Consider the following 576,716-nt stretch of genomic DNA (forward strand, 5'->3'; position numbering starts at 1 on the left):
CTCTGCAAAGCTCTGCATAATATGTATGTGCTGGGAATAAATCTACACCAGGATGTGTAAATTCACAGATGTTAGATAGCAACATATTGCCTAGGTTGTATTCAGAGTCTCTTTAGCAGCCTGAGGCTTTCCAGCTGGTGTAGGGCTAGTTACTCTTTAATAGAGGGTATGTGACGGCTCCTGTGACCTTGTTATTTGCAGATTCTTTCCTATGGAAACGATCTCTTCACTATAAGGCAGCAGAAGCTGTTAGACACATGGTATTGCAGAGTGACCCTAAGCAAAGTCTGGTGATGGGTATCCATTTATTGTATTGAAGGAGAACTGTGGGCCTGATTCAGAGGTGGATGAAGACGCAGCCATGGCTGCGTGTTTTGGCGGTTTCCCGCCTGCAACTTTATGCAAATACCGCTACAAAGCCTTGGTGCATAAACATGCATATGAAGGTGCAAGGGCTGAAGCGCCCACTTTCAGCGTCTGTAAACGATGTAATACCACTTGGTTTGTCTTTAGACGCCACCATCGTTTCCACCATCAAAATTGCAGAAGCCCTATGGCAGGTGCAGATTTCGCTGTGAACAATTAAGCATCTGAGTATGCAAACACTTCAGCGACACGCCCGCGACACTCCCATAGCATCATCACTGTGCGTCTGTTTTGTCACAGCACTTTTCATCCAAGACCGTTTTCTATATATATATATATATATATATATATATATATATATATATATATATATATATATATATATATATATATATATATATATATATATATATATATATTACTGATTCACGAGAGGGGGCGCCTTAATGAGTAAGAATATATGTTCAATGAATATTGGGAGAGTTAAGCATATTGCTCTGATCCCTCTTCAGTTATATACTGCTTGGTCCTCAGCGCGATCACCCCCTAGTATAATCCTATTTCTGATGGACTTGGCTCATGAGAAAAGTTGGGATATGATTTTAATAACTACCATTAGTTTTTTTGTTTATTTCTTATGATTTTCTTTTATGTTGTCTCCCCCCAGGCCATCAGCATTTCCACTTCTCTCTCTTTCTGGTCTTCCTGGATTTCCACAAAGTTCCTCTCAGTCTCTGCAAGGATACCAGCAGAGCGCTGCAGCCGCCGCCGCCGCAGCTGCCGCGGCGCAAACTGCGTTATTACAGGTAAAATACGGCATGTCACATAGCTCCCATATACACAATACGCTTTACTACTCCCATGTCGTGTTAAAGTGTGTATAGGATACAGGACTGCGCACTTTGGCCTAGCCGCTAATAGGTCCGGCATACTGATAATACTTAAGCTAATGATACGTCATACTAGCGTCGCTAAATAACACTTATCTCCATCACACCTTGTACTGCTACTACAATAAAATGTGTTGATTCATTTAAGTACATAAGCCATTACTTCTACTTAATGAGAGTCTCTAATTGAATTATCTCTTGCACCAGGCACATTCGGCCTCTGCCCTGGAAGGATTTTCTACACAAGCAGACGCCTTTGCCGGTTTTCCGACAGGGCCCGGAACACCATTTCCGCTTCAGCCTGGATTGCCCCAGCGGGGCTGGCAATAATCTGAAACTATTCAACTCGAGAGACGTTCTTCCATTTAGTAACACTGATGAGACACGGACTGTGCTAGGGGGTCTTTTTATGTTTCCTTCTTAATGAGACTTACTGCTGAAAGTTTTAGCTCGTAACGCAAAAGATATTTATCATGAAACACGGTGATGAAGAGAAAAACCCATTTGACAATATTAGCCTTTACAGATCAGGTATAATTTATTTTTTCTAGATTGCTTTTTTAATGACTATTCTGTTTTTACTATTTTAGTCCATAAAAAGTAGCATACCTCGCACAATTTGGAGTGTATAAAAATATCACATTTAACTACTTACAAAGGTTTTAACATGATAGAGGTTACTTTTATGTTAGCTGTATAGAAATGGCACAGATATAGTTTTTGCTCTAATTATTATACCTAAATAGGAAAAATCTGTGTAACCTGCTCTCCTTCCCATTTGTCAGACTGTTAATGGTTGTCATGGCTTACCAGTTTGCTTGTCTCTGCAAATTATTATCTACTTTTTAGGGTTCTTTAAGAGTGTTGGTTCTTGATATGATTTGTCTGTCCTTATGTACTCAAGTAATGGACCCCACCCATTTGGCTGACTTTCTGCTGTTTGAATTGACCTGTACTAGAAACACCTAGTTAGGAAACTTGTTAGTCTTAGAAAAACATTATAAAATTGTTTAGATGTTAATAAGCCAAGCATTTTTTGGAATAGAGGTGTAATATACTGACTAGCAACACATGATTCAGCAATTAAAGGTGCGCACACACTTGCCGATATTTTAAGCGACTTAACGATATCGTTCACTATATCGGCCAATGCGTATGCTAAAACAATAGACGTACGACCACGATGTGCGCTCCCGCAGGTCGTTAGTCATTGTCGTTCATCGCCCGAACATGCAGGCCAATGTGATGATATTGTCAGGTTGTTGCATGTTCGGGGATGAGGGAGGATCCCCAGCACTGAACGATATCGCTCATGTCATTGTCGTTCAGTGTGTGCGCTCAATACCATGTTAACGACATTGAGCACACCACTGGCGGGGACACACTAGACGAGATCGCTCATGGAGCGAATCATCTAGTGTGTACGCACCTTAACACAACCTAATTGAATCAAGTAACGCAAACTTAAAATACACAATAGATGATAAAATATAACAATTGTCTCCATTGGCATGGTATTTTCCAACCTTTTGAAGGTTTTTTTTTTTTTCATAGTTACTGTAGGGGAAATGTATCAAGTCTTGGAGAGAGATAAAGTGGAGAAGTTGACCAAAGCAACAAATCCGTATATAGCTGTCATTTCATAGATTGTGCTTGATAAATGACAGTCAGACGCTGGTTGGTTGCTTTGGGCAACTTATACACTTTATTACTCTCCAAGACTTGGTACAAATATGCTCAACATATTTTATAGCCTCGGAACCTGTATTGCCCCCATATTTAGACCTTTTTTTTTTTTTTACATTTAAATAGACATTTGATGAAATTATGTGTAGAAAAGTTTCTTGCGGGAAAGATGTATATTTTAATTAACTGCAATGTGGACTTCCAACTATCAGTAATAGTTTACCATTTCTTATGCATGTTTGTTACCTCTTTAGGAACATAATCCAGTTAGTATTAATAATTGCCATTATTGCTATTATATGTCAGAGTAAACAGCAAGACATTTGACAGTCTAATTACTAATCTAGGAAAATCTATGACAATGGCCTTGCTAATGTATGATCAGTGTATAGTGCTAATTTCACGGAAACCCTGCCGTAACCATCATTTTAACCAATATACCCAACTACGAGGGTAAATACATTGTTTACTTAAAAAGGAGCGGTTTATATCACAAGGAGCCCGTGCATAACTAGTGCACAACTACAGCTGACATATTGGTAAAAGGGTAAGCAGACACAATTGTGTATTATGAAACATTTGTTTTTTCTTTTATGTGAGAATTATGTTGTTTATTTTAGTATATATTGTGTAAATTTGCAATTTTTCCGTTGAAACAGTTATACACAGTATTAATACCTGTACATTGTGGCTTAGGATAAAGACTTTCAGTTTGAATTTTGTTTTCTAGAACAGCTTAATATATGCAAGTAGTTACAAAGTAGACATAAATGAAAAATTCCAACCATGATATTAATTATTACATGAGTGAGATTCCAGAGGGGCAGATTCAGTTAGCTGCGAGCTAGGTCGCGCAACTTTTTGTCATGGGTGAAACTGGCAGCTGCAACTTTTTGCTATTCGGTTAAAAGTTTGCGATAATGCAGATTTCAATAGGAGAAATTGTGACTTTCCATTCGCATCTCCAGACTATGAAAAAGACCTTATATAAACGCCAGGACAATATTCCTTGTAAAAATGACAGGACAATTTTCCACAATGTGTACAGAAAATGCAGGGCTTCACAGTATGGAATTCACGGCTAATTGAATATGCTGCTTAGTAACCTGAAAGTTTGGTGAGGACCTACAGATGTAGCAACCATCAAACTCTTTTAATGCTGGTTGAGTCCTCCTGCTGCAGTGATGTGTACTTCATCCCCTTTTGCCAGAGGCTACCAGTAATGTTCTGAAAAGTGCTGGGTCTCTTCACAAACACCCCAAGCTGCGGGGCCAGCAGTAGTTAACAAGGTTGGGAACCTGGAGTAGAAACTTTACCACTCCAATAGCCTGAGTTATATGGTTAGGAATCTGCAAGACGTACACTACCATACAATGGGGCAGATGTATGAAGCTCTGGAAAGTGATAAAGTGCAGAGTGATAAACGACCAACCAATCTGCTCCCACCTGTCATTTTTCAAACACAGCCTGTAACATGACAGTTGTGAGCTGATTGGTTGGCTGTTTATCACTCTGCACTTTATCACTTTCCAGAGCTTCATACATCTGCCCCAATAAATGTAATGGAATAATAGACTCACCAAAACTCTTGGTGACCTCTTTATAAAATATAAAATTAAAATTTATTATCTTCAAAACACAGTCTTTGGTGAAAATTGCAGGAGAAGTATATATATACAAGACAAACTTTACCATTATCAAGTTTTCATTGACTTTTGTGTTCAATGAACAATCAGATTAGCACAGTAATGAGTGGGGACAGATGCTAAACGTCATTGTCAAACAGCAGTGTTACAATTATCACCCATCAGTTTGTATGTGTAATAAAAATGCATGATTTGTCATCCAAAATATGACTTAATGTGAAACATATGAATCCTGTAACGTAATATTTAAAAAAGTTTTATTGACACTAACTATTTTTACTGGATATAAGCTCTAAACAAACTGTTTTACTATGGTACATAAAAAGCTGCAGGTTTGTAAGTAATGTGCTATCATCTTTTACAAGTATTACAGTATATATGAATTTTTTTAAATCATGAAATTAATGAACTGTTTTTAAATCCTTTGTATAGAATATTGTTGTCATTCTACTAACAATGCATCTGGATTAATAAACTTAAAACATTTGTAAAAATGTTGCTTGTGTCCTACGTGTGATGCTCTTACTGGTTACAGGGCCGGCCTGAGCCTAGTTTTTTGGTAAACGAATATAGATTTTGGCTCCCCTTAGTGAAATACTGTAAACGCTATTATACACATATAGGGGGAAATTCAATTAGCCCTGAGAAATTATCGCCCAGGGTTAGTCAATTAGACTACTTTTTTCACCCGATAGCTGTGTTTACGCCTGTTGAATGAACGTGTTAATGGGCGTTAACACTGGTTATCCGGCGTTAACACACAGAATCCGTGTAAAGTACACCGATTTGTACATTAACTAGCTGTTATCATCCGATAACAGCTAGGAGACCTGAAAATAAATCCCAGATAAGAAGGACTAATTGAATAGGAGTCAGCGTTCAATTAGCACCCGTTAACCATACAGAGCTAAGTGAATTCACCCCATAAAGTGAAAGCACTATGGTGCCGCAATACATAATATGCCACACACCAGTGCCCCCAAGAGATAGTTTTGCCACAGTACACCATATGCCATACATCAGTGCCCCAATACATAATTATGCGGCACATCGGTGCCCACGATACATAATTATGCCACACAGTCCCTGCAATACATAATTATGCCACACAGTGCCCACAATACATAATTATGCCACACAGTGCGCACAATACATTATTGCGCACAAGTGCCCACAATACACAATATGCCACACATCAGTGCCCCAATACATAATGCCACATATCCGTGTCTTCAATCCAGTAATTATAACATAACACATGTAAATACATCTGTTAACCTCATGCCAGGTTGACTGAGAGGCAGACAGAGGCCATGTATCCATGCTGGCTGTGGAGCTGAGATCCCAAAATGGCCATGGAGGCAGAAACTGAGCTCTTTATAGGAAGCTTGGCATCCAAGGCTAACCCCCAGTTTCTCAGTAGTGATGGCGTCATGGCACAACCTTCCTCCAATCCAAACAAGTCTCGTCCGGAGCTCAGCGTGGTGCTCCAAAAGGGGCAGGGAGCAGCGGCATGCTAAAATAACCTGCCATGAACCTACATGTCACACATTCTGTATGTCAATCTATTAAACACTCTTACGTACTCAGAACACCCAATATGCCCATTCACCACCACCCACATTTATCCCAGTAATTTAATTTACCCATCCTGTCAGTACTCATTAACCTATTTAGCAACGATTACCTTCCCTCCACCTATCACCCATTCCTTGAATCAATTATCCCCTCTCCCAATACCCCCCTGATAATCCATTAACCTATTCCTCTCCATTCCATAATCATATCACCCTCCCAGCACCAATTAACACTTTCATCCATCCTATCAGCTCCCATAAAGATCTCCCCACTCAGCACCTGATAATTTCCACCCACCCTGCACTGATTACTCCATTACTCATTTCACCTCCCAGCACCCATTAATACATTCACTCACTCTGTCAGCGCTAATTACCCCCCACATACATGCACACACACACACATCAAGTACTCTCACCAAGAAGAAGTCATTTGGCAGCAGCTCCTCTGTGCTCTTTGAAGGGTTGCAGATAGATCCCTTTCAGTAGATGTACCCTGATGACATCAGTTACCATCCATGTGGACACCAGTTGGAAATAGTAACCTGTGGTGAGGGGAGCGAGCCACCATTACTGAAGCGTAGCAAGCGCAGCGAGTCCGCAAAGATACAAGATTCTAAAATAACAGCACTTCAAGGGCATGGAAACGCACTTCCGCCCTCACTCCACGTCACGTCCAGTACATGAAAGCCAGGAGGTTTCTTCTGATAACCCTCTAAATCTTCCCCAGCCCCCCCGCCCGATACCACACTGTGCTCTCTGCAGTCAGTGACATGGAACATGCAGGCAGTGTGGTGGCCACCCCTTTCCTCAAAGTCCCTCTCCTCCTACCCTCAGAGTCCTCCTAGCCTTTTACAGAGAGCAGACTAGGGATAGCCATTGGTGGGGTGTCCATTGATGGCACACAAACAATCTATGGTAAACGTTCAGAAAAAAAGAACATTGGCTCACACTCGTTCATCGTTGGCTAAGAACCATTGGCTCTTAGCCATTGATGGTAAAAAATAGTCAACATTGGTCATAAACCATAAATGATTTAGACTCATCTATGGGCAATGGCCATCCCTAGAGCAGACGCCCTGCTCAGTGTGGCGCCTAACTCAATCGCGTACCCGGCGTAATGGTAGGGCTGAAACTGCAGTCTATGTAATAGTTAAATACAATGAAAACTGGTAAAGATGAACTAGCAACACTGTGGGCTCCCCTCTTCACTTGCTGAGGGCACTGTGGGCCTGAGTCAGAGCTGTATGCTATGCCTATGTTCACCTACATGCGCGAAACACAGTGGAAAGTCTCACTGCGCACGCATGAACTAAAGCTTGAGACGGCATTTGCATGGTCTCCATGATCGCGAGGCACTGAGCAGAGCCCTGCGATCTAATGGGCGTTCCTGGGTGGAGTCGGGAAGGTGGCTGAAAGTGTTCCCAAAAAGAGGCCGGTCCGTGGGCGTGTTATGGGAGTTTCAGGGGTGTGTCTGCGCTCACAGCTGCGTTCTCAATCGCAGAATCACAGTCTCAGAGGCCAGTTTCTGAGATATAGTTGACCTGGAATCTGTGCAGCCCAGGACTTACTCAAGGAGTTGGTGTGCGTCTGATGTTGCGGCGATGGTGGCGTGTTCTCATTCCCTGGAGGAATTGTGCATAATGCAGGTAGGGGAAGTGGGTGTAGCAACATTTGCTCAGTCCGTCGCACACTATTACACTGTATCCATCAAATCAGTCAGAGAATGATTCTTGTATACACGACACCCTATGGAGTCTTACGATGCTGAATTGGTAATGCTTGAATACAATGCAACTTTCATGTATCACTCCATAACTGTTCTAAGTGATTCAAAATCGCAAAAAAGAAGGGACTATGGCCCTCATTCAGACCCACTCGCGAGCGGCTGTCCGCTCGCAAGTGGGTCGATGGTCCCCACTGCGCATGCGCACGACGGAGGGAGCTCCGTCGTGCGCGTGCGCGAGACCCGACGAGCGAAGGACTTTCCTTCGCTCGGAGTGTCTCATCAAAGGGGGCGTGCTGTCGATGGTGACTGACAGCACGCCCCCTTTGGTGGGCGTGCCGGGGGTGTGCCTGCCAGACGTAGGCGTTCCCAAGGGAACGCCTACCGTCTGAAGCCGGCCCCACTGACATCACTAGTGATGTCAGTGGGAGTGATTTTGGCTCTGATAGAGCCAAAATCACTCCTGGCCTTGCGGTTGAAAAACCCAACCGCAGGATTTTGCTCGCAGTCAAGACCATCGCGACCATCATCCTGCACGCTCGTATATGCTGTGGGTGGTGACCCACAGCTATACGAGCGTCCAGGAGGATGCTCCATATTAATCGAAGTGGGCCCTGATTCAGAGCGAGCGCTCTGGTCAGAGCGTCCGGCTCTGAATCAGGGCCAATATTCCTCAGATCAATTGTTCAATGTAGCTCCTAAAAGGGCATATTAAATAGTTATAATTGACCAAGCAATGAATATAAAAGTCTTGATAATCTCCAATAATGTAGTTAACCAAGGAATGAAAATTAAAGTCTCGATAATCTCCAAAAAAATTATTTTAATAAAAATGCAAAAAAACAATAAAACACAAGAAACAATGTTCCAGACCAATCTTCTTTAAACAGGGTAAATATGCTTCACACTTGTGCCATTCGATGATGTTAACTCCATGCACAAAAAAATTGGAAAAATCTTACCGGACCTGCAGGGACCCAGCACTCAGCAGCGTAATGAGCTCCGTCTGTAATGGTGAGAGTGTGTCCACAGAAGAAATCCTATATAACCTGATAGCACCAGGTAGGTAAATCTTCTGGGCAATAGATGATACTAAGGGCTCGGCTCTCACCCGGGACCTATCTGCCTCTCCCCACACTCTCCGACGTGCTCCTGAATCTTAGCTCGCGGCTCTCACCCGCGGCTCTTGTGCTGTGTATGACAATCTGACTATATGGGTCTTAGCTGCTCCGGTATCCGGCAGACAGCTGCCACCTGTCTGCTGCGTTCTCCTTATCTCGCGCAACCCCGATGGAAAATGGTGCCAGAATATCCGTTTCCAAGTCAGCTGCCTAGCTGACTTGGAAACGGAGACACCCTAGCACTATGCACTATGCAAATCATATGAGCCCTTTGTGAGGTGCTCCTGTGCATTAGGGTCAGAGAAATTATATTAATTATATGTATGCACAATAACTTGTATACAGTCTTGATGGTTATGGAGAGTAATGAATTGACATGGGGGTGATAAAATGGCTGAAATAAAATGAAATGGGTGGTGCGGGCTGATGAAATGGCTGAGGGCATTACAAAAATTATATTATTAAATTGGTGGTGAGGGGTTTGCTATGATAAATCCTGACACAGTTAGTTGTCGAGGTTCCCAAACGCGGTCCTTAACTCTCCCCAACAGTTCAGCTTTTAGAGATATCCATGGTTAAACACAGGTGGCTTAATTAGTACTTCAGCAGGGGCGTATTTATAATGGGTGCCAGGTGTGCATCCATATTATACTTGCCTCTTCGGAGTACCACATCGGCGCCGACGTCTGCGCTGTAAAAAGGGCTGAAAAATGTCTGTCGCGGCCATTTTCCTGCAATTTGCGCATGCGCGGTACAGGGAAAATGGCCACCGCGTCCATTTTCCTGGTGACCTCCGCATGTGCTGTAGACTCTGGCCACACTCTATGACCATGGGAGGGAAGATGTCTTTACTACCGATTACATTGCAGTACATACTACAGTAAAATCTGGATAGTTCATGGACGCAAGGCAAGTGTACTATCATCACATACAGGGGTTAATTGAGCCCTATTCGAACAGTTAAACTCTGTTCACCCAGGGCAGAGGCACAGGAATAGTCCCTGCGTACAATGAGTGTGAATGTATTAGTATAAGAATTGTGTTTTGTTTCTTCCATGACACACAGGGTCAAATGCAGGTTTGGTCTCAATTACAGCATCATCTATGCTCAAAATAGCTGCATGTAAAAATAACATATTGTTTGTTTATGTCCAATTGATCTTATAATACAATAAAATAGAGATTTTAAAAAATAATGTATTTACGTCCATATATGGGTGTATTCATTGCAAGATCCATGCAGAGTGGCACCAGAAGCATACACGCCTGGTTTATGTCAGACATATGTCACTTCCGCCTGATTTTTTATAATTTGTTATACATACAAAATACGCTTTCACTATCAGGCATCAATAAAACTTCAATAGAACCTCTATAATACATTGAAAACACCTCTCTGTCTTATGGGAAAGAAAAACATTTCTAAGATACCCATACAAAATCATACCAGATGCTCAAGCAATGAGTAAAGCACCTATCAGCATTGGTGGTGTATTTGCAAACAGCCATTCATTGCGAAGCTCCTTCATTACAAAGATAGGGACACTATTCTCCGTCTTGCCCGCACTAATGGCCCCTTGCAATGGAATGGGTCTCGAATATCCGTGTTTCCTGACTTTGCTATAGAAATACAGAAGGAAAGATCTCAGTTCCAACCTATTAAGCGTCGCCTTAGAGATCTCAACATTTAATATGCCATGATCTATCCTTCCAAATTGAGGGTGGTTGCCGATGGCGAAACAAAATTTTCACATCCCCACGTGACGCAGCTCTGTGGCTATACCGGCACAGGCCGGCGAGACTCCCGCTAGCCCAAAACTGAGTATCATAAAAATTATATAAGTAAGCAGTGAAATATAATTATGAGTCGTTACAACTATTATGGCTCGTATGTATATTACTGTTTGAAATGTGATTAATGTTGTCTGTCAGGCTAACCTTATGCATGTTGAATTAATGTTTGTTACAGACAAGTTAAAGTCACTGACATTAATCTTTAGAGAGAGTTAATTATTTTTTTTTTCTATAAAGTCCCGGGGCAAATACCCACAGGCCTGAGGACCTTGCCTGCGGTATGCCTTAGGGCCATTATATATTTTGCCTTATCTATATTTTGTAGGTAGAGGGGTAGGGGTATAACTTACCCTAGTTTGGTTTAATACAAGCTGTAGGGGGAGGGGATTGTTCCGGTATGAGGTATGCCATGGTTGGGGTTCGTATACAGGGTGGGTGGTGGGTATGGGGTAGCAATTGCTGTGGGATTAGTGTAAAGTGTTGGGAGGTTTTTGTGCTGTTTTGGTACTGTAGTTTTCAGAGTGGTCTCTCCAATATATAAATACTACAATACTGTAAGATGGCGTCACTAAGTGCTAACTTTTTGGTTTGGAATGTTAGAGAGTTAAATGACAAAATCAAGCGCTCATTGGTCATTAGACAGATTAAACAATATACAGCGGATCTTATTTGCCTACTGGAGACGCATTTAATTGGAGGACGACTGATGTCACTAAAGAAACCTTGGGTTGGTTGGGCATATCACTCAATGCACACAACAATGTCTAGGGGGGTCTCGATACTAGTACGTAAGACAGTTCCATTTGTACTAGATTAGATACAAACTGATGTGGGGGGTAGATATGTTTTTCTAAAATGTAGAATACACTCCCTATCATTATTGCTCCTTGCGGTATATATCCCTCCTCCATATTCGCACGAAGTTCTTAAAAAGGCGGCTGAGTTTGTGGCTATGTTCCCAGGAATACCAATAATATGTGCCGGGGACTTCAATAACGTAATAAATTTGTCATTAGATAGACATGTTGGCACGGGTCAGGCTGGTAGAGACCGGTGGACTGGGTTTGCGAACATGGTGAGTGAGATGGGCTTATTAGATGCATGGAGGCTTAGACACCCACATGACAAGCAATACTCATACTTCTCCTCTACTCACAGATCATTTTCTAGAATTGACCTGGCCCTAGTAACACCAAACATTATGCCGCGTATACAGAGGATTCACTACCAAACTAAGGGCATCACTGACCATTGATTCAGAAGGCCATAGAAGACAATCTTTCTGGAAATTAAATCCGTTTTGGCTAACACGAATGGGTGCTGGTCTCGAACTGGAAGCTGCATGGTCAGAATTTTTTTGATTTAAATAAATAGTGAACCGTTTTTTCATCCTAATTTGTGGGATACTTTTAAGGCATTCTTTAGAGGTACGTTGATACAGAGAGTAGCCAGCCTTAAATTGTTCTATAAAAAACAGGAACTTGAATTGGAGACAATGTGTAGAGCGATGGAGCTGACATACCTTTCTGATCACTCTGAATCTAACAGACAGGACTGGGTGGATGCGCAAAAGGCATGGACAAACTGCCTGGAGGATAAGGCAAACTTTAAAATGCTATTTTCCTCTCACCTCCAATATGCCTCAGGGGATAGACCTGGATCATATTTGGCCAAGTTAGCTAGAGGTGAGAGACCATCCATAAATGTAGCCCAAATTATTGACCACGATGGTGTGATATACAATAAGGTACCAGATATTGCAGAAGAATTTGCTAAATACTACCGGCAATTGTATAGTTCCCATTTGTGTGATGGAGTACAGGATATTCGTAACTATTTGGCGGATATATCTCTTCCAAGACTTAGTCAAGAGGACCGTGATTTATTAGATTCCCCCATAACCATAGAGGAGATTGAGGTGACCATTAACTCCTTCCCCACTGGAAAAGCCCCAGGGGTGGATGGGATCCCTCTCGAGTTGTATAAGAAACATAAAGCCTTCTATTTGCCCTGCTTGCTTAATCTTTTTAACCAAATATATGAATATGACAGGCTTCCGGATTCTATGTCAGAAGCTCTAATAATTGTTCTACCCAAGCCCGGTAAGGATGCCTCACGTACAGATTCATACAGGCCCATATCGTTATTACCCACTGATGTAAAGATAATAGCTAAAATTCTAACTACCAGGTTATACTACAACTGGTTCACCCAGATCAAACGGGCTTTGTGCCTGGTAAATCAACTGCCATTAATCTCAGACGCCTGTTTACCCATTTGCAAATGCCCCGAGATGATGACTCAACATCTGTCATTATATCTCTTGACGCCGCTAAGGCATTTGACTCAGTGGAGTGGGAATACTTGTGGGAAACACTGGAGGGTTTTGGAATTGGTCCGGGATATATAAAATGGGTTAAATTACTGTACTCAGCTCCAGTAGCAAGAGATGCGGTAAATGGATTTGTCTCCTCCCAGTTTTCACTGTACCGGGGTACTAGGCAAGGCTGTCCCCTGTCACCTATTTTGTTCGCCCTTGCCATTGAACTATTGGCGTGCAAAATCAGAGCCTGCCGTCATATAATGGGACTTACTATGGAAACTAAAACGGATAAGATTCCGTTATACGCAGACGATATTTTATTGTTTATTTCAAAATATACAGTTTCCATGCCATATATTTTAAGTACTATAGATACATTCGGTAGATACTCTGGTTTACGAATAAACTGAGACAAATCCTACGTACTTCTATTTGTAGATCCCGGCCCCACAGATCCACTTTTACGTTACTCGCTACATTGGGTAAATTCTTTTAAATACCTTGGGATTTGGATTTCCAAAGATCCCTCTCAGTATCTGCCCCTTAATATCAACCCACAGCTGGAGTTTATTAAAACTGGAATCTCTGTTTGGGGCAAATTACCACTCACTATGACAGGCCGGGTTAACATAGTTAAAATGGTCTAGCAACCCAAACTACTGTATGTTCTACACCATTCCCCAATACATATTCCACAGCGAATATTTAAACAGATTGATGGCCTGCTTTCCTCTTTAATTTGGTCTAGTGGGAGAGTTTGAATCAAAACTGACACATTGACTAGACGTAGAGATTCGGGAGGACTAGCATTGCCCTCATTCAAATTATACTACTATACCATGCAACTGGCACACCTATGGGAGTGGTTCCAAGTATTACAGTCGGATTCAATGCTTAACTATATTATGGCTGGGAGCGGCACGGGTTTGTCCCCAGTTCAGCTACTCCTTATACCCCTTTCAGACCATCTTGAGATTCCTGGGAATTTCGCCTGCCTCAGCCAAATTCCCGGGAAGCCAAGTCTGTCTGAAAGGTACCTACAATCGACCAGGGTTTTTCCCGGGACTTAAGTCCCGGGAAATTACCCTGCCTCTGTCTGAATGGTGCTACCCGGGAATTTAGTACTCCCGGGCAGCACCAAGCAGCTTTGACATGTAGCTGACAGCGCAGAGCGTCCTATAGGACGCTCAGCGCTGCTGCTTTGAGCCGACAGTGCAGAGCGTCCTATAGGACGCTCAGTGCTGCTGCTCTGAGTTGGCAGCGCAGATCGTCCTATAGGACGCTCAGCGCTGCTGCTTTGAGCTGACAGCGCAGAGCGTCCTATAGGACACTCAGCGCTGCTGCTCTGAGTTGGCAGCGCAGAGCATCCTATAGGACGCTCAGCGCTGCCGCTCACCACCCTTCCACACTCCCGCTGGACCACCACTACTGCCCCTATTGCGAGGGGCAATGCAAGGGGCAGGATGCTAGAAGAGGCGGCTCCGGGTCACTGGGGCGGGGGTTTCACGGGGTCACCAAGCTCGGCTCTAGCGCAGCGCCATCAACCTGGCTCCAAGAGTGGGCCTCCCCTGTCACTGCAGCCCGGGGACCCATTACAGAATGACAGTACTGGCTCCAGCCTGGCTAGTCCCCCGCTCTCCCCTAGCACATCTCGGGGGACATGTCCGGATTAGGCTGTGGCGCTGACGTGTCAGAGAAGGAAGTGAGAGGTGGGGAATACATCCAGTGTGTATAAAACAGAAATACCCGGCTTGTGTCTGAAAGGGGTCTACCCGGGAATTTCCCGGGTAGACTATGTAGTGTGAAAGGGGGGTCTCCACCAAATACCCGGGATTTTACACAGGGGAAATTCCTGAGTCTGAGCAGGAAATTTCCCGGGTCGTATGTCTGAAGCGGGTGTTAGTGATAGTTTGATAATTGTTAGAATCCCCCTATTTAAACAAGCTGTAATGATTTGGAGAATGGCCTCGCGAATTCTAAAAGTGGAGGGATTAGATCCAGATACCCCGTTGGCTCACACAAGGGCGCTTTCTGAGCTTTCTGAGATACAAGTTGTGGAGGTATGGGGAAAATGGGGAGTTACATCTATAGGGCAATTATATCAAGAAGGATATCTGAAATCTTTTCAACAAATTCAGGACGAGTTTAAAGTCCCTGGGGAATACTTTTACAGATTCCTTCAACTCAGGCATGCACTTAATGCTCAATTTGGAAAGGCTCCTCTGCTTCTTCGAGACTCACTGCTTAAAATAACAATGAAGTCAAAAGGTTCTCGCCGCCTGATTTCTATTTTATATAATAAATTATTAGATGGGCACCATGACTCAGACCTAGCACACATTAGACAAAAATGGGTAAACGATATTGGTGCACTCTCAGACGAGGCGTGGCAAGAAGCCCTGGTCAGGCCACGTACTGCCACAGTATCTGCTCGATTTCAAGAGATACAGTTGTTCATACTTCATAGAGTATATATGACACCTACTAGGTTACACGCAATTGGGGGTAGGGCAAACACACAATGTCCTAAATGTAACTCATCAGAGGGAAATTTTTGGCACCTCATATGGCAATGTCCGAAGGTAAACACTTTTTGGCAGGAAGTATGTCGCATTATATCTGATACGGGTATACCAAGAGACGTCCTCACTCCGGTATCATGTGCCCTAGCTAACATTGAAGATGATTCTATTGGTAAATACCCTAAAATACCCTAAAATATTTGTAAACAATATGTGCATGCTTGCTAAAGTGTGCATAGCGAGGGAATGGATGGCATCTTGCGGCCCGAGTATTAACGTGTGGCTATCACTGGTTAACAAAGTCGTTTCCCACGAAAAATATGTATACATAGCCAGGAAATCGGAAAAAAATACTTTCAAATTTGGTCTATCTGGCTTGAATCTTCATATGCTCGCCATGCCAATTAAAAGTCTGTTGGTGATTGCTTATTGAGTCCTGGTACGTGTCAAATGTTTGAAATAATAAGTTGTTCTATATTTATTTGAGACTTGGTATTTGTAATTAACTGTAAAAGACCATGGGCCTGATTCAGACCCACTCGCGAGCGGCTGTCCGCTCGCAAGTGGGTCGATGTTCTGCACTGAGCATGCGCACGACAGAGGGAGCTCCGTCGTGCGCATGCGCCAGACGCGACGAGCGAAGGATTTTCCTTCGCTCGTAGTGTCTCTTCAAAGGGGGCGTGCTGTCGATGTTGACTGACAGCACGCCCCCTTTGGTGGGCGTGTCGGGGGCGTGCCTCCCTGACGGGGGCGTTCCCACGGGAACGCCTCCCGTCAGAAGCCGGCCCACTGACATCACTAGTGATGTCAGTGGGAGTGATTTTGGCTCTGATAGAGCCAAAATCACTCCGGGGCTTGCGGTTGAAAACCTCAACCGCAGGCTCCGGCTCGCAGTTTCGATGGTCGCGATGGTCTCGACCATCGCGGCCATCAAACTGCACGCTCGTATAGGCTGTGGGTGGTGACCCACAGCTATACGAGCGTCCAGGAGGACGCTCCATTTTTATGGAGGGCGGCCCTCATTCAGAGCGTGCGCTCTGCCCAGAGCGTACGGCTCTGAATGAGGGCCCATGTTTGTTCCCTTCAGAAATTGTGTTCTTTTAATATATATTTTGAGTTGATGATCTAAATATAATGTAATAAGAGATTATATATATATATATGTCCTCTTTGAAACGGCATGCATAAATTTATTGTGAACCAACAAATGATATTATATTGTTCTATAACAATTCAGCACTGTTATTTTAATTTTATGTTTGTAAATGTTTATTAAAAAATCAATAAAAATTTATTGAATTTAAAAAAAAGCAGTTCTCTAGTACCCTGAAACCCCCCTGACAGATTGGAAAGCAGACACCATCTTCTTAAGCCCCCCCCCCCTCACAGCAAAATGCCGAGGTTTGCGGGTCAATCGGGAGAAGGCGTAGCCAATATTAAGTGATTCCATTAGAATCATTTCATTTGGGCTCTGTCCCCTCCCGATTGACCCGCAAATCGCAGCATTTTGTTTCTAGGGGGAGGGGCCTAGTGACATGGTGCCAGCCTGCCAGGTCCCATCATTATCAGGTCTACAACCCACAGCTCCTGCAAGGTAAGTGTGTGTAACATATGTGTGACATACAGTAGGTGTGTGTGTGTAAGGTATGTGTGACATACAGCAGCAGCTCCTGCCCTCTTACCTGAGGGGGGCTGCTGCTGCTTCTGGTCCCGGCACCTGCACAATGAATGTCAAGCACCGGGACCTGTGCATGAGCGGCGGTAGTATAGAAGATGCGCCCCAAAGAAAACAAATAACGAATTGTTCACTTCAATTAAATATATTTAAAATGTCCAATATATAATAAGCTCGTAATCCAATTTGCAGTATTATAAATTCTTGGAAGAGATGGATCCTACGGCCGACTTGTCCACTTTATGGATACTAAAAACTTTAGTGTGGCTTTTCTCCCATACGATTGGATTTTCTTAATATGAAGAGAAACTCCTTATCTTCATTTTTTTTTTTAAATTGAGTTTATTTATAGAAAGGTTATAATTTTTTACACATCACACACATATAGAAGAAAAAAAAAAGAAACAAAGCACATATATCAAAATGGAATCACATCATATAAAAAACAGTAGAATAACATTAGACAGTGATATTGTAAGAACATAAGACCCAACATTGCACAATCCCTCAGCTAGTACTGGAACCAACAGGCATCTGAACACAAATAATAATAGCCTATAAGGATAGAATACAACCATAGGAAATACAAGCAAGTAAAGGAAGAATGTATATGGGAAAATGTACAAACCCCTTATGGACCCCAGTTGTGAAAACCAGAGAATTACAAGCAATAAGGCGAGGGCCCAAAGGCGCCATTCCAACCCACGCCACTCAAACTGGGTCTAAAATAAATACAAATAAGCTAAAAGTATAAAGAAGGATCGCACCAAAATAACACCAAAAACAAGGAGAAACTTAGAGAAAGGACTAACCATCCCACCCCTGGCGGAAAATCAATATTGAAGCACACATCCAACGTCAGGGTACACTGCAAAGAGAAACCTAAATTATAATCTAAAACAGTACAAGTGCTATGTAAAAAACAGAATAAACCAATATAGACGCAACAAACCCCAACTAAAGGAAGCCCCACCCCCCACCCTGTATACCTATACCCAACTGCAGCATACCTTAGAAATCCCAAACTACCAACCACACTCCGCTACCTAGGCAAACCCTCCCCCACCCCCTCCTCACCCCCCTTCCTTTAAAAAAAAAAAAAAAAAGAGAAGACAAAAAATACATACACACAGGAGCAAACGACCCGCAGAACTACAGGTCTAGTAATAAGGAGAGTAGTGCAGACAGGAGCGTACACCTGAAGCGCAATAAGATAATAAGATAATAAGATAAGGGACCCTCCAACCAAACAGGAGCCAGATAAAAAAAAATACCGGATATATAACAAAAAACAGCATGATGGAGCACCGAACTGCAAAACACAGACAAGATGATGAGAGTTGTCATAAGAGCACAAACACAAATGGTACAAACAACCTGTAGAACTATAGGTCAAATATTAGTGAGGATAGTGCATACTGGAGTAACATATTATAGGATAATGGACCCTTCAGCCAAACAGTATCCCAAGAAAAACAATACTTAATAAAGTGGAGCCCACAACCTTTGAAAATAATGAGAAGCTGGTGGGAACCGTTATACATACAGTATGGCAAAATGGCAAGGAGATCTGGAGGAGCCTAACCCCTCTATATAAAGGCAATTACAATAACATTAATCGTATTGGCCTGTCCAGAAATGAATAGAATATAGAACTGTGCAGAGCTCTAGATAAATTTTAACTGTACTCAGGAGATTTAATTTAAACAATCTAAAATGCACATTCCATAAACATAATGTAGAAAAAGCAATATATAACAGTAAACTCAGTAGTTAGCAGAAGAACAGCAAGCAAGACCAGATTCAGGCAGGAGGGCGAGTCCACCTGAAAGCCAAATAGTCCAGCCAGTTCTCACGGTCATCGACAACTCTTCGTTTGGATGGGGGCAATGTTGCAAAGGGTGAATTGAGGTCTCAAAGGAGTTGTTGAACAAGGAGGAATTGAGCACTAGTTGTCTGGACCTTCATAACGAAATCTGAAAACATGCAAACATGAATAGGACAGTCATGAAAGCCTCTAATGCGGACAAGTCTAAGAACGTCACGGTATTGACAGTGGAGCAGTCCAGCAAGGAGTGTGCATGCAGGGAAGGATACCAGGACATAGGTTCCTAGTGGGTCCCTGGTAAACACGTGCAGTAGCAAAGTGGGATAACCAATGTATAAGAGACTCCACAGGGTTGATACTGTCACCCTTGTCAGACAATTGTACGAGATTTACATTATTACTGCATATAATGTTCCCCTCCACATCTAACAACTTTTGCTGCATATTGGACACCTGGGACTCCAAAGTCTCAACTTGCAGGATAAGTGGAGAAAAAGAGTACCCTTGGGTGGTAAGGTGAGCTATAGCTCCTTCAGAACATTCACAGACTACTTGCAAATCTTGACACAGAAGGGACAAATCCGACTGCAACTCCCTTATTTTTCGCTGTAGCCCGTCTCTCGCTGTCATAAACTGCATCAAGTACCTGTTGCAGGGTGACTGCAGGTGAAGGCAGTGGACTCCCATCATGTAGTGTTTGTGAAGGAGACTGAGGAGGACCCAGAGAGTCACCATTCACAGGTGCCAGGCGAGCAAAAGTAGAGGCACAACACTCTAGTCCAGCAGTGGCTGCAGCGTGGGATACTGTTCCCATAATGCAGGCCATGAACATCAGAAAGCACGAGTGCACAGCCTCTTACAGATTCTAAATGCAAGTGAGGAAGGCAGTAGAGAAATAGCACTCAGCAGTGCAGAGGTTAATATAAGCAGGAGCTGTGCTGTGGCTGAGACTGCCAGAGAACCTTATCTGTCAGTAGAATGCTAATAAGCTAGTAACAAATCATTCCAGCAGTCCCAGAGAGAGATCCCCGAGAAATCAGAGGACTAGAAGGAGGTAAGTGTGGTGCTGCAGGCGAATACCCCACCACTGATGGCCTCGGCAGTGTAGACTGCCAGCACTGGGACTGCTTGGTGTCACACGTGGTATGCAGAATGCACAGGACGCTCAAAGATTTTGGCTGTATAAGAGACTCTCTGACTTCTAAAACCAGATCTAATGATACCTCCACAGTCACTGCACCTTCCCACCCCGGCTGACTGCAGCGTTCACCGCGGGGCAGCACTCAGGATAAGGAGACAGGATAGATTTGACGGAGAGCATGCCACCATGCGTGTTACTCCATGTCCGCCTTAGCCACGCCCCCAAAACTCCTTATCTTCTTAAGGAGATAAATATCTAAAAATAAACCCTTGCACCAAGAATACACCCAAAGAAGGCCCAAAGGCCACCATTAATATAAAAAATATTTATTACAGATAAAATCTTTTTCAATCAACAGTATACAGCCAGATAAAATTTGTATTTGTATTGCTATAAAATAATATCACACCTCAATATGTATAACGCCCCTATATGGGGTAGATAGCACACACCCAACGCGTTTTGTCCTCCACCGGGACTTCATCAGGGGTATAACTTAAAATAAAGTATAAAAAAAATACAGGTGTAAAACAGATGCAAGGAAATAGATTATGACCCATGCCATTAAATATAACAAAGCATAATCTTTCACATATCAAAAAGACACAGATTCACTTTAACAAGTCCATAAATACATACTACATTTTTGAAAGTGGGCAATCACTTTTATATATATATATATATATATATATATATATATATATATTGTGGTGAGTGGGGTTGTCTCACCTGAATTGCCCACATTCCAGTGGAATCACCTCCCTCCAAGGGAGGCTGGAGTGAAACCTGTGCGTTCTGCATTGGCAGTGGAGTTGTGGAATTTTTACATTTACACAGACCCAGCTGGAATATTCACTGGAGCACAGGAAGGGTTTGAAACTCTCACACACCTGATGCTCGTTGCCCTGATGCTGAGTAGCAGCCAGGAAGTAGGGACACAGTGTTGTAGGGCCAGGGTCCAAGGGCTATGCTGAGGGAGCATGCCCAAATTGTGGCTGCAATTGTTTGTTTATTTTCTGTTATGTACCTGTATGTGTGCAGGCCTAAACTCACGTATGCTAAGGTGTAGTGTTTGCTGCTATTAAAAGCCACTGCTTTACCAAAAATACCTGCCTGTCTGGAATCCTCATATCAATACCCCATGTTACATGTGGTGCCCCATATGGGAACCTCTGAACTGCTTTGATGCAGCACATACGCCAGCCGCTTCTAGCGTGGCAAAGAAACTGACAAGGCATAATGTTTGGTATACGTGAGTATGACTGGTGAACCAGAAAAACTGCAGTTGTATTAAGGAACCTGCTTTACACTGTAAATTGCTGTGCAAAACTTTGGTTTATGTGTACTGAGAAACAATAGTTACTTTGCTTTGTTTCTATTAAGGTGCTTGAGATATATAAGAAATTCTGATTAGTATCTTCACCAGCTAGTATGCTGTCTAATTGGGATGTAGTCAGGAAGCTGACGGTTGAAATTCCAACCGTCGGCTTCCCGACAGTGAAATCCCGGCATGGGATTAATGATAGGCATCTAAATACCGAAACCTATACACCTATTATAAGCCCCATGCCGTAATCCAGATGCCCAGCATACCGAACATAGGTAAGCCGGGCAGCAGGAGCTCATAGCCACGGGGGAGGGGGGGGGTTAGGTTTAGGGGCTCCCGGGGGGACTTAGGGTGAGGCACCTCCCAGGAGAGTTAGGGTCAGCTACCACCAAGGGGGAAGTTAGGGTTAGACACCCTCCCAGGAGGATTACGGTGCGGGGAGGGGGGGTTAGGGTTAGGTACCCCTAAGGAAGGGTTAGTGGGGGTGAGGGCAGGGTTAGGGTAGTTACTCACCTCAGTCGGGATCTTCATCTGGCGTTCTTCCGGAATCGGGATTTCATCCGCTGGGCTGAGGTCCGGCGGTCATACATAACGATTCTGTCTGATTAAGTTCACCTGTTGACTGAACAAGAACAAGACACACATATTACTATTACTGCAGTGCTGGAAGAAAAAAAAAAGCCTTTTTTTTTTCATGTGTTCTGTTTAACCCCTGCTTTGCTGGGGAAAAAAGCAGTGTTTTCTAATGTGAATTACAATTGCTTTGATGAAGAAAGAGATATTTATATATGTAAACTGGCTTGTTATCTAAAAGCACCTACACTTGTACATACATACTCCTCCCACTATAAAAAATGGAGGAAGTTTTTCACACTATAGTATATATAGTAAATTTGTTGGCCTCTCACCAAAAGACAGAGAAACAAATGTTACAGTTAGTGACCCAGTCAATAGGCACAGCAGGGCAAAAATATGCAGCACTGGGTCATACACGCTGATCTTCAAAATCTAGAGGAATGAAGTACAGAGTGGAGCAGTATGAGACCGCAGGAAATATGACAAAATGCCAGAAAAGAAACCAGGGGATGAGCATCCCATTAAGATGGCTCCCCATTGGCCTGTGACCCAGGTTGTCACCCCTCCTCAAGGAAACACCACTGGAGAATACAGGGTCATTTGCTATGAATGTGGAGAGCTGGGTCATATAAGATGGGTCTGTCCCAGAAAAACAGAACTTATGGAGTGTGGGGTTGCTAATATATGTGCTATGTACCCTGCTTTTTGCATGATGGTACCCCTGGATTCCAGACCCCCATTAATGTGGTAAACTGTTACTGAATGGCCGAGAACTCCCAGCTATTATAGACTCGGAGTGAGCTAACCCTGTTCTTAGAGGCGGTCAAGCCCAGGGCATTAGGAAAGGTGCCAGGGTTAGTTGAAGTACTTATCAGGTGGTCGCCACGGTTGATCCTAAGCTCCCCTATTCTATCATATTGGGACGCAATTTCCAAGGATTTGTTGAGCTCTTAAAAGAACAACAGAGACAACGCCATTGTAAAGTCTCCAATGCGCTACCTCAGAAAAGGGAGAATAGTGGAAAACGACGGCCAGTCCTCTTTGGAGAAGGAACGTCTGACTCACCAATATTAAGTGAGAATAGCTCCAGTCTGGATTGGGATATGCTGCCGTTTGGCATAGACCTGTGAAGTTTTGCCCGAGATCAAGAAAATGATGCTGCCCTTGGGAATGTCATGGCTAGTGTCATAGAAGTTAATGGCATCGTAAAAACTGCCTACCCACCGGAGGGCAGAGGTGGGTTGGGCCGGGGGGCAAGGTGACATCTGCCCCCCGGGCCGGTATATTTTTAAGCATTTGGGGCCGGCCGGCCGGCCAGCCAGAGGGAAGACCGTGTGTCGCACTCTCTACCGACTTTACACACATGCAGGTTGGGCAGCTTTGCAAGCCCTATGACACAACAGGCAGCTTGTAAGATCCCTCCTTGCCCGGACCCAGACCCACCCCTTCTGCCAGACGTCTCTATTCTTTTCCCCACCCACTCTCTCCTCCTTCCTGATCTTCACAGTTGACAGGACAAGTGAAGCTAAAGCCGCGTTTGCCCGTCCTCCCTCAATACTGACACCCGGAGCTGTGGGTGAGTGTGGCCTCGTCTCCTGCACACCGGAGGAGTTTGTTTAATGTATTATAGTGGCTGTGCCAGTGAGCCGACCGGTTGTATCCCCTCCTGGGTGGTGAAGTTCTGTGTGTGCTCCTGTGGACACGTGTTTTGTAGTTTGTATTATAGTGTAGTGTAACGTGTTGTGCAGTGTAGTGTACTTGCACTGGCTTCGAAATATAATTACCAGGGACATCACCTGCATAGCCACATCCTCACCTATTCACTACATATGTATTTATATAATGTCATTTTTTTTTTATTCTATTTCTTCCTCTGTAATAAAAAATAATTTATTACGTCCACAAAATGAGGGAAAACCAAGTTGGAAAAGGGAATTCCACAATTTCAGATTAGAAACACTGTTTGGGACGACATGCAGGAACCCGGCTGCGCCACCCTCTGTGGTCCCCAACACAATGTGTGTCAAACTCTGCTATAAAACACTCCTTCAAGGGGGCAAGGCATGCCCCCAAATTAATGAAAATGGGGGCGTGCCATGAAAACATGCTCCTTCGTCACAAAACCACACTCATTTTTTGGATGCACTCCGAAGGCGCTCACATAATGTCTAGGTTTAAAATAAAAAAGGGGGGAAGGGGCACCGATAATCTTCAGACACAGGGTACCAAAATGTCAAGTTACGGCTCAGATTGGGCTGGGAGATTACTCGTCATTATGTCTCATCTCCAAAGAAGAGCGCAGCAAGGAGTAGCAGGACTTAGCAGCATAGCAAAGCTGCAGTGTAAGTGCACAGAATCAGAGCCACAAACCGAAGGGACTGCATCACCAGGATTAGAGTGAATACTTGTATTTGGCCGCCCCCATAGATATGAGGTGTCACTGTAAATGGATCTTTTATAAGACAAAAAGCAGGGGTTGCGTATGGAAGACCGGTAGTCAGCATGCCCTCACTTCCCCGTAGCTTCATCTACATGAGATTGCCTATTACAGCCCAGTTACACCTTTGCAACCATAAGTGGAGATGTGCTTGAAAGGCGTGCAGCTCTGTATCACTTGTATTTACAAATGCCCGTTTCATGCCCATTTTTCCATTTGCCCCCCCCCAGGCTAAAAGTTGCCAGCCAGCCCCTGCCGGAAGGCACCCCATATATTGTCCTTTTAATGCCGATCTACTATATAGAGTCAAAGTGGAGGAAGGGAAGAAGATTGAGCAGTTGTTGGTGCCCAGGGTACATATACCACTAGTGTTGCGAGCCGCTCATACCCATCTTTGTAAGGTCATCTCGGAGAAGAGAAAACACTGGGACGTATTCTGCTCCAATTCTTTTGGCCAGGAATCACGGCTGAAGTAAAAAGATACTGCCAATGGTGTCCCGTGTGCCAGAAGACCAGCTCCTGCCCTCTTATCTGACGGGGGCTGCTGCTGCTGGCTGGGTCCCGGTCCCTGCTTAATGAATGTGGCAGGTGTCAGGGCTGGTGGTAGCACCGCGTATGCATAACACGAGCTTCTCGGGGCTGCATTGGTTGCAGCCTCGAGAAGCCCTGTACGGCTGGTCGAAAGGTGGAAGCCGCTCTCTGCTGATCTCAGCCCGGACTGGCAGTCCCAGGAGGAGGAGGCACCTCTCCCTGGCTGCCTGTCTTCAGCGAGACTGGCAGGTGGCGCTTCTAATGGGAAGCCACCTCCAGTCACAGAGAAGCCAGTGCAGTCACGGAATGCTGATTTTATTGGGGGGGCTGCAGCCTCGCAGCCCCTAGGTAAGCTCCGCTACTGGTAATAATGATGGCACAGGTCTCAAAATAGATTTTATGATGTATCTCCTACATACACCATCCCCTTTAATGTGAGAATTCCCTTAACCGTTCATTCACTAGACGATTCCGCCCTTTAATTTATGTATTTACAGAAACAACATTATGTAATGACACTGCCGCACAATAAACCAATGTAACCATTTTGCAATCTACTCCTTTTCTTTACAACCGACAAATATAGGATAGCATTTCTGTATAATATATTTCTCAGGCACAAAGGAAACACTTGGTTTCAGGTGAACCTGGACACTTTTAGGAGAACTCCCAGAAGCAGGGGCAGAAGTATGGGAGACAATGGAGGCGGCTGCTGCCGGGCTCCAGCTCTGAAGGGGCACCTCCTGCATTGTCCACAACATATTCACCCCACTTAGGGCTGTAATTATATAGTCGGAGTGTACCATCATGGCCGCCTAATACATGGCACCCCTTCCCGGCACCCGAGAAGCCACCATACACTAGTGGAGAGCTCCATGTCAGACCATCAGCTGCTGCCTTCTTCTATATATAGCTTGTCTGCATGCGAATTGCTACATAACAGCTGTGACGGGGGGGACGACACTAAATTATAACTTGCCTCCGGGCATCTTGGATGAATTTAACTGTCAGAGAGGCACCAGGGAACAGGCCCGGTAATAGGAAGGGTACAGGGGGCACACAGATAAATCCATCTTTAACTGCAGCCATCGCCGAATGTACAGTAATAGCTCAGTGGTTTTCAATCTCAACCTTCAAGTTTTCCCCTCAGGTCATGTTTTCAGGATTACTCTGTGTAGAAGCAAGAGGGATAACTGCTGACCCAGCAAACTAGAATAACTCCCCTGTGCATGATTAAAGACGTCCACAAAACATGACCTGTCAGTGGTACTTGAGAAATGGAGTTGAGAACCCCCGTAATCGGTTATGAGTTTTGTGAAAGTGTAATTTTTTTTTGCAATTTCTACTTCAGGGTCCATAGGGTATCCACAGGATACCTTGGGGTATAGGTGATGACGTCAGGCATCGGGCACCATAGAGTTAAGTTTTCAGTCCTCCCAGGATGCACTAGGGTCCCCCTCCTATACCCCGCCCCCGAGCCAAGGCATCCCAGTTTAGTTTGGTGCCCGGCCGAAGTCGGATGCACCTGTTGGAGTGGGGGCTAAGAAGAGCCCCTGAAGTTTTCTTAAAGCAGCTGTGGCTGCACATCTGGAAGTACAGCATGGACAGTCAGTCCTGACGTCCATGCTGTCTTCCCTACACCCCCGCCGGTACCAGAACGCCGGTACTGATCCGGGGATGCTGGTAGACATCTGGGGTCACAGCTAGCGGTGACCCCAGATGTTTAGGACCATGGCCGGAATCAAGGGGGACAAAGGTAAGCAGCGGGGTCCCGCGGTGGGTCCCCGCTGAAACACATGGTCCAGAGTCCCCAGGCAGGGGGCTCCCTGGGGACTGGCTGCAGCATGGAGCCAGGTTCTAACCTGCGCTTCCACTACCCCCCTGGGACAGCAGGACCGCGGCAGAGCGGTAGCGCTGCGGCATCCCAGGGGTTAAATGCATGCCAGGGGAGCGCGCCTTCCCTGTCTCACAGCCGGCGCCTCCCCCGCTGCACACAGCCCTCTCTGCACACGCTGACTGGTCCTGTGTCAGCGCTCCTCCCCCAGGCCGGCCTCCTCTCTGCTCCTCGGTGGCCATCTGTGGAAGAAGCATGGCGAGCGCTGCTGGACGCTGAAGAACGGTGGAATCGTGGTCTGGGTCCCCCTGCATACCTCTCCTCCTTTGGATAAGGTCTGTGTATGCAGCGCTGTGTCCTACCAGGTTCTGAGTTTGTGTAGTTGAGGATCAGCGCTGATAGTGCAGGAATTGATTTCTTTGCATTGTATGTGACCTATGCTAGCGTCTGCTGCCTGTACTTTCATTTTCTATCTGTCAGCATTTAACTGTCCCTGTTCTTTCTGCTAAAGCCCTTGCGGTGTGGTGCTTGCAGGGTGGTCTCACACTATACTAACGAGTATCAGTGAGAGGGGTCACATACTTACCATTATGTCTGAAAGTGATTTTCCTCTCCAGCTTTTATGTACTACATGCAAGGTACCTATAGCGGAGTGCGGAAGGACTATGTCGACGGTGTTATTCGTTGACGCAACCGATTACGGTCACGGCTCCGGTACAGGAGCCGCCCTGGGCTTGTTTTGCCAAAGCGCTTACAACCTTCGTGGGCCAGTTAGCTCCGCAGCCTGCCCTCACTCAGATGGGTTTGTCCCAGCAGTCAGTGGTGTCGTCACCCATGCAGGGTTTCCCAAGACAATTGATGGTACCCCACAGTCTCCCTATTTCCCCTCCTCAGGTCTCTCATGAGCCTGCGTGGGTTAATTCGTTAACAAGCTCTGTACAGCAGTTGTCAGAAGTGTTACAAGGGGAGTCTGTGATGCGGCCTTACAAGCGGCCGGTGGTGTCTCTGTCTGCTCCTTATGAGGATGACGACGGGACGTCCGATGATGGGGAGATTCTGGATCTTTCTGACCAGGAAACTTCCCGCCCTAAGGAGTCGGACGCTAAGTCTAAGGTGTATATACCTTGCCTTATTCGTACAGTCCGTACTGCTTTAGTTATTGAGGATGAGGAGCCTCCGGTATCAAAGTCCAAATACGCCTTTTTCAAAGATGTTAAAGGAGATACCACAGTGTTTCCTCTTTCGGGGCAATTAGTTGACCACCTAGAGGAAGCGTGGAAACAGCCAGGCAAACAATATCAGCCTCAAAGGCGTTTAGCAGTGGCGTATCCGTTTGCGGACAATTATTTTGCAAAGTGGGAATCCCCTCCTCAGGTGGATTCTCATGTGACACGCCTTGTCCGTAGTGCCACATTACCCATGCCATCCATGTCCTCCCTTAAGGATGCTACGGACCGCAAAGTGGAGATCTGTCTGAAGTCTGTCTATTCCCTTGCGGGGGGGGGGGGCAGCGCGGCTGGCTATGGCCATTTGCTGGGTTGCCCGAGCTATGGAGCGCTGGGCTGATACGTTGGAGGCGTCCTTCGATTCCGACTGTTCGGCTGAGCAGACGGAGTTGATCGGCAATCTCCTGGATTCGGCCACTTATATCAACGAAGCGGCCTTGGATGTTAGTACCCTGGCGTCTCGAATTTCTTCGGCAGCTGTGGCTGCTCATCGCACCTTGTGGTTGCGATCCTGGAAGGCGGACGCTGATTCCAAAAAGGGTTTGGAGGTGTTGCCTTTTAACGGAGAAGTTCTCTTCAGTCCGGACCTGGACAAAATTGTAGCCACGCTGGCGGCAGCTAAATCGGCATGTCTCCCGTCGGTTGCTGTTCCTTCTCGTTCAGATACTCCGTCCTTTCGGTCTTATAGGGCCCAGGGTAGGCCTAAGACACAGTCCTTTCCCGGACAGGCTGGCCCCAAGAAATCGACCAAGCCCCGGAAGCAGGCTGGAGTACCAGACGTCCGGCCCCTAAGCCAGATGACAAGCCTGCGGCCTGACGGTCCGGGCCTCCCTTTGGGGGATCCCAAAGTGGGAGGCCGCCTGCTGCAGTTCGCCCGGTGTTGGACGGTCACCATGACAGACACTTGGGTTCTCGAGGTGGTTTCACACGGGTATGCCCTCTCCTTCCGGCACAGACCTCCGGCTCGATTCTTCACCACGGGTCTACCATCAGACCGGAACAAAGCCACGGAGCTGCGGAAAGTTTTGCACACTATGCTCCAGGCTGGAGTTATAGTGCCTGTTCCATTCTCCCAGAAGGGCCAGGGTTTCTATTCCAATCTCTTTTTGGTGCAGAAATCCAATGGGTCGTTTCGTCCGATTCTCAAGGTCCATCATTCTGGCGCTGGAACCTGGGGACTACATGGTGTCATTGGACATACAGGATGCTTACCTGCATGTCCCTATTCTTTTGCGCCATCAGCGGTTCCTCAGGTTTGCAATCCGCAGCGACCACTTTCAGTTCCGGGCGTTACCTTTTGGCCTGGCGACAGCACCACGTGTTTTCACCAAGGTGATGGCGGTCATGGCGGCTTCCCTGCGGCTGCAGGGGGTCCGCATGTTGCCTTACTTGGACGACCTTCTATTAGTGGCAGGATCTCCGGAGCTCCTTCTGCGCCACTTGGACCTGACCATTGCGCTACTGCAACGGCACGGCTGGTTAATAAACTGGCAGAAGTCCACCCTGGTCCCGTCTCAGCGGATTCTGCACCTCGGAGCCTTATTGGGCTTGGGACAGCAAAGGATCTTTGTGACGGGGGAAAAGATCTCTGCCTTACAGTCGAGGGTGTGCAATTGTCTGCAGAGCCGCCGGGTGTCTCTACACTCGGCGATGAGGTTACTGGGCTCCATGGTGTCGGTATTCGACATGGTGGAATATTCACAGTTTCACTCCAGACCTCTGCAGCACCTGATCCTGTCCAAGTGGAATGGACTGCCTCAGTCTCTAAAATCCCAGACGATAGTGCTCACTCCGGAGGTTCGCCTGTCCCTTGCCTGGTGGTTGCAGACGACCCAGCTCAACAAGGGTCGTCCGTTCTGGGTGGCGAACTGGGTCCTGTTGATGACGGACGCCAGTCTTCGGGGCTGGGGAGCAGTTTCAGGTCCACACTTGTTCCAGGGCAGGTGGACTCCGGCGGAAGCAGAGCTTCCAATAAACATCTTGGAACTCCGAGCGGTGTTAAACGCTCTCCAAGGTCACCCAGTGCAGGTCCAATCGGACAACGCTACCACCGTGGCCTACATAAACCGGCAAGGAGGAACCCGAAGTCGGTCGGCTCTCGTAGAGGTGTCTCGGATCCTGGTATGGGTGGAGCGCCATATCAGCTGTCTTCATCCCGGGAGTGCTAAACTGGGAGGCGGACTTTCTCAGTCGCCAGGACGTTCATCCGGGAGAATGGTCCCTGCACCCGGACGTTTTTCAACTGCTGGTGGACAGGTGGGGTCTTCCAGAGATCGACCTCATGGCGTCCCGGCACAACAACAAGTTGCTGGTGTACGGGTCTCGCACAAGAGACGAAGAGGCGTCTCTGGTGGATGCTCTGTCCGTCCCGGTGGACGTTCCGGTTTGCTTATCTCTTTCCGCCGGTTTCCCTTCTTCCACGGGTAATCCGGAAATTCAAACAGGAAGGAGGGACGCTCCTGTTGATAGCTCCCGCATGGCCCAGACGGCACTGGTTCTCAGACCTTCAGGGTCTGTCCGTGAACAGTCCTCTGCGGTTGCCGCTACATCCGGACCTTCTGTCACAGGGTCCTTGTCTTCACCCGGACCTGACTCGGCTGTCTTTGACGGCGTGGCTGTTGAGACGGCCATGTTAAGGTCCAGGGGGTTTTCCAGCTCTGTAGTGCGTACCATGCTCAGAGCTCGGAAACCGTCTTCCGCGAGAATATACCATCGCGTGTGGCATACGTTCTTCCAGTGGTGGTGTCGGCCGAGAGGTTATGCACCGCGGGAGTTTCGTCTGTCTCGGGTTCTCGCCTTCCTGCAAGCGGGACTAGACCATGGGCTTCGCCTTGCTTCTTTGAAGGTGCAGGTTTCGGCCCTGTCTGTCTGGTTCCATCGTAGGATTGCTACAATCCCGGATGTGCGCACCTTTATGCAAGGTGTTCTACGCATTCAGCCACCCTTTGTTCCACCTGTGGCGCCTTGGGATTTGGCTGTGGTCCTGAGGGCTCTCCAGGGACCGCCGTTTGAACCACTGGGCTCAGTGGATCTTAAATGGCTAACAGCTAAGACTGTTTTCCTTCTGGCCGTAGCTTCGGCCAGACGGGTTTCTGATTTAGGGGCTCTTTCTTGTAGACCCCCTTTCTTGATTTTTCATGGGAACAGGGCAGTGCTACGCACTCGTCCTGAATTTCTTCCCAAAGTTGTTTCCCAGTTTCATGTTAACGAGGAAATAGTTGTTCCGGCCTTTAACTCACCTGGCCTTTCAGTGGGTGAGGCCACTTTGGATGTTGTGCGGGCCTTAAGGACTTATGTTGACCGCACATCTTCGTTTAGGAAGTCGGACGCCTTGTTTGTCCTCTATGGCTTCCGTAAAAAGGGTTGGCCTGCTTCAAAGCAAACTTTGGCAGCCTGGATCCGTATGGCTATTTCTGAAGCTTATCTTCATGAAGGTCTGCCGGTTCCTCCTTCTGTGAAGGCTCATTCCACTAGATCTGTGGGTCCTTCGTGGGCAGCTCGACGTGGTGCCTCTGCAGTCCAGATCTGCAAGGCTGCTACGTGGTCCTCTGTCCATACCTTCGTGAGGTGTTACAGGTTTGACACCTTCGCCTCTCAGGATGCTTCCTTCGGGCGGCGGATACTCCTTTCAAGCACAGGAGCGTCCCCACCCTTAAAGGATACTGCTTTGGGACATCCCCAAGGTATCCTGTGGATACCCTATGGACCCTGAAGTAGAAAATATGAGATATGGTAAGAACTTACCTTTGTTATCTCTATTTCTACGAAGTCCATAGGGTTCCACAGGACTCCCGCCCTGTCGTACCTGTGCTGCAGATGGGCTTTACTCTGGTCACCGGTTTTTCCATCTCCCTCTGGTGAGAATGTGATTCTTGTGTGTGTCCAGATCTTTTCTCTCTCTCTTCCTTCTCCTCCTCCGGCCTATGGCTTGGTAACTAAGTGAGATGCCTTGGCTCGGGGGCGGGGTATAGGAGGGGGACCCTAGTGCACCCTGGGAGGACTGAAAACTTAACTCTATGGTGCCCAATGCCTGACGTCATCACCTATACCCCAAGGTATCCTGTGGAACCCTATGGACTTCGTAGAAATAGAGATAACAAAGGTAAGTTCTTACCATATCTCATATTTTTCCTCCAAGATTTAAATCCCAATTTATTAATGCAAAACCAACCTGGTACATCCCACAGCAAAATCACTGCAAATCAGCACTTTTACAAGATTGTAAGTACTCTATTACATTCCCCCCAATGCTTAGTTCAGCATTAAAATGCATCTCAAATTTATTGTAATTAATATATAAAATCCCACCCTGGTGAGCTAACACTTAGGATATAGCAAATTACCATAGATCTATTACGTATATGGCAACCCACAGGCTCTACAGCAGCTAAGAAAGGGGGGAGGACCAGGTGCACACTATAAACCACAGGTTCTCAAACTCGGTCCTTGGGACCCCAAACAGTGCATGTTTTCCATGTCTCCTCACAGAATCAAAAGTGATATAATTATCTCCACCTGTAGATTTTTTAAAATGTGTCAGTGAGTAATGACTACACCTGTGCACCTGCTGGGTGACCTGGAAAGCGTGACCTGTGTGGGGTCCTGAGGACCGAGTTTGAGAACCTCTGCTATAAACTACAATTAACATGGTTTTAAAAGTAAGGTTTTGCCCACCTACCACGTCACGGTGAACCTTATACAGGTGGCTCCCTAACATTCCTAATACTGACACATTAATTCATTTATCTAGGACTTACCTTTCATAGGGCCATTAGATCTCACCTTCAAATGTACCTTAAATACACACACATTTGAAGGTGATACCCCTACTCTTGGGCTAGCATGTGGGTCCTTGCATTGCAGTACACACATCTAATGGGCCCTATGAAAGGTAAGTCCTAGATAAATGAATTAGTGTGTCAGTATTAGGAATGTTAGGGACCCACCTGTATAAGGTTCACTGTGACGTGGTAGGTGGGCAAACATCGTTGGCCAAACATGTACTAAGAAACCTTACTTTTAAAACCATGTTAATTGTTTCAGTTTATTATAGATTGTTTGATCACTAGAATTCTTAAGGTGCGTACACACACAACGATGTAAGTAGGATTTTTGTTCAGTTTTTCCCTTGAAAAAGTGAACGAAAATAGTTTTACAAAGTAGTTGGTTTTACTTTACATAATAAACGATTTTCTGTGTGTTGAAGCAAAAATGTTGCAACTTCTAATGAAAATCGTTCAGTTGGCCAACCTGACTGAACTACAAACTACAATCGACAAATGTGAACGCGCATGAACGATAATTGTTTATCGTTTTACACTGAACGATTTTTTGAACGATTGAAAGGTAACGACGTCATTATAGTTAAATCGTTCAAAAATTTGTTGTGTGTGTATGCACCTTAAAGCTGCATACACACACAACAATTTAGTAAATGAACGATTTTAGTAAACGATTTACGTTCAATTTTTTCAAGGGAAAAATGAATGAAAATCGTTTACTAAAATCGTTCATTTACTAAATGTAATGAACGATTTTTTTGAACTACAAACGATTTTTGCATATTCCCTTACTGAAAACCGTTGAGTTGGTCAGTCTGACTGAACTACAAACGTGAACGCGCATGAACGATAATCGTTCTTTTTAACTCAGAAAGTGAATGATTTTTTCAACGATAAACGATATTGTTATCGATAATCGTTCAAAAAATCGTTGTGTGTGTATGCACCTTCAGTGCTTAAAGTGTGCACCTACTCCTCCCCCCTTTCTTTTCTTCTGTAGAACTACAGGTCTAATGCTGCATACACACGTAAAGATTTTCTGTCCAACCATCCAACTAGTTGATTGCTTGGAATGAAAATCTGGTAACGTATGGGAGTAACTGATGATCAGCAATTTGCTCCTAAATGCCAGAAAACAGATGAAAATGGTCGTCGGACAGGTTTGTTAAATGTTTGATCTAAACAATTTGTTTAAACAACAGTTTTTGTCCATTTTCCGGCGTTTGGGAGCAAATTGCTGATTGTCATTTGCTTTCATACCTTACCAGATTTTCATTCCAACCAATCAACTAGTTGGATGGTTGGACAGAAAATCTTTACGTGTGTACCCGGCTTTAGCATGGTAGCACCTATTATCATGTTTAATATTATTAGGACGTGCAGACCAGCCCCTCCTTTAACCCACAGGCTCTGTCATTTAATTTAGAATAATTTCTCACTGAACAAAAATTTTAAGTTTACTGGTGGCCATGCTTGTCTTTGTGGTTTGTTACTATAGTACAGAGGTTCTCAAACTCGGTCCTCAGGATCCCCACCAGTTCACGTTTTCCAGGTCACCTAGTTGGTGCACAGGTGTATTCATTACTCACTGACAGATCCACAGGTGGAGCTAATAATTTCACTTGTGATGCTGTGAGGAGACCTAGAAAACATGCACTGTTTGGGGTCCTGAGGACCGAGTTTAAGAACCCGTGGTCTAGTGCACAGGTTCTCAAACTCAGTCCTCAGGACCCCAAACAGTGCATGTTTTCCAGGTCTCCTCACAGAATCACAAGATAAATAATTACCTTTACCTGTGGATCTTTTAAAATGTGTAAAGCTGGCCACACATCTAAAGATTATCTGTCCAACCAGCCAACTAGTTGATTGGTTGGAATGAAAATCTGGTAAGGAATACAATCAGCAATTTGCTCCCAAACGCTGCAAAAATGGACCAAAACTGTTGTTTGAACAAATAGTTTAGATCAAACATTTAACAAACTTGTCTAAACGACCATTTTCATCTGTTTTCCGGCATTTAGGAGCAAATTGCTGATCATCATTTACTCCCATACGTTACCAGGTTTTCATTCCAACCAATCAACAAGTTGGCTGGTTGGATGTAAGTTGGTCTAGTGTGTGGCCAGCTTTAGTGAGTAATAACTACACCTGTGCACCTGCTAGGTAACCTGGAAAACGTGAACTGTGTGTGGTCATGAGGACCGAGTTTGAGAACCACTGATATAGTACATAGATTCCCAACCTCGGTCCTCAAGGCACACTAACAGTCCTGGTTTTAGTAATATCCATGATTGTGCACAGATGGTTAAATCATAATAACTGAGGTACTAATTAAGTCACTTGTGCTCAAGTATGGCTATTCCTAAAACCTGGACTGTTAGTGTGCCTTGAAGACTGTGGTTTGGAACCCCTGCTATAGTAGGCATATATGAAAGCTCTCCATAGACATTAACAGCAGCAATTCCCATTTTTAAGCATATGAAATGCAAGCTGACCATTTTTTTTCTGTAGAATAGTGCAATAGTATTTCTAACACAGAGGTAGTTGTAATGCTGTTTAGTGTCTATTCGTGAAATGTGGACTAACAGGAGAATTTGCATTTATCAAACCTGTACTTCAAGTCTCTGGATGCATATGTACTTTGTAGACATTCTTTCTTTTAAGAAAAACAAAAATATATAATGGAAAATAATTGTGTAGCTAGAAATGTCATGTTATTAATCATTGACTTATATATCAATACAGGTTGAGTCTCCGATATCCAAAATGCTTGGGACCAGGGGTATTTTGGATAACGGAATATTCTGTATTTTGGAATATTTGCATATCATAATGAAATATCTTGGGAGTGGGACCCAAATATACACACAGAATGCATTTATGTGTTATATACACCTTATACACATAGCCTGTAGGTAATTTTATACAATATTTTCAATAATTTTGTAGCTCAAACAAAGTTTGTGTACATACATATTTTTCAGTTATGTTTCATATACACAGTATACACAAAGATTGAAGGTAAATTTATACAATATTTGTAATAACTTGTGCCTTAGACAAAGTTTGTGTACATTGAACCATCAAAAATCAAAGGGTTCATTATCTCAGTCATAAAAAATTCCGTATTTCGCAATATTCCGTAATTCGGAATATTTGGATATGGGAGACTCAACCTGTATTCTGTAGCACTTGTATGTAATGTCACTTCTTGAGTGCTGCTAAGCCTTGAGGTTAGTACATAACACTATGGAGACTATCGTCTCTATAGAAATGAATTCCCTGCTCTCAGTGGTGCTTTAAAACAAATCAGAGAACATCCGCACTGTAACACAATATACTGTACAGCGGGCGTGACTAAGCCATGGAAAAAGAGTTCAGACAAGGAAATACAAACATACATGTGAAGCTTTCAAACTTCAAGCAAGAGGTGCTGCAGGTGAGGAATTGGATTGAAAGTCTTTTGAATATATGTTGTTCCTTGTAAATTTGTTTTTGCTACAAAATGTATATTATTAATGTACTGAGATCTAATGAGCGTAAAACATTTTTTCTATATAATTCAATGAAAATATGGATATATGATGTATTTGCTTTAATATCTATAAGAGTGTGACTGTGTCTACTTGAGGCAGGGGTGTATTAAGAGAGGAGAGGGGCCGCATTCACTCACGTCCGGGGCTCCCTCCTTACTCCCTGGCTGCCGTCAGCGAACTGTCAGCAGCAGTAGACTCTACTGCGCATGCGCAAAACGCCGGGAAAATGGCTGCGGCGGCCATTTTCCAGGCGTTTTCTGTAGCGCTACTCCGTGCGACATCGGAGAAATAAGTATGAAAAAGAAAATTATGGATGCAATGTGTGTGCGGTGCAGGGCCCCCCCTGGACCCAGGGGCCCGTCTGCATTGCACCCATTATAAATGTGACCCTGGCCTGAGGTGAGGGGGAATTGGCACCATTCCCCTGTTTACACAGAATCACTGTAATTTGAAATATATGTTTTCTGGCACTTTGCTACTGGGGAAGTGCATCAAAGCTTATCATGTTAAATGCAGGGTAGGCAGCAGTGGTGTATTCATCATGGGTGCAGGGTCTATAACATTGCCTACTCTCCTGGAACCTGTGGGAGGCTTCCGATTATTCAGGTAACCCCCCGCATCCCTGGAAGAGTAGGCATTTCCCACGCATCCTGCCCACTTCCTAGTGAAGTGGGCAGAATGGGGAGAATATTCCCGATGATCGCAGGTCCATGAGTAGGGGGCAGAGCTTAATGGCGCAGTTCTATATTTGCGGAATTTGGCCCAACCCCCTATTTAATGATATGAAAAGTCCACCCCCCTATTACCGCCCACCTGCTTCTCCTCCCTGGCCTTCTCCAGGGGAGAAAAAACAAGTAGGTAAGTATGGTGTACAGTATCCATGTGTCCTCGGGAGCCCCTCACCCAGGACCGGACCACTGTGCTTCCTGTGCTTTGCACCGGTTTCCAATGCTTCTCATGTGGTGCTATCTTTTTAGTGATATATGCAGAAAACTGGCACCGTGCGGGAGCACTGTGCCAGAGTCTTTGTTCTCTTCTGCGCATCCACCATTTTAAAATCAATTCTATCAATTTATAACCAAAAAAAATGGCGCCACGGGAGAAGCATGGGGAGCCGAGGCACATATCATCAGGTATGGGGGAGGGGAGCAGGGGCCCGCTTCATGGTTGTGGGGCCCGCTGCACATGCTCCCCAACCAGTTCTTAAAATGCCCCTGTCATGCTTACTGAACATGACCAGAACGTCTAAACTTTATCAATTATTTGGCTATGTGGCAGAGAGAATAAATATAGATAATGAGAATTGAATTTCTTATGTAAAATACATAATCATAATTAGGAGCCGCTGGCAACTAGGACACTACAATCTGTCCTTAGGAGAGACCCTTGTAAAAAAAATAAAAGGAAGGAATAGTTTATTTTCTAAAACATATACCACTTTCTGGTAGATATGAAACAAATGTGTTATTTATTATTATTATTATTATTATTTTATTACTATTATTATTATTATTATTTACGCCAATATGATGCAATATTGCTAAACTTTAAAATAAAATAATTTTCTTAAATGTATCATTTCTCCTTTTCATAAAAACACTGAATAGGTCAATAAGCAAAAGAACATCAAAATAACACTGCATACAGTTTCTTATGTTAGGAGTGGGTGGATCATACAGAAAATCATTAACTAATAAAACTAATTTTGAAAAAGAAAATGTTTTTGATACAAGGCTGCCAGGTTGCAAAATTTATGTGTACACCCCTGAAAATCACCCTGGGGCAATGTACAGTTGTGATTGTATATGGCAAATAGCATTTCAACGGGTAATCACACTGTCTTATATATACCACTTACAGCTGGTATACAATACATAACTAACCAGCCCCGTACCTGCCACATAACACCCATTCTCTACTCCCTCCACTGGCTGCCTGTAAGATGGCAAATCTATTTCAAGATTGATACTGACTGTCAGAACCCAACATAACCAGGGTCCAAGGTACCTGAAGCAGCTTCTGAATCCTTACTGCCCCACTCGCTTACTGCCACACTGTGATCAAGGGCACCGAGAGGGGGCGGAGCGGGTGCTATTTACCCATGCCCGGGCTTGTTGAGGGGCTCAGCGGGGGCCTGGGTCTGAGGCCGCTCCCCCCCCATCTTACTGCTGTGTGATGGCTGCAGTGGGACCTGGGAAACTGCTGCCGCTGAGGAGCAGCAGAAGTCTCTGCCTGTGGGGGTGAGCAATCACACTGATCGTGCCCCTCCTGGATTTGAACCCAAATAGGGGTTTTTTTTTTATAAAGGTGCGTGGCCACACCTCCCATGATTATGCCACGCCCCCAATAGTAATCGTGCCTGGGCCTGCTCTCCACAGCCCTGACTGCGATCTACAGATGATGAACTAATAGCAGTACCCAGAATCTACCTTAATTCATTTGGGGGTTGAGCTTTTACTTTTGCGGCTCTGACTCTCTGGAACTCGCTTCCTCGCACAGTTCGAGAGGCTTCTATTAAACCTTCAAAAGCTGACTCAAGACTCATCTGTTTACTCAAACACTTCATTAAAGCCCGTTCAATTTCTAAAACAGATACAAAAACAAAAAAAACAGTTTGGCTCTCTTGTCTCTAGTCAGTTAATAAGTTATGTATATTTTGTATCATGTGTTTTTTTTTTTCTTTTCTTTTAATATCTGCAAATGTAAAGCGCTATGGGCTCAGTCCAATTAGCCACGAATTCCCTTGTGGCGCGAGTAACTGCAGCTGCCCCTTGTAGTACTGCCGGTCCCATGGATTGTTGTTTGCACACAGGTATACAGGTGTCGCATATCAAATGAATCAGCACAGTCTACTGGTGCGTACTAATAGCATCACATGTGAATAATGCTTTGTACACACTAGACGATTTTATGAACAATTTGGACGATTCTGATGCATCGGAACAACAAATCTTTCATATTCGGTGTGTATCCGCTATGTCGCTGACGATGCGCACTGCCACTGAATGCAGCATGGCCCCCGCCGTCATTCTGTCACTACCGGCATCAGCAAGTGTGTATGCACTTGCCGATGCCGGCACCCCCACCAGGTCCCATCGGTAGTGACATCGTGCTGGGTACACATCGTTTAGCAAAAAAGACACCAATTGATTTTGCAATCCACTGATTTATAAAAGGCAAAAACTGTGGGATTATGCTGAAAATATAGACTTTAGAGAACAATTGGGGGGGCGTGGCCTGGCAGCCAAAGAGTGTGGATGCACCTTTATAGAGCTCTGGCATTACTGTCTGTTGTCTAGCCGGCCGGGTCAGCCGCTAGAAATACACACTCCTCACTGAAGCTCTTGTGCACCTCCGGTGACCAAGCGGAGCTGCCGCAGGTGCTCATCAGCGACCGTATCGACCCCCATACAGTGGGGCCTAGCTGACTCTGAACATCCCCGGACTTGCCTGAGGCGCTGATGCGAGTCACGTGACGCGGACCCGCCGGACGGAGCTCCATTAGCCTAATCTGTGCAAAGTCTGAGGCAGGCGAGTACCCCTATCAAACTCCCCAGAAACCTCTGGTATTCTCCCCCCTGGAGAGCTACATTGTGAAGACTTTATCTACCTTCCTCCCTGTTTAAGAGAAGACAGGTGGCCATCTTTATTTTTCTCTGTAATCTCCTCCATAGAAACAGAGCTGTAGGAGGTGTGAGATCCCCCTGGTGGCCTAAACGTATACAACATGGTATACTGATGGAGAGCTCTATGTCTGAAAAATAAATTCTATGTCCTCTGTCACCCTGATATCTCAATGGCCTAACACTTTTGTGAGATAAGTGGAACATATGTTCTTGTGACACCCTTTTTATTCATCTTATTATATTATCAAGAGAGATTACGCTGGATTTTACTATGGGCCCGAAAAAAGTTAAAGTATCTAAATCTGTCTCAAAAATAGCTTTTTTCAAACCCTCACCTCAATCTGTTTAAACTTTAAAGCTATCGGGATGGAGACGTTAGCTCCCCAGAAGACTAAATTGGTTACTCCATCTAATGCAAGTTCCTCCCCTTCTCATACCGATTCTGCACCGAGTTCCCCTAAAGATTGTGACTCTCTCATGGTTGGCACCATGAAACTACTCCTCTCACAATTTAAAGTAGAGGTTGCGGCGGAATTCCGTGCCATTCTACAAGCTTTACTACAGTCAATTGATACCTCGGTGATCGAACAAATAACCTTGAAAATAAAATGGAGGAGGTGGTTGGGTCACACAATGACCTCATAGTTCAGCATGAGTCTCTCCAAACTAAAATTACTGCTCTTCGTGAGAAAGTCGGAGATTTGGAGGACAGATCAAGACGCAACGATATTAAACTCTGTGGAGTTCCTGAAACTGTTTCCCATAGTAGTCTCCACGAATTTACTTTAAATTTATTTCGGAAGCTCCTGCCTGATGCACGATCAGATGACCTTCTTATTGATCGCATTCATAGACCCCCGAAAGTCAGAAGTGCTCCAGAGGGGGCATCCAGGGATGTATTAATGCGGATGCATTTCTTTCATGTGAAGGAGGCACTATTGAAAGCTGCTAGACCTTCAGAGGAATCAGCAGAGGCTTTGAACGGCCTTCAACTATTTGGTGATCTCTCTCAAGCAACATTAGCCAAGAGACGCTCCTTCCATCCAATCACTAGTGCCCTCAGGAAAGCTAACATACTTTATAGATGGGATTTCCCTACCAAACTCCTAGTGTCACGTGATGGTTCTACAGTCATAATTACCAACCTGGATGAAGGGTGGAAAATCCTATCTAGGTGGAACATTGTTGGAAATTCTTTTGATTCTTCATCCAATCACAACCTGCAAAAAGAATGCTCTATGGTGTGATTTCATGCATAAATACACGTTATAATTTATCTTCTGCTGTGTGCTACTATATATTTTCTGAGAAAGTTCTGGGAGTTCTCAGTCTATTCAGAGTAGGGATGTGCAGGCTCGGATAGGTTCGAGTTTGCACGTTGAGTTCGGATTTTTCCCTCCAAAAAAACGGAACTCAGAAAGAGGCAAAACGTCATCTTACATGGACGAACATCATCATTCCTGGACAAAAGTCCAGGAATGATGATGTTCGTCCTTGTAAGATGATGTTTTGCCTCTTTCTGAGTTCCGTTTTTTTGGAGGGAAAAATCCGAACTCAACGTGCAAACTCGAACCTATCCGAGCCTGCACATCCCTAATTCAGAGTAGCAACAATACATATTCACTGCAGTATTTTATTCAATTACTAGCATATGTTTCATATACGATTAGGCCAGTTACTTATTTAAATCTATGTATGTATCTTTAGATACGTCTTTTCATTTGTTACCGAGTTTTGTATGACCATGTTCCCCTAGGGAGTTATATTCGGGCATTGATTGTTTAGGGGTGGTGTTTCCCGCCCCTTCCACGTAAATCCGGGGCGGGGGGGCTGAAATCACATAATTTCATTGCCTGGGTGATCTTGTTTGTAAGTAGAAATATGGTTATACACTTGGTCTATTTATAGTGTTAATTAATTGCTTAGTTTATGGGTGACGGGAATAGGCTACTACCCCAATCACAAATTCCTATGAGTCGTAGTTTTTACACGACTCTTGTTGGCTCCAAGTGGAGTCGTTTATGTTCTCTTATACACCTTCTATTGTCTGCTGTTTTTTTCTCTTTTTTTTTTATCTATGTCACCCTTTTATGTGTTTGTCTTTTCCCCAGCCAGATTTGCAATCCCCGGATTGTTATTATGATGTTGGTCACTGCACAGTGTTTTACACCCTGTTTATATAGATATGGCTAATTTACTATCGATCAATGCGAAAGGATTGAACTCTCCCCAAAAAAGAAATCTAGCTTTGAGGTATTTTCATAAACTAAAAACCCACATTTTTGCAATTCCAGAGACCCATTTTTAGCAGTCTGCCCCTCCAAGATTTAACAACACTAGATTCCGTAATTGCTACACATCTAATGGGCCTCAAAAGAAAGCAGGAGTAGCCCTCCTTATTTCCCAACATTGCCGATTTACACTGACCTCAAAATATGCAGACCCTTAGGGAAGGTATCTAATTCTAGTGGGACTGCTAGATAATGTTGAAGTTACTATTGTTTCATGTTATGTTCCCAATACAGGGCAACTGGCCTTCTGTAGAAAATTTTGTTTGACTTTACAAAAATACTTTAAAGGAGCATTATTACTCCTCGGAGACTTTAATATGGTCCTGGATCCAACCATGGATAGATCCCATTTAACAACTTCCCGTTCAAATAGACCACAGGAGTCTTCTAAGGGTTTTCAGCAGCTTCTAGTAGAACACGAGTTGTTTGATGCCTGGAGAGCGAAACACCATACAGTAAGAGATAATTCCTTTTATTCGAATGTCCATAGGATGTATTCCTAGATAGACTTGGCCCTATGTGATAGATGGACCTTGACATCTATTAGCACAATTAATATCCTTCCCATGACATGGTCAGACCACTCACCCCTTTTTGTGAAATGCGGCATAGGGAATAGGAAAGTAGTCCCAGGCCCGTGGAGACTAGATAATCACCTGTTGACTCAGTGGGAGGCTCGTAAATCAGTTCAGGAGGCCCTTTCCCTTTTTCTTAGTACCAATAAGCCGGAAGAGACTTCTATTTTTAACTTTTGGTGCTCATTGAAGGCAGTTATCAGAGGTTCAGCAATTATTTTTTTTTTTTAAGTTGAGTCATTTTTATTGGAATTTTACATAATACCAACACCTGATAATAACAGTAACAATAACGTAATACAATGCAGATAAATCGTCATAGCAAATATGTAGACACATAATAATGTGGTACACATTTAGACAATACATATATACCCCTAGATTAACATTATACTACTAAATAGCTACCCATCTGTATAGATATCACACACAGCATAAAACATTATTTTGCTACAGCTCACTCCTAAGCAAAGAAATATGCTAGCAATATAACTCAATTAGGACCTCTATTCTACAATAATATAATACATAGCACACAATACTCAAATCCACCTTATATTATTAATAACCATACAATATATATAACAAAAAAAAAATTTAAAATGAAAGAGAGAAGAGAAGCTTCTCCCGTGCCTGCACCTATACCATACAGCAATAAACAACAGTTTAGTATTATATATCAGGGAGGGCGCATCTGGACCCACTCCATCTACTCCAAATATGGTCAAATTTGTACTCTGCCTTTCGAGTTAAATAGAGTTATTTCTCCTGCCGAACAGTAGTACGGACCAATGCAAGCCATCCACAGAAATCTGAACCCTGAGAGGCCAACCAGCTACGAGCAATACTGACCTTAGCCAGAGTACACAAATTAATGATAAACTGCCTATCATACTTGTCTAGAATGGTATCCTCCAAAACACCTAAACAGCATACTAATGGGGTAAGAATGGGGGCATGAATCCCCATGGTGGAAAAAACATGTGTAACCTTACCCCAAAATGTTTGAACTGGGGCATTCCCAGAGTAAGTGCCAAATAGTACCAACAGCCGTCTAACATTTTGGGCAAACATTAGAGGCAAGGCCACCAAATTTCACCAACCTAATGGGGGTTAAATAAACTCTATGTAAAATATATAGCTGAATCTCACAGAGGCAGTGGAGAGAGGTTCAGCAATTCAAGTCGCGGCTCGGCTTAAGAGAGAATATAAACAGCAGTATGAGAAAGTGGAAGCTGAAGTAGCACAATTAGAGGAAGCTCATAAAGCAGACCCCTCTAATAAAATGCTATATAAACAACTCCTCAATGCTTGAGAAAGGGTGAATGTCTTCTCACTTAGAGAAGTACAGCGTAATATTGCCAGGTTAAATTAAAAATTCGATGTATTTGGTAACCGAGCAAGTCGACTGTTGGCTTGTAAATTACGTGGACGAAGGGCTAGGGGTCAGATGCAGGGAATCTACAATCATCATGGGGCTAAAGTATCGGACCCTGTCGAGATAGCTAATGCTTTTGCTACCTATTATGCGCAACTTTATAACCTCAAAGATGACCCCAATAATGCCCAACCAATGGCAGTCCTTATTGAGCAATTCTTGAGGGGGCTTTCTCTCCCAAAATTGTCTTCTGAGGCCTGTCTGTTCCTTAGCACCCCTTGAACCATGGAGGAAATAGATGTAGCCATTAGTAAATATTAATCAAAAAGACAGGATTCAAACACTAAGTATTTACATTTTTTAATAAAAAATAAACCCCAACGCATCCCTCGTTTACCCATTTATTACTTACAAACTGAAGAGGTCACGTCCTCTTTGGTCCATGTAGCATCCTAAATCTTGGCAAAGCAAAATAACGTGGCTACTGCTCCCCTGGGAGCCTTGTCACAAATGAGAGGTCTCTCGTGTACACTCCCCATAGGAGTGATTGGGCCGCACTGATTTGTCAGTTCACTGCAGTTTCCATGTTCTGACCAATCAGATAGTGGAGAGGGGAAGCACTTAAAACATCGGTTAAAGTTTAACAACTTTGTTGTATAACGTTGTACATTAAATAATGCCATACAGATATCTCAATGGACATTATTCACTGTTTTATATTATAGCTATTCTAAGTAAATGATAGTCCCTGCCTATAGCTCTGTCCTGATTGATCATGAGCACCCCTGCCAAGGCTCGATTATGCCCCACAGTGCCCAAATACATGTCAGGTACCACTTGAAACCTTGTAGATGTTCTCCATTCTGCATGCACACACAGTCATTTGGGGGCCAATTTGTGCTGTATACATTCACTATGCATGCAAAACATAGGGCCACAGCAGCCCCAATCCGGGAACCTGTTCCTGACTTTTGCAGAGTCAGACCAACCCTGTGTGGGGGTCCCTCTATGTGTGGGGGGCCCGGGACAAACACCCCTGTCGCCATATACCCCCCTTAATCTGACCTTGACCCTGCTCCCTCCTGCCGTATTTATGCTCCCAGTTTACTTATCCAAAAACCCTGCTTTCTATATCAGCAAAAAGCTGAATAGTGTGTAGACACAGCCGAGTGATTGCATTAATTAGTTAAAGCAACATGCAGGAGATGGCACCAGCGGCGCAGGGAGGGGTTGGAGCGGGTACTAATTACCCGGGCCTGGGCTTGCTGGAGGGCCCAGGTGGGGACTGCTTCCACCTCCCTCCTACCTATCAGCAGCCCAGCACACGCTGCTGTGTGCTGGGCTACAGTGACAGACTCCTCTGTCTGTGGGGTGGAGCGATCACACTGATTGTGAGCCCCCCTGGGCTTGTGCCAGGCTGAGGGGCTAACAGCGCCCCCTCCCCAGCACATACCACCGCAAAAAGGTGTTTTTTTGGAGGGTCACACCTCCAGCAAATAGGCCACGCCTCCTTCAACCAGGCCCAGGCCAGCTTTATATGGGCCTGGATGGCACTGCCAAAATGATAAGTGAAAGGAGTCAGATTTGCATCAGGTGGGCAGCACGGCTGGTGTAGTGGTTAGCATTTCTGCCTCACAGCCCTGAGGTCATGAGATAAATATGTCTCAGGTGCTCTGTGTGGAGTTTGTATGTTATTCCTGTGTTAGGATAGGTTTCGTCCCACACACCAAAAACATAGTTGTAGGTTAATTGGATTCTGGCAAAATATTAAACCTAGTCTGTATGTGTGTCCATGTGGTAGAAAAGATAGAGCGTAAGCTCACTGGGGCAGGGGCTGATGTGAATTACTGAAATATGCTCTGCAAAGTGCTACGTAAAATAGCTGTTAGTAAATAAATGTGGGTTCCAGCTGCCAGCAGGTCCTATAGCTGTGAAGCGGAGGTATTTCATAATATCATTTTGTTGTACATCATCTTTTTGCAAGCAAAGAATGGGAAACAAAAGTCATTACAAAAGATACTTCATTCCTATATAGAGCCGCAATACTTTCATTTTACCAAAAAGAACATATCCCCCTGACAGACATAAACCGATACAGCTATGTGTACATTACATTTTCTCCCGTAAGATTACAATTCCATGCTGGGGAGAAGGACTCATACATCCTTACCTTGCATTTTACACCAATCTTCACTCTTCTGAAAGGTAATTTCTCTATTGTATAAATAGCCAGGGAAAGTGCTGTGAAGGCTAAATCAAATGACAATTTATTTTTAGAGCCCTGACACTATGCTCCTACGTCGTGCTTAGTTGACTTGAGATATCAAAATCAGTCTGATGGTTTTAAAGGGCACTTCTCTGGGCAGGGAAGGCTCATATGAAGGAATTTAAAGGTAATTATAACTATTGCATAATTACTGACTGTCACTATCTTTATACTGTAGCATAGTCCAGGGTTTCCCAAACTCGGTCCTCAAGGCACACTAATGGTCCAGGTATTAATAAGAATATTCATGCTGAAGCAGCTATTGCTAAGAAATGGGCATCCTGGCTGTTCTCTCTCATCACCTCTGCCATTTCCTCCATAATACAGAGTTTTCTACACCCAGTGCCAGTTGCACCTGGCCAGCAGGTCAGATGGGCGGGTCACTTAATGCTGCCTTTGATAGATCCCTGGAAGAGCTGAACGACTGAGCTAGGAAAGTTGTTCGTACAGCGACTGGGGAGGGTTCTGGACTATAGACAGACAGTAATTAGTTAGACAATGTCTAGATAGACGCCAGATGTTAGACAGTTAATAGTTAGACAAGGATAAAAGTTCGACACAGACAAAAGTCAGACACACTAATGTTAGACATGTAAAAAGTTCGACAGGTACAAAAGATCGACAGGGTCAAAAGTTCGACACAAAAATGGTCGACACATTTTTTTTTTTTTAGGGTTGGGGTTAGGCACTTACCTGCATGGTTAGGGTTAGGCACTTACCCAGACGGTTAGGGTTAGGCACCAGGTGGGACGGTTAGGGTTAGGCACCAAGGGGAGGGTTAGGGTGAATATATGGGCTAAAAAACAAAAAATAATAATTGTCGACCATTTTTGTGTCGAACTTTTGACCCTGTCGACCTTTTGTACCTGTCAAACTTTTTACGTCTAACTTTAATGTGTCTAACTTTTTTCCCTGTCTAACATCTGGTGTCTATCTAGACATTGTCTAAATAATTACTGTCTATCTCTTATACCACACCCGACTGGGGAACATGCACAGCGGGTATGCGTGTACGCCTTCCTTTAACTCTCATTAACCATCTGTGTGCCATCAGGGAAGTTTCGTGTGTATGCAGGCCTGTATAAGGCCCGGGAAGTGAGTACCCGTTATCCCCCCCTTGGACCCCTATGTGAATGGTGTCCATTGCAGTTGCGCTAGACGGATAACATATATAATAATTTAAAAGACTGTAGTATGGGTAGTTCTGCTTAGACACTAAGGGCCTGATTCAGAGCCGCTCGTAAGCGGCCGCTCGTTCGTTCCGAGCGATGTTTGCACAACTGCGCATGCGTAGGGATCGTAATACGCATGCGCGAACCAGTCAGTGTGGACGAAAATCGTTTGTTCGCTAAATAGCTAATGCCTGCTATTTTGAGTGACAGGAGGAGGCGTATGTGGGTGGTAACAGGGGAAGGTGCTTGAAAACGGGGAGTGGAGATCCGAACGCAGGTGTGCTTAAAGGTCAAAACGGGCGTTTTATGGGTGTGCATAATTAATACAGCAGCGTCATTGACCACGTCACTGGGTTATTTTATAGACAGAACTGCTCGCAAGATTGCGGTAGGAAAAACCAACCACAAGAATAGCGAGCAGTTCATACGCTGGTCGATGTATTCGATTAATCTAATAAATAGCGGACATGACGTAGGATGCGAGCGGCCAGGGGGCGTAGTTTTCCAAAAAACGACCAAGTTTTGTTTGCTCGTTCAGACCTAGAGGCGTGAACAGACCGCAAAGAGCGAACGGTTCATTTGAATAGCCACCCCTTTTTTCTGAACGAGCGACCACAAATAGCGACCGGCTCTGAATGAGGTCCTAAGGCCCGTATTCAATTACATGCGAAAAGTCAGAAAAGTTTTGCCTGTCCAACTTCCTGCCTCATTCACCTGTTTCAGAGGCAAAATCTTTCCGTGCGCGTCCCCGCTTTTCACCTAATTCAAATCCAAAACAGGCGAATACGGAAAGCGGCGAATGCGGAACAGACGGAAAGTACTGAATAGATTGGGGGAATCAGTCTGTACCCCAAAATAAGATGCACTAACACTAGAAATCAGTACAGATATGTACTATTAGCCCTAATAAAGGTACTTTGTGTCATTAATTTGTGTTAAAAGCTTTATAGATGCTTATTTCTAAAAGTGCTGAAAAATGGTAGAAAACAGTATTTTTTTGTGAAAATAAATAGTCCTGTCAAATTTGGGATACTTGAAAATGTGTGCTAGCATATTTTTGTGTCTCTAAAGTGAACTTTATAAAAACATGAAAAACCACCCTCATACATGCACATGCAATCCCAAAATCACTTGGCCCTTCCTTACAGCACCCCACAAAGTCTATTTCACTAGTTTTTATAGTTGTCCCCCCACTTTTTACTTTTTTGCACCAAAAATTACATGTCTTTTTTTGGGGTATTCTGAGGTAATTTTTTTTTGTCCTTTGGAGGGCTGTCCCAAGGGTTCTGAGTCATTTCCCCACATTTGCACCCCAAAATAAAGATTTTGCACTTTTTTTCACCTGCTATTCTTTGGAGATACTTTTCCGCCTATTACAATCATTGAGTTTCCGCTTAGGCACTTTTCACCTCTGATTGAATCTGGCCCTAACACACGCAGGGCCGTATGGAGAGCAGTGACCGGTAACATCGTACAGTGCTATACCAGCCGTACTCGCCTTATGCTGAAACCAGCTCCCTGCCCCAGCTCAGAACTCCCGCACTGTGTGGGGAGAGACATTGTCTTCTCCCACAGTGCCAAGGCATCTGTTCTGCCGCTCGGAGCTTCTGTAGGACACTCCGAGCGGTTCGATTCCCGGCAGCGCCTGGCCGACAGATGAGCAGAGCCCGGCAGCGGAAGCCCGACAGCGCTGGAAATCCCAATCATCGCTAAGGTAAGTATAAACTAACCTAACCTAACCCCCTAACCCTCCTTAGGGGTTCCTAACCCTAACCTCCCCCCCAAGTGCCTAACCCTAACCCCCCCTTCCCCGCTGCCTAAACCTAAGTCCCCCGGGGGGGTGCCTAACCCTAAGTCCCCCCCGGGGGTGCCTAACCCTAACCCTCCCTCCCCCTAGCCTAGCCCTAACCCTCCATGGGGGGGTGCCTAACCCTAAGTCCCCCCCGGGTGCCCTAAACCTAACCCTGCCCCCTCCGTGGCTGTCCGCTCGCGGTGCCCGGCATCCCTTCTATCGGGATGCCGGGCGCCGGTCTCCTGGCGTCGGGGAAATGGCAGGTGTCTACATCTAGATGCCCGGCATTTCACCCTCGCTGGAATATGACAGTCGGGAAGCCGGCTGTCGGTATTAAGGCAGCCGGTTTCCCGATTGTATACCCTCCGAGCAGCAGGCTAATGCTCTAGAGAAGGTGTTGCCGATCACTCAACTGACCCTGTCGGCACCGCCGCCCACCCGCCAGCACCCCGCACCCCCACATGTGATACACAGACCTGCGGTGCGGCTCCAGGAGAAAACGCCGGCAGCAACTCTCAGCCTCTCACAATGCTGGTGCTCTCATGTGAACTGCCTGGGAGGGCTGCATACTGCCGCTGCAGCTCCCCCTACAGCCAGCACAGTATAACAGCAGGCACAGTTGCTTGAGCTTTCGGGAGGAGAGTGAGGAGACTCTCTTTACAAAAAAAAATAAGTTCAGCTGCGCAGTGATGGAGCAGCTGGCAGGGGGGGTTTCTAGGTACTCAGCACTACCCCCTGCGTGCACGAGTGCCTTGGGGTGATCAGTTGTGAGCAGTGCTCAGGGGCCGGGTGCAGTGGCATCCTATTACGGTGCTGACCACTCATGGGGTGCTGGACATTACTGTTTATTATATATATACATAGATCAGTAGGCACATAACCATAGCCACAATTATACAACAGGGTTGTCGACCTTCTGGCTACCCGTTCCGGAAGGAAGTAGCCAGGTCGGCATAACAGGGGGATGTGGCCGGCATAGGGAGTGTGACCGGACAGTTTATCGGGCATTTGTGGGCGGTACGGGGGCGTGGCAAAGCGACAACATACTTTTGGCCCCGCCCCCAACCACACAATGCCGATATTACTGGCATTGAGAAGCAGGGGGCGGGGCCAAAATTACGCGATTCAGCTTGAATCACATCACCGGCCCCTTGCTGTGGGGGTGTGTGGGGGGGCTTGCCTGCCTATCCAGGGGGCCGGGAGTGGCACACAATTTTCGGCCGAATCGGGAGGGTAGGCAACATACAATTATTTTTATACATTTCTAATAATTTTGTCAGTGTCTTTAAGGATTGATATATAATAAAAGTTTATTTTATTTATGAAAAAAAAATTTCGCTGTATTTGCACAATTGATTTTTCTCTTTGCTATTGGTATTTTTTTTATTTTGTAATGATCAGAGTTGTGCTGTTCATTTTACTTTATACTTGGTGGAAATATTATGTCAGCACAAACCTGTGTCATGCTCTAGCAATGAAAGCACAAACCCAATGCCAGAGGTCTGTGCTCCCATTATCCTGCATAGGAGTTTCTTATTTGCACTTTATCCTTACATAGTGAGGCATAGGCATTCCTAACATACTTATTATGTATACTTTAGCCTAGTGAGAGGAGAACCAATATATCACAAAGAAAGCTGCCACATACTGCTGGCTGTTAACATACATTTTTATTTATTCTTAATCTAAGCTGGTTTATGTAAGCAAGAGGGTCGCAGCTACCAGGCAGTGGAGGGGGGAGCAGGACACATCTGGTCCCCCTTAAACTTGCGGTCACACCTACAGCATATTTTAAAAAATGCAGTGATTTCCCTATGAACTTATTTGGACGCACTGGGCTTCTGTACTTCTAGTAGCTGGAGTCAGCTGTATGGCCCCTAGCAACTAGTCACCTGACCGGCAGCCCGGCAACAACAGGCTGCACAAGGACAGTGCAGTAACAGGTATTGGTTCAACTGTTATGATGGGGGAGATTTAAAAAGATCATTGGGGGAGATGTATCAAACTTTTGAGAGAGATTAATCTCACAATTTGACCATAGCAACCAATCAGCTGCTAACTGCCATTTATCTAGCCCAGGCTATGAAGTGACAGTTAGAAGCTGATTGGTTGCTATTGCTGGGCATACATTGTCAGATAAAATGTCTGACTAATGGTGCATACACACGGTCAGATTTTTCTTCAGATCTGAACGATAACGATTTTAAAAATCATTCAATCATACCCCTCAACATTTGCTGGGAGGGAGTCAGGACCTGCGCGCGCCTTTGGCTTGGGCCCGAAAAGGGGGCGTTACCTAATCAGAAAGGGGGCATGGTCAGATGACACGCCCCCGTTTACATCACTAATGTGGCGTGCCCAGCATCTCCGAGATGCTGGGCAGCCCCCGGTCTATCCCCCGTACTCTCAATAGATACTGTGTGCATGCGCACAGCGTCTATTCTACCTCTGCATACACACTGCTCTGCATAGCAGAGCAGCGTGTATGCTTCCCCCAACTCCCCTCCCCCCCACTGTGGGACACTGCAGCCCGCAGGCGGGACAGTCCCAGAAAAACGGGACTGTCCCGCTAAATGCGGGACAGTTGGGAGGTATGTTCAATCGTTCATATCTGAAGGAAAATCTGACATATCTGACATGTTTGAACGATGCGCGTTACTGATGGTCAGATACCGATATCTGACATCTGATGTGTTTGCAGTCAGTTTTGGACGATTTCAGTCATTTTAATGCAGTCAAAAATCGTTCATCAAATCATTCAGATCATTAAATCGTTCAAATCGTTCAATCGTTCATCTGACACATCTGACAAATCTGACCGTGTGTATGCTCCATAACAGACATTTTATCTGACAAGCTGAAATATAGTGGCCATACACTGGGGGCGATATGTATGGGGAAGAAGTGGTGCGCTGATACCACTTCTCCCACATGTGTTATTGAGGGGTCCAGTGCTAAATTACAGGGGTCATTATCGGTGCTGTAATCTACAAGATAGCAGTGCCAATGTGCAGGGCAATATATGAACTGTCAGTGGCACTGACCATTCCTGCAGCTGTAGATATCGATACCCTATCACCACAGCGGGGACAGCACTGTCCCTGCGGCGCAGGCTGCCGGCTCCGGGGGGCTGCACGCGAGATCTGGCATTGCTTGCTAGATCCCGAGCATACCCATTGGAGCCGGCTGGGAAGGAGACACTAGGCTGATGCGCTCAGAGGGGTAGCTAGATGCCATGGTGCCTGGAGCAAGGGTATGTTTCGGCGCCCCCCCCATCTCCTGTACTGAATTGGGTGCATTTCACATTTAAAAATAAAAAATATTTTAAAATTCTAAATTGGTCACAGAGAGCCTGAGTCAGGAAGAATCTCAATTGCAAAGCTGCAGGCAGGCTATTATATATGATATATGCAGGCAGGCAGCTTTACAATTGCTATCCTTGCAATAATGCAAATGCAGCAGGAGTTATATGACATACCCTGCTGCATTTGCGATCCCAGCACTGCGACCTCTGTCGCAGTTTGGGATCACCATCGCGACCATCGGTAGTCAATGGTTGCAATGGTAACGTCGCTGGGTGGCCAGCCGAGTAAGCCTCAGCTTACTCTGCCTGGTCAGCATGCGAGCCCCGAAGACTGAGTACATCCATGCAGTCCCTGGGCTGGCCACTCCCGTAAAACTGGGCGGACACACTGTGTTTCCGGGAACGGCAGCCGACCCCGCCCCTGCACCACCCCTTAAATGCCTCTGCCTGTCAATCAGGCAAAGGCATTCAAAGGTCTGTGTGCTGCCTTTACTCCTACTTTACACACACACACGAGAAGAAGTAGCGTTCACTTTAGTTCACGTTTATAGTTCACAATTTTTTTTATATAGTACATGCATTTTTTATTAAAGTAAATGCATTTTTATGAATGTCAGTGGCAGTGCCTACACACCCCACCCCCCCTCCCCTCACTGATTGTAGCAGGTCCCCAACTCTTATATTTATTATTGCACCCATCAGTCAGTGATCTGTTATATATATATATATATAATATATATATATATATATATATATATATATATATAAATAATATATCAGTGGCCCACTGATCTATAATCAACAAGACACCTCGCTCCACCCTCCGGTCTGACTCTCCACCCGCCTGATGTCATACGCACAACTCTGGTGAGGGGCGCACAGTGAGGAAGCCTACACGCAGCTCAGGCTGTCATTGACAGCTGTGAGCTGCGGGCGGCCATTGTAGGTGCCGCGCGGCGCCAGAGTCCGGCTGTGGCGCACCCTCTATACTTTTCAGCGCCTGGAGCTTGCGCTCCACCGGAGCCACCCTCCCTACGTCCCTGGATGCTCTGTGTGCTCAGGCAGGGATGCCGGAGGGGGGGTTTTCACTCCCCCACTCCGGCAGATGAGATATTCATACATCTCATCGGTAGTGCTTCCTGCCTCACCTCGGTAAAGACGGGAAACAGGGAGAGTTATACCGGCACTATACATGGCGCTATAATACATCCTCCCCGCTGTGAGATATTTTACAGTGTATGGCCACACAATATCTGCTTTCCTCTCCTGGGGAGGAGACATTTTCCTGGTTCTCCCCTGTGAAGGAACAGGGGAAATGCCGACCAGTTGGCCGCGGCAGTGAATACATTGCCAGATGCGGCTGACCAATTATCGAATCAGTCCGATATGTTGCTTACCTCCCAACTTTTGTGCACCATGAATACGGACACATTGCGGGAAGGGGCGGAGCCTCGCGGCAACTCCTGTTTATGTCACTATAAGGGGTGTGCCAAGCACTCTGGGCAGCCCCCAGGCTCTCCCTACACTGGTGAATAGATGCAGTGCGCATGCACACAGCAGAGCAGCGGTATGTGCTCTCCCCAACTTCCTCCCCACCGCGGGACACTGCGGCCCACGGGTTGGACAGCGAGACAGTCCCAGAAAAATGCAGGACAGTTGGGAGGTATGATGTTGGAAGATTTTCCATGCCCAACGATCTGCGGATCAGGCTGATAATTGCATAACGTATACCCAAAATGACGTAATTCTCATGGAATCGCGTCAGTAAGCTCCACCCCCTACCCGTAGACTGCCGTTCCCCAAGTAAATTTTCCTATCCTGCCAACTTCACTATGAAGTGGGCAGGAGAAGTGCCTACTTTTCCATAGTGCGGGGGGGGGTTACCCGAAAAATTGGGAGCTTCCTGCAGATCTCGGGAGAGTAGGCAAGTATGGTTCAAATTCTCCACTTTATCTCTTTGAAAGGTTTGATCCTTCTCCACCCATTGTGAGGAATATGCCACAACAGCTACTGTATGAAAAAATAGATATGAAGAAGAAAACACTAAAAGCGCTACTGGCCCCCAATTTTAAAGAGACTTAAAATGTAATTAATTATAAAGCAAAAAAAAAAAATTGTAGTATATTTGAAAACATTTTAATTACTATGAAAAGCTGAATAAGCTGCTGACTTAAAAAAATTGATTTATTAACCACTTAACTTATCATTTTTTACCTGCAAAACTGGACAAAGATTGTAGTTTTTTTGTAATGTAACTCAGTTTAAAAAGCAGTTTTAAAAATATACTTAAATATTTTATTGAAAAAAGATATGCGTAGGGGGTGTCTCACACCACCCCGTGTCCATAGGCCCCCATTATAAAATGACATATGACCCCTGTCTTTTGCACCTTCCCCTCCTCTTCCTGTGAGCAGTTTATTTTTTTTTTGTTATTATTTTACTCCGCCCAATGTCATTCATTTTTTTTACCCCGCCCTCTCTCCATCTTCCCCAAAAACATTATACCAGGGGAGACTGACTACAGGTCTCCCCTGCTGAGACAGGCAACTTGGAGACACCCGCGGCAAACGCTGCCCTCAGCAGCCGCCGACTACACAGTGGGGGCAAAGCAATTTTCTCGGCGGCTGTTGCTCCTTGTAGCCGCTGGGTACAAGCATCAGGCAGCGTTAGCTTCCCAGTGGCTGCTGCTCGCCGCAGTCGGCGGACACAGTGGGGTCAGTGATGGCTTCCCGGCAGCTGCTGCTCACTGCAGCCTCCGGGTATTCATAATAGAGACAGGCTTCCCGGCGGCTGCTCCTCTCTGCAGCCGCCGGTAACATGAGTAAGGAATCGGGCCTCCTGGCGGCCAGAGAGGAGCCGTCGCCGGGAGGGAGGATGCCGCCAGGCTGCCCGACCACTGCTGGCCACAGTGATCGGGACACAGGGGGAGGAGCCATGGGTGCAGAGATTGGCAGCTGCGGGAAGATTGTCTTCTCACAGCTGCCCAGTGGGCGTTTCTGACTGGTCGCATCAGATGTGACCATGTCAGGGAAAGCGCAGCCTGGTGTGGTCACATCTGATGCGAACATGCCAGGCAAGTGGTTAAATCATATACTATATAAAAAGATTAAATCATCACATCACAATGTGGGTTATGCAGGACCATGAACACAGTTGAACATAAGGTGTAAAAAGCACAAACAAAAAACAAGTCATGAATGTGGTTCAATTTGAGACCTTGTATCATGTATATGCTATGAAAATGGTTAATCTAATATGCAGTAAAATTGATTTCCTAGGAAATCTCATGTTTTGGCGAATATAGAATAATATATAAAAAAATACTGAGCGGGGATAGGATTTGCATGGACTGAGATTTCTCGCAAGCTCTGTCCCTGTGTGCAATATTTGATTCATCCTTGCGATGTACTCAAATATGGCGATATTATCACACCCAAATTCGCATGCCATATTTTGAGTACATCGCAACCATTTTTGTCTTTTTTCCAGTGTTTGTGAGCAAATGGTCGATTGTCATTTGCTCTCATACATTACCAGGTTTTCATTCCAACCAGCCAGATATCTGACAGATAATTGTATAGGGTATGCCCAGCATAAGAAACAAGTTAATTCCATTTGAGGTAAAAACTGCTGCTCCAGCAATGTGTCAACATAAGTGTCTTGTCTATGTAACCAATCGCCTACATTGGGCAGCTTGTGAGTAAAGCCGAACATCTGGGAAACTGACACCTCCTCCTCCTCCTCCTCCTCCTAACCTCGTCCTCTGCAGAACCACCAGACTAATTTTAGTTTTTTTGTCATTCCAAATACAGGAACGAAAGGATCTGAAATTAGTAGCCTCATCCAATTTAGAAAGTATGTTCGTGGATGTTATTAGAGAGTTAAGCTGCATATACACAACGATTTTGTTACCAACGATTTTATGAACGATGTTCTGTCAGATTATCTGTCAGATTTTTTAAAGTGTAATGAACGATTTTTTTGAACTACAAACGATTTTTGCATATTCCCTTAATGAAAATCATTGAGTTGACAAGTCTGACTGAACTACAAACGTGAACGCGCATGAACGATTATCGTTCATCATTTGACTCAGAAAAGTGAACGATTTTTTCAAATGATTATCGTTAAACGATATTTGAGTGAGGTCATGTGACTTTACAAAAATGTATCTACAATACAAGACAAATTTGATGTCATAGACCCTATACCAGATATGATGGGATATTCAGGGGGTGAAGTGGGGGACTTGTGTATATTGGATAAATGATAATAAATTGGAACCACCACAAAAGTGACAAATAAAAATTGCCATACTTCTTTGAATATTGCGCCATCGGCTAATGACATATCAAGGAGATTCTTATTTTCTTTGGAAGCCAAACGTAGAGTTAGAAGAAAATCTTTCACAAGAGAGAGTGTGCTTCCCTAAAATAGTCACACAGACCCTGAACAAAACCCCCTCCTGCATGTATCCACTGGATTTATAATAATATTTGGATTTGATGTCAGATTCACTAATGCTCATCTCTCATCAAATATTATGTTATCCTCCAATGGGTTCTTATCTGCTTGATCGCACATTTTTCTAAAGTCATCCATTGTGGTTCTATAGAACCCTTCAATACATAGGCTACTATATTGTCACAGATAGTATTCTGATTTGGTTCTGCAGAGACATATGTTAATCCTTTGTAAAGTAAATTTAATTCAATGGTACTGAATTTCCAAATGACAAATTGAATATTCCTTTCTTAGTTACATCCTGCGGAAACTGTTTTGGACGCCCTTCTTCTTCCTTCTTGTGATCCACTATACTGTATTTCTTTCTCCTTCTCTTCTTGGTGGACTAACCCTTCCTCTGTTTGGTCAGTATCATTCTTGAAAATGTTTTCTGTGGTAAATATAATATGTTTAGGAGACAAAAATAACTCTCAATAACAATATAGTCTTACTCGGTTATATGCAATAATGTCCTATAATGGTGAGATGCTCTATCTTTATAAACTATTAGGACATATTGGGCCAGATGTATGAAGCTCTGGGAAGTGATAAAGTGCAGAGTGATAAGCGACCAGCCAATCGGCTCCCAACTGTCATTTTTTAAACACAGCCTGTAACATGACAGTTGGGAGCGGATTGGTTGGTCGTTTATCACTCTGCACTTTATCACTTTCCAGAGCTTCATACATCTGCCCCATTGACTGCTAAGTGAACAAGTCACTTTTGAACTGCTATACTAAAACTGTGATCATGTTTTCATGTACATCTGTACAGTATATACATTGACTATTTTTAATGCTGGCACCTAGGCAAAGATTATACAGAGCAGCAACTTTTCAAAATAATTATATGTGCTACTATATGGGGCATATTCAGTTGGGTGTGCAATATATGCTAATGATTGCAATTCCAATGCCGTCGCAGCACAACATAAGGACGCCCACTTCCCCTTACTCACATCCGTAATACATTGCAATTCTGCGACACCATCGGTATCATTGAGTACCATCGGAGCCTCACGCACAATTGCACAAGGTCAGACCTTACTCAGAAATTGCTAACCTCGCACGCACTGGAAGCTGCGATCACTGTGGATAATTTATACACGCCCCTTTAACAGCATTGAAAGGCACTGACACACCTACGCTTTGCTGACCAAACCCCCGTCAACACCCCCAAAGGCTCACTTCTTTTCATTCACTCTGTGATGGACTACGATGCATACGCGTGCACAGAATGCAACAGTCGGCTCTCTGCGTGCGTAATCGCAGTTGCGTTCCGTAAAGAATCAGGCCCAATGGCATGTAATTATTGGATTAATTAAGATAATCAGAAACTTACAATTGCAGAATTACTGCAGTCATGGTCTTAGGGGTTCTGAGGAAAGTCCCATAAAATCCATGGGGATTTTTCTGACTTTTTCTGACTGAGGAAAGTCCCATAAAATCCATGGGGATTTTTCTGACTTTTGCACTTACTGGGGGCTGCAATAAAAAACTGTTAATTCCTATTGGAATTAACACGGTTGAATTTCTCCCCGGCAGTCGAATAGGAAAAACCTTGCTGCTGTGGAATGTGAAATCAGTACGACCTGTGTATAGTGATCAGTGTGCACCAGGTGTGTGATATCAGTGCATATCAGGTGTGTGATATACAGATCTGTTCTCATACACTTGTCATCTACACCCCATATAGCGCGATACAGCAGGAGGTGACTAAGACGCTCCGAGAGGAATAGTTTACCGTAGTATGGAGGGGGGCGGGGATAGGCTGCTGTCAGTATATGTCGATATGTCATACCCATTCCATTTGACACAGCTTGAGCAACAGTGTATGAGGACACATCTATAGGCGTTACCTGTATATAGTGTGGATAAATATTATATTTGTGACGGGATTGCCCTGACTGCTTCATGGGATCACAGATACAGCAAGGAGGTGTTTGTTTCCTAAAGACACCGTCTTCTGCATTTGTATTTTAGATGGATGAAATAGCACAGCTGCTTGTGTGTGCCTCTGCAATTCCATCCATCTGAATCAGGCTCTAAGGCTGGATACACACTGGAGCTACGGGCATACGTTCTGACATCGGAACGAATGCCCGTGAACAGTGATTGTGCATCCACACTGGACGACTTTATTGTATGACGGAACGATCACTGTTACGTCATTCATTACCAATGCACTGGGCACTAACAATATCAGTAGGTTTGGTGTGCAGCACATCAAACCTGGCGCGGGAGCGAGCAATCGCCGGTACACACTGAGCTATATAGGAGATACGTCATTATGAAACGACATATCAGCTGGACATCCCTCCAGTGTGTACCCGGCTTTAGTGTCATCTGTAATACAGACAAATCTGTTTACATATTCAGGGGTTGAAAAGTTTTACCAGTCACTGTATATGTTGTGGAAGAATAAACTCTATAAACCACTTGATAAAACCTGTAACGGCAAATCTCTGCATTGTACTGTTTTAATTTTTATGACAAGTACTTGTAAAATGTTTGTAGCAATAACAGAGAACATCAAATATAACAATATCATCTACAACAGGAAAACATGGAGACAGAGTTTCAACCTTCACACAAGAGAGAATCAAAAACTGAGTTGGTTGGTAAGTACTCTGAGCAACTGATGTGATCAAAACTGGTAGATATTTGAAAAAAAACAAAAACATTTTAATTGTAGTTTGGGCAGGTTTCAGAATGTTTCTTTTCCGTTTTGTAGCAGTTTTAGTAAACAGCTCTTGACAGTCAGGGTTTACCTTAGGGTAGCTCTGGGCCTCAAATTGGATGCTCCCGTGGTCTCCCCTGGTTGTTACTCTAATTCATATTAGAATCACATTAACAATGAAACAGTTCTATGTGACTTTCAATTAATGGAGCGTACACACGGTCAGATTTGTCAGACTTGTCAGATTTGTCAGATGAACGACTGAACGATTTGAACGATTTTACCAAAGTTTTGAACGATTTGAACGATTGAACGATTTTTGACTGCATTAAAATGAATGGAATCGTCCAAGTCTGACTGCAAACCCATCAGATGTCAGATATCGTTATCTGACAAACGGGAACGCGCATCGTTGATCGTCCATCGTTCAGGCATGTCAGATATGAACGATTTTCCTTCAGATATGAACGACTGAACGATTTTTAAATCGTTATCGTTCATATCTGAAGGAAAAATCTGATCGTGTGTATGCACCATAACTCAAATACTTTCCACGTTTTCTCTCCTGCTGTTAGCGGGAGCTGTCAGAAGCAGATCTTGCTGTGAAAGTGCAGCACAGGAACACCTGGTCCACATTAGTTTTCATTAATAAGAATAATCATAAAAGTCAGTATGAAAATAATAAAATAATACACTAATATATTGTTATTGATTCCTCCCTTGTTTCCCTACAGTTGCTTTTCTTGGCCAATAACCAGTACTTAAGCTCTGGAAAGTGAATTGAAACCAGGGCCGGACTGGCCATCGGGCACTTCTGGCAAATTCCAGAAGGGCCGACGGCCAGATGGGCCGGTTTGGCAGAGCGCAGGCTTACCCGGCAGCACAACCTCCCGGGCGGTCATGACGCGGCCGACAGCCAAGCCCCGCAGACAGCTCCTGTGAACTGGTAACTCCTCGGTTACTGCTATGTGCGACAGTGCGGCCACGTCGTTAGGTAGTGTCGTCATTACGTGGCCGCGTAATGACGTCATGACCACTGGCAAAAGTAGGGGTGGTCCATGTGTGCACTACTGGACCCGCCATTATACAGATCGCCGAATATAAAAAACTTTGAAATCACCTTCGCCTCTGTCGCGGGCCATCTGGTCAGGACCGGGAGGACTGAAACTAGTAGCGGCGCCTTTCCTACGCAGCATGTCCCCTGCCGGCTGTCTTTTTTATCCCCCAATTACGCGTGCAACGTGACATCACGCTGTGCGCTAGATATCTCAGTATGTGTAGCATGCCCACGCCCCACGAAGGAAGAAGAGCTGAGTGAGGAGCACCATGAGGACTCCGAATTGCCGTTTCACAGGTAACCCCAGTTATGTGTGTAGAGACCTCAGACCCAGTGTGACAACTGCTTGTCCCTTGAGATCTGGAGATGGGCTACAGCACAAAGCTATTATCTGGTAAGTGACAGTAAATATTGGCTGCTACAGAAAGGGGATTAAGTATATTTGATATATATATATATATTATACCAATAGCCTGGTACTCCCTAATCTTAGTAATTTGCAGTGGTGCCTGCTGGAACAGTTGAATGTTGATCATGCACCCTCAGTGTCCCTGCCCTCAGTCTCCCTGTAATTCCCCCTCAGTGTCCCTGTAACTCACCCTCAGGGTCCCTGCCTTCAGCATCCCTGTAATAATGCCCCCTCAGTGTCCCTGTAACTCACCCTCAGTGTCCCTGCCCTCAGTCTCCCTGTAATTCCCCCTCAGTGTCCCTGTAACTCACCCTCAGTGTCCCTGTAACTCACCCTCAGTGTCCCTGCCCTCAGTCTCCCTGTAATTCCCCCTCAGTGTCCCTGTAACTCACCCTCAGGGTCCCTGCCTTCAGCATCCCTGTAATAATGCCCCCTCAGTGTCCCTGTAACTCACCCTCAGTGTCCCTGCCCTGAGCCTCCCTGTAATTCCTACTCAGTGTCCTTGTAACTCACCCTCAGTGTCCCTGCCCTCAGCCTCCATGTAATTCCCCCTCAGTTTCCCTGTAACTCACCCTCAGTGTCCCTGCCCTGAGCCTCCCTGTAAATCCTCCTCAGTGTCCCTGTAACTCACCCTCAATGTCCCTGCCCTCAGCCTCCATGTAATTCCCCCTCAGTGTCCCTGTAACTCACCCTCAGTGTCCCTGCCCTGAGCCTCCCTGTAATTCCTCCTCAGTGTCCCTGTGTCCCTGTAACTCACCCTCAGTGTCCCTGCCCTGAGCCTCCCTGTAATTCCTCCTCAGTGTCCCTGTAACTCACCCTCAGTGTCCCTGCCCTCAGCCTCCATGTAATTCCCCCTCAGTGTCCCTGTAACTCACCCTCAGGGTCCCTGCCCTAAGCCTCCCTGTAACCCCCCCTCAGTGTCCCTGTAACTCCCCCTCAGTGTCCTCTCTCTTTGTCATATTAAATTGTTATATTACCACTGAGCTGCATTTTCAAATAAGTGCAGTGATAATTTTTATCTGTGTGGTGTAATGTGAATAAGGGAAACTACTGTGTTACGTAATGTAAGAAAGGGACACTGCCGTAACGTGAAAAAGGGACACTACTGTGTGACGTAACGTTAATAAGGGACACTTCCGTGTGGTGTAGTGTGACTAAGGGACCCTACTGTGTGACATAACATGAAAAAGGGACACTGCTGTGCTGTGTAATGTGATGAAGGGGCACTACTGTGCTTTGTAATGTGATGAAGGGGCATTACTGTTCGGTGTATTTTCTTTAGATTGTAAGCTCTCACGAGCAGGGTCCTCTTCCCTCATGTGCTTCTCCTAATACTTTCTTCTACTCCTTAATCCTTATAATGGCATCTAACACTTGATTGCTGACTCCCTGCTGCTTATTTTGAGAGTTATGATCGCTAATGCAGCATATTTTTGTCCTGTATTGTATTGTACTGTAAGTCACTGGTTTCTTGTTCACTTATTTGTTTATGTACTTTGTAAGGCGTTGCGGAACACTTGTGGCGCCATATAAAGAGAGGATAATAGTTTCACTAAGAGGCGCTACTGTGTTTCATAATTTGCATTGGGGGTACTATTATGTGGTTACGCCCCTTCCCAGCGAGACCACACCTGTATATTTTTGCGTGTGCCTTGGGCACGCGTTCTCCCTGCTTCACCTGTGGATGGCGGCACAAACAATCTTTTGTCAACGTGTAGTTACAGCGCTGCTTTGGTGTGCACAGATGTTTCCTCTGTGTTCAGCGCCTCTGCCCTAAATAATTCCTACAGTGACCACTATCTAATCCTGTACAACTGCTAAACTAGGGATTGGTCATTTGGGAAAATGACTTCCCCTTTCTTTGTGTGTGACCTACACCAGTGAAGTGCCAGCTATACCTAAGGCTGTGTACACACCTATAGGTATTTGTCCAATCTGTCTGCTGGGAAGGAAAATATGGTCCATTTTCTAGCATCTGGGAGCAAATGTCTATTGCTACTTGCTCCCATACATTACCAGATTTTTCGTCCCACCACACGAATTGGACAGATATATCTATAGGTGTGTACACTGCTTAACAGAACAAACACAATACCAAATGTTTGACTATGGCACATGATTGAATCCCCTGCAGGATGAGCTGTGTCAGGGGCAGAACTATGGGAGACAATGGAGGCGCCTGCCGCCGGGCTTCAACTCTGAAGGGGCACCTCTTCAATTGTCCACAACATATTCATCCCACTTAGGGCTGTAATTCTATACCCGGAGTCTACCGTCACGGCCGCCCAATATATGGCACCCCTTCCCGGCACCTGATAAGCTACCATACACTAGTGTAGAGCTCCATGTCAGACCATCAGCTGATACCTTTTTCTATCTATAGCCCGTCTGCATGCAAATTGCTACATTACAGTGTCAGCGGCTGTGACGAGGGGCACCAAATTATAACTTGCCTCCGGGCGTCTGGGATAAACTTACGCCACTGAGCTGTGTTGTATGTATTTTAATATAGAGAATGATGTGTACTTGTACGGTATGTTGTTCTAATATTAATTATATTTGTAAGAGCATAGACTAAGAAGTGGGAGGGGTCAGGAATAGTTAGGGGAGGAGTCTATGCCAGGAGCCAGATGCTGACGCGAGTTTGGCCTGTGTGTTCTTTAAATGCCTGGGCCTATTTTTAGTCCCAGTCCGGCTTTGATTGAAACCATCACACTACCTAAGTGCACCAGGCCCCATATATTGTAGCCTGTGAGTTACAGGAGCCAGCGGGATTACGGTGACTTAGCCCATAGTTTTGAAGTGGCAAAGATTTAAAAGAAAAAACATTGATGATTATTGCTACTTTAAATCTACGGGCTAAATCGGCAGAATTGTCCCGGCTCCTGTAACTCGCAGGCTATGACATATGGGCCCAGGTCAATAAAACAAATAGGTATGTTATTGGGAAAAAGTTCACAGAAAACAACTATGTAATGCATTGATATAAGATTAACAAAATGTCCTTGAGCAAAACATGGAATTGGTTCATAGTGTTTGTCAACTTGTCTTCAGGATTTCCCTAAAATGTTGTAACTTGAATAATAAAATGTATATATAGATACATACACTGCTGTAAAAATGTCTGCTATTGTTTGAATATATAAAAAAAAAAAAACTAATGTGGAGGTTGCTTTTTCTATTAGACGAGTGCTCTCCAGTGCCGTCTCCTGTTCTGTAATGAAGCCAGTTAGCCACCCTAGTGCATGCAGGGGGGGTTTCTGAGTACCCAGAAACCCCACCTGACAAACTGGAGAACAGACATCATCGTCCCCCGTGGCAAAATGCTGCGATTTGCGGGTCAATCGGGAGGAGGCGGAGCCAATATGACGTGATTCCATTAGAATCGCATTGTTTGGCTCCACCCCTCCTGATTGACCTGCGAATCGTGGCATTTTGTTGCTAGGGGGAGGGGCCTAATGACATGGTGCCAGCCTGCCAGATCCCATCCTCATCACAGGTCAACAACCCGCAGCTGCTGCAACGTAAGTGTGTGTGCAATGTATGTGTGACATATAGTAGGTGTGAGTGTAAGGTATGTGTGACACATGTATATGTGTGCGTGTGTGTGTGTGTGTGTGTATATATATATATATATATATATACATATAATACATATGTGTCTGTGTGTGTGTATGTGTATATATATATATATGTTTTATATCTATGTGTATGTATTATATACACTGCGTGTGTGTGTGTATATATATATATATATAAATACAGTAAATTCAGTGCGCAAATCAATCAATCAATCAATGCATAAACACATATAATACTGTGAAAAGTTTTTTAGAATCCAATAAATAAATGGATTTTTGGAACAAAGTAAATCTGTGTCACAGACGCCAGATATAGCACAGGCCACAGGTACCACACAGGCCGGCGTCTTCCCCACGTTAAAACCCGGATCCAAGCGGGTATTGGTTTATCTGGAATTGAGAGCAAGAAAGAAGGGGCACCACATAGTGCATGAAACTGTAAAACAGATTTTATTGCAGACAGCGGACATAAAACTCGTTCAATGAATATGCGTACCACAATCAGCGGTCAGATACCATCGCAATAAAAATGAAGAAGCCTGAATATCACCCAAACGTCTTCAGGGACTCCGTCGGCTATTCGACCTGTAATGGAAAGCAACGCCAAACCACGCCCCAACGCGTTTCGTCATCGACTTCGTCAGGACTCCTGACGAAGTGACGACTCCTGACGAAGTCCATGACGAAACGCGTTGGGGCGTGGTTTGGCGTTGCTTTCCATTACAGGTCGAATAGCCGACGGAGTCCCTCAAGACGTTCGGGTGATATTCAGGCTTCTTCATTTTTATTACTTGCGATGGTATCTGACCGCTGATTGTGGTACGCATATTCATTGAACGAGTTTTATGTCCGCTGTCTGCAATAGAATCTGTTTTACAGTTTCATGCACTATGTGGCGCCCCTTCTTTCTTGCTCTCAATTCCATATATATATATATATATATATATATATATATATATATATATATATATATATATATATATACAGTCAGGTGCATAAATATTGGGACATTGACAGAATTTTCATATTTTGGCCTCTATTCACCACCACAATGGTTTTGAAATGAAACAAACAAGATGTGCTTTAACTGCAGACTTTCAGATTTAATTTGAGGGTAATTACATCCAAATCAGGTGAACGGTGTAGGAATTACAACAGTTTCTATATGTGCCTCCCACTTTTTAAGGGGCCAAAAGTAGTGGGACAAACTAAACAATCCTAAATCTAACTTTCACTTTTTAATACTTTGTTGCAAATCCTTTGCAGGCAATTACAGCCTGAAGTCTGGAACACATAGACATCACCAGACGCTGGGTTTCATCCCTGGTGATGCTCTGCCAGGCCTCTACTGCAAATGTCTTCAGTTCCTGCTTGTTCATTTTCCCTTCAGTTTTGTCTTCATCAAGTGAAATGCATGCTCAATCGGATTCAGGTCAGGGGATTGACTTGGCCATTGCATGACATTCCACTTTTTAGCCTTAAAAAACTCTTTGGTTGCTTTTGCAGTATGCTTCGGGTCATTGTCCATCTGCACTGTGAAGCGAGGTCCAATGAGTTCTGAAGCATTTGACTGAATATGAGCATATAATATTGCCCGAAACACTTCAGAATTCATTCTGCTGATTTTGTCAGCAGTCACATCATCAATAAATTCAAAGGAACCAGTTCCATTGGCAGCCATACATGCCCACGCCATGACACTACCACCACCATGCTTCACTGATGAGGTGGTATGTTTTGGATCATGAGCAGTTCCTTTCCTTCTCCATACTCTTCTCTTCCCATCACTGGTACAAGTTGATCTTTGTCTCATCTGTCCATAGGATGTTGTTGCAGAACTGTAATGGCTTTTTTAGATGTTGTTTGGCAAACCCTAATCTGGTCTTCCTGTTTTTGAGGCTCACCAATGGTTTACATCTTGTAGTGAACCCTCTATATTCACTCTTGTGAAGTCTTCTCTTGATATTGACTTTGACACATATACACCTACCTCCTGGAGAGTGTTCTTGATTTGGCCAACTGTTGTGAAGGGGTTTTTCTTCACCAGGGAAATAATTCTTCTGTCATCAGTCAGTAGGTCACAAGGCTTTAGGCTTGTACAAGGCTGCTAGGTTTTATTTCAAAGTGGGTTTTTTTCTAAGTGGGACTACATGTACAGCATAACTTAAAGAGTTAGTCAGGAGTTAAGCAGGAGGAAGACAGGAGGATGACATTTTAAAAGAACTCTCTAAAACTTGGGGAAAAAACAAAGGATCTTCTGAGCTTCTGGAAACCCTGCTACTCAGCCACCAGCTTCCATTATAACTTGGACACTCTTTTTGCCAACACCCTGCTTCAGCATTGCAAGCAACTACCTGCTTACTGAACATTTAATACTTGTATGTTTGTGCTTCTTCTCTACAATGTTTAAATCATTCCAATACCACTGTCAATTTATCTTTATACCACTGTAGTATCTGCCATTGTTTCACACCTATACCTTTTATTTATTTGTTTAATATATTCATACTTTATACTAATTCTCAAGTCTTGCAACTTGAACACCTCTAGACTCCTTTTTTGGTTATAATATACTATTGTAGTTGTGCCTTTACATCTTCCAGCACCGTTCTTCCTTTTATCTGATTTTGACCTTTGACCTGTACTGCTCCCTCATCTCACTCTCATTACTACTACTGACTTCCCCCCCCCAACTGCCTCATCTACACAATGTCTCTTTTCTTCTACTCCTCCCTCACTCAGCTGCTACATTATTTTCTCCTCTACCACCAGTTTTCACCTCATTTCTCCATCCATAGTGCCCTCTACATTCTCCCCCTCCTTCCCCTTCCCTGTCTCTCTTCATCACATGTAAGTCTCTCCACTGCATCTCCCACAACTCCAGTATTATTAACTTCTCTTCCACCATGGTCCTGCTGCACCACCACTAAACTCTGCACCCTCTCTTTTCTCCAAGTTACCTATCCTTCCCCCCCCCCACACCACACTAAACCTCCACCTTACCCACCACCTGCTGTCACCCTTCCTCATTCAGAAGCCATCCACATAACCCCACACTCCTTATCCTCCTTCTCTAGATCAATATCACCTCCACACTACATCAACCCTAATAATCTCATTCTATTCTTGCCTCTTAACTTTGTCCCTTTCTCCTGTTCCCTCTGGAAAGCCAGTTTTGTCTATAATAAACTGGTCTGCGTTCATGAGCACTTCATCTGCAATGCCTTGATTCTCCTTGCCATCACCAAACCCTGGCTATACCCCTCTGACACCACTGCTCCTGCAAAATTCCTCCATCACGTGGCTTCCTGGCTCTTAATCTTCAAATGGGCCCTCAAGACCCATTTCTTCCTCAATGCTCTCCAGCGCTCATCCTAACCCACTACTCTATGCTCCTTCCCAGGGCCGGATTGAGGGCCACATGGGCCTGGAGCTGAAAATGACCAAGGGCCTTTTATGAGAAGCAGAGGAGGTGTGACCAGTGCTGTGTGCATGTGGCCAGTGCCATGTGGGCATGTATACCCCTATACTCTCAGCCCAAATGTCTCCTTAATATGTAAAAGAAAAAAAATACTTCATTTTGTGCGGTAAATAGAAATACAATTTTACTACTTGATTTATGGCTGACCATGTGGACAGCAGATGGCCAGCAACATCATGTTGTCATGAAAATGGGCCTATTTTTATGTGGAGGCCTGGAGCTGTAGCTCCATCCGCCCCATTGTTAATCTGGCCCTGCTCCTTCCTCACTATCTAGCCCATCTGTGTCACCCCTGTTTGTCTGACCCTCCCCTCAGAATGTAAGCTCTCACGAGCAGGGCCCTCTTTCCTCACGTGCTTCTTCTTGCCTTACTTTTACTTTCATTTACAATGGCACCTAAAACTGATTACTGACACCCTGCTGCTTATTTAGGTGTTATGCAGCATTGTTTATAAATCATGTACTTGTCCTGCATTGTCTGTACTGTTAATAATTGTTGTCTTGTGTGCTCATTTGTTTCTGTACTTTGTAAGGCGCTGCGGAACCCTTGTGGCGCCATATAAATAAAGGATAATAATAATCCACCACAGTTGTTTTCCGTGGTCTTCCTGGTCTTTTGGTGTTGCTGAGCTCTCCGGTGCGATCTTTCTTTTTAAGAATGTTCCAGTTGATTTGGCCACACCTAATGTTTTTGCTATCTCTCCAGACTTTTTACCTGCTTAATTGATAATGAAATAATGAGGGAATAGCCCACACCTGTCCATGAAATTGCTTTTGAGCGTATAGTCCCATTACTTTTGGCCCCTTAAAAAGTGGGAGGCAAATATAGAAACCGTTGTAATTCCTACACCGTTCACCTGATTTGGATGTAATTACCCTCAAATTAAATCTGAAAGTCTGCAGTTAAAGCACATCTTGTTTGTTACATTTCAAAGCCATTGTGGTGGTGAATAGAGGCCAAAGTATGAAAATTCTGTCAATGTCCCAATATTTATGCACCTGACTGTATATATGTGTGTGTGTGTGTGTGTGTGTAGACCCCCTTGTAAAAATCCTGCATTTGCCCCTGGGCCACCTGTACCAAGTTGGCCAAGAGCAGTTACTGCACATGCGTGACCCCGCAACCCTGCGTCATCTTGCCAAGTGTGTGATGTACTGCATGGATGTGCAGCATATGTCTTGGGGTGTGAGTACCTGTTATACCACCACTTCCTCTTGTGACATAAACTCTGTTTTACTCTGTGTTATCGCCGACAACCACTGTTATATCTGTTACCTCTGTTATCCTTAATAAACCTGCAAGCCTGGTTATGGATAAATGGTCTTGCCTAAACTCCATGTCACAATTCTGCTGGTGCCTGTTGTTCTATAGGAAATATCAACAGGTTATGGGCCCTGGCACCACAGGCTCCAAAGTAGACTGCATGTGAAGCATACAGTGAGTCCTGCATTTCGATCAGCATACAGCATGACAGCAGAAATAGCAGCCAGTATGAGCTTTATGAAACTGAGAGGTTCAGAGAATCGTCACATGGAAATTTGCTATGGAGATGCAGCTAAAACATGAGAAGCTCTGGAAGACTGCAACTAATCCAAGTGCCAATCCTAATCCTATTGAAGTAGATAGAGCCACAGGCACCAAAGGTTTAAGTGTGAGGCAACATGTTTACTTTATGGTGTCAGCATGTGGATAGCCCTGCAGACAGCATATGGAAACACAGGTCTCATGAGGATAAATTTGAGGCATATGCTGTACAATACCAAATTGAGTGAATGCCAAGACACGAATTACTATATTGATAAGATGATGTCTATATCTCAGCAGCTAACATCTGTAGGAATACAAGTCGATGACGAGAAAGTCGCAATGACGATGCTATAGAACTTTACATCTGAATTTGATTTTCCTAGTAGCTCTAGAGTCCAAGCTATCAACAGAGATCGTGTGAACTAAACTGTTGCAGTTCCAGGAGTGCATACCAATTGAAGCAAGTGCTGAGAATACTGCTTTACACACAAGGAATACCAAGCTCAAATGACCCAAGTTCAGGTGTTTTTTATGTCACAAAGTTGGACACAAGGCCTCAGAATGCAAACTGAAAGATGTGAACAAAGGAAGTGTGACAAAAAAACAAGTCAGGCCTAAGCATCACGGACAGAATAAGAGACTGTTGGTACATAGTCAGGAGCAACAAGACACTTCAGTGAGTGGTTTACATCACTAACCATGTGTGTTCCTGTAAAGATTACAGAATTTGGGGAAAAGGTCCTTACAGCCAAGAAAGTTGGGACAATCATGATTCACCTAAGTATAAGAGGTGCCAGATATGGGGACAAACCTCAAGTATCCTAGAGAAAAAAGGATTCAAGTTCAAGTTTGCAGAAGGCAAATGTGTTGTGCAAATAGAAGAGGGACTGTGATAGCAACAGCAACTCAATGCCAATGTCCTAGACACAGAAGAGTGTTATGCGTTGATGGCCCCTGATTCAAATCAATCTATGGAACTTTGGCACAGATGGCTAGGTCATTTGGGGTATGATAATATCCATAAGCTCCTTAATGGAATGGTGACAGTAAAAAGTGTAAAAGTAACACAGTCAGACCAACATACAAGAGTTGTATAATGGGTAAGCAAGCCAGTTGCATTTTCCAAAATCAGCAAGCAGAGCTGAAGCACATCTAGCATTAGTACATACAGCTGTATTTGGACTGATGGAGGTGAAATTGATAAGTGGATACAGCAGCCTTCTGACATTCATTGATGACTTTACAAGAATGACACACATTTACTTCATCAAAGCAAAGAGCAAAAGTAATAGAAAAAATTGCAGATTACAAGAGATCAGTAGAAGAATTGCTAGAAGAGATTTGCGTGGAACCTCCTGGACACTACTATGAAGACATGTTCCAAAATGGAGAAATGTGTTTACTGAAAAAAGTTTTGTATGGCTTGAAGCAAAGTGATTGTTGTACATTAAACTAGAAGCTGTACTACTTGAAATGAACTTTGTATTTTTAAAGACTGATCATTGTCTCTACCATGAGAATATAGAGCAGTAACTGTTCATCATTGTAGTATCTGTGGATAATCTGTAACTAGTAGGTCAAGGGAAGCACATAACAAGTGTCAAACAGCTGTTAGAACAGAAATTTAAGCATAAAGACCTAGAACCTGGACATCACTTGTTAGGCCTAAGAATTTCACAATGCCTAGAGACAGAAACAATCACTATTGATCCACAACTATACTTAGTAGCAATACTTGAGAATTATAAGCTGTCAGATGGGAAACCACTGTCTTCTCCTATTGACTAAAGCACTAAACTCACCAAAGCCATGTAACCCACAAGTGAAGCATAGAGTAGATCCTCTACCTATCAAAGTACTATTGGAAGTTTAATGTATGCCAGTATAGCAACTCTTCCAGACATCACACATGCTCAGAGCCGGATGAGCCAATCTACTATCAACCTAGCGATGCAACATTGAACAGCAGTTAAAATAATCTTTGGTTTCTTGAAAGGTTCTTCTTCCTTAAAGCTAGAATTTTCCAAATCAGGAAATTCCACATGGAAATCTTTCTGTGATGCCAACTGAGGATCAGGGGATCAGATGAGGATGACCATCTTTCCTACATGGGATATCTATTTGTGTTAGCAGACGCAGCCATCAGCTTGACGTAGAAAGCAACCCACTGTAACACTATCCACCACTGAGGTGGAATATATGGCACTTACAGAAGCAGCTTAGGAAGCACTATTCCTAAATCAGACTTTGCATGAAGTAACTCTTTTAGATCAAGATGAAACTATCAATGTGAAAAGTGACAAAAGAAGTGCAGTTGATCTGTCCTGCAGCGCCAAGCATTACGGATGGTCCAAGCTCATTTCTACTAGACACCACTTCATCCGTGAGCTAGTGAAGAATGAAGCTATTAATGTTACATTTGTAGCAAGTCAATTTAATCCTGTATATATGTTCACAAAGGGACTCATGTAAAATTTACTAAGTATATTCATAGGGAAATGTGGACTGAACAGTACAGTACTTGACATGTTTTCATTGTTTATTTCTGATACATAGCCCCCATTTTTGGTTACAAGAAATTTACCCAAAAGTCTACGTGTCGAGGTACAATATATTTTGTGTAACTGGAGACAGCCTGTAGAGAGGGGGGTTGTTAAAGAGGATCGCGCCCCAGCGCCATCTCCTATTCTGTATTCAGTAACATAACTATATAACTAAAATGCCTTATAAAAATATTTTTACTTATAGCATTTTATACATGTTAGCTATGCTCCATGTTTAAAAATCTTGAAGAAATGTTCTCATAACTACTAATAACATACACTGCCATCAAGTGTTAGCATTGGATAATATTGCTCACATCATAATATACTATATCAGGGATAGGCAATCTGTGGCACTCCAGCTGCTGTAGAACTACACATCCCAGCTTGCCCTGCCACACTTTTAGCATGCCCTAACATTAATATTGTGGCAGGGCATGCTGGCATGTGTAGTTCCACGGCAGCTGGAGAACCACAGGTTGCATAGCCCCGTACTATGGGGTCTCTCAGTGTTGTACGCTAATAGAATCGGTGCTGTGTCTATGGACGCAGCAGCGATGCTTAAATATGCTAATGCTGCAGGAGACATCTTGTGTAAATAGACATGTCTTGCATGTTTCTATGATCCGCAGCTGCGTCTCAGGAAACAGCCATTGGATCATCTATGAAAACATTGTCCATCTGAGTAACACACAGATCACGCATGATGGCCGGCCCTTTCACTCTGCCGGGGACAGTGAAGCTGTGTTTGAAAATGAGGCCGACTCATCCCTGTTTTCAAGAACGCTCTCCGGCCCCACCCCTTCCCCAAAATGGGCGCAGCATGTCAGTCATGCCGTGACTTAGGGGGGGTCTCCAGCCGCCGTAGCAGTCAGTGATCGGCACATGCACAGAACAGTTCCTGCGCATACGTCAATCACTAAATATCGGACTTGTATGCCAAGCATAGGGTTTGCATACAAGTATGAAGCAGGCCCAATAGATTGTAACTTTTTATAAATAAGCTTGTACTAATATATGTATTTTATAAACAAATTCATTATATTGAGAAATGTAAAAACACAAAAATGAAGTGTGATATATTATGTTTATATTATATATATTATGTGTAAAACCTGAAAAGTGATGAATACTATTTGAACCCGTTGAGGACTTTACCCTATGCATGGTGGATATCCATAATACCTGGAGTAGCGAGTTGGGAAGCACTGCATGAAAGGTTCAGTTGCCAGCTTATATGTTGAAGGTATGCCACAAAATGTAGTAATAGAGGGCCTGATTCAGAGATGAGCGCTATGCCGATTTTCATCAGTGATAATTATCGGTGGTCTGCACATGCGTCACAGCAGCATTGTACACCCGCGGCGAATAAATTGTGATCACACCCGCTGTATGGATTCATTTGCAATTGATTGACAGGAAGAGACCATTTTGTGGGTGGTTACAGGGAGTTCCGGGAGTGTACTAGCCAGCGTTTGCGATTGCGCACACAGAGAATAAAGCTCTAGTGTATCAGTTACCGCGGCCATTCTGAGTTACCATAGACTCACTCGAGGAGTCGATGTTTTCAGGATCTGCGTCCAATGCTGCGCTTGTGTACGCAGTTGCGGGCAGCCGTGATGGCTCCGGTGGGCGTCTCTACAAATTCTGCTGGCTGATGCATTAGCATATTTTAGCAATTGCTAAGTGGCAAAATGTGCAAATGCATTTATATTAGCGTACAACTCTGAGTCAGGCCCAGGGAGACTTCAACTAGAATATATAATCAGCCTCGCATGTACAGAATGATGAATACAATGAATTATTACAATGTTGGTTATACTGTATTTCATAATGCTATCCTTCTAATGCTGTAAATTTGTGTATTATATTTTATATGCAGTGGTGTAACAAGGGGAATGCATGTGGGGCACCTTGACCTGGGCGCCATCAGCAGAGGCACTGCCGGCCTGGACAATGTCCAGAAGTCCTGCAGTTCAGTGAGATGTGTCCCCGGCAGGACACATCTCACCGGACTGTTACCAGCGTTGGATGAAATTTGGCACCAGCTGCGAGCTGGGTGCAGCTCCTGGGCCAGTGACCATTTAAATTTGGCGCCGGACGCGAGCCGATTGAGGGTTGCGGACCGGCAGCCAAAAGAAAGCGGCCGCCGGCCAGCCGCTTCATGGTTGGCTCCACCCGCGGCGTGTCACATCAGACACCATTGGGCAGAAAAGTCAGCTCAGCAGAAGCGGGCGGATGATGGAGACATTGCGGGAAGATCTACAGCGGCCGCGGAATAAGCCAGAAGATGTCGGGCTCAAGCCAGCGGCAGAAGAATGTGGCTGAGGACCGGACAGGTAGGCTACCGTTAATCCCTCCCTAGACCACCAGGTTGTCAGACACAAGGCCTGTGGCACGTATATGGGGGGGGCGCCATTTATTCCCTTGCCCTGGCCGCCAAACCCCCTAGTTACGCCCCTGTTTATATATATTTATTTATTTTTATTAAAATAAGTGGTATTTCATCTAAGTGTATGGGTAGTTAGCATAGGATATAGACATTGATGTGATGCAAGATATTAATAAACCATCACCTTTTGGCACACATTTTAGCACTATTCATTTGCTTTTATTTATTGAGGGTTTGGCATTGTACTCTTTTTGAATGGCAGCATGTTTTGCACCAATGTTACATACTTATGATATGGTTAGTTGTTGTGTATTGCACTTATGCTATGTGACTGTATTATATTGCAATGGTTTTATGTCTGGTTCTGTGGACACTTTGTGGCACCATATAAATAAAAGATAATGATAATGTACTATGACCACCAGTCCTCCCAACAAGCTATTGGCAAGATCCACAATACCCAGGAGACAGACAACTTTACATTCATGTCCATAGTTGTCTCTGAGAAATACAATCATACAATTGGAGAAATAGCAGTATATTTCTGTTTATATTATATTTTGGCTACATTTTAGTCTCTTGAGTTGTACCTAGGACCCACCTATCTGTATATTAAGAAAATATATTCTGCAATGGGGCGGCTCGCACCTCCCAAACATTTGAAAGGAGCGGCAGCCGTGGATGGTCAGGGGCTGTGCCTTATAGCTAAAGGCTGCACAGCCCCTGCGCTGGACGGAGGAGGAGGTGTAATGTGCGGTCTTTAAGTTAAAACATTGCACATTACACCTCCTCCTTCTCCGTGCAGTGCAGGAGCCGTGCAGCCTATTGCTATAAAGCACAGCCCCTGAAGTCCGCGGCCACCACTGCAGTCCCTGCGCGCCCAGACGCTATCCACCATAAGATTGTTCCGACGCCTCTGATCAGGAATAATACAATACTTTCCTTTGTGATGCTTTCAGATGCAGGAAGAGGAAATATTGGCATCTGTGGCTGGATCCTACTGATCCTGTCTGCTCTGTTTGCTGCTATCACCTTCCCGCTTTCCATCTGGCTCTGTGTTAAGGTAATTGCGCAGCAGACCTAATATAAGACCACAGGGTATATTTACTAAGCGTCAGTTTCGGTGTAATTTTGAATCAGACAGGCATCGGCGGCGGCTTGCAGCCTAAAAAACAGTATTTACTATGCATCAGTTTTGACTGTAATTTTTCATCCTCCGTTGATACTAGTCAGATTTCAACCCCCTATTCCAACAACAATCTACCGTCAATCTGTGTAGGATATAATGTAGTGCACATACTGTATGATATGTGCAGGCTTTGTTTTTGTAATAAGCATTAAAAGTATAAATATTTTTAGAAAACTGTGTGGGGTCCTCCCAACTTGTTAACCAGCCCTAGGCCTTTGAGCCTATGCTGATATTAAAAATAGAGGGGAAGAACAGCATGTGGTCCCCCCTATATGTTCTTCCCGGGAGAAGCCCGGGGACAGTCAGCAGTCGTGCAGTGATGGGGGCAGGGCCGGACAATCCGCGTCATTTAGCCCCGACGCCTCTGGGGGAAATCCTGCGAATCACACATATTGTAATAGGGGCAAATGATGCCCGCCCCCTACCGACAGACTGCAGATTAAGGGTACGTTTCTCCCCATTCTACCCGCTTCACTAGGAAGTGGGCGGGATACTGGGGAAGTGCCTACTCTTCTGGGGGTGCGGTGGGGGCTATCTGAAAAATCAGAAGCCTCCCTCGACTTCCGGGAATGTAGGCAAGTATGGGCTTAACCAGCTGGGGCAGCTGATGCTATAGCAAGGGGACACGCAGCATGGGGTTCCCCTCCCATAACGGCAACCAGCCTTCGACTGGTCAGCCCTGGGCTGGAATTCCTGGGGAACTGTGGACACCCCAAAAAATGGTGTTCCCCCTCCCCAAGAACACAGCCCAGGGCAAAACAAAAAACGCGCTAATGCTCACAGCCACTACATGTATTTCCGGCTGATAGCCTCTGGATTTGGCTTTAGTAAATCAGCGGATTGCAAACCCACCAGAATTCCCCCAATAAACCCAAATCCGACGCTTAGTAAATTACCCCCAGGTCTCCTGACATATAAACTAATACACTTTATTGTTTGCAAATATTCTAGATAATTCAAGAATATGAACGCGCTGTTGTGTTTCGGTTGGGCCGTATCATCTCAGGAAAAGCTAAAGGGCCCGGTAAGTTCTGTTTTCATTTTAAAAATATAGAAAGGAAAAAAAAGTGGAGATTTATAATATATTCCAAATAAATTGGGTTAAGTTGCATTTTTTAATATTATGGGGCATATTTATCAAAATATATTTGACGGATACCCGCAAATATTAAGGATCCCTTAAATGTATGTATGGGAGACCACAGCAGAAACAGTACCTGCCGCAATCTCCAGTTTGCATTTGCAAAAGCAACCCCCATAGGTTTCTATGGGGGCTTTTAAAATGCCAAATTTATCAAGCTCCGACATGCATTAGCAGTTGTAGCGGAGTACATACGTTAGACCGGCAGTCGGTATGCCGGCGGTCAAAAGGCCGACAGCGGCATACCGATGCTCAGAATCCAGACAGGGGCTACGTAAGTATAGTAACCCTCCCCCCTTCACCCCCTAACACTCCCTTCCTGCATCCTAACCCAACAGTGTAACCCTCCCTGTTAGTGCTTAAACCTAACCCTCCCCCCCTTGGTGCCTAAACTTAGCCCTGCCCGCAGCCTAACCCTAACCCCCCCCGCTCCCCCCCGGAGGTGCCTAAACCTAACCCTCCTCCCCCAGCAGCGTAAACCTAACACGCCCCGCTATACTTACGTTCAGGATGCCGGCTGTCGGGATTCCGGCTTCGGCATCTCAAGTGATGTAGGGAATCCAGCGCAGGTATACTACTCGCGGGTTCCGTCGCTGGGATTTCGACTGTTGGCATCCCGACCGCTGGCATCTTAACTACATCCCATTGTAGAATATGGGCTACTGACAGCAACATTTACTGGGAGAGGTTTCTGCAGGATCCCACCCCAGCACTGTATGCGCTGTACGGTGACTGGATCCCAATCCTGGAAGTAAAGTGATCACATCATGTTATATGTATGCTATCTGAGCTCCTGTCCCTGTGTATTTTTCTAAACTCGGGCGATACTTAATAATCATAATGCAGCAGTAAGAAGTGATAATTAGGCTCCATGGGCTCCATGCTGTTGCTTATTATTTATTGCTCTGATTCCTACTTCAGAACAAAATTAATCCGAGGACAGGACCCATGTCGGTAAATTAAGCTTTAAAATCACATATTGCTTAAAAAAATTTAATTTGTAAGTTACCTGGGTACAAATAATGAACTTTTTCTTAGAAAAATCTTATTGCCAGGTTACTGAATATGAATATGTGTTATAGGTATAGAATAAAAATATTATTTGTTTCATTGTCATATCCTGCACCAACAATGGGCCTGATTCAGAGATGGGCGCTATAGCACAGCTGCTGCATCTTTGTACGCAGCGGCTGTGCTGAAATATGCAAAACCTGCAGGAGGCGTCTTGTGTAAAAATACGCCCACTGCCGGCTTCTCTGAACCAAAGCTGCATTGGAAGACACAGCATCGGGTCAACTGTGTGACCTTTGGACATCTGAGACACCCTCAGGTTACTCAGGTTATCTATGAAATTACGCTGCTGGGACCGGTGAAGCTGTGTCAAAGGATGCAGCCACTGGCCTCAGCATGCCCAGAAAACGGGCAAAAATGCCCCTGTTTTCTGGGATGCTGGATGTCGCCGCCCTTCCCCACCCCCAAACAGGTTAGCGGTGCGCCACACCCTGCCCTATTTCTAAAGGGCAAAAAGCACCCTGCCCTCTGGCGCGGCGCACCACTGAAACAGCCTGCGGGAAAACTGCGGTGTAGCGGTCACCACCGGCATCAACTCACACACTCCCGTTTGGGGGCAGCCCCTTTTCTTTAGCCACACGCAGATGTGCCCTTTCTCTAAGTCCAGCGCCCTGCCCGGCGCTGGACCTAGAGTGAACACTAGGTACTGCGACCATCGTGGCAGACACAGATCTGCACATGCGCAGATCAAAAAACATCAGAGATTTGTGTGAACCATCGGTTCTGCGCACATCTCTGAAAAAGCCCCATGTCTAGAAAGCTTTGATATTTTATATTAGTGTGCTGGGTGGCGGGATCAGCCCGTGCACATCTGTCTTTATAGAAGACAATCTCCAGAGTCTATAACCAGTACAATATGTTCTGCCCTGAAGATCTTGTCTTTATACACAGGGTTGATGTTCATACTTCCCTGCACAGATACCTTTATTAAGGTGGATCTCAGAACGATATCCTTTGCGATCCCACCACAAGAGGTGAGTTCAGGGCTGGGGACTGTCGTTTGTCTCTTCTGGTAGAACCACAATCAATTTTCTGCATTTCTGTCTCCTCCTTCACCTCCACAATACCTCTCTCCTTCTATTTCATGTAACCCTCATTCTTTTCCTCCTGAGTTTCCATGTATCCTTGTGGTACATTCTGTACTGTCAGTATTCAGATCACTATCTGTTTCCTCTAGGAATTTTGGTTTCCAATTATAAAGCTCCCATAAAGTCAATCCTTTCTGCTCATTATATATTAATAATAATAATAATAATAATTAATAATAACAGTTTCTTATATAGCGCAGCATATTCTGTTGCACTTTACAAATGGAAATAACATTAATAGAACCAAACCGGTAGTAACAGACAGACATAATCACCGTCTTCTGCTCTGGCAGTGTTCTCAACCCGAGTCTGCTGTCTCAGACAGAATATTCTGTGTAGCATGACAATAAAGGGCATTTTTATATTTATTTAATAACAGTTATTTATATAACACTTAAGGTGCGTACACACAACGATTTTTTGAATGATTTAACTATAACGACATCGTTATCGTTAAATCTTTTTAAAATCGTTCATCTTTTTAAGCTTCCTCGTCCATTCTGACTGTCCAACAAACGATTTTCGTTTAGAAAATCGTTCATGTTGTGCAGAATGAACGATAAATGATGAACGATTTCCATTCACTGTATGCATGATTAAAAAATCGTTCATCGTTTTTGAAAATCGTTCAATATTTTAGTAACCAACGATTTTTAATGAACGATTTTCGTTCACTTTTTCAAGGGAAAATCTGAACGAAAATCGTTCACTAAAATCATCGGTTACTAACATCGTTGTGTGTGTATGCAGCTTTACATATTAGAACAGCGATTCACAGTGAATGTTTAATCATTCACATCATTTCCCCAGTGGAGCTTACAATCTATATTCCCTACCGCTAACACATACTAGAAGACCAATTAACCTATCTGCTTTAATTTGGAGGACCATGTAGCACCTGGAAGATGATATTTATCAAGGCACAATATTACACCGATTATTGCGGAACATGTCTCATATTAATGTAATTGAGGCCAAAAAATTCTAATGCAATGTCCTAATTTTTACATAATGCATACCCATGAATTATATTTTCTGACAACTTAGCCATTCATTTGGAACTTGTAATATAATTGTCAAGCAATTTCTATCCAACAATCTGTACTTTATTTTTTTTGTTTATTTTCTTGCTTCTTTATGGACAGCAGATCAATATTTTCTCTGTTTATTGGCCAGTACTGAGTTGCTTGTGTTTTATTGTATTGTAGATCCTTACTAAAGATTCTGTAACGACAACAGTAGATGGGGTTGTGTACTACAAGATTGATAGTGCAATTAAATCTGTGGCAAATGTGAATAATGTTCATTTAGCCACTGCCCAGCTAGCCCAAACAACTCTGAGGAACATCTTAGGAACTCAAACTCTCTCCAGCATCTTGTCAAACCGTGAGGAGATTGCCCACAATATCCAGGTAAGATTATTCTACTTGTATTGAAAACAATAGTAGTTAGGGCTGGGGACTAAAGCGGCCAGTAGAGCTTCAGTGAGGCCAACACACCTCATAATCCATCTTTTGCCAACCTGAGATTTTTTCATTACTTACAGTATAATGAAATATAAGCAAAGATCTGTCACTGAAAAAGAGGAACGATTACATTTTCTGGGGAAAAAATATTTCCAAAAAATATTCCAAACTTTGAGGGTAACGTTAAATTTTCAAGTTTTCTCTTTCTCGTCTGTACCCCGTGTAGTGATTATGAGTTTCTCGCAGAGCTGGTGCAGGCACAGTGAAGCCCCTTTGGGCTTTCAGTTCCAGAACTAAAACCGGAAAGGGGTTTTCACAGCACATTGGCCGGCCCCTTTCACAGAAGACAGCTACAGTAGCTCAGATTGTTCTACATCTTCAAGGGGCTCCCAGACCATAACTTACTTTTTCTGGGAATGTAGGGCCTGATTCAGCAAGGATCGCTATTCTGCAAATACAAACGCAACACAGTTGCTAATATCAGCGGTAATATGTAAATGTTTGCATTGCGATCGAAGCCTAACATAAGGACGACTACTGTCCCTTACTCACATCCGTATACTTTGGCAACATAGCAAAATAATCGATAACATCGAGTAACTTCGGTCTCATACTCAGAGTTAAGGCAGGTCAGACCTCAGTTATTGCTAACTTCAGCGCACGCTATGAGGCCTCAGGCTGCGTATGGTACCGCAGTTGATCATTTACGCACGCCCATGCAAACCTCAGGCTTGGTCTGAAGCCCAGGGCTCTTCCCCGCACCCCTGGGCTGTGGGTACGGGGGTAATAGTGTTAAATTGAAGGAAAACTATTGTATTTTACAATGGAACTACAGGTGCCAGCATTCCTGCCCTTTGGCACTTGTGGAACTACAAGTGCCAGCAAGTGGCCGGCACCTGTAACTCCACTGTGAAATAAATAGTTAAATAAAGACATAACACTCACACCTTAGAAGAAGTTTATTACATACATCAATCACACATACTTACCTGTACCAGCCGGTCTGTCCTCTTCTCCAAGTAGAAATCCGAGTGCATGGACCTGCAAAAAAATCCTATACTCACCTCCATCCTTGCGCTGGTCTCCGTAGCATCCAGGGGTGTCTTTGCAAAAAAATAGAGTACCCGATCCATATACTTACCATTAGCGGTGTATGTGTGTGACCACATACACCGCTAACCGGCTCCCGACTGTTCAGTGAGAACTGTCAGGAGCCGCCAGCCAATCAGCGGCCGCTAACTTTAGTGCGGCCGCTGTTTGGCTCCGGTTCCTGACTGTTCCCACGTGGGCTGTTCAGTGTGTCAGGAGCCGGAAGCCAATCAGCGGTCAGTCTACAGTTAGCGGCTGCTGATTGGCTTTAGCGGTTAGCGGTGTATGTGGTCACACACATACACCGCTAATTTTAAGTATATGAATCGGGTACTCAGTTTGTTTTTTTTGCAAAGGCCCCCCTGGATTTTACGGAGACTAGCGCGAGGATGGAGGTGAGTATAGGAACTTTTTTGCAAATTATTCCACACGGATTTCTACATGGGAACATCTGGTAGCAGGTAAGTATGTGTGAGTGAGGTATGTATGTATTAAACTTTTTACTGTATGTGTGTACTGTCTTTATTTAACTATTTTACAGTGGAGGTACGGGTGCTGGCCGTCTGCTGGCACTTGTAGTTCCACAAGTGCCAAAGGGCAGGCATGCTGGCACCTGTAGTTCCACTGTAAAATACAATAGTTTTCTTTCAATTTAACACTTTATTACCTCCGTACCCACAGCCCAGGGATGCGGGGAAGAGCTCCGGACTTCAGACCAGGCCTGGGGTTTCGGGAGAGGGGGTCTCGGTAATAGGGTCTCTGGGCTGTGGCATTACACCCCAGTCGTTTAGGGTCCGGTCCTGATTTTAATTATAGGGGGACCTCTACGCATTTTTTCCCCCCTTTAATTAAAACCAGTACTGGCCCTGCAGCCTGGTGCTGGTACCTAAATTACGATGGAACCCTACTCATTTTGTTCCCCGTAATTTTAGGTACCAGGACTGGCTGACACGTCCAGGGCTGGTTAGGATTTTGGGGGGGACCTCACGTCTTTTTTTTTTTTAACAATTAACCCATATTTTACAGGTACAAAACACAAGCAGCTTACACATATCTCACTGATATGTGCAGGCTGCTTGCTCGGGAGAGTTTTGCAGAGAGAAGACACTGCAATCACGGGTGAGTAATCTCCTTCCAAACTAGCTACTCGGGGGACAAGTCTCGATCTGCTTCACCATCGGCCATCTCACTCTCAGCTACTCTCACTTCTTAGTAAATTTGTGAGTTTCAGGAGCCTCAAATCACCTGAGTTTCGGCGATTGTTAATCGAGTTGAAAAAGAAAAACCTCGACCAGACTCGATTCTTAGTAAATTTACCCCTGAGTGTGGTATATTATGTCGACATGTTCAGAATGTCAACATGTAACAATGTAAATGTCGACAGTCAGAATGTCGACAATGGGATTTTACATGTAAGCCTAACCCTAATTAAATCCAAACCCTAACATCATATGTTGGCATTTTTACTGTCAACATTCACAATGTCGACATTATGTGAGTGTTGACCTTTTGAATTCATGCCATGTAGACTATGGCCCTCATTCAGACCCGGACGCAAGTGACCGTTCGTACGTTCGGCGTACGTAAAAAAATATTTAAATTCAAGCACTCGCTCGTATTTTCGCACGCAGACAAACATCCTCCCCAAACTCAAGCGACCCCTCCTCTAACTAACGAGCGTGGCAAATAGCGAGCGTACATCCCCGAAGTGGCTTGAAGGGAACGCACGCACTAGTACTACCCGGAAGTTGGACTGTCAGATTTCGATTAACTGCTCGTTTATTCTGCCTACCTCCCTCAATCGTATCATGCCAATCAATATATCAATTCGCTAAATTGTTGTTTTTTTTTTAACACAATGCAATAAACTTTATTCATGTCCGTGTTTGTGTTTACCCGCAGAATACGTACGGCTTAAACATTCGCTTTTAATTGTCAAAATACATGTTAGCCCAAATTAAATAATTGTTCTATTTGTTTTTCTACCCGCATGTTTCCCGGAGTTCATTTCTTTATTTAAATTTGCTTACGCATGTCACTGCATCAAGCCTATCATAAGTCTCAAGAGATTTCTGGCCCTGTCGAACACATGACTCATACACTAACCAATAGAATTGGTCCTGTTAATTTCCCAAATACATTAGCCAATCAAAAAATTTTGGGGCACTTTATTAAAAATGATTTTTAATAAAAACACCATTGCCATCATGAGAGCCTTCGCATTCACCAGGCGCGAGCTGCTGGTGCTAACGGAGGTCATGGATAGGCGCATCACCAACCGCGAAAAGCGTTCCGCATATGCGGAGGTACGGGCCCGCCTGCGCTCCTTCGGCTCACGCCGCCAGATCGGGCAGCTGGAGCGCAGGTGGTCGGACCTGCAACGGCGGACGCCCCGCTTGCTGGCATGCTTTCGCATGCAGATCGCCGAAAAGTAAGTTTTATGGATTGTGGTTTTCATGTTTGTCTTTGTGGCCCTAACTGCGTGTGCATGTTTTCCCTGTATTTCATATTTATTCATTGTACTCATATCTGCATGGCCATGTTTTCCCTGTATTTCATATTTATTCATTGTACTCATATCTGCATGGCCATGTTTTCCCTGTATTTCATATTTATTCATTGTACTCATGTCTGCATGGCCATGTTTTCCCTGTATTTCATATTTATTCATTGTACTCATATCTGCATGGCCATGTTTTCCCTGTATTTCATATTTATTCATTGTACTCATATCTGCATGGCCATGTTAACCCTGTATTTCATATTTATTCATTGTACTCATATCTGCATGGCCATGTTTTCCCTGTATTTCATATTTATTCATTGTACTCATATCTGCATGGCCATGTTTTCCCTGTATTTCATATTTATTCATTGTACTCATATCTGCATGGCCATGTTTTCCCTGTATTTCATATTTATTCATTGTACTCATATCTGCATGGCCATGTTTTCCCTGTATTTCATATTTATTCATTGTACTCATATCTGCATGGCCATGTTTTCCCTGTATTTCATATTTATTCATTGTACTCATATCTGCATGGCCATGTTTTCCCTGTATTTCATATTTATTCATTGTACTCATATCTGCATGGCCATGTTTTCCCTGTATTTCATATTTATTCATTGTACTCATATCTGCATGGTTCTTTTTTTTGGGGGGGGGGGATTTGAAAATGGTGTTTTTCGCGGATTTGTGTTGAAACTAACCACAATTTGTTTCACATCTTTTAGGGGCCCAGCGAAGACTACGCCGTCATCGTCCGGCCAGACGGCGCTCACGGCCACTCTCCCCAACCCCCAGCCAACACTCCACTCCCACTAATTCCCCTATTCCCCACTCCTCCCCAGCCTTCCAAGACCCTCAGGCAGAAATTTCGGGGCTCCTTCCCCTCCGTCCCAATTCCCCCTCTCCTCCAACCACCCCTCTTAGAATTACCCCCTCCCCGGAGTCGGTAATTACCCCGCCCCGATCTTTGGGGAATGGAGGCACCTCCGAGGAGGACGATGGAGGGCCTTCCGGAGCTGGCGTTGTATCTTCCGGTATGTTTTTCTTTGCTTTTTTTATCGACACAAACTGTTTGTATGTAATCATGTGTGGTTCCTTTTTTGGGGGTTTTTGGCTACACTTTTGGGGATTTTGGCGATTGCCTTTACCTGTTACTGCTGATTTCAACATACACATATCACACCTGTCGGAATTTGTACATTGGCCTTGTATTTTTGGCCTACACCATTTTAGTTTGATGTGTTTTAATGGTGTAATTATGTTTTTTTTGTTTTTTGGGGGGGTTTTGGTTTTGGCTTGTTTTTTAATGTGGTTTCAGTATTGTTGTATTAATCCCCACACTTTTCTCACCCACAGAGGAACAGAGGCGTCGGGCAGAATTATCCGCCTGTGTGGCCCGGATGCACCACAATATAATCGGTGTGCTGGTGGTCCTTGACCATATGTTGGTCCTCCTTAGGGATTAGTTTTTTTGTTTTTTTGTCCATTTTATAAATAAAGTGTTATTTTCTAAGTAACGTTCTGGCTCATTCGTTTTTTTCTAAATCACAGATTGTTTACCCTGACATAAGTAGACTGTTCCTGCAAGGATTTTCATTTTTTGACACTAAGATTGTGTGTTGTATTTTTATGTAAAACAGCCACAAGAAACACCTAACAGTAACAATCTCATTTCCCTTTTTTGGTGTAGTCACAATTAGATATTACTACATTTTACAGGTTCCTAGTTGGGGTGCAAGCTGCTTAGGCCAATCTTACGAAGCCAAATGATTGTACAGGCTTCCTTTGGGTGTTGGTTTGGACCCTGAAAACATATTACATTTTAGCTCAACTGGCGTCAGTACTGGATTACCCCTTAGTCAAATGTAACGTGTGTGAACCTGGTTACACTTGCTTGTAACGTTCCAAAAAAGGTACAACATTTAACTCTCAAAACATTTATTCACAACATAACTGAAAAATCAAAGTGGTCACTCACAAACAAAACACACAGTGATAATCACAAATACAACACATACCAACAAAACCAAATAAAAAAACAACAAATCAAGAACTGGTTGACGAAGGACCATGCCAACATGATTCCACAAATATGGCGTTGCAATATGGGTTCCATAATATATCCCCAAAATTTCCACATACAGGTTTTTTAAGGGTAGCAGGAAGTAGTCATCGTTGGAGTGCCAAAGATTATGTGAAAAAACAGAAGATGGAGAAAATAAAAATAAATAATTAGATGTTCTCAAACAAACCCTACCACATTAGGTATAAACACTGTTGTTTTGTCAATAATTACCTAAAAAATCTGGCCACCACATCATCGCGTATGGCCCCCCCACATACTGACCTCCGACCAACCTCGGGGGGGCCATCCTCAGGTAAGGCATCCTCTGGCTGCATTGGGACACCACTCCTTATGGTGATGTTGTGAAATATCCCACACAGGACCACAATTTTCGAAACCATATCCGGCAAATACATGAGCTCGCCACCAGAGCGGTGGAGGCATCTGAATCGGCCTTTTAAAAGGCCGATACAGCGCTCCACCACTTGCCTGGTGGCTGTAAGTGTGGAATTATACTCACTTTGTGGCCCTGGTGTGGGAGCCAAATAAGGAGTGAGCAGCCAGGGCGTGCAAGGGTAGCCACTGTCTCCTGTGAAAAAGAATAGTCAACATCAGGCTCACTCTATATGAAGCTTAACATTGTTATGTACTAAAGGTCTCCACTTACCCAGAAGCCACGCATCACCAGCTTGTAGGTTGGTTAATTTGTGCCATATCCCTGATTGCCGGATGACGAAGGAGTCGTGTGCACTTCCTGGTAATTTTGCATTCAGGGACAGGATCTGGAGGGAGGCATCACATACCACCATTACATTGAGGGAGTGATAGTGTTTCCGGTTTCTAAATATTGCCTCCAGCCGTGCTGGAGGCTGAAGTGGTATGTGAGTACCATCCACAACCCCTATGATGTGTGGGAAGCCAGCTATTTGGTAAAAATTGGCCTTGGCCACACTAAGGGCACCCATATCCAAAGGCATTTGAATAAAATGATGGAGGTGCTTGAAAAGTGCCTCCATCACTGCCCTCAGGATCCGGGAAAAGGAGGATTGTGATATGCCCGCCACTATTCCCACCGTTGTTTGGAACGATCCTGAGGAACAGAAATTTAACACCGCCATAAATTGCGTAAGTGGTGGTATTGCTGTAGGACTGTCAATTTGCCGCTCAAGATCACTCTCTATTAATGAGAGCGTGTCTATGATGATTTTTGGAGGAAGACGGTAGCGTCTTAAAACCTCATCATCGGGCATTCCAAAAAGGGTGACACGTGTTCGAAATATCTGGGGCCTTGCACGCCTACGATGCCTACGCCTGGGACGAGATTGAGGTTGGTCGGCTTCCGGGAGAAGGGCCAGAACAATCCGACCCAGATCAACCTGAAATGGCAAGATTTGAATGTCAGGCTTTTTACCCCCCCCAAAAATTTAAATTTTTACTTAGCTTGAAGATACCATCCATTGATGCTTACATGCTGGGGTATTGTCATGATATGTTGAAACTGGAAATAATCACAACATAAATATACATCATTTTATGCTGCCCATTTCTGTTTCAAAAATTTAAGCAAGACAAAACATAAAAGGGGACACACACACATTTGGGCAAAGAGCAAAACGACGTTGCGCACACTACGTCAAATTGAGGCCAAATGTAAGCAACAAATGCTACCGAGAAAACACAAACAATTTTAAGGGATGAATAAGCATTTCACAAAGCGCTAATTAGTTCGCAAATACAAGTCACAATAGTAAGTAGTAAAAATGCGCTAATTAGTTTGCAAATACAAGTCACAATAGTAAGTAGTAAAAATGCGCTAATTAGTTCGCAAATACAAGTCACAATAGTAAGTAGTAAAAATGCGCTAATTAGTTTGCAAATACAAGTCACAATAGTAAGTAGTAAAAATGCGCTAATTAGTTCACAAATACAAGTTACAAAAACGCAGCGTAAATAAAAAAAAACAAACAGACAGATTTCGGATTTGGAAAATCAAAGGTTACATGTGTAAGGCCAACCAAAGTTGCGTAAAGACAAACAAGAACATTTCCAAAACAGTTTAACAAATGAACTTACCAAGAGATAATATATAAGAATCCAGATCAAAAGGTCTTTGGGGCAGAGCCAAAATAAAACCTAAGAGAGATGAAATGACGGGAAAAAAATATTAGAAAATTCTTAACCAGAATGAGAGACAAATTGACCCAAAGTTAGACTTCCCCAAACTTACAAAAACTGGAAACGACCAAAAAAATTCAAAACGAAAAAAAACGAACTGAAATCAAAAAACGAATATATCAAAACAAACTACTTCCAAAAACGCAAACTCCTACACCAGCCAACAATCAACTCCAACCAACGTAACCTCCAACATTCAAAAAATGCCACCTCGAATCGAGACGCCCCAAGCCATAAATAGTGTTTCGTTTCCCGCACAAATTAAGGAGGGATCATAGGAACGCACAATCAATGATGCGGCCGCAAAATAAGGACGCATGTATAAATACGTCACGAGACAAAAACAAAATTCTGACAGGGCTAGGCATGCAAGGGGGACAGGTGGAGGTCCCACCCCTGTGTCATTGGAGTTGACTGATTTAGAAGAGCTGGCACAGGGGTGTGTGCAGGCTGTGGAGGTGTTTGGCGTGTCCAACATGGATACGGACATGCCAGACTTTGCGGCTCCTCATGTTGTCCCAGATAAATATTGTGATGTCACCAACTCTGAAATGTTATTGTGCCAATATGTAGATTCTAATGTGACTCTTTTATCATTTTTCCAACAGAGACACAGGCGGATGAGTCTGCTCCAGAGGGGAGCCTTGGCCGCAGAATTTCGGCAGGCTCTGCAGGGGATGAACCAGTACATCCGGCTGAGGACCCTGCAGAAGCCAGTCCAGGGCAATCCCCCTCGCAGGCAGTGTCCCTCCTCACAGAACTCAATTTTAAATCGGATTTCCATATGGAGATTCTGCAGAGGATGGACGCCAGTCTGGTACAGGTGGCTGAGGCCCTGGAGCAAAATGCTGCGGCCAACGTGACCATTGGTCAGGCCCTGGCGGAAAATACCAGGGCCAACATCCGCATCGCCAATGCCCTGGAGCAGCTCGTTCGCCAGCACATGGTGGAGCCGACCTCCCTTCCTGCCGGAACATCAGGATCCTCCACCTCTGGCACAACATCAGCCAATCCTCTAAATGTGCCTAGCCCTGTGCCTAGTCCAGAGGCCACAACATCTGCCTCTGGACAGGCCAGCCCGATGACATCCCGGACCCGGTCTGGCGCCCTCCCTCCCCCAGCCAAACGGCCGAAAAACGGTGACAGCATTGGCTACTTTTCCCACACTCCTTCTGTGCTTGCCTCATATTCCTTTCTGGCCAAAACTTCCCTCTCCTTTCTTGTGAATTGTTTTTAATTTTTGCATTTACGTTTACCAAAAATGTATTGTTTGCACAATTAATAAATATTGTGGAATGAACACTGCCAAAAATGTTTTGGTTAAATATGTGCATTTTTTGGGGGGGGGGATACCAATAAATTTACAACAAATGTACGACTTTGTATTCTGACATTATTGTAAAAATGGGTTACATTTAATCCGGGCCCACAAGCCAACAACGTTCAACCTAAAAAATTACACATTGGAAAAAAAGGGCTCGTTAAGGAACGTTTAAAACATTACCTAAGGAGGAAAAATCACCTTGCAAACACAAAATGAGGCACCAAACCTAAACATGATGACATTATTGTTACAATAGTCCAAAAACAACACATTGCGGCCAAAATACACCCCCACAAATGTACGCTAATTGATTGTGTAATCCAGACATTAGCAGCTATGATTTCCACCTGCGTTCGGTTTTGTGCTATCCAAAAAAACTGCTTTCCAAACACATACCAAGCCGGGTTTCAATCAAACACTAATTGATTTTCTGACAAGCCGTGATTAATCGATGCTACATCGTGGAGTACCGGGACGGAGGAGAAGGCCATCGCCACTGTGGTCGAGTTATCCAGCCCCTAAGCTGTGCGAGCATTTTGAAGGGAAAGAGGATCATCCAGTGACGTATGAGTTGGTACGAACACATTTGACGTTCGCATTTGTTAATGTATGTACGCCCAAAAAACGCCTCGCCACGCCTGCGTTTTTCCATCTCCTCCCCCGTCAACACCCAAAAACGCCCTGTTCTGTCAATCACATTTGACATGTCACTTCCTGTACGCTATTTGACGAACGAGACAAAATAAGCTCGCAATCTGCCGTACGCACATGCGCAGTGTAACACCGACGCATGCGCGGGTAGTTAACATCGGAACGCAACGAGCGTACTGCTGGTAACGAGCGGCTCTGAATCAGGGCCTATGTTAGGTCATGTTGGAGCATTGGAAATATTAGAAATTAATATACCTACTGTATATCTCTCTTGAGAGAATAGATGATTTGTACCTATTAATATACAGTATGTATTGTACTTATTGCATTGATCTATTATTGTGATTGCTGAACACAGGTTGGGTGAACTAATAATAAGTGCTGCATTTATGTGTTATAGTCAATACTGGATAACGCTACTCACCAATGGGGAGTGAAGGTGGAACGCGTGGAGATGAGAGACGTGCGGCTTCCTGTCCAGATGCAGAGAGCTATGGCCGCTGAGGCAGAAGCTGTACGAGAGGCCAGAGCTAAGGTGATTATATAACCAGGTTCTTCCTATTGTATGCAAGCTGTAAATTATATATCAAAAGAACCCATGTTTCTTCCACATCCCGTACATTGGCAGCCATAGGTATCTAAACATTTCAAACTGCTCAGTGAACAGAGTAATGGTTTGATGCCCCCGGTTCTACTGATCTGGTCAGATTCAGATTCTGAGAACATTTTTTTTTTTCTATTACAAGTAGACTTTTGTACAGATGTACAAGTCTAGAGTGATTAAAGGGTCTATTTACTAAGCCTTGGATTGGAGATAAAGTAAACGGAGATAAAGTCCCAGCCAATCAGCTCCTAACTGTGATTTTTCAAACACAGCCTGTGACATGGCAGTTAGGAGCTGATTGGCAGGGAGTTTATCTCAGTTCACTTTATCTCCATCCAAGGCTTAGTAAATAGACCCCTAATGCTGTTATGAGATAGTAATAATGCATGTGCGTTTACTATTATAGATCGTATCGGCAGAAGGTGAGATGAATGCTTCTCGGGCTCTGAAAGAAGCGTCAATGGTTCTATGTGAATCACCCGCTGCTCTACAGCTGCGCTACCTGCAAACACTGAATACAATTGCAGCAGAGAACAATTCCACAATTATCTTCCCGCTCCCCATTGACCTCCTGCAAGGCGTCATTAAAAAGTGATCATATAGGTTCTAGAACCCTTTGAGGATTGAATTTTATTACATACATTGTATATAGAAAACTTATTCCATATATAACTTCCGGTAATTTATAACTTAATGATAAGATACAGAACTGTTGATATAAAACATAGGTATTTATGTCCATAAATTCAAATACTAATGTATACACTGTAGCATTTATGAACCATAAGAAATGCAGTGATGTAACAGATTTATTTTAGTACAACTGTGCCTATGTCTGCTAATGCACACACATTGGAACATGCCTCCGTTCCACTTTTGTACTTGTCAACAATCATCCCTCATCTCTCTAACTTGCAGAACCGCGAGAACCGAACAAGTCGAGAGAACGTACATTTGCTGGCATTCCAGTGTTGCTCATTCATATGCAGACAGTGCTGTATTTTCTAACGCAGGTGTTTATTGGAGATGATAAAGCACTCTTTGTCCTGCGCCATCTTTCATTTGCAGGGAAGAAGCTGCTATTGGAATCCTGGCATAGTTAGCTTCCCAACTTGGATGTGTCCCTGGAATGGCCCCGTTCAGTTTTGCTAGCATGGGGGAGTGGGTGTTTGTTTTAAAATAGTACTAGGTGTAGAGGGATTATTAATTTATAGGCGTAATTGCCATAGATTAGTTAAATTCAATTGTTAATTGGTATCTAGGGGTTACTGCGTATTCATACTTTTACACCTTTTTAGTAAATTATCCAACAAAAACCTAATTTAACACTGCTTTAGAATAATTAATTGCCCCTGGTGTATAGACTTTTCAATATTATAGTGTTATATAGGAGTACTGTCTTTAGTGCTATGCTTTTACTGTTTCTATAAAATAAATATTGTTTTCATTGTTCTGAAAATTCTGATATTATAAAAAATAAAATAAAATTGACAGTTAATAAAAATGAAGTGATCACGTTGATATGTAATGACAGTTGGTGTGAATTCTGACCCCTCCCACTAGTGTCAATGATGTCACTTCTGGAGCGTTTCATCATAAAACACATTTACAGTCTCCAGACACTTCTGATAATTCCCATACTTTCTCATCACATACCACCTCATGATGACAACACAAACACTCCTGAAAATCAACCGACTGTATAGCAACATCACAAACGTTATCCACAATCAAAGATAAGCAACAGAATAGAATAAAGGAAAAAGGCACACAGGGATACATAAGCCACTTACAGAGAAGACAAAATCCCAATAAGTACAATAGTGCAGATGAAAAGAAAAAAAAAACTAATGCTAAAAATAATCTATATAATAAATTCAAGTGCTGATTTAAATTATGTCATCAGGTTTGTGTGCGTGCGTGTGTGCACATTGGACCTAACGCACAGGCACACACCTACCGTCAAGTCTGATTAAGAAAAAACATACTCTGAGGACGCCACAACCCTTCCCACAACAAATAAAAAATAATTACACTAGCCCTCCATAAAGTTTAAAAACACAATCCAGACATGTAAGTTAGGTTCCCCGTGCACATGACAACGCAATCAGTGTCTGGTTAGCTCAACAAGAAATGGTGTAGGAGGTACTGAGCAGAGAGCAAGACAAAATTGCAGCAAAGAGAGAGAGGGTGTCAGAGGGAGAAAGAGAAGTAGGTAGATGGGAAAGAGAGAGATGGAGTAAGAGGGCAAGACAGAGTGGATTGAGGGGAACATAGAGGGCACGTTCCCCGGGGCTCCCTCTCTTAGGGGGCCCACCAGGCTTTGAATACAGCTGCAGATGCATAGCAGGACTTTACTGCAAGCTGGAACAAGAAATGGGAGGTGGAGTTCAAGCAGCAGGCAGGGCTACATGACACTGTACAGTCAGAGGCAGCAGCATGGGATATAGGAGAGAAGCAGCTGCAGACTGGGCCTGATTCTGAGTATGTAGGAAATAGACACCTCCTACATGCAAATACGATCCGAGTACTGTGTCCGAAAATCCAGCATCGGATCAATGGTCGCATCCTTCTGTCAATCTGAGTAAGCTGTAACTTACTCAGACTGGCAGTTGGAACTGGTCAGCCGGGTCCAGGAAGTCTGCATCCGACAATGCAGACCCTGGGCTTGGCATGCATACAAGATGGGGGCGATCACACAGGACCTGTTCTGCACATGCACAGACCGGGTCTTGCGCATACACAGATTACCAAACATTGGTTTTGTATGTAATCCATCGGGTTTGTGTACAAATCAGAAACAGGTCTAGTGTACCCAGAGTGGTGAGGACTATCCAGTAGGTAGCCTAAAAGGTAAAAAGAAAGAGGGAGGAGGAGAAAAAGAGGGGAGTGCTAAAAAGAGAGAGGAGGAAAGAGTGAGAAAAAAACAGCATCAGGGACAACATCTAGTAGATGGATAGATATATAAATATATATTGTTGTATATTACTGTGTATCTTCACAGAGAGAGAGGATCAGATGGCACTCCATGAATGAGCAAAAATCAGAGAACATTATTCCACATAAGAGATCCAACAAATCTTGGAACATTGCTGTTGTGTGGAATAAATTATACACAATATCGGTCAAATGTTTGCATACACCTCACTGAAAGTGTGTTTCTCATGATCTTAAAGACAGAGCCGTAACTAGACTTTTTGGTGCCCTGTGCCAGAAAGAGCATTGGCGCCCCCCTCATTTTTCAAAGGGACATAATGCACCCAAAAAATAGCCATGGCTTCATGGGGAGGGGCCAGGGAAGAGATAGGAGAGGCCAGGAGATGCTGGGGATGAAATAAGAGGAAGCTACAAGCAAGAATGCTAATAAACAGAAAGTTGACAGGCCCAAACAGCGCCCCCTGACCTGTGGTGCTCTGTGCGATGGCACCGGCCGCACTACCCTAGCTACGGCCCTGCTTAGAGACATTAATATCTAAAGTCATTAGGATGTCTATGTGGACTGTATTTGATATTGTTCAGGAGGGGTCTGGGCCAATCAAAATAAAACTTACCTACAGTATGCAACCATCACCTATATGCGCATAAAGGTTTCTTTATGTGGTACAGGTTGTCTGAAGTCTTCAGCTTATATTATACTTCTGTTATAGTAAGAAATAAAGGATACAATACAGCGCTGGTACATAAAAATATATAAATAGAATAAAACTATCAGCAGTACTATAAAAAGACAATAAATAAATAAACCAATGAAAATAATACAATAAGGCAATGATATACAAATAAAGTAAAATTAAAATAAAATCTGAAAAAATGTAAGGAGAAATTAAATTGATACTGTGGGGATATTGGATAAATAAAACACATATAATAAATAATACAATATCATATATCAACCAATAATCTTATAGAGTTGGAAAACATGCTAAAACTTGAATTCATGTAGGTTTATCTTGCCTAAAGCAGTACGGTACGAGTTTCTTTTAGTAAGTCAATAGAGGTTAAGAGGCAAGAGACAATGTATCCACCATTTGCTACACAAATAAAATGTATCCGTGTTCTGTCCGGAACTATGGACAGTGGGGGAATTTTAGTAGTCAACGTACACAGACTGCTAGTATAGGTAACAGTGGTGTGCCGCCCCGCCGGACTTTATAGATGACTCAATCGGCTGGATTACCTTACTCGGTAAGATGATCAACGTGGAGGTACGGGCTGGCAGGCCGCCAGGTATCACCGCTGCAGCGTGACTCCCCGCTCGGCTTCACAATCGGCTTGGTGGCTCAGATGGCTCTCTAGTGGGGGTGGTCAGTGCACTGACACAGATCGCCAAGGTGAGGTACGGCTAGTATCCCCCCTGCCGGACTCCACAAGTGGGTAATAAATGTTATAAACCTTGAGTATCTCCAGTGGTAATAGGGAGAGTCTTCCCGATGTAAGTAGGTAGCGTGGCCGCAACTTGTAATTACATTACACTGGAGAATGAACGGCTTAGTCCAGAATAAATAGTAACAGTGTAGCAGTGGGATGTAACTTCAGTACATTAGCGGAAGCATAGGGCAGCAACGCATTTCATCCCTGTCCTGGGACTTTTTCAAGCTTGTCCCAGGACAGAGAATGCAATGAAAACATTCCCCAGACCATAACGCCACCACCAGCTTGTGTTCTTCCAGCAATGGTTGTAGGGTGTTTGTTCTCCGATGTTTCTCGTCTGACACTCCAACATCCATCTGTTTGATGAAGCAGAAAACATAACTTAACGGAGAAGGCAACCCTGCGCCAATCAGCGGAGGTCCAATTCCGATACAGTCATGAAAATGTAAACCTTTTCTGCCGATACACCATCATTAGCATAGGTACAGTGACCATCCGTTTGCCCCATACACAGCAGGGTTTGCTGATGTGCCATTTTAGACACATCTGGTGGCCCCCAGGTTCATTTTGATGGTGAGCTGCTCCACTGTAGCGTGTCTGAGGACCGTAGTTGGGAACCGCTGCTCTATACTATGTACTTTCTGCATGTTGCTCATTGTTATTCATTATCTGCCTGCACATATCTAAAGAATCGTCAAACAAATCGCAGCTGAAAAGGTTCTATTAAGATGCTGAATAAAATCAGATCTCCAGGTCTATAGGATCTACATAATAAGCAATACAAGGAATATAAGGGTATTCTCACCGCTATGCTTGTAGATTTGTTCAATGGACTTTTGGAAGGCAACGATAGTCTAGTACACATGACAGCACGAAGACACATCAAAGACAGGGAGCTGACAAGTTGCACAAATACAGATATGAAATTACTTGCCAAAACCCAGGCCATGAGCATGAACATGTACAGTATCTCTCAGGGCTCGTCCACTTAAAGTAAACTTCATTTCAAATAGACATGCCGGTAACAATATTACACACTTTCCATCTAAATCAGGAGTCCTCAGTCAGTTATAGCTCTAGTAGGTACTGAAAAAGCCCCAACTCTACACAAATGTAACTTTGGTTTTCACTTCTGCAAGTTGGTTACAGCTATGTATATACTCCTCTAGCAGTGGTTTACCTCCTGTTTATGATCTTTGTTCATTGATACTTATTTTACAGTATCTGGCATTACCTAGGTCTATACTACATACTTGGTCCATGCAGTGGTGGATCTAGACTTTACTTTGGGGGGGGGGGGGGGGGGGCGGAATTTAAGAATCAATACTGACTCCTCCTCTCTCTATTCATTACTCCTCCCACTTATAGTTCTGCCCCTCATATTTTCAACAAATTTAGAAAAACATAAAACAAACAGTAAATTCATTAACAAGAAATATATTATTTCTTATTAATAATGTTACTGTCAGGGTTCAGCCTAGGATCGGCCATCTCTTACCTCTGCGCCGGCTTCCCCTGACTTCCCGTGCGGTCAGACGTCTGGTGCGGTGGCGGACGATGTGCTGAGCTATCTGCCTTAGGTGCTTGCGGACTTCCATGGTCGGCTGTGTGTGTCGGGGATCAGAGTTCCCGTCATGGGCGCCACCATGACAGTTCCTCTCATGTGACAGTATCTCCAACCTATGATAGCATGGTCTTGGTCAGCTGACACTGTGCTCCTATCATTTGCTACCCCTGGGTATATATCCAGCTCCAGAACTGCAGGAAGATGCCTGATCAACGTTTGTCACTCCTAGTGTACTAGTATAGTTCTTGTTCCAGGTTCCCTTGGTTCTCACATCTTGTTTCCAGTGTTCCCTTGAGCAACAGTGCGACCAACATCTCTGCCAGTAAAAGTGTGTCAGCACACCACTGCCGGTGTATTTCTCAAGTGCCATCCCGTGAGGCAAAAGTGTGTCAGCACGCCACTCTCTGTGTATTTCTCAAGTGCCATCCCATGGTGCAAAGTGTGTCAGCACGCTAATACTAGTGTACTCCTCAAGTACCATCTTCTGGTGAAACCCCTTGTGTAACTGTGCCTTTGTTAGGCATTTTCCCTGGGCCATTGATATCTGGAGTCTCTATCCCACGGATCTTGGATACCGGGTCAAAGGACCGCAACCTGCCTGCAGGGTGCAGCTAAACCCATATCCCGCTTGGAGGGGGTCACTGGTGAACACCTGCCTGCAGGTTAGATTCCGCACCATTGACCAGGTCTCGCCAACGTCCAAGATCTGTGGATGAAGAGTTCTTATATCAGGGCCCCTCACCCTGACTTCTTCTATAACCCAAGACCCCAACGTCAAATCTGACAGTTATGCATCAGAGACAGCCCCCAGTAATAACATGCTCCAGCTTCCCCCATAATATGCACCAGACACTCTCCTCACAAAATGATATATTAAAATACCCCCAAACCCCCCTTGTAATAATATGCTCCACACATGCCCACCGCCCTAGTGATAATATGCTCCAGCACCCCCCCATTAATATGCTTCAGCAGCCTATCCATCCCGACATGACATAATAATAAAATAATATGCTCCATCAGACCCCCCATCCCTTGTAATAATATGCTCCTCACACACCAGTGACCATTCATTTTAGCTAATATATTTTGCATTACTTTCTTTGATGATTGGGGTAATTGAAAGCTCTATTAATGTTAGTAGACTATCAATGTTACTTGTTGCTTGGAAGCACTAGGAGAGTGCATTTCATTACCACAACCATTATTCATTGAATGTCCATAACAATGGTCGGTTGGTCGTTCGTTCATCCTCCCTCATGCTTGTCATGGGACCATAGCAAGGGTTAAGCCCTGACTAGAGATGCGGCTGATAGATCATCTACACCAGTGTTGGCTAACCTTGACACTCCAGCTGTTATGGAACTACATAACCCAGCATGCACTGCTACAGTTTTGTTATTAGGGCATGCTAAAACTGTGGCAGGGCATGCTGGGATATATAGTTCCACAACAGCTGGAGTGTCAAGGTTAGCCAACACTGATCTACACTGACATTCTCGCTGCTGACAGCCCCTCTGCCCTGGCACTGGCGTGTAGGCCCACAAACACTCCTGATCTTCTCATTTACTATTGCTTAAAACCAATGTCATGCTGGCAACAACAACAAGCTCTTAGCATTACTTGTGCTTGATAAATAAATGATATTGTGAAAACTTTTGCATGTCTTATATCGCAAATAATTAATGCACCCACTTTTGTGTTCTGCGGATATTTTATGTAACTTGGAAAACTATTTCTATTTCACAAAAATATATGTTGACATTTGACTTTTTGTCTCTGGAAAAAAATATCTCGACTAAGAAGCAAAGTAACATTTTAAGATCCAGTTGTTTGTTTTTTTTTTTTTTGTTTTTTTTTGGGGGGGGGGGGGTGGAATTGTATCCCATTATCTTTATCTTTATAGTTACTCAGCAAATCTGGAATTCAACAGTCTGTAGCCATGTCTGCAAAGTTATCAACTGCATAATGCAGAAGTCATACAGGCTGCTGACCAGTGTTGAATAACAACAAAAACATAGCAGATACTGTATCTGTATGACCCATTTTTGCAATAACCTACACTACATTACTGACCTCTCTATACCCTACACTACATTACTGACCTCTCTATAACCTACACTACATTACTGATCCCTCTATACCCTACATTACATTACTGACCTCTCTATACCCTACACTACATTACTGACTTCTCTATACCCTACACTACATTACTGACCCCTCTATACCCTACACTACATTACTGACCTCTCTATACCATACATTACATTACTGACCTCTCTATACCCTACACTACATTACTGACCTCTCTAACCCTACGCTACATTACTGACCCCTCTATACCCTACACTACATCACTGACCCCTCTATACCATACATTACATTACTGACCTCTCTATACCCTACATTATATTACTGACCTCTCTATACCCTACACTACATCACTGACCCCTCTATACCCTACACTACATCACTGACCCCTCTATACCATACATTACATTACTGACCTCTCTATACCCTACATTACATTACTGACCTCTCTATACCCTACACTACATCACTGACCCCTCTATACCCCACACTACATTACTGACCTCTCTATACCCTACACTACATTACTGACCCCTCTATACCCTACACTACATCACTGACCCCTCTATACCATACATTACATTACTGACCCCTCTGTACCCTACACTACATTACTGATCCCTCTATACCATACATTATATCACTGACCTCTCTAAACCCTACACTACATTACTGACCCCTCTATACCCTACACTACATTACTGACCTCTCTATAACCTACACTACATCACTGACCCCTCTATACCCTACACTACATTACTGACCTCTCTATACCCTACACTACATTACTGACCTCTCTATAACCTACACTACATTACTGATCCCTCTATACCCTACATTACATTACTGACCTCTCTATACCCTACACTACATTACTGACCTCTCTATACCCTACACTACATTACTGACCCCTCTATACCCTACACTACATTACTGACCTCTCTATACCATACATTACATTACTGACCTCTCTATACCCTACACTACATTACTGACCTCTCTAACCCTACGCTACATTACTGACCCCTCTATACCCTACACTACATCACTGACCCCTCTATACCATACATTACATTACTGACCTCTCTATACCCTACATTATAATACTGACCTCTCTATACCCTACACTACATCACTGACCCCTCTATACCCTACACTACATCACTGACCCCTCTATACCATACATTACATTACTGACCTCTCTATACCCTACATTACATTACTGACCTCTCTATACCCTACACTACATCACTGACCCCTCTATACCATACATTACATTACTGACCTCTCTATACCCTACATTACATTACTGACCCCTCTATACCCTACACTACATCACTGACCCCTCTATACCATACATTACATTACTGACCCCTCTGTACCCTACACTACATTACTGACCCCTCTATACCCTACACTACATTACTGACCTCTCTATAACCTACACTACATCACTGACCCCTCTATACCCTACACTACATTACTGACCTCTCTATACCCTACACTACATTACTGACCTCTCTATAACCTACACTACATTACTGATCCCTCTATACCCTACATTACATTACTGACCTCTCTATACCCTACACTACATTACTGACCTCTCTATACCCTACACTACATTACTGACCCCTCTATACCCTACACTACATTACTGACCTCTCTATACCATACATTACATTACTGACCTCTCTATACCCTACACTACATTACTGACCTCTCTAACCCTACGCTACATTACTGACCCCTCTATACCCTACACTACATCACTGACCCCTCTATACCATACATTACATTACTGACCTCTCTATACCCTACATTATATTACTGACCTCTCTATACCCTACACTACATCACTGACCCCTCTATACCCTACACTACATCACTGACCCCTCTATACCATACATTACATTACTGACCTCTCTATACCCTACATTACATTACTGACCTCTCTATACCCTACACTACATCACTGACCCCTCTATACCCCACACTACATTACTGACCTCTCTATACCCTACACTACATTACTGACCCCTCTATACCCTACACTACATCACTGACCCCTCTATACCATACATTACATTACTGACCCCTCTGTACCCTACACTACATTACTGATCCCTCTATACCATACATTATATCACTGACCTCTCTAAACCCTACATTACTGACCTCTCTATACCCTACACTACATTACTGACCTCTCTAATCCTACACTACATTACTGACCCCTCTATACCCTACACTACATTACTGACCTCTCTATACCCTACACTACATTACTGACCTCTCTATACCCTACATTACATTACTGACCCCTCTATACCCTACACTACATTAATGACCTCTCTATACCCTACACTACATTACTGACCCCTCCATACCCTACACTATATCACTGACCCCTCTGTACCCTACAGTACATCACTGACCCCTCTATACCCTACACTACATTACTGACCCCTCTATACCCTGCACTAAATCACTGACCCCTCTATACCCTACACTACATTACTGACCTCTCTATACCCTACCCTACCCTACATTACTGACCCCACTATACCCTACCCTACTGACCCCTCCATACCCTACACTACATTACTGACCTCTCTATACCCTACACTATATTACCGACCCCTCTATACCCTACACTACATTACTGACCTCTCTATACCCTACACTACATTACTGATCCCTCTATACCCTACACTACATTACTGACCTCTCTATACCCTACACTACATTACTGATCCCTCTATACCCTACACTACATTACTGACCTCTGTATACCCTACACTACATTACTGACCCCTCTATACCATACACTACATCACTGACCCCTCTATACCCTACACTACTGACCCCTCTATAACCTACACTACTGACCTCTCTATAGCCTATACTACATTACTGATCCCTCTATACCCTACACTATATCACTGACCTCTCTATACCCTACACTACATTACCGACCTCTCTATACCCTACACTACATTACCGACCCCTCTATACCCTACACTACATTACTGACCTCTCTATACCCTACACTACATTACTGATCCCTCTATACCCTTCACTACATTACTGACCTCTCTATACCCTACACTACATTACTGATCCCTCTATACCCTACACTACACTACTGACCTCTGTATACCCTACACTACATTACTGACCCCTCTATACCGTACACTACATCACTGACCTCTCTATACCCTACACTACATTACTGACCCCTCTATACCCTACACTACTGACCTCTCTATACCCTACACTACATTACTGACCTCTCTATAGCCTACACTACATTACTGATCCCTCTATACCCTACACTATATCACTGACCTCTCTATACCCTATACTACATTACTGATTCCTCTATACCCTACACTACATCACTGGCCCCTCTATACCCTACATTACATTACTGACTCCTCTATACCCTAAACTACATTACTGACCTGTCTATACCCTACAATACATTACTGACCCTCTATACCCTACACGACATCACTGACCCTCAATACCGTACACTAAATTACTGATCCCTCTATACCATACACTACATTACTGACCATTTTATACCCTACACTACATCACTGAGCCCTCTATACCCTACACTACATCACTGACCCCTCTATACCCTGCACTAAATCACTGACCACTCTATACCCTACACTACATTACTGACCCCTCCGTACCCTACACTATATCACTGACCCCTCTGTACCCTACACTACATCACTGACCCCTCTATACCCTACACTACATTACTGACCTCTCTATACCCTACACTACATTACTGACCCCTCCATACCCTACACTATATCACTGACCCCTCTGTACCCTACAGTACATCACTGACCCCTCTATACCTTACACTACATTACTGGCCCCTCTATACCCTACACTATATCACTGACCCCTCTGTACCCTACAGTACATCACTGACCCCTCTATACCTTACACTACATTACTGACCTCTCTATACCCTACCCTACCCTACATTACTGACCCCTCTATACCCTACCCTACTGACCCCTCCATACCCTACACTACATTACTGACCTCTCTATACCATACACTACATTAGCGACCCCTCTATACCCTACACTACATTACTGACCTCTCTATACCCTACACTACATTACTGATCCCTCTATACCCTACACTTCATTACTGACCTCTCTATACCCTACACTACATTACTGACCTCTCTGTACCCTACACTACATTACTAACCTCTGTATAGCCTACACTACATTACTGATCCCTCTATACCCTACACTATATCACTGACCTCTCTATACCCTACACTACATTACTGACCTCTCTATACCCTACACTACATTACCGACCCCTCTATACCCTACACTACATTGCTGACCTCTCTATACCCTACACTACATTACTGATCCCTCTATACCCTACACTACATTACTGACCTCTCTATACCCTACACTACATCACTGACCCCTCTATACCCTACACTACATTACGGACCTCTCTATAACCTACACTACATTACTGACCCCTCTATACCCTACACTACATCACTGACCCCTCTATACCATACATTACATTACTGACCCCTTTATACCCTACACTACATTACTGATCCCTCTATACCATACATTATATCACTGACCTCTCTAAACCCTACACTACATTACTGACCCCTCTATACCCTACACTACATTACTGACCTCTCTATACCCTACACTACATTACTGACCTCTCTATACCCTATACTACATTACTGACCCCTCTATACCCTACACTACATTACTGACCTCTCTATACCCTACACTACATTACTGACCTCTCTGTACCCTACACTACATTACTTACCCCTCTATACCATACATTACATTACTGACCCCTCTATACCCTACACTACATTACTGATCCCTCCTTACCATACATTATATCACTGACCTCTCTATACCCTACACTACATTACTGATCCCTCTATACCATACATTAGATCACTGACCTCTCTATACCCTACACTACATTACTGACCCCTCTATACCCTACACTACATTACTGACCTCTCTATACCCTACACTGAATTACTGACCTCTCTATACCCTACACTACATTACTGACCTCTCTATACCCTACACTACATTACTGATCCCTCTATACCCTACACTACATTACAGACCTCTGTATACCCTACACTACATTACTGACCCCTCTATACCATACACTATTTTACTGACCTCTCTAATCCTACATTACATTACTGACCTCTCTATACCATACACTACATTACTGACCTTTCTATACCCTACACTGTATCACTGACCACTCTGTACCCTACACTACATTACTGACCCCTCTGTAACCTACACTACATTACTGACCCCTCTATACCCTACACTACATTACTGACCTCTCTATACCATACATTACATTACTGACCTCTCTATACCCTACACTACATTACTGACCTCTCTAACCCTACACTACATTACTGACCCCTCTATACACTACACTACATTACTGACCTCTCTATACCCTAAACGACATCACTGACCCCTCTATACCCTACAATACATCACTGACCCCTCTATACCATACATTACATTACAGACCTCTCTATACCCTACATTACATTACTGACCTCTCTATACCCTACACTACATCACTGACCCCTCTACACCCTACACTACATCACTGACCCCTCTATACCATACATTACATTACTGACCTCTCTATACCCTACATTACATTACTGACCTCTCTATACCCTACACTACATCACTGACCCCTCTATACCCTACACTACATCACTGACCCCTCTATACCCTACACTACATTACTGACCTCTCTATACCCTACACTACATTACTGACCCCTCTATACCCCACACTACATCACTGACCCCTCTATACCCGACACTACATTACTGACCTCTCTATACCCTACACTACAATACTGACCCCTCTATAGCCTACACTATATCACTGACCTCTCTGTACCCTACACTACATTACTGACCCCTCTGGACCCTACACTACTTTACTGACCCCTCTATATACTACACTACATTACTGACCCCTCTATAGCCTACACTACATTACTGACCTCTCTATACCGTACACTACATTACTGACTCCTCTATATCCTACTCTACATTACTGCCCACTCTATACCCTACACTACATTACTGAACCCTCTATACCCTACACTACATTACTGACCTCTCTATACCCTACATTATATCACTGACTCCTCTATACCCTACACTACATTACTGACCTCTCTATATCCTTCTTTACATTACTGCCCCCTCTATACCCTACACTACATTACTGACCCCTCTATACCCTACACTACATTATTGATCCCTCTATACCCTACACTACATTACTGATCTCTCTAATCCTACATTACATTACTGACCTCTCTATACCATACACTACATTACTGACCCCTCTATACCCTACACTACATTATAGATCCCTCTATACCCTACACTATTTTACTGACCTCTCTAATCCTACATTACATTACTGACCTCTCTATACCATACACTACATTACTGACCTCTCTATAGCCTACACTACATTACTGACCTCTCTATACCGTATACTACATTACTGACTCCTCTATATCCTACTCTACATTACTGCCCACTCTATACCCTACACTACATTACTGACCCCTCTATACCCGACACTACATTACTGACCCCTCTATATACTACACTACATTACTGACCCCTCTATAGCCTACACTACATTACTGACCTCTCTATACCGTATACTACATTACTGACTCCTCTATATCCTACTCTACATTACTGCCCACTCTATACCCTACACTACATTACTGACCCCTCTATACCCGACACTACATTACTGACCTCTCTATACCCTACACTGCATTACTGACCTCTCTATACCCTACACTACATCACTGATCCCTCTATACCCCACACTACATTACTTATCCCTCTATACCCTACACTACATCACTGATCCCTCTATACCCTACACTACATTACTGATCCCTCTATACCCTACACTACATTACTGACCCCACTATACCCTACACTACATTACTGATCCCTCTATACCCTACACTACATTACTGATCCCTCTATACCCTACACTATTTTACTGACCTCTCTAATCCTACATTACATTACTGACCTCTCTATACCATACACTGTATCACTGACCCCTCTGTACCCTAAACTACATTACTGACCCCTCTGTAACCTACACTACATTACTGACCCCTCTATACCCTACTCTATCTCACTGACCCCTCTGTACCCTACACTACAATACTGACCCCTCTATACCCTACACTATATCACTGACACCTCTGTACCCTACACTACTTTACTGACCCCTCTATATACTACACTACATTACTGACCCCTCTATAGCCTACACTACATTACTGACCTCTCTATACCGTACACTACATTACTGACTCCTCTATATCCTACTCTACATTACTGACCTCTCTATACCCTACATTATATCACTGACTCCTCTAAACCCTACACTACATTACTGACCTCTCTATATCCTACTTTACATTACTGCCCCCTCTATACCCTACACTACATTACTGACCCCTCTATACCGTACACTACATTACTGCCCTCTCTATACTCTACACTAATTACTGACCCCCCTATACCCTACACTACATTAATGACCTCTCTATACACTACACTACATTAGTGACACCTCTATACCATACATTATATCACTGATCCCTCTATACCCTACACTACATTACTGACCCCTCTATACCCTACACTACATTACTGACCCCTCTATACACTACACTACATTACTGACCTCTCTAATCCTACACTACATTACTGACCCCTCTATACCCTACACTACATTACTGACCTCTCTAGACCCTACATTACTGACCTCTCTATACCCTACACTACATTACTGACCTCTCTAATCCTACACTACATTACTGACCCCTCTATACCCTACACTACATTACTGACCTCTCTATACCCTACATTACATTACTGACCCCTCTATACCCTACACTACATTACTGACTCCTCTATACCCTACACTACATTACTGACCCCCTATACCCTACACAATATCACTGACCCCTCTGCACCTTACACTATATCACTGACCCCTCTGTACCCTACACTACATCACTGACCCCTCTATACCCTGCACTAAATCACTGACCCCTCTATACCCTACACTACATTACTGACCCCTCCATACCCTACACTATATCACTGACCCCTCTGTACCCTACACTACATCACTGACCCCTCTATACCCTACAGTACATTACTGACCCCTCTATACCGTACACTACATTAATGACCTCTCTATACCCTACACTACATTACTGACCCCTCCATACCCTACACTATATCACTGACCCCTCCGTACCCTACAGTACATCACTGACCCCTCTATACCGTACACTATATTACTGACCCCTCTATACCCTGCACTAAATCACTGACCCCTCTATACCCTACACTACATTACTGACCTCTCTGTACCCTACCCTACCCTACATTACTGACCCCTCTATACCCTACCCTACTGACCCCTCCATACCCTACACTACATTACTGACCTCTCTATACCCTACACTATATTACCGACCCCTCTATACCCTACACTACATTACTGACCTCTCTATACCCTACACTACATTACTGATCCCTCTATACCCTACACTACATTACTGACCTCTCTATACCCTACACTACATTACTGATCCCTCTATACCCTACACTACATTACTGACCTCTCTATACCCTACACTAGATTACCGACCTCTCTATACCCTACACTACATTACTGACCTCTATATACCCTACACTACATTACTGACCCCTCTATACCATACACTACATCACTGACCCCTCTATACCCTACACTACATTACTGACCCCTCTATACCCTACACTACTGACCTCTCTATACCCTACACTACATTACTGACCTCTCTATAGCCTACACTACATTACTGATCCCTCTATACCCTACACTATATCACTGACCTCTCTATACCCTTCACTACATTAATGACCTTTCTATACCCTACACTACATTACCGACCCCTCTATACCCTACACTACATTACTGACCTCTCTATACCCTACACTACATTACTGATCCCTCTATACCCTTCACTACATCACTGACCTCTCTATACCCTACACTACATTACTGATCACTCTATACCCTACACTACACTACTGACCTCTGTATACCCTACACTACATTACTGACCCCTCTATACCGTACACTACATCACTGACCCCTCTATACCCTACACTACATTACTGACCCCTCTATACCCTACACTACTGACCTCTCTATACCCTACACTACATTACTGACCTCTCTATAGCCTACACTACATTACTGATCCCTCTATACCCTAAACTATATCACTGACCTCTCTATACCCTATACTACATTACTGATTCCTCTATACCCTACACTACATCACTGGCCCCTCTATACCCTACATTACATTACTGACTCCTCTATACCCTACACTACATTACTGACCCTCTATACCCTACACGACATCACTGACCCTCTATACCGTACACTACATTACTGATCCCTCTATACCATACACTATATTACTGACCATTTTATACCCTACACTACATCACTGAGCCCTCTATACCCTACACTACATCACTGACCCCTCTATACCCTGCACTAAATCACTGACCCCTCTATACCCTACACTACAATACTAACCCCTCCGTACCCTACACTATATCACTGACCCCTCTGTACCCTACACTACATCACTGACCCCTCTATACCCTACACTACATTACTGCCCTCTCTACACCCTACACTACATTACTGACCCCTCCATACCCTACACTATATCACTGACCCCTGTGTACCCTACAGTACATCACTGACCCCTCTATACTTTACACTACATTACTGGCCCCTCTATACCCTGCACTAAATCACTGACCCCTCTATACCCTACACTACATTACTGACCTCTCTATACCCTACCCTACCCTACATTACTGACCCCTCTATACCCTACCCTACTGACCCCTCCATACCCTACACTACATTACTGACCTCTCTATACCATACACTACATTACCGACCCCTCTATACCCTACACTACATTACCGACCTCTCTATACCATACACTACATTACCAACCCCTCTATACCCTACACTACATCACTCATCCCTCTATACCCCACACTACATTACTGATCCCTCTATACCCTACACTACATCACTGATCCCTCTATACCCTACACTATTTTACTGACCTCTCTAATCCTACATTACATTACTGACCTCTCTATACCATACACTGTATCACTGACCCCTCTGTACCCTACACTACATTACTGACCCCTCTGTAACCTACACTACATTACTGACCCCTCTATACCCTACTCTATCTCACTGACCCCTCTGTACCCTACACTATAATACTGACCCCTCTATACCCTACACTATATCACTGACCCCTCTGTACCCTACACTACTTTACTGACCCTTCTATATACTACACTACATTACTGACCCCTCTATAGCCTACACTACATTACTGACCTCTCTATACCGTACACAACATTACTGACTCCTCTATATCCTACTCTACATTACTGACCTCTCTATACCCTACATTATATCACTGACTCCTCTAAACCCTACACTACATTACTGACCTCTCTATATCCTACTTTACATTACTGCCCCCTCTATACCCTACACTACATTACTGACCCCTCTATACCGTACACTACATTACTGCCCTCTCTATACTCTACACTAATTACTGACCCCCCTATACCCTACACTACATTAATGACCTCTCTATACACTACACTACATTAGTGACACCTCTATACCATACATTATATCACTGATCCCTCTATACCCTACACTACATTACTGACCCCTCTATACCCTACACTACATTAATGACCCCTCTATACACTACACTACATTACTGACCTCTCTAATCCTACACTACATTACTGACCCCTCTATACCCTACACTACATTACTGACCTCTCTAGACCCTACATTACTGACCTCTCTATACCCTACACTACATTACTGACCTCTCTAATCCTACACTACATTACTGACCCCTCTATACCCTACACTACATTACTGACCTCTCTATACCCTACATTACATTACTGACCCCTCTATACCCTACACTACATTACTGACTCCTCTATACCCTACACTACATTACTGACCCCCCTATACCCTACACAATATCACTGACCCCTCTGCACCTTACACTATATCACTGACCCCTGTGTACCCTACACTACATCACTGACCCCTCTATACCCTGCACTAAATCACTGACCCCTCTATACCCTACACTACATTACTGACCCCTCCATACCCTACACTATATCACTGACCCCTCTGTACCCTACACTACATCACTGACCCCTCTATACCCTACAGTACATTACTGACCCCTCTATACCGTACACTACATTAATGACCTCTCTATACCCTACACTACATTACTGACCCCTCCATACCCTACACTATATCACTGACCCCTCCGTACCCTACAGTACATCACTGACCCCTCTATACCCTACACTACATTACTGACCCCTCTATACCCTGCACTAAATCACTGACCCCTCTATACCCTACACTACATTACTGACCTCTCTGTACCCTACCCTACCCTACATTACTGACCCCTCTATACCCTACCCTACTGACCCCTCCATACCCTACACTACATTACTGACCTCTCTATACCCTAAACTATATTACCGACCCCTCTATACCCTACACTACATTACTGACCTCTCTATACCCTACACTACATTACTGATCCCTCTATACCCTACACTACATTACTGACCTCTCTATACCCTACACTACATTACTGATCCCTCTATACCCTACACTACATTACTGACCTCTGTATACCCTACACTACATTACTGACCCCTCTATACCATACACTACATCACTGACCCCTCTATACCCTACACTACATTACTGACCCCTCTATACCCTACACTACTGCCCTCTCTATACCCTACTCTACATTACTGACCTCTCTATAGCCTACACTACATTACTGATCCCTCTATACCCTTCACTATATCACTGACCTCTCTATACCCTACTCTACATTACCGACCTCTCTATAACCTACACTACATTACCGACCCCTCTATACCGTACACTACATTACTGACCTTTCTATACCCTACACTACATTACTGATCCCTCTATACCCTTCACTACATTACTGACCTCTCTATACCCTACACTACATTACTGATCCCTCTATACCCTACACTACATTACTGACCTCTATATACCCTACACTACATTACTGACCCCTCTATACCATACACTACATCACTGACCCCTCTATACCCTACACTACATTACTGACCCCTCTATACCCTACACTACTGACCTCTCTATACCCTACACTACATTACTGACCTCTCTATAGCCTACACTACATTACTGATCCCTCTATACCCTACACTATATCACTGACCTCTCTAAACCCTTCATTACATTACTGACCTTTCTATACCCTACACTACATTACCGACCCCTCTATACCCTACACTACATTACTGACCTCTCTATACCCTACACTACATTACTGATCCCTCTATACCCTTCACTACATTACTGACCTCTCTATACCCTACACTACATTACTGACCTCTGTATACCCTACACTACATTACTGACCCCTCTATACCGTACACTACATCACTGACCCCTCTATACCCTACACTACATTACTGACCCCTCTATACCCTACACTACATTACTGACCTCTCTATAGCCTACACTACATTACTGATCCCTCTATACCCTAAACTATATCACTGACCTCTCTATACCCTATACTACATTACTGATTCCTCTATACCCTACACTACATCACTGGCCCCTCTATACCCTACATTACATTACTGACTCCTCTATACCCTACACTACATTACTGACCTGTCTATACCCTACACTACATTACTGACCCTCTATACCCTACAAGACATCATTGACCCTCTATACCGTACACTACATTACTGACCCCTCTATACCGTACACTATATTACTGACCCCTCTAAACACTGCACTAAATCACTGACCCCTCTATACCCTACACTACATTACTGACCTCTCTGTACCCTACCCTACCCTACATTACTGACCCCTCTATACCCTACCCTACTGACCCCTCCATACCCTACACTACATTACTGACCTCTCTATACCCTACACTATATTACCGACCCCTCTATACCCTACACTACATTACTGACCTCTCTATACCCTACACTACATTACTGATCCCTCTATACCCTACACTACATTACTGACCTCTCTATACCCTACACTACATTACTGATCCCTCTATACCCTACACTACATTACTGACCTCTCTATACCCTACACTACATTACCGACCTCTCTATACCCTACACTACATTACTGACCTCTATATACCCTACACTACATTACTGACCCCTCTATACCATACACTACATCACTGACCCCTCTATACCCTACACTACATTACTGACCCCTCTATACCCTACACTACTGACCTCTCTATACCCTACACTACATTACTGACCTCTCTATAGCCTACACTACATTACTGATCCCTCTATACCCTACACTATATCACTGACCTCTCTATACCCTTCACTACATTAATGACCTTTCTATACCCTACACTACATTACCGACCCCTCTATACCCTACACTACATTACTGACCTCTCTATACCCTACACTACATTACTGATCCCTCTATACCCTTCACTACATCACTGACCTCTCTATACCCTACACTACATTACTGATCACTCTATACCCTACACTACACTACTGACCTCTGTATACCCTACACTACATTACTGACCCCTCTATACCGTACACTACATCTCTGACCCCTCTATACCCTACACTACATCACTGACCCCTCTATACCCTACACTACATTACTGACCTCTCTATACCCTACACTACATTACTGACCCCTCTATACCCCACACTACATCACTGACCCCTCTATACCCGACACTACATTACTGACCTCTCTATACCCTACACTACAATACTGACCCCTCTATAGCCTACACTATATCACTGACCTCTCTGTACCCTACACTACATTACTGACCCCTCTGGACCCTACACTACTTTACTGACCCCTCTATATACTACACTACATTACTGACCCCTCTATAGCCTACACTACATTACTGACCTCTCTATACCGTACACTACATTACTGACTCCTCTATATCCTACTCTACATTACTGCCCACTCTATACCCTACACTACATTACTGAACCCTCTATACCCTACACTACATTACTGACCTCTCTATACCCTACATTATATCACTGACTCCTCTATACCCTACACTACATTACTGACCTCTCTATATCCTTCTTTACATTACTGCCCCCTCTATACCCTACACTACATTACTGACCCCTCTATACCCTACACTACATTATTGATCCCTCTATACCCTACACTACATTACTGATCTCTCTAATCCTACATTACATTACTGACCTCTCTATACCATACACTACATTACTGACCCCTCTATACCCTACACTACATTATAGATCCCTCTATACCCTACACTATTTTACTGACCTCTCTAATCCTACATTACATTACTGACCTCTCTATACCATACACTACATTACTGACCTCTCTATAGCCTACACTACATTACTGACCTCTCTATACCGTATACTACATTACTGACTCCTCTATATCCTACTCTACATTACTGCCCACTCTATACCCTACACTACATTACTGACCCCTCTATACCCGACACTACATTACTGACCCCTCTATATACTACACTACATTACTGACCCCTCTATAGCCTACACTACATTACTGACCTCTCTATACCGTATACTACATTACTGACTCCTCTATATCCTACTCTACATTACTGCCCACTCTATACCCTACACTACATTACTGACCCCTCTATACCCGACACTACATTACTGACCTCTCTATACCCTACACTGCATTACTGACCTCTCTATACCCTACACTACATCACTGATCCCTCTATACCCCACACTACATTACTTATCCCTCTATACCCTACACTACATCACTGATCCCTCTATACCCTACACTACATTACTGATCCCTCTATACCCTACACTACATTACTGACCCCACTATACCCTACACTACATTACTGATCCCTCTATACCCTACACTACATTACTGATCCCTCTATACCCTACACTATTTTACTGACCTCTCTAATCCTACATTACATTACTGACCTCTCTATACCATACACTGTATCACTGACCCCTCTGTACCCTAAACTACATTACTGACCCCTCTGTAACCTACACTACATTACTGACCCCTCTATACCCTACTCTATCTCACTGACCCCTCTGTACCCTACACTACAATACTGACCCCTCTATACCCTACACTATATCACTGACCCCTCTGTACCCTACACTACTTTACTGACCCCTCTATATACTACACTACATTACTGACCCCTCTATAGCCTACACTACATTACTGACCTCTCTATACCGTACACTACATTACTGACTCCTCTATATCCTACTCTACATTACTGACCTCTCTATACCCTACATTATATCACTGACTCCTCTAAACCCTACACTACATTACTGACCTCTCTATATCCTACTTTACATTACTGCCCCCTCTATACCCTACACTACATTACTGACCCCTCTATACCGTACACTACATTACTGCCCTCTCTATACTCTACACTAATTACTGACCCCCCTATACCCTACACTACATTAATAAACCTCTCTATACACTACACTACATTAGTGACACCTCTATACCATACATTATATCACTGATCCCTCTATACCCTACACTACATTACTGACCCCTCTATACCCTACACTACATTACTGACCCCTCTATACACTACACTACATTACTGACCTCTCTAATCCTACACTACATTACTGACCCCTCTATACCCTACACTACATTACTGACCTCTCTAGACCCTACATTACTGACCTCTCTATACCCTACACTACATTACTGACCTCTCTAATCCTACACTACATTACTGACCCCTCTATACCCTACACTACATTACTGACCTCTCTATACCCTACATTACATTACTGACCCCTCTATACCCTACACTACATTACTGACTCCTCTATACCCTACACTACATTACTGACCCCCTATACCCTACACAATATCACTGACCCCTCTGCACCTTACACTATATCACTGACCCCTCTGTACCCTACACTACATCACTGACCCCTCTATACCCTGCACTAAATCACTGACCCCTCTATACCCTACACTACATTACTGACCCCTCCATACCCTACACTATATCACTGACCCCTCTGTACCCTACACTACATCACTGACCCCTCTATACCCTACAGTACATTACTGACCCCTCTATACCGTACACTACATTAATGACCTCTCTATACCCTACACTACATTACTGACCCCTCCATACCCTACACTATATCACTGACCCCTCCGTACCCTACAGTACATCACTGACCCCTCTATACCGTACACTATATTACTGACCCCTCTATACCCTGCACTAAATCACTGACCCCTCTATACCCTACACTACATTACTGACCTCTCTGTACCCTACCCTACCCTACATTACTGACCCCTCTATACCCTACCCTACTGACCCCTCCATACCCTACACTACATTACTGACCTCTCTATACCCTACACTATATTACCGACCCCTCTATACCCTACACTACATTACTGACCTCTCTATACCCTACACTACATTACTGATCCCTCTATACCCTACACTACATTACTGACCTCTCTATACCCTACACTACATTACTGATCCCTCTATACCCTACACTACATTACTGACCTCTCTATACCCTACACTAGATTACCGACCTCTCTATACCCTACACTACATTACTGACCTCTATATACCCTACACTACATTACTGACCCCTCTATACCATACACTACATCACTGACCCCTCTATACCCTACACTACATTACTGACCCCTCTATACCCTACACTACTGACCTCTCTATACCCTACACTACATTACTGACCTCTCTATAGCCTACACTACATTACTGATCCCTCTATACCCTACACTATATCACTGACCTCTCTATACCCTTCACTACATTAATGACCTTTCTATACCCTACACTACATTACCGACCCCTCTATACCCTACACTACATTACTGACCTCTCTATACCCTACACTACATTACTGATCCCTCTATACCCTTCACTACATCACTGACCTCTCTATACCCTACACTACATTACTGATCACTCTATACCCTACACTACACTACTGACCTCTGTATACCCTACACTACATTACTGACCCCTCTATACCGTACACTACATCACTGACCCCTCTATACCCTACACTACATTACTGACCCCTCTATACCCTACACTACTGACCTCTCTATACCCTACACTACATTACTGACCTCTCTATAGCCTACACTACATTACTGATCCCTCTATACCCTAAACTATATCACTGACCTCTCTATACCCTATACTACATTACTGATTCCTCTATACCCTACACTACATCACTGGCCCCTCTATACCCTACATTACATTACTGACTCCTCTATACCCTACACTACATTACTGACCTGTCTATACCCTACACTACATTACTGACCCTCTATACCCTACACGACATCACTGACCCTCTATACCGTACACTACATTACTGATCCCTCTATACCATACACTACATTACTGACCATTTTATACCCTACACTACATCACTGAGCCCTCTATACCCTACACTACATCACTGACCCCTCTATACCCTGCACTAAATCACTGACCCCTCTATACCCTACACTACATTACTGACCCCTCCGTACCCTACACTATATCACTGACCCCTCTGTACCCTACACTACATCACTGACCCCTCTATACCCTACACTACATTACTGACCTCTCTACACCCTACACTACATTACTGACCCCTCCATACCCTACACTATATCACTGACCCCTCTGTACCCTACAGTACATCACTGACCCCTCTATACTTTACACTACATTACTGGCCCCTCTATACCCTGCACTAAATCACTGACCCCTCTATACCCTACACTACATTACTGACCTCTCTATACCCTACCCTACCCTACATTACTGACCCCTCTATACCCTACCCTACTGACCCCTCCATACCCTACACTACATTACTGACCTCTCTATACCATACACTACATTACCGACCCCTCTATACCCTACACTACATTACCGACCTCTCTATACCATACACTACATTACCGACCCCTCTATACCCTACACTACATCACTCATCCCTCTATACCCCACACTACATTACTGATCCCTCTATACCCTACACTACATCACTGATCCCTCTATACCCTACACTATTTTACTGACCTCTCTAATCCTACATTACATTACTGACCTCTCTATACCATACACTGTATCACTGACCCCTCTGTACCCTACACTACATTACTGACCCCTCTGTAACCTACACTACATTACTGACCCCTCTATACCCTACTCTATCTCACTGACCCCTCTGTACCCTACACTACAATACTGACCCCTCTATACCCTACACTATATCACTGACCCCTGTGTACCCTACACTACTTTACTGACCCTTCTATATACTACACTACATTACTGACCCCTCTATAGCCTACACTACATTACTGACCTCTCTATACCGTACACAACATTACTGACTCCTCTATATCCTACTCTACATTACTGACCTCTCTATACCCTACATTATATCACTGACTCCTCTAAACCCTACACTACATTACTGACCTCTCTATATCCTACTTTACATTACTGCCCCCTCTATACCCTACACTACATTACTGACCCCTCTATACCGTACACTACATTACTGCCCTCTCTATACTCTACACTAATTACTGACCCCCCTATACCCTACACTACATTAATGACCTCTCTATACACTACACTACATTAGTGACACCTCTATACCATACATTATATCACTGATCCCTCTATACCCTACACTACATTACTGAACCCTCTATACCCTACACTACATTAATGACCCCTCTATACACTACACTACATTACTGACCTCTCTAATCCTACACTACATTACTGACCCCTCTATACCCTACACTACATTACTGACCTCTCTAGACCCTACATTACTGACCTCTCTATACCCTACACTACATTACTGACCTCTCTAATCCTACACTACATTACTGACCCCTCTATACCCTACACTACATTACTGACCTCTCTATACCCTACATTACATTACTGACCCCTCTATACCCTACACTACATTACTGACTCCTCTATACCCTACACTACATTACTGACCCCCCTATACCCTACACAATATCACTGACCCCTCTGCACCTTACACTATATCACTGACCCCTGTGTACCCTACACTACATCACTGACCCCTCTATACCCTGCACTAAATCACTGACCCCTCTATACCCTACACTACATTACTGACCCCTCCATACCCTACACTATATCACTGACCCCTCTGTACCCTACACTACATCACTGACCCCTCTATACCCTACAGTACATTACTGACCCCTCTATACCGTACACTACATTAATGACCTCTCTATACCCTACACTACATTACTGACCCCTCCATACCCTACACTATATCACTGACCCCTCCGTACCCTACAGTACATCACTGACCCCTCTATACCCTACACTACATTACTGACCCCTCTATACCCTGCACTAAATCACTGACCCCTCTATACCCTACACTACATTACTGACCTCTCTGTACCCTACCCTACCCTACATTACTGACCCCTCTATACCCTACCCTACTGACCCCTCCATACCCTACACTACATTACTGACCTCTCTATACCCTAAACTATATTACCGACCCCTCTATACCCTACACTACATTACTGACCTCTCTATACCCTACACTACATTACTGATCCCTCTATACCCTACACTACATTACTGACCTCTCTATACCCTACACTACATTACTGATCCCTCTATACCCTACACTACATTACTGACCTCTGTATACCCTACACTACATTACTGACCCCTCTATACCATACACTACATCACTGACCCCTCTATACCCTACACTACATTACTGACCCCTCTATACCCTACACTACTGCCCTCTCTATACCCTACTCTACATTACTGACCTCTCTATAGCCTACACTACATTACTGATCCCTCTATACCCTACACTATATCACTGACCTCTCTATACCCTACTCTACATTACCGACCTCTCTATACCCTACACTACATTACCGACCCCTCTATACCGTACACTACATTACTGACCTCTCTATACCCTACACTACATTACTAATCCCTCTATACCCTTCACTACATTACTGACCTCTCTATACCCTACACTACATTACTGATCCCTCTATACCCTACACTACATTACTGACCTCTATATACCCTACACTACATTACTGACCCCTCTATACCATACACTACATCACTGACCCCTCTATACCCTACACTACATTACTGACCCCTCTATACCCTACACTACTGACCTCTCTATACCCTACACTACATTACTGACCTCTCTATAGCCTACACTACATTACTGATCCCTCTATACCCTACACTATATCACTGACCTCTCTAAACCCTTCATTACATTACTGACCTTTCTATACCCTACACTACATTACCGACCCCTCTATACCCTACACTACATTACTGACCTCTCTATACCCTACACTACATTACTGATCGCTCTATACCCTTCACTACATTACTGACCTCTCTATACCCTACACTACATTACTGATCACTCTATACCCTACACTACACTACTGACCTCTGTATACCCTACACTACATTACTGACCCCTCTATACCGTACACTACATCACTGACCCCTCTATACCCTACACTACATTACTGACCCCTCTATACCCTACACTACATTACTGACCTCTCTATAGCCTACACTACATTACTGATCCCTCTATACCCTAAACTATATCACTGACCTCTCTATACCCTATACTACATTACTGATTCCTCTATACCCTACACTACATCACTGGCCCCTCTATACCCTACATTACATTACTGACTCCTCTATACCCTACACTACATTACTGACCTGTCTATACCCTACACTACATTACTGACCCTCTATACCCTACACGACATCACTGACCCTCTATACCGTACACTACATTACTGACCCCTCTATACCGTACACTATATTACTGACCCCTCTATACCCTGCACTAAATCACTGACCCCTCTATACCCTACACTACATTACTGACCTCTCTGTACCCTACCCTACCCTACATTACTGACCTCTCTATACCCTACCCTACTGACCCCTCCATACCCTACACTACATTACTGACCTCTCTATACCCTACACTATATTACCGACCCCTCTATACCCTACACTACATTACTGACCTCTCTATACCCTACACTACATTACTGATCCCTCTATACCCTACACTACATTACTGACCTCTCTATACCCTACACTACATTACTGATCCCTCTATACCCTACACTACATTACTGACCTCTCTATACCCTACACTACATTACCGACCTCTCTATACCCTACACTACATTACTGACCTCTATATACCCTACACTACATTACTGACCCCTCTATACCATACACTACATCACTGACCCCTCTATACCCTACACTACATTACTGACCCCTCTATACCCTACACTACTGACCTCTCTATACCCTACACTACATTACTGACCTCTCTATAGCCTACACTACATTACTGATCCCTCTATACCCTACACTATATCACTGACCTCTCTATACCCTTCACTACATTAATGACCTTTCTATACCCTACACTACATTACCGACCCCTCTATACCCTACACTACATTACTGACCTCTCTATACCCTACACTACATTACTGATCCCTCTATACCCTTCACTACATCACTGACCTCTCTATACCCTACACTACATTACTGATCACTCTATACCCTACACTACACTACTGACCTCTGTATACCCTACACTACATTACTGACCCCTCTATACCGTACACTACATCACTGACCCCTCTATACCCTACACTACATTACTGACCCCTCTATACCCTACACTACTGACCTCTCTATACCCTACACTACATTACTGACCTCTCTATAGCCTACACTACATTACTGATCCCTCTATACCCTAAACTATATCACTGACCTCTCTATACCCTATACTACATTACTGATTCCTCTATACCCTACACTACATCACTGGCCCCTCTATACCCTACATTACATTACTGACTCCTCTATACCCTACACTACATTACTGACCTGTCTATACCCTACACTACATTACTGACCCTCTATACCCTACACGACATCACTGACCCTCTATACCGTACACTACATTACTGATCCCTCTATACCATACACTACATTACTGACCATTTTATACCCTACACTACATCACTGAGCCCTCTATACCCTACACTACATCACTGACCCCTCTATACCCTGCACTAAATCACTGACCCCTCTATACCCTACACTACATTACTGACCCCTCCGTACCCTACACTATATCACTGACCCCTCTGTACCCTACACTACATCACTGACCCCTCTATACCCTACACTACATTACTGACCTCTCTATACCCTACACTACATTACTGACCCCTCCATACCCTACACTATATCACTGACCCCTCTGTACCCTACAGTACATCACTGACCCCTCTATACTTTACACTACATTACTGGCCCCTCTATACCCTGCACTAAATCACTGACCCCTCTATACCCTACACTACATTACTGACCTCTCTATACCCTACCCTACCCTACATTACTGACCCCTCTATACCCTACCCTACTGACCCCTCCATACCCTACACTACATTACTGACCTCTCTATACCATACACTACATTACCGACCCCTCTATACCCTACACTACATTACCGACCTCTCTATACCATACACTACATTACCGACCCCTCTATACCCTACACTACATCACTCATCCCTCTATACCCCACACTACATTACTGATCCCTCTATACCCTACACTACATCACTGATCCCTCTATACCCTACACTATTTTACTGACCTCTCTAATCCTACATTACATTACTGACCTCTCTATACCATACACTGTATCACTGACCCCTCTGTACCCTACACTACATTACTGACCCCTCTGTAACCTACACTACATTACTGACCCCTCTATACCCTACTCTATCTCACTGACCCCTCTGTACCCTACACTACAATACTGACCCCTCTATACCCTACACTATATCACTGACCCCTCTGTACCCTACACTACTTTACTGACCCTTCTATATACTACACTACATTACTGACCCCTCTATAGCCTACACTACATTACTGACCTCTCTATACCGTACACAACATTACTGACTCCTCTATATCCTACTCTACATTACTGACCTCTCTATACCCTACATTATATCACTGACTCCTCTAAACCCTACACTACATTACTGACCTCTCTATATCCTACTTTACATTACTGCCCCCTCTATACCCTACACTACATTACTGACCCCTCTATACCGTACACTACATTACTGCCCTCTCTATACTCTACACTAATTACTGACCCCCCTATACCCTACACTACATTAATGACCTCTCTATACACTACACTACATTAGTGACACCTCTATACCATACATTATATCACTGATCCCTCTATACCCTACACTACATTACTGACCCCTCTATACCCTACACTACATTAATGACCCCTCTATACACTACACTACATTACTGACCTCTCTAATCCTACACTACAATACTGACCCCTCTATACCCTACACTACATTACTGACCTCTCTAGACCCTACATTACTGACCTCTCTATACACTACACTACATTACTGACCTCTCTAATCCTACACTACATTACTGACCCCTCTATACCCTACACTACATTACTGACCTCTCTATACCCTACATTACATTACTGACCCCTCTATACCCTACACTACATTACTGACTCCTCTATACCCTACACTACATTACTGACCCCCCTATACCCTACACAATATCACTGACCCCTCTGCACCTTACACTATATCACTGACCCCTCTGTACCCTACACTACATCACTGACCCCTCTATACCCTGCACTAAATCACTGACCCCTCTATACCCTACACTACATTACTGACCCCTCCATACCCTACACTATATCACTGACCCCTCTGTACCCTACACTACATCACTGACCCCTCTATACCCTACAGTACATTACTGACCCCTCTATACCGTACACTACATTAATGACCTCTCTATACCCTACACTACATTACTGACCCCTCCATACCCTACACTATATCACTGACCCCTCCGTACCCTACAGTACATCACTGACCCCTCTATACCCTACACTACATTACTGACCCCTCTATACCCTGCACTAAATCACTGACCCCTCTATACCCTACACTACATTACTGACCTCTCTGTGCCCTACCCTACCCTACATTACTGACCCCTCTATACCCTACCCTACTGACCCCTCCATACCCTACACTACATTACTGACCTCTCTATACCCTAAACTATATTACCGACCCCTCTATACCCTACACTACATTACTGACCTCTCTATACCCTACACTACATTACTGATCCCTCTATACCCTACACTACATTACTGACCTCTCTATACCCTACACTACATTACTGATCCCTCTATTCCCTACACTACATTACTGAGCTCTGTATACCCTACACTACATTACTGACCCCTCTATACCCTACACTACATTACTGACCCCTCTATACCCTACACTACTGCCCTCTCTATACCCTACTCTACATTACTGACCTCTCTATAGCCTACACTACATTACTGATCCCTCTATACCCTACACTATATCACTGACCTCTCTATACCCTACTCTACATTACCGACCTCTCTATACCCTACACTACATTACCGACCCCTCTATACCGTACACTACATTACTGACCTCTCTATACCCTACACTACATTACTGATCCCTCTATACCCTTCACTACATTACTGACCTCTCTATACCCTACACTACATTACTGATCCCTCTATACCCTACACTACATTACTGACCTCTATATACCCTACACTACATTACTGACCCCTCTATACCATACACTACATCACTGACCCCTCTATACCCTACACTACATTACTGACCCCTCTATACCCTACACTACTGACCTCTCTATACCCTACACTACATTACTGACCTCTCTATAGCCTACACTACATTACTGATCCCTCTATACCCTACACTATATCACTGACCTCTCTAAACCCTTCATTACATTACTGACCTTTCTATACCCTACACTACATTACCGACCCCTCTATACCCTACACTACATTACTGACCTCTCTATACCCTACACTACATTACTGATCCCTCTATACCCTTCACTACATTACTGACCTCTCTATACCCTACACTACATTACTGATCACTCTATACCCTACACTACACTACTGACCTCTGTATACCCCACACTACATTACTGACCCCTCTATACCGTACACTACATCACTGACCCCTCTATACCCTACACTACATTACTGACCTCTCTATAGCCTACACTACATTACTGATCCCTCTATACCCTAAACTATATCACTGACCTCTCTACACCCTATACTACATTACTGATTCCTCTATACCCTACACTACATCACTGGCCCCTCTATACCCTACATTACATTACTGACTCCTCTATACCCTACACTACATTACTGACCTGTCTATACCCTACACTACATTACTGACCCTCTATACCCTACACGACATCACTGACCCTCTATACCGTACACTACATTACTGATCCCTCTATACCATACACTACATTACTGACCATTTTATACCCTACACTACATCACTGAGCCCTCTATACCCTACACTACATCACTGACCCCTCTATACCCTGCACTAAATCACTGACCCCTCTATACCCTACACTACATTACTGACCCCTCCGTACCCTACACTATATCACTGACCCCTCTGTACCCTACACTACATCACTGACCCCTCTATACCCTACACTACATTACTGACCTCTCTATACCCTACACTACATTACTGACCCCTCCATACCCTACACTATATCACTGACCCCTCTGTACCCTACAGTACATCACTGACCCCTCTATACTTTACACTACATTACTGGCCCCTCTATACCCTGCACTAAATCACTGACCCCTCTATACCCTACACTACATTACTGACCTCTCTATACCCTACCCTACCCTACATTACTGACCCCTCTATACCCTACCCTACTGACCCCTCCATACCCTACACTACATTACTGACCTCTCTATACCATACACTACATTACCGACCCCTCTATACCCTACACTACATTACTGACCTCTCTATACCCTACACTACATTACTGATCCCTCTATACCCTACACTTCATTACTGACCTCTCTATACCCTACACTACATTACTGATCCCTCTATACCCTACACTACATTACTGACCTCTGTATACCCTACACTACATTACTGACCCCTCTATACCATACACTACATCACTGACCCCTCTATACCCTACACTACATTACTGACCCCTCTATACCCTACACTACTGACCTCTCTATACCCTACACTACATTACTAACCTCTCTATAGCATACACTACATTACTAATCCCTCTATACCCTACACTATATCACTGACCTCTCTATACCCTACACTACATTACTGACCTCTGTATACCCTACACTACATTACCGACCCCTCTATACCCTACACTACATTACTGACCTCTCTATACCCTACACTACATTACTGATCCCTCTATACCCTACACTACATTACTGATCTCTCTATACCCTACACTACATCACTGACCCCTCTATACCCTACACTACATTACTGACCTCTCTATACCCTACACTACATTACTGACCCCTCTATACCCTACACTACATTACTGACCCCTCTATACCCTACACTACATTACTGACCTCTCTCTACCCTACACTACATTACTGACCTCTCTATACCCTATACTACATTACTGACCCCTCTATACCCTACACTACATTACTGACCTCTCTATACCCTACACTACATTGATGACCTCTCTGTACCCTACACTACATTACTTACCCCTCTATACCATACATTACATTACTGACCCCTCTATACCCTACACTACATTACTGATCCCTCTTTACCATACATTATATCACTGACCTCTCTATACCCTACACTACATTACTGATCCCTCTATACCATACATTAGATCACTGACCTCTCTATACCCTACACTACATTACTGACCCCTCTATACCCTACACTACATTACTGACCTCTCTATACCCTACACTGCATTACTGACCTCTCTATACCCTACACTACATCACTGATCCCTCTATACCCTACACTACATTACTGATCCCTCTTTAGCCTACACTACATTACTGATCCCTCTATACCCTACACTATTTTACTGACCTCTCTAATCCTACATTACATTACTGACCTCTCTATACCATACACTACATTACTGACCTCTCTATACCCTACACTGTATCACTGACCACTCTGTACCCTACACTACATTACTGACCCCTCTGTAACCTACACTACATTACTGACCCCTCTATACCCTACACTACATTACTGACCTCTCTATACCATACATTACATTACTGACCTCTCTATACCCTACACTACATTACTGACCTCTCTAACCCTACACTACATTACTGACCCCTCTATACACTACACTACATTACTGACCTCTCTATACCCTACACGACATCACTGACCCCTCTATACCCTACAATACATCACTGACCCCTCTATACCATACATTACATTACTGACCTCTCTATACTCTACATTACATTACTGACCTCTCTATACCCTACACTACATCACTGACCTCTCTACACCCTACACTACATCACTGACCCCTCTATACCATACATTACATTACTGACCTCTCTATACCCTACATTACATTACTGACCTCTCTATACCCTACACTACATTACTGATCCCTCTATACCCTACACTACATTGCTGACCTCTATATACCCTACACTACATTACTGACCCCTCTATACCATACACTACATCACTGACCCCTCTATACCCTACACTACATTACTGACCTCTCTATACCCTACACTACTGACCTCTCTATACCCTACACTAAATTACTGACCTCTCTATAGCCTACACTACATTTCTGATCCCTCTATACCCTACACTATATCACTGACCTCTCTATACCCTTCACTACATTACTGACCTCTCTATACCCTACACTACATTACTGATCCCTCTATACCCTTCACTACATTACTGACCTCTCTATACCCTACACTACATTACTGATCACTCTATACCCTACACTACACTACTGACCTCTGTATACCCTACACTACATTACTGACCCCTCTATACCGTACACTACATCACTGACCCCTCTATACCCTACACTACATTACTGACCCCTCTATACCCTACACTACTGACCTCTCTATACCCTACACTACATTACTGACCTCTCTATAGCCTACACTACATTACTGATCCCTCTATACCCTAAACTATATCACTGACCTCTCTATACCCTATACTACATTACTGATTCCTCTATACCCTACACTACATCACTGGCCCCTCTATACCCTACATTACATTACTGACTCCTCTATACCCTACACTACATTACTGACCTGTCTATACCCTACACTACATTACTGACCCTCTATACCCTACACGACATCACTGACCCTCTATACCGTACACTACATTACTGATCCCTCTATACCATACACTACATTACTGACCATTTTATACTCTACACTACATCACTGAGCCCTCTATACCCTACACTACATCACTGACCCCTCTATACCCTGCATTAAATCACTGACCCCTCTATACCCTACACTACATTACTGACCCCTCCGTACCCTACACTATATCACTGACCCCTCTGTACCCTACACTACATCACTGACCCCTCTATACCCTACACTACATTACTGACCTCTCTATACCCTACACTACATTACTGACCCCTCCATACCCTACACTATATCACTGACCCCTCTGTACCCTACAGTACATCACTGACCCCTCTATACTTTACACTACATTACTGGCCCCTCTATACCCTGCACTAAATCACTGACCCCTCTATACCCTACACTACATTACTGACCTCTCTATACCCTACCCTACCCTACATTACTGACCCCTCTATACCCTACCCTACTGACCCCTCCATACCCTACACTACATTACTGACCTCTCTATACCATACACTACGTTTCCGACCCCTCTATACCCTACACTACATTACTGACCTCTCTATACCCTACACTACATTACCGACCCCTCTATACCCTACACTACATCACTCATCCCTCTATACCCCACACTACATTACTGATCCCTCTATACCCTACACTACATCACTGACCCCTTTATACCCTACACTACATTACTGATCCCTCTATACCCTACATTTCATTACTGACCTCTCTATACCCTACACTACATTACTGATCCCTCTATACCCTACACTACATTACTGACCTCTGTATACCCTACACTACATTACTGACCCCTCTATACCATACACTACATCACTGACCCCTCTATAGCCTACACTACATTACTGACCCCTCTATACCCTACACTACTGACCTCTCTATACCCTACACTACATTACTAACCTCTCTATAGCCTACACTACATTACTGATCCCTCTATACCCTACACTATATCACTGACCTCTCTATACCCTACACTACATTACTGACCTCTGTATACCCTACACTACATTACCGACCCCTCTATACCCTACACTACATTACTGACCTCTCTATACCCTACACTACATTACTGATCCCTCTATACCCTACACTACATTACTGACCTCTCTATACCCTACACTACATCACTGACCCCTCTATACCCCACACTACATTACTGACCTCTCTATACCCTACACTACATCACTGACCCCTCTATACCCTACACTACATCACTGACCCCTCTATACCATACATTACTTTACTGACCCCTTTATACCCTACACTACATTACTGATCCCTCTATACCATACATTATATCACTGAACTCTCTAAACCCTACACTACATTACTGACCCCTCTATACCCTACACTACATTACTGACCTCTCTATACCCTACACTACATTACTGACCTCTCTATACCCTATACTACATTACTGACCCCTCTATACCCTACACTACATTACTGACCTCTCTATACCCTACACTACATTACTGACCTCTCTGTACCCTACACTACATTACTTACCCCTCTATACCATACATTATACCATACATTACATTACTGACCCCTCTATACCCTACACTACATTACTGATCCCTCTTTACCATACATTATATCACTGACCTCTCTATACCCTACACTACATTACTGATCCCTCTATACCATACATTAGATCACTGACCTCTCTATACCCTACACTACATTACTGACCCCTCTATACCCTACACTACATTACTGACCTCTCTATACCCTACACTGCATTACTGACCTCTCTATACCCTACACTACATCACTGATCCCTCTATACCCTACACTACATTACTGATCCCTCTTTAGCCTACACTACATTACTGATCCCTCTATACCCTACACTATTTTACTGACCTCTCTAATCCTACATTACATTACTGACCTCTCTATACCATACACTACATTACTGACCTCTCTATACCCTACACTGTATCACTGACCACTCTGTACCCTACACTACATTACTGACCCCTCTGTAACCTACACTACATTACTGACCCCTCTATACCCTACACTACATTACTGACCTCTCTATACCATACATTACATTACTGACCTCTCTATACCCTACACTACATTACTGACCTCTCTAACCCTACACTACATTACTGACCCCTCTATACACTACACTACATTACTGACCTCTCTATACCCTACACGACATCACTGACCCCTCTATACCCTACAATACATCACTGACCCCTCTATACCATACATTACATTACTGACCTCTCTATACCCTACATTACATTACTGACCTCTCTATACCCTACACTACATCACTGACCCCTCTACACCCTACACTACATCACTGACCCCTCTATACCACACATTACATTACTGACCTCTCTATACCCTACATTACATTACTGACCTCTCTATACCCTACACTATATCACTGACCCCTCTATACCCTACACTACATCACTGACCCCTCTATACCCTACACTACATTACTGACCTCTCTATACCCTACACTACATTAATGACCCCTCTATACCCCACACTACATCACTGACCCCTCTATACCCGACACTACATTACTGACCTCTCTATACCCTACACTACAATACTGACCCCTCTATACCCTACACTATATCACTGACCTCTCTGTACCCTACACTACATTACTGACCCCTCTGGACCCTACACTACTTTACTGACCCCTCTATATACTACACTACATTACTGACCCCTCTATAGCCTACACTACATTACTGACCTCTCTATACCGTACACTACATTACTGACTCCTCTATATCCTACTCTACATTACTGCCCCCTCTATACCCTACACTACATTACTGAACCCTCTATACCCTACACTACATTATTGATCCCTCTATACCCAACACTACATTACTGATCTCTCTAATCCTACATTACATTACTGACCTCTCTATACCATACACTACATTACTGACCCCTCTATACCCTACACTACATTATTGATCCCTCTATACCCTACACTATTTTACTGACCTCTCTAATCCTACATTACATTACTGACCTCTCTATACCATACACTACATTACTGACCTCTCTATACCCTACACTGTATCACTGACCCATCTGTACCCTACACTACATTACTGACCCCTCTGTAACCTACACTACATTACTGACCCCTCTATACCCTACTCTATCTCACTGAACCCTCTGTACCCTACACTACAATACTGACCCCTCTATACCCTACACTATATCACTGACCTCTCTGTACCCTACACTACATTACTGACCCCTCTGGACCCTACACTACTTTACTGACCCCTCTATATACTACACTACATTACTGACCCATCTATAGCCTACACTACATTACTGACCTCTCTATACCGTACACTACATTACTGACTCCTCTATATCCTACTCTACATTACTGCCCACTCTATACCCTACACTACATTACTGACCCCTCTATACCCGACACTACATTACTGATCCCTCTATACCATACATTATATCACTGACTTCTCTATACCCTACACTACATTACTGACCCCTCTATACCCTACACTACATTACTGACCTCTCTATACCCTACACTGCATTACTGACCTATCTATACCCTACACTACATCACTGATCCCTCTATTCCCCACACTACATTACTGATCCCTCTATACCCTACACTACATCACTGATCCCTCTATACCCTACACTACATTACTGATCCCTCTATACCCTACACTACATTACTGACCCCTCTATACCCTACACTACATTACTGATCCCTCTATACCTTTGCACTACATTACTGATCCCTCTATACCCTACACTATTTTACTGACCTCTCTAATCCTACATTACATTACTGACCTCTCTATACCATACACTGTATCACTGACCCCTCTGTACCCTACACTACATTACTGACCCCTCTGTAACCTACACTACATTACTGACCCCTCTATACCCTACTCTATCTCACTGACCCCTCTGTACCCTACATTATATCACTGACCTCTCTGTACCCTACACTACATTACTGACCCCTCTGTACCCTACACTACTTTACAGACCCCTCTATATACTACACTACATTACAGACCCATCTATAGCCTACACTACATTACTGACCTCTCTATACCGTACACTACATTACTGACTCCTCTATATCCTACTCTACATTACTGCCCACTCTATACCCTACACTACATTACTGACCCCTCTATACCCGACACTACATTACTGATCCCTCTATACCATACATTATATCACTGACTTCTCTATACCCTACACTACATTACTGACCCCTCTATACCCTACACTACATTACTGACCTCTCTATACCCTACACTGCATTACTGACCTATCTATACCCTACACTACATCACTGATCCCTCTATTCCCCACACTACATTACTGATCCCTCTATACCCTACACTACATCACTGATCCCTCTATACCCTACACTACATTACTGATCCCTCTATTCCCTACACTACATTACTGACCCCTCTATACCCTACACTACATTACTGATCCCTCTATACCCTACACTACATTACTGATCCCTCTATACCCTACACTATTTTACTGACCTCTCTAATCCTAGATTACATTACTGACCTCTCTATACCATACACTGTATCACTGACCCCTCTGTACCCTACACTACATTACTGACCCCTCTGTAACCTACACTACATTACTGACCCCTCTATACCCTACTCTATCTCACTGACCCCTCTGTACCCTACATTATATCACTGACCTCTCTGTACCCTACACTACATTACTGACCCCTCTGTACCCTACACTACTTTACAGACCCCTCTATATACTACACTACATTACTGACCCCTCTATAGCCTACACTACATTACTGACCTCTCTATACCGTACACTACATTACTGACTCCTCTATATCCTACTCTACATTACTGACCTCTCTATACCCTACATTATATCACTGACTCCTCTATACCCTACACTACATTACTGACCTCTCTATATCCTACTTTACATTACTGCCCCCTCTATACCCTACACTACATTACTGACCCCTCTATACCGTACACTACATTACTGCCCTCTCTATACTCTACACTAATTACTGACCCCCCTATAGCCTACACTACATTAATGACCTCTCTATACACTACACTACATTAGTGACACCTCTATACCATACATTATATCACTGATCCCTCTATACCCTACACTACATTACTGACCCCTCTATACCCTACTCTACATTACTGACCCCTCTATACACTACACTACATTACTGACCTCTCTAATCCTACACTACATTACTGACCCCTCTATACCCTACACTACATTACTGACCTCTCTAGACCCTGCATTACTGACCTCTCTATACCCTACACTACATTACTGACCTCTCTAATCCTACACTACATTACTGACCCCTCTATACCCTACACTACATTACTGACCTCTCTATACCCTACATTACATTACTGACCCCTCTATACCCTACACTACATTACTGACTCCTCTATACTCTACACTACATTACTGACCCCCCTATACCCTACACAATATCACTGACCCCTCTGCACCTTACACTATATCACTGACCCCTCTGTACCCTACACTACATCACTGACCCCTCTATACCCTGCACTAAATCACTGACCCCTCTATACCCTATACTACATTACTGATTCCTCTATACCCTACACTACATCACTGGCCCCTCTATACCCTACATTACATTACTGACTCCTCTATACCCTACACTACATTACTGACCTTTCTATACCCTACACTACATTACTGACCCTCTATACCCTACACGACATCACTGACCCTCTATACCGTACACTACATTACTGATCCCTCTATACCATACACTACATTACTGACCCCTCCGTACCCTACACTATATCACTGACCCCTCTGTACCCTACACTACATCACTGACCTCTCTATACCCTACACTACATTACTGACCTCTCTATACCCTACACTACATTACTGACCCCTCCATACCCTACACTATATCACTGACCCCTCTGTACCCTACAGTACATCACTGACCCCTCTATACCTTACACTACATTACTGGCCCCTCTATACCCTGCACTAAATCACTGACCCCTCTATACCCTACACTACATTACTGACCTCTCTATACCCTACCCTACCCTACATTACTGACCCCTCTATACCCTACCCTACTGACCCCTCCATACCCTACACTACATTACTGACCTCTCTATACCATACACTACATTACCGACCCCTCTATACCCTACACTACATTACTGACCTCTCTATACCCTACACTACATTACTGATCCCTCTATACCCTACACTTCATTACTGACCTCTCTATACCCTACACTACATTACTGATCCCTCTATACCCTACACTACATTACTGACCTCTGTATACCCTACACTACATTACTGACCCCTCTATACCATACACTACATCACTGACCCCTCTATACCCTACACTACATTACAGACCCCTCTATACCCTACACTACTGACCTCTCTATACCCTACACTACATTACTAACCTCTCTATAGCCTACACTACATTACTGATCCCTCTATACCCTACACTATATCACTGACCTCTCTATACCCTACACTACATTACAGACCTCTCTATACCCTACACTACATTACCAACCCCTCTGTACCCTACACTACATTACTGACCTCTCTATACCCTACACTACATTACTGATCCCTCTATACCCTACACTACATTACTGACCTCTCTATACCCTACACTACATTACTGATCCCTCTATACCCTACACTACATTACTGATCCCTCTATACCCTATACTACATTACTGACCTCTGTATACCCTACACTACATTACTGACCCCTCTATACCCTACACTACATCACTGACACCTCTATACCCTACACTACATTACTGACCCCTCTATACCCTACACTACTGACCTCTCTATACCCTACACTACATTACTGACCTCTCTATAGCCTACACTACATTACTGATCCCTCTATACCCTACACTATATCACTGACCTCTCTATACCCTATACTACATTACTGATTCCTCTATACCCTACACTACATCACTGGCCCCTCTATACCCTACATTACATTACTGACTCCTCTATACCCTACACTACATTACTGACCTGTCTATACCCTACACTACATTACTGACCCTCTATACCCTACACGACATCACTGACCCTCTATACCGTACACTACATTACTGACCATTTTATACCCTACACTACATCACTGAGCCCTCTATACCCTACACTACATTACTGATCCCTCTATAGCCTAGACTACATTACTGACCCCTCTATACTCTACACTACCTTACTGACCCCCCCATACCCTACAATATATCACTGACCCCTCTATACCCTACACTACATTTCTGACCCCTCTATACCCTACACTACATTACTGACCCCTCTATACCCTACACTACATTACTGATCCCTCTATACCCTACACTACATTACTGACCTCTCTATACACTACACTACATCACTGATCCCTCTATACCCTACACGACATTACTGACCCCGCCATACCCTACATGACATTACTGATCCCTCTATACCCTACATTACATTACTGACCCCTCTATACCCTACACTACATTACTGACCTCTCTATACCATACACTACATTACTGATCCCTCTATGCCCTACATTACATTACTGACCCCTCTATACCCTACACTACATTACTGATCCCTCTATACCCTACATTATATTACTGACCCCTCTATACCCTACACTACATCACTGACCTCTCTATACCCTACATGACATTACTGACCTCTCTATAACCTACACTACATTACTGACCTCTCTATACACTACATTACTGACCTCTCTATAACCTACACTACATTACTGACCCCTCTATACCGTACATTACATTACTGACCCCTCTATACCCTACACTACATTACTGATCCCTCCATACCCTACACTATATCACTGACCTCTCTATACCCTACACTACATTACTGACCCCTCTATACTCTACACTACATTACTGACCCCCCTATACCCTACAATATATCACTGACCCCTCTATACCCTACACTACATTACTGACCCCTATATACCTTACATTATATCACTGACTCCTCTATACCCTACACTACATTACTGATCCCTCTATACCCTACATTACATTACTGACCCCTCTATACCCTACACTACATCACTGACCTCTCTATACCCTACATGACATTACTGACCTCTCTATAACCTACACTACATTACTGACCTCTCTATACACTACATTACTGACCTCTCTATAACCTACACTACATTACTGACCCCTCTATACCGTACATTACATTACTGACCCCTCTATACCCTACACTACATTACTGATCCCTCCATACCCTACACTATATCACTGACCTCTCTATACCCTACACTACATTACTGACCCCTCTATACTCTACACTACATTACTGACCCCCCTATACCCTACAATATATCACTGACCCCTCTATACCCTACACTACATTACTGACCCCTATATACCTTACATTATATCACTGACTCCTCTATACCCTACACTACATTACTGACCCCTATATACCCTACATTATATCACTGACCCCTCTATACCCTACATTACATTACTGACTCCTCTATACCCTACACTACATTAATGAAACCTCTATACCCTACACTACATTACTGACCATTTTATACCCTACACTATATCACTGACCTCTCTATACCCTACATGACATTACTGACCTCTCTATAACCTACACTACATTACTGACCTCTCTATACCATACACTACATTACTGATCCCTCTATGCCCTACATTACATTACTGACCCCTCTATACCCTACACTACATTACTGATCCCTGTATATCCTACATTACATTACTGACCCCTCTATACCCTACACTACATTACTGACCTCTCTATACCCTACATGACATTACTGACCTCTCTATAACCTACACTACATTACTGACCTCTCTATAGCCTACACTACATTACTGATCCCTCTATACCCTACACTATATCACTGACCTCTCTATACTCTTCACTACATTACTGACCTTTCTATACCCTACACTACATTACCGACCCCTCTATACCCTACACTACATTACTGACCTCTCTATACCCTACACTACATTACTGATCCCTCTATACCCTTCACTACATCACTGACCTCTCTATACCCTACACTACATTACTGATCACTCTATACACTACACTACACTACTGACCTCTGTATACCCTACACTACATTACTGACCCCTCTATACCGTACACTACATCACTGACCCCTCTATACCCTACACTACATTACTGACCATTTTATACCCTACACTATATCACTGAGCCCTCTATACCCTACACTACATTACTGACCTCTCTATACCCTACATTACATAACTGACTTCTCTATACCATACACTACATTACTGATCCCTCTATACCATACATTATATCACTGACACCTCTATATCCTACATTACACCACTGACCCCTCTATACCCTAAACTACATTACTGACCCCTCTTTAAGCTACACTACACTGTAAAACATCACTAAACTAGCGTTCACATTACATCAGAGAGAGAAACACTGTAAAAAAGACACTGATGCAGCAGGGGTGAGGCAGCACCACAGAACAGAGGGGAAGGCAGTATGCAGCAGGGGACTGAAAAGACAGGCACGGTAGATGGTGAAGGGGGGAGACCATGGACCAGGGGGCGGGATGGAGCAGAGGATAGGCAGCAGCTGTATGGACCAGGAGTGGAGGTGGAATGATGCAGACACTGAGGGGCTGGGCTGCCTGCAGCTGCGGCCTGCTACAGTGCTCCTTGCAACAGTCCTGTAAGCTTGTACCTTGAGCCGCTCCTTTCAATGCTCTTGGAGGATTGGGATTCAGGACAGGTCGCCTAAGGCTGGATAATTCAGGACTTAAAACTGGCTGAATATTTCCAGAAGAAGATAAAGCAGGTGGCTGCGGAGTGGACTTCTGTTGCAGTGGCGGATACAGCAGACTGTTTGGGCTGAGAGAGAAGCTGTGTAGGCAGAGGCGTCACTAGGGTTGGTGTCACCCGGTGTGGTAGCTCATGGTGTCACCCCCCCCCATCCTTAGTACTGTTTTTGTACTATCACTAAATGCAATGGCAATAGTAATAAAATAAACAGCTAACAAAACTAACGTTATATCTTTAAAATACAATATCACAGGTAAAACATTATAACATTTACATAAGTGTTATGCAAACTAAACTCAATGCCTAAATTATTTGACTCAACAGTTTCATGACTTACTGGACACAAACTTAGACTGTAAAACGGTTTTGCATTGCAATGAGGTTTTTCATGTGTTAGCCAAGATTCGGAAGGGCAACATAGGGATGAAGACATTAAGAGAAACTCTCATGAACAGCACGCCAAACCATATTAAATTTATTATATTCAGCAAAGTATATCACACAAAGTATTCATTTGCACACGTCGATAATTTAATTTGAAGTAATACCATAAAAAACATAAACAGTAACAAATACAAAAGCATTTTAGCACTTAATGAACATCTCCACAAAAAGAATCAAAACTTTCCTTTTCTGGCCTTCACAGCTGCAAACTTTTGAATCACTTCATCAAAGTCAATGCCTTTTGCCATCTCACTTTCAACTGATAGAATTGCAAGGTCTGAAAGCCTTGACTGTCCCATTGTAGATCGCAAATAGTTCTTTATAAGTTTCAGCTTTGAAAAGCTCCTCTCACATGAAGCCACAGACACACAGATCGTCAAAAATAATTTTAGACTTTGTGAAAGGTATGGTAGAGATTCTACAAAGTCCCATTCTGCTATGAATTTCAAAATATCTAATACTACCCAATCTTTGGCTTTTTCCAGATCAATCTTTGCTGCTTTCAGGTGCCTTCTTAGCCTTGGTATTTCTATTAAAAGAGCACTTTCAGATAATTCATCATAGAAAGTGGTCAATTTTGGAATGGACACCTTTAACTGTTCATCAGTGGCAGATATAAGACTCTTCGCTTGAACAGCTTCAAACATGGCTGCTATTTTCTGGATGGCTCTTGATCTGATCTGAAGCTCAGAATGAAAGCGATCAATGCACTCAAGCATCGCCCTCCTATTTTCTTCTTGAAGAGAGAGTCCAGCATCACATGCTTGTTCCCCTGCCAACCTCTTCTTGACCCTGGCTCTTCTCTGTACTGCAATTCCATATTCTTCTGACTTTGAAAGTGCCTGTTCAATTGCATGCTCCACTAGTTGACTGCGTTCATCATGTAAAAAAAGTTTAAGCGCCTCTAACTTTGTCACCACCTGGTCAAGTTAAGCCCTTTGTCTGCAGGTACTGCTGTGTTAGATTAACTTCCTGAAGTACATTACACCAGAAGTATAGGTAGCACAGAAATGTGAAATCACAGACAGCAGGCAAAAGACTTTGTGCTGCTCCCCTTGTGTCCAAATTTTCATGTAGATCACAAAGAGCTTCGATCGCCTCCACAAACTTATCAAACTTCTCCTTAACTCTCCGTAACTTCTCCAAACTTCTCCGTAACAGCAGCATGATGAGCACTCCAGCGTGTTGTTGACAGCCTTTTCACTTAGACTCCAGTATGTTCCATTAACACATCCCATCGATGGGTGGAAGCAGCAAAGAAAGAAAACATTCTTTCAAGAGTCCCAAAAAATGTCACACATGATGCATTTTCAGCAAAAGAGTGCTGACCACACAAATTAAGTGAATGGTCCACACATCCACTAAAAATAGCCTTCCTGTTCTTTATTTTAAGAATGGCTTGCACACCTCCATGGATTCCAGCCATAGTGGCAGCATTATCATAGCCTTGAGAGCGGCACATCATTATGTCCAGTCCATCATTTTCCAGTGTTTTAAGAATGTCAGAACTGAGGTCAGCAGCGGTTTTCCCCTTTAAAGGAAAAAAATCCAAGAAATACCTCTTTTACTTCAACTTTCATATTTTTGATTTTTACATATCTGATCACTTCGGACATCTGGTCAGTATGTGATATGTCAGGTGTGCTGTCAAACATGATCCCAAAACAGTTTGCAGACTTTATGTCAATGACAAGCTTCTCCTTCACATGGTTTGCCAAGGCACTTATAAACTCATTCTGAGTGTTTGGTGCTAGATAAGAGACTGACACTTTAAGTTTACATGTGCTCTGTTTTAATCTCATAAGGTGCTCTTTCAGCACTGGATCATATTTTGACAGCATCTCAACCATCTCAAGAAAGTTCCCTTTATTTAATGAAGTTTCATCTTCCTTGTGGCCACGGAATGCTAGATTCTGCTTGGCAAGAAACAATGTTATATCAAGCAATCTGTACAAGATGTCCCTCCACTTTTTCTTCTCCATTTCCATTAAAGAAATACTTTTGGCATCAATGGTTTTGTGCAGCCTAAGTCCTGCTGCTAATGTTTTCCACTTTTCAAGGCAACATAGGTGCTCTTCGGATGTCTCATGGTTATATACTTTAGGGTTCAGTTTCCACCACATCTGAAACCCAGTCACAAATTTGGATGTCATACTTGTAGTACTAACTGCAAACAGTCGGCAGCAAAAACAGTATAATTTGTTGCTGACAACTGAGTAAATCATCCAAGACCGTAGAATTTTCTCGCCATTTGGCTTCATCTTGTAAAACCACTCTTTTGAAAGCTGACGTACACCACCCTTTGCTTTTCCATCTGAATCTTGCCTTGACACTGCACTGAAAGGACCATCTTTGTTCTGGAAATAAGTACTTCCCTTTTTGATGATTTCAACCCGAAAGTGATCTGGAACTGGTATTTCCCAGAAAGAAACATCATGGAAAATTTGCAAATCTTTCTCCATAACATCACTCATCTCCGTTGCAGTATCAAGGCTAGAGTCACTTTCAGCACTTTCTTCTGCTTGACATTCTTCCATTTCCACTCCTTGTTTTTCTGCTGTAAATTCTGCAATTTCCACTTCTTGCTCTTCTGTAGAATGCATGCAATCATCAGAAGAATTAGTATTATCAATTGGAGACTGACACGGAGGAGCTGTGTCTTTTGATGAACCCTGGCCATCATCCTGTCTTTTGACAAATTGAAGCATGGATCCAGCTTGCGTTTTCAGTGCTTTTTTTCTTGTTTCTTTTGCCTTCCTTTGCTGGCATCCACTTGGCCTCTTTGCTTTATGTACACCATGCAGCATGATTGAATATCACTGCACAATGTAAAAATGCATAATAGAATATTTTTGCAAAATTAAATAAAAATATGTAAATCTATTGTAAATAGTACAGGCAAAGGAAGGAAAACCTTGGACCATGTGATTCTGCTGTTACCCTGCCAGGTTAATTACAAGTGCAGAACACTGCATGGGGAAGTTAATTTAAATATACCCTGTTAGTCAATGAGAAAAGGTGTGTATTTTACCCCTAATAATTCAATATTGAAATCAATGCAGGGTTCAAAAACATGCAAAATTTAGAAAAGGCAAACAAAAAATTTTGAAAAACAAAAATAAAGTAATGTTAATATATGTATACAGATGTGTCCTCATACGCCAGGTCGCTTAAGAATCTTCTAGCATCGGGCATCTTCTTTGCTTGTTTCTAGCTAAAAATGCATCCTAGTTGCAACGTAATGTGACTAGGATGTAAAAGGAGGATTAATTTAATGCATGACACTCAGGGTAACTAGGGTAGTGTGACCAGTGCCATGGCACAGGGCACCGCAGGGCAGGGGGCGCTGTTTGGGCCTGTCAATTTTCCTGTTTATTATCATTCTCACTTGTAGCTTCCTCTTCTTTTATCCCCAGCATCTCCTGGCCTCTCATGTCTGTTCCCTGGCCCCAGCATCTCCTGGCCTCCCCTATCTCTTCCCTGGCCTTTCCCCATGAGGCCATGGCCTTTTTTCAGGTGCACTATTTTATGTACCCATTTAAAAAATGGGGGGGGCACCAATGCTCTCTTATGACACTTGTATATCTGTGTGCAACTAAATCTCTGAACCTGTATATAAAGTGCAGTAGTAGCAGCTGCAGCTTTCTTGCAATACAAGCTCTGATCTGTATACTGACACAATATACAAGTGTCATATATCAAATGAATCAACACAGTCTCCTTGTGCGTACTATAGTAGTCACATTGCATTGTGACTGAGACTCATTTTTAGCAAACAAAGATGCCCAACGTTAGCAGAGCTGCACTGGACCTGGCGGCTCACTCATGTCCAGCATCTCGCGCTGTATAGCATATCGAGGATAGATGTAGGAGTACACATCTATAATGATGTTAACATAAAGGGCATACACAGACCAATACCAATACCAATTAATAATTTAAAATGAGCCATTTAAATATACTCCTTAGGGTAGAGACAGTGGGGGCGATTCAATTGTTTGCACCCGTGGCTGAAGGCTCAGGGCAGGCGAGCAGAAATGTTCAATAAGTCGGCACTTTGGGCACCTAAATGGGAGTTTGGGCGCCCAAAGCAGGACTTAGCCGCTTTACGGGTTTAGCCCTGTCGATTTGGGCGCGACATGCATGGGCGCCCAAAAACAATTGAATATCGCACCCCAATCTCCCGTCACTTTAGGCGGGAGATAGGGTGCGATAAAACAATTGAATCGTCCCCAATGACCAACCCTCCATTGACTTTTTCTACTACCTCATTCCCTCCTCATGTTAAACTCATAACAGTAAGATCATATTATAAATCAAAGTTTGATTACATGTAAAGAAATATGATCTATTATGTAGTAATACAAAATGGACCCTCTCTCCCTCCCTTATCTGCAGCCAGGTGTTTATTCAGGGCAAAAGTTTCCTTGAACCCCCCCCCCCCACACCACCAACCTGACCCAAAAAAATTTAGACTAGTACAATGCTTTTAACATATAAATGTGTATTATGTATTTTAAGTCACAACAATAAGCATACTATACAATATCAGTGCAAACATACTCAGACTTACAGTGCAGATTTCTTGAAGGTGAAAGCAGAAACTAGGCAGCACTCAATTCCAATAGCGTCAGGAGTAGGGTTAGGCTGTCTCCTCCAGACTGCTATGAAAACTCTCACTTTATTCTCTGAAAATATGTTTATAATAAATGAGCAACTCTAATATATGGATAATTTATAAAGCACTATTATATATGTTAAATCAATGGGCAGCAAGAGTTTCCATTTGCAGATGGACAAGCACTCGCATTACCTCTATGGAATGCCCTTTATTCAATGCCGTATTAGTGCCCCTTATGCAATCTCCTTTAGTTGTGCCCATTATGCAGTTCCCCCTGTAGTAGTGCCCCTTTAGGCAATGCCCCCTGTAGATGTGGCCAATATGCAATGCCCCCTGTATTAGAGCCCAGTATGCAATGCCTACTTTATTAGAGCCCCATATGCTGTACCCCCAGTAGTGCCCCTTACACAGTTCCCCCAGTAGCGCCCCTTATACTTTACCACCAGTATCGCTCCTTATGCAGTGCCTCAGTAGCGCCCCTTATTCAGTGTGCCCAGTATGCAGTGCCCCAGTAATGCCCCTTATGTTGTGCCCCCAGTAGTGCCTCTTATACAGTATCGCCAGTAGTGCCCCTTATGCAGTACCCCCAGAAGTATGCTTTATACAGTGCCTCTCCGTAGCACCCCTTATGCAGTGGCCCAGCAATGCCCCTTATGTTGTGCCCCCAGTAGTGCCTCTTATACAGTATCGCCAGTAGTGCCCCTTATGCAGTACCCCCAGAAGTATGCTTTATACAGTGCCTCCAGTAGCACCCCTTACGCAGTGGCCCAGCAATGCCCCTTGAGCTGTGACCCCCATAGTGCCCTTATACAGTGCCCCCAGGATTGCATCTCTTATGCAGTGCCCCAGCAATGCCCCTTAAGCTGTGCCCCCAGTAGTGCCCTTATACAGTGTCCCATAGCCCCCTGTAGTGCCCTTATACAGTGCCCCATGGCCCTGTAGTGCCCTTATACAGTGCCCCATGGCCCTGTAGTGCCCTTATACAGTGCCCCATTGCCCCCATAGTGCCCTTATACAGTGTCCCATAGCCTCATTAGCGCCCTTATACAGTGTCCCATAGCCTCAGTAGTGCCCTTATACAGTGTCCCATAGCCTCCAGTAGTGCCCTTATACAGTGTCCCATAGCCTCAGTAGTGCCCTTATACAGTGTCCCATAGCCTCATTAGTGCCCTGATACAGTGTCCCATAGCCTCATTAGTGCCCTTATACAGTGTCCCATAGCCTCCAGTAGTGCCCTTATACAGTGTCCCATAGCCTCCAGTAGTGCCCTTATACAGTGTCCCATAGCCTCATTAGTGCCCTCATACAGTGTCCCATAGCCTCTAGTAGTGCCCTCATACAGTGTCCCATAGCCTCATTAGTGCCCTCATACAGTGTCCCATAGCCTCATTAGTGCCCTTATACAGTGTCCCATAGCCTCCAGTAGTGCCCTTATACAGTGTCCCATAGCCTCCAGTAGTGCCCTTATACAGTGTCCCATAGCCTCAGTAGTGCCCTTATACAGTGTCCCATAGCCTCATTAGTGCCCTCATACAGTGTCCCATAGCCTCATTAGTGCCCTCATACAGTGTCCCATAGCCTCATTAGTGCCCTCATACAGTGTCCCATAGCCTCATTAGTGCCCTTATACAGTATCCCATAGCCTCCAGTAGTGCCCTTATATTGTGTCCCATAGCCTCAGTAGTGCCCTTATACAGTGTCCCATAGCCTCATTAGTGCCCTCATACAGTGTCCCATAGCCTCATTAGTGCCCTTATACAGTGTCCCATAGCCTCCAGTAGTGCCCTTATATTGTGTCCCATAGCCTCAGTAGTGCCCTTATACAGTGTCCCATAGCCTCATTAGTGCCCTCATACAGTGTCCCATAGCCTCATTAGTGCCCTTATACAGTGTCCCATAGCCTCCAGTAGTGCCTTTATACAGTGTCCCATAGCCTCATTAGTGCCCTCATACAGTGTCCCATAGCCTCATTAGTGCCCTTATACAGTGTCCCATAGCCTCCAGTAGTGCCCTTATATTGTGTCCCATAGCCTCAGTAGTGCCCTTATGCAGTGTCCCATAGCCTCATTAGTGCCCTCATACAGTGTCCCATAGCCTCATTAGTGCCCTTATACAGTGTCCCATAGCCAGGCCTCCAGTAATGCCCATATATTGTGTCCCATGGCCCCCAGTAGTGCCCTTATATTGTGTCCCATGGCCCCCTTATATTGTGTCCCATGGCCCCCAGTAGTGCCCTTATAAGGTGTCCCAGCATGGAACTCTAATGGTGGCCCGGCCCCCAGTAATCCCCCTTATACTGTGCCCCCCCCTGTGTACTTACCTCTGGGTGTGTCCAGTTGGGGTGCGCAGCGCACTGTGCACTTGACTCCTGGCTGGCTTCCAAGTTCTTCTTTCTTGACACGCAGCGCGCTCAGGTCCGTGGTCCCTCCTCCTTCTCCAGCAGGCTGAGCGGCTCCCAGAAGGACAAGCGGAGCCAGCGTGCGCGATGACGTCATCGCGGCCGGCGTCCAGAAGCACACACAGGCACAGAGAGATCCTCTGTGCCTGTGTGTGGCTCTGGACGCTGGCCGCGGTGAATGTGCAGTGCGGCTCACCCCGGCGGCGGCGGGCAGACCAGGACGGACATCATGCGGCGGATCCCAGTGTGTGTCTCCAGCAGCATGGTCGGCGGTGGTGCCTGGGGTGTGCGGCCCGCGGGTGTGATGTGCTGCTCTTCTTGGTGTCACCCCCTTGAAGGGTGACACCAGGTGCGGGCCGCACCCCCCTAGTGACGCTGCTGTGTGTAGGTGATAGCAGCAATGTTCTGCAGTTAGGTTACTTGAAGTGAGATGGAATGCACTGGAAGCGTGCAATCACAGCAGGGGCATATCTACAATGGGTGCAGGGTGTGCGGGGCAGGGGGGCCCTGCACCGCACAACCTGAACCCATAGTTTTACTTACCATTCCGGAGTCCCGCGTCGGCCCGGGGTCTGGCGCTGTAAAAACAATTGGAAAATGGCCGCCGCGGTCGTCTTTACTGTGTCTACGGAATCAGTATGATTTACCGCCGGCAGCCCGCCAGGGGTAAAAATCCTGCTCAACAAAAAGTTTTCACTAACCCTATTCTATGGGATTTCGACGCCTGTCATTGGTGCCTTGCTGGAATTAGACAGTCGGGAAGCCGACAGTCGGGATTACGTCCGTCGGCTTCCCGACTGCTTCCCGTGTCTACAAGTCCTTTCCATTAGAATACCTCAAGGTGTGGAATTGTGAGGCAAATATATCCGAGGTGTTCCCCCCTTGTCAAAATCCCTGCGCCGGTATCCTGACTACAGGAATCCCAACTGTAAGTAGCGGGGTTGGGGGGAGGGTTAGTGTTAGGGACTAAGGGGGGAGGGTTAGGTTTAGGGTGCAAGGAGGGGGAGGTTAGGGTTAGGCACCGAGGAGGGAGGGTTAGGGAGAGGGGGAGGGTAAGAATACTGACTGACAAGTGTTAGTATTCTAACCCTGTCGGGATGCCGGGATCGGCATTTTGACCACCGGGATCCAGAGTGCCGGCATCCTGAACCCATTCCCACCTGGGGGCAGCCTATCAGCTTGTAATGGAAATGGAGGTGGGATGAGAGACCATTCCCCCTTGCCGCAAGGCTGTGTCACTTTCTCGGGGCATGTTGGGAGATATGTTATATGCAACTTAATATTTCACTTGAACTCACGTTCTGTAGATTGATACAAATTGCTGTATTTTTATGTTTTGATCACGTTTCCGATTTCTCTGTGATGTCACTATTTGTTAGCATTTAAAAGTTTGTAGTCTATTAAAATTAAGAGCATGTTTTCTGTCTAGTAGTGCCATGATCTTAATTGATAGACTTACAGCATTCAATACCAACTGTATTCTTGTACCTAATGCTGGCCATACACTAGTACGACCAGCACAAGATGAGATTCATCTTACGATTTCCCTTGAACTCCCTGGCAGCTCCCTGGCAATCCCGGCCGCGCGATTTGGTGCTTTGGACACACGATGTACATACGATCTCACGATACGATCGATCGTATGCCTGCTGACAAACTGATCATCAATTTTCAAAATGTCACTGAAATGACACCAGTCGGACGCACGATGCATCGCATGCACAAATACACGGCACAATCTGCATACAATTACGATATATAATATGGGCTGCACATCTGATCATACGATACGTTTTAAGAGCGGCGACAGCACGCATCGGATCCTACCTACATACATGATTCTTTCTACACAATTCATCGTACGACGTGTCTAAAATCGGGCAATCGGCCCAAAATAGCACTAGTGTATGGCCAGCATTACCCCTAAATAACATGTTAGAATCACTAGCTCCAACCCCTCCGGATTGAACTGTGAATCGTGGCATTTTGTTGCTAGGGGGAGGGGCCTAATGACATGGTGCCAGCCTGCCAGGTCCCGTATTCATCACAGGTCTACAACCCGAAGCTGCTGAAAGGTAAGTGTGCGTGTCATATATGTGTGACATATATATATATGCACAGTATATATGTGTGTGTGTGTGTAAACCCACCTGTAAAAATACTGCATTTTCCCCTGAGAATGCTAGTCTCCTGTACCCACTAGCAGACATGAAAACGACTGCACGATTACGACATTGTAATCGTGCAGTCACTTGTCAGTCTGTGATGAGCCTGCACTGAACGAGCAGTCGTTCAGTACAGGCTCATCCATCATCTGCAAACATGCTCAACCTGACGTTATCGTCAGGTTGTCCAGCATGTTTGCACGATGACAGATGTCTAAACGACCAGCGGGCACGCGCATCGCGGGTCGTTTTAGACATTTTTGCAAACGATTTATGACCAATTATGATATCGTTATCGTTCACATCGTTCATTTAAATCGTCTAGTGGATAGGGGCCTTCAGTGACTGGAACTATATATTTCAAACTAACATTTCATGTGAGGCAATCTGCCCTTATCTACAGTAGTTTCATATTTCAAAACACAGGTAAACAAGAGAGTTGTTTTACTATAAAGAAAACAAACTGTACTATTGATGCGTCATTTGTTGAAGCCACAAGTGTCCTCAGTAACGATAACAGGAAAAGGAGAAACTAGTGCAGAATATTATTTTTACACCGGTCAGGAATCCTGTGGAATTATTTGTACACCTGTCAGGAATCCCGTTTTCTTGCCATTTCTTTCATGGCAAGGAAACATGTTTGTTTATATTTAGATTAACTCATTAAACTCCATCCAAAACTAAATTTTAAGTTATGGATCATATCCAGTTTATTTTGGATTTCAATCAACTTTTATTAACCTTTAGTAACGTTGTGTAAAATGCTCCATATTTTGCTTTAGGTTTCTTTATAGCTGTTCAGTGAATCAGCAATCAATGTCCATACTGTATTTCTAAAGTTATTCTTGTCTACTTAATGCACAAGTGTACAGCATATGGCTTTACACGTCAATGTTGGCTGTAATGTAGAAAAATCTGGGTACTCATTACAAGACATTGCTTTGGCCTTAAAGCTTATTTGGATGTAAGGGGCCAAATGTAATAGGGTAAGAGTCAGAGAATGTGAGAGTATAGCAGTAACCTCTCACACTTTTTAAAGTCGGCCAATATAATAGTGCGAGATCAGGCAAACTCGCAGGTTTTTCTGACTCAAAAACTCTCACGATTTAAACCCTCATCCAGATATTTTCCCATTTTGAAGATTAAACTCGACCAATGTGAGAGATTACTGCTAACATTTTCTAATCTCTCACCCTATTACAGTTGGCTCTTGATCTGAGATAGCACAGACTATTTATTGGTATAACTACTGTATTTAGGGTTTGCTATAAAACGTTTTGAAGGTGTAAAATCAACACTGTGGGTTATTTAAGTATAATTTATATCATCTCTATTTGTGGGCAATAAATAGTAATAATAATAATAATGATTAAGCTGAAATATTTGTACTAATAGTATTTCGGGAACCACCTTGAGATCTGACACCTTAAATAATTCCTCAAATAAAAAATTGAGTAAAAGTACAAAAACTGCTATCATTAAACATATAATAATAATGTAAGTGAAACCCTATTTACCATGAAATGAAACTCCAGACACTTTAATTCTATCAACCGACCAAAACCACCGGGAGCTAGGAAAACGGATTCCTGCCCATGTTCCATACGTAATGTGATATACCGTAATTCATATCATTAACAGTTCGATGTCTAGCAGTTCCATTTTGTAATTCAAATACTGTAAGTATTATTTCACTGTTTATAAATCCACAAGAAATATTACAAACCAATGGAAAAAGACAATGTTTATTGCAGACCACATGGTGGCTATGGGTCCAAGTTACAATTTGTTTTATTAACACCTTAGTTTGAAAACTCAGTAGAGACATTGGAAAGCTGCCTTCTGTTACTATGACAAATGTCACTGCTGTAGAAGAAGATATTGTGCTTGAATACTATTATTTCTTAACGTATGTTACACTTGCATAGAGAACAGGACAGGTTTGTGTAGATACCAAACTAAACTTCAGGTATTGCACATTACTGTACTGATATTGCCTAAAATCCGCCTAGTAACATAAAGAGTAATGTTATGTAATGTAAAATGTTCTAAACATACTGTAGAATACTTAGCTTTATATAAAGGAGTTGCAAGTAACATGTACTGTATAGATAGAGTGGACTTTAGTGCACTTGATGTGACGTACCAATGTTTATACAGTAAAGATGTAAACAAACATTTCAGCAAATGACAGGACTAATGATTATTCCATTCTTCAGAAACTGATAGTGGACCATAGCCAGATATAACGTCAAACACATTAATAGTACAGTAAATTTGAGACGTGCATGTTACAAGACGAAATTCCAGACTGTATTAGTTAATATTCTTGGTTTTAGTGACTTTAAGGCACAGTTAAATGAAGAAATGAAAAAGCACATGTAAAAGACTGTGGAGGGCGGGATGCGGGAGGACTACCCACTGGTACCAGAAGTCCGGGAGACTCCCCTAACATTCGCTAGTCCCGAGGATGTTCTGGTATAGAAGTAGGTAAGTACGGTGAAGGGGAGTGTCAATCAGGCACTTTTCACACTAATGCTTTTCTAGCCCTCCTGCCTAAATGTTGTATTCACCATAGCTGGAAAAGAAGAAGGTCTGTTAAATATCATTGCTTATAGTGAGTGCTTAGAATACTCTGTGTAATAGTGTCTACTCAAATGTAATATATATTACAATGCAATTCAAATGTGATTAGATACTGGGCATTAAATATGGACTGAAAAGCACCTGTGTGACACCACCATAGCAGTGTGATTCCCTGTATATTTGTTACTATTTAAATTATCTAAAGCAGATGATATATATTTACAACAACTTACATAAAATGACATCTTTTTAACAGATGTATTTCCTATGCTAATTCATACAGTGACAACGACTAAAAAAATATTAATATATAACTTGCTGCAGTGTTTGAATCTGACTGTATTGGGCCGATTAAATGAGAACATACTAATTATATGCATCCCCACTGTTGCGATTTAGGTGGGACAGTTCTCATTTGACAGTACCACCATCCCATGGATCAGGACTGTTGTTATAAATCTAGGACAGACAGGAGAAGTGCCCTGCTCATGAGTTCCCCTTGAAAGCTGCACATATAAGCGGTAGGTGACCATGGCTTTGAAAAGGTGATTTTAGGGTTGTGAAAGGGGGCTTATGGTGACACGTTTACAGAGAAGCTTCATGGCCAGAGGTGGCAAAACTACACGCATTTATATGATGGTGTGCCCATTAGGTACATTTAAAAGTTGGGAGGTATGTTATTGAAAGAAGTATTTGCAATGAACATATATGTGCAGTCGACTGTAACCGAGTGATCTGCAGATATATCTGTAGATGATGGTCGTTCATATACACTAAACGATCATCATCTTCCAGGCAGCTGCGGCCTCGCTGGCCGGGGAGGCGAGTCCGCCCCCCTCCCTGCGGCTGCCGCTGCATGTGTACGGGTGAACGGCTGATCGCTCGTACACACTGCCCGATGGACAGGTATATCTACTATTGACTGTGCAGCACAGTCAATGGTACATATCGTTCTCAGACATATCGCTGGTACACTGGTACACACTGGCCGACGGGCACCAGATATATTGGCCGATCAATTGATCAGCCAATATATCGGTCAGTGTGTACCCGCATTAGAGTAACCTGGCCTCCCGCGGGCTCCAGGCAGGAGCCTAGTTTGTCCGATGGATTATACAGTCATGATGATGTCACAAGTTCCATGTCAACAGACAACCTGCATTCTCATGAATTGCCAGCCTGCAATATGTGCTCCTCTGCTGTGTGTAGGTGACAGGGACACTGTTCTGAGCTTATTGTTTTGTAAGGATATTACCATCATTTACAGTATTGTTCCATATTAAGCCATAGATGCAACTTGAGAGCAAGAGTAAAATGAGAGCAAGAACTACATCATATATTTACACTGACCTGGAAGTTTGGTTAATATATAAAAATGTTTTAAATGAACAGAAAAATATGAAATATATTTGAACTTAAACGTTAACATTCACAATGAAAAAATACAACTTCCATGCAATTTCAAAGGTGGATAGCTAAATTAGTATAAGCCTTTAAAATTGATGTTAATAGATAATGAAGAAGTAAACTTGCATATATCAGGATTACAGGGCACCTAATAACCAGCGCCACGATACACAATTGTCAGATCTATGTGTAATATTCTAATAGGATCTTTGTATACTGTGCACATAGTTACAAACATAATACATTATTCATTACCGACATATCCTTTAAGAGGCTCATTGACTTCCAAAATAATAAATTACTTGTTCCCAACATTTTATTTTATTCAGTACGTAAATTGATACAAAAAGTCTACTGACTACAGCATGCTTCCTTTTTCTGTCCCACTGACTACAGCATGCTTCCTTGTTCTGTCCCACCGACTACAGCATGCTTCCTTTTTCTGTCCCACCGACTACAGCATGCTTCCTTGTCCTGTCCCACCGACTACAGCATGCTTCCTTGTCCTGTCCCACCGACTACAGCATGCTTCCTTGTCCTGTCCCACTGACTACAGCATGCTTCCTTGTCCTGTCCCACTGACTACAGCATGCTTCCTTGTCCTGTCCCACTGACTACAGCATGCTTCCTTGTCCTGTCCCACTGACTACAGCATGCTTCCTTGTCCTGTCCCACTGACTACAGCATGCTTCCTTGTCCTGTCCCACCGACTACAGCATGCTTCCTTGTTCTGTCCCACCGACTACAGCATGCTTCCTTGTCCTGTCCCACTGACTACAGCATGCTTCCTTGTTCTGTCCCACCGACTACAGAATGCTTCCTTGTCCTGTCCCACTGACTACAGCATGCTTCCTTGTCCTTTCCCACTGACTACAGCATGTTTACTTGTTCTGTCCCACTGACTACAGCATGTTTACTTGTTCTGTTCCACTGACTACAGCATGCTTCCTTGTCCTTTCCCACTGACTACAGCACACTCCCTTGTCCTGTCCCACTGACTACAGCACACTTCTTTGTCCTGTCTCACTGACTACAGCATGCTTCCTTGTCCTGTCCCACTGACTACAGCATGCTTCCTTGTCCTGTCCCACTGACTACAGCATGCTTCCTTGTTCTGTCCCACTGACTACAGCATGCTTCCTTGTCCTGTCCCACTGACTACAGCACACTTCCTTGTCCTGTCCCACTGACTACAGCATGTTTCCTTGTTCTGTCCCACTGACTACAGCATGTTTACTTGTTCTGTTCCACTGACTACAGCATGCTTCCTTGTCCTTTCCCACTGACTACAGCACACTCCCTTGTCCTGTCCCACTGACTACAGCACACTTCTTTGTCCTGTCTCACTGACTACAGCATGCTTCCTTGTTCTGTCCCACTGACTACAGCATGCTTCCTTGTCCTGTCCCACTGACTACAGCATGCTTCCTTGTTCTGTCCCACTGACTACAGCATGCTTCCTTGTCCTATCCCACTGATGCTTCCTTGTTCTGTCCCACTGATTACAGCATGCTTCTTTGTCCTGTCCCACTGACCACAGCAGGCTTCTTTGTCCTGTCCCATTGACTACAGCAGGGCAGCAACTAGGGTGGGGGGCTAGGGGGGCACGTGCACCGGGTGATGATTGGTTAGGGCACCGAGAGCATGCCGTTCTGCCACAGTGCGGTCAACATATCATGAACAATGCCATACTGACCAACCAAGCTCAGTCTTCCCTTCCCGGCAGATAACCCTGCCCTGTCACCATCCAGCCAATAGCAGTGCCCATCCCAAAGACTGAGAGCCGCGCTCTCCAATCACAGGTAGGAATCCAGGTAGCCAAGTACTGACTAGGGCCAGATGCTGGCAGCCAATCAGGGGGACAGCTGGTGAGTGTCGGACAATCAGAGTAGCAGTTACATAAAGATTTTGGTAGAGGAGGGTGGTTGAGGGATCAAGAAGTATTTGTAGAAGGAAACTGCAGAGATGAATTCCCTGGAGCAGGCAGAAGGTGTGTTGTGGCTGCTGTCTGAGTGTGTTATGGCTGGGATAGTTGTGCCAGTTCTGGGGCTAAGTGTGTTTATCTGGGGCATGATTGGGATAGTTGTGCCAATGCTGGGGCTTGATGTGCCATGGCTGAGGCTGATTGTGCCATGATTCGGATAGTTGTGCCAGTGCTGGGGCTAAGTGTGTCTATCCAGGGCTGAGTGTGCAGTGATCAGGATAGTTGGGCCAGTACTGGGACTGGATGTACCATGGCTGCGTGGTGTAATTAGCCGGTCTCTAGTAGTATAGTCTGCCACTGTGTCTATAGTAACGTGGAGACGGATTTATTCCAGTGGCTATAATCGTCTGCAATACAGAAAGCCTCATACACATACACACACAGCACATGCAATAGCACTGGGCCGGATTAAGGGGGCAAATACCCCTGGCACCCCTCTCTCAGTGGGCCCCGAAGCTGGAGCTCCCCCAACCAACTCTCTGCGCTGGGGGGGGGGGGGGTTGCGCCAAATTACTAAATGACTACCTTGTCTCAGGTGACAAAAAAACTAGTTTCGGCCCTGACTACAGCATGCTTCCTTGTCCTGTCCCACTGACTACAGATTGCTTCCTTGTCCTTTCCCACTGACTACACCATGCATCCTTGTCCTGTCCCATTTACTATAGCATGCTTCCGTGACCTGTCCCATTTACTATAGCATGCTTGTTTGTCCTGTCCCATTGACTACAGCATGCTTCCTTGTCCTGCCCCACTGACTACAGCATGCTTCCTTGTCCTGCCCCACTGACTACAGCATGCTTCCTTGTCCTGCCCCACTGACTACATCATGCTTCCTTGTCAAGTTTCCGACTGATTACAGCATGCTTCCTTGTCCCACTGACTACAGCATGCTTCCTTGTCCTGTCCCACTGACTACAGCATGCTTCCTTGTCCTGTCCCACTGACTACATCATGCTTCCTTGTCCTGTCCCACTGACTACAGCATGCTTCCTTGTCCTGTCCCACTGACTACAGCATGCGTCCTTGTCCTGTCCCACTGACTACAGCATGCTTCCTTGTCCTGTCCCACTGACTACAGCATGCTTCCTTGTCCTGTCCCACTGACTACAGCATGCTTCCTTGTCCTGTCCCACTGACTACAGCATGCTTCCTTGTCCTGTCCCACTGACTACAGCATGCTTCCTTGTCCTGCCCCACTGACTACAGCATGCTTCCTTGTCCTGCCCCACTGACTACATCATGCTTCCTTGTCAAGTTTCCTACTGATAACAGCATGCTTCCTTGTCCCACTGACTACAGCATGCTTCCTTGTCCTGTCCCACTGACTACAGCATGCTTCCTTGTACTGTCCCACTGACTACATCATGCTTCCTTGTCCTGTCCCACTGACTACAGCATGCTTCCTTGTCCTGTCCCACTGACTACAGCATGCTTCCTTGTCCTGTCCCACTGACTACATCATGCTTCCTTGTCCTGTCCCACTGACTACAGCATGCTTCCTTGTCAAGTTTCCCAATGATTACAGCATGCTCCCTTGTCGCACTGACTACAGTATGCTTCCTTGTCCTGTCCCATTGACTACAGCATGCTTTCTTGTCCCACTGACTACAGCATGTTTCCTTGTCCCACTGACTATAGCATGCTTCCTTGTCCTGTCCCATTGACTACAGCATGTTTCCTTGTCCCACTGACTATACCATGCTTCCTTGTCCTGTCCCATTGACTACAGCATGCTTCCTTGTCCCACTTACTACAGTATGCTTCCTTGTCCTGTCCCATTGACTACAGCATGCTTCCTTGTCCCACTGACTATAGCATGTTTCCTTGTCCCACTGACTATACCATGCTTCCTTGTCCTGTCCCACTGACTACAGCATGCTTCCTTGTCAAGTTTCCCAATGATTACAGCATGCTTCCTTGTCCTGTCCCACTGACTACAGCATGTTTCCTTGTCCCACTGACTATACCATGCTTCCTTGTCCTGTCCCATTGACTACAGCATGCTTCCTTGTCCCACTTACTACAGTATGCTTCCTTGTACTGTCCCACTGACTACAGCATGCTTTCTACAACATGGAGAACACATATCTGAAATACGGGGAGACGTATCAAATCTTCTATAGAGGACAGGTGGATAGGTTCTCCATAGCAACCAATTAGATTATACATTTAATTTCATAGAATGTACTAGATAAGTGATATTAAGATTCTACTTGCTTACTGTAGGCAACTTCATCACTTTAGAAGGTTTGATACACCTCCCCCATGGTCTGGCATTAGATGGTGATAGGTTGCATTATTACATATTTGTAGCAGTAATGCATATTTATCAAATAGCAGCAACAACACTTTAGAATTAAAATTATTAAATTATGTAACAAACTTTCATATCTCACTTGAATGATTAATTTGATGAATTGCAAATGAAAACCTTCGGTAACTTATATAGTAACCTTATATAAAAGACTAGGGAATAACTTTTGCAGTATGCTAAAAGCTATTGCTCTCTCTTATCAGCATTCTATACAGTGGATGGTTATAAGAGGCTGTCTTCAGTGTTCTTCAGTAAGATTCTAGGCAGGGAGGGGGGAATTCAATTGTTTTGGGTCAGTATTCAATTGTCTTGCTGATGGATTTGATTGCAGCGGATGGCCATGACATGTGTATCCAGCAATTCAGTTCTCATAACCTCCTTCAATGTTTACATATGTAATTGTAAATGTCATCAGTATAACACACATATATATATATACCAATTTGTATTTACTGTTCAGCAAATTAAGTAGTTTAATTGAATTAGTGACATTGTGGGGTCTATGTCAGAGACTACTGTGACGATTTAATTAAGCGCTCGAATCTGTTTTGGCGGCTGCAGCTCATTAACCTCAGAAGGCAGTTCTGCTTGCAGCCTAGAGCAGGTGCGAATGGAGTCTGCCTACAGTAAGGCAGAACAATGAGCAATGCGAGCTGCTGTTGTCAGCTAGCATTGAATTGAACCTGGCCCTATGAAATGCAAGCCCTCCTACTTTGTGACAGATACAGAAACCAAACACATCTACATCACTATGGGGTCTATTTACTAGGCAGAGTTAGGAGACAGAGTGAAAAATGATAAGAAAGTGATAAGGTGCCAGCCAATCAGCTCCCAACTGTCATCTCATAGGCTGTGTTTGAAAAATGACAGTTGGGAGCTGATTGGTTGGCACCTTATCACTTTCTTATCACTTTTCACTCTGTCTCCTAACACTGCTTAGTAAATAGACCCCTAATTATAATAGAACACATACAGTAATTCTTAATAGTTTTAAATTTAAAAGATAAATGTCAAGATTTTCACATAACTATTTCTGTCCAATCGATATTGTGTATAACGTAAATACTTTAATATAACATCCTTTTAACTTGTGAATTGACCTGTTACCTTTAGGCATATATAAATATTGCAGTGCATCCATTCACTAACCACAGTTATGCCAATTAATTTGTGAGAGGAACCAGTACTCATGAGAGTACAGCCATTCACTTCACAAGGACCAAGTTACATCATTGAGGCCTCAAAGAGCATCAATGATGTTACTGCTGCCCAGTGAATTGATAGGCTGTGCTCTCATGTGTATTGGCTCCACCCACAAAACAGCAACCTCTTCTCTGTGTAGGAAATGGAATCACTTTGTTCCAATATCAACCAATCAGATGTCTACTTTTATTGTTCTAACTTGCACTAGTATCTCAAATGTTCCTATAGCCTACAATACCTTAGTGCTGCTTCTATCATCATGTTTAAGAAGTGGTTTGTTTTTATGCACTATAACTATTGTACAAACCAGTTATTACAATATAGGACCATGTAAGTTTAAGTATACAGTACACATGTGATTTATCCAATGCAGGTGACAACTTATTGTTTCTTGGATGTTTTTTTAGGCAATTGCATATATAAACCAGTGGAGCCAAATATAAGGACAGGAGCCTTACGTACTAAAAAGACTGAAATGCTACTGACAAGTGTCATCTGTTTGATCAGAATTTCATATTGTTCCCATTTGACTCCACTGATTTTACCACTAGCTCCAATCTTTTCACCTTTGTTTTAATTAAATGTTTCTATTAAGGTCATTCAATAGGGACAAGGTCAAATCTTATTTTCCAAGAGGATCCTGGGAAGTAATTTCAGCCATGAGAAATACACACACTACGCAGCCTGGCGGTCACATATGGACCTCAAAGTGATCACGTGTAGCTCTCCTGACCAAAGTCCCCCTCTTCAGTCCTCTCTCTGGTACGGATGTCACCTCAGTTTAATAAGCTGTGTGCAGCAGATCAGTGACTGAATTACTATGTCTTCTCAATGACTAGAGGAGCAACCGTTAAGTTGACATATGTCACTGAGTGCTGGTGATCTGATCTCATAATAAGCAATATGATGCTTTTCCGAAAAGGTGATATCCATGGAAAATATCCTGCAGCTCACCCCTGCTCTAGGCTATGGGACAACTGCAAGAATGTTATTCATTTCATAATAGCCAGTGAACAAATGGAACTCCACATGTCTATCATGACGGCTTTCTAAAATACTGAGTGCAATAAAGTCATCTTGTCTTCAACTAAACTACACTGTGCAGCACTTTATATTTCTTACTCTAGCTACAACTTCAGTTTTGGAGGTTTGTACTGTAGTAAAATGACCACAAACATAATAAAATAATGTGCTGGTTGATCCATATTTTTTCCTAGACTAGCACCATATTATGGACAAAGGTATCTTTGGCTTACAGAGGAACAACATCAAAAAGATCAATGTTTGTTAACACCTTACGGCTGTAACTGGACCATGTCATTTGTTTACGTATTCCAAAATACAACAAAAAAAAATCATTATTTCATGACATTCTTCATAATGATGATAACAAGACTCTTGACAAATATAATAGCAAACTGAAATGTATAGCATGATCAATAAACCTCCAAAATTAATTGGATAAGATTTGAATTAGCCGTCTCTAAGAATGAAGAGACAAGCTATCAGCACCGTTGCATATTTAAATTTGCTTAAATAATATAAAAGAAATACAAGAGGATGACCCTCGTTTAGAGTTTTAGTTCAGCGCCTCTTCATGTTTAGTGCATGAATTCAGGTTGTCAGGAGTTCCTTAATACAAACGCAATGATTTGATGTTCCGGTCCCAATTTGTGCCTCTCATGGTCCATCCAACACTTTAAATATACATGAGGTATTTAAGAGTAGACTGACCATTGAGGGGCACAGTGTATGTAGATATATTCTGAAAAGAGGCATTAACTAAAAATGTAAAGTGTATAACTTTTGAGGCACTTCTACGCGGTTAGATTGTGGATCCATAACGTCAAACCTCTGAGCTGTCAGTACTATAACCGCGAGGAGGCATCATGGGCTCGCTGCTTCCTGACTCTCTCCCTTCTTCCTTCTTTTTAGATTTCTTCTTGCGCCTCAGCAGGAATATAATAATAGCTATCAAGCAGACCACTAATAATAATACTGCGGCAATGATTACCACGATGATGACAACGTTGTACTCTGTTTCCTTGTTATTTAACTCTCTTGGGATAATCCCATCAATAGTAATATCTTTTTCGGGAATTATCTTCTTGTTGTTGCGTTCCAAAATAATGTGTTGGATATTGGTCCCCCTGTTGTTCTCAATGCCAATTTCTTGAGTAATTGTTGGGGCTTCATTGACATCTCTCTTCTTACGGCTGTACAGGGAACCTCCTAAAGGCCCAGTGTTGGATACAGAATGGTACTCTACGCTTCTCTTTCCGATACCTCTGTTGGCATTTTCTTTGGACCTCACAGTGTAGATTGTGTGTATATACCATTCTCGTCCCGTAGAAACCTATAAAACATGCACAACATAGTGTTTTTAGAATACAGCTCCCATCTGTACTGGTTTGCCCGAGGTAGTCCAAGATTTAAAGTGGGAAATACTTTTACCTATCAAATTTGCTATCTGACAATCTAGACTCCTGGTGCAACTGAATTAGCAGGGTAAGGAGAAACAGATTCCTAAAGGGAAACTCCACTTCCAGATAATATTGTCTTCTAGACTAATTTGTTTAGTTTCATTACCGCTAAATAAGTCAATAGACTATGTTTATTGTATCCAACAGCCTTATCTGTTCCTGTATTCAATATGAAACATAACAAGGAAGCAATTGAACTCAGGCCAATCAAAGGAAGTTGCGGTTACTCTTCTTATGTTGAAACTATTTATTTCCTAATGTTGGAAGTGCAAAAAGCTCAAGGAGGCATAAATACTTTTGTACCTACAATGTCGAGTCATCAGAGACATAAACCATTAAACATTTGCAGTACATGGAGATATATACCAGAAGCTTAGATACAAATTTGTTTCTTAAAAATCGGTTAGATATTGTTCTATTATCACTCAAGCTCCTTCAGAGGATTATCTGCTATATCTCCGCATCACCTCTTTTCTTTCTACCAACTCACTTTTTAACCCTCCTTTATCTGGCTTCCCTCCACTCCACTCCAGTGAGACTGCCCTTCACTGCCCTGACCATTGACTTGTCACTTTTCTCTTTCCTCGTCCACCTTGAACAGGAAGCAGTCACCATATTGACATTCAAAATGTCGACACCAGAATGTCTACATGTTTTATTTCAACATTGTTGAAATTTCGACATGGAACAATCTCGACATTTGAAATTTCGACATTTTCTGAGTTTCTGCAGAATGCTGACATTAGGGTTAGGCTGCGGGGGGAGGTTTAGGATTAGGCTGCGGGAAGAAGGTTAGAGTATGGATTGGGGTTAGAGGGTGATGTAATAATTTCTGGAGTGTTAGAGGGTGGTGTAAGTGCTCGTCGCACTGCCGGGACCCACTGTTTTGTTGACATTCTGAGCATGTTGACATTTCATTGGTGTCGACATGCTACATGAGGACAAAACATACAGAACCACCTTGAACTGTCTACCACCTTCAATACTGTTAACTGCCCTCTCCTTCTCAAAACCCTCCACACCATCACCCTCTGCCCTATCATGATACAACTACTACCTCCACCCTCATTTTTCCTACCTGTAGATGTCCCCCAGGGTTCTGTTCTCAGCTCCTTCTCCTTTCCAACTACACCATTTCCCTTGAAATCTCATTAACTCATTTGGCCTTCAATACCATCTATACACTGATTACACTCAAATTGCCCTCTCGTCTCCTGACCTTTCTCCCTTCATCCTCTCTCGCATCTCCAACTGCCATCTCCTCCTCCTCCCAACACTTCCTGAAATTTAACAGGGCCAAGACAAAACTCATTACCTTCTCCCCTGTCCCACCAGTCCATCCTCCACTCCACTCTCTTCTTTATTCACCACATTGAGGCCATTTCTCAATCTTGCTGTTTATACATCCGGGACATTGCCAGAAGCCGGCATTTCCTTTACCCAGCTGCCACAAAAACTCATCCATGTTCTCAACGTCTTCCACTTAGACTAATTAATCCTCTCCTGTTTGGCTTCCCTCTCTCTTGCCTCTTCCTACTTCATACTATGCTTAATTCTGCTGCTAATGACATTTTCCTCTCCATCCACAAAGTGCATGTCTCCCCCGTCTGCAATCAGCTTTACTAGCTCTTTATCCCCCTCAGAATCCAGCTTAAACTCGTCACTCTCACTTACAAAACCTTAACCCCTGCTCCCCATCCTACATCCCGAACCTGATCGCTGCCCACACTCCCTCTTGGTCTATTCACTCTTCCTCTGATCAATGCTCCACTGTGATCTCTTCTTCTTACGCTCACCTCAAAGTGCCCACGTCCTATGGAACTACTCACTTTCCCTCTCAGTCACACTTTCTACCAGTCTCCCTATCTTTAAACATCCTCTTACCATGTAAGCTCTTACATTCTTCCCTAGCACACTCCATGTCACCAGTGATCCTTACCTTGTCTCCTTCCACCTTCAGCAACTCTGACTCGATTTGCTCTCTATTTTTTGGGTACAGGGATATTGAGTCGATTACCACCAGCAACTCGCTCCTGCTAGCTTCAGTGAGTTACTCTAACCTTGCCCCTGTTATCTGTGCTACCTATTCTGTGATATTCTATTCATTTTGGTATGTATACTATGTACATATGCTCTGATGCTGTGAAATGTTTTGTACGTTTACACTGTACAGTGCTGCATATGTTTTGTGGTGTCATATAAATAGAAGTTAAAAATCATTATAGTTTAATGATCACAATAAAATAAATTCAATGTGCAAAACACATGAATATCCCTAATAATAATAATAATAATAATAATATATACTTAGAAATATCTGCATGGAAAATAATTAACATAAGGCTAACTGCTGCTTCCTTTGATTTGTGCAAGTGCAGTCGCTTCATTGACATACAGTATTTCATATTAGTTGTTGGCAGTGGATAACCAGAGCACTGCGTTGCACCATACACTTGGAATCAGTAACCTAATGGAGCCAAGGATTAGCTCCTAATTACACAGACACAGAATGAGATCTATAAATTACAGTGAGCTGGTGCTTCCCTACATTAAAAAGGACAATGGGTAATTCTCTTCATTAAAAGTATTCAAGGGCAACAAAAATAAATAAATCATTATGACAGCTAAAGACAGGCTTGGACTGGCCTGCCGGGAAGCCGGGATATTCCCTGGTGGGCCCCAGTGATTCTAAGCCCCTCCCCCTACCACAGGAGGGCAGGGACTATGATGCTGCCAGTGTCAGCAAGGTTATCCCTTTTACACAACAAGGATACAAGGCGGGCGCTCCCCAACAACGGGTAATATGCTTTTTTTCTAAGCACTTGGACTCACATCCATTCTGCAGCACTCTGATGGAAGGGAAGGAGCCTTCAGTGTAGGGGGACGGGCTGCTGTGCACTTCTGCCTCTGTGACTCCCTGGTGGCTGCAGTCCTTGCTAAGAGAGGTGGGGGCGGGCTCTGACTGTCAGTGACCAACACAGGAGATTTCTAATTGTGAGAGCTGCAGCCTCTGCACTGCAGGGAGACAGCAGCAGCCTAGAAGAGCCCGCTATCAGCCGGGGGAAAGGAGACCTGTTTGCCGCCCTCTGTATCTGCGGCTGAAACCCCCCACCCCCTGCAGCTCAGTGTCTGTAACGTGAGTAACATCGCAGGGACAGTGAGGGGCACTACTGGGATGCGCTGTACTAGTAGTTACCCTGGCTGACTCTCGCATTCTCACCTCTCTCTGTCCCTCTCACTTGTCCTCACCTCTCTCTCTCGTCCCCACTCTCTATCTCTTGTACTCTCCTCTATCTCTCCTCTTTTGTCATCACACCTCTCTCTCTCTCCTGTTCTCACCTGTCTCTGTCTCTTGTCCTCACCACTGACTCTCTCTTTCTTGTCACCATGTATCTTTCTCTTTCATCCTCATCTCTCTCTCCATTCCTTTCTTTCTCTCATCCTCCTCACTCTCTCGCATCCTCATCTCGCTCTCGTCCTCATCTCACTCTTTCTTGCTCTCTTGCTCTTGTCCTCCTCTGTCTTTCTGTCACGCTCGTCTTCATCTCACTTTCTTACGCTCTCGTCATCTTTCTTTCTCTCGCCCTCATCTCTCTTGTCCCCACCTCTTTCTCTTGTCCTCACCTGTCTCTCTTGTCTTCACCTCTCTCTCTTGTCCTCACCCCTCTCTCTATCTCTTTTTTGTCCTCTCTCTCGTCCTCAACCCGCTCTCTTTTGTCCTCAACTTTGTCTCTTATCCTCACCTCTCTCTCTCTCGTCCTCACCTCTCTTTTTGTCCTGACCTCTCTCTCTTTCATCCTCATGATTCTATATCTCCCTCCCTTTCTCTCTCTCATCCTTCTCTCTCTCATCCTCCACATCTCGCTCTTTCTTGCTCTCGTCCTCATCTTTCTCTTTATTCCTCTCGTCCTCATCTCGCCCTCATCCTCATCTCTTTCTCTCGCATTCATCTCTTTCTCTCGTTCTTGTCCTCATCTCTTTCTTTCGCTCTCATCCTCATCTCTTTCTCGCCCTCAACTCTCTTTCTCTCGCTCTTGTCCTCATCTCTCTCACTCTCATCCTCATCTGTCTCGCTCTCATCTTCATCCCTCTTTCTCCCACTCTTGCCTTCATCTCTCTGTCTTTGGCTCTTGTCCACATCTCTTTTTCTCTTGCTCTCGTCCTCATCTCTCTCTCTCTTGCTCTCATCCTCATCTCTCTTTCTCTTGCCCTCATCCTCATCTCTCTTTCTCTTGCCCTCATCCTCATCTCTCTTTCTCTCGCTTTTATCCTCATCTCTCTTTCTCTCGCTCTTATCCTCATCTCTCTTTTTTTGACTCTCGTCCACATCTCTCTTTCTCTCACTGTGGTCATCTCTCTTCCTCATCTCTCTCTCGCTCTCTCCTCCTCATCTCGCTCTCTCTCTTTTCCCCATCTCGCTCTCTCGTTTCCATCTCTTTTTCCCTCCAGTCTATTTGTATTATTGATTTTTTTTTAGATACTGTGCTCTTTTTAATGTTATTTTATGCATTTAGGTTTGTTATATTTGTGATGGAATATTTTAACCTCTTATGTGCAATGGTAGTGGTGGCCCATTTATTTCAGAGTGGATGGTAGGGGGCCAGACAGCTGCTCTCGTTGGTTAAAATTATACCCAGGCCCCTTTTATTGTGGAAAGAAGAATCACTCGAATAAGGTGACCGGGGAGGTTATTCTTCTTTCCTTCTGGTGGCTAGCCTCACTTCTTCAACTTTGTGCCACCACCCTTCAGTGGGCCCCTACCACTGCATCACCCCGTGGGCCCTTTATGCCCCAGTCCAACACTGGCTAAAGATGACTGAAGGTCCAATCTCCCTTTATCTTAAACTGCCACTCAGAAGGATGTATGACATAGATTACATAGCCTGAATTATCTTCGGATGACATGAATATCTCAGGTTTACTTATGAAAATGATCAAAGCATTATTTTAGAAAAAGGAAATTAGTATGAAGCATTATGCACGTGAGCTATCATCACACATATAGGTGATATACTATATAGATGCTATACACTAATGGATGACATTTAGGAAGATGTCCATAGGGAAGCACAAGACCAAACATGCTGTCTATATTGTGAAAAACATAAAATGCACTACTATTCCTAGCACTGCACAAGGACTTCCAATGGCTCTTTTATGAATGTAGTGTGACCTCTAAACTATCCCCGGGCAGGACATGTATGTCGTTTGCTATGAGATTTGCAGAATATGCATATACATTGACTATTAATACTTTGATCAAAGGAAAAGGTGGAATCCTTTGTGCAAATGCTGCTACCTGAACTAAGGGCCTGATTCAGACCCGAACGCAAGGCTGCGATGTTTGCAGTATGCACATGTATATGTATCGCAGTGCGCATGCGCGAACCAGCCGCTGCGATCGGGAATCGACCTCAGCAAGCACGCAGACGCTTCATAAAGTGATTGACAGGAAGTGACCGTTTGAGGGTTATCACAGGGGTGGTCAGAGAAACGCAGGCGTACCTGGGCGTCTAGACATCGTTTCAGGGGCGTGCATAATTAGACCCCAGTGACGGCATACGCATCCTAAACGTCTAGTTACACACACAAATATAGCAATGTCTGCGGTAGGGACAGGTCAACCACAACTTGAGCGTGTGAGTCCGATGGTTCCCGATGTTTTTGCGCTCTATTGTGTGAAGGGAAGTAGGCGGCATTATGTAGTGTAGGGTGTCTACTTATTGCTGCGGTTACTAGCATATTTTCGCCTCGACAGAGAGACTGGCTCTGAATCAGGCCCTAAGTATTGTTTTAAACAAGAGATTGCTGTCAGTGATCACACACCTGGAACAAAGGAGTGGAGTCAACTTTAAATCCGTCTGATCCAGGCTGCCTGACGAGAGGTAACGCATCGGGATCATCTGCCGCCAGCCTGGCATTAAATAAGATGCTGCCAAATTTACCAGCTTGGGTTTCTGGCTGTGCTTTATCCTGAAAGCAAATAAGATGAATACAAATGAACAAAATCGTATTACAACACTAATGTCATTTCACGCAAGTGAGCAGCCAACAGGTAAAATATAACAAAGTTATAAAACATGTTAGCAAATATCATCTGGAATAAAATGCCTTTGTACTATACCATGCTGAATGTAAGGCATACTCGCCTATTCTCCAGGAATATATAGCAACTCACAAAATTTGGGACATTCTCCCATACTCCCGGGAGAGTAGACTCTGTATTAGCGATCAACATTTTGGCAAGTTAGTTATACTGTTTATAAGAGCTTGTGTTGAATTTGTAAAATGAATAAAGTGGACGCGAAGCATTACAAAAGTACAAAATATCAGATTGTTGTTTCTCAAACTCAAATATAGGTGTCTATGTACTAAGCCTTGAAGAGAGATAAAGTGGATGGATATAAAAGTAGCAACCAATCAGCTCCTAGCTGTCACTGTTTATGAAAAATTACAGGAGCTGATTGGTTGGTCCTTTATCTCTCTCCAAGGCTTAGTACATAGAGCCCTCAATGTCATATTGACTGGCAAAGGCAAAAATAGCTGCAATAAAAGCATTAAGATCAGACCTCAGTTAATCAAGAGCATTTCAGTTATATTACATGAACGCATACATTGGCATCACCTAATCTTCTTTCTCACAATCATATATTGAGCTCTGCCAATATTTATTTTTATTTTACAAATACTTTAATACATCGCTTCCCAAACCTTTTGGTGCTGTGACACATCTGCTGACACAGATAACACCTTCTTCATTTTTTATTGACACACCAATATTAAAATATTGTAATAAATATAAGTAGTATAATTAATACATTTGGGATTATATGAATGCCAAAATAAAGAAGTGCCATTTTCCTTAATTGACAATTAGCATATAATTCACGTATACATTTTCAGCTTCCTTTAACAGTTTACGTATCCCCTAAATTTCCATAATTTTTTGTTTATACATTTTGTGAAATATCCAACCAGATATCAATGACGCAAAAATATGTCTGGACATAGGCGTTTACTGCTTTATCATATATTTATTTACATTTTTATTTACTGTGTAAATACTGTAATAGCACTGTGTAGCAACCTATTATCTATTGCATAAGGCACGTGAAACCAAGACAATCATATAAAAGACATTAAACCTACCAAAATTTTGAACTGGTACAGAAGAGATGTTGAATCAGCCAAGCAGCCATATTCATAGCCTGATGGATTATATTTTGGGACATACCCATCTGCTCCAGTGCAGAGGAAAACTTTCTCAATGCTACAATAAAAAGAATTACCCAGATTCTGTACAGGATCCACCATGACACGTCCATAGATGATGTCTCCTGTTGTAAAATACAGCTGGTTAAGAACAAAAACTGAACACTGACTGTCACAGTCAGCAATGTATATTGCACTGCCAAAACTTTATTCTAAACTTGTGTCACTCACTTTAGTAAGTTAGCCCAGTGATAGAACTCTCAGAGGTTCCAGAGTACTGCACACGGGTTGAGATGGATACATAGCTCTCAGCATAATGTTAAACTAGTTGCAGTGGTGTTTCCAAGTAATCTGCCAGCAAATGGAGATATGCCCCCTGGTGCTTATAGTGAAGCTACTCTTAAACAGTGCTAGGTGATTGTTCTGTGATCTTCCTCCTAGCACACCTTGCAATTATCTGAACTTTACTTTGGCTTTTTGACCTCCATGTGTTCTCTGACAATTGCCTGCTCCCTATTAGTTATTACCATGTACTGACCAGGTATGCTCTCTGACCTTGCTTTGCTTCTCTCATTGGCTACGTGCTTAACCACAAATGTGCATCAAATACTGGACTGGTGTTTGGATTACATTTCAAATGACACCTGTTTGCTATCATTACTTTCCCAGGCATCTGACCATTGTCTGTATATTTGGACTTCACCTTCTTAAATCCTTGTTTACTGTCTTTGCTAAGCTCTGTACTGATTATTAGATCATAAATACTAGTCTGTGGTGGCAAGAAACTACAAGACAGGTAAGCAACACTATAATATAGATATATACAATGCTGTGGTTGCTCATCATATATTGCAATCAGAGTTTACATAGTAAAGAGGTAACAACAAATCATTATTGTCTGTGACACTGACACTTAGAACTGATATCAGACAGTCATATTATAAACAAAATATTTATATACATAAAAATTGAACTGCCATGATAAGACCTGATATTTTACATTATTATATAAAAATGTGTTATCTATTTATTTTGGCTTTAGCTACAGTATATTCTCTGTCCTATCCTTCAGTTAGGTAGGAAATTATTTTTAAGCGATATTTTGAAAAAGACACTGGGCCTGATTCAGACCCGCTCGCGAGAGGACAGCACTCACAAGCGGGTCAATGTTCCCCCACTGCGCATGTGCCGCCTCCGGCGTGCGCGATCCCCAGCGAGCGACGGCAGCTTTGTCGCTCCGGGGCTCACTACAAGACGGGGCGGCTGTCGATGTTGATTGACAGCTCGCCCCATTTTGTAGGCGGGGAGGGGGGGGTGGATGCACAACCGCAGGCGTTCCCTTAGGAACGCATGCCGTTTGTGGGCGGCCCTACTAACATCACTCGTGATGTCAGTAGTGGACTATTAGAGCAGGAAGTCCACTCTGGCTTGCGGGAGCCGAGACCCTCCCGCAAGGTCTCGACCCAAGCCCGATGGTCGCGATAATCGCGACCATCGCCAGGCCACTCGCACTAGCTGTGGGTGGTCACCCACAGCTTTGCGAGCGGCCTGGAGGCCGAAACAAACTAAATAAAAATTCCCTGATTCAGAGCGAGCGCCTCTGAATCAGGTCCATAACTTCTTAACATGTTTAATAAGCAAATTTAAAATGGTAATCATTTTAGTTCTTTGCTATTAAAATCATTGCTGTTTTAAATCTAGGGCTTTAACACACTGAGCAACCCGCTGCTTAGTAAATAAACCCCATAGTCTTTTCCAAAGTCCTTCAATTCGAATACATTTCTGATCTGACATTTTTATTTATATTATTGGGGATATTAAAGGAGGCATTACTTTTTGTTATAAAGCAATCTGTTTAAGGGGTCTATTTACTAAGCAGTGTTAGGAGACAGAGTGAAAAGTGATAAGAAAGTGATAAGGTGCCAGCCAATCAGCTCCCAACTGTCATCTCACAGGCTGTGTTTGAAAAATGACAGTTGGGAGCTGATTGGCTGGCACCTTATCACTTTCTTATCACTTTTCACTCTGTCGCCTAACACTGCTTAGTAAATAGACCCCTAAGTTTGGTGGTCCTTACAGAACTCATAACAGACGTCTACAAAAGTACCATTCATGAATTTTTAAGAGTAAATCTATATATATATATATATATATATATATATATATATATATATAAAACTAGATGATGTACCCGGTTTCATCCGGGTAGACCTTAGATATTTACTGTTTCCATTTCCATCTCACCACTCCAGTAACACATTAATCCTTCACCTCTTTGATAGTGCATCACTGCTATAGCAAGACATTACCCTCCCTCACCTGTGTACTAACAAATTTCACTCCCTCACCTCTGTAGTAACACATTACCCTCACTTACACCTGTAGTAACTTTTTCCCCTCGATCACCTCTGGAGTAACACATTCCCCTTCCTCACCTCTGTAGTAACACATTACCCCCACTCACCCCTGTAGTAACACATTCCTCTTCCTCACCTCTCTAGTAACACATTACTACAGAGCCAATCATAGCTAGGGGATGTAGTTCATAACCTGGCGGTCAGGATGCCGGGGCTTAAAATGCCAGTGCCAGAATCCCAACACCATACAGAATCCTGGTGCCAGCCGGCATCCTCACGTCAAGCATTGGAGTTAGGGGGAGGTATAGGCACTAGGTCGAGGGTTAGGGTACGGGGGGGAGGGTTAGGCTGCGGGGGGGGGGGGGAGAGGTTTACGGTTAGGCTGTGAGGAAGGTTAGGTTTAGGCTTCGGGGAGGGAGGGTTAGGTTTAGGGGTAGGGTTAGTATACTTACCTGCAGGTGTCGGCCATGTAACCCAGTCGGGATGCCGGCGTCAGGATTCTGACTGCCGGGATCCTAAGCGCCAGCATCCCATACCCAACCCAGAGCTAGCAATGTGCCGTTGCTTAGCAGCAGCCTAGAGAGGGATGGAAGTCAGGGACTGAGCTGTGTCATGTCAGAGGCAGAGTGTGAGAGACAGCCTCCAATAAACCTATGAAGATGCCCTGATGCAGACACAGTAGCCAGGAAGGGGTCATGGGAGGCATAGCTATCAGGAATTAAAAAAATGGTAAAAACACTACCATTGGAACAAAAACATCAATGGTTAGTAACCATTGCATTTTGATGTCCATCCCTGCACTGAACCTGCAGGTGGACTCCAGTCACCACTCCTCCACTGTGAAGTGCTCCCTCTCCAGCGTGATGTTCATGCTCAGCTACACACCCTCAGTGAACGGGAGGCACCTTCAATGGAAGTCAGAGCTGCTCCCGGAGAGGGGCACCATGGCAAGGAAGCCCAGGAAATACAAGGTACATTATGCAAAAAAGACATTGCTCATCTCCATGTTAGGCAGCCGGGGTAGGCTGTGTAAATATGCACAGGGGCCTCTAGGGCCGAGGACATGCTGCAGATATTGCTTACAGTGGCTTCAAAACAAATCTCTCATCCATGATCAGCCTGCCCTTCCCGGCACATCCCAGTGGCTGCTCCCCAGCCAGCTGCAGGACAGCAGCAGGAGGGCTTGTGGTGACACTGGCGAGATGCAGAGGGCAGGAGTGAGAAGCAGGGGGTCGTGGTAATATGCAGTAGCAAGAGTGAGAAGCAGGGCCCTGTGGTGGAATATAGGATGCTGTGGTGAAATGCAGGGGGTAGGAGTGAGAAGCAGGGGCCTGTGGTGAAATATAGGATGCTGTTGTGAAATGCAGGGCGCAGGAGTGAGAAGCAGGGGCCTGTGGTGGAATATAGAATGCTGTGGTGAAATGCAGGGGGCAGGATTGAGAAGCAGGTGCCTGTTGTGGAATACAGGATGCTGTGGTGAAATGCAGGGGGAAGGAGTGAGAAGCAGGAGGCTGTGGTGGATTATAGGATGCTGTGGTGAAATGCAGGGGGAAGGAGTGAGAAGCAGGGGCCTGTGGTGGAATATAGGATGCTGTGGTGAAATGCAGGGGGCAGGAGTGAGAAGCAGGGGCCTGTGGTGAAATATAGGATGGTGTGGTGAAATGCAGGAGCCTGTGGTGGAATAGAGAATTGTGGTGAGAAGCAGGGGCCTGTGGTGGAATACAGGATGCTGTGGTGAAATGCAGGGGGCAGGAGTGAGAAGCAAGGGCCTGTGGTGAAATATAGGATGGTGTGGTGAAATGCAGGGGACAGGAGTGAAAAGTAGGGGCCTGTGGTGAAATATAGGATGCTGTGGTGAAATGCAGGGGCAGGGGTGAGAAGCAGGAGCCTGTGGTGAAATATAGGATGCTGTGGTGAAATGCAGGGGACAGGAGTGAGAAGCAGGGGCCTGTGGTGAAATGCAGGGGGCAGGAGTGAGAAGCAGGGGCCTGTGGTGGAATACAGGATGCTGTGGTGAAATGCAGGGGACAGGAGTGAGAAGCAGGGGCCTGTGGTGAAATATAGGATGGTGTGGTGAAGTGCAGGGGACAGGAGTGAAAGGCAGGGGCCTGTGGTGAACTATAGGATGCTGTGGTGAAATGCAGGGGCCAGGAGTGAGAAGTAGGGGCCTGTGGTGGAATATAGGATGCTGTGGTGAAATGCAGGGGGCAGGAGTGAAAAGCAGGAGCCTGTGGTGAAATGCAGGGGGCAGGAGTGAGAAGCAGGGGCCTGTGGTGGAATACAGGATGCTGTGGTGAAATGCAGGGGACAGGAGTGAGAAGCAGGGGCCTGTGGTGAAATATAGGATGGTGTGGTGAAGTGCAGGGGACAGGAGTGAAAAGCAGGGGCCTGTGGTGAAATATAGGATGCTGTGGTGAAATGCAGGGGAAGGGAGTGAGAAGCAGGAGCCTGTGGTGAAATATAGGATGCTGTGGTGAAATGCAGGGGGGAGGAGTGAGAAGCAGGGGCCTGTGGTGGAATATAGGATTCTGTGGTGAAATGCAGGGGGCAGGAGTGAAAAGCAGGGGCCTGTGGTGAAATATAGGATGCTGTGGTGAAATGCAGGGGACAGGAGTGAGAAGCAGGAGCCTGTAGTGAAATATAGGATGCTGTGGTGAAATGCAGGGGGCAGGAGTGAGAAGCAGGGGCCTGTGGTGGAATATAGGATGCTGTGGTGAAATGCAGGGGGAAGGAGTGAGAAGCAGGGGCCTGTGGTTGATTATAGGATGCTGTGGTGAAATGCAGGTGGCAGGTGTGAAAAGCAGGGGCCTGTGGTGGAATATAGGATGCTGTGGTGAAATGCAGGTGGCAGGTGTGAAAAGCAGGGGCCCTTTGGTTGATTATAGGATGCTGTGGTGAAATGCAGGGGACAGGAGTGAGAAGCAGGAGACTGTTGTGAGATGCAGGGAGCTGTGGTGAAAACATTCTAAATAGACCAGGTATTTGAGCTCACCATGGAGTAAGTTAGATCACAAAGGAGCATGTTGTTTCTTCTAAAAAAAAATCTTTTATCTAAGATCTGACATCCAGAAAGTTCCCAAGAACAAATAGAAAGAAAAGGGATAATTGGGGCGGCAGGTATAAATAGAAACTAAATGTGTCTGGCTTTTTATGCTCAGTGTGGCAAAGCTGGCCCAGAATCTCCATCATCTCCCATGTAATATTGTGGGATAAAAATAAATAATGCACTTGACAAGTGTGCAATTACGATACCTTCAACGAAAGCTATGTCACTCTCTTGTCCAAATCCCATTGATCCATCAGACAACCACAGAGATTTTTTAGATAAAAGTAACATCTGGGTGTTCAGACTAAACTCTGTAGCTACTGGGTCGCTGACCTGTTAAGGAAAATAAGGTAAAATGAGTAATCTGAACAGAACAGTCGTCACAGTTAAGGTGCGTACATGCGTGACGATATCTTTGAACGATAACTGTATCGTTCATATCATTCCGTGTGTATGCAATGAACGACAACGATGCGTGCTCCCACTGGACGATAACGATATCTTTGGTCGTCTGTACATGTAGGCCAATTTGGACGATATCGTTAATAAATGCCTATTCAGAGATGTGGTAGGATGACTTCACTGAAAGATATCTATCAGTGTGTACATCCAATAACGTTTGTCCTGCACTATAGACAGTTCAAGGGAAATCTTTCACCAATCATACGCACATCGTCCCATGTGAATGCCTCTTTACATATATAGTATGATCAATATTTATGGTATAAAGTTACCTGAGCAAAAGTAAACTTCTAATCTGAATATTGACAATTGGATTTTGATACAGTCGCTATTTGATTCACGGGGAGATGTATCAAAACTCAGAGAGAAATAAAGTGGAGAGAAATTTAGTACCAACCAATCAGCTCCTGTCATTTTACAGGCTGCGTTTTAAATGTGACAGTTAGAAGTTGATTGATTGGTACTTTAACTCTCTCCACTTTATCTCTCCCCAAGTTTTGATATATCTCCCTCACAGTCATGTAGGGTACACACATTATTTAATATGACATTTTATTATTGTTACATAATATGATTTTTTTTTAATAGTATATGTGTTCTATATCTATTTTCTTCATTCTATTTGACCACGGATTCAATGGGGTAAATTTATTAAAACTTCTAAAACAGACAAGTGGGACTCAATCCAATTTTCTGTGATGATCTCATGGGTGCACATTATTGCGACAACAGCCGCACTTCACGGCAGCCTGAATTCTCATAACAGTGCTCGCAGCCCCAATTCGGGCTCAGAGCGGGGCGAGAGGGGTGCGAGATGTGGCACCACTGCTTTTACGCCGTGGCAACGGCACATCGCACCATTCGCAAACAATTAGATTGACCCCTTGGTCTGTTTTAGAAGCTCTGGTTGTTAGCAGTAACCAATCAGATCCTGTCCATTATTTTCTAGGATACAATAGAGAATTGATAGTTAGAATCTGTTTGGTTGCTATGGGTAACACCACCACTTCTCTTTTTTAGAAGCTTTAGTAAATCTTCCCCCAGGTTTTGTTGCGCCACTCTTGGATCCATGGCCAATCCAATATGTCAGCATTCTGCTTTGTGGCTTTGTTAAAACCAAATCATTGCATGCAATACTTTAAAGCTAGCCATTGGTTTCCTAGCAACGCGTTTCACAGAATCAAACGTCTGCTTCCTCAGGCTGATGGAAAAATAAATGCCCAAGGCTCGTTATACATCCCATTCAAGGTGAGTACACTACATAGTTCTGTAGGACCTTACATTGGGTATACTGATTTGCACTATGGAGGCATGTTATATGTGTTTCCCCCAATACTATACATCAATCCAGAGTTATTCAGCAACAACATTAATGAAATACGACAACGGTGTATTTTGAGTCCAACATCTATTTATCACTGAAATAGGACAGAGTGCACACTTATAACCTATGAGAACATTGTTCCTGTGTGTATGTTTTCCATCTTTTCCATATATTCCCAACTAAACACGAGAACACTATCAAGAAACTTTGTAATTTAGAATAGATCTAAGAAAGCTCCAGAACTAACTTCCATCTCTAAATACTTATCCTGAGGGGCCTTGTTGAAGAGCTACTGTTCCTGGCTGCACGTCTGGATCTACTAAGATCTCACAGGGACCTTGGCGTCAGTCACATGTTCTTCCATGTATTGGTTATTATTAGTTAGCAACGAGATTCCACACACTTGCTACAATGTTGTAACAATATGGTCTACAGTAAGCTGAATGATTTATTACGTGTGTTGTCAACTTTAATATTGACAAACACACATTATATTTTTAAGGGAAAAGAAGCAATTGCGAGATGAAGTGAAGGGGAATAATTTGTTATGACAGTACGGTCCAAGTAGTTTTGGGATAAATCAAATTTGTCATCAATATTTACAATAAATGTCATTTGTTAATTTACAAACCTCTCATACAGTATACATTGTACAATAGAGTTTATTATTTTCTGTTACTGAAATACAGTAGGATTACATTTATACTTTGTTTCAAGTTTACCTGTTGGAATCTGATGTCAACATCAAAGGTAATTGGCTCCCGTGGGTTACAGACAGTTGGGAAACTGTATTCCTGGTAGGGTGCAGTAGTGCAGGGTATAAGTTTAACCGTGTAAGTTCCAGAGTAGTCCCGGACCTGTTAAATATATCATCAACAAGCTGAATAAATGAAATTGTTTGGACATCTGATTATGTATGATACTGTCTCAGTCTAATAAGTAATACATGCCTATGTCAATATGAAAATGCTAAATGCAAACCTCTAGTTTAATTTTTCACATACTGATAATACTGGAATGTATCCTATACTAATAATGGTGCTGTTATTGCCTTAAGTTCAGCTCTCATGACACTCCAACAAGACAGGGCGGTTCCATGTGCTCGCATTGTTGCCACACAGTTGTCGCCATGAAACGCCTAATTTTATGAATAGACAGATCTCCAAGTTCCAAGTTCCTTCGCCTTCAGAATAGGATGGACATCTGTGCATGCGCTGTATACAAACCCTCGCAGTTTGTATCCATACACAGAGACCCGTCTGACTCAGTATCAGGTCCTTAATATACTGCTCCTGAATCAGAGTTAGGAGCAAATAAAAAAGAAGCAAAAAAAAGGGCGATTTCCATCTTGGTAAAACCATGTTGCACTGCGGTTGAGGCGGGTGAGGCACATTTAAAATGTGCAGAGAAATTTAGAGATGGGAAGAAGTGCGTCCTAGCTTCATTCTACATTCTAGTGTAAACACAAAGCTGCCCAGTATTTTCCTTGCATGCAAAAATAAATAGAAAAACATATTTACATCCCTTGAATTTCAACATGGTATGTTCCATGAGCAAATTTTGTATTTGTTTTGTTCCTAACTTGGAATCAGACCTACAGTCTCTTTCCAATCCAGCTTTTATTTCATAAGTTAAATCCAAGTAAAGCTAGCACAAAGAAAACATTGTTCTGTGTGGAATTAGGTGTGTTTAAATAAAATCTTAATATATGACAATAAAAAATTACAGGTCTAGGCGCTCAGTCATGTTCCAACCACAAACATAAAATGCAATAAATGAAGTAGAGAAATACTTAGTCCAAATAATAAATGATGTCACCAAAAAGATGCTTGTAGTTTTCTGCGCCTTCTCTCCCACGGCAACCAAAACAAGGCAGCCAGGGAGCTCCCAGCAAGCAGATCATGCACAGTCTGGATGTTCACCGCCCTGGAGTGATGCAAGATGGTAAAGCACCAACATCCTTCTCTCAAGGACAGAACTGACATCATATCTTGCTGATTCTAATCATCTCAGTTATATAATGCTTTACTATGTTGTTTTTGTTGCTCTTGAAGTGTAAATGTGTTGAAAATTTGCAATTTTAGGAATTTCGTTTGAATTAATAATAAGTGGTCTGTGTATTTAGTACACACCTACAAAATGGATAAATTCAGTTCAAAAGTGTTTCTTGCCTTTGGACAAAAGTTGCTTATTCAAACGTTATTTGTTCCCCCAACCCGATACCGGACATTTTAGAAAACCTAAACCATCCTATGTATCAAATCCATGTTTTTAGATAACTTTGTAGGTGCAAATTCACACATTGTAAATGACAACAGTTTCTTCATTTTAACCAGTTAAAACTCAAAATATGATTATCAACCAAACAAACAGGACTACAATATCTCAAAAATGTATAATACTGTAACAGAACAAACATGATGGTTACACATGCAGGCTAATAATAAATAGTTTTCACTTACAGCAAATTCGGAGACAAAGCTCCACTGCTGAATGGGCTGATTATAACTTGGTTCACTCCGCACAAGGCTGAGGGTAAATGTCAGCTCGGGTAGGTCAGCTGACATGATCATTGAACTCAGTGAAGTTCCTAGATGAAACAATTTTTAGTATCAAATTTTGGAATCAAAGAGCATAAATTCATAACCACAACTATACACAGATACGGTACAGTAGGTGAAGCATTTATTATTTTACAAGATGATTCTCTCCTGTCCTATCCAAGTCCAAGTGCTAGTTCAACAGAAGGGAGCAGGAAGCATCAGAGTAGGCGTTATCCACTCAACCTCTCCCTTGGGTGGGAGCTTCTTAGAGGTATTTATCTGCAGCATCTCTCTTTGACATTGGGAGGACGGGGTGTGACCATAATGATCTGTCTATCTGATGTTGGGAGGAGGGGGCGTGCCCTGGGGATCGGTATGAGATGCCAGTGCTCAGGATCCCGGCGGTCAAAATCCTGACGCCGGCATCCCGACAGGGTTAGGATACCAACACCTGTTGGCAGGGCCGGCTCTACCATTAGGCAGCTGCCTAGGGGCGCCAGGAACTGTGGGGCGCCACAGAATCTGCCCATCACAATATTAAGGATGTATATGAGAGGACATTCTTGTTGTACTAAATGCAGGGTGTGGCTATGTAACTAAGATGATGCCTTCCCACTTTCACCTGATGGGCTGAAAAGTGGTTATTGGCGGCGGCGGCTCATTAGGCTGCAGTTTTGCCTAGGGTGCCGAGAAACCTTGCACCGGTTCTGCCTTTTGGTAGGTATCCTAACCCTCCCTCTCTCCATACCCTAACCCTCCTTGGTGTCTGAACCTAACCTCCCCCATATTGCCTAAACCTAACACTCCCCGCCCCGCACCATAAACCTAACTCTCCTCGACTAATGTCTAACCCTGACTATTAATGTTCTTACCAGGATGTGACATGACAAAAAGACCATAGAATCGAGCCTCTGTTTTAAAGTTGACAACCAAACGACCCTCTTCATTAATGCGCATGCTGGTTGGATAGAGAGAACCTGAAAAAAATAACATGTGATAAAATTCCGTACATGTACATTTATTAATATATTATTTCATAATCAGCACTATGACCAAAAGCTACAATCAGCTCATCATAGTATAATGTTATTTTGGTTTGTACCCACTGGTTGTCAGCAGATGTCACTGTTGCTACTGCAACCCATAAAGTAATGTACAGAATGTACACATCAAACATTTACATCAAACAAAACTGGCAGAAATAAGCTACAGTATTTCAGCTGTGCATTAATCACATATAGAATAACTATTTAGGTTAGGGCAAGTTGGGCTAAAATGAACCAAAAAGCTATTCAATATAAATAGAAGCGATGGCTCCATATTTTCCCTTATGTCATGTATTAAGCTTGAAAAGGCTATACTGTATGCAAGTTAGGTACAGTATATGATTCTACCTATGGTCCTGCATGGATAGTTGGATTACATGAACATACTGTATACAAGGAATGATTTCACATGTATCTGCACACAATTCCCAAAATAAAACATAATCCCCAATTTTTTGGTTTTGTGAGGCAATTTTTAGAGCAATAAATTAAATGAATGACATAACTAGTCCCATCTAAAACCATACAAATAAATAATAACAAATAACAGACAGAGTAGGCTATATAAAACATATACTGTATATTATATAATGATGCATATCAAAATGTGTTTTTGTATTTTCACATATCAGGATAAAATGAACAATTATCAAGTCCTCACCAAGTCCTTGAATTTTATGGTGACAAATAACACAATCAGAGGCCATGTGGGAATCAGTGAGCAGCATATATATCATATGAACAACCTTTAGAAGCAATAACCTGTGGTAATCTTTTTCTGTATGAGTTTATCAGTTTTTTACATGGTATTTAAGTAACCTTGACCCAGTCATCCTTACAACATTGCTTCAGTTATTTTATTTCTGAGGTATATGTTTATGCATATTTTGGACATGTAATGCGGGCTAATTCCCTAGAAACAGCGCTAATGCTTGGATTCGTCAGCGGGTCCAGAAGAAGAGGACCCCAAAGAACTTGTTGGCTGGACACAATAAAGGCTGACACGAACATGTCCATATATGACCTGAAGGAAGTGGTTAGAGAAAGAGAAGCGTGGCGTTCACTGATCCATAAAGTGTCCGAAAGTCGATGTCGACTAAACGGATAATCATCATCATGTTTATGCATGGGCTTCTTTAGGACCGGCCACACCATCTCAAAGGGATCTTTGGACTTTAAGTTAACATTTAAAAGCCTTGACTTTTTTTTTATATATTTCAGCCACTTGATGTATATTTTCTGGTGTGCAATGATAACAGTGTAAAATCTGTTACACATTATTTTTCACATGAGATTAGTTGTTAAAAACTGTAGGACTTGGCCAGGACTTGATGATTGCTAATTACATCCTGATTATGGGAACTGACCAGAATGGGAAACCCGTGACGTGGTTGGTCAGCTTGACAAATTATTGCAATACTTTGGAACTAACATTCCCTGAAATGAAAAGTACAGTTTGGAATATAATGGTGAGTGCTGAGTTTGTATGATTTTTTTATTTAAATGGTGTGGTCACATTCCACTGGCACCGCAGATGTTTGAGTGCCGTGGATCAAAGCCAATTGTTTATGGAAAACTTTTGTGGTCACACTAGCTCTTGCAACCCAAGTTCCCATATGTAAGTTAACTTATGTCAGCTTATCCACCAGGTGTCATTAGTTAGTATGCTGGGCTGTGGTTCTGTCTCTTTAAGCCAGTGAGCCAACACCTAAACCCATTGGAGAAGCATAATGTGCATTTAAAATCTATGTGATACCTTGAGCCAAATGCTCATATTTTTGAGAGTCAGTGTAGGGACTGACCAGAACGGGAAGACCGTGTCGTGGTTGGTCAGCTTGACAAATTATTGCAATACTTTGGAACTAAAATTCCCTGGAATTAAAGCTGGGTACACACTAAATGAAGTGTATACCCAGCGATGTCGCCGACGATCCCAGCTCTGACGGGCCGACATATTGGGCGGTCCATTCACACTGGCCGATCTGGTGCCCGACTGCCCGATAGAGGTGATAGAGAGAGGGGGACTTAGGGGACATACTGACGAGTAAAAGAGAGAGTAGACAGAAGGAATGAGAGGAGGTAAAGGGGAGGCAGAGAAGAGATTAGAGCCAAGGAAAGAGGGAAGAGTGATAAAAAGAAAAACTATATATGGATTTTGGTTTTTATAGTTACAATAAAATTTGTTGAACTATTTTTCATTTATAAAACTACAATTATAAAAATGATATTAAATAATTATATGTTATAATTTGAAGTCACTAAAATGTTTACCTTGTAATTCTGCTTCAGGTGGGCTGCCAATACCGTCCCTCCACAAGATGGCAGTATCGTACACAAATGTCAGACGAAGCTCAGAATGCAAATCAAAGTGCTGCCACCCACCAACTCCCACAGGTGAGTGAAACACATAGGACACATACAGTGGCACCCGCAGGGTTACATAGGACTGTACAAGATTCAAGACCTTTAAACAGAAAAACAAAATCCACTTTACATTCATGACATAATATTCTTGACATTATAAGTCCATATATGTCTTGGAAAGGAAAGCATTCTGCAATGAAAGAATGACGCCTTTGGTTTAGGGAAAACAAATGTAAAGTTGCTGTCATTTTTCCTTATTTTGAGGTAAATGAAAATAAATAACAATAAAAATATATGCGTAAAAACTGAAATGTATAGTTTGATATAAAAAATACATGTAATATAACCTATACAATTTTACCTAATCAGTTGTTACTTTTCAACAGCCTAGTGTGAAGTGTGTACTCAGGGCCTGATTCAGAGCCGGACGATCTGAAAGAGCGCTCGCTCTGAATCAGGGCCTTTTTTTTTTTTGGTGCGGCCTCCGGGCCGCTCGCATAGCTGTGGGTGACCACCCACAGCTATTGCGAGCGGCCAGGTGATGGTCGCAATGGTCTCGACCATCGCGACCATCGGGGCTCGCGACGAGACCCTTGCGGTAGGGTCTCATTCCCGCAAGCCCCAGTGAGCTTCTGGCTCTTAATAGAGCCGGAAGCTCACCACTGACATCACTCGTGATGTCAGTGGGGCCGCCCCCAAACGGCAGGCGTTCCGTCAGGAACGCCTCCGTTTGGCCAGCCAGCCCCCTGCCCGCCTCCAAACCGGTGCGAGCTGTCGATCAAAATCGACAGCCGCCCCCTTTTGGTGCGATACTCGAGTGACGGCGCGCCCGTCGCTAGCCGGGTCTTGTGCATGCGCATGTTGGAGCCGACTCCGGCGTGCGCATGCGCAGTGGCCAAATATCGACCCACTTGCGATCGCATAGCGCTTGCGAGCGGGTCTGAATCAGGCCCTCAGTCATTGGTAGATGCTGCTCTTGTAGGTCACAGGGATGGTAATTTGTAATCGCAACAATATTCTTTGCTTAACTGCGCCTACAGGTGGGAGTACACACTAGACCTAGATTTATGGGGTCTATGTACTAAGCCTTGGAGAGAGATAAAGAGGATGGAGATAAAGTACCAACCAATCAGTTCCTAACAGTTATTTTTCAAACTATGGGGTCTATTTACTAAGCCTTGGATTGAGATAAAGTGGACGAAGATAAAGTACTATCCAATCAGCTCCTAAATGTCACTTTACAGGCTGCGTTTGAAAAATGCCAGTTAGGAGCTGATTGGTTGGTACTTTAGCTCTATTTATATTATCTCTCTCCAAGGCTTAGTACATAGACCCCATAAGTTGAAAAATAACTGTTAGGAACTGATTGGTTAGTACTGCATTTCCATCCACTTTATCTCTCTCCAGGTTTTACACAGGTTTACGTTGTTGCACAGCCAGTTGAGGGTTACGACCACCCTGGGCTAATACACTCGTAACGCCCTCCCCTTCACCAAAGTATGTATGTATTCGTTCTGCGGCTCCTATCAGTAACCATCAGGATGCACGCGTAGCATGACTTGGACTGCGCAGACTGAAACCATTGGTCACTTGCGTGTAATGGGGCCCATCCATCAGCGATGGATTGCTGTGATCCCGCGATGCTGCAACCCGGCATCGCAGAAATCCAACATGTTGGATTTTGACGATCGCGATCAAAAAATTATCGCGATAGTCAAATCGCTGACATTTAACATGACAAATGTGTACGATCCGACAACGGATCACAGAACATCGATTGTGAACAATCGGAAATTTCTGATTGCATCCCTGCATCGCGATGATCCGTCGTAGATGTATGGGCACCTTAACATGCGCCTCTGATTCAGGCCTTATATTGCTTGCAGCTGGTCTATTCTTGTGTGCAGGCTCTTCTCTGTTCTGGATTTCCACTGATGTCACACTTGTCCCTCCAGAACAATACACATATCTCTGACGTTGTATTGTGAAAGGATCATCACAAGCCCTCTAATGCCGCATACACACTAGACTATAAGTTGTACGATATGAACGATAACGATATTGTTATTACTCATCGCGTTCAATATATCGTCCAGTGTGTATGCAAGACATCGTTAACAATGCGCATTCCCATGGATCGTTAACGACGTCTTTCATCACCCGTTTTTGCAGGGCAGCCTGACGAGATCAAGTACGGGGATGGAGGAGGATTCCGTTATTGAACTATGGCCCTCATTCAGAGCCGCTCGTTAGCGGCAGTACGCTCGTTCCGAGCGATGTTTGCACATCTGCGCATGCGTACGGTTTTTAGTACGCATGCGCGAACCAGTCAGTGCGGCCGAAAATCGTTGGTACGCAATATAGCGAGGGCCTGCTATTTTGAGTGACAGAATGAGGCGTATGTGGGTGGTAACAGGGGAAGGTGCTTGAAAATGGGGAGTGGAGATCCGAACGCAGGCGTGCTTAAAGGTCAAAACGGGCGTTTTATGGGTGTGTATATTTAAAACAGCAGCGTCATTGTCCACGTCACTGGGTTATTTTATAGCCAGAACTGCTCGCAAATTTGTGGTAGCAAACACCAACCACAAGAATAGCGAGCAGTTCATACGCTGGTCGATGTACTCGATTAATCTAATAAATAGCGGACATGACGTATGGTGCGAGCGGCCAGGGGGCGTTTTTGACAAATAAACGAGCGTATGTTTTGCTCGTTCGTTCAGACTTAGAGGTGTGAACAGACTGCAATGTGCATACGGATCATTTGAATAGCCACCCCTTGTTTTTAAACGAACGACCGCAAATAGCGAACGGCTCTGAATGAGGGCCTATATCGTTTACGATGACCAATTGATCCCTTTGGTGACCTTTGAGTAACAGTGCCATGATAAATAGACTTTCATGAAAGAATTAGAGATGTAATTGTAACCCATTTACACAAACATCATAAAACTATAAAAACAGCTATTATAGCAGACACATTCCACAAGGAAAATGAAATAATAAACACATGCCACAAAGTGAATATCAGCTAAATAGAACAGCTAATGACAGCATGGCTTAAAAAGATTATTGAAGTCAAACTTGTAGCCCAGTGACTATAGTGTAACACACTATAAAAAAAAAACAATACACAAATGAAACATATTTTTAAAATACATACAAATCAATGGGCAGTACAGAAAATAATGTAGTGTATATTTTATATACTATTGCTAAGACAAGAACTGATGAAAGTCCTACTACTAACGTTCTGGCTTATCAGGAGAAATATTGTACAGTTGTTCCCAGTGCCCGGAGACCTCTTGTGACCAATGAGAGCTCAGCTGTCAGTGTTGACAGTAACATGCAGACTCTGTGGAGACTCAGTAATTCAGTTTAGCTCTGCTGCTAATCAGGCTGAGCACAGGTGCAGTGTAACCTCATGCTAACTGCAGCCTTACATTAGGCAGTGTTAATCTGTGGACACGCACAGGGGCTTCTTTTACAGTAGGGAGGTTTTACACAGCTTTACATTGTGTACAGCCGATTGGGGGTTCCAACCACCCTAGGCTAGTACACTTGTAGCATCCACTCCATCACCAATGTATGTATTTGTTCTGCAGCTTCTGTCCGTAACCATCGGGACGCCTACGTAGTATGATTCGGACTGCGCAAACTGAAAACATCGGTCGCTTGCGTGTAACATCGACACTGTTACAGTCTCAGCGGCTGTGTATATTCTGTGTGTGACTGCGGTTATATCTGCATGTGAAGTGCTACGTTACAGTGTCAGCGGCTGTGTGTATTCTGTGTGTGACTGCAGTTATATCTGCATGCGAAATGCTACGTTACAGTGTCAGCGGCTGTGTGTATTCTGTGTGTGACTGCAGTTATATCTGCATGTGACGTGCTACGTTACAGTGTCAGCGGCTGTGTGTGTTCTGTATGTGACTGCGGTTATATCTGCATGCGAAATGCTACGTTACAGTGTCAGCGGCTGTGTATTCTGTGTGTGACTGTGATTATATCTGCATGCGAAGTGCTACGTTACAGTGTCAGCAGATGAGTATATTCTGTGTGTGACTGCGGTTATATCTGCATGCATCACTGGGGGACTGCTGGGACTGTAGTCCCAGGTCGGGACACTCGGGGGGCCCGCCCACTCCTACCCCGCCACCACACAATAGCAGTGAGTGACAGGCCTAGCCCAGAGACGCCCTCCCGCTCTGCCTCCTAACAATGCCACCACCGGACACTCGAGGGGCCTGTCCGCTCCTAGTACCACCCGCTACTGCTATAAGTGGCGTAACAAGGGCAGGGCAAGCAGGAAATGTTCCACGAATGCTGGTGTGGAGGGGGCGCCAGGGTGGGGCTTGCATTCAGCGCTGAACCAGACTACTGCTGATGAGAGCTGCACACCAATCCTGTCAATCGCCTACCGGAGCCGGGTGCTCCTTCCTAAAAACGCCCGGCACCGATGATCTCTCTGCAGCAGCACCTAGCTCCCGGCAGCATCACGCTCATGATGTAATGGTGGATCGTCAATTCCTCAGAGGAGCCGCCAGGGAGAAAACAGAAGGAACAGGCAAAAGAAGATTGCCTTTCTTGGTAGGTAAGTAGGTTATAGACCTGGGGGAGCATAGTATGTACCGCGGGTGGGGAAGGAGAGCCGTATAAGGAACATACAGGTAGAGGGGGAGCAGAGTACATATTGTGGTAATTACATGCGGGGTGAGGACGGAGCACATTATGAAATAAACAACACACAGGGGTGGGTGAGGAGCTATAGTATGTAAAGAAAATAATCATGGGGGGAGGGGCGAAATAAAAAAGGGGGACACTATAATACAAATACAGACCGGGGGGCACTAGAAGAAAAATACAGACTGTGGGCATTCTAAGAAAATACAGAGAGGGGGGCACTAGAAGAAAAATACAGACAGGGGGGCAAAATACAGATAGTGGACACTAGAAGAAAAATACAGACATGGGGCATTACAATAAAATTACAGACGGGGCACTAGAATAAAACTACAGATGAGGACACTAGAGGAAAAGTAGAGACGGGCACTAGAAGACACATACAGACTGGGGGGCACTGGAATAAAAATACAGACAGGGGGGCATTAGAATAAAAATAAGGATGAGGCAATAGAAGAAATGTACAGACAGTGGGACACTAGAAGAAAAATACAGACAGGGAGACACTAGAAGCAAAATACAGATTTGGCACTAAAATAAAAATGCAGACATGGGGGCACTATAAGGATAATACAGAATTGTGGTGGTGCCTATTTTGTTAGTCCCGGGCCTCATATTTTCTGATGGCAGCCCTGTCAGCGGCTGTGTATATTCTGTCTGCAACTGTGGTTATATCTGCATGGGAAATGCTACGTTATAGTATCACAGCCGCTGACACTGTAACGTAGCGTTATGCATGCAGGTACACCTGCAGTCGCTCACAGAACATAGGCATGCCGCATATCATTCTAATCAGTATAAGCCGCATGTGCATCCTATTCACATCACTTTGTGAGTAAGATGCATTTTAGGGGTAAAAGTTGCACAAAAAGACGCTCAGGGCTACCAAGTCTTGCCGCAGCATAGCACGACTAGAAGAGTTGTTTAACGCAAGGATGCTAGATGTATGTGGACACATCTGTAATGACCATGTCAACATGATGAATGTCGACATATCATACCCAACCTGTACATATTTTAAGCGCGTTTTGCCAATACTTACATATGCGCGCAAGAAACAATTTTACCTACTCTCCCGGAATTTCCATCAGACTCACTGGTTTTGGGGGGAGTTCTCCCGACGAGTCGAAAACCCTCCCACTTCACCACTTAAGTTTATAGGGAGTGATGATGCGATTTGCTATAAATAGCATCAACATGGCCCCGCCCCTCTGATGTAATAGCACAAATTGCATGTTACATTGTGGGTACAGTCCCAGATCTCCTGGAGCAAAGAAAGTACTGTAGATAAGTATATATTTTTTTACATGACATTTCTACATTTGAAATATAACATAGGGCCTGATTCTCTACGGATCGCAAATGCTATTGCAATAACGATAACACACGCAGTTTCACTGCGATAATATGCAAATCCATTGCGATTGGCAAGCCGTCGCAGCACAACATAAGGACGCCCACTTTACCTTACACACATCTGTAATGTTTAGCAAGACTGCGAATCCATCGGTAACATCGAGCACCATCGCAGCCTCACTCACACTTGCACAAGCTCTGGCTAACTTCATCGCACACTATGAGTGCTCCGGCTGCGTAGTGCATCACAGTGGATAATTTATGCACGCCCATGCAACGGCATTTGAACACACTGGCACCCCTGCGTTTCTACGGCCACCCCCCGTCACCACCCACAAACAGCACTTCCTGTCCATCACTCCCGAGCGCAGCGGCCTGTTCACGCACTTGCCCTGAGATGCACTTGTATTTGCAAAACGCAACAATCGGCTGATTGCGTGCGTAATCGCAGTTGCAATCGATAATGAATCAGGCCCACAGTAGAGATGTATCCTTACTAAGCATTGCTGAAATCACGGTCTCGCGGCTCAGTATTGGATACAGTGGTGCGCCATGTTATAGGCTGTTTGTAGTGTGCGAGGTCTCTTAAAACATGCAAATTTGTCTATATGAAATATGCAAGAAAATAGAACTTTTAACAAAATTCACACAAATATTTCTAAAAAATTTGCATAATATTAATATTAGGGGAAAAGTAGCAAAGAGCCTGAAGACTAAGCAACATTCCTGTCTATACAGAAGACTGACAATGCGGCTAAACGTAGAAAATCATAATGCACGTTGTTGTCTGTCATGTATGTCATAGATCACTGTATTATATGTATGACATGATTTTTCCACATTTAGCCACATTGTCAGTCTTTTGTATACACAGCAATGTTGATTAGTCGTCACGCTCTTTGCTACTTTTTCAATAAAATTATGATACTTTTCCCTAAATAATATACTCATTTTTCTTGCTGATGCTACTTTTATACAAATATTTGCACAAAAGTTATGCAATTGAAAGTGTTATGCTAACAAAACCTTAGTGCGACATCTGGTGCCACTCTAGTGAATATGTGCCACGCTGAGAGCAAAGCTGAGTAAACGACACATCTGTATAGTGCAATAATCCTAATAGTGTTGTCTACCTTCCAAAAATGATTGCATTTAACAAACTTTATTTTTCTGGTTTTCTTTTGCGCTTATAAGACATCATATTATCAGAGGTGCCCATTTTCTTTGCCTTTGGACATGACATACAACTGCTGTGCCGTCACTCAGTAAGTAGTCTGTTGCTGGTGGCAAAATCGTAATATCTCATATAAATATCTTGGTTAGCAATCAGTTTAGACTTTGTAAAACGAAAGAAAATGTAGCTAATGTGGAAGGCAAACACTGGGCAGCAGATGCAATATCCATGTACATCTATAACTTAACCACAAGTTGAATAACACATCTAAGGCAACCTTGAGATAAAAATCTGTCTCGGAAAACAGTATCAATCTTTTTAAGTTGTTAATGGAAAATAAAGTGTGTAAATAATAACCAACCACTTTGCAAAGGTTTTAAAAGGCTTAAAAAGTGGGTCATATCCTGCAGATGTAACGCCTCCCTCCAGTAACAGGTTTAACAAGCCATGATATTTATTGTGGAGACAATCTGAGACAAAGTGCAGTATGGATCTCATATGTTACTATATATTTTTAGTAGTGGAACATTTGTTTAAACTGTGTTTCTCATAAAAGCAGAAGACTATGGTCCCCTTATGGTTGCTGCTAGATCCTAGTTGGAGAAAGGACCTTTCTGAGATTTAACCATGGCCTTAAGGCAACAGCTTTCAAACCTAATAAATAGAGGTAATGTAACATATTTACTGAAACTGTGAAATGGGTTAATATCAACTGACTGTCGAGATTAAACATGTTTTAAGAGATTTGTTATAATACGGTTTACATTGGTGACACTTTGTATTGCCAGAACTTGGGTGGTCCTGCAGGCCCCAACTCTTGCCTCCTGGGGAGTTCCATTATGTACCTTGAGTTGTACATGTACACCGAAAGAAAATACCCTTTAAACTTTTATAGGACACCTTGCTGTCTTTCCTTACACTATTATATGGTCACACATCGGGTACGTCCAGCTGCGCTATTTCAGGGTCGTGCATGCTTCATCTGGCCACCAATGGTATTCCCTGAAGCACTGCTTCTCCAGTATACACAAATAGTCTGGCTGCATGGGTGTGGCCATATTGGATTCTCTCAGTACAACCGGATTCCAGAAGCTGCGCTCAAATGATTTGGTTATTCAATTAACACTGGGAACACCCTATTTAAACAAGCTTTGGAGACCAGCTCATTGCCAGAAAAAAAAAACCCTCCTCATGAGGATAGTTACATGGCTTCAGTTGCTTCCAGCTCTGTTCCTGTGTTTCTCAGCAAGTACTCTGCATGCAATCTCCAAAGTGCCTGTTGCCCAGCAAGTGCTCTGCATTCTCCAAAGTGTCTGTTTCTCAGCAAGTGCTCCGCTTATATTCAGTGCCTCAAGTAACCAGTCCATCTAGTACTTGACTGGTTTCTATTCTCTGAGTGCCTGTAGCTGGGGCCAGCCTTAGTTCCATTTCAATTTTTGTGTATCAGTGTGTGGGTTTCAGGTCTGTGTGCCTGTATGCTGCTCACAGTCCTGAGTTCCTCATTCCTGCTCTCAGTTCTGAGTTCTTGACTCCAGTTTAAGCTTATTTTGGTTCAGAGTTTCTGTTGGCTGTACAATATCTATCTGAGCTCCCAGTAGTGGGTTCCAGCTTCCAGTTCCTGGACTCAGGTTCGTGAGTTGAGCTCTCCATGACTGTTCCTGGTCTTTAGATTTCTTACCTCCTCCAGTGCTGCTCTGTTTCTAATACTTCATAGATGAGTATGGGCTCTATTTACTACAATCCGCATATTGAGTGCAAATTGTAGTGTGATATTACCGACTGAATTCGTATTGCAAATTCAGCCAATATCACAGGGATTTAGTAAAAATCCCTTGCAGGGACAGAGCTTGCGCTAAAGCTCTGTCCCTGTGAATCCCCTATACTGTGACAAGTGCCCGCGCATGCTCTGACAGGCCGCCGCTGCGCCCCGCCCCTTCCGTTAATCCCGCCCCCCACGATCAAGACCCCCCTCCGTTAATTACACTTACCTCCGGTGATTGGGACTCTGGTGATGTCCTCCGTGACTCCAGTCAGCTGATCTCCCATCCTGCACTGGGACCCAGTCAGCTGACCGGAGGGAGGACATCACCGAAGCCCCGATCTCCGGTCCCTGGACTTTGGTTACGTTTTTTTTTTTTAAGCAGTGTATCAGCGTGTGGTCTGTTTAGACCACACAGCTGATCACTGGGGCCGGCTCCGGGCTCTGCTCTGCCTGTTAAAGCAGAGCAGGAGTCCGGTAACCGGGGGAGACCCTGGATAACGCCACCTCCAGGTGGTGTTATAATCACAGGGCTTTCATCGGTATTTTTTCACAATTTATTTTTAGTAACTTGCACACAGATCGCATTTCCCATTAAAATTATGGGAAATGCGATCTGATTACTAAAAATAAGTGATAATTAGGGCTTGGAGTAAAATTTTACGAATTCTACTCCAATTGCCCTTTAGTAACTTTAGGTGATACTAAGATAATGTGAAAAGGGTGTGAAAACACCCTTTCACATTATTTTAGTAAAAATAATGTTAATAAATAGAGCCCTTAATGTCTTATTAGAGCTCCAAGTTTCAGTTTAATTCCTGCTTCAGCTAGCCCCAAGGGTTCCGATACGGATAAAAAAAATCCAGACATTTGTGACATATACTATTGGCTATGTTGTCTTCTACTTTATGTTTTCATTGACCTGTTGCCTAGTGGCTGTTCCTGTTGAGACTATTTTCTCATGTGCTTTTATTAGCCAGTATTTGTGTTTTTTTTTTTTTTTTTGTATTGTCAAATGTCTTTTTTTTTCTTTTGTTTTGAAAATCTTTCAATAAAATTACAGTACTTGATTTAAAAACAAAACATGTTTTAGGAGAATTGAGGAAAAATGAACGATTGTACAAAAGTGTAGGGAAGTGAACGGGATGTGGGAAGGTGTACTTGCTCATGATGACTGCCCAAAATGCCCAGGGGAAAAGGCAAGTATGATATGTGGTACATTTCCTATGGTTAATTAAGACCTGTGGAAGCAGCCATTTTATGTGCGGAACCAATTTTAAAGATAATGCAGCCAATCAACTCACTGGTGACAGCGCTGAGCTACATTATTAGCATCAGTTTGGTTCACCATAGAAAATGGATGACTTGTCAATATGTGGAAATTACCCAGGATGTCCAGCCAGTTTGTTTTTAAAATTTTTTTAATTTTTAAATTAAAAAATTAAAATGAAAGAACTCATTGTATTTCTGACAGCCTTTAATTTATCACCCAGACAGATAGAACTTATCAGTGCACTATTTACACAACACAAAGGTGTCTCCCTTCAAAGGCAGCGCAGGAGATTAAATGTGGTCTCCAGGGTCAGAGTTGAAAGGTTTAGTCACAGACATCTAACCTATGAAATCTAAGCAAACATAGATATATGCCCTTAAGGAAATTTTCTAAAAAACATTTATCTTTGGGCATAGTGGGGGAGACAGTAGTTTGTCTAAATGTACTACTTATTTTTACCTATACATAGTATAGGAATCCTGTCTACACAGAGGTGTCGACATACATCTTATTTCCTTGCACATTAAACAGCCCTTACAGTCGCGCCATGCTGTGACTTAGTAGCGCCGAGCATCTTTTTGTGCGACTTTTTACCTTCACGTGTCTTACTCACAAACTGATGCGAATAGAACGCATAAGCAGCTTCTGCTGATTAAAATCATATGCAGCAAGACTATATTCTGTGTGCTACGGCAGGTGTATCTGCTTTGTGAATAAGGCGCATTTGAAGATAAAAAGTCGCACAAAAGACGCTCGGCGCTACCGAGTTGCACAGTGCTTATGCGTTATGTTTAATGCAACTTGTAGCGCAAGGAGGTAAGATGTAAGTGTACATATCTGCATAAATTATCTAAGAGACTAATGTTTCACAGCATTCAACACTGACCATAAATAAATAATTCATAAATGAATATACCCCTTAGGGATTTGTACACATAAATATGCAGTAATGAATACCGACACATACCTACAATTTATTAATTTGGATATTGTATAGAACAAAGAACAGCTCCCATCAGCTTCTCTATGTACAATTTTGCAATCATAAAAGCAGATGCACTTTGCGAATTCATGCTTATCCTACTTAATAGTGATAGCTTTAAAGTCACACTACTGTAAAAGCACTGCAAATGTGTGTATCTAGTAAATAAAATGGCATTATAATTGTCGCGCAGCTGGTTCCATGTACGCTATGAAGAGGCATCAACGGGTCTGGTGACACCCAGTTTGCACTCCGCACCACCCTGGCGCGGTGTGGCCAAAAAATGGGGCGTGACCTAACAAAACAGGGTGTGGCCTCGCGGGAAATACCTCCGGAGGTGTGCCCAGCATCCCTGGAGATGCTGGGCTGCCCCCGGAGACCAGTTTTCTGCACTGTGGCAGGAGTCACGTGCTGCAGGAGAAAGTCACACTGCAGCACCCACCTCCTGTCACAGGAGGAGCCAGCATTTTGGTATCACCACCCCCGAGGGTGACACAGCCCGCATCCCCATTATTAGCAACGCCACTGACACTATGGAAAAAAACAAGCGCAGGCATAATTGTTTGCTGTTTTGTTTCAAAATGGTGCCTAGCACTGTCATGGCTGCTGTCAATTAAGGCTCCCGAAAATCGGTGGCACTCCCGGCCACCCGGAAAAGTGGGCAAATCTCCCACATCCTCCACCCACCCGCACTCCCCCATGCGGCCGCTCACCAATTGAGCACAACTGGGTGGTCCAGGGGGTTAATTGCGTCATCGTCCCCCTCTGTACAATGCATGCTTTCTCGGCACTGTATAGCAGGGGACGGGTCACGATGAAGCGATCGTGCCGCCACTTCCCCTGTACAGCCCACTTTTCTGGCCGCCTCGCCCCCTCTGTGATGACCCGGTAGTAAGCAGCACACTGCCATATTATTTTTTATAAAACATCCCAAGTTACTGATGTAAATTAATCTACAATACATACAATAACCTGCTTTAAATTGTCCTTTATCATCTTTATCTACAGTATCTGCATACTGCAATACAGTATGTAATCATATCAGATTTTGCTATCAGGCCTACTTGATACAGATTCAAAATTCGAACAAATTCCACCAGATCAAAGGCCACAACATGTTTGCGCACAACTGTCACTAGTACCTGATATAAAAACAGTGTGGCTTATGTTCGGCCTTCGCTGCTTGTGTTCAAGATTTGCTGTTTGTGTTTGGATTTTGTGATAAAATTTGTATTTGTAACTTTTTTTTTATTTAAATGTTATTGTGCTCAAAAACACTGAAACCTAAATAATATGGCTCAAACGTGTACAAACCTCAAACATGGCAGAAAAGGCTCAAATGTTTAGTCTAATCCAGGGGTCCTCAAGAGCTATCAACAGTGCATGTTTTCCAGGTCTTCAGACAGAATCACCAGTGAAATAATTAGCTCCACCTGTGGATTTTTTCAAATGTGTTAGTGACTAATGAATACACCTGTGCACCAGCTAGGTGGTCTGGAAAAAGTGAACGGTTAGTAGCTCTCGAGGACCACAGTTCACTACCCCTGGTCTAATCAGTTTGCAGATCGAAACACAGGCGGTTTAAGCATATGTACAGCACAGTTCCTCCCACTTTCACAGATACTGGTCTGCCAGGCCACAGTCAGATAATCAAGTGATAGTAAAATTACTGTAAAGAGTTGTAGATGATGGTCGTTCAAATACACTGAACGACCATCATCTTCCAGGCAGCCGCAGGTCCCGCTGGCCCTCCCCGCGGCTGCCGTTGCATGTGTATGGGAGATTGGCTCACCACACTTGTGTCCAGACTGAAGAATCTGTGCCTGTTGGTGCTGGTTGGACTGACTGTAGGGGGAGCTGCAGCGGAAGCGTGCAGCCCCTCCCAGGCAGTCTTCCCATTCTGTATCCTGAGAGCTTCCGCTTGACAGAGTGATTCTTCCTTCCCAGGTGCTCTCTCCGCTCCATAGCAGGTGTATATTCCTTTTTTTTTACAGGATTGTATTTATTAGGCTGGCTGCATTTGTGTGAAAGAGGTGTGTGTGTCTGTGTACAGCAGGTTTTGTCAATGTGTGTATCTGTGTCAGTGTGTGTATCTGTGTCAGTGTGTGTTTGTCTGTATGTATCTGTGTCACGGAGTGGAGGCGATCGTGTGCTGAGAGACGTTGCGATGGGGAGGTGATGGCGTGCTGAAAGATGATGCAGGGGGGGAGGGGATGGTGTAGCTGAGAGATGACGCGGGGGAGATGATAGTGTGCTGAGAGACGATGCAGGGGGGAGGTGATGGTGTGCTAAGAGACGATGTGGGGAAGAGATGATGGTGTGTTGAGAGATGACGCAGGGGGGAGGTGATGGTGTGGCTAAGAGACAACGCGGGGGGAGGGGATGGTCTGGCTGAGAGATGAAGTAGGGGGGAGGTGTTGAAATTACGCAGGGGGGAGGTGATGATGTGGCTGAGAGACAACGTGGGGGGGAGATGATAGTGTGCTGAGAGACAACACAGGGGGGGAGGTGATGGTGTGGCTGAGAGAAGACACGGGGGGGAGGCAATGGTGTGGTGAGAGACAATGCGATGGGGAGTTGATGGTGTGACTGAGAGACGATGCAGGGGGGAGTCGATGGTGTACTGAGAGACGATGCGGTGGGGAGGTGATGTGTGCTGAGAGACGTTGCAGGGGGGAGGGGATGGTGTGGTTGAGAGACGACGCAGGGCGGCAGGTGATGGTATGCGGAGAGACAATGCAGGGGGGAGGCGATGGTGTGCTTAGAGATGACGTGGTGGGGAGGTGATGGTGTGCTGAGAAATAATGCAGGTGGGGAGGTGATGGTATGGCTGAGAGACGACGCAGGGCGGGGAGGTGATGGTGTGCTGAGAGACGATGCGGGGGGTGGAGGCGATGGTGTGCTGAGAAACAACGCGGTGGGTGGGGTATCAGCGCATGTTATGGCCGCTGACACCACTTCTCTCCCAAGATGTGCCACCCAATGCATGGCACTGACCATTCCGACAGCTGCAGCTGTCATTCCCCTATCACCATAGTGGGGAAAGCACTGTCCCTGCTGCGGTGGCTGCGGGGCTGCATGCAAGATCTTGCGATGCTTGGCCGGGAAGGGAGCTTTGTATTCTGGCGGAAATCGCCGGAGGGGGGAGTTTTCACTCATCGCTACTGCTTCCTGTTTTGCCTCGGTAAAGAGGCGTGAGGCTATAATGCATCTGCCTACCTTCCAACATGACCCCTTCCATCAGGTACAAATTGCACTGCTCCTGGACTTCCCACCTAATTTGTGATTGCAGTAATCTGTGTTGAACTAGTTGATTGATGAGACAGGTGTTTTAACACAGGTGGCTGCAATCACAAATTAAGAAGGAAGTCCAGGAGCAGAGCATTTTGTACCTGGTGGAAGGGGTCATGTTGGAGGGTCTGCATCTCCTCGAGTTTGGGAAACACTGCTGTAGAGAAAATAAATTTTCTATAAGTCATCTGCTTTCATGCATGTGTCTGCTCCATGTAAGTTTCAAATAGCGCTGGTCATATCCCATGTTACAAAACTATTTTAATCCTTAGCTCAGAGGTTCCCAAACTCCGCCACCACAGTCCAGTCCAGTTTTTACGGATATCCATGCTTGAGTCCAGATGGTTAAATCAAATTGAGGTACTAATTAAGTCACCTGTGCTCAAGCATGAAAACATGAATTGTAATGGTCGAGTTTGGGAACCTATGCTTTAGTTTCATCCAACAGCCTACTCTTTTTAATTTAATCTATAATGCTTGTTTTGACTAATTATTCTCCAGTTTGAAGAATGACCAATGGCCACAATGTTTCAATAAAAAAAAACACAAGACAAAATGAAATATTTGGTCATACTAATAGATCCCCACTAACATCAATACAAGAGGATTACAGTATTGTGTTATGTGATTCATCTAGAAATATTCATTGTGATTACTATGATCAAAGTCCTGTATTACTGACTGCTTCACTCTCTGCCCTCTCAATGTGGGTGCACTGACTGTTTAATGTGTTCTAAATGATTCCGTCAGTGTCGCTATTATACATTCAAACAATAAATGCTCAGTATTGAATTTAAAAAAAAAACCTTCAAAATTTCCTTTCATATGTGCCCCAGCCAAATAGAGCCCTAGACACTTGTCTGGAATTGTGAAGGCTGAAAGACTCCGCATGAGATACAGTACATTGCATGCATACCGGGGCATCTTGATATTATCAAGAACAATGAGGTGACCCCAAAGACCCAAAAGATATTTTATATCAGTCTGGCTAATTGATTTGCCACATATAACTTATCTATGGTCGGCTGAGTAAAAACAATATGCAGCCTATTATGTGTGCCATTAATTCTGTTAAAGTAGGCCTTTACATAAACCACATAGGTCTTATTGTAACATGACATACACATTTGTCTCCGTATTGTAAATCAGCAGAACTGTATATAAGGGTACCTGGCTGTACTGTGCATGCGCCTCTCTTTGATAACCCCGTATGGAGGTCAATGTGCTCAGGAGACAATTGGCAATTAGCTTTGATGCAGTCCAAGTTTGACAATACAAGCAAGGTTAATGTATAATGTTTTCCTGCTGGTTACTGCACCTCTGCAGTTTGTTGGTAGGAACATTCCCTATAACTAGTTTTTAATGCTATTTAATGTTAATTAAAAATAAATAAATAGACATAAGCTTGTAGGAAATACTCATCCTATCTACTGTAGGTAAGTATTACACTTATTCAACCACTACCAAAATGGATTATGTGACGTAAGTGTGAGGGGGCTATTTATTAACTAGACATATAGTACCCGATTCAGTGGTGGGCGCTAAAACAGCTGCAGCTGCGTCTTTTTCCGCTAATACAGTAGCCGGTAAGATTGCTTTAGAAACGCCCACCAGTTGTGGCGCTAATCAGCTGCTTTGCGTATTAAGAGGCACCATCGAACATTGCACCAGGCCAATGAAATTGCCTCTCTCTGTGTCCAAATTGGTTCTGCGGCTTTCAGCGGTAGCCATTAAGACTCTTGTCTCTAATAAAATTTCCCTAAAATGACCCCAAGGTTAAATTAAAAAATTTAAAAATGTATCCCAGCTTAGTACTGCTCGTGTACAGAGTACTGCACAGTAAATGTATTTTGATCTTATTCTGACCTATCTATAAACAGTCCTTTCTATAAACTGCTATGTGACATTTGGAAAAGTCAACTTTAAGATCTAAATGATCCGATACCGAATTGGCAGATTTCCTTGACTAGAATCATACCTTTAAATGGGCCTTTAATGTATTTCATGTGAACTTTGCTATGCAGCTAATGATACTTTAAGATGCGATCCCCAGGAAGCATCAGGGGGTCTTTGATGTTTGTGAGAGATTAAATAAGCAACTGCTACCACAGAGGTCTTGTAATAATGATATAAATAGAAGGGATTAAAGGGGTATTCTCCATTAAAAATCAATATGACTAAGGGGCCTATTCATTATCACTAATGGGCCTGTTACACATGCAGAAACACTAGTTTAAGTTTTCGGAGTTTGCTTGCGCGAGTCAACGCCATCTTCAGATGGTGCTGGTTCCGGAGCCCTGCTCCTTCCTACGGGAAGCATGTAAGGCGTTGCGAGGAGGGATCCGTCCCCGCTGCAGTGAGTAACCTGCGGCCGGTCATGCCTGCGCACAGGGCAGACCCGACACTGGTAAGTATCACTGCTACTGTAGTGGTTATTGATTGCAGGGATTTCAGAGTAGATGTCCATGCACCAGAGCAATTCTGAATTGCTCCAGTAATTAAGTATCCTAATGCCCCTAAATCCTTTTTCTTTCAATAATAGTACTCTTAGAACGCCACCATTTGTTGTATTTACATATCTCCCAATTATCCCAAATTTTGGCAGGAAAGTTCTGAATCTCGGACTTCAAAATGGACAGAGATTATGTGAAAATGTGGCGTTTTGCCTAAAAGTGGTGTGAAACAGATACAGGACAGTAATAAAAAATCTAAGCAGCACTGATCAAAATCTATTACCTAACCAGTCTATGAAACAAGTGCCGCTGCACACCCGGGAGAGAAACTGCCTCAATCTCTCATCATAAGGAAAGCATACAATACATATACAAAAAGTAGGTAAATAGACCGGAATATAATAATAAAAACCTCTTATGGTTTATTGAAAGAATATAAATCATAAAAAATTAACATCAGAGAATAATTAATAACACTTCATAAAAACATTATATGTATAATGATAGAGTAATTATTACATATAAAAAGCTAAACCAGTAGTGCCATATGTATTATTTATACATTTGGATACATACAGCACAGTTGGGCATATTCATCAAACGATAAATGACTCGGTAACCATGCGGAAACGCATATTAAGGTTACCGCGCCATTCATCATCAGGGGTCCGATAGGAAACTCCAAAAAAACTGAAAGACGGCGCTTGTTCTCAGATCCCCGCTCCTATGGGAAGGAGTTCCGGGGATGCGAAGAGGGATCCGAGCGGATCCCTCCGCCGCCTCCTCACTACCTCCCCGGCGGCTGTGCACATGCGTGATCCGAGGTCACGCATGCGCAGCTGGGATGACGGGGAGTATGTAAGTAAGGCAGCAACATGTGTAGCTGCGATACTAACCGAGGGGACAGTTGCTTTTCGGAGCAGTTATCCCCTCACCGGAGCAATGATGAATTGCTTTGGTGTCACGTTTCCCCCGCTGCGAGTTGGATACTTAAGTATCCCTCACAGCGAGATCAATCCTTCATCATCGGAGGGCATGCGGCCTTCGATGATGAATAGGCCCCTGTACCACTGGTTTCCCATCTAACTGTTCCAACATTGACTGTGGATACTTTATTTCCAGTGATATTGAGAACCTGGACATAAAGCAAAATATTGCATCTCATTTGTGGTGCTCTCCTCCAGCTGGTGAGCATAGATATTGAGTGGATTAGTTCTTTATATGTAATAATCATTCTATCATTATACGTGTAATGTTTTTGTGAATTTTTTATGATTTATATTCTTTCAATAACCCATAAGAGGTTTTTATTATTATATACCAGTCTATTCACTCTGTGCAGCGCCACCTTCTTTTTGTATATGTATGAAACAGAGCAGGGTTTGGTCACCAACTAATTTCACATGTACTGTATGAATGTTGGGACCTAACCCTAGATGCATATTCATCATTCCAAACAATGTTATTTCAATTAAGACAATTATGCTGGGTGAATACTAGACCATACAATATGTTGTCCGTTCCTGTGGATCGGAGCGACATATCGGGTGCATCGTCTAGCACCCAGGATATGTCCGCTCCAGCAGGTCACTAGCGACATCGCCCTTCGGCCCTACTGCAGGGCTGACAGGGAATGTCTCTAACGATGCCATGCTGCAGCATGACACGTACTTACCCCCTGTCGGACCTGGCATCAGTAAGTGTGTATGCACTTGCCGCATGCTGGGTCCTGTCACCCGCGATGTCATGATGTCACCAGCTTTACACTACACATAAATTATGAAAACTTCAGTATAATGAGAGGTCAGGTGAGTACAGACCTAGCTTTATAACCTTCACTGTTGTATAAAATGTAATTATATTTAAGGGAAAAAATTTAGTTATGCATCTACAGCATCACATCCTGACAATAGCCCTATAATAGATGTTAGCAGAGAGCATTTATTAGTTTTATGATGTGCACCGGACCATTTTTGCCGGATTTGGATTTGGTTCTAATTCATTGTCCGGCTTTGGATTTGGATTTGCCAAACTGCGGTGACTGGCTTTGGATTTGGATTTTTTTTAAAAATGTACAAAAAAGCTAAAATCACATAAATTGTGTTTTTTTTTGTTCCTAGAGTATTATTAACCTTAATAACATTAATTTCCAGTCATTTACAGTCATTTTAGACCACCTCAAAGCTCGCAATATTGTTTTCACCATTATTGGCCAAAGGCTGCCGTGAGCTAGCTGGATACTAAGCGACAGAGCAGTTTTTTAAAGCACATCTATGAAACATTGCCACACAGCAGTGGCAGAGATGAAAGGTAGCGTAAGATGCGGTGCTTGTATACACAGTGGGCTTATGCCCAAGAAATCACGGTGCTTGTATACCCAGTGGGATATGGCCCACGGAGTCATGGTGCTTGTATACCCAGTGGGATATGGCCCAAGGAGTCATGGTGCTTGTATACACAGTGGGGTATGGTCCAAGGGGTCATGGTGCTTGTATACACAGTGGGGTATGGCTCAAGGGGTCATGGTGCTTGTATACACATGGGGTACAGCACCAAAAAAATATATATTTTTTTTAATTACTTTTTAAACTTTTAACTTTCTTGAAGGTTTTTTATTTTTTCATTTTTTTACTTTTTAGTTAAACATTTTTTTGTACACACAGCCACTTGTAAGTCTGGAGTCTTTAGACACAACCACTTTAATTAGCAGAGCATAGCGCAGCGTACATCAGCGTGTGGTCAGAGCCCCTTACATAGCCACTTATTCAGCAGAGTATAGCGCAGCATATATGGTGTGGCCAATGGTCTTGTGCGGCTGATGTACACACATTGGGGGGTGTCCACCGCTGCTCAATAGGATGCCCATTGGCCACGGCATTAACATAAAGACGCTACTTCCACTGAGTCCACTAAATCACACTCACAATGTATGGAATATCTAACCTGATCTGGAACACTATGGTTATATTCTGGAAACTCACCTATGGTTCTGCCCACAGATTCCTCTGCTTTAGAGCAATGCCCATGATATTACATGCAGTGTGATTGATTTCTTCATACTTTTTTGCATTGACCAATTTGCTATAACATGCTGAGGCCAGAGGCTGCTTCAGTTAACACTACCTTCAGTTTTAGTTAGTAAAGAAAGTTCACGTTATATTAATTGACTTATATTGACTGACCAACATGGAAACTCAGCCATCTGAAAGGACAAAGTTTAACAATTCAGTCTCCATCTCAAAGGTTTGATACTATAACTGTTGTGACAATTATGATACCACAGAGGCTTCAATCATCATCATTTTCTTGCAATATATAATTTACTCAAAACAAGAACTTCGAATTATAACTGGAGAATAATTACCTGTCCATCAGTGCCAATTGTGCCCCCACACTGAGTCAGGAGTTCAGACATGTCATAGTAGCTGGTGAAGTCCCACAAACAGGCCTCCAGGTTAAGATTTCGGTAGAAACGCAATGTATTGGAACCACGGAGCTGTGTGCTATACTGATAAGGAGAGGTCTCCCCTATTACATTGGGATTCTTGGTGGTATTTGTTAAAAATCCATAACGAGTTTTCACTTCACTGTAATCCAGAAGATTGGAACATTTGTGGTTTCCCACCCGTGTACCGTCAGGACTGAGAGTGAGCTCAAAGTTGGACATTTCTCTTGTTGATACAACTGGCAGCATGCCTAAATTGGAAAGCAAGACTAAAATAAGTAACTAATACATGAGCTCAACTAAAATAAATAGGAAAAAACGTAAACTGAAAATAGAAAAATGTGACTCAAAACATATGAGATCTTCTGGACCCTGTTACAAGGGGGTGTAGTCAAGTGTGTACATAATTACCAGGACTGTCTTGGAACATTGCTTATAGGGGAGTGGCCACACCTTCTTGGGGGAATTGCGGCATATCCCACACTGCCCCCCCTCCCATACACCTCCCCTCTTAACTGTCCTGTACCGAGATAGCTCTTTTATCCTACAGCAACAAGGAACCTATCTTCTGCAGGTCACACAATTGATCAAATTAAAAGACACCGGGTTAATACCGTAAGTCATTCCCTCTTCTGGTTTATAAACCAGAAGGGAGTATCAAAGCGGTGTCTTGATATTGGAATCTTGCCGCATAACAATAATAGCTGTACATAAAGTAATCAGTAAGCCTAATGTACAATCACAAAGATACTGTTTTGTGATGTCACATGTCTAATGTTACACAAATGCACCATATTCAACAGTTGAAGGTGTCATACATGTAGCAGAAATGTCTGTTATACACTCACAGAGAGAATCTGCTTCTTAACAGGAACTTACCGTCAATATGAGGCAGAGTAACTGTGACTTTAATTAGGTTTGGATGGTCTGGGTCATCTGGTCCTGTGTATCGCATTTTAGCAGAGAACGGTTCCGCTCCCACTACACCTGGCACTCTAGGTTGGCAAAGGCCTATAAAGAATGAACATTGCTTAGAGATACACACTCACTTAATCATCAGTAACTGAACCAAAACCAAGGTCCTGGGCTTATTTAATATGCAAGCTGTGTAACAGATATAGATAATGTACAATAAAGAATAATCTCCAAGGAATTTATTTTATTACAATAACACATCTAATTTCATGAAAAGATAATATATCCTATTTAAATACATTAGAGCCATAAACGATAATAATAAGAATATACAGAAAAATATTAGGAGACTGGGGGAGGGATGTATCATACATCCCTTTACTTATCTCATGCATAGCAGTGTTTATTAATGCCACATGCATAAATAAATGCGATTTAAAAGCAATGGACAGATCTTCCGATAAGAGCTGTCCTTTGTATTGTGAGAACTTTTGGGTTTATGACCGGAAGCCCTACTGCGCATTCATGGGCGTCATATTCCTTATAGGGGAACTCTAGGTTGCTCTACGCATCGCCATCTATAGATCTATGGGGTCTATTTATCAAGCAGTGAAAGGGGGGAGAAGTGAACCAGTGGAGAAGTTGCCCATAGCAACCAATCAGCTTTCAAGTAGCATTTATCAAGTACAGTCTATAAAATAATACTTAGGAGCTGATTGGTTGCTATGGGCAACTTCTCCACTGGTTCACTTTTCCACACTTTTCACTGCTTGATAAATAGATCTATGTATCTGCATTTTGTCGAGGTTTGACCACATTTTTAGTGTCGATACATCCCACCCTGGAAGTTACATTATACTTAAGTTATTAACTGATACATTTACAACCTGATTAGCAATTAAGTTATGTATTGGGATACATTGTGGCATATTTATTAACATTATTTTTACTAAAATAATGTGAAAATGGGTGTTTTCACACCCTTTTCACATTATTTTAGCATCACATAAATTTATTAAAGGGCAATTGGAGTAGTTTGCGTGAAAAACTACCCCAATCCCTTCAATTTACATATATTTAGCAAACAGATCACATTTCCCATGCTTGTAATGGGAAAATTGATCTGCTCACATTTACTAATAAAATCATACTTGCCTACATCCTGGCTGCTTCCTCCGGGAGGAAGCAGCCAGGTCGGTTTAGCAGGGGGGCGGGGCCTTATAGAGGGGGCGTGCCGGACACATTACTAGTGTTTAGGGGCGGGGTTGGGGGCGGAGCCACACGATCGCGTCATTTAGCGCAGGGGGGGTTTAGCGCTACATTGAGGGGTGACTGAAGAAGTCGGGAGAACTGCCTACTTTTCCGGGGGGCCGGGAGCGGCACCCGATTTTCGGGAGGCTCCCGGGAAAATCCGGAGAGTAGGCATGTATGAATAAAATATTGTGAAAAAATACCGGGGGAAGCCCTATGACAAATAACGACACCCTCAGATGGCACCCTCAGATTCCTGCTCTGCTCTGACAGACAGGTAGAGCATGGAAGAGATGGGAGCTGGCCCCTGTGATCAGATGTGTGTTCTAAATAGACCACAAGCTGATCACTTTAAAAAACTAATAGTTGAAAAAAATAATCTTACCTGCATCCAGGGACCGGTGTTTGGGGAGATTGTGGGGGGGTTGCCGGCGGGAGGAAGGGCGGCATTCGCGGGGGGATGGGCTGACCCTGCATATGATTTTTGATGCATCCTTGTGATGTATTTATCACCGCAAATCCACATCTCAGATGCGGATTGTGATAAATATGCCCCATTGAAATTTTAAAATAAAACTATACTGTAAGGTCAGCTGTTAACTACACACATTGCAAACAGACCTTGTGTGGGCCCAGTAAATAATGCAGGTTATGAATTCATTTTTTTTGTGCAAAGTAAACTCACTTATGGGGAGATGCATCAAACCATCTAAAGAGCACAAGTGGAGAGGTTTCCCTACTGCAGCCAATCAGCTTCTAGCTAGCATTTATTAAGTGCATTCTATAAAGTGATAGCTAGAAGCTGATTGGTTGCGATGGGCAACTTCTCCCTCTTAAAAGTTTGATACATCTCTCCCTTTGTGTAGGTGGTGTGTACATTTTAATTCAGGGACGGATTTGGACCACATGGGCCTGGTCCTGAAAATGTATAAGGGCCTTTAGTGAGAAGGGGATGAGCGGTGACCAGTGCTGTGTAGGTGTGGCTAGTGCCATATGGGTGTGACCAGTGCTATGTGGGTGTGGCGTGTGCCATGTAGGTGTGACCTGTGCCATGTGGGAATGTACACCCCCATACACCATTAGTTCAAATGTCTACCTAAATATGTGAAAGTAGAAAAATGACATAATTTTGAGAGGATAAATATAAATACAATTTTAATACTTAGGATTTATGGCTGAATGTGTGGCCTGCTGTCATGATGAAGGGCCTATTTTTATGTCGAGGCCAGGAGCTGTAGTCCCATCCACCCCATATTTCATATGGCCATGCTTTAGCTACATGTTTCATAAATTATTTGTACTTTATCTCAGTCACAAAAATTGCCTTGGTAATACTTTGCTGAGGATATTATGTAATACATTATTTATGCTTTGAAATACCACTGTGGCTATATCACTGGAAATCTAAATCAGTTAATTAAGGCTCTACAGCAGATCTGGCCATCCTGTGGATTTCCAGCTGTTGTGAAACTACAAGTCCCAGCATGCTTTACCAGCTGATCGGTGAGAGGGTATCCTGGGACTTGTAGTTTGACAACAGCTGGAGAGCTGCAGGTTGGCCAGGCCTGCTCCACAGTCTAAAGAGTTGGAGGAACACCACAATAAAAAATATACAGTAGCAACATATATTTATGCAAAGGAAATACTCTGCAAAGTGAACCATTCTTGGATATTAACAGATGCTAGTATTTTACTGAGATAATGACTGTACCACAAATAAATGGGGTGCCGAACTATGGATAGACAGTAAAAACGTAGACGATGTCTAGATAGACACCAGATGTTAGACAGTAAATAGGTCGACTGGGACAAAATGTCTACAGGGACAAAAGGTCGACACACTAAAGGTCAACATGTAAGAAGGGCGACAGGTACAAATGGTCAACAGGGTCAAAAGGTCGACATGAAAATGGTTGACACAAAAATGGTCTACACATGTTTTTTTTTGTTTGTTAGGATTAGGCACCAGGAGGGAGGGTTAGGCACTTACCGGAGGGTTAGGGTTAGGCACTTACCGGAGGGTTAGGGTTAGGCACTTACCAGAGGGTTAGGGTTAGGCACTAGAAAAGACGGTTAGTGTCAGGCACCTACCCCGCTGGTTAGGGTTAGGTACCAGGAGGGAGGGTTAGGGTTATGCACCAAGGGGAGCATTAGGGTGAAGATTAGGGCTAAAAAACAAAAAAATCATGTGTCGGTCATTTTTGTGTCGACCATTTTCACGCGACCTTTTGACCATGTAGACCATTTGTACCTGTCGACCGTTGTCCTTATCGACCTTTTGTCCCCGTCGACCTATTGACTTTCTAACATCTGGTGTCTATCTAGACATTGTCTAGCTTTTTACTAACCATCTGTTAATCCACACCCAAACAAATGTATTTATCCACACTGCCCCCCCTCCCATATGCCTCCCCTCTTGAGTGCCCTGTGTCGAGATAGCTCTTTTATCCTAAAGCAACAAGGAACCCATCTTCTGCAGGTCACACCATGAATTTATCAAACTATAAGACACCAGGTCTGTGCTTCTCTATCTCACACCACTATGGAATAAGGCGCTTTCTTCCCCATAAATACTCACCTTCTTCTCTGCTTATTGTTACAATTGGACTCGAAAGTTCCAGACCTTCATGCCCATCAGAATTCACAGCACGTGCTGCACACTGCACCCGGGAGCCAGCATGGAAGTATATGGAATCCAGAGTAATCATTTTGGAAGATGTAAAGAACGTGTCAAAATCAACCTCCCTCATAGGACTGGTAACTCCATCCAGGCCCTTTGGGGCACTGACCAGCCAGCGGTAGTGGGTCAGCGTGTCATTAATGTTTTCACTTGTGCATATAGAGCCAGTTTTGTCATAATCAGAATATTTAGGGTTGCAAGCCTGTAAGAAAGGGTGACATGTTCAGAGATACAGGAACAAGAGACTATACAGGGACTATTGGGACGATTTAGCAATTAATTAACTAACATTGCATTAAGGTACAAAACTTGTGCCAAACCACAGAAACTAATCAGGCACTTGCTTTCACTATCGAGCTCACACGGGACAGATTCAAGCTAATTACTGACTGGATGCTGTGGTTTAGTGCAAATCTAAAGGGGGGCATCCACTACACGATTTTAGCAGGCGACTGAACGATAACGACGTCATTATCGTTCAATCGTTTAAAAATCGTTTATAAATCGTGCAGTGTTTGGTCGTTAACGATCAACAATGCGCGCTCCCGCTGGTTGTTTGATCGTCTCGTCAGTCGACTGAACATGCAGGTCAATTTCACTTGATCTATTAAAGATAGTTTGCAAATCGTTCAGACTGAAAGCTAAAATTTCAAGGGAAAAAATCAAGTGAAAATCGTTTAGAGATTGGACAGGGAGTAGATCGTCCAGTGGATGTGCCCCATAACACTTTTTCTAATGATTTCGAATGACCCCTAATTCAAATAATTATTAAAATTAACCAATCACCACCATACCTTTAACATTAACTATATATTCCCTTCTTCAGGGTTACAGAGCAGTGGACATTTTTCTTTTAAGCTACCAGAATTCTGCTGAATCTGTCTACTGTTGCTGTCTTTCATGAAGTGCCACTGGCATTAAGAAGGTTATGCCAAGAAAATCAGAGAGGAAGTAAATAACAGCTGGAACAAATATGTAGCTTAATAGTTATGACAGCAGGTCAAGCTAACATTTTTTTTTGTACATACTTTATGTATCTCAACCACAAATTTGTTTCAGTCATAATATATGGTATGTTTCTTTGCTATGAAGCATATTAAATGATAATTGTCCAGGTGAGGCTGAACCATAGACCTAATCCTGAGATTTCCGGATTGGCCAGTAACCCTTGTGATGTTATAGACTAGAGACACCTTAGACTTGTGTTTGTTTTTCTATGTTATCTTTAAATAAAGAGCAGGGAACAGAGACCCTAGTCTGGGAAGCCAAGACTTATGAGGGCAAGCCCTGGCATGAAGATGGTTGTCCCAAGCAGTATGTGTTCCCTTATGGCTGACCTCTACCCCAGGACCAGCCACATTATGTCCATCCCGACCCATTCCTCCTATTTTCTTCCTCTCCATCCACCTCATAATAATTTATGATATGGTAATGGGACTCTTAAATGTTGGAGGCAATTCAATGAAACTGGGGACAGGTGGGTGGTATTAATGTTATGTGTGTGGTATCAATGTTATGTGGCAGTCAATGTGTGGTGTATTATTGTTATGTGGTGACTCTTTACTAAATGTTGGGGCTATAAATGTAATGTGGAGTTGATGGCGTTTAGTGATATACAGTTAGAGTAATGTGGGTCTCTATATTAAACATGGGGAATAATAATTTAATATTCCTTTTTATATATTATTTGCTATAATTAAATATTGGGGTAAGTAGCCCTTTGTATTAAATGGGAACGCCATTGATTTAAAGTAAAAGCTGATTAGGGGATGCAATAACCTCTAAAAAAAAAAGGTTTATTAAATATATATATCATAGTAAAAGAACCTGGCAAGCCAGGTCACCATGGTTTGCCCCCCTCCTGACTCCGACATCTCCCCTCACTCCTGCATACATTTTCCAAACAGGGCCTCAAAATTTCAGGAGAGAGACAAGCAATAGTTAAGCTTATAACACCAGCAGCAACAGGGAGCTGCAAGAGCTGGTAGGAGAAAGCATCACTATCCTAATTCTAATGAGTTAGGCCTAAATTTGGGGGACTGTTCCTTTAGGTCAGGACTTTGGCCCTCATTCAGACCTGGTCGTTAGATGCAAGCGGTCGCTCTGAATGAGGGCGGCCACTTGCATCTTGAAGTGCGGCCTCCTGGTCGCTAGCTAAGCTGTGAGTTACCACTCACAGCTTAGCGACCGACCAGGGTGATGGTCGCGATGGTCAAGACCCAACCTTAGCATCTCGGCAAGCGCAAGCCCCAGGGAGCTCCCTGCTCTAATCGAGCAGGAAGCTCCCCACTGACATTATTGCTGATGTCATTGGGGCCACCCCCAAACGGCAAGCGTTCCGTCAGGAACGCCTCCGTTTGGCCGGCCACCCCCCCTGCCCGCCACCCAAACCGGGCGAGCTGTCATTCAACATCGACAGCTCGCCCCCTTTGGTGCAAGACCCGTAGCGACGGAGCACCTGTCGCTAGCCAGGTCTCGCGCATGCGCATGTCGGAGACGGCTCCACCGTGCGCAAGCCCAGTGGGTCAACATGGACCCGGTTGCGAGCGCTCAGCGCTTGCGACCAGGGGCATAGAGAGCCACGCGGGGCCCCGGTAAAGAGGGGGCGTAGCCTAATTTCAGGAGGTGTGGCCACGCCCCCTTGGAAAAAAAACAGATTTTTGCAGCGCCGCGAAGCATCGCTGCGCGCCGGGGAGGGGGCGCTGTGAGCCCCTCAGCCCGGCGCAGAGCCAGTGGGGGGCGCGATCAGTGTGATCGCTCCCCCCTTCAAGCATAGGAGATTGCTGTGGCTGCTACTTAGCAGCCGTAAGCAATCTCCCGCTGCAGTCCAGCACACGCTGTGTGCTGGGCTGCTACAGAGGGAGGGAGGGAGTAAGTGAGGGGGGGCGGCGCCAGACACGGGCCCCCGCCGGGCCCCTGCCAGGCCCCTCTGGAAGCCCGGGCCCGGGTAAACTGTACCCGCTCCCCCCCCCTCTCGGCGCCCCTGCTTGCGACCGGGTCTGAATAAGACCCTTTGTCCCAACTGAAGGGACTGCTGGAAGGTATGTTCCATTACTTGCTATTCTGCTCATGAATAGAGAGCTGAATGCACACAATAGTAGTGTGGGCAGACATTACTAAAGATGTTTGCTGTACCACTCCATTTTAAACCCGGACCCTCCTCCTTTGTAAGGTGACAAATTCACCTAGGAAGCGGACCTTGGGGCACATCTAGGCGCGGACACTGGGAAGCTATACGCCTAAACATTTCCAAATGCTCCCTAAGTGTCTCCATTATGGAAAACTCCTACAAAGTTTATACTCTGTGGTACTTAGTCGCCTACACCTTGTGTTAGCGGCATTGTGGCCAGGTAAGATTTTTTTTTTTTCATATCTGGTGGACATGTCCACATGTCACTCTATTCTGGAGAATGGTCCAATCACTCTTAATGTCTGCAATCCCTGCCCTCGTCTGACTCCTGCCTCACTGCTCCTATGTGCCCCAGTCTGCCAGCTACCCAAACACTCTAGCAAGCTGACTCTCATCCACATCCCACCAAGAACTATTAAATTGGATCTGGTTTGGATCTAAACGGAGATATATTACCAGCCTCCCGAATAACACAGTGGATAAGTTCCTGGCCTTGCTTGAACTAGACGTCTTTCTATTTTACTTTCTGTCATTTTTTCCTCCTGTTCCCCATCAAACTCACTTATTATTATTTTCCTTTATTTATATGGTGCCACAAGTGTTCAGCAGCGACTTACAAAGTACATAAATAAGTGAACCAGTGACCTACAGTACAATACAATGCATTGTAAGGTTTATATACATTGCTGCATAGCGATCATAACACTCAAATAAGTAACAGTGGAGAGAGAGGAGGAGATGAAAGTATAAGTAAAGAGAAGCACAAGAGGGTAGATGGCCTTTCTCGTGAGAGCTTACAGTCTAATGGGGAGAGGAAGACAAACAGGCGTGACACAGATGAGGTAGACAAGGAGGAAGGAACATGTAGCAGCGGGTTAGAATGAGAGCTGATAGACTTTGATGAAGTAGTGGGTCTTGAGAGCCTGTTTGAAGATTTGTAGAGAGGTGGAGAGTCTGATGGGGAGAGGGAGAGAGTTCCAGATGCAGGGATCAGCACAGGCAAAATCTTGGAGGCAGCAGTGGGTGGAAGTTATCAGTTGGCAAGAAAGGCCGTTTGCATTTGTTGAGTGAAGAAGGTGGACGGGAGTGTGAAGTGAGAGGAATGGGTGAGGGCTTTGTAAGTGAGTGTAAGAAACTTGAATTGGGTTTTGAAGGAGAAAGGGAGCCAGTAGAGAGCTTGTAGAAAAGGCAAGGCAGATGTAGAACGTTTGGAGAGGAAGATGAGACGAGCAGTAGTATTGAAGACAGATTGGAGTGGAGAGAAGTGGAAGTCAGGGATGCCAGATAGGAGCCCAATCTGGAGATGACAAGTGAGTGAATGAGGGTTCTAGTAGCATCCTGGGTGAGAAATGGTCTGATCTTGGAAATATTTTTGAGATGGAAATGGCAGTACTGCAAGAGGTGCTCAATGTGTGGTTTGAAGGAGAGGGAGGAGTCCAGGATAACTCCAAGACATCACACTTTGGGGCTAGAGAAGATAGTTGTGTCATCAATTAATAAAGAAATAGTGGGAAGTGAGGTTATTCGGGAGGGCGGGAAGATGATCATCTCAGTCTTAGACATATTAAGTTTAAGAAAGCGCTGGGACATACAGGAAGAGATAGCAGAGAGACAGTTGGAGATACGAGTTAGGAGAGAGGGGGAGAGGTCATGGGACGAAAGGTAGATCTGAGTGTCATCGGCATAGAGATGATATTGGAGATCAAAACAGCTGATGAGTTCACCAAGAGAGGACATATAGAGGGAGAATAGGATGGTTCAAGAACAGAACCTTGGGGAACACCTAATTTAAGTGGAAGTGGTGGGGGGGGAGGAGTCATGAGAGGAAACAGAAAAGGAATGTCCAGAGAGGTAGGAGGACAGCCAGGAATGGGTAGTGTCATGTAGATACTTTTCTACCCTTACCCCCCTCTGGCTCCTGCATTGCTCTCATCACAGCTGTCTCCACCCTTGACACCTCTAGACTCGGTATAAGTATACAATTTGGATCTTTATGTGCCCTCCCACTCTTTTTTTTTTCTTTTTTTACTGCTAGCTACAGCCATACCAGATTCCTCACTTTCCTATCCCGCCTCCACACCTATACTCCTTTCCCTCTGCTACTCCCCCCCCCCCCCCCTAAAAAAAACATAAAAAACAACTGTGTCCTTCCTTTGGGTGTCCTTTACTCTCTGGCTCTTCCCCTAAACTCTCTTGGTTCCCACTAAGTAATTATCATACCTTTAACAACTATGATATAATTTTTATATGTCTCTATTGTTATGATCATTATACTATGTGCACTGTTCCGCCTTTGATTTCATGTGTTTATAATTCTCTATACTATAACTCTTTTCCTTCAATTAAAAAAAATATTTGATTGAAAAAAATGTTTTGCTATATACTCCAATCCGATTTGAATCCTGTCTTGATAATAATACTGTATATGCTGAGTATAAATTTTTTTAGCAAAGTCTGGTACATATTTTTTTTAATAAGTATTTTGCTATAGTTAATCTATAACTTGATTAATATTTTACAATAGTCTTTCTTTAAAATGGTTAAGTAATATAGCAGAAGGGCTTTCCCATGCATCCACTATTTCACTACTGAAGTAGAAGACAACAGTAGCAGACAATTTGCTCTAGCTCTTTGTGAACATCATGCACAGAACTCACTGTAATGCAGGCAACAGGGTAGCCGGCAATGGGCTTGGGGTTTTCTTTAGCTCTTGAGGTGTCATCATATATGAATAGAGAGACGACTTGTGGTACTGAGGGGAACGTAACATCCGCCATGCTGTTCATTTCCTCGATGTAGACAATGGCTTTGGTCATCTAAAAATGAAAAATCTGACATTGTTAAGACGATTCATCCATAGAAACAGCAGCAATACACAACTGTCCAAGTATTATATCTACCCTACATAGATGGGGAGCATTGGCCTTAGAAATTTGGTTATGATGGAGGGAAACATGTGAATGAAAAGTGACTATCCTAACCAATAGGAATCCAGGACATCACTGAGGCATATTAGGTTTAACCAATGACCATGAGAATGCAGCCTGAGAATCACTAGAACCAGTTATATCGCTGAGGCTATACATCACCAAGCACAATGCTGTCACTAATTCCTAGACAATTATAGGAAGCAGTTTCATTTATTATTATTTTTTCAGCCCACAAAATGGCAGCTCTGTGCGTAGATGACAACTGCATTTTAAAAATGACATAGGCAAATTGTTTTTAGCAAATAACCCTTATAGCTTGAGCAGAGACAAATGCATAAACAATATATCTGAAAGATACTAAATAAGCAAAATCACATAGTTTTTTTTTCTTTAAATAGCTAGTTAAGTACCTTTTAAGCAAGCTTTTACCTGTCCTACATATCATTATCTCCTTTAAAACATTTCTGGAGGGAAGACAAATATGTCTGCCTATCATACTTATAGGCTCACAGACTCTTACTGTGTCATGTGATAGCAGATGAGGAGAAGGAGGGGGAGAATTTTATAGTTCAGACCAGTGCTCGAAGTGGGAATTTAGAGGTGGGGTGGAGTATGGAGATTGAATCACCCCCCCCCCTTCGGCCCCTGCTTCCATATCAGCCCATTGTACTACTCACCCCCACACTTCTCCCTGACTGCTCCCCTCTCTCACACCCTGCCCTTCTCACTGATTCCCTCTCACTTTCACTCCCCTACAATACTAACTGCCTGCTTCCATCTGTCTGCCCCTCTCTCTATTCCCTCTCTCATACCCTCCCCTCCCTCTAATTGCCTCTTAACTACGCTGCTGCAATGGTGCCGCCGGGAGCTTCGGGTCTTCTTGGTTGCTGCAGTAGTGCACTGTAGTTTAATCCGGCACCGTTGCGAGCCAATGAGAAGCTGCCACTTGGTGGGGCCGGGAAGTGGCGGTATGTCATACCGCCGTATACCGCCCCACTTCGACCACTGGTTCATACTGAGCCAAAGGTGTGTTCCAATAGTTTTCTGGGGGTAATTCAGCAATTTCATCCTTGCCATTATGCAAATGCAGCAGGGGGTGTATGACACCCCCTGCTGCATTTGCGATCACAGCACTGCGACGGAGGTCGCAGGTTGAGATCACCATTGTGACAATCGGTGGTCGATGGTCGCGATGGTGGACGCCGCCAGTCAGCTGAGTAAGCCTCAGCTTACTCAGGATGGCCAGCTTGTGAGCCCAGGACACTGCGTCGGTCTAGGCAGTCCCTGGGCTTGCCACTCCAGGAAAACAGGGCAGACGCCCCCGTTTCCAGGAACGCCGGCCGACACCACCCTCGCACCGCCCCTTAAATGCCTATGCCTGTCAATCAGGCAGAGGCATAGAAGGTTCTGTGTGCGACTATGCAGGACCCATTCTGCACACTCGCAGAATGGATCCTGCGCAGATTCACGATAATCGCGTGCACTGCTAAATCAGGCTCTCTGTTCACTACATAATGTTCCATATGTCTGGGTTGCTATCGTAGTTGCATTACACTGTACAAACTTTGCAGCACTATAAGGAGCCTATTTATTAACTTTATTTTTACAAACGTTAAATGAAGAACCCTTTTCACATTATTTTCGTATAACATTAATTTACTGCAGGGCAATTGGAGTAGAATTCATAACATTCTATTCCAAATCCTAATTATCACATATTTTTAGTAAGCAGATCGCTTCTTTTTCCATAATTGTAATGGGAAATGTGATCTGGCTAGAGTTACTAAAAATAAAATGTGAAAAAATACCGTGGGAAGACCTGTGATGAGGGGGGATCGCTGGGGGGGGGGGCACGCAGAGGGATCGCTGGGGGGGGAGGGGGAAGGAGGTCACCAGGGGAATGGTTGCGGTAGAAGGCAGGGGTGCATGCGCAGACTCCCTGTACTTTTTCCGAAAAACACAGGAAGAAGTGTGTGGACGGGATTCGCAGGGACAGAACTTTATCGCAAGCTTATAAGGGATTTTTGATAAATTCCTGTGATATTTCCTAAATTCGCAAGCAAATTTAGTCGGAAATATCACACTATAACCGCATTTTAAAATGCGGATTGTAGTAAATAGGGCCCTAAATCATTATTAACAGCCTGAAGAGTCAAACCAAATAAATGGTAATTATCAGGCTGTTTCTTATAGCCTGCAACAGTGACTTATATTTACTAAAAATATTAAAAAATTTTCATGGGATTTCTGAGTTAAATAAAAGTTACTTAAGTAATAATCACAGAAGAACATAGCATTACTGGCCAATAAAACAATAGCAAGAAGAGTTCAAGGGGTTTATTGGCCACTGATACCATGTTCTGGTGGGATTATTACTATAGTAGGCTAAATATGTTTTTTCATTATTATTATTAACAGACTACATTTGATAATATTGACTCTTTTATTGCATTACCATACCTGGATTTATTTTAATAAGAAATTAAGTATATTTAATGCCAGCAGGTTATTTACTCAATGCCTATTTCTGCCTATGGCTGATAAGAAAATGATGACAGCCCTATTGTGCATGATGCCAAAAAAAATGTACGTCAACCATTACTGTTTAACAGCCAGTTCAAAAACATTTTAAATGGTTACAACTTAAAAGATTTACCCAAGGCAGAATTCTAGTTTTCTTTGTATCATATCATGCAATATCTTCAATATACGACATTTTATCCTAACCTTCTTCCACCCAGCTTTTTTTTTTACATATTGGGAGTTTGTGTCTCCTGAGGCTGTATCTTTACTGTACGGCATTTGGAAGGTCACAGTAGGCAGCACAAAATCTCTCAATCTATCAATCACACCAGTTTACCAGACACTGTCCAAAGCTACAGTATGTTTAATATGAAGCAATAAAAGTTGAAATAAATAAATAAGCAAAGGCAGAAGCTAGTAATAAAAAAAAAACAACTATTGCCAGGGTATAATAAGTAGACTAAAGTGCATGAGCATTTGCTTTCTCAATTACCTGAATTTCTGCTACCATGTTTTCATCAGGTTTCAGATGCACAGTAAAAGCTTCTCTCATTTCTCTAGCTCCGTCATAAAGTACTTCAATCTCCACGATATGCTGGATTTCACCTTCCTTAAATTCAATTTCTTAAACACAAGTTCAAAGAACAAAAAAAAAATTTAATTTCATATTTTTATAATATAAATGACTAAAACAATGCAATTAACTTGTAAACATTGTACATAGTACTGCATATATATATATATATATATATATATATAAAATATGAGATATGGTAAGAACTTACCCTTGTTATCTCTATTTCTACGAAGTCCATAGGGTTCCACAGGATACCTTGGGGTATAGGTGTGACGTCAGTCATCGGGCACCAAAGAGTTAAGCTTTCAGCCTCCCAGGATGCACTAGGTCCCCCTCCTATACCCCGCCCCCGAGCCAAGGCATCTCAGTTAGTTACCAAGCCATAGGCCGGAGGAGGAGAAGGAAGAGAGAGAACAAAGATCTGGACACATACAAGAATCACATTCTCACCAGAGGGAGACGGAAAACCGGTGACCAGAGCAAAGCCCATCTGCAGCACAGGTGCGACAGGGCGGGAGTCCTGTGGAACCCTATGGACTTCGTAGAAATAGAGATAACATGGGTAAGTTCTTACCATATCTCATATTTTCTACTTCAGGGTCCATAGGGTATCCACAGGATACCTTGGGGATGTCCCAAAGCAGTATCCTTTAAGGGTGGGGACGCTCCTGTGCAGAAAGGAGAATCCGCCGCCCGAAGGAAGCATCCTGAGAGGCGAAGGTGTCAAACCTGTAATACCTCACGAAAGTATGGACAGAGGACCACGTAGCAGCCTTGCAGATCTGGACTGCAGAGGCACCACGTCGAGCTGCCCACGAAGGACCCACAGACCTAGTGGAACGAGCCTTCACAGAAGGAGGAACCGGCAGGCCTTCATGAAGATAAGCTTCAGAAATAGCCATACGGATCCAGGCTGCCAAAGTTTGCTTTGAAGCAGGCCAACCCTTTTTACGGAAGCCATAGAGGACAAACAAAGCGTCCGACTTCCTAAACGAAGAAGTGCGGTCAACATAAGTCCTTAAGGCCCGCACAACATCCAAAGAGGCCTCACCCACGGAAAGACCCGGTGAGTTAAAGGCCGGAACAACGATTTCCTCGTTAACATGAAACTGGGAAACAACTTTGGGAAGAAACTCAGGCCGAGTGCGGAGCACTGCCCTGTTCCCATGAAAAACCAAGAAAGGGGGTCTACAAGAAAGAGCCCCTAACTCAGAAACACGTCTGGCCGAAGCAATAGCCAGAAGGAAAACAGTCTTAGCTGTTAGCCATTTAAGATCCACTGAGCCCAGTGGTTCAAACGGCGGTCCTTGGAGAGCCCTCAGGACCACAGCCAAATCCCAAGGCGCCACAGGTGGAACAAAGGGCGGCTGAATGCGGACAACACCTTGCATAAAGGTGCGCACATCCGGGATTGTAGCAATCCTACGGTGAAACCAAACAGACAGGGCCGAAACCTGTACCTTCAAAGAAGCAAGGCGAAGCCCATGATCTAGTCCCGCTTGTAGGAAGGCGAGAATCCGAGACAGACGAAACTCCCGCGGTGCATAACCTCTCGGTCGACACCACTGGAAGAACGTATGCCACACGCGATGGTATATCCTCGCGGAAGACGGTTTCCGAGCTCGCAACATGGTACGCACCACAGAGCTGGAAAACCCCCGGGACCTCAGCATGGCCGTCTCAACAGCCACGTCGTCAAAGACAGCCGAGTCAGGTCCGGGTGAAGACAAGGACCCTGAGACAGAAGGTCCGGTCGTAGCAGCAACCGCAGAGGACTGTCCACGGACAGACCCTGAAGGTCTGAGAACCAGTGCCGTCTGGGCCACGCTGGAGCTATCAACAGGAGCGTCCCTCCTTCCTGTTTGAATTTCCGGATTACCCGTGGAAGAAGGGAGACCGGAGGGAACAGGTATGGGAACCGGAACGTCCACCGGACGGACAGAGCATCCACCAGAGACGCCCCTTCGTCTCTTGTGCGAGACCCGTACACCGGCAACTTGTTGTTGTGCCGAGACGCCATGAGGTCGATCTCTGGAAGACCCCACCTGTCCACCAGCAGTTGAAAAACGTCCGGGTGCAGGGACCATTCCCCCGGATGAACGTCCTGGCGACTTAGAAAGTCCGCCTCCCAATTTAGCACTCCCGGGATGAAGACCGCTGATATGGCCGGAAGATTGCACTCCGCCCAAACCAGGATCCGAGAGACCTCTACGAGAGCCGCCCGACTGCGGGTTCCTCCTTGCCTGTTTATGTAGGCCACGGTGGTAGCGTTGTCCAACTGGACCTGTACCGGGTGACCCTGGAGAAACCGATGTGCCTGCTGGAGAGCATTGAAGACCGCACGGATTTCCAAGATATTTATGGGAAGCTCCGCTTCTGTCGGCGTCCACCTGCCCTGGAACAAGTGTGGACCCAAAACCGCTCCCCAGCCCCGAAGACTGGCGTCCGTTGTCAACAGGACCCAATTTGGAACCCAGAACGGACGTCCCTTGTTGAGGTGGGTCGTCTGTAACCACCAAGCAAGGGACAGGCGAACCTCCGGGGTGAGCACAATCGTCTGGGACTTCAGAGACTGAGGCAGCCCGTTCCACTTGGACAGGATCAGGTGCTGCAGAGGTCTGGAGTGAAACTGGGCGTATTCCACCATGTCGAACACCGACACCATGGAGCCCAGTAACCTCATCGCCAAGTGTAGGGACACCCGGCGGCTGTGCAGACAACTGCGCACCCTTGACTGTAAAGCAGAGATCTTGTCCTCCGTCACGAAGATCCTTTGCTGTCCCGAGTCCAATAAGGCTCCAAGATGCAGAATCCTCCGAGACGGGATTAGAGTGGACTTCTGCCAGTTGATTAGCCAGCCGTGCCGTTGCAGCAGTGCAATGGTCAGGTCCAAGTGGCGTAACAGGAGCTCTGGAGATCCTGCCACCAATAACAGGTCGTCCAAGTGCGGCAACATGCGGACTCCCTGCAGCCGCAGAGAAGCCGCCATGACCGCCATCACCTTGGTGAAAACCCGTGGTGCTGTCGCCAGGCCAAAAGGTAACGCCCGAAACTGGAAGTGGTCGCTGCAGATTGCAAACCTGAGGAACTGTTGATGGCGCAAAAGAATAGGGACATGCAGGTAAGCGTCCTGTATGTCCAATGACACCATGTAGTAACCAGGTTCCAGCGCCAGAATGATGGACCATAGGGTCTCCATCCGAAACTTTGGTACCCGCAAAGACCTGTTGAAAGCTTTGAGGTTGAGAATCGGACGATACGACCCATTGGGTTTCTGTACCAAAAAAAGATTTGAATAGAAACCCTGGCCCCTCTGGGAGAATGGAACAGGCACTATAACTCCAGCCTGGAGCATAGTGTGCAATACCTTCCGCAGCTCTGTAGCCTTGTTCCGGTCTGATGGTAGACCCGTGGTGAAGAATCGAGCCGGGGGGTCTGTGCCGGAAGGAGAGGGCGTACCCGTGGGAGACCACCTCCAGAACCCAAGTGTCTGTCGTAGTGGTCGACCAACACTGGGCGAACTGCAGCAGGCGGCCTCCCACCCTGGGCTCCCCCAAAGGGAGGCCCGGACCGTCAGGCCGCAGGCTTGTCATCTGGCTTGGGGGCCGGACGTCTGGTACTCCATGCCTGCTTCCGGGGCTTGACCGATTTCTTAGGGCCAGCCTGTCGAGGAAACGACTGTGGTTTGGGCCTGCCCTGGGCCCTAGATGACCGAAAGGACGATGGTCCAGAACCAGAAGGAGCAGCGGCCGACGGGAGACAAGCCGATTTGGCTGCCGCCAGCGTGGCCACAATCTTATCCAGATCCGGACCAAAGAGAACTTCTCCGGTAAACGGCAACGCCTCCAGACCCTTTTTGGAATCTGCGTCCGCCTTCCAGGATCGCAGCCACAAGGTGCGACGAGCAGCTACCGCTGCTGAAGAAATCCTAGACACCAGAGTACTAATGTCTAGGGCCGCCTCGTTGATGTAGGTGGCCGAATCACGGAGATTGCCAATCAACTCCGCCTGTTCGGCCGGACAGTCGGAATCAAAAGAAGCCTCTAATGAATCCGCCCAGCGCTCCATCGCTCTGGCAACCCAGCAAATGGCCATAGCCGGCCGTGCTGCCCCCCCCGCAAGGGAATAAGCGGACTTCAGGCAGATCTCTACCTTGCGGTCCGTCCGCTCTGCTGCGGTCCGCTGTCCCAGGGGGTAGTGGAAGCGCAGGTTGGTCGCCTGGCTCCACGCTGCAGCCAGTCCCCAGGGAGCCCCCTGCCTGGGGACTTAGGACCATGTGATCAGCGGGGACCCCCCGCGGGACCCCGCTGCTTACCTCTGTCCCCCTTGAATCCGGCCATGGTCCGGAACATCTGGGGTCACCGATAGCTGTGACCCCAGATGTCCACCAGCATCCCCGGATCAGTACCAGCGTTCTGGTACCGGCGGGGTGTAGGGAAGACAGCATGGACGTCAGGACTGACTGTCCATGCTGTTCATCCAGATGTGCAGCCACAGCTGCATGAAGAAAAAGCTTCAGGGGCTCTTCTAAGCCCCCCTCTAGCAGGTGCCTCCGACTCCGGCCGGGCACCAAACGAAACTGAGATACCTTGGCTCGGGGGCGAGGTATAGGAGGGGGACCTAGTGCATCCTGGGAGGCTGAAAGCTTAACTCTTTGGTGCCCGATGACTGACGTCACACCTATACCCCAAGGTATCCTGTGGATACCCTATGGACCCTGAAGTAGAAATATTATATTCAGGGTGTGCAGTCTAGGGCCCAATGTTTTCTTAGATTTTTTTTTATATTTTGTTGGACGCAGTGTTGTTTCTTTTTGTCTAAATTTTCCATTTGGTTCTCTGCCTATATGGTCCAAAATAGTTGATGACCTACCAATTTATTCATTTACCACTTTTAATACATTCTGTTCCAGCATTTTAGATGTTTGTTGGTTTGTAGTATAAAATATGTTGCTGGCTACCTGAGTAAATGATATTATTTGGTTATTCTGCATTCATTAAATAAACTACAAATGTTCAGTATGTCTATTAAAATAGCATAGGATTATTTGTTATCCTTAACATTATAAAGCTCATACCAATAAATACATAATTGCTAAAAGCCTATTTAGTTTACGCTTTATGTTTGGTAAATTACACTTCTTGCTATTTAGTGTGGGAGTTGATTAATAACAGGCAATGATCCTAAACTTGTATCAATATAATTATGTGTAAATATTGGGATATCCTACAAAGAAATCCCTTCCTTTCAAAACTGATTTCACAAGGTTGACAAGGTCAACAGTCCGTGTTTGGACAAGTTCCTCCACAAGTGGATATTTAATTTCTGAGTTAACTCAGACCTTTGTCTATGACTTGAAGAAGAAAGCTTAAAATGGTTTTGAGACTTTTTCCTGTAAATGTTGTTAAATTAAAATGTACTTTTAAAGTATACATATTCTGTAATATATATTTTAATATTTAAGAATCATTTAACAATTTCTAGCATTATTGAGATTTTCTATTATTTTATTATTATTATTAATAATAATAATAATAATAATAATAATAAAAAAAGATGCTATTGAAAGATAACACCTATAATATACTGTTTGTACAGTATGCAATTATTGGTAATACTAAAAATATAAATGAGTATAAATTACTAATATTTGCAGAAAAATCTTATATTTCTCATTCCTGCAGTTTATTATTATTATATATATTTTTTTTAAATTCCACCTCTGAAATTGATTCACGTCACCAAACATGCCAGCTCTGTTCTTAATTCTCTCACCCTGCATTCCTAGAGTTTCTGGGCATTGTTGCCCTTCCTCGCACATTCTTTTGTTGCATCATGAGATCAATAAGCTCGTCATAGACAAATACCAACATGTTGCTATGTGGGTGAGGTATTGATCAGAAGTTTATAAATGGAGTGGAGCATACCTTCGGACACTGGGTTATAATCTTCTCCAGAAGTAGCAGAGCCATCCTTTGTGTGCACACGCACAATGGAAACCTTTGAAGTGTCTCCCAGACGAACAACTGGAATTTTTACAATGGCGATTTGTCCGGTTTCTTTTGGCTCGCTCACACTAAACTTGGTGTCTCCAAACTTTATTATGGCCTCTGAAACATAAAAAGTTTATGAGTTCATTTTATTAGGGATTAGCTATGAGGATTGCATTCACAGTTCTTTTTATAAATGTCTTACTGTCGGCATCATCTTTAATTTTTATTAAAGTCTCATTGAGTTCTCCAATCGAGGCTCCAAAGGGAGATTCACTTCTTGGAGTGCCAAGGACTAGTCGCAGCTCCTCTTCTTCCTCGTGGATGGAATCGTCCATGAGTACCACAGTACAAGGACGCTCTGTCTCTCCTTTAAAAACAATAAGCAACTCATTTTATTCACAGTATTGGAAACCTGCAAAGGTGCAAACTTTACAAGCTTGTAAGGTGCTAAAGAAAACATATATAAATTAAATACTGATAGTATAGGTATAGGGCTAGGAGAGGCACAACTTTCCCCTTCCTGCTGCATAATCTGTAAATTGTAGGGGGCAGCAGCTTCTGTCTGAAATGGAAGAGTGATGCTTGGAGAGAACATTATAGGCCATAGCCACACTCCCAGCATATCACAGACATGAAAGAGCAGCAGAATGAATGGGTGACTTCACAGAACTCATTCCGTGTTTTAGGCAGCTCCTAACCTGTGGCTCCCTGATATTATAAACCATACCTGTCACCTATATACAATTCCATATTGGTGCCAGATTCTGAGTCACAAACAATCTGCACAAAATGGCGGTAATGCCGATGTTCACGTAGTTCAGCAATTTTTGGCAACTGTGCATGCGCAAATATTCCAGAAACAACCCAAGGTACATGCGTTACACAGAGTGTCCGCGCAAAGGTACTGCTGCGATCAATTCGGGTGGCAGAGGCGTATCTACCCATTGGCCAGGATGGCACTCTCCAGGGGCACTGACCAAAGGGGGGGCGCCGTCCGGCAGTGCCACCAGCAGCCAACGGGTGGACTACCCCCACTAGTCCCCCGGCCCCATAAGTGTAGGGCAGACCGCAGTGAGAGCGGTCTGCCCTACACAGTTTACAAACACACAGCCGCCGTTGGCGGCTATGTGTTTGTTAGAGCAGCCAGCCAATGAGAGTCAAACAGACTCTCAATGGCTGCTGCATTGTCCACGGAGGGAGCCGACTGGAGCTCACTCATGAGCTCCGCTTCCAGCTCCCCCCACAGAGGGTGATGGGAGAGACGCCATGACGTCTCTCCTATAATGCAAGAGAAGAGACGGGACTTGGAGCGGACAGCGGCGGTCGCCTCAGGAGCGGGGATCAGGTTAGTTGTATTTTTTTTCTTCTGTGTGTGTGTGTGTGTGTAAGCCTGGCACAGCGGGAGCGGGACACTGTATAGGGGGTGCCTGCTACTGGGGACACTGTATAGGGGGGGTGCTACTGGGGGCACTGTATAGGGGGGGGGCCGTACTGGGGGCACTGTATAGGGGGGGGCCGCAACTGAGGGCACTTTGGGGGTGTGGCCGCTACTGAGGGCACTGTATAGGGGGGACTACTACTGAGGGCTACTACTGGGGGCACTGTATAGGGGGGACTACTACTGGGGGCACTGTATAGGGGGGACTACTACTGGGGGCAATGCAGCATAGGGGGGACTACTACTGGAGGCACTCTATAGGAGTATTACTACTGGGGGCACTGTATAAGGGGGACTACTACTGGGGCAATGCAGCCTAGGGGAGACTGCTACTGGGGGCACTGTATAGGGGGGACTACTACTGGGGGCAATGCAGCATAGAGGGGATTACTACTGGGGGCACTGTATAGGAAGGACTACTATGGGGGGCAATGCAGCATGGGGGGATTACTACGGGGGGGCACTGCAAAGGGGGGGCACCAGTCCATTACATTGGGGCACTTGGATCCCTAGACACACCCCTGTCGGACGGTATCAGAAATGTGGCAGAATAGTGATGGGTGTTCCTGCGCAGTGACCGGTAGGTGGCTACTAGTACACGCCAAAATGGAGCATTCAGTGGGTGTATTATGGGAGTGTATTATGGGCGTGTCAATGCAAGCAGCTGCATTTCCAGATGCACAGATAGGCGGCCATGGTCAGACAAAGACACTGCAGCTGCCATAGGGCTGGTGCAAGTTTCCATGGTGGGGCCGATGTTGGAGCACCAATCGGTAATATAGCATGCATGTGGGCGTGTCAGACCTTGCATATTCGGCCAAAGGGATGTACACAGGGGAAAGATTTTACAGTGACATTTGCATTAATTCGCAGATGGACGACCGCCAATATACTCTGCTGCATGCGCTTTTCAGACCCATTGTGTGCTGGGAATGAGGAGGTTAAAATAGGAGGGAGTGAGGTTAAAATTGAGGTATGAGGTTGGGTTGTTTAAAATGGAGACTTGAGGGGGATGGTGGTTAAAAACAAGGGGCTGAGTTGGTAGGGGAAGATTAAAAAAGAGAAACTAATTTGGGAGAGGGTTAAAAACAAGGGGCTTAGGTGGGAGAGGTTGACAACAGAGGTATTAGCTGTTTTGAAGGTTACTATAGCATGAAGTATGGGAGGGGGAGAAGGGTTTAAAGAGGGAGCATAGATGGGAAGAGTTAGTATGAAGAACTGGGGTGGGGTAGATTTTTCACATCTACTTGGGCTACACTAATGTTAACAAAAATGTGCACTTTAATCACCATAGTTTTGCCCCATAAAGAACTCACTCACAACTGTGCCAGTCACTGAGTCTCAGTTAATACAAGGTAGAACGTGCTCGAGCATGCATAAAAAAGTCACATCATTTTTCTTTATCTATATTCCCTATTATTGATAAGATTATGCTTTAAATATTATTATTCACTTTCTGCTGGAGAAAAATCTATATATTAATGCTGCTTCTACCATATCTACTTGTGAGTTGTAGATTTCTTCTGATACACTTCAAGTAGTTTGAAAAGTTATCATTCTCTTTGGGAGATTCTATTACGTAATTTACACTGCTCGTGAAGATGAGCGAGGTTACCCAGCCTGGATAACCCATGTTATAGTATTGTGAGATATTTCAATGAAACTATGTGGCTAATTAAATCTTCCCCTGTGTGTATCACTACAATAGAGCATGGTGGCAACCAGGACTTCTGTTACATTGTTACAACAATGTTGCTGCACTCTGTACAATTATTTACCCTTAGGGATAAATTTACAAAAGGTCGATTCTAATCAATCTAAACTGATCAAGATCAATGTTGTGTTTCAGGGGCTAAATCCCACATTTAATAACACTTAGAAATCGATCTTAAAAAATCCTGTTAGTAAATATGTAATTTAGCCCCTGAAATAAAACATTGATGTTGATCGATTTAGATCAATTGATTAAAATCAACCTTTAGTAAATTTACACCTTAGTGCTGCAAAGAAAATGATAAACTTAACTGTTCAACCATAATACAGCAGGAAAAACAACTAATAATAATAATAATAATAATAATAATAATAATAATAATAGTAGTAATAACATTTGTATTCTAATTTGAGGAGTATGAGCACAAAAATGACTGGACATAAAGTTTATTCAGTATTATATGGATGCAAAATAATGGTCACCAAGCAAGAGGCTTTGTGTGGCTTAAAAAATAAAATGTTCCGTACTAGCCACAACCGGAATGAATAATTAGGAATAGTTTATTTGACAACTCGATTATAGAAAACACTAAAGACTTTTGACAGCCCATATAGATATGGAAGATACCTTTAAGGAATGTGATGATGGAAGTATCCGTGTTTGGCCTTTCCTCAAAATCCATCATGACTTGCGCTGACCCTTGCCGGGTATAACAACGTACTGTAGACTTATAACTGACATCCCCACTCCTGTACACCATGGCTGAGATCTTCCCGTCCTTTTCAAAGCCCATATACATAGGTTCTCTGAACTGCACCTTTGGCACTATAAGCAATAAAGAATTTCTCAATTAGATAAATATGACTTACACATGGGATTGTGTCTATATGACATCACCAAGTGCACAGGGTCATTCCTACTAGGTCCTACTCGTAACCTAGATGGTTAATATTTTAATTTGTGCCTGCACCAAATGATGTAGTCATCAAAAATACAGAACATTCATGATTTGTTTTATGTAAACTGCATTCAATGTTTATGCAACAGTGGAGACAGAATATTGCAAGCACAATTACCTTACCCATCCAAGCTTACCATTTCATTATTAGTGCTTGGAACACAGCAAGACTCCATCCAAATATGAGTTTATGGACCGCGGCAAGCCTCTGTGCCGTTATTATATGGTCATCATACTTGGCCACCCCTTCTCAGATATGCCACTGAATTGAATGAACTATTAGAAAACACTTTTCTGTCCATCTCCATCAATCCTTAAAATGACACTTTACAATTAAGTTCCTAACAAATTGCTTTCAAAATTAAAAAATGTTCTGTTAAACTATAATGCTTATTTGTGAAAGTGCTACTTATGTGTATTCTGACTCTGTATTGCAGATACCACTGGCACCCTGTTTTTGTGTGAATGCCCAGAACTGTAACCAGTGTGTGTACGGGAAACTGGCAGTACTTGCAGGGATGAGAATGCTGCATTATCTGATGATAAGTAGATCGACGTGTCGTTGCAGAGTGTCGACCAGGTGTATGAAAAACCCCTGTGCCTTCTGTACTCCTTTACATTTATTTTAAATTATTTGTCTCAATAAACAAAATCTAATTTTTACAGACTGGGTATGGGATGAGTGAGGTTAAAAATTGAGGTATGAGGTGGGGGTGTTAAAAATGGAGAACTGAGGGGAAAGGTGGTATAAACACAAGGGGCTGAGTTTTTATGGGTTGGGTACAGGATACTGACACCTGTCTGTAAATATCCTAACCCTGCCCCTAACCCTCCCTCCCCCCCTAGTGCCTAACCCTAACCGCACTACTTACAGTCGGGATGCCAGCGCTGGGATTCTGACTGGTGTCGGGATTCCGGCGCCGGCATTGTGAGCTTCTGTATCCTATCCTGGCGGTTGGGATTTCAACTACCTCCCCAATTAAGGGGGCGTAGCATGTTTAGAAGTGGATTGAAGATTACCTATAAAAAATTTAGTGGGGAGATGCTTCAAATCTTCTAAAAAGGACAAGGGAAGAAGTTGCCCATAACAACCGACCAATCAAATACTGCCTATCGTTTTAAAGAAGAATGCATTTGATAAATGCTAAAAAAGATGATTGGTTACTATGGGCAACTTCTCCACTTCTCTGTTCTTTAGAAAGCTTAATACAGCTCCTCCTTGGTTTTATGGTGCATACACACGATCACATTTTTCTTCAGATCTGAACGATAACGATTTAAAAAATCGTTCAATCGTTCATATCTGAAGGAAAATCTGACATATCTGACATGCCTGAACAATGGACGATGAACGATGCGCGTTCCCGATGGTCAGATAACGATTTCTGACATCTGATGTATTTGCAGTCAGACTTGGACGATTCCATTCATGTTAATGCAGTCAAAAATCGTTCAATCGTTCAAATCGTGCAAATCTTTGGTCAAATCGTTCAATCGTTCATCTGACAGATTTGAGAAATCTGACAAATCTGACCGTGTGTATGCACCATAACAGTTGTAGCTGGCTGGACTGATGCTTTATCTTTAAATATCTCTCATCTCCATAGGCAGACGTCAGCCGGAAAAGTTGGTGATTTATTTTCTGAGGGCGGCTCCTAAAACTTGAGTGTGGCATCATGATAAATAGGTGCAATTATATACACTGTAAAGGTGAAATTATATTTTTTACCCTGAAACGTGTATAATATCTGTTTCATGTTGAACACAGGGCCTGATTCAGAGGCGCTCGCTCTTTGCTCTGAATCAGGGCGGATTTAAAAAAAAAAAAAAAAAATCCGCCTCCAGGCCGCTCGCATAGCTGTCGGTGACCACCCACAGCTTTTGCGAGCGTCCTGGTGATGGTCGCGATTGGGCTTGCGACGAGACCCTTCTGGTAGGGTCTCGGTTCCCGCAAGTCCGAGTGAACTTCCTGCTCTAATAGAGCAGGAAGTGCACTGCTGACATCATGAATGATGTCAGCACATCAGAAAGCCTCCGTTTGTCCAGCCACCCCCCCCCTCCCCGCCTATAAAACGGGGCGAGCTGTCGATCAACATCGACAGCCGCCCGGTTTTGCAGCAAGCCCCGGAGCGAGTCAAGTTCTCACTCGCTCCAGGGCTCGCGCACGCGTGAGCACTGGCCGACCATCGACCACCTTGCGAGCGTTATGCGCTTGCGAGCGGTCTGAATCAGGCCCTCAGTCAATAAGATTAACAATACTTCACTCAGCATTAAAATGCTGCTTATGGATACAACAAAATAACAGCTTGCAAGTTGTCTAACAAGGAAATGCTATACTATAAATAGAGATGTCACTTACAGTCGGAGACTGTGTCATTGATAAATATTGTAGCTTTGCTGGGCTCTCCGAGGACGGCGTTCATTGGCATACGCAACACCAGTTCAAACTTCTCTATTCCCTCCAGCACCGGCTGTCCTAAGTCGTCCAGGATGATCACGCGGAACGTCTGCATGTTGACGCCAGGTGCAAAATCTAGATTCCGGCTGATACCTACATAGTCAATGCCAGCTAGGAAAACAAACAGACTTTTATTAGTTTGCTTCCAACAAGAGTACAGGGTAATATTTCAATACATTTTAATTAAAACATTAATAATACATTTATGCATCTATTACCAATCATGTCAATTCAATATATATTTATAAATGGGTTTATCCTTTAAGTAACCATGAAAACAGGTGTAAATGTTAATTTCCTGTTATAGATTTGATCATTGTAAGATAACTCTGACAGTGCTTCATTAAAACATAACATACAGAAAATGGAGATACTTGAAGTCCTACGGCAAAATAATACTTTATTTTCAAATTATCTTTCTGCCAACATTATAGTCTTGCCGCCTAAAATGGACTATGCCAGTGTGTATTCATTAATGCTTTTGTAGGTATCAGGTGGCTCAACCTGCAGGGTAATTGTTGTAGAATTGCTATACATTAACACAGAGCCATACCTAGAGTTTTTGGTGCCCTGTGCCAGAGAGCATTGGCACCCCCCTCCCCCATTTTTTAAATAGGGACATAAGATAGTGCCCCTGATAAAGGGCCATGGCCTCATGGGGAAGAGTCAGGGAAGAGATAGGGGTACTCTTGGAGCAGCCAGGAGATGCTGGGGATTAAAGAAGAGGAAGCTACAAGTGAGAATGATAATACACAGGAAAATTGACAGGCCCAAATAGCGCCCCCTGCCCTGCGGTGCCCTGTGCCATGGCACTGGTCGCACTAACCTAGTTACGGCCCTGCAGTAACAGTCTGTAGTTTGAACTTACATTTGATATACTGTACCACTACAGTTTTTGTTGTTTGTTTATTTGTTTAAGGAGGAAATCACCCGTTTAATGTAGAAATCATGGCTTGCCCATCAAACTTCATTTGAGAACATGGCTGATTCTTCGTCAGAATACAAAACATTAAGGCCATAATGCAGAATATACTGTATGGGTGGGTATACTGAAAATAGTGTTGTATCTCTCAAAACCAAAGGTCACAGCATTAGATCTTGCTGTTTTGCTAGTTGTAGATGATGGTTGTTGAAATATCATGAGACTCGATTGGGTCCGTACAGAGGGCCTGATTCAGATGGTGCCCTAGTGCGCATGCGCACGACGGAGGCTGCTCCATCGTGCGCATGCGCGAGACCCGGCTAGCGACGGGGAAGCCGTCGCTCCGGGTCTTGCACCAAAGGGGGCGTCCTGTCGATGTTGATTGACAGCACGCCCCCTTTGGTGGGTGTGCCGGAGGCGTGGCTGCCAGACGGAGGCGTTCCCATGGGAACGCCTACCGTCTGGGTCCTGCCCCACTGACATCACTAGTGATGTCAGTGGGAGTGATTTTGGCTCTGATAGAGCCAAAATCACTCCAGGGCTTGTGGTCACCGAGACCCTACCGCAGGGTCTCGTCGCAAGACCATCGCGACCATCTTTATGGCCGCTCGCATATCCTGTGGGTGGTCACCCACAGCTATGCGAGCGGCCAGGAGGCCGCTCCAAGTTTAGGTAGGAGGGCCCTGATTCAGAGCGAGCACTCTGGTCAGAGCGTCCGGCTCTGAATCAGGCCCAGAGTTGCAGTTGCGATTTCAGATGCAAGCAGAGAGAAGTGTCTGGAGAATGTAGTGGGCGTTCCTGGTTTGACAGATCGGTGTCTTAGCGCATCCTATGGGTGTGTTATGGTCGCTCCTGGGCAGTGACAGATAGGTGTCTTAGTGCACACGCGGAGATGATGCATCCTATGGGTGTGTTATGGACGTGCCGTGGGTGTGTCAGTGAAAGTGGTGACAATTACTGACGTACTGTGAGAGGCCATACATGGATGGAGAACCTGCACCTGCCATAGGGCTCTGGTACCACTGATGGTGCATCTAAAGACGCCCATATTGGAATTTCGGCTCCTACAGATGCAACAAGTGGGCGTCTCAGTTCTTGCACAGTCAGATGCATGCACATAGGGGAAGGATGATGTAGCCGGATTTGCATAAAGTCGCAAATGGGCACTTCCGCGTCCACCTCTGAATCAGAAGGAGTGTTCTCTCTACCATGGGTGCCAGTCTGTGAATGTCAGTCAAGTTTCAAGAGTTTGTCACTATCTAGATATTAATATGCCCAGTGCTTTAGAATTAAATACATAATATACGACAATAAATTGTAAAATAATTGCTACTCTCAGTAGTAAGCAACTCAGGAAACTCCCTGGCTTTATTTGCCATATATAGTAGGGATGGGCATGGGATGCTGACGCCGGCATCCTGACAGGGTTAGAATACCGGCACTTTGTCGGTCAGTATCCTAACCCTCCCCCTCTTCCTACCCCTAACCCTTCCTCCCTGATGCCTGACCCTAATCCCCCCTAGTGCCTAAACCTAACCTTACCCTTCCCGAACCCTAACCCTCCCCCCTTAGTGCCTAACCCTTACCCTCTCTCTAACCCCAGTACTTAACTTTGGGATTTCGGCGGTCAGGATGCCGGCGTCGCGATTCTGACAGGTGTCGGGATTTCAGCGCCGGCATTATGACCACCGGAATCCCCTTCGTCGGTATTTTAACCGCATCCCATACTGTATATACTATATTTAGTAATAATACAAAGTGACTTTTCAGTAAAAGGCTCCTACTTGCTTATTCTGAAAGTAATATGTTGCCTAACTTAATAACGGGAAAGATATTTTTAAAAGTTGCTGAATAGTAAATTCATACGGAATTCATTTTGTATGATCATTTATCACTGAGAGCCCTGATACTGCAGAGTCCAGGTTTTGTGTATATTGTAGATGATTTCAATTAAAAACGGGCTAAACTGAAGATAGATGTAATCTGATTTATTGGTTGAGGGTTGCTGGCAGCAATATACACGTTCTGCTGATGTTGAAGACTGACACTACACAGTCACACCTCCAAAATTAGATGGATCCATTCAGTTCCCTTTCCCCTCTTCAGAAGCTTCATGCGAGATAGATTTTTAATCAAGTTTGGAACGCACATGTTACATGGCTGCCTAGGAACTGTATTGGTGTATGTCATTTGTACTATGCACATGTACATCAATTAATCAATCAATCAATTTATTATCACATCTACATTACAAATGTATCCGCAAAATTGTGATGCAAGAAACTCACAGTTAGATAAAATTACATAAAAAGTACATTAAAAATTAAGAATTTAAGCTAACAATGGTGGCAGGTAGTCTGCCAGTTTGACACCCAATACACCTAAAACGCTTACCAGAGGGCAATAAAGAGAACAGAGTACAACACGGGTGGCTAAAATCAGCAACAATCTTGTTTGCTTTGAAACACACCTTTTAGCATAAATTTCTTCTAATCTAGGCAAGGATTGGGTAATGGTTCTTTCAGCTGCTTTGACCATCCTAGATAAAGAAACACGGTCCGTACATTTGGAGTTGCCATACCAAACAATAATGGAGTACGTTAGAAGACTCAATTTACATGTAAAGGCCTTGATAAACCACTTGCTCTAAGTTTCCTTAGGAAGAAAAGGCATTGCTGCACCTTCACAACTACCGATGAGATACGTGACGACCACAATGATGGTGTCATCAGCAAATTTTACGATAAAATTAGATTCTGAACTAGACACGCAATCCGATGTGTTCTAGGAGTAAAGAAAAGGGCTCAGTACACTACTTGGGTACTCCTATGTTCACAATAGTTGGAGACGAGAGCAATTCCCCTAACCTAACCGACTGCCAATGGTCGGTCAAAAAATCCAACAACAAATTACAGGCAAACATGTCAAAACCAATTGCCTGAAGCTTCGTAATAAGTATGGATGGTACAACAGTATTAAAGGAAGAGCTGTAGTCCACAAACAGTCTTGCATACGAATCCCTTTTCTCTAGGTGACATAACACCTTATGGAGAGCCATAAGAGCGGCATCCTCAGTAGATCTGTTTGGTTTATATGCAAATTAATAGCAATCAAAAATCCTCTGGAATGCCACCCTTAAGGCATTCCAAGACCAATCACTCAAAGCACTTCATAATCAATGATGTGAGGGCAATAGGACAATAGTAATTTAGACCAGAAACAGACATGGTTTTGCGGACAGGGATGATCATAGTAGTTTTAAAACATCTAGGGACAACACCTTGACTAAGCGAAAAATTAAAAATTATAGTGAAAATACCTGCTAATTGGTCCGCACACTCACATAATACCTTCCCTGGGATACAGTCAGGATAGGTTTTCCTAGTATTTGTATCCCGCAGACAAGACCTAACGTCAAACTCAGTTAAGTTCCAAGAACTAACTAAAGGGGGGTCACTAATTTTAACTGCAGGAATATAATGAGCCTCCTCAAACCTTGCATAAAATTTATTAAACTCATCTACCGAGGGGCCCCTGCCTTTAAGATACTTGAATCAGAAACCTTGTAATCGGATAAATGCTTAATCCCCTGCCACATAGACCTAGAGTCACCAGATTCCCTAAAATTACACTCGATCCTGTTAGAATAAGCCTCCATGGCCAGACGATGCCTTTCTTCATATTTGACCGAGCTGCTCTATAAGCTGCGCAATCCTTCGATCTAAAAGCACTTTATCTCTGGCTCTCAACAGAGAACATACCTCACTATACGGGTGTGATAGGAATTACCGCCAGCCGCATGGCCGACGGTTCAATTCCCGACAGCGGCAGCCCGCCAGGGGTGAAGTTCCCGATCGTCCAAAAAGGTAAGTATGCTAACCTAATTTCCCCCCCTACCCTCCCTTAGGGGTGCCTAACCCTAACCTCCCCCCCAAGTGCCTAACCCTAACGCCCCCTTCCCCGCACCCTAAACCTAAGTCTCCCGGGGGTGCCGAACCCCAACCTCCCCCCGGGGTGCCTAACCCTAACCCCCCCTTCCCCTAGCCTAACCCTAACCCTCCCAGGGGGGTGCCTAACCCTAAGTCCCCCCCGGGAACCCTAAACCTAACCCCCCCCCCCGCGGTTGTCCGCGCCAGGCTTACCTTCGTTCGGTATGCCCGGCGTCGGCCTTCCGGCGTATGGATAATGACAGGCGTCGAGTTTTCAACGCCTGTCATTAGTACCACGCCGGAATTAGAGAGTCTGGAAGCCGGCGTTCGGCATTTAGACCGTCGGCTTTCAGACTACATCCCCACCATACAACAATTTCATACAACAATTCAAATACAATAGGACCAATGCAGCTAACAAATCCACATTAACATTAGAACCCACCGTGGCCTCCTCCAAAAACAAATTCCGATCAGTACATTCCAGGCAACCCTGAAGTTTCAATAAGGCCCCCTTTGGCCAGACAGTAATATTCCTAATAACTGGCCCACACCGACTGATCAAAGAATGATAAGTTGGCACCAAAAAAAGGCATAGGTGAACAGACTGCCCAATATGGGAGCACAGTAGGGTTTTATAAGCATTTCATATGTGTTATTTTTAAGAGACCATAATCTAATGCATCTCTATGTGCCCAAGTGAGGTTATCCACAGCACAATGTAGAATTAAGCAACTCTACAATAAATATGACGGAACAAGCAGGGAAAAGGCCACATATTACTTCTCTTAGACAGGATGTCAGTCTAATATTTCAGTTAAATGAATAACACAGACGGTGTAATGGTTAGCATTACTGCCTCACAGCACTGAGGTCGTGGCTTTGATTCCCACCACGGCCCTAACTGTGTAGAGTTTGTATATTCTCCCTGTGCTTGTGTGGGTTTCCTCCAGGTACTCCGGTTTCCTCCCACACTCCAAAAATATACTGGTAGGTTAATTGTCTCCCAACAAAAATTAACCCTAGTGTGTATGTGGTCGGGAATATAGAGTGTGAGCTTCACTGGGGCATGGTCAAATATTCTCTGTACAGCGCTGCGGAATATGTGTATATAAATAACTGGTAATAAATAGATAATAAATGGGGAAACACAACAAAGGAAATAATGGGTGGATATTTATCAAAGCTTGGAGAGCGATAAAGTGGACAGAGATTAAGGCCCAGATTTGATATTTTTGTTATTACTTGTTACAAATCTTAAATGGTGCCTCCAACCAATCAGCTCTTGTGGTGTGTTTTATAAAAATGACAGTTAGGAGCTGGTTGGTTGGAGCACCATTTAAGATTAGTAACAAGTGATAACAAGAATATCACACGTTGATAAATCTGGGCCAGCTCCTAATTGTCATAGTTCAAACACAGCCTGTAAAATGGCACTTAGAAGCTGATTGGTTTGTACTTTATCTCTCTCCAAGCCATAGTAAATTTCCCACTAAGAAAGAAAGATTTACCCCCACTTTGACTCACCAACTGCCGACACTGGTTCCGTCTTCTGTGACCGCACTGTGACAGTGGCAGTCTTTGATAGATCAGTACCAGTCCTCCACACACGTACTTCAATGTATCCTGCACTTTCATCCACATACAGTTCCACATCTCCAAAGTAAAAAGCAGGTTCTGAGAAATTAAAATATGATAAATATATCAAAATGTATAACATTGGAAAGATTTCAATCAACCTAGGAACATTAACACTGGAAAATAAGAACATTTAATAAAAGTTATATTGCTGTATATGGAGTTTAAGATATTAAACAGTCCATCATTAATTTATATTAAATAAACTGGTATACAGATGAAATAAAAACACCACAAGCATAAAAGCTATTGATATGTTTTATAACCTTCCAAAGCAATTAAATATAAATACAAATGTGAAAAACGATCATGCTAACGATACTTATTAAAAAAAAAACCTACTATATATATATACACATTTGGTAAACCTGTATGAAAAAAATTGAAATCTCCATATATGGATCCAAAACTCACATTGATGTATTATAGAGAATATATGGATCCAAATCACAACTGATGTATTATACAGAAAATATATAATTTTCTTAATTTTTATTTTACTGCAGAAAATTATTAATTACCAGGGGATTTCCAAAGCATTCTGTTACAAAAAATAAAAAAAAAATCTTCCCAGTGGTCAGTAATGTTTAGCTTTATCACGACTAAAACACTAAAGTAGTAACGGGGCGATTCAATTGTTTTTCGGGTGGCGATAATTAAAGGGTGCCTGGCAGAGCAATTCACAAAACACCTAAACAATCTAAACTAATGGACTATCTAAACAGAAAGGACTATGGCACCTGGACTACCTAGAACTACAGTATGACCGTTTCTAGTCACAGTTTGACATCTGGTTACCTATTCACATCAGAGGCATTGCTAGGCCCAAGCATTAGGGCGCAGAGACCTACTATGTCAAACGCCGATTTTTGGAAGAGTTTATCAATTATTTAAAAAACTGTTATTTCCTCTTTTAATAGTGTAATTTCCTAATTTTGTAAAGTGTGGAATGGGATGTGTCGCTGGTCGCTTTGCAACCTACTGTAGCAACACTCCACAGTTTAACAGTCTAATTGGGCATACACACTAGACCATAAAAGTGAACGATATGAACGATATTGATATTGTTCAACAATATATCGTTCATATCGTTCAATTTGTATGCCCCAAACGACCAACGATGCGTGCCTCGGGGGTCGTTAACCATGTTTGCTGTCATGCAAACATACAGGCCAATCTGACGACATCATCAGAAAGTGCCTGTTCAGGGATGTGGCAGGATGATGTCACTAAAAGATATCGTTAACGATATTGTTCAGTGTGTACACCCGATATCTTTCACCAATATCGCTCATACAGCACATCGTCTTGTGTGAATGCCCCTTAATAAGCAGGGTACTTCATGATGGCTGGCCATACTGGTCTCTAGGCATAACGATAATGATACCTGGTAACCTAGCAACACTCCTCAATTACCCAGCCTAAAGCTAGCTACACACTGTCAGATTTTTTAATCGGGACGAGGAACGGGACGATTTTTTGGAAAATTGAAAGCCCCAATATCTGTGCTACACATTATGCAATTTTTCCATAGAAGTTAGCGATTTTTCACCACACCACACTGATTTTGCATATGCCCACCCACAAATATGATGACATAGTGACAGGAGTACATAGGGAATATGGGCAGATTATCGAGAATGCACACACACTGCTCAATATCGGGAATTTGAGGCAGGCTTGCCTACCCTCCCGAATATCGGGTGCCATTCCCGGCCCCCCGGAAAGGCAGCAGGGGGGGGAATGATGCAATTCGCACTGAATTGCGTCATAGTGGCCCCATCCCCTGCTTCACAATGCCTTTCATTTCGGCATTGTGAAGAGGGGGCGGGGCCACAATGGCACAATTATGTGGTCATGCCCCTGGCCCCGCCACCAATACGGAGTCATTGCCCGGCAAAAGCCCCGCTGTATGCAGGCATTCAGCTCCCTCCCGGAAGGAGGGAGTTGAATGTCGGCAAGTATGATTTGAGGCCGAGATTTTCGTTCTTGACCGACAGATCAAATAATGGAAGGAATGCATCTGTGGATGTTTACTAACTGTGTTATCGGTGAAACGCTGAAACGATCGTTCATACACACTATACACTACATCAGGCCGATCACTCGATTATTCGCAAATCTGCCCAATAATTGTATAGTGTGTAGCTAGCTTAAGAAGCAGGCTACTCCAATACTGCTGGCAATATTGGTCTCTAGGTTAATGTTACCCAGTAATGTATAATGATGCCAAGACTAGAATTTCCCATACGCAGGCTTTTCCAATAATCAAAACATAAATAAAACATAAATAAAAGAAATAACTTAAGGAGCAAATTTCTCCCCTAGGCTGCAAGCTGCTAACCACTGGTCTAGCTTGATAGGGCCCCATCTGTAATATAAAGTAGCATGTATATATGCGTTTGGCACAAGACCATATAAATGCCAAGAAGATTTAAATGTAACAAGAGACCATTAAACCTTTCTTGCACTTTTAGTGTATCTCCTTCATTCCTGCTTTATCAACAATCCACTGATTCTATTGGTGTATGCCAACTTTAGAGAGTATATATACATAAATATGGGAAGAGTAACTCAATACACTAAGATAAACTGATGAGTCAGGTAATTCGTGGAAATTCCTGAAATGATTCTCTCAATGTCTAATTTTTGTGTTAGTAACAGATTTTTACCATCCCAGTTGCCTGGTCAGAAAACCAACGTAAACAGTGACCTTATCATGTAGATTGTTTTGCTTGAAAAGCCAGTAATAAAGGTACAAAATTAAAAATGAGTGGCAGGTTAAATAGGTATGATTGCTTTTAACTTTTGTCAGTATAATTATGTTAATCCCTGTTCAATAGATTCCTTTATTTTACTTTGATATTTTATTAAATTGTACTGACCACTTGCTAATTGTATTGCTTATAATATTTGCTTTGTTTCAAAAAGAATTCCATAAATATACACATATCTACTGTATATGTGTGTGTAAGTGAATGGCCACACACACACAATGTATACAATAAAGTATTTGCTCATTTTTTTAAAGGTTAACTACTTGAGTTCTCTAAACCTCTCTCTCCTTTTATTACTATAATGTTTTTTTTATCTTGCAAAAGGGGTCCACAGTGTTGTACAAAGTGCACACAGAAGTACAGTACAAACATAACAGGACACAAACAATATATACAAGGCAGTCTATATAATCACATAACTAAAAAACAAGTGTTGTCATAACCTGTAACACAGTGTATGGGCACAACAGAGAGGTTTAAAGCCACTGATTGCAAAAAGAAGACCAAGGGAGAGGAGATAAGGCATAGGTAAGGAAAGGAAAAGTACACAAAACAAGAGGGTCCCCCGTATGAGAATTTAAAATCTATAAGTGAGGGGCAGTCAGACATCGGTGACACAGTCAGTGTGCCGGGACAAAGGGGTGAGTTAGGAGGAGAGCTGGTTGACTCTGATAAAGAGATGGGTTTTAGAAGCCTGGAGCTTTGGAGAGAGGTGGGAGTCTGATAGGGAGAGGGAGGGAGTTCCTGTGGTGGGGAGCAGTATGAGAGAAGACCTGGAGGCTAAAGTGGGACGGGATAATCGATTGGGAAGATATGTGGTGGCCATTGGCAGACTGATGTGGGCTGGTAGGAGTATGGAGGGTTATGAGGTTAGACTTGTAGGGAACAGTGGATCTTGATTTTATTTTTTGAAACAGTGTTTACTGCACTCAACAAAACAGTAAACTCATTGCGCTATGGAGAAGAGGGTTAATGTAAGTAGCGCTTTTAAACTATGAGAGGGCAGATACAGTTAAAACAATGTTTACAAATGGTTATTAATTCAAAATTATTAGACTTACACTACTGTTCAAAAGTTTGGGGTCACCCAGACAATTTTGTGTTTTATCAAATGAGTTGCAAAATGAATAGAACATATAGTCAAGACATTGGCAAGGTTAGAAATAATGATTTTTATTTGTCCTTCATGCTTTCGTCAAAGAATGCTCCTTTTGCAGCAATTACAGCATTGCAGACCTTTGGCATTCTAGCTGTTTATTTGTTGAGGAAATCTGAAGAAATTTCACCCCACAGTTCCTCCCACAAGTTGGATTGGCTTGATGGGCACTTCTTGCGTACCATACGGTCAAGCTGCTCCCACAACAGCTTAAGGGGGTTGTGATCTGGTAACTGCACTGGACAATCCATTACAGACAGAATACCAGCTGCCTGCTTCTTCCCTAAATAGTTCTTGCATAATTTGGAGGTGTGCTGTGGGTCATTATCCTGTTGGAGGAAATTTGCTCCAATCAAGCGCTGTCCACAGGGTATGGCATGGCATTGCAAAATGTGATAGCCTTCCTTATTCAAAATCCCTTTTATCTTGTACAAATCTCCCATTTTACCAGCATCAAAGTGGCCCCAGACCATCACATTACATCCACCATGCTTGACAGATGGCGTCAGGCACTCTTCAGCATCTTTTCACTTGTTCTCACAAATGTTTTTCTGTGCGATTGAAACACCTGAAGCTTCGATTTGTCTGTCCATAACACTTTTTTTCAATCTTCCTCTGTCCAATGTCTGTGTTCTTTTGCCCATATTAATCATTTCCTTTAATTGGCCAGTCTCAGATATGGCTTTTTCTTTGCCACTCTGCCTAGAAGGCCAGCATCCCAGAGTCGCCTCTTCACTGTAGACATTGACACTGGCATTTTGCTGGTACAATTTAATGAAGCTGCCAGTTGAGGACTTGTGAGGCGTCTATTTCTCAAACTAGAGACTCTAATGTACTTGTCTTCTTGCACAGTTGTGCACCGGGGCCTCCCACTTCTCTTTCTACTCTGGTTAGAGGCTGTTTGCGCTGTTCTCTGAAGGGAGTAGTACACACCGTTGTAGGAAATGTTCAGTTTCTTGGCAATTTCTCGCATGGAATAGCCTTAATTTCTAAGAGCAAGAATAGACTGTCACGTTTCACATGAAAGTTCTCTTTTTCTGGCCATTTGGAGAGTATAATCGAACCCACAAATGTGATGCTCCAGATGCTCAACTAGCTCAAAGGAAGGCCAGTTTTATAGCTTTTCTAACGAGCTAACCCGTTTTCAGCTGTGCTAACATAATTGCACAAGGGTTTTCAAGGGTTTTCTAATAATCCATTAGTCTTGTAACACGCTTAGCAAACACAATGTGCCATTAGAACACTGGAGTGATGGTTGCTGGAAATGGGCTTCTATACAACTCTGTAGATATTCCTTTAAAAACCAGACGTTTGCAGCTAGTATAGTCATTTACCACATTAACAATGTATAGAGTGTATTTCTGATTAATTTAATGTTATCTTCATTGAAAAAAACAGTGATTTTCTTTCAAAAAGAAGGACATTTCTAACTGATCCCAAACTTTTGAACGGTAGTGTATGTACTGGCCTTTGTCTCTTTTCTCGGATACATTTTTGACTGGCTCCATAATAAAGGATTTTTTACAAACCACATGTTGTAGGAGGTGCACTGTTCTCCTTACGCCTAGCTGCTGCACTACACTCCCCTCTAGCACTGATCCCACTAACTCATTGATGCATTATATTGCTTCGACACCCATGCAGGGCATGGACTCCTGTCAACAAGCTGTGGACATACAAAGGCAATGTGTCAATAAAAGACATGTTTGACCCAGGAGGCCATCTCCTTAGCAGTATGAGAGTGCTATGACCTTCACCACTCAAATTCCTTTATGTCCCTCCAGGTTAGGGATTTTATAAGCTCCCACAAAACTGCTTCTGTTTCTATCCAGGGCTCAGATAAATCGTTTGACTTCACCCATTGTCATAAATTAAGAATACACTAGTTCTATGTGGATCTTATCTATACAGCTAAGATTGCTATAAGATGCTGAGATGGGCGGCTGTCCCAAATGCCACCTTCTACCCTCTTCCACAATTTGTGAAGTTGTAGGAAGTTTGCTCAGCTCTGGAATAGATTTCTATCTCACCTCAATATTTGTTTCGGCCTCAGCCTTACGAAGGATGTAAAGGCTTTCCTCTTCCAGTATTTCACTCAATGATCTCTATTTTTCACCCCTATATCCTTACTGATAAATTATGTCATGGTGGCCAAAAGAGCCATACTTAGACACAGGATTTCGAGGGCTCCCCTTCTCTGTAAAAGGAGCTTATGGATATTTTATACTTTGAGAGGAAGACAGCTATTTTTAACCTTAAAGTAGGCAGGTTTATAGACTTTCTTCCAAAACAGGTCAAAGCCAATATTAGGAATTTATTTAAAACCACTGAGTGACTATTGAGGTAAATTTAATGGTATTGACCAATCACTAGAATCATGGTCAGTGATCATGATTCTCGTGGGTTTCCCCATTTTGTTACCCTTCAGAAAATACTCTTAGGGGTAGATTTACTAAAGTGAGAGTTTTTAGAAGCGGAGATGTTGCCCATAGCAACCAATCAGATTCTACCTATTATCTTCTAGAAGGTGCTAGTTAAATGTTAAGTAGAATATGATTGGTTGCTATGGGCAACATCTCTACTTCTAAAAAATTCTCACTTTAGTAAATATACCCCTATTTCTTCTATATTTATTCACTTTGCAATGCTTACTCATTTTGGGGTTCACTCCACACTCCCCTCGTCTCTTTCCCCCTCTATCCTAACCATTGTCACGAACCCTGTGACTTGAAGATGGACCGATCTCTCATTCATCATATGGATCATTATTTAACAGAACACGGTTTGTGTGATATGATCTTGAGTTGATTATCGCTGCTTCTCCTTTGTGAATTGCATAGTTTGTTTTAGATTGTTCTTTTGCTTTTGTTTTCATGTTGTTAATACCTTTCTTTTATTGTATGTAAAATATAAAATGGAAACATTCTGTACAATGTGTTTTTTGTTTACTACTACTTTGTCTTGTACTGCCATGTTGTACAATAAAAAAATCATAAAAAAGTAAACTAGACTTCTTTTTTTAATTAATCAACATCTATTAATGCATTTTAGCAGCAGTTCAGAGCTACTAAAGAAACTAAAGCAATTTTTTTACATACTTATTTTATTACCTTCTATACAAAGTCAATGCTGACAAAAAAATTGTCAGTAAATGGACTACATATTCTAATTTTTAGTCCATTCTGCTTCATAAATAATTGCAATCTGAAAATGCATCCGTGCATATAATTGATGTGAAGAAAATGGAATGCACTTAAAATTGATAACTTACAGCCCACAGCCTCTTACTAATAGTATTTGTGTAAATATTAATCGGCTAATTGGCTAGTCTCAGCTGGCTGGACAGACCCACACGTACACAAACTTTGGAGAAAGCCTCACAGGTTTACAAGAGTCAAAAATGTACGAGAATCAGATACATGCAAACGCAAAGTGAGTGTGAATTATTCATGAGCTGAAGACAAAATCTAATTTGCATTAGGCAGCGGCTGTACAATGTTACATATAGTGAAACTAGTTACTGAAACAAACTGAAAAACTCTGCTAGTCGCTATACTCAACTGGTAATGTTACCTGTTACTTCACCTTTACCCTCTCTCTCTTTATTCCCATAGGTCATTTATCATGCTGCCATGTTGCCTTACTTCCCCCACAACAGATTTCAATGCAGCTCACTCCTTACTTCTGTTCTACATTTTGTGGCGTAACAGCTGTCTACTGTAAACGCAATCTAATACTATTTATATTTTACATATATTCCCCTTTTTGGCCATATCTATGGGTAACATCATCATCTTACATGTTAACTCCTCCTTTTTAAAGTCCTCAATGGTGTCTGGCAGTAGTCTTACTCTATAACACAGGAATGTGGTTACTATTAATCATTTGCTGTTTTTATTATCTCGGTAGAACTATGGCATAATGTGCTAAGGGTTGTTAGAACTCCCGATCGTTAATATTAATTTTGTCTACATTACGTTTTGTTTGTGATTTTGGTTTAGGTGTTATCAGATAAAAGCATGATTATACTTTATCGCACCATATTACCTAGTTATTTGTTTTAGGTTATTTATGTTTATATATTTGTGACACTTTTTTTATATCATTTGTAGTTGATTGTGTGGTTGGTCCTTACATATTCAATATTTTATCAAACTACTTTTATACAGATGGGATGTTCTTTCAGATAAAGATATGGGTACTGATTAAGGGTTAGCAGTAAATAAAAAAGGAGCAATTTGCACCTTGTCAAAACCATGTTGTGCTGCAGGTGGGGCAGATTTTAAAGATGCAGAAAGACTGGAATATATTGGAATATATTGGAATAAGAGGAATATAAGAGCTTAATTTTACATTTCAGTGTAAAAACAAAAGCCCCATACACACTGGACAATTTATTTGAACTATATGAATGACAACAATATCTTTCAACGATATATTGTTCAAATCGTCCAGTGTGTATGCACTTACCGATGAACGATGCACGCTCCCACGGGTCGTTAACGATATCCCCAGTCGTCTGTACATGCAGTCCAATCTGGGGATATCATTAATGATGCCATGCTGCCAAATGCAGCATGCCCCCCCGCCGTCATTCGCCGTTACCTGCATCAGGTCCCGCCGCATCAGACATCGCTGGGTACACACATCATTCACTGTGTACCCAGCTAAAGATGCTACTCATTCATTGCGTGCAAATGCAGACAGTATTTACCCTGCATACAAAAAAGTAAATGCCTTTGTCCCATTGCTTTGTAACATTGTTTGTTTCAGGAGCAAATTGCTAATTTTTTTGTATTTGCTCCTAACTCTGAATCAGGCCCATGCAGTGCAAATGCTATTAGGGAGTGAGTATTGGTTCCAAAAGAAGAGGGGCTGAAGGGTGCTAACCTGGTTTAAAGAGATAGGAATACCCAGCCAAAGTCTAACTTGACAAAGGGTCACCCCAATTTTATTGGTGAGCTAATTGTAAGACACTCACATCCAATTCTGGGACAATGTCTTCACTATTCAACCAGATACATTTTACAGGACTGCAATTAAATGTTGTGATGTAACAAGGGTTCCGATCTCTTTAAAACAACATTAATGGGCCACAGGCAAATATTACGTTAGTAAGCCTTCAGCTAATTTTAGGCCTAAAGAACCATTAAAACTAACTCACAGAAGTTACTTTATATAGAATATATATAATCTAACTTCTATTTTACTGCAAACGGTCCTTTATCCATTTAACTGACTTTTTCCAAAGTCCCCTCAATTTAATTTAATATGGTCTAAAATATATATTTATAAACATTTAAATGAGGGATGTGCAGGCTCGGCTTATGGTGCATACACACTAGACGATATGCTCCCTGAGCGATATCGTCTACTGTGTCCCCGGCAGGGTGTGCTCAATGTCGTTCATGACATTGAGCACACCCGCTGAACGATATCATTAACGATATCGTTCAGCGCCGGGCTCTCTTCCCCCATTCCTGAACATGCAGCAACCTGACGACATCGTCAGATTGTGCTGCATGTTCAGGCGATGGACAATGTCGGAAACGACCAGCGGGAGTGCGCATCGCTGGTCGTTTCCGACATAAAAGTGCACGATTTGTGCACGATTACTGAGCAATTGCACGATTACGATGTCGTAATCGTGCAGTCGCTCAGTAATATCGCTCAGTGTGTACCCACCATTAGTTCAGTTTTGCACGCCAGGTTCGGATTTTTTTCCCTCCATAAAACGGGACTCAGAAAAAGGCAAAACGTCATCTTTAATGGACAAACATCATCATTCCTGGACTTTTGTTTGTCCATGAAAGATGACGTTTTGCTTCTTTCTGAGTCCCGTTTTTTGGAGGGAAAAAATCCGAACCTGGCGTGCAAAACCGTGGCCATGGATTACTCCTCCCACCATTGTCATTAGCCCCTCCCTTCCAATGCAGAGAGCAGCGGAGTCCCCTTGCCGATCCCTGCATTCTGTGTACATAGGCCACTACATCACTGCTAGGGGGCAGGAGATCCGTTCTGAAGGGATCTCCTCTGAAAAAGTCGGGGGACAGAACAGCAAGCTGCAAAAACCCAGGTGGCTGCGGTCAGATCACATGCGAACACACAAGGGTAAGTGGGTAAAACTTTGCTAAATCCAGCTAAGTGCTGATCCTACATTAAAGCTACTGCATGTAATACAGGTTGAGTCTCCCATATCCAAATATTCTGAAATATGGAATATTCCGAAATATGGATTTTTTTTGGCTTGACTGAGATAATGAAACCTTTGATTTTTGATGGATCAATGTACACAAACTGTCTTAGGCACAAATTATTACAAATATTGTATAAAATTACCTTCAGGCTCTGTGTATAAGGTGTATATGAAACACAACTGAATTTTATGTATGTACACAAACTTTGTTTGAGCCAGAAAATGATAGAAAATATTGTATAAAATGACCTGCAAGCTGTGTGTTTAAGGTGTATATAACACATAAATGCATTCTATATGTTTACTGGGGTCCTATTCCCAAGATATCTCATTATGATATGCAAATATTCCAAAATACGGAATATTCCGTTATCCAAAATACCCCTGGTCCCAAGCATTTTGGATATCGGAGACTCAACTTGTAATTAGGATTTAGACTAGTAGGTTAAAGATAATGATGACATTTTAACTTATTATTTATTTAACTTAGTTTTCTGTTATTTATGGTAACCTTGCTGAAGAAACTAACTTAAGGAGACAATGTATTTCCTGTTCTTATGCATGGTTTCATAAAAACTACCATGGTACACAACTAAACCACTATGAGAGCCCATGGTAAGTGACAGTATTTACCTTTAAGGAGGGGGCCACAGCAATTGTAAATATAGACTAAAACTTACAGACCCTATCAACATTTTGCAATCTAATTTAATATTTCACATACTTTATTATTTAAATATAAATTGAATATCATGTTACCCTAATATTTTGGCATCCTGGGTGTGACAGCACTGAGAATGTCCCCTGAAATGATTTCCACATTAAATTGTAACTAGATACACTACATTTGAAGTGCATAAGATAATGTATGCTTTCATGCCACAAGAGTTTAACCAGCTGTTCCACTCCCATGTGGCCTTACATTTATATATAGCATGATGATTACAGTAGCGGTGCCAGGCTAGACTCAGCCAGACCAAAACCCGGGTGAGAGTATATATGTTAGAAATAACAAACTAGACATTTTGTAATTACTATATGAATATGATAAATTAGAGAGCTTGGCGTAACTTAAGCTGAGTACAGACTCGTCCATATATTGTTTGTTCGATCAACGAACAATATATTGTGACTGCATCGGGGGGTGTGTACAACCTATATGTCTGCGAATGACAAAGTTCACGGACATATCAGGTCGGCCCTGCAGCACAGCCGATGCCGATATATCTGAAAGATATATTGTGCATCTGCCTGTGTGTACAGGTGCCCCGCTGATTGCTCGTACACTTACTGTAGGGATCACTCACACTGACATCACAAATTGGCAGGTAAGTTTAAATGCCCACCCAGTGGTGATGTCAGGCCAGACATGTCGAGCGGCCGATTGGAAAGTGTGTTAAGCTTACCAATCAGCCTCTCGGATGGCCGATCCGTCTTTGCAGTGTGTAACCAGCATTACCTATCCACCTAAAGCTGGATACACAACATAGGATGGTGCAACCCGGCAACGGTGCGATACGATGTACGATACTTTGCGCGTGCCTTCCACACTGCACAATGCGTTGTGTACGACGGCACAATATGTCATTACATGCTGCATGTAACAGCAACGCGTCATTTATTGCATAGTCCAATCTGCCACGCAGAACTGCAGATGGGACAATGCAATGGACAACCGATTGGATGCACACACTATACGACGTGTAGGGTATATAGTGCCGATCTGCATTGTTCTCCCAGCTATTTGAGGCGGTACAGCTTTAAAACCACTGAGGATTTATGTATTTATAGAACGCCAGCAGATTTCTTTGCGCTTTACAATTGGGAACAAAACAGTAATAAAAAGAGACTGGGTAATAATAACAGGCAGAGAGGTAAGAGGGCCATGCTCAGCAGCTTACAATCTAGGCATTTGATAAATCAGGTTTAGTGCTACGTATCGCAAATTGGTCTAGCCAGATTGCAGAGCTTCTTGGTGAGCTGTCACACAAAAATGTGTCGAAAGGGGAACACATACTGTATATAAAATTATGTGAGGACTCTGTAAAGGGGAGTTAATTGGGTAGAATAATGCACAGAGTTATGTGGATGGTTCTGGAATTGGTAAGCTTGTTTGAAGAGCTGAGTTTTTGGGGAATCAGGTGGCAAAAAATGTCAAAGTGTATGACACAACAGTCATTTTTTAAAACATCATAAATATAGCTAAAATACATAATTATACTTTCTAACTGTGTTGTACTGGTAACCTAAAGGTTAAGTAAAGTTGTGCCAACCTAAAGATAACCTGAATACTAAAGGGCAGTATAGACCTATAGACGTTGCAGTGGTGACTTCAGAAGTCACATTGACGAGCTAAAGTACAGGACAGGATTATCATTTAGGCCTCTCCTGCTTAATTTTATTATTTACATTAGGGTTTATCTTCATCAAATTGTAATGGTGCATACACACGGTCAGATCTGTCAGATGAACGATTTGAAAGATTTTACCAACGATTTGAACGATTTCAGACAGTATTAAAATGAATGGAATCGTCCAAATCTGACTGCAAATGTCAAATATCATTATCTGACAATCGGGAACGCGCATCGTTGCAGGCTCACATGTCAGATTTTCTTTCAGATATGAACGATTGAACAATTTTTTAAATCGTTATCGTTCAGATCTGACAGAAAATCTAACTTTGTATCAGTAGCGTAACTACTGCCCCCGCAGTGGCTTGGAGGAGCTGGGTAGCTTGGGGGCGACGGGGGCAGTAGTTACACCACTCAGTGGTGGAACTCCCGTAACTATGGAGGGTGCAGGGGATGCGGTCGCACCCCCTGCACCCTCCATCTGCCGGGCTCCCGCTGAGTGTGTTACCAGCGGGCGCCCGGCTCCTATTCAAACCCCCGTCGACAGCCGGAGGATGGAGCTCATGACGTCACTCCCATAGTGCCGAGGAGCGGACGCCGGGGACGGAGCTCAGGAGTGAGCTCCGTCTTCCGGGTCCCGCAGAGCACTATGGGAGTGACATCGTGACGTCACTCCCATAGTGCCGAGGAACGGACGCCGGAGTATGGACGGCAGAAGCACTGGAGCGGGCATAGAGGTAAGTGGGTTTTTTTTTTGTGTGTTTGTGTGTGCGCGGGGGGGGAGCAACTACAGGGGTCTAACTACTGGGGGCAACTACAGGGGACTCACTACTGGGGGCAACCACAGGGGGCTCACTACTGGGGGCAACCACAGGGGGCAACTACAGGGGGCAACTACTGGGTGCAACTACAGGGGGCTCACTACAGGGGGCTCACTACTGAGGGCAACTACAGGGGGCAACTACTGGGCAGAACTACAGGGGGCACTACTAAAATGGGCACAACTACAGAGGGCACTACTAAAATGGGCACAACTATAGGGGGCACTACTTGAAGGTGCACAAATACAAGGGGCACTGCATATGGGCACAACTACAGGGGGCACTACTTTAATGGGCACAATTACAGGGGCCCTGCATAATGGGCACTACTACCGGGGCATTGCATAAGGGGCACTATTACAGGGAGCATTGCATAAGGGGCACTAGTATAGGGGGCATTGCATATGGGGCACAACTACAGGGGGCACTACTTTAATGGGCACAACTACAGGGGGCCCTGCATAATGGGCACTACTACAGGGGACATTGCATAAGGGGCACTATTACAGGGGGCATTGCATAAGGGGCACTAGTATAGGGGGTATTGCATTTTGGTGCACAGCTACAGGGGGTACTGTATAAGGGGCACTAACTTGATACACACAGTTTACCGGTTATAATCTTTGTTCCCAATAATCTGGTTCTACACGGACATAAAAACTGTGCAACCTGTCTTGAGCTGAGGTGACAGACTGGCAGGAGCAGAGAGGAGGGTTGGTGAAGTAGATCTGTCAGGGTGGGATGTAATGGGCATTACTGTTTGGCATAATGTATTTTTGGCATTACTGTGTGGACAATGTGCTATTAGGGGCATTACTGTGTGGCATAATGTGTAAGGGGCATTACTGTGTGGCATAATGTGTTGTATGTGGCATTACTGTGTGGCATAATGTGTTGTATGTGGCATTACAGTGTGGCATAATGTGAAATTGGGGCATTACAGCATGGCATACATTTGTTATAAGGGCTTTACTGTATGTCATTATGTGTTATACGTGGCATTATTGTGTGGCATGTGTAAGGGGCATTGCTGTGTGGCATAATGTGTTAATGTGTTGTAAGGGGCATTCCGGTGTGGCATAATGTGTTGTAAGGGGCATTCCTTAGTGTGTCATAATGTGTAAGGCACGTTGCTGTATCATGTAACCACACACCTTAAACGTCGTCTTTGGGTGTGTTTGATCTTTGGGCGGGGGCGCCTGAAACTTTTTTGGCACGGGGGAGCAAAATTTATAGTTACGCCACTGGTGTGTATGCACCATAAGTTCTTATGCTGTATTTTCAGCATTTGTTGTTGCATATTTAGGTCTTTGGTCTAAGTATTGCAGGTACATTGTACAAGCGTATTTAACTTACATGTTAGCCCAGATCCTAGCTAATTTCCTAAAAGCAGCTTTAGCAGATCTCCAGAGGGAAATTTAGGAGCCATGATTAGTATAGAGTGGCATGGGTCACAAAGAGAGCAGCGTACAATGAATTTGGTTTCGCATGCGGCACATCTTTAATCAAGTAAGCTGTCTAAAAGAATAAAGTTCAAATATTAATGACCTTCCTTTGTAAATAAAGTAAATATAAAAAGTATGTAAAGTAGATTTGCCAGAAAAGAGGAAAAGGAAAGACAGGCTTAAAGAAGAACCAATTAGTAAATTGAGAATGCCAGGGCTTTATGGTAAAACCTAAATCTGGTCTTTGTTCTCTCATATCCTGTCCTTATTATTTTTGCAGTTGCATCTCCTGTACCGTACAGCATATATAATCATAAAACAAACCTTTACTTTTTGAAAAGGTCATGGTTTGTTATGGGGATAATGCATCGGAAACTTGGATTTTCTAGGTGCTTTAAAGATAATTAGTAGTAAACCTGAGTTGCTCTAGATTTTCATATATCAGTGTTTTCCCACATAATGTGAGGCATTGATGTCTGCTTAATGCTGAGTGGCACTTGCATACTCAATCCCATCCGTATGACTTATAGAAGGATGTCCCCTCCTAATGGTCTTTGCCAACAAACCGTGACCTCCCATTTCAAAAATGATATTTTAACTTTAAACCATTCCTTTAGGCATATTGTTGGCATACAGATAAAACGAATAAGATAACAGCTTCCCATCATAGCTATATAACAGCACAGTCATTAATAAAAATGTGTTTCCCCCACTGATCATAGTAATCTATATATCTGTGCCCAATGGCCATTCAAGCTCACAAGTGACCGTATAGTTGATGCACCTCAATAGTTTCCCAAGTTTGGGGTCTATGAGGCAGATCATCTGAGATGTACTAAGCTCTGGAAAGTGATAAATTGAAGAGTGATAAACTACCAACCAATCAGCTCCTAACTCATTTTTCAAACATAGGCCCCATTTACCAACAAAGCATAACCCCTTTAGCACTCGCTAAAGGGGTTATGCCACCCTTTCTGGATTTAACAAACAGCGGTAATCTAAGATTACCGCTGTTTGTCAAGCATCGCTCTCGCCATCTTTTAGATGGCGAGAGCGATGCGCTCCCCACTGACGGCAATGCAGACCTGGCGGCGACATTCCAGCTTCAGCAAAGCCTTCGAGGCACAGCCAGGTCCCCCCGTCATGCATATGCGCAGAAGGAATGACGCGCATGCGCTTACACTGGCACCCGGTGCTGGCAGCATTAGGCTGCTAGCAGGTGAGCTGAGTACTCCGTCGACTAGGAGGACTTCGCTGGACCTCGCCGGAGGGGTAAGTATTGATACATACTAGTGGCATGTTCATTTGTATCACAGTGATACTAAACGGAAATTGCTAATGGTATTTCCGTTCATATATAAATGCGGCCCACAGCCTGTAACATGGCAGTTAGGAGCTGAGTGGCTGGTAGTTTATCACTCTCCAATTTATCACTTTCCAGAGCTTAGTACATCTCCACCTATGTACTAAGCCTTAAGTGGGTGGAGATAAAGTACCAACCAATCAGCTCCCAACTCACTTACAGACTGTGTTTTAAAAATGACAGTTAGGAGCTAATTGGTTGGTACTTTATATACATCGACTTTATCTCTCTCCAAGGCTACGTTTCTTAAGTACATTCAACAGACCATATTAGGATTTCTTTAGTCATGGACAGATCAATTCATTTATTTGGCTGGATAAATACTGTAAGTATACAAGCTGTTCTCAGAGACAGAATTCCACTAGATACTGCATACATATTTTTAGTTACATTTCTTATGGCTTGTTCCTTTTTGTGTATTTTGTATAAAGGGATTTCTAAAATATAGTAAAATATATTAAAGCCAGTTGTTGTGCAATATAATACAACAGAATGTCATCCTAAGCATGGCCAATAGTGCCAAATGCCCTTTTATCACTCAAGATGTAACAAAAACCTTCTACAATCCATCCTGAATGCAGCAACAAGGCTAATTTCCTCTTGCGCAGTTCCTCATCCATAGCACCACTCTGCAGATCCCTTCACTGAGTCACGATTATTTTCAAAGTTCTATTCAAGTTTATCCCAAACCATACACAGGATTCACCAGCCTCTTCCCTTAATACATCTCTGACCTCGGCACAATATGCATCCAAGGCTCAAGCTCTCCAATCTAGGCCTATCCTCACTGTGATAACTAACTTTCACTCCCACCTCCTAGACTGCTCCCCACTTATGAAACTCCCAACCTACATGACCAGGCTATCCTCCACTTTCAGTCTCTCAAGTGCTCTCTCACAAACAACCCATCTTTTCACTATAGCTGATCCTACTCCCACCTGAGAATACTCCAGCTACATGCTCTACCTGCCTCCTTCATCCTTGCTCAAATTAGCTTCTGTCGTCTCTGCTTTATTAGCTCTCTAGTCTGTAAACTCTCACAGACAGGGCCCTCTCTACCCTCCGTATCTCCATGGTTTGCACTTGTTATGTTTTTATGTTTAATTCCTATTTGTAATGCGGACTATCTGCCACTGAGGAGTTTGTGGTGTCTTACACGCAAATGATGATGATGATGATATGTATGAGTGGTACAGTTTGCACAGTGCAATCTTTTCTGTCACAGCAAATAACACACATGCACTTCAATCATGATGGATCATAAGTCCTGCAAGATATTACTTACTGTCACTTCTACCTGGTGGCTATTATTTGTGTAATAAGCCAATGGAAACACTCAATTACAATCTCAGGCCCTAAAAGATGACTCTAAGCATCCTTTCCAGGAATCTGAGATTCATAGAGATATGCAGTATCATGCAGGTATTGTATTAATGCTAATCTGCATTTGGCATACTGAATTACTAAAGGTAGCAAAGCAAGAGATGGAAGGGGAATAAAAACTATGGCAATTAAACACATCCTTGTTTAATTATATGTACGTTAATGTGCAGAATATATTTTGTGGTGGGACAGACGACGTTGCCGCAGTTGAATGGCTCTATCTTGTATATGATGAATTTAAACATGATATCAGCAGCTTAGAACCAATTGCACTGAAAAAATGTTTTCATAAATAAAAAGAACTAGGTAAGATCCTAATTATGTCTTTGCTATCTCTGCTGCCATTATCTGGCCATGATATGCTGCTCAATGTCACCGATAGTTTTAATTTACAGTATAACAAATGGGGATTAAATACTACCCAATATTAACACAGTAGTAAAATCTAAATCCACATCCTGCTCATCAGAGCATATGACGTGTGTATTAGTTATGTAGTAATGACAACTAATTACTGATAATATCTGCTAATATCTAAAATAATGCTTCCTGTAATGGACAATGTTTTATCACAGGGTTTGCCAACAAACTGTGGGCCTGATTCAGAGCCGGACGCTCTGACAAGAACGCTTGCTCTGAATCAGGGCCGTCCCACCTATTATTTGAGCGGCCTCCTGGCCGCTCGCATAGCTGTGGGTGACCACCCACAGCTTATGCGAGCGGCCAAAAAGATGGTCGCGATGGTCAAGACCATCGCGACCATCGGGCTTGTGACGAGACCCTGCGGTAGGGTCTCGCTGCCGCAAGCCCAGGAGTGCTTTTGGCTCTATCAGAGCCAAAAGCACTCCCACTGACATCACTAGTGATGTCAGTGGGGCCGGCCCCAGACGGTAGGCGTTCCCAATCACCATCGACAGCACGCCCCCTTTGGTGCGAGACCCATAGCGACGGCTTGGCCGTCGCTATCCGGGTCTCACGCATGCGCACGACGGAGCTCCCTCCGTCGTGCGCATGCGCACTAGGGCAACATCGACCCGCTTGCGAGAGCTCAGCGCTCGTGAGTGGGTGTGAATCAGGCCCTGTGGCTCTTATTTACAATAGCAATCTCAGTACTGCAGTCACTAAGTGTGCACAGGATACAGCTATCTTACAATAAACTCAGCAGGAGATAATATTTCTGCAATTACATTTCAGCATTTGTTCTGTCATATTTAATTGCTTTGTTCATACTGTATATTGTAAAAATAAAGTAAAACCTATGACTTAGTAATAATACCTATTAGCAAGACAAATATATATATATATATACATATTTATAGATACACACCCATCAGAGACAACATTAAAACCACCTATTTAATATTGTGCAGGTTCCCCTCATCTCACCAAAACAGCTGTGACGCGTCGAGGCATGGACCCCACAAGACCTCTGAAGGTGTCCTGTGGTATCTGGTACCAAGCAGGGCGTAGCTCTGGGCGCCGAACAGGTTAGAGGGCGCTGGCTGCAGCTGGAGTCACTCTGTCTGACCGACACCGGTGGCTTCTGTGATTGCCGGGATGCTGGCTCCAGGGTCCAGGCGCAGTGCGCACTGCTTCTGGCAGCGTGGTGCGTATGACGTCACACCATACTTGCCTACTCTCCCTGATTGTCAGGGAGACTCACTGAAATAGTAGCAATCTCCCTGACTCCCTTAAGAGTCTAGCAATCTCCCTTATTGCACTAACTGCTCTGGGACTCGTTTACACTTGGATGTAAATCAATTTTATGACAGATGTAGCACTCCACGTCCACTTTACCGCCACGCTCATAGGTGTTGCTTTCACAATCTCCCTGAAATGCTTTTTCAAAAGTAGGCAAGTATGCATCACACGCACAAGTAGAGGAGCCCAGACCCAGCAACATAACGTGCAGCGCTGTTTCCTTACATCAGATTCCCAGCAGCGTCCTTAAGGATGTTCCGGGCTTCCAGCTGAATAGCTGCACCATTTTTACAGTGCATCCCCTTACCGCGACCGAGTGCGACACTGCCTGGGTTAAGGTTAGCAAATTGTGTTTCTCCAAACAGTTATTTATTGAGAGGAATCTGCAGGTCTGATTCTAATATAATTTATGTGTTCTATAAATGTTTTCTATTATATGTCACTATTTTCACTATGTGATATGGGCCATATCACATGGTGTAAATAATGATATATAATAGACACATTAATAGGACACATAAAATATAATGCTATAATCAGATAGTCGCCACCTGCAGATTCATCTCAAATAATAACAATTCACAACAATTATCTCTTAAGTAAAAACTAAGTAAAAATCCTGGGTTCTGTCATCGCCGACATCTTTACAATGTGGCTGCGCACTTCTTTCACTCTATGGGATCTACTGTATGTATTAATCTCGGCACTGCTGTAATTATTAACAGACCGTATCCCGATGGGTATTTTAACTTTGAATGAAGATATCTCCGCTATGTACTAAGGTGAACTTGCAGGGACAGCAGTAGCGCTAACTGTTGTGCCTGCGAGTTACATCTACATCAACGTGGGGAAGTCTTTCTTATTTGTGAAAGGCTCCACCGTGAAATCTGACAGTGTACAAATGTGCGTTGTCAGATTCCGGAGCCGGCTGGCCATGACCACTTTAGCAGAATTCAGTAAGGGGCGGAAGGCTGCATGCTTCGGGCACCATGGCTCCACGCTACACCTCTGGTACCAAGACATTAGCACCAGATCCTCTAAGTCCTGTAGGTTGCGAGGTGGGGTCTCCATGGCTAGGACTTTTTTTCCAGCACATCCCACACATGAATTTGGGGAATTTGGATGCCATGTAAACACCTTGAACTCTTTGACTTGCAGTGTAGCAGGGAGCATTATCCTCCTGAAAGAAGCTACCGCCAACGGAATACTGTTTCCATGAAGGCTGCAACAATGTTTAGCAAGTGGTATGTGTCAAAGTAACATCACATGAATGACAGGAATCAAGGTTTCCCAGCTGAACATTGCCCAGAGCTTCACACTGCCTCTTCCCATAGTGCATCCTGGTGCCATCTCTTTTCCAGGTAAACGACGAATATGTACCCAGCCGTTAACATGATGTAAAAGAAAACATGTTTCATCAGACCAGGCCACCTTCTTCCATTGCTTCATGATGCTCATGCGCCCATTGTAGGTGCTTTCGGTGGTAGACAGGAGTCAACATTGGCACTCTGACTGGTCTGCGGCTACACAGCCCCATATGTAGCAAGCTGAGATGCACTGTTTGTTCTGACACATTGCTATCACAGCCAGCCCAGTCATCTGGCCATCACAATTTGGCCCTTGTCAAAGTTATGGCTGATCAGAGTGTGTATGTATATATATATATTAGTCAGCAAGGTGGCATTTAGGCATTTCAACAGGATGATCGCAGATACTGTAAACCAGTGTCCAATGTTTCGATTAATTCAAATCGTCAACATATATATATCGTCAATATACTGTACATACACAAACACGCACATATATATAATATATTTTAGGGGTGTGCACCGGCCACTTTTCGTGTTTTGTGTTTTGGTTTTGGATCTGAATCTTTCTTCGTGTTTTGGATCTGGAATGGTTTTGCAAAAACCACCCTTCTGTGTTTTGGGTTCTGGGTTTTATGTTTTGGATCTGTATTTTTTTGAAAAAAAAGCATAAAAACAGCTATAAATCACAGAATTTGTGGGTTTTTCTGCTCCTATGCTATTATTAACCTCAATAACCTTAATTTCCACTCATTTCCAGTCTATTCTGAACACCTCACACCTCACAATAGTGTTTTTATGTCCAAAAGGTTGCACCGAGGTAGCTGGATGACTATGCTAAGTGACACGAGTGGGCAGCACAAACACGTGGCCCATCTAGGAGTGACACTGCAGTGGCAGACAGGATGGCAGTTTGAAAAACTAGGCCCCAAACAGTACATAATGCAAAGAAAAAAAAGAGGTGCAAGATGGAATTGTCCTTGGGCCCTCCCACCCACCCTTATGTTGTATAAACAGGACATGCACACTTTAGCAAACCAATCATTTCAGCGCCAGGGTCTGCCACACGACTGTGGCTGAAATTATTGGTTCGTTTGGGCCCCCACAAAACAAGCTGGCAATTAATCTGTCCTGCACAAACTGGCTCTACGGAGGCAAGATGTCGTCCTCATCCTCCTCATCCACCGATTCCTCACCCTCTTCAGGGTTGTGTACATCCTCATCCTCACAGAGTATTAATTCGTCCCCGCTGGAATCCACCACCACAGGTCCCTCTGTACGTTCTGGAGGCTGGTCTCCCTGGAAGAGTTGATAATTCATTTTTATGAACATCATCTTCTCCACATTTTGTGGATGCAACCTCCTACGCCTTTCGCTGACAAGGTTCCCGGCTGCACTAAACATTCTTTCGGAGTACACACTGGAGGGGTGGGAAACTCAGGTAAAATAGAGACAGTTTGTACAGGGGTCTCCAAATTGCCTCTTTTTCCTGCCAGTACAGATACGGACTGTCTGACATGCCTACTTGGATGCTGTCACCGATGTAATCCTTTAACAGACAGACGCACGCTTGTCGCTGCTGCTTTGAGGATGCAGGTGCGGCTACAGCCCACACAATTCACAAAGACAGAAAAAAAAGAAGAATTTTTTATTTTTTGTGGATCGCACTTTGAGGGTTACACCACCCTTTAACAGACAGATGCACGCTTGTCGCTGCTGCTTTGAGGATGCAGGTGCGGCTACAGCCCACACAATTCACAAAGACAGAAAAAAAAAGAAGAATTTTTTATTTTATGTGGAGTGCACTTTGGGGGTTACACCACCCTTTAACAGACAGACAAACGCTTGGCGCTGCTGCTTTGAGAATGCAGGTGCATGCCCCCCCAATTCACAAAGACAGAAAAAATTATAATTTTTTTATTTTATTTGGAGTGCACTTTGGGGGTTACAGCACCCTTTAACGGACAAGCCAGCCGGCCCTTTACTTATGACACAGGCGCACGCTTTGCGCTGCTCCTTTGTTGATGCACGTGCAGCTGCAGTGCACACAATTCACCGGCCCTTGACTTATGACACAGGGGCACGCTTGGCGTTGCTGCTGTGTTGATGCACGTGCGGCTACTGCGCATACATTTCGCACACAAACACAGAAAAAAAAGAATTGTTTATTTTTTGTGGAGTGCACTTTGGGGGCTACACCACCCTTTAACAGACTTATGAGACACAGGCGCACGCTTGGCGCTGCTCCTTTGTTGATGCACGTGCAGCCACAGTGCACACAATTCACAAACACAGAAAATATTTTTTTATTTTGTTTGGAGAGCACTTTGGGGGTTACAGCACCCTTTAACGGACAAGCCAGCCGGCCCTTTACTTATGACACAGGCGCACGCTTGGCGCTACTTTGTTGATGCACGTGCAGCCACAGTGCAGACAATTCACAAACACAGAAAATAAATTTTTATTTTGTTTGGAGTGCACTTTGGGGGTTACAGCACCCTTTAACGGAAAAGCCAGCCGGCCCTTTATGTATGACACAGGCGCATGCTTGGCGCTACATTGTTGACAACCGCGCGGCCACAGTGCACACAATTCACAAACACAGAAAATATTTTTTTATTTGGTTTGGAGTGCACTTTGGGGGTTACAGCACCCTTTAACGGTCAAGCCAGCCGGCCCTTCACTTATGACACAGGCGCACGCTTGGCGCTACTTTGTTGATGCACGTGCGGCTACTGCGCACATAATTCACAAACACAGAAAAAATATTTATTTTTTTTGCTCTTGGGGGAGCACCCCTGATGGACAGAGCACCCCCTGGACAACACAACAGCACCCCTTTAGGACTGGGACACTGCACAGAACTTTGGAGTGGACACAGCCCCTATGGACAACTGACTGCACAACACAGCCCAGCCAGCCCCTATGGACTTTGGAGGAGTGGACACAGCCCCTATGGACAACAGCAGCACAGCACAACACAGCCAGCCCCTATGGACTTTGGAGGAGCGGACACAGGGCCTGATTCAGAGCCGGATGCTCTGACAAGAGCGCTCGCTCTGAATCAGGGCCCTCCTACCTAAAATTGGAGCGGCCTCCTGGCCGCTCGCATAGCTGTGGGTGACCACCCACAGCTTATGCGAGCGGCCAAAAAGATGGTCGCGATGGTCAAGACCATTGCGACCATCAGGCTTGCGACGAGACCCTGCAGTAGGGTCTCGCTGCCGCAAGCCCAGGAGTGCTTTTGGCTCTATCAGAGCCAAAAGCACTCCCACTGACATCACTAGTGATGTCAGTGGGGCCGGACCCAGATGGTAGGCATTCCCATGGGAACGCCTCCGTCTGGGCAGCAACGCCCCTAGCACGCCCACTAAAGGGGGCGTGCTGTCACTCACCATCGACAGCACGCCCCCTTTGGTGCGAGACCCATAGCGACGGCTGGCCGTCGCTATGCGGGTCTTGCGCATGCGCACGACGGAGCTCCCTCCGTCGTGCGCATGCGCACTAGGGCACCATCGACCCACTTGCGAGCGCTCAGCCTGAATCAGGCCCACAGCCCCTATGGACAACAGCAGCACAGCACAACACAGCCAGCCCCTATGGACTTTGGAGGAGTGGACACAGCCCCTATGGACAACAGCAGCACAGCACAACACAGCACAACACTACACTGCACTACACTACACAGCCCAGCCAGCCCTAACTCCCACCCTCCCTCTTCACTGTCCACAGCCGAGTGAGAAAATGGCGCTGACGTGGGTACCTTATATAGAATCCAAAACCCGCGAGACCCGGAAGGCGGGATGATGACGTTTTGCCTCGATTTCAGATCCGAGTCAGGCGGGAAAAGTCGAATCGGATCGGCCTCTGATCGGGGAGGTTCGGATTTCAGAAATCCGAACCCGCTCACCCCAAATATATATACAGACTGCATGTGTTATATATACATGGTGCTGAAGCTACGACTTCGATGTCCTGTGCTTCACTGGTCACAGCTAAGGTCACCTTAGATAGTTTTCAGACTGGGTCCTGTTAACCCAATTAAGGAACTGGAGATATTACCAAACCAAGCATGCATAACATTGCTACTCCTGTCAAGATATCTTGGCACATTAAACTTCCACATTCCTGAGAAATTAAAGCAATACAAAGCCACAGTATATTTGCCATGATGAGTAGCCAGAAACAAGCCGTGGATTGCTGGTATGTACTATGTACAGTGTTTAACATATAGTACTGTAAACTGTTAAATCATTTTGCCTTATACTGTACTCAAAGAACCATTAATAACATGCACAAGTTTGTAAAGTCCTGATGGCTTGATAGCACTTGAGACATTTGATACCTCACTTGCTATTAAGTAGTGACTATTTTTCCCGTGTAAAGTTGCCCATACACTGCAATTTGGGCACCAAAAGACCAAGTATCTACATATCATAGCGAATGATCCATCAAATGTCGAATAGGGCACGAGGTACTTTGATTACATCCAACCACACAAATGAAGCTCTCCAGTGGATTGTCCAGAATATGGTCAGTGTGTGGCCAGCTGTACTCCTAATTCAGACAAATCAGGGCCAAATAAATCTGACTGCAGTGTTTCTTTGCTGAGATTGCTAACAGACATACTGCAGCGTGTATAAAATATATCTTCCGTAATCACAATTAGCAGTCTACAATTGGACAAATATAAACACATTCAGGTCCCCAGTGCGAAAGCATTCAGCAAGATGGCTTTAACACTTGTAAGATTGGGCCTGGATGCTTAATATCCTGGCCAAGTGGCCGGAAAACTGCTGGATCACAATGTGACGTATTAATGTGGTTTGGGTGGCAGAGCATGCTGATACTTGTAGTTCCACAACAGCTTTAGAGTCACAAAGGACAACTCTGCTGCAGAGAACGGTAAGTGTAATTATCTGAAAAGGTCACAAATTCCTTGCAGCACAAATAAACCGAATGGCGACACATTTGCAAACACATTAAAATGAAAGCTTCTCTATTGTAAAATGCTTCTCGCTGGCCAGAAGCTGTGACCGTACTGTGCTGTATTAAAGGTCATTATGGGAGTCAGGCTATAGTTAGTGAGTGGAAGCCTTTTGTAATATTGCCAGCATGGTTTTGTTTGATGTGGTTTATATTAGCTGCTGAGATCCAGGGCAGTAATCTTAGCACCTTTCATCTTCTGTTCATTGTTGGCATACCTTGTACAATCAGAAAGGAACAGAATCTCGCTGTACGTATTGCCAGGTAGAGGCAATTAAATGTCTGCTTGGTCCATTGGCGCAACAGAAAGAACCAGACACTGAGAATATTCTACCTGATAGCACCTTCTGTAGTCTGTATATCATAAGTAATCTAATCTTCATCATTCTCTCCCCATCATTCCTACACTGTAAGGATTACTCCCCCTATAGCACTCCTCACCTCTGTCAGCATTCTGCCAGTGCCTGTATTCCGCAATCCTTCCACATCCCCCCACCCCAGGGGAGTAACTATAATGGGCACAAGCTTAAAGGGCCCATGTTGCACATCCTGTAAGGAGTCTGATTGGGCATAGGCCAGTGCCATTTTCTAACGATTTCTTTACAAATAGATCACCGGAAGTATTGAGCCAGTGTCCAATACAGCACTTGTACACAAGGTAGGTAATACTGTGGCGCTGTGCCAGTCATTGCTATCTTCTGCGTGGGTTGGGTACGGGAAGCTGGTGTTCGGAATCCCGGCAGTCAGAATCCCGACGCCAGCATCCCGACAGGGTTATCATACCCTCCCCCGCTCCTTACCCTAACCCTCCCTGGTGCCTAACCATACCCTCCACCCCTAGTGCCTAAACCAAATCTCCCCCTTCCCGCACCCCAAACCAAACCATCCTCCCTTAGTGCCTAACCCTACCCCTAGTGCCTAACCCTAACCCCTATCCCTCCCAACCCCACTACTTACCTTCGGGATTCCGGCGGTCGGGATATTGTCCGCATCCCCTTCTGCGTATATATTCCAGCGCAGAAGACTGCCAAAAACTGACACAGGGGCACACTCATTTGTTAAAACGCCCCTGCTCAGAATTCCTTCCACTTTGGCATCCCTCCCCACATCAGTGCCCCCCCCCTATAATCATGTAGATATCCATAATAATATATCACCCCTGTAACAGTCTCCCCCCCCTCCCTGTAGAACTACTCCGCCAGAGTGCAGAAGAGTGTGACATCCTTTTCAGATAGGAGCGATCAGCCATATTCACTGCAAATCTGAACTCTGCAGTCAGAGGTGGCACACTGGGGGCGGGGACGCACGATCGCGTCATCGTGACACTCGCCCCCTCTTCACAATGCTGTTATTTTCAGCATTGTGAAGCAGGGGGCGGGGCCACGATGACGCGATTCTGCGTGCATCGCGTCACCGGGCCCCCCGCTGCGGGGGTTTCCGTTTTTTCCAGGGGCAGGTCGGGAGGGTCGCAAGCTTCCGGGAGGCTTGCCTGCCTTTCCGGGGGGCCGGGAGCGGCACCCGAAAATCGTGAGGCTCCCGGCCAAATCGGGAGGGTAGGCAAGCCTGATGTTATGCCTTGTTGGGCTGCCATATTGTTCCTACACATTTTATGCCTTTCACTCAAACATAAATAGAAAATGCATTAATATTTTCAAGTGCACATTTTATTGTAAAAATCGATGTGCAGAATTCAGCTTTTTGCTGCTTGGTTAGGTGGAATAATGCCGAAGCACCAAGTATTTCTTTGTGGTGATTAGACAGAAAGGCACACATTTGCTTTACCTTCACTTTCTTGCAATCACGATAAAAAAAGCACGTTTTTGGCCATTTTGGCAGATTGGTATTGCAGTGTGAGGAGAAATAAGCAAACTAATGCTATTCTCTAGAAACCTTTTGAAAAAAAAATGACAAAATAAATCCCGAGGCATAATTGTGTGGAAACTGCTTAAATAATTACGGAACCAAACCAGGAACATTTTCTGGTGCATCTGTGAACATACAAGACTGAAATGCGCTATGAAAGTAAGTAGTTGCACTAGAGCAGTGGTTCTTAAACTCGGTCCTCAGGACCCCACACAGGTCACATTTTCCAGGTCACCCAGCAGGGGCACAGGTGTAGTCATTACTCACAGATACATTTTAAAAGATCCACAGGTGGAGCTAATTATTTCACTTGTAATTCTGTGAGGAGACCTGGAAACCATGCATTGTTAGGGGTCCTGAGAACCTGTGCACTAGTGCTCTAGAGCACATAAAGGACCTCATTCAGAGCCGCTCGCTATTTGCGGTCGTTCGTTTAAAAAAAAGGGGTGGCTATTCAAATGAACCGTTCGCACTTTGCGGTCTGTTCACGCCTCTAAGTCTGAACGAGCGAGCAAAACTTGCGGTCGAAATTTTTAAAAATACGCCCCCTGGCCGCTCGCATCATACGTCATGTCCGCTATTTATTAGATTAATCGAGTACATCGAACAGCGTATGAACTGCTCGCTATTCTTGTGGTTGGTTTTTTCAACCGCTATTTTGCGAGTAGTTCTGCAAACATCACTCAGTGCGAACGAGCGGCCGCTTACGAGCGGCTCTGAATCAGGCCCAAAGTACCAATGCATGCCTTTGTAAATTGCCTTTTATATCTATGATTGTTATGAAACATGAATCTAAAATAATGTATCCAGAATCAGAGGCGTCAATGGGTCTAGTGACACCCGGTGCGCACTCTGGGCCTGATTCAGACCCTCTCGCGAGCCGCCGCTCGCTCGTTCCTGGCCGATGTTATGCAATTGCGCATGCATCGTAGTGCGCGTGCGCGAACTAGTCCAAGCGATCGGGAAGCAATTGCTCGCCCAGCAGAAGCAGCCCATCTGAAAAGGCCTCACGGGGGATCCCAATGACTTCACTCAGGGGGCAGCCCAGCATCACCGGAGATGCTGGGCTGCCCCCGGAGACTGGGCTGTCAGCACTGTCGGCTCCTCTTCTATGACAGGAGCCAGTGCTGTAGGAGAATGTCATACTGGAGCACTCGATCCGGTCACTGCAGGAGGAGCCGGCATTCTGGTGTAACTCCTCCGAGGGGGACAACCGGGTGCGGCCTGCACCACCCCACTGTGTAGGATAATATCATGTACTAACAAACCAATAACATCTAATGTGAGAAGCTGAAGGTTCAACTGGTATGTTATGACTATTTATGATTATTGGGGCAGAGAGGGGGGAGGGGCATGGACTCATTCCCTCTTAGAGCAGCATGCATTGAGGTTGCTGTTGCAGGTGTGGCCATGCCCCCATATGCTTCGCCACTTTCTCCCCAACAACTGGGGTTTGAATTAGCTCTATTATATATGTGAATGTATGGCTTTTTTGTAAATCTTTGTAAACGTGAGCTAAATTTTGGGATAAGGTTTAGGGGCCTATTCATTAAGCACTGCTTAGTACCCTACTTGCTGCGAGTAGCAGCGGTGGATACTAAATCACTGGAGCAATTCAATATTGCTCTGGAACGAAGACAGCTGACCTGAAGATCAGCTGTCTCTGCAATCCCTATCACCGCTACATTGGTAGCAGTGACTGGGGTCTGCTTGAACTGGGGTCTAACATGGCAGTGCTAGCTTCACGTATGCGCGCAAAGCTCCCGAAGGCCAGCAGAGGGAGCCAAACAGGGGTGGAGGAATACGAAAGGATTTGTTTTTTCGCAATCCAGACCTCCTTCCTATAAGAAGGAGCGGCTGTCCGGAAACCAGCGCCATCTGAAGATGCCGAAGGTTTCCGCTGTTGTATAGTCTGAGCTTGATGAATTTCGTTCTACATACTGTATGGGGATGCCGGGCCAGACCAGGACTGAATGGTAAGCTGGAGATATCTCCTATATTACCTATGTAATAAATGGCCCGATACTTAATTTCTACAAAAGAAGGTGAAAATGTTGATTTAGGGATAATAAATAGTCCCCTTAGTAGCAATTTCATGTATACTTATTTCTTATCAGAACACAGCAGAAAAGTTTCAAATAGGCTAGAAAATAAAGTAGTCTGCACTTACAGAAGGGCCGCAAATAGCACTGATATATATTTGTAATTCACCCCCACTGTACTTGATTCTGTTAACTTACTAGTAACAGGAGAGTGATGTGGAGAACATCTATTTATTGTTACTCCTGCTGACAGGATGAAGTTTCATCACTTCTATTAGAGTAGAAGGCTTATTCAGACCCTGTAGCTTATCGCTGTACTCCAAACAGCAGCACTAGAGTGAATTCCAGGCTGAGAGCTGTCACCAAACACATATATTACACTATGCTACACATATGCAATCAGGGATTCCTATTGCTAAAAATGGGATCTCACAACAATTATGTTATGAACAATTAGTTATTATTAATAATATTTGACACCTATTTTAGTACCCCAATCTTTAAAGCAACTAATAAGCATCATATTGTATAAGGAGATGGTCAATCCTATTTTTGTTTAAGATCAAATGCTCCAGATATTAAGATTTTGTACAAACAGTTTTATTTTTTTTGTAGTTAGTAAAACATGAAAAATAATCTGATCATGAATTGGGGGATAAAAATGTGTTTTTAATTATTACTGTTCAGAAGTGCACAAGCGCAGTGCATTTGGTATTATATTATTACATCATATAGCTTCTCGTGGATCTGTTGTGGTGTCTGTGAGGGAGAAGAGTCTGCACCAGCTAATGAGGTGATGGAAGGGTTATGGGCCTTCCTTGCTAACACTACAGTCCAAAAACTTTCATTTTGTGATATGGATTATGTAAATGAGCTGGTATTGGTGGAGAAAGCTCACGTAGGACTTGGCTCTGAGGGGTATATTTACTAAAGTTCAATTTTAATCGATTTTGTTTCTGGGGCTAAATCACACCATTTGCTAACACCAAATCATAAATTGTCTGTTATTAAATGTGTGATTTAGCCCCAGAAACACAACATTGATGTTGCTCAATTTTTATCGATTTTAAATTGATTAATAGCGACCTTTAGCTAATATACCTGAGACGGGAAGATATCTCGGCACGGATGCTAATGGCACATTTTTGCATGCGGCACACGTGCAGAAGCGAATTTATACACATTTACACATTTTTGTGTGTGTCCATCTGTCAGTACTAGCAGTCATGGACACAGTGCCTACACATCTGTGCCTCTCATTGCACACTACGCGCTGTACAGTGCGTACACATCTGTGCCTCTCATTGCACACTGCGCGCTGTACAGTGCCTACACATCTGTGCCTCTCATTGCACACTACGCGCTGTACAGTGCCTACACATCTGTGTCTCTCATTGCACACTACGCGCTGTACAGTGCCTACACATCTGGGCCTCTCATTGCACACTATGCGCTGTACAGTGCCTACACATCTGTGCCTCTCATTGCACAGTATGCGCTGTACAGTGCCTACACATCTGGGGCTCTCATTGCACACTACGCGCTGTACAGTGCCTACACATTTGTGCCTCTCATTGCACACTACACGCTGTATGGTGCCTACACATCTGTGCCTCTCATTGCACACTATGCACTGTACAGTGCCTACATATCTGGGGCTCTCATTGCACACTACGCGCTGTACAGTGCCTACACATCTGTGCCTCTCATTGCACACTACGCGCTGTACGGTGCCTACACATCTGTGCCTCTCATTGCACACTGTGCGCTGTACAGTGCCTACACATCTGTGCCTCTCAGTGCACACTATGCGCTGTACAGTGCCTACACATCTGGTCCTCTCATTGAACACTACGTGGCTACACATCTGTGCCTCTCATTGCACACTACGCGCTGTACAGTGGCTACACATCTGTGCCTCTCATTGCACACTACGCGCTGTACAGTGCCTACACATCCGTGTACCTTGCTGCATGCTACGCGCTGTACAGTGCCAACATATCTGTGTACATGTTGCACGCATGTAACAGAGTGAGCTCTGATGCCGCCTCACTCTCATGTTTCATTGAAGACATAACTGTGGCTAACTCATACTTGCCTACTCTCGGACCACAGACCCTGTGCACCGCACATCCTGCACCCATTATAGATACGCCCCTGCTATAAATCCAGAAGTATGTCTGCCTCAACATCTTCCATAATCTGAGATGTGAAATAGATTTACCAATTTAACATCTAGGAATCAACCCTAGAATCCAAACTAAAAGTGACTTAGCAATGGCCATAATAACTGAAAAATAAAAAGCTGTTATTTAGACACGGCTGATCTTTCCGAGCTCTGGAGTTGTTATCAGTGTGGAGGCAATAAGTGGTTGTAAATGTACAAAAAAAAAAAAAATTAGCTTTGTAAATGACACTTCTTAAAGGTTCTTTCATCTGAAAACCAGTTGTGTACAAGACGCTGCTGTAATTGTAGGAAGCAATTTCATAGTATAGACCTTTGTATCAACTCTAGGAATGCTTATGATAGACACACGTTAGGGTTATTTATTTTTATATATATATATATATATATATATATATATACACACACACATATATATATATATATATATATATATAAAATCTACTATATACTGTATAAGAAAATATAAGAGAACAACTGCACTTCCTAGAGCAATTCTACATTTCCACCATCAATGTGGTAGTAATAATATAAAGTGGCACCAAACTGGATATCCACAAGGAATATTTATTCCTTTTATTAAAGTGCTCAAAGGAAAAAAGTAGAAAAAGAATACAAACATCATAGTGTAATCCTGGTTTTCATAAATTCCAGGTATCAATATATCCAATAAAATATGTTTACAATGTTAAAATTAGAAGATCGCTAAAGGCCCCCATATACAGTGCGATATAGCAGCCGATCTGACGGATTGGAACAATATCACTGCTAGATTGTTCCGTATGTGGGTATGATATTGGCCAGTGCACACTCCCGTGGGATCGTACATCACTCCTCCAGATCTTCCTGCATGTTCATTGATCTGGGGGAGCGATGTACAATCCCATGAAGCGCTATGCGGGTGGGGGAGGGGGTGCTGGCATATCGGGCGGTCGCTCCGTGTGTGGGGACCCCCCGATGTCGGCCATCGGATCGACCTAGCATCGCAAGGTTCATATCGCATTGTGTATGGGGGCCCTTTAGACTATGTGACATTTTATTTTTTTGTATGTCCTTGTGTTTGAAGTATTATTTTCTAATTGTCTATGCCCCAAGAGTATAGCAAATGCTAATTATTCCCCACAACCTCTGCTTTTGTGACCTGGTCAGAGATATTTTGAAATGTTGTTATTTTAAAGGACATTTCAGATACTTCAGAGCGGTTTCAGCTCAGTTGCAACACGGGGGCTGCAGAGCAGTCCAACTCTGCCAGGGGGAGCCCAATAACACTGACTGTACCTGCACATGCTGCTTCATATTGCCGGGAGTCTGCGGGAACAGTAAGCTCACCAGGGATCAGCTGGGTGTATATCACAGCCGCCGCCAGGACAGAGCATTCAGTTGCATCCCTACCAGGTTTCCATGTTTTCTTTGCCTTTGGGACAGCAGGGACACCAAGGTGCACTACAACAGATGACACTGACCAAATCGGACAGAGGGCCTGATTAAGTAAGGATCGCTATTCTGCTAATACGCATGCTACACAGTTGCTAATTTCAGCGGTGATATGCAAATTTTTGAAATCGCATTGCGATCACAGCCTAACATAAGGACGCCCACTTCCCCTTACTCACATCCGTATACTTGGGCAACATAGTGAAATAATCGGTAACATCAAGTAACATCAAACCCATACGCACAGTTAAGGCAGGTCAGACCTCACTCAGGAATTGCTAACTTTAGCGTACGCTATGGGGCCTCAGGCTGCGTATGGCCACGAAGTGGATCATCTATGCACACCCCTGCAACTGTGTTGCAACGCACTGGAACGCCCGCGTTTTCCCGTCACCACCCACAAACGGCACTTCCTGTCAATCACTCTGCTCTGTGTCTGTGTACCCTCTGCAATCGCAGTTCGATCGCAAACGCTAGTTCGTGCAAGTGCACTGCAATGCATACACAGTGCGAATTCATCGTCCGATTGTGTGCGCATTAGCAACTGCGTTCCTTGCTGAATCAGGCCCAGAGTTCTGTGTGGAGACAAATAACGTCAAGTGGGTGGACTCCAGGGAGGTGCTGATGCCTCCACTGCACATCAAGTTGGGCCTTATGAAACAATTTGTTAGAGCTCTAGATAAGGATTTGGTAGCCTTTAAGTACCTTCAAGCAGAGCTGGCCCTAACCAATTTTGTACCCTAGGCAAGATTTTGGCTGGTGCCCTCAGCAGATGCTAGGCTCTACCCTCACAGCACCCCTCTCCCATCACAGCACACTGTTGTAACTAAAGAAAAAAGGGACAGGTTTTAGGGGAAAGTTCCTTATACCCACACCTCAGAAGGCATTCTATAGGGCACATTCTCCCCTCACAGCACTCATCTTCCCTCACTCCATAGCACCCCTCACAGCACAGAACCTGTCACAGTACCCCTCACAGCACAGAACCTGTCACAGTACCCCTCACAGCACAGCATCCCTCACCCAGCACAGCACCCCTCACAGCACAGAACCTGTCACAGTACCCCTCACAGCACAGCACCCCTCACCCAGCTCAGCACCCCTCACAGCACAGGACCCATCCCCCCTCACCCAATACAGCACAGCACCCCTCATAGCACAGAACCTGTCACAGTACCCCTCACAGCACAGCACCCCTCACAGCACAGAACCAGTCACAGTACCCCTCACAGCACAGCACCCCTCACCCAGCACAGCACCCCTCACAGCACAGGACCAATCCCCCCTCACCCAATACAGCACAGCACCCCTCGCCCAACACCCCTCACACAGCACAGATCACACCCATCACCCCTCTCTCAGCACAGCAACCCTTTCCCAGCACAGCACCCCTCACAGCACAGCACACATCACCTCTCACCCAGCACCTCTCTACCAGCACAGCACAGATTACAGCACAGCACCCAACATGCCTCACCCAGTACAGCAGCCCTCACCCAGCACAGCACAGATCACAGCACAGCGCCCATCACCCCTCACCTCTCTCCAAGTACAGCACAGATTACAATGCAGCACTTAACATGCCTCACCCAGTACAGCACCCCTCACCCAGCACAGCACAGATCACGGCACAGCGCCCATCACCCCTCACCCAGCACAGCACCCCTCACAGCACAGATTACAGCACAGCACCCATCACCCCTCTCGCAGCACCTCAACCCTCACAGCACAGATTACAGCACACATCACCCCTCACCCAGCACAGATCACAGCACAGTCAGCACCCATCACTCACAGTATAGGCTGACACCCACCCGCTTCATATAAGTTTGCAGGGAACCCATGTAGGCTGTTGCAGCACATCTCAATGGAATAGTAGCCGATGGTTGCAGCTTGTTGTTACTCCCTACCCCCTTCTATCCTGGTGACCATCATCATCACTAATCCACACACTGGGTCCCTTCTTACCAACGTGGATGATGGAGTCCACCCATGCCCATAGCAACGTCATATCCCCATGGGCCCCCACTTCCAATGTCTCCCCCTCCCCCCCTATAGCAGTGTCATTAGCACCCTGAGCCCCCACTCCCCATGTATCTCGGCCTCCTCCCCCTTCCCGAATAGTGTCATCAGCCCCCTGAGCCCCCACTTAGGGGCATAATTATAATGGGTGCAGGGTGTGTGGTGCACACGAACCCCTGGGTCCTGGGTGAGCCCACTCTGCACACCCTGCTACCATATTTTCTAATACTTACCTCTTCGAGGTCCCGCATTGGGTATCTTAGCCCGGCACAAAATGCTAGAAAATTGGCGCCGCGGCCATTTTACCGGCGACCTGCGCATGCGCAGTAGGCTCTGGGCACAGGCTTAAGAACTGAACTAGACCCAAAAAATTACAGCACTGATTTTAAAACTACATATAAGAAGTGTCTTTTCCTATAGGTGATAAATGGGGATTTGATATTAATTCACAATATTTCTATATGCACATATTGCCATGCTTACCTACTCACCTGGACGTTCAGGGAGGTCTGCCGGATTTCCGGAAGAGTAGACCAGTCTCCCAGAGAAGTGGTTGGATTGGAGGCTCAGTGATGTTATTTGCAGTATTGTACGATGGGATAGGGGCGTGATGATGTGGTTACCTACGTCACCCCCCACACATGCCGGGCCTCCCTCTCCGGCTTCTCACAGACGGTTCGAATAAAAAGTTGTCATGTGTACATATTGATCACATGCAGATGATGCATCTCTCACAGTACACGGCGTACACAGGCATACAGTAATTTGTTGCATATACAGTCTACTGAGAGCAAGCTAATTTATATGCTATTAGAATTGGTTATTATTTATTATTGTCTTTTTTTTAAAAGTTATAGGTAAAACAGTAATAACCAATGGGAAAACTAAGGTTACTTTAATTTACATTGCTGCTAAGAAAGCAGTTTATATAGTAATCTAAGGCCTTTATATTAAATATAATAATAATTTTATTTATATAGCGCTTTTCTCCCGTAGGACTCAAAGTCCCTTTACAGACATCAGAAAACATGGTACATGGAGAATAGAAAACCACACAGAGATTAGAGATGAGCGGTTCGGATTCTGCTCCGAACAGGTGGAATCCAAGTCAACTAGCGTCTAACTCGGATTCCACCTCGAGGCCGAACGTCACCCGGCCGGCGGCGGATTCTCGCTCAGGACTCAGCGCCATTTTGCGGACAGTGAGGACGGACGTAGTTAGAGTTAGACTAGAGAGAGTAGTAGGCAGTTACTAGACTAGTTCCTCCAACTTTTGTTCTTGCCGTTGGACTTTAAAGGGCATTAGCCCTCTGACTATGATACACAATCACATAAAAAAAAAAAAAATAACCTCCGTGACTTTACTGGGCATAAGCCCACTGTGGGTGCTTGGTGACTGGGCATAAGCCCACTGTGTGTATACAAGCTCCGTGACCTTACTGGGCATAGCCCACTGTGTGTATACAAGCTCCGTGACAGGGCATAAGCCCACTGTGTGTATACTGTATACCAGCTCCGTGACCTTACTGGACATAACCCACTGTGTGTATACAAGCTCCGTGACAGGGCATAAGCCCACTGTGTGTACACAAGCTCCGTGACCTTGCTGGGCATAGCCCACTGTGTGTATACAACCTGATTGACAGGGCATAAGCCCACTGTGTGTATACAATCTCCGTAACCTTACTGGGCATAGCCCACTGTGTGTATACAAGCTCCGTGACTGGGCATAAGTCCACTGTGTGTATACAAGCTCCGTAACCTTACTGGGCATAGCCCACTGTGTGTATACAAGCCTTGTGACAGGGCATAAGCCCACTGTGTGTATACAAACTCCGTGAAAGTAGCCCTCTGTGTATAAAAGCAGTGTGACTCTGCATGTCCTTTTTAATACCCCACATAAGGGTGGGTGGGAGGGCCCAAGGACAATTCCATCTTGCACTACCTTTCATTTCTGCCACTGCTGTGTGGCAGTGTTTCATAGATGTGCTTTAAACTGTGGTGTCTGTGCTACTGCGCCGCTGCTCTGACGCTTGGTAACCAGTCAGCTCACTGCACCCTTTGGCCAATAATGGTGAAAACTATAATTTAAGCTGTGAGGTGGTCTAAATTGACTGTAAATTACTGGAAATTTATGTTATTGAGGTTAATAACACTTTTTTTGTACATTTTTGTAAAAAATCCAAATCCAAATCCAGTTACCGCAGTTTGGCAAATCCAAATCCATATCCAAAGACGGACGACGAATTAGAACCAAATCCAAATCCGGCAAAAATGGTCCAGCGCACATACATAACAGAGATAATTAAAAACAACCGAAACCTAGAGAGCACAATAAGCATATTGCAGGGTTGGAGCAGACATTTTGGGAATTAACTTCCACGGGTTGTATATTCCACTCACAAAAGGTATCAGATGAGGCAGCCATCTAGGTAGGGATTACCCTGGGTGGAATAGGTTACGCATGCTTGCCGACATTCTGGCTGCCCCCTCCATAGGAGGGGGGGTGGCCGGACATATTATCCAACATTTGTGGGGCGTGGCCACTCGGTCACTTCATTTTGGCCCCGCCCCCACTACACAATGCCAAGATTACTGGTATTGTGAAGCAGGGGGCGGGGTAATGAAGCGATTCAGTGTGAACCGCATCATCGGCCACCCCCACTGCGGGGGTTTCTATTGTAACCGCAGGGGGTCTAGATGAGTCGGTGGCCGACGGGAGGCTTGCCTGCCTTTCCGGGGGGCTGGGAGCGGCACCCAATTTTCGGGAGGCTCCCAGCTGAATCAGGAGGGTAGGCAAGTATGAGGTTACGCCTAGTTACACCTTTTATCTATGTAAACAAATAGATATTGTAATTTTCTGTATTCCAAAATAATACAGTCAATTGGGGATTTTGGGGGTCTCTTTAAGTAGCAACAGTCATTTATTAGACTCTAGGCATTTTGACACCCTTAATGCCATTAGCAGAGTTACAGTGAAGGGAAGAGATCCAGGGAAGCTTCTCTGTTTATGGAATGGTATGCCCGGCCCGCAGGAATCCATGCACACACGTTTGGTATGATTAGTGTACCGATGGTTGCTACAGGAACTTTACATTGCATGCAACAAAGCCCAAAGGATATTGCTTTCTACTTCGTTCTAAGAATACATTGAAACTTTAGAATACTATTTGCTCTTTTCAACCTTTCAGTTCCAAGTATGCTGGACCTGCAGCTGTATAAATTACAAACTAAATAATGAGATAATATTTTTTTTTTTTTAAAGCTGCCTTGTTGAGTGATTTTGCTGATGTATCTTTTTCTTAACTGTAGTATATATAGAATCTATTCCAGTAACTCCATGTTTTATAACTGCTCAACTAACCATAAATTAAATCGCATGGATTACTAAATATCTAGCAACCTACAACACAGCTAATGATGCCAAACACCAGCTTTCAGTGAAATGCAGTGTTTAGATTGGAAGAATATGGTTAGTGAAAGAAGCTAAAGCCAGGCACACACCAGACAGGTAAGAGGAACAATCCACATTTTTATTTTTTTTGGACAGCTGAAACGGCATTTGATTCCCTGTATACACACTACACCAAAGGTTCTCAAACACGGTCCTCAAGGCACCTCAACAGTTCAGGTTTTAGAGATATCCATGGTTGAGCACAGGTGACTTAATTAGTATTTCAGTCAATTTGATGTAACCACCTGTGCTCAATAATGGATATCTGTAAAACCTGAACTGTTGTGGAGCCTTGAGGAGCGCATTGTGAAACCACTGTGCTACACATTTACCCTCCTTATTTGAACGATAAACTTGCCTGAGATGCCGTTTTTAAATAACCTTTGTTGGACTGATCATGTACACATACTTGATAACTGTTCTAATTTTACCGGGACAATCCCGCCGTCTTCAGTGTTCTGCAGGACAGGGGAACCAGCTTGGTAGGCCACCCTCTCATCTACATCAGAGGTATATGTAAAGCAATGCACATTGCACGCAAAATCCATACACTATGGAGATCAGCTTGGGAAGCGTTGAGCATGCTCCTAGCATAACAAAAACCAGGGTCGTGCCACACAGCTATGCTCCAGACCACGCGGTCATGTCCTTTTTCTCATGCATAGCTGTTCCAGTCATCTTGCAAGCCAAATACAGGAACCACGGAAAAGCACATTGTGCCACCCCCGTCTACCCTGTACCGTAGGTGACCACCCACAAATAATGTAACATTCCCAGGTGTGTATATCTTTTCCCCATTCTGCATGTGTTCGCAATTTTGTGATAATGCCCTTACTTAACTTGGAATTGGCAGAATTAGGCAAATCGGCGTGGACGTATATTCCTGCGCCCACTGTTCTGGGCATGATCAATAAAAATTAACGCAAGATGTACAATGTAAACGTGTGTGGCAATCATTCTACATCAGACCATAAGGGGTATATTTACTAAAGTGAGAGTTTTAGAAGTGGAGATGTTGCCTATAGCAACCAATCAGATTCTACTTAACATTTAACTAGCACCTTCTAGAAGAGAATAGCTAGAATCTGATTGGCTGCTATGGGCAACATCTCCACTTCTAAAAACTCTCACTTTAGTAAAATACATTCCATACACTACATCTATGGTGATGGTATGAAAAAACGAGAGTATCAACTCGTTGTTGGGGCTCAGGACTTTCTCATGTCTGCCCTGAGAGTAGCAAGGTTCTGGGACGTATATTTTACACTGTACATTAGCTTCAAGGTCACTGCACCTGTGAAACATTATGTGGACTACGTAGTCAGTTATATTATTCACTGCTATTGAAGCGGCAGAACATGTCTATTGTGTTGGAGGGAAATTGGCAATGTCTCACACACACTGAGACAGAGGATGAGCAGAGCCGGAGAAATGCAGGGGTAGCGCACATTATCAGAATGTAAACTGTGAAGGCTTAACCCAGCTTATTCATTCTAAAATAACACAGTCTTGTAGCCAACCGAATGCCATTTGTTTTACTTTACTCTACAACTCATGTAACAAACGTTAATTCAAATTTGTCCGAAAACCGTCCTTGGGTTTCCCAGCTTTGCAGCGTTTGCCAACAGTTCTGTGTACAGTTCATTTTTTCTTGGCAGAGTTCCTCATATTGAAAAAGGCTGTGACAGCCTGATTAAAAATGTTAATGGGACTTGTTTCGCTTTCTTGCATCCGCTCCCTCAACTACTTCCTTTTTCCTAATCTCATAAGGCACTACTCATACAGGTTTTATATTTACAAGGAAACATCGTATCCACATGATCAACCGGAGCAAACAAGACAATACACTACTCTGCTGATTCCAATATTGAGGAGGAATGTAACATTTTATTAGTATTTGGCTCTTTGCATCAGTATAGATCATGGTAGCCTGAAGAGGGCACCACTGGAGCAGTGTAGAGAAGTAACAACTTCTCAGAATGGATGTAAGTCAGGGGATCAGTATGCGGCCAGTGGTTTAAATCCCGACAGCGGAAGCCCGGCAGTGAAGATCCCGACAGGTAAGTATTTTTCCTATTTCCTAACCTTACCTCCCCCCTAACTCTAACCCTCTCTTAGGGGTGCCTAACCCTAACCTCCCCCCAAAGTGCCTAACCCTAACCCCCCTCTAAGTGCCTAAACCTAACCTCCCCTTCCCCGCAGCCTAACCCTGCCTCCCAGGGGGGTACCTATCCCTAACCTCCCCATGGGGGTGCCTAACCCTAACCCCCCCTTCACCTATCCTAACCCCTCAGGGGGGTGCCTAACCCTAAGTCCCCCCCGGGAACCCCTAACCTAACCCCCCCCCCCACGGCTGTCCACGCCCGGCTTACCTTCGATCGGTAAGCCGGGTTTTCGAGCTCCCGCCGTAGGTCTAATGACAGGCGTCAGGATTTCGACACCAGTCATTTGATAGTTACCGTGATTAGACAGTCGGGATGCTGACGGTCGGCATTTAGACAGCATCCCGTAAGTCATCAGGACACAGCTGTAGCACAGTATTTCACCATGGTGACTGCTCTTCCCATTTGGAGTTTAAGTCATTACATGACAATGCTACATGTGAACAGGTGGCTAGCGACTTCCTAGCTGCTGGGATAAGCAAGCTGCTGCACTGCACAAAGCATGCAGAACAGGGCATAGGTGAGGACAAACGATTGTGTGGCCAATAGAAGCTAAGCCGGAAAGAAATTAGAGCTCTTGGGGTAGAACCATCCCCTAAACCGCTTAATTCAAAAACATTTTAAGATACGTTTACAATTAGTCCTCCCTGACAAAAATGACACAATTCTGTTAGATACTAGTGAAATAATAGACCTCTTAAACAGGATCAAATCTAAAATGGGTGAAGGATGTGCAGTGCCCACAGGTTCCCGGGGCCAGTTGGGCTCACACTGCACCCACTACCTTGCGGTAGCCGGTGCCAATTTCCTGGTGATTTTGCGCATGTGTAGTAGACTCCAGCACACTGCCAGCGCAATGGGGGATGGACACTGCGCACAGGCCCCCTCCTCTGATAAAATATCCTTGGATGACCCCAAATTATGCTCAACATTTTTAAGGCATTAGTTGTCTGATTCTTATTCCTATCCTATCTCTGCGCTCTACCCTTTCTTCTGGTCCCTGTCAATTAGTAAGTGATGGATAGTTACGTGTTCTCCAGGTCACCACTCAGCTCCACGCTTAGCAGAACTTTGCTCACAGCTGTTATAAGCACTATTAAGAGTTGTTTGTCTATAATAATGGCCATTCACTGAAAACAGGGAGGTAAACACTGGTATATGCATTGCAAAGAACTACATATAATTGTGCTGTTTTAGTGACCACTCCGGGTTCTGCTCTAATGAACTGTACAAGTTATTTTGTCATTGAGTAATGAATCCTTCCTGGAAACTATCTCCTCCTCCATAGCACTCACCATGCTCTTGGGTTCAGTAATGTGCTGACTATATAGGACTGATTTAGTGGGAGTCGGACTGGAATAAGGTAATGAAAAAATAATTGAGGTATTCCTGAAAGCGAGTTAGCGCACATGTCATCTGTATGTGTAAAACTCATACATGGTCAGACGTCTGATTGATCTTAGAAGCAGGGATATGGATAAATGTTATGACTACATTAAACATATGTATAACAGACATAAATATCCGGAGTTTACATAATCTCTACTTTCCATATATAGGAAGAAAACATAAATGTAACAGACAGCAACGATGAAAAAGACAAATGCATTATCCTGTGTGGTTTCATGCTGTGGGTTCCATCATTTTGAACGACACTAATGTGACATGAAGTTTGCTTAGTCTAAACTTTTTTTTGTATCACGTACCCTCATACATTATAAATGTTTGCCAAGTGTGTGAGAAAATATTACCCTTTGGCATGTGAGTAAAGCCATCATGGCCCCGTTGCTTAACACAATTCCATAAAAGACCTCACCATGCCCATTAGAGATATAGGTGGCATCTAGGAGGGAGGCTTCCTCTCACAGCAGTCTGAGGAAACTCCCTAAAATTCTGGAGTCTCCAGGAAATTCTTGGAGAGTAGGCAAGTATGTTACTAATCTTAAGCAGTGCTATTTATCATATATATATATATATATATATATATATATATATACACACATACACACTCACACATGTATATATACACACACACATTTTCTATAGCTCCACCCCCAGTTCCTGAACCTATGTTTCCACAAAAATAGCCCTGATCTTATCTGCCAACTCATGGTGCTATATTTTGAAGCAATGCTCAGCCTATCACTTCATTAGGAACTAATGATATCACTAGTGGTACCTTCTTATGCACTTTTAACAAGAATCTTCATAACAGTCATTAAAACAAAGCACAGTTGTGCAGTGATTAGCATTGCTGTCTCACAGCACTGAGGTCTCTGGTTTGATAACCACCACTGCCCTATCTGTGTGGAGCTGGTACGTTCTCCCTGTGTTTGCCTGGGTTACCCCTAGGTGCTCTGGTTTCCTACCATAATCCAAATACATATACTGATACGTTAATTGGTTTCTGATCAAAAATAACCCTTATGAGTATGCGTGTCCAGGTGATACCGAGTATAGATTGTAATCTCCACTGGACTGGGACTGATGTGAAGGACTAAAAAGTAACTTTAAAGTGCTGCGTAATATCTGTGCAGTATATAAAAAAACTGTTAAAAATCATAAGATAAACGAATGCAACAAAGGTATAGAATAATATTTAGAAGGCTCTTACCATCATCTTTGTCAGGCAGAATCACAATCTGAGTAGAGGGGAATTCGGAGCCAAGCCGTCCTCCCATAGGCATGCTTAACGTGACATTGAAAGTCTCGGCTTCCTCATACAAGGAATCGTCTATTATAACCACACGGCACATTTTCTCTATCTCGCCCTTATCAAACCTGAGAACGCTGTTGTGCTCCTCGGGCCTGGATATGTAATCGGAGTAAGATAAGACGGATGTTGGGACGGTTCCAGTAGCTGTACCTGTAAAACAGATAATTGGAATGCATTTTACACCACCAATTTGTCATGTTCTGATGTGTCTGGGAGGCAAACACTGAACAACACAACACAAATTTACAGAATTTCTTATTTTGTAGTTTAACAGGTTGATATAAAAATAGTATTATGACAGTCTGGTATAAGTACGGTATATTATACTATATATAAATGAGTGACTGCAATATCTGGTACTCATATGTAACTAATTGAGCAGGCTGTTACTCACTATGGGATGATTCTGTGTTGGACGCAAGTCCATGTGTTGGACGCAAGTCCGCGGATATCTGCAAGAAGCAATCGCAGACTACGTATGCTCGCACCACGGATGGAGACTGGAAGTGCACACGCAGCGATCCATCTGTTGATCTCTCTTTCTGGAATTGGGTGTTTCTGGGCGGCAACACATGGAACAGATCAGTCTCATGGGAGTGTCGTGGGTGTGTAGGCTGACTGTGCGCTTGTTGAAGCGTGCACATGGAGATGGAACGCCTGTTTCTGATCTATCTTTTGCACCCTGCATGGAGTGTGTTTAAATCCAAAAACCAATCATGATGGCTGCGGACGAAAAAACAGCTGGTGGGCCGGCCATTCCCATGAAAACGGATAATCGCCATAGCCGGGCGGATACACGTATTAGAATAAGGTAGCAAGCAGCCTGCCGCGTCTGTATGGAAAAACATCCGCTGATGTGTTATACTCAGAGGCAGGCCCTATTTATACCTAGGGGTATATTTACTAAAGTGCGGGTTTATAGAAGTGAAGGTGTTGCCCATAGCAACCGATCAGATTCTAGCTATTATCTTCTAGAAGATGTTAGATAAAATATGAGATATGGTAAGAACTTACCTTTGTTATCTCTATTTCAACAAAGTCCATAGGGTTCCACAGGATACCTTGGGGGTATAGGTGTGACGTCAGTCATCGGGCACCATAGAGTTAAGCTTTCAGCCTCCCAGGATGCACTAGGGTCCCCCTCCTATACCCCGCCCCCGAGCCAAGGCACCTCAGTTAGTTACCAAGCCATAGGCCGGAGGAGGAGAAGGAAGAGAGAGAAAAAAGATCTGGATACACACAAGAATCACATTCTCACCAGAGGGAGACGGAAAAACCGGTGACCAGAGCAAAGCCCACCTGCAGCACAGGTGCGACAGGGCGGGAGTCCTGTGGAACCCTATGGACTTCGTAGAAATAGAGATAACAAAGGTAAGTTCTTACCATATCTCATATTTTCTACTTCAGGGTCCAGTGGGTATCCACAGGATTCCTTGGGGATGTCCCAAAGCAGTATCCTTTAAGGGTGGGGATGCTCCTGTGCTGAAAGGAGAATCCGCCGCCCGAAGGAAGCATCCTGAGAGGCGAAGGTGTCAAACCTGTAATACCTCACGAAGGTATGGACAGAGGACCACGTAGCAGCCTTGCAGATCTGGACTGCAGAGGCACCACGTCGAGCTGCCCACGAAGGACCCACAGACCTAGTGGAATGAGCCTTCAGAGAAGAAGGAACTGGCAGACCTTCATGAAGATAAGCTTCAGAAATAGCCATACGGATCCAGGCTGCCAAAGTTTGCTTTGAAGCAGGCCAACCCTTTTTACAGAAGTCATAGAGGACAAACAAGGCGTCCGACTTCCTAAACGAAGAAGTGTGGTCAACATAAGTCCTTAAGGCCCGCACAACATCCAAAGTGGCCTCACTCACTGAAAGGCCAGGTGAGTTAAAGGCCGGAACAACTATTTCCTCGTTAACATGAAACTGGGAAACAACTTTGGGAAGAAATTCAGGCCGAGTGCGGCCGAGTGCGGAGAAAGGGGGTCTACAAGAAAGAGCCCCTAAATCAGAAACATGTCTGGCCGAAGCAATGGCCAGAAGGAAAACAGTCTTAGCTGTTAGCCATTTAAGATCCACTGAGCCCAGTGGTTCAAACGGCGGTCCCTGGAGAGCCCTCAGGACCACAGCCAAATGCCAAGGCGCCACAGGTGGAACAAAGGGCGGCTGAATGCGGAGAACACCTTGCATAAAGGTGCGCACATCCGGGATTGTAGCAATCCTACGGTGAAACCAGACAGACAGGTCCGAAACCTGTACCTTCAAAGAAGCAAGGCGAAGCCCATGATCTAGTCCCGCTTGTAGGAAGGCGAGTATCCGAGACAGACGAAACTCCCGCGGTGCATAACCTCTCGGTCGACACCACTGGAAGAACGTATGCCACACGCGATGGTATATCCTCGCGGAAGACAGTTTCCGAGCTCGTAACATGGTACGCACTACAGAGCTGGAAAACCCCCTGGACCTCAACATGGCCGTCTCAACAGCCACGCCGTCAAAGACAGCCGAGTCCGGTCCGGGTGAAGACAAGGACCCTGAGACAGAAGGTCTGGTCGTAGCGGCAACCGCAGAGGACTGTCCACGGACAGACCCTGAAGGTCTGAGAACCAATGCCGTCTGGGCCACGTGGGAGCTATCAACAGGAGCGTCCCGTTGAAGGGAAACCGGAGGAAACAGGTATGCGAACCGGAACGTCCACCGGACGGACAGAGCATCCACCAGAGACGCCTCTTCGTCTCTTGTGCGAGACCCGTACACCGGCAACTTGTTGTTGTGCCGGGACGCCATGAGGTCGATCTCTGGAAGACCCCACTTGTCCACCAGCAGTTGAAAAACGTCCGGGTGCAGGGACCATTGCCCCGGATGAACGTCCTGGCGACTGAGAAAGTCCGCCTCCCAATTTAGCACTCCCGGGATGAAGACAGCTGATATGGCCGGAAGATTGCACTCCGCCCATACAAGGATCCGAGACACCTCTACGAGAGCCGTCCGACTTCGGGTTCCTCCTTGCCGGTTAATGTAGGCCACGGTGGTAGCGTTGTCCGACTGGACTTGCACTGGGCGACCCTGGAGAACCCGATGTGCCTGCTGGAGAGCACTGAAGACCGCACGGAGTTCCAAGATATTTATTGGAAGCTCCGCTTCGGTCGGAGTCCACCTGCCCTGGAACAAGTGTGGACCTGAAACTGCTCCCCAGTCCCGAAGGCTGGCGTCCGTTGTCAACAGGACCCAATTTGGTACCCAGAATGGACGTCCCTTGCTGAGATGGGTCGTCTGCAACCACCAGGCAAGGGACAGGCGAACCTCCGGGGTGAGCACTATCGCCTGGGACTTTAGAGACTGAGGCAGCCTGTTCCACTTGGACAGGATCAGGTGCTGCAGAGGTCTGGAGTGAAACTGGGCATATTCCACCATGTCGAACACCGACACCATGGAGCCCAGTAACCTCATCGCCGAGTGTAGAGACACCCGGTGGCTGTGCAGACAACTGCTCACCCTCGACTGTAAAGCAGAGATCTTTTCCCCCGTCACAAAGATCCTTTGCTGTCCCGAGTCCAATAAGGCTCCGAGGTGCAGAATCCACCGAGACGGGATTAGAGTGGACTTCTGCCTGTTTATTAACCAGCCGTGCCGTTGCAGTAGCGCAATGGTCAGGTCCAAGTGGCGCAGAAGGAGCTCCGGAGATCCTATCACTAATAAAAGGTCGTCCAAGTATGGCAACATGCGGACTCCCTGCAGCTGCAGAGAAGCCGCCATGACCGCCATCACCTTGGTGAACACACGCGGTGCTGTCGCCAGGCCAAAAGGCAACGCCCGAAACTGAAAGTGGTCGCTGCGGATTGCAAACCTGAGGAACTGTTGATGGCGCAAAAGAATAGGGACATGCAGGTAAGCGTCCTGTATGTCCAATGACACCATGTAGTCCCCAGGTTCCAGCGCCAGAATGATGGACCGTAGGGTCTCCATCCGAAACTTCGGCACCCGCAAAGACTTGTTGAGTGCTTTGAGGTTGAGAATCGGACGATACGACCCATTGGGTTTCTGCACCAAAAAGAGACTGGAATAGAAACCTTGGCTCCTCTGGGAGAATGGAACAGGCACTATAACTCCAGCCTGGAGCATAGTGTGCAAGACCTTCCGCAGCTCCATCGCCTTGTTCCGGTCTGATGGTAGACCCGTGGTGAAAAATCGAGCCGGGGGTCTGTGCCGGAAAGAGAGGGCGTACCTGTGGGAGACCACCTCGAGAACCCAAGTGTCTGTCGTGGTGACCGACCAACACCGGGCGAACTGCAGCAGGCGGCCTCCCGCTTTGGGATCCCCCAAAGGGAGGCCCGGACCGTCAGGCCGCAGGCTTGTCATCTGGCTTAGGGGCCGGATGTCTGGTACTCCATGCCTGCTTCCGGGGCTTGGCCGATTTCTTGGGACCAGCCTGTCGGGGAAAAGACTGTGGTTTGGGCCTGCCCTGGGCCCTATAAGACCGAAAGGACGATGGTCCTGAACCAGAAGGAACAGCGGCCAACGGGAGACATGCCGATTTGGCTGCCGCCAGCGTGGCCACAATCTTGTCCAGATCTGGACCGAAGAGAACTTCTCCGTTAAAGGGCAACACCTCCAAACCCTTTTTGGAATCAGCGTCCGCCTTCCAGGATCGCAACCACAAGGTGCGACGAGCAGCCACTGCTGCTGAAGAAATTCGAGACACCAGGTACTAATGTCTAAGGCCGCCTCGTTGATATAAGTGGCCGAATCACGGAGATTACCAATCAACTCCGCCTGTTCAGCCGGACAGTCGGAATCGAAGGACGCCTCCAACGAATCCGCCCAGCGCTCCATAGCTCTGGCAACCCAGCAAATGGCCATAGCCGGCCGCGCTGCCCCCCCCGCAAGGGAATAAGCGGACTTCAGGCAGATCTCCACCTTGCGGTCCGTAGCATCCTTAAGGGAGGACATGGATGGCATTGGTAATGTGGCACTACGGACAAGACGTGTCACATGAGAATCCACCTGTGGAGGGGATTCCCACTTAGCAAAATAATTATCCACGAACGGATAAGCCACCGCTAGGCGCCTCTGCGGCTGTTATCGCTTGCCAGGCTGTTTCCACGCCTCCTCTAAATGGTCCACCAACTGACCCGAAAGAGGAAAGACTGTGGCGTCACCCTTCACATCCTTAAAAAAGGCATACTTGGATTTAGCCGCTGGGGGAACTTCGTCCTCAATCACCAAGGCTGTGCGGACTGCCCGAATAAGTCCAGGAATATACACCTTGGACCTAGAGTCTGCGTCCTTAGTATGGAGAGGTTCCTGATTGTAAGGATCCAGAATCTCCCCATCATCAGACGTCCCTTCGACATCCTCATAAGGAGCCGACAGAGACGCCACCGGCCGTTTATGTGGCCGCATCACAGCCTCCCCCTGCAACACATCCGACAAGTGCTGTACAGAACTTGTCAGGGAGTTAACCCACGCCGGCTCCTGAGAAACTGGGAGAGGGGAAATAGGGAGACTGCGGGGTACCACCAATTGTCTTGGGAAACCCTGCATGGGTGACGACACCACTGATTGCTGGGACAAACCCATCTGCGTAAACGCGGGCTGCGGAGCTAACTTGCCCACTAAGGTTGTAAGCGCCTGAGCGAAACAAGCCCAGGGCGGCTCCTGTACCGGTGCTGTAACCGTAATAGGCCGCGCCATTGACAAACACTGTCGGCAGAGGCCCTCCGCGCTACCCTCCCCCTCCGCTAAAGGTACTTTACACGTAGTACACTGTAGCCGGAGAGGAAAGTCACTTTCAGACATGATGGTACAAAGTATGTGACCCCTCTCACCAATTGTTTTTAAAAAGGCGAGAGACCACCCTGCAGCACCGCACCACAAGGGCTTTAGCAGAAAGAACAGGGACAGTAATAAGGCTGACAGTCAGAAATGGAAAGTACAGGCAGCAGCGCTAGCACAGTCACATACAATGCAAAGAAACTCAATTCCTGCACTAACCAGCGCTGATAAATCAACTACACAGACACAGAGTCTGGTAGGACACAGCGCTGCATACACAGACCTGACCACAGTGGAGTAGAGGTATGCGGGGGGACCCAGACCACGATGCCTCCGTCCAGACTTCCAGCAGCGTTCACCATGCGTTCTGGAAGATGGCCGCCGAGGAGCAGAGAGGAGGCTGGCCTGGGGGAGGAGCGCTGCCACAGGGCCAGTCGGCGTGTTGCAGAGAGGGCTGTGTGCAGCGGGGGAGGTGCCGGCTGTGAGACAGGGAAGGCGCGCTCCCCTGGCATGCATTTAACCCCCGGGACGCCGCAGCGCTACCGCTCTGCTGCGGTCCACTGTCCCAGGGGGGTAGTGGAAGCGCAGGTTATATACCTGGCTCCACGCTGCAGCCAGTCCCCAGGGAGCCCCCTGCCTGGGGACTCTGGACCATGTAACAGCGGGGACCCACCGCGGGACCCCGCTGCTTACCTTGCTGTCCCCCTTGATTCCGGCCATGGTCCGGAACATCTGGGGTCACCGCTAGCTGTGACCCCAGATGCTCACCAGCATCCCCGGATCGGTCCCGGCGTTCTGGTAACGGCGGGGGTGTAGGGAGGACAGCATGGACGTCAGGACTGACTGTCCATGCTGTACATCCAGATGTGCAGCCACAGCTGCATGCAGAAAACTTCAGTGGCTCTTCTTAGCCCCCACTCCAACAGGTGCACCCGACTCCGGCCGGGCACCAAACTAAACTGGGGTGCCTTGGCTCGGGGGCGGGGTATAGGAGGGGGACCCTAGTGCATCCTGGGAGGCTGAAAGCTTAACTCTATGGTGCCCGATGACTGACGTCACACCTATACCCCCAAGGTATCCTGTGGATACCCTATGGACCCTGAAGTAGAAATAAGTAGAATCTGATTGGTCGCTATGGGCAACACCTTCACTCTGCATATATACCCCATAGAATTTCCACTACTCTAGGTTTATCTTTGGTGATTTCTGTGTTAAATAAGTAAATATACCATAGAAAAAGAAACCATCAATGACTAGAACCACAATCCCAGTTTATCAAAGACATGGAGGAACAGCAGGCGGCAGCTCCACTGGTAAGAAGGTGTCAGTTTATTCTCCTCTATATCAGAATCTGGTGCTCAGCATGAAGAGGCAGTTTGGACAATACAAGTGATTCAGTGCTTTAGGAGTCCTGTTACCATTGGCGCCTTAGGCATCAGCTAGGATTGCATAATGGTGCTGTCGGCCTCTCTCACTTACGTGCCTCAGTCATTCTCCATGCTGCAGCTGTTTCTGCTCACCCTACAGTGGCGTATCTATAATGGGTGCAAGGTGTGTGTTACACACTGGCCCATGGGCGACTGGGGCACCATGCATAACCTGCCCCACTCAATCAGGTGGACAGCTGGTGCTTCTTCAAGGCCCCTGTTCACCATCTCACAGTTTGAACTTGGATTTGACGTCCTGACATTCATACCATTTGCAGGACACATTTAGCGATTGCTAAGTTTGCCACTTAGAAATAACTATATGTATTTTGGGCACAACCCAGCCCCCAGTGTAAAAATATTGCATCCTCATTCTTCATTTGGCAGATTTCCAAGCATGTTGGTATTGTAAGTACAGAATCAGAGATGGGGACGTGACACAGATACCAACGTACACTTTATACCCTGGGGATCCCATTCCTAGCCATTTATTTACTGCTATCCCATTCATGCTAAGTATAAACTTTGCACTACTTGTTGTAAAACGTCTATCTGTCCAGAATGCTTGTGGTCAACATGTAGAATTAGATCTTTTATAACCCATGGTAAACATTCATTATATTATTCCCTTTGGATGATACTGTATATGGGATAATGCACATCTAACTGTTAATTATAAATTATATGGATATTGTAATTCACCAAGGATTTCTGTGGCACTATGGAAGAGAAGGCTGCTGGCATGAGAGCTTCTATAGAGGGTGAAGAAATGTCAGATGCCTTCTAATACCCATATAATAATTTACAGCAGAGAGTTCCTTATAATACACAAGTTTCCAAAAGAACTCACCAATTATAAGGGGTCTATTCATTAAGAGAAAAATACCCCTGTGATAATTAAGGATTGAACTTGACTGGACTCTGCGCAGCCTGTCTCGCGCATGTGCAGCTTGAAAACAGGCTGTGAAGAGACAGAGTAGCAGCAGGAGAGAAGAATGAGGAGTCCAGACCCCACTTCCCCCAAGCCCGCTCACTCGCCCGCTCGCTCCCCCCACCTCCCCGCACACTCTCGGCCAACCCCGCTGCCTGTACCCTGACTGAGTCTGTGACCCCTGCTGAGACTGTGCAGCCCCACAGCGTCAGTCCCCCGCTGCTGTGCCCTCTCCCTTGGGCCCTGCTCACATGAGGAGAGTTCGGGGAGCCAGGATGGAGCTTCATTAAGGTAATGTATCGGATGCTGTACGCCATCTCAGGATGGCGTTCAGTATCACTGTCAAGTTCTGAAAAAAATGCTTCTTTGGAACTTGATGAATTACATAATTCTACATCCCCATTATGGGGACTATGGGAATTATCGGGGGACAATTGTAGCCAGGAGATATCAGTGATATCTCCTGCGTTACATGAATGATGAATAACCCTGACACTTAATTTCTACAAAGTAAATCTTAATTTTCACCTACTTTTGTAGAAATTAAGAGATGATGAATAGACCCCTAAATGAGGATAGAACACCCTGATTATACTGATATTATTTATAGAAGTCTAGTCTACACATAGTATATAAATCACTGATGTATTATAGTACTAGAATGAGAGTAATGATGTCATAATTTATAATCAAACAGCTAAGGAGCACATCTGCCCAGAATATAGTAACTAGTACAATTAATGCCTGTACTAGAGGAATAACCACCGATACAAAAGATGTATCAAATAAACATTGAGTCAGTTATGTGTAAAATATAAACACACAGCAACCTCCTAATGTCTTTTATATAGTCACAAGGGCACTGATACATATATCAGTAACACCGTCCATCTAAAGTGGCACCACCCTAGGCAATGTGAGTAAATACTGTACAGTATACATTTAGTGACCATGCAGGTCATATACTCATGCCATATATACATAGCTACAGACAGTCCTGATTTTCATGTGAAACATCCAAATTGTGATACCTGAAAGGGGCAATGCCTGTTGGAGAATGAGTCGGTGAATTTGGAAATTAAGAAATATTACTAGATTCTAGGAGGTCAATTCAAGTAGCTGCGATGTGCCACACATACTTTGCAGGACCCTTACAATGCAGATTTTGCCTCACAGCCACAGAAGTGCACAGGAAAATCAGCTCTAGGGGTAATCATATGTGTACAGCTGTGGATCTTGGCAATATACTGAGACACTTTACCCCTAATTGAATTGACCACCATTATATGATAAATACAGCTATGTATAGTGGTCATAAGCAGCGTAACCATCATTTTAAAATACCAAGACGCCCATGTGATCTGAAATTGTTTGAAAAAATCCACCCATGCTGCCTTACAATGTAGGTAACACAGTTAGAGAAGCATATTGCCATTGTCCAAGAAACATAGGCCACATGTACTAAGCTCTGAAAAGTGATAAAGTGGAGAGTGATAAACCACCAGCCAATCAGCTCCCAAATGTAATTTTTCAAACACAGCCTGTAACATGACAGTTGGGAGCTGAGTGGCCGGTGTTTTATCACTCTCCACTTCATCACTTTTCAGAGCTTAGCACATCTCCCCCTTATGGTGCATACACACGGTCAGATTTTTCCTTCAGATATGAACGATAACGATTTAAAAATCGTTCAGTCGTTCATATCTGAAGGAAAATCGTTCATATCTGACATGCCTGAACGATGGACGATCAACGATGCGCGTTCCCGTTTGTCAGATAACGATATCTGACATCTGATGGGTTTGCAGTCAGACTTGGACGATTCCATTCATTTTAATGCAGTCAAAAATTGTTCAATCGTTCAAATCGTTCAAAACTTTGGTAAAATCGTTCAAATCGTTCAGTCGTACATCTGACAAATCTGACAAGTCTGACAAATCTGACCGTGTGTACGCCCCATTAGGGTCATTTGGAGATGGATTATGGTAAAATATTTATTTAGAAATAAACATTTTGGCTGGGGAAGAGGAGACCTGTCCTGGGTATAGGAAATATGAGAGATAGAAGCTGTCTGTGACATATATATATATATATATATATATATATATATATATTTATGGACCTCATTTACGAACGAGTTTTATCACCAAAACGAGTGATATATGTCACTTTGTATGATAAATGATGCTGCAGCCAATCAGCTCCCAACTGTCAACTTACAGTTGGGAGCTGATTGGCTGGAGCACAATTTATCATACACAATGAAATTTATCACTCATTTTGGTGATAAAACTCGTTAGTAAATGGGGGCCTATGTATAGTGATGTTTTTACCTTGATGTGTGAAACAAATAACCATCAGTTCCTGATTCACATCTCCACTTCTCTTTACTGGTATAAACAGCTCACCAATGTCTTCTTCGATTTTATAGGTCGACTGAGGTATAAACACTGTTGACTCTAGAAATAAAAAATAAAAAATACATTAAACATTTATAATACAAGTCTGTACATTTTATGCATCCCAGCATAAAATCAGAGCTAAGATCAGAGGCAGACACTTTGTGCACTAACCCTAATCTCAGCCAATAAATGCATTAGAAGCTAGTGACATCAGCGAGGCACAAGCCACTTGTGGGTTCATAGATTGCAACCTTTTGAGCAGTGTTTCTCACACCAGGACTTCTTTGAACCCTAACAGTGCATGTTTTCCAGATCATATAGCTGGAACACAGGGGGTCTTGTTACAACCTCAAATATATACAATATATTTAAACTGTGACTGAAGTGGCAGAATTTAGAATAAAACTTGTTATCCATCTCCCTACAAGGTTACTGTAGTCTATTATAAATCATATTAAACTCAGATAGGCTTACTGCAATGTCCTTCACATTCGGTTAGGAAACCTGGTATGCTGAAGGACCCTCTCTCATGCTGAAAGCCAGATCTCAAATTCTGGAGAGGAAGACGGTGTGACACAGACCCATTCTCTATTTTCATTGATGGTGCTATCACAGTTAACCCAGTCCCATTAGTACAGACATTAAATTTAAGAGACGGGGTTATTGTGGTGATATTTGGTGATCCCACTGTGACTCGGTTGTATTACACTACTGGTTTTTAGTCCATCTGTATGTTCAGAGTTGATTAAACTCCCCAAATAATTACATATATAATTGGGAATATTATTAGCGTTTTTTTTCTTTGTATTGTCTATGAAGTGTGACACTTATTTTTTTACCAATACAAATTAATTCATGGCCCAGCCAGAGACAGGGGGGCGAACGGGTGAGGATACAATATTTGTGCGCGCTTGAGAACTAACCTTCCACATAGAATTACATAAAGGTTTTACTATCTCTATACACAACATAATTAGACACTTGCACACTATATAAACTTTTCATGACATCTGTAATCAAAAGCTTTAGAAACAGAAACCTATCCTCTGTAATCACCTGGTTCATGGTGACTGGTTACCTGCATACGTGTTTTTGGAAACATTTTACTCCCACTAAAGACAGCAGCTTGTAATTAAAGGTTGAAGAATATTTATTGACGTCTTTGTATTCAAAGAGGATTTTAAAATACCTATTGAGACCAAAATGTAACTAAATGAAATGTAATTTCCTGGGAAAATATCATATATGATTTATTTAATACGTTGTGAGAAATTAGAAATGATTGTAATTTTAAGGGATTTCTCTATATACAGCCCCTATCAGTGTCTTGTCAATATCAAGAACAGATTTGTCTATCTGAATGTGTTCATAATAGAGGTTCATTTAAATCCAACATCAGTATGAGAGAAGCCTGTTATCACCACTCAGGGGTTAATGGTGCCTGTAATAAATGATTATCTTCCTATACACGAGGTGTAAGTGGTAATATGTATGTCCAGCAGGGGGAGAAGTATATATCAAATGCATGTAGGTTCTGAAAACCTATCACCCTATATAATCCTATTGCCTAATTTAATTTACTTCAGAATTCTCTGGAATAAGAGGTCCAATATATGCATGAAGGGCATTTTTGTGGGCATGCTGCAGCAGTCTTACAGACCCAAATGGGCACTGCTTCCAACTTTGCTTCAGCACATCTACTACAGTCCATGATCTGCAGTTTGTCAGCTCCTAGGGGAACATGCACTTTGTACTATAACTATACAGTTTTCAGTCTCATGCTCCCAGCATGCATCCATTCCTTTGTCAGTATCATTGCATATTGCTCTCATACATAATCACTCAATCCCACATAACACTCTTTCCCACTTATGCTGGGTACACACTGGCCGTTCAATATATTGGCTGTTCAAATGAATGGCCAATACATTGTGGGCACGTCAGAGGGTGTGTACCAGCTATATGTCTGTGAATATCCCGCAGCCGGGATATTTACCGCATCTCCATGCAGGATGGGCACAGGATGCCGACGCTCGGGATCCTGCATCCCATTGCTTGTGCTGTGTGTAAACTGTGTATGCCCTGGACTGACCTCAAAAGATATTATATAATAGATCCTTAATTTAGTGGGAAAAAGGCCTCTCAATCCTCTACACTATATATATATAGAGAGAGAGAGAGAGAGAGAGAGAGAGAGAGAGAAGAGAAAGAGAGAGAGAGAGAGAGAGAGAGAAGGGGGGGGAGGGGGAGAGTGGGGGAGGGAGAGAGGGGGGGGAGAGAGAGTGAGGGGGAGGGGGTAAGAGAGAGAGAGAGAAGGGGGGAGGGAGAGAGAGAGGGGGGAGGGAGAGAGAGGGGGGAAGGGGGGAGGGAGAGAGAGAGAGAGACAGGGGGGAGAGAGGGGGGGGAGAGAGAGGGAGAGAAGGGAAGAATCTCCCTTATTTAGTGATGTATGGCACCACCACAAATATGAGGAAAGATAGGTGGCACTCTCCAATGTAAAGGTGAAAAAAAAAATGTTTAAATGTAAATTAACATTGGTACAGATAAGTTGACATTTCAAATCCTACCGGCTTTTTCATCAGGACTGTACATACTTAAACAAACATCTGCGGGATGTGCCCTGGTGGCAGCACAGTGCTGCGACATCAATCTGGCATTGGAGCTCCCTGGTGTAATCCGTGATGAACAGGCAGACTGTGGACACTGGCCGCCGAGCCATGCTCCAGCCCTGATTCCCCCCTTCATGGTGTGATCCACAGCTGGGGGGCGGAGCTTCGGACAGCAACTGAAAACGGCCACTCGCAGCCTGCTGGGGTGGATGGGGGGGCGTGGCCTAATGCCCCTTCCCAGGGTGATACGCCGCGGGGGGAGGGGCAGTGCATCGGACAACCACTCGCAGCCTGCTGGGGGGGGTGCTCGCGTCCCGCGGTCGGGGCATCGGAAGGCCACTCGCAGCCTGGTAAAAAAAATCCTGACTACAACAGTCGCTGTTGACTGATGCATGATGCTATTGGCCTATTTTGACAGGGGGCCTGGAGCTGTAGCTCCACCCGCCCCATTGCTAATCCGGCCCTGATCACAGGACAGAGTGAGTATTTGTCTCTGGGTCCAGGGCCGGTGCAAGGTTTCTCGGCACCTTAGGCAAAACTGCAACCTACTGAGCCGCCCCCACCACCGCCACCAATATCCACTTCCCAACCCATCAGGTGAAAGTGAGAAGGCATCATCTTAGTTACATAGCCACACCCTGCCTTTAGTTAAACAAGAATGTCCTCTCATATACATCCTTAATAGTGTGATGGGCAGATTCTGTGGCGCCCCACAGGTCCTGGCGCCCCTAGGCAGCCGCCTAATGGTAAAGACGGCCCTGTCTGGTTCTCATCTTTATAATGACCTATTGCTTATTGCCCACTATACAGTAAGTATACATTTGATCATTTGAGTTGATGTTTTTCATATCAAAGGGTTTTTACATTTAACTTGGATCTTAATTAAAATGTTTAGGGGTTTGATTTATAATTATTTTGCTCTTAATTTCATCATCTGAAAACACTGGCTTTCTCCCTAGGAAAGCTCATGCCACAGGGACCAAAACCCGTACTCCAACATCATAGGGGTGACGGACATATACACGCCACATCTTCTCATTCTCATGTTAGAGATCTTTATACAATCTAGAACTGCATATGAAGCATATAAAGAACGTGTTTGTTATATTTTGTCGACAGCTGCAGCTATCGATCTATCATCAGCATAAATAGATGAACTATTTACAGTATAAACAGCCTCAAAACATTATTTTATTTATATAGAGTAAGCATTATAACATCCAGTTTCAGTATGTAATGTCTACCTTCAGAAACTCGACACTCATGTCAACAGTCAGGATGTCGACATTTAACATGCTGACATTCATAATTTTAACAATGAAATAATGTTGACATGTTCAATATGCTGAAATTATGAATGTTGACACTTATATATTAGCTTAACCCTTAAGCAGCTCAACACTAATTTCATGTGCTGACATTCTGACTGTCGACATTCATAATATCAACATTTTGAATGTTAACCTTTTTAATAAAGTCTATTGGGTTGGTGGTCACAATAGATGTCAGGCGGAATGCGACAGTGACACACTAGACGATATCTATGAACGATATGGACGATAACGATATCGCTCAACGATATTTCATTCATATCGTCCAGTGTGTATACAGTGAACGATCAACAACGTGCGCTCCCGTGGGTTATAAATGATGGCCCCCATCGGCTAAAAATGCAGCTCAATCTGGGGATATCATTAACGCTGTCATGCTGCCAGGGGTGTTTCTAGAGAGGAGGGGGCCCGTGTGCAGTCTCCAACAGGGGCCCCCTCCTCTCCGCTCGGCAGCGCACTGAGCTGTGGGCGGCCAGCACCGGAGTTATAGACTCTTGGCACTAAAGTGTGCACAGAGTCTATAATGTATGCACAGGTCACCGGGAAAATGGCCGCGGCGGCCATTTTCCCTGTAGGGCGCATGCGCAAACGACGGGATAATGGCTGCTGTGGCCATTTTCCAGTCGTTTTACAGCGCCGGACCCCTGCGTCGACGTGGGACTTCGGAGAAGTAATATTATGGGTGCAGGGTGTGCAGTGCGGGGAACACGGGCCCCTGGACCCATTATAGATATGCCCCTGCATGCTGCCGAATGCAGCATGGCCCTGATCCCCCACCCATCGTTCGTCTTGGCCGACATCAACAAGTGTGTGTACACTTACCGATGTCGACGCCCCCGCTGGGCCCGCCACATCCAATATCGCCTCCGGCGTGCGCATGCGCGAGACCCGCCCAGTGACGGGCGCTCCGTCGCTACGGGTCTTGCACCAAAACGGGGCGGCTGTCGATTGTGATTGACAGCTTGCCCCGTTTTGGAGGCGGGCAGGGGGGGGGGGGCTACACAAACGGAGGCATTCCCGAAGAATGCTGATGTCAGTGGTGAGGGTCTCGTCGCAAGCCCCGAAGGTCGGGACCATCGCGACCATCACCTGGCCGCTCGCAAAAGCTGTGCGAGCGGCCAGGAGGCCGGCTCCATTAAAAAAAAAAAACTCCCTGATTCAGAGCGAGCGCTCTGAAAGAGCGTCCGGCTCTGAATCAGGGCCTGTGCTGTGACACTCTATACAGTAAAGATGGCGCCAGCTGCACAGTGATGACGTCATCAGGTCGGAGGTCGCGCCTCCCCCTGACTCTGGGTTCTAGTACCCAGCATGTATAATAGAGAGAGGAGACAATGTCGGTGCACACTGCTCTCTAATAGGCATGTTATACAGTATATCAACATTTTGAGAATGTTGACATTTTCAATGTCGTCACTATGATCATGTTGACATTTTGACTGATGACATCCTGACTACATGCCTAATATACTACTCTGTGTCTACATGAATGCAGCTGCCTAATGAGACTATAATAAGGATATTTTAAGTAACAGCATTACATGATTCGCCTCAGTGTTCTCCATCCAACTGACCATTTTTAACTGATCAGCTACTGAAGAACGGTGCAGATGGGCTTAGAGCTTCCTATGGTTATATGTGGGAAAATCTTTACTGAATGTAATGAGAATCACCCCTGGATATCATCAGTCTAGAACCTCATAGAACTCCAGCAGAGGCCATAAATTATAGTCACTTATTGAAATGAAAAATGATAGATCTGGGGGCATCTCCTACAAGTACAAACTGCACCACTACGGGACTGAGGCACTTAACTTTCACCTCTTGAATTTGGTCCAGGAATAAAAAACAGATGTTGAGTGGGCCCTCTGCCAGCGCATGCCTTCTTTATCACTTATCTCTACTATTTTACATTTAGCAATCATTTTATCACCTCTTCACTCCTAAATGAATCATCTTACACAAACCAGTTCTCCCCTATCATTTTAAACATGTCACTTTATTATTTCACTATTTTTTTCAGGAGAAGTAAAATTTGTTCTAGTTCCCACTGGTATAATATCAGCGTAAACCCAAAAATGAGAATAAGCTAAAAGATCAATACTAGAACAGTCATTACACAGTGAGCTGGCTAGGAAAATGGTCACGTGAGAGCACACATAATAAAGAGCCAATGCTCATGGGAGATTAAAGAAGAAAATTATGCTGGAAGACCCGCAATCCCGCAGGAACCGTGGAGGTCCAGGATTTGATCAATTGAGGGTGCAACAGCAAAGCGTTTAAAATGCCATAAGCTGAAGTCTCGAAGGGTTAACTTCTTAGAGCTCTCATTAAAAAAATAAATAAACATAAAACAGAATATAGAATTGCATGAGATATGTGGCCAGACAACCATCCAATCAGCCCTCTCAGCCCAAAACGTATTTCAAACTTTTACTGGTTCCTTTCATAGGAGAATCGGTCAGTCAGGCTGCAGGAATAGGTCACATACAGTGGGGGGTAGGAAGGGGGGTGATCTTGGTCACCTGACCCATGTAGTTCTATTAAATTGGGTAAAGTGGGTGTTACGTATTTCATAGGGGTTTCCTAGTTTGATATCAATCAAAGCATATTACATTATTGGGCTAAATAATATACTTGAAAGTCGTTATACTTAATTGTCTGAAGTGTATGCTCCTTTTACAAGTGCTGGGTGGGCCAAAGAGGAACACTGATGCAAAATCAGTGATTCGTACAACGCATTAAGAGATAAAGGGGAAAAGTGTCCCATAGCAACCAAACAGCTTGTAGCTATCACTTATCCAGCACAGTTATAAAATGACAGAAGCTGATTGGTTGCAATGGACACCTTCTTCACTTTCTCTAAGAGAGGTTTGATACATCTCCAAAGTATGCTTCATAACGAGTTCCTCAGTGCTTACTGGCTCTGAGTTACCATGGCAACCCACAGTTTGGCGGCACTGGGCTCTACGATGACAAAAGCAATACAAGCCATAAAAGGCAAAAAACGTATACTACAGGGATGTAGTTTATTTCCCGGCTGTTGGGATGCCGGGGATTCTGACCGCCGGGATCCTGAGTGCCGGCATCCCGTGCCCAACCCATACTACACAATAGCGATTTTTAGTACATGTTCCACTTCAAATTATTAGTATGCCATATGAATAATAGTATGAATATATGTTATGTGTACCATCGCCAGGGTCAATGATCTCCACCGTTGCTACTTCGGGAAATTCTAGTGCTGCCATAACAGGCTCTGACAGGACAATCTGGAAGGTTTCGGACTGTTCATACTCTCCATCAGACAGGATCCGTACTCTCCAGCTAGCTGTAGTCTGGCCAGGATTAAATTGTACTTGTTTCTGAGCCTTCCCTCTGAAGTCTTTGTCCTTTTCTGCTGTTCCGTCCACTGTGCCGATACCTTTGGGAAAAGCGGACATTGAGAAATGTTAAGAATGTGTAATCTCGATGTGAGCGTAGCATAATGCACAATCACTGATATTCATCCATCATTGTATTTCAGCGGGAATCAGAATGAGGTGTTGACAACGTATATACATTCATTTTATTTTAAAAGGTCATTTGAAAGTTATTAAAGAAGACGTATATATTTGATGCTATTTCACATCAACATAACACACAACAAAACTGTATCAGGTTACGAAATCTGTGATTTTATTGAACTATAACTTACAGTTAAGTGACAGCAGTGGGCAATAAGTTACCTGCCCTTGACCTAGTTCACATTTGTACCTACATTACCTGTGCTTTCTTTTTACCATGATGTTATATGTCTATTATCTATGGATGAGATGATTTTAGACTTGAGAATTTGTTACTTAATCTTAATCTTTGCTACATCTTACATAATGTAGCAGTATGTTGGGTAACACTAATGCTGGGCATACACTGCCAGATAAAATGTCTGTCAGACCGACAGACATTTTATCTGGCAGCGTGCCAGTCGCAGAGGTCGCCGGCATACACTGTGAAAGAAATCTCACAGTGTATAGCCCGACATCCGCGCTCCGCCCCCGGGGGCGGAGACATTTCCCTGTTCCTTCCGTAGGAAGGAACACAGGAAATGTCCATCTGTCGGCTGCGCTGGGCATACACTGCCCGATGCGGCCGACAGTTTCCCGGGTAAATATCGCATCGGACGGGCATGCTGGACAATCCAGCATGCCCGACCGAGCAATATTTAACCCTTGGTCGCCCGCATACACGCTGCAATTATCGCGGCGATCCGCCGATATCGGGCGGATCGTCCCGATAATTGCAGAGTGTATGGCCAGCATAACTAGTTGCTCTGTTTTGGGAGTCACACAGGTAAAAACATTTAATGTTGTACAGGATATATAGTGTGTGAGGACCACATCACAGACAATTAGCTAAAATACAAGGAAAAAATATTCACAACTGTAAAAGCGCTAAAATGTATGTTGGGGATATATAAATAAATATCAATAATAACAGAAACTATAATCTGAATAATACAAATTAATTTACACAAATTCTCAATTATCATTCTGCGCCAGTTTCTATCTGTCTTCATGGCACTTTTTGTTAAGTCATTTTCTAATTGTACATTTTGGGGGTCACATAATAGTTTCCGAGATTACAGAACTGGCGTTGATTTCGGCACTACATTTAAAGGCACAATTCAGTTACAAGGATGGTTTTGCTTTATAACTGATTGCTGCATTAAATTTAGCGGCAAATTCGCTAAAATCATGGCAGTTCTGTAATCTCAGAACCGATTACATAACCCCCTTCTACTGTACTTCAACCAATTTGGAAGATACAGGTAGGGATTTATTATTCAGAAAGTTTGGAACATAGCTTTTCATGGAAAATATTTTTTTTCTATAATCTAAAGCACTTTAATAAAACATGTTAAATTACATTTAAAAGTGGATTCCCCCCCCTTCAGTATTCCTCATATACATAGATTTTTGCTAACTTGTTTCTATCTTATGCTTTTTTTTAACAGTGTCGCAAAGCTACTACAGGTTGAGTCTCCCATATCCAAAATGCTTGGGACCAAGGGTATTTTGGATATCGGAATATTCCGTATTTTGGAATATTTGCATACCATATTGAAATGTCTTAGGAATAGGGCCCAAATCTAAACACAAAATGTATTTATGTATTATATACACCTTATACACACAGCCTGAAGGTAATTTTATACAATATTTTCAATAATTTTGTGGCTCAAACAATGTTTGTATACATACAGGAAATTCATTTATGTTTCATATGCACCTTATACAAAGAGCCTATAGGTCATTTTATACTTTATTTTTAATAATTTTGTGCCTTAAACAAAGTTTGTGTACGTTGAACCATCAAAAAGTAAAAGGTTTCACTATCTCAGTCCTGCTAAAAATATTCCGTATTTCGGAATATTTGGATATGGGAGACTGAACTTGTATTACTACATGTATTATATATTCTTTTTTCAAAATAATTTTTATTGTTAGAACAACAAAATATTGTGATACAAATATATTCACAATCATCTTCAACATAGTAAAATAGAATAATCACTTTGCAATAATAATCATTCAACAAAATAATTATAATATTTGCAGTGTGTAAATCCAGATATAAATTGTAGTTGCGCATATAAGAAACATTTACATCCATTATTACATATATTATTACAGTCAATAAATCAGCTACCATTAATGGTAGAGATCAAAATCACAGATCAAATCAAGTCAAAAAGGGGGGCCATTATCAAGTACTTCCAAATTAAACCATGATGTTAGTTGGAAACATTTCCATAAAGAATCATTAAGTGATGGGGGTAGAGTATGAATATAGGGCAACCATGTGCCTGTATTATATATTCTATTAACTAAAATATAGTTTTTAAGATATTTTAAGAGAGATTAAAAAATAAAAAAAGACCTGTTTGTTATAAGTAGTTCTTCTTATCATGATTTGGCAAACAAAATGCAATGGATACAATTTGATAAAGAAATTGCCAGCTACCCTTGTGACACACAGTTCTTTTTATATAACATTGTGACTCTACTGTCATCTTCAAATGAGCCATGGAATGTCTGGCAAATGTTGAACCAACCGAGTATAGCTACAAAAAGAGAGAGATAGAGCAAGCACAGGGATGTATCCTCGCTCTATAATAAAATGCATTGTCCCAATATCTTAAGCATTTGGCTTTTCTGAGCGCTGCACACTATCTCTGGTTATATAATACTGCAAGTACTGCTTTGTAATCTCGTTTATGCTTTTAAGGTAAATTAAATACATTTTAGAGAGAAAAAATAATTTACGATTGAGCGATTTTATAAAAACTTTCCTACTTTTTTTTTTTTTTGACCAGCATAAAACTGTTTCTACAAATAGAACATTGTTACTCTATAAGAATGTTTAGAAAATGTCCATCAATGAACTTTTTTTTTTTTTTAGGGCATGCTGAAATATTATAATTTTTTTTTTCTAGTTCCCCAAGGGATCACAGAAGAGTTTTTGTAATTTGTGCGGCAACCTGTTAACAGTATGTGTTCAAAAACACACAGCAGTAGCCAAAAATAAATGTCAGTGGGTAGAATACGATAGTGTGTTCATTTTCACCATTTGGCTCATTGGACACTGATTAGTTTTCAACACCTCCTGTATAAACGTTGACTGCCAAACAGACTGAAAAGAAGTACAGTAGTCAGTTCAATGGGGTCTGCGGAATTTGTTACAACTTGATGAAATCAGCTCACAGCAGTACGGCTGGCGGACGCTAATCTCATGTTAAGCTTTGTTGTATTTTCTTCCGCTTGTTTTATACCTTCATACTTGTTTTACTATTTACATAGGTGTTGTTACATATATTTTAATGTATAATATTTCTCATCATAAGAGTATATAAAATAAGTATAAATACCTAAATGTCATGTTTCATAAATTTTTCTGGAAATACTTTTTCTTTATTTATTTTCTTCATCACCCTCTTTACTGTTTAACTTGGTTGTCACGTATATGAAATATGGGGTGGAAACAGTATTGTCAGCAATATTGTAGTAGTTTAAAATTGAAATATGGTTGCTGCTACCATAAAAAGTTAATGAAATGACCAGACAAGCATATAATTCCTATGCAATTACATTAGTCTCACCTAGACTAATAAAAATGTAATCGTCCAGGGATGTAGTCGGCATCTCGAGAGTCAGAATCCAGAATCCTGGCGGGTCAAATGCTGACAACTTAAAACAGTATTAGGGTTAGGCTTCGGCTGCGGTAGGGGAGGGTTAGGGTTACTCTGCTGGAATGGGAGAGTTCAGTGCCAAAAGGGAGGGTTAGGCTGCAGGGTTAAGGTTAGCCTTAGAATACTTACTGAAAATCTACTGCATTTGCACCGTCGAGATTCCGATGCCGGCATTCTGATCGACGGGATTCTGACCGTTGGGATGCCATACCCAACCCGTTGTCTAAAACAGTTGCAATGGAAATGCATTCAACAACCCAGAATCTAATGAAGACTACATTGGGAACTAACCGATGAAAAGTGGTTTAGGACCCCATCCCCCTACCCACACACACCTAAAATAGGGGTCAGTTTAATCTGGAGGAGACGAGGGACTGGATTAGTGTCTTCCTCATCCGCCAGAACTGGATGTTGGTGAAACCTGATCAAAGGCGTCTAACCTACTGGGAGGTGTTCACCAGTGACCCCTCCAAGCGGAATTTGGGCTTAAACTGCACCCAGTAGGCAGGTAGTGGCCCTTTGGTCAGGTATCCGGCACAAGTGGGGAAACACTACCACAGGGCAAGCACAAGAGAAATATATTGGAGGATTGTACTCAAGTGATGTAAAGAGAACACACTTAGTGGTTTCAGTCGCAATGCTGGCACAGCAGATGGTATAATGAGCGGGTAGTTGGATAATGTACTAAGTATACACACTGTGGCTACAGACGCAGCACAGGAGAATGGCATCACATGATGGTACTTGAATGATGAACTCAGTACACACAGAGTGACCTCAGACGCAGCACAGGAGAATGGCATCACGAGATGGTACTTGAAGGATGAACTCATAACACACGCTAAGGATTCAACCGCGGAGCTAACACAGAAGATGACTGTTAATAGAATGTATTCAGAAGACATTCTGAGTACATACACCGTGCACAAATTTAGGAACAAGTCACTAGAAGGAACGGAGCTTGGAACCTTGCAACAGCAAGTTAAAACTTGAAGTACATGCAACTTCCTGTTATCCAGAGCACGGTTATATACCCTAAGGTAGCAATCCACTGGAGGACACTGTCAGCTTAGCGCAACCAATGCTACCACTGGGTAAATGGGTTGAGCTCAACTATTTCTTGGGTTATCCCCACCCATTTACCTGGGAGTGGAGGAGATACCTTCTTTAAAATAACCGATTTATAACAAAGAAAGAGAATTTTGTCTGGATCTTACTTTATGCTTTTTATTGTTTTTATATTTTGATCATTGCCTTTTATCAATAAATTCTTGGATTTTTTCATCTGTCGTTGGTATACACCCTTGGATTATTTCTATAAGGAGTGGATTCATTTGTTTGAATTCTGGAGTAAGAAGTCCCCCCTAAAGCAAAGAAACCTTGATGGGAACGTATGTACCTGGTCTCAGGTGAGTGTCTTTCCAAAGGGGTTTCAAATGGGAAACGTGTGAAAACTAATATCTATACCGGTGGTTGATGCAGGAAAGATACCTTTATGTGAACTTATTTTTCTATTGGGAGGTGAGTCACAGACAGAAGACTCCAGAGTATTTGAGGTGTTCCTGTACCTTAGGCATAATCTGCTATGTATTCTTTCTTCCATTCTTGAAGTGACATTCTCCACCCCAACAGGACCAATTATCAGTAGACCGCGCTTTTGGATCACTCTCTTTGTTGTTTTCTGCATTTGCTTTGGAGGTGTGGTACCCCTAAGAGTGGACTAAGCTGCAGTTTGTGGGGCGCTGGTTGCCCTTACCATCTTTTGTAGAGATAAAGTATCAGCCAATCAGCTCCTAAATGTCATTTTTCAAATACAGCCTGTAAAGTGACATGAGCTGAATGGTTGGTACTTTATCTCTCTCCACGGTTTAGTACATCTACCCCAGACCATACTTGCCTGCTCTCCTGAAATGGCCGGGAGGCTCCCGAAAATCGTGTGGCTCCACCGCCGACCCGGAAAAGTACTCCCGCATTGCCCAGCCCCCCCACCCGCGGCCCCTCTCCATCCAAAAGTATCCCCTACGTCCGCCCATTTACAGAGCAAAGTAGGCGGTCCAATGACAGTGAATTGCGTCATCGTAGCCCCGCCCCCCACTATATAATGCCTGTTTTCTCTGCACTGTATAGTGAGGGGCGGGGCCTCAAAGACGCAATCGTGTCACCAAACCCTCCGCACCGCCCACTTTCGTGGCCACCACTCTCCCTCTCTGCCGACCTGGCTGCCCCCTCTCGGAGTAGGGGGCAGCTAAGTCGGTAAGTATGCCCCAGACAGAGAAGAAGTAATGATTAAGAGAAACATTGTGATCGTCTCCTTCCCTGTAACTCCAGGGACATTATTATATACAAATGAGAGTAAAACTGTTAGAACAAGATGAGCCTTTTTCCTATGTGTTGTTACTCTATAAATTTCAGGCTCCATTCCAGCTAATAAATGACACACACTGTACAAAAAAATAATTGAGTACATTTCTCCAACAGTTTCCTCCTCATATAACGGCTACTTTATGCACCATCTGTAAGAGATAGGGGTATAAAGAACTTACCGACAAATGAAGTTTCGCCCAAGTATCCTCTACGTCTGAGGAGAACCTCTAAATGTTTGGCATCTTCATTCACCACATAATATTCCTTCTCTATAGAGATCCAAGCCCAGTTCAAGCGAAAATGCTGGTTCTTCAACTTATTTCCTCCTGCAAAGCCAAATAAAAGAAGAGTAAATTCATTGACAAATCTGTGAGTGATTTGCCAAACAAGTAGTAAAATTGTCACAACTGGATAGAAACTAAGATTAAATCCAATCAAAGCTAATTTACGTTTGCAATGAAAAATTGTTGGTGAATGGTTGGCAGCACTAAGGGGATATGTATCAAGCCTTGGAGAGAGATAAAGCGGAGTGAGATAAAGTATAGCATAGTGCCCCTGTCATAACGTGCGCTGATAACACTCCTCCCACATATCACCTGTTCATACATCTCCCACACAGCCTGGAAAATGACAGTTAGGAGCTGATTGATTGGTACTTTCTCTCTCTTAAAGGTTTGATGCATCTCCCCAAAATGGCCAATCATTCAGTATACATGTCCATTAAGCGGTTCATGTACAACAAACAATTAACCAATTAACCAGGAGCTATGAGATGTAAATTAAGACATTACACTGGGTGCTCACCACCAGGCCTGATCATACAGCCAAAATGCCAATTTGGTATCACACATGTCGGGGCAGCACAGACGGTGTAATGGTTAGCATTACTGCCTCACAGCACTGAGGTCATGGGTTCGATTCCCACTACGGCCCTAACTGTGTGGAGTTTGTATATTCTCCCTATGCTTGCGTGGGTTTCCTCCGGGTGCTCCGGTTTCCTCCCACACTCCAAAAAATATACTGGTAGGTTACTTGGCTCCCCTCAAAATTGACCATAGTGTGTATGTTTGCGAGCATGTGGTAGGGAATATAGATTGTAAACTCAACTGGGGCAGGGACAGATGTGAATGGTAAGATATTCTCTGTAAAGCACTGAGGAATATGTATATGTGTGCGCTATATAAATAACTGGTAATAATATTAATAATAATAATGGGCAAATCTAATAGAGATAAATGGGTCAAGAGGATGGACCCACTCATGCAGGAACACCATTAGGTAACCAGTTGAATTATTTATTTCATAGATAAATGTATTTAGTATTTAACAGAAAGAATAAAAAGCTGTTAAAAGGGAAAACAATATCCTATTCCTAAATAGAGACTATTATTTTTTTATTTTATTTTATATAAAATATGAGTAACACGTGCAATTCTCTGTACCACTACCTACTTTATTCACCAAGAGAATTTGCTTGTGCATGAAATACATATAATCAGTATAAAGTAATATTTTAGTACATTTTAGCACAAAGTACCGCAGAACAGCATTTGGCCAGAAGATACAGAGAACGCTCATTAATTCAGCATGGCCTACTTCTCTTACTGATGCCCATTACATAGCTCTGTCCCCTGTGATCTCTGTAACGTAAAAGCTGCTTTGTTAAATAAATGATGAAAAATAATCTTATCCGAACACTTAGACAATGTAACACATGAAATACCTTTTGGTTTCATTGATCCCAATCAAGTGTCTCAGAAAAAGAGGCGCATGACTGGTTGCTTTCTCTTCTCCTAGAAAGAGGATTTGTATCTGCACTTCTAATTACCAGGAGGAGGAATCGTACTTTCTAAGCAGGATATACATACTGTAGGGCGCTCAGGTGTCCCAGTTTTATCTGGAAGGTTACCTCTCTTTCCACCCAAAATGTTTAAATCACAGTGGTTATTTTCCCAGAATTCAGCCTCCCGATGCACCCGGTATAACAGGATATTTGATAATAAACCCCATATCCAAATGAAGGCATGAGGAGGGTTTATTCCCCTGAGAAAAGTTCAGGTATCAGGAATTTACCAATTTTTTCTAAAACTATGGGGGCCCTAGATATGCATCATCTGGGGCACTGGGTATACTGTATTTGTGTCACTAAACACCGAAATGTACATCTTCAGATATGAACCGTAAAGGTAAAATATTGTTTAGGGTTGAACAGCTGCCAATGAATATTTAGGACAGTGTCTTATTGGGACCTAAAAAAAACGAAGGCAACAGTCATTTAAGCTTCTGTGACATTGCTGGCCATTCAACCTGATGGTAGGTTTACTGCACACCCACATCATAGCAGACAGAATGGTTAAGCTGGAATCAGCCTGATGGTGCGGTTCCCTCTCTATGCATAACGTCAAGTTCAGCTCTCCAATGGCTTGACTTAGGTTGTAGCAGAATTCCCAAGGAACTGCCCTTACCAGCATAGGCAAACGAAGGGAGGGTTTCCAGTTGCCTGGAAACCCCCTTTCCCAGCCTGACTAATGCTTTGAATCATGACCACAATAGCAGTTGTATATAATACAATCGTACCAGAGCTGCAGCGACAACATGAGGAATAAGGGACGTAACAGAGCTGTGCCCTATTGGCACATCTCATTGCTTGCTGTGATCATTGGCCCTGTATATGTCTGAAGTATTACATATGTTGCATTTTCTATGATGCTTGTTAAGTGCTAATCATGGACCGGCCCCACTCTAAAATTAAGCATTTGAAAACCCCCCTCTAGAAATTCTACATTTGTTCCTGATCAGAGGATTTAAAATCTAAAACCATGACTCCCAACATTTATAGCAGCCAGAGCAGGACAACAGCATATGAGAAAGACCACATTATACAGATATATCCAGTGCTTGACCACCCTGTTCCCTGCACTTTGAATACCATGCACTGGCACCCATTTATTGCTGCAGTATTCAAAGCACTAATAAAAGGAACTTACCTCCGCAAATGCCTGGCCAATTGGGACAATGCAGTCCCAACTGGGAATGCGGAACAGAGCTACTGAGATTGGGACAGCTGGAGATATGCTTAAAGGAAATGAATGTACAAAAAGGGGGAACGGGGAGACATACCAAAAAGGGGGAACGGGGAGACATACCAAAAAGGGGGAACGGAGAGACGCCAGGTTTATATATTTTCGATATAACAATCTGGGCAGGGAAAAACCAGTAACAACACAGGATTTACAATCTAATAGCTGGATATAATTACAATTTAGCTTGTCTGAAAAAAGTTGTAATCACTATTTCTATAAGCACTATACACACAGGATTAGAACTGTTGTCATGCAATGTATAGACTACACTATAACAAAAACCCAAGTAACACTAGAACACAAGCCACGCAGAAAGATATCGGCAGACATGCTCAGGCGTTAAAACAATGAGCAGTCTAGTGATTTGACACTAGGATACACGCCCTGCGTGTGTAAATTTTTTTTTTTACTGTAAAAGCACCTGGCTGAGAAGGATATAAATACACACCCTGCAGCTAGAAGCACTTTGCTGAAACACTGGATGTGCATTCTTAAAATAAACCTTATAGCCTGCAGGTATCTAGTCACATACTAGTATAATTCCTCTGGTGGCGCCAGACTACTTCCTGCGCACTGTCAAATTACCGTAGATGTGAAAACAAGGGCAGACTGCTTGTGTGACAAAGATAAAGTTTGGAATATATAAATATTGAATGGTTGATAACAAGTTGTGGCTAATAGGATTAAGGATCAGACTGACAGGCACATACCAGGGACTGTGTACAGGTTACTAGCTAAACAATTCATCTCGTACAACAGCCTGATTTCTATGAGAAAGAAGACATCTTGGGGGCACATGAAATAGTATCCTCAGTGACAACACTCAGGATACCTGCACACGGGTTGTGTCTGTGCGACTTAGGGGTTGTTTTTGTTCTTTTTTAGCATGGTTGCCTGTTTTACACACACACACACACGCTATGTAGACGAAAGTGATTGGACACCCCCGCGCAGGTGAAATGTATACCATGCATACTATGGCAGTTTCAACAAGAACACTTTGTAGGGTGGCCCATACACTTGCAGTTCTATGGAAACAACAAATGTTTTTATCAGGGCAACAATGCCACCTGTCGTGTTTCCAGGGTTACGCTGGACTAGTATATATAAAAATCGGTAACTCGGATGGACTGGCCAGCTCAGAGACCAGATCTTAACCCCATCGAGAACCTCTGGGACGAATTTGAGCGATGGGTGCATTCTAGGAAGACTTGACCTTCAGTTACATAGTTGGTCACTGTACTTAAGGCGGAATGGCAAAACATACCGCCTGCTGTTATCCAGGAACTTGTGGACAGTTTGCCAAGAAGGGTGTCTGCAGTAATCACTCTTCCAGGCACTCTTTCAGCATCTTTTCACTTGTTCTGCAACTCACAAATGTTCTTCTGTGTGATCCAAACACCTCAAACTTTGATTTGTCTGTCCAGAACACTTTTTTCCAATCTTCCTCTGTCCAATGTCTGTGTTCTTTTGCCCATATTAATATTTTCCTTTTATTGGCCAGTCTCAGATATGGCTTTTTCTTTGCCACTCTGCCTAGAAGGCCAGCATCCCGGAGTCGCCTCTTCACTGTAGATGTTGACACTGGTGTTTTGCGGGTACCATTTAATGAAGCTGCCAGTTGAGGACTTGTGAGGCGTCTATTTCTCAAACTAGAGATTCTAACGTACTTGTCTTCTTGCACAGTTGTGCACCGGGGCCTCCCACTTCTCTTTCTACTCTGGTTAGAGGCTGTTTGTGCTGTTCTCTGAAGGGAGTAGTACACACCGTTCAGGAAATGTTCTGTTTCTTGGCAATTTCGCAAATGGAATAGCCTTCATTTCTAAGAACAAGAATAGACTGTCGAGTTTCACATGAAAGTTCTCTTTTTCTGACCATTTGGAGAGCATAATCGAACCCACAAATGTGATGCTCCAGATACTCAACTAGCTCAAAGGAAGGCCAGTTTTATAGCTTCTCTAACGAGCAAACCCTTTTTCAGCTGTGCTAACATAATTGCACAAGGGTTTTCAAGGATTTTCTAATCATCCATTAGTCTTCTAACACGCTTAGCAAACACAATGTACCATTAGAACACTGGAGTGATGGTTGGAAATGGGCCTCTATACACCTATGTAGATACTCCTTTAAAAAATAGACGTTTGCAGCTAGTACAGTCATTTACCACATTAACAATAAATAGCACAAATTGAGAGCATTTAAGTACCCCAAATACCTTCAGCAGGGCTAATCAGGGGTATCCATAGTGATCCCCCATGTCAGTGCATCTTTTGGGGGGTGTCAGAATGATTTCCCCATTTCAGACAGGACTTTTAGCCGATTTGAGTTTCGCTGGGACACGTTCTCGCATCATTTGGAATTGAATAGGGCGAAAAGCGGTGACGAGCGTGATACTTTTCCGGATGCAAAATAAGCGATGACGGCAAAAACTCTGGCAAGGCGAAAAGTCTGGGACTTTTCGCCGGCAATTGAATACGACCCTTAGTGGATATGCGTTTCCATTTTTTTACTGTGCCCAGTAATAATAATAATGGTTTCACTTAACCTATATTTCCAGTGTGTTAAAATATCAGTTTGTGAAAGTGAAATAGAATTGTGTGGATTTAATTCCTAGAAAGTGAAAAGAGCTTTGACTAGTACCAAATAAGGAGAAGTTACAAATATTAGGGGACAATTATGAATGTAACAAAATGATGCTGAATATGGCCACTGACAGAAATTGCCCAACAACCTGGTAAAATGAATCTGAGGAATTTTAGATATTAATATTTTGTTAATGTTCTTTCACTTCTTGGTGTTCTGGCAAAAGAACACATAAATACCGCGGCTGTGGAGAAATGCCACATGCGTTCTTTTCTATTTATTTTTCATTTATTTCAGATTAATTGTGCAGAGTAATCTTGGCTACTTAACTTTTAATAATGCTTGACTAGGCACACTTCTCAGGAGTTTACCGTTGAGCCCGTTACTGTTATATCAAGCCGACTAAAAACTTCCTGTACACTGCATGGAGAGTGGAATATGTATGTGGTGGCTATGTAATGATAAGTGGAAATGGAGCGTGGGTCATTTTACTAAAGCTTCCACAGTACGTCCCTTTTTATGACAAATGTAACTATTTAACTGGGGTTTACGCAAGTTGGCCACACATGGCCAGATCCCTTTGTATGACCTAAACACTTAATAGCTGCCCCTGTGGCCAATATGGCAAAGCACATGAAAATCTCATACCCATGGAATTGGTATATTGGGCCTGATTCAGAGATAGCCACTAGTGGAGTTCCTTCCTATGGTGACACCCGGTGCAGGGAGGAATGTAGTGCGCGTGGCAAAGCCGTGCACCGGCAAAAAGGAGGCGCAGCCTCGCAGACAGGAGGCATGACCTTGCGGCCCGAATCCCCATTTTAGTTTCTCCGGGGGTCCTGGAGATATGGACTGCCCCTGGGGACCAGTCTATGTGGAGTGCCGGCTCCCTCACTGTGTCAGGAGCTGAGTGCTGCACGTAATGCTACAGTGCAGCACCCTGATCCTGTCACAGTGGAGGAGTCGGCATTTTGTGTCACCCCCCCGGCGGGTGACACACGGGTGCGGCCTGCGATAACTTGTGATGCCACTGATGGATGCTATCGAGATCAAGTGATTGTTTGCCATTGCACGTACAAGCGATCGGACTGCGATTGCGGACGCACATAGGAATCCATCGCAAAGTGAGTGACGGGTTGTCAGCATTTGGGGGTGGTAACGGGGAGTGGTCAGAAAAACGCAGGCGTGCCTGTCCGTTTGAACGCCGTTACATGGGCGTGAATAAATTAGCCACTGCGAGTGCATACGCAGCTCTGCCTGTCAGGATTGCTCCCAAGGCTGTGGCTGGTCAGACCTTCCTCAAGGGCAAGATGGCCACTGATGTGCGGCGATGTTACTGATATTTACTAAGGTATGCGTAGACGCACGCAGGTAAGAAGGCAGCAGTGGGAGCCTCTATGCTCGGGTGATCTTTGCAGACATTACCATTTTTTTCGCAGCTGCGTTTCGTGCGAAATCACAGCTGCGATTGCATTAGCATCCGTCTCTGAATCAGGCCATTGTCAGGAGACATATTCAATTAAGCATAGAAGGCACCATGACCCATTCCAGTGGCTTATGTGCATTAATGTCAGCCTGTGGAGGTGCAAGCAGTATCTGCTTACTGCAATAGGCAGGAAAATGTGATTATCTGTAATGTTAAGGAAAGAAACCAGAATACAGCCCCAAGCTGGGATTGTGTTTACACCAGCAATTAAATATGTGTTACAAATCGCGGCTATGACTTGTCTCCTTCGAGCAGTTTACCCAGTCAGGATGGGGTTACTAAAGTTTCTCCTGTTGCTAGGCGATCGGCACGGCTCAGGAAGTGACGTGTCATCCACAGTGCAGCGTGATTGGTGGTTCCTCCTATTTGTACACACTGGACTTTTGCAGCCTCGCCGACTATAGCGTATCTGTGAGTTCTATCGGCTTGGCTGCATGGTCAGCGTTCTGTTCCTCCTCGTGGTGCAGATCTTGGCCGTCCCGACGTGGCTTCCATGTTGTTCCTGGCTATCCAGCTTCTTCTACGGCTTCCAAGCCGCACCTACACCACCATGCTGCCATCGGCTCTCCAAGATGCAGTATTAACTATCTACCACCGGCTATTGCAGCACCATCGGCACACAAGTCGCACCATCGGCACATTTGCAGCATCATCGGCTCCCAAAGCCACAGCATTACAATTGACTGTCTACCATCGGCTATTGCCACACCATCGACACACAAGCTGCACCATCGGCACATTTGCCGCACCATCGTCTCCCAAAGCCACAGCATTACTGTTGACTGTCTACCACCAGCTATTGCCGCACCATCGGCACACAAGCCGCATCATCGGCACATTTGCCGCACCATCGGCTCCCAAAGCCGCAACATTACTATTAACTGTCTATCACGGTCTATTGCTGCACCATCGGCACCTTTTCCGCATCATCAGCACCTGTACCGCACCATTGGCACAGTAGCTGCACCTTCACACCATTGGCTCCCAAGCCGCATCTCTCCAGCTGTATCATCTGCTCTTCCTGTACAAGACTCTTTACTTCCATCTCAGGATACCAGTCGACAGTCCAGGCGGCCGCCTAAGTACCAGTGAGCTATTTATCTCTAAGGGAACAACGGGCGGTTATTATTGGCGGAAGACCTCGTAACCTAAGTTCTAGATGGCTTTCTAGGAGTGGTCACTGGAAATCGTAACAATATGAAAATGATTTATTTGAATAATGTTCAAAGCACAGACTGTTCTAGTGATCACAGAGAGCAGTCTAGTGACAGACATGCAATACCAAGTGCATTTTGGTTATCTTAGTATAAAGCAGAGGGAAGGGATATAACTTTGCCTGAAATGGGTGTGGCTTGGATGTGGGCAGGGACTAGCCACATCTCCCAACGTTACTGTTAAAAGATCAGGACAGCGTGTGTGTCCACATCATGCCGGGGGTGGGCCATTTGCTAGACTGCTCCCCCCCCCACCCTTAGTCCCCTTAAATAACACTTTCACTGCCACATTCAAGAGTGGCAAATTTATTTATTTTACCAATACTCTGTATATCCATCTGCCTGGCCAACCAAAACAATGCAGTCCCAATCAAGAGGGAGAGGGCCTACATATCTAAACCATAATTGCCTACTCTCCCAATTCGGCCGTGAGCCTCCCGAAAATCGGATGGCGCTCCCGCCCCCCCCCCCCCCCCGGAAAAGCAGGCAAGCCCCACCGGAGCCCCCCGCAATTACAACACAAACCCCCACAGTGCGGGGGAGGGGCGATGAGACGATTCGTGCTGAATTGCATAATCATGACCCTGCCCCTGCTTCACAATACCGGCAATCTCGGCATTGTGTAGCGGGGCATGGTCCAACATAACGCCACGCCATGCTCCGCCCCCAATACCTAGTAATACCCAGGCTGTGCCCCCCTATGCAGCGTCTTCGTCCTCTGCTATACCGACCTGGCTGCTCCCTTCCTTGTCGGCAAGCATGATCTGAACTGTCCCATCACAATAAGTACAGGGTTGAGACGTGATTTGAGATAAGCCAGCCTGACTTTTCAGCAGAGATGTGCAGTACAGTTTTCCTGAAAAATGAACACACCCAAACTAAAGAGTTCCGAGTCGAATCGAGGTCCCGGCTCAGATCACTTTTGGGGTAGTTCCGAATAGTTCTGCTGTAGTTTCAGAACTCGGATTTAAAAAACTAATCTCAGTTTTGTATTGCATGTAAATAGGTCCAAATCACATGATTTTAGCTGTTTTCATCAATTTTAATGTAATCCAAAACAAAAAACGAATCCGAACCAAAACATTTGAGGGTGGTTTTGCCAAATCCAAAACATGGCAGTCCGCGCACAGCACTACTTCTCAGTATATACAGTATGCACAACAGAAATGCAAATTACTCATAAATAAATATTCAGGGTTACAAATTTCATGGAGACCATCAGGTAAAGACTATGACACGTGACAGTGCTACTTGAGATTAAAAGCATGTTCTGAGGTAACATGCAGTACTTTGATTGTTAAAAGGTCTGACTTGGTTTAACAGCTTTCTTTGCTGACAGTGATTGCAGCCTGACAGTGATTGCCAGGTACATACTGTTATTCCAGATAAAACACTTTATATGGTGTCATGGAAAGGTGAGAGTAAAGATAGAAAATGATTTAGCTGTAACTCTCCTCTCAATAACATTAAATGATTTGGCCTCTTTAGCTGCCCATTGCGCATTTAATAAAATGCTGAACTAATATATCCCAGTTCATCCACTTTAGATATAAATATAATAATTTAATTTCAAGTGGTCAGAAAGGGACATTTGTAAAATTTGTGTGCACTGACTCACTCAATTGGTACAAGCGAGCCTCAGCACTGGATACAACAATAAACTAATATTTATTAATACAATTTAGGCAGGGCCAATAACTTGGCCAAGTGACCATGTTACATTTGAAAGCAGTTGGCAGATGATTTGGATCTTTTTATGTGGCACGCCAGCGCTATTGGTACAATTGGCTGATATTGAGAATTATATATTTGGGGGTGTGGTACAGTAAATATGGGCATGATGTAGGCTTGACTTGGCAGGCACAGGTTTGCTGCCCTGGAATGTTAAGTATATTGTTATTTGCATTTTACCTAGTTAACATATTTGGAGCCAGTTAAGTAATTTTATAGATAAAAATCAACACATCAAAGTCAAAAGAGGAACATTTTGAAAGCAAGGAGAAAGGGGCAGTGAGAGTGGTGTTTAAGATATTTGTGAGATATGCAATCTCAAAGCACTTTATATGTGTTTCCAGGTTCTTCATCGGCTGATGTAGATTTCCTGGCCTCTTTCTCTCATCTGCAAAGGCCGGCTTGCATGACACCATGGGTCATTTGGCTGGCCGATGGTCCCGCAGATTATCTGATGATGCGATGTACAGCACAGCTCGGATAAGGAATGTAGCAGGGGGCGTGATCACCGGCCAAAAACATTCACCCGGCTTCGCCTACGCACTAGTGTTGGGGCGCTGCACATGCGCATATCACTGGCTTCCAAAGGGCTGCAGCCCCAAGGAGCCGGTTACGGCTGGTTGAAATGCAGAGAAGCGGCTTCCTACTGGAAGCCGCTTTCTGTGAACAGCAGCCCGAACTGGCAGTCCCAGGGGGAGGAGACACGTCCCCTGAGACTGCCTGTTGTGTATGTGACTGGCAGGTAGCGCTTCCAATGGGAAGTTACTGCCAGTCACAGTGTAGCCAGTGCAGTCACGGACTCCACTGTCTACACTGAGGTAGTGGATTTTACTGTGGGAGGCTGCAGCCCATAGGCAAAATTATCCACTGTGCATTACCATATCTGCACGGACGGAATTGCAAAGCTGCTTGTGTCCAGCTTTGCAATTCCATTCAGTACTGAATCTAGCCCTGTGTGCGCCGACCTCCAATTCTGCTTACGAAAAAAATACAAAATAATTGAACTAACCCTCCTTAAATACACAATACAGGTTAGGTCTGCCGTGCACTGGCGCGGGGGTAACGCATTGACGTGCACAGGGCATATCACTGCCAGTGCAAGAATAGAACTCGTAAATAGGGCGCTGTGGTGAGAAGTCTTCCCAGCAGCTGCAAAAAGGGGAGGTAGTCAGCCTCCTATATGACAATATAGAAAAGAAAATATGCAGCGCTGATAATAGATACAGTTTAATATAAATATAAAAACAATACAATCATGAAAATAAAAACATATCAAAATATAATTTGTGTGTGGTAATATTGTGGATCCACTGCAATAGTAGATGGAGGTCCAAATAACAACCTCATAAAACATGCATATTATCCTATAGGCACTCTTGCTGCAGCAATATACTGGATGGGCACTGATGTAATGTCTCGCAAGGTAACTTGGGATATAGTTGTAAATCCAACAATGGGAAAGATTTTACCAGCTTATGTCCAGATGAAACGAGGGTCCCAAAATTAGCGATGGTATCACACCGGCGAACATCCAACGCACGGAAAGACCTCTAAAAGATTGATGCTGGAACCAGGGATGGCGTCCCAAGTTGAGAAAACTCCAATACAGTTCCTGAATAGTGTCCAAATGATGAGTGCCTGGTTTTCTTGTTTCTTACTGTAAAAAGTAAGTAGCTGCAGCAGGGAGCCAGGACATTGTAGTGAGGGCAGGGAGGCGCTGCCTCCCTGCCCTCACTACAATGTCCTGGCTCCCTGCTGCAGCTACTAGAGGTCTTTCAGCGCTGTATATTTTCTTTTCTATAATATCACTGCCAGTGTCTGGTAGGCACAACAACTAGAAAAACAGAAGATGGGCCCATGGATGAGGAGGTATTAAAGTAAAAAAAAAAAAAAGAGGGATGGGGCGGGTCAAGAAACAGAGGGGTAGGAGAGAAAAAGAAGGGGCAGGAGAGCAAGGGGGGGAAAAAGCAACACAGAGAAAGCGTGAAGAGAGAGAGTAATGGGAGATAAATAAAATGCACAGAGAAAAAGGAGGAAGAGTGTCAGAGGGAGAAAGAGGAATAGACAGATGAAGGGGGGAGATAGATGGAGTAAAGGGGGAGAAAGAGTGGTAGGGATGAGCTGGAGAGAGAGGAGGAGAAGAGGGACCTATTTTAAAAAATGCTTTATTTTAATAGTAAAGCATTAATTTTTAAGATTTCTGTTATTGCCATTTTTGTACCACTGCAAACCATGTTATATAGGATTCCCCCCATGCTTCACCTAGCGGGTTGGATTTAGTTGGCAGGAAGATTACTTGTTCTGTGTCATAGAAACAGCCACTGTGCCGTGTGTCTGCATTTCTTCCTGATCCTCCTGCACTCTACAGACATACAGGTGTTCAGGACAGCTGTGGTTTCTTGTTCTTTTCAATTTATGTTGTCTAAGCATATATTAAAGAACAAACATGATATTGTTCCTTGTGGCTTGCACAGGTCTTCATTATCCTCGGGCTGCGTGCTTTAAACTGTCAAGAAGATATACGTAGCACTTTCATACATGTAATTTGGACTCTGTTACTTAGAAAAGATTCTTTCCCTTCCTCTAAAGGAGACCACTACTTACTGTCTCAGACGAGCATCATTTCCCATAAACTTAGTCATGTATTTGTACTGTACATATTCTAGGTAGCAATAAAAATACATATTGCCCATTTCTTTGTAGTTAATAGCAATCAGTAAAAGTGTAATAATAAAGTGCAGCTGTCAATAATCTTTGTCCGTATACATTTCTGGTAATTGTTTAAAACTGCTAAAGCATTACGTAAAATAATGTTATACAGTATATGCAGACTCTACCTTGTCCAGCTTATTTACATATTCTGGGTCTAATTGGTCAGTGTAGCCGTCTGTCAGCTCTGGGAAATCTCCATGGCTCGCCACAAAACATGGCTGCTCCTTATTTACTTATTTCACTGCTTCTAATTAACAGGACTACGATAAGAAAATCAGTTCTTACAGCTTGTGCTGCACGTTTCACAATGACCCTTTATTGATGAAGGATCCATATTGATCTAAATGTGTCATTTTAGCCCCGCCCCCTCCCTACCCACCCATGATACCTGTTAGTTATCTCCCCACTTTACTAGGAAGTGGGAGATCCACCCACTCTTCCGGGGGTATGGGGGACGACACGAAAAACTGGAGTCACCCACACCTGCCAGAAGAGTAGGTAGTATGTTTTGACACAATTAACCCATCTAGAACAAAACACAGGACCACGTACTACAGACGATTAATCGAGTGCCTATGATCCTATAGTCAGTTTAGATTACATACAAGCAATAAAATGACCCAGTCTACCTGCACAAAGTGCCCTATTTATCACAATCCGCATCTCAGATGCAGATGTGATGAATTTGATATGATTTGCAATGAGATATTTGGCCAAGGAGTATATATGCCCGTTTGACTCTTTTTATTTTTAATATGCCGGCTGGTGGGATTCTGGCATCGATACTCCGAGTGCCGGCATCCCGACCGCTGGGATGGTGACTACATTGCTACCTACAGTATACTGTGCCTATGCCATTGTTAGTATAGTACTATCTAATATAATACCATCTAATATAATACCTACAGTACGCAATACCTACCTATGCCACTGTAGTACCATCTAATATAATACCTACAGTATGCTATACCTACCTATACCACTGTAGTACCATCTAATACCTACAGTATGCTATACCTACCTATGCCACTGTAGTACCATCTAATATAATACCTACAGTACGCTATACCTACCTATGCCACTGTAGTACCATTTAATATAATACCTACAGTATGCTATACCTACCTATGCCACTGTAGTACCATCTAATATAATACCTACAGTACGCTATACCTACCTATGCCACTGTAGTACCATTTAATATAATACCTACAGTATGCTATACCTACCTATGCCACTGTAGTACCATCTAATATAATACCTACAGTATGCTATACCTACCACTGATAGTATAGTACAATCTAATAAAATACCGACGACGAATAAACATTTACAAAACCAACATCCCATCTAACCATAATATATACTGTATGTTGTGTATCCTGAGGACGGGGATTCATTCCTCGAAACGTTGATTAAAAAACACATTTGATTTCACCGTTTCTGAAGACTCAGAGTGTCGCCTGTTTTATAGTGGATATATATATATATATATATATATATAAAATCATTGTTTTTAGTCCAGCAGATGAATGATAGACATCCCCTGGTAATGGTTGTTGTTTTATTTGGGGAGGGGGGGGGGGGGAGGTAAAGTCTACTATAGGGCAGCTTTTTTTTTAATTACCGGCAGTTAAAATCTCTAACAGTCACAAATAAGGGAATTCTTTGTCCAACTCTCTAATCTACAAAGCAGTGATTCTTAGCTGCTTCTATTAATTTAATAAAAGTTGATTCACCATCAAGGTTTAAAAATCTATGAGCTTTTCCAATTTATCTCAGCGTGCCCATTAATATGAATAGTGTTCCCACCTCATTGAAATGAATAGCTCAGTATATTGAGTTGTAGAAAAGTCTGACATTTGGGCACCCTGCGGTTGTCCAGTGAATACAAAATGATCCGGCATTTTTAGTCCCCAGAAATCCCAGGTAGCATTATTTTTTTTTTCTTTTATGACCTGAAAAGAGATTTGGATGTGATAAATTGCGTGGTTAGGTCCTTCATCAACACTGTGTAATTATGCTGAATATTGAATACTTCCAATGCAACTATATTAATGAAATAGTAGGAAGATTTCAATATTGAGAATAATCAACTAGTTGTTCTACACTTTTAAGATCTGGGATTTTGCGAGGTCTGGTGATTCCCCAATCCCTTCCCCCCATTTTTTTTTTTGAAAACTGGTGATTAATAGACCAATATGATTTGAATAGATTTTGTGGATTAGGAAATTTGTATCACTATTTCAGCATATAAACCTTTATAAGATGACCCCTTCTGTCTGTGGGAGGTAGGTTATGTACACACTGATGTTTGCAATGCAATTTTATCATATGCAATAGTATAGTACACAGAACAATATATAAATACATAAAAAAAATGCCCTGCAGTGTAACACAATTTAAATGCATGTACAACACACAAACATGTTCTGTCTCATTTGGTACAATGATTCTCCTATTCACATCTGCTTGTGTGCTTACTGTACCTTGCGTGAGATACAATCTACATCTTTAACTCACAATTGCCACATTATGTATATAGCCTTATGAACTCATCATGATGGAATACTTTGAAGGGCTGCCATTTTTATCTAAATCCATGTTTACTTTGTTGCAAAATAAATGTGAAACCTCTAATTAAAACTTGTTAGCTTCAAAGTTATAACTATGTTAGGTCCCACCTCTGTATAATCATGCTTTGATCAACCTAATTAGAAAAAGTACAAACTGAATTAAAAGGTTATTATACCGTAACTAATTAATGGTTTGGGCAATGATGAACTTTGGAGCTATTATATCAAAATGGCATTTAACAATTAAACTCTAGATATTTTTGTTCTTTACTAAATTAAAATGTTATTAATTAGTAATTACTAAAATATACTATGTATCAATACACTGCATTAAACAGCATCAATACCAAATTAAAAAAAAACATTTGCATTCATGCTTTTTAAAACGTTAAGCAATATCTAATTTTTTTAAAATTCAAATAAGTTCATATTATTTGTGACTGATTTTCTTGTGTCTGCTACATCACAATGACAATATTGTTTATAATTTTGTGTAGAGACAATTCGGAAACAAATCATTCTTTTACTATTAGTTACAACAAATTAAAATAAATTGGGGACCTGATAGCTCATGGGCATCATGCATGTGTGCATGGAGTGAATATATAAAAAAAAGTTTCTTAAAAGTTTTGTTATTGAAACTAAGCGGGTGAAAAGATTATACAGTCAACAGTTGTTTTCAGAACCAAGAAAATATTTGGCATTCCCACGATCTTGGCTTATATTTCTATAATGGGTGAAGGTGGAAGTAAATTATATAACACATTCATGGTTTTTCACTAAAAATTAGTGTTTCATTTATTTTGAACTCCAAAAAAAAAAAATATATATATTTTTTTAAAATGTTCAGTAAAATGTATTAACATATATTAGCTTGCACAGGAAATCTTGTTAATATAGCTGAAATACTGCTTACTGGCCGGAGGTAAGACTAAATAAGATACAAGGGATACAATACTGTTTTCAGAGGAGCAGACCATTATGCAGAGGTGCGAAGTTCCGCTACTGCTTTGCTATTTTGCACTGGGGGCCTCATTCTGAGTCGCACACAATTCTGTATGCAGCCGCATCTCGCGAATTTTAGCAAACCATGTATGTGTCATCTCCTACACGTGTAACTTAGATCATCTATGAGCCTTTATAAGTCGGAAACATCTCAGTCTAGTTTCATTGATGCCCAATTGAGCGCTATTGGGTAGCGACTGGAAGGTAATAGGGATTCGCACATAGTAGAAGTGTCCCGCAGGTGTGCAGACCTAGTTGCCATCTGTTCTGAGTTGAGAATATGCAGCAGAGTTTATGACATTTTTGGTTGGTTCTTCTGCACCAAACATGGGGTAGGAGTAAGTGGAGTCACTAGTGTTGATGACTGGCGGGAGGCTGCGGTCGGACAGATGCACCCAACTCAAAATACAGGCAGATGATCGCATAGTACTTACAAATCGATGGAAGCAGCCAGAATTCCAACCACATTACTCAAACCCAGACCCAGTATTTGCAAATTCTAATTTAGCAGAATTTATAATCTAAAAAAGGAGCTGGGTCCTGTGAATTTACTCTGCCGTGTGTTGAGGATGAGATAGACTTGTCTCTGTTATGCCCTTTTACTATAGTTTTTACAAAACTTGTTTAGAAATAGCCCACAAAGATGACCACCAATTTTGGTGGAAACACAATTGCACATTGTACCTTCCAGCTGTGATACGGGATTGGGTATTTTGTATTTCTTGAATGTCAGGGGTTATATTTATTTAGCAGCCTTAAGCCCCTTGTGCTAAAAGGACTGGCTTATTACTAAGCATCCCAGACCCCCATGGCAAAGAAAGGATTAGGAAGTGTTTCAGACCAGAGAAAACATTTTTTGGTTATTTCCAAGATCAATTTACTAAAATGTTATTTCATGAAATCACTAGTTCTATACTTAACTCTGAAAAATAAGTTGGTTCAGTGATTTTGTGATGCCTGGTGATTCTTTTCCCCCAATGGTGATTGATACAATGATTTACAAAAATCGATTGCCTAAGCAACCGGGCAATCATCTTACAAATCACTAAAAAAGTTTAATCACTATTTTTGCAAATTAACCTTTAGTGGATGGCCCATTCTTTTTCTTTTTGCTAACTATTTTTATTGAATACTAACATAAAATACAGTTGTCATATCATACCATGAGAAGAAAAAATAATCAGAGTATGACACATACAACAAATCAGCAAGGCAAGTAAGACATAAGTGGAACCATAAACAGGTTTTGCCATTTGGTTAGTATTATTTTATCATAAATCAAAAACTTTCAAGAAACAGGAGAAGTGAATGAGGAAAAAATAAAAGGAAAGGAAGAGGCCTCATATATGGGCAACACTATCATATAGTAGTTGTGTGAGAAAAATAAGACTATACTAGAACTACCTGCCACAACAATGTAAGGAAGTAACAAACCTGACAACTATTAATTGTATCTCTACCGGCCTTCAACCCAAACCCATACATAGTGCTCATAAGGGGGTATTTATCAAAGACTGGAGAGACATAAAATTGTGAGAGATAAAGCACTAACCAATCAGCTTCTAACTTAGGGTGCATACACATGTTCAGATTTGTCAGATGTGTCAGATGAACGATCTGAACGATTTGATGAAGGATTTCACCAACGATTTGAACTACAAACGATTTATGACTGCATTAAAATGAATGGAATCGTCCAAATCTGGCTGCAAACACATCAGATGTCAGATATCGCTATCTGACAAGCGGGAACGTACATCGTTCATCTGACAAACATGTCAGATATGTCAGATTTTCCTTCAGATATGAACGATTGAACGATTTTTAAAATCGTTATCGTTCAGATCTGAAGAAAAATCTGACCGTGTGTATGCACCAATACATTTTACAAGATGTGTTTGAAAAATGACAGTTAGGAGCTGATTGGTTAATACTTTTTCTCTCACAATTTTATCTCTCATCAAGCTTTGATAAATACCCCCACAGTGGCAAATGCAGGATTTCTAGAGGGGGGTTTCCAAATGGTTGATTTTAGAGCGAGTGTGGCCAGTCCACGAAGAGGGTAGAATTAGTACTTAACCAGCTTTAATATGCGTCATACAATGTGTATTGTGTGTCATGATTCCAGCATTTACAGGATCACAGTAAGTCATTTGATGCGGCAGTAAGCCATCCTGCCTGAGCTGAATGTTTTTATTTGAGATGTGAGCACCATTCCAGAACATTGGAGCAAGTCCGGGAGCCTGGAGGAGCAGCAGAAGAACCTAGCACTGCCCTGGACATATATGTAGATATTGGGCTCTATAGCAGTGCATCCCTAACAGTGCATGTTTTCCAGATCTCCTAGTTGGTGCACAGGTTATTTATTGCTGGCTGATACATGTTAAAAGATCCACAAGTGGTGCTAATTATTTCATTTGTGATACTGAGAAGTACATGTTGAACTAGTAAAATTCTATTCTATTACTATTTCTACTGTGGTCATGGTATGTGCTGGGGAGGGGGATTTCCAGGCAGACGGAAACCCCCCTGCGTTTGCCTATGCCCCATAATGTTCAGATTCTTTATAGGTCAGCCATGGGTATCATATCATAGAAAATCCCTGTCGAGCAGGGCCGCCATCACGGGGCGACTGCCGGGACTGTAGTACCGGGCCCGGACACTGGCAGGACAGGGGGGCCCGCCCGCTATTACTGCCAATGCACAGCCCGCAGCTCCCTTGAGTGAAAAAGGTGGACTCACCTGCTGCTAACATCCGCCGCTGACCTGGACCGCACTACCCGTTCTCCATAAAGTGCCCTCTCTGGCGACTCTAAACTACATGGCATGCCGCGCTGAGGTCTGCCAGTCACTGTATTCAATCAAGTTTATCCTGGAGTCGGCGCCCGTGACGTCATGACGTCACGTCGCGCCTGTATCTGGATGGGAGATGCCGATGGAGCAGCGGAGCAGCACCAGCCGGGGGAGAAGAAGCCAGAAGAAAGGACTCGGAGTAAGGTAAGTAAATCATAAGATTTAATACGCCAATAAACCAGGGAAAAAGGAAAACGGTAGGGGAGGAAGGGGCTGGTGAGCCCCGCACGTGACGGGGGGGTTGGGAGGCAAGGGGGCCTTCCTATTTTGTCAGTCACGGGCCCCATAATGACTGATGGCAGCCCTGCTGGCGAGTGTTCGACAAAGACAATATAAGATCGTCCATAGACATGTACTGGAATAACTGCTTTTGAGGCCCTAAGAGGTCTATTTACTAAGCCTTGAATGGAGATAAAGTGGACGGAGATAAAGTACCAGCCAACCAGCTCCTGTCATTTTTCAAACACAGGTTGTCTGATGGTAGTTAGGAGCTGATTGACTGGTACTTTGTCTCCTTTCACTTTATCTCCATCCAAGGCTTAGTAAATAGCCGCTTAGTACTGTATGTGTCTAAGTAGTGTCTTTTTGTATTGTGCCTGAGGTCTCAGTAAAAAATGTAACTATCAGAAATTAGGACACGTCGGCAGGTCTTCCTGAAGAATGAGACTGGCTGTTTATACCACCTTATTCCAAATGGCCCGAAGGAGAGAACAGTCCCACCATATATGCAAAGGTGTTCCTACTGCTATATTACATCTCCAATAAATGTTCGGGACACCAGGATACATTTTAGCTAGTAAGCTGGGGCAACGATACAAGCCGGAAGAATTTTATTTTGCTTTTCCATTACCAACATGTTTGAGGAACTAGAGAATGTATTTTTGAAGATCTCTTGTCAGTCATCTTCTCCCACTAAACCCTATAAATCCAACTCCCAGTCACGTGCACATTTGGGACTAGAGGAGAAGATGTGATCTACCAAAATTTTATAAATAGAGGACAAGGGGTGCAAGGGGTATGATTGGGAGGAACACGTTTTCAAACTGAGTAGTCCCACGACATTAACCTGTATGGGGGCCCAAACTCAAAAGAATATGTGTAATCTGAAGACATTTCCATATATCTTTATTGGGTAGATCCTAATTAGTTTGAGTAGTAGGGAAAGTCAGTACACCCGATGCCTCTAGTAATTTGCTTATTATAGGTTATCCCCTGTGCTCACCAAACCTGGAGAGCATTATTCGGAACTCCGTGGGGAAAGCTAGGATTCTGGTTGAGAACGTAGACGACGCCAGCAAGAGATAGTAGGACCTAACAAGGGGATGGATAATGATGGGAAAGCTGAGAGGCCCTTTATTTTGCATTTGCAAGTAATAACACTGCTTTGCATTATACCATTTGTTTCCATGTTTTTATTAGTACATTCAGTTTATGTTTTTATTGAAAACATGGGTGACATAAGATATTTAATCAAGCCAAATGTGCCTGTAAATGTAAACACATATGAATATGCTACTTAAACACAATTCATTATATTTACAATAGCTTTCTAGTGAATACAGTAAAATAAGTTTTCAGCAACATTGACACATATCAGACGCAACGAAATAAAAAGGGAAACATTAAAAAAATGCTGCAAAGCGCAGTTTTTGCATTGGAACATAAAGAAGCGATGTGTCTAAAATGTGAGTAAAATAGCTGCTTACCAGTAAACCCCTGTCCTGCAGTGATGAGACACAATAAGGGTAAAATAGATTGTCTGCAGGTGGGAATTTTGACTCTGCACTAGCCTGTATCACGCTCTGAATGCCTAGAGGGTAAAGTAGTGACTCATGTAAATCCTATTTCCCAGACGTCGCTTCTCCTAATAGGAGCTTCCTAAGTGCACATTGTCAAATTGTTACAAGGAAATAGCTAAAACTCTCCCTAACCCTATTTCTTTGTGAATCATTATTACTGCTCCAGTGATCAAGTCCTGTAAAAAATAAGGGATTACTAATCTTATTAAATTGCTACATTTATAATTACTGCCCCTACTCCGTGCTCTAGAGACAACAACATATATATATAAGTACAATATAGCCTGACGAAAGTGCTATTATAAAGGGCACCGAAACCTTGCTGATATAACATGCCGTGTTAAAGTGTATTTGTTTTTAAGTCGCCAGGAGTGCTGCATCTCCTCTACGTATGTATCTAACTCTCTTTGTGCGGACACCCGGCGCTATATTGGATTATATAGGGAGAGCTGGACATCCTGTGGCCTATAAGTACAATACAGAAAAATTCTTTGGAGAAGTCACAAAATCTTAATGAAATTAATTGTCAATGCTCTGGTTGAAACATCTTTAAGTCTAATCCAATGAGGCTTCATTTGACCTCAGTGTTCTAAATTCAGTAGTGAAGAGGAGCTTTCATCAGCCAACTGTGTCACATAAGTAAATCTGAAGATTAAAACTTCAGTGCTGGATGGATAACTTATGTAACTCTCCACAACTGACCCCACCTATCCAGAACTGTAGATAGTTCACATATTTATATCACATGTTCTGAAGAATTTCTTGGCCAGTGAGAAAAAAAACCTTTTTATTATAGATAAAATAAGAAAATACTATGTTACCTTCCTCTGGATTAATGTTTGATATGCTGTCAAGGAATAAAAATAAAACAACTCATAGGTAGCTGATATAGTATGGTGGATCAGGAAAAAGGGAAAACTGCCATTGTCTAAATCAGAGGTTCCCAAACTCAGTCCCCAAGACACCCTAACAGTCCAGGGTTTAAGGATATCCATGCTTGAGCACAGATGGGTAAATCAAATTGACTGGGATACAAATTAATCCCCCTGTGCTCAAGCATGGATAACCTTACAACCTAGGCTGTTAGGGTACCTTGGGTGGACTGGGTATGAAATACCGCCGGCTGCATGGCCGGCGGTTCGATTCCCGTCAGCGGCAGCCCGACAAGAGCAGAGTTAGAAGCAGCGGAAGCCCGACAGCGCTGGAAATCCCGATCGTGGATAGGTAAGTATCTACTAACCTAACCTAACACCCCTAACCCTCCTTAGGGGTGCCTAACCCTAACTTCCCCAAGTGCCTAACCCTAATCCCCCCTCTAAGTGCCTAACCCTAACCACCCCCTTCCCCGCTGCCTAAACCTAAGTCCCCCAGGGGGGTGCCTAACCCAAAGTCCCCCCCGTAGGTGCCTAACCCTAACCTTCCCTCCCCCTAGCCTAACCCTAATCCTCCCGGGGGGGTGCCTAACCCTAAGTCCCCCCCGGGAGCCCTAAACCTAACTCTCCCCCCCCGAGGCTGTCTACTCGCGGCGCCCGGCATCACTACGATCTGGATGCCGGGCGCCGGTCTCCCGGCATCGGGGAAATGCTTCCAGATTGCTTCCCCCTTGGGTACCATAAATGAGGAGTTCACTAACAACAGATGTGGGAGGATTCCGAATAGTGTGCTACAAGTATAAGGTCTTCTTAGTATTTTAATTTTGCAAAATAAAAGCACATACAAAAATGGTGCATGGTCATATAACGGTTTTGGGTAGTCACAAAATGAGGGGTCTCCCTTAAAAAATCCTTTGTATTGCCCCCACTCCTTATGACAAGACCTAACTCCCATCTTCCTGATAGTTGGTACAAACATCTCGGCTGGTGGGCTGGCAGGACAGTCCCCTCAAATTAAGTCTGCCCTACCTAATTTGAGCCATTTGGGAGGTATGCCTAGGCCAGGTCTTGGATTGGAGCAAATAGATATACTACAACCCTATACCTGATTGCTGAGCGTTGTTTTGTGAGTGCTTTGGCCACCTGCCCAGAACCAAAGTTTAAAGATCCATGTAATCTGGTGACAGAATTGAGGCTGAATTGCAATAGAAAATCTGAATCCACTATTTGCAAACTCACCAGTGAGCTAACACATGGGTGTCACAGGCCAACTATATTTTGCATTTAAGTTAATCACATCAGCCAGATTGATCATGGAGGACCACACACAATATAATGCCCATCCAATTTGGTCAAATGAAGAATATAAGCCGAATTATTATAAAAATGTTATTGCCTCTGCTACTTAAATCATAAGTAATATTGATAATTTAATATTTATTCCATATTATATTATACTCTTAACTGAATTTTTTTTATTATTAAATTCAATAATTGTGCTTCCATAAATATATTGATTCATTATTTTGTCATTTTAATTAGGTAGAAATTAGTGAGAATTTATTATATATCTATATAATTGATAAAGTGTGTGTGTGTCTGTCCTCTATGCACGGGCAGAGTTTTGTACCTAGCTCCACCACAGCATGGTGGTGTAGATTGACCAGGATTAAGTTTTTAGCTATTTTTGAAGTCGGTCAGGGCCATGGAGGTCTACATTGTGCCCCCTGAGTAGGCCGTGGAGTCTCTGACTTAAAATTATGGTTTAAGCAAGTTTGCTCAGGATGTCTTCCAGTGCCAAAAACTGCACTGATCTGAAGGCACAGGCTGGTATGTACCAGAAGGGGCAGGCCGAGCTCCAATCAGTGATCAAATTACAAGATATAACATGATTTTCTGTTTTATTTTTGTATAGGATTTTTCTGGTCATACTGTATCATTCAGACATTTCTGGAAGTTTTTCCTCTACACTTAGTCACAACAATTCCCCCAACCCCATGCATTTTTTCTGTTTACTATACAATTTGTTTTAAAAAAAATCCAATGAAAGCTCAGAATTTTTTTTTTTTGAAGTTTGATGCATATTTTTGCGTTTTGAATAATTACTCTTTTTATATATAATTTTTTTATGCATTCTTTTTGCATGCAAGACTCGGGTAATCATGTTCCCACCCCCAGCTGTGCAATGCTGCCCTTTGTGACAGGGGGTGTAGGACCACAATTACCTGATTCACAGCAAAACGCATCATCAAGTCCCCAAATCGACCACTTCGATGTAAGCATTTTCTATGCACAGGAATGAAGTCTGCAGAATAGATCCTTCTGGTCTATTTTGCACATTTAACACCCCATAAGGTGGAGTTAACAAAATTGATAGTAAAGTGTTAAAAAACTTTTCTGAGGTAGTTACATGGAGGCATTATACCTTTATTCAGCTGAATGGCACAGCATGAATAAGCTGGCTTAAGCAAGGCCATTATAGTTCGATTGTCTATATAAAAGGTTAGTCGTCACTTTCAAGGGAATAAAAAAGCTAAATCCTGGTTGTTGTGTTACAGTATTTAGGGGCCTCTTTAAACATCAGGTAATAGGCTCAAACTGTGTGAGAAACATGAAATTTATTCTACAAGTTTACTATGATATCTGGAGATATAGGCCCTCATTCAGAGCCACTCACTAGCGGCAGTACGCTCGTTCCGAGCGATGTTCGCACTTCTGCGCATGCGTACGGATCGTTATACGCATGCGCGAACCAGTCAGTGCGGCCGAAATTCATGTGCTCGCAATATAGCGAATGCCTGCTATTTTGAGTGACAGAATGAGGCGTATGTGGGTGGTAACAGGGGAAGGTGCTTGAAAATGGGGAGTGGAGATCCGAACGCAGGCGTGCTTAAAGGTCAAGCCACCCCTTGTTTTTGAACGAACGACCGCAAATAGCGAACGGCTCTGAATCAGGCCCATAGGGGGTGGCTATTCAAATGATCCGTTCGCAAATTGCAGTCTGTTCACACCTCTAAGTCTGAACGAGCGTGCAAAACATACGCTCGTTTATTTGTTAAAAACGCCCCCTGGCCGCTCGCACCATACGTCATGTCCGCTATTTATTAGATTAATCGAGTACATCGACCAGCGTATAAACTGCTCGCTATTCTTGTGGTTGGTTTTTGCTACCACAATCTTGCGAGCAGTTCTGGCTATAAAATAACCCAGTGACGTGGTCAATGACGCTGCTGTATTAATTATGCACACCCATAAAACGCCCGTTTTGACCTTTAAGCACGCCTGCGTTCGGATCTCCACTCCCCATTTTCAAGCACCTTCCCCTGTTACCACCCACATACGCCTCATTCTGTCACTCAAAATAGCAGGCATTCGCTATATTGCGAGCACATGAATTTCGGCCGCACTGACTGGTTCGCGCATGCGTATAACGATCCGTACGCATGCGCAGAAGTGCGAACATCGCTCAGAACGAGCGTACTGCCGCTAGCGAGTGGCTCTGAATGAGGGCCATAGTCAATACTTTTAAATAATTCTATTGTGCAACCTAATAACACCTGACATGCAACAATTCTGTCACATAGCAAAATCTCTAAAACCTGGGACATACTAAGTATTAAGAAGAATAAATATGGAGAACTATTCACATATAATCATTGACTAAGCTGCTGTGTGTATTTGTAATAGAACTTATGAAATGTTAAACGGTTGTCCCAAATTCATGTGAACTAAGGGGGTCATTCAGATCCGCTCACGAGCAGCAGTACGCTCGCAAGCGGGTCGATGTTCCCCACTGCGCATGCGCACGACGGAGGGAGCTCCGTCGTGCGCATGCGCGAGACCCGGGGAGCGATGGGCTTTCCATCGCTCCGGGTCTCGCACCAAAGGGGGCGTGCTGTCGATGTTGATTGACAGCACGCCCCCTTTGGTGGGCGTGCATGCCAGACGGAGGCGTTCCCATGGGAACGCCTACCGTCTGAAGCCGGTCCCACTGACATCACTAGTGATGTCAGTGGGAGTGATTTTGGCTCTGATAGAGCCAAAATCACTCCAGGGCTTGTGGCAGGGAGACCTTTTTGGCCGCTCGCATATGCTGTGGGTGGTCACCCACAGGTATACGAGCGGCCAGGAGGCCACTCCATTTTCATGGAGGAGGGCCCTGATTCAGAGCGAGCGCTCTGGTCAGAGCGTCCGGCTCTGAATCAGGCCCTAAATCATCATAGTGATGATTTTTTCTGGTTTAGTAACCCCTTTTACAACAGAGCAAAAACCTGGGTTATTGCTGGGTCTACCCGGGTTGCAGCTCAGTGTAAAAGGGTCCCTGAAAAATAACACGAGTCAAGTGATCCTGCAATCCAACCCAGGTAGCTACCAGGGTTGGACCCAGGATGGACCTGGGTAATGGTGCAATGTAAACAGCGCAACCCGGGTTATCCGACCTGGGTCATGCCTAAAATTAGTTGATTTGTGGTTGTAGAGCAGTCACCTCCCACTTTTTATGACCTCACAAGTTTAGCAGGGCAGACCCAGATTCAGTGTGAACAGGGCTGACCTGGGAGTAACCCAGATCGAAGGTGTAGTGTAAATGGGGTTTGATCTGGGCAGGGGCATCTTTAGAGAGGAGGTGGTCCGTGTGCATCCCCCGTCACAGGCCCCCTCCTCTCACTCTGGCAGCCAACTGACGCGTATGGCCAACCACCGCAGAATCAATAGACTCTGGGAACTAGAGTGTGCCCGGGGTCTATTGCGCATATCACCGGGGAAATGGTGCGGCACCATTTTCCTGGTGATTTCCTCACAGCGTATTCACAAAACGCCGGAAAAATGGCTGCGGTGGCAGTTTTCTGGCGTTTGTGCAGCACTGGGAGACGCAACGTGGGACCTCGGAGAGGTAAGTTTTACATAATATGGGTGCAGGGTGTGCGTTGTGGGCAGTACCGGTTTTAGGTGCGGGCTAACAGGGCCGTCGCCCGGAGCGCCGGCCCTAGAAGGCGCTGCAGAGTCCCCTCCCCATCAGTGAGCTGTAGAGGAACCGGCCGTTGCCGCTTTCCACCCGCCGGCGACCAGTGGCAGTGAACGCTAAATACGCGGCGCGCTACAGGCAGCATGGCAGGACTCAAATTTTAAAAATTACCGGGTCCTGCAGCAGGACGCACTGTCAGCGTCTCCCTAACGAATCATCCCAGCGGCAGTGACATTGCAGCCAATCGCCACCTTCCCTCCTCTCCTCCTGGGTGTCACATGACACTGACAGGAAGGGCCCCTTGCTCTCCGCTCTATCTGCTCGGCGCTCACATCAGCCGCACTGACACTCCGGAGTCCGGCTGAGACATCCTTCACTCCACCCTGCCCGGCTGTCATGTGGCTAGAGAGGCCCTGCTTCTCTGCCCTCTACTGTAGAGGCACTTCCATCGGTCGCACTCTGGATGCCGCCTGAGACTTCTGTCTCCTCTGGTCTCACATGGGGGTAGGGGCCCTGGCTGGTGCTCCCATCTGCCGCACTCCGGACTGGGCACGGGACAAGCAGAGATGTGCTTCACCACCAGGTAACTGTACCTCCGCGGGGGGAAGGGGGGGGGATCAGTCCCCATTACATGTGTGTGGAATAATGTATTACAAAGGGCATTACATGTGTGTGGAATAATGTATTGGAAAGGGCATTACATGTGTGTGGAATAATGTATTAGAAAGGGCATTACATGTGTGTGGAATAATGTATTGGAAAGGGCATTACATGTGTGTGGCTTAATGTGTTAGAAACGGCATTACATGTGTGTGGCACAATGTATTCTAAAGGGTGAAATAGGGGTGTTGCACAAGGACAAGTCCCCTTCCCAATCAGCCATGCCCCCTTTCCAGAAGCCAACTGTAAACTATAAAGACTTTTTTTTTGGGAGGGGGGGGGGGGGGGCGCAACTGGGAACTGCCGCCCTGAGCTCCACAATGTCTAGAACCGGTCCTGGTTGTGGGCCTGTGTGCACACCACACCCTGCACCCATTATATATACGCCCCTGGACCTGGGTCTGACCTGGGTTGGAACCATGTCCAAAAACCAAGGTCAGGATTTTGGTGGAAAAGAGGTATAAGTCTCTACTTTATCATGCACTGTTTTTCTAAGCAACTATAATTAATCACCCAGGGGTGAGGTATCAAACATTCTAATGGTGTTTCCTATGGCAACCAATCAGATTCTATATATCATTTATCAATTACATTCAATAAAAATGATAGCTAGGATGTTATTGCTTGGTATGGGCATTACTTCCACTTGTCCTCTTTAAAAGGTTTGGTACATACTGTATATCTAAAACATTTGATATATATTATTATAAAAAAAGAACATTACCGTACTGATAATAATTAGCATATTGTACAGAAAGTGCTGACTTTTGTGTAACTCAGCTTCAAAAGTGGAACAGCCTAGGGGCCTGATTCAGAGCCGGACGCTCTGACCAGAGCGCTCGCTCTGAATCAGGGCCCTCCTACCTAAAAATGGAGCGGCCTCTTGGACGCTCACATAGCTGTGGGTGACCACCCACAGCTTATGCGAGCGTCCATGATGATGGTCGCCATGGCCAAGACCATGGCGACCATCGGGCTTGCGACGAGACCCTGCGGTAGGGTCTCGTGGCCGCAAGCCTGGAGTGATTTTGGCTCTATCAGAGCCAAAATCACTCCCACTGACATCACTAGTGATGTCAGTGGGGCCGGACCCAGACGGTAGGCGTTCCCATGGGAACGCCTCCGTCTGGCAACCACGCCCCCGGCACGCCCACCACAGGGGGCGTGCTGTCAGTCACCATCAACAGCACGCCCCCTTTGGTGCGAGACCCAGAGCGACGCTTGGCTGTCGCTATGTGGGTCTCGCGCATGCGCACGACGGAGCTCCCTCCGTCGTGTGCATGCGCATTAGGGCACCATCGACCTGCTTGCGAGCGTCCTACGCTCGCGAGCGGGTCTGAATTAGGCTCTAAATTCTGACCTTCAGATTGTCTGACAAGGCACTGAATATAACCCACATAAACTTCAGAGTATAAAAATTTTTTTTAAAAAGTGCACCATCGATGAACATCTCTACTTCAGGTGGGTCAATCAAGAAGAGGGTTGGCGACTAAGCTGCATGTCGTGGATCGAAGTTATGTGAACAACAGGTGGGCCAATCAGATAAGGGGGTGGCAGCGGGTAATCAGGAGGCGGAGCTATGGTCTGCTCCGGAATCTGGCCGATTTATTCAACACAGCCTGAGGAAGCGGTCAGGTGAAGTGAAGTGCATTGCAATTTTACATGAGAATATCATTTTCCTTTTAGGTTTTATTTTTGAAGCCTGATTTTTAACTTGTGATATTATGTTTTTAAATTATTTGTATTTTGATTTATTCCTTTAACCATTGTTTTCTACAATAGTAAAAACTATTTTGTTATTTTTACATTTCGTTTATCCATGACAATACTGAGCTGCAATATGAAGCCATTAATCTAACTAATACATCAATTGATTATTGTTTATCAATTTTTTGTTGTGTCCTCATATATCTAGCATCAGTACGCCATGCAGCGAAACTTGCCTGGCGTTAGTGAGTCACTATGTCCCGTGCAACTCTGCTAGTGTGGGGCGTCTTTTGCCGAAAATGCATCTTGGTCTCAATGTGATGCAACTAGGATGCACCAGCAGACTGTGCTGATTAATTTGATATGCAACACATCTGTGTGCACCTGAGTCTGTACAACAGAACTTGGAATGAAAAAAGCTACGGCCGCTACATTGCAGCACTTCGCATAAAAATTCAGAGGCTCAGTCGCACACAGATATGTTGAATATCAAATTAATCAGTGCAGTCTCCTGGTGCATCCTAGTCACATTGCATTGTGACTTAGATGTATTTTTGGCAAAAAAAGACGCAAAGAAGATGCCCGATGCTAGCAGGATCTCATGGGACATGGCACGCCGAGAGGGTTTTTTTTGCTCAACTGCAACAAAGATGTGTAATGGCATCTCTGTACCTTTAACACTTTTATATTGCAGGGCTCCCATTTATGGAGAGTAAGGGACTAGTTTTGCATAGCAAATGTGTCACAATGGAGTTCTGATCTATTACGTACTCTTCTCAGCATTGTAGTGAAGTGCCTATATAAGCACTACACTACCTACATCGGGCACTACATATATAGGCACAACACTACCTACATAAGCACTACATATATAGGCACTACACTACCTACATAGGCACTACACTACCTACATAGGCACTACATATATAGGCACTACACTACCTACATAGGCACTACATATATAGGCACTACACTACCTACATAGGCACTACATATATAGGCACTACACTACCTACATAGGCACTAGACTACCTACATAGGCACTACATATATAGGCACTACACTACCTACATAGACACTACATATATAGGCACTACACTACCTACATAGGCACTACATATATAGGCACTACACTACCTACATAGGCACTACATATATAGGCACTACACTACCTACATAGACACTACATATATAGGCACTACACTACCTACATAAGCACTACATATACAGGCACTACACTACCTACATAGGCACTACATATATAGGCACTACACTGCCTACATAGGCACTACATATATAGGCACTACACTACCTACATAGGCACTACATTGATAGGCACTACACTACCTAATTAGGCACTACACTACCTACATAAGCACTACATATATAGGCACTACACTACCTACATAGGCACTATATAGGCACTACACTACCTACATAGGCACTACATATATAGGCACTACACTACCTACATAGGCACTACATATATAGGCACTACACTACCTACATAGGCACTACATATATAGGCACTACACTACCTAATTAGGCACTACACTACCTACATAAGCACTACATATATAGGCACTACACTACCTACATAGGCACTATATAGGCACTACACTACCTACATAGGCACTACATATATAGGCACTACACTACCTAGATAGGCACTAAATATATAGGCACTACACTACCTACACCGGGCACTACATATAGAGGCACTACACTACCTACATAGGCACTACATATATAGGCACTACACTACCTATATAGGCACTTCATATATAGGCACTACACTACCTATATAGGCACTAAATATATAGGCACTAAACTATCTACATAGGCACTACATATATAGGCACTACATACCATCATGTTTCCCCGATAATAAGACATTGTCTTATTTATTTTTTTGTTAAAAAAAAACACCATAGGGCTTATTTTCGGGGTAGGTCTTATTTTAATTAACATTGACAGCAGTGCCCCTTATGCAGGCCCCCTTGTAGAAGTGCCCCTTATGCAGCCCCCCCCCCTGTAGAGGGTCCCTTATGCAGCCTCCCTTGTACGGTAGCAGTGTCCCTTATGCAGCCTCCCTTATTGCAGTGCAAGACCCCCTGTAATTGATCCCCCACCCACCAGTACAGTACGGTACTTACCTGACTCGCCGCCGTCCGGGATGTCCCTCTCAGCTGCGCGCTGACTGGATCTAACATGATCCAGCAGGGGCGGCCACACAGGATCCTCAGCGCACGGGTGACGTCATGACATCAACCGCGCGCTGCATGACTGGGAACGCTGGCCTCTGAAGTATTCCCAGCTCAAAATGGGATTTTGGTAGGTCTTATTTTCGGGGTAGGGCTTAATTTGGACCGGGTTACAAAAGTAAGTGTAGGGCTTATTTTCGGGGCAGGTCTTATTATCGGGGAAACACGGTATATAGGCACTACACTACCTACAATGGCACTACATATATAGGCACTACACTACCTACATAGGCACTACATATATATGCACTACACTACCTACAATGGCACTACATATATAGGCACTACACTACCTACATAGGCACTACATATATAGGCACTACACTACCTACATAGGCACTACATATATAGGCACTACACTACCTACATAGGCACTACAATACCTACATAGGCACTACACTACCTACATAGGCACTACATATATAGGCACTACACTACCTACATAGGCACTACATATATAGGCACTACACTACCTACATAGGCACTACATATATAGGCACTACACTACCTACATAGGCACTACATATATATGCACTACACTACCTACAATGGCACTACATATATAGGCACTACACTACCTACATAGGCACTACATATATAGGCACTACACTACCTACATAGGCACTACATATATAGGCACTACACTACCTACATAAGCACTACATATATAGGCACTACACTACCTACATAGGCACTACATATATAGGCACTACACTACCTACATAGGCACTACATATATAGGCACTAGACTGGCCTGCAACCCTGTGCCAGCTGAAGGAGCCAGATGGGGTCCTGGGTCAGTAGCACATTGGGCAGGAAGAGAGAGGACTGCTCAGTGGCAGCAGTCGCTCTCCCCAGCACTGCTGAGAGCCCAGGGAGGCTGCTGTCTCTCCTCTCTCCCCCAACAAGTGTCACAGGGGGGAGCGATCACACTGTTCTTCCCCTTCCCACCCCTCCTTAATCTACACCCTGGCCAAGGGGGACAAATTCACCCACCCCTTCCCAGTCTTTCGCAGTGCAGTTCTTTTTTAAAAATTATTTGGATGGGGCGTGGCCACACCTCCCAGATTTGTCCATGCCCCCAGTACCCGTACCCATCACTGCTCTCGATGGCCCTGCATGCAGTACCCCCAAGTACACACTATGCCACACAGTGCCCCAGTACACACTATGCCACTCATTGCCCCAGTACACACTATCCCACAGTTCTCCCAGTACACATGCCACACACTGTCCCCTCAGTACACACTATGCCACACAGTGCCCCTTCCAGTACACACTATGCCACACAGTGCCCCTTCCAGTACCTAATATGCCACAGTGCCCCTTCCAGTACACAATATGCAACACAGAGTCCCCAGTACACAATATAACCCCCTTTCACTTCTTCCGTACTTACTCTCTTCTCTGCTTTTAGTTTTTCTTCTATTGTAGTTCTCTCCGGTGGGCTGCTCTTCTTAGGCTGAGCAGCTCCTCTTATTCACTTGCAGACAGTTGAATGCACAGGGAGTGGTAGGAGGCATCATGACACCTCCTGTATTGCAGCCGAGTGGTCCGGACCCCCCCTGAGCAGTGTACATCATCCAGGTAGTGCCAGTACCCGGCTCTTATTCCACATGGGCACAATTACCATTAGAGTAGTGGCCATACCTCCCCCCAGGTCACTGCGGCCTGGGCGAGACCTCATTACTACTCTGAATTCAATATATTCAAGCAGACAGTACAAGGGGTTGGAAGTCAAACAGTGAGATTTCTATACATCTAAGTGAGTGACATATAGCAATAGGAGTCCATGATCCTGTACCCTGGGAGAGGCAGAGAGAAATAATCAGAGCAGATGACTATAAGTGGGGAAGCACAGTCTTTTAATACAATATTTCTGTCTATATGGGGAAATACATCACTGATATACTGTAGGTTGTTGTTTTTTTTATTTGAATTTGGAAAGCTTGTAATATCTTATTTATCTATAATGATTATCTGCCACAGAGCAGAAGTAAATGTATAGCTTATAGGGCTAAAAGTAAAAAGATTTATGTTTAATCTCGGCTACTGTATGCTGGGTGCATCCAACATAAAACAGCTACTTCTGTTTAGTTGTGAGGCTCATTATTCACTACACTATAACACAGGCTTGCCTACCCTCCCGATTTGGTCGGGAGCCTCCCGAATATCAGGCGTCGATCCCGACCCCCCAGAAAGGCAGGAAAGCCTCCGGGCTGCCCTCGGATCCCCACCTTAATTACAGAAACCCCCGCAGCGGAGGGGGCCAGTGACGCGATTTGCGCAGAATCACGTTATCGTGGCCCCACCCCCTGCTTCACAATGCCAATATTTTCGGCATTGTGAAGAGGTGCCGGAGCTAAGATGACACAATCGCACGGCTCCGCCCCCAATGCCACATCATAACCCGGCCACGCCCCCCGCTGTGCTCAGACATTCAGCTCCCTCCCGGAAGGAGGGAGATGAATGTAGGCAAGTATGCTATAACAAAGAAGTCTGGATTATTTAAAAAAAAAAAAAAAACAAGACACAGGAACGCTGGCTGGCACCGCCCCCAAATGGCCGCAGTGTGTCAATCAGGCTGCGGCTTAGTGGGTACTGCAAGCCATCTCGAAGGATCCATTCTGCACATGCAAAGAATGGGCCCTGCGCATATGTAGCCCTCTCCACCATCGTGCTTGTAGGAAAACCATCAGATTTGCATACAAGTCTGAATTAGGCCCCTAGACTATAAACAAATCTTTCACAGATCCTAGTTACTGGCTGATAGCACAAGCGTATGGCACAAATCTAGGCCTATTGACGCACCACACACTTTTACTATTTTGCAATAGGCTTTTCAAATCTTCGAATATGTAACTAGTTCAAACATTATCTCCCATCTTGCATTCTTTAGTAAGAAGCTGCTTCAGTACAGGACTAGTGATAATAAAACTAGTCACATTCCACAAATCACTAACAAATCTATTACAGCTTTGACGTCATTCTGAGTGGACAGTGCAAAACATACCTGAGCATGAATGTTTTACATGTTCCTTTCTGAAACAGTCCAACAGCAGACCATACAATATATACTGTGGATACTGGATAGGAACATGTATAAAAGAGCCATACTTGCCTACTCTCCCAGAATGGCCGGGATACTGGGGAAGTCTCCTGCACCTAGCCGCCACGAACCTGCACCCCCAGATGCCAAATCGCAGATGCCAACTCACACTGTCCAGGCGCCCACTTAATAAGCAAAAGTGGGCAATGCTGGGGGTAGCGCAATTTGCTCTGAATTGCGTCATTGTAGCCCCACCCCATAATGCTTGTGATTTCGGCACTGTATAGCAGGGGGCGGGTCCACGATGACTCACCACCACGATCCCCGCCCCCCCCCCAGTTTTCTGCCATGACCCCTGCTGTGCCGACTTGGCTGCCCCCTCCCAGAGGAGGCAGCTGGAATGTTGGCAAGTATGATTAAATCAGAGCAACTGCATCAGCAGCCTGGCACTGTTAACGTTTGTAGATAGAGGCTTGCAGTTCAATAAGAGCACTGATGTGCTGTAACCTTAGCACCATGAGATATCCTCTTTTACCTCTTTAATGAAGTAAGACTAATGAACGTTAATGGGGGAGATGCCTCAACCCCTCTACAGGGGACAAGTGGAGAGGTTTCCCATAGCAACCAGTTTCTAGCTATCATTTATCTAGTATCCTCTATAATATGATAGGTAGAATCTGATTGGTTGCTATGGGCAACTTCACTTGTCCTCTTCAGAAGGCTCGATACAGTACATCTCCCCCAAAAGCTGATTGGTTGCTATGGAAACAACAAGTTTATTAAAATATAGCACCCACAAAAAGGGGGCAGGGTACCGGCGTTGGGAAGTATAGCACTGCACAAGCTGCAAGGTGTGTCTTCTAAGAATCCAAAGCATGCTCTGGACAGCTCTGCAACAGTGATGCTGGCTAGAGGGTGCAGTTCCAGGCAGCCTGTAAGCCAAATGCAGGGGCTGTGAGGCGGCAACAGTGCCGCAACCAAGGCCCTGAACAATGGTACCGCTCGCAACAGCCCTACTGTAGCTACGGCCCTGGGTATATATCATAGGGGTCAATTTACTAAGCAGTGTTAGGAGACAGAATGAAAAGTGATGTCTGTGATAAGGTGCCAGCTAATCAGCTCTCAACTGCCATCTCACAGGCTGTGTATGAAAAATGACAGTTGGGAGCTGATTGGCTGGCACCTTATCACAGACATCACTTTTCACTGTCTCCTAACACTGCTTAGTAAATAGACCCCACAATCTTAGAGAATACTAAACTTGTAAAGTATGAATGTGAGTTTTAAAGGACATACTCAGACGAAAGCCACACTATATACTACTGCAGTATATATTGTGTTAGATCCACTTTATAAGCACTGTCAGCCTAACATTACTAATTGCACTAAAAGGAGCAAGTTCAATAGTGCTAGAAAATTAGATTAACATTTAATACCTCTGTCATTTCACCTCATTAGCACAATTACTTCTTCACAGCTGACGGAATTTCATCCATCTACAAAAGTTAGTAGCTGTAACTTATATCTTCTGCCAGAGCAGTAACAGGACATGGTTGTACCCTGTGCTGGTCCCGCCCACTGAGCATGGGACATCATGACGTCATTACGTCGCACAAAAGGGGGCGTGACCGGCTGCTCCAGTTAGTGCAGCGCTAAACGTGCGTCCTCAGGACGCCTGATCGGCTGCATATACTGTGCAGGGTGCCTCTCTGGAACGTCTACAGGATGCTCTGTGGGTGCTGCAGCAGCAATCCTGGCTGCAGGGTGCCGTTACAGGAACATAGGCTGGGGGCGGCACCGAGCCTCTGCGCTTTGTGCGACAGCACCGATCGCCCACAGCTAATTACAGCCCTATCTTCTGCTTAATACATCACTGATTGACATATTTGCACTTTAGAAAAACTTGTGGTCAGCATAACAGGACAAGTGCTGCATAAAAAATATTTCTGTAAATCAAAAATCATGTTCATTTTAAACATATAAACCAGTGCTCTCCAAGTATGTAAATTAACGTGGCTGCATCTATAGCTACTGTACTGTAGGTACTGCCTGAATACGGATAAAACTAGGATTCACTACAGCAATATCAGTTGAGGTTGTCAGGGAAGGTGGCCACTTCCAAAAGCCTTGGAGGGCTTGGGGCCACATCTGGCCCGTAGGCTTCCAGTTGGACAGCCAGAAAACAGACAATTGGCCTTAATGAATTCATCTTAAGGGAGGTTTTGCCCAAAGGGAGTATGAATGGATGACCACATAAGATCTATTGATCTCTATGGAAAAAAACCCTGGCTGAAAATACAGGTATTTTTAATTTAATAACTGAAAGAAGATGGCTGGGAGAAAGTAGAGAGAAATGTCATCCTAAAAGTACTATAGAACAAAAGCCTGTGCATTACTCCACAGTCATCAATGACCCCTATGTGAGCCTCAATGCAATGATAACTTTTTAAATTGATATTCTTTAAGGGGTCTATTTACTAAGCAGTTTTAGGAGACAGAGTGAAAAGTGATAAGAAAGTGATAAGGTGCCAGCCAATCAGCTCCCAACTGTCATTTTTTAAACCCAGCCTGTGAGATGACAGTTGGGAGCTGATTGGCTGGCACCTTATCACTTTCTTATCACTTTTCACTCTGTTGCCTAACACTGCTTAGTAAATAGACCCCTGATTCATTAGGCCCAGCCCATGTTGTTGCAAAATGGTTTTGAATCACGTGTCCATAGGGAGGGGCTAAAATGAGGCAAGTCCTGGTAGGGCTAAATGGCCCTATGGATCCGTGAGGAAGTAGGCAGGATACAGGAGATCCACCCACTCTTCCGGAGGACTATCTGAAAATGGGCTTACTAAGCAAAGTTCATATTGATTTTTTACAGCATAGATAGGGCTTTTGGGGCTGATGTTGAGTTGAACTGATCACAGTGAACGAACGCAAACAGCGAGTTTTTTCATTCAGCGCACTTTGCGTGTGTCCGCATAAAATCAATGGGCGGCACGGGTTTCCGCTTGCACGTGCACAAACCCGCTGCTTCCGCCACTGGTTACGCCCATTCAACCGAAAATGGAGATGTGCCTTGAAGCCTACAACTGTGTATCATCCGCAGTTGCTAATTGTTGCATATTCTCTTACGCTTCCGCAGTGCATGAAATGGAACTTTGCGCATCTCTAAATCAGTCCCTATATGTATTGATATGCAAAGATAAAATGCGCATTACCTAGAACCCACACAGCGATGGAGAAAAAATGCTCAAACCAACATATTCACCATGAACAAAATAATAAAAACACAAAACAAAGATGACAATACGAGACTCTAAATAATCCGTTCATTTCTAAAATGCATGGGGGTCAGAAAAGTTTAATCTCACATAGTTTAGGTCTTAACATACTTTGTCATGTCAATCATTTTAACTAGATGACATCTGTGAGGAGTTAATGCATAAAAGTGTTTGAGAAAGTAATGTAAACATCCGAGAGAATAATTCTTCATAGAAATGTAAATTGCATGCGCATTCTTTCTGAACTTATGTACGGTAGTCTTATTTTCTCAGGAAAAAGTGTCACTAATTTCTAGGTAACATTTTGTTGTATTGTTTCCAAACATTTAAAGGGCACCTGTAGTACTGTACTTAATTAATATAACCGTTACAATTTCAGCAGGACAGTATCAATCCTGTGGGACTGTTCCACCGGGATATAGTTACTATCGTGGAGTTCGGGAACTGGCGCTCAGAATACCAGCGCCAGAAGCAGTGGCGTTTCTAGAGAGGAGGGGGCCCATGTGCAGTCTCCCCTCCTCTCCGTTCGGTGGCAGGCAGCGCACTGAGAGGTGTGCGGCCAGTGCCACACTTATAGACTCTGGGCAGTAGAGTGTGCCCAGAGTCTAAAGCGTATGCGCAGGTCACCGCGACGGCCATTTTCCCTGTACTGCGCATGTGCAAATGCCGGGAAAATGGCCGCGGCGCCCATTTTACAGCCGTTTTTAAAGCGCAGACACCTGCACCAACGTGGAACTGCAGAGAGGGCTCAATATGGGCGCAATGTGTGTGCGGAGCAGGTCCCCCCCTGGACCCAGGGGCCTGTGTGCCCCACACACCCTGCACCCATTATAAATACGCCCCATGCCGGAATTACGACAGCAGAATACTGGCACCGGAATCACGACAGGAGAAGATAGGGGGAGGGTTAAGTTTAGGGTTAGGCACTGGGGGTGGGTGGTGGTTAGGGTTAGGCTGCAGGAAATATTGGTTAGGGTAAGGGGACTTAATTGCAGGCGTCAGGATTATGACTGTCGGGATGCCACTGGTGGTATTCTGATCACCAGCATCCCAACCGCGGGGATCCCGTACCCAACCCGTTTCACCGTCCCGAGTTGGGAGGTATGTAACTACAAAGCATCGGCATTAAAAATATCATATATGTGAAAGGAAAAAATGGTGTCTGTTGTTAGATTGCTGTGACAATGCCCCGTCCTGATTTTGCAGGTTCCAAATGTTGGGAGGTATGGTAGAGTCTTTAGAACATCTGATATAGAATTTGTGCTAATATACTGTATATATTATACACTGTGAATTTCAAAATTGTGGCAAGTAATGTCAACTACTGTACATCAGTTCTGATAGCCGGAAATCAGGACTGTAGACAATATGTTCAAAATATAAAGGAAGTGTTGTATTTGCATTTTCTATCCTCTCCTGACATACAGAGCCGGATTAAGGGGGGGGCATAGGAGGCTAGTACCCCCGGGCCCCCCTTTCTTAAGGGGCCCCCTTCCCAGCCATACTCAGAGACACCTTGACTGAGTACTTGCACTGCTGTCCGATCTGGACACACTCCTTCTCACACTGGTTGGGGACTGTCACTGCGCTGCCTGCGGTGCTTGATCGACACTGCTGTGCATGCGTGGCAGCCGGCAGCTCCTCAGAGCAGAGCTCTCTGACTTGAATTTATCATGTAACCAAGGCCGGATGCTTCTTTTCAGCCTTCCGCTCAGCTCCCAATCACAGCGAGCTCCTGAGCACCGCTGATGGTTAGGTTGGATAGATTCTACTATCAACCCACTGCGGATGCCAGTTCCTCTGTGTCTACCCTACAGAGACTGTGACTCGCACGCAGGAGCCCCTGCAAGTCAGCAGCTAGTGTCGGTGGGAGACAGTACACTACACATTGCCATTGCCATTTGACTTCAGGAGGTGAGTAGTGTGGGCACCATGCTCCACTGTCTGTCTGGGAGGCGGATTTCCCTCCAGGGTAATGGCTGTAGCATTATGCACTACCTACAATATGTTCCATAAGTCTTCTCCTGTCTCTAAATGAATTATGTGCTACTGAACCTCCAATATCATAGAAACCGACCTGATTGGCTACAAGGTAAAAGATAATGTATTCAGCTGCAATCAGTGCACATGACTTTTCATGTACAGTGTGTATGTATGTATGTATATATATATATATATATATATATATATAAACCCTCCCCTTCCTGTGTTTGCCACAGGTCCACGGACGATTCTACTCCTTTCCAGCCTCAGCTCCCAGCAGCAACACAACAAAATGGCACGCTGCTGGTGATGGAGCCTGGAGGAGGTTTCCAAGTCTACCCCCAGTGCAGGTAGCACCTGCGCTGCTGCCTCATGAAAATGTTTGGGGGAGGAGGCACACAGCAGGCAAAGCCAGGGGGCAGTGCTGAGAAGAGGGGGAGGACCCCTCTGTATTAAATGCCCTGGGCCCCCCAAGGGCTTAATCCGGCCCTGCTGACATACACTGCATGAAATGCAAGCTGTAAGCAGCGGGAGGCAATCGGGAAGCCGACTGCCTAAATACCGGCAGCCGGCTTCCCGTCTGTCTTATCCCGGCAAGGGTGAAATGCCGGGTGTCTAGATGTAGACGCCCGCATTTCCCCGACGCCGGGAGACCGGCGCCCGGCATCACGATCGTAGTGATGCCGGGCGCCACGAGCGGACAGCCGCGGGGGGGGGAGGGTTAGGTTTAGGGCTCCCGGGGGGGACTTAGGGATAGGCACCCCACCGGGAGGGTTAGGGTTAGGCTAGGGGGAGGGAGGGTTAGGGTTAGGCACCCCCCCGGGGGACTTTGGTTTAGGCAGCGGCGAAGGGGGTGGTTAGGGTTAGGCACTTAGAGGGGGGATTAGGGTTAGGCACTTAGAGGGGGGATTAGGGTTAGGCACTTGGGGGGGAAGTTAGGGTTAGGCACCCCTAAGGAGGGTTAGGGGGGTTAGGTTAGTGGATACTTACCTATCCACGATCGGGATTCCCAGCGCTGTCGGGCTTCCGCTGCGTCGCACTCTGCTTCTGTCGGGCTGCCGCTGACGGGAATCGAACTGCCGGCCATGCGGCCAACGGTATTTCACACCAATTCCGTAAGCAGCATACCTCCCAACTGCCTTAATTTCGAGGTGACAGTCCCCGCAATCCTGGGGATCAGGAGTTTTTGCCCTATTCAGGAACAGCTTTGCTGTATGTCCTACTTACCAATACCTCTTCAATGCTTTGCGTACCAATGGAGTGTATTCTGGTGCATATGTAGGGGTCTATGTGTGGTCTTTCAGAAGTACAAGACTTGCCCCCAGGCAATGTGACACACCCAAAATGACTTGGTAATACAACATAATTGAGATGTATCTAAGCTTGGAGAGAGATAAAGTACCAACCAATCTGATCCTAACTGCCACTTTCCAGGCTGTTTGAAAAAATGACAGGAGCTGATTGGTTGGTTCTTTATCTCTCTCCAAGCGTTGATACATCTCCCCCATAGCCGTACCATGCCCCATTCTTGTTTGTGTGTATTTTGTCTTGGTTTACCTACTGAAAAGCTTGGGAGGTATAATAAAGAGAGACATACTGGGGAAATAACAAAGTAAAAGTCTGACGACAGGAGAAATTAAGATAAAATAAATACTATTTATAAACAAGTTTAAGATTATTTTTAGAAAATACTTTTTTGGGATGGCCAAAGCATTAAGTTCTATCTATGACTTCAGTATTTAGTAAAAGCAATGGTAACCCGTAGCTCCCAAGGTGACATCATACTTGCCAACTCTCCCTCATTGTCAGGTAGACTCCCTGAAATAGTAGCAATCAGAGCCGTAACTAGACATTTTGGTGCCCTGTGCCAGAAAGAGCATTGGCGCCCCCCCTCATTTTTCAAAGGGACATAATGCACCCAAATAAGGGCCATGGCTTAATGGGGAAGGGCCAGGGAAGAGATAGTAGAGGCCAGGAGATGCTGGTGATGAGGAAGCTACAAGCAAGAATGATAATAAACAGAAATTTGACAGGCCCAAACAGCGCCCCCTGACCTGTGGTGCCCTGTGCGATGGCACCGGCCGCACTACCCTTGCTACGGCCCTGGTAGCAATCTCCCTGACTCCCTGAAGAGTCCAGCAATCTCCCTGATTGCACCTTACCCCCATTATGTAGCTGTTATGTACTTGAGAAAAAAAGCAAATCAGAGATATATACATTCAAATGTTATAATCAGTTCCACTTCCCTGCATTGGTTATAAGGCACAATGATCCATATGTGATGTAGTCAATATGCCAGCAGACGGGATGCTGGCCGTGGATACACCGCCACCGGAATCCTGCTGCCCGGCAAAATGCAGACGCCGCTATCTCATATAGGATCAGGATACCGGCGTCGGCATCACGACCACCGGAATCCCAAACGAGGATCCAGATAAGTTTGCGCGGGTAGCACAGGGCAGGGGGGTTAGGTTTAGGGACCCCCGGGGGGAAATTAGGGTTAGGCACCCCCCGGGGAGGGTTAGAGTTAGGCTGTGGGGATGGGGGATTAGGCACCACTTGGGGGAGGTTAGGGTTAGACACCCCCTTGGGAGGGTTAGGTTTTGGGTGTGGGAAAGGGGGTTAGGTTTAGGCACCCGCAGGGGCAGGTTAGGGTTAGGCACCCCCCTGGGAGGTTAGGGTTAGGCATCCCCCTGGGAGTAGGGTTAGGCATCCGCCTGGGAGGTTAGGATTAGGCATCCCCCTGGGAGGTTAAGGTTAGGCACCCCCGGGGGCAGGTTAGGGTTAGGCACCCCCGGGGGCAGGTTAGGGTTAGGAGCCCCCTGGGAGGTTAGGCACCACTAAGGGAGGGTTAGGGCGGGAAAGAAGGAAATAGTATACTTACCACTGCTGTCGGGATTCTGCATGTTAGAGGTTGCAGCGTTAGGATTTCATACCCAACCCGATCCCTATGTCTCCATGCATTTTCACATAAGGTTTCTCATGGCCACTTATATGGAACCACTAATAAAACACAACACGTGAGCAAGCCCTGAAAAGTATCAGTGTATTTTTACCAACAAATAGATCTGCTTTGGGGCTCATTTACATTTAGATGTAAGCCAGTTATATGGCACGCCTCTCAGATGTAGCAGTACACGTCCACTTTGCCGCTATTCTCATAGGTGTTGCTTTCACAATCTACCTGAAATACTTTAGTAGGCAAGTATGGGTGACGTGGAGCTGCAGGTCCTCTTTGGCTGCCATGATATGCTGGGGGAAGGGGCTTGTAGTTCTACAGATCAGTTGATCTAGTAACAATCACCTCTCAGCCTGCACCAAATAAAGTCAGTGATTATGCGGGGAGGGGATCCTGGACACAAAAGCTGCTGATATCGTCAACTCACAACTGCAAGAGAATGAAATCACCGCACAGATCCCTAAGGTGCCACTCCCAGGAATGGCATGATGTCCCACCTCAGATATTACAACCTGGCTATTTAAGGCTTTTTTATTATTTGTAAGGGGTGATAGCTCTATATAACTATGTGCTTTTAAAGGCTAATTCACTCACAAAGTAATTACTCAGATGGTTTGTGATTTAAGGTTTTCCATATCACCGTGTCTAAAGTCTAATACAACACAGTTTACCTTTCTTGATCCACACTCTCCCTGCTGCTTTCCGTCTCATTACATTGTATAGCAGCATATCTCATAGTAACTATAAGGCATATAGGGCCCGATTCAGACCCACTCGCGAGCGGCTGTCCGCTCGCAAGTGGGTCGATGTTATGGACTGAGCATGCGCACGACGGAGGGAGCTCCGTCGTGCGCATGCGCCAGACGCGACGAGCGAAGGAAAGTCCTTCGCTCGTTGTGTCCGATCAAAGGGGGCGTGCTGTCAATGTTGATTGACAGCACGCCCCCTTTGGTGGGCGTGCCGGGGGCGTGCCTCCCTGACGGGGGCGTTCCCACGAGAACGCCTCCCGTCAGAAGCCGGCCCACTGACATCACTAGTGATGTCAGTGGGAGTGATTTTGGCTCTGATAGAGCCAAAATCACTCCGGAGCTTGCGGTTGAAAACCTCAACCGCAGGCTCCGGCTCGCAAATTCGATGGTCGCGATGGTCTCGACCATCGCGACCATCACAATGCACGCTCGTATAGCCTGTGGGTGGTGACCCACAGCTATACGAGCGTCCAGGAGGACGCTCCATGAAAATGGAGCCCGGCCCTCATTCAGAGCGTGCGCTCTGCTCAGAGCGTACGGCTCTGAATGAGGGCCATAGTACTTTGGGCTCCACATACTAGCTAGTGAGCTGTTAGACATAAAGGACTCAGAGGTCATACTTGCCGACCTCTAAGTTTTCCTCCCGGAGAGAAGCCTGGGGAGGAGAAGCAGGTGGCCTTTTTTGGGGCGGCAGCGGATGGTTTGTGTCATTAAACCCCGCCCCCTTGTGGTATTTTGCCACGAACGCCGCATGTTTAAATACGAGGCAGGGCCAATTGCCCCCATTTTGCCCACTTCACTAGGAAGTGTGCGGAATGCAGGAGAAGTGCCTGCCCTTTCAGGGTGTGTGGGGATTACCTGAAATATCAGGAGGCTTCCGCAGGTCCTGGGAGGGTAGGCATGTATATAGAGGTGATGTTGGATTGGCGCTGGGAGGAAGGTAAAGAGTAGGGCAAAACACTGCATGATAATGATTCATCTCATTACTATTAAACCTCCTATCAGCTGGGGGCTGCCCTGCGGGTGCATCCATGATAATAATAACCAAATAAAACTGAACTTGTATAAAGACACAGACATAGATTTGGCAGAAAAATGTTAACTATTTTAAAAGTGGTATATAAAATAACTATATGCTGTAAGATGTTAAAGGATAGTAAGGCTACAAAGCACAGCTAGCATCAGCCCAACCAAACAGCACTATAACCAGTAGTAACCAGCAATGCAGCTGAATACCGCCATAGCTGCACAGAAAAAAACCTAATAAACAAAACGCAACAAAAGGAATCCACCCGGACCTTCGAACTTGAGTATTCACCTGGTAGGGTAATGATGCTGCCCTCGTCATTGTGGTGTAGCAGACATAAACAGTAAATGGAGGTGAGTGCATCTAAAAGTACAACAAATCAAACGTAATACAAATTCAGCACCAGAACCGGGGACCTTATGTTCTTTCCCCACTAAAATATCCAAACCAGAAACACACAACTAGTGAGGGAGGGTAGGAAGACAGGAACAAACGAGGTTGATCTAGGGATGGCCATCGACCATTGATGACTAGAAATCATTGATGGTCGCCATCCGATTTCAAATAGTTTTACCATCAATGGCGGAGAATCAGATATTTTCCAGCCATCAATGGTAGCTATGGGCCCCATGCCCCCCCTCCCCCTTTCCCCCTTTACACAGTGCAGCACTGTATGTAAGTGCTGGAGCTGGTGTAAGGCTGCTGACTGACAGCTGAGCCTGTCAGTCAGCTACAGAGCGAGGTGAGCATTCGGCATCCCAGCACATTGTATGTGTGTGACACATACAATGTGTCGGGGACTCAGAATGCATATTGCCCGCCTCACTCTAGAGCTGACTGGCAAGCTCAGCTGTCAGTCAGCAGCAGGGCCGTAGCTAGGGTAGTGTGGCCGGTGCCATCGCACAGGGCACCAAAGGGGGCGCTGTTTGGTCCTATCAAATTTCTGTTTATTATCATTCTCACTTGTAGCTTCCTCTTATTTCATCCCCAGCATCTCCTGGCCTCCCCTATCTCTTCCCTGGCCCTTCCCATGAGGCAATTCATCTTTTTTGGGTGCATTATGTCCCTTTGAAAAATGAGGGGGGCGCCAATGCTCTTTCTGGCACAGGCCACCAAAAAGTCTAGTTACGGCTCTGGTCAGCAGACTCCCCCCCCAGGGTATCGTGTCAGAAGATAGAAGCTGCCCGGCTGCTGTGCATGCTTTATAGGCAGCTTCTTTTGCGCATGCGTGAATCTCTGATGATCTAAACCAGGAATAGGGAACCTCAGGCCCGGGGGCCGTATAAGGTTCCCGGAAACATTTGGTCTGGCCCTCTGAGCTTTTTTCTGCTAGCCTCATTGGGCTAGCAGGGTGCCTAGGATGGCACCCTGCAGTCAGAATCTATGCACCAGTGCCGCCTGGAGCGTCCTTAGGATGCTTGAGATGGTCACACCACTGCCCTTACAGCTCCCAGGAGCATCCTCAGGATGCTCCGGGCATTGCTGTAATCACCGGCGATTGTGGCCCTGCCCCTGTGTAACATTACATTGAGGGGGCGTGGCCTGCACCAGGCCCATAAATAATGTTATATATATCAAAATGGCCCTCGGCAGAAAAAAGGTTCCCCACCCCCTGGTCTATACCATCAATGATATAGAACTGCATAGTTTTATACCATCAATGGTTCATGCCACATTGATGGTAACCATCGATGGCAACCACCCTGATGGCCATCCCTAGACTGATCCCTGCTTCACATGCCTAAGCTACTCCTAAGAAACAACACCCCTAAATTCTACTGGACAACATTATCACCTGATCCCATAAAAGCCCGCCCCCAGCCTTGAGGTTCATATCCAATCATTGTCATATATGCACACAGGCTCCTCCCCAACTCTCCTCCAGACATAAGCCATGCTTGAGAATCACACAAAGCACCTGACCAGAGGCAATAATGGGTAAAAATTTAGAAAATGTATGCTTTTTTTCTATATATTTGCCTTAATACATAAACCTCTTGACAATCCTGTGTGTATGTGGTAATAACTACAGAAGAGCAGTGTCCTGCAGTGCCGGGGAGCCGCTGGGGAGAGTTCAAGGGAAATCGGACACAATATCGCATCGTGAGCACATCGCCTAGTGTGTAGGCACCTTCAGTGAGGCGACTGCTCTCTATTGAATTAATGGCCCTGCCCCTGTGTAACATTACATAGGCTGCATCTCCTGAATATTGCTTCAGCTACGTAAATGACAGCCTCCACATTCTGTCGGCGACACGCCGACAAGTGCACTTAATTCTTTTGCTGACAGTAACAGATTACTGTAAATTGTAGATGTAACATTCACCTACTTTCAAGGATGTGCTCAAATGGAAAACTAGGATTGTAAAAATAACATGATGGTTTATTATATGCCCTGCCGAAGTATGGAAATGTATATAGAAACACTGTGGGGCTTGACAGGTAGGAATTCAGGGGATATACGCACACAAAATATATACTGTGCAGGAGTGACTGAAACACTGCAAACCCAATATGGCCAGGCACCAAAAGGGTTCCTGTAAAGTTCATAAAAATGTATGTAAATCGTTTCTACAACCTCACAGAATGAAACATTATTCATAGTTTAAAAGTCAGAAGTCTGTGATGTGCCTACACTGAACGTTCAGTCGTTCAGTGTAGGCACATCCATCATCCCCGTACATGATGGGATAGTCAGGTTGACCAGCATGTACGGGCGATGATAGACCACCATGTACAAGCGATGCTTGTGCCTGCTGGTCGTTTTTGACATCTATCATCGCCCGATTTGTGGCCAGTTACTGAGCGGATGCACAATTATGATGTCGTAATTGCGCACTCGCTCAGTAAGATCGCGGAGTGGATACGCACTTTAACCCACTTGGGGGTCTTCACCAGTGACCCCTCCTACTGGGATTTGGGTTTTGCCACACCAAGTGAGCAGGTCGGGGCCCTCTGGTCAGGTACCTGGGAGTGATGAGGAGACCGGGAGAATAGCGGGAATGAATTCAGGATAATGAATGTAAAGAATAATGTGAGTTCATACACTGGACTACAATGAAGGGAACTTGAATTCTGAGAACACTGGAGATCCCAGCAGGGGCTTATACTAGGGAGTATCTCTGATGATCCGGACGCAGGACTGTATAGAAGAGCAGCACTAGGAGTCTGTACACGAATACTGAACTGAGTACATATGCTGGTGATCCAGACGCAGGCACAGGAGAATGACACCTGGAATCAGTACACAGATGTTGTATTAAGTACATACACTGGTGATCCAGACGTAGGCACAGACACGGGAGAATGACACTTGAAGTCAGTACACAGATACTGTACTGAGTACACACGCTGTTGATTCAGATGCAGGCACAGGCAATTGACACTTGGAATCAGTACACAGAATCTGAACTGAGTACACATGCTGGTTATTCAGACGCAGGCACAGGAGATTTATAACTAGAGTTTCAGCATATACACAGGTGCTGACACATACACAGGAGAACTAGATGCTGATTAGTGCTGGAGTTTCAGCACAGAGACAAGTACTGAAGAAATCACTGGAGAAGTGTGATCCTGAGAAGCACTGGAAGGAGTCACTGGAAATAAATAGTACAAAGCTAGGAGCGATTGCAGACACTAGGATATAACACTGGTAGGAAGGAACGTGGAAGCTGGAAAGCTGCAACAGCTAATAATCACTGGAAGTAGCAAAGTTGAACAGCAGCTTCCTGTTCTTGGAGTCAGACTAAATACACTTAGGTAGTTGGTCATTGGATCAGAAGATTAGCTGAGTGACCGCAGGATTACCATTGGGAGAGTCGGGTGGTACGGATCAACATGGCTGTGCCCATGCCCGCCAACACGGGAACCAGGACGCACGAACGGAAGCCCTAGCAGACCCCAGGGAGAATACACAGCCCACCACTCACCTCACCTCCACCCAGCGAGACTAAACACCTAAGCTCAAGAACGCTGGCGCAGTGGTGAGTAGTGGCAGTTTTATCGTTCACAACGAGTAATAAAATGTGTTGCATATGATAAATGGTGCTCCAGCCAATCAGCTCCTAACTGTCATTTTTCAAACAGATGACAGATGACAGTTAGGAACTGATTGGCATGAGCATCGTTTATCATACGAAACAAATTTTATCACTTGTGAATTATAAAACTCGTTGATAAATAGGCCCCTATATTTCTAATGCATGTAGCCAGATATCTCCAAGGATATACCAATGTTCCATGACATAAACAGACCGCATACTGGATCAAATGGCCAATCTATATCAAGGCCGTTTATGCATCAAAGACTCTGCAAACTCCTCTTAGGATGAAAAATGTCTGGCTTTGACAGTCGCTTATGAACCAACGTTAAACAAGACCACAGAGAGTTTACTTGAATTCTCAGACCAGCAACAACAAGTCAAGGCCACTTACATATGATTTATAACCATTTACTTAGCTGTAATCCATCTAGCGTCTGAGAAAAATAAAATGCTAAAATATCACGTACAACATTTTGTTAGCACCAGAGTAATCTATCTACGTTGCTAAAGTCAAATATTTAAAGTTTTAAATTATGGCTAAACTGCCCTAAAAGTAATTTTTAATCGTTTATTTTAAAATCTTGCTGGTGAAACAGTGAATTAGCCATGATCTGCTTCAAATGGGAGAAAACAATATGATAGTACAAAAAAAAAATAAAGAAAGATAAATGTGGTGTTTACAATTGGCCCAATATTACCACATGGATGTGAGATCCCAAACTAACTGCAATGCCTGATAATAAATTGATTGGTGTGATTGCAATGCTTGGTACTTGGGCTAAGTAGCAGAGTTGCCGTGTGTCACCTCTATTAGGGGTCTATTTACTAAGCAGTGTTAGGAGACCGCGGCCCTGATTCAGAGCACTCGCTCTGAATCAGGGCCGTCCTATTTAAATTTGGAGCGGCCTTTTTACCACCCACAGCTTATGCGAGCGTCCATGATGATGGTCGCGATGGTCAAGACCATTGCGACCATCGGGCTTGCGACGAGACCCTGCGGTAGGGTCTCGGTGACCGCAAGCCCTGGAGTGATTTTGGCTCTATCAGAGCCAAAATCACTCCCACTGACATCACTAGTGATCACTAGTGATGCCAGTGGGGCCAGCCCCAGACGGTAGGCGTTCCCATGGGAGCACCTCCATCTGGCAGCCACGCCCCCAGCACGCCCACCAAAGGGGGTGTGCTGTCAATCACCATCGACAGCACGCCCCCTTTGGTGCGAGACCCGGAGCGACAGCTTGGCTGTCGCTATCCGGGTCTCGCGCATGCGCACGACGGAGCGCGCATGCGCATTTGGGTACCATCGACCCGCTTGCGAGCGTCCTGCACTCGCGAGCGGGTCTGAATGAGACCCAGAGTGAAAAGTGAAAAGAAAGTGATAAGGTGCCAGCCAATCAGCTCCCAACTGTAATCTCACAGGCTGTGTTTGAAAAATTACAGTTGGGAGCTGATTGGCTGGCACCTTATCACTTTCTTATCACTTTTCACTCTGTCTCCTAACAATGCTTAGTAAACAGACCCCATAATCTACTGAAGGACACTGACATAAGGCTGGCCTTTCTGAGTTCAAAATGGCTAACAGAAATCAAGAGCTGTATAGAACTTGTAAGTTAAATAAACATGTCATGTACTGAAACGTTCATATTTACATTTAATATTAGAAGATACCTTTTCATATCGGAGTAACTTGCATGTTATGGAAGGAATCTTATTTTTTTTTTACCTCAGTGAAAGCATCATCTAATATCAGCCATTTTAGGCACTGAACGGCTGGCCACAGAGACTAGGTGGTATATTTACTAAAGTGCAGGTTTTTAGAGGTGGAGATGTTGCCCATAGCAACCAATTAGATTCTAGCTACTATCTTCTAGAAGGTGCTTGATAAATGATAAGTAGAATCTTATTGTTTGCTATGGGCAAACAACTCCACTTTTATTACCGCACTTTAGTAAATTTACTTCCAGGGCTCTCATGTGTTCTGATTATCCCAGGATAGTCCTCTTTTTATTCCCACCTGAAATCTTTAGCAGACAGTGCTTATTATGTTATAAATCATACTTTTCATTCAAATTACCAACACACAAACAAGGCATAGTCAGTCGCCCACTATTTTTCTTTTGTTAGAAAAATGCAAAATTGCCTAAAAAAAAAAGTGCACTATACTGTATGTGTGCTTCATTAACTCAGGGGTAAAAGAAAGCAACACAGCTTATAGGCTGAGCTGAGCTTGAGAGGTGCTTTGCTTATTGGCAGGTAGGACACCAGTTCAGGCATGCAAAGAATTCAAGTGCAGAATGGAAACGTTTAAAACAAAAGCAAACACGTTAAGCTTTTAACTGAAACACCCAGGATCATTAATATAAATATATATGTACACACCTCAGATGCATGGCACTGCTTACAAGAGCATGGACATCAGTATGCATACAGAGGTCATATCCAGAAACAGAGAGAGCATAGGACGTTACCTTTTGTTTAGTATTACATTAATGTAGTGGGTTACACACTATGGTGCGATGAAGCAGCAAATGTCTGGGAGGTGTTTCAGCTCTAGGCATGTCATTCTTGTGTTACATAGGTTAAAGTCAATTACTTACACTCCATTATAAGAGGTCACCTAGACTGCCAGGTGCACACTCTAATTTCTATGTTTGTGGCATACAGATTCCTTTGCTTGTTGTAAAAACTATAAAAGCTCTATTATAGAAAATGAGAAGAGAAATAGGATCAGTGCTGTATGTTTTGACAGTAGCTACAACTATGGTGGTACACAAAGTAAACAGAATGCTAGTTCAGAATGCTGAATGTGCATATACTGTATGTATCCTGGAATTAACATATTATATATATATATATATAAACACACACACACACACATATATATCTATCTATATATACATATATAGAAAAAATATAACTGGGCACTCAGGATAATAGATGCAACAGATGATGGGTGCCTTCCTGGAACATTGATACACAGCGAGTATCTCCTCAGGAACTATGAACAGCCCCAAAGCAGAAGACAGAAGCGGCGCTCCAATGATAGTGAAAAAAACGTTGTATTATAGAGACAACATGAACACAACTGTGTCGACGTTTCAAGGTCACTATGGACCTTTTCCTCAGGACTTGTGCATTGGGGATATAAGCTGTTGGAAAATCTGTTGTATTTTACACTGTCTGTCCCTGAATATGGGGGAATTGTCCCCAAAACAGCATTGGAAATAAAGGACTTTTAACTTCATATTCAAGTCTGACGAGTGCCGCCTCACCTTCCATTTATACGGAGTGATGCATTCACTCTAGGAGGGCACCACAGCATATTGCTTTCATTAAATGAGTGTGCCGGTTTATTTTATATATATATATATATATATATATATATATATATATATAAAAAAGAATATAGGGGTGCACTCACCAGTCTTCTCAAAAAAGCTTCTTTATTGCATATATGAAAAAAATACTATTACAGCATCTGCCGCATCAACGTTTCGGTCCCGTGCATGGACCTTTGTAACGTCGATGCTGCAGATGCTGTATTAGTATATTTTTTTATATATGCGATAAAGAAGCCTTTTTGAGAAGACTGGTGAGTGCACCCCTATATTCTTTTTTCTACGTATAAGGGCCCTGATGGTCCTTTATGGGTTAGTCACCCCAGCAATTTATGCCAAATGACGTGAGTGTCGACAGATATATATATATATATATATATATATATAAATATATCCACATTTAACTTGTTGCCATATCTGCACAATGATCTCCTGGAAAATAGGCAAGTGAGAAACGATATAATTTTGGTAAAAACAAACAGCATACCTGAATTATCACTACCAAAAAATTACACATCAAACTTTCATATTCAGGCTTCTTGTGCATTATAAATTAAAATGCAGAGTTCAGTTGAGTTGATTGTCAGCAAAGGTAGATATGGATTTTGTATAATAATAATAATAATAATAATAATTATAGATAATAAAAAAAATAACAAAAAAAGCATAACTTCCAAAATTGGAGGGGACAGGTGCATGGGCATATTGTGGAGAGGGAGTGGCTGTGACCCCCAGGAGTCTACTAGTTCTTAAAAACATTGGGGTGTCATGTAATCCCTCTCCTGTCCCTCTCCCATCACCCCTACACTACTAACGCACCAGTAATGGACAGACATAGGGCCTGATTCAGAGCCGCTCGTAAGCGGCCGCTCGTTCGTTCCGAGCGATGTTCGGACATCTGCGCATGCGTATGGGTTGTAATGCGCATGCGCCAACCAGTCAGTACGGTCGGAAATCGTGTGCTCGCAAAATAGCGAATGCCTGCTAATATGAGTGACAGGATGAGGCGTTTGTGGGTGGTAACAGGGGAAGGTGCTTGAAAACGGGGAGTGGAGATCCGAACGCAGGCGTGCCAAACGGTCAAAACGGGCGTTTTAAGGGTGTGCATAATTAACAAAGCAGCGTCATCGACCACGTCACTTGGTTGTCTTTTAGTCTGAACTGCTCGCATGATTGCGGTAGGAAAATGTTACCACAAGAATAGCGAGCAGTTCATACGCCGTTCGATGTACTCGATTAATCTAATAAATAGCGGAGATGACGTATGATGCGAGCGGCCAGGAGGCGTTTTTTCAAAATAGCGAGCGCATGTTTAGTTCGCTCGTTCAGACATAGAGGCGTCAACAGACCGCAAAGAGCGAGCGCTTAATTTAAATATCCGGCCCCTTTTTCAGAACGACCATCCGCAAATAGCGTACGGCTCAGGCCCATACTCCCAACTTCCAGACGATAATTCGGTCCCCATTATGATAGCAGGATACATCAGTCAAACAGGTACTGTCTTGCTGAAATCGGGATGGAGAGGTATTAATAAACTAAAAATTCTGCATGACTAACTTTCAACCCTATTCCCCCAAACTTTTCTCACACAGAGCCTGATTCAGAGATGTATGCAAAGCCGATATTTATGCAGTTATGCTGATATTAATGCAATTATGCTGATATTTATGCAGTTATGCTGATATTTATGCAGTTTACCAATAATCGGTAAATTGCGCATACTGCTAGTCGCACTGTGCATGCATCAAGGTACATTACCCTCATCACTCACAGCGACTTTTTACCTACAGTGTGATTGACCATCAGAGACAGTTTGTGGGAGGTAATGGGGGAGTGGCGGCAAAAATGCAGGCGTGTTGCGACCGATGTCAGGGCGTGTCAAAGCCTGCATCTGCGATCCTGTACGGCTCTTGCGTCTCAGTACAAGCAGCCATAGGATTACTCAGGAGATCAATTATAGAAGAATCTGCCTTGTCTTTGAAAGATTTGCGATGTTGTCTGTGGGTGTCTCAGTATAAATCCTGGTTTGCATATATTCACACAGCCGCTGTGTATAAAGATGCAGGTGCTGCAGCATTAGCATACATCTGTGAATAAGGCCCACAGCTACTTTGCTGCTATGTAAAGTTGACCATTGATTTAGGAAAATTAAAAAAAAATTCCAAACAAAGGTGTAAATATTTGTTTTTGGAACTATAAAGGCTCCACACTGACACATCTCTGGTATCACCAGCTCCCAACATTTCCACGCTGTACCCCCCATGTCACAGTGCACCAACGCTCTCATTCCCCATGTCACAGTGCACTAAGCTCTCATTCCCCATGTCACAGTGCACTAACACTCTCATTCCCCATGTCACAGTGCACTAATGCTCTCAATCCCCATGTCACAGTGCACTAACGCTCTCAATCCCCATGTCACAGTGCACTAATGCTCTCAATCCCCATGTCACAGTGCACTAACGCTCTCATTCCCCATGTCACAGTGCACTAAGCTTTCATTCCCGATGTCACAGTGCACTAATGCTCTCATTCCCCATGCCACAGTGCACTAAGCTCTCATTCCTGATGTCACAGTGCACTAAAGCTCTCAATCCCCATGCCACAGTGCACTAATGCTCTCATTCCCCATGCCACAGTGCACTAATACTCTCAATCCCCATGTCACAGTGCACTAACGCTCTCATTCCCCATGTCACAGTGCACTAATGCTCTCATTCCCCATGTCACAGTGCACTAAGCTTTCATTCCCCATGTCACAGTGCACTAATGCTCTCAATCCCCATGCCACAGTGCACTAATGCTCTCATTCCCCATGTCACAGTGCACTAATGCTCTCAATCTCCATGCCACAGTGCACTAATGCTCTCATTCCCCATGTCACAGTGCACTAAGCTCTCATTCCCGATGTCACAGTGCACTAAAGCTCTCAATCCCCATGCCACAGTGCACTAATGCTCTCATTCCCCATGCCACAGTGCAGTAATGCTCTCATTCCCCATGTCACAGTGCACTAATGCTCTCATTCCCCATGTCACAGTGCACTAATGCTCTCATTCCCCATACCACAGTGCACTAACGCTCTCAATCCCCATGTCACAGTGCACTAATGCTCTCAATCCCCATGTCAGTGCACTAATGCTCTCATTCCCCATGAAACAGTACACTAATGCTCTCATTCCCCATGTCACAGTGCACTAAGCTCTCATTCCCGATGTCACAGTGCACTAATGCTCTCAATCCCCATGCCACAGTGCACTAATGCTCTCATTCCCCATGTCACAGTGCACTAATGCTCTCATTCCCCATGTCACAGTGCACTAAGCTCTCATTCACGATGTCACAGTGCACTAATGCTTTCAATCCCCATGCCACAGTGCACTAATGCTCTCATTCCCCATGTCACAGTGCACTAATGCTCTCATTCCCCATGTCACAGTGCACTAAGGCCCTGATTCAGAGCCGGACGCTCTGACCAGAGCGCTCGACCATCGCGACCATCGCCAGTGCGAGCAGAAGCCTGCGGTTGAGTTTCTCAACCGCAAGGCCAGGAGTGATTTTGGCTCTATCAGAGCCAAAATCACTCCCACTGACATCACTAGTGATGTCAGTGGGGCTGGCTTCTGACGGTAGGCGTTCCCTTGGGAACGCCTCCGTCTGGCAGGCACGCCCCCGGCACGCCCACCAAAGGGGGCGTGCTGTCAATCAACATCGACAGCATGCCCCCTTTGATCAGACACTACGAGTGAAGGAAAGTCCTTCGCTCGTCGCGTCTCGCGCATTCGCACGACGGAGCTCCCTCCGTCGTGCGCATGCGCAGTGCACACCATCGACCCACTTGCGAGCGGACAGCCGCTCGCGAGTGGGTCTGAATCAGGCCCTAAGCTCTCATTCCCGATGTCACAGTGCACTAATGCTCTCAATCTGATCTGACAAAAAAAACAACACATTTTGATTTTATTCAGAGTTCACGTTTGTATTGTTGTCTGTGTATGGCCATTGAGCCACTACTGAAGGCGCCTTATGTGTAGAAATGTATTAAATATAAATATAACCATGTAACAATAACAAACAATATCTTGTCACTAAGGGCCTGATGGAGAGATGGACGCTATAGCACAGCTGAAGCATTTCTGTGCGCAGCGATTGTGCGAAAATAAGCAAACGCTGCAGGAGGCATATAAGTAAAAAAGACTCCGGCTGCCGGCATCTCTGATCCGCTGCTGCATCTAAAGGCACGGCATCGGATCAACCGCGTGACTATCACATTTTTGAGTAACCCTCGGGTTACTCAGGATGTCCGGTGAAATCACGCAGCTGGGGCCAGTGAAGCTGCGTCCAAGGATGCAGCCTCTGACTTCTGCACGTCTAGCAAACGGAGCCGTCACAGCCCTGATTTCTGGCACGCTCCGTTGCCATCCCCAAATACCAGCAAGTATGTAAATCATGCTGCGGCTTTGGGGCACTGCGCACGTGCAGATCTGCAAACATCGGAGATGTACGCAAACATCGAATTTATGTAGATCTCTGAATTATCTCCTAAAATTACCCTTTATTAGGCATAAACCAGTCTACAATGTTATTCACATTTAAATAAATAAACATATATATATATAGTACCAAAAGTGAAAAACAAGCGCCTCATAGTATAAAATGCTTATCGGTTATATGCACGCATCACCCACAATAAATATGCATTCCATAATGCCCTAGTAAACAGGCATATAGTATATAATCTTAAAAATCTCTGTATCGCCCTCTTGTAGTTTTTAGAACAGGCTTTATTCCAAGCTCATTAATACATACAATCAGGTGCATAAATATTGGGATATTGACAGAATTTTCATATTTTGGCCTCTATTCACCACCACAATGGCTTTGAAATGAAACAAACAAGATGTGCTTTAACTGCAGACTTTCAGATTTAATTTGAGGGTAATTACATCCAAATCAGGTGAACGGTATAGGCAGGGGTGTATCTAGGGATCCAAGCACCCCTGGCACTGTAATGGACTGGCACCCCCCCCTATGCAGTGCCCCCAGTAGTAATCCCCCCTATGCTGCATTGCCCCCAGTAGGAGCCCCCCTATACAATACCCCCAGTAGCGGTCCCCCCTATACAGTGCCCCCAGTAGCGGGCACCCCCCCTAAAGTGCCCCCAGTAGCGCCCCCCCCTATACATTGCCCCCAATAGCATGCACCCCCCCATAAAGTGCCCTCAGTAGCAGCCACCCCCCTATATGGTGGCCCCCTGCTGTGCCAGGCTTACACACACAGAAGAAAAAAAAATACAACTTACCTGATCCCTGCTCCGAGTCCCGGCTCTTCTCTTGCACTATGAGACGTCTCTCCCATCACCCGCTGCAGGGGAGCCCCTGGCGACTGCCATCCTGGCCAATGGGTAGATACGCCCCTGGGTGTAGGAATTACAGCGGTTTCTATATGTGCCTCCCACTTTTTAAGGGGCCAAAAGTAATGGGACAAACTAAACAATCCTAAATCTAACTTTCACTTTTTAATACTTTGTTGCAAATCCTTTGCAGGCAATTACAGCCTGAAGTCTGGAACACATCGACATCACCAGACGCTGGGTTTCATCCCTGATGATGCTCTGCCAGGCCTCTACTGCAAATGTCTTCAGTTCCTGCTTGTTCTTGCGGCATTTTCCCTTCAGTTTTGTCTTCATCAAGTGAAATGCATGCTCAATCGGATTCAGGTCAGGGGATTGACTTGGCCATTGCATAACATTCCACTTTTTAGCTTTAAAAAACTCTTTGGCTGCTTTTGCAGTATGCTTCGCGTCATTGTCCATCTGCACTGTGAAGCGCCGTCCAATGAGTTCTGAAGCATTTGACTGAATATGAGCACATAATATTGCCCGAAACACTTCAGAATTCATTCTGCTACTTTTGTCAGCAGTCACATCATCAATAAATACAAGGGAACCAGTTCCATTGGCAGCCATACATGCCCACGCCATGACACTACCACCACCATGCTTCACTGATGAGGGGGTATGTTTTGGATCATGAGCAGTTCCTTTCCTTCTCCATACTCTTCTCTTCCCATCTCTCTGGTACAAGTTGATCTATGTCTCATCTGTCCATAGGATGTTGTTCCAGAACTGTAATGGCTTTTTTAGATGTTGTCTGGCAAACTCTAATCTGGTCTTCCTGTTTTTGTGGCTCACCAATGGTTTACATCTAATTAATAAGAATGTTCCAAACAGTTGATTTGGCCACACCTAATGTTTTTGCTATCTCTCTGATGGGTTTGTTTTGATTTTTCAGCCTAATGATGGCTTGCTTCACCTATAGTGACAGCTCTTTGGATCTCATATTGAGAGTCAACAGCAACTGATTCCAAATGCAAATGTCACACCTAGAATCAACTCCAGACCTTTTACCTGCTTAATTGATAATGAAATAATGAGGGAATAGCCCACACTTGTCTATGAAATAGCTTTTGAGTTGATAGTCCCATTACTTTTGGCCCCTTAAAAAGTGGGAGGCACATATAGAAACCATTGTAATTCCTACACCGTTCACCTGATTTGGATGTAATTACCCTCAAATTAAATCTGAAAGTCTGCAGTTAAATCACATCTTGTTTGTTTCATTTCAAAGCCATTGTGGTGGTGAATAGAGGCCAAAATATGAAAATTCTGTCAATGTCCCAATATTTATGCACCTGATTGTATATATGGAGCGAAAGAACACTCTCATAGTGTATCAGAGACAATTTATTCGGACACACAATAAAACACACAAATTTATGCGTAATTAGATTTAAAAAGTTCAAAAATGCTTATCTGAAAAAGTACCAGCATCGGTTCAAAGAGGTCCCCGCTTCTTCAACGCGTTCCGTCTCTTACACCACTCCGGTAGGACTTCGTCAGGAGGATAACACAAAGAGTACCCAACTGCTTATTATACCCTCTCTAATTGTAAATGCCCATACAAGGATTTCCGGCAAAGGCCGCCATTTTGACTATTACCGCGCATTCGCGAGAATTCCCAAACACCGCGAGTGTTGTACAGTGGTCTAGAACGTACCACTTAGCCAGGAACTTTTCATTATCATTAATTCAATTCATTTTTTTAAAAAGTGTTTTGATGGCAGCTAATTAATTAATTTTTTTATTTTTTTTTATTTTAAACAACCAGCATCTACAGAATGTTCTCTACATAAATCATTTGGACTTTCCATTGTCTGGCAGAGACACCACTGGAAAGCAAAGGAGCAGTGACCAGGGGTAACATGCAGGGTTATTAATAAAGTAGGAAAGGATTTCCTGTTCTCTGTAATAACAATGATAGTGCAGAGGATGCACAGATGCCAGAACTGCTGCTGGATAAATCATTCCATTTAAAAAAAAAAAAAATCCCCCCGAGACTTTTCTTGCGTTTGACCCCTTATATTACTTACCGGCCATGTGCGAGAGACACCTGACATTTATAGTGTTCAGCCCTTCAGTCATGTACACATAAAACATTTTTTTTTAAGGAACTACAGTAGTAAAGATGTGCATTCACTGATATTAGTAATAATGACTCCCAAAAGTGAGGTGACAGCAATCACTTGTTACAGCGCTGGCCGCCTGGTTCCTGAGCAGGCACAGATTTAAATATTTTGCCCACCCAAACAACATCAACACAGAACATCTATGAACCAGGATGTAGTTGGCATCCCGATGGTCAGGATGCCGGCAGACAGAATCCCGGCAACAGTCTGAATCCCGGCTACAGAATCCCGACCACTGACATCCCAACAGTGAGTATTAGGGTTAGGTTTAGAGCTAGGCAGTAAAGGGAGGGTTAGAGTTAGGCGGCGAGAGGGGAGGGCTAGGGATAGGGTGCGGGAGGGAGGGCTAGGGTTAGTGTCCGCGAGGGAAAGAGGGTTAGGGTGCAGGAAAGGTGGATAAAGGTGCATACACACGGTCAGATTTTCCTTCAGAACTGTACAATAACGATTTTAAAAATCGTTCAATCTTTCATATCTGAAGGAAAATCTGACATATCTGACATGTTTGTCAGATGGACGATGAACGATGCGCGTTCCCGCTTGTCAGATAACGATATCTGACATCTGATGTGTTTGCAGATAGATTTGGACAATTCCATTCATTTTAATGAAGTCAGAAATCGTTCAATTGTTCAAATCGTTCATCTGACATATCTGACCGTGTGTATGCACCATCAGGGTTAAGGTGCATACACACAAAACGATCTGTACCACCAACGACTTGAAAGATATCGTTCAAAAGAGATATCAGAGATATCTTTCATAGATATCGTTCATAGATCATTCAAAGATCGTCCAAAGATCTTTCAAAGATATCTTTCAGTGAGTCATCCTGCCACATCTCTGAACAGGCAAAGTTGACGATATCGTCCAGATTGACCTGCATGTATGGACGATCATAGATATCGTTATCTTTCATGCGGGAACGTGCATCGTTGGTCGTTCACTGAATAAAAAATGAACGATATGATCGATATATCGTTGAAAGATATCGTTATCGTTCATATCGTTACGATATATCTGTCCGTGTGTACGCACCTTTAGGCTGTGGAAGGGGATGGCTAGGGTTAGGCAGCGGGAAAGGTGGGTAACGGTGCATACACACGGTCAGATTTGTCAGATGTATGATTGAACGATCTGAAGGATTTGATGAACAGTTTGACCAACGATTTGAACTACGAACGATTTTTGACTGCATCAAAATGAATGGAATTGCCCAAATCTAACTGCAAACACATCAGATGTCAGATATCATTATGTGACAAGCGGGAACGCGCATTGTTCATCGTTCATCTGACAAACATGTCAGATACAACAAGGAAAAAGAAAAAGAGGTAGTATATCGGTGCACAAGTCGATTGGTTACAAATTACTTAAAACATAACTTTTATTAGATATGTATTTATAATATATATCACCCCTCTAGGGAAATAAAGCAGCGAAGTATTAAAATATATAGAGAAAGAGGAAATTAGAATTAAAATTAAACTGAGGGTCTTCTCTTTAATGGGTTTATTAATCAATATCTTCTAGTGAGGAGATCAACTATCTCATCTGTGATCGGATATAGGGCCTGATTCAGAGCCGGACGCTATTTGCGCTCGCTGGTTCAGAAAAAAGGGGTGGCTATTCAAATGAACCGTTCGCTCTTTGCGGTCTGTTCACGCCTCTATGTCTGAACGAGCGAACAAAACTTGCGGTCGTTTTTTGGGAAACTACGCCGCCTGGCCGCTACGTCATGTCCGCTATTTATTAGATTAATCGAGTACATCGATCAGCGTATGAACTGCTCGCTATTCTTGTGGTTGGTTTTTCCTACCGCAATCTTGCGAGCAGTTCTGACTATAAAATAACCCAGTGACGTGGTCAATGACGCTACTGTATTAATTATGCACACCCATAAAACGCCCGTTTTGACCTTTAAGCACACCTGCGTTCTGATCTCCACTCCCCGTTTTCAAGCACCTTCCCCTGTTACCACCCACATACGCCTCCTCCTGTCACTCAAAATAGCAGGCATTCGCTATTTAGCGAACAAACGATTTTCGGCCGCACTGACTTGTTCGCACATGCGTATTATGATCCGTACGCATGCGCAGTTGTGCAAACATCGCTCGGAACGAACGAGCGGCCGCTTACGAGCGGCTCTGAATCAGGCCCATAGTTTCAATTATACGTCTGTTATTGATCCATATCTTGGATCTCCTATGTGAACTCCCACAGTATATAATTTGTATAATCTATAAAATTTGTAGATTATACTCCAAATGTTGCAGATTCAGCTGCTTCTATAATATCGGCACCTTCATATCAATTAACATTTACAAATTGTATTCAAAACATCGATGTTATGCCGATTAAATCATTGGTCCAATTATCGCTATACTAATGCTTGGGTTGCCTCTATAAATAGGCAAATAGTTCCCTGATGTTACGCAACGCTTGTACGTCGATTAATACCTGCAGATTATATTACTGCAGTAAAAAAAAACAAAAAAAACAAAAACACTACAGCCACTTTATCATAGATCTCGATGAATAGCAGTATTCAATTTGAATCTCAATATTACAGATTCAGTTGTTGAAATATCAGCAGCTTTGTATCTTATATAGTATCAGCCGTTTACTATCAATTATCGTTTGAGAGTTGCATCGCCGGAATAAAAAAATCGATGTTATACCCATTAAATCATTGGTCCAATCATCACTTTATTGGTATTAAGATTACCTTTATGTATAGGCGAATACGTCCCTGATATATCTGCAACTTTAACATTGACAGGTTATATTGCCAGATTCAAAACATCGATGTTATACCGAATATATCAATGAACCACTCATCACTATACTGATATTAAGGTTGCCTCTGTATGTAGGCAAATAGATCCCTAAAAATGAGCAACATTAATACATCGATTCATCTCTGCAGATTATGTTGCTGCAGTTAAAAAAAAAAAAAAGGGGGACTACAGCCACTTTGTCATAAGTCACGACAAATGGCAGTGTTTGGTTTGAATCCAATTGTAGCAGATTCAGTTGCTTTTAAAGTATCAGCAACTTTGTATCTTCTATAATATCCGCAACTGAAAAATCGATGTTGTGCCCATTAAATCATTAATCCAAATGTTGCTTTGTTGGTATTTAAGTTGTCTTTGTATATAGATGAATGTGTCTCTGATATTTAGATATCTTTTTAAATAAAGTTTTTACATCGATCAATCCCTGCAAATTATCTTACTGTGGTCAAAAACATCGATGTCACACACCAGGTACTGATAGCAGTCTAATAAGCTATCATGTTAGATTACCTGCATAGTAAAGCAGAAATCCATCAATATGTTACTTCTATGTAGCAATATTGAATTGCCTTTGTCAATGGAATCAATTATCTTACTGTGGTCAAAAACATCGATGTCACACCAGGTATTGTTTTTTTTTATTCATACTTGTATAGATAAATAAATCACCCATTAATTGATTTGGTATATATTTAATTAGGAGTTTCACTTTATGATTTTTAATTAGTATATTTATGTATCATTTGTCACCACTATGAGAGTCATACGTTATTTCTTTTATTCTCTCTCTTAATATAATCCTTGCACTTTCACAGGTTTTTTTTTTTTTTCTAACACACATTAGGCACCTAAGATAAGTATGTTTACACATATACACACACACTTATGAGTACAACCAATAAATGAATAAATATTAGGCATTAATTGTAGGAGGTTATTCTTTGGGTAATGAGTGTAATATGATTAGTTCATATTGGGAACAATATCTTCAGTAATACTATATTGTCTGGCATAATGGATTGCTAATTCTATAATAACATCATATAAATTCCTTATTTCATAGAATGGATGGATGAGCGGTGTTAAGTCCATAGGCTCATCTTAATAGAATCATCACTTCCACACTCTATTGCTTTGGCCTGATGAATGAATCTGCAAGCAATGTTTATTCCTGCCTCACAATCTCCGTTTTTGCGAAGCGCCGATTGGCCGGAAAGGAATAAGTAAGGGTATTTAAACCCCTGAGACATGCCCATCGGGTTGATCCTTTGAAAAAGCCACTAGCGAAATGCGCATCGGACCTCTCTGAGGGTCTCTCTGTGCGTGCAAAGATATTATGCCTATTATGGCTTCACTATTAGATGCACACTGGGTTATATCTTAATATGTTCAACAAATGACCAACCAAACAATTGCAATCAATATAGCATTCATTGTCAGTACAACAGATGCATTATAGCAGCGAATGTGACTGCAACTAACTCCATCTGTGATCGCAGATTCTCTATGTATTGCAATTAATATAGCATTCAATGTCAGTACAACAGATGCATTATAGCAGCGAATGTGACTGCAACTAACTCCATCTGTGATCGCAGATTCTCTATGTATTGCAATTAATATAGCATTCAATGTCAGTACAACAACAAGAGATATGGTAAGAACTTACCTTTGTTATCTCTGTTTCTACGAAGTCCATAGGGTCCACAGGGTTGACCTTGGGGTATAGCTGGATCTGGATCCACGGGCACCACACAGTTAAAGCTTTGCTGCTCCCAGGATGCACTTGGGTCCGTCTTCCTCTATACCCCGCCCCCGGCCACAGGCACCTCAGTTGGTAAGCAGCTATGGCCGGAGGAGGAGACTAAACAGAGAGAAGGAAGACTGGAACACACAAGAAACCATACTCACAGAAATGGGAGACGGAAAACCGGTGACCAGCCACACAGCCCATTTGAAGCCAGGTGCGTCAGGGCGGGCACCCTGTGGACCCTATGGACTTCGTAGAAACAGAGATAACAAAGGTAAGTTCTTACCATATCTCTTGTTTTCTACTTCAGGGTCCATAGGGGGTCCACAGGGTTGACCTTGGGGATGTCCCAAAGCAGTTCAACTAAGGGCAGGGACGCTCCTGTGCTGAAAGGAGTACCCGGCGCCCAAAGGATGCATCCTGAGAGGCGAAGGTGTCAAACGCATAGAACCTCAAAAACGTTTGAATTGAAGACCAAGTGGCCGCCTTACACAGCTGAACAGCGGAGGCACCACGTCTAGCAGCCCAAGAGGGACAAACAGAACGAGTGGAATGAGCCTTAACAGAGGCTGGCACAGGTAAACCCTCCTGTGCATAAGCCTCACAAATAACGGAACGAAGCCAACGGGCTAACGTTTGCTTGTTGGCAGGCCAACCCCTCTTGTGAAAACCGAAGAGGACAACCAAAGAATCCGACTTCCTAACCGAAGCAGTCCGATCCACATAGATTCTAAGTGCCCGGACTACATCTAAGGAAGCCTCACCAGCTGAAAGATCAGGTGACTGAAAAGCTGGCACAACAAGTTCCTGATTAATGTGGAACTTTGAGACCACTTTGGGCAAAAACTCAGGACAAGTGCGGAGCACCGCTCTGTCCTGATGAAAAATCAGAAAAGGGGGGCGACAGGAAAGCGCCCCCAACTCTGACACCCTCCTGGCAGAAGCAATTGCTAGGAGAAAAACGGTCTTGAACGTCAGCCACTTGAGGTCCACCACCTCAAGAGGCTCAAAAGGAGGACCCTGCAAGACCCGTAGCACCACTGCCAAGTCCCAAGGAGCCACAGGAGGCACGAAGGGTGGCTGGATCCTGAGAACACCCTGGAAAAAGGTGTGAACATCCGGTTGTGTAGCAATCCATCGCTGAAACCACACAGACAAAGCAGACACATGAACCTTCAGAGAGGCCAGGCGTAAGCCGAGGTCCAAACCTGATTGAAGGAACTCCAAGATTCTGGAAACCCGGAACACCTGAGGATCATAGTTTCTGGATTCACACCACTGAAAGTAAGTGCGCCACACCCTGTGGTAAATCCGTGCGGAGGCAGGCTTGCGTGCCCTAAGCATGGTACCAGTGACCGAACTGGAGAAACCCCTAGACCTCAAGACGGCTGTCTCAAGAGCCACGCCGTCAAAGACAGCCGACCTAGATCCGGGTAAAGGCAGGGCCCTTGAGACAACAGGTCCCGACGCTGAGGAAGAAGGTATGGAGCGTCGATGGAGAGACACCTCAGATCGGAGTACCAAGGACGTCTGGGCCACGCCGGAACAACCAGCACGAGCGTGCCGCCGTCCTGCTTGAATTTCCGGAGAACCCGAGGAAGTAAGGATATCGGAGGAAACAGATACGCCAGGTGAAACGTCCATTTCACCGACAGCGCGTCTACCAGACTGGCGCCTGCGTCTCTTGTCCTTAACCCGTAAACGGGCAACTTGTGATTGTGACGGGAGGCCATCAAGTCCAGCTCCGGCAGCCCCCACCTGTCCACGAGTAGCTGAAACACCTCTGGGTGAAGCGACCATTCCCCGGGATGCACGTCGAGGAAGTCCGTCTCCCAATTGAGGACTCCGGGAATGAAGACTGCCGAGATCGCTGGAATGTGACACTCCGCCCAAGCAAGGATGCGAGACACCTCCGACATCGCTGCCCGACTGCGAGTTCCTCCTTGGTGGTTGATATATGCCACCGTGGTGGCGTTGTCGGACTGCACCTGAACCGCCCTTCCGTGAAGAGCGGGACCGGATGACTGCAGGGCCCGATAAACTGCCCGCAGTTCCAGAATGTTGATGGGAAGAAGAGCTTCTTCTGCAGACCAACGACCCTGAAGTGACAACGAGCCGGTCACTGTCCCCCAACCCCGAAGACTGGCATCCGTCGTGAGCAGGACCCAGTCCGGGATCCAAAAGGGGCGCCCCTCGACCAGATGAGCTGTCTGAAGCCACCAAGCCAAAGACTACCGAACCTCCGGGGACAACACCAGCAACTGAGAGCGGATCCGGTGAGGTAACCCGTTCCATTTCGATAGAATCAACGCCTGCAGGGGCCGGGAATGGAACTGGGCAAATTCCACCATGTCGATTGTTGACACCATGGAGCCCAAAACCCTCATAGCCGAATGGACCGACAAGCGGCAACTGCTCAGGCAACTGTGTATCCTCAGCTGCAGGGAGGAGACCTTCTCCGGGGTCAGGAAGATCCTTTGCTGACGAGAATCCAGCAGGGCTCCCAAATGAACCATCTGCTGAGATGGAATCAGGGAGGACTTTTTCCAATTTATCAGCCACCCGTGCGCTTGCAGGCAAGCAACCGTCAAGTGGAGATGTTGAAGCAGTACCTCCGGAGAACTCGCCAGCAACAGGAGGTCGTCCAGATACGGTAGTAGCCGTACATTCTGGTTCCGAAGATGTGCGGCCATAACCGCCATAATCTTCGTGAACACCCTCGGTGCCGTGGAGAGACCAAAGGGTAGCGCCCTGAACTGGTAATGGTGTTGAAGGATAGCGAACCTTAGATACCGCTTGTGCAAAGGTGCTATCGGAACATGGAGGTAGGCGTCCTGGATATCCAGGGACACCATGTAATCCCCCGGTTCCATCGCCAGAATGATGGAACGTAACGTTTCCATCCTGAACTTGGGAACTCTGAGGAATTTGTTCATAGACTTCAAGTTGAGGATAGGGCGATGAGAACCATTGGGTTTCCGCACCAGAAACAGAGAAGAATAGTACCCCGTCCCTCGTTGTAATTGAGGAACGGGAACAAGGACCCCTGCTGTCAGCAAGGACTCTATAGCTTCCTGAATCTGTAAAGACTTGGTCGTATCCTGAGAAGGACTCGTGCAGAAAAACTGGTGGGGCGGTCTGTGCCGAAAAGACAGGGCGTACCCCTGGGAGACCACTTCTCGAACCCAGGCATCCGTGGTGGTATTATGCCAGCACTGGGCAAATAGAAGAAGTCGGCCTCCCACTCTGGGGTCCCCCAGAGGGAGGCCCGTCCCATGAGGCAGAAGGTTTATCTTCCTGTTTGGAAGAAGGACGCCTGGCACTCCAGGTCTGCTTCTTGGGCTTAGAAGCGGCCTTGGACGTCGACTGCCTCGGGAAGGACTGACCTTTGGCCTTGCCCTGAACCCTAAAGGACCGAAAGGCAGAGCTCCGTACCTTGGTAGGTGCAGAAGCCGAAGGGAGAAAGGCTGACTTAGACTTAGCCAGAGTGTCTACAATTTTGTCCAAGTCTGGACCAAAAAGCAACTCCCCATTAAAAGGTAAGGCCTCCAGTCCCTTCTTGGAATCAGCGTCAGCTCTCCAAGATCTCAGCCACAAGGACCGACGTGCCGACACCGCTGCAGCCGACACCCGAGAGGTCAGCAGGCTTGCATCTAACGATGCTTCTCCAATGTAGGAAGCCGCATCCCTCATTTGGCCTATCAACGCTCTCTGGATCTCCGGAGAATCCTCCGGAAAGGTATCCTCCAAAGCATTGGCCCAGCTCTCGATGGCCTTAGCCACCCAAGAGATGGCCATGGACGGACGGGCCACTGCCCCCAAGAGAGAGTAGATAGACTTTAAACAAGTCTCCACTTTCCTGTCCGTGGGATCTTTCAGGGAGGAGATCGACGGCAAAGGCAGAGTAGCGCTTTTAATCAAGTGGGTAATGTGGGAATCCACCGCAGGCGGAGTTTCCCACTTCCTGCAATGAGCCTTCGGAAACGGATAGTTCGAAGCCAACCGCTTCTGCGGTTGGAACCTCTTGCTGGGCAACTGCCAGGCCCCTGCCATATGATCTGTTAACTGATCAGACAGGGGAAAAACCGTCGAAGTCACCTTGGCCTTTTTAAAGTTAGGGTACTTCGACCTGGGAGCCGGCACATCCTCCTCAATATGAAGGATGGCCCGCACCGCCCTAACCAATGCCGGCACATTGATGGAGGACTTAGCCTACACCTCCTGGGCCCCGGCATCCGAGTCAGAGTCTTCATGGATCTCCCAGTCATCCGAAGACACGTCCGTGTCCGTGAACTGAGTCGCCAGTGAAGCCGGAACGGGTCGTTTGGACGCCCGTGGGGGCAAATCACTGTGCAACATAGATTGAAAGGCCGATGACGAAGCCGCCAGGCTCTGAACGGAGCTGGAGAGAACGTCCACCCAAGGAGGGGGTGCCGCCTGAGGATACCCCTGAAAAGGTACCATCGACTGCTGCGGCACCGTAGGGGATTGCACGTATACAGGCAAACCCGCATAAGGACCCACAGTCTGAGACCCGGGAGGAGACTGCACCAGACGCGTCACACCCGGGGAACGGGGGATGGTAGGCTGGGGCAACGCCCTAGAAGGGGCCGCAGCCGGGACCGCAAGCCGGTCCGCAATCGATGCCAGGACTTGCGTAAACATCGCCCACGGAGGATCCTGCGCCACCGGGGGTTTAGAGGGACCAGGTACCAGCTGGCACCGCCCGCACAGACCGTCTTGAGACAAATCTGCCTCAACCCCTGCCGAACAGCGTCGGCAGGAAAACAGCACAGGAGCCTCGGAGCGCACATTCTCCTCATCAGACATGACACAAACTTTTCGCAATAAAAGCGTATCACCGAAACGAGGTAAGGCGTATAACACCCACGCACTCCCAAGTATGCAACCCAAACAGCCCACAATATGGTACTGAGGAGCACACCGCAGTATGTGACGGACCTCACAAATACATAGATTTATATAAGTGAGGTTACACAGAAAGAACACCCCTCCCCCACGCACCTGCGGGTCGTAGGAGAAGGAAAGGGATAGGTAAAAAGCTGACAGTAAGTAGAAATAAGCACAGACAGCAGCACTAGCAAAAAGTCACATACCATGCAGAGATAGTACTCACTGCACCTTCTGCTACAATCAACCTCCCAGATTCAGTGTCTGGGAGGGCTATAGCGCTGCGAACACCGTCCTGATCAGGGGAGAGGTACGCAGGGGGACTGGTCCACTGTAAGCCTGCCTGGGAGCTCTGCGATGCTGCCTGAAGATGGCCGCCGGAGAGCACAGAGGAGGAGTGGGCAGGAGAGCACAGCCCAGCGACGCCAGCACGCTTGAGAGAAGGCGCGCTGGGCTGAGGGGAGGAGCGCTGAAGCAGGGAAGGCTGCCTCCCCTGCTAGTATGAAACCCCCAGGGAAGCCGGTTCCCCGCCGGTCTTACACCCTGGAGGTCAGCAGACACGCGGGGTATTCCACAGAGGGGGTAGCCCGCCGCCGCTACTAGTGCCACCGGTCTGTCCCCAGAGACCGGCGGCTACAAGACCGCATAATCCCCGCGCACAGCGCGAAGCACTGCACGCGGCTTACCTGGCCCCTTCAGTCCGGCAGCAGTCCTTGGAAGGTCCCGGAGCCATGCTAGTACTGACTCCGGGGTCCCGCTGCGATCCCCGGATCAGTACCGGCGTCGCAGCGCCAGCGGGGCTGGTGGAGCGGCAGCGTGGATGTCCAGATGGACAGTCCCTTGCTGCCGCTCTGAAGAGTAAAAAATAAAATAACAAATCATCTATCTTCTTTTTTTTTTAAATAAAATAAATAAATAATTAAAGCTTAGGGGCTGCTTATGCAGCCCCACTGCGCAGGGTGACCCGACTCCGGCTGGGCACCAACTAAAACTGAGGTGCCTGTGGCCGGGGGCGAGGTATAGAGGAGGACGGACCCAAGTGCATCCTGGGAGCAGCAAAGCTTTAACTGCGTGGTGCCCGTGGATCCAGATCCAGCTATACCCCAAGGTCAACCCTGTGGACCCCTTATGGACCCTGAAGTAGAAAGATGCATTATAGCAGCGAATGTGACTGCAATTAACCCCATCTGTGATCGTAGACTTGCTATGTATTGCAATCAATATAGCATTCATTGTTAGTACAACAGATGCATTAAAGCAGCGAATGTGACTGCAATTAACTCCATCTGTGATCGGAGATTTCCTATGTATATGAGACATTAAGGGACATTAATACTTGTATTGTCTGTTTGTGTTAATATATGATAAAGATAATAATGAATATACACTGAGACATAAAGGCAACTCAATATCGCTACATAGAAATAACATACTGATGGATTTCTGCTTAAACGTGCAGGTAATCTAAAATGATAGCTTATTGGACTGCTATCAATACCTGGTGTGACATCGATGTTTTTGACCACAGTAAGATAATTGATTCCATTGACACACGAAGGCAATTCAATATTGCTACATAGAAGTAACATATTGATGGATTTCTGCTTTAATATGCAGGTAATCTAACATGATAGCTTATTAGACTGCTATCAGTACCTGGTGTGTGACATCGATGTTTTTGACCACAGTAAGATAATTTGCAGGGATTGATCGATGTAAAAACTTTATTTAAAAAGATATCTAAATATCAAAGACACATTCATCTATATACAAAGACAACTTAAATACCAACAAAGCAACATTTGGATTAATGATTTAATGGGCACAACATCGATTTTTCAGTTGCGGATATTATAGAAGATACAAAGTTGCTGATACTTTAAAAGCAACTGAATCTGCTACAATTGGATTCAAACCAAACACTGCCATTTGTCGTGACTTATGACAAAGTGGCTGTAGTCCCCCTTTTTTTTTTTTTTAACTGCAGCAACATAATCTGCAGAGATGAATCGATGTATTAATGTTGCTCATTTTTAGGGATCTATTTGCCTACATACAGAGGCAACCTTAATATCAGTATAGTGATGAGTGGTTCATTGATATATTCGGTATAACATCGATGTTTTGAATCTGGCAATATAACCTGTCAATGTTAAAGTTGCAGATAGTATAGAAGCAGCTCTATAAAGATATTTAAATATCAGGGACGTATTCGCCTATACATAAAGGTAATCTTAATACCAATAAAGTGATGATTGGACCAATGATTTAATGGGTATAACATCGATTTTTTGATTCCAGCGATGCAACTCTCAAACGATAATTGATAGTAAACGGCTGATACTATATAAGATACAAAGTTGCTGATATTTCAACATCTGAATCTGTAATATTGAGATTCAAATTGAATACTGCTATTCATCGAGATCTATGATAAAGTGGCTGTAGTGTTTTTGTTTTTTTTGTTTTTTTTTACTGCAGTAATATAATCTGCAGGTATTAATCGACGTACAAGCGTTGCGTAACATCAGGGAACTATTTGCCTATTTATAGAGGCAACCCAAGCATTAGTATAGCGATAATTGGACCAATGATTTAATCGGCATAACATCGATGTTTTGAATACAATTTGTAAATGTTAATTGATATGAAGGTGCCGATATTATAGAAGCAGCTGAATCTGCAACATTTGGAGTAATAATCTACAAATTTTATAGATTATACAAATTATATACTGTGGTAGTTCACATAGGAGATCCAAGATATGGATCAATAACAGACGTATAATTTAAACTATATCCGATCACAGATGAGATAGTTGATCTCCTCACTAGAAGATATTGATTAATAAACCCATTAAAGAGAAGACCCTCAGTTTAATTTTAATTTCCTCTTTCTCTATATATTTTAATACTTCGCTGCTTTATTTCCCTAGAGGGGTGATATATATTATAATACATATCTAATAAAAGTTATGTTTTAAGTAATTTGTAACCAATCGACTTGTGCACCGATATACTACCTCTTTTTCTTTTCCCTTGTTGTATCTATGTATAACGGTAGTTGGTAGCACACCACCCATATATACATTTCTGGATAATAAATAATGATTGTATGTTTATAGGGTGGTTGTCGAATAGAATTTGTGCGGTGTTCTACATTTTTTATATGGAAACATGTCAGATATGTCAGATTTTCCTTCAGACATGAACGATGGAACGATTTTTGGGTTAGGGGGAGGGTTAGGGTGCATACACACGGTACAACTTGAACAACCATAGATATTGTTGATAGATTTCCCTCCAACTTTCTGTAGTGCAGGGCAAACGATTTTGGTTGTACACACTGATAGATATCTATGATAGATATTTCAGTGAAGTTATCTTTATACAGGCAAATCTTTACAAAATCTTCCAAGTTGGCCTGCAAAGACCATAGATATCGTTATCGTTCATTCGGGAACGTGCATCGTTGGTCGTTGTTTGATCGGTCACTTCTTAATAATGAACGATATAGTTATTGTTCATATTGTTCCGTTTTATCGTTACATGTGTAGGCACCTTAAGGGTTACTTATTAACTTCTGTCGGGATTCTGACCATCGGCATCCTGACAGCCAGGATCCTGTACCCAACCCATATGAACCAACTTTCACAATGTTTCATTCAAAGCATATAAAATAAATGAATGTATTCTAACAGGAAATAAAAAGTATATTTTTTATGCTGGTAGACAAACACAATTTCCAAATGTGACAATGTGCAATCAGCACACAAATGAGAATGACATCATGGGTTTGTGACTTTGTGTAGCTTAATAATAGGGTCAGAGAGATACAAAAGTAATTTTATTTCTATTCAACATGTAGTGGATCAGTGTACTAGTTTTCAAAAGAAAAGGGTGAAATAATCCCACTGTAACTATAAAACTCTTTACCCAGTGGGAGGAAAACACAGTGATAGTTAGAAACTGCCACCTTCATACCTGGGAAGCAGCCATTTTGCTTGCTGAAGCAATCTTCAATTTTCTTGGGGCTAGTGACATTACTGTGGCACAAGCAACCTCACACCTCAGTGATGTCACTAACTTAGTGCCTGATTCTTAGTCGCACGTTAACCGTCCGCACGCAATGCCGATGTTCACGTAGTTGGCCGATGTTAGAAGTGTGCTGCACATGCGTCTGAGTCTGTATGGAGACGCAGAACGAATTTGGGCGCAGGGAGTATGGATTTTAGAGGACGTGCCGGGGTGGGTGGTTAGGTCGCACTTGCCTACTCTCCCCAAAGTTGCAGGAGTATCCAGATTTTTGGGTAACCCCCGCACCCCCGGAAGAGTAGTCATATCTTCCTAGTGAAGTGGGCAGGATGGGGAGAATTTATGGGTCCGTGGGGCTAAAATAAAGCAAATCATTTAGCCCCGCCCCCTACTCGCGGACCCACGAATCATGGCCTTTTCCTGTGGTGGGGTGAGGCTTAATGACGTATACAGACCAACCCTGCCACCCCCCCCCACAAGATGTCAACAGAATCTCCTCTCCGGTCTTCTCCTGGAGAGGATATTTACAAAGTCAGCAAGTATGGGTTAGGTAAACAGGGGGGGGGGGGGTGATGTTGACAGCAGCTGTGTCCAATGACACAAAGCTGCTTACACAGGACTCCATGTTCAGACGGAGAAACTGCACCTGCCACAGGGAGTCTAAAGATGCACCGAGACTGATTTCCACAGACCCAAGGAGCGCTCAGATTTAAAGAAATCGGCTGCGGCATTAGCACAAGACACAGATGAGGCTGCTGCGGTAACAGACGCACAAGATCTTATTCCAAATTTCAAAGCTGAATCAGAAACCAAACAAGTCATTGTAGCACTAAACAGACTACGGTCACTGTGTCACAATTATTTTTGTTTGATGGATTCCATATGTCACCTACTCATCGCATCAGACCTGACCTGAGACCAACATAAAGCTACACGGATTGCCCCCTTTAATGAACTTAGGAAAAACATTCTACAATATGGACATGTTGGCAGCTGACAGCTCATTTCCTGTAGGTTGAGTTTATATTCAGAACCTGTATGTAGCTCAATCATGTTTAAATTCCTTTACTGTTCTTTCAGTGACATCTGCTGAAAGATTGTTCCAGGTATCTACTACTTTATCGTAGTAACAAAACTGTTCTTAAACTGGGTGTCATGGTTCAGCTTTTAGATGCACTTTAGATCAACTTGGTGCCCATTATTCTACAGAATCATCTATTCACAAAACATATACAACACTTAAAATGTTGTATATAGAAACTAGAGTAGTACATCACCCCAACAACAGCCTTGCCTTGAATGTCTACTGGCATACCATCTCACCCAGCTGGCAGCTCCGGAGAGTTTAACTGGCTTTGCTGTTCCTACTTTGGTTCTCGACAACTGACTGACAGCAGCCAGAAATGAGTATTAAAGTTTTGGGTACTAATGAGCCCAATAGGTCAGAAAAGAGCTTTGGAACACAACAATTATATATATTTTTTTATTTTTACATCAACTGGTTTTTGTTTCACATACCAGCTCCAGTTATGCTTGAAATAATTAGGTACATTGTTATTCCTATTCTTTACTTAGAGAGCTAAGCTTAGTCTTATTAGACCCAGTAGGAGAATACAAGATGAGGATGTACAAATTCAAGCATGCACTGCAATTTTTGTGAACATGAAGAACAAGTGTCCCATTTCTATGTCCAGCAGCGAGTATGATGTCAAGGAAGAAAACCAGGCACAAAGCTACTCAAAGCCAGCAGATAACCAAGAGGGTGCCCAAGGATCACAAGAGTTTAAGCCTTTTCAAGAACCAGAAGTGGAAGGGAGTTCAGTTCAGATAAACGGTGAAGGACAGTCAAGGCTGCCAGCTGTTGGCTGTCTTGACATCTCTTCAGTTGGCTTGTTCATTTCCATGTCTTCAACTTCTACAAACTCTCCTCATACCAGCCATACCACACCACTGGTAGCTGCATGGAAGTGGCAGTTAGCAATGGCTGCTTAGTATTGGTTGCTTCAATTGAGATTGTCCCGTGGATCGGAACTTTGGGAGGTATGTTCCATCCACCACTGCGTAATGGTGCACGGTTGTCATGCACCAGCCACTGGTATGCATGGCAAGGAAAGAAATATAAACTCCATCCACTGCACTTTTTATGATGGGTGGACATAGACTTTAAATTAATGTGTCCAACAGAACTTAGGGAGAGATTTACCAAACCTTCTAAAGAGAACAGCTGGAGGCATTGCACAAAGCAGCCAATCAGATCCTAGCTATCATTTATTTAATAGCTAGAAATTGATTGCTTTGGGTAAAATCTCCTCTTGTCCACTTTAGAAGGTTTGGTAAATCTCCTAATTGCTGGAATTGGTACTTCCTCACTGTGTATTCTCTTACTGGGATTAATAAAACGAAGATTATCTCTCAGAGTAAAGAATTGGAATAACAATGTACCAATGTGCTGATAATGCAAACGCACAAAAAACAGTTGATTAAAAAATAAAAAATATAATTGTTGTGTCCCAAAGTTCTTTTCTGACCTATTGGGGTCATTAGTACTCAAAACTTTGGTACTCGTTCCTAGAAAATTGACTAAGGTGAGGATTTTAAGATCGGTCCAGTGATAGTTCCAGAGTAATGTAACTGCCGCGTTTCATTGTGGGACAGCCCACAACTTCATCAGATGTTGTGAATTATTCCACAAACAAAATGCATTATTTATGCTACTTTGCTACTAACACTGGGCTGATAATATTGGCATTGTAATGCTGTCACACATAAAGAGGACCAGAGAAAACCTATGTTGCTATATTCCTACAAATGTGTGGTAATACTATATGTACATGACTACCTGCTAGTAATATGTATTAATACTAATCAAACATGTACAGTTGCATGTTATGCATACTTATAATGGTTATTACCATAATAGAATTTTGCACGCTGTGGACCCCTTGTGGTGCCATGTAAATAAAGGAAAATAATAATAACAATAATAATAATAATAACTATTTATTTATTAACAGTTTCTTATATAACGCAGGATATTCCGTTGCGCTTTACAATTGGAAACATTTATAGAACAAAACTGGGTAATAACAGACAGACATAGAGGTAAGAGGGCCCTGGTTGCAAGCTTACAATCTATAGGGAAATAGGCATCGATACACAAGGATAGGTGCTATATACTGCAATTTGGTCCAGCCAGAATGCAGAGTTTCTTGGTGGGCTGCATGATACAGTCACACAGGAATGTCGGCCAAATGTCGACAGTAAGAAGCTGATTGGTTGGTACTTTGGGCCTGATTCAGACCCACTCGCGAGCGGCTGTCCGCTCGCAAGTGGGTCGATGTTATGCACTGAGCATGCGCACGACGGAGGGAGCTCCGTCGTGCGCATGCGCCAGACGCGACGAGCGAAGGAAAGTCCTTCGCTCGTTGTGTCCGATCAAAGGGGGCGTGCTGTCAATGTTGATTGACAGCACGCCCCCTTTGGTGGGCGTGCCGGGGGCGTGCCTCCCTGACGGTGATGTCAGTGGGAGTGATTTTGGCTCTGATAGAACCAAAATCACTCCGGAGCTTGCGGTTGAAAACCTCAACCGCAGGCTCCGGCTCGCAATTTCGATGGTCGCGATGGTCTCGACCATCGCGGCCATCAAAAAAGCACGCTCGTATAGCCTGTGGGTGGTGACCCACAGCTATACGAGCGTCCAGGAGGACGCTCCATGAAAATGGAGCCCGGCCCTCATTCAGAGCTTGCGCTCTGCTCAGAGCGTACGGCTCTGAATGAGGGCCTTTATCTCTCTCCAAGGCTTAGGACATCTATCCCCCAATCAGTAGTCATTATTAAAGTGGATCTTGCAAGACAAATGGAGGTCAATGTTTTTCATTTGTGCGGTTACATTTAAAACTGCTCTTTAACTTATATCCATCCGCTGAGGAGAAGATGGTATAAATATAGTCTTTTTTGCAGAACTATGCAGAATTGTTTTGCAGAGAGCTGCAATATTGTTGCAATAATATAAAAATGAACAGTAGTGGTTTATTGAATAGTGTTTGAAATATTCACAAGTGTCTATTGAAAATAAATGGTAATCCATATATATAATTATGCAAATGCACCCATCGAGGATGTAGCAGTTTTTGTCAAAGCAAATGTTCAACACAGGGCCATCTTAACGTACGGGCACACTGGGCAGCTACCCAGGGCCCCACGATTCTAGGGGCGTTTGAGTAGGGGCGGGCTGAGCCTGGGTGCATCTACATGGAGTGTGCTGCCGCTCACTCTGTGCATGGGACAGCCGACGGAGACAGGCAGAGATAGTTTCTCCCTGACTACTCTTATTGTGAAATAAACACAATTATAGCGGCCTGACAGCATTCTCTACCTGCCTCCCAGCCTGCAGCCAGGGAGCCAAATTAAGGGGGTAATGCAGGGTGCATGTCCCTTCCCCCCACCCCCAGACGGTCCCCCATATTTTAATCACAGCGAAGTCAGAGCAGGAACTACACTGTGAGCTGGAGAAGAGAAGAGGGAGATGGATTTCATAATTCTCGCTTTACATCATTTTATTTAGTTTAAACATTTTGTTGAAAGTACCAATAAATCTAAAGCTTTAATTTTATTGACTGTTTACAGTTTTATTTCTGTAAATGGGTGGGTAAGGGCCCCAGTGCATTGCTTTGCCCATGGCCAACAATGCTGTTAAAAAGTCCTTAATACAACATAATCAATACATTATAATAAATAAATTATACAAATGGAGAAGTTCCCCATAGCAACCAATCACCTTCTAGCTAGCATTTATCAAGTATATTCTATAAAATGATAGCTTGAAGCTCACTGGTTGTTATGGTCAACTTCTACACTTCCTTTTGAAGGTTTGATACATCTCACCCTTAAAGAGAATATAGTAATGTGACTGCCTTCCATGCTGCAGGCTGTGCATGCTAGGATGTTTGGTTCCACAACTGCTAGAGAGCCACAGTTTTCTTGTAACCAACGCTGGAAGCCCGAATGGTACAAAATCCCGACAGGGGCAGGTAAGTACCCTAACCCTCCCTTGGTGGTGCCTAACCCTAACCTGCCCCCGGTGGTGAATAAACCTAACCCTCCCGGGGGGGGGGGTGTTGCTTAACCCTAACCCCTCTGGTAATGCCTAACTCTAACCCCCCCTTCCTGATGCCTAACCCTGATCTCTCCCCGGTGGTGTCTAATCTTAACCTCCCCATCCCCGGCTTACCGCGCATACTTACCTAACGCTCGGGATTCCGGCGGTTGGGATGCTGACACCGATATTCTGATGTCCTTCGTCGGCATTATGCCAGGCGGCGGGATTCCGGTGGCGGCATTTTGACTGTCCCGCAAAAATCAGTAATTATTATATCTGCCTGGTTTGTTCAGTACCTATAAAGCACTACTGGGAAGGTGAGACTATTGATGACTGGAAACTGTACAGTTTTCAGATTAAATAACATTGAATTGCTGTGTGTAGGTGCGTGCACCTGGCTGGGTCCTCCAGAGCCACATTTGGCAAACCCCTGTTACATTGTACTGTGCCAAGCAATTAATTATATCGCTGATAAGAACAGAAATACACAGTTCAGCTACTTAGCAAGAGAACAACTGAAGCAAATATTAGTTGTGCATTAGTTAATTTTTTTTAAATGAAATAACGATTACAAAATATCTCCTGCCATTATGTACCAGTACATAAATACACAAAGCAAACAGAGCACAATATAGTTGGACTGGAGTAACCGCAATAGCCAAATAATGACAAGAAACCAAGAATACAGCATACAGTATGTGTATTTCTAACATGAGGAACCAAACTCATGAGCACAGACACAAGAGGCAACATTAAGCATTTCAGAGTAGATTTTGTACACTGAAAGGAGCCTTTGAATCCTCTCAGTATTGTTTTTATTCTTTCAGGACTTGGATTCTTCCCAGGAACATACAGTAGGAATAAAAGTTGGCAGTGCAGACCTTGTGCCAGAATCTACCTGTAGCAAGCAGCACAATGCTTTGATGTTGACTCTTGTTGTGGTGGGAAGGTGATACAAAGTGACCAGGAAGATATACAGGGGTATTCAATATGGGAGCGAAAACATCGTTTTTGCGTTAATAACGGAGCTATGACGTCATTATCGGAGGTTTTACTTTTACACCGTATTCAATTTCAAAGACTTTTCGCAGTTTTGAAAAGTTTTTGATAAAAAACGGGGATAACTTTTCAGCATTGAATAGGTGTCGAAAAAAAGTGCAGAATTGGGGTTTAGGGGTGCAGGCTTAAAAAAAATAGCCTGCACCCCTGGGAATGACATTTAAAAAAGAACTGTGTCAAAAAAAAATAAAAAAAAAATAGGGACACCCCAAAAAATTAAATTAAAAATTGGGGTGAAAAAAAAAAATGGGAAAAAATTGATTAACAATAGGGAAATAGGTTCAGGGCTATTCTGCAAGTATGCGGCAGGTGTTTTCTAGAATAGATTTATAGCGGCAGGTGCACAAATGCAGAATTTTTAAAAACTTACTTTAGGGACTTAAAAATATGCTAGTACCCATTTTCATGTACCCCGAAATTGATGGCACCCCTTAAAAAAACGAAAAAAATAACCTAAGTGCTCTTCTGCATCACTTCTTCAATGTCGGGAAAAAACACCTGCTGCGGCTATTTAAATCCCCAACTTTCATTTAAAGGCTAAAACGGGGGTACCCATAGTGATCCCCCATGTTTTTACAACTTTAGGGGGGTCTTACAATTTTTTTAAGGAAAATTTCGTAACTTTACGCAAATCTAACTTTGGAAGATGCCGTTTTCGTTAATTTTATATTGAATACGGGAATAAGCGGGCGCGCGCCCGATACTTTAACGCAGGTAAAAACTCTGATATGAAACGTTAACTTCGACAGTGAAGTTAAAGTTTCATATTGAATACCCCTCATAATCATTGTATTCGGACATGAAATAGCAGATTACAGACTGTCTTTATGACTAGTTCACTGCTTTAATGAATGCAACTATGGGATAGGCATCGCTACTTCTTCCCATGAGTTTTCGACATACAATTCCTTAATATTTTTACATTTAACCTAATTACTGTGTAATAAATAATAAATATTGTGTGAGTAAACCAACCATGATACGTTAATACAGTGTTTCTCAAAATTGGTCCTCAGGTCCCCTAAGGGCTATTTCACACATGTGGTTAGTTATCTTAATGTAGTAGGCATGCGCAGCAGCAGCAGCAGATGGAGTTGTGGGCGGGTACAAGCTCTGAAAAGCCGGGGGGTGTGAAAGGAAACATTGTAAATTGTGCATCACTGATTCGCAGTGACCGCACGGAGACGGCACGGCAGCCGTCCTTGTCAGTGGATATTCCCGGCTGTAACACGGCGACCATGCAGTGTCTGTGCCATCTGAAAGGACCATCCGTTTACATACCTAATTAAATTTACTACACGGCAAAAAAACAGCAGGTTTTTTGCCGGCCGGTGAAAACCGGCGTATGTGAAATAGCCCTAACAGTTCAACTCTTGCAGATCACATAGCTCATGGGTAAACAAAATACAGCCTGCAGGCCGGATATGGCCAGAAAGACAATTTGGTGTGGGTCAATTGATGCTGTAGCCCCTTTTCTGGTATTGTATTATGGTTGCTGGCCCAGCCCTGCAGTGATATATAATAAACTACAGCTTCAGACATCCCTTGCTGCCGAGAGCCAAACACCGCACTCTCTCCAGGAATGGAGCCAAGCCCGGTCAGCAAGGACTGCAGAGAAAAGATAGGGGATGTAGATAAGTTACCGGCATCCGGAATGCCGGCAACCAGAATCCCGATGCGGAAAGCCCGACTTGGGATTAAAGATAGACATCTAAATCCCGACGCCTATCTTTAGCTCGAAGCCGAAATCCCAACAGCCTCCATGCCGAACGGTATGCAGGGTATTTAGGTGTTAACTGTGAAGGGGGGTTAGGTTTAGGGGCCCCGAGGGAGATTAGGGTTAGCCACCCCCGGGCATGGGGGGTTAGGGTTAGGAACCACCGGGGGGATGTTAGGGTTAGGCACTCCCCCGGGAGGTGTAATGTTTAGAAGGTTTAGGGTGCGGGAAGGGGGGGTTAGAGTTAGGCATCACCAGGGGGAGATTAGGGCTAGGCATCACCGGGGGGAGGTTAGGGTTAGGCACCACAAAGGGAGATTTAGGGTTAGGGGGGCGACAGGGGAGGGTTAGGGTACTTACCAGCCCCAGTCGGGATGTAGAGCGTTCGGGCTTCTGGTGTCGGTGTTTCACCCGGCAGCAAACTAGCCACCGATTCCAAAGATAGAGCCGCAGAATTTCAGTATTATAAATTGTAATGTAAGGTGTGAGCTGCGAGGAGAATAGAAAGGGAGCTCTGAGCCAGAGAGGGAACAAGTTGTGTATGTAAAGTGGGAGAGTTAGAAAAGAGAGAGCTGGTAGTCTGTTTGGAGAAGAGCTGCAAACTAAACAGCAACGAAATGAGGAAACTATTCAGAATCTTGGATCATTTCTATAAGGGACACGCATTTATATGTTGGAATATATACACACACTTTGGCAGGAGAATGTAACCAGGCATTCAGATCTGGCCTGCCACCTGCAGCCTTTGACCGATTACCAAAAACCTGCCAAATGGCCACCCAGCTCAAATAATTGCCCATACCTGACGTAGCTAGTGCCCAGGTTTATTCATTCCTAACAGACACATTCAAAAGATCCACAGGTGGGCCGGAAAACATGAACTGTTAAGGGTCTTGAGGACACAATTGACAAACAATGCATAAAATATAACAAAACCAGTGTATAACTAAACTTAAAGACTTTAAAATAATTGGAGAGTGTCTACTTACATTAACCTTTCCAGACTAATAACTGTGACTTCAGCCTATTTGTTTATGAGAATGTAGCTTTCTGTGTCTCGCATTACTAAGTAGACACCTGTGTCACAGACTTACAGTCTCCTAGGTAACAGTAATTATAATTCAAATAGCACAGAATAGACTAAACCTGGCACCAATCTTATATAAATTTAAAACAAAAGACTATTCAATATATTGCTGAGTCTGCAGCTCTCTATATTGGAGATCTACTCAAAAAAACCTCCTATTCTTAGAAAACAGAAAAAAAGAAAGAAAGAGAACGCTGAAATCAGCAATTGGTATTTATTACTAAATAGTATAAAATCTCCAGTGTAGATTGTTATAGTCAGTCTAGCACCAGAGGAGGAGTGAGGAACAGCTCCTGAAGGATGAAGACGCTGGGAAAGTCCTGGTTGGGTGGCGGCAGCCGCCCCCCAAGTGAAGCTGCAGCGAAATAAACTATTAAAACATTCTGAGTTGTGTTTTTATTTTAATATTTCTTTTACATGGGTAATATAGGTACCAGCGGGCCCTTAATGCCCCGCCTGCTGGTACTTGTGGTTTTCCAAGTACCAACATGCAGGGGAGGCTTGCAGGAACCTGTAGTTCCACCTGTAAAAGACAATATTACACTTTTACTAATGAACTATCAACTCGGCACCCACAGCCCAGGGGTGCTGGGGATAGCCCCAGGCTTCAGCCCTGGCCTTGGGTGCCCTTTAGTGGGGGGTCCCCTTTACTTGGGGGGTCCTTACTTCCCCAGGAATCCCCAGCCTGGGCTGACTAGTTAGGGGGATGAATGCTTTGGCCGGGGGACTCTGTCAAGTGTGTCCCCTGGATGTGACATTACCCCCACACTCCCCCTGCTAGTGGAGCCCGGTGCTGGTTCTTAAAATATGGGGGACTCCTACTTGTTTTGTTCTTTGTATTTTTAGAAACAGTGCCAGCTTTAAGAGCCTAGTGCTGGTTCATCAACTATGGGGGACCTCTACACGTTTTGTTCCCTGTATTTTTTGAACCAGGGCCAGCTCAAAGAGAGCGGGGCTGGTTATGCCTTTGTGGGGGGAACCCCACGCAGTTGTATTTTGTTTTTGTTTTTTGAAACCTGAAATCCTGTCCCTATCCAATAATCAGGTTATTAATTCTCACTCTCCCACTCTTCACCGTTGTTTTTAATTAATTAAATTCCTCATTAATAAATCCCTTTTCCTGCACAGCCAAATGTATTTTTTTCAGCAGACTGTTTCAGCAGACACAGATTGGACATCTGCTAAAAAACTGGACAAGTGAGTAGCGAGGATTGGATGTAGACCATGCGAGCAGGTCTGCAGTGGGATTGTATGAACAGTCTGATCTGCCGTGGATTGGACAAGTGTGTACCCAGCTTAAGATGCCTGGGATCTGGCACGCCAAGAGGGGCTATTTGGCACTGCAGCAACAATGAATGACGTATCTGTATATATTATTTCAGAGCAGTACACAGTGACAAAAAACATAGCACTAGACAATAGACTTCATTATCGTCAGACAACCTGCACTTTGTAGGCCATTTCCCTTATTATTAATCTGTGTTTAGAAAGCAATAGCATGCCATATAGCATGTTTCAATGTGAACATTGCACTGTATGAAGATGCAAATACAGAGTTAATAAGGAGCACGTGTAGACACAACCTGAATGCTGAGATCCTATGATCTCTAGGTGACATCATATAGTGTATGTCTGGCTGAGCGATTTCTTACATGAATGTCAGAGAAATAGGACTGGGGAAAAACGTGCCTCAACAAAGAAAGGCATGATCCCAAATCAGCCCTGGTGTCAGGTGGCGTAAGGTGTTATTCACAGAGTGTGATAGAGAGGATTACTGCCCGTGAGCACAGCTGCCTATCTGCCTTCTGACTGGATACTTTGGCCTTGTGCTTTACTCATTAGAATCGTTACTACGCTCAGAGCTCAACCTGTAACATATGTTCAACACGGAAATCAGTGCACTTAGCAGCTGGGGATAAAAGTGTCTTGTGTAGCGACGCTTGTATTAATGAGAATTATTGAGAACTGTGGATAAATATGGCTCGTGTTGAAAACTCTGCCCCCTCTAAGGGCCTTATACAGGCAATGCTGTACACAAAGAAACTGTTGCAATCTTAACAGATGGTGTCAGAAAAGTGATGGGAATTCATGTGTGGTGACTGGGAGGCAGCCTGAAGTGAATGCATAAAGAGTCTGTCTCATGGACGTGTTATGGGAGTGTCTCTAATAGCGGCTGCATTCCCATAGGCACAGCCGCAGCCAGAGAGGCCATGTTCAGACGGAGACACTGCACCTGCCATAGACCTGGTGCAAGTGTCAACGGTGAACAGATGGTGCTGTGTCAAGAATCACCGGTGGTGTTATAGAGTGCAGAGACTCTGAAAGTGGGTGTCTCAGGGCTTACGCATTCAGGTGCTGCATACTGCACCAGGGGTAGGCCGATACTAGCATTTGCATATTATCGCAAGAGAGAACGCAGCAGTGTCCACCTCTGAATCAGGCCATAAGGGACTTCTGCTGACCTAACTGCTAAGGATGTCTCTGTGGACAGTACAGAGGATCTCTATGCAGCAAAAGTCTCTAGGTGGCTTTCATGAGTTGTGCTCTGTTGGGAATGCAAGCTGGGAAAACACTGTTACACTGGTGTAAGTCTTAATTAGTAGTAAATTTATTAAATGGGTTCAGGTGTACTAAACATAAAGTTAGAGAAAAACAGTGGACGGGTCATTTCTACTTTGTAGTCAGATGGGAGCCTGTAAATTGTGTAACAGAGACAATATTTTGACAGCTTTTGCTTTTGTTTAGATTTTGCAATTTTAAAGTCACCAAAAAAACCTCCTCCTCTTAAGTTACTGCACCTGTCACACTAGGGGGAATGCAATGGGTAATGAGATTGTAAAAGTGCAGGTTTGCAGTAGATTTTGCATCTTAGTTTAAAGCAGAGATATGTTTTAAGGCAAAAACAGGTTAATTTTGCATGAATAAAAATGTTGCTTTAAATCTGGCAGCAAAATCGCCCTAACATCAGCATTTTTAAAACTCATACCCTACTACACCCCCCTCCTCCAATTGGCTTTGTTACCCTCATGTAAGAAATCTAGGTTCCTCCCTATTCTAGCAAGTCCCTCATTGTGTCTCCCTTTTATGGGTTGCCTGCCTATAGAAAGGCAGCATTTGATTACCACTGCTCACAGTCATTGCCCATCTGAGTCAGTCTAAGCTTACTCTAAATGGGAGACAGAACTCCTCAACTGGGGCCAGAAAACCCCGGTCCCAGGGCCGGATTAAGACCTTTTGAGGCCCTAAGCACTTAACAGATTTTGGTGCCCCCATATATATTTTGCTTCCCAATAAACCCCCAAAGAAAAGTTATCTCCAAAATTCTCGCAAAGGCCTTTTAAACCCTCCAAATTTGGAGGAAACCCCCCCATCTGGCAACACTATACTGAGTGCAGCTGCACTCATTCTCAGTGGACGACTGAAAGGGACAGCCGACATGACCAAGACCGGAACGATCACTTGAGCCTCGGTGGACCATGTGGCATCTTACTAGTTAGCAGATTCTAATTTTGTTGTATTCCCGAGATTAACGCATATCATTAACCTCTATTATTACTATTTTATTATTGTATATAGCCCCTTTTTGTGAAACCTGGTACAGCTGCACCATTTGCAGTTTTGCACCATATGGTCCATGGTAAATCCGGCAATGGAAAATTTCTGTAGCGTCTCCCTTCCCTTGATGCCCTAAGCATGTGCTTATTTTCCTTAATAGCTAATCCAGCCCTGCCAAGCCATGCCTACAAAACCGTAGCAACATGCCCCCATTTTGAAGAACAGTCTCTGTCGCAGCGTGGCCAGTGAGATCGCAGATCAGGATCTGCGTATGTGCGGTGTGACCTCTGTACATGTGCAGATCAAAAAACATTGCTATACCGTGACACTCTGAATCAGGCCTAGTTCTGTATTATTGATATGTTTTATGATTACACTAAGTTGTATCATTATGTATGTGTTAGGCTTTTAAAGCACTTTACTTATTTTATGTTGCTTAAGTTTGCTTAAGTTTTATTATTGCCATTTAAGTTTACCTTTTTTGCAAATGTTTCTAAAAATAAATAACAAAAAGAAACATTTGTAAAAATAATCTCTAAAAGTTGCCCATAGTATGAAGATGCACAGATAGGAAAGGGGTATGCATAACAGGAATTGTTATATACAGTATTTCATGTTGTTGTTTCTCCCCATTGGACTGTCAATAATGCAACAAGATCCAGATTTATTTGTATTGCCATTTAAATGTACTTATATAAACACTTATATTTTCCCAGCGTATTAATGCTATCAGTCACCACATATTTGCATCGGGTTGGGTATGGGATGCCGGCGCTCGAATCCCAGCAGTCAGAATCCCGATGCCGGTGTCCCAACAGGGTTAGAATACAGATACTTGTCGGTCAGTATTCTAACCCTCCCCCTCTCCTTACCCTAACCCTCCCTCCCCGGTGCCTGACCCTAACTTCCCCCCTAGTGCCTAAACCTAATCTCCCCCTCCCCGCACCCTAAACCTAACCCTCCCCCTTTAGTGCCTAACCCTAACCATCTCGCTAGTGCCTAAGCCTCCCCCTAACCCCGCTACCTACCGTCACGATGCCAACGTTGAGATTCTGACAGGTGTCGGGATTCCAGTGCCGGCATTCTAAGAGCCGGCACCCTGACTGTTGGAATTTTAACCGGATTCCATATGCATCAATACTGTAATATGATTATTAAGATCAATACTGTTTTCATAAAGGAAACATCTCAGTCTACTGTCACTGTCATTTTATTACTATCCCAACAAAGCTGACAAATGTAGAAAAAAACATTCGGCAAACATTCCCCACAGTCATTGACATAACTGGGAGTTTGTTAGTACTAGCACATTGCTGTCATCAATAGAACTGTTTACTCACTTGTTATATATAGATACGTTTCAACAACCAAGAATATCTACCACACCTAGAATGAGCAGAATTAGATCTCAATATTTGCTTCAAACAGATGGTCTATCATTAAATATAAGTATTTAATGACCTGTGTATCATCCATCGCAGAGAAATCACCATGCTGGGACAAAATTGACAGATAAACCAACTGAAGGGGTGATTTCAATTTCAAATGTCTCCTTGGTGCCTCATACAATTTCACATATTCATTTGTAAAACGCAAGAGACTATGCTGATGGTATATAAATAACTGGTAATAAATAAAATTTTTGCAATATTCAATTCTTGTGGCTCTATTCACTAATTTCCTGAAGGTTTATTCAGACAATGTACTTACCAATGTCTTCAACAGTAAAATAGAAAATATCACTGGTCGCATTTTCTTTGTCCCGCAAAACGTAACAGATTTTCATGTCATCAATGTCCGCTGTAAGGGAACAAATGAGATGTTGAAGGACTGCAAATCCCGAATATACAAGTGGCCTTACACAAGACTGCTGCAAATACTGTAACATTCACACACTAATACAAAGGGCAGAATTCAATTGTTTCGAGCCCCCTTGCGCACGACGGAGCTATTCAATTGTTGCTCCTGTCGGGCACGACCAGCTGCCAGCGCTCCATTTCAGCTCGCAGCCCCAGAGGGGTGTGCGAGCTGAAATGTGCGAAAAGTGATCTTTTTGGGCGCCCAAACTTCACTTTTCGCGGTCGCGCCCAGCACTTTGGTCGGGGGTAGCTGCTTTACGCGTCTAAACCCGACCACTTTGGGCGTGATCAGCGTGAAAAACGGCAACAATTGAATAGCGGCCCGCGATCTCCTGTCACTTTAGACGGGAGATCCGGATCGCATAAACAATTGAATTCCGCCCATAGACATTTCAAGAGCTTAATTTAAGATTGTAAAATTATATATTTCTTGACACACAATAGCCTCCCTATTAGTTGTCCCAGTCAGCCTATCTTTCACCCAATCTCAGAGCAATGTGTATAGGTTTTTTAACTTTTTAAATTGCTTATCATCTGCTTTACACATTTTACAATGAACGTAAATGACAAATAACATATGGACATTTTAAAGTAGCACAGGAAGCGGATCACTCGTCTCATACAGTGTATTGTGGTGTTATCAAGTAAATGTGTTTTTTTGGCAAAGGATAAGGAAGGTACCATAGACCAGTGATTCATAGATAACAGGTAATTTCCTGGTATTAACTAGGACTGCCTGAGCACAGAGGTTAATTAAGGTGACAATGTACTGATTGTGTACCTCCATGGTATATATCACTAGAAAAGAACGGACAGCGGGTTTGGCCATTTCATCAGCAGGCAATTTCTCACAGCAGCTTAACTTTTTAACTCATTCAATGCCTGAGGCAGGGGTCATCAAAGGGCAACTACATCCCCCCCAAAATAGATGACTGTTACATTATGTGTGGTCTCGCCAAGGGCTTTGCTTTGTTGCAGCTGACTGAAACCCGTTTCACACAGTTCAATTTTGAACATTTCCACCCAGTACAAAATGCTGTGCTCCTGTACTTCCTGCTTCATTTACTATTGCAATTACCGGGACTAAATGCATTCATTGATGTTAGAAACAAAACACCCATCTCATCAATGAGTTCATTCAGCCCAGGTAACTGTAATTGTAAATGACGTGGGAGGTTGGAAGCAGAACAGTTTGTACTGGGTAGAAGTGGTCATGTTGGATGGTTTGATATTAGGACATACAATAAACTGACCTCTGTGTATGTTTATTGAGTTATGGGATTTATTTTGCAGATCTTTTCAAATGAGATTGAATTTGTAAAGGTATATCCACCAAATGCAAAAAAATACAGAGCCACTGCCTCTTTACTAACACAAGTAAGCCTGTCTGTACAGCAAGGGGCTGATGCTGAGGTGAAGGGAGGATCCAGTATTCTATGAAACTAAAAAAATTTCTATATTCCCCCATACGTATCTTGCAGGGCACCCACCCACTTTCTGTACGTTTTGTTTGATGCTCAACAGCACTATCAGTGCAGACGTGCACCCAGAGCTGGATTGATGCTTATGAGGGCCCCAGGGCAACTAAGTTGTGGGGGCCCCCTTCAAGCGACACGGAGCCTATCCCCCCCCCAGCCACACTCCACCCCCCAAGCCACATGGGGCCCTACTGCCTCCATCCCCGCCCCTGATAACTCACCTGTCATCCTCCCGATTCTGGCAGAGCTGCTCCCTAGTCTCTTCATCAGCGTCACTGATGTGATGTTTCACATGACGCCGATGAGGGGACTACTCAGTCGGGAGCCACTCTGCGCTGTATGCCACTGACTGCGCTGCCTCATGCAGCAGAGCACAGCCACGTAAGCTGAACCCCCAACTGGGAAGAGGTGCAACTGGGCAGGGTCACTGACTGATGGAACAGAGGGGTAGGGAGAGGGGAGTGTTAGGATACTTAGCTACAGGTGTCGGTATCCTAACCCTGTCGGGATGCCGGCATCGGGATTCTGATCGCCGAGATCCTGAGCGACGGCATCCTGTACCCAACCCTCTAAAATGAACCAAGAAAAACAGAGGTCATTAGTGGGGAGATGTATCAAACCTTTGAAAGAGATAACATGGAGAACTTGCCCATACAGTAACAACCGATAAAGCTCCTACCGTGTTTCCCTGATAATAAGACCTACCCTGAAAATAAGCCCTACCCTTACTTTTGTAGCCCGGTCTAAAATAAGCCCTACCCCGAAAATAAGACCTACCTTTTTTCTTTTTGAGCTGGGAACGCTGCAGAGACCAGCGTTCCCAGTCATGCAGTGCGCGGGTGACGTCATTCAGCATAGATTATGAAACTGCCCTAGACCGCCCACTTTCCTAGTGTTCATTTTAGCACCCTGCACCTGTCACAACCAGTACAGGTCCTCTTTTCTGCCTGAGATGTCACTTTCTGCTCTGGTACTTCTACACTCAGCTGATGCAAGAAACTGCTGAGATACAGACAAGAGTGTGCTAGAAGCAGGGGCGGATTGGCAGTTACTTTCTGCGGGGAAAATCCCGGTGGGCCAATTGGTTGTGGGACACTTTTCCATTGAGGCCCCGCCCCCTTATCCCTGTCACCCGCGGCCACTGGGTCCTGACACAGACTTACTATTTTTTTACAGGCACCCAGGCTGGCTGACTGTCAGCTCTGCCTCTGCCTTGCCGCGCCTGAGCCTCTCTCGCGAGGCCAGCGCGGCCTATATAAACCCCGCCCAGCATGCCTTTGGCGTCACACGCCGTGGAGGAGTGAAGAAGAAAAGAAGTGGAGCGGCCTGCGTCTGACAGCGGCGGAGGTAAGTCGTGGCGCTGGCGGGAATGGGAGGCCGTCCAGGCAGTCTGTCTCCTCTCTACTCTTCCCTCCCCAGGCTGTGAAGTGTCAAGTTTAATTTCACAGCCTGGGGAGAGGGCAGAGCGGAGAGGAGACATTCTGGCTAGCTGCAGTGCAGAACATTGGGGCTAGGTCCATCAGGAGAGACTCGGGATGTCTGGGGTGGGGGCCCTTCTAAGGGGGAGAGGAGATGATCTGTCTAAGGGGAAAGGGGGATGATGTGTCTAAGGGGGTGAGGGGAGATGATCTGTCTAAGGGGGAGGGGGTGAGGGGAGATGATCTGTCTAAGGGGGAGGGGTTGAGGGGAGCTGATGTGTCTAAGGGGGAGGGGAGATGATGTGTCTAAGGGTGAGGGGAGATGATCTGTCTAAGGGGGAGGGGAGATTATGTGTCTAAGGGGGAGAGGGTGAGGGGAGATGATGTGTCTACGGGGGAGAGGGTGAGGGGAGATGATGTGTCTAAGGGGGAGAGGGTGAGGGGAGATGATGTGTCTAAGGGTGAGGGGAGATGATCTGTCTAAGGGGGAGAGGGTGAGGGGAGATGATCTGTCTAAGGGGGAGGGGGTGAGGGGAGATGATCTGTCTAAGGGGGAGGGGGTGAGGGGAGATGATCTGTCTAAGGGGGAGGGGGTGAGGGGAGATGATCTGTCTAAGGGGGAGGGGGTGAGGGGAGATGACCTGTCTAAGGGGGAGGGGGTGAGGGGAGATGATCTGTCTAAGGGGGAGGGGGTAAGGGGAGATGATCTGTCTAAGGGGGAGATGATGTGTCTAAGGGGGAGGGGGTGAGGGGAGATCTGCTGAACTGGGGGAAGATGGACTTTCTGTGGGGGAGGGGGGTCTGCTATACTGAGATGATCTGTCTGTGGGGTGGGCTCTTTTTGTTCTAAGGAGATATGATATTTCTGTGGGGGAGGGGGGATGCTTTACTGAGATGATCTGTTCTAAGGGGAGATGATATTTCTGTGGGGAAGGGTCTGCTATACTAGGTGGAGATGATCTATCTGTGGAGAGGGGCTCTGCTACACTAGGGGTGCGGGAGATGATGATCTGTGGGGAGGGGGGTATTCTGTGCTAAGGGGAGATGACCTATGTGTGAGGAAAAAGGGTTATTCTGTGCTAGGGCAGGAAGACGCCAGTGAGGAGACGCAGGATGATGGCACTGGGGAGGCGCAGGATGATGGCGCCTCGGAGACGCAGGAGGATAGCACTGTGGGGAGACACAGGCGGATGGTGCCAGAGAGAATTGGGGGTGGCACTGCAGAGGCGCAGGGGGATAGCCCTGAAGAAACACGTAAGGGGATAGGCTGGAGACACACCAAGGTGATGATGCTGGACACACACAGAGGACGGTAGGACCACTGGTACTATTAGAAGAAAACACTGGGGCATAGTAATCAATTGTTTGCGCCCGCTGCCTGGCTTACCTTCGTTTGGTATGCCGGACGTCATGATAGGCGTCAGGATTTCGACGCCTATCATTAGTCCCATCGGGATTGCACAGTCGGGAAGCCGGCAGTCAGCATTTCAACCGTCGGCTTCCTGACTGCATACCATATAATATATTGGATTGTGTGCTATACTATTTTGAGTAGGGGATGGGTATGGGATCTCGGCAGTAGAGGTGCCAGCGGTCAAAATACTGACAGCAGCATCCCAATAGGCAGAATCCTTACACACAAAGTTAAGTGTCCTAACCCTAACCCTCCCCCTAACCCATCTTTCCTGAACCCTAACCTTAACCACCCCACCCCCGCAGCCTATCCCTAACCTTCCCGCGGTAGCCTAACCCTAATACTTGCCCTCAGGATGCCGGAGGTCGGAATTCTGGCACCGGTATTCTGAGCGCTGGCATCCCTTGAGTAGCGTTATCCTTAAACAAAGTAGTATAAAAGGAACTTATTGATGTAATCACATCAGCATTCATTAGACCATAGTAGAGCGGTTTAGTAGTCTCTAGGTCTAGGCCCTGCGTTCACTAGTTTCCACATAATGGAAAATCAGCAAAACACAATAATCACATGTTTATACTCAAACAGGGTTTCTGCAGTAATTACCTTGGGATGTAGTCAGCATCCCGGCATGCGGGATGCTGATGGTCGAAATACCGGTGCCGGAATCCCGACAGCTGATAAGTATAGGGGATTAGGCTTAGGCACCAGAAGGTTAGAGTTAGGCACTAAGAATGGAGGTTAGGCAGCAAGGAGAGAGGGTTAGGGTTAGGTACCAGCAAGGGGGAGGTTACGGTTAGGCACTAAGATGGGAGGTTAGGGTTACGCACTGAAATGGGAGGTTAGGGTTATGCACTAAGAAGGGAGTGTTAGAGTTAAGCACTGGCGAGGGGGTGGCTAGGGTTAGACACTAAGATGGGAGGTTATGGTTAGGCACTAAGGAGGGAGGGTTAGGGTTAGGCACCGGCGAGGGGGAGGCTAGGGCTAGGAACTAAGGGGGAGGTTAGGGTTAGGGCCCCGGGGAGGGAGGGTTTGGGGTAAGGGTTAGTCTTACCTTACTTACCGCAGGGTGTCGGGATTCTGACTGTCGGGATACCGCTGTCGGTATTCTGACCAGTGGCATCCCGACCGCTGGGATCCCATACCCAATCCATTACCTCTATCTAGAAAAAAAATGCAGTACTAGCTTTTGGAATATTCAAATGTATCTACAAGTAAAATACAGCCAAATACACACATTGATCTTTTGCTGAATTACAACGCCCTCTGGGTTCTCTGGCATCTCCATGTATTTTATTACCAGTTCTACTACAGTATTTGACAACAATATTCAATTTATTAATTCATATTTAACAATAGACAATATCAGAAAACACATTAAGTAGAAGTTCCTGTGTTACTTAGCACATTTTGCAGGCTTTAACATACCCCTGCAGGGAACACGCACCAGCCCAGGCTTGTGTCAGGGGAGGAGAATCACTTACTGGCAGCAGGTTCAAGCCCAGAGCCTGAATTTTGGCTTTTCCTTCATAATTAACTAGAATCAGCCAGTAACAAAGGGGTTAAGCTTCATGTGTTCAAGCCAGGAGATGAAAATCTAATAATGTATAAATGCTGCAGCCAATTGTTACTTTTCTGCAACTTATTATTTTGTCAATCTAGTTAATTATTTCATATGATGAAAAGTATCAACAGTTCACAGTTTACTTGTGGCTGGTTGTCTGATACCTATGTGTTTTGTGTTATTAATGCAGAGTGCAATATATCACCAGTAAGAGGCTGCCCTGGGAGACTGTGCTTTGAACTAGATCCATTTGGCAATGGTCACATTCATCACCCTGAGCCATGGATTTCACTTAGCAACTTGTGCTATTTAAAGCGTTTGCAATTTTTTTTTTTAATCGACACACAGCTGTTTATCTTCATGTAAATGTGGAAATAATAAACTAAAGCAAGTGCACTTGTGTAAATATGTATAATGAATAAAAAAAAACATTTAAGAGAGGCTAAATATATTGCTGCATATAGTATAGGGGTAAAAGTGTCTGATTTAGAGTTAGGAACAATTCCAGCTAAAGTGTATAAATAAACTTGAACCTGGACAAAACAATTTGCAATGCAAAGAGGTGAAAAGGATATTTATTCCCCCTGAAATAGTCGAAACCCTGCTTGCTCTTGCATGTGGCACATGAATACCGGTCAGCTTAATTTTAACACGGAGATTGAGGGGTATATTTACTAAAGTGCAGGTTTTCAGAAGTGAAGTTGTTGCCAATAGCAACCAACCAGCTACAGCTGCCTAAAATCTGAATTTACCCCATCCTCCCATCCCTGTAGGGCTGGAGTTCCCAACCACAGTCCTCAAGGCACACTAATACCCCTTTTCCACTATAGCTACAATAACCCGGGTTTTTGCACGTGAGCGCCCAGCAACACGGGTTATTCTGCTGTGTGAAAGGGCAGGGTTTGAAATAAGCTGGGTCGAGTAGCCCGGCATTTCAACCATGGTCATGAGAAGGGTTGAACGCTTGTTCAACCCTGCTTATGATGCAGTGAGAACGGGTGACCTGAAGTCGATACGACCAGGTCCCGTTCTCTGCATAAAAAGAGCTGTCTCGTCACGTGACGCCGCTGGCGTCATCGACCCGGCATTAGTGCATGGTTGGGTCGCCTGTCTGCCAGGGGTTTCAGCCGGGTCACCCCCGGGATGGGCGCGTGAACATAATCCTAGGTGCGACCCGGCAAACTATTGGAAAAGGGGTATAACAGTCCAGGTTTTAAGGGTAGCCATACTTGAGCACAGGTGATTTAATTAGTAACTCAGTTATTTTTGATTCAACCATCTGTGCTCAAGCATGGCTATCACTAAAACCAGCACTGTTATGCTGGCCATACACTAGTACGATGCGATTCATCGTACGTTTTCCCTTGAACTCCCTGGCAGTCCTGACGGCACGATTTGATGCTTTTTAACACACACATGATCTGCAAACGATTACGATAGATATGATGGGCTGCAAATCTGATCATACGATACAGTTTAAGAGTGGCGGGAGCGAGCATCGGATCGTATTCAACCTAAATCCTACAAGATTTCGACACAATTTATTGAACGATGCGTTGAAAATCGGGCAATAGGCCCGAAATCGCGCTAGTGTATGGCCAGCATAAGTGTGCCTTGAGAACTGAGGCTGGGAATCACTGCTGTAGGGTAACTTGGTTTTGCTAAGATGTTGGATTTATTCTTAACTGTCAATCAGGCCCCAAAAGGATGAATCAACAAATATAAAAATAATGCATAATGGGCCTGATTCAGAGCCGGTCGCTATTTGCGCTCGCTCGTCCAGAAAATAGGGGTGGCTATTCAAATGAACCGTTCGCTGTTTGCGGTCTGTTCACGCCTCTAGGTCTGAACGAGCGAACAAAACTTGCGGACGTTTTTTGGGAAACTACGCCCCCTGGCCGCTCGCATCCTACGTCATGTCCGCTATTTATTAGATTAATCGAGTACATCGAACAGGGTATGAGCTGCTCGCTATTCTTGTGGTTGGTTTTTGCTACCACAATTTTGCGAGCAGTTCTGGCTAAAAAATAACCCAGTGACGTGGTCAATGACGCTGCTGTTTTAATTATGCACACCCATAAAACGCCCGTTTTGACCTTTAAGCACGCCTGCGATCGGACCTCCACTCCCCATTTTCAAGCACCTTCCCCTGTTACCACCCACATACGCCTCATCCTGTCACTCAAATTATCAGGCATTCGCTATTTTGCGAGCACATGAATTTCGGCCGCACTGACTGGTTCGCGCATGCGTATAACGATCCGTACGCATGAGCAGTTGGGCAAACATCGCTTGGAGCGAACGAGCGGCTCTGAATCAGGCCCAATGTCTGCTTAGTTTTACCATGTATCAACTTTTCAACTAAGCAGCTCTCTGACACTGGCTATTGTTAGTTTTATACAGCAAAAATATTGTAAAAAATAATTCTAATAGGTAAATTTGAATGATGTTCTGCAGCACAGTAAAAAGTTATTTAAGAAAAAAAGATTTATGGCTACAGGAACATCAACTGCAGCTCCAGCACTTAAGATAATTTAAAAAATAAAACACATCTTATCTATACAAAATAACAGTTGTAAACAACATAGGCCCGTATTCAATTGCCGGCGAAAAGCCATTTTTGGCGAAAAAGTTTCGCCGGTGACGTCATTTCGCCAGGTGTGAACGTATCCCCGTATTCAATTCCAAAGCCTTTTCGCCAGTGCGAAAAGTCTGCACCTTGTAACCAGTGGAAAAGATTCGCGTCTGAATGGAGGCGGTAAAAAGTGCAGAATTGGGGGTTTGGGGTGCAAAATGCGGGAACACCCCTGCAGCCTTGGGACAGTCCCCCAAAGGTAAACTGCATCCAAAAAAAATCTAAAAAGTACTATTGATCACCCCAAAAAAAGTACTTTAATTTTTTGGGGTGAAAAAGTTCAAAGTTTGGGGGACAAACTTAAAGACTAGCGAAATAAACTCCAGGGGGTCTCCCAAGTATGCCCCAGGTGTTTTTTTGTTTGCAGGTGTTTGCTGAAGGTGCATTTTTTAAGTATCACTTTAGCGAATGTTAATCATGCTTGCACCCATTTTCAAATTTGCTTGGACTACTTATTTTAGACAAAAAAAACTGCTAAATGCTATTCTTCACCACTTGTGCAAAGATGCTAATAGCAGCAACTGAGAGCATTTGAGCACCCCAAATACCTTCAGCAGGGCTATTCGGGGGTATCCATAGTGATCCCCCATGCATCTTTTGGGGGATGTCAGGCTGATTTCCCCAAACAGTACTTTTCGCCTGTTTGAGTTTTCGCCGGGACGCGTTTTTTGCAATTGAATAGGGGTAAAAGTGGGGACGAGCGCAATACTTTTCTGAAGGCAAAACCAGCGATGACGGTGGAAAGTGCACCATGCAAAAGCTCCGGGTCTTTTCGCCAGCAATTGAATATGGCCCATAAAGTGTAAACCAGCTTTTACCAAAGATTATCTGTCCAACCAGCCAACTAGTTGATTGGTTGGAATGAAAATCTGGTAAGGTATGAAAGCAAATGACAATCAGCAATTTGCTCCCATAGCCGGAAAATGGACAAAAACTGTTGTTTGAACAAATTGTTTACATCAAACATTTAACAAACTTGTCTGACGACCATTTTCATCTGTTTTCTGGCATTTAGGAGCAAATTGCTGATCATCAGTTACTCCCATACGTTACCAGATTTTCATTCCAACCAATCAACTAGATGGTTGGACAGAAAATCTTTACGTGTGTATGCAGCATTAGGCAGCACTAACAGTGCATGTTTCCCAGGTCTCCTCACAGAAGAGGATATTTAGCAACGCTTGATAAGAAATAAAATTGTAATAAATAAATGACCAACCAATCAGCTCCTAGCTATCATTTTTTTAAACACAGCCTGCAAAATGTAAATTGGAAACTGATTGGTTAGTACTTTATCTCTCACAATTTTATCTCTCTCCCAGTTTTGATGAAAACCCCCCAGAATCTCAAGTGAAATAATTAGCTCCACCTGTGGATCTGTTAAAATATGTCAGACAGTAATGACTACACCTGTGCACCAACTAGGACAAAAGGAAACTATGAACTGTTACTGCTCACTGTGGAATGAGTTTGGGAAACACTGGTTTAAATAAATAATAATAATAATACAAATAGTTATGACTGAGTATAGTAAACCTTTAAAGAACATAAGCAAAAGTACTGCTAACACACTCACAAATAATAGTACAAGCTACTGTTATAGAAGGTAATTATTTGAATATACAGTTGTCACAGAAGTGCAAATTAAAACCAGGTAAAGTGATCCTTACCTTGGGTAAACTGATTGATGCTGTGGTTGCCCTTGTCCAAGTTGAGGAGCATTCCATGACTGGGACCCTGTGTGACCCGGATACGGAGTGAGAGGTGGACACTGTCCCTATCCTCTGCTTTAAGGACCTTGTTGGTGATCAGGAACCCTAAATGACCAGTACTCAGAATGCGCAGAGTTGGAGCCCCCTTATTTACCACAATCTGTGGCACTCCATTGTCTACTGCAATGATTTGTATCTTCATCATCTGGGGCTGCCGAGTCTCATATACAGTGTCGGGAAACACATAAAAGTCAGTGTGGGTGCCATCAGTCACAGTGAATGAGAAGCTGTCCTCTGTGGACTCAGTGCCATCATGCTTATAGCTGATAAGGTTGTCATTAAGATCTTGCTTTGTAAAGGTGGTTACAGATTTACTATTGTTATACAGGATCTTCCCATGAACTGGTACCTGTGTAATGATGAATTTGAGGCGTCTGTCTGGGGTGTCTCTGTCCTCCACTGTAAGTTCAAAGGGGGTGATCAATTTATTCTCACTCTCTCTCACTGCTAGATCAAGGATGGTCAGCACTGGCTTCTTATTGTCCACATCACTGATGGATATCCTAAAGGTGCGGAAAACAGGATTATATCCATCAGTGACCTCAAATTCAAAGCTGTCCATCTTGACTTCATCATCTGACGTGTGAGTGTAATATATTTTATTACCTGCTAGTTGCAGCTGGGTGAAAGATGTAATGGGCACCCCTGGCAGGTCAGTGCATTCCAAGTGTCCACGTATTGGGGCCCTTGTGATGGAGAAAACCAAGTGTTCATCTGGGCTGTTTAGATCACTGGTGCTAAGCAGGTCAGTGGTAAGTGTTACCTTGCCCCCTTCTTTCAAAGAAACTCCTTTGCTAATTACATCTGGAAAGACCATATCAATGCCCCCCACAGTTACATAAAAATATCTATCAATAAGGGGATTAATGCCATCAGTAACATCAAATTTGAAAAGATCACGTATGCCCTCTTGACCAAAGTGCATGTACTGCATGAAATCTCTATCCACCTCATCTTGAGTAAAGTTCATCCCTAGTGTAATGTTTTCTAGGCCACCATATTGGTTTCTTCTTTGTAGAAGGCCTTGGCCAGGTCCATAGCGTAATATATAAGTTAAAGTCTTGTCATCAGAGTCCAAATCTGTTGCTTTAAGTATTTTATTTGTTATCAGTTTTGTTTCTCCAATTTCAATCTCAAGCCCATCATTAATGGTCATTCTGGGGGTTTCATCATCCACAGGTATGATCATGATAAGAACGGTTTTGACCACTGAATGTTTCCCATCAGTAAGCTTTATCTCAAAACTGTCCTCTTTGGTCTCCGAGTCATCGTGTTCATAAAGAATGGTGGAGCTCTCTTTGATATCTTCCAAACTAAAGCCATTGACAATCACGGTACCATTGGTGAGCTGGTTGACTATATGGCCATGTTTTGGTGGCTTTGTGATAAAAAAGACAAGTTCATCAGCTGGGATGTCTGCATCTGCCCCATTCAGTATCGGAATATCAATGACAAGACTCATTCCCTCCATTACCACAAACTCCCTCATGAAAATCTCTGGCTTTTCATCATTGGCTGGAATGATAACAACAGGGAAGAAATGCTTCTGGGAAAAGTTTATGCCATCAGAACAGTGGAAAGTCAGTCTATCTTCCACAGGCTCGACACCTTTGTGGATGCTTTGAACATAATAGATATGTCCCAGTCTGATATCTTTCAAAGTAAATGCACTAATAGCAGTTCCTGCTCTAGATTTTTCAGATCCTGGTGCTGGAGAAATGTTCTCAAGATATCCAGATGTTGGCTGGACAACAATAGTGCAAAGGATGTCATCATTAGGTGTGTCTTTATCTTGTGCTCTTAAGTGGGGTGGTGTAATTACACTCTTTTCACCTTCAACAACTGTGAACTGGTTACCCACAGTAACAACTGGTGGCTGGTTATCCAAAGGCAGAATGGTCACTTGAACCCTAACTCCATTAACTCTATTACCTCCAACAGTCCACTCCTCAGAGAGGTCAGATAATGTTAAATTAAATGAGTCTTCCTTTTTCTTCATGCCAATTTCTCCAGAAGTGTGAGAATAAACAACAGAACCATCAATGATGTCCCTTTGAGAAAATCTTTCAGTGGGCACGCCATTGACCAGAATTTCTCCAAGATGTGGAGGATCTTCTACAATAAAAGTTAACATAAGGTCATCTGTATCTGCATCTGTACCTTGAATAACATTTGATGTGATTTCAGCAGAGCTCCCTTCTAGTACATCTAAGTAGGAGCCAATGGTTCCAGCTGGCAACATGATTCTGGGCACTTCATCATCCACCAATCGCACATTGATCTTAATAATGATTGTAAGAACATGCACCCCATCACTAACATCCAGAGTGCAGGAATCGCTAGTTGACTCCTCGCCACTGTGCATATAACTTAATCTTCCTTTACGGATGTCATCCAAAACAAATGTCTCGCCAACGTCCATCACATGATTGGAATACAGCACCTGACCATGCCTTGGAGACTGGGTCAGAGTAAAAGTGATTTTATCTCTGTCTGTGTCTGCATCGGTGGCATCAAGTTCCGCTGGTGTGATAACATGACTTCCCCTTTCAAACACAGTAAATCCTGTATTAATAATGCTAGGGGGCTTGTTGTCCACAGGCTCCAGAAAAATACTAAAATCTCCTTCAGCTACATTCCCGGACATATCCTCAACAGCATAGTGAAATTGCACCACACGTGGGGTGATTCCAAGCTCTAGGTCAGGTGGTTTGTAGGCAATTTTATGATGGTTTATCTGGGCCTGTGTGAACTCTGTAACAACCTGGTCTGGATTTTCAGTAAGGACTATGAATCCCATAAGAACAGGGTTGTTCTCATCTGTGTCAGATGGAGGAATGGTCACTGTGTATTTGAGATCCCTGTCATCGGAATCCAGGTCAGTATATCGTAAGTATTTCCTCCTAAAGTAGGTGAGATGATACTCCTGCACCACCATTTTGAGTATGGTGCCTGGGTATAACTCTGGAGGTAAGTCATCAATTGGGTTTATTTTGACTACAAATGTGTGCTCTCCAGATTGGTTTGGAGGGTCATTGTCATCTTGGACTCTAAAAACAATTTGATCCATGACTGGGGTAGTGCTATGTGGTCCAATGTGCTTGTAAAATAATTTACCATCCAATATGTCCTGCTGCGTCCACTCCTTTACCACTTTCTCATAGAGATTTAGCTCAGGGATTAACTGCCATTCAGAAGGATCTTGTGGCATCTCAGGCTGACGCAAAACCACCTGCCCCAATGTTGAGAAAGGCAACTCCATAATGAAACGTATAGTAGAGTCTTCTGAGTCAATGTCTGTAGCACTCAGCACAATTGGAGACACTGGGGACACCTCTTTCTCCGAAAGCATTAAACCAGTATTGGCATTAACTATGGGTGGCTCATCATCAGTTGGCACCACAGTGATTGGAAAAAGGAACTCCACTTCGTGTCGCCCATCTGTCATACGGAATATGATGTTGTCACTGTAAGTGTCACTACCATCATGTTGATAGATAACTCTTCCCTGGTCCAGGTCAGAAGCTGTAAATATCTTGGAACCCTCAGAACCCAGCAGGAACAACTGACCATGCCTTAACCCATCCAGGACAGTCACTTTAACCTCATCAAGATTGTCCTCATCACTGATCTGTAGATTATGAGCACTTGAGAGAGAACGTGATTGTCCTTCATACAGAAGATGCCCTGTGTTCCTGGTAACCACAGGTGCCAGTGTATTCATGGGTTTAACAACAATCATGAAGGAGAAGGGATCAGACACAGCTCCTTCAGTGTCGACCACCTCTAGCTCCACCTCGAATATGCGCTCAATGTCAGAGTCCTCAGGAGGAGGTTTGTAAGCTATCCTGAATTCCTGCAGATCCCGCTGATAAAAGGAAGTAATGGGCAAGTTACGGTCATCCGTACTGACAATCTGCCCCTGCCCTGGACCAAAGAAAGAAGTTATATTAAATATAAGGTCCCCTGGGTCAGACTCCAAATCCTCTGCGGCCAACATGTCAGGGGTGATAGCTGTCATGACAAACTGATCCACCTCCATCATCATCATGGCTATGAAGCTAGGCTTTGGCTGAGTGTTCTCCAGACCTTCCTTGATCCTGACTAGAATTTGGAAATGCTCCTGCTTGAGTACATTCCCTACTTTATCCTGCAACTCCACCAACATGGGTAGGAAGTCTTTGTTGGGGGACTGGGTGGAAGCAGTATGCTGGTAGCGGACACCCTGCTTCAAAAATTCCCCACAGTCCATCATTTGCCCGCTGTTGTGTAGTAGTCTTCCATACCTGGGCAATCCTGCCAACCCCACCAAGGGAATTATCCGGCACACCTCAAAAGTCCTATCATAGGTAAACTCCAGAGTCTTCTTGTCTATAGGGTTACTGGTGCCCAGCAGCTTTTCCACAGTCAGTGGCATGTTCCTAGTCACCACCTCCAGCTGGGTGAAAAGCACATCCACCTCAACCATGAATGGTATGATCACCGTGCGGGTCTGGGTGTCATAGCGCAGCAGAAGCTTCACTCTGTCCTTAGAAGGGCTGCGTGCGCCCAGGTGGGAATATTTCACTTCCCGGGCACCGAACTCGCAGGGGAACCGGTTTGGGGAGAGGTGTCCGGGCCCCTGTGACAGGGGGTCGTTGCTGAGCACGCTGATGTGACACTTATCCCCCGGCTGCACTTGGATCACCAGGTCCAGGACCGGGTCCAGGTAGACGGATCTCCCGAAGGGGACACGGATTCCATTGTTGGCAACCAGGATCTCCTCTTCCAAAGGTCCATAGGATAAGGGGGACCCGTCAACAGCCCCTCTCTGTGCGTCCGTCTCACCGGCCAGCAGCAGCAGCCATGCCCCCAGCACCAGCACCGGGTGCGTCCACATAGTCGCTGCCCTGCACTCAGGTGTGCACGCTGCAGCCCGGCTGTGACTTCTGCAGAGTTCTTCTCACCTGACGCAGGGGGCACTCACTCAGCAGGAGCCCAGCAGGGACAGTGTGAGTGCAGGCTCCCTCCCCTCTCCCAGCACAGCACCGGGCTCACTCTGAGGCTGGGCTGTAATCCCCTGGGAGTCGCACTGCAACAAGTGGGCGAGGCATGGGAGACTCAGCGACAGCTGTTGGTGCACCGGCTCGGGGGGAAGCTGCCTGGGAGGCAGGGCTGTCACTCATCCCGCCCGGTGCTGCCGCTGGCAGGTTGCTGTTGGAGAGGTGACCTGCCGGGGAGAACGTCCGAGAGGGCACCGTGCAGCACAGGACTGACAGTAATCTCTAGCAGTTCTTTCTACAGAATGATATGAGGCTGTTTTTATTTCATATTCGGTTTATAGATCCTTTCTCCAGTGATCCTCAACTCCAAGGTTCTTCTGAACACTAAAGGCAGAGGTTAGCATGACCTGCTGGCACTTGTAGTTCCACAACAGACATGGGTTGCTTACATCCACATCTGCTATATACAGTATGGCATTGAAAGCAAATAGTTATGAACTATAATTGCACACACAGCTATAGAAGGCAGATCTATGGTTGCTTAACCCCCCCCAATATTTGTGCTGCTTGCAGACATGTCTATACATAGCATTGTTTTACTTGTATGGTGGATATAATGAGCCTGATTCAGAAGGGTTAGTGCACGCTGTTGCAGTCAGGACTGCGTATTTTGCTGCAGCGTGACTGTGTCTTTATGCTAATGCCGCAGACAATGGGACTTGTGCAGAGACGGACTCCAGATGCAGCACTAATCTACCGCAGTGCACATTAAGATGCACCATTGAACATTGCAACGGAATCGGTTCGATTACCGGCAGCGCCTGGCCAACAACAGCAGAGTTCCCGGCAGCGGAAGCCCGGCAGCGCTGGAAATCCCGATCGTGGATAGGTAAGTACTAACTAACCTAACCCCCTAACCCTAACCCTCCTTAGGGGTGCCTAACCCTAACCTCACCCCCAAGTGCCTAACCCTAATCCCCCCTCTAAGTGCTTAACCCTAACCCCCCTTCCCAGCTGCCTGAACCTAAGTCCCCCGGGGGTGCCTAACCCTAAGTCCCCCCCGGGGGTGCCTAACCCTCCCTCCCCCTAGCCTAACCCTAACCCTCCCAGGGGGGTGCCTCCCAATAAGTCCCCCCAGGTGCCCTAAACCTAACCCTCCCCCCCGCGGCTGTTCGATCGGGATGCCGGGTGCCTGTCTCCCGGCATCGGGGAAATGACAGGCGTCTAGAAATAGACGCCCGGCATTTCACCCTAGCCGGGATATGACAGTTGGGAAGCCGGCTGCCGGTATTAAGGCAGCCGGCTTCCCGATTGTATACCATTGCAACACGCCTATGGAGGTGCAGAATCTCCCACTAAATATGGCCGTCAGCGTCAGTGCAACTGCGGCAAAAGACGGCTTGCGTGCGGCATCGACATTGCGTCCACCTCTGAATCAGACCAGTGTGAGCAGCCTCAACCATATATAAAGGTTGTCTCCCATATACACTGCAGTGGTTATTCCTTTTTCATTCCAACCAATCAACTAGTTGGATGGTTGGATGTAAGTTGGTCTAGTGTGTGGCCAGCTTAAAGCTGGCCACACATCTTAAAGGTGCCCACACACATAGCGACATTTTACACGATCTGGCCGATTTCGACGAATCGTGACGACGAATCGGGTAAAAAAAGTACAAATTGTGAGTTTATACTCACGAGCACGATGCCGATGCGCGTCCCCGCGTACATCGAATCTTCTGATCTGCCGTGCTGTAGGGCAGATTAGCCAACCGTGAACACGATGGAAGCCGATCGTGAGGGTTTTTTCCCTCATGATGAGTCGTACGATTCATCACACAATGCGGAATTTGACTGACAGAAGCCTGGACACGCCCCATCGCCATCTTGTGTAGCATCGTGTATGGAGCAAGATAGTCGCACATTGAGGAGCCTGCACACTGGATTCTTGTTTTGGACAATTTTTGGTGAGTATTGGTACAGTTTAAATACAACCACACTGACCACCAATATGTGCTCCCCACTGCCCACCAATGTGTGCCCCCAGGTAATAAATGCATGACCCAGCCACCGACCGCCGTATTGAGGCAGGCGGTGGCTGGGTCATGCATTAAGCTCCCCCACTGCCCACCAATGTGTGCCACCAGGTAAAAAATGCATGACCCAGCCACCGCCCGCCGTATTGAGGCGGGCGGTGGCTGGGTCATGCATTTAAGCTCCCACTGCCCACCAATGTGTGCCCCTAGGTAATAAATGCATGACCCACCCACCACCCGCCGTATTGAGGCGGGCGGTGGCTGGGTCATGCATTAAGCTCCCCCACTGCCCACCAATGTGTGTAATATAACAAAAAAATAAATAAATAAACACGTATTTTACAAAATAATCACCATACATTACATTTAAAAACACACATTATTTAAAGCTGGGGTCTTCTACCTTTCGGTCTCCAGCTGTTGTGGAACTACAGATCCCAGGATGACCTGCCACCCACCTTTGAAACTGTTTTTAGGGCATCCTGGGATCTGTAGTTCTACCACAACGACAGGCCCAAAGGTGGAAATCCCATACTGTCAAACAAAGAAAAACATTATATTACCAAGCAATGAACACATGACATTCCTGTAAAAGAAAACACGATTAGAATACCATAACCTTTAAAAACCTGTAAAAAAGAAAATATTAAAACATTAAAAATGTGAACTATAACAACATTACATTTAACAAAACTATATACACAAATATTTAAATGTCCTTTTTTTTCTTGTTCATAGATAATGTCCATGGATTCTGAACGTGAATTCGTTACAGGATTCATTGAAATCCTGCACTCGAAAGACTGTCTGTGGAAGATCAGTTCTCGGAAGTACCACAATAAGTCGCACAAGTTGGCTGCACTAGAGGAACTTTTGGTGTATACAAAAAAATACATATCTGATGCAGACCTGAAAACTGTACGGCAAAAGATTCAAAATCTCAGGACCGTGTACATCAAAGAAAAAAAGAAGGTGGATGACTCCAAAAAATCAGGAGCGGGCACAGATGAAATATATAGTCCTGCGCTGTGGTACTACCATATGATGTCATTCATCAGTGAACAAGAGCCTCAAAGGGAATCTATCGTCTTGATGGCTGAGTGTGAGGGAGAAGAGGAGGTTGCAGAAGTCTTGGTAAGTAGTGACACATTTTAAACCAAAATCCTTAATGTTTCTGTTGTTAAATCCAAAATGTCCAATTTAGTCAGTAGTTCACAGACAGTCCTCCTGCCATGGTACAGCACCTGGTCCATTGAAATATGTACTCCTCCCTCACTTCTTTGGCACGTGCGGTGGATGTTGTTGTAGTTGATGGTGCAGACACAGATGTCAAATGTTCAATGTCCTCCAGGAGTCCTACATCTTCTGGTCTAGCTGGGACTGGTCCTCGTTGAGTAGATTTTCTTCGCAGAAAGTTGTGCAGCACACAGCATTCCATCACGACCCAGTCTATCTTCTCCACATGGAGATTGATGGTGGTGTGGAAAATGCGGAAGCGGTTGCTCATTATTCCAAACGCATTTTCCACAATGCGCCGTGCCCGGGATAGACGGTAGTTGTAGATCCTTTTCTCTCTGGTCAGGCCCCTGTGTGCAAATGGCTTCATCACATGTTCATGTAATGCAAAAGCCTCGTCTGCAACGAAAACTTAATTTAGGCCATGCTTTGTCTGGTCCAGTGAGGGCAAGTTGAGGTTTTGTTGGCGAGTCTCTGGTAGAAAGCCGTCTTTTTGATTGACCCACCATCCGAAGCACGGCCATTCTTGCCGACATCCACAAACAGAAATTTGTAGTTGGCATTCACCACTGCCATAAGAACGATGCTGAAGAATCCTTTGTAGTTGTAGTAATATGATCCGGTGTTGGCAGGTGGGTTGATGCGGATGTGTTTCCCATCGATGGCTCCTCCGCAGTTAGGGAAATTCCAACATTGTTCAAAATCTCCCGCGATGCTGGTCCACTCCTCCACGGTGTTAGGAAACTGTAAAAATAGTAAAAAAGGGGTTAAAACATGACTATAATATTTTTTAATATCTTTTTTTCCTATATAGACTCCCACCCAACACCCTGATTTATCATCCACACCAGACCTCAGTCTGCTCAGTGGTGACAGTGAGCCGGAGTATACCACACAAGTGGAAACTCCACTTCCACCTGGACCCTCATCTTCTCAACAACCCCAAAAAAAGAAAAAAGAACAAGGGAGAAAGGAGAATTTTACTGAACGTGAGGTCAATTTTTTCCAAAACGCAGAAGGCTGCTGCAGAAACCCCCAGATGCTATAGATGATTTCACAGCTCATGTGAACAGCACATTGAGAAATATGGATACAGATATCCAAAGAAATTTTCTAAGGTTAACCCACGACCTGTTGAGTCGCTGTATGAGCAAAAATCTCACAAATTCTACATACATTGCAGATCCAATGCTTTTTTCCCCTGCCCCAAATAGGTATGTCCTTCCGCCCCCTGCCCAGTTAGATATTACTCCCCCACCAAGCACCCCAAGCACCAGCACGACCTTGTATAATGCTCTGCTGGATGCAGCGGATGAGTCGCCCCAATATACAGAGATGTACATTTTTTCTTGCATTTAATGTCACCAAATGTTATGATTTCTAATAGGTGCTTGCTGTATGGGATAGGGTGGTGATGACGCCATTTGGACAAGGTCACTACGCACATGGCACATATACACATTGCTGGAAGCCGGGGCCACAATGTGTACTTGTGCCATGTGTGTATTGGCCTGTTCAAACTGGCGTCTGACCCACCTTATCAGATACAGCCGGCTACCTATTGGGATTCATAAAATTTGGTGATAATGTTCTTTTGTGAACTTGTTACAAAAAAAGTATATTGCACACAGTTTAGTGCACACTTTCAGTTGCCTGCAGGTTAGTGCACATTGTACTAAATGAAGGCTATTTTTTGCTTTATGTTGAGTAAAAATTAAAAAAAAATAAAATTCTTTAAACAAGAAACCAATGTGTTTTTTTTTAACTTACCTTGCAATAATGGTACTGTAGCATTTTGACGATGGCTTTGCAGGTCTCCAGAATGATGACGCCCAAGGACTGAGGTGAGATGAGTGTCCCAAACTTCAGGTCTTCAAATGACCTTCCTGTAGCCAGGTACCTTAGGGTAGCCACCAATCTGTCTTCAGCAGGGATTGCCCTCCGCCACCTTGTGTCCTGTCTCTGGATGTGGGGGGTCACCAGATGCAGCAATTCTTGGAAGGTGGCGTGATCCATGTGCAGGTAGTTCCGATAGCCGTCCGGGTTGTTCTCCTTGATCTCCATCAGCAGGGACATGTGAGAGCGGGTATCCCTTTGTAGAAGCCATTCCTTGGTCCAGCATGCTCTCGTCCTTCTTCGCTGGGCCCTCTTCCTAATCTCCCGGACCCCAGCTTCAGCGACCGACACTCTATACTGATAGGGACGCATCAGTACAGAATTCAGGAACAGGATAGAATTCAGGTAGGTAGCACACACTGGCAGGTAGAATAAACTTTGTAAAAGGCAAGCCAAATACAAAGAGCACAGTAGCAATGTACAGGTTTCAGCAGGAATACACCTAGCCTCATCTAGTAGCAGAGCAGAATGCACACAGAGTTTAAAGGGTGCCTGCTTTTTATACTCCCTAGATAGCCCCTCCCATTGTTATGGCTATTTAAATTTCCCACCAATAATCAAGAGCCTGTTTTTTTTTAAACTCACGATTTGTTATGGCCAATCTCACGATGCGTACGATCCGATAGATCGTGAGATCTATCGACAGATTGGGTGTCTTTTTTCCAAAATCGTGATCACGACGGCAAGGGAGCTCCCGTGAAAGTTCATGAGGAAATTGGCCAAAAAATCGTATCATGAGCACATCGGTATGTGTGTGGGCACCTTAAGATTATCTTTCCAATCAGCCAACTAGTTGATCGGTTGGAATGAAAATCCGGTAAGGCATGAAAGCAGATGACAATCAGCAATTTACTCCCAAATGCCGGAAAATGGACAAAAACTTTTGTTTGAACAAATTGTTTAGCTCAAACATTTAACAAATTTGTCTGACCGACCATTTTCATCTGTTTTCTGGCATTTAGGAGCAAATTGCTGATCATCAGTTACTCCCATACATTACCAGATTTTTATTCCAACCAATCAACTAGTTGGCTGGTTGGACAGATAATCTTTAGATGTGTGGCCAGCTTAACTCTGCAGTGCTAGTGTATAGGCATGAATTGGAGTACACACATGCACATGAATCTCCCAATGACCAGTGGAGGCAGCCAAACGGGCAGAGGGATCCAAAAGAATACCTCTTTGCAACCCGGATCGAGTTCCTATAGATAGGAGTCGGGGTACGGGAACAAATGCCATCTGAAGATGGAGTAGGTTCCCACTGTCAAGCTGTAATAATGTGGTATTATTGGAGCTTGATGAATTTTGGTCCTTATACAATATGGAGACGCTGGGCCAGATCAGGACTGAAAGGTAAATAGGAGATATCAGTGATATCTCCTGTATTACCTTTATAATGAATAGCCCCAATACTCAATTTTAATTTTCACCTACTTTTGTAGAAATTAAGGGATAATAAATAGACTCCTAAATATTTTATGCTGTTTTTTCCCCATACTTCAAACCATGTGGAGAGGGCAGTATTTCTGTATCCTTCATTTTACTTTCTAACCTATTCCTCATTTTTTTAAGATGGTTTATTAAAAAAAAATACATATAGTGGAAATTGGATGCAAATAAACAATTGAATATCCGTACTTGGAATTTATGTCCCAGCATTTTCCCACATAGAGGCTGTTTTTGAGTTGGCAGCAAAGCAAAACATGCATATACTGTAACTTTACACCTGGACAAACCATATTGCAGAGCGAGGGGTGTTTTATGCATGGGTAGATACTGGCTGCTTTTGCATGGAGCACACAAATACTGGGCAGCTTTATATTTTCACTGATTTGACTTTGGATACGCCCGGCCCAAATCTAAAGCTGGGTATACACTATACGTTATATTGGCCGAACTTGCAATCCGCAATGTATCGCAACGACCATCGAATAGTGTGTACCCGCAAAACCACCCAATTCATTGTTTGATGAATTAGTGGTCGCATCTTCCCATCTGATGTGCTGCATATCAAATGAGACAGTTCCACCAATGACGTGGAGTTTGATACATTAAGATATAGGGCCAAATGTAATAGGGTGTCTGTTTTGGTAAATTGCGAGTTTGGTGCTAAACTTGCAATTTTTCACAACTCTCCAATGTAATAGGGTGTCCGTTCACTAAAACTGGCATTTTTCAGAGTTACTAAAACTCCCCATTCTCAAACTCGCATCCAGATGTTTTCACATTGAAAACAATCAACTCGCCCAATGTAATAGAGTGTCTGTTTCAGACTCGCAAAAAAAAGATTACCTAAAGTCCCCAAATAATAGACCTGCTTCAGGCTAGCGAGTACATCCTGAGCAGGTCAGATTAACACAGAAACATGCACATATCCATGAGATATGTACATGTTTCTGTGTGTACTTATGTAAAATGTTTTTAAATTAAAAAAAATTACACGCACCCCCTCCCCAAAAGCATAACCAGCCCCAGGCTTTATAAAGCCTGTTCTGGTTCTAAAAATACAGGGGCCAAAATGCATAGGGGGCCCCTGTATATTAAGAACCAGCACAGGGCTTTGTTGAGCTGGTTCTGGAAAATCCCCGCATGTTGGTTTTTGTGGTTCTCCAAATACCAGCATGCAGGGGAGGCTTGCTGGTACTTGTGGTTCTACAACTAAAGACAATATGGAAACTTTATTTTTACACTAACACTATCAACCCGGCACCCACGGCCATAGGGTCCCGGGGATATCAGTCTAGGCCTGGGGTGCCCTGGAGAGGGGTACCCCTTTATTGTGGGGGTACCCAACTCCCCAGGGATCCCCGGCCTGGACTGGCTAGCGGTCAGGTATAATGCTTTGGCCGGGGAAACTGGTTAAAGGTTTTCCCTGGCTGTGGCATTATCCCCCCGCTAGAAAGAGTTCGGTGCTGTTTTTGGAATTTTCAGGGGACCCCTACTCGTTTTGTCCCCTGATTTTCCAGAACCAGGACCAGCTCAGCAAACCTGTGCTGGTTCTTAATAAACAGGGGCTCCCTACGCATTTTGGCCCCTGTATTTTTAGAATCAGAACAGGCTTTATAAAGCCTGGGGCTGGTTATGCTTTTGGGGAGGGGGTGCACATTTTTTTTTTTAAACACAGAAGCCATCACGGATCTCACTGATCTGTGATGGCTTCTGTAAAACTCGCACCTTTTAATGCTACTCGCATTAAAAGGTGTCAGTTTACATAGTCCTAAACTCGCCTAAACTCGCAAATGCAGTAGCCTCGAGCTGAAAAGTTCGCAGGCTATTGAATTTGTGAGTTTCAGTACAAACTCGCACTTTTTAAAAGTGCAAGAAAGTGAGAGTTTGTACTGTTACTAAAACTGACACCCTATTACATTTGGCCCATAGTGTTACATCACATCGTGTTTCTGGGTCGGCACATCGTTGAGATCATTACCCAGCTTTACCCTATCTACATACTTTAATTCTGCTTCTCCTGCAGTGCAACATGTTTTTGCCCAGGAGCAGTTACTTGCTTTTTTTATATCTATATATATCTGTATTAATCTATTTAATATAAGAGTTGTCAAATTTATACCGAAATCAATGAAAATTGTGTACAAAAAAATTACAAATAAAGCAACTATTTTTATTTTTAAAACCAACAATAAAACAGTTCAAATGAAGTACAATAGTTGTAGTGGAAAGAGGGGACAAGGGGGAAAGGCAGCATTTAATGCGCTATACAGCTCTGTAAAGACCAGCTTTACTCCAGTCTAGATAGCCGTCTATGAAACGTTGAGTACCAGGAGTCCAACGTAGCATGACATTTTAGAACACTGAGAAGGGCAGTTATATATTCCATGAAGGCTAGGGACCAGATTTTGTTAATTAGGGCTTTCATCGACGGGTCTTCCGAGTTGCTTCCAATTCACAGCAATCAAAAGTTTAGCCGCATTGTAGATACGGCCACAAAATTATTCTGAGGCTTAGGGCCCTGTTTACTAGAATTCACATTAAAATGCAGATTGTAGTGTGATATTACCTACATTATTATTAGGCAATATCACAGGGATTTATTAAAAATCCCTTGCAGGGACAGAGCTTGCGATAAAGCTCTGTCCCTGCAAATCCCCTCTGCAGCCTTATCACTATATTGTTGGGAAAAAACACAGTGACAAGGTGCCCGTGCATGCGGCGACAAGCCGTCGCTACCCCCTCCGCGATTGCGCCCCCTGCGATTGCAACCCTCCCTTAATTTCACTTACCTCCAGCGATGTCCTCTGTGGCTCCAGTCAGCTGGTCTCCCATCCTGCACTGTGATCCGGTCAGCTGAGGGGGGGGGGGTTGGGGCGCACTCACAATTACCTCAGCTGTAGGCAGTGCTGCGCATGCGCTGATTTTACAGATGTAACAGCGCATGCTCAGCGCTGATTACAGCTGCGGTAAGTTAGAACAGAGAGGTTTTAACTATCTATTTCCCGAGAAGCTGTCATCGCAAAAATGACAGCTAGTTATGGAGAGGAGAAATGATGAATTCCCCCGGTAATTAGGTAGAACTCCATGCGAGTTCTAAACCTAATTACCTCCAGAGACATTTTAGTAATGATGAATAGGCCCCACAAACTTTAAAGAAAAAGATGGTACTTTACACCTCTTGCAGGGGTTTAGACGCGCCGTATGGTGTATTGATGCAAGGTATATGAGGACACATCTGTATATTTAAAATTAAAAAGCAGATAGAAAGATATTGTTACTAGCAGTGCTGAACTGCATTCCAGTAAAGTCTTTTTGCAAATAAAAAATCACCAAAGTACTTTAAATGTCATTCCTTTAAAAGCTAACTATATTGGAAATAATTAGAATCTTTGAAGGCGTGGGCGTATTTATAATGGGTACAGGGTGTGCGATGCACATGGGCTTTTGGGTACAGGGGATGGGCACACCGCACACCCTACACCCATTCACAATACTTACCTCTCCGTCAGTGCTGCAGATATCACCAGAAACATGGCGCAGCTGATATCTACAGTAGCTCCACTATTTTGACGGATAGATCAACAGACCAGCACCCAGAAAAGAGAGGGGGCCAACAGGCCTCTTATGTGTAATAATACATTTTAATGGACGATAATTCAAGTGTGCAGGAATATTTAGAGATCTGAGAACACATGCGGATGGCCAAGAGCATCTGAGGACAATTTGATTTAATTATGGATAATATGTTAGGCTTGTACAGCAATTTCCAAAAACAGACAGAGAGCAGTGGGAGATGGGAGGGGGGAGGGATTACTAAAGCAGATAGACATGAAGAACTTGCCTATATTTAGGATGGAGAGTTGCTCAACCGGACACACTTCAGGACCGGAATATTGTGTCCCCATTGAAATAAATACATGAGTATACTTTATCTAATAAGAAACCTTATTACTATATCAAGTCGGGCATATTAAGAGAGGAGGGGGCCTGTGTGCAGTCTCCCTCCGGTCCCCCCTACTCTCTCATTGAGTGCAGCACCGCAGCAGTAGACTCTGGGCACTAGTCTGTGCCCAGAGTCTACTGCGCATTCGCAGGTCACCGGGAAAAAGGGCCAGCAGGCATTTTCCCTGTGATTTCCCGACTACGCATGCGCAAAACGCCGGGAAAATGGCAGTGGTGCCCATTTTCCAGGTGATTTTTACAGCACTGAAAGCGCCGATGTGGTATTCCGCAGAGGTAAGTATTAAAAATATGGGTGCAGGGTGTGCGGTGTGGGACCCCAGGGGCCCATGGGCCCCACACACCCTGCACCCATTATTATTATTATCATTTATTTATATGGTGCCACAAGTGTTCCGCAGGGCCTTACAAAGTACATAAACAAGAAAGTAACCAGCGACTTACAATACAATACAATGCAGGGCACGGACAGGGATAATAAACATAGCTATATATTAGCAACCTTTTCACCCACATAAGCAGCCAAGTGTTAGTTGCCCTAGTGAGGAGTTAGAGATAAATGAAAATACAGTAGGGATGAGCACAAGAGGGTAGAGGGCCCTGCTCGAAAGAGCTTACATTCTAAAGGGAGGGACAGACAAACAGGAGTAACACAGATGGGGTAGGTGGAGAGGAAGGAAGACGTAGCAGCAAGGTAGGATGAGAGCCTGAAGGCTTTAATGAAGTAGTGGTTCTTAAGAGTTTTTTTGAATGATTTTAGAGAGGTGCAGAGTCTGATGGGGAGAAGGAGGGAGTTCCAAAGGTGAGGAGCAGCACAGGTAAAATCTTGGAGGTGGGAGTGAGAGGAAGTAATCATTTGGCATGAAAGGCGGCGTGTGTTAAGTGAACAAAGAGGGCGGACAGAAGAGTGAAGGGAGATGAGATCAGAGATGTAAATTGGAGAGGAATGGGTGAGGGCTTTGTAAGTGAGTGTGAGAACCTTGAATTGGATTCTCCCATGTCTCAAGTATGGAAAAAAGGTGTCTGACATTACAAGCACATTTATCTGCATGATTATTATTATTGTCCTTTATATGGTGCCACAAGTGTTCCGCAGCGCCTTACATAGTACATAGAACTAATAAGTGAACAAGAAACAAGTAACTTACAGTGCAGGACAAGGACACAATTTATATACATTGCTGCAATAGCGATTAAAGCACTCACAATAAGCACCCGGGAGTTGGCAGTCACGTGTTAGCTGCCCTTATGGGGAGTAAAGAGTAGAAGAAAATGTAAAGAGAAGAACATGAGGGAAGAGGTCCTTGCTCGTGAGAGCTTACATTCTAAAGGGGAGGGGCAGACAAGCGTGACACAGAAGGGGAAGATAGGGAGGAAAGAGCATGAGGTGGGTTAGGATGAGTGCTGGAAGGCCTTGATGAAGTAGTGGATCTTGAGAGCCCGTTTGAAGATTTGTAGAGAGGTGGAGAGTCGAGGGAGAGCATTCCAAAGGTAGGGAGCAACACGGGCAAAATCTTAGATGCGGGAGTGGGAGGAAGTAATCAGTTGGCAAGAGAGGCGGTATGCATTTGTTGAGCGAAGTGGACGGGCGGGAGTGTGAGGGGAGAGAAGGTCAGAAATGTATGCGGGGGAGGATTTGGTGAGGGCTTTGTAGGCAAGTGTAAGAACCTTGAATTGGCATCTTAAGGGGAAGGGGAGCCAGTGTAGGGCTTGAAGGAGAGAGGAAGCAGATGTAGAACATCTGGAGAGGAAGATGAGCCGAGCAGTAGCATTGAGAACCAATTGTAGAGGTGAGAGACTGTAAGGCCAGCTAAGAGAAGGTTACAGTAGTCCAATTTGGAGATGACCAGTGAGTGGATGAGGGATTTAGTGGCATCCTGGGTGAGGAAGGGTCTAATCCTGGAGATATTTTTTAGGTGGAGACGGCAGGACTGCAAGAGATGCTGAATGTGTGGTTTAAAGGAGAGGGAGGAGTAACTCCAAGACAGCACACTTTGGGGCTAGATAGATAATGAAATTGTGGGAAGTGATGTAGTGGAAGAGATTGGGCAGATGATCAGCTCAGTCTTAGACATGTTAAGTTTAAGAAAGCGCTGGGACATCCATGAAGAGACAGCAGAGAGACAGTTGGAAACACGGGTAGAGAGCTCAGGGGTGGAAAGGTAAATTTGAGTATCATCAGCATAGAGATGATATTGGAGATCAAAGGAGTTCATGAGTTCACCTAAAGATGTATATAGGGAGAAAAGGAGAGGTCCAAGAACAGAACCTTGGGAAACTCCTATTGTTAGTGGAAGTGGGGGAGAAGAGGAGTCATGAGAGGACACTGAGGAGGAACGATCAGAGAGGTAGGAGGAAAGCCAGGAAAGGGCAGTGCCATGTAAACCGAGAGAGTAATGGATTTGCAAGAGGAGAGGGTGGTATACAGTGTCAAATGCAGCAGTGAGGTCAAGGAGAATGAGCAGAGAATAGTGGCCATTGGATTTGGCAGCAAGGAGGTCGTTGCTGACTTTCGTGAGGGCAGTTTCAGTGGAGTGGAGAGAACGGAAGCCAGATTGAAATGTCAAGGAGGGAGTGGGAGGAAAGAAAGGTGGTAAGGCGGTTGTAGACAATACGCTCAAGGAGTTTGGAAGCAAAAGGGAGAAGAGAGATAGGTCGATAGTTGGAAAGTATGTTAAGATCAAGGGTAGGTTTTTTAAGAATGGGGGAGACAACGGCATGTTTGAATGCAGAAGGGACAGTGCCAGATGATAGGGAAAGATTAAGGAGGTGAGCAAGATGGGAACAGGCATAAGGAGACAGGTAGGAGAGGAAACGGGAAGGGATAGGGTCAAGCGGGGAGGTGGAAGGAGGGGAGGACCAGATGAGGGCCATGACTTCCTCTCCAGAAACAGAGGAGAAGGATGTCAGAGTTGGTGAGACAGAAGGGGAGGGGTGATCAGGGAAAGGAGGGGGAGGAGTGCTGAGGGTCTGATGGGATATGATGTCCTCATGTATGGAGTCAATTTTAGATGTAAAGTAGGTGGCAAAGTCAAGGGCAGAGAGTGAGGAGGGGAGGCGAGGAAGGGAAGGGCAGAGGAGAGAGTTGAAAGTGGCAAAGAGATGCCAGAGGTTTGAGGACTGGGAGGAGATGAGGTTCTTGAAATATGTTTGTTTGGAGAGAGACAGGGCAGCACTGTAGGAAGAGAGAATAAATTTGAAATGGAGGAAGTCAGCCTTAGAGCGTGATTTTCTCCACTGACGCCCGGCAATTCTTGAACACTTTTGCAGGTATCTGGTGCATTTGGAATGCCAGGCTTGTGGTGTGGATCTGCGAGGGTGAGTAGTTCTTGCCAAGGCAGCAGAGTCAAGAGCAGAAGTAAGGGAGGAATTGTACAGGGAAGTAGCTTGTTCAGGACAGGTGAGAGAAAGGATAAGGGAGAGAAGAGAGTCCAGCAGGGAGGAAAAAGCAAGAGTGTCAATAGCCTCAATATTATACTTAATGTAGCATAATAATGGTAAAGTAATGGTAGCCTTAGGAGAGGAAGGAGAGAGGGATAGGTTAAAAGAGAGAAGGTGATGGCAGTGTTCGCAAATACGCGCTATAGCACGTATTTTACCCAATATCAGTCACTGGGGACTCACTTTTTTAAAGTACCCGGAGACGTTCTGTGCTGTGGCCAATCCCTGACAGCTGGCTGCAGCACAGCGCTTCCCCCTGCAGAGACAGACATAACGCTGTCTGTTAGAGCAGCCAATGAGAGTCAGATAGACTATCATTGGCTGCTGCTGTGGAAAGCCATGCTGGGATTAAGTGTCTGATCCCAGCATCGGCACAGCATCCATGCCCGGTGCTGGGACAGTGTTTGTTCTCAGCGCCGGGTAAGCCACCGCGGCAGGTACCTGGTGAAGGGACTGCCTGGTCCCTTCCTCCAGTGGCGGCGAGAGAAGCTTGGCTCCGGGCATGAGCTGAGCGGAGCTCGCTGCCCGGAAGCAAAGTAGCGGCGGCGGTGGTTTGGCACTGGCCGCGAGCTTTTGGCTCGCAGTCCAGCAGCCAATAGGAGGCAGACGCGATGAGCCAATCGTGGCTCGTTGCGTCATAGCCCCGCCCACTCACGGCGTCTTGAATAGACGCTGCTGAGCGGGAACGTTCAGTCCGTCGGCAGAGGGGAGGAGTGAAGACCCCCCAAAAACAAGTGAAGAGCGGCGCGGCAACAGAGCCGGTGGCCGTGCAAGAGGCCAGAAGACGTCGTGATCAAGAAGGAGGAGGTGGCGCGATCAAGAAGGAAGAGGCGGCGGATCAAGAAGACTGAAGCTGAGGACCGGAGAGGACTGCGGGGGTGGAAAGTAAAAGAGCTATCGAAGCTCCCCCCCGCAGCCTCTTCCACCGTTCGGGTAGGCAGCCTTGGGCCACCATTATTTACCCCTCCCTAGACCACGAGGGTTGTCGGGCACTAGGCCCGTGGTATAAATTCAGGCAATAGGCCTGTGGGTATAGAGGCAGGCACAAGGCCCGGGCTACATAGGGGACATTAGGCCCAATTGAAAGTATCTGCCCCCCAAAATAGGTGTGTGACCTGGGCATTAGGTCCAGGTCACTAAAGGGCAAGTAGGTGGGTCCCCAGTAGTTGACCCACCAATTTGCCCTTTAGTGACCTGGGCCTAATGCCCAGTTCACTCCTATTTTGGGGGCAGCTACCTCCACTGCATAGGGGGTCTGAGAGGCATATTGGGGGCTCCTGGGGGCACTGCATAGGGGGACTACTACCAGGATCATTGCATAGGGGGACTACTACCGGGGGCACTGCATAGGGGGACAACTACAACTACCGGGGGCACTGCGTAGGGGGACAACTACCAGGGGCACTGCGTAGGGGGACAACTACTGGGGGCACTACGTAGAGGGACTACTACCGGGGGCAATGCATAGGGAGACTACTACCGGGGGCAATGCATAGGGGGGACTACTACCGGGGGCAATGCATAGGGGGACTACTACCGGGGCAATGCATAGGGGGACTACTACAGTGGGCAATGCATAGGGGGACTAAAGGGCATTCATGTGCGGCATCATTTGTAAGGTGTATTACTGCATGGCATAATGTGTAAAGGCTGGGCATTATTATTATTATCCTTTATTTATATGGCGCCACAAGTGTTCCGCAGCGCCTTGAAAAAGTACATAAAGAAATAATTTGACAACTGACTTACAGTACAAAATAGGACAAGGACATGGATAATATAAATTGATACATAAGTGACCATAACACCTAGATATGCAACAGAGTGTAAGCAACCAAGTGTTAGGTGCCCTGGTGGGGGGTAAGAAGTAGGTGAAAGTAAGGAGAAGCACAAGAGGGTAGAGGACCTGCTCGTAAGAGCTTACATTGCTGTGTGGCATAATGTGTAAAGACCGGGCATTAATGTGTGGCATAATGTGTGAAGGCTGGGCATTAATGTGTGGCATAATGTGTAAAGGGCATTAATGTGCGGCATAATGTGTAAAGACCGGGCATTTATCCTTTGATAAATATGCCTATTACCTAAAGCGTTATTCATAGGCTAACCATACTATCGCTTTAAAACGGGACACTTGAATTAATTACAAAGGTTCTGTGACTGGCTGACTTCATGCCTGGATTTCACCTGGTTTTAATGAGCCACAGAACCTGTGTAATCCATGAGTGTCCCAGTTTAAAGGGATGATATGGTAAACCTACTTACTCACTATGGGTTTTGTGAACAGACAAGTCATATTACCTGAAAGATCGTGGAGGCATTAAAACATGCATTTAAGGGGCTTGTGGGGATAGCTGATGCTGTTGGGGGTATCAGATGGGCATTTTAGGGGGATGTGGGGAGGTCTGAGAGGCATATGGGGAGCTCTAAAGCATAAATTATGATGGGACCCAGAAATGGTCAGGTAGGACCCCGTTTTTTTAAAGTGGTGGGTCCCCGGAACCCACAAATTTTGTCACTCACCGCGATCACTGTGATGGTCAGAGAGGGGGATAGGGGAATTGGAGTAATCAGAAATATCACAACGGTAAGTAAAGACCAGGTCAAGTGAGTGCCCACTCACATGGGAGGGTGATGAGGTCCATTGGGCAAGAACAAATGAAGAGGTGAGGGTAAGGAGTTTAGCTGCAGAGGATTCTTAGGAATATTAAAATCACCTAGGATAATGGAGGAAAGATCTGAGGAGAGAATGTGAGGGAGCCAGGAAGCAAAGTTGTCAAGGAATTTGGAGGGAGAGCCAGGGGGACGGTAAATGACAGCTACTCTGAGGTTTACTGGTTGGAAGAGGCGTATAGCATGAACCTCAAATGTGGGGAATGTAAGAGATTGTTCAGAGGGTATTAGCTGGTAGGAATAACTGGTGGATAGAACGTGATGTTTTAGCATTTCACGGAACGGCCAGAAGAATGAAATAAAACTGTATCCTGTGCTCCAGCTTGTGGCTGTAAGGTCTGTCAGCTCCTAAATTGGACCTGTCCCCTGCACACAGTGAAGGCATCCATTTTACAGCCTTCACTGGCATCCATTTTAAAGCCTATCAATTTGATAGAAACCAGTGGAATCACAGAGGCATATGAGGTGTGACTACATTATTGAGGTATCGAATCTTAAATAATTGATCTGTTGAGATGTGTGTACTATGGTGTGGTGGCCACAGGGCCTGATTCAGATGTGGACAGTATTGCACAGCCTCCGGGAAGCAACTGTGCAATACCATACAACTAAATTGCAAATACAGCAGGAGGTACCTGTAAGAAATAGACACCATCTGCATGCATCTGCGATGCTGAGTTCAGCGTCTGTAGATGCTGCTTCGGATCACCATCGCAACTATCATAAGCCAAAGTTTAATCAGCCTGGCCACTTGCAAGGCCAGGACATATGCATTCTAAATGTTATGTTTACACTGTACAGTCAGACATATTTATAGTGGCTGCGGCCATTTTCCTGACGTTTTGCGCATATGCATTAGGAAATCACTGGGAAAATGGCTGCTTCGCCATTTCCCTGGTGATCTGTGCATGCGCAGTAGACTCCGGGCACACTCTAGTGTCTGGAGTCTGCCGCTGCTGTCAGTTCGCTGACAGCAGCCAGGGACAGAGGAGGGGGCCCGGGCGGTGAGTGAACACGGGCCCATCTCCTAATACACTCCTGTGTATAGTACCCACTTCTCAGTACTCTGTACCAATGTTTCATTTCTAAAGATCTTCTTTCATTCTTAGAGTTGGAGTGTTCCATAAGGAACAAATATATATATTTTTTTGTGATTATTATAGTCTTTAATTCTCTGTAGCACAGTTTTCCCTGGCTTCAGAAACACTCACATAAAAGGGATTGGAATTCTAGACAGATCCTTTCTTGGGGTCATTGTTATTTTTTAGTAATTGACAGGCTGAATATAAGCTCATTTCTTTTCCACCTCTGGCATATGTGGATGTTTCACAGGAATTAACTTATCATCGGTATGCAGACTTATTTTGCAAACATAAGGCTGAGACACTGCCAAGTCATTGGTCTTCCGATTGTACCATTACTTTGATCATGAAACTACTTGTCCCCGTGGTTAGGGTCTACCTGCTGTCATCTCCCGAAACTCAAGACATGTCCAGCTATATGGAGAGTCTTTATAGAGGCTTTATTTGCAAACCTTCATATTCTGTGGAGCGGGGCTCTTTTTGTTGGGAATAAAATGGCACAATGTTAGGCTCTGCATTGATTATAGCAGTCTAAAAATGAAAAAAGATCTTCTTCCACTGATTTCAAACCTTGTTGACCAGAGGGGGTAGTGTACATCCATATTCATAAAATTTGATATTCATTGAGCATATCATTTAATTTTCCAAAAAGCACGGGGAGATCTAGAAATCTAATTTTAATACCTAAGATGGTTACTAGTGTCTTGTTACTGTTGGACTTTTAATAAACAGCCTGACAACTTCCAAAATGTAATTATTTCAATGTTTTGGGATCTCCTGTACTAGTTTGTCATTGTCCCCTGTTTCCCAATAACAAGCTGCCAGTACTTAGTACCAGTGTCCATACTAGGGGCTGCTGGCCGCACCCCCACCTCCTCAGTAAAAATATGCCGCCCCCATTGGGTGCAGTGGTTTCACATTGGAAGCGTTTTTTGCTAACAGCACCCCATACTGGGGTTTTATACCTCTGGGACTGCCAGTCCGGACTGTGATTAGCAAAAAGCTCTTCCAATAGGAAGCCAGTCCCCTTCTATTTCGCCGGCCTTTCTTTACTTCTAGGGGCTGCAGCCGGTGCAGGCCCTAGAATCCAGGGTTCTCTCAACATGTCACCGCATTTAGCTGGTCAGCCCCCCTCAAGTCGACAGGTAAGAGCGGCTACTGCTTAGTACTATCAGAACAAAAACTGCATAGTATTTATTAAGTTTTAAGAATTTATGCAGTGTAATATTGCACCACATGGATTTTAAACCCGTCCCAGGTGTGGTATAACAGATAGACAGTAATTAGTTAGACAATGTCTTGATAGACTCCAGATGGTAGACAGTCAATAGTTAGACAGGGAAAAAAGTTAGACACATAGAAAAGTCAGACACATTAAAGTTAGACATGTAAAAAGTTCGACAGGTACAAAAGGTCAACAGGGTCAAAAGTTCGACATGAAATGGTCGACACAAAAATGGTCGACAATTAATATTTTTTGTTTTTTAAGCCCAAATCTTCACCCTAACCCTTCCCTTGGTGCCTAACACTCCCTCCTGGTGCCTAACCCTAACCGTCTGGGTAAGTGCCTAACCCTAACCGTGGGGGGAAGTGTCTAACCCTAACCCTCCAGTAAGTGCCTAACCCTAAACCTAACCCTAATCATAGAAATAAAAAATGTGTCGACCATTTTTGTGTCGATCTTTTTCATGTCGAACTTTTGACCCTGTCGATCTTTTGTACTTGTCGAACCTTTTACATGTCTAACATTAGTGTGTCTGATTTTTGTCTGTGGTGAACTTTTATCCTTGTCTAACTATCAACTGTAACATCTGGGGGTAAATTTACTAAAGGTCGATTTGAGGAGTGATTTACCTCTTCTCAAATCGACTCATATCGAATGCAGTGAAAACCGTTTTTTCACTGCATTTACTATTATTCGATTTGTTTTGCGATTTGCAAAACAAATTCGATTTGAGTCAGTTTTGAACAGTGATTTGCTGTAAAGGCGGGTATCCACTTATAGATATACAAACGAGAGCACGATTACGACATTGCTGTCCTGCTCTCGTTTGTATAGCTAGTGATGTGCCTAGACTGAACGTTCACTCGTTAAGTCCAGGCACATCCCTCATCCCCGCACATGCTGAACCTGACAAGATCATTAGGTTGACCAGCATGTACGGGCGATGTCGGAAGCGACCAAAACATGCACGATGCATAAGCGATTGCACGATAACTATCGTTATCGTGCAATCGCTTGGTTAAACTGCTAAGTGGATACCCCCCTTTAGAACTACTTCATGCTTTCACTTTCAGCATGAGCAGTTCGTTCTCACACAGATACATGCAGACATCAGTGAGATGCCTGCATGTATCTGCCTTGAAAAAGTGTTTAAAGAGTTAAAATTAAAGAAAAAAAAAAAAACGTGAGGTCACCCCCCCAAAACAGAACCAGCCCCGGACTGCTGAAATCCAGGTCTGGTTGACTAAGTACAAGGAAACAATGACGTAGGGACTCCCTGTACTTAGTACAACCAGCACAGGGCTATGGGAAGCAGAGCTGGTTCTGGATTTACAGGGAAAAATTTGCGTAGGGTCTCCCTGTAAATCACAGAACCAGCCCTAGACCCTTTCTAACGGGGGACTGATGCCACAGCCAGGGGAGCCCTATCACCGGGCCCCCCAGCTGCAGCATCAGCCCTGACCGCTAGTCAGCCCGAGCCAGGGATCCCTGGGGAGTTGGAGACCCCTTCAAAAAATGGGGTCTCCCTCTCCAGGGCACCCCTAGCCTAGGCTGATAGCCCGGGGCTATCCTCGCGACCCCTGGGCGGTGGGTGGCGGGTTGATTGTGTGAGTGTTGTGTAAAAATAGAAGTAATAAAACATTGTCTTTCCAGTAGAACTGCAGGTTCCAGCAAGCCTCACCCGCATGCTGGTACTTGGAGAACCATAAGTACCAGCATGCGAGGCATTAAGGACCCACTGGGACCTGTAGTTCACCTGTAAAGAAATGTTGCAAGAAACACACACACACCTTACACAGTATAAATTTAATACATACATACTCACCTATATTACCTCCAGCGGTCCCCTTGTCCAGTAGGCATCCATGGGTTAAAATAAGAAAACGAAAAACCCGACCATCGCATTAAGGAATAATCATTCTAACTAGAATGATTACTCCTTCCCGAATGAAGCGCACAGACGCGGCTTCCTCCTTTGAAGCTCTGTGTCTGTGCTTTCATTGGCTGAGAGGTCAGGCCACGCCTGTCAGCCAATAAACTGCTCCTCCGTTGAACTCGATGGTGGCAGCCGCGGGATAACTAAAGTTCTGGTCCATCAGCCTGGTCGGTCGCTAAAGCTGTGGGTGGTAACCCACAGCTTAGCTAGCGACCAGGAAGCCGCACTTCAAAAGCCAAGCGGCCGCCCTCATTCAGAGCGACTGCTTGCATTTTGCGAGTACCTCTGAATGAGGGCCATTGTCTAACTAAGTACTGTCTGTCTATAGTCCAGAACCCGTCCCATTATCACACAACCATCAAACCAGTTGTCACCTATTTTGCACAGGGAAGTTCTGCAGCAGTATCAGTACAGTAGATCTCAATAATGAAAGATATGTAACAGACTTTCTAGATATATAACAACCTCCCTGCTGCTTATTTAGGTGTTATGCAGCAGTGTTTATAAATCATGTACTTGTCCTGCATTGTCTGTACTGTTAATAATTGTTGTCTTGTGTGCTCATTTGTTTCTGTACTTTGTAAGGCGCTGCGGAACCCTTCTGGCGCCATATAAATAAAGGATAATAATAATAATAATAATAATAATAATAATAATAATAACCTTTCTAGAGCCTTATATCATTTTTAGGTGAACTAAATGTAGTTATAAAGAAGATTGCATTGTATTCTTAGCTCAGGAAATTCTTTCTGGGTGGTATTCATTTGGGGATTGCTGTTTTCATTCCACCTACATATAACAACAAAAACACGGATTCTATTTGTGAAAACATTGCCTAGTTATCGCCAATCTGAGCTCTGTTTTGCATACCTACAGTTTAGTTTAGCCTTTAAAATACCACAACTAAAATTCATGCATTCATCCATAACGTAACTGCAATGAATAGGGGGGAAATGCTGTATCAGGACATCAGTGTATATATCAGTGTTAATTATTCAATTAAGATGTGTGGTTAAAATATTAATAATGAATTGATGTACAATAGTATGTGCTATTACATTCTCTTTATGTTATAAACTGTATGTTACTACTATTACGGATCTGTCATAATCTGGTTTAGTAGTTGTGCCCGGTGTTGGCATAGTTATTTACCCTTTTCAATTCCTCCTTTCCTCCTTTCTTCTCTATTCCTTCTTATCCTGTCTGTTTCTAACCCCCTACCACCTGTGTCTCTCTCCCTGCCCCCTCATGTCTCCCTTTCCCTATCCCTTGTGTCTCTCTCTCCCTCTCATCGTCTGTCTCTTTCTCCCTGTCTGTGTTCTGTTTACAGATGTGCCCTAAGTCATTGTGCCATTTGCCAAGCAGCGCTTCAGGCTTGCTGCATCTAATATACTACACCTGACCGCATAATGGTGCACTCAGTCGCAGCATACCATACTGAGAGGCAGGCGAGTAGGGGCCTATCCATTAGCAGATCTTTCTCTACGATGAAAGACAAAAGATTTATCCCTTGAAAATTCCTGGGGCTGCGGTGACAGATATCTGTCATGTACATGACAGATTTTTGCAAACGACGAACGATATTGCATGACATCATTCAGGGAGTGGATTTTTTTTTATGTTTCTATTCATTTTCATAAAAAATATCGTTCGTCGTTCGTCGTTTACCGCTTATAAACTGACAGATATTTCTAATATCTGTCAGCGATAAGCGATAATTGACCAACATGTTGGCGAGACGAAAGACACAATTTGTCTTCCGCAAGAGTGCGCATCTGTCATCGTTCAGGACCTATCCATGACAGATAAATTGAACGAACGATATATCATTCATCGTTCAAATTTATCTGCTAATGGATAGGCCCCTTAACACTATGTTCCATCCTCCAGAATTCGCCTTTTCTAAACTGCAGTGCGCATGCATCAAATAACAAATGTAGTGAAATGACGGTATGTGGTAATACGCTGCTTTTTTGTGATTTGTTGGCATCTATTAGATTGGAAAACTAATAGTTGTTATCATTGTACCTGTTATTTTAATTTTGTCACCGTGCTCGTCAGTAAAAATATCACAGGACACGCATACCGTAAAGAGAACACCATAGTGAAAACAATACAATTAGAGTTGGTATCATTATTGTGAGTGTGGTATAAGAGATAGTTAGAAATTAGATAGACAAATAGGGGTATTCAATATGGGTGCGATAACATCGTTTTTTGCGTTAATATCGCACTTTTTAACGTTTTTGCATTAATATCACTGGTTTTAGTTTTACACCATATTCAATTTCAAAGACTTATCACAGTTTTGAAAAGTCTTTGATAAAAAACGGTGATAACTTTTCACCATTGAATAGGTGTCGAAAAAAAGTGCAGAATTGGGGTTTAGGGGTGCAGGTTTAAAAAAAATAGCCTGCACCCTTCAAAATGACCCCTTGAAACGATCTGTGTCAAAAAAAAAAAAATCGGGACCCCAAAAAAAGCACTTTGAATTTGGGGGCCAAAAAAAAAAATGTTGGGGAACAAAGTTAAAAAATAGCGAACTTGACTCTGGGGGGGTCCCCAAGTATGGGGACTTTAAAATATGCTGACCCCCATTTTCAAGTACCCCAAATTTGCTGGGCATAGTTATTTTTCGCAAAAAAAATTCTAAATGCTCTTCTGCACCACTTTCTTCAATCTCGCATTTATGCACTTGCCGTGGCTATTAGAAACCCCGACTTCCTTCAGGAGTTAAAAATGAGGGTACCCATAGTGATCCTCCATGTCTAGACATCATTAGGGGGGTCCCTAGAATATTTCCCGAAAATTCCCGTTTTTGTTAACCTTTAAAAAAAATTGTAATAATTTAGAAAAAAAATGACAAGGTCCCCCCCCAAAAGCCAAACCAGCCCCAGGCTAGCCAGCCAGTGGTGGTTTCTAAAAATACGGGGAACAAAATGTGTAGGGTTCCACCGTATTTTAGAAACCAACACCAGGCTGCAGGGACTAGTGCTGGTTTTAAATATAGGGGGCAAAAACGACGTGGGGTACCCCCTATATTTAAGACCAGCACCAGACCCAACAGACCGGGGTGCAATGCCACAGCCCGGAGACCCAATCACCGGGGCTCCAGGTCCAAAGCATTACACCCCAAGTCGGTCAGCGCAAGCCGGTGGTCTCGGGGGAGTCAGGGACCCCCCCAAAAAGGGTCCCCCCTTTCCCGAGCACCACAGGCTTACGCTGAAGCCTGGGGCTCTTCCCCATACCCCTTGCTTGGTGGGTATGGGGGTAATAGGGGGGCCAAATAATGTAACACTATTGTACTTTACATTGGAACTACAAGTGCCAGCATGCCTGCCATTTTGCACTTGTGGAACTACAAATGCCGGGAGGGGCTGGGCTGCACATCCTAATATTAAACATGATAATAGGTGCTACCATGCTGAGACCAGTAGTTGTACAGCAAAAAGGAGAGGGGGGGGGGGGGGAGCAGGTGCACACTATAAGCACTAAGAATACAAATGATCAAAATATCTATAATAGACTGCAATAATTAACATGGTTTTAAATGTAAGGTTTCTTAGTACATGTTTGGCCAAAGATGTTTGCCCATCTACCACGTCATGGTGAACCTTATACAGGTGGGTCCCTAACATCTCTAATACTAACACACTAATTAATTTGTCTTGGTCTTACCTATCATAGAGCCCATTAGATGTATGTATTGCAATGCAAGGACCCATACCAGTTAAAATCACCTGGGGCAGGCAGGAAGAGTGCTAGCCCAAAGAAGGGGTCTCACCTCCAGAATGTACCTTAAATACACACACACAGGAAATGGGAGGGGCTGGGCTGCACATCCTAATATTAAACATGATAATAGGTGCTACCATGCTGAGACCATTAGTTCTACAGCAAAAAGGAGAAGGTGCGGGGGAGGAGCAGGTGCACACTATAAGCACTAAGAATACAAATGATCAAAATATCTATGATAGACTGCAATAATTAACATGGTTTTAAATGTAAGGTTTCTTAGTACATGTACTAAGAAACCGTACATTTAAAACCATGTTAATTATTGCAGTCTATTATAGATATTTTGATACGGTGGAACCCTACACATTTTGTTCCCCGTATTTCTAGAAACCACCACTGGCTGGCTAGCCTGGGGCTGGTTTGGCTTTTGGGGGGGGACCTTATGTCATTTTTTTTCAAAATTTTTTACATTTTTTTTACAGGTTAACTAAAATGGGAATTTTCGGGAAATATTCTAGGGACCCCCCATAAAGATGTCTAGACATGGGGGATCACTATGGGTACCCCCATTTTTAACTCCTGAAGGAAGTCGGGGTTTCTGATAGCCGCGGCAGGGAAAAACACCTTGCAAAGCTATTTAAAAACCCGACTTTCTTTTGCAGCCAAAAACGGGGTTACCCATAGTGATCCCCCATGTCAGGATATCTTTAGGGGGGTCCCAGACATATTTCCTGAAAATTCCCATTTTTTTCCTTAAATTGGCTCAAGGGTAATTTTTTGAAAAACAGGGATAATTTTTCTAAGCACTATAGCAAGTGAAAAAAAATTTAGAATAGGGGTTTGGGGTGTAGGCTTATAAAAAATAGCCTGTAGTTTTGGGAATGTCCCCTTAAAAGGAAATGTTCCAAAAAAAATGTCCTACAAAAAATCGGGACACCCTTAAAAAAATAAATTTGGGTTTTAAAAAAAAAAATAGGGACACCCCAAAATATTTATATAAAAATTGGAGTGAAAAAAAAAAATGGGAAAAAATTGTTTAACAATAGGGAAATAGGTTCAGGGCTATTCTGCAAGTATGCGGCAGGTGTTTTGAAGAATAGAATTATAGCGGCAGGTGCACAAATGCAGAATTTTTAAAAACTTACTTTAGGGACTTAAAAATATGCTAGTACCCATTTTCATGTACCCCAAATTTGATGGGACCACTTAAAAAAACGAATAAAATAACCTAAGTGCTCTTCTGCAACACTTCTTCAATGTCAGGAAAAAAAACACCTGCTGCGGCTATTTAAATCCCCGACTTTCATTTAAAGGCTAAAACGGGGGTACCCATAGTGATCCCCCATGTTTTTACAACTTTAGGGGGTCTTACAAATTTTTTATGGAAAAAATCGTAACTTTTCGCAAATCCAACTTCGGAGGTTCCCGTTTTCGATAATTTTATATTGAATACGGGGATAAGCGGGAGTGCGCCCGATACTTTTACGCAGGTAAAAACTCCGATATGAAACGTTACCTTCGACAGTGAAGTTAACATTTCATATTGAATAACCCTCAATGTCTAGATCGATCCCAGATGTTAGACAGTTAATAGATCGCCAGGTACAAAAGGTCGACAGGTACAAAAGGTTGACACACAAAAGGTCGACAGGTATAAAAGGTCGACACAGTAAAAGTCGACAGGTACAAATGGTCGACAGGGTCAAAAGGTCGACATGAAAATGGTTGACACCTTTTTTTTTGTTTTTTTGCAGAAATACCATTCGGCCCCTTGCGGGCTCGCTTCGCTCGCCACGCTGCGGGCACGGTGGCTCTCTTTGCTCGCCACATGGATTTATTCCCCCTCCATGCCCACTTGGATGGTAGGGAATGATGTTGGATAGTATGGAATGACGTTGGACACTGGCTCATCTTAAGTGCCTAACCCTAAACCTTAAAAAAAAATAAAAAAAATCATGTGTCAATCATTTTTGTGTTGACCTTTTGATCCCGTCAGCCATTTGTACCCGTCGACCTTCTTACATGTCGACCTTTAGTGTGTCGACCATTTGTATCGGTCGATCTTCTTACATGTCGACCTTTAGTGTGTCGACCTTCTGTACCTGTCGACCTTTTGTACCTGTCGATCTATTGACTGTCTTAACATCTGGGGTCGATCTAGACATTGTCTAACTAATTACTGTCTATCTACAGTCCGGCACCCCATAATTGTACCTGGTATTATACATTTTTTTTTCTCATGTAAAGCAATAATGTGCGGCATTCCCCCCTATACCAATGAGCGGGTACCCTGCACCAATTTAATTGACATTATCTGTGACTTTTTCTATTAGCTTGCGGCAATAAGTACAATGCACTGTCACCCTGCTCATCAGTATAAATCTCACAGAACACACATAGCGTAGTGAGAACAATGAAATTAGAGTTATAATTTATTACAGACAGCCACATTAAATATTAAACATCAGCAGAAAAATCATTATATTCCATATAAAAATGTGCAATTCCAATAAACAGTTGTAGCTCTACATAAAAAGTTCTGCTGTGAGAGAGCTCTCTTATATTAGCTGCAGGTGTGGAATGAACTGATGGCAGCATTATTACAGATACTATGTATAAGTCCATGCAGAAAAATTGTGCCTCTCTCCTGGCTGCGCAGCTCTCCAGCGATGCGGGAAGCCACCCAGCGGCTGCACAGCCCATTTGGGTGTCTGAGGTGCATGGCAGTCACGGAGTGCATGGAGGCCTGTGCTCCCAACAGGCCATTGGTCGTACAGTTCAGCGAGCACAAGACTGTAGGCACAATTAATTAGTGTGATATTATAAATAAAGGTGCTGCTTCTACAAATTATCAGCAACACTATCAGTACACATTTCAATCCTGAAATATATCCGTGGAATTAGGATGACTTACCGGCAGACCAGATGCTGGTGGTCTGAAGACCGACAGTAGCATCCTGATGGTGAAGATCCTGACAGGGGCCGGTAAGTAATCTAACCCTCCCCCTTTTCCCCCCTAACCATCCCCTGGTGGTGCCTAACCCTAACCTCCCCACGGTGATGCCAAACCCTAACTTCCCCCTGGTGGTGCCTAAACCTAACCCTGCCTTGCCACACCCTAAACCTAACCCTCCCAGGGCGGTGCCTAACCCTAACCTCCCCGGTGGTGCCTAACCACTCCCTCCCGGCCGCCTATCCCTACCCAGTTGGTGCCTATCCCTAACCCACCCCGGCAGGTCCCTAAACCTAACCCCCCAGTCTCCGACCTAAGTCTAACCAGCACACTTACCTTCGGGATTCCGGAGGTTGGGATGCCGACATAGGTATCTTGATCCCTTCGGGATGCCGGCTTCGGCATTCTGACGAGTATCGGGATTCCGGCATCGGTATACTGACGTCCGGCATCCCATCCGTTGGCACTGTAACTGGATCCCATACCCGCTGCCTATAAAATCTGCAGTATAAGGATATACTGACTTGTCATTGGCTAAAACATTTATTGCTGGCTGCAGTGTGGGAATTTTACAATTATTTTGATACTAATGGACACAATATTATTTAACGATACTGGATCAGAACCTCTATACACACCTTCCTATACCTTCTAATATCCTGCCTATACCTTTTAATATCCTGCCTATACCTTCTAAGGATGATGCTAATTTGTGTACGCAGCCATACAGTAAATAAAGACTTAAGACCTGGAATCTGTGGTTCCAAAGCACAAGTAATATTCAAGTAAAAGTACAGTCAGTTACACGCAATTGATCCAGACACAATTTAGGCGCAAAGGAATTATACAGACCCAAGTACAGTATACATACGCAGCGCTTCCGGTACCAGGTGTTAGGCATCAGCAAGAAACCCCTCGTCTATCAGCATTCAGCACGAAGACTAAAAACCCAGTGTTGGAGCACACATATTTATACCCCCCAGGGATAGACAAAACAATAGAGAAGTTTATTGCTGATGCTATTGGTTCCCGAGGGGGATCCATCTGTTACGGAGCATTTAACATGCTGATTCAAATAGACTCATCCCAGCCTCTAACAACTGGGGGTCTCTGCCCTCCCACCCCATGCAATCATCCTAAGAGTTGTTCATATAATGTACATTTTGTTGCTTGAAGTCTCTGCGGTCCATAAGTCGAGAATGCATGATGCGATCTCCCCACCGATAAGACCAGAATACTGTGGAAAGAGTACGCATCAGTATGAAACCAAACATGGCTTATTTAGCATGTATAAAACCTTAGTTACCAAATATCTTTATTTCACAGCATTTATACTAACTGAGCAAACTTAAATCTTATACCTTAAAGCTAATGGAACCTTGTAAGTGAATATGTAATGTGTGAGTATACGGGGTTTGATATGAAGACGCTAGTTAACTGGGGACAGATGCGTGCGCATTTAGCTACTAAACAGTGTTTTTCTTATGCATTCGCTAATATGCGACTAGTTAACAGCGCTATTATGCGTATTATTGTGTATATGAGAAATTATGAGAGGTGCAATCGCATGGTGCTAATAGTAATCTCACCATATGTACTTAATTGTGAGTTTATCTAAAATGGCGCTTGGGCGGTCATTCGCAAAATGGCGTCTTGCGATCTCATTTCCAAGATGGCGTTTTGCGGCCAGTCGCAAGATGGCGTCGCGCGATTCAATTTTAAACTGTGCTTGTCTCAGCCAATTACTCAGCTTCGACATCTTCTACTCCGAACATTGTAGCAATTGAAAGAAACAATTGGATACATAAGCAGGTATTCAATTAGCCGCGGAGTTTACCCCATGACTAATTGCCGGCCACAGTCCCCACGGTGCGGGGAAAAGCTATTCAATAAAAAAGCCTTTTTCCCTCACCGAAAAAATCGTGATTCACACACGGAAACACACTGATACTGCGTAAACTGCGCTTACCCAATTTGGTGGTTTTTACTCATATTTTACCTTGCACCTCCATGAGCTGCGAGGTAAAGTCCAACTGCAGGGACTAGCGCGCGGGGTCTCAGGGACTCGCTTGTGAGGAATCCCCGCTTGGTGGCTGATGTCAGTCAAGCGTGACCTACGGCGTCTGACGTATGCATACCTCCCAACATGACCCTCTCCAGGAGGGACACAATGCTCTGGTCCTTGACTTCCCTGGTAATTTATGATTGCCATTACCTGTGTTGAACTAGTTCATTGATAAGAAAGGCGTTTCACCACAGGACATCACGTCAGCCGCCACATGAAAGCACGTATGCGCAGGACCTTTGCAGCTAGCAGTAAGGAGGGAGACAGAAACCTCTGAGGGGTGAACTTAACGTTCACCCTTTTTGTCAGCTGGTTTCTTAGTAATAGTTGCGGTAGCCGGCTCCTGCTTCTCAGCGCTAGCAGATGAAGCAGGAGTGTTAATAACTCCATGGTATGTGGACTGTTAGTAAATAGATCCTTCACAGTCTAAAAGGAAGGAGAGACAAATGGAAGACATAAGCAGTGCCCGCTTGAAGCAATGAAGGCTGGGGGATAGTCTGATGGAAAGAGGGAGATTGTTCCAATGGTGGAGGGCAGCTTCATATATGTGTGTATATATATGTATATATATGTATGTGTATATATATATATATATGTATGTATGTATATATACACACAAGGGCTGATTGAACAGTAATGAGATTGCCTCTGTTTTTCTGTCCTATAGGTAGACGTGGCAACGCTATGCTGGTTATTGTGATGCTCATACATCGATGTGTCTGAACCTGCGGTTGGGCTGCCATAGTCTTCTTTGTTTGGTCACAGCGAGTGGAAGATCTTCATACGTTTCGTCATGAGGAAGACGTGTCTGTGAGATTAAGGGGTCTATTCACTAAGCAGTGTTAGGAGACAGAGTGAAAAGTGATAAGTCAGTGATAAGGTGCCAGCCAATCAGCTCCCAGCAAGTCAGAGATGTGCAATTGGATTTCTTTGTTAAACTTGGAAAAAGTGGAAATGAAACACATGAAATGTTACGGCAAGCATACGGCAGAGAACCAATTAGCCGTGCTGCAGTATTTCGGTGGTGGAAGCACTTTAAAGAGGGTAATACGCGAGTGACTGACAAAGCGCATTCTGGGAGACCATCTACCGCTGTTAAAGATGTCAACATTGCCAAAGCTGCGAGATGCTGCAAAATGACAGAAGATTAACCTTACATGAATTTTCGGCTTCACTTGGCATCTCATTCGAACATGTTCAGCATACTGTGACAAAGGAACTAAAAATGCATCGCGTGTGTGCCAGATGGGTACCCAGAAATCTCACATAAGAGCAGATGTGACGACGAGTTGAATGATGCAAGAACACAGTTCGAATGTCGGAGAGGATACCCACTTTCCTGACATCGATTGTGACAAGTGGCGAATCATGGATTCGTCATTATAACCTGGAATCCAAACAACAATCCAATGTATGAAAACACGCAGATTTGCCTCAGCCCAAAAAATTACGTGTGATTCTTTCGGCGTGTAAAGTTGATAGACTATTAATGGTGATTATTATTATCATTTATTTATATGGCGCCACAAGTGTTCCGCGGCATCCTACAAAATATATACACAATTACTTGACCACAGACTTACAGTACAATACAGTAGAATTCAGGACAAGGACATGGATAATATACATCGCTACATTAGCGACCATATCACCCACATAAGCAGCAGAGCTAAAGCAACCAAGTGTTAGGTACCCTAGTGGGGAGTAAGAAGTAGATGAAAAGTAAAGTAGGGAGAAGACTACCATGCAAACATCCTGAAAACCCATTTGCGTGGAGCCATGAGTAAGAAAAGACCACATTTGCTGAAGAAACAGTGGTTTTTGCTCCAAGACAATGCCGGGACACATGTTGCTGCTGTTGTATTGGAAGCACTGACTGAAATTAATGGGACAGCACTTGAACACCCTCTATATAGCCCGGACTTAGCGTCCTGTGATTTCTGGGCATTCCCAACCCTGAAAAAACAACTGCACGGAAAGAAGTTCTCAACAGATGATGAAGTGAAAAATGCCACAGCTGCAACACCAAGGGGTCTAGTTACTAAGCAGTGTTAGGAGACAGAGTGAAAAGTGATAAGTAAGTGATAAGGTGCCAGCCAATCAGCTCCCAACTGTCATTTTCAAACACAGCCTGTGAGATGATAGTTGGGAGCTGATTGACTGGCACCTTACCACAGACTTATCACTTTTCACTCTGTCTCCTAACACTGCCTAGTAAATAGACCCCTAGACCCCTAAAAGTGATGTCACAAAACAGTCTACTGCACGTCTTTGAATCGTTGAAACGCTGCAAAAAATGTATTGAATGTGAAGGATGCTACTTTGAAAAAGAAAAATGTACATGTATATAAATCTGTTCAATATCTGTTGCCTAATATCTCTTATATTGGGCTCTGGTTGCTACAGACAGCCTCAGGTGCTGACATGTGAAAAAAAATTTACCCATTTCCACAAGGTAAATGGCTGATTGAATCCCATGGTGGAGATAGTTTTTAATGTGATACCAGTGAAATAAGTGATAATGTGTAGGAGCAAAGGGTCCTGACACGTTGGAAGGTTAGCAAAATTATATCTGAGTGAGTGTGATTTGCTCTTGCAGTGACATATGCTAGGAAAAACGTTATTTCTGTCATACAGGAATACCTCAGGTTTCGTACCTTATATCATGGGTCGCTGCAGGAGCATTTCACACCTCCGGAATGCCATCATGTTCTTGCTGGTACACCACAGCGTTATTCTGATAATCCTGTGTGTCTAAGGGAAATATGGAGTCAAAATAAACTCAGTTCTAGTTCTTTGTGTATATAGATAGATAGATACATGTAGAAGGGCACTCCATATAGAAAAAAAATCACATGCCGGGGTGCCTTCCTCATAAATATAAATATAAATATAGCATGTTATACGCTCCCAGACAAATGAAGCAGGCGGCACTTTTCTGATCTTTTGTAAATCCAAACAATAGTGTTTATTCAGTCATAGACCCTGAGACCATTCATGTGTGGGGTTGCTTCTCAGCCAAGGGAGTGGGCTCACTCACAATTTTGCCTAAGAACACAGCCATGAATAAAGAATGGTACCAAAACATCCTCCAAGAGCGACTTCTCCCAACCATCCAAGAACAGTTTGGTGACGAACAATGCCTTTTCCAGCATGATGGAGCACCTTCCCATAAGGCAAAAGTGATAACTAAGTGGCTCGGGGAACACCCCAGACTTTAATCCCATTGAGAACTTGTGGTCAATCCTCAAGAGGCGGATGGACAAACAAAAACCACAAATTCTGACACACTCCAAGCATTGATTAGGCAAGAATGGGCGGCCATCAGTCAGTATGTGGCCCAGAAGCTGATTGATAGCATGCCAGGGCGAACTGCAGAGGTCTTGAAAAAGAAGGGTCAACACTGCAAATATTGACTCTTTGCATAAACTTAATGTAATTTTCAATAAAAGCCTTTGACGCTTATGAAATGCTTGCAATTTTACATCAGTATACCATAGTAACATCTGACAAAAAGGTCTAAAAAAAACTGTAGCAGCAAACTTTGTGAAAACCAGTACTTGTGTCATTCTCATAATTTTTGGCCATGGCTGTAGATTATATTCAATGTTTATCATAGGGCTTAATAACACATCCTTTGCTATAAATTACTGTCTGATTATATAAAGTGCTAATAAGAGCCAGTATGGCTCTTGCCAGGGGTGCCGGTTGAGGTGGGGGTGCTGCCTGGCTCAGCTAACCAGAATTTTTAAACCGTGGGTGTCCTCAGTTTCTCAGCATCGGGAAAGGCTCAGTGAAAATAACCTCAGTAACACCATATGCTCCAAGAAACGGGGGGAGTGGAGGTGCGAACGCAGGCGTGCCTGAGCGTCTTAACGCCGTTTCAGAGGCATGCATAATTAAGAGGCAGCATCGTAGTACACATCACTTGACAGAATTTTACACTAAATCACTCAGTGCTTGCGGTAGGTTATGGTCAGCCACAAGTGCTGCGATCGCATCCGATAGTACTTGATGTACCAATAGTTGCATACACTTCCTGGAGATGACGTGCGCAAGTGGGCGTCTTATGAATAGGCTGGTGGGCGTCTGCATACACAATGCGATCGCACGCTAAGACATAGTGGGCGTGCTAATGCCTTGCCGTGCGATCACCTGCCTTGCCGAATTTGCATACGCATCTAGCAAGCGGGTCTGAATCAGGTCCTCGGTTCTATCACACTACATATAAATGGACAATAGGCAGGATAAAAGAGAACAATAAACTATTTTACTGACACTTTTGACATCAGTGTTTATTTAGGGTAAAAGCTTTACCTCAGATTTGGATTGTCCATTGTATCCAAAACAAAATCATTTTGAAGTCCATTTTCCTGTAATGTAGGGGAGCATTAGCTGACAATTGGGAGGAATGTTGAGAAATGGGGTTAGTGGTTTTCAATAACATTGGTAGGTAATATATGATTCGCTGTCAAACACCACAAATCCCTCTTTTAAAAGAAATGTGAGACAGAGTAAGTTTCAACAGGCGGCTTCAACCAGCAGCTGCGCACATTGTGATCTTCCCAATTCCGTCTACATAATGCATTTATTAACCCTCACCCTGCCACTCTGGAATTCACGCATTGTAAGGCAGTGCACTTACAACACTGTATGAATGTGTCACAATGGGAATCTATTTCAGCTTTAGACAGAAGGTTTATTATGTCTCATATACCTGTTCTTATTGTGCTCTTTTGACATAGCTAGTCTGTGTGAATAATACCAAATTAGTATGTGCTATTTGAAAATGAAATTGTATATCTATTTGTCATACAGAGTAGAACAGATCACGTTTCTTACCAATATTTGCTTTCGTTTGGTGGTTTTCTACACTGAATCAATTGGTCAGATGCTACACATTTGTAAAGGGAGAAGTGAAGGTGCCATCTTTATCGAAGCACACAATTTTACCAAAAGCTTCATTTAAAGGGATTGACATAATGTATATATAAATCGAGGATTGCATGTACTGAGATGGGCATGCACAGAGGGAGTGGCACATGCCCGCCCTCCCCACCAATGGCTCTCTCAGTTCTACAATGGAGAGGGGAGGACACTGCTGTGTAGGGGTTGGCCATAGCAGTGTTTTCCGTCTCTGGTGTGCTGGGAAGCTGGGCGGGCAATGAGAGGAGCGACCTCCCAGGACCAACACTAAGGGGTAGATTTATCAAATCTTGGCGAGAGATAAAGAGGATGAAGTACCAACCAGTCAGCTTTTAACTGTCATTTTACAGACTGTGATAGAAAAATGAGAGTTAGAAGCTGATTGGTTGGTAGTTGGTAGCTTACCTTGCCCACCGCCTAGTCTTGCCTCGGTCACGGTGCTTACGGCCTTACTTAACCCAGAGATTTGCACCAGACTGCCAGTAAGTAAGTATCCTAAAGTATACATATTACTAGTGCTGTGCTGCATTACTTTTGCAAATGGGAGGTTATTAATAAACATTCTATACTACGCTATGGATATATCCTATACTCTCGATTGCAGCATGCTTCCAGGTTTTTCATCTCTAATTCAGTTTTGATATCCGTTTCTCTCATTTTTATTACATATAGATAAAAATACCTGTGTTATATAGCAGTCACTGATGGTCTCTGCATTATATGGCTTCATTGATGCTTTCTGTATTATATGACAGTCACTAATGCTCTCTCTGTTATATTGTTGTCACTGATGTGCTCTGTATTATATGGTGATCACAGGTGTTCTCTGTATTATATGGTGGTCACTGATGTTCTCTACATTATATAGTGGCCACTGTGATGTTCTCTGCATTAAATGGCAGTCACCATGATGCTCTGTGCAGTATATGGCAGTCACCATGATGTTATCTGCATTATATGGTGGTCACTGATGCCCTCTCTATTTTATGGTGGTCACTGATGTGCTCTGTTTAATATGGTGGTCACCGGTGCTCTCTGTATTATATGGCTGCCACTGTGATGTTCTCTATATTATGTAGCAGTCACTGTGATGTTGTTTGCATTAAATGGCAGTCTCCATGATGTTCTCTGCATTATATGGCAGTCACAATGATGTTATCTGCATTATATGGTGGTCACTGATGCCCTCTCTATTATATGGTGGTCACTGATGTGCTCTGTTTAATATGGTGGTCACAGGTGCTCTCTGTATTATATGACTGCCACTGATATGTTCTCTGTATTATTGTTCTCTGTATATTATGTAGCAGTCACTTTAATGTTGTCTGCATTAAATGGCGGTCACTGATGCCTTCTCTATTATATGGAGGTCACTGTGACGCTCCCTATAGAATGCTGGTCTCTCCATTGCTCTGTGGTAGGTAAGATAGCATAGTATGGACAGTGATGCATCTCTCAGAGTCTTCCGACAGTGGAACCCTACAAACATTTTATTTTTTACAGCATTGACGCCTGTATTTAAGCAAGCCAAGAGTGACTACTATCCGTAGGGGGAAGGGGAGGGGGACTGGAGGGTGCCGAGCTGAGCCTTTTGCCTGGGGTGACAGAAATCCGAGCTTCACCCCTGAAGCACCCATTCAAATAATGTGAGAGTTCATGTGTGTGAAAGTGTAAACCCGTGCTGCCCGTTGATTTTACACCAGTCACCACAACCATAGTCATTAGTATCTGCACTTGCACCAGCCCCAAGCTAGATGCAAGAGATCTGTCAGAAACAGGCTTCCCTCCCCATACACACGGCTCAGAATTGCACAAAGACTTTTATACATGCCCACAACACTTCATTGACACTCCCACAAGTCAGGGGGGTCCCATACGATCACATTGCTACCGCCCATTTATCGCCCCCGAAAAACTCTATTTCATGGAAAGACAAGTTGTGTCCAGCTCAGATTAGGACAGATATAAGCAAACATGTGTAAATTCACTTCTATGCACACGCTGTATACAAAACCACACCATTTGTGTCCATGAGGAGAGATCTGTTACAACTCAGAATCATCCCACAAATGTCCAACTTGGTGCGTTCATGGCCACATAGTCACTGATTGCTGGAATGTATCTGTGCGGGGAAACTTCGAGGGCTGCGTAAATCCATAGCGCAATATGTCCAATATAAATATGCCTATATAAGACAAATCCTGACATGGTAACATTTTAAGTGAGAACTTTTACTTGTCTTACTTTCTTGGTCTTTACCACTACTTTTGTATAGTGATATTGTTTTTACCTTGCTCTTAACTATGATTATGGATAGTGGTTCTTTACCTTACTAACCAGCTCTTGCGGACTTTGACTTGCTCACTGTCATCTCCCTTCCTGTTGTTTAGATCCCATGTAACCTATGTATTAATGAGTGGGCTCTTGGAAATGTCCTAGGGACAATAAGTGGTGAGCATTCTAAGCTTTTAGGAAAAAGGGACAGAATGGTGACCGAGGGGTCAATTTATCAAAGGTCAATTTGACTTTCGTTTTGAAGTTCGATTTAGCTCAACTCAAACCGACTCAAATCGAAAGTTCAAATTCTTCTGAAATCCCCTCATTTACGAAGATTCGATTTGAGAAGCATTTCTTAAATCGAATTGGATTTGGTTCGGTTTGGAATAGTGATTTGCTGTTCGATTTGACATGTGCATGTACAAATTGTGCAGCAAATCACACTTCAAACCAAACTGCAAATCCCCGTCTGAACATGAACTGCTACATGCTTTCACTTTCAGCATGAGCAGTTCGTTCTCACACAGATACATGCAGACATCAGTGATGCCTGTATGTATCTGACTGTAAACAGTTTATAAATAGTTAAATTTAGAAAAAAAATTATATGTGGTGTCCCCCCAAAGCAGAACCAGCCCCGGACTTTTCCTAGCCAGTCCTGGTTGACTAAGTACAGGGAAAAAATTGTGTAGGGTTCCCCTGTACTTAATACAACCAGCACTGGGCTCTGGGAACCAGTCCTGGTTCTGGAATTACTGGGAAAAGATTGCGTAGAGTCTCCCTGTAATTCCCAGAACCAGCACTGGACCCTTTCTAGCAGGGGACTGATGCCACAGCCAGGGGAGCCCTATCACCGGGCCCACCAGCCGCAGCATCAGCACAGGCCAAGGATCCCTGGGGAGTTGTGGAACCCCCAAAAAAGGGGTCCCCCTCTCCAGGGCACCCCTAGCCTAGGCTGATAAAATCTGAACGGGCATCTGGCAAATGGAACTTCCCTGCGGCGCCGGGCTGTGGTGGGCTGGAGGAGGCTAAACTGGATATATATCTAAATAGAACTGAAACGCAGTTCCGCCCCGTTCCAGCCCACTTTAATCCCTGGGCACAGGGCACTAAAATGTCTAGTTACGGCTCTGCATGGAATGATAGAATCAGGCCCGTGTCATTAATGAGTTGCTCGCAATCTGCACACAATGCCAATGTTCATGTAGTCGAGCGTTTTTTTCAGCAACTGTGCATGCGCAAAAAAATCTGAAAACCTTGACAGCGCATGTACGTAATCTTACATACATACAAATATGCTGTTGTGATTGGGACGGATGGCATAAAAAATGGGGCAGAAACGAGAAAAGGGGCGTTCCTGGGTGGCGACTGGGAGGTGGCTATAAGCGATTGCAAAAAAAAAGTCAGTCTCATGAGCATGTCAAGGGAGTGTCGCATGCGCTTCAGTGATAAGCTGCTGCATTCCCAGATGCGTAGCCACAGTAGCCACAGTCATACAGAGCGACTGCACCTGCTATAGAGCTGGTTCAATGGCGATGGTACAAGAGATGATGCGCCAATGGTGGCATCTAAGGAATTTCCGGTGGTGCTACAGCGAGCAGAGACGCAGACAGTGTGCGTCTGAGTCCGATACAAGCATTGCATGTTATTGCAGCCTCGACTACGGCAACAGACACAATAGCGGATACAACAGCGTCCATCTCTGAATCAGGCCCATAGGCTCTCTGTACAGCTGTACAGTGCTGCGATTATTGGCAATAAGAATAATTGTTAGTTAGGTCCAGTGGGATTTTTGGTACCATGTACTAACACTCCACTTACTGTGGAGAAAGAGCCGCTCCTGCTTCACCTGTAATGCAAAGCAAGAAGCAATTACCACTTCCTGCTTTGTAGCGATGAAGCTTTAACATTGTCCTGATTTGCAACGATGAAGCAGGAAGCAGGGGTGACTCAACGTAAATTCATCCCCTCAGGCAGGGTCCGCACAGATATCACTGTTATGTGTGAAAGGCGCATGCACGATACACGGCCTCTATTTGAATGACCCGACCCACAAGACTCCACCTCCCTCCATCCTCATCATGACCTTCCCGCCACACAGCTTATACGTGGCAATGACAGGGTTTCGCTCCCCTCTGCACATCTACCTCAGAGGTGGGAGAAGAAAGAGGAGAAGCAGATACCAGCTGCTAGAGGTGACAAAATAGTCACTGTAGAAGATACTCCCAATGATAAGTGACATTTCTGCTTAGTAATAGCTGGGACAGTATAGGTTCCTATGGTGGTGCCGATATTCTAGCCTGCTATTAATGCTTGCAGGCTGAAGATAGAAAAATCCCATAACTCCCCATAGTACACGGAACCTTTTGTTTGTTACTTTTGGTGTGGTAGATGAGTGTTATGAAAACTATACTGGGTTATTGTTTTGCGCACATTTCTATTATTTGCGTATTATATAAACGCTTTCAATTTATTTATAGAGGCATGATGAGAATAGGGACAGTGACACATGACAAGATGGAGGACAGGGAGCCATTCGGTAGTGGGACAAAAATATATAAATCTGGGCCTCTGTGTAGGTTATTATGGCTTTATGTGTATGCCCAGTTCAGATTTGCCTGCAAATAGTATTGACTAATTTCTAAATCACTATTTTGCTCAAATCAACATTGTTAACCACTTGAAAATATTGAAAATACAGAATTCTTCATTGCCCTGTGTTGAGCAGTGTGAATATCAGTATTATTAGACAGGATCATCCACTTTCCTTTTGGGAGGGTCTCTGAACAATGGTCTGTGCTCCTGCATGCCTGAAATAGATTTCTAGCAAGGATTTTTCTTTACTCTGGATATTTACTGAAGAAAGAGAAGATTAACTGAGGGGGGTTTCCCAGACATGACACTCTCCCTAATACTGTCACAATGCCCCCAAGCAGCTGTTTTTACCATACCATTTTGGATAGCTGCTTCTTTGCACATGATTACATGCGCAGGTAGCAAAAAAACACAACATGGTGCCGGTTCAATGCCACTACTAATGAAGAACACAGTGTCAACACGCAGCTTGCCGTATAGACAGTTAGAGACCTATTTATCAATTGCATATTTGCGGAATACCTGCAAATATTAGGAGTCCCCTGAAAGTAACTATATGGGACCGCAGCATATACTGCAGATATTTGTGGAGATCCCCTACAATTTTAAAGTTAAGGAACTGCTGGGTGGCTGCATTCTGCATCACATACCCTGTGGCCGGGAGACAGAGAGAAGAGTCTCCCCAACCGCTCTAGTCCCATCCACCAATCATAGTGGTGGGATGTCTTCCCACACTGTTTGGTGGATGGCTGGAGCTATCCACCAATCAGAATTCAGAAGGCTGCAGGAGGACTAGGCAGGTAAGAGTGGCTGGGCAGAGACTTTGTCTGCGTACATATTGTACGAGTCTCCCGGCCGTTGGTCACAGTGGTGGGGTTGGGGTGGTGACTGGGGCACGTTGTTTTGGGACTTTTTTTTTTTCCAACTACTGGCAGGAGCGCTGCACACTTCTTGCATGTACCTCTCCAATCCTTTCCCAAACATGTGGTTCCACCTTCTGCACTGCTCAGCATGGTGCATGTCACTTACATGCAGCAGCTGCTCCCAGTGTCCCATGTGAGCACTGCTGGAATACCACTCTGGCGAGCAAAATCTCCTATCAGATGATGGCTCGGGGGCTGGGCTGTAATCGGGGGCAGTATATATATATATATATATATATATATATATATATATATATATATATATATATATATATTAATGTTTAAAAGAAACTAAACTAGGCACTGGAGCAGTTTTGCATTAATCCGCTGAAGTACCCCATACCATAATTCTGGCGTATTGAATCTGGAGAAGAGGAAGGGGTCAGCTAGTACCTCATAGTTTACTGCCTGCCCCTGATCTCTTATCTTCTACTCTTCCACCAGCCTGCGAGGTCCAAGGACTCTTCCTGTCCCTTTTTCTTTATCATTCTCCTCTTTGTGTTCCTGCCAATATCAGCATTATGTGCTATGAGGTAGGGAGGATATGCAGACTTGGGGTATCATCTTTAATAAAAAGGGGTGTCAATTTTGGAGTACAATTTTTAATGTGGAAGAAGAGACAGAAGTTGGGTCTGTTTTATTTAATGAGAGTGCTTCAGATGTGGGGTATTATTTTCAATGAGTTAGGTGTGTAAGTGTATTGAATACAATTTTTAATAAAGTAGGTGGGGGTCGGTAAAATCTGGGGCTAATTTAAAAAAGGGGGGCAGATCTGGCATCTGATTTTTAGGGGTCTATTTACTAAGCAGTGTTAGGAGACAGTGAAAAGTGATAAGGTGCCAGCCAATCAGCTCCCAACTGTCATCTCACAAGCTGATTGGCTGGCACCTTATCACTTTCTTATTACTTTTCACTCTGTCTCCTAACACTGCTTAGTAAATAGACCCCTTAATGAGCAAGGAGAGTCAGTCATATTGTGGATCTGATTTTAAGTCTAATTATTGATATTGGTAACTGTATTAAGCCGAGGACACTAGTATAGTTTTTGCTTTATTAGATACGGCTGGTAGGTTATGTGTTTATAGCTCTTTGGCATAACAAGAAATTTCTATGATTATTTAAACCACACCCACATTAGACACCACTCTGACGAGAAGCTTATTATGCTACTTTTTCCGTCACAGTTATTTGATAGAATATTGAGAGCCACATGCTAGTGTTTGCCCCAGGCTTAAAGTTGCCAGCCAGACCCTGCTCCTGAGTTCCCTCATCGGTGTCACGTGACACATCATGTCCGTGACGCTGATGAGTGGACTAGGAAGCAGCTCTGATGGGAGGTCTAGTGACCTACTGCTCCATCCCCGCCATGGTGGGGATGGAGCAGTAGGCTCCGTGTGGCTTGGGGGAAGGCTCTGTGTGGCTTGAAGGGGGCCCTATACTTAGTTGCCCTGGGGCCCCCACAAGACTTAATCCGGCTCTGGCGATCCCCCTATGGGCTACATTCTGCAAAACTTACCGGGAGACGGATCCATAGGATCCCATCCGGCACTCCGCATTCTTATGTATGGTCAGTAGACTTTGCACGCGCAGTAGTGTGGTCGGCCCTGGAAACAGAAATGAAAGTGATCACATTAGCAGTCTCTTTACTTTTAATACATCCCAGGGGTACATCATTTTTATTGCCATGATATGCAGCAATAAGAAATAATATTTATCACATCTAACTAATAATTAGTAAATGGGACAAATAGTCAGATACCAAATCTGACAATATTTCAGAAAAGCTAACATAATGCTTTTACAATATCTATTGACCATTTTTATTGTTTGATCATTCACAGAATAATTATTTTTAAAACCTGACATGTAATGATCTTTTAATCTAGTTCATGGTGCAGATCTTGCACATAATGCAGAGGGAGCAGAGGGGGACTGACCCTTACCTTTAGCGGGAAAAATCCCAGTGTGCCGATTGGTCTGTGGGGCCGCTTCTCAACTGTAGCCCCATCCCCCGAATCGCATCACCTGGCTGTTATTTTATTTTTTAGCACGACTTGTCACAGCTAGAGAACTGTCAGCTGCCCGCGGCCCACCTCTATTGCGAGAAGAGGCTTTGCCGCATTATTCTTAAAACCCCACCCAGAACAGCTAGATCAGTTGCCGCGGGGCCAGCACCTTGGAGGAAGAGTGCTCAGGCACGGGTCTGTGGCCGGCGACTGCAGGTGGAGTAAGTTATGGGGCCGCCCAGGAAGCCAGCCTGAGTGTCTCCTCTCCACTCTGTCCCCTCTCCAGGCTGTGAAGTGTGAAGTTAAACTTTAACTTCACAGCCTGGGAAGGGGGCAGAGTGGAATGGAGACAATCGGGGCTGGCTGCAGTGCCTTGGAGACTCAGGATTCAGGAAGACCTGGGTTTATTTAAAAATTATGAGAGCCCGGGCTGGGGAAGCCGCAGTACAGTGGGGACAACAGGGCTGGGCTGGCTGTCTGGGAGACTTAGACTACCATCGGCTCCTGTAGCATGCAGGACTGTCAGGTGACAGGTTGGGATGATAGGCAGATTGAGTCATGGAGAGATCTGTATCGTGGAGGATGTCTGGGGTGGGAGGGATTAATGATGATCTGAGAGGGGGATCTGCTGTACTAGGGGGAGATTATAATCTATCTGGTGGGGGGTTATACTGTGCTAAGGGGAGATGATCTGCCTGAGGGGGGGTATTCTGTGCTAGGGGAGATGATCTGTCTGAGGGGGATCTGCTGTACTAGGGGAAGATGATCTGTTTGTGGGGAGGGGGACTATTCTGTGCTAAAGGGAGATGATCTGTGTGTGGGGGAGGGGGGCTATTCTGTCCTAAGAGGAGATGATAATCTGTCTGAGGGGGAGGGGGGCTATTATGTGCTAGGCAGGAGGATGGTGCTGGGGAGATGCAGGATGATGGAGCTAAGGGGACGCAGGATGCTGGCCCTGGGAAGATGCAGGATGAAGGCGCTGGGAAAACGCAGGATGATGGCACTGGAGAGCCACAGAAGGATCAGTGCTGGAGAGAAGCAGGGGGGTGGCGCTGGAGAGACACATAGGGGGAGGATGGGCTGGAGACACAGCAAGAGATGTTGCTGGAGACACAAAGAGGATGGTAGGACCCCTTAGAAGAAAATACTGGGGGACAGTAGTCTTCAGTAACACAATAATTTGAATTAAACCATATTACTGATGCAAATCGAACCAAATGAGCAAATATATTTTATGAATATAAAATTGTTTGACATCACATTTTGTCCTGCCCCAAAACTTCTGTTACATGTTGATGACATTGGCTTTATTACGACACAAACAGGCGGCTTCCAGACCATGTGATCTCCTGCATGAATAGTGAATACCGACTCATGACACTGCCTGTTCAGGGAGGATCAATTTCTTTAGAGGTCCCTTGCAGAGAAATCATATAGGTAAGAAAATACTCATTCACATGCTCGCTGTGCTTATTCTTATTCTAGAGAGAGCAGCTGTGGGCATGGCTATCAGCTTCTGGAGCAGTGGGCATGCCCCCAGCATGACTTAAACGTGGAAGTGGCTTGCGAGCATGGCATTTCACATTAGACCATACCCCCTCCCACGAGGCCAAGCCCATTTTTTTTGGCGCGCATAGGGCCTCTTTCACAGTTTATCCAGGACCACTTTAAATTCCCAATCCGATTCTGAGAGGGAGACATACTTTTCTTGATCACTGGGAGGTGACAGTAAGATATATTTCTCTGTGGCAACTTGTTGCATTCAGTGCAATCACAGTACACGCAAAGAATCAACTTTCATCCTTTACTTTCACATGCTAGTCTATATCTGAGTACCGGTACAAGTGGGCCTGATCAAGAGGGGGGCGCTAATGCATGTGGGCTGTGATTTATTTCGGATTTGCAGCCGCGATAATATGGAAATGGTAGTGTCTGCTTTCCCCTTTTGTACCTGACACTGCAAGCCCTGAGACGCAAACTTTCAATGTCTGTGGTCAGTACAAGTCCAACGGTGGACTCAAACATTCCACCATTGCACTCACCAACGCCACTTACGATGCCCTATGGCTGGCGCAGTGTCTCATTCTGAATTTTTTATAAACACTGTGTCTGTGACTCTGCGTTTGAGAAAGCAGCCGTGTTCACTGACACACCCATGACACTCCCATAAGACACCCATGAGACAGACTTTGGGCCTGATTCATTACCATTCGCAACTGCGATTACGCACACAGTCGTCCAATTGCGTTCTGCACATGCGTATGCATTGCAGTGCGTGAACCAGCCACTGCGATAGCTGTGACGACACAGACCCATCGCAGAGTGAATGACAGGAAGTGCCGTTTGTGGGTGGTTACGGGGGGGGGGTGGTCGGGGAAACCGAGGTGTGCCAGTGCGTTTGAACGCCGTTGCAGGGGCGTGCATAAATTATCCACTGCGATGCCCTACGCAGTCTGAGGCCTCATAGTGCGATGAAGTTAGCAATTTCTGAGTGAGGTCAGGGCTTGTGCAAGTGTGCGTGTGGCTGCGATGGTACTCGATTGTACTGCGATGGTTTTGCAGTCTTGCTAAACATCACGTATGTGTGTAAGCAGAGTCGTAACTAGACTTTTTGATGCCCTGTGCCAGAAAGAGCATTGCCCCCCCCCCCCCCCCACACACACACACATCATTTTTCAAAAAGGGACATAAGATAGTGCACCCGAAAAAGAGCCATGGCCTCATGGGGATGGACCAGGAAAGAGATAGGGGAGGCCAGGAGATGCTGGGGATAAAAGAAGAGGAAACTACAAGTGAGAATGATAATAAACAGAAAACTGACAAGCCTGGACAGTGGCTATGGCACAGGTCGCACCACCCTAGATACGGCCCTGTGTGTAAGGGAAAGTGGGCGTCCTTGTGTAGTGCTGTGGTGGCATATCGATCGAAATGCATTAGCATACTATCGCGGTTGAACTGTGTGCGTAATCGCTATTGAATTTGCAGATGCGATCAGTAGCGAATCAGGACCTTTTTTTGCAGTCACTTCAAGCTGCCTCACAGTCACCTCCCAGACAGGGGCGCCGAGAGGAGGGGTCAGGGCCGGCTCGAGGCATGTTCGACCAGTGCGGTTGAACAGGGGCACCACCCCATAGAGGGCGCACTCCTCGAAACCATACCCAATTTCAGCGGACAGTCAAGTTTTTGGGGCATTGCCCCACTGTTCCACCCCGCAGGTCGAAGTGTCCCACGGGCGGTCGGGAGGTTGGACACCTGGGTGCCGGCCCCGGAGAAGAGGAATGGATTCAGTGCAGGAAGAGGACTGGGGGCAGCCCAGCTGCTGACGTAGTGCTGGGTTCTCCCCCAGCCTGACGTTAACAGGAGGTAACAGTAACGACACAGGTAAAGATGCCTAAGTTCCGTCCTGCACAGGGCGTGGCTCACCTTGGAGCCAGCCCTGGTGGGGGTACTAATTACCCGGGCCCAGGCTTATTGGAGGGGACCAGGTACAATGCCGCTGCCCCCTCCCTCTTACGTGTGAGCAGCCCAGCACATGCTGCTTTGTGCTGGGCTGCAGTGGGACCACGGAAACTGCTCCTCTCCTCTCCTGTGGGTGGAGTGATTACACTGATTGCACCCCCCCCTGTATTTGCACCTGGCTGAGGGGTTCCCAGCGCCCCCTCCTCAGCAAACAGCGCTACAAAATAGGGTCATTTTTTTTCTAAGGGGGCGTGGCCATGCCTCCCGTGATGAGGCCATATCCCCGATAGGAATGGAACCCGGGCCCACTCTCTACAACCCTGCTCCCAGGAACGCCCATGCCTTTCCTCCATGAATGAGGCATGTTTATTGTTAGTATACTTTTACTTTATCAACCATATTACTACATTAGCCATGTCCTCTGCGGTCTGATCCCCAAGTACCCCTCTGGTGGTTGTCTAGACCCCCTCTAGCCATGACCTTTCAGCGGGATGCTGCTGTTTCATGATGGTGCCCACCTCATTGGTGCCTGCCATTGCGTTCCCCCTGTGGGTCCTTCATGCCCCAATCTACCACTGTACGGAGAGGGATCCATCAGGCCACTTTATGGTTTTGTAGCTTGTAAGCTACAATGGCCAATGCCGTCGAAATAATGGTGTTAGCACTGTCAAAGAATTCTTTCATTTAGTACATGTAACACAGCCTGACATCAATACAACGTATGCATGGAGATTGATAGTATTGTCTTATACACAGAGAGAGACTCACAACATTGCAGGTATTAAAAAGTGAGTCTGCAAATTCATTAACAGTAATCTGTAGGCGATAACCAGAGAGAATGAAGGTAGTACAGAGCACAACAGCACCCTAGCTGCTGCTTTCCCTCCGTGTGTCTGTGACATATACTAAGGACCCCTTATGTAAAATGTCATTGCCAGTGCCTGCTACACTATAACAAATCATTATTACCTGCCTATTCATTAATCTGTTATAAGATAACCAGGGGATATAATTGTTACTTTTGTAACTACGAGCTAATATATGCTTACATCATAAGGGTCGATATCTTTGATTGTGACATTATTGATTAACAACCAAGGGGATAATTCAGACCCGCACGCTGCTGCAACTACTTTAGTGTCTTTTGCTGTAGTTTTCCCATCTGCAAGGTTATGTTAATGCTAGTCTCAGCCCTTTCCCGGGTGTACAAACATGCATCTCACTGTGCAAGGACTAAGACGCCCGATCGCTGTGACTACGCAGACCCATCGCACAGTGATTGACAGGAAGTGCTGTTTGTGAGTGGTGATGGGGAGGTGGTCGGCGAAATGCAGGCGTCCCACTGTGTTTGAACGCCGTTACATGGGCGTGCATAAATTATCCACTGCGATGCTGTATGCAGCCTGAGGCCTGATAGCATACGTTGAAGTTAGCAATTTCTGAGTAAGGTCTGACTTTGTGCCGGTGTGCGTGTGGCTGCGATGGTACTCTATTGTACCGATGGTTTCACAGTCTTGCTAAACATTACGGATGTGTGTATGGTAAAGTGGGCGTCCTTGTGTAGTGCTGCGGCGGCATAGCGTTCGCAATGAATTAGCATACTATCGCAGTTGAACTGCGTGGGTAATCGTAGCTGCGATCGCAATAGCGATCCTTGCTGAATCAGGCCGCGTTTGCAGCCACTTCTGTGACACACGGTGACACTCCCATAACACTCCCATTAGACATTACATAACCTTCTCTCAGTCATCTCCCAGTCATTGTCAATATCTTTCTCATACATGGCTAAGAAGACCGTGTGTCTGAATTGCAGCCGTGCCTCTGTGCCTGCACTCCGTTGGACGTACTGTATGCGCGGTGCAACTTTTTAGCGACTTAGAAGCATGCGCAGTTGAAAAGCATTGACCATTTGCAGGAATATTTTAATGGCATGAGACTCAGAATCAGGCTCCAATTCTCTTGCTAATCAACTGTACTATATATATGATAATAGGCAAAAATGTGTGTACAGTATTATGAGATCTTCTGTAACGCAATGCGGAATGATATAAAGTCAAATATGTACCACAGGTAAACTACAGTATATGTTTGGTTATTTCATTTTCCTTCTCAGACTTCATCATGATTGAGCTTGGAATGTATGCAGTCATCTGACCAGCATCAGCAGAACTGACTAGTAAAAAGATATTGGTGTTAGGGAGTGCAAGCTCAAGGATGTCAGGTGTACAGTATGATATACTGTAGTAGTCGGGTCTGAGGGTACTGTATGCAGTAGCTTGTGTATGAGCTTCTGGGCCTTATTCATAGAAGTCCCGGTGGTTACTGCTGGTCATGGTCATCGACTGCATCTTAAGATGCAGTTGCACTGACCATGCTGGCCATGTACAGACTGAGAAATTGCAATGGTGTGCCTTAATGTGCACAGTGGCAGACTAGCCCCGAAGCTGGTGGAAGTCCATGGGCTGCAGCATGAGCAGTCGCAGTCACAGCTGCTATAGCCTGCACCTCTGAATCAGGCCCTCTGTGATTTCAGTTCCAGTTTTCTGGCTTTGTATTTTTCCAAAGCAGTTCTCCAGGAGGATGGTCAGTTTGCAGTTACAGCATATGCCACATTTTACACAATTATTGGGACAGTAAACTACAACTCACATAATTAATAGAGATGAGCGGGTCCGGTTCTCAGAGATCTGCACCCACCAGAACTTCACGGTCCGAGCCGAGATTCGAGTCCGGCTCGGATTTTCCTGCCTCTCTCGGATCCCAAAATGAGGCAAAACATCATCCTCCCGCTTTCGGATTCTCATGGGTTTTGGAATCTATAAAGGTCCCCGGTTATCGGCGCCATGTCACTCTGGCTGTGGAGAGTGTACTGAACAGACGTGCTGTCACTGTGCTCTGTCCATCCATCAATGGGCTGCTGTGTCTTGCAGGGGTGCTCTGCTCTGTCGGTCTAGGGGTACTGTGGGTGCTGTGCCCGTCCATCAAGGGAAAGGGCTGCTGTGTTTTGCAGAGGTGCTGTGTCCGTCCATGAAGGGGCTACTGTGTCATGCAGGGGTGCTCTGTCAGTCTAGGGGTGCTCTGTCCATCCATAAAGGGGCTGCTGTGTCCTTCAGGGGTGCTCTATCGGTCTAAAGGTGTTCTGGGTGCTCTGTCCAAGTGTGAAATAAATAAAAGCTAAAAATATCAATATGATTTAAAAAAAAAAAAAAATATATATATATATATATATATATATAATATTATTATTATTTTTTGTGCTATACCCCAGTGTACTATATTATTATATTTTTTTTACTGTGATGCTGCCGGTCAGACTGCAGTGTAATATTCATACACATATTGTGACACTGTAAGTGGAACCACAGTGTAATATTCATACACGTAATGTGACACTGTAAGTGGAACCGCAGTGTAATATTCATACACGTATTGTGACACTGTAAGTGGTAGCGCAGTGTAATATTCATACACATATTGTAACACTGTAAGTGGAACCGCAGTGTAATATTCATACACGTATTGTGACACTGTAAGTGGTAGCGCAGTGTAATATTCATACACATATTGTGACACTAAGTGGTAGTGCAGTGTAATATTCATACATGTATTGTGACATGTGTTATATTCATTTTCATACACGTGTTGTGATACTATAAGTGGAACCGCAGTGTAATATTCATAAAAAATATTGCGACCCTGTAAGTGGAACTGCAGTGTAATATTCATAACAAATATTGTGATGCTGTAAGTGGAACTGCAGTGTAATCATAAAAAATATTGTGACGCTGTAGGTCATTGATACCGCAGTGTAATATTTAAAATTGGTACAAATTGACGTGTGTGCTGTACCCCACTTCATTTGTGTTTGTTGATATGGAGAACAATCAGTTCAGAGGAGAGCAGGAACTATATACTAGTGCTGGAGCTGCTACCAGTGCCACCAGTCATAACGATACTAGTCCATCTACATCATCTACTAAAGCCGATGCCCAAGGGCATACAGGGCTTAAGCCAGGGCATCTAAAATCAAAGAAGCAATCTTTTACAGTGGTAAAGAAAAAACCATCGAAGGGAAAGTTAACTGCAGAAAGACATAAAATTGGCAATACACCACATGAAGTGGCAAGGAAAGGCTAAGGCGTTGGCCTTTATTTATGACTGGTGGTTCTGCCTCTTATGATGATGTAAGCTCTTCTCCCTGTAGACGTTTAATAAAAATGAAAATCGTTAAGGCACAGGAACCAATTTTGTGGTCAGAAATGTCATGCCATGTACGAGCCTGACCTTTCCAATACTTTACACGAAGAGGAGCCTCTTTCCACCACTTGTGGACTTGATCTAAAAGTCCAACATACTTAGTGGAATCGCTTCGTTTCAACTCCTCCCGTTTCTCAAGCTGCTTTTCCAACAGTCTAATTAGGAAAATTACTTGACTCAAGCTGGCAGTGTCTGAACTTCATAGGTGACTGCTTCGAAGGGTTTTAGCACTTTGCACAACATGGAAAGTATTTTCCACTGAGCTTGAGTAAGGTACATTCCCCCTCCTCTTCCTATGTCTTTGTCCGTTTTGTAGCTTTGGATTGCTTTTTGCTGTTCCTTCATCCGCTGAAGCATATAAAGGGTGTGCCGCTGCTCTGACCATTACCTTTTTTGTTAGTTGCGTTTATTTCAACTAAAATCAGAAATTTGTATACTTGCAAAATACTCTTAAGCCATTTTTCAACCTTAATTTTAAAGAAACAAAAAATTGAATTAAATTTACAACGAATCAACCCTTCCTTTCCCTGCCTTCAACAACATACATACTCCATCTCCCTCAGGCCTCTTGATTAATGAAAACTTATGTGCCATGTTGGAAGCTGCACTGCCACGTGTTTGTGCCGCTCACTGCTGTCGCTTAGCTTAGTCAGCCAGCTAGCTTTATGCAAATTTGGGCCTAAACTGTAAACAATATTGTGAGCTGTGAGGTGGTCAAAATTTACTGGAAACAAGTGAAAATTAATGTTATTAAGGTTAATAATACTGTAGGAACAAAAAATGCCCAAATTATGTGATTTTAGCAGTTTTTATCAATTTAAAAAAACAATACAGATCCAAAATCAAATCAAAACATGCAAGGGTGGATTTGTCAAAACCAAATCCAGGTCCAAAACACGAAGGAGATACAGATCCAAAACCAAAACACGGGGGTCAGCGCACATCCCTAATAATTCATTGGAAACAGATATCCAAGAGCAGTACTATGATGCTGATTCTGAGCTACACGCAAATCAGTCGCAGTTGCATCGCATTGCATGAATGGAAATAATTTGAACTAATCTATATGGCCTAGCTGCCAGTACTATGATGCTGATTCTGAGCTACACGCAAATCAGTCGCAGTTGCATCGCATTGCATGAATGGAAATAATTTGAACTAATCTATATGGCCTAGCTGCCCTAGTCTATCTGCTTGCAGAAGTAGCCATCATCTCAGTGTGGACTTGCATCAGCCTATACTTGAGCAAGAATTTAGACGGATCTCTGCGTACGCACAACTTGGCATAGTCCCCAATCCTGACAACATGCCCACTTCATACCTTCCAAGGATGCAGCTACTGGCTTCAACGCACCCAGAAAATGAGGCTTATGCGCCCCCATTTTCAGGGACGCTGCCTGTAGCTGCCCTGTCATGCTACGGATTAGAGGGCACTGCGAGCGATATTGCAGCCCCGGATCTGCAAATGTGCAGATATAAAAACATCAGAGATCTACGTAAACCATGGGGTTCACTTACATCTCTGAATCAGGCCCATGAGGTATAAGTGAGGTTCTTAGTACATGTTGCCTGTCAGCATTTAACAATGTCAATATTATGAATGTCATTGTTATTGTCAACCTAATAACTACATCCCATCGTCATCTTGGTCTTATCTATAACTGCTTTTAAAAATGTTAAAGATAATTAAGGATAAGGATTAAGAAGATGTCAAAACTGGATTATTGGCTGAGACAAGAAAATTGAAGCGTGCGCGATGCCATCTTGCAAATGGCAGCTAGACTCCATTTTAGAAACAAGAATCTGCAAGATGCCATTTTGCGACCAGCGTCACTTTAAGTTACAACTCAGGAGCAAAGAACAGATGGCAATGTTTTTGATAATCTACCAAGGGCAACTGGAAGAACAAGCTTCCTGAGTAAAAGTAAATAGAATAGACAATGGGTATTTTTACATACAAATTGGGAATCCCTGGATGCAGACAAAGTATAGTTGTGGCAATTGTAATATAATCCAGGCATTGATCTACACAATTGGATTTGTCTGAATCCTAAACAGGTCTTAGCCCCACACACAGACAGGATGGCCCCAACTTCACAGCTTGAGGTGGTAACACAGTTGCATTCACACAAGAGTCTGGGAGAACAAAAGAGCTTTTTCCTTTTAACACAGGAAAGGTGGGGGCCTGCTGACAGAGGGCATGTGGAACTAACATGCTCAGCAATCCACACTGCTAGATGTTCACTTCGTATATGAGAAATGATGCACTTAAATCTCACTCATTAATAACTAGCGTCCTTATATCAAACCCCGAATACTCACACATTACATATTCATACATAAGGTTTAATAAGCTTTAAAGTATATGATTTAAGTTGGTTCAGTTAGTTTAAATGCTGTGAAATAAAGATATTTGATAACTAAGGTTCTATACATGTTAAGACAGCAGTGTTTGGGTTCGTACTGATGCATACTCTTTCACCAGAATTCCGGTACTATCGGTGTGGAGATCGCATCATGCATTCGCAACTTATGGACCGCAGAGACTACAAGCAACAAAATGTATATTTTAGGAACAACTGTTAGGATGCAGCATGGGGAGGCGGGAGGGAAAAGACCCTCAGTTGTTAGAGGCTGGGCGAGTCTATTTGAGCCAGCCTGTTAAATGCACTGTAACATATGCTTCTCCCCTGGGAACCAATGGCATAAGCAAGAAACTTCTCTATTGTCCTGTCTATTCTGGGGGGGTATAAACATGTGTGCCCAAACACTGGGTCTTTAGTCTTCTTGCTGAATGACGACGGGGTCTCTTGCTGATGCCTATCACCGGGTCCGGAAGCGCGGCGTATGTATACTGTACTTGGGGGTCTGTATAATTCCTTTGCGTCTAATTGTGTCTGGATCAATAGCGTGTAACTGACTGTACTTTTTACTTGAATAATACTTTGTGCTTTGGAACCACATGTTCTAAGTCTGGAGTCTCTGTATGACTGCGTACGCAAATTAAGCGTCATCCTTAGAGGTTTATAGGTAGGATTTTAGAAGGTACAGGCAGGGGTATATACAGGTTAATTTTAATATTAACAAAGAACTGACGGTAACCCTGGGAAAAGAATGCAGCCATTTCATCTTCACCACTCTTTTACTGTACCTATTTAGAAGGAAGAAAATCAAAGGAAGGTCAGTCTCTAGATACACAACCATAAATTGCTATCCCTCCTTCCATCACTTCTCATGTGAGATCATTGGCTGTCATAACAAAGTGTATACACTCCACCACAGCAGCACTCACATTAAACAAAAGCATGTGTATACATTTTGGGATACTCAGCTGGTATTTTGTTAGATAAGCACAGTGAGGGACGTGTATAAAACTAGAGTAGGAGGTAAAGTTGTAGCCATACAAGAACATCTGATGAATCCATTCTGAAAAAAAAATGAACCTGTTAGGCTGTTACAGCATAAATTAGGTGATTCTAGAATAGAACAAGTTTAAATAATGAAAATACCACAATGGGTAAAAGATGGACAGTAAGCAAATGCACTAGAAAATAAAAACTAGTAAGATAATAATGTTATTGTGATTATTGGCATTTTATGGTCTGTACAAATATTTATGAGAAATGAGCAGTGCTGAATGTGAAAGGTGTTTTTCCTGGGATGGGGAGTCCTATTGGGGATGGGTATGAGAATACTGGATAATGCCGTAGCTCCCAGGGGATGGCTGGCAACTGTAAGTCCTGGGGGCAAACACAGAAATGTACATTTATTAATCTAATACATATACACCAATAATTTGAGAGCAAAATAGTGACCATCTTATAACAGTAAAAGAAAAATTATCATTCCCATGTTATCTTTAATTTTATGTGCAATAATATCTGACGCCAGATCTCATGCCCCTCATTTAAAATCAAACACCAGATCATCTGCCCTTCCCCCTCCTTGTTTAAAATCAAACCCCAGAATATCTGACACCCCCCCCCTGGTTAAAATCAGACACCAGATTTGACCAACCCCCGCCCTGCCTCATTAAAAATCATCCTAGATTTAACCCCCCTCATTAAAAATTAGACCCCAAATCTGACCATCCCTTCCTTATTAAAAATCTCCCTCATTAAAACTCATCACAAATCTGCCTCCCCTACTTCTACTTAAAAATCATCATACCCCATATCTGCCTCCCTCATAAAAATCATACCCCATAAGACCACCCCCTCATTAAAAATTATATCTGACCCCCCTCCCTCATCATATTGCAAATCTGCAACCACCTCCCTAATTAAAAATCCCTAATTAAAAATCATATTCCATTACAATTGCACCAGATTTGAGAGTCCTACCCTATTAAAAAATCGTACCCAAAATCTGCAAACCACCCTCCCCCATTGAAAATCATGCCCCTTTCACCCCCTAATTCAGATCAATAGGACGAGCCAATCAAATGACTCACCCTGCCTTCAGTTCCTCGGGATCTTATTACGCCCTCATGTACCCAGATTGGTGGATAGCTCCAGCCATCCACCCAACATTGTGTGGCAATATAATGTACCACCACTTTATGTAATGCCATGAGTAACCTAACAGCACAGCCAGACGCTGTATGTACGTGACATGGCAGAGATACAGGCAGAAGATGCTGCCCAGCCACTCTAGTTAGAAATGCAATTGGAGCAACCGGGGAGTGCTCTCTGTCTGCCTCACAGCCACCAGTCATATGCTTGCAGAGCATGCAAAAGCCACCTGCTACCAAATCCAACCAATCCCTGATAGCCCAACATATCTGCAAGCAGTATGCATTGGGTGTAAGAGCTGCAGGGTGCCTGCCTGGAGTGTCCGGGCGCACTGAAGCAGCAATTCTGGCTGTAGGGTACTGTTCCAGATGCTAGCCAGATGCAGTGAGTGAACGGTGGTGCTGGTAATATCTACCTAAAAATAAAATTGCAAAAGACAGCTTTCCCGTTTAGAGCTGTCTTTTGCGATAGAGGTACTTCTGGATTTAGGACCCAGAAGTCCCTCTAGCATCCATTTGCACATGCGTACAATGACACGCTTGCCGTCGGTTACACTGGGAGGGATCTGATTGGATCCCTCTCAGTGCCGGACGCGGAAAGAAGCCCATATGCCCATATGCTTCTATTGGGTAATGCCATCTAAAGATGGTGTTACCCACTGGGTTCACGCTCCAGAATGCATTGCATTCCGGATCTTAGTACATATGAAAAATGTGGTCAAACCTCTGAAAACAGCATTTTTGGGGGTTTGACTGCATTTCTGCCTTTAGAGAAAGCTGTGATTAAGTGTGATTGTGTACTAAGTTTTCTTATCTCTTCTCTTAGGACCTGAATCAGCGGTGGGCGCAATGCCAATGTTTGTGGAGTTGAGCACTTTTTTTTGTACTATGCATGCCCCTTTTTGCCTGATGACTGTTTGGACCTTCCCTGGTTAATCATTTAAGTCAATGCTCATTGTCATATTTATGAGCAAACACATTCTTAAGAACAGCCAGTGAATTGTCTTCTGCGGTTATATATTTTACGCAATGGATATTGAGTGCCATTGTCCATGTGCTAACAGAGTGCATCCTGCCTCAAGCTCATACCCGTAAGGGTGAAGGCAGGAATAAGTACCATCTCCCTTAATAGCAACATTGGATTTTCTGACATCGTCTTTTATACTGTAAACAAATATTAAAGATTATATATGATTTTATCAAGAATAAAATATTTTTGATATCAACTAATGACTGGCCCTTGGACCCTTATTTTTCTGGGATTTGGTGGAGGGTTATACTTTCAGATTGTATGGGATGCACCAACCCTCACTATTGGGATACCAATGAGGACTCAAGCTGAATGAACCTGTTTAATCACTGTAGACTGGACACTGTTTAAAAATGACACTTTTATTCATCATTTGAATTTTTACTAGTACACTTATGATATCACATATGGTATAGCACCCTCTGTTTTTACATTTTTTGTATATATGTAAAAAAGAGACACAAGTGCCACCTAGTGCAGTAAATCAATGAAACTTTCAGCGTTATCCAAAGAACATTTCCAAGTGCAAACATACTGTAAAAAATTGCCAAAAGAAATCTCTTGTCAGGAACCATCCTTACCCTTGGGGTTGTGCTGCTCTGTCTTGGTGGGTGCTCTCATATTGTGCTATTGACAGGTTCCCAGTGTGGTGGTGGTCTAAGGGACCCAGAGCTCCAGTGGTGTTTCCACCAGCTCCGGACACTGGGCCCTGCTATGGCAGGCTTGGTCAGCTGACGGCAATGTTGATGGTATCCCAGTGTGGTGATGGTCTCAGGGAGTCGGAATCCGGCGGTGTTCCTGCCGGCTCTAGACACTGGGCGTCGCCATATTGGTGTCAGTCAGATGACCGCTAGTCTCCAGTGACAGCCAGGCCGGTGTCCACCAGATCTAAATACTTCAGAAATGTACGCAAACATCGGGTTTACGTTCTTCTCTGAATTAGTCGGTAGTAATAAAACATTCTGTTCCCAGACACAATTAGAGTCGATGTTTAGTTACCAGAATGTCCTCTGGCTGAATGACACACTCTACTGTCTGGCACATACATAGTGGTGGCCACGTGGCACAGCACTGCTCAGTGGATGTAAAAAACACTATGACCACGGTTTGCACCCGCCAGGTGCTCCTACACCCCAAATAGGGGGAACCCCATGCTATTATATTTGTCCCTTTATTTTCAAATACCAGACCAATACTAGGTGCTCCCATACCAACAACAAGCCCCAACTCTGTAAAGTGTTGTCGAATATGTGTGCTCTATATAAATAACTGGTAATAAATAAATAACTGCAGCGTTCAAGTGGAAAGGGCTCTGGCGGTGGTGTTGAATACACACAGGGGTAATGGGCTTCTCCAGTAGCAATCACAAACAGTGGTACACCCCAGCTACGGTAATGGTGTGCAAAAGTCTCCAGTACCATTACTGAGCAGCAGTAACTGATCATAACATCAGTAAGCAAAAGTGCCCAGATGATTCCTCTGACCAGCTTCACCTCCTCCTGCAGAGGCTTTGCCAAAATTATTAGCTGAGTGAATGAGAGCTTGGGAGCGCTGCTCTCAGCCAATCAGTGCTTCTCCATTCATTTCAATTGCATGTAACCACGAGTGTCCGGTCATTTTGGGTTAGGTACTGTACACAGAGAGTGTCCGGTGGGTTTGTTTGCATTTTTAATATTACCAAGACCTATGGATTTCTACATGGAACAAAGAGGAGGCCGCCAACGGGTTTTTTTAGGTATGACTTTAAAAAATAAATAAATAATAATAATAAACCAGGCAGACTACAGGTGCCAGTGGGCCCTTAATGTCTGGGCATGCTGGGACTTTTTGCTATCCGTGATGAATCAGTCCCTAAATTTCATGGTTAAACCTGCTGCTTTATATATCTACTGTAGCCCTTGTGATTTTTTCTTTCAATAGCTTTATTTAGTTAGAAAAAACCACAATAAAACAATGAGGGTCTGAATCTGAGTCACAGGCTACTGCGACTGCTTTATGTCTTCTAGGACTATGGGCCTGATTCAGACCCACTCGCGAGCGGCTGTCCGCTCGCAAGTGGGTCGATGTTATGGACTGAGCATGCGCACGATGGAGGGAGCTCCGTCGTGCGCATGCGCCAGACGCGACGAGCGAAGGAAAGTCCTTCGCTCGTTGTGTCCAATCAAAGGGGGCGTGCTGTCAATGTTGATTGACAGCACGCCCCCTTTGGTGGGCGTGCCTCCCTGACGGGGGCGTTCCCACGGGAACGCCTCCCGTCAGAAGCCGGCCCACTGACATCACTAGTGATGTCAGTGGGAGTGATTTTGGCTCTGATAGAGCCAAAATCACTCCGGAGCTTGCGGTTGAAAACCTCAACCGCAGGCTCCGGCTCGCAATTTCGATGGTCGCGATGGTCTCGACCATCGCGGGCATCACAAAGCACGCTCGTATAGCCTGTGGGTGGTGACCCACAGCTATACGAGCGTCCAGGAGGACGCTCCATGAAAATGGAGCCCGGCCCTCATTCAGAGCGTGCGCTCTGCTCAGAGCGTACGGCTCTGAATGAGGGCCTATATGCAAATGCTAGTATCAGCCCTTCCTCTGCTGTACAAGAATGCATCTGACTGTGCAAGGACTGAGATGCCCACTTTAAGTGCCTTTTGATGCTGTAATACCACTTGGTGCATCTTTAGATGCCACAATTAGTCGTACCACCAAAACTGGCATCAGCCCCATGGTAGGTGCATATTGTCCATCTGAGTATAGCCCTCAATGTGAGGAATTAAGCATCTGTATATGCAACCACTTCATGCCCATGACACTCCTATGACACGCCCATACGAGGGACCATTTTTAGGTGTCTGAATAGCCACTTCCCAGTCACAGCCCAGGAATGCCCAGCACATTTCAAATAACGTATGTCTCAATCGCAACTGCTGTTCTGTGTGTACAGACAGTGTAACTTGCACACTGTGGGAGTTTATGGTTTCCCACGCAGGCACAGTAGAAAAAATCGCCCAATTCCATGAACATCAGCATTGTGCCCTGAATCTGTAGCCATGTTTACAAAGGATGATGATACATTTGACGGAAAAGTTATTTGGTGTCTGATCTTCTGCTAAACTTGCGTTTCTACAATTGTGAAGTTTCTACAATCGTGAACTGGTGATTAGTAAATGCAGCTTTCAAGTAGAGGAAAAGGTACAAAAATATATTTTGGTTTGGAACAGTGTCGGACTGGCCACCTGGCCCTTCTGGCAAATGCCAGAAGGGCCGATGGCCTGATGGGCCAGTCCTGTCTGAAAGCCTGGCCAAGCAGCTCCACCTCCCGACGCTCTGCATGGCCCGGGATACTGAGAGACAGGGACGTGCTGTGAGACCAGGCCCCCATTATTCGCAGCACGACCCTGTGAGATGTAACCACGCACCTGTGAGATGAGGCCACGCCCCTTTTACATGAGTGCGCGCACATACGGCGCACCCACAGAAGGGAATGCCTGGTCTGATTTAGAGCCGAAGTCTGTCCCTGGTTTGGAACCACCTTTCCGTTATTTTCATGAATACAGCTTCATTTACAATCAATATATAATTAAAAACGGACATTCTTTTATTATGACTGGTAATGTATATTTGTGAAGTTTGAATTATTGCAATATTCCAGTAATGTCTCCAATTTTTCAGAGATCCCCAGAAAAAAAGGCAGAACATGGTATCTGTGTTACATATCCTGCCACTTTACAAATATTTTTTTCTCTACTTAATGTAGGACAAGTGAAACATGTATGAATCAACTCAAGTTCTCACTTCATCTGCAATAAAAATTGTCCATCACCAATATGATACATATCATACAGCTAGGAGGGGAGTAGTGCAGCATCACCAACACTCACATTTTTAATTATTCTTGTCATATTAGATGATTGCCAGCTGTGCCGGCAAGTCACACAGTATACCCCTAATCCTGCGATTTGTTTTTACTAAGAGTGCACAGAAACCCTTTTAGTTATGTGTGGTAGACTTTGATGTTCCATGTAGCCTTCTTCAAACATAGTTCTAGAATGACTCTCATGTCTATTATAAACTGCCAGCTTTAACTTGGATTAGCCACACACTTGGCTGTAGGCGAGAGTTCAGGTCTAATAGTATGATAAATGGTAGGGTGGGGAGGCTGAAACACTGTGGTATGTGAAACTGGATGGTGTGTGATCAGTTTAGAATATGCATTACTTGATGCTCACCCTATTGTTTAGTCAGAAAAGTGTACGTCCTATGTAGCACCTAAGACTCCATTAGTGAGCAGCTCATCCTCTCATAGTAGGGAGGACCCCCTATCCTTACGCCATCCTGAATGGACTTTCTTCTCAACAGACCAAAATGACATCCTAAAATCCTGGGACTCTGTCACTATAGAACATTCCTAAATACAGGGACCTTCCCTTCTGTACCGGCTGGTAACTTTGTGCAACAGATGTCTCTGCTGGGTTCTCTTATACATTCCTATACATACTATATACATTCTGTTGCATAAAATAACGGAACACTGAAATAAGTGTGAAGGCCTGTAAACCCCAAGGCTGGGACAGGTTGTGTGCAAAATGTAATTTACATTGTGGTTTCCATTTTGTTATATTGGTGACACATAGCTATGTGGAGGTGGAGATTGGGTGTGTTTCCAAGTTGATAATGGATAGCTTGTGATCTCTCTGTTTGAGGTATATTTACTAAAGGTCTATTTTGATCGATTTAAAATCAATGAAGTTCGATCAACAGTGATGCAGTGATTCACACATTACTAATACACAAAAATACATAAAAAAAAAGTCTGTTAGTAAAATGTGTGATTTAGCCCTAGAAATACAACATCGATGTTGATTGACTTTAATTGATTTTAAATTGATTAAATCGAACTTTAGTAAATATACACCTTTGTTTCCTGAATTTCTTCCAAATTTTGGAATATTATTTCTTTGAATTTGTGAGTGGTAGTCCAGTAGCCATCTTGCTGCACTGGTGAGGGGAGCTCCCTTTCAATACACTGGGAAGGCTGATTACACCATACTGGGGTCAGCAGCCCACCTGTCCGGAAGGGCTTTGTGTGTGTTATTGGTATAGGAATCGGAGACCACTCACTTCTCTGCCGTTGTTGTTAGGGTAATTGGCCCAGGCAGATGTTTTGTTTTTTTTATATGAAGTGGCTCCACTAATTAGCTGGCCCTTCTTTCTTCCACCTTTTTTTATTTAAAATAATAATCTGACCAATTGAACGTCATTTATGTCTATTGCTGTTATTATATATATTGTATTTATATAGTGTTAAGGTCTAATGGTTATTCATTACGACTTTGGAGCCGAATCTGTCATGAGCCATTAGAGGATTTAAGGATTCTCTCCTACAGGACACCACTCTAGCCACACTGCCTGCTTGCAGTGACCCCCTTCTCTATGGGGCACTTCTCAGGGGGTATTTACCAGTGATCCTTCCCTTTATTATTTGTAGAGATGTTTACTCTGTCCCATACCTTACAGGACAAAAGGTCTATTTGTTCCCTTCTAGTCCTCTGCAGCGGCCTTGTTGTGGGGGCTTACCACTCTCTCTTTGCAGTGATTCACCCTCCATTCCAATAAATATCTTATTACTGGGTGTGGCGTTCCACAGGGACCCCTTGAAATATTGGGGACTTCCCATTTCTCCTCTACCACACAATGGGGATGACTCCCCCCTCTCAAACACTGTGTCTACCCACTTTCATCCCCCCAAGTGCCAGGGAATAGTGGAACCTCCTCCTTCCTGTTTTATGGGCCCAACAATATTGTCAGAATCTACCAGAAGACCTGGCAGTGCAGGGCGAGTCTTTGGGTGCAGTGCGGCATTTCCAAAGTGCTGGGCACGCCTCTAGAGTGATGGAACAAGGGTGTGCTGCGAGGCTACACCCATTGTCCATGAGGCCAAACCCTATTTTTGTGGGGCACTGGGTTTCACTGACCTGAGTGACGCCATTGCAGGGCAGTCCCAACAAATATGATAAAAAGAGCCAACACAAGTGTAGTTTTTTCAAGTTAGAAGTAGTTGAATAGATTTAATAAAGTTTAGAGAGCACCAGGTACCATCTAGTGTATATTTTTAAGGCAGTTTCTTAAGTAAATGTGTTAATAGATGATTTGGCGATACCTTCGGTGTTGAGCGACAATCCCCTTTGGCTAATCCAAAGTAGTTCCCAAGCCCTGTTCCTACGCTACGTTAGATGGTTCTAGAGGCTGGTGTGACAGGGAGATGAGCCCCTGGCTACCCAGTGGGCACATATATTTTCTCTTGAATGACGCCACTTTAAGGAGTTGGGAGGATTAAGGAATATACGTACTACACCTTGGAGTGAGATAAAGTGGACGGAGATAATGTACCAAGTCAACCAATCAGCTCTTAATTGCCACTCTATTGTATTGTATTTATTTGTTATCATCAGCAAAACAAGTTTGACAGACGAAATTATGTTGCACAAAAACACGATAAAAAACAGTGAAATAGCAATCCATGGTAGAGGTTATTACAGACAGTTACATAAAATAATGATGTTAAATTAACTAAGAGATACATTCATAGCATTCAGCATGCGCACAGCAGATGGAAGAAAACTAACCCTGAAGCGACTCGTACATGCCCGTAATACTCTGAACCGCTTTAAAGACGGAAGCTTATCAAAAAATTAATGAAATGGATGGCTTGGATCCAATATGATACTCTTGGTTCTCTTTAGAACCCTAAGCCCATAAACATCATGGATAGTTGGCAACTGCACTCCAATGATTTTGCTAGCAGTCCTAACAACCCGTTCCAGTGCACTCCTTTCACTCGCTGTGCAGTTGCCATACCAGATAATAATACCAAACTTCAGAATGCTCTCAATTGAGCATCTGTAAAAGTTTAACATGGTTACTTTACTAACTCCTGAAGCCCTCAAACGTCTTAGGAAAAACAAGCGCTGTTGCGCCTTTTTAATTAGGGACAGTGTGTTTAAAGACCATACAAATTTGACGCAACCTGGTTACCCAAAAATTGAAAAGACTCATCCTGATTGCTAATAGACGCTGGCAATTTCTGCTCTAAACATCTCCTACGAAAATCAATTACCAGTTCTTTTGTCTTATCACCATTTAGGAGCAAGTGATTATCACCACTCCAAGAAACCAATTTTTTTCATCTCTTTTCTATAATGGGACTCATCATTCCCGCTAATTAACCCGATGACTGCAATATCATCAGCAAATTTAATGATTTTCACAGAATCAGAAGTCGACACGCAGTCATGGGTAAATAGCGAGTATAATAGGTGGCTGAGAACACAACCCTGGGGTACACCAGTCTTAATCAACACTTCCCCCGACACAGCACCTCCAATTCTAACTACTTGTGGTCTGTCAGTTACTTAGATGTTAGTGAGACGGGAATAACCGTGTTTAAAGCAGAACTAAAATCGACAAAAAGTATCCGAACATAAGAATCCCTCGCTTCCAAATGAGCTAAAATAAAGTGAAGTACTGTAAGTACCGCATCATCAGTGCAACGATTTTTCCTATATGCAAACTGAAAAGGATCAAAATCTGCTGGGAAAGAAGATTGAATATGTCTTAATACCAGCCTTTCAAAGCATTTCATTATCAGTGAAGTTAGCGCAATTGGGCGATAATCATTAAGGCATTTTACTACCCCCTTTTTAGGAACTGGAACAATGTTTGCCATCTTAAAACATTTTGGCACTACACAATTAAAAAGGGACAAATGAAATAAGACCGTTAATATCCAACCTAACTGGTCTGCACATCCTTTGAGGACTTTACCACTAATCCCGTCCGGGCCGGCTGATTTACACAAATCGACCCAACGTAGACATTCAACCACATCATACTCCTCCAACATAAGAGGAGACTCCCCCACCCGGGGGAATTTGGGGCATAACGGAAAGACTATTCTCTTGATCAAACCTAGAGTAAAACAGGTTCAAATCTTCAGCTAATAAATTATTTTCATTGCTAATCACATCCTTTTTTAATTTACAAACTACAGGCTGTGTTTGAAAAATGACAGTTAGAAGCTGATTGGTTGGTACTTTATCTCCATCCATGGTATCTCTCTCCAAGGCTTAGTACATAGACTCTCTAGTTTACGACTGAATAAAACCTTTAAGTTGGAGATATTGAAAAGACTAAAAGGATCAAAAATAATAATTGTTTAATTTTACATTTTAATATTTTTTTTGTATTTTTTAATGATTCTGCTACTGGGGCATGTATGTGTATGTGAGAGCCACTGGGGCATGTGTGTGTATGTGAGAGCCACTGGGGCATGTGTGTGTATGTGAGAGCCACTGGGGCATGTGTGTGTATGTGAGAGCCACTGGGGCATATATGTGTATGTGAGAGCCACTGGGGGGGCATGTGTGTGTGAATGCCACTGGGGCAGGTGTGTCTATGTGAGAGCCAACTAGACTTTTTGGTGCCCTGTGCCAGAAAGAGCATTGGCGCTCCCTCATTTTTCAAAGGGACATAATGCACCCAAAAAAGGGCCACGGCTTCATGGGGAAGGGCCAGGGAAGAGATAGGAGAGGCCAGGAGATGCTGGGGATGAAATAAGAGGAAGCTACAAGCAAGAATGATAATAAACAGAAATTTGACAGGCCCAAACAGCGCCCCCTGACCAGTGGTGCCCTGTGCATGGCACCGGCCGCACTACCCTAGCTATGGCCCTGCACAGAGGATCCAGGACTGGCTGGCACAGCTGCTGACAGCTATGTACTTGATGGAGAAGTCCTATGTTTGTGAAATGACTACATACCAACTCTATCTGCTTAAACTGTAATCATGTGGAATCTGCTGCATACTGTAATAGATGTTTATCTAAACATCCTGTCCATTTCAAATGTTTAACTTAAAAACTTTGCTGGTGCAGTAAAGCCCAGTGTAATGTGTGAAAAACAATTTCTCCATAGAGTGTATTTAGTGTAGGCTAAATCTTTGTACTGCTCTATTTATTTATTCCACAGCTGGATTCTGTCTCCAGGGCTCAATGTAAAGCAAGTATTACTTTTCTAGGCAGCTGTGACTTTTTAAAATACATTTTTGTCATCTCATAGTTTCTATAGAATTCTTTTATTCTCAGGTAATGAAACTGGATCATATGAACCTGTTCCCCTTCAGCCTAAGGTCAGTATTTTTGAAAAGGTACTGTATGTCAGACACTGTCTATTACTAGTGTGCGCAGTGCGTTTGTTAGTAGCATGATTGCTTGTGTTTGCTGTGCATTTCTTAGTAGCAGTATTAACGGGTTGGGTATGGGATCCCAACAGGCAGTTTGCCAGCTGTCAGAATACGACAGTGGCACCCCAACAATCAGAATCCTGACACAAGTAGGTAAGTGTCTCCCAACCCTAACCCACCTTTCCCGTAGCCAAACCTAACCCTCCCCCCTTGCAGCCTAACCCTAGCCCCCCCCCCTTCCCTCAGCCTAACAGTTTTTGAAATGTTTTTACTGTTAATTGCCTGTGATGAGCTCTCTTGGCATTTGAAAAATCTGAGGATATGAAAGAGTGTGTTTTGTATTTCAGTATTGTAAAGGAGGGGGGGGGGGGGGGGGGCATCATAGCACGCACCCTCTCCATGCACCAGGGCTCAACTCTACACAACTGGAGCTGGATTGGGGAGTTCAAGGAGGGGGATGTCAGCATTTTCTAGTTGTGCTGGGCTCTACAACTGCTGATAGCATCACTGTATAGAGATAATATGTAAATTACTTGTGCTGGAACATAAAGCTATTGAGCCTAAACATACTGAAGAAGGAGCTTATGGGGCCATTCATCATGCCATAGATATAATTAGTAGTAATAACATTTTAAACCTGCTGCAAGTATAAAAGATGTTTTGGAGGCATTAATTATGACTCCCTCACAAAAGTATCACTTTGAAAAACTGCTCTTTTTGCTGAGTCAGCTTTTCGGAAAAGTGATACTTTCCACAAGGATTTCCGCACTGCTGTATGTCTCTCTTTGTCCCCTCCCCCTCCCTCCCTCTCTATTCCCCGCTGGCTAACACCCCCTGCCCCCCACGGTGTCTGAGGCAGCTCCTCCCTTCCCAAAACTGGACATCTTATATTTTACACTGCAATTTAGATGTGAGTTTGGACACACCACTCTCCAGGGCCGGCTCTACCACTAGGCAGCTTTAGGCAGCTGCCTAGGGCGTGGGGATCTGGGGAACACCACCGAGTCTGCCTATCACAATGTTAGGGATGTTTCTGAAAGAGACATTCTTGTTGTACTAAATGCAGGAGACGGTTGTGGAACTTCTAAGACGCCGCCTCCTCACTTTCTCCTGAGGGCCTGGAAAGTGCATCTTATTGGAGGGCTGGAGCGGTTCTGTAGGCTGGAGTTTTGCCTGGGGTGCTGAGACACCTTGCACTGGACCTACCACTCTCACATCTATCTCTCTGCACATTTTACATGTGCCGCACCAAGATGCACAACTTGCTCTTTCTTACACTATACCCAAATCAGAATCAAGCCCTATGTGTTATGGTCCAATATACTTCAATGTACAAAAGAAAAATCCTAATTCATTGGGAAAATTGAATGAAAAGGTTATACAGCAAATCTAGAGCCAACATGAATTTCTGAATGTCAGTAAAACAGAAGCTTTAGCTGTAGTTGGAAATAATCCAGAAACATCTATAATTATGTTGATGACAACATCTTTCAAAAACATTCGCATTTTCGTGGCTGCAGGTATGTTGTAGTCTGTGAGATTTAACGATCAGCAAATTCCTGTCACTAACACCAACATGCAGAAGAGTTTCCAGACCAGAATTCTCATCTAAACCTGTAGAATAAAAGACTTTCTCAGTGTCATTTTATACATCCATAGCATTTTTCTGGCCATTCAGTCTTGCAAAAACTATTTCAGAAAATGATTTAATCTCTCGTATATATTGTTTAGCGACGTTTGCAATTAAATTTCACTCACATTAAATCATTATGATTACCAGATGCTATGATTGGCGAAATGTAAAAAAAATAAAATAAAAATAAAAATGTTTCCTATTAAGAAGACACTATATTGAAGCGTGGTAACTTGGCAAATACATTTTTTATTTATTGCATATCAGTTGTTTTTAACAGTGTTGGTTGAACCAAGTTTAACCATTGTGATAATTACAAACAGACGCTAACTGGGCTTCTGTGATTTATACAACAAAACGCTGTCATTTATTACAACTGAAACTTAATGGCCAGTCTGCATTCTGATTTACACTGCTTGCGGATTCAATTACTAATTTATGTAAGAATAAAAAAGGTTCTATACAAATGGAGACTTGGTGCCAGAGTTACATAAGAGAAGTTTGTAAAGCTGTCATTTTTTTGTGGGTTTTCTTTTGTGGTTTTCAATCTGCACAATTTAAAAAAGAATAGAATTGGTGAGATTCATGAAGAAAATCAGAAACAGTTGTGAAAGACTGGATAGCTCAAATCGCAGGCCCATATAGCCTGCCATAATGTGTATAGAAAAATAAATAAATGGAATATAACCCCTGCCCTTCATATCAGCATCGGACCTGGCCTCCTAGGGAGGTTGTGTGGCCCAATTCAAACAAGTTTTGGGTACTGTGATGGGTACCAGAAAAATAAAATAAAGATTAGTGCCCCTAGATCCTTATTAATAAATAATAATGCCCAGTACCTTTATTAGTAAGGAATAGTAGACCCATATCTATAAATAGCAGAAATAAGGTATAAAATAAAGTCTCTGGTAGGCAGTTTTCACTATTCTATAGAGCATTTGTTGAGGAAGCTTTAGGTGTATGAACCACTAATGTATGACCAGAGCTGGCCCCCAACCAATTTGATGCTGTAGGCAAGATTTTGGCTGGTGCCCCCAAGCAGATAATCCCACCATCAAGATTAGATGTTGCATTCAATATGAAATTTTGCACTCCAATGAATTCCTTAGTATTTCCTTTCAAACCCAACCAATTTGAATACAAATAAATTTAATGTAGATTAACACTACCGTTCTCCCCTCACAGCATGCCAGGCTCTCCCCTCACAGCACCCATCTACAAAGTCCCCATCACCCTGTCTCCCAGCACTCCACCCATCAGCCCCCAACCAGCACAGCATCTTTTTCCCCTCACTGCACAGCACCTCTCTCCCAGCACAGCACCCATCACCTCTCACTGCTCAGCAGCCCCCTCCAGTGGCCATTTTTGTTGTTACCCACTGCCCCCCACTGACTGTCTTTGCTCCCTGGCCTGTTTGAGCTGCCCGATTGGAGCTGAGAGCTCCGATCGCAGTAGTCGCTGGTAAGGTAGCCGCGGCCGTCAGAGCAGAGAGTATTCCAGCCGCCCACATCCAGCAGATCCCCGCCGCGTGCCCCAAAGCTCCACTGGTGCTGGCCATACATATTCCATATGCCCTAGGCATTTGCCTATGCTCTGGGCAGGCTTTGTATATGACAAAAGAGAGCCAAACAGTGACAATTTTAGTGAAGCAAGTCAATGAAAAAACGGATGTCCAAGCGCTGCCTTAACCGTTATATTATGAGTAGGGGTGAGCGGGTTTGGATTTCTGAAATCCGAACTCCCCCGAGCCCCCCCGATCCGAGGCAGATCCGAGTCAGGCTCGACTTTTCCCGCCTGACTCGGATCTGAAATCGAGGCAAAACGTCATCATCCCGCCTTCCGAGTCTCGCGGGTTTTGGATCCTATATAAGGTACCCGCGTCGGTGCCATTTTCTCACTCAGCTGTGGACAGTGAAGAGGGAGGGTGGGAGTTAGGGCTGGCTGGGCTGTGTAGTGTAGTGTAGTGCAGAGTAGTGTTGTGCTGTGCTGTGCTGCGCTGTGCTGCTGTTGTCCACTACTTCAAAGTCCATAGGGGCTGGCTGTGTTGTGCTGCTGGTGTTAATAGGGGCTGTGTCCACTACTTCAAAGTCCATAGGGGCTGGCTGGACTGTGTTGTGCAGTCAGTTCTCCATAGGGGCTGTGTCCACTCCAAAGTCCTGTGCAGTGTCCCAGTCCTAAAGGGGTGCTGTAGTGTTGTCCAGGGGGTGCTCTGTCCATCAGGGGTGCTCCCCCCAAGTGCTAAAAAAATAATATATTTTCTGTGTTTGTGAATTGTGTGCGCAGTAGCCGCACGTGCATCAACAAAGTAGTGCCAAGCGTGCGCCTGTGTCATAAGTAAAGGGCCGGCTGGCTTGACCGTTAAAGGGTGCTGTAACCCCCGAAAGTACACTCCAGTCCAAACCAAAAAAAAAATTATTTTCTGTGTTTGTGAATTGTGTGCGCAGTAGCCGCACGTGCATCAACAAAGTAGTGCCAAGCGTGCGCCTGTGTCATAAGTAAAGGGCCGGCTGGCTTGACCGTTAAAGGGTGCTGTAACCCCAAAGTACACTCCAGTCCAAACAAAAAAAAAAATTATTTTCTGTGTTTGTGAATTGTGTGCGCAGTAGCCGCACGTGCATCAACAAAGTAGTGCCAAGCGTGCGCCTGTGTCATAAGTAAAGGGCCGGCTGGCTTGACCGTTAAAGGGTGCTGTAACCCCCAAAGTACACTCCAGTCCAAACCAAAAAAAAAATATTTTCTGTGTTTGTGAATTGTGTGCGCAGTAGCCGCACGTGCATCAACAAAGTAGTGCCAAGCGTGCGCCTGTGTCATAAGTAAAGGGCCGACTGGCTTGACCGTTAAAGGGTGCTGTAACCCCCAAAGTACACTCCAGTCCAAACCAAAAAAAAAATTATTTTCTGTGTTTGTGAATTGTGTGCGCAGTAGCCGCACGTGCATCAACAAAGTAGTGCCAAGCGTGCACCTGTGTCATAAGTAAAGGGCCGGCTGGCTTGACCGTTAAAGGGTGCTGTAACCCCCAAAGTACACTCCAGTCCAAACCAAAAAAAAAATTATTTTCTGTGTTTGTGAATTGTGTGCGCAGTAGCCGCACGTGCATCAACAAAGTAGTGCCAAGCGTGCGCCTGTGTCATAATTAAAGGGCCGGCTGGCTTGACCGTTAAAGGGTGCTGTAACCCCAAAGTACACTCCAGTCCAAACCAAAAAAAAATTTAGTTTCTGTGTTTGTGAATTGTGTGCGCAGTAGCCGCACGTGCATCAACAAAGTAGTGCCAAGCGTGCGCCTGTGTCATAAGTAAAGGGTCGGCTGGCTTGACCGTTAAAGGGTGCTGTAACCCCCAAAGTACACTCCAAACCCCAAAAAAAAATATTTTCTGTGTTTGTGACTTGTGTGCACTGTGGCTGCACGTGCATCAACAAAGGAGCAGCGCCAAGCGTGCGCCTGTGTCCCATAAGTAAAGAGCCGGCTGGCTCATTTCTTAAAGGGTGGTGTAACCCACAAAGTGCACTACTCTCCAGCAAAAATAAAAAAATATTTTCTGTGTTTGTGTGCGCTTTAGCCGCACGTATATATCAATATAACATAAATGGAGGACCAAACTTTCTCCGATAAAAATAAAATAGGGAAAGATCAAGAACCACTTCCTCCTAGTGCTATTGCTGCTGCTGGGAGTTGTTCATCATCCCAGAGAGGAAGTAGGAACATCACTACTTTTACTAAACAATTGACCCTCCAACAGTCCCTAGCGATGAGGATGAAGTACGACAGCAGTCATCCTGAAGCAAAACGTATAACTGAGGCCTTGACTGCTATGTTGGTGTTAGACGTGCGTCCGGTATCCGCCATTAGTGCAGTGGGATTTAGACAATTGATGGAGGTAGTGTGTCCCCGGTTCCAAATCCCGTCTAGATTCCACCTGCATCCTCAAAGCAGCAGCGACAAGCGTGCGTCTGTCTGTTACAGGGTGGTGACACCCTCAAAGTGTGCTACACAAACAATTAAAATATTGTTCTTTTTTTTTCGGTCTTTGTGAAATGTGTGGGCTGTAGCCGCACCTGCATCCTTAAAGCAGCAGCGACGAGCGTGCGTCTGTCGGTTAAAGGGTGGTGACACCATCAAAGTGTGCTACACAAACAATAAAATTATTGTTCTTTTTTTTTCTGTCTTTGTGAATTGTGTGGGCTGTAGCCGCACTTGCATCCTCAAAGCAGCAGCGACAAGCGTGCGTCTGTCTGTTAAAGGGTGGTGACACCCTCAAAGTGTGCTACACAAACAATAAAAATATTGTTCTTTTTTTTCTGTCTTTGTGAATTGTGTGGGCTGTAGCCGCACTTGCATCCTCAAAGCAGCAGCGACAAGCGTGCGTCTGTGTGTTAAAGGGTGGTGTAACCCTCAAAGTGCTCCAAAAAATAAAAAACTATTTTTTTAATGTGTTTGTGACTTGTGTGCGATGTAGCCGCACGTGCATCAACATAGTAGCAGCGCCAAGTGTGCGCCTGTGTCATAAGTCAAGGGCTGGTTTGGACATCTGGTCTGGACTGAAGGACGTGCCAACAATTTCTGACAAGTCTACTGTCACTGCATATGATACTGTCCTCAAAGCAGCAGCGACAAGCGTGCGTCTGTCTGTTAAAGGGTGGTGACACCCTCAAAGTGTGCTACACAAACAATTAAAATATTGTTCTTTTTTTTCTGTCTTTGTGAATTGTGTGGGCTGTAGCCGCACTTGCATCCTCAAAGCAGCAGCAACAAGCGTGCGTCTGTCTGTTAAAGGGTGGTGTAACCCTCAAAGTGCTCCAAAAAAAAACAAACTATTTTTTTAATGTGTTTGTGACTTGTGTGCGATGTAGCCGCACTTGCATCCTCAAAGCAGCAGCGAAAAGCATGCGTTTGTCTGTTAAAGGGTGGTGACACCCTCAAAGTGTGCTACACAAACAATAAAAATATTCTTCTTCTTTTTTCTGTCTTTGTGAATTGTGTGGGCTGTAGCCACACCTGCATCCTTAAAGCAGCAGCGACAAGCGTGCGTCTGTCTGTTAAAGGGTGGTGACACCCTCAAAGTGTGCTACACAAACAATTAAAATATTGTTCTTTTTTTTTTTCAGTCTTTGTGAAATGTGTGGGCTGTAGCCGCACCTGCATCCTTAAAGCAGCAGCGGCAAGCGTGCGTCTGTCTGTTAAAGGGTGGTGACACCCTCAAAGTGTGCTACACAAACAATTAAAATATTGTTCTTTTTTTTTTCGGTCTTTGTGAAATGTGTGGGCTGTAGCCGCACCTGCATCCTTAAAGCAGCAGCGACAAGCGTGCGTCTGTCTGTTAAAGGGTGGTGACACCCTCAAAGTGTGCTACACAAACAATAAAAATATTCTTCTTCTTTTTTCTGTCTTTGTGAATTGTGTGGGCTGTAGCCGCACTTGCATCCTCAAAGCAGCAGCGACAAGCGTGCGTCTGTCTGTTAAAGGATTACATCGGTGACAGCATCCAAGTAGGCATGTCAGACAGTCCGTACCTGTACTGGCAGGAAAAAGAAGCAATTTGGAGGTCCCTGTACAAACTGGCTCTATTTTACCTGAGTTGCCCCCCCTCCAGTGTGTACTCCGAAAGAGTGTTTAGTGCAGCTGGGAACCTTGTCAGCGAAAGGCGTAGGAGGTTGCTTCCACAAAATGTGGAGAAGATGATGTTCATAAAATGAATTATCAACTCTTCCAGGGAGACGAGCCTCCAGAACGTACAGAGGGACCTGTGGTTCCAGCAGGGACGAATTAATACTCTGTGAGGATGAGGATGTACACACTGAAGAGGGTGAGGAATTGGTGGATGAGGAGGATGAGGATGACATCTTGCCTCCGTAGAGCCAGTTTGTGCAGGGACAGATTAATTGCCAGCTTGTTTTGTGGGGGCCCAAACGAACCAATCATTTCAGCCACAGTTGTGTGGCAGACCCTGGAGCTGAAATGATTGGTTTGTTAAAGTGTGCATGTCCTCTTTATACAACATAAGGGTGGGTGGGAGGGCCCAAGGACAATTCCATCTTGCACCTCTTTTTTTTCTTTGCATTATGTACAGTTTGGGGCCTAGTTTTTCAAACTGCCATCCTGTCTGCCACTGCAGTTTCACGCCTAGATGGGTCACGTGTTTGTGCCGCCCACTCGTGTCGCTTAGCATAGTCATCCAGCTACCTCGGTGCAACCTTTTGGACATAAAAACACTATTGTGAGGTGTGAGGTGTTCAGAATAGACTGGAAATGAGTGGAAATTAAGGTTATTGAGGTTAATAATAGCATAGGAGCAGAAAAACCTACAAATTCTGTGATTTTAGCTGTTTTTATGCTTTTTTTCAAAAATATACAGATCCAAAACACAAAACCCAGAACCCAAAACACGGAAGGGTGGTTTTGGCAAAACCAATCCAGATCCAAAACACGAAGAAAGATCCAGATCCAAAACCAAAACACGAAAAGTGGCCGGTGCACACCCCTAATTATGAGCTGTGAGGTGGTCAAAATTGACTGGAAATGACTGGAGGTGAACGTTATTGATATTAAAGATACTGTAGAAACAAATACAGGCCCAAATGACAAGTTGCAGCTGTTTTTATAATTTTTTTAAATAAATCCAGTTCCAAAACCAAAACTTGAGTGTGATCTTGCCAAAACCAAAACACAACGATGATTTAGAACTAAAACCAAAACAAGGGGGTCTGCGCACATCTCTACTTTAAGTTAGTGTTTTGTAAAGTGACAGCTAGTAGCATACAGAGCAAATGAGAAATACGGCTTTATCATAAATACAACAAAAAGGAAATGATATTTGAGATATATTGATGTAAGCATTACTTGGATTGAAGCAGTGGTAGCTCATGATATCAAGTGATGGGAGGGAATACAATATGAGCAAGGGTGAAAAACAGATAATGTTAGCAACAGAGGTAGCAAGACGATATACTGTATGTACAGTGCTGAGGAAACAAATTATAGCGTGTACAAATGCTATGGGTATATATGACAGTTGCGATGCAATTTATATATATTCAATTATATCATGTTATAATTAATAGAAATATATATTTTTTAATCAAAGCTGTGTATGATTCTGTTTGCGCAATATAATCTCCAACACATGCAGCCATGGGTTTATAGTAGGGGTGAGCGGGTTCGGATTTCTGAAATCCGAACCCCCCCGAGCCCCCCCGATCCGAGTCCGATCCGAGTCAGGCTCGACTTTTCCCGCCTGACTCGGATCTGAAATCGAGGCAAAACGTCATCATCCCGCCTTCCGAGTCTCGCGGGTTTTGGATCCTATATAAGGTACCCACGTCGGCGCCATTTTCTCACTCGGCTGTGGACAGTGAAGAGGGAGGGTGGGAGTTAGGGCTGTGTAGTGTAGTGTAGTGCTGCTGTTGTCCACTACTTCAAAGTCCATAGGGGCTGGCTGTGTTGTGCTGTGCTGCTGTTGTTAATAGGGGCTGTGTCCACTACTTCAAAGTCCATAGGGGCTGGCTGGACTGTGTTGTGCAGTCAGTTCTCCATAGGGGCTGTGTCCACTCCAAAGTCCTGTGCAGTGTCCCAGTCCTAAAGGAGTGCTGTAGTGTTGTCCAGGGGGTGCTCTGTCCATCAGGGGTGCTCCCCCCAAGTGCTAAAAAAATAATATATTTTCTGTGTTTGTGAATTGTGTGCGCAGTAGCCGCACGTGCATCAACAAAGTAGTGCCAAGCGTGCGCCTGTGTCATAAGTAAAGGGCCGGCTGGCTTGACCGTTAAAGGGTGCTGTAACCCCCGAAAGTACACTCCAGTCCAAACCAAAAAAAAATTATTTTCTGTGTTTGTGAATTGTGTGCGCAGTAGCCGCACGTGCATCAACAAAGTAGTGCCAAGCGTGCGCCTGTGTCATAAGTAAAGGGCCGGCTGGCTTGACCGTTAAGGGTGCTGTAACCCCCGAAAGTACACTCCAGTCCAAACCAAAAAAAAAATTATTTTCTGTGTTTGTGAATTGTGTGCGCAGTAGCCGCACGTGCATCAACAAAGTAGTGCCAAGCGTGCGCCTGTGTCATAAGTAAAGGGCCGGCTGGCTTGACCGTTAAGGGTGCTGTAACCCCCGAAAGTACACTCCAGTCCAAACCAAAAAAAAAATTATTTTCTGTGTTTGTGAATTGTGTGCGCAGTAGCCGCACGTGCATCAACAAAGTAGTGCCAAGCGTGCACCTGTGTCATAAGTAAAGGGCCGGCTGGCTTGACCGTTAAGGGTGCTGTAACCCCCGAAAGTACACTCCAGTCCAAACCAAAAAAAAAATTATTTTCTGTGTTTGTGAATTGTGTGCGCAGTAGCCGCACGTGCATCAACAAAGTAGTGCCAAGCGTGCGCCTGTGTCATAAGTAAAGGGCCGGCTGGCTTGACCGTTAAAGGGTGCTGTAACCCCCAAAGTACACTCCAGTCCAAACCAAAAAAAAAATTATTTTCTGTGTTTGTGAATTGTGTGCGCAGTAGCCGCACGTGCATCAACAAAGTAGTGCCAAGCGTGCGCCTGTGTCATAAGTAAAGGGCCGGCTGGCTTGACCGTTAAAGGGTGCTGTAACCCCCGAAAGTACACTCCAGTCCAAACCAAAAAAAAATTATTTTCTGTGTTTGTGAATTGTGTGCGCAGTAGCCGCACGTGCATCAACAAAGTAGTGCCAAGCGTGCGCCTGTGTCATAAGTAAAGGGCCGGCTGGCTTGACCATTAAAGGGTGCTGTAACCCCCAAAGTACACTCAAGTCCAAACCAAAAAAAAAATTATTTTCGGTGTTTGTGAATTGTGTGCGCAGTAGCCGCACGTGCATCAACAAAGTAGTGCCAAGCGTGCGCCTGTGTCATAAGTAAAGGGCCGGCTGGCTTGACCGTTAAAGGGTGCTGTAACCCCCAAAGTACACTCCAGTCCAAACCAAAAAAAAAATTATTTTCTGTGTTTGTGAATTGTGTGCGCAGTAGCCGCACGTGCATCAACAAAGTAGTGCCAAGCGTGCGCCTGTGTCATAAGTAAAGGGCCGGCTGGCTTGACCGTTAAAGGGTGCTGTAACCCCCGAAAGTACACTCCAGTCCAAACCAAAAAAAAATTATTTTCTGTGTTTGTGAATTGTGTGCGCAGTAGCCGCACGTGCATCAACAAAGTAGTGCCAAGCGTGCGCCTGTGTCATAAGTAAAGGGCCGGCTGGCTTGACCGTTAAGGGTGCTGTAACCCCCGAAAGTACACTCCAGTCCAAACCAAAAAAAAATTATTTTCTGTGTTTGTGAATTGTGTGCGCAGTAGCCGCACGTGCATCAACAAAGTAGTGCCAAGAGTGCGCCTGTGTCATAAGTAAAGGGCCGGCTGGCTTGACCGTTAAAGGGTGCTGTAACCCACAAAGTACACTCCAGTCCAAACCCAAAAAAAAATTATTTTCTGTGTTTAGCCGCACGTATATATCAAATCGATATAACATAAATGGAGGACCAAACTTTCTCCGATAAAAATAAAATAGAGAAAGATCAAGAACCACTTCCTCCTAGTGCTGAAGCTGCTGCCACTAGTCATGACATAGACGATAACATGCCATCAACGTCGTCTGCCAAGGCCGATGCCCAATGTCATAGTAGAGGGCACATACAATCCCAAATGGCAAAGTTCAGGAAAATGACCTTGAAAAAGACATTTAAATCAGCTGAAGAGAAACGTAAACTTGCCAATATGCCATTTACGACACGGAGTGGCAAGGAACGGCTAAGGTCGATCCCTAGTATGTTCATGACTAGTGGTTCAGCTTCACATGACGATGGAAGCCCTCCTCCCACTAAAAAAATCAAAAGAGTTAAGCTGGCAAAAGCACAGCGAAGAACTGTGCTTTCTAAGAAGATATCACAAATCCCCAAGGAGAGTCCAAGTGTGGTGGTGGTTGCGATGCCTGACCTTCCCAGCACTGGACGGGAAGAGGTGGCTCTTTCCACCATTTGCACGCCCCCTGCAAGTGCTGAAAGGAGCACCCACAGTCCACTTGCTGATATGCAAATTGAAGATGTCACTGTTGAAGTACAACAGGATGAGGATACTGGTGTAGCTGGCGCTGAGGAGGAAGTTGGCGAGGAGGATTCTGATGGTGATGTGGTTTGTTTAAATCAGGCTCCGGGGGAGACAGTTGTTGTCCGTGGGATGAAAAAGCCCATCACGGTCATGCCTGGGCAGAAGACCAAACATTCCACCTCTTTGGTCTGGCAATATTTCTATCCAAATCCGGACAACAACTGTCTTGCCATATGTACCATATGTAAAGGTGAAATAAGTAGGGGTAGGGACGTCAACCACCTAGGAACATCCTCCCTTATACGGCACCTGCAGCGCGTTCATAAAAAGTTACTGTCAAGTTCAGAAACTTTGGCTAAGACCGTAAGCAGTCCAGGGACACCTAAATCCTGTTGTCCTGTTGTATCCAAGCGCCTGCAAACCACACCGTCAACTCCCTCCTCGTCAATTTCCTCCTTAGTCAGGATCGGAAGTAGTCCTGCAGGCCATGTCACTGGCATGACTGACTCTCCTATCCGGGATTCCTCTGGAGGATCCTGCATTGCTACGCCTACTGCTGCCGCTGCTGCTGTTGCTGCTGCTGGGAGTCGTTCATCATCCCAGAGAGGAAGTAGGAACACCACTACTTTTACTAAACAATTGACCCTCCAACAGTCCTTAGCGAGGAGGATGAAGTACGACAGCAGTCATCCTGAAGCAAAACGTATAACTGAGGCCTTGACTGCTATGTTGGTGTTAGACGTGCGTCCGGTATCCGCCATTAGTGCAGTGGGATTTAGACAATTGATGGAGGTAGTGTGTCCCCGGTTCCAAATCCCGTCTAGATTCCACTTCACTAGGCAGGCGATACCGAGACTGTACAGAAACGTCAGAAAAAGTGTACTCAGTGTCCTGAAAAATGCCGTTGTACACAATGTCCACTTAACCACGGACATGTGGACAAGTGGAACAGGGCAGACTAAGGACTATATGACTGTGACAGCCCACTGGGTAGATGTATCACCTTACGCAGCAACAGCAGCAGCGTCACCAGTAGCAGCATCTCAGAAACGCCAGCTCGTTACAAGGCAGGCTACGCTGTGTATCACCGGTTTCAGTAAGAGGCACACCGCCGACAACCTCTTAGAGAAACTGAGGGAAATCATCGCCCAGTGGCTTACCCCACTTAGACTCTCCTGGGGATTTGTGATATCTGACAACGCCACCAATATTGTGCGGGCATTACATCTGGGCAAATTCCAGCACGTCCCATGTTTTGCTCACACAATAAACTTGGTGGTGCAGAATTTTCTGAAAAGTGACAGGGGCGTGCAGGAGACGCTTTGGGTGGCCCGAAAAATTTCTGCCCACTATCGCCATTCAGCGACTGCGTGCCGAAGACTGGAGCGCCAGCAAACACTCTTGAACCTGCCCCGCCATCACCTGAAGCAAGAGGTTGTGACGCGGTGGAACTCAACCCTCTATATGCTTCAGAGGATGGAGGAGCAGCAAAAGGCCATACAAGCCTATACATCCACCTATGACATAGGCAAAGGAGGGGGTATGCACCTGACTCAAGCGCAGTGGAGAATGATTTCCGTGTTGTGCAAGGTTCTCCAGCCCTTCGAACTTGCCACACGTGAAGTCAGTTCAGACACAGCCAGCTTGAGTCAGGTCATTCCCCTCATCAGGCTTTTGCAGAAGCAGCTGGAGAAAGTGAAGGAGGAGCTAAGACGGAGCGATTCCGCTCGGCATGTGGGACTTGTGGATGAAGCCCTTCATTCGCTTTGCCAGGATTCCAGGGTGGTCAATCTGTTGAAATCAGACCACTACATTTTGGCCACCGTGCTTGATCCTAGGTTTAAAGCCTATGTGGTGTCTCTCTTTCCGGCCGACACAAGCCTGCAGAGGTGCAAAGACCTGCTGGTGAACACACTGTCAGCTGAAGCGGAACGTGATACGTCAACGGCTCCTTCTTCATTTTCTCCCGCAACTGGGGCTGCCAGGAAAAACTTAGGTATCCTAAGCAACCCGCTGGCGGTGATGCAGGGCAGGCAGGACCAAGTTTGGACATCTGGTCCGGACTGAAGGACCTGGCAACAATTTCTGACATGTCTACTGTCACTGCATATGATACTGTCACCATTGACAGAATGGTGGAGGATTACATCGGTGACAGCATCCAAGTAGGCATGTCAGACAGTCCATACCTGTACTGGCAGGAAAAAGAGGCAATTTGGAGGCCCCTGTACAAGCTGGCTCTATTTTACCTGAGTTGCCCCCCCTCCAGTGTGTACTCCGAAAGAGTGTTTAGTGCAGCCGGGAACCTTGTCAGCGAAAGGCGTAGGAGGTTGCTTCCACAGAATGTGGAGAAGATGATGTTCATCAAAATGAATTATCAGCTCTTCCAGGGAGACCAGCCTCCAGAACGTACAGAGGGACCTGTGGTGGTGGATTCAAGTGGGGACGAGTTAATACTTTGTGAGGATGAGGATGTACACACTGAAGAGGGTGAGGAATCGGTGGATGAGGAGGATGAGGATGACATCTTGCCTCCGTAGAGCCAGTTTGTGCAGGGACACATTAATTGCCAGCTTGTTTTGTGGGGGCCCAAACGAACCAATCATTTCAGCCACAGTTGTGTGGCAGACCCTGGCGCTGAAATGATTGATTTGTTAAAGTGTGCATGTCCTGTTTATACAACATAAGGGTGGGTGGGAGGGCCCAAGGACAATTCCATCTTGCACTTCTTTTTTTTCTTTGCATTATGTACAGTTTGGGGCCTAGTTTTTCTAACTGCCATCCTGTCTGCCACTGCAGTGTCACTCCTAGATGGGTCACGTGTTTGTGCCGCCCACTCGTGTCGCTTAGCATAGTCATCCAGCTACCTCGGTGCAACCTTTTGGACATGAAAACACTATTGTGAGGTGTGAGGTGTTCAGAATAGACTGGAAATGAGTGGAAATTAAGGTTATTGAGGTTAATAATAGCATAGGAGCAGAGAAACCAACAAATTCTGTGATTTTAGCTGTTTTTATGCTTTTTAAAAAAAAAATACAGATCCAAAACACAAAACCCAGAACCCAAAACACGGAAGGGTGGTTTTGGCAAAACCAATCCAGATCCAAAACACGAAGAAAGATCCAGATCCAAAACCAAAACACAAAACACGAAAAGTGGCCGGTGCACACCCCTAGTTTATAGTAAAGGCCCCCATACTTAAGCGACGGATTTCCGCGATGTTGCAACCCAGAATTGCAGGATTGCTGAAATCCAACATGTTGGATTTCACAGATATGCCGACCATGATCAAAAAATTATCATGATTGATAGATCGGTGAATTTAACATTTAGAATTTCACAGATCCTGCAACGTATCGCAGACTATCAATGGCCGCCGGTCGGCATTTCCAACCCACGGATCGGTGTTTCCGATCCCATCGCAACATCGCGGCGAACCATCGCAAATGTATGGGGACCTTAAGCCTTTCCTAATAATACAGCTAATAGCAGTATTAATGATGTGTTATAGGGAAATGTAAAATGCATTATGGAAGCTGCCATATACAGTAGGTATACAATGATAAAAAAACATTATCAGGAAAAAAGGTGTCACAGCTGTCTTGGTAATTTATATCACTTTTCCATCCTAGCCAAACATTTCATGTATGTGCAATCCCTCTTCATCTTTCAGCAGTCAGGCCTGGAGGAGTTTCCATGTTGGTGATGAATTTGCATAGAAATCAAATTATACATTACACAATGGAAATAATTATACACTCACTATATTATATATTATATTATTTCTGGATCCTGTGAAAAGAGAGATCAGAGAGCCACAATACATGGCTGTGTGTGTATTTTTATCACTCCCCACAGTGCGTGCACATAGGCCAATATTCATCATGCCAGCTGCTGTAGATATTTATCTTTCTGGCAGACAGACTCATAAGCACTTTAGCTTTGTTTCCAATGCTATATTTAAAAACACATCGGATCTGATTGTGATTGGAGGCTGCAGCGTCTGTATCTGAGTGTTTTGCTGGTCTAGTATCTGTGACTTAAATACCGCTAAAAGCCCTTCCCTGGTGCACATCCATGTGTCTGTGCCAGGACTGAGACCCCACTCTCAGCATCTTTATACACTGAGAACCTGCTTGGTGCGTCTATAGACACAGCCTTCGGTCGCACTATCAAAACTGCACCTGCCCAGGCCTCCCGAATATCAGGTGCCGTTCCCGACCCCCCGAAAAGGCAGGCAAGCCTCCCGACTACTAGTAAAAACCCCCGCAGCAGGGGGAGCCTGATGACGCGATTCGCGCTGAATCGTGTCATCGTGGCTCCGCCCCTGCTTCACAATGCCTTTTTTTCAGCATTGTGAAGAGGGGGTGGGGCCACCCCCAAAACAGCATCATAGCCTGGCCACGACCCCAGCAGAATGCAGGCATTCAGCTCCCTCCCGGAAGGAGAGAGCAGAATGTCGGCAAGTATGCACCTGCCCCATGCTAGGTGCAGAATCTCCATCTGCGTATGGCCTCCAATGTGAGCTATTAAGCAACTGAGGGCCTGATTCAGAGCCGCTCGTAAGCGGCCGCTCGTTCGCTCCGAGCGATGTTCGCACATCTGCGCATGCGTATGGGTCGTAATGCGCATGCGCCAACCAGTCATTGCGGTCGGAAATCGTGCGCTCGCAAAACAGCGAGGGCCTGCTAATTTGAGTGACAGAATGAGGCGTTTGTGGGTGGTAACAGGGGAAGGTGCTTGAAAACGAGTGGAGATCAGAACGCAGGCATGCCTAACGGTCAAAACGGGCGTTTAATGGGAGTGCATAATTAGTAAAGGATCGTCATCGACCACGTCACTTGGTTGTCTTTTAGCCTGAACTGCTCACATGATTGCGGGAAGTAAAACCTACCACAAGCACTGCGAGCAGTTCAGACGCCTTTCGATGTACTCGATTAATCTAATAAATAGCGGAGATGACGTATGATGCGAACGGCCAGGGGGCGTCTTTACAAAATAGCAAGCTCATGTTTAGTTCGCTTGCTCAGACATAGAGGCGTCAACAGACCGCAAAGAGAGAGCGCTCAATATAAATAGTCCGGCTCTGAATGAGGTCTTGAGCTCGCAACCACTTCTGCGACACACCCATGACACACCCATTACACGCCCATAGGACGGACAATCACTGTGCATCTGCATAACCACCTCCCAGTCATCGCCCAGGAAGGCTCATTACATTTTCAATCCGTTTCTTAGTCCGTGCTGCTCAATTGATACTGCGACTTTGTATGCACACAATGTTTGCAGCATGTGCTGTGTGTCTCTTTGCAACAATGATGTATGTGCACATTGTGTACGACTAAAAATGAGACCCATTGCCAGGAAAAACAAACCATTGAAGCAGTGGCATAAATTCATACCAGACACCCGGAGGCAAGCTATAATTTGGTGCCCCCCCCCCCCTAAAAAATAGGGAAAATAAATATGGTGCATATCTATCTATCTATCTATCTATCTATCTATCTATCTATCTATCTATCTATCTATCTATCTATCTATCTATCTATCTATCTATCCATCTATCCATACACACAGAAACACTAATAAAATATGTGAATTTGTTTCTATTAGACCTATTTACTAAAGTAAATTTGCAGGATATCCCCCCAAAACACAATTTTTCGCGTATATAGAGCTATGCGTTAAGCTGGACATCCACTATACAATTTTCTGTCAGATATCTGTCCAATCTGGAATGAAAACCTGGTAATGTATTGGAGCAAATGACAGTCGATCATATGGTTTTAAACACTGAAAAAAGGACAAAATAAATTGTTCAAATTGGTTACATTTGTGTGTTTTAACCAATTTGTCTGAACAACCATTTTTGGCTATTTTCCAGTGTTTGTGAGCAAATGGACGATTGTCATTTGCTCCCATACATTACCAGGTTTTCAATCCAACCAGCCAGATTGGACAGATATCTGACAGAAAATTGTATAGTGGATTCCCAGCTTTAGGGCCTGATTCAGACCCGGACGCTAAGTTGCGCTCGCTCTGAGCGATGGTCGCCCGTCTGCACATGCGTATAAGTCGCAGTGCGCGTGCGCAGACTAGTACGAGCGATCGGATTTTGCTCGCCCTGAAAAGACTTCCCAGTGGAATGAGTGACAGATAGCACCGTTTGTGGGTGGTAACAGGGGAAGGTGTTTGTGAACGGGGGAGTGGTGCTGCGAACACAGGCGTGTCTGACCGTCAGAACGGAGTTTAATGGGTGTGCAAAGTAGCTATTGCCGGGGCTCGCTAAGACATAGAGGGCGTCCTAAAGAGACACAGGGCCTGATTCAGACCCGCTCACGAGCGCTGAGCGCTCTCAAGCGGGTCGATGTTGGCTCAGTGTGCATAAGCACAACGGAGCGGGCTCTGTCGTGCGCATGCGCGAGACCCGGATAGCGACAGGCAAGCCGTCGCTCCGGGTCTCGTAACAAAGGGGCCGTGCTGTCTATGGTGAGTGACAGCACGCCCCCTTTGGTGGGCATGCCCGGGGCGTGGCTGCCCAGACGGAGGCGTTCCCATGGGAACGCCTACCGTCTGGGGCCGGCCCCACTGACATCACAAGTGATGTCAGTGGGAGTGCTCTCGGCTCTGATGGAGCCCCAATCACTCCAGGGCTTGCGGCAACGTGATCCTACCACAAGGGTCTCGTCGCAAGCCCGATGGTCGCGATGTTCTTGACCATCGCGACCATCTTCCTGGCCAGGAGGCCGCTCTAAAAATTAAGAAGGACGTCCCTGATTCAGAGCGAACGCTCTGTCAGAGCGTCCGGCTCTGAATCAGGGCCACAGTGCGAGCGCTTAATTTAAATATCCGGCCCCTTTTTGCCAGAGAGTGGCCGCAATTTGCGAGCGTGTCTGAATCAGGCCCTTAGTCACAGATAAGATAGTGACCTGTATAGTGCAATTAGCATGAGTCTCAGAGTCCTCCTGATGGAGTCGAAAGCCACCTTATGTGGGGTGGGGATCTCTCCTGATACCCCTGATGGAGGGGAAAACCAACTGATGTGGGAGTTTTGAGGACTGAGGGCCTGATTCAGGTTGGTTCGCAAGGCTGTGCTCACACTCACCCGCTCGCTGCAAAACTATGCTAATGAATGCAATCGCACGGCAAGTGCAGCACTATACCAAGACGCCCACCACTGTATAAAGCCGCCCACTTCCCATGACATGCATCCGCAAATCAGCAAAAACATTGGTAACATCGAGTAACATCGAACCCATACGCACAGTTGTGATTTGTGCAGCATGACCTGCTGCACAAACTGCTAAACGCTACAAATAGATGGAAGTGGCATCTGATGGTCTGACACAGATCCCTCCACTAGTATATGGTTATGGTGGCTTCTCAGGTGCCGGGAAGAGGTGCCATGTATTGGGTGGCCGTGACGATACACTCTGGGTACATATTTACAGCCCTAAGTGGGGTGAATATATTGTGGGCAATGGCGGAGGTGCCCCTTCAGTGCTGGTTCCCGGCAGCAGGCACCTCCATTGTCTCCCATAGTTCTGCCCTGCATTGAAGATATAATTGTAGTTTACATAATTTAAAAAAAAAAAAATCTTAGACAATCAAAATTTAGACATTCAAAACATAGACATTGTAATGTCGACAGGTGCAATATGCATGTACTATATGTCGAAATTCAATATGTAGACAGTAAAAATATTGACCAGTAAATAATTTAGACATTCAATATGTAGACAATTTGAAATGTTGACAGGATCAAAATGTTGACATAGGTAAAATAAAAATGAATGGTGACCAGTAAACAATGAGCCTGTCATGTCTTGCTGATTGCAATTAGTAACTCAGATCATCAGATGATATTACCCTTCATATGATAATTGCAATGAACCAGTCTGATTATAATTAACATAACGTTAGGATTCCAACAAATAGTGTCCCACTGACAGCTGTTGTGGAACCACACAGACCAGCATGCCTTGCCACAGATTGTCTATTAGGGTTTGCTGAAACTGTTGCAGGGCAGGCCACAGCAGGATACATTACTTGCCGCAGCCTGAAACTGTCGCAGGGCATGCTGGTATATTACAATAATTGCTATGGCCGTAATTGCCGTGGCCGGTAAACCCCATCCTGGTAATCCTGCTGCTAGGGCATGCTAAAACTGTTGCATGAAATGCTGGCATGTGTAGTTCCACAGCAGCATACATTAATTGCTGCAGATGCTAATTCCCTTCATACAGTAGTACTAAATGAAAAGGATGATAGCGCTAACCCCCTGCTTAGTTCTGTTAGATAAATGACAAACAAAGCATGCACAGCTGCCTATATTATGACTGCAGGTTACAGTATGTGCAGTGGTCTATATTGTCAATGTTGACCTTCTGACTTTCTATATTTTGATTTGAGCAAAATGTCGACATGCAAAATGTCAACATCGCCAGGGCCGGATTAACAGGGGGACGACAAGGACGATCGTCCCTGGGCCCCCATACCTGAAGAGCCCCCACACCCATCGGGGTTAGAGTGAACCTGAGGAGACAAAACCAGTTCCGCCTCCTCCGGCCAACCTAACCCCGGCGCTGCAGGGAGGCACCATTTGCCAGACGCCCACTGAGATTGTAACCAGCGGGCACCCGGCTCCCTCCACGCAGCGGCAGATGGAGCCGGAGACTGCAACTCACTCGTCCGCTCCGGGCTCTGGCTCACGCAGTGCACTATGGGAGAGACGTCATGATGTCTCTACCATGGTGCAGAGGAGCAGCCGAGCGGACTGGACGTGGATGGCAGCTGCAGCATTACTCAGGGGGGGGCGGGCATTACTCGTCGGGGGGCATTACTATTGGGGGCACCACTTCAGGGGTCATTACTTTAGGGGGCTCTACTACTTGAAGGTGGGGCATTACTACTGGGGCACTACTACAGGGGGCACTACTACAGAGGGAACATTATTATTAGGGGCACTAATACAGGGGCATTACTAATGGGGGCATTTATACAGAGGGTACTACTACAAGGTGCATTACTACTGGGGCCACTACCACAGGGGGCATGACTACTAGGGGGCATTACTATTGGAGGCACAACTACAGTGGTATTACTACTGGGGGTATTACTATTGGGGACACTACCACAGTGGGCATTACTACTTGAGGCATAACTACAAGGGGCATGACTACTGGGGCACTATTAATGGGCACCACTCCTGTTAGCACTACTGCTGGGTGCACTGCATAAAGGGCACCACTACTGTGGGCACTGACACTACTGAGGTCCCCATTGCGCATACCCCCAGTTCATCACATTTAATAGGGGCCCCACATGTTTGTTGCCCAGGGGCCCCCACAGACCTTAATCCAGCTCTGATCTCTATATTATATTACTATATATTAAGCTCTCATCTTAACTTGCTGCTACATGCTCCTTCCTCCCTGTCTACACCTGTTTGTCTGCCCCACCCTTTAGATTTTACGCTCACACAAGCAGGGCCCTCTACCCTCATGTGCTTCTCCCTACTTTACTTTAATCTACTTTACTCCCCACTAGGGCAAAATAACACTTGTTTGCTTTGCACTGTTGCTTATCTGGGTGTTATGGTCGCTAATGTAGCAATATATATTATCCTTGTCCTTGTCCTGTATTGTATTGTACTGGTCAACCTATTTGTCTATGTACTTTGTAAGGCGCTGCGGAACACTTGTGGCGTCATATAAATAAATGATAATAATAATAATAATAATAATAATAACATTATTTTGAATGCAGGGTAAACCACTCTATGTGCAGTTAAGTATATTGTTACTGGCACCTTCTAACTGCAATACTCACTTGATATTAATTTAATATATGCTTATGAATACCATTCTATGGGGTAAATGTACTAAAGTGAGAGTTTTTAGAAGTGGAGATGTTGCGCATAGCCACCAATCGGATTCTAGCTGTTATCTTCTAGAACAGTGGTTCTCAAACTCAGTCCTCAGGAGCCCACACAGGTCACGTTTTGCAGGTCACCCAGCAGGTGCACAGGTGTATTCATTACTCACTGACACATTTTAATATTTTTTTCTCACAACTAAAATGTAATAGGCAGTAAAAAGTATATGCTTTGTCCTAAATGGATATTGCTATGGTCAGTTTGTTATTTTATCTTAAAAAAATTAAACATGTTGTTTTTATTTTCCCTGCAACCTCCCAACATGATTTAAAGCAACACACTGATACTGCGGTTGGCATGCTAATTGCAATCAGACTGAAACTACTGTTGTTATGTACAGGTAATTGTAATTAGACTGATACTGCTGTTGTTATGTACAGGTAATTGTAATTAGACTGATACTGCTGTTGGCATGCTAATTGCAATCAGTCTGACATGACAGACTCACTGTTAACTGGTCACAATATGTCACCATTTTGAATATCGACATTTTAACTGTCTACATTTTAGTTGTCGAACTTATGATTGGTCTATAGTTTAAATGTCGACATTTTAGTTGTGCCTACAGTTTGGTTGTGAACCTTAGGAATTGTCTATATTTTAACTGTTGACATTTTGACCCTGTCGGCATTTTGACTGTCTACATTTATTTTTCAATGTCGACATTTTGACTGTCGACCTTATGCCCATGTCAACCTTTTGTTTGTCGACATGGTGTCCACGTCGACATTATGAAAGTTTACATTTTGGCATCGACCTTTTGATTGCCTAAGTTTTGACTGTTTAAATTTTGACTACATCACCACAGAAAAAGTTATTATAAATGTTAATCACAAGTTAAAATGTGTATAGCGGTGTACAACAGAACATTTTAGCTGTCCAGTAGGTCATACAGTACAAACACAGTCAGATCTGATGTACAGAATCATCTCAGACATCAGTGGCATAACTACTGGCGGTGCAGCCGTTGCATACCACTGGGGCCCATGGTGATGAAGAGGCTCACAGCCAGGCAGCCTTGGCTAGTCTACTGACACCTCTGCCACCTGTGCCGCAGGGAGCCCAGCCTAATGCGGCTATAGTTAACAGTGATAATCCTAGCTGGGATTCCTCCGAGCAGTGCTTTCCGGGATTCCCATGGTGCGGCGCAGCGCCAGTTATATCATTGTCAGTGCATCATGGCTTGGCCCTCTCTGCTGCTTTAACCCATAATTCATGTCTCATGTTGTTCTGGGACATTCCAATTCCTTTGTCTCAAGCGTCGGAGATGAGAGAAAGGTGGGCAGACAGCGTGACATGCAGAACTCACCTCAAACGAGATAGAGGAAGAGTCACTTGTTGCCGGGCTTGGGCGTGGAGAGAATGTGAGGGGCATGGCATGGGGTGGGGAGTTCTTGACAATTTTTATGGTCAGGTTTCCTTAAGCCTCTGTTTAATCTGACGCCTCAGATCACTAACATACTCAGCCATCTCTCAGCACCCCATTCTCTGACACCCCATCCATCTTTCTAGCACCCCATTCTGACACCCACAGCCATCTCTTCAGCACCCCAATCTCTGACACTCCCAGCCATCTCTCCAGCACCCCATTCTGACACCCATGGCCTTCTCTCCTGTACCCCATTCTCTGACACTCCAGGCCATCTCTCGAGCACCCCATTCTCTGACACCCACAGCCATCTCTCTGGCTTCTCATTCTCTTACACCCACAACCATCTCTCCAGCACCCCAATCTCTGACACCCCCAGCCATCTCTCCAACACCCCATTCTGACACCCCAGGCCTTCTCTCCAGCACCCCATTCTCTGACACCCCCAACCATCTCTCCACATGCACCAGATTTTACTCCAGTTTTCTCCCACATCCAAATATATACTAGTAGGTTAATAGGCTCCAGACAAAATATTGCCCCTAGTGAGTATGTGTGTGCATGTGAGAAAGAGTATAGATTGCAAGCTCCACTGGGACAGGTACTTTATAGAGAATATGACTGAAATATTCTCTATAAAGTGCTGCATAATATTTGTAGTCTTTCATGAGTGGGGGGCCCAAAGCATATTTTTGCATCTGGGCCCATCACTCGCTAGTTCTGCCACTGCCAGTCATGTTAGCTACAGTACCCATCTAATGTTTGCCAGTGGCCAAAAAGACCAGGTGGAAATGAATTTTCTATTGTTGCACGTGCTGATTCCTACCTCTGGAACTCTCTCCCTCTCCCTATCAGACTCTCCACCGCTCTGCAAAACTTCAAATGGGGTCTCAAGATCCACTTCTTCATCAAAGCCTTCCATCACTCATCCTAACCCTCTGTCCCATGCTCACTATCTACCGCAGGGGTTCTCAAACTTGGTCCTCAGGACTCCACTCAGGTCACGTTCTCCAGGTCACCCAGCAGGTGCACAGGTGTATTGATTACTCACTGACACATTTTAAAAGTTCCACTGGTGGAGCTAATTGTTTCACTTGTGGTATTGTAAGGATACCTGGAAAACATGCACTGTTTGGGGTCCTGAGGACCGAGCTTGAGAACCTGTGATCTACTGTATCTGTGTCAACCCTGTCTGTCTACCCCTCCCCTTCAGAAAGTAAGCTCTCATGAGCAGGACCCTCTTCCCATGTGCTTTTCCTTCTGTCATGAATCGTGGTCTTAGCCGCCCATACATGGTTAAACATTCATTCATTGCTGTGTCTAAAACAGTGATTCCATACCTCGGTCCTCAAGGCACACTAACAGTCCTGGTTTTGGTGATATCCAGGCTTGAGCACAGATGGTTAAATCAAAATAACTGAGGTACTAATTAAGTCACTTGTTCTTCAGTATGGCTATCCTCAAAACCTGGACTGTTAGTGTGCCTTGAGGACCGTGGTTGGGAACCCCTGGTCTAAAACCTCCAACAGACTGTTCCAGTGATTACTGCTCACCTGGTCAGTCTGACCAATTACCTGTTACCACTCCCTATATATTTCAAGGCCTAGGAAAGACTCATTGCCTGCACAACTGTGTTCCTTCCTGAGGTTCGCTGCAGGCTCAGTCTTCCGTGTTTCCAGAGCTTTCTCCTGTGGATACTTTCCTTGCTGAAACTCAACCATTACCCACTTGTACCATGGCTGTTTGCCTCTCAGTGCTGCGGCTTTCACACCACATACAGAAAACCATTTGGGACTGTTTACCATCGCCGCTGTATACCATCTCAGTGCTGTGCCTTCCACGCCACACACAGACTGCTTGCTGTTGTCTGCATTCCATCTACCGCTATGTATCATCTCTCAGTGCTGCGGCTCCTACGTTGCACACAGACCGCTTCAGCTCCAGTTTTGCCAGTGTACTGTACCTGCGGTGCATACCATCTGCTGTTGCCACACATCTTATCACCTGCGTGGATTCCACTCTGCATTTTGCGGGCATCATCTGGCCTGTGTTGCAAGTATCACTACACTCTGTGGCTATAGTGGGTTACTGCATAATCTAGGTTGACTATTTTGGCTATCCTGTAATTTGTGCTCTTCTCTTGGGCTGACAGTCAGCATTGGGGTTCCAGGTCTGGAGGGCATGATCGGGTCACAGTCTTTTAGCATCGAGGTGTTCAGTACTGTGTGTGCCTGAAGTGTCTCTCTATCCTGAGTTCCTCTTCCGGATTTTGGTCCAGGTCTTGCGTCAGAGCTGTACCAGGGATATAACTTCAGTAGTAACTTCAGTAGTTCTTCCCTGGTTACATAAGACTCCGATTCTTGGCCTGGTTCCCAGGTCCAGACTGTCAGTACTATGCTGTTTTGAGTTCTGGTTCTTCTTGTCACTGGAGTCGTTTCCTGGCCTGATTGGTCATTGGACCATTAGGTGAGAGGCTGCCCGGTGGCTTGGGTTCCTGTTTCAATTCTGGTATCCTTGCACTGCTCCAGTCCGTGATTCCTAGCCTGCCAGTACCGTATTACATATGAGTCGTGGTATCTTGAAGCCTCCCCGTTTCATGCGCTCCTCTGTTAATACCCTGGGCCCTGTCCCAGACCTACAGAATCTCAGAACCGTGACACCTTCCCTTACTATTACCTTCGACACCTAACCTTTGACTTTTGCCACCGTACTACTTATTTGAGGGTTATGACCGCTTTTGCAGCAATGTTTATATACCATGTAATTGTCCTGCATTGTCTTGTACTGTAAGTCGCTGTTCGCTTGTTCTGCTCAATTGTTTATGTACTTTGGAAGGTGCTGCGGAATCCTTGTTGTGCCATATAAAGGATAATAATATTAGCTCCTCTTTAATTTTCCATTTCCAATATTTCCTCCAATATTTCCAAGAAACTCTTATGTGCCTTTGTAAAATTATATGTTTATTTTCTCCTTTCTTTGGACTGTATAGTGGAAAGTGAAGAAGGTACATTTTGTATTGGTGGAACCGGTAGTAATGTTCTCCTACCTAATAAAGGGCCTGATCCTTTACCAATCGCAACTGCGATTACGCACGCAGACTGCTGATTATTGCATTCTGCGTATGCATCGCAGTGCGCGAAGGTCTCACTGCAATCGAACTGCGATTCCAGTGACTACGCAGACCCATCACAGAGTGATTGACAGGAATGACCATTTGGGGGTGGTGACAGGGGGTGGACGGTGAAACGCAGGTGCGTCAGTTCATTTGAACGCCGTTACAGGTGCGTGCATAAATTAGTTACTGTGATGCCGTATGCAGTTTGGGCTTTCACTGCGTGCGATGAGGTTAGCAATTTCTGAGACAGGTCTGACCTTGTGCAATTGTGCGTGAGGCTCTGATGGTACTCGATGTTACCAATGATTTCGCAGACTTGCAAAGTATTACGGATGTGAGTAAGGGGATGTGGGCGTCCTTGTATTGTACTGCGACTTTATGCACACAGGGCCTGATTCAGAGATGGACGCTCTGAAAGAGCACTCACTCTGCATCAGGGCATTTTTTTATTTTTTTTGTGCGGCCTCCTGGCCGCTCGCTTAGCTGTGGGTGACCACACACAGCTATTGCGAGTGGCCAGGATGATGGTCAAGACCATCGCGACCATCGGGGCTTGCGACGAGACCCTTGTGGTAGGGTCTCGCGGCCGCAAGCCCCAGAGAACTTTCGGCTCTAATAGAGCCGGAAGCTCTCCCACTGACATCACTGCTGATGTCAGTGGGGCCGCCCACAAACGGCAGGCGTTCTCTTGGGAACGCCTCCGTTTGTGAAGCCATTCCCGCCACGCCTACAAAACCGGCCAACTGTCGATCAACATTCACTGCCGCCCCTTTTGTAGTGAGCCACGGAGTGAGAGAATTTCTCTCTCTCTCCGGGGCTTGCACATGCGCAGTGCGGCCGCTGCACATGTGTAGAGCCCACCATCGATCCGCTTGCGAGCGCTCAAGCGCTTTGTGAGCGGGTCTGAATCAGGCCCACAGTCTCACTGCGAAAATATGCTAATCACAGCTGTGATTGCAGGCCCAAAGTGACTACTTATACATAACAAACATTGGGGGAAATTCAATTCAACGCGATGTTGAACAGCCGCAGGAGGGAGCTCCCGCAGCTATTCAATACACCGCACTGTTTGGGCGCACTAAGGATTTCTTCTCGCACCCCCCTGCTGCACGCACGACCAAAGTGCCGGGCGTGCAGCAGTTGTTCTGCTTAGCGCGGCGCTAACAGCCACGCGCTCGGCACTTTGGTCAGACAATGCCGGTTAACGCGCATTAACACCCTTAGCAAATGTATTTGAGGTTGCATGTTTGTGATGTCATAGCCCTGATTTATCTTTTGGACAGGTTTGAAACAAAAGCTGTCATCTAGAAGTACAAAGATATTGGGCCTGATTCAGAGCCGCTTGCGAGTGCACAGTGCTCGCAAGTGGATCGATGTTTTGGCACTGTGCATGTGCCGCGTCCAGCGTGCACATGCTCGAGCCCCGCCGAGCGACTGAATTTAAGTCACTACGGGGCTCACTACAAGATGGGGCGGCTGTCGATGGTGAGTGATAGCTCACCCCGTTTTTTAGGGGGGGTGGCTGCACAAACGCAGGCGTTCCCTTATGAATGCCTGCCGTTTGTGGGAGGACCTACTGACATCACTACTGATGTCAGTAGTGGACTTCCTGCTCTCTTAGATACAGGAAGTCCACTCGGCCTTGCGGCAGCCTAGACCCTACCACAGGGTCTTGTAGCAAGGCCGATGGTTGCGATAATCGCGACAGTCTCCAGCTTGCACAAGCTTTGCGAGCGGTAGGAGAAAAATAAACAAAAAACAAGAAAACACCCACAGACCCTGCGAGCTGCCTGCGGCAGTGAGCTGGTCTTCATCAGGGCCATTGTCTGGGCATTAGGCGAGACATAAGGAGTGACTCTGACAGAAGGTGATCAATCATGAGCAAAGTGTACTGTATATAAAGGAAATGTGTTATAATAATAATATTATTATTATTATTATTATTATTATTATTATTATTATTATTATAGTTTATTCCTATTATATCTAATCACATTTTTGCAATTAAAACATTTTCAAAAATGTCTCTTGACCCATTTGAGGGGAAAACCTTCCATGCCTTGGTGTACACCTGCTAAGTTCTGTATATTTATATACCTTGCACTATGCCACTCCCTTGCACACACTTTTAGGAATGACTTCCCCTACGATATGTTTAAAATAAATAATTCAAAACTATTTCTAAACACTATAACATAAAAATATAACTAAGTGAACCTTAACTAAATATAAATATAACTACATGAAACAACCATGAAGCTGGTGATATCTTAATGGTATAATCATTCTTCATTATTTCCTCAAGAGGTGCCAAAAGTATACTGTGTTAGGAGATTCATTGGTTAATAAAAGTCTATTTAATCCTGTCCTCTGCTGATGTGCCAAGGATGATGTCATGTTATTTGCTGGCATTTTAGATCTTTCCTCGCCTTAAATGCTCCCCAAAAAGTGTCATGTTATCATAAAATACTTTAGGTAAACATCGGATATTATGAAACAATATTTTTCGTACTAGAAACTTCGTATCCTTTTTAATCCTGTGTGTAACAAACAGTCTGCTATTTTTGAAAGGTGTAATAAAATGTGCTCTACTGTTTACTTAAGAGGTGAGTAGCCTCTCTCTAATATGCTTCACTAATTGTTCCGGGAAATGATGCCAGAAGCATTGGAATCAATCTGATACTAGAGACTTTTGCTGGGTACACTGGCAGATACATTGGGTGATCAACTGATCGGCCACTATATCTGCTGCACATCGGCCACATGTATCCACAATATGTCGGTGAACGTCACCGTTCACCGACATATCGTATTGGCTGTGCTGCACAGTCAATGGACAGATACGTCTGCAGACATATCTGTCCATCGGCAGCTGTGTATGGGCGGTCGGCAGACTGCCAGTACACACACAGCGGCAGCCGTACGGAGGGGGGCGGGACACACCCCTGACCCGGCTGCTGGGTCCCGCCAACTGGCCGCTGGGACCCAAGGGAACAAGCAGATGATGATGATCGTTTCATACACACTGAACATCCATCTGCAGATATATCTGTCAGGTGTGTACTCACCTTTAGGAATATATTTACTAAAGTTTGGATGTTGTCCACAGCAACCAATCAAATTGTACTTAACATTTATCTAGAATATAATAGCTAGAATCTGATTGGTTGCGATGGGCAACTTCTCCACTTCAAAAAACCTGTGCTTTACTAAATATACTCCTTAGACTCTGCTGACTAAATGGCAATACATGTGAGGATCTTAACTTCCTCCTCTGCGTTTGAAGATACTGCCATGCCTCACTGTATATGGGTGACACAAATATCTGAACGCTCGGACTGTTGCAGAGTTGGTAGAAAATTACACAACAAAATAGTGCATGCAAAGTAAACATTTCTGTGCATAAACAGAGCAATACTTTAGACATCTTGAGATGTGCCTGCCGCTTCATTGCCAGCATATGGTCCTAGTTTGCTACAAGTCCTTATCACCAGCATATATATGTACCTGCACTATAGCAGGTGCAAAAGACACGCCTCTAAGCAGGCAAAAATATGCATATCTGCTGGCCTGCATTGGCCTCATTTGCATGACCACACCCTTAGTGTTCTTTTTCTATGTGTGAACACCCATTCCCACCCCCAGTCTGCCTCTCATGTTGTAAGGCTTGGTGGGCACATATAGTACTTGACACTACAAAGAAGCATTTGCATACATTTGCTTTGTTAGCATGCGTAATGCAAATACATGGAAAATGGTACAGTACTCACACTCCATCAGGCCATCTGTGCTTGTTATGTACAATAAATTACATAATAAGTAGCATATAGAAATATGTAAATTTTCATTGTAGAGAAGAGGCTGCCCAATAAATTCAAGTGTATAAATCTGCATACAATACCTTATCTGTAGCTGTAGCTTTCTACATAATCATTTGTGTATTATCTATTATGATTCAAAGCCTCGGTTAAATATGATATTAATGCACATCTCTGCTTTGAAAACAAAAGGTATGGACTTGGGCTACCTGGAGCCATCGGTGCTTAACATCAATGGCATGAAACCATCAACAGGGAACCACCGATAGCTTCACCCATCGATGGGCAATGGCAGGTGGTGGACCAATCAGGGAAGGGGCGGAGCTTAGCAGGACATTATGGGCAGGGCTCAGCTCCCGTCACTGAGGGGTAATAAATCGCTGAGGACCATCGGCAAAACCATCAACTATCAGTGGAAAGCCATCAATGGTTAATGGTCAGCCCTAGCCTGGACAAAGATTTTGCTTAGGGTTTAGGGTTGAGCTATTAACACCTGTGTTTCCCAGCACGTTAGTCTGGAGAGCTTTTTAATTCCAAATGATGAATACTTTCCAGAGCAGCTGATTGCACAGATGCAAACTACTCCCGACTTTTACCCAACTACTGAGTGAACGCTAGTGTAACACGGTGACTACCTCTCGATAGTCAAGTAAAGAAAGATGTTTCTTTTTTCAATGCAATCAATGCTTCATGGACCAAAGCGGACATGACCCCTTCATACTGTATTGTAAGTAATAAATTGGTGAATGAGGGCAGTGAAGGGGTGCTTTTATTTATTAAAATAATACTACATTCAGTGTTTGTGTCCTGTCATTTGTTTTATATATTTTTAACAGTTGGACTCTAGATGTCAGCGGACCCTTGATGTACAGGTATTCTGGTACTTGTGGTTTGACAAGTGCCATCATGCCGGGATAAGCTAACTGGCACCTATAGGCCACCTGTAAAAAAACATTATTATTTAACTCTTTACTTTCACTATTACATTCCTACCCTGGGATGACCAGTTTGGGGCTGGTTGATGTTATGGCAGGGGGATCCCCCCATGCTGCAGGTCCCCTTGGTATAGCATCTGCCCTTTAATTGGTTTAGCCTGGTGCTAGGTATTGAAAAATAGGGTTGATCCCATGCTATTTCCCCCCTATTTTCCAATAGACTCAGAGCGCAGGAGCTGATTATGGATTGGGGTGGAGGGCATTTTTTTTGCCCATTTCTAAATATTTTAACCAAACAATGTGATCTTTGTAGTGCTTCACAAAAACTCACCCGCCACAGGCAGGTCTATTGTTTGCGTGCACACTTTTCAGGATCAATGGAATGGGCTTATATGCGAAGACAATGTAAACAAAGGCTGCAGGTGTACTTCAGGGTCCAGTTTTCAACCGGGCAATGCCGGGTAACCCAGCTAGAGTTAAATAAAGGAAAGGCTGAAATCTAAGCGAAACAATCTATAACACAACGCATAGGTACTACGGTGTATCTTTGCCAGAGACTTTAATGGCAATAATATTACCATGAACTTTTTAATAAAAGTTACAATTATAATACATTTGTTTAAGATTTGTTTCATAGCAGGGGAGTATTAATGTCTGACGTGGTGGTGGTGGTGGTGGAGTGGGGTTCAGCAGCATCTCTTCTTACCTATCTTCTGTGCCAGTGCCATCTTCCAGTGGCAAACGTAGGATTTCTAGAGGGGGGTTTCCAAATGTTTGATTTTAAAGCAAGTGTGGCCAGTCCATGAAGAGGGTATAATCCGTACTTATCCAGCTATAATATACGGCATACGAACTACAGTTTACAGTAGTGTACAGTATGTAACATATACAGGACCAGCAATAACAATAAGCCATTATATGCAGCAGCAGGGCCAGCCTGTCTGAGCTAAATGTTTTTATTTCAGATGTGGGCTCCATTGCAGATCTGAGCAAGTTCGGGAATCTGGAGGGGCAGAAAAGGAACCTTGCACTGCCCTGGACATATATGTACAGATTGGTCTCCTTATGTACTGGATAATGTATTATTATACAGTATTAATAAGATGTTCTATATCAGTGTACCTCTAACAGTGCACGTTTTCCAGATCTCCTAGTATATTCATTACTGACTGACACATTTTAAAAGATCAACAGGTTGAACTAATAATTTCATTTGTGACACTGAGGGTATCTTTAAAACATGCAACTTTTGTATTATATGCTATATCAATTGTGGGAATCATGATGTGGGCTAGGGAGGGGGGTTTCCAGTCAATCGGAACCCCCCCTGCGTTTGCCTATGTCTTCCCTGTAATATTTGGAAAGATGATGCATGTGCAGAAGCAGATGGTTCTGGAACAGTGCCAGGGTCTTTGATTTCAAAGTGCGGCGCCATCTTTCCAAAGTTATCACTGGATGGATTGTGCCAGCTGCATATTGACCTCTGCCTGCTGGCAGATGTGTAGAAGTGTCAGGTAGTATCTGGATGTAGGGTGTACACCACCTGCTGCCCGTGTGCACTGCACACCATGCACCCATTATAAAAATGCTTATGTCTGATAGTAGCTAAACAGTATAAATTGCTTGTGTCCATAACTACTGAACCTTTAGAATAAATCAGTGAATACTATTTTATTGCAACCAGAACATAAAATGTGTACCAATTATACATGGTGCAAAATGTCTGCATCTTTATGCATTGATTAAAATAACATTCATGTTAACATTTTATTACAACTATCCTCACCGGTATCCAATGTCTTGCTATATACACTGTACAACACACTACCTGTAAAACACCCCTTGCATATATGGCTGGCACTGGATATCAATTTTTAAGACACAATGCGGACTTGTGTCCCTCTGCACATAGCTGTCTTTGTATAGATGGAAAAACTGAAAACATGATTGTTCTAATTAAAAAAAAGCCAATGGATATACAGCTTTACCTGGTGTGCTATGGAGCACCATGGGAAACTTCTCAACTCACTGAGCCGAAATGCCGCTTGGATGCTCAGAGGAAACCCATCTCCGAGATATTAGAGTACGGCCAGAAATAACCAATTAAAAAATCTTTCTAGTGGAAAACAATGCGGCATGTTAAAAGTAAAATTTAAACCACAACAGAGCCATTAGATGAACTGGCCCTTATTTAGAGATATACGGTCTGTAATAGAGTACAAGTTCCATGAACCGGTGCAATCTCAGTGATTAACGCTATAGATTTAAAGCGACAATAAATGAAAAAGCAAAACCAATCTAGTTTGATCTATTAAACTATTGCCGCTTTAAATCTACAGGTTTAATCGTGAGGTTGTTCCGGTTCACAAAACTTGCACCCTATTACATATTCCTGTTAGAATCCATTAAAATGTGTCCATCATAGCCATTTGTTTGCATTCTCTATACATACTTTCACAACTGGGGCTTCTAAGAATATTTCCATACCCTTATTGCATTCCCACTGTAGATGCCTTAATGTATATAAGATATATCAGAAACCAATGGAACAAATGCTATACATTCCAAACTAACAAATGCCTTTCAGTTGCTTTGTTACAAGCAGTAAAAAGTTATGAAATGCAGAACACCGTCTTTTAAACCTGCCAATGTTTAGAACTATCTCAACTTTGTTTCTGAGCTAAGTGAGTGGAATGGCTCTATCTCCTCATTTCATAATCGTGTGCGCAAAGTGTGCTTCTGCTTTTCATATTATCACAGCTTTATATAAACAAAAATGGGCAATATAAATTCTAAGATTTTATATATATAAACAAATGCCAACAGAAAGCTGTTTTTGCTAAAATTCCTTGAATTAAATTACTACTGAAACTGAAATACAAAACTTCACTTTGCATAGAGAAAATCTTCACCCTGAGGGGCCAATTCATTATCAGGGGCAAATTATTAAGTATCCAGTTGCGGCGGTGGATACTAAAATACCAGAGCAGTTCAATATTGTTCCAGGATGAGGATGGCTGATCCAAAAAGCCACCTTCCCTGCTATACTTACCACCAGTGGCAGATTTTGCCTAGGGGCTACGAGGCTGCAGCACCCCCCCAGTAAAATTTGCCACCTCAGTGTAGTCAGTGCAGTCCGTGACTGCACTGGCTACACTGTGAATGGCATTGGCTTCCTATTGGAAGCACCATCTGCCAGTCAGATACACAACAGGCAGTCTCAGTGGGAGGTGTCTCCTCCCCCTTGGACTGCCATTCCTGGCTGCTATTGCAGAAAGCGTCTTCCAGGAGGAAGCTGCTTCTCTGCCTTTCAGCCAGCCCTACTCGGCTCCTAGGGGCTGCAGACGATGCAGCCCTTTGGAAGCCGGTGAAAATGTGAATGCGCGACTCTCGCCGCTAGTGCGCATGCGCCGGTCCCGGCGCCTGTCACGTCAATTTTGCAGGCGCCGGGACCCAGCCAGTAGCTACGCCGGCGGTGAGTCCTCCTCAGGGTGGGTCTTCTCTGCGGCGGCAGCCAGCCCCCCTCCTCTAAGAGGGTAGGAGCCGCCGCTGCTTACCACTGAGGACTCCACCACTAATCAGTTCCAACTGCAGTAACTTTTTACACTGGAGGGACAGATCCTTGTTAGAGGTAGAGATCGGTGAATTGATTTGGACGATTCTGAACTTTGCCAAATTTTCAATGAATTGAAAATGTATTTGCAAACTGGTTCAGATTAGCACAAAATTAATGTAAAGAAGTTGTATACCTCATAGAGGATCAAGCAAACCCCTGTGGAACAGTAAATGGACACTAAGCAAATATAACCACTTTAGAGATGATTCATTTCAGGTTTGTTGAATATTTAACACTTTCAGATTAAATGGCTTAGAAGAACTGTGTTCCCAAATAACTGGTTGCTATTATGTTTCAAGTAAAGCTGTACCTGAATTATACACTGATTGTGTCCAAATCTCCTTGTACTCAGGTTCATATTACAACATACTGTATACAGTATGTGGCTAAGTGAATATGGCTATGGTCATACCTAGTTATGCCCATGGCCATGGTCACTGTATGTCTTTCACTGCTCACTGTTTGATTCAAGAGTGTTGAATAAAAGGTCAAACTACAGGTTCTTCACCATAAACTATATCATCATTATCATCATCATCTGCCATGGCACCTTATGTTCTTTTTCACACACTGCTAAATAAAATTGTTGCTTGCATAAATAGTTAGCACTGGTTGTCCTCCAGACACTAAAGATGGAAAATGATAATGGCGTGAATAACTTTGCTTCCTTGCAGGCGTGGCAAATGCCCCATGTCACCCCATCCAATGTTTTGCTCATGCGCTTGCATGGTTGCTAAGGCATTGAGGGGCTCAGGCTCAGTTGGAGGGAATTTGCATCTAAACCGCAATCGCTACATGCATCCTGGAAAAACAAGTAGTATTTGTGCCTTGTTTGCACCAGGAGATGTGGCTAGACAATAGTAATAGTACACTAAATGCTAAAGCTATTGTACAGTACACAATTCATAGACAATATAGTTAGAGATGAGCGGGTCTGGCTCTCAGAGAACCGGACCCACCCGAACTTGCAGATCCGAGTCTGGCTCGGGTTTTCCCACCTGACTCGGATCTCAAAGGGGGGGCAAAACATCATCCCGCTGTGTCGGATTCTCGCGGGTTTTGGACTATATAAAAGTCCCTCCCCCACCGTGTTCGGCGCCATTTGCTTGCTGAGTCCCAGGCTGTCAGGGCTGTGCTTTATCCAAGAGGGGTTGCTGTGTCCATCCAGGGTTTGCTGTGTCCATCTCTGCTGTGTCCATCCAGGGATTGCTGTTGCTGTGTCCATACAGGGGCAGTGGCTGCTGTGTACATCCAGGGGTTGTAGTGTCCATCTAGGGCAGGGGCTGCTGTGTCTATCCAGGGTCTGCTGTGTCCATCTATGCTGTGTCCATCCAGGGATTGCTGTTGCTGTATCCATCCAGAGGCAGTGGCTGCTGTGTCCATCCAGAGGTTGTTGTGTCCATCTAGGGGTTTCTGACTGTCCATCCAGGGGCAGGGGCTGCAGGGGTGTATTCGTAAAAAATATTGAAGCTATTAGCGGAAACGCAGAGTATTCATTAAAAATATTGTCACACTGTTAGTGGAAAACGCAGTGTATTCATTAAAAATATTGACGCTATTAGCGGAAACGCAGTGTATTCATTAAAAATATTGTCACACTAAGTGGAAAACGCAGAGTATTCGTAAAAAATATTGTCACACTGTAATGGCCCCCATACACGGGACGATTTGAAAATGTACGACACCTTGTTACAGTTTTCAAGTTTCGTCCGATGCATTGCAGCATGCTGTAAATGGTATACGATGCATCTTACATCTATTTACAGCCTGACGGATCGTAGATCAAATGGTTTTTCCATCTAATCTACGATGCCGATCCACGACACCGGCATCGCATCGGAATCGTCTATGAAAACCCTATTTTTCACACGATTGGTCATTGCTATCAGTCGAAAACGGCCAGACCGTGTGAAAAATCGCCTTAAGTGGAAAACGCAGTGTATTCGTAAAAAATACTGTCACACTGTAAGTGGAAAACGCAGTGTAGCCGTAAAAAATACTGTCACACTATAAGTGGAAACTTCACAATTTTACAATTTAATAACACAAAGTTAGCAATAAAAATGCAACTTTTCAGTTCTTTCCTCAATCATGAATAAATGATTAGTCTACACACCGACTACAAGACCACAACAAAGTGCTAAATAACGTGCATATTAAACATAGTGACATCACAAACGCCTCAGCTGAGATTCACATAAACATATTTTCAAAAGGATATAAAACAGAGGACATGATTTAAAAAATTTAATAAAGCAGCTAAAACTGCGTTCTCTGATTATAGTGTCCCTATTACCTGAATTTCAGCGAGTCAGAGGGGCAACTCCATGCAACCGTATTCCAGAGTGCAGCTGCTCCTCCTGTAGCCCAGGTCAGAAAATGTGTAGGGGGTATGGTGATATGGACTAAAATAGAGCTCACATAGACTAAAGTGGACAATGAATCCCCAATCTAACAGGGAGCGCAGCTGTAATTTATACACAACACGGGATGGGATGACGATATAGGCTTGGGTGCTGGTATAATCTGGGGTGATGGTATAATTCGGGTAATGATATAAACTGGGGTTATAGGCTGCGGTAACGTCTGGGCATAAGACCAGAAAAGCCACATCTTGGGTGTGGAATTATTTTAACCCAAATCCTGACAACAACAGTTGTGAAGGCATCTGTACCATTTGTAAAGCAAAAATCAGTAGAGAATCGAGATAGGGACCTTAACCATCTAGGAACCTCCACCCTGACACGTCATCTGCAGCGCATCCATCAGATGTCGTCATCGTCATCATCATCCCCATCAGTGTGTACATCCTCTTCTTCACACAATATTAATTTGTCCCCGCTGAAAATCCACCATTACAGGCACTTCTGTATTTTTTTTACTTAATTGCTGGTAAAGGTCTTCCTCGTGGAATTTGTAATTAATTTTGATGAACATCATCTTTTCCACATTTTGGGGAAGTAGTCTCATAGGCCGATCACTGACAAGGGGCCTCATTCAGACCCACTCGCAAGCAGCTGTCCGCTCGCAAGTGGGTCGATGGTGTGCACTGCGCATGCGCACGACGGAAATCACTAGTGATGTCAGTGGGAGTGATTTTGGCTCTGATAGAGCCAAAATCACTCCAGGGCTTGTGGTTGAAAACCCCGACCACAGGCTTCTGGTCGCACTGGCAATGGTCGCGATGGTCAAGACCATCGCGACCATCATCCTGCACGCTCGTATGTGCTGTGGGTGGTGACCCACAGCTATACGAGCGTCCAGGAGGACGCTCCATTTTTATGGAGGACGGCCCTCATTCAGAGCGAGCTCTCTGCTCAGAGCGTCCGGCTCTGAATAAGGGCCAAGGTTCCCGGCTGTGCTGAAAACTCTTTCTGAGTACACACTGGAAGGTGGGCAGCTCAAGTAAAGCAAAGTCAGTTTGTGCAAGGGCCTCCAAATGACCTTTTTTTTTCCTGCCGGACTGTCTGAAATGTCTATTTGGATGCTATCATTAAATTTTTTTAAATAGTCCTCAACCATTCTTAGAATGGTGACCATATCAGATGGAGTCACGGTAGAGGTGTCATTAATTGTAGGGAATTCTGACCCGACCAGATGTCAAAACTTGGTTGTGTTGACTCATCTGGATCACCAGTGGGTGTTTTGAAATTTTAGTTTTTTCTCAGCAGATGCACTTGCTGGAGAAGCCATCGCTGCAAAATGTGCCACTGGAGCTGGCAATTTGCTTATCAACAGCTCTTTACATTTCTTCAGATCTGTGTCCATTGGGAAGACAAAACAACTTCTTCATCTCTTCTGGGATGAAAATCCACTCCCAGCAGCAGGCATAGTGTTCAAGGATTCTCAAGAAAGACACAATGTAAGACTTAGGGCCTGATTCAGCCCCGGACGCTAAGCCGTGAATGCATGCTATGGCTGATAATCACATGTTTGCACGTGCATATGCATCAATATGCGCATGCGTGAGTCACTCACTGGATGTGCGAACGCAGGCGTGTCTGGGTGTCTTAATAGCATTTTATGGGTGTGCATTAGTAGCAAAGATGAGTCATTGTACACGTCATTTGGTTGTATTTCAACCAGTACTGATCACAGTGCTTGCGGTGGGGTAGGGTCTACCTCAAGTGCTGTGTGCAGCTATGATGGCTCTCGATGTAACCGATTAATCACACACTTCCTGGAGATGATGTGTGCTAAGAAAGAAAGGTGGGCATCTTTATACTGGCGTGTGTTCGCTCTGCAGTCACTCTCTAAGGCATAGAGGGCGTCCTTCCACCAGACAGTTCAATCATGGCATTTGCATTCCCGGCCCCTTTTGGCTGCGTGAGAGCGTCCGGGTCTGAAACAACACCTTAAATCTGAAATCTTGCATTTGCTCTGTTCTGCTTGTCCACATATCTGTGCTGGTTAAGTGGACAGTAACTAACTATGTTTTTTTTTCCAATGTCCCTGTACAGGTTGGGAAAAAGTTTCAAGTGGAATCTTTGCAAAGGTTTATTTAACAGTCAATTGTTTTGGAAAGCACTACTAGTAGTCTTCCTGGTCCCCTTCTGGGATGAAAATCCACTTCCAGCAGCAGCAGGCATGGTGCTCAAGGATTCTTCTGGGGCAAGGACTGATGTGAATGAGTAAAATATTTTTTGTAAATGCCTCCCCTCCTCCCCTCCCCATCTCCCTCATAAATTTACTTCGGAATCAAAAAATGAAATTAAATTTACTACCATTCAACCCTTCCTGTCCCTGCTTTCAACTACATACATACTACAACTCTCTCAGGCTTCTCTTGAGTAAGAAAAACATTTGTTTGCTGATGTGCCATGTTGGAAGTTGAACTGCCACGTGTTTGTGCCGCCCACTGCTGCCGCTTAGCTTAGTCAGACAGCTTGGTGCAAATTTTGGGCCTAAACTGGATGAAAACAATATAGTGAGCTGTGAGGTGGTCAAAATTGACTGGAAACGAGTGGAAATTAATATTATAGAGATTAATAATACTGTAGGAACAAAAACAGGCCCAAATTATGTGATTTTAGCTGTTTTTATGATTTATTTAGAAAGAATACAGATCCAAAACCAAAAACAAAAAACAAAACACAGAAGGGCGGTTTTGGCAAAACCAATCCAGATCCAAAACACGAGGTGATACAGATCCAAAACCAAAACACTGGGGTCGGCACACATCTCTAAATATAGTACATGACTGGACAGTGTTATTCATAACAATAATAGTTGTATTTAATTTTAACCTTATGGGCACTATTCATTACTTAGTCTTGTGGGCAAGTGGGCAATATTTACTTATTATTAAGATAAAGGGTTAATTAATATGTATTTTGTTTACTAGGAGACCGACACTTTTAGTCCATACTTGTGGATGCACTGCCGCCTATGTGAATGCTGGCACTTGTAGTTCTACATCCATGATATGGCAGTTGTAATTTTTCTCAGGTACCCATAAAGCATGTTTGCCAGGAACTCTATCAGTTCATGGGAAGATAATTCTTTCCACTTCCCTCCATCCTTAGAGGGCCTGGTCTGATGCTGAGTAGTACTGGTCTCTTGCCCAATATAGGGTGTAAAATAAAACGTTTTACATGTGGTTTTATAATGCATTCTGGCCTAAGCCGCATGCAGTTGAGGGATTTGCAAGCTGCCATATAAACAGGTTGGTTTGCATCCAAAGTGTGTCAGGACCACAATTAAGGATGAGAGAGCAGTGCTGCAGGCAGCCCAGGGAGCACTGGAATGGCACCCTGCAGCCTAAAAACCTGCCACCTTGGGATGCTGCAAGTGCTCACTGGCTACCTAGAGCCGTCCGAAGTATCCTTGGGATGCACAGCTTTTTCTGGTCCCAGGTGTCCCTCCTCATTAACAGGTGACATTATTACATCACAATGTTATGGCCCTGCACACACAAAACTGTTGCCTAGTAAATCTCCCCCTGATATAATTTCACAAACCAAAAATGTAACCTTCATAAAACAGCAACACCATTATTCACTCAGAAACACTATACATCTAATAAAAGTGTAATCGTTAATCTGCTATTTTTTGACTCAAAACTTCAAAAGAAAACAGTAACACATCTTTGTAAAACAACCCTGCACCTGAACCAAACCTCTCCCTGCTGCAACCTCCTGACTCTGTAACAGGGATTAGCACAAGGACAAGAAGCAGCAGTGCGTCCAGCCTGAACACTGTGAAATGATGGAGGTGGTAGCAGATACAGACAGCCTGAGCAAGATTACGGTACAGCAATCACTCTGCTAAGGGACACGCTGACATGCAGCATGATATGTCTCCACCATAGTTGCCAAGTCTGCTTATAATAATAAGCGGAATTGGGCTTCTTTTTTTTGCAAGTTGCTTCTTTTTTTTGGAAGTAGCTTGTTGTTTGTTTTTGGGCTTATTTTTTTGTGTGCATTGCCGAGGCACCTCTGGAGGTAAGTAAGTGTGTGTGTGTCTGTGTATTTTGCACTACTAGTGACTGAGGGAGGGGGGAAGGTTGTGTCTGGGGAATAGAGGGCAGTAGCCAGTGGACGGGGTGAAGTTGGAGGGGGCAGGCAAGAAGAAGAGGTAAACTAGATGATAGAAATGAGGCAGGTACATGGGGGCGAGTTAAAATTACTGAGGCTGTTAAAAAGAAGGGATAATGGAATTAGACAGGTGACAGGAAGGAAGGAGGTAAAGAAGAGGGGTGAGAGAAATGCAGAGAAGAAGAATCAGGTAAAGGAAAGGTGGGTACACACTAGACGATAGGTCACCTGATCCTGCGGATTGGGCTGACATATCGTCCAAATCGGCCAGTGTGTACCCACTATGCGTGACACTGCGCACTCCTGTGGGTCGTCCATCGGGGTCGTTCCTTCGGCCTGCATGTAGGCCCGATGGAATGACCCAGATGCCGATGCTGGCATAGTCGATGGAGCCGGTGCCCGACATATCGGACGTTTGGTCACCACATCATGCTGTATGTATCGACCGCCCGATATATATTGCGTGGTCGGGCGTCGCATCGTTGGGTATACACATCGGCAAGTGTGTACCCAGCTGAAGACTTGCAAGGAAATGAGGTATGGAAAGAGGGAGGAGGTAAAAATATGAAGGCGGATGTAGAGGGAGAAAAGCAATATAGCCAGATAAGGCTGTGCATACACTAACATATGTAGGTTAGAGAAGAGGGGGAATAAAGGAAGTTAGGCAGGTAGAGAGTGAGGATAGAGAGACACACCCATAAATTGGGCTTTTTTATTGGGCTTTTTAGGATTGGGTTGGGCTTGTTTTGGGCTTGTTTTTTGCTTATAGGTTGCTTGTGTTCCATTTCAGAGTTGGCAACACTGGTCTCCACCTCTATCACTCTTCAGATCTACTGTACAACACTTTACAATAGAGAATTTCATGACATAATCAAGAAATTGACAAGTTGTTAGTATTGTCTGCTATCAAAATCAATCAGACTGACTAACGCTGCAAGACAGGAACATAATATAGTGAAAGGCAAGTGGTGAAAGCAGGGCCTGTAATGTGCAAGGATGTTTCTCATTGACCTTATCCATGTTTGCACTAAAGAGGATGGTGGACCTCTAGCAATGGAACCTAAATTGTGTTGAATGGATTATTGAGACAACATCACTGGGCAGACTCACATTCCACAGCCTGTGTCATTCATGGTGAGCAATGTGCTTGTGTTCTGCCTAAGGGCCTGATTCAGACCCACTCGCGAGCGGCTGTCCGCTCGCAAGTGGGTCGATGTTATGGACTGAACATGCGCACGACGGAGGGAGCTCCGTCGTGCGCATGCGCCAGACGCGACGAGCGAAGGAAAGTCCTTCGCTCGTTGTGTCCGATCAAAGGGGGCGTGCTGTCAATGTTGATTGACAGCACGCCCCCTTTGGTGGGCGTGCTGGGGGCGTGCCTCCCTGACGGGGGCGTTCCCACGGGAACGCCTCCCGTCAGAAGCCGGCCCACTGACATCACTAGTGATGTCAGTGGGAGTGATTTTGGCTCTGATAGAGCCAAAATCACTCCGGAGCTTGCGGTTGAAAACCTCAACCGCAGGCTCCGGCTCGCAATTTCGATGGTCGCGATGGTCTCGACCATCGCGGCCATCACAAAGCACGCTCGTATAGCCTGTGGGTGGTGACCCACAGCTATACGAGCGTCCAGGAGGACGCTCCATGAAAATGGAGCCCGGCCCTCATTCAGAGCGTGCGCTCTGCTCAGAGCGTACGGCTCTGAATGAGGGCCTAAATGTGCAGCAGCACCCACTGACCAAAAACCATGATTCCCTAATATAGTACGGGAAACATTCAGGTACAGACACCTGAGACTATAGGGCTGAGCCTGAGTCATTCATGGTGAGCAATGTGCTTGTGTTCTGCCTAAAGCTGGCCACACATCTAAAGATTATCTGTCCAACCAGCCAACTAGTTGATCGGTTGGAATGAAAATCTGGTAAGGTATGAAAGCAAATCACAATCAGCAATTTGCTCCTAAACGCCGGAAAATGGACAAAAACTGTTGTTTGAACAAATAGTTTAGATCAAACATTTAACAAACATGTCTGACGACCATTATCATCTGTTTTCTGGCATTTAGGAGCAAATTGCTGATCATCAGTTACTCCCAAACATTACCAGATTTTCATTCCAACCAATCAACAAGTTGGCTGGTTGGATGTAAGTTGGTCTAGTGTGTGGCCAGCTTAAATGTGCAGCAGCACCCACTGACCAAAAACCATGATTCCCTAATATAGCCTGGGAAACATTCAGTTACAGACCCCTGAGACTATAGGGCTGAGCCTGAGTCATTCATGGTGAGCAATGTGCTTGTGTTCTGCCTAAATGTGCAGCAGCACCCACTGATCAAAATACATGCATATGGTCTGGGCAGGGGACTAAGGATCAAAACAGTAAACTAACAAAGTTCAGGGCTGGCGTTAAACAGTATTAAACAAACAATCTGCATTCAGGAGTCTAATAAGACAGACAGAATACTCAATCAGGAGCATTGCTCCTGATTAAGTATTCTGTAAGAGCAAAATAGTATTCAGTAAGAGCAAAATAGACTGTTTGACCACTGTAACCTACAAGCTTTAAGCACCACAGATCAGTATATAAAGCACCAGTGACCAATCACAGCTCCTCAATCAGACACTAATAGATCAATGAGAGACAGACAGCTGAATCTATTTTGAATGCAGCGTCTAGATTGATCTTCCTAGCTAAACGTTCTCCTTCTGCTGCTCCGCTCTGTCAATTCTTATAGAGCCGGCTCAATGGTAGTTCCAGTGGAGTGGCTGCACAAGGACGCCACCTCATCAGGACAGGTGGACCTCGAGGTAACTGCAGCACCAGCCACAACACCAGTTCTAAGTTTTGGCCCAGGCAGTGCTAGGCTCATCTGGGCAGCTCAGATGCAGCCTGGGCTGTGACTTGTGGTGACAGGGCACCGTGATTTCATAGGTCACACAGCTGCTCACCGTCCCGCCAGAACAGTGCTCTGCAGTGGCTTAGGGGTCTATTTACTAAGCAGTGTTAGGAGACAGAGCGAAAAGTGATAAGAAAGTGATAAGGTGCCAGCCAATCAGCTCCCAACTGTCATCTCACAGGCTGTGTTTGAAAAATGACAGTTGGGAGCTGATTGGCTGGCACCGTATCACTTTCTTATCTCTTTTCACTCTGTCTCCTAACACTGCTTAGTAAATAGAGCCCCTAGTCACTGAGGCAGCAGGCTGCAGCCACTGCTGGGTGCTGCTGCGGCTGAGGGCAGGGAGGTACTGGAAGTTCCTCTCTCTTTCATCTTCTTCAGCAAACCAACAGGTCAGGACAGTCTTCTGAGGGGGGCTAGGGAAATTAAAATGTGTTTTATTTTTTTTCTGTGAGTGCCAATGTGTTTTATTTTTTTTCTGTGGGCGCTGTATGTATTTTATTTTTTTTCCTGTGAGGTACAATGTGTTTTATTTTATTCTTGTCCAATATGATTATTTTTATTTTCATGTGGGGGCCAACGGGTTGTATTTTGTTTCCCGTGTGGACAGTGTGTTTTGTTTTTTTCCTGTGGGGGCCAATCTGTGTGTTTTTTTTCCTGTGGAGGCCTATGTGTGTGATTTTTTTTGTAAATTAATAAACATTCCCTCACACACACATCCCTTGTTTACCCTTTTTAATACCTACTTAATACAATGGGAAAGGTTTTCTTCATTCCATATAGGCAGTCTGGGTACTGGGTAATTGACCCCCCTCCCCACGCCCTCATAGATGACGCTAATTGTCCCTTGTGGGCCCCTGACACTACTGAGAGGTCATTCACAGACACTCTCCATAACAGGGCTGCACTGATTGGTCAGAGCCTGGGAACTGGTAATATTAGTTCTTCCTTCAGTTGGTATAATATTTGAATTCAAGAAAATTATATTTTTCTTAGCAGGGGTCCCAGAAATTGAAATACAAAGGAAAAGTTGAGAACAGTGTGATACTGTATAAATACTGTATAAACACTGGGACAACTGTGATGTTATTTCAAACTGTAAGGTGCCAGAATAAATAAAATCATTTGCTTATCTGTGTTTTTACTTTTGGTCCTCATTAGACAAACAGTATTTATTTAGGCACGATATCATCTACATCCAGACAAAGAAGAGAGACAAAACATATTATCTTTGTGTAGTACATTTTAACACAAAATGTTATTTACAAAAAAGATACACAGGTTAGCGTAGAATATGAAGGATTAAATAGCGTCTGATTCAGTTAGTGATTGGTGAAAGCCAACGCCTGCATCAAATTGCATTTAAAGCCTCCACAATTATAAAGTAATGTCCACTATAGTCTAGGGATGACAGTGCAGTGTGCTAAATAGTGTGCTATATTGCAGGAGGTAGGTTAACAGAGATCCAGGTAACCCCTACATGTTTCTCCCACTTACAGGAACTTCATCAGGGGAGAATCTATATGTGTGTGTGTGTATCAAGAATGTACGTGCCCCCATATATCAATAAAATAAATAAAGACTGATTCTAGCACTTACGTTACATTAACTAATAAATGTTTCCCCCTTAAATAAAATAAATGAAGAATTCTCATCAATAATTTAGACACACATCAAGGGTAATTTTGCCAATGGCACTCAACATACAGGTGGAGTGAAGTTACATTGAACCAGCAGGAGGCCACTAAAATGAATTACTTGTCTAGGGAACATGAGTATTTTAGAAACAGGAGATGTGTTGATTTCTATAGTACATATTTGCAAATCACTGAGTTTTTGTGCCCAGTTACCAAATATCAAATCTAAGGTTTCTAAGTCTCCTCACATGAACTAGGTGGGACGTGTTGGGGCTGGTCTGGCATACAATATGTGTGTCATGCATTGTAAAACTAAAAAATAAAGAATAGTACATGACAGGCATCTGTCGGTTTTGGGAGAACGTTTAGTGAGTGACATATGAAATAACTAAATTGGTCTCGTCAAATAATGTGTTGGTCAATATTGAGAGAATAATCATGGCCTTTGGGGGCTGAATACCTTTGGAATGATTCAGAGCTTTTTTTTGTCAGGGTTATATCTAGACAGTAACATACAGAGTAAGCTTGTTTAGAAAACTGATTGTAGACATTTATAGGAACTGTAAATGGACAAATTGATTTATTATGAAAAATATACCAGGTCATCTACTGGTAAAAAGTTTTATAAAATCCCCATTTTTCCAGTTTTTATTGAAATGTCCTCAGTTTAATACCTCAATGTTGTCACGGCTGCTGAGGATATTTTATCCTGCTGATGGTATTGGATTTTTTTGGTTGGAACCAATGAAGTTTAAATGCAAGTTCTTCAGCCAAATACTGGCAAGGTACAGGCAAGGACTACAGAGCAGGTCTTTGGTACAAGTTGGCTGGGTACAGACAAGGGTTTAGACGACAAGGCTTTGATACACAGAGCATTAATAATCCAAGAAAAGGAAAGAGCAAGAATTGACTGGAACTAGGTAGTTTGAGAGGATTAGCAGGCACCAGGGCTGCCGACAGCTCCCACAGGCCCCTGTACTGGGAGGGGGCGTGGCCAGAACCCATCCTTACAAAAAAAAATCACACGCACCGCACAGGGGAGTGCCTTTGGCAGATGTGTTTGTGGTGGTGGTATGTATCACGGAGCTGTCATGGCACAAAGAAGATGCTGCATACTGGCGGATGCATACATCGAGATGACAATTTCCCAATTCGTAAAAATAATAGGGCAGGAGAGCTCACTGTGAGACATAGTGTAGAGACATTTAAACCGTATAAAGTGGTGCCACTTAAATGCGTACTTTGGATGAAAAAGTGAAGGCTTATCTGATAATCCAATAATAAGCAAGAGAAAAGGTCTGTAATTGTTGCACTAGTACACATTAAAATATTTATTATTATCTATAAAATAAGTATGTAATTGGTTTAAATTGTTAAAACAAGCAGCAAAATGATTAAATGATAGTAGAATGTATGTAGGAAGAAAAAATGGTGTAAATGAAATTGAATAACCACTGTGTGTCTCAATATGTCTTCTTCATTATATGATGTGTATTCTATGTTCTGAAATGTTGTATATAAGAATAAAGTGGCTTGGCGGAAAATATAATAATATCCGTTGGATTTGATTACATTCAAATACTTATAATTAAATATCACTTCTGATTTATTAAGATAATAATTTAATATTGTGTTGAGCTGGTTAGCCAATAGTGTTCTCATGTCTCTGTTTTACTGAGGTACTTAATTTACTCCAAAGGTATATGTCAGCAGAGAGATTCCATATATATAAGCATTTAGAATTGATGCTCATAAACATATACAGGACACCTGGATAATATTCACTATTGTAGTGTCTCTGTTACATATTAAGCATATCAGGAAATATATATCACTAGCTGGAGTACCCGGCATTGTCTGGGATTTTAAGAATGTTTGTTTACACATCATCTCCAACAAACCTCTCCTTAGGCAGGCCTCACGAATAGTGTGACAAACTTCCACATCCACAGTCCTAAGGTCTTTGAAGGAAGTAGGACCTGTAATGGTGTAAAGCAAACTTAGGAGATAGAAGCATTCAAAATTTGTTGGATGTACAGTGTAAACACGGCCAAGAGCTTCTGTTGCTCTGATACCAGGATGACTGTGTACTTCCTCGTTGCTGAATCGCACTATGAAATGCACAGCAACTAATTCCAGTTCCTTGTGCAGCTGTTTCCGGCATTCAGGGTCTCCACGGTGTATAAGATTCATCCAATCGGTTTTACCCTTCAGGGGCTGACAAAGGAATGATCCGGAAGTAGCCTCTGTGCGTCCATAGTACGGTCCAGCAACCAAGGAGGTAGACAAAAAAGTTTTGTTGCCACTGTTGACACCGTCTAGTTGTGATGCATGAGCAAGTATAAATAAAAATTTGTGCCGCAGAGATGCGTTTTTGCATCCCAGTATAGTTGCCATCTTTATGGGTCTGACTGTAAATCAGATGGATCTCTCCTCATGGATGCAGATATCAATTTTTACCATATTCAGACTCATAACAAGCCTGACTTAATATCAATAGTGGTTCCTCAGTGCAGGTTTGCTGACTGTGTCTGCAGTGCAGGGGTGTTCTCAATGCAGGGTGCTGGCGGTGTTGGCAGAGCGGGGGTGCCAGCGGTGTCCTCAGTGCAGGTTTGCTGACAGTGTTGGCAGTGCAAGGGTGCTGGTAGTGTCCTCAGTGTGGGAGTGCCTGCAGTGTCGGGGTCGCTATGGATGTCCTGAGTATGAAGGGCAGTATTGCAGGGGTGCCGGCAGTGTCGGCAGCAGTGGTGTCGGCAACGGGGGATGCTGTCAGTGGAGGTGCCAGTGGTGTCAGCAGCGGGGGGTGCCGGTGGTGTCAGGCAGTGAGGGATGGCGGGCTCCATTTTCTTTTGCTTCCTGTGTGCATATTAAATGGGCTTAACGCTGATTGGCTGAGAGCCGTGACAGATGGCTCTGTCAGCCAATCAGCGTTAAGCCCGCTCAATACAAAACCTCGTGACCCAAAAGCGGCATCGCAAGGTTTTGCCTCGGGTGAGGGGTCCAAGGGAGGCAGGGAGATCCGAGCTTGGCTCCTATCGCCCCGGATCCCCGAAATTTGGGTGGGTTCAGTTCTCTGAGAACCAAATCTACTCATCCCTAATAAATTCATACAGCATTTAAAAGGTACTGTAAACTCCGTGCGAGAGCCATAGTAAATGATGTTCAGAGACTTAGATTATATGCTACAGAATAAAATTCCATAATTCCTTAGTATGTAGCAAAATGCATGTTATAAAATCAAATTATGAAATTAAACAAAAATACAATTTTTATATTTTTATTATTGACCTTGCAGATGGCCCAAGAAGAATGATGTCCGAATCTGCATCTAACAATAAACCAAACAGAACAATGCTTTTATTCTTCTTTGGTGTTTTAGGTGTAGAACCATGAGGGATCTTAGGGCCTGATTCAGAGCCGCTCGTAAGTGGCCGCTCGTTCGCTCCGAGCGATGTTCGCACATCTGCGCATGCATATGGGTCATAATGCGCATGCGCCAGCCAGTCAGTGCGGTCGGAAATCAAGCGCAGGCGTGCCAAACGGTCAAAACGGGTGTTTTAAGGGTGTGCATAATTAACAAAGCAGCGTCATCGACCACGTCACTTGGTTGTTTCTTAGCCTGAACTGTTTGCATGATTGCGGTAGGAAAATCCAACCACAAGCACTGTGAGCAGTTCAGACGCCTTTCGATGTACTCGATTAATCAAATAAATAGCGGAGATGATGTAGGATGCGAGCGGCCAGGGGGCGTATTTACAATATAGCGAGCGCATGTTTCGTTCGCTCGCTCAGACATAGAGGCATCAACAGACCGCAAAGAGCGAGCGCTCAATTTAAATAGCCGGCCCCTTTTTCTGAACGAGCGAGCACAAATAGCGTCCGGCTCTGAATCAGGCCCTTAGCTTGTAAACTGTGGGCTAAATCCTTTTGTAATTCCCTACCTGACCTGTAGAGGGCGAATGCTATGCAAAAATTGTGTTTTTTAATTATTTAAAAATTAACAGTAATTAATTTAGATTTCAAATTTTTTTAGTTGTCTCTGCCGTGTTTTAATACGCTCGTATGTACAATTTCACGATCTTGGCTTGTAAACTGTGGATTTGTATAGAAAGACAGAAGGACAGAAGGACACATTTTCATTTTTATATAGTAGATTAACAGCTCAACAGTACACATAGAGATATATGCACTATTTACATCAGGATTGTATTTAAAATCCTTTGTTATTTTATATCCTCGTATTTCAAGTCACTGGAGGATTTCTCACCATTCAGTGTCTAAACGGATTTAGGTATTTTTTAATAACTCTTGGTGGTTGTTCTTATAATTCAAAGCACTAGTGAGTTTCTCTGTATTCGGTGTCTTCAAAGTTTAGGATATACATTAATAACTCTTGATAATTAATTACTACCTACATATAATGCTTTTAATTATTTAGCTGTATATACATGCAGCTAGAGCTATTGCACAATTGCAGCTAGTATAAACTTATTCCTGTGTGTTTACTGATGATATTGTCAGCATTAGTATAATAAGCAACAGCAGTATCAAAGAGCTACACTCATTTCGTATTGCTTGAGAAGTGCCTCTAATGTGTTTTATTGCTTGTTATAGTTGTGTATATTGTTATACAGGTTGAGTATCCCATGTCCATATATTCCAAAATACGGAATATTTCGAAATACAGATTTTTTTTAAGAGTGACTGAGATACTGACACCTTTGCTTTCTGATGGTTCATTGTACACAAACTTTGTTTAATGCACAAAATTATTAAAAATATTGTATAACATCCAGAGCCGCCCTAGCCAGTTTGATGCCCTAGGCAAGATTTTGGGTAATACCATCGCTAGGTCCGCCCAGCACCCCTCTCCCAGCACAGCACCAATCAACCAGCTGCACAGATCACAGCAGCAGCCAGCAACATCCATTGCCCCTCACCCATTCCAATCCTCGTCCGCAGAGTTGTAACTAGACATTTTGGTGCCCTATGCCAGCAAGAGAACTGGCGCCCCACCCCGTTTGTCTCCCTGCAGACAGGCCCTGGCTACTGGACTCCGCAAAGGTCCCTGGGAGGAGGAGCTGCTGCAAGTGGGCATGCCCAGCAGCCCTCCTCCAGCTGCGATTTTTGTTACTGCCCGCTGCACCCACTGTCTCTGCTCCCTGCTTCCACTGCTGCCGGCTGTATGAGCTGCCACCCAATCAGTGCTGAGCTGAGAGCTCTGATCGCGGTAGGACAGCTGGAGCAGAGGTGCGGCCCGCCTGTCCCGGTCCCACCATTGCCCGCTGTCAAGCTGAGCTGGCCCTTGGCTTGGAATGCATGCCCCTAAGCATTCAAATGCCCTAGGCATTTGCCTAGTTTGTCTATGTCTAGGGCCGGCTCTGATAACATCATTGTCAGGCTGTGTGTATAAGGTGTATATGAAACAAATTAATTTTGTGTATGTAGACAAACTTTGTTTGATGCACAAAATTATGAAAACATATTGTATAAAATGACCTACAGGATATGTGTATAAGGTGTATATGAGGTGTATATGGAACAAAAAAGCATTCTGTGTTTAGATATCTCATTATGGTATGCAAATATTCCAAAATACTTCTGGTCCCAAGCATTTTGGATATGGGAAACTCAACCATTACACAGCATAAGATGCTGGCATGCCTGTTAGACATAGACCATATATAAGACTGCTTAGTGCCAATGATTAGTTGATAGGGATTGTAGGCCTAGTGGTGTGGCAGAGACCGATCATGGCAGCATATATACATGTTGGCTGGTGCAACTGTGATATCATCTGAAGTGATTGAGAGCGCACATAGGGAGAGATATTCACCATTATTCTGATACAGAAATGTTTCTATGTACAGAACCCTCACATGTCCATCAGCTCCATCCTCCACAAGCTACTCAGCAGTATTAGTCCCCACCTCCTGCCCAGCATGATTGTGAGGTTGTACTGCCTTTTGTGGAGGAACAGTTTGTGACACCTGGGGATTATGAAATGCATCATCATCAACAAACCTTGCTACTCCAGCAGTGCCAGCACAAGGTGCCCCTGGGCCAAATATATATGCCGCCATTGATCAGTTTTGTGCTTAAATACTATCATGGCTGAAAAATTAGCCCAAACATACACCAAATGTCCAAACATCAAAAAGAGGGTGAGATTTGTTGGAAATGTGTATTTATACAGCTCACCAGCCGGTGACTGTATATAACTAGCTTATGGGTAGTGGTGCAGGATGCTGGAACAGCGGTTAATACAGGATAATACACCAGGTATCTCAGAGATAAGTGGGAGATGTCCATCTCCCATTGTGTAACTCTCTCACAGTAAAAACAAGATGGTCCCGCACATCCTCACTAGTAATTTTGTTGGCCATCTTGGAACAGGGCATGAAGCCTCCCAGGAGGAACAAAATAGAATCTGTGCAGCAGCGCACTCGCTTATCAACAAGATTTAAGGGAACGTCACCCCACACCCACACCAGATTCATAAACTCCTTAGCTCTCTCCGATAGTCGCCTCGTAGATATGACCACTGCAGTGGGTGCAGTGAGAAAAATGTCATCAATGTTTTCATTTTCATTTAACCAAATAAAGGATTCTTGACCTGGCCCCCTAATTTCCACTGAATCAAGTCAAACAAGCACATTGCATGCTCTGGCCCCAACAACCCCACCAAGACACAGCATGTGTATCAATCAATACATTGGAGAAGAGGAATATGCTGATAGAATGATAAGGGCCTTGCAAAATGCAAAAAGAAATCCTGTTTAAAACAAATTTCCCTACAAATCTTGAAATACAGCATTGCTAAAATATGTAACCACTTGACTGATGATTGTTCTTTTATAAAAGCCCCCCCCCCCTAAATTGTTGTTTTCTTTTAAGATTTAATTATATAAATAATAGCTTATGAAACAGCCGCTTAATATATACAGTGACTTATATTCAGAGCATGTAAAACTTACGGATGGTAATGTGAGGAATGCCGTGTTTAAAATAGGGGTGAGCGGGTTCGGTTTTACTCGGCTTTACTCGGTGCTTATCGCCACTTTACCGCAATTTCGGCTCGATTTCATTCGCTATCCAAAACACGTGTTCGTCGATAGCCAATAAAAAGATCCGAGTAAAACCGAACCCGCTCACCCCTAGTTTAAAAATGTCTCTTTGGCTGCCATTTTCCTGTGGTTTTGCACTTGATAATTGCAGCAGTTTGTAACTCACCCAACAACATGCAGAAAACTGGCAAACCAGACACAGCTGTGGGATGTTCTCTGAGTATTCCTCACTATAATCTTATTAATATCATTGACACCACTTTTTAATAATGTAAAATTAATATGCCAGTTAATAGAAATAGTTTACACTGAAACATCAGGCAAATAAATAGTTACCATTGTGACTCAGCTCTGTGCAAAGTGAACATCTCACAGTATGCGTGCTGACGGGTCTTTTCAGGCCTCAACAAATATTGTTAATGCAACACGAGGTGTTATACCCATCACATTATCTGATAACATCTGTCTGCCTTCCGTGTCAGACTAAATCCTATCTTCTTCTCGAGGTAAGAGAGTCTGATTGGAAAAAGCCATTATGTACATATTTGTGAGTTATCGCATGCCATGCGTTCACAGAGCTTTACTATACGCATTAAGTAAATATTCATAAATCTACATTATAGAAAAATAAAAATGAATCACGAATGCAGGAATAATGATTCTTCCAACTAATCCTTTTCTTCTTTTCCCAGACTATAAAGATCACTCAGTAGAACCTGTGAAGTAAGAATGTTTGGTATGTTAAATGTGGTGTTAGCTAACCATCCCTTATAAGAGAAAAAATGCTGTACATCCCTGCTTTCACAGCTGTAATTAGCAAAATGGTGTTTTGTCGATTAATTCTATAATATATACTTACATATTTACATATTTCTCACTTTAAAGCACCACCAAACCTAAAATGCTAGTTTCTTCATACGAAACAGTAAATAGTAGCATTTCCAAAAACTATACACAATTATATTTCTAAATGCTAAAGAGTAATGCTACATGCACACTGGTGTTTTCCAATCTGTCTCCCATCTGTTGCTTTTTTGACGACTGCTGGGGGTATATTTATTAAAGTGTAGGTTTACAATACTGGAGATGTTGTCCATAGCAACCAATCAGATTTTAGCTATCATTTTATAGAAGGTACTAGATAAATGATTAGTAGAATCTGATTGGTTGCTATGGACAACATCTCCACTTTTATATATACCCCTTGGAGAATGTCTTTGTGAAGGTCTGGGTTTGTTGTGGACCCGGGGTGGTGACAGGAGCAGACACAGAAGCAGATTCAAATAAAAAGGTGGAGTTTTTAATAAGTGATTTAGCAGACATGGGAATGGCAAAATAAAAAATCCAGGTTTAGCACTAAAGTGCACTTAACAACTGTGGTGAAGCAAATGAGAGAATGTCCAGATAGTGACAGGCAGGAAATGTCCAGTATGCATGTTTGGTGAGCTGTAACGAAGTGCAGGCAGAGGTAATGAAGTCCAGCTGGGAGTTAGAGTGTGAGGCAAGGTGCAGGGAAACAGCAGGTTCAGGTACTCAGGCAGGGGAAAGGTAAATGGAGGGTGCAGGGTGAGTCCAGCAGGTTTGGAGCAGGCAAGGTAACAGGCTAGTAGCACTTCCATGCAGACAGGTAAGGCACAGGTACTCTCTCTCAGCCACAGCTGAGAAACACGTTGCACTGGCAATGAATGAAGGCTCTGGACCTTCCTAAATACCAGGTGCTGTGCTGTGACTGGCTGGAAAGAGCACATGACCCTCCAGGATTGGACAGCTTGAATCACATGACCTGAGGCAAGATGGCGGCGCCCATGTCAAACGGAACAGAAATACCACCAGGCCTCACCAGGCCTCAGTGACAATGTGCCCACATAGAACCACGCGCAGCCAAAGCCCTTCGCCAAACACCAGCACCGCTGCCAGACACCCCTCGCCACAATGACCTCACAGGTAATACCCGGTGACAACCATGCCGAGAAACCCTGGCTGTGACAGTATTGACCTACACAAGTGAGTTCCAGTTCAACAGAATTTCTCCCCAGCCCTGGGAATGGAAACCAGACAGGGGCACTTTATGCTTCCACCCCTTATGGGTGGCCTTAGGACACTCCCCAGGTTTCTCCGGATGGGCAGCATGGAACCTCTTGATGAGTGCAGGAGCATTGATATCACAGGCATCAGTCCAACAACGCTCCTCTGGACCGTAACCCCTCCAATCCAAGAGGTACTGCAGATGTCCTCTGCGGATACGAGAGTCCAAGACTTGGGAAACCTCAAACTCCATGCCTCTTTCAGTCTGTACACGGGGAGAAGCAGGCAAGACACTGTGGAACTTATTCAACACTAGGGATTTAAGCAGGGAGATATGAAAGGAGTTGGGATTTTTCAGGTAAGGGCGCAACTGAAGGCGATAAGCCACGGGGTTAATAATTTCTATAATGGAGAAGGGCACGATGAAGCGTGGAGCAAATTTCATACATGGTACTCTGAGCCGTAGGTCAACCAGACGGTCTCCAACTTGCATACGTGGTACTATCCTACGCTTCTTGTCAGCTTGAAATTTGTAACGGGAGGACGCCTTCTCCAGGTCAGCACGAACTTGAGTCCAAATTGATGCAAATCTCTTTACAGTGTCTTCCACAGCTGGTACATCAAAGACGGGCAGGCTTTGAAATTGAGGAACCCTAGGATGAAGACCGTAGACCACTTGGAATGGGGTTTGGTTCGTGGAAGAGTGGTAGGAGGCATTATGCGCAAATTCAGCCCATGGCAGCAATACAGACCAATTGTCTTGGGAAGATGTCATGAAAATCCTCAGGAAGGTCTCAAGGTATTGATTAACCCTCTTGGTGGAACCATTGCTTTGTGGGTGATAAGCCGTAGAAAAATTTAGCTTTACTTGCAATACTGAACATAAGGCTCTCCAAAATTTTGCTGTAAACTGAACACCAGAGTCAGAGACTATCTCGGCAGGAAGACCATGGAGACAGAATATATGTTGTACAAACAAATGAGCTAGGTCAGGAGCAGAAGGTAATTTCTTTAGTGGTATGTAATGGACCATTTTTGAGAATCGGTTTACTATGACCCAGATGGTAGTGAACCCTTGAGAATTTGGCAGATCCGTGACGAAGTCCATGGAGAGATGCATCCATGGACGTGATGGAATAGGTAGTGGCAACAACTCACCAGCCAGAGCCTGACGTGAAGACTTATGCTGAGCACATAAGGAGAATGAAGAAATAAACTCCGACACATCCGCTTTCATGGATGGCCACCAATAGCCTCTCTTCAGAAATTCCAGGGTCTTCTGGGTACCTGAGTGACCTGCAAAGTGAGAGGAATGAGCCCAGGTGAGGAGCTGCTTCCTTAACTCCAGGACCACAAAGGACTTCCCAGTGGGAGGTTGTACTTGTAGGGTGGCAAATACTCTTGACTCCAAGACAGGGGTATTTTGTTGATTCTCCGCTTTGTCATCACAGAGGAGAGATCTGGACAGAGCATCTGTCTTTTGATTAAGGGCTCTAGACCGGAAGGTCAGGGTGAACTGGAACCGAGCAAAAAATATTGCTAATCGGGCCAGACGAGGACTCACGCACTGGAGATTCTTGAGCAATAGTAGGTTTCTATGATCTGTGAAAACAGTGAAGGGGAACTTAGCCAGTTCCAGAAGGAGAGGTGTAAGGATGAATAAATCCTTTCGATAGGTTGTCCTGGATGTATTCAGACATGGCTTTAGTCTCAGGCAAGGATAGATAGGTGCGACCATGAGGTGGCATCTTGTCAGGCATCAGCTTGATAGGACAATCCCATTGTCTGTGGGGAGGTAAGACATTCGCCTGTTGTTTGGAAAAAATGTCAGAGAACATCTGGTACTCCTTGGGAATAGCTGGAGATATTGATGAAACTGTCTTTCTTACAGGTCGTATCTTGGGAAGACAGGACTTCTGACAGTTCCCCATGAAAGAATCTGCATTGAACACCAGTCTATCCTGGGATTATGGTAGCGTAACCAGGGTAGTCCTAAAATGATTTCTTGAGAAGCCTCTGGTATCACTAAGTACTTTAAAGACTCAGAGTGGAGTGCCCCAAAATGAATTAATACTGGTTAAGTTTCCTTGGTGATCACTCCTTTAGCTAGAGGCCGTCCATCTATAGAAGTCAAGGAAATTGCGTGCTTAAGAGATGAACAAGGAACCTGTAGTTTATCGACTAGGCTGGAAGTCATGAAGTTTCCGGCTGCTCCAGAGTCTAATAGAGCAGAGATGAAGACAGGGTTGGGCTTGAGATCCAAAGCTAAGGAAATCTGGAAATCTTTAGTATTTATGGATAGGGTCGTAACTCCTAACTTGATGTCCCCAAGGTCAGTTAGGAAAGGGTGTTTCCTGATTTGCGGGAGTAGGAGGCCACCAGGGTACCCGAATCTCCGCAGTACAGACAGAGGTTTTTTAGCATCCTTCTCTGACAATCCTCTTTGGAGAGATTGGTTTGGTTCACCTGCATAGGCTCCTCATCTATAGGAGGATGGGGTGGACGGGTAGGCAAGGGAGGCGTAAATGACCTTTGCCGGTCAGTTCTGTGCTTTGCAGCCTGACGTTCTCTGAAGCGTAGGTCAATTTTGTTGGAGAGTGAGATCATATCATTTAAATTAGTGGGAAGCTCACGGGTGATCAGATCATCTTTAATCGGTCAGAAAGGCCATGCCAAAAGGCTGAGGTGAAGGCCTCCTCATTCCACTTAAGCTCTGATGCCAAGATATGAAACTGTACGGCATATTGGCTGACAGGATGGGTTCCTTGTCTCAGGTTCATGATACTGGACAATGCTGACACAGGGCCTGATTCAGACCTGCTCGCGAATGCTGAGCGCTCGCAAGCGGGTCGATGGTGCCCTAGTGCGCATGTGCACGACGGAGGGAGCTCCGTCGTGCGCATGCGCGAGACCCAGATAGTGACAGCCAAGCTGTCGCTCCGGGTCTCGCACCAAACGGGGTGTGCTGTCGATGTTGAGTGACAGCACGCCCCCTTTGTGGGTGTGCCGGGGGCGTGGCTGCCAGACGGAGGCGTTCCCATGGGAACGCCTACCGTCTGGGTCCTGCCCCACTGACATCACTAGTGATGTCAGTGGGAGTGATTTTGGCTCTGATAGAGCCAAAATCACTCCAGGGCTTGCGGTCACCGAGACCCTACCGCAGGGTCTCGTCGCAAGCCCGATGGTCGCGATGGTCAAGACCATCATAATCATGGACGCTCGCATAAGCTGTGGGTGGTAACCCACAGCTATGCAAGCGTCCAGGAGGACGCTCCAAAAAAACCCCCAATGCCCTGATTCAGAGCGGGCGCTCGTTTAGAGCGTCCGACTCTGAATCAGGCCCACAGTGCATCCAGGTTCGTCGAAAATCCTCCAGGCCCAATCCAAAGCTGAGCCGGACAACAAAGACACAATGTATGCCACTTTAGTTCTAACAGTGGGAAAGTTATCAGGCTGTAAGGTAATGTGTATGTCACACTGATTTAAGAAACCATGACACCTTAGGATTGCCATCAAATTTGCTTGGCATAGGTAGGTGTAAACGAGGGGATACCCTGGTCCCTGTATTACCAGGTACAGGAGGAGGTGTAATTGCTGATACCCTAGGGGTGGTTAACGAGGTTTGCAGATTATCTTGTCGCTTAGACATCTCTTGTAAAAACTGAGCCATTTGATGCTGCATAGTTTCCAGGTTTTCTAAACGACCCGCAATACAGCAAAATAAATCCACTCCAGACACCTGTTCCGTGGCTGGATCCATGGAGCCAGTGCAAACTGTGCAGGTCTGGGTTTGTTGTGGACCCGGGGTGGTGACAGGAGCAGATACAGAAGCAGTTCAAATAAAAAGGTGGAGTTTTTAATAAGTGATTTAGCAGACATGCGAATGGCAAAAGAAAAATCCAGGTTTAGCACTAAGGTGCACTTGATCACTGTGGCAAAGCAAATGGAAGAATGTCCAGATAGTGACGGGTAGGAAATGTCCAGTATGCATGTTTGGTGAGCTGTAACGAAGTGCAGGCAGAGGTAATGAAGTCCAGCTGGGAGTTAGAGTGTGAGGCAAAGTGCAGGGAAACAGCAGGTTCAGGTACTCAGGCAGGGGAAAGGTAAATGGAGGGTGCAGGGTGAGTCAAGCAGGTTTGGAGCAGGCAAGGTAACAGGCTAATAGCGCTTCCAGGCATACAAGTAAGGCACAAGTACTCTCTCTCAGCCGTAGCTGAGAAACACGTTGCACTGGCAATGAATGAAGGCTCTGGACCTTACTAAATACCAGGTGACACGCTGTGACTGACTGGAAAGAGCACATGACCCACCAGGATTGGACAGCTTGAATCACATGACCTGAGGCAAGATGATGGCGCCCATGCCAAACAGAATGGAAACACCACCAGGCCTCACCAGGCCTCAGTGACAATATGCCTGCACAGAACCACGCGCAGCCAATGCCCCTCGCCAAACACCAGCACCGCTGCCAGATACCCCTCGCCACAATGACCTCACAGGTAATACCCGGTGACCACCATGCCGAGAAACCCTGGCCATGACAGTATTGACCTACACAAGTGAGTTCCAGTTCACCAGAATTTTCTCCAGCCCTGGGAATAGAAACCAGACAGGGGCACTTTATGCTTCCATTAACTGGCAGGCTCGCCCCACCCTCAGGTACATGCCACCTTATTGTGCAAGCTCGTTAAATCATTGCGTTTTCACATCTGTATGCAAATCTAAATGATATGCTTAGAATGGCATATAAGAAATTATAATAGTTGAAAGTGAGCAACTTAGTTCTACATCCATTTTTTTCACTCACAATCATATAATTCTATCCATTTATTACACTTGCTGAACTGAGGCAGGAATTGACAAAATAATTAATTATTAACAGCATCCAGTGCAGGGGCGGGATAATTAGTACCTGTCACGAAAATTCCTGACCCCACCAGATATTCCAAATTACATTAATGTTAATCTTTCCCTCCGTCAGTAAGTGTAATACACTGGTTAGGAAATCCAACCTATGGCTATAAATGCCATGGCTTATATACTTATGCTTATTATATACCTGGTTATATTGGATTAATGTGTATTGGTATATATTAGGCTCCTTGTTAACGTTTAATTCAGTTACAACTTATGTATCTTTAATAACAGTTGTTTATGTAGTGCTCACACATAGCGGAGTCCTTTACAGAGGATGTTTAGTTATTCATATCATTCCCTGCCCCAGTACAGTTTACAATCTATTAATCCCCATCACATGTACCTTGGGGTAATTTTTTCTCATAAGCCGATTAACCTAGCACTACTGTATGTTTTCGTATTGTGTGAGGAAACCGGAGCACCCAGAGGTAACCCATGCAAAAATGTGGAGAACATAAAACCTGCTCAAACCTTGTTGGGAATCGAACCCAGGATCTCTGTGCTCTTAGGCAGTATGGTACTGACTGCGCCACCGGGCCCCCCAAACTTGTCTTGATTTTAACATTTAGCTCTTGTGGTTTAGATTTTTTAAGGAAATTATGCTACAGGTATAGCCCTGATGGCTAAGCTTTTTCCTTAACATAACAAGTTAACAGTTTTCAAACTAGTTCTATTTCTAACCTTATATACTAAAAAGATTAGCTACAGTGTTGTGATTTTTTTTAGAACATTCTGTATAGACAATAACTGATTTATTGTAGCAAAACAGAAGAATGCTCATAGCAAACGTTGCTGCAGTAATGGACCAGGAGGTCTAGCAGTAGGCATCTAAACTAATGACCTCTAATCTCCTGCAGTCACCTTCTCACAACTTCATTGATTGAGCTGCACTAGTTCCAGCCTCCTAGTGGTGAGCAAAGAGAGATTGCAATTATATTATTATACAGTACGTCAATTTTGCAAACAATGTATGTCTTGTACTTCTAAAGTCTATTTGCACAAAAATAGACGGCTGTTTATGTGGAGAAGGATTTTATATAAAAACAAACAAACAACAAATGATGTTTCTATAGATTGTAAGCTTGCGAGCAGGGCCCTCATACCTCTCTGTCTGTTATTACCCAGTTGTAATAAACCAGAAATAACCAAAGGAATATAGTGACTCACAGTGTTCTTTCTTTAAAATCGATGAGAGGTGGTTAGCTCTATTCTCTATTCTTCTTTCCGCACAGTAGAGAGGCATGTGATCTCTTCAACGTAGTTGACACAAATGAGGTAAACCAATATCTTTATTATATTTTTTCTTAGGAAAAGACATCTCAGCTAGAGGTTGATTCGGGCAGTATACCAATGGATCAGTTGCTTGACTTCGTATAAGACATTCCAATGCAGGTAAATATTTACGGCACGTAGTTACAGTATATATTACTACATTCAATATAAATATACATTTTGGTAGTTAGCATAAATCTAACTCTAATGAATACAGGATGGGAAAGTATTACTTTAATCTCTAGAAACCAATATCACACAGCTGCAGAACTACAAATTTACTAGACTTTCAGGAAATAATATCAACGATGTCAGAGTTTAGTTTGCATTTTCCTGACTAACAAATAAAAGGTCTGTGGGCTTTGGCCTGATTAACCGTTGGTGCACAAATGTTAGCAGTTTGTTTGTGTGTCCGTGTGTTTAAAAAGTTTCAACATTATTAATAATAACTGTTCTCCAGTATAGGGCAGTTAGTTTCAGTTAATGTTTTTTTAATGGCGACTGCACTTTCTTTCTGCTGTGGTAGTCCTGTTATTGAACCCTAACTAGTTGAGTCTCATACTGGAGGTTACACTGCTGGCAAGGTATTTCCAGTGGGTAAATGTGACACTATGAAATTTAGCTTGCTGCAGTCTTCTCACAATTACCACTGCTCCTGACTTCTCTTTATGCTTTCCTATATACTGTATCTGTATACTGTATCTTTCAGGATTGTATAGTGCATCCGGAAATTATTCACACAGCGCTTCACTTTTTCCACATTTTGTTATGTTACAGCCTTATTCCAAAATGGAATAAATTAATTTTTGTCCTCAAAATTCTATACACAATACCCCATAAAAACACAGTTTTTTGAGATTTTTGCAAATTTAATTAAAAAGAAAACTAAGAAATCACATGTACATAAGTATTCACGGCCTTTGCTCAATACTTTGTTGATGCACCTTTGGAAGCAATTACAGCCTCAAGTCTTTTTGAATATGATGCCACAAACTTGGCACACCTATCTTTGGGCAGTTTTGCCCATTCCTCTTTGCAGCACCTCTCAAGCTCCATCAGGTTGGATGGGAAGCGTCGGTGAACAACCATTTTCATATCTCTCCAGAGATGTTCAATCGGATTCAAGTCTGGGCTCTGGCTGGGCCACTCAAGGACATTCACAGAGTTGTCCTGAAGCCACTCCTTTGATATCTTGGCTGTGTGCTCATGGTTGTTGTCTTGTTGAAAGATGAACTGTCGCCCCAGTCTGAGGTCAAGAGCGCTCTGTAGCAGGTTTTCATCCAGGATGTCTCTGCACATTGCTGCATTCATCTTTCCCTCTATCCTGACTAGTCTCCCAGTTCCTGCAGCTGAAAAACATCCCCACAGCATGATGATGTCACCACCATGCTTCACTGTAGGGATGGTATTGGCCTGGTGATGAGCGGTGCCTGGTTTCCTCCAAACATAACGCCTGGCATTGACACCAAAGAGTTCAATCTTTGTCTCATCAGACCAGACAATTTTGTTTCCTATGGTCTGAGAGTCCTTCAGGTGTATTTTGGCAAACTCCAGGCTGGCTGCCATGTGCCGTCTGGCCACTCTACCATACAGGCCTGATTGGTGGATTGCTGCAGAGATGGTTGTGCTTCTGGAGATGATTGTGCTTCTGGAAGGTTCTCTTCTCTCCACAGAGGAATGCTGTAGCTCTGACAGAGTGACCATCGGGTTCTTGGTCACCTCCCTTCTCCCCTGATCGCTCAGTTTAGATGGTCGGCCAACTCTTGGAAGAGTCCTGGTGGTTCCGAACTTCTTCCATTTACGCATGATGGAGGCCACTGTGCTCATTGGGACCTTCAAAGCAGCAGATATTTTTTTGTACCCTTCCCCAGATTTGTGCCTTGAGATAATCCTGTCTCGGAGGTCTACAGACAATTCCTTGGACTTCATGCTTGGTTTGTGCTCTGAAATGCACTGTCAGGTATGGGACCTTATATAGACAGATGTTTGCCTTTCAAAATCATGTCCAAACAAATTAATTTACCACAAGTAGACTGCAATTAAGCTGTAGGAACATCTCAATGATGATCAGTGGAAACAGGATGCACCTGAGCTCAATTTTGAGCTTCATGGCGAAGGCTGTGAATACTTATGTAAATGTGATTTCTTCGCTTTTTTATTTTTAATTAATTTTGTAAAAATCTCAAAAACACTTTTTAAATGTTGTCATTATGGGGTATTCCATTTTGAAATAAGGCTGGAACATAACAAAAATGTGGAAAAAGTGAAGCACTGTGAATACTTTCCGGATGCAATATATATTGGTTAACAGTATAATGAGTATGTCATCTGCATCAGCTGTCTAACTATTCCTCGGGCAGACGTAACAATTTACAATCTCCATGCACCTAACTTAATAAAAGTACATTCTTTCTTGTTCTCTCAATTGCTCTCTGAAACAGTGGGTCTGATTCAGACCCGGCCGCTATTTGCTGTCAAAAAGGGGCCGTCAATGCAAATCATGTGCTCGCTCTTTGCGGTGTAAGGATGCCTCTATGTGTAAGTGAGCGACAGCATATTGCGCTCGCAAGTGATTAAAGATGCCCCCTTGCCACTTGCAACTCAAGTCATCTCTGGTATATGAAGGATTAATCGGTAACATCGAGAGCCATCGGAGCTGCTTGCTTGAGGTAGCCTTACCCTCCTGCAAGCACTGCGAGCAGTTCAGGGTAAAAAACAACCAAGTGACGTGTTCAATGATGCTATTTTGGTAATTATGCACACCCATTAAACTCCGTTCTGATGGTCAGACACGCCTGTGTTCGCACATCCACTCCCCCGTTCACAAACACCTTCCCCTGTTACCACCCACAAACGCCACTATCTGTCACTCAAAGTAGCGCTCACTCATTGTTTTACGAGCGCATGATTTTCCATAGCACAGACTGGTTTACGCATGCGTATTTAGAACCATACGCATGCGCGGACAGGAGAAGATTTGCACACAGAGCGAGCGGCTGCTTACGAGCGGCTCTAACTCAGGCCCTCCTCTTTAGACTATTACTATTTTGATCCCACTTGCAAAGCACAACGGAATATGCTGTATAAGTTAATATGACTAAAATAGTCTATGGGGCTTGCTGTGCTGCGGACCTTTTTAATACATCTGGGGATCCATTTGTACGAGCGGTAAACCTCTGAAAATGGCAGATGTTATACTGCATTTTTAGTATTGATATATCCTGCCCTCAGTGAGAACTTCTGCAAGAATTGCCATTTTTTGGTTAGTAACTTGAATGAGCGTATGTACTGTAACCGCCTGCACTGCGAAGGTGCAGACTTGAGCTGGATCTGACAGGGGATGCAGAAGAATACAACTATTGGTGGTGAAACCAATGCTGGGGATACACTTGTCGATATATCGTTTGCTCGATCGAAAACCCATATATCGCTCGTTCACAGACATATCAGATCGGCCTTGCAGCACAGCTGATGCCGATAATATCTGAAAGATATGCATGTGTGTATGGGCGACCCGCCGATCCCCGGACAGCTGCTGCAGGGACTGCCGTCACTGACTATTCAACTAGACAGACAAATTTAATGGAATACTAAGTTGTGATGTCAGCCCAGACATATCGAGTGGACATTTGGTAAGTGTGTATAGCTTAGCAATCGGCCGTTCTGATGGAGGATATTAACGTTAACAGCTTAAAGGGTAAGGGACGTTAGATGAGTTGCCCTGTGCAATGGTGGCAGCAGTGATTGGCAACAGTGGGAGCTGTAAGCTTTTTTCAGTTGTTGGTCTCAGTAATTCCAAATCCATAGAGGTGCACCAGGTGTCCTCAGTCAGTACATAATGCTATCTTTGCTCTGATCAGCTATCGCTAAGTGTCAAAAGAGAAAAACATAAACCCAGTATCTAAACACACCAATTCACTGATTCATTCTATCTCTCCTAAGATATTTGAAAGCATCAGGTAAATGTAGGCCTCTTCTTTAACGGGATGTAGTTAATAGGTCGGAGGATGCGATGCCGCCGGTCTAAATGCCTGACAATGCGATGCCGCCGGTCGAAATGACGACGCCTATCTTAATCCCGATGCTGGAACACCGACTCCCGCCATCCTGATCGTCCTCTGACGGGTAAGTAGAACACTTAGCATGGGGAAGGTGGGTTTAGGTGTAAGGACCCCTGGGGAGACTTAATGTTAGACACCCCCCCCGGGGAAGGTTAGGGTTAGGCTAGGGAAAGGGGGGGTTAGGGTTAGGAACTAGGGGGGAGGTTAGGGTTAGGTTTAAGGTGCGGGGAGGGGGGGTTAGGTTTAGGCACCCCTGGAGGGAGGTTAAGGTTAGGCACTAAGGGGGGAGGTTAGGGTTAGACACCCCTAAAGGAGGGTTGGGATTAGGGGGGGGGGAGAGGGGAGGGTTAGGTTACGTACCTTTCCCTGTCGGGATTTCGAACCGCCGGGCTGCAGCTGTCGGTATTTGATCCGGCGGCTAAACAGCCACCGGCATTACATACCGATTCCTCTTTAACATTTATAATATCCCAAAGGGAGGTCCATCAATGTTACAATAAACAAACAGCAATAGTGAGGATATGTAGTGAAGGGGCTTTAATGGTGAATATTTAAAATTTATGGGTTTGAAAATTGGTAAAGGCTATTTTACTGAGTCATTTCATCAGCTTTCTTTGAGAAGTTTAGAACAGTTTTGCACTGGTGTATAGAAGCAGGTACAAATTGTAAATCTGTGGCTTGATACTAAAAATCTTTGGTGATGGGCTCATGAAAATCAGAAAAATAAAATGTGGTGAATGCTATTTTTAATTCAACTGCAGTTTTGAAGATAATAAACAGAACTGCTAACTTTTGTCTCATGTTGTTCCAGCTGCTGTAGAACTGTAGCAAGTTTTTGGATTTGTTCAGTATCAGACAGTCCCATTACAATGATGTTATCCAGATAACACTGGGGAAATCCTGCTAAGTCCTGGTCCATGGCTTATTGGAGTGGAAGCGATGCCAAAAACTAACAGATTATGGGCTCTATTTACTATACATAAAAACGCCTCTTCTCCAGCATTTCAGCGGGAGAAAAGACATTTTATTTTCTCTTCTCCCTATTTGTAGAAGAGAAAACTGCATTGAAATCACTGATTTCATTGAGTTTTCTTCTCTCTTCTCTTAGTGATGCAGCTCCCATAGGTCTCAATGGTGGATGATTACTTATGCCAGAGGTTTCCTCGGTCCTCAAAGCACCCTAACAGTCAGGTTTTAAGTATATCCATGCTTGATCACATGTGATTTAATTAGTAACTCTGTCAATTTGATTTAACCAACTGTGCTCAACCATGGATATCTATAAAACATGAACTGTAGGGGTACCATTTCTATATTGGGTTATGGTAGGAGAAAGCAGAGAAACACACAATTAATTGTACAGACAGATAAAAAAAATATTAACTAAAAAGAAATGTAATTAGAGAATTAAAAAGGGGATATATATATATATATGCTCCAGGCACACAAGCATGTATTTTTCTTGAAACAGAGAGTTGACTGCGCTCACACAGACTAAGAAATATCTCAAGGCTTTTACAAAGACAATTTATTAACAAATGCATCATACATATTAGTAGTATCTCTTCCCCTCATTACTTCCAGTCCTGCCCCCTCTCATTTTCAGTCCAAGCTCTGTGTACTGTGCTTTTGCATATAATAACAGCAGCACAGCTGATTTAATTAGTGTAAAGCTGGGTACACACCTGGCCGACGGGTCAGACGTCCGACTGCCCCGCCGACCTATCTAAGTATTGGTAAGTGCATATGCAACTTGCCAGCAGAGCTTTTTGAATACTGCTGCCGACATATCAGGCTGTCGGCGGGTTGGCCATACAGCCAGCCAGATGGAGTGATATGCAATATCTGCTAGATATATCATCATTCGTTGTGCTGTGGGGCCAATTAGATATGTCTGTATACAAAATCATATATTGGGTGTACACATCCACTGATGCACTACAGATATATCGCCCGTTCAATGGAAAGGGTGATATATCTGTCAGTGTGTACCCAGCTTAAGTTTTGCTTTACCTTCAGAATGCTACATTGTTTGTATCTGCACTTTATTCTTCCAAAACTCAAACCAATACCAATAGATAATGTACTAACACCACAGATGGGGCTATCCTATTTAAAGTAATAAATGCACATTTAATTATGTTAGCTTAATAAAAGGACCAGTTTGTCATAGGAAAGATTTTGGGTGGTGCTGCCCCCCAGTGGAATTCTGAAAAGAGGTGTGTCTTCACTGAAGGGGCGTGGTCTCACTGTGCTCTGGCCCCTTCCCCCATCGTGCTGTGCTCCCTGCACCCCTCTCCCATCCCAGATCACAGCACCCCTCTCCTGGCACAAATCATAGCACAGCACCCCTCACCCCTCTCCAAGTACAGCACAGATCACAGCACCCCTCTCCCAGCACAGCACCCTTCACCTCGGCCCTCACCCAGCACAGCATGGTGTCAGCACAGCACCCAGCACCTCTCCTCTCCCAGCACAGCACGGTGGCACCCCTCACCTGACCCAGCACCCCTATACTAGAAGAGAACGCCTCTCACCCAGCACCCTGGCCCTTACCCAGCACAGCACCCCCCTCTCCCAGCACAGCATCAGCACCCACCCTGACTCAGCACCCCTATCCCAGCAGAGCACCCCTCCCCCAGCAGTAAGCACCACAACAACCTGACCCTCTGCCAGTTCCAAACTTACTTTACTTGAGTGCAGCTTGCAGAGCTGCCCAGCTTGAGTTACAGCAAGCCGCGGGCAGTGGACCCTTTTTCCCCGGCTCAGGCTGGCAAGCCACAGCTGTGTATGATGATTGCTGGAGGCGGAGCCCGGAGCCTTGAGATGTGACTTACTACTCCGAGCTCAGCAAAGTCCCATGGGAGGAGCTGGTGCGGGTTCAGCAGCACTCTCACGGTCATTTACTTAGTTCTGAATAAGCCTCTGCACATGCATGGAAGGTCATTCTGATCGTGGTAGCAGCTGCCGTCCCAGTGCATGCCGCCCCAGAGCCTGCCCGGCGCTAACCACTAGCCGCTGTCCAGGTACCCTGCCTCCGCAAACTGCTGCCAACCCTGATTGGAGCTGTCAGCTGAGCTCCGATCGTGGACGCTGCAAAGCGGCAGAAGCATCTGCCAGAGTCTTTGTTAAGCTGGCAGCAGGTGCCTTGGCCGTACCTGCCCCAAACCTCCGCTGGCTCTAGGTGGGCTTGGATGCCCTTAGTCATTACAAATGCAGCTCTGCCTGAAATAGGTGCTATATAGGTAGGACAAAAAGGTCGCATAATACATTGAATTTGCTTCTGAGTGCCACCATTTTTTTCCTGGCAGACACCAGCCTGCAGCGAGAGGTGAGCCAGGCTTCTCTGTGCAGGGGCTGGCTTGTGACTATTAGCCTGGGGAACAAATGCATGTAAGTAGCCCTGGCTTTTCTATCTGTGCACAGCAACATAAAAAAATGTACGTAAACCAAGCATGCCCAAGTACAAGTGATCCAGAATCGTGTGCATTTCAAACACATCAAACACACAACAAAAATATTAGGGCAGTACTAGGGTTTTTTTTTAAAAATGATCTGGTGAAAATATTCCTGATAGACCACTATTTATTGAAAGGCTCCCAATTTAAAACCAAGATTAGTTCGAGTGCCCTATCTGTTCCCTCAAAATTACCAACTACCATTATCTCCAGTGGCTTCCATAGATGTGGAGACTGTCAAGGTTGTAAAATTATTAAAATGAAAGGTATAAGGAAGCTGGATATTATGAATATCAATGACAAAACAATTAGTATAAAGAATTTCATAAACTGCAACACTAACCATGTTATATACGTAATCAAGTGCGACTGTAATAGGTGCTATATAGGTAGGACAACAAGGTCGCTTATGCTGTGCATAAGTGAACATATTAGAAATATAAAAAAGGGCCTAGAGACACATACTCTCTCTTTTCACTTCAAGGAAGCACATAACAGCTCTATCTCTGCTATTCAAAGTTTCTGTGGAATCAGGCATATTAAGAGTTCTGCAAGGTGCAATAATGCAGATATAAGACTTGCTAAGATGGAAATGAAGTTAATTTATGAATGTAAAACCTTAATACCACTTGGTTTAAACAAGGACTTTGAGTGGAAGTGTTTTTATTTATAAAATTCACACTGAGGGGAGAAAGAATACAGTCACATTTTCATTGATACATTCTTATTGTTATATCTGTATACATATTTTCTTGTTACATTTATTATCGTTATAATGTCCATGAATATATTTTTTTAGTGATTTTTTTTATTGATCTTTTTCTATTGGTATTTTATATCATTATCTTTATTATTACTACCCCTTTTTTTTCTTTTATGAGCTCTTCATTTAGCCAAGTATCGTACCTGTTATGGGGAAATTTAAAGCACTTTTATCTCCTACCAAAAAGCAAAGCCTTCCTAAAGAAAACCTGAAATCAGGATGAGCCATTGGGCCTGATTCAGAGCCGGACGCTATTTGCGCTCGCTCGTCCAGGAAATAGGGGTGGCTATTCAAATGAACCGTTCGCTCTTTGCGGTCTGTTCACGCCTCTATGTCTGAACGAGCGAACAAAACTTGCGGTCGTTTTTTGAAAAAATACGCCCCCTGGCTGCTCGCATCCTACATCATGTCCGCTATGTATTAGATTAATCGAGTACATCGACCAGCGTATGAACTGCTCGCTACTCTTGTGGTTGGTTTTTGCTACCACAATCTTGCGAGCAGTTCTGGCTATAAAATAACCCAGTGACGTGGTCAATGACGCTGCTGTATTAATTATGCACACCCTTAAAACACCCGTTTTGACCTTTAAGCATGCCTGCGTTCGGATCTCCACTCCCCGTTTTCAAGCACCTTCCCCTGTTACCACCCACATACGCCTCATTCTGTCACTCAAAATAGCAGGCATTCGCTATTTAGCGAACAAACGATTTTCGGCCGCACTGACTGGTTCGCGCATGCGTATTACAATCCGTACACATGCGCAGTTGGGCAAACATCGCTCGGAGCGAACGAGCGGCCGCTGACGAGCGGCTCTGAATCAGGCCCATAATCCCATGGGATCACAGTCACGATCCTAACAACGAGAGTCGTATTGGATAAAGAGATCACGTGACTGTGAGCATTCAATCCTGGCCAATTGTAACTAGGGTAACCGGGATGAAAACGATGCTTGCGCAGACAAAGATGGACGGGATGTGTAGTCCAGCAGTGGACTTCGGACAGAGGAACTGTGGATTGGACCTTACATACTATGTGATCTAATTAAGAAAATAAATACTGCACCTTAATATTTAAGCTGGGACACCAGTACAGCACACACAGATAATATAGATATAAAAATGTATAAGTATTTTATTCAAAGGATAAATACCATCATGCAAATCACACTAAATTAATATAAATGAATAATTAAGAACAATTAGCCCAATGAATCCTGTTAGGCATAAAAAAGATAAATAAATACATTCAGCAATATAAGAGTTGATCAGACTCTTGTAGAGAGTATACAAATAAAAATAAAAATGAATAGAACTCGGTAAAACATAAAAAGTGTCCAGAGTTGATGTAGTCAAAAATGTATCCAATGAAGGAATATGTATCTAAATGGCTGATACAAATTAGTGACTCTAGATGGTAACCCCGGAGATCCTTTCAGGGGAATATAAGTGTAACAGTTCTCCTCTGATTAATAATAGAGATAGCACGGCATTAATACATTGAAAAAATGTGCCGTCTTATAGAAGGGTCTGTATCCTTATATATCCACTGCTGTACATTAGAGTCTTGTATACTGTATCTGTGTCTGACCACAGCAAATAGTTAGCAGTGAATACTCACTGACACCCTGTAGTCAAGGCTGTATCTTGTCCAGTGTAATCATCCGCCACAGCTCTTATCTCAGAACAAAGGCAGCGGCGCAGATGCAATGGTCTGCCACGGGATGCTCATAGCCACCGTCTTAGTGCACCGGAGACACCGTGGATGGCACAGATTGGAGGGAGCCGGAAACGCTGGCCATGTGTAGCGGCACTGGACCAGGGTAGCTCACGTGTCAAAGCCGCCCAGCCACTCTAAGTTTCAAGTTAGGGTAGAATATATAGCATCAGTCCATCAGCCAGTCAGGTAGTGTTCAGTGTAAGATAACAAGCCCAGGGTGGAGGGAGCAGCAATGCGTTTTGGCTACAGACCGTAGCCTTTTTCAAGCTGGATTGCTCACCTCCAGTAGTTGGATAGTTTAAGTAGCACCAGAGCATAAGTGATTGGTTAATTGAATACTCCGGTTTAACTCTTTAATGATTTATCTTAAAACTCAGCTAATAGCGGTCTCATTTGATCTAAAACCGCAATGGACACATATTGCAAGACAATATAAACAGATATTCAAACCAAAAACAAATCATCACATTATAGACAAACACAATAATATTGTGCTACTTTCATTTAGCTATAGTCTAATGTCCCAGCAAAAATATGACATAGAAGTGTCAAAAAAGATGATCAGATATACAGCTGGATGACTAAGCTAAGCGATAGCAGTGGGCGGCACAAGCACGTGGAAGTTGTACTTCAAACATGGCACATCTAGGAAACAGAGTGGCACTGCAGTGGCAGACAGGATGGCAGTTTAATATAAACTATTCAATGCTATAGAATCTTTTCATTAATCAAGAACTAGATCAGAGGCCCAAAGGCAGTACAGGGAAATGGAGGTGGAGTATGTAGTGGAAGAGAGATTGATTAATCATTATTTTATTACTGCTATAAAAAAACAAAGCAGAGAGGTTGAAATGCTATTACAAAACAAGCACCCAAAATGGATAAAAGTGGTGCCTTAATTAATAGATTGATTCATTGCTTTGATTGAGTAATTAAGAAAATTAAATTTAAGTCCATAAAAGATTACATTGTCAATAGCCAAGGATTCCTCACAAGGGTTGAAAGAGAAACCAAGAAACTTAATAGTTACACTCCAATTCAGCCTATCTTATGCTAACAAGCATTAGGAGGCTGACCTGCTGGCCATACTCCCCCCCCCCCCCCCTTAATTGGGTAACACATTCTTGTAGTACATTTATGAGGTGCACCAGAGAGTCTGAGTATGAAGGATAATACACACAGAAATGTTTTGATTTTGATAAAAGACATAAAAATACTGGCCACCAACTGCAACACACTGTGCAGATATTAAGGCGGTAGCCCTTGACCTACGATCATTAATGTTCTTAAACACTTCAGTATCACGACCTGAATTTTTTAGAACACACAAAAACATTTTTACATTGATTTTGATAAAATAAAAATAAAAAAAAGACTGTCCACCAATTGCAACACACTCAGCTCTCACTGCGTGGAGACACAGCGCTTTTATATGTTTGTGAACAAATGCAGTGGGGGACAGTGCACAGATATAGTACAAAAGATAGAAGACAATATTTTTTTTCTACTGTTTTTATTCACAGCTCTGCTCACACTGTGTACAGTCACATGCACTGGGGGACAGCGCACAGACATAGTACAAACAATTGAAATATTTTTTTTTTATCCCTGAGGGCAGTTCCTCCAGGATGTGAACTTCCGGGGCAGGCGCTCCTCTCTGCAAGCTAAGCGTTCTTCTTGCAGGGGCAGGAGATGGAGCCAGCTGGGGTCAGGAAGATGAAAGGAGCTGGGGACAGCCGTGGTTGGGTGCACTGCTAGCATTTCATACAAAGTAGCAGGCACCCAGCAATTCAGCTTGTGTCAACTGGCAGCGGTTGAGCATGGTGGGCTAGGACAGCATCCGCACTTTTCCTGCACTTTCCTGTCCCCGACTACATATTTTGCAGGAAAAAGGTTATCACATGCACTGATTATGCAATAGCAGCACAGTAGGGATGGACATTGATCATCGATGTTTACCAGACATCGATGGTTTGCATCTAAACGGTCACTATTTTCCATTGTAACGTGATGTCCATCCCTACAGCACAGAAGTCAGGTGTTCAGAGAAGGGGGTCATAAGGTTAGGAAGTTGGCAGCCTAGACATATACAGTATTATATTATTCAAGGCTTGAACATGTTTTTAGTTAGGACTGTGCTCTCTGTATAATGATTGAATAATTGATCCAGGGAGAAATCTTCTTACCAACATTGATGTAGGGGCAGGGGCAGTAAGGGATTTCATTGTTATTTGTCCTCAGTCAATATATTCTAGAAAGTCACATATAGCAGAATTAAAAAGTCAATTTGAAGGAGTTAAGATAATATGGTCTGACATATTCCCAGAAGAAAATAGCATGGCTCCCAGGTAGAACAGCTTTGGTTGAAACAATAGATATCAAGAATATATACAGAAAAAGTTGACTCTAAACTAATATATGAAATTCATCTGGGTAGAGAGTAAGGAAACATCTTTAGAATCCAGATAAACAAAGCCCTCTTAGAAGCTGCATTACATGATAACACAGTCATGAGATGAAATGCAGAGATATCGAATGAGGCATGCCAGACAACATCTATATGCAGGAGGAAACACAAGGGGGGGCCTTATATGTATAGATGAAAGAAAAGACCACCTTTCTCAGGATGAACCCATTTAGGAACAGTAATGTCAGGCTAACATACATCACATGGATATCTTCATCAGCAACTTACAGGAGGTTAGCTGGGAGTAACAGCTAGGACAGGCCTGCTACTGCAATACAATTTATGATGAGTCTCAGTAACATTTAGTTAGATTGCTACCATTCCTCTTCTAAAGAGAAACAGCTGCAAAACCTTAACTCAGATCTCATGAGGAAATCAGACATATTTACTAATAATACAGATGTGTAGAAACCCATTGCAGTCTCTATTTACAAAGCTCTGAAAAGCCCCTTTTTAAATCATCAGCTATTCTCTGCGGTACCCTGAGTTTCAGATAATGTCGCTTTCCCATAAACAAGTACAGTACTTTTAGATGAAAGCATAACGTCATCTAGAAATGCTATACTTACTGTACGTATCCGAGATCATGGGCAAAAGTGGTACTGAGCATTCATCATTTCCATCTTGTGCATGCTCGGTACCGATTAAAGTTGAAGTGTTGTGCTGACAGGGCATGTGCAAACTTATCAGCTCACATGAGAAGGTTCCACATTTTGATCTCCTAATTTCTCTGCAATAATCTTAACTTCCTCCTCAAAAGGCACCCCATTTTATTTATGATGTTATTAAAAATGGCACTTTGACCAATAATGTCCCACACAACTTCTGTGCTTACATGAGGACTCTGAGTCCAGACCAGTCAAGGCAATGAAAATGAGAAAGCCAAATAGTAGGTTAATGACCATCCTTGTGGAAGTAAGTGGGTAATTGTATGTGACTTGTTGGTCTGTGGTGGGATGTAAAATAAGAGTGTGAAGCCATGGTTGAAAAGGGTACAGTAGATGCTGCCTTCTACAAGTAGAACCAACACATAAGAAAAGATAAAAATTCTACAACAAAAGATAAAAATTATATGCAGGGTTTCATGGTAAATAATTACATACATGTTTATTTTAATTAAGTAATATTGTGAAAATAAGATTAAAATACATGAAGCACTGTGACAACTATAGATCTCTATGGGTCTGAATCAGAGTTGGGAATAGAGAGAGACATAGCACTTAACTGTGAACCTGAACAAACCATATTGCAATGCAAGGGGTGTAAATGCATAAATTTTTTACATGTGGGGTAAAAACTGGCTGATTTTGCATGTAGCCCACAAATACTGCACAGATTTATTATTACTCTACAATTTAGATGTCAGTTTGGAAACACTCCTCCCAAATCTAAATCTCTCTGCACATTATAAATCTGCCCCACCTGAAAGCAACATGGTCTCACCAAGATGATCAGTTGAGAGAGATATCTCTCTCTATTCCCAAGTCTGAATCAGGTCCTATGTCCATTAATACTTCTAGCACCAACATATTTTACAAAAATTGTAATGAAACAACAAAAACATTACCTAATTGTCACATGTGTTCAGTTTTACTCGGTGATAATCGATGCAAAATGACCAGTTGCTGCCACTGTTGCCTTGGCATTGATGGAAAGAAAATATTTTAGATTCTGAAAAATAGATACATTTTTCCTGGTAGTATGAGGACTACATGAGTACCATCCACTCTCCCTTTGGCATGCGGAAATTGAGCAATGGGGTAAAATTGTTGCTTTAGTTGCAGAAAGAATCATCATCCAAATTAATAAACTGCTTGACACAATTCCTGTGCTGTTCCCCTCTTCTGGAACACCATTCCCTGTCCTACAGTATCAAGATGCCTACGAGCCTACAGGGATTCAAACATTTCCCGAAACTCCCCTGTTCATCAAAGCTGACACTCATAATACACATCTATTGTTCCTTCTCATCCATTCCCAGTTCACCACCAAGGTTTACCCCAATGCCTTAGACTGTGAGCTCTCACAAGTAGGACCCTACACCCTCTTGGTTCTCATCTGTACTATCGTCTCCACTGCACCCCCACTTATAGGGTTACAGTCAGAGAAACTGACCTCCTCTACCTGCCATTCCCACTAACAGGGTCACTGATTGCTCCTGTTATAACTGCATCTCATTTTGTTGTATTGTTATTTCATGTTTGTTTTTGCCCTTTTATTGTCTGTTTGATCCATTTTTATATTTTATATTGTATTGTTTGCTAATCAAATTGTGTTCTTTTTGTATGGTGCTACAGACACTTTGTGGCTACTTATAAGTAAAATAATAATAATAAAAATAAATAATATAACTAATAATATCCAGTGTATTATAACAAAAACCCACTGTAGACCTCATATGTTGTGTCGGTACAGTATGACCATAAACAACAAAAATCTCACACTAACAAGCAGCCGCAGCATCCTATAATATAGCCGTGAGTAGTGAATGAATCACTGCCAGCTAGCAAAATCTGCAACACTCCAATCAGAAGTGACCAGCTAGTGCACCCAATCATCATCATCGGTGTGTATTTGTATAGGCCCTCCAACAGCAGCAAATGACGTGTGCAGGTTTGCCTCAGTTCTTACTTAAGTGAACATGCCCTAAGTAGTTTATTTACTAAGCGGTGGCATGTTTAAGCCTGAAAATTAAAAGGGTTGATGCTTTTAATAACATTGGTTTCAGGCTTAAACAAGGTGGGAATCGGTGGCTTGTAAATAAACGCCTTAGTGTACTCGTCTTATATTAGATGACCCCTTACATGTCTGTTCTGCCTCTCCAACCGTAAGGAGGTGCAAACATCACATCTGCATATGTAAATACGTGCACACCTTTCTTTGTGGACACACATAGGGGGTCATTCAGACCCGGTAGTTAGCGCCGATGTGCTCGGACCGGGTCGATGGCCCCCCCGGCACCGTTGTGCGCATGCGTGAGACCCGCTACGACCGACAGCGCCGGTCGTAGCGGGTCTCGATCCAAAGGGGGCGAGCTGTCGATGTTGATTGACAGCTCGCCCCGTTTGGAAGGCGGGCCGGGGGGGTGGCAGTCCGAACGGAGGCGTTCCCATGGGAATCCCTACCATTTGGGGGAGGCCCCACTGACATCACTAGTGATGTCAGTGGAGAGCTTCCAGCTCAGACAGAGCCAGAAGCTCTCCGGGGCTTACGACAAGGGAGACCCTACCCTAGGGTCTCGTCGTAAGCCCCGATGGTCGCGATGGTCTCTGACCATCGCGACCATCACCGGAGCGGTCGTTAGAGCTGTGGGTGTTAACCCACAGGCTAACGACCGCAACAGAGGCGGGCGGTCAGGATGCAAGCGGCCGCCCAGTTTCTGAGCGACCGCTTGCATCCTCCGACCGCCTCTGAATGAGGCCCATAGTGCACATCAAATAGGCATACTCCCAACTACGCATAAGCCCCTATATGTTTGTAAATAGTGCTAGTTGGTTTTTGTTTTATAGCTAAGATTGTACAGTCAGTATGCATGTTCTGAAAACATGACTAAGTATAGTCAAGGCCAATGGTTTATCTAACATGGGTGCAGGTTGTGCAGTGCACAAGGTCCCATGGGTCCAGAAGTGCCCTGGCGCTACACACCCTGCACCAAGGATGATCACTGTGCCTGCCTATGCGGTGCCCTGCCTCCCTGTGCTCATCACGCGACACCATTGCTCTTCTGCGCAAATCCAATATTTCCAAAAACTTACCGGAAAGATGGGCCGTGGGACGAGTATAGGAAGCCAGGATGCCACATGGGCAGGCACATTGTAACAGGCATGGAGAGGGACCCACTTCATGAAGGAGAAGCCGCTGTTCATGGGTCTCCCAGCTTTTAATATGCCCCTGGCCAAGACTAACAGACAATTGCAAAAAATAATGAATTTTAATTAAAAATACACAAGATAGTGTTTCTATGGATTAAAAATTATCACAGGAGCTTTACAAATATAAAATTAAACACAATATTTATTCTGCTTATATTTAATTTCAAGCACTCATCCGAGCTGATCATTTTGCATAATCTTAGCAGACAAGATAGAGCCTGTATAATAGGGCTTGTTACAAGAATACAATAGCGATTGGATTCTTTGCTTTGAGATAAATAACTGACTGAAGTATTAATGCCAAGCTGTCAAGCTGTCAGACAGCACTAGTGTAAATACATTGGTGGATATATCTAGCTGTCAGACAGCACTAGTGTAAATACATTGGTGGATATATGAAGCTGTCAGATTAGAAACTTATCAGGTACGCAATGTTTATTGTTACATTTGACTCATATCCTTTTCTTTTACATACTGAGATAAGAAAACAGAGCCAATCATAGTCTTAGTGCATAAAGTATTATTAGCCGCAGAAACGGCTGCCATCATTTATCTCTAATAATTATCTTTTTACATTTTAAGTCCAGTTTTGAACTACACTTTTTCCCTTCCACAAGGGCAAAGCCATCATTACCATTAGAGCAACAAGAGTTAGGGGACGCCTACAACTAAATGTCACTCACATGTTTGTATTGCCCTCAGGGCGCACTCAAACATAATGCCAACTGCTGCCATGAGGAAGCAACAGCCAAGAGCTTCTTAAAAATGTACTGTATGTAAGAGTTAATTTTGATTGAGCATAATGTCACAGCCAAGTAACACACTCCAAGGGCGGAATGCTTTATTGCAGATTGATGATGTTTTCAGAAGTTTGGCCACTTACCATATGTGCACTAAGCTCCGGAGCGCAATACATTCTGGGGCTTGGATGCAGTAAAGATGACGTTGCCCAATAGGAGCCTATGGGCTTCTAATCACACTTAGCCCTGAGAGGTATCCAGTTGGCAAAGGTGGGTGGGTGAGACACTTTCAAAAGGGGCATCACCCAGGGTGCCCTTAATGCTTGCACCAACCATGTTCAGGAACCTCCACCACCAAGAGCTGGTGGGAAACCCAGTGCAATAGGACCATGCCAAGTAAGAGGACACAATATACCTTGTCCTCACCTATAGAACTGAATGGAGAACTTCTATTTGGTGGGGATAGTATTTGGCTGCAAGATAACAATGATATTTGACTCCCAATGGGTCCTGCTCTGAGGTACAGGGACCTCCTTCTTTGCTACATACTGTACAGGGAGGAGAGCGGGAGATGTTCAGAAATGGTCAGCCTCATATCATTTGTTTGCTCATTATATTACTAGAAATGTTTAGCCTAGTATCTATTTACTAAGCAGTGTTAGGAGACTTAGTGAAAAGTGATAAGAAAGTGATAAGGTGCCAGACAATCAGCTCACTACTGTCATCTCACAGGCTGTGTTTGAAAAATGACAGTTGGGAGCTGATTGGCTGGCACCTTATCACTTTTCACTCTAAGCTCTCTAGATGTTTGCACTTAAGTGAATTTGGAACTGCCATGCTGCAAAGTTACTATATTATGTGCAGAAATTCCATTGATGTAACGAAACAGTGCCCCTAGTGGCCAAATGATCATAAAGAATACCGCTTTTCTATGCCAAACAACTACTTCTGTTTTCCGCAGGTGGGAGTGTACTTGTTGTATCTACAAAAATGTCATCTATAAAACATGTTTCATAACATAACTAGTGTGACAGGACCATAGAATGCCATTATTTCACATATCCTCTTGCCAATGCCATTACAAGACCTCTCATGTATCTCCTCTTCTATGGAACTATCTACTGAACTCTGTCAGTCCTTTCTTGACCCTAACCACACAAGTGTGCTGGCAGTGGTAGGTACTGACATACAATGCATAATGGGATGGGGGTGTGTCCACCATGAGCCTCTTTTCCTCTATGGAACACTCTTCTGTGTGTATGGGTGCATGCGTGCATACAGGAGATGTCTGAGTGTGGACATAATGATGGTGAAGGGAGGGACAGGTCATACATAACAATGGGAAGGCAAATGTGACAATGGAAAGAAAACTGGAGGTCATAAGTGACAATGCAAAGAAGTGGATATATATAATAATGGGTGGGTCAGGGCCGCACTAATGGTGGTATTAATGATACCGCCACCCAGGATGCAATGCTGAGGATGCTGCATGGCTATTGCCCAACATAGTGATCCCAACGGTGGGGGGAGGGTCATAGAGGTTGCAAGTGGAGTGTAGCAGAAGAGCTGCTGGAAACTGGGGAAAAGGGGGTGGGGTATTGGGGAGGGGCAGGACGGTAGTCATACAGGTGCAGCTGAGATTTTAGGGGGGTTTGCACAAGTGTCAGAGAGGGCGGAGGACAGGTTTTTAACATGACCTGATACTGCATTGGTGGAGCTCAATGTGCTGTTCACTTAGAGAAAGATTATCATAGCAGATCCTCATCACCAACTTCTGAGAATGTAGAACTGATAAAATAATAGATATATACTGTTACCAGAGCTGGATTATCATCTCCGGGCTCTAGGCAAATTACAGATTTGGGGCCCCCACCTTTGATCCGTTCCTGCAAAAAACTTTTTTTTTAGATAACCTGGACCAAGGGTTATACTGCTTCACTGTCACTATAGGCAGGCGTGTGTCCTTTTACTGCCATTAACCCTATTAGGTGCCAGTCTGGCAGTACATCCTGTAATACATGCCCACGTCCCTCTAAGCCATTTTTTTTCTAGTCGGTGAAGTGACCTGTCTACATCCAACGTTAAAGTCATTTATTGTGTAACCTAAATAAACTAATTAAGCCTTTCCTTTTATTTGTGCCCCCTTCTGTCTGTAAATCCATCTGTGCCACCTTTAGTCTGTCTGTGCTTTTCTATCTGTGCCGCCTTCTCTCTGTCTGTGCTGCTTTCTGTGCCCCCTTCTGCCTGTCTGTGCCCCTCTCTGTCTGTCTGTGCTTTTATTTGTGCCTCCTTCTATCTGCCTGTACATCTACTGGTGCCCCCTTCTGCCTGTCTGTGCTTCTATCTCTGCCATCTTCTGCCTGTCTGTGCTGCTATCTGTACCCCCTTCTGTCTGTCTGTGCTTCTATCTTTGCTACCTTCTGCCTGTCTGTGCTGCTATCTGTACCCCCCTTCTGTCTGTGCTTCTATCTGTACCCCCTTCTGCCTGTCTGTGCTTCTATCTGTGCCACCTTCTGCCTGTCTGTGCCCCCTTCTGCCTGTCTGTGCTTTCGTTTGTCTATCTGTGCTTTTATCGGCTCACTCTTTTGCCTGTGCTTCTATCTGTGCCCCCTTCTGCCTGTCTGTGTACTTTGTGCCTATCTGTGCTTCTATCTGTGCACCCTTCTGCCTGTCTGTGCTTCTATCTGTGCCACCTTCTGCCTGTCTGTGCCCCCTTCTGCCTGTCTGTGCTTTCTTTTGTCTATCTGTGCTTTTATCGGCTCACTCTTTTGCCTGTGCTTCTATATGTGCCCCCTTCTGCCTGTCTGTGTACTTTGTGCCTATCTGTGCTTCTATCTGTGCACCCTTTCTGCCAGTGTTCCCATATACTGTATGTCTGCTTCCATGTTTTCTCCATTCTCCTTTCTTAATCTCACCCACACCTCCCCCCAGATGCCCCAATGTTGCCTGGATGCTACTTTCCCCTTCATTTTCTTCCACTTATTTGCTTGAGTAGCAGTCTGATAAGTGTCCCAAACCCAGTCTATGATGCATCAAATAGCACATCCATGGCTGAGGTCTTCCAGTGCTGTCGGGCAGTGACACCCGGGAGTGCTTCTGTCTACCCACCCCTGCACTGTTTGGTGTTCCCGGAGATCCCTTCTGCCAACGCACACTACCCCTCCTCCTAGAGACAGGCATTTATTGTCATTGTGGTGTGCTGCAATCATGTGCACCAGCCACCACTAGCAGTGCCCACCTCACCCCACCCCCTCTACCAACCGATCAGCTCCTCACATTTTTCAAACACAGGGCCTAATTCAGAGATATACTTAAAACTGATTGATACACACATCGTGCACGGTGAAATTGGGGCGTGGCCTAATTTACATAGGTCACGCCCACTTAATAATGTCAGGCTGGCTGGAGTCTCACTAGCTGTGCTCTCCTGTCACTGAATGGATGGCGCGTGCATGCACGCAGCATCCATTCAGGCTCCGGGGTCCGGCACCTCCCGATTTGACCACCCGCAGGCCACTTCGGCCCACGGGTGGAACAGTGGGACTGTACTGTCCTGCTGAAATCGGGATGTTGGGGAGGGGTGCGCCCTCTATGGGTGGCGTCCCTGTTCGACTGCACTAGTCGAACACCCCTAGAGCCAGCCCTGGCCAGGCCAGTGGGAGGCCAGGAACCTGTGTCCAGACCTGCCATACAGGAAGGACCACATACCTCTGACTGAATTTTTGGCAAGTTGTGGATAGAAAGCCAGGCCAATGTCCATTCTTGCATGCGGCACAGGGAGGACCACAAGAGAGACTTTGTTGCCATCAAGCCAGGCCAGGAGGCCGTGTCTTTACCTGTGAGAGACAGGACTAAAGACTAGGGGCCTGATTCATTACGGATCGCAACTGCGATTATTCACGCAGTCCCGCTGTGAAAATATACTAATGATTGTAATCGCTATGTCGTCGCAGCCCAACATAAGGATGCCCACTTCCCCTTACTCACATCCGTAATAGCTTGCAAGACTGAGAAGCCATCGGTAACATTGAGTACCATCGGAGCCTCACGCACACCTGCACATGGTCAGACTATACTCAGTAACTGCTAACCTTGCTGTACGCAGTGAGAGCTCAAGCTGCGTGTGCCATCGCAATGGCTAATTTATGCACACCACTGAAACAGCATTCATATGCACTGACACGCCTGCGTTTCGCTGACCACCCCCCATCAACACCCCCAAACGCTCACTTCCTGTCAATCACTCTGTGGTGGCTCTGCATGATCTTTGCAATCGCAGTGGTGCCTTTTCGCTCTGCGATACATACACATACAGTAAACAACAATTGACTGCATGCGTGCGTAATTGCAGTTGTGACCCATAATGATTCAGGCCCTGAGACTGTGTTACATTTGCAGACTAGCTGCCCATTATAGAGAGGGGCCAAGAAGTGAGGTAGTGCCCTGAATGGGGGCTAGGTCATTTATTATTTTGTTCTTGCATACTGACAGTAAAGCACCATTATTTCATTTAACCTGAGAGCTGCGTGTGGACCCTTATTATGCACCTAGATACTGCACCAATTACCCATCTACTGAGCTAAATTACCCCAGTAAATTACCATAGTACAGTATATCACAGTACATAATTTTACACACTATGGGCTCTATTTACTGCAATCCACATTTGGAATGCAGATTGTAGTGTGATATTACCGACTGAATTCAGCCAATATCACAGGGATTTACTAAAAATCCCTTGCAGGGACAGAGCTTGCGATAAAGCTCTGTCCCTGTGAATCCCCTCCGCACACTTATCACAGTATTTTCACAAAAAACACCATGACAAGTGCCAGCGAAAACGCCGACCATCTGCCTCTAAGCCTTGCCCCCATTGCTAAGTCCCGCCCCGCAAACTCCCCCCCATGACACCCCCTCCCTTAATTGTACTTACCTCCGGTGATTGGTGTTCTGGTGATGTCCTCCGTGGCTCCGGTCAGCTGACATCCCATCCTGCACTGGGACCCGGTCACCCGGTCAGGCGGTTTCTAAATTACACCAAGACCGCCACTTTGTAATTTTAGTCCTAGTCCTGTTCTATTCTAAGTTGTGTTTTGATGGCAGTTTTGCAAGGTTTTGGCCTTAGTAAATCTGCGGATAGAAAAACCGCCACCAAACTGCTAGGGTTTAGAACCCTCTGCTTAGTACATGTTGCCCTTTGTCTCTGTCTCCAGATGGTTGACCGAAAATAATTCTAAAATGCAACAATATAAAAAATAAAAATTATAATAATAATAATAAAATTGCATGAATAAACCTATTAGGCTACACAAAATGCAGAGTGAATAATAATAATAATAATAATAATAATAATAATAATAATACCATAAACAAAAAAGTGATGTTTTCTGTGTGTTTTTCAAAAAACTTATGTACCTGAAATCTAACATTTTCCTTTATTATTTTGGATTGTCCCTTCCCAGGTGCCTGATAAGAACTCAGCATAACATCAGCTTCAGTTGCTTTTTACAAGGGAATAAACATGATAATTATATTATATTCACAGTTTTTCATTATGCAGTAAAAGTAAATATATGAAGGTCAGCAGAGAAAGAGATTAAGAAAATCTAAACACTCCATTTTATTTGTATCCCCCACACTTTGTTACACCAATTGTTAAGTCTTTGCCAGATCGATAATTGTTGTGCTTTTATTGTTTGATTTATTATGTTGATTCAATATTTAGTACGTTGATAAGATGTGAAATGGCATGGATACTCGTAAACGGTAAAACACAGATAAAAGACGAAATATTCTGCACTTCTAACATACCAGAGGGTCAAGAGAAGGTATTTGGTATTTAATAAACATTCTCTGTGCTCTAGTGTCAGCTGTTTATATAACACTGCTAGTTACTATCTGGTAAAACACCTCTTTTTCAACATCAAAGAAAAATGCATAGTAAATAGAATTATGGGGTGTAATCTATACAAAGTGTTCTAATTCTTTATAATTCTTGAATGCTATCCTGTCATTTATCTTGGATAAGGGCTGTATCCAAGATATAAGTTAATGCAATAGTGGGTGTTATAAGTTACTTAAGGATACTGCCTTTGAACCTTATAAATACCCCTGCCTATACCTTCTAATATCCTTCCTATAAACCTCTAAGGATGACGCTAATTTGCATATGCAGTCATACAGTAAATAAAGACTCCAGACCTAGAACCTGTGGTTCCAAAGCACAAAGTATTATTCAAGTAAAAGTACAGCAGTTACACGCTATGATCCTCATATAATCTTAGCGCAAAGAGATTATACAGACCCAAGTACAATTATACATACGCAGTGCTCTCTGGTCCAGATGTTAGGCATCAGCAAGAAACCCCTCGTCAATCAGCATTCAGCACAAAGACTGGGAACCCAGGGTCAGAGCACATATTTATACCCCCCAGGAATAAACAACACAATAGAGAAGTTTGTTGCTAATACCATTGGTCCTAAAGGAGAGGGCATATGTTACAAGGCATTTAACAGGTTGGTTAAAATAGACACAATCCAGACTCTAACAACTGGTGGTCTCTGGTTTCCCGCCTCATGCAAATCCTAACAGTTGTTCATATAATGTACATTTTGTTGCTTGAAGTCTCTGCGGTCCATAAGCTGAGAATGCATGTTGCGATCTCTCCATCGATAGTACCGGAATACTGTTGAGAGAGTACGCATCAGTACAATAGCAAACATGGCTTACTTATCACGTATAAAACCTTAGTTACGAAATAACCTTTATTTCCTAGCAATGATAATAAATGTGCATACTCGAATCTTATACCTTAAAGCTTATGGAACCTTGTATGTGAATATGTAATGTGTGAGTATGTGGGGTTTGATGTAAAGACGCTAGTTAACTTGGGGCAGATGCATGTGCATGGAGCTAATATTCAGCATTTTCACACAGGGTCTTATGCATTCGCTAATATGTGACTAGTTAACAGCGCAATTGTGTGTATTAATGTGTGTATGAGAAATGGTGCACTTAAATCTCACTTAAACTCACAGTGATTACGCAATTATAGCATGAGCCTCTACAGGCACGTGAATTCATTAGAGCACAGAGATAACACTGATCTGAAATCTTAGAGAATCTGTGTGGAGGGAGACCACCATAGACCAACATGGGGAGCACTTCTTCGCTCTCAGCTATCCCTAGAAGTGAACACCTAGCAGTGTGGAATGCTGAGCATTATAGTTCCAGGACTTGCTCATGCCCCAGCAGCCCCCACCCTTTTCAGGCTCCAAAATACTGGTCTTTGTTCTCCCAGGGCCTGTGTAGATGCAAATTAGCACAGCAACAAGACCAAAACCCAATCGCATGATGCTAATAGTAATATCGCCACATGTACTAAAGTGTGAGTTTATCTAAAATGGTGCTTAGGCGGCCATTCGCGAAATGGCGTCTTGCAATCTCATTTCCAAGATGGCGTCTTGCGGCCAGTCGCAAGATGGCGTCACTGCGATCCAATTTTAAACTGATCTTGTCTCAGCCAATTATCCAGCTTCGACATACTCTACACCAGTGTCCAGATTGGTGAATGTGTGGGGCAGGGCTGGAACTGGAACAAGACCCAGAGGGAGTGATGAAGTCTGGGTGCCATGGGGGCATTAAAACAACTGAATGGATGGACCATTCAGAGGTGCATTTGGAGTCTGCATGTTAGTATAAGTCTGGGTTTACACCAGGAAAAGTGACTCCACAGTGATAGTAGTAAAAAATGAACGTAATATTAAATTAAGTTGCAATGTAATATGAAATGATAAATTACGCAAATACAAAATCATTATGCATTTATTAAGCTCAAAAAACATATTCACATCCAACATCTTCCTCTTAAGAATATCAGATATCACTGTAATAAAGCAAATCATACTTACCAACATTTCGGCCCACTGCCTTCGGGAGGGGACAGCCAAATCAGAGGTGAGGGGGGATGTAACGCAGCCAGGTGGTAGGTGCAGGGGGTGTGGTGCCAAGATCACATCATCGTGACTCTGCCCCTGCGACACAAAGCCAATTCCAGGCATTGAAAAGTAAAGGGGCGGGGTACAATAATGCATTTTGGTGCGAATCGCGTCATCAAGTTGGAGACTTGCCCTGGGGATGGCCCTTGGCTGGAATTTTTTTGGGGTGCCTTGCTTCTCGGACGTGTACCCCTTAATGTTAGGGACGCCAGTATAGAGGAACCTTGATGATTGGCCTGGCGCTTATTGATATATTTGCAAATGTATGTAACTAATACCTCTAAATCTCTATTATTATGTAGGATTTAAGTATTGTTTTTGCTGCAGTGTGCTGAGGGACAAATCTCTTTTTTTCTGTGTTCAGTGTAAACCCCGCCCTCTACAAGCACCTGTGTTATGCAATTAAGCTGATTTGAGCAACTCAACTACCATATTTTTTTGTAGCATCCTACATATATAAAGTTACAGCATACTACATATGTACAGTTACAGCATCCTAGACATATACAGTTACAGCATGCTACGTCAGCATCCTACATATATATACAGTTACAGCATGCTACATATGTACAGTTACAGCATCCTACATATATACAGTTACAGCATCCTACATATGTACAGTTACATCATCCTACATATATACAGTTACAGCATCCTACACATATACAGTTACAGCATTCTACATATGTACAGTTACAGCATCCTACATATATACAGTTACAGCATCCTACATATGTACAGTTACAGCATCCTACACATATACAGTTACAGCATGCTACATCAGCATCCTATATATATACAGTTACAGCATGCTACATATGTACAGATACAGCATCCTACATATATACAGTTACAGCATCCTACATATGTACAGTTATAGCATCCTACATATGTACAGTTACAGCATCCTACATATGTACAGTTACATCATCCTACATATATACAGTTACAGCATCCTACACATATACAGTTACAGCATGATACATCAGCATCCTACATATATACAGTTACAGCATGCTACATATGTACAGTTACAGCATCCTACATATATACAGTTACAGCATATTACATACGTACAGTTATAGAATCCTACATATGTACAATTACAGCATGCTACATATGTATAGTTACAGCATCCTACACATACAGTTACAGCATGCTACATCAGCATCCTACATATATACAGTTACAGCATGCTACATATGTACAGTTACAGCATCTTACATACGTACAGTTACACCATCCTACATATATACAGTTACAGCATCCTACATATGTACAGTTACAGCATCCTACACATATACAGTTACAGCATGCTACATCAGCATCCTACATATGTACAGTAACAGCATACTACATATGTACAGTTACAGCATCCTACATATATGCAGTTACAGTATCCTACATATGTACAGTTACATCATCCTACATATATACAGTTACAGCATCCTACATATGTACAGTAACAGCATCCTACACATATACAGTTACAGCATGCTACATCAGCATCCTACATATATACAGTTACAGCATGCTGCATATGTACAGTTACAGCGTACATGCCTACTCTGCCGGGTGTCGCGGGAGGCTCACGATTTTTCAGGTAACCCCCCGCACCCCCAGAAGAGTAGGCATATCTCCTGCATCTCGCCCACTTCCTAGTGAAGTGGGCAGGATGGGAAGATTTTACATGGAATTTTTGGGTCCGTAGGGAAGGGGTGGGGCTAAATGATGCAAATTGCATCATTTAGCACCGCTCCCTCCTCACGGACCCGCGAGTCGCGAGGTTTTCTGTAAAGGGGGTGGGGCCTAATGACATCTATAGTCCGGCCCCACCCCCTGAAGAGGAGAGCAGCAGGTCCCCTCCGGCTGCTCCCGGAAAGGTGACCAAGAATGTCGGTAAGTATGCTATAGCATGCTACATATGTACAGTTACAGCACGCTACATATGTACAGTTACAGCATGCTACATATGTACAGTTACAGCATGCTACTAAGGATATTGCCTTTGAACCTCTATATATCCCTGCCTATACCTTCTAATAGCCTGCCTATAAACCTCTAAGGATGATGCTAATTTGCGTACGCAGTCATACAGTAAATAAAGACTCCAGACCTAGAACCTGTGGTTCCAAAGCACAAAGTATTATTCAAGTAAAAGTACAGCAGTTACACGCTATGATCCTCATATAATCTTAGCGCAAAGAGATTATACAGACCCAAGTACAATTATACATACGCAGCGCTCTCTGGTCCAGATGTTAGGCATCAGCAAGAAACCCCTCGTCAATCAGCATTCAGCACGAAGACTAGGCACCCAGGGTCAGCGCACACATATTTATACCCCCCAGGAATAAACAACACAATAGAGAAGTTTGTTGCTAATACCATTGGTCCTAAAGGAGAGGGCATATGTTACAAGGCATTTAACAGGTTGGTTCAAATAGACACAACCCAGCCTCTAACAACTGGTGGTCTCTGGTTTCCCGCCTCATGCAAATCCTAACAGTTGTTCATATAATGTACATTTTGTTGCTTGAAGTCTCTGCGGTCCATAAGTTGAGAATGCATGTTGCGATCTCTCCATCGATATTACCGGAATACTGTTGAGAGAGTACGCATCAGTACAATAGCAAACATGGCTTACTTATCACGTATAAAACCTTAGTTACGAAATAACCTTTATTTCCTAGCAATGATAATAAATGTGCATACTCAAATCTTATACCTTAAAGCTTATGGAACCTTGTATGTGAATATGTAATGTGTGAGTATGTGGGGTTTGATGTAAAGACGCTAGGTATCTTGGGGCAGATGCATGTGCATGGAGCTAATATTCAGCATTTTCATACAGGGTTTTATGCATTCGCTAATATGTGACTAGTTAACAGCGCAATTGTGCGTATTAATGTGTGTATGAGAAATGGTGCACTTAAATCTCACTTAAACTCACAGTGATTACGCAATTATAGCATGAGCCTTTACAGGCACGTGAATTTATTAGAGCACAGAGATAATGCTGATCTGAAATCTCAGAGAATCTGGGCCTTATTCAGAGGCGGTCGCAGGATGCAAGCGGTCGCTCAGAAACAGGGCGGCCATCGGGGCTTATGACCAGACCCTAGGGTAGGGTCTCGTCAACCTTAAGCCCCAGGGAGCTTCCTGCTCTGTTTGAGCAGGAAGCTCCCCACTGACATCACTGATGATGTCAGTGGGGATTCCCACAAAACGGCAAGCGTTACGAAAGGAACGCCTCCGTTTGGCTGGGCACGCCCCCCTGCCCGCCCAGCAAACGGAGCGAGCTGTCAATCAACATCGACAGCTCGCTCCGTCTGCTTCGAGCCCTCTAACGATGGGTGATCCGTCGTTAGCGGGGGCTCACGCATGCGCACGACGGAGCAGTCTCCGTCATGCGCATGCCCTGTGGACCAACATCGAGTCGGTTGCGAGCGCTCAGCGCTCACGACCGACTCTGAATAAGGTCCTCTGTGTGGAGGGAGACCACCATAGACCGACATGTGGAGCACTTCTTCGCTCTCAGTTATCCCTAGAAGTGAACACCTAGTAGTGTGGAATGATGAGCATTATAGTTCCATGATTTGCTCATGCCCCAGCAGCCCCCACCCTTTTCAGGCTCCAAAATACTGGTCTTTGTTCTCCCAGGGCCTGTGTAGATGCAAATTAGCACAGATACAAAACCCAAACCTCAGATAACACTCTTGGCTATGAAGGTATTTTATTGTAGGAAGCCTGCTAATGTAAGGTGCTACAAACGACCCTCTTGCTGTATTCGAGCAGGGCCACCTGGAGTGAGAGCAGACGTTATGTCCATGAAGTTTGTCTTCACAGGCTAGTTGTCACGTGGCCATTTGCTCTGTTTAGCTAATGCAATCCAATTTTGACATACTGTACAGCCATTTATGAAATATATCCCTTAGGGGAATTATAATAATACACACACTTTATCCAAAGCATCCAAACTACGTAAAGTCATGAAATGGGCTTTTGATGAATCGCCGTAACTTATGGTGATGGTCACAGATGCAGTCTCATGATGCTAATAGTAATATCGCCACATGTAGTAAAGTGTGAGTTTGTCTAAAATGGCGCTTTGGCGGCCATTTGCAAAATGGCGTCTTGCGATCTCATTTCCAAGATGGCGTCTTGTGGCCAGTCGCAAGATGGCGTCGCTGCGATCCAATTTTAAACTGATCTTGTCTCAGCCAATTATCCAGCTTCGACACTACATATATACACTTACAGCATCCTACATATGTACAGTTACAGCATGCTATATATGTACAGTTACAGCATCCTACATATGTAAAGTTACAGCACGCTACATATGTACAGTTACAGCACCCTACATATGTACAGTTACAGCATGCTACATATATACAGTTACAGCATGGTACATATGTACAGTTACAGCATCCAACATATGTACAGTTACAGCACGCTGCATATGTACAGTTACAGCATGCTACATATATACAGTTACAGAATACTACATATGTACAGTTACAGAATCCTTCATATGTACAGTTACAGCATGCTACATATATACAGTTACAGCATCCTACATATGTACAGTTACAGCACGCTACATATGTACAGTTACAGCATCCTACATATGTACAGTTACAGCACGCTACATATGTACAGATACAGCATATTTCATATGTACAGTTACAGCATCCTACACATATACAGTTACAGCATGGTACATATGTACAGTTACAGCACGCTGCATATGTACAGTTACAGCATGCTACATATATACAGTTACAGCATGGTACATATGTACAGTTACAGCATATTACATATGTACAGTTACTACATCCTACATATGTACAGTTACAGCAAGCTACATATATACAGTTACAGCATCCTACATATGTACAGTTACAGCATGCTACATATGTACAGTTACAGCACGCTACATATGTACAGTTACAGCACGCTACATATGTACAGTTACAGCCTGGTACATATGTGCAGTTACATCATCCTACATTCTACAGTTACAGCATGCTACATATGTACAGTTACAGCACGCTGCATATGTACAGTTACAGCATGCTACATATATACAGTTACAGCATGGTATATATGTACAGTTACAGCATACTACATATGTACAGTTACAGCATGCTACATATATACAGTTACAGCATCCTACATATGTACAGTTACAGCATCCTACATATGTACAGTTACAGCACGCTACATATGTACAGTTACAGCATCCTACATATGTACAGTTACAGCATGGTACATATGTACAGTTACATCATCCTACATTCTACAGTTACAGCATGCTACATATGTACAGTTACAGCACGCTGCATATGTACAGTTACAGCATGCTACATATATACAGTTACAGCATCCTACATATGTACAGTTACCGCATGCTACATATGTACAGTTACAGCATGCTACATATATACAGTTACAGCGCGCTACATATGTACAGTTACAGCATCCTACATATGTACAGTTACAGCATGGTACATATGTACAGTTACATCATCCTACATTCTACAGTTACAGCATGCTACATATGTACAGTTACAGCACGCTGCATATGTACAGTTACAGCATGCTACATATATACAGTTACAGCATCCTACATATGTACAGTTACCGCATGCTACATATGTACAGTTACAGCATGCTACATATATACAGTTACAGCGCGCTACATATGTACAGTTACAGCATCCTACATATACACAGTTACAGCATGGTACATATGTATGTACAGTTATAGCATCCTACATATGTACAGTTACATCATCCTACATATGTACAGTTACAGCATCCTACATATATACAGTTACAGCACGCTGCATATATACAGTTACAGCACGCTGCATATATACAGTTACAGCATGGTACATATGTACAGTTACAGGGCATCAGTAGCTTAAGCTGCAGTAGGGTAAATAAATCACCCATCCCGAAGCTCCAGGGACTGCACTAAGCAACTGTTAATTCAAGATTTCCAATGTTTTAATTATTCATAAGATGATGCAAAGTACACTGAGGGCCTGATTCCGAGTCACACACAGAAGCACACACAGCAGCGTATTTTGGCGGTCGCCCATCTGCAACCTTATGCAAATGGTGCTTCAAACTCCTTCCCCTGTGTACATCCGCGTGGCCGAATGTGCAAAGCCTGAGACGCCCATTTTTAGCGTCCATACTGTACATGCTGCAATAACAATTGGTGGCTCCTTTTAATACGTCACCATCGGTCGCACCGTCAAAACTTGCACCAGACCCAAATTTTTTATATTGCCTGTCCCGATCGCAACAACATATCTGTGCGTCAGTGGCGTAACTACTGCCCCCGCAGCCACCGTGGTGGCTTGGAGGCGATGGGTAGCTTGGGGGCGACAGGGGCAGTAGTTACGCCACTCAGTGGTGGATCTCCCATAACTACGGAGGGTGCAGGGGGTGCAGTCGCACCCCCTGCACCCTTCATCTGCCGGGCGCCCGCTGAGTGTGTTATCAGCGGCGCCCGGCTCCTATTCAAACCGCCGGCGGCAGCTGGAGGACTGAGCTCCCTCCGTCTTCCGGGTCCCACAGGGCACTATGGGAGTGACGTCATGACGTCACTCCCATAGTGCCGAGGAGCGGATGCCGGGGACGTAGCTCAGGAGTGAGCCCCATCTTCCGGGCCCCGCAGAGCACTATGGGAGTGTTTTTTTTTTTTTTTTGTGTGTGTGTGTGTTTGTGTGCACGCGGGGGGGGAGCAAATACAAGGGGCTAACTACTGGGGGGGCAACTACAGGGGGCTCATTACTGGGGGCAACTACAGGGGGCTCACTATTGGGATCAACTAGGTGCAACTACACGGGGCTCACTACTGGGGGCAACTACAGGGGGCTCACTACTGGGGACAACCACAGGGGCTCACTACTGGGGCAACTACAGGGTGCTCACTACTGGGGGAACTAAAAGGGGCAACTACAGGGGGCTCACTACAGGGGGCTCACTACTGAGGGCAACTACAGGGGGCAACTACTGGGCACAACTACAGGGGGCACTACTAAAATGGGCACAACTACAGGGGGCACTACTAGAAGGGGCACAACTACAAGGGGCACTGCATATGGGCACAACTACAGGGGGCACTACTTTAATGGGCACATTTACAGGGGGCCCTGCATAATGGGCACTACTACAGGGGGCATTGCATAAGGGGCACTCGTATAGGGGGCATTGCATGTGGGGCACAACTACAGGGGGTACTACTTGAATGGGCACAACTACAGGGGGCCCTGCATAATGTGCACTACTACAGGGGACATTGCATAAGGGGCACTATTACAGGGGACATTGCATAAGGGGCACTAGTATAGGGGGCATTGCATTTTGGGGCACAACTACAGGGGGCACTGTATAAGGGGCACTAACTTGATACACACAGTTTACAGGTTATAAACTATGGGCCTGATTCAGAGCCGGATGCTCTGAACGAGCACCCGCTCTGAATCAGGGCGTTTTTTTTTATTTTTTGGAGCGTCCTCCTGGACGCTCGCATAGCAGTGGGTTACCACCCACAGCTTATGCGAGCGTCCATGATGATGGTCGCGATGGTCAAGACCATCACGACCATCGGGCTTGCGTCGAGACCCTGCGGTAGGGTCTTGGTGACCGCAAGCCCTGGAGTGATTTTGGCTCTATCAGAGCCAAATCACTCCCACTGACATCACTAGTGATGTCAGTGGGGCCGGACCCAGACGGTAGGCGTTCCCATGGGAACGCCTCCGTCTGACAGCCACGCCCCCGGCACGCCCACCAAAGGGGGCGTGCTGTCAATCAACATCGACAGCTTGGCTGTCGCTATCTGGGTCCTGCGCATGCGCACGATGGAGCTCCCTCCGTCGTGCGCATGCGCACTAGGGCACCATCGACCCGCTTGCGAGCACTCAGCGCTCGCGAGTGGGTCTGAATCAGGCCCTATGTTCCCAATAATCTGGTTCTACACGGACATATAAACTGTGCAACCTGTCTTGAGCTGAGGTGACAGACTGGCAGGAGCAGAGAGGAGGGTTGATGAAGTAGATCTGTCAGGGTGGGATGTAATGGGCATTACTGTTTGGGATAAAGTGTATTTGGCATTACTGTGTGCACAATGTGCTATTAGGGGCATTACTGTGTGGCATAATGTATAAGGGGCATTACTGTGTGGCATAATGTGTTGTATGTGGCATTACAGTGTGGCATAATGTGAAATAGGGGCATTACAGATATGGTATAAATTTGTTATAAGGCTTTACTGTATGTCATTATGTGTTATATGTGGCATTATTGTGTGGCATCTGTAAGGGGCATTGCTGTGTGGCATAATGTGTTGTAAGGGACATTCCGGTGTGGCGTAATGTGTTGTAAGGGGCATTCCGGTGTGGCACACTGTGTTATGAGTGGCATTACTTAGTGTGTCATAATGTGTAAGGCACGTTGCTGTATCATGTAACCACACACCTTAAACGTCGTCTTTGAGTGTGTTTGATCTTTCCGCGGGGGGGGGGGGGCGCCTGAAACTTTTTTGGCATGGGGGAGCTAAATTTATAGTTACGCCATTGATGTGCGCACATTCCATGTAACGCATATGCTCAACTACATGAACATCGGCATTGCCTGTGGGTTGCAGGCTTGATTCCGATGTGGAGGGTATTGCACTGCCAGTCTGCCACAGGGCAAAACCATCCACATAAATGTAGATGCATGCAGGTGTCTGTAGATGCATCTGCGATCAGAGAGCATGTCCATAGATGCTGTTTCGCATCACCATTGTGACCATCAGTGGCGATAGTTACTGCACTTGGTCAGACTTATGAACCCAGGAAATCTACATCCAACGACGCAGACCCTGGCCTCAACACGCCCCTGTTTCCAGGAACGCAGGTGCAGAAGTCAGGTGAGTGACAGTCTGCAGCCGCTCCTTCCCCGCTACCAGGCGGCTGCAGACTGTCACTCACCTGACTTCTGCAGCTGTATTACGTGTGAGTATGCAGGAACCGATTACCTGTATTACCGCCTGGCCTGAGTTATGTCCTGCGTGTGACTCTTTACTGTATGTGCTGTAATCAGGTGTTAGCCGTGTTTTATAAACTGCTGGGGAAATGGCAGCTATAATCTGATTAGTTACAGATATACATTACTGCACCTTTGTGCTTTCTGAACCATATAATTAACAAAGCTCCATGCTTTGTACACTGGGAATAAATAATCTCTCCATCTTTACACAGAAATATTTAGTACTGTGTTAATAGTCAGAGCAATAACTTCAAACAAGAAGTTATCTCACCGACATCGCACATATACAGACACATAATAGAGATTTTACTCCCCAGTAGGGAACCTTGTGATGTCGATTGTCAGGAAAAGCGTATGAGATACATTGTTACTCTCCATTTTACAGCATTCTCCGCCGAGTTACACAAATAACTATATTTATTTAAGTTTTTGGCACCAAAAAAAGCAAAAAGTGTTTTTTAAGAACTAAGCAAAAAGTTTATGTCCTATAGGTATTGTGCATTTCTCTTCCAAAAACATTGGAATACCAGCTAAAGAGGATCTATTTTTAATTGCTGAGAATTAAAGAATAAAAACATATATTGCTACATCTCTAAAATATCCTGCTTAGTTGAATAACTTACTATTTTCTAGGAATTTTGTATGTTGAATGCTCATATATAACAATGTTTGAGAGTTTACACTGATTCGAATCTGCGAGGCTGGAAAGAATGTTTTGACCTGTTCCTTACATTATCAAGAGCTGCATTCAGTACATCTGCAGTAATTCTCTGCTGTTACTTGCGATTGAAAAATTCTAGAGATAGCCTAGATAAGAATTCTTTATTACCTTCCATGAGAGAATAAACAGTAACCATCATGAGAGAGCCGTTTACAACGCACGAAAATGGGAAAATTGATTAGTGCACTTTGTAATTTAAGATTTATTTTACAAATTAGCAGTCAGGCAATTACTCACAAATTATGGCCCAATTCGGCATATAATAAATGACTACTGGAGACTCAGCACAGTAATAGTGCATGGGCTGTAAAGAAGCTGCTTTTTTCCACTCTATGAAAACACATGAATTTGTGCTTGATTAGCGCTGGCTGAGATCAGGTTTCATCCTTACAGTATACTAGTGGTTCCCAAACTATCAGCATTTTTTCCACGGCACCCCTTGCCCAAAAGTTTCTTATTGAGAAATTTAGCAACAATTTTTCAATTAAACATATTATTAGCTGTTAGTCTTAAGGCGGGTATCTACTACCCGATTAAACAGAGCGATTGAACGATAACAACATCGTTATCGTTCAATCGCTTTTTAATCGGGCATAAATCAGGCAGCTTAATGTCAAAACGACCAGCGATGCGAGCTCCCGCTGGTCGTTTTTGACATCTATCATCGCCCGAACATGCTGGTCAATCTGCCGATAACGACAGGTAGACCATGTTCGGGGGTGAGGGAGGGTGTCTGCACTGAACGACTGATCATTCAGTGTAGGAATAGCACAGACTGTCAAACGACTGCATGATTACAATGTCGTAATCGTTCAATCGTGTCACAGTCTGCTAGTGGATACGCACCTTAAGGCTCAGTTATGTGGTGGTGGACAGGGTAGTGCTCTGTACACATATTTTATGATTGGCGGCCACCAACACTGGTTTTTCCTATCACATTGACCATAAATATTTTGATTTGGTTCTGGACCACCAACCCGAGGCTCCCTTGCATGTACTCCAATGCACCCCAGGGTGCCTCGGCACCCAGTTTGAGAACCACTGCAGTACACTGTAATTATTACTGGTTGCTTTTTGCACCATCCACTTGCATTTGTGCATTTTTGTTGTGATTAAAATATTATTACTTATAAATAATATTGATTTATTCTCTTTGCCCCATTCTCTCCGTAAAGGAATGGAGATAAAGTGAACGGAGAAAAAGTACCAATCAATCAGCTCCTAACTGCCATGTTACAGGCTGTGTTTGAAAAACTACAGTTAGGAGCTGGTTGGTTGGTACTTTATCTCTGTTCACTTTATCTCCATCCGAGGCTTAGTAAAGAGACCCGTAAATTTGCATGCACCCATTTCAAATGCATTCCTCCTTGTTGTTACTTGTTAGACAGCAGCAAACTCCACAACAACCTATAAGTGAGTGTTGCATAACTCTTTTTGATCTGAAAGTCACATTGGCAGATCATACTCATATGAGAGGGTCATAATCAAAATTCAACTTGCTTAAAAATGGGACAATACTAAATAAAATTTGAAGTGCCCAAATATAGTCTGGCTTCTTCAGCGCCACTGTCAGCCTGACTTCAATGATGAATGTGGGTCTTACTGATGGAACAGGTAGACTTCCCACCTACCAGGCAGCAGTGAGACAGATATAGGGAGACCCAGGATGCGGATACAGAAATATCTGTTCTTTAGCCTGTGGTCTGAAAAAAATGGCTTTGCAGGTCGTGTGCAGCCCCCAGGTCACACCTTGTTCACCTATGTTTTATATGAATCTTGTTTCCTGAATAAATCCTTTAAGCACCTTGAAGAACTGCCCTGAAATGTTGTGTTGTTTTGTTTAGCTTATTATTACGTCAAAAGTGGTTACTTATAGCAAAACAACACAATGTTTCGGATACATGAACAAGGCATCAGATCAGGATAGAAGGTCAATTAATATTAATCTAACTTGTAGTGAACTATCATGGCTGCCATCTTTATGTCTCCATCATCCATTGTCTCTACTGATTGTAAGATACTACACCACTGCTAGCTGCGCAAAAGATTCCCACTTCCAATAACCATGTTAAAGGCCAGGTCCGTAACTAGGGAAGGGCGAGCAGCCTGCAGCATGGAAAGCCGCTGTCTGGAGCATCCCTAGGATGTGCAGCTACCACTTAGTCCCAGAGGCAAGCTGCCGATCATTCTAAGGATGGTCCTCCTTTCCCCCTTGTGCCAGCGACCCCAGCGTATCTATAATGGGTGACATCACGCATTCAGGGTGACAGGGCCAGCACAGGGCACCCTATTGACAAGGGCTAATGCTAGATCCAAGTTGTCAGAAGGACCGCTACATCAGGGCCAGTCAGCTACCAGTGTTACTATTCACGTGGCCATAGAGGGGGAATATATGCCCTGTGGCAAGCAAAATGAGCGAGGGTACACTTTTGGCCCCCTGTTCTGAACTTTGCTTCCCCCCATGTTGTCGTTAATCACATGGTTGTGATGTCATAGGTCCTGTAAAGCACCGGCTACTGCACTGTTGGTGACTGATTATATCTGTCACTTACAATTTAAATGCTTCTGACACTTATTCTTTCCTCAGAAATAGTTACAACTGACATCCGGATAAGGTACCTAATGTATGAATTGTTCACCACACCTAATAGCTGGTAAGTTAATTTGGGCAGGACCACCTTTACTTTTTGTTTCATATTATTTGTGTAATTTATTTGCACCATGATCCCCTCAATGAACAGTGCAGCTATTGGAGTTTCAAGGATAAAATTTAATAATAATATTAATAACTATTATAGGGGTACCCATTTCACCTCAGTCGCTCCCCCCTGCTCTGTCCCATTCCCCCCACCATTTTATTGCTGTGGCAGGTCCCGCTGACCACCGCTGCTGACCACCCCCCTGCTCTGTCCCGCCCTCATATTTACCAGGTTCCTAGTGCCTGTCTCGTCTTCATAGCAGTGGGAGCCATGGGGGCACGTACCCCTCTCACTGCACATATGCAGTCAAGAAGGCGGCGGTCGAAATGCCGACAACCGGCTTCCCATCTGTCAAATCCCAGCATGATAGGCATCAAAATCCCGATGCCTATCATTATCCACCCACCGAAATCCCGACACCCGGCATACCGAATGAAGGTAAGTCGGGAATTGGGAGCGGACAGCTGTGGGGGGGATGGTTAGGTTTAGGGGCTTCTGGGGGGACTTAGGGTTAGGCACCCCCCTGGCAGGGTTAGGGTTAGGCTAGGGGAAGTGGAGGTTAAGGGTAAAGCACCTCCGGGGGGAGTTTAGGGGGGGAAGGTTAGGGATAGTATAGTTACTTACCTTGTCGGTATCTTCACTCTTCTGTCTTTCGGTGTCGGTATTACATCCGCTGAGCTCACATTATAAACATAACAATGGAAATGGTGATGAACAGCAGTGTATAGATGGCAACCAAGAAAAAACAGTATGGATGATTTGACCTTAAGCTTAAGTCGTCCAGTCTATACTGCAACATTGCAGCACAAATCAGCGACCATTCACTATCCTATGGGAGGTAGGAGTGCACACCAAGCATCAGTGCTCCCCCCAGCCGGCCTCCATACTGTCAGCCAAGTGGTATTCTCCACGGGGTACAGGGGGAGCCGCGAGCCACTGCAGCCTCTGAGCTGCACCGCAATGTGAAACTGGTGCTTGGCTGCTAATAACTTTTTTTAGCCACTGCCCACAAATGTTATCTGCGGCACCTGCCATCAGGCAGCCATTCAGGGTGACCCCCAATTAGGAACAAGGCCCAGGATCTACGACTGTGAAGAGTTTGGAACCAAAATACAGTACTGTATAATTTACCAACACCTTTTTAATATTAAGGACCTTTGGTGACCACTGCTTGTTTATGGAGAAATTGTGACAGGTCCTTTTAATATATCCTATAATAAATATGAATACTGCATTATTGGTCCTATACAAAAACATATACAGTCAGGGCCGGTGCAAGGTTTCACCAACCGCCCCTGCTCCCTCCAATTCATAATATGCCACACATCTGTCTCCCCAGTTAAATAACATGCCACACAGCAGTGTTTCAAATTCATAATATACCATATAGAATATTACACACAGCAGAGCACCAAAATCATAATGTTCCTCATAACACTGCTTCAGATTCTTAATATGCCACACAGCTGTGCCACAAATTCATTATATGTCACTCAGCCATGAATTATGCCATTCATTTTTTTTCTTTGTGGACTCAGCGGCCCCCTCCAGGGGCCGGCGCCCTTAGGCGCCTGCCTAAGGTTGCCTACTGGTAGCTCTGGCCCTGTACACAGTAAAAGATAAGCTTGAATTGAAATACAAGGACTTTGTGGGAGTTTTATTATAGCGCTTTGTCCTTACCGGTTGAAGCAGGAAGCAGTACCTTGTAACATCTCGTCTGCTGAAGTGGGGGAATGAAAACTCCCCCTGTCCAGCAATCCCTGCCAGTCTCTAGAGCGCATCAGCCAAATGCTGAGTCTCACCTCCTGGCCGGCTCCAGTGGGCATGCGCGAAATCTCACAAACATGGAGAGATCTCCGGTGCACAGCAAGGAGCCCAGCAGCCTCTACAGCCAGGGACAGTGCTGTGGTGCGGTGACCATTTATACATTGGCACAACGATGTGCTATCCTGTAGACAGCAGCGCCAATAATGACGGGACCGCATAGCGCCCCTGTCATTTAACACATAACCCCACAATAATACATTGGGGAGATGCAGTATCAGTGCACATACTGTGCGCTGATACCACTAAACCCCATAACGTGCGCTGATACCACTAAATCCCATAACGTGTACTGATACCACTAAATCCCATACTGTGCGCTGATACCACTAAACCCCATACTGTGCACTGATACCACTAAGCCCCATAACGTGCGCTGATACCACTAAATCCCATAACGTGTAATGATACCACTAAATCCCATACTGTGCGCTGATACCACTAAACCCCATAACGTGCTGATACCACTAAATCCCATAACATGTGCTGATACCACTAAACCCCATAATGTGCGCTGATGCCACTAAACCCCATAACATGTGCTGATACCACTAAACCCCATAACGTGCGCTGATACCACTAAATCCCATAACATGTGCTGATACCAATAAACCCCATAACGTGCGCTGATACCACTAAATCCCATAACCTGCGCTGATACTACTAAATCCCATAACAGGCGCTGATACCACTAAATCCATAAAGTGCACTGATGCCACTAAACCCCATAACATGTGCTGATACCACTAAATCCCATAACATGTGCTGATATCACTAAACCCCATAACCTGAGCTGATAATACTAAATCCCATAACAGGCGCTGATACCACTAAATACCATAATGTGCGCTGATACCACTAAACCCCTTAAAGTGCGCTGATTATGCTAAATTCCTTAACATGTGCTGATACCAATAAACCCCATAACTTGCACTGATACCCCTAAACCCCATAACATGCGCTGATACCACTAAACCGCATAACGTGCGCTGATACCACTAAATCCCATTACGTGCGCTGATACCACTAAATCCCATAACGTACATTGATACCACTAATCCCATAACGTGCTCTGATACCACTAATTCCCATAACATGTGCTGATACCAATAAATCCCATAATGTGCGCTGATACCACTAAACCCCATAACGTGCGCTGATACCACTAAACCCCATAATGTGCGCTGATACCACTAAACCCCATAACGTGCACTGATACCACTAAACCCCATAATGTGCGCTGATACCACTAAATCCCATAACATGCGCCGACACCACTAAATACCATAATGTGCGCTGATTCCACTAAATCCCATAACATGCGTTGATACCACTAAATCCCATAACGTGCGCTGATACCACTAAATCCCATAACGTGTGCTGATACCACTAAACCCCATAATGTGTGCTGATACCACTAAACCCCATAATGTGCACTGATACCACTAAACCCCATAATGTGCGCTGATACCACTTAATCCCATAAAATGCGCCGATACCACTAAATACCATAATGTGCGCTGATTCCACTAAATCCCATAACATGCGTTGATACCACTAAATCCCATAACGTGCGCTGATACTACTAAATCCCATAACTTGTGCTGATACTACTAAACCCCATAACGTGCGCTGATACTACTAAATCCCATAACGGGCACTGATACCACTAAACCCATAAAGTGCACTGTTGCCACTAAACCCCATAACATGTGCTGATACCACTAAATCCCATAACATGTGCTGATACCACTAAACCCCATAACCTGCGCTGATAATACTAAATCCCATAACAGGCGCTGATACCACTAAATACCATAATGTGCGCTGATACCACTAAACCCCTTAAAGTGCGCTGATTATGCTAAATTCCTTAACATGTGCTGATACCAATAAACCCCATAACTTGCACTGATACCACTAAACCCCATAATGTGCGCTGATACCACTAAATCCCATAACATGCGCCGATACCACTAAATACCATAACGTGCGCTGATTCCACTAAATCCCATAACATGCGTTGATACCACTAAACCCCATAACGTGCACTGATACCACTAAATCCCATAACGTGTGCTGATACCACTAAACCCCATAATGTGCGCTGACACCACTAAATCCCATAACATGTGCTGATTCCACTAAATCCCATAACATGTGTTGATACCACTAAATCCCATAACGTGCGCTGATACCACTAAATCCCATAACGTGTGCTGATACCACTAAACCCCATAATGTGCGCTGATACCACTAAACCCCATAATGTGCACTGATACCACTAAACCCCATAATGTGCGCTGATACCACTAAATCCCATAACATGCGCCGATACCACTAAATACCATAATGTGCGCTGATTCCACTAAATCCCATAACATGCGTTGATACCACTAAATCCCATAACGTGCGCTGATACTACTAAATCCCATAACTTGTGCTGATACTACTAAACCCCATAACGTGCGCTGATACTACTAAATCCCATAACAGGCGCTGATACCACTAAACCCATAAAGTGCACTGTTGCCACTAAACCCCATAACATGTGCTGATACCACTAAATCCCATAACATGTGCTGATACCACTAAACCCCATAACCTGTGCTGATAATACTAAATCCCATAACAGGCGCTGATACCACTAAATACCATAATGTGCGCTGATACCACTAAACCCCTTAAAGTGCGCTGATTATGCTAAATTCCTTAACATGTGCTGATACCAATAAACCCCATAACTTGCACTGATACCACTAAACCCCATAATGTGCGCTGATACCACTAAATCTCATAACATGCGCCGATACCACTAAATACCATAACGTGCGCTGATTCCACTAAATCCCATAACATGTGTTGATACCACTAAATCCCATAACGTGCGCTGATACCAATAAATCCCATAATGTGTGCTGATACCACTAAACCCCATAATGTGCGCTGACACCACTAAATCCCATAACATGTGCTGATACCACTAAATCCCATAACATGTGCTGATACCGCTAAATCCCATAATGTGCGCTGACACCACTAAATCCCATAACATGTGCTGATACTACTAAACCCCATAACATGCGCTGATACCGCTAAATCCCATAATGTGCGCTGATACCTCAACACCCCATAATGTGCGCTGATACCACTAAATCCCATAACGTGCATTGATACCAGTAAACCCCATAACATGCGCTAATACCACTAAATCCCATAACGTGCACTGATACCACTAAATCCCATAACGTGCGCTGATACCACTAAACCCCATAATGTGTACTGATACCACTAAATCCCATAATGATTTTATCATACATCTCCCCCTTTATGCTGCTAGTGTTGCAAGTTTTAATAATGTCACATTGTTTCTAGATCCTGGTAACATTTATACCGCAATAGAAGCTACTAACACTATTTAATATTGTGTGTGCAAAACTGTATTATGATGGACATTCTTTTTTATAGATACAGCATGTATTGAATTTGAATATTAGTTTTTTAAATATTGTAATCTATTAACTATACTGGTCTTTGAGAAGTTTTGATTAGGATTTATCATTATCAGCACATTTAGTTTGTGGCTCAGCACGTTTAACAGATGATATATATGATGATATATATAATTTATTGGTGTTAGATATACTGACTGAATCTGATTACAAAACTTTCATTTATTGCAATTTTTATGCAGTAAGCGATTATTGGTCCAATAAAGATGTTATAATAGGTTATATCAGTGCTGTTATTTAATTTAATTCCTTTAAGCTTAATAGGCCTATTTATCAATCAATATATGTTGGGTATCCCCCAAAAACACCTATTTTAGGGGGTACCCACAAACATTAAGTTTCCCCCACATGTACTGTATGTACCGAGGACTGTCCCCTGTGCAGTCTCCCATTTTGGATCACTGAGGTGGGGTCGGATCCAGGCTGCGGAGGGTCCGGGGAGGTTGCTGCGGCCCAGCTGCAGTCTCCTCTCTCCTTGACCAATGTGCTGCTGCTGCTGCGCTGCTATACAATGGCCAGCGGTAGTGGGCAGGGGAGATGTTTCACAGGTGGGTGCTTCGTGGAGCAGCACATTCTGCTTTATAAAATATATTTTTTCGGAGGAGGCATGGTCACACCTTCCAGATTTGCCCAGCTCCCTTCCGCCCCCTGTACCCACTTCCTAGGGAGGGGGCTGGACAAATCCGTGAGGTGTGACCACACCCCCTCTGAAAAAAAAATATAGAGGAGGGGGACAGAGATGAGAGAGGGAAAGTGGGAGGTGGCAGAGATTTAAGAGAGAGAGACAGACAGAGTGTGTGTGTGTGTGTGTGTGGGGGGGGGCAGAGATGGGGTGTGTGAGGAGACACCTGCCTGTAGAGAGCCGGCCCGGGCCCCGGTACAACCCCCTTCCCCGCAAAACTTCCCGCATGGCACCCCCGAATACTAGTACTATATAAAGTCTCTGCAGTCTATTTGCATTACTTAATTCACATTTCCATTCGGGCTACTACAGGAAATAAGATTCCCATTTGATTTATTAAGGAGGAAACCAGCAGATACTTTATCATTTGGTATGTATTTAATTACATTTTATAGTGAACATACAAATGTAACATTTATTAATAACATGGGGCCTGATTCAGAGATGGACGCTAATGTGATCGCAGCTGCGATTTCATAGGCAATACAGCTGCGGAAATATGCTAATGTCTGCAAAGATCACCTGAGCATAAGGACGCCCACTGCCGCCTTCTTACCTGCGATGACGCATACCTGTGCAAATATCAGTAACATCGCTGCACATTGGCGGCCATCTTGGCCTTGCAGCAGGTCTGACCTGTCGCAGCCTTGGGAGCTGCGGCTGCACTAACAGCAGCTAATTTATGCACACCCATGTAATGGAGTTTAAATGGACAGACACACCTGATCTTCTCAGACCACCCCCCCGTCACCACCCCCAAACACTGACAACCTGTCACTCACTCTGCGATGGATTCCTATGTGCATCCGTGATCGCAGTGCAATTGCTGCGCCCATGCAGTGCGGCTTATACGCATGCATGAAGGCAAACAATCCTTTGTGTGTGTAATCACCTTTGCGTCCATCTCTGAATCAGGCTCAATATTCTCTCTTGTGTGTGTTACAATACATTTTGTTATTATATTGTATACAAATAGTAGTAAATGATAAACTCACATTACCCTAACACTCTCAAGCCACAGTTACATAAGTAGTCATTTTTATGTGCATCTTTCCCATTGTATGTTCTGACAAATTATTATTTTTTAGTTTTTTTTTAAATTCTACTAATAAACCAGTTTTTTTCAAAAAGTATTTTTTATTAATACATATGGATTTATCCAATATAATAAAACTTCTTGTATAATGTATTGTAAACATGTATAAAACAAGAGATTAAACTACTGCAGCACAGACGGCATAATGGTTAGCATTACTCACAGCATTGAGGTTGTGGGTTCGCTTCCCACCACGGCCCTAAGAGTGTGGAATTTATATATTCTCCCCGTGCTTGCGTGGGTTTCCTCCGGGTACTCTGGTTTCCTCCCCACACTCCATAAATATACTGGTAAGTTAATTGGTTCCCCCAAAAAATTAATCCTAGTGTGTATGTGATAGGGAACATTGGGGGTCATTCAGACCTGCTTGCGAGCGCAGGACGCTCGCAAGCGGGTCGACGTTCCCCCAATGCGCATGCGCACGATGGAGGGAGCTCCATCGTGCGCATGCGCGAGACCTGAATAACGACGGGCAAGCCGTCATTATGGGTCTCGCACTAAAGGGGGCGTGCTGTCGATGGTGACTGACAGCACGCCCCCTTTAGGGGGCGTGCCGGGGGTGTGGTTGCCAGACGGAGGCGTTCCCATGGGAACGCCTACCGTCTGAGTCCGGCCCCACTGACATCACTAGTGATGTCAGTGGGAGTGATTTTGGCTCTGATAGAGCCAAAATCACTCCAGGGCTTGCGGCAACGAGACCCTACCACAAGGGTCTCGTCGCAAGCCCGATGGTCGCGATGGTCTTGACCATCGCGACCATCTTTTTGGCCGCTCGCATATGCTGTGGGTGGTCACCCACAGCTATGCGAGCGGCCAGGAGGCCGCTCCATTTTAAGGTAGGAGGGCACTGATTCAGAGCGAGCGCTCTGGTCAGAGCGTCCGGCTCCGAATCAGGCCCATAGATTGTTAGCTCCACTGGGGCAGGGACTGATGTGAATGGCCAACTATTATCTGTAAAGCGCTGTGGAATATGTGTGTGCTATATTAATAACTAGTAATAAATAATACTGTACTGAAATGAACATACACCGTACTAGTAATACATATTTACAATTTTATTGTATAAGGGTGACCTCTACTGGTGACTGTGTGTATTTCAGTCTCACAAAGTGAACGTCGTCCATTTAACATATATAGCAAATACAACTGGTAGGGATTTTGCAAAACTGGCCCGATTCCGACTTACATCCTAAAGGCCCCCATACATCAGAGATTGATTGCAGCAATCGTGCAATTTGCAATCGATTGTGTATAAAAATCTTTCCCTTTTTCAATCGATTGCAGATTGCAGAATTGCCACAATCGATTGAAAAATGGAAAGATTTTTATACACAATCGATTGCAAATTGCACGATTGCTGCAATCAATCTCTGATGTATGGGGGCCTTAAGTTGTTGTGTGTAATAGAATGTGTCTAATGTGAAACATATTATTAATCACCATATGTCAGTGATTGATGAAATCTGACATTTAGATCCTATTACCTCACATACTGTATGTGGACTATTTTCAACACATTTAAATTCTATACAAACCAATTCACTGTACAGTTCACTGGTTAAAGTTTAACAAACTACATTTTTCAAATATGCATAGTTTCTTTTACCACTCATCCCATGTAAGGTCTCCTCTTTATGTTGCTGATTGTGTAAAGACTCCACAAATTGTGTTCAGAGAATTGCCTCAAGTAATGTCAAAACATTCTTGATGGGTTATTTTGTATGCGGATGTAGTGTAGTGTGATTAATGTTATACAGCTGTTACCTTTTTAGATGTTTTTTAATCAAATAAAAAATGCTATATTTGAGCATACACTCTAATGTTTGATTAAATAAAAATGGAATACACAAAAAATAAAATGTCAGCATTATCTCACACAGCTAAATGATGTTATTTTTTGGAATGCCTGCTGATCTGAGGGCCTGATTCAGACCTGCTTCCTAGGACACATTCGCACACAGCCAACCAATTATTTGCATTCTGTGCATGCGTACGCATCCCAATGCGCGAACTTGTGTGAGCGATCGGGAAGCGTTAACTCACTATGCATAGACTGCCTGGCTGAATGAGTGACAGCTGAAGCCGTTTGTGGGTGGTGACAGGGGCTGGCCACTAGAAACGTGGGAGTGGAGGTGCGAACGCAGGCGTGTCTGAGCGTCTTAACCAGGGGCATCTTAAGAGATGAGGGGGGCCATGTGCACTCCCCGTGCGGGGTCCCCTCCTCTCTGTCCGGTGGCTGGCAGCTGACTGACGCGGCTGGCCAGCTACCGGAGCATTAGTAGACTCCGGGCACTAGAGTGTGCCCAGAGTCTTCTGAGCAGCGCTGACACCCGACGCGGGACCACGGACAGGTAAGTTAAAAAAAATATGGGTGCAGTGTGTGTGGTGCGGGGCCCCCCTGGACCCGGGGGCCCGTGTGCCCCACACACACT

At 44.2% G+C, this 576,716-nt stretch overlaps 3 protein-coding genes and 1 pseudogene across 8 annotated transcripts in view; 2 read left to right on the forward strand and 2 right to left on the reverse strand.

Annotated features, from left to right (window-relative positions):
* The window catches only part of PROSER1 (proline and serine rich 1), a 62,857-nt gene extending 61,171 nt beyond the window's left edge, over window positions 1-1,686 (forward strand). For all 4 annotated transcript variants that reach the window (XM_088460176.1, XM_088460177.1, XM_088460179.1 and 1 more), the window contains 2 exons: window positions 1,034-1,172; window positions 1,464-1,686. In XM_088460176.1, coding sequence (XP_088316302.1) covers window positions 1,034-1,172; window positions 1,464-1,586 — 262 coding nt within the window. In that variant the 3' untranslated portion in view covers window positions 1,587-1,686. The remainder of the gene's footprint in view (window positions 1-1,033; window positions 1,173-1,463) is intronic.
* Window positions 1,687-36,282: 34,596 nt separating this feature from the next.
* Window positions 36,283-92,978, forward strand: STOML3 (stomatin like 3). Of its 3 annotated transcripts, XM_088460190.1 has the most exons (9): window positions 36,365-36,446; window positions 57,706-57,815; window positions 60,010-60,070; window positions 76,080-76,183; window positions 77,261-77,333; window positions 79,413-79,495; window positions 80,818-81,021; window positions 91,292-91,426; window positions 91,902-92,978. In XM_088460190.1, exons 3-9 carry the CDS (start codon window positions 60,016-60,018, stop codon window positions 92,088-92,090), a joined length of 843 nt encoding a protein of 280 aa, XP_088316316.1. In that variant the 5' UTR covers window positions 36,365-36,446; window positions 57,706-57,815; window positions 60,010-60,015; the 3' UTR covers window positions 92,091-92,978. The 3 variants fall into 3 exon arrangements, with proteins under 3 accessions (XP_088316315.1, XP_088316316.1, XP_088316317.1); XM_088460189.1 differs by lacking the exon at window positions 57,706-57,815 and having other exon boundaries at window positions 36,283-36,446; XM_088460191.1 differs by lacking the exons at window positions 36,365-36,446; window positions 57,706-57,815 and adding an exon at window positions 51,562-51,586.
* Window positions 92,979-140,130: 47,152 nt separating this feature from the next.
* LOC148537814 (zinc finger MYM-type protein 1-like) lies at window positions 140,131-141,733 on the reverse strand (annotated as a pseudogene).
* A 15,621-nt stretch (window positions 141,734-157,354) lies between these two features.
* Window positions 157,355-403,868, reverse strand: FREM2 (FRAS1 related extracellular matrix 2). Its single transcript, XM_088460193.1, has 24 exons — window positions 398,839-403,868; window positions 388,514-388,603; window positions 301,516-301,662; window positions 294,935-295,165; window positions 287,736-287,861; window positions 277,176-277,427; window positions 233,800-233,949; window positions 227,323-227,532; window positions 224,633-224,830; window positions 221,056-221,220; window positions 220,788-220,970; window positions 214,777-214,907; window positions 211,488-211,646; window positions 205,599-205,902; window positions 201,734-201,865; window positions 200,774-201,105; window positions 180,349-180,541; window positions 177,904-178,008; window positions 176,951-177,078; window positions 175,211-175,345; window positions 172,909-173,035; window positions 167,237-167,424; window positions 165,914-166,060; window positions 157,355-159,960 (listed from the first exon to the last, which is right to left on the reverse strand). The coding sequence occupies exons 1-24, from the start codon at window positions 403,817-403,819 to the stop codon at window positions 159,451-159,453; spliced, it is 9,324 nt and encodes a 3,107-aa protein (XP_088316319.1). The 5' UTR covers window positions 403,820-403,868; the 3' UTR covers window positions 157,355-159,450.
* Between the last annotated feature and the right edge of the window lie 172,848 nt (window positions 403,869-576,716).

The sequence above is a fragment of the Taudactylus pleione genome, unplaced genomic scaffold (genome assembly GCF_031769625.1).
Source record: "Taudactylus pleione unplaced genomic scaffold, aTauple2 ptg000043l, whole genome shotgun sequence".
Taxonomy (NCBI): domain Eukaryota; kingdom Metazoa; phylum Chordata; class Amphibia; order Anura; family Myobatrachidae; genus Taudactylus; species Taudactylus pleione.

Bases quoted from the DNA above. Each gene is read 5' to 3' on its own strand.
- STOML3 (XM_088460189.1), top strand. From the start codon at position 36,372: ATGGAAAAAGAGTTCAGACAAGGAAATACAAACATACATGTGAAGCTT. The intron at 36,447-60,009 runs GTGAGGAATTGG...CATCTACAACAG, and splicing joins TCAAGCAAGAGGTGCTGCAG to GAAAACATGGAGACAGAGTT. The intron at 77,334-79,412 runs GTAAGTTCTGTT...CTTTATACACAG, and splicing joins AGGAAAAGCTAAAGGGCCCG to GGTTGATGTTCATACTTCCC.
- FREM2 (XM_088460193.1), bottom strand. From the start codon at position 403,819: ATGTGGACGCACCCGGTGCTGGTGCTGGGGGCATGGCTGCTGCTGCTG. The intron at 224,831-227,322 runs GTAAGTGACATC...TATTGCTTATAG, and splicing joins CAATGACACAGTCTCCGACT to TGCCAAAGGTGCAGTTCAGA. The intron at 211,647-214,776 runs GTAATTGAGAAA...TTTCATTTTTAG, and splicing joins ACATGGTAGCAGAAATTCAG to ATGACCAAAGCCATTGTCTA.